Source organism: Argiope bruennichi, chromosome 1 (assembly GCF_947563725.1).
Source record: "Argiope bruennichi chromosome 1, qqArgBrue1.1, whole genome shotgun sequence".
Taxonomy (NCBI): Eukaryota; Metazoa; Arthropoda; class Arachnida; order Araneae; family Araneidae; genus Argiope; species Argiope bruennichi.
In genome coordinates this window covers 116,183,213-116,670,799 of record NC_079151.1, presented here as the reverse complement: position 1 = coordinate 116,670,799, position 487,587 = coordinate 116,183,213, and the positions used below count along the sequence as shown (strand labels likewise).

Below are 487,587 nucleotides of genomic sequence, written 5' to 3'. Positions count from 1 at the left end.
TTATGACTACAAGCGCAGTTTTGTATCACAAAATTTTCATTTTTATTTAAATCGGCTGAGAAAAAAGGATCGAAACACAAATTCGATTTTTCGATACTATTAATGCGTTACAGGGATTAATCACCAAATAAATCGCCAAGGATGACACGATACACTCAGAATAAATGCTATATTCGAGGCAAAAGTTAATATTTTGAGACTATTATATGCCAATGCTATGTGAGGCATGAAAAGTGTATCAGAAATTGTGCGAGAAAGGTTTGGGAAGATCAAACTTTGAAAACTAATAATTTCTTTAAATGTGAAACAAAAATGAATCCTCATTTATTTTATCACTTTGAAGATAGATAATTAATTCCTTTTAAATCAACTCAAAGAAGATCTAAAATTTCATTCGTTAACAATTTTATGTACCGAAAATGTACAAATTAACAGGGATTTCTTTAAATATCTAGCTCAAAAAGCAAAAGGCTTCTTTATTGCATCTTCTTCAAAAAGAATGTATAAGTTCTTAAACTATTTAACTTACAAAAAGAGTTTTCGAGTTTGATTCCCTTTTATCTTATATTTCTTTCTCTTTACCTCGGACAAACCAAATCGTCTGGAACATAAAATGAAACTATTTTTTCTTTCTAAATATAGAGATTTTTCTGACGAATATTTATTTCAGGTTCTCTCTCTTCTTCCGGGAAAAACAGAACTAGAAAAACAGAACAGAAGAAAAGAATGGCTTAATTGCTACTTAATCGAATCCTTAATATTTTGTTTTTTAATTTTATGTACTTGGAAAATTGGAATTAAAAATAATAAAAGGAAATAAAGGGAAATGAAAAGAGTGGGTGAAAGCCTTAGAGCACCAACTTCAAACTTCATGAACTAAGTTATTAACATCGTGAACACTCAGTTTAATTTTATTAAGATAAATACATTTCTTTCACCCTATTGTATTATGCCACATGAACACAGAAAACAAAACAAGACAAAATATTGAAACGCATTTTTTTATTTCCTTGTTTATTTACTTGTTTTTGTCAAATAGCAGCTAATAATGCACTGAACCTTCGTTAGAAAAGTAGGATTATTGTCCCTTTGGCTGAGTTGATAGATCATTGAAAGGTTAATCAATTTGTCTATGGTTCGAATCTTAATCATAGTGAAATAAGCCACGATTTATCTACCATATTATCTCAATGTCGTTTATTTTAACTGATATTGTAAATAATTCAATACCTTTTCTTTAAAATTCTGGATAAGTATACTAGAATATCTTTTAGGTATATAACCCCACAAGTTAGGTATATAAACCACGGCTAAGTTCTGTGCTGTCATACATTATGAGTTATGTGAGTTAAATTTAGTTTATTGCTAAACTATGGCCCACGGTGCTTTGCGTCTTCGTAATAATGTTTAAGGAAAAAATTAACATATTTGTTAATTTCGTATTCTTTTTATTTCATTTTAAGAAATTATTTTTACATAACATTTCGACCAATGTTGGAAATTTCTTTTACAGCAGAATCCTTCAAAGTTCCAAAAGGAACTATAGAAGAAAAAATGTTGTTAATTAATTAATTGAATGAAGCATATTTTCAAAGTAATCATTTTAAACGTGATGTATATTAAGAACATTTGGAAATATATATATCTAATCTAAGTGATTATCTGTATAATTTTGTGCTGAAATGAGACATAATAAATGATTCTTATGTTCTATTAATTTGTTTATTACTTTTTGATTTATTGATTCTGAATTAAAGAGCAAAAATCAGAATACTTTACGATTGCTTGTTCACTTAATCTTTGTAAACATAAGTTAATAATTAAAATAGCACAGGCGACGGCATCCATTTATGTTCCATTAAAATCTTTTATAAACTCCATTTATGGCCATTTTGTGTATTTTTCGGAATACTAATTAGGTAAATTATACAGCGAAAACTTGTAAAGTGTGTTTTATCGTCATTCTAGAAATTTTTAAGCAACGAACGGAAGAAACATTGAGGAAATATCCAGTCACTTTAAATTCTTTTCCTGTATTTAGTCTCTTTGCTCGTGATGTAAGCAAATGATAAACTAAAGTTATGGCCACTAAAGAGGTTGATTGTAAACTCAGAGCCAAATTATCATTAAATATAAAGCCTTGTTCATAATGAATTTCACAAATACCTGGTGAAGATAACACTTGATAGAATGTTTAAATTTATCTAGGAGCCTTTTTATATATTAAATGTTGTCAAGTCCAAAATACTTTTTCTTCTTATAATGTTAACACATTTGAATATTATGATACATACACATCTATTTTCAATAATATAAAGTACATATATCATATCATTTAAAGCAATGGTGCTGGTGTTTATAAAAGTTTTCAACAATGTTTCAATAACAACATTTTTTCACGTTGATTGAGCAGGGCAGTTACAATCAATTGAATATTTTTAAGGAAAGTAAGGGATTTGTTTGTGAAAGTGAGGGTGTTTCATTTCTAAGTGATTTAATTCCAAGACAAATATGTAATAAAAACTTAGTAAAGTATGAAATGAAAGTTCCAAGATTAAGTAATTATTTACCTAGCTTTACTTCTGAAAACTATTGTCAGTTAGAATTTAAAATATTTTTGTTTGATTCAAATAAGCATTTCAATGAGCTGTGCTTATGTTTAAAGATAATTACCGGAACTAATTTTAGAAAATAATGCAAAGTATAAAAATTTGGTCACGATTAATCAAATAGAAAATGCGTAGAACATTTAACAAACTCAAAATTTGATCATTAATACTGAACAAAAGGTGGTTATCATGTGATATTTCTATATAGTTGCAATTAATAGAATTTGAAAGGATTCTAAATTGATAAGTGATGACTTGAACGGAGATTTTATTTTACACAGCAAATTTCAACTGTTTAATTATATTGCACGGCATGGGAACCAATTTCATAACCCAAACACATATTCATTAAAATTACTCTAGCTACATATTAGCTTGGAATTTGCTTAAGAAAAAAAAAGTGGATTTTAATTATACTGACTCTTTGAATTTAAATAATACTCATATTAATTCTATGTCATTTTAAATTATTTTTTCAAAAAATCCTTTTTAGAGATATTTATATCATCTTAAAAATATCATTGAAAATTTTCTTTGGATTCTGCTTTGTCTGTAATATAAGCGAAAATTATTATAGGTTCTCTAATATTTGGTGAATTAATATGTAAATTATGTAGATATATTCATTGAAAATTTTTATCGCATAGATGCAATTGATACCATAATAATATTCTTTAAATTTCTGAATGTTTCGGTAAAACGAAACCGAAACTAAATGAGTTGCAATATTCTATTTGTCTTGAAATTGCACAAACTCATGCAGTTTTAAAAAGAGCTTTAATATTCTATTGAATGCGCATATGAACAAAATCGAATTATTAAAAGCTTTCAATTATATATATTATATTCTTTATTAAAATAGTTAAAAAAAGACAAATTTTAGAGAAACTATAAACCTTCTGTTGTAGAACAACTTTCTGATTAACCTGGATTTATTTTTGATGTAGCAAATAATAAAATGAAAATAAATTATAAACATGCTGGAAAGTTTTCTATGAAATAGTGAATTTTTAGTTACATAAAATCAAATAGGGTATTATATTGTTAATTGTCGATTTGAGGGTTGCCTAAAGAATAAAATATTTACAACTTTAGCTGGAGGTATTCATACACTTAAAGTTTGGATCACAGATAATGTGTCTATTGTAACAGCCGAAGCATTAAACAATACTTGGACCATTCTGACTTGACATTTCTCGAGCTACCAAGGGTGATCACATTGAAATCTACTGACATAAATGGTTTCATTAAAATTTCCACGAAGACTTTTATAATATATCAAAACAACTGTATGCTAAATCAAGAAGCAACTACATAAACAACTATATTTATAATCTAGAAAAGACTTTGGGACTATCCTGTATATCGATAGACATAGCAGGTCTATGAGTCAAGAATGGAGGCCAAGCACTTCGAAATAGGGGCGATACATAACATCACAAAAAAACGAATGTATGCACAGTACTGCAAATTGTCTTGTTCAAAGTTCTTCAGAGTAATATTCTATATCAACAATGGAAATACGCGAGGGATAAAAATTCACATTGTGAAGTTTAATGTTAATTAATCCTCTTTTAATTGTGACGGAAATCTTGCAATCAAGGTGAATTATTTAAAATTAATATTTTATGTGTGTGTATGTTTTTCAACATGTTTGAAATGATAGAAAAAATAGCAACGAAAAGTAAAATAAAATGTTATGATTATTATTTGTTTCACGAAATTCTTTAAGTATATATAAAATATTATTTTCTTAATAATGAAATATTTTTTAAAAGAAAAAATGTTTTTTTAAAGAAAAATACAAGGAAATGTTAATAATGTTCTTGTGGCGAATTGAGATGAGCGAGGATAGAACCTGGTACCTTTTGGTTCGCAGCCTAGTAACATGACCACGATACAAAAGCAATTACTCGGGTTGCGTAGCTGTTAACTGGCTTCTAAGCTTTCACCACATTCTCCCCAATAATTATATTAATATAAACATTAAAAACTATAAAGAAAAGAAGGACTTTTGTGCGAGTTATAATGTTGTGATGATCTAGTGGTAAAATCTCAGCGACGAGGCCCGATTTTGTTTAATTCACATTAAATCTGACGTAAGGGAGCAGTTGTTCTCAGCCTGCAAAGGTGCGAAAGCTTGGCGAGGAGTTGCCAGTCCAGGTGTCGTTCTCTGCATCTGAGTAGTATTAATTAATGCAAAGTCAATCCTAAAATTGTGTTGTTTCCTAACGTGACATTAAAACATCGAAGTCAAAACAAATTAAACTAAAAATCGTAAACACATTATATTTAAATATTCATTTCTTTCATACTGTAATTTGACCAGAACCAGTAATATCATTATTTAACAAAATAAATTATCTTATATTCAAAGGAAATACAAGCATCCAACTGGAAAAATTGTTTGGATTAAACGACTGCAACTAGCAGTTTTTAATGATATAAAATATGATACTCATTTTTCCATTCGCAAATGAGCTGAATGACGAATTTTATTAAAGGTTTGTCATAATTTAAAACCTATTATAAATAATTAAGATAGTGCAACACCTCTTAATTACAATCTACACATAAAAGAGGGTCGGAAGGTTCGAAATTAAAGCAAACTATACAAAATGCTTATTAGATATTTCAAAATGATCATTTGAATATCTTTTCAAATTACAAGAATCTTCTTCAATTTAAACTACTTCTAGAATCTCAGACTCATTTCTATTCGATAAGAGACAATTTAATTCAAATTAACTTTAAGTGGATATAAGATTTATCTAGTAACATTTTGATTTCTTTGATTCACTTACTTCGGATACTTTTTGCAGTATCCGCTGAACTTGTTCCATTTAAAGAAGCTAAAAAAGGAATATTCACCCTTCTAAATGTTTTAGTTTACGAAAGGGTATTTCAGATTCATCTGCTTTGCGCGCTTTTTTTTTTTTACTCTTTCAGTGAGAAATGAAACTCTTTGGAACATTGAATTTTTTTTCTCCTTCTTTCTAAATGACGAGAACTTAAAAGAGAAATTTCTAGATTTTGGTTCTCTGTGCGTCTTCTATTCTCTCGAGTGCAGAGAAATTATCGCCATTGTATGACCCAATTACTATCTTATGCAGATTGTTTTTTTTTCTTTGTCTTCGGAGATTCAGACATCGGACATGAGAAAGAAAATAAAGATAAAAAAAATACAAAATTCACGAGTTTGGCACGAGTATAAAAAAACATAAGTTTGGCATTTTTAAATGAAATTATTAATTCATCGGTGCTCTTCAGTTTAATCACGTTTTATGAAATATTTTATTACCTTAATGTAATAAAGTATCAATTCGGTGGGGATAAATATTGGTTTGTTTTTTTACTTTCTTATATACAAAGTATAGAAATTGTATTGTAATCGCCAAAAAATTCGAACTCTAGATTTTGACGAATCTCCACGTTTTAGAACTACCCGAGTTTGAAAAAAGAATTTTTAAGATTCTGTCTGTCTGTCTGTATATCCATGTCTGTTTGTCTATGAAAAAAGTAATGCAAAAACCTTTTCGATCAAATTGATGAAATTTGATAAATGATCTTTATACCGAATTTGTAGATTTCTGTGAAATTTTCAACAAAATCCATTGAGAGGAAGTTGGGTTAGCCAAATCCAAGTTTTTAGAAAAATCCAACTACGAGTAGATCGTCTGCAGGTCAACACTTTCACAAGCATATAAACACGATTGTGTTTATATGCAATTTATATGATTCTTGGGGATTATTCCCCAAGAATCATACGATAAATTAAATAAAAAAGATAAATTTATGCCAAAGATCAATATTTCGTAAGTATTCATCATCAATGCTGAATATTACCTTCGCAGACTTACCTGACGTTAACAATTTTATGCACGGGGAAAGGATAACACTTTTAATAGAGAGCACGCGAAAAAGTTTTGCGGATATTACTCCGGTTTTATAACATTTTTCTACTGATACTAGCTGATTTTCTACTGATACAGTTTTGACTAAATCTTTAAGTGATGATTTTCAGCTTTCTTATTAGAGAAATCTATAAAAAAATCCGTCCAACTTCTAGTAATTCCGTCTGCAATTTCATGTAATCATAGAAAAATTAAATCTGAAATTTCTCTTGAAGTTTCAAGGCATGTAGAATTACGCTTGAAAATGTTTTCACTACAGAAACCTTAGCTAATTTCGCCAGTAAAATTAACAAAATAGAATACTCTATCACTAATGTGCAAGCAAAATTTAAAATATTAATTCAATTATATTATCATGTTGTTGTGAAGCTCATCATACTGGTTGATATGATTTAATTAAGTTTATTAAATACTCTCTGGCTCGGACAACTATATTGATGCTATTAAGAATCATGACGACTCATTTTGACGAAATAAATCCTAACTGTCGGGATTAGTTCCCCTTCCTAACCCCAGATGGCAGCGCCTTTCCATTGTCTTAAAAGTTATGCAGAAAATATTTCTTGTTTGCTTGGCAGTCAAGAAAAGTAGACGTTCACGTGGAGTCTGAGCGACCAGTAGCTCACGAGGAAATGCAAACCAAATTTATTTTAACGGTCACGCCGAAACTCAGCGAGTTTCTTGTGAAATTAGTAGTTTATGAAGAAAATAATTTTTATTGTCTTGTATTTTATTCGTAACCGTGATATGGAATTGCTTATCGTAAATTGTATGAAAATAAGGTGTGGCTCGGTGTGAATAAAATGGTCAAATGACTAGTCAAGAGAACGGCCTCCTGATTTTTTTGCTTAGAATCTTCTATTTTTTTTGCAAACAGGAGCACAGGGTATGTGCTCGCGAACAATGCAAAAATACTTCATTAAGGAAATGTCCCCTATATTCGACACTAGCAAACCGTAAGAAATTACTATACTGAATTATAATTGAATAATAATAATATAGCATTTTTATTGGCTAGCAACAATTGATAGCAAAGTGGCGAAATTAATTGATAAAATCTGTTCAGTTGCTGAAGTTGCAAATTATGCCTAAGTTTTATTTTGCAACAACTCTCTAAAAGGGAAAATGAAATGATAGAATATTTTTTAGAATGTATATGGAGGTAGATTTTCTTTTATAATGTATTTAGGGCTTTCCCATGGAATAAAAATTGGCGAAATTGGTACATTAAATATTTTATTTATTAGTTGTGATGGGAGGGGGGAGGGGATGGGGATTTTACTAAGGTTTCTCCCTGTAGAGAATGTACTATGAAATGGTGCTTCTGAAATTTTTTAGAAAACTGCTTTTAAAAACAAATTTAAAAGTTAAATCTTTATAAAATAAAAACTGATCGATAAAATCGGTGCAGTAGTTTTAGCTGGGGACCAATTGTTGGGATTTGCCAATTATTTTAAATATAAAGATTTTGCACGAACAACTGTTCATCGAAGGCAGCTAATTTTCGATTTTAAATTCCCCTAAGAGATATGATTTGTTTAAGTAAAGTTAGCCAGAAAGAAATGGCTCAAAAATGTTAAATTTTCTGAAAACACGATTTAAACTAAAGGTAATCAGCATTCAAATTTTTAAAAAATGAATTGAAAATTATAATTCAAATGAAGAACATGTTTGAATGTTTAGTATCTTCTTTTATACTAGCTGAAAGAATGTTAACTTCCTAAGTATTTTAATTTACCAAACAATATTTTTAATTGGATTAGTTGAAATTGCTCTCTTTTCTCGGAGAAATTAATCTTTTTCGAATACATTTTTTTTCTAAATGAGGGAAACTTTCTGGAAAAACTTTACTTTAGTTTCACTGTAGTGACTTTTCTATTTCTAAAAACGGTAAATCAAGATTATGTCTTAGAATTCGTGGAGCGATTATAGTTTTATTCCAACTTCGATGTTGTTTGTCTTTCAAGTATTCAAATGAAGAAAAGACAGTGAAGCAAAACAAGAAAAAAGTGAAAAGGAAAAAGAAAAGAAATTAATGTAAAATAAAGGATATAAAATTTGGTCTTCTGATAAGGAAGCTAATGGCCTATCATTCGATTTAATGAAGTTTACCAATTTCTATATTCCTTTCATGATGTTGTTTAACATGTGAAGTTACGAATAAAGAATCATTTTTAAAAATTTATTAAATATTTATCTCGGTTTCTGTAACATTTCTCACTTCGAACTAAACGACTAGCTGTGAAATAGAAAGCCTATATTTAAATGTCCATGTTAAACAGAACTTTGAAAAACAACAGTTTTCGGTTTATCTTATTTTGAAAAACGAAGTAAACAAAATATTGTTTAATATAAAATATCAGATGTATGTTTTAAATGTTTTTTCAGTTCAAAAACATATAAAAGAAGAATATATTATACTATAAATTATATAAAAATAAATAGGAAAAGTCAGTGATAAATATTAATTTCTCTATTCAATAACTAGTTTTGAATTTATCTTATATTAATATGAAAAGAAACAAACAATGGTAATGATTCCTTTAATAAAAAAACAACGGTAATGATTCTTTTAATAAAAAAAACGGTAATGATTTTTAAAAAAAAACGGTAGTGATTCTGTTAATAATTTCGGAATTATATTCTCCGTTTTAAGATGTGGAAATTAATTTAGTTGGGTTGATCTTTCCAGATTTCTAAATTTTCCATTTAATCATTTGTTCAAGAGTCTTTTTCCCATGTCGATAGTTCAATTAAACATAACTCGAAATATTAATGCCAATTATTATCTAAAGTTAGATATTATAATATTGTTTTAAAAACAGGCAATGACTACATTCAAAGAACCAACAACTGTAATTCAGTTTATAATTAATTTCCATTTCAGTTTTTTACACTGTTCCTTTTTCATATTTAATGGGGACAGGCATTGGTTACATGTCTCATATTTGATTTATATTCGAAGTAAATCACTTAAGGAGTTCAACAAAAGCAGGAATAAATTCTTGTACTTGTGTATATTTTGTTAGATCGTTAGAAAGAATCAGAGATAAAATCAAGGTTGAATGAATCGATTGAAGAGAATAAAAATTGATATTTATTGGACGAATGAAATGCTATCAATAAACTGTCAATCTCAAGTTTGCGGTGAATGCTAGAATCAATGTTATTAATGTTTTTTTATGAAGTTTCTAAATACTCTATTAGAATTTTTTTTTCAATGATAGGAAAATTCCTTTTCTCCTCTATCATCATTATTTTATTCATAATGTATAGATTTGAAGTAATTTGCGTCTCCCACACCAGATGGCGCATTTTTTATAGTATTTGTTTTCGGCCTTTTACTTGTATATATACAATATGTTACATATATACAAATATGTATGCATATATGTTTTTCCATCTGACTTATAAGGGTGCGGTAGTGTGAATTTCTTTCTGTTCTTAAAATGTAGTATAACTTCCTTTAAATGAGGGCTCGAATCATTTAGAAATTACCTCTTTGAATTCAGTCTATGTATATCCCATTGCTCTCCCACTTTGTTATGTATACATAATTTGGTATTTTCTTTTTATCATTATTGAACGTTCATCCATATTCACTTTTAAATATTTTTTGACAATTTGATAATTTTTTAGAACATAATGCCAACCTGTAGTAGTCAGAAAGAGCAAGTCAGAAAAGTTCTTATATTTTCCTGATTTCGTTCTGACGGACTGATATCTTCCTATCAGGCCTAAAGTTTCCTAGTCCTATTGAGTTTCTTGTAACTGAATAGGACTTGGGAAAAGACCGTGTTTAACGTTCTTGGGTTTGCTGGAATTACATTAACAAATACCAATAAAATTGTTGAGAATTTGTGTAGTAGGGGGGTGGCCAGGGATAAAGTGAATTTTGAAACAGGAATAACAATGTCCATGTTCAACAAACAATTAATTTATTGATTAAATAGAAATAAACATTTCAATATTTACAATATTAGACTATTTACAGAAAGGGGATAAGTCAGTTTAAATAAATAGCGTGGTTCACTTCTGAGATGGGGATTCCAAATATGGTAAAGGTCTAAAGAAGTTTGCTTTCATTTTTTTTTCTTTTTAAACGGAGCACATAAGAAGCGTCAGATCTCACACGTCCATTCCCGGCGAAAAAAATTGAATGTTCTTCTCACAGAAGCCTTTAAGGCGCCTGACGTCATACGCTCGCGAACTTCTCTCATTGGATGTTAAAATTCAACAGGTCTGATTTGATTTGATTGGCAACGCCATCTCTTACAATCGAAATTAACTAAACGTTTTAATTAATTAGCATCCTTCATTTGAAACAAGTTTACAGTTCTTAATATTATTTTCTACATTTATTGTACACTTAATTTGGGGATACACAATTTTTCACATCACATTTTGAAAATATGTATAATTTCTGTATTTATTGTACGCAATTCAGGGAAAAGAAAACCTCGCAGTTGTTTTAAATTAAAAATAAAGGCGTTGAATCAAAACTTAGCCTAAACGGCCACTATTTTATATCACAAATTTTCGAAAGAATAGAAAAAGCATCAAATGATGCCACATTCGAAGGACTGACTATTGTAATTTTCATACAATTGGAGACTGCATGAGGATAAATTCTGAAAATAAATTTTTCTACAATAAAGGAAAAAACACACAAATTTGGGTATTTGTTAATTCTTTTCCAAATGGAGTGAAATATTTTATATTCTTGATGCCTTATACATCTTGTATTAACTTAATTTGTTTAGTTTTAATAACGGAAGATAAAGAAAAGAATAAATGCTTCTAAAAGAATAGTATTTCAGTGTTTGATGATTCCAATTGGAGATTGTATACTAAGTAATTAAAAAAAAGAAAAAAAAAACCATGCTTAATTTGAATTCTGGAGGAAAATATATCTGATCAAAGAATTCTGATTAGGAATAAAATCTGAAGGTGGAACAAAAATTATTATATTTCTTACTCAGTATACAACGTATACTCAATATACAAAGTATTTTTACTCAGTATACAATCGGAAATTGTATTGAGTAATTAAAAAACGAAAGTAAATCATGCTTAATTTGAATTTTGGAAGAAAATTTATCTGATAAAAGAATTCTGATAGGGAATAAAATCTGAAGGTAGACCAAAAATTCTTATATAAAACAAGAGTTGTAACCTTATGAAATACTTAATTTGAATCTCTCCGACGGATTTTCCAGTTCTACAGAATTAAATTTTTGAAAAGAAATTTTTTGAAATAACCATCGAAAAGTGAATAAAATGAAAATCCAAGAATTTTACATGAACGAATAAAATCTTCAAAGGAAAACGAATTCAGTATGGTGTTTGTCTATCAAATGCTTTTTAAACTGTAATAAAATATCAGAAATATAATTTGAATTCCTTGCGTTACCTTGAGAAAAAAATCAAAATTTCAATACCTCAAATACATAGTTGCTTTCACTTATTTCTTATAATTTTTGTCGGTAATGCTTCTTTCAGTATTGTCATTAAAAATAATCAAACTGCAAAATCAGTGCTTTTTATTATGATGTTTTCGCAACTTTATTTTATATTACTGTGGTTATTTACAAAACTTTTGTAAGTGCTATTATTAGTCTAATTAGAATTTCTACCTATTTTCTAATTAGAATTCATCTAATTCAGAAATAACCATAAATAAAGTTGTGTCAAAGCGTTTAAAATTACGAAGCTTGTTATTAATAATTTAATAGAGAATTCTAAGAAGAGTGTAAGAATTAGTGCATTTTTAATAATTAAATTGTGATAGTTAACTCGCTATTAATAAAATTCTTTACGTGGTCTTAAAGTGTTCGATTTTTATTTTTTTCCATTAAATGAATATGAATAAAAGGATGCATGGAACGTAGTGAAAATGTTTATTATTCATCAAATGATTGCAAACGATATTAAATTATTCATACATTTGAATGCATTGTAACAGCTATTTAAGCTTTTGATCTTACGATTTTATTTTTTTCAAATGACATTTGTTATATTTTTCACAATTTAATTTCAATTTATCTAATTAATTTATGCACTTCATCTTAACTTCTTGTTTCGCAGATTTTCTAAATTGAATTAGTTGCGAGAATATATTAATGAGCATTTTAGGAGATTATTTTAAAGAATTTGTTAATTTTTTTTACTGATTAGTTCAGGAAGATGTTATTACGCTAATTCAATTTCTGAGTAGTTTGAATATTTGCAAAAATGTCTTTTGAGAAGAAAATATATAACCATCATTCATTATTTGTGAATGAAGGATGATACATAAAATGAAAATGTTTATAATAATTAAATGATTAAGTATGTTTCAAAAACTTTATTTATCTTTATTAAAAGATTTTTAAAACGCATTCCATCAATAAACTTTTAATATTTCCTAATACAATTGGAATAAATGAACGATTGTTTATGCCATGATATAAATTAAGGCAAACCTTTCAGTTTTATAGGATGCAATTTATAAAATGAAATTCGTTTTAAATGGAGATTTCAATTATTCGAAAAGAATTAACATACTCTATTAAATTTTATAGTAAGAAATGTTAAAAAAGTCTGCCTATATATGGAAATAAGAAAAAACTTCAAAATTTCCAATGGCAACACCCACGTTTTTCCTTAGATTTCAAACTACATCAAAAAGTCTTCCCACAAACCAGACTTCATTAGTCGAAATCGATTCGTTTCGATATTAAGAGCGAGCAAAATTTTGATCTCCTGATGTTAAAATTAAATTTTGGACTTTTATTAATATTTTTAAAAAATACTATTGACCTACACTCTTTTTTCTTTGAAAATAGAAAATATTCTACGCATTTTGCTCACATATTTGACTTTAAAATATTTAATATGGTGAAAAAAATCCAACTTTAAAAGTTTTTAATAGGCAACACAATTAAATCTGGACATAAACCGAAGAGCAAGGTCATTTTATGGGGGTATACAAAATTTTAGCTTTTTCCTACGAGTAATTTTTCTGTTTCTTTAAGTTCTCTGTATTACTCCTAAAGCTATTACTTATAGGTGCATTCATTAACTTCAAAATATCGAAATAGGACTTTTCTAGGGATGGGCAGATTGGACCACTTTTTGCTGTTATCTCTCATAGCACTCATTATATTCAAACCCGTTGACAAAACCAACAATTTTAAGCCTAAAGTTTGACCGTCTCTTGTTTTTCAGTAACGCCATCTAGGGCCAAGATGCGGCTTAGCTACTCAGCCATCACAGCCCTTTTTACGGGGAGGACTACATTCATACATTTCATTCACTCAAGCACAGATCGCAATTTAGACCTGAATCAGAGAAAGATCACCTCTGAACCAGTGCCTCCAGTGGTATTGTCTCGACTTTAAGAACGTGGTCACCACGATAGATTTGTACGGGCACCAGCCAACTTATACACGGAGAGTCTTCGGCCCGCAGGGCTCGAACCCACTACCCAACGGATGCGATTCCAACGCCCTACCAAACAGACTATCCCGGTTACCATGTTTTTTTTCCATTTTATGTGAATTTTGCACTTTTTAATATACAGAAAATATGCTAGTTTTCAAATAGTATTATTTCTAAAAATATAAATTTCTGCCTCCCGATTTTGGGATAGTATGAAAAGGAGATTAAAAAATCTATACAACTTAATTAACTTGGATATATATAGTATGCAATTTAAAAGTCATGAATTTCATATTTTGTATTCTAGTGGCTTTATTTTCCCCCTCACGTTTTTTAATTCTTCACTTCCTTCCAATTTCTTTCATTTGAATAGTTAAAAAGCATCAACATTTGAATTATGCAGTAATTAAACCACTCATCTATGGAAAAGAAAATGCTTGCATGGCGAAAAAGAGGAAATCACAGCGAACTCGAGTTAAAAAAAAAATCCACCCTCTTATAAAAAAGAGAAAAAGAATTCTACTTTTATATTCCTTAAAGAAAAATTTCTTCTAGAAAGGTTATAAAGCTACTTAAGCAAAATTAAAGGATAATCTTTTACAGGGTACACCTTTTAAATTAAAGTGCCTCCTATCTGGATATTCTTTCAACTATTTGGGAAAAAAAAACTCCGTTCTTTTTTTTCGGAAGTGCTGTTAAAAATATCCGTGTTAATTAATATATAGGAACACGAAATTTACATTGGATGAAATTTAATATCCTTTTCAATTTAATTCAAAACAACTTATTTATCATCTTTTAGAGGTGAATGTAGCATCTTTTGAGATCAAACGGTAGAATAATTTTTTTTAACTTAAAAACTTTTATAGACGTGGCTATTTTTTTTAAAGATAAAATATTAGAAGTTTTAAAAGGTTTGCTTTCGAAAAAAATATTTTATGCTTTTTTAAATATAATATTATTCAAAAAGATTTTGCGATGCTTAAAATTTAGCGAATGCTTTTATATATTTAAATTTTATTTAACCCTTTAAAGGGCCATTTTTTTCTAGTCATATTATGTTAAAATATTTTTAGGCTTGAAATTAGAATAAGAAAAGGGATTCATTTAGCTTATAAGATAACTTTAATTTGATTAATTAATTAATTCGGTTAATTAATAATTAAGTAACAAATCAAGACACATCATTTTGACTGAGATAAAGAACTGAAACATCTAATTTTCTGTCTTTGTAAAAAAAATTGTCAGAACTTATGCCAACCTACATAATTTCATACAAATATTGATAAATTTGGTGGGAAGCGTACTTCCCACGGCCCTAGAGAGGGTTAAAGTAAGTAAATAAGATGATTCTAATCCTTTAAACAACAGTAATAATTAATTTCTTGTTCTTGAAATATACAAAGAAAAATATTGGTGACGTCTAACTCACCAAAAAATCCGAATTCGAGATTTTGTCGAAACTTTCAAATCTCCCAGAGAAAAATACATTTTTGGAATATTTTTGTCTATCTAACATTCAGACAAAGACTTCGGTTAAATATTTAAAAAAGAAATTAATAAAAAAGAGAGAATAGATACCAACAATGAATTTGAAAAATCATTACTAAAAAACGAGCAATTAGTTTTTTAAACAGAATTATAATTAATGTTAGTTATAAAATGTTTGTCAGAGTAAGTTTAAAAGTTGGAGGATATAAGAAAACATTTTGCTGGCTTGTTTAAAGAACCAGTGTTTACAAGGTTGTGAGTTCGTGTCACACGTCCATCATATATGTGTTCTTATAGATAAGAATTTTATTCTTAATCAAATTAATTTTCTCTATTATATAAGAAAACAAAAATGAAAAAAAAAAAGGAATGAACAATAGACGATTGCGCGTTGACTATAGAGTTGCCGAGTGGTTTAAGGCACCACACGTTTTGGGAGAATGGGTTCGAATTCCACAGATGCGATAGAGATTTTCTTTTTCGCAAAATTTTTTGTTCCTAGTAAAATTAATTTTCTCCATTATATAATACTAATAAAGGAAAGCGAAATTGAATAAAAAAATATATTCTGACGTTTACCGGTAGAGTGGCCGAATGGTCTAAGGCGCTAATTTTAAACACCAGTCCTTCGTAGGGGCGTGATTTCAAATCCCAGCGCTACCATGGAAATACTTTTATTCATAATAATTTATTTTTATGCAAATAAATCATGTCTATCATATAAGAAGATGAAAATGAAAAAAAGAATATTCAAAGGAGTGTCTTGCTTATATGCAACGTGGCCGAGTGTTCTAAGGCTCTAGTTTTAGGCGGCAGTCCTTCGTAGGGCGTGGGTTCGATTCCCACCGCTGCCATGAAAATTACTTTGTTTATAAAAAATTATATTTTAAGGACATATATCGTTTATATCCTATAAGAAGACAAAACTAAAAAAAGAATAAAAAATGAAGCACCTTGGACGAAGGTAGCGTGGCAGAGTGGTCTAAGGCGCTGGTTTTAGGCACCAGTACTTCTTAGGGCGTGGGTTCGAATCCCACCGCTGCCATGAAAATTAATTTATTTTTAAAAATTATATTTTAAGAAAATATATCATATCTATCTTATAAGATTACAAAAAAAGAATAAACAATGAAGGAACTTGCACGGCTTTAGCGTGGCCGAGGGGTCTAATGTACTGGTTTCAGGCATAAGTCCTTCTTAGGGCGTGGGTTCGAATTCCACCGCTGCCATGAAAATTTATTTGTTTCTAAAAAATTATATTTTAAGCAAATATATAATCTCCATCGAATAAGAATACAAAAAAAAAGAGAATAAATAATGAAGCAACTTGCACGAAGGTAGCGTGGCCGAGTGGTCTAAAGCGCTGGTTTTAGGCACCAGTCCTTCTTAGGGCGTGGGTTCGAATCCCACCGCTGCCATGAAAATTAATTTATTTATAAAAAATTATATTTTAAGGACATATATCGTTTATCTCCTTTAAGAAGACAAAACTAAAAAAAGAATAAAAAATGAAGCACCTTGCACGAAGGTAGCGTGGCCGAGTGGTCTAAGGCGCTGGTTTTAGGCGCCAGTCCTTCTTAGGGCGTGGGTTCGAATCCCACCGCTGCCAAGAAAATTACTTTATTTATAAAAAATTATATTTTAAGGAAATATATACTCTATCCTATAAGAAAACAAAACTAAAAAAAGAATAAATAATGAAGCAACTTGCACGAAGGTAGCGTGGCCGAGTTTTCTAAGGTGCTGGTTTTAGGCACCAGTCCTTCTTAGGGCGTGGGTTCGAATCCCACCGCGGAAATGAAAATTACTTTGTTTATAAAAAATTATATTTTAAGGACATATATCGTTTATATCCTATAAGAAGACAAAACTAAAAAAAGAATAAACAATGAGGTCCTTGCACGAAGGTAGCGTGGCCGAGTGGTCTAAGGCGCTGGGTTTAGGCACCAGTCCTTCTTAGGGCGTGGGTTCGAATCCCACCGCTGCCATGAAAATTACTTTATTTATAAAAAATTATATTTTAACGAAATATATACTCTCTATCATATAAGAAGACAAAACTAAAAAAAGAATCAACAATAGAGCAGCTTGCACGAAGGTAGCGTGGCCGAGTTGTCTAAGGCGCTGGTTTTAGGCGCCAGTCCTTATTAGGTCGTGGGTTCAAGTCACACCGCTGCCATGAAAATTAATTTATTTACAAAACTTATATTTTAAGAAAATATATCATCTCTATCGTATAAGTTTAAAAAAAAAAGTATAAACAATGAAGGAGCTTGCACGGCTTTAGCGTGGCCGCGTGGTCTTATCCGCTGGTTTTAGGCACCAGTCCTTCTTAGGGCGTGGGTTCGAATCCCACCGCTGCCATGAAAATTACTTTGTTTATAAAAAATAATATTTTAAGGAAAGGTATACTCTCTATCCTATAAGAAGACAAAACTAAAAAAAGAATAAACAACGAAGCAACTTACACGAAGGTAGCGTGGCCGAGTTGTCTAAGGCGCTGCTTTTAGGCGCCATTCATTATTAGGGCGTGGGTTGGAGTCCCACCGCTGCCATGAAAATTAATTTATTTATAAAACTTATATTTTAAGGAAATATATACTCTCTATCCTATAAGAAGACAAAACTAAAAAAAGAATAAACAATGAAGCAACTTGAACGAAGGTAGCATGGCCGAGTGGTCTAAGGCGCTGGTTTCAGGCACCAGTCCTTCTTAGGGCGTGGGTTGGAATCCCACCGCTGCCATGAAAATTACTTTGTTTATAAAAATTATATTTTAAGGACATATATCGTTTATATCCTATAAGAAGACAAAACTAAAAAAAGAATAAAAAATGAAGCACCTTGCACGAAGGTAGCGTGGCCGAGTGGTCTAAGGCGCTGGTTTTAGGCACCAGTCCTTCTTAGGGCGTGGGTTCGAATCCCACCGCTGCCAAGAAAATTACTTTATTTATAAAAAATTATATTTTAAGGAAATATATACTCTATCCTATAAGAAAACAAAACTAAAAAAAGAATAAATAATGAAGCAACTTGCACGAAGGTAGCGTGGCCGAGTGGTCTAAGGCGCTGGGTTTAGGCACCAGTCCTTCTTAGGGCGTGGATTCGAATCCCACCGCTGCCATGAAAATTACTTTGTTTATAAAAAATAATATTTTAAGGAAAGGTATACTCTCTATCCTATAACAAGACAAAACTAAAAAAAGAATAAACAATGAAGCAACTTGCACGAAGGTAGCGTGGCCGAGTTGTCTAAGGCGCTGGTTTTAGGCGCCAGTCCTTATTAGGGCGTGGGTTCAAGTCACACCGCTGCCATGAAAATTAATTTATTTACAAAACTTATATTTTAAGAAAATATATCATCTCTATCGTATAAGTTTAAAAAAAAAAGTATAAACAATGAAGGAGCTTGCACGGCTTTAGCGTGGCCGCGTGGTCTTACGCGCTGGTTTTATGCACTAGTCCTTCTTAGGGCGTGGGTTCGAATCCCACCGCTACCATGAAAATTACTTTGTTTATAAAAAATAATATTTTAAGGAAATATATACTCTCTATCCTATAAGAAGACAAAACTAAAAAAAGAATAAACAATGAAGCAACTTACACGAAGGTAGCGTGGACGAGTTGTCTAAGACGCTGGTTTTAGGCGCCAGTCATTATTAGGGCGTGGGTTGGAGTCCCACCGCTGCCATGAAAATTAATTTATTTATAAAACTTATATTTTAAGGAAATATATACTCTCTATCCTATAAGAAGACAAAACTAAAAAAAGAATAAACAATGAAGCAACTTGAACGGAGGTAGCATGGCCGAGTGGTCTAAGGCGCTGGTTTTAGGCACCAGTCCTTCTTAGGGCGTGGGTTGGAATCCCACCGCTGCCATGAAAATTACTTTGTTTATAAAAATTATATTTTAAGGACATATATCGTTTATATCCTATAAGAAGACAAAACTAAAAAAAGAATAAAAAATGAAGCACCTTGCACGAAGGTAGCGTGGCTGAGTGGTCTAAGTCGCTGGTTTTAGGCACCAGTCCTTCTTAGGGCGTGGGTTCGAATCCCACCGCTGCCAAGAAAATTACTTTATTTATAAAAAATTATATTTTAAGGACATATATCGTTTATATCCTATAAGAAGACAAAACTAAAAAAAGAATAAAAAATGAAGCGCCTTGCACGAAGGTAGCGTGGCCGAGTGGTCTAAGGCGCTGGTTTTAGGCACCAGTCCTTCTTAGGGCGTGGGTTCGAATCCCACCGCTGCCAAGAAAATTACTTTATTTATAAAAAATTATATTTTAAGGAAATATATACTCTATCCTAAAAGAAAACAAAACTAAAAAAAGAAAAAATAATGAAGCAACTTGCACGAAGGTAGCAGCCGAGTGGTCTAAGGTGCTGGTTTTAGGCACCAGTCCTTCTTAGGGCGTGGGTTCGAATCCCACCGCTGCCATGAAAATTACTTTGTTTATAAAAAATTATATTTTAAGGACATATATCGTTTATATCCTATAAGAAGACAAAACTAAAAAAAGAATAAACAATGAGGTCCTTGCACGAAGGTAGCGTGGCCGAGTGGTCTAAGGCGCTGGGTTTAGGCACCAGTCCTTCTTAGGGCGTGGGTTCGAATCCCACCGCTGCCATGAAAATTACTTTGTTTATAAAAAATAATATTTTAAGGAAAGGTATACTCTCTATCCTATAAGAAGACAAAACTAAAAAAAAGAATAAACAATGAAGCAACTTGCACGAAGGTAGCGTGGCCGAGTTGTCTAAGTCGCTGGTTTTAGGCGCCAGTTCTTATTAGGGCGTGGGTTCGAGTCCCACCTCTGCCATGAAAATTAATTTATTTATAAAACTTATATTTTAAGAAAATATATCATCTCTATCGTATAAGTTTACAAAAAAAAAAAGAATAAACAATGAAAGAGCTTGCACGGCTTTAGCGTGGCCGCGTGGTCTTACGCCATGGTTTTAGGCACTAGTCCTTCTTAGGGCGTGGGTTCGAATCCCACCGCTGCCATGAAAATTACTTTGTTTATAAAAAATAATATTTTAAGGAAATATATACTCTCTATCCTAGAAGAAGACAAAACTAAAAAAAGAATAAACAATGAAGCAACTTGAACGAAGGTAGCATGGCCGAGTGGTCGAAGGCGCTGGTTTTAGGCACCAGTCCTTCTTAGGGCGTGGGTTGAAATCCCATCGCTGCCATGAAAATTACTTTGTTTATAAAAATTATATTTTAAGGACATATGTCGTTTATATCCTATAAGAAGACAAAACTAAAAAAAGAATAAAAAATGAAGCACCTTGCACGAAGGTAGCGTGGCCGAGTGGTCTAAGGCACCAGTCCATCTTAGGGCGTGGGTTCGAATCCCACCGCTGCATGAAAAATACTTTATTTATAAAAAAATATATTTTAAGGACATATATCGTTTTTAACCTATAAGAAGACAAAACTAAAAAAAGAATAAACAATGAATCAGTTTGCACGAAGGTAGCGTGGCCGAGTGGTCTAAGGCGCTGGTTTTAGGGACCAGTCCTTCTTAGGGCGTGGGTTCGAATCCAACCGCTGCCATGAAAATTACTTTGTTTATAAAAAATTATATTTTAAAGACACATATCGTTTATATCCTATAAGAAGACAAAACTAAAAAAAGAATAAAAAAGGAAGCACCTTGCACGAAGGTAGCGTGGCCGAGTGGTCTAAGGCGCTGGTTTTAGGCACCAGTCTTTCTTAGGGCGTGGGTTCGAATCCCACCGCTGCCAAGATAATTACTTTATTTATAAAAAATTATATTTTAAGGAAATATATACTCTCTATCCTATAAGAAGACAAAACTAAAAAAAGAATAAACAATGAAGCAACTTGCACGAAGGTAGCGTGGCCAAATGGTCTAAGGCGCTGGTTTTAGGCACCAGTCCTTCTTAGGGCGTGGGTTCGAATCTCACCGCTGCCATGAAAATTAATTTATTTATAAAACTTATATTTTAAGAAAATATATCATCTCTATCGTATAAGCTTACAAAAAAAAAAGAATAAACAATGAAGGAGCTTGCACGGCTTTAGCTTGGCCGTGTGGTCTTACGCGCTGGTTTTAGGCACCAGTCCTTCTTAGGGCGTGGGTTCGAATCCCACCGCTGCCATGAAAATTACTTTGTTTATAAAAAATAATATTTTAAGGAAATGTATACTCTCTATCCTATAAGAAGAAAAAACTAAAAAAAGAATAAACTTTGAAGCAATTTGCACGAAGGTAGCGTGGCCGAGTGGTCTAAGGCGCTGGTTTTAGGCACCAGTCCTTCTTAGGGCGTGGGTTCGAATCTCACCGCTGCCATGAAAATTAATTTATTTATAAAACTTATATTTTAAGAATATATATCATCTCTATCGTATAAGTTTACAAAAAAAAAGAATAAACAATGAAGGAGCATGCACGGCTTTAGCTTGGCCGTGTGGTCTTACGCGCTTGTTTTAGGCACCAGTCCTTCTTAGGGCGTGGGTTCGAATCCCACCGCTGCCATGAAAATTACTTTGTTTATAAAAAATAATATTTTAAGGACATATTTCCTTTATATCCTATAAGGAGACAAAACTAAAAAAAGAATAAAAAATGAAGCACCTAGCACGAAGGTAGCGTGGCCGTGTGCCCTAAGGCGCTGGTTTTAGGCACCAGTCCTTATTAGGGCGTGGGTTCGAATCCCACCGCTGCCAAGAAAATTACTTTATTTATAAAAAATTATATTTTAAGGAAATATATAGTCTCTATCCTATAAGAAGACAAAACTAAAAAAAGAATAAACAATGAAGCGACTTGCCCACGAAGGTAGCGTGTCCGAGTAGTCTAAGGCGCTGGTTTTAGGCACCAGTCCTTCTTAGGGCGTGGGTTCGAATCCAACCGCTGCCATGAAAATTACTTTGTTTATAAAAAATTATGTTTTAAGGAAATATATACTCTCTATCCTATAGGAAGACCAAACTAAAAAAGAATAAACAAAGAATTAACTTGTACGGCTTTAGCGTGGCCGAGTGGTCTAAGGCGCTGGTTTCAATCATAAGTCCTTCTTAGGGCGTGGGTTCGAATGCCACTGCTGCCATGAAAATTACTTTGTTTATAAAAAATATATTTTAAGGAAATATATACTCTCTATCCTATAAGAAGACAAATCTAAAAAACCAATAAACAATGAAGCAACTTGCACGAAAGTAGCGTGGCCGAGTGGTCTAAGGCTCTGGTTTTAGCCACCAGTCCTTCTTAGGGCGTGGGTTCGAATCCCACCGCTGCCAAGAAAATTACTTTATTTATAAAAAGTTATATTTTAAGGAAATATATACTCTCTATCCTATAAGAAGACAAAACTAAAAAAAGAATAAACAATGAAGCAACTTGCACGAAGGTAGCGTGGCCGAGTGGTCTAAGGCGCTGGTTTTAGGCACCAGTCCTTCTTAGGGCGTGGGTTCGAATCCCATCGCTGCCATGAAAATTACTTTATTTATAAAAAATTATATTTTAAGGACATATATCGTTTATATCCTATAAGAAGACAAAACTAAAAAAAGAATAAAAAATGAAGCGCCTTGCACGAAGGTAGCGTGGCCGAGTGGTCTAAGGCGCTGGTTTTAGGCACCAGTCCTTCTTAGGGCGTGGGTTCGAATCCCATCGCTGCCATGAAAATTACTTTATTTATAAAAAATTATATTTTAAGGACATATATCGTTTATATCCTATAAGAAGACAAAACTAAAAAAAGAATAAAAAATGAAGCGCCTTGCACGAAGGTAGCGTAGCCGAGTGGTCTAAGGCGCTGGTTTTAGGCACCAGTCCTTCTTAGGGCGTGGGTTCGAATCCCACCGCTGCCAAGAAAATTACTTTATTTATAAAAAATTATATTTTAAGGAAATATATACTCTATCCTATAAGAAAACAAAACTAAAAAAAGAAAAAATAATGAAGCAACTTGCACGAAGGTAGCAGCCGAGTGGTCTAAGGTGCTGGTTTTAGGCACCAGTCCTTCTTAGGGCGTGGGTTCGAATCCCACCGCTGCCATGAAAATTACTTTGTTTATAAAAAATAATATTTTAAGGAAAGGTATACTCTCTATCCTATAAGAAGACAAAACTAAAAAAAGAATAAACAATGAAGCAACTTGCACGAAGGTAGCGTGGCCGAGTTGTCTAAGTCGCTGGTTTTAGGCGCCAGTTCTTATTAGGGCGTGGGTTCGAGTCCCACCTCTGCCATGAAAATTAATTTATTTATAAAACTTATATTTTAAGAAAATATATCATCTCTATCGTATAAGTTTACAAAAAAAAAAAAGAATAAACAATGAAGGAGCTTGCACGGCTTTAGCGTGGCCGCGTGGTCTTACGCCATGGTTTTAGGCACTAGTCCTTCTTAGGGCGTGGGTTCGAATCCCACCGCTGCCATGAAAATTACTTTGTTTTTAAAAAATAATATTTTAAGGAAATATATACTCTCTATCCTAGAAGAAGACAAAACTAAAAAAAGAATAAACAATGAAGCAACTTGAACGAAGGTAGCATGGCCGAGTGGTCTAAGGCGCTGGTTTTAGGCACCAGTCCTTCTTAGGGCGTGGGTTGAAATCCCACCGCTGCCATGAAAATTACTTTGTTTATAAAAATTATATTTTAAGGACATATATCGTTTATATCCTATAAGAAGACAAAACTAAAAAAAGAATAAAAAATGAAGCACCTTGCACGAAGGTAGCGTGGCCGAGTGGTCTAAGGCACCAGTCCATCTTAGGGCGTGGGTTCGAATCCCACCGCTGCATGAAAAATACTTTATTTATAAAAAAATATATTTTAAGGACATATATCGTTTTTAACCTATAAGAAGACAAAACTAAAAAAAGAATAAACAATGAATCAGTTTGCACGAAGGTAGCGTGGCCGAGTGGTCTAAGGCGCTGGTTTTAGGGACCAGTCCTTCTTAGGGCGTGGGTTCGAATCCAACCGCTGCCATGAAAATTACTTTGTTTATAAAAAATTATATTTTAAAGACACATATCGTTTATATCCTATAAGAAGACAAAACGAAAAAAAGAATAAAAAAGGAAGCACCTTGCAAGAAGGTAGCGTGGCCGAGTGGTCTAAGGCGCTGGTTTTAGGCACCAGTCTTTCTTAGGGCGTGGGTTCGAATCCCACCGCTGCCAAGAAAATTACTTTATTTATAAAAAATTATATTTTAAGGAAATATATACTCTCTATCCTATAAGAAGACAAAACTAAAAAAAGAATAAACAATGAAGCAACTTGCACGAAGGTAGCGTGGCCAAATGGTCTAAGGCGCTGGTTTTAGGCACCAGTCCTTCTTAGGGCGTGGGTTTGAATCTCACCGCTGCCATGAAAATTAATTTATTTATAAAACTTATATTTTAAGAAAATATATCATCTCTATCGTATAAGTTTACAAAAAAAAAAAAAGAATAAACAATGAAGGAGCTTGCACGGCTTTAGCTTGGCCGTGTGGTCTTACGCGCTGGTTTTAGGCACCAGTCCTTCTTAGGGCGTGGGTTCGAATCCCACCGCTGCCATGAAAATTACTTTGTTTATAAAAAATAATATTTTAAGGAAACGTATACTCTCTATCCTATAAGAAGAAAAAACTAAAAAAAGAATAAACTTTGAAGCAATTTGCACGAAGGTAGCGTGGCCGAGTGGTCTAAGGCGCTGGTTTTAGGCACCAGTCCTTCTTAGGGCGTGGGTTCGAATCTCACCGCTGCCATGAAAATTAATTTATTTATAAAACTTATATTTTAAGAATATATATCATCTCTATCGTATAAGTTTACAAAAAAAAAGAATAAACAATGAAGGAGCATGCACGGCTTTAGCTTGGCCGTGTGGTCTTACGCGCTTGTTTTAGGCACCAGTCCTTCTTAGGGCGTGGGTTCGAATCCCACCGCTGCCATGAAAATTACTTTGTTTATAAAAAATAATATTTTAAGGACATATTTCCTTTATATCCTATAAGGAGACAAAACTAAAAAAAGAATAAAAAATGAAGCACCTAGCACGAAGGTAGCGTGGCCGTGTGCCCTAAGGCGCTGGTTTTAGGCACCAGTCCTTATTAGGGCGTGGGTTCGAATCCCACCGCTGCCAAGAAAATTACTTTATTTATAAAAAATTATATTTTAAGGAAATATATAGTCTCTATCCTATAAGAAGACAAAACTAAAAAAAGAATAAACAATGAAGCGACTTGCCCACGAAGGTAGCGTGTCCGAGTAGTCTAAGGCGCTGGTTTTAGGCACCAGTCCTTCTTAGGGCGTGGGTTCGAATCCCACCGCTGCCATGAAAATTAATTTATTTATAAAAAATTATATTTTAAGGACATATATCGTTTATCTCCTTTAAGAAGACAAAACTAAAAAAAGAATAAAAAATGAAGCACCTTGCACGAAGGTAGCGTGGCCGAGTGGTCTAAGGCGCTGGTTTTAGGCGCCAGTCCTTCTTAGGGCGTGGGTTCGAATCCCACCGCTGCCAAGAAAATTACTTTATTTATAAAAAATTATATTTTAAGGAAATATATACTCTATCCTATAAGAAAACAAAACTAAAAAAAGAATAAATAATGAAGCAACTTGCACGAAGGTAGCGTGGCCGAGTTTTCTAAGGTGCTGGTTTTAGGCACCAGTCCTTATTAGGGCGTGGGTTCGAATCCCACCGCGGAAATGAAAATTACTTTGTTTATAAAAAATTATATTTTAAGGACATATATCGTTTATATCCTATAAGAAGACAAAACTAAAAAAAGAATAAACAATGAGGTCCTTGCACGAAGGTAGCGTGGCCGAGTGGTCTAAGGCGCTGGGTTTAGGCGCCAGTCCTTCTTAGGGCGTGGGTTGGAATCCCACCGCTGCCATGAAAATTACTTTGTTTATAAAAATTATATTTTAAGGACATATATCGTTTATATCCTATAAGAAGACAAAACTAAAAAAAGAATAAAAAATGAAGCACCTTGCACGAAGGTAGCGTGGCCGAGTGGTCTAAGGCGCTGGTTTTAGGCACCAGTCCTTCTTAGGGCGTGGGTTCGAATCCCACCGCTGCCAAGAAAATTACTTTATTTATAAAAAATTATATTTTAAGGAAATATATACTCTATCCTATAAGAAAACAAAACTAAAAAAAGAATAAATAATGAAGCAACTTGCACGAAGGTAGCGTGGCCGAGTGGTCTAAGGCGCTGGGTTTAGGCACCAGTCCTTCTTAGGGCGTGGATTCGAATCCCACCGCTGCCATGAAAATTACTTTGTTTATAAAAAATAATATTTTAAGGAAAGGTATACTCTCTATCCTATAACAAGACAAAACTAAAAAAAGAATAAACAATGAAGCAACTTGCACGAAGGTAGCGTGGCCGAGTTGTCTAAGGCGCTGGTTTTAGGCGCCAGTCCTTATTAGGGCGTGGGTTCAAGTCACACCGCTGCCATGAAAATTAATTTATTTACAAAACTTATATTTTAAGAAAATATATCATCTCTATCGTATAAGTTTAAAAAAAAAGTATAAACAATGAAGGAGCTTGCACGGCTTTAGCGTGGCCGCGTGGTCTTACGCGCTGGTTTTAGGCACTAGTCCTTCTTAGGGCGTGGGTTCGAATCCCACCGCTACCATGAAAATTACTTTGTTTATAAAAAATAATATTTTAAGGAAATATATACTCTCTATCCTATAAGAAGACAAAACTAAAAAAAGAATAAACAATGAAGCAACTTACACGAAGGTAGCGTGGCCGAGTTGTCTAAGACGCTGGTTTTAGGCGCCAGTCATTATTAGGGCGTGGGTTGGAGTCCCATCGCTGCCATGAAAATTAATTTATTTATAAAACTTATATTTTAAGGAAATATATACTCTCTATCCTATAAGAAGACAAAACTAAAAAAAGAATAAACAATGAAGCAACTTGAACGGAGGTAGCATGGCCGAGTGGTCTAAGGCGCTGGTTTTAGGCACCAGTCCTTCTTAGGGCGTGGTTTGGAATCCCACCGCTGCCATGAAAATTACTTTGTTTATAAAAATTATATTTTAAGGACATATATCGTTTATATCCTATAAGAAGACAAAACTAAAAAAAGAATAAAAAATGAAGCACCTTGCACGAAGGTAGCGTGGCTGAGTGGTCTAAGTCGCTGGTTTTAGGCACCAGTCCTTCTTAGGGCGTGGGTTCGAATCCCACCGCTGCCAAGAAAATTACTTTATTTATAAAAAATTATATTTTAAGGACATATATCGTTTATATCCTATAAGAAGACAAAACTAAAAAAAGAATAAAAAATGAAGCGCCTTGCACGAAGGTAGCGTGGCCGAGTGGTCTAAGGCGCTGGTTTTAGGCACCAGTCCTTCTTAGGGCGTGGGTTCGAATCCCACCGCTGCCAAGAAAATTACTTTATTTATAAAAAATTATATTTTAAGGAAATATATACTCTATCCTATAAGAAAACAAAACTAAAAAAAGAAAAAATAATGAAGCAACTTGCACGAAGGTAGCAGCCGAGTGGTCTAAGGTGCTGGTTTTAGGCACCAGTCCTTCTTAGGGCGTGGGTTCGAATCCCACCGCTGCCATGAAAATTACTTTGTTTATAAAAAATTATATTTTAAGGACATATATCGTTTATATCCTATAAGAAGACAAAACTAAAAAAAGAATAAACAATGAGGTCCTTGCACGAAGGTAGCGTGGCCGAGTGGTCTAAGGCGCTGGGTTTAGGCACCAGTCCTTCTTAGGGCGTGGGTTCGAATCCCACCGCTGCCATGAAAATTACTTTGTTTATAAAAAATAATATTTTAAGGAAAGGTATACTCTCTATCCTATAAGAAGACAAAACTAAAAAAAGAATAAACAATGAATCAACTTGCACGAAGGTAGCGTGGCCGAGTTGTCTAAGTCGCTGGTTTTAGGCGCCAGTTCTTATTAGGGCGTGGGTTCGAGTCCCACCTCTGCCATGACAATTAATTTATTTATAAAACTTATATTTTAAGAAAATATATCATCTCTATCGTATAAGTTTACAAAAAAAAAAAGAATAAACAATGAAGGAGCTTGCACGGCTTTAGCGTGGCCGCTTGGTCTTACGCCATGGTTTTAGGCACTAGTCCTTCTTAGGGCGTGGGTTCGAATCCCACCGCTGCCATGAAAATTACTTTGTTTATAAAAAATAATATTTTAAGGAAATATATACTCTCTATCCTAGAAGAAGACAAAACTAAAAAAAGAATAAACAATGAAGCAACTTGAACGAAGGTAGCATGGCCGAGTGGTCTAAGGCGCTGGTTTTAGGCACCAGTCCTTCTTAGGGCGTGGGTTGAAATCCCACCGCTGCCATGAAAATTACTTTGTTTATAAAAATTATATTTTAAGGACATATGTCGTTTATATCCTATAAGAAGACAAAACTAAAAAAAGAATAAAAAATGAAGCACCTTGCACGAAGGTAGCGTGGCCGAGTGGTCTAAGGCACCAGTCCATCTTAGGGCGTGGGTTCGAATCCCACCGCTGCATGAAAAATACTTTATTTATAAAAAAATATATTTTAAGGACATATATCGTTTTTAACCTATAAGAAGACAAAACTAAAAAAAGAATAAACAATGAATCAGTTTGCACGAAGGTAGCGTGGCCGAGTGGTCTAAGGCGCTGGTTTTAGGGACCAGTCCTTCTTAGGGCGTGGGTTCGAATCCAACCGCTGCCATGAAAATTACTTTGTTTATAAAAAATTATATTTTAAAGACACATATCGTTTATATCCTATAAGAAGACAAAACGAAAAAAAGAATAAAAAAGGAAGCACCTTGCACGAAGGTAGCGTGGCCGAGTGGTCTAAGGCGCTGGTTTTAGGCACCAGTCTTTCTTAGGGCGTGGGTTCGAATCCCACCGCTGCCAAGAAAATTACTTTATTTATAAAAAATTATATTTTAAGGAAATATATACTCTCTATCCTATAAGAAGACAAAACTAAAAAAAGAATAAACAATGAAGCAACTTGCACGAAGGTAGCGTGGCCAAATGGTCTAAGGCGCTGGTTTTAGGCACCAGTCCTTCTTAGGGCGTGGGTTCGAATCTCACCGCTGCCATGAAAATTAATTTATTTATAAAACTTATATTTTAAGAAAATATATCATCTCTATCGTATAAGCTTACAAAAAAAAAAGAATAAACAATGAAGGAGCTTGCACGGCTTTAGCTTGGCCGTGTGGTCTTACGCGCTGGTTTTAGGCACCAGTCCTTCTTAGGGCGTGGGTTCGAATCCCACCGCTGCCATGAAAATTACTTTGTTTATAAAAAATAATATTTTAAGGAAATGTATACTCTCTATCCTATAAGAAGAAAAAACTAAAAAAAGAATAAACTTTGAAGCAATTTGCACGAAGGTAGCGTGGCCGAGTGGTCTAAGGCGCTGGTTTTAGGCACCAGTCCTTCTTAGGGCGTGGGTTCGAATCTCACCGCTGCCATGAAAATTAATTTATTTATAAAACTTATATTTTAAGAATATATATCATCTCTATCGTATAAGTTTACAAAAAAAAAGAATAAACAATGAAGGAGCATGCACGGCTTTAGCTTGGCCGTGTGGTCTTACGCGCTTGTTTTAGGCACCAGTCCTTCTTAGGGCGTGGGTTCGAATCCCACCGCTGCCATGAAAAATACGTTGTTTATAAAAAATAATATTTTAAGGACATATTTCCTTTATATCCTATAAGGAGACAAAACTAAAAAAAGAATAAAAAATGAAGCACCTAGCACGAAGGTAGCGTGGCCGTGTGCCCTAAGGCGCTGGTTTTAGGCACCAGTCCTTATTAGGGCGTGGGTTCGAATCCCACCGCTGCCAAGAAAATTACTTTATTTATAAAAAATTATATTTTAAGGAAATATATAGTCTCTATCCTATAAGAAGACAAAACTAAAAAAAGAATAAACAATGAAGCGACTTGCCCACGAAGGTAGCGTGTCCGAGTAGTCTAAGGCGCTGGTTTTAGGCACCAGTCCTTCTTAGGGCGTGGGTTCGAATCCAACCGCTGCCATGAAAATTACTTTGTTTATAAAACTTATATTTTAAGAATATATATCATCTCTATCGTATAAGTTTACAAAAAAAAAAGAATAAACAATGAAGGAGCTTGCACGGCTTTAGCTTGGCCGTGTGGTCTTACGCGCTGGTTTTAGGCACCAGTCTTTCTTAGGGCGTGGGTTCGAATCCCACCGCTGCCAAGAAAATTACTTTATTTATAAAAAATTATATTTTAAGGAAATATATACTCTCTATCCTATAAGAAGACAAAACTAAAAAAAGAATAAACAATGAAGCAACTTGCACGAAGGTAGCGTGGCCAAATGGTCTAAGGCGCTGGTTTTAGGCACCAGTCCTTCTTAGGGCGTGGGTTCGAATCTCACCGCTGCCATGAAAATTAATTTATTTATAAAACTTATATTTTAAGAAAATATATCATCTCTATCGTATAAGCTTACAAAAAAAAAGAATAAACAATGAAGGAGCTTGCACGGCTTTAGCTTGGCCGTGTGGTCTTACGCGCTGGTTTTAGGCACCAGTCCTTCTTAGGGCGTGGGTTCGAATCCCACCGCTGCCATGAAAATTACTTTGTTTATAAAAAATAATATTTTAAGGAAATGTATACTCTCTATCCTATAAGAAGAAAAAACTAAAAAAAGAATAAACTTTGAAGCAATTTGCACGAAGGTAGCGTGGCCGAGTGGTCTAAGGCGCTGGTTTTAGGCACCAGTCCTTCTTAGGGCGTGGGTTCGAATCTCACCGCTGCCATGAAAATTAATTTATTTATAAAACTTATATTTTAAGAATATATATCATCTCTATCGTATAAGTTTACAAAAAAAAAGAATAAACAATGAAGGAGCATGCACGGCTTTAGCTTGGCCGTGTGGTCTTACGCGCTTGTTTTAGGCACCAGTCCTTCTTAGGGCGTGGGTTCGAATCCCACCGCTGCCATGAAAATTACTTTGTTTATAAAAAATAATATTTTAAGGACATATTTCCTTTATATCCTATAAGGAGACAAAACTAAAAAAAGAATAAAAAATGAAGCACCTAGCACGAAGGTAGCGTGGCCGTGTGCCCTAAGGCGCTGGTTTTAGGCACCAGTCCTTATTAGGGCGTGGGTTCGAATCCCACCGCTGCCAAGAAAATTACTTTATTTATAAAAAATTATATTTTAAGGAAATATATAGTCTCTATCCTATAAGAAGACAAAACTAAAAAAAGAATAAACAATGAAGCGACTTGCCCACGAAGGTAGCGTGTCCGAGTAGTCTAAGGCGCTGGTTTTAGGCACCAGTCCTTCTTAGGGCGTGGGTTCGAATCCAACCGCTGCCATGAAAATTACTTTGTTTATAAAAAATTATGTTTTAAGGAAATATATACTCTCTATCCTATAGGAAGACCAAACTAAAAAAGAATAAACAAAGAATTAACTTGTACGGCTTTAGCGTGGCCGAGTGGTCTAAGGCGCTGGTTTCAATCATAAGTCCTTCTTAGGGCGTGGGTTCGAATGCCACTGCTGCCATGAAAATTACTTTGTTTATAAAAAATATATTTTAAGGAAATATATACTCTCTATCCTATAAGAAGACAAATCTAAAAAACCAATAAACAATGAAGCAACTTGCACGAAAGTAGCGTGGCCGAGTGGTCTAAGGCTCTGGTTTTAGCCACCAGTCCTTCTTAGGGCGTGGGTTCGAATCCCACCGCTGCCAAGAAAATTACTTTATTTATAAAAAGTTATATTTTAAGGAAATATATACTCTCTATCCTATAAGAAGACAAAACTAAAAAAAGAATAAACAATGAAGCAACTTGCACGAAGGTAGCGTGGCCGAGTGGTCTAAGGCGCTGGTTTTAGGCACCAGTCCTTCTTAGGGCGTGGGTTCGAATCCCACCGCTGCCATGAAAATTACTTTGTTTATAAAAAATTATATTTTAAAGACATATATCGTTTATATCCTATAAGAAGACAAAACTAAAAAATAAATAAACAAAGAAGCAACTTGCACGAAGGTAGCGTGGCCGAGTGGTCTAAGGCGCTGGTTTTAGGCACCAGTCCTTCTTAGGGCGTGGGTTCGAATCCCATCGCTGCCATGAAAATTACTTTATTTATAAAAAATTATATTTTAAGGACATATATCGTTTATATCCTATAAGAAGACAAAACTAAAAAAAGAATAAAAAATGAAGCGCCTTGCACGAAGGTAGCGTGGCCGAGTGGTCTAAGGCGCTGGTTTTAGGCACCAGTCCTTCTTAGGGCGTGGGTTCGAATCCCACCGCTGCCAAGAAAATTACTTTATTTATAAAAAATTATATTTTAAGGAAATATATACTCTATCCTATAAGAAAACAAAACTAAAAAAAGAAAAAATAATGAAGCAACTTGCACGAAGGTAGCAGCCGAGTGGTCTAAGGTGCTGGTTTTAGGCACCAGTCCTTCTTAGGGCGTGGGTTCGAATCCCACCGCTGCCATGAAAATTACTTTGTTTATAAAAAATAATATTTTAAGGAAAGGTATACTCTCTATCCTATAAGAAGACAAAACTAAAAAAAGAATAAACAATGAAGCAACTTGCACGAAGGTAGCGTGGCCGAGTTGTCTAAGTCGCTGGTTTTAGGCGCCAGTTCTTATTAGGGCGTGGGTTCGAGTCCCACCTCTGCCATGAAAATTAATTTATTTATAAAACTTATATTTTAAGAAAATATATCATCTCTATCGTATAAGTTTACAAAAAAAAAAAAGAATAAACAATGAAGGAGCTTGCACGGCTTTAGCGTGGCCGCGTGGTCTTACGCCATGGTTTTAGGCACTAGTCCTTCTTAGGGCGTGGGTTCGAATCCCACCGCTGCCATGAAAATTACTTTGTTTATAAAAAATAATATTTTAAGGAAATATATACTCTCTATCCTAGAAGAAGACAAAACTAAAAAAAGAATAAACAATGAAGCAACTTGAACGAAGGTAGCATGGCCGAGTGGTCTAAGGCGCTGGTTTTAGGCACCAGTCCTTCTTAGGGCGTGGGTTGAAATCCCACCGCTGCCATGAAAATTACTTTGTTTATAAAAATTATATTTTAAGGACATATATCGTTTATATCCTATAAGAAGACAAAACTAAAAAAAGAATAAAAAATGAAGCACCTTGCACGAAGGTAGCGTGGCCGAGTGGTCTAAGGCACCAGTCCATCTTAGGGCGTGGGTTCGAATCCCACCGCTGCATGAAAAATACTTTATTTATAAAAAAATATATTTTAAGGACATATATCGTTTTTAACCTATAAGAAGACAAAACTAAAAAAAGAATAAACAATGAATCAGTTTGCACGAAGGTAGCGTGGCCGAGTGGTCTAAGGCGCTGGTTTTAGGGACCAGTCCTTCTTAGGGCGTGGGTTCGAATCCAACCGCTGCCATGAAAATTACTTTGTTTATAAAAAATTATATTTTAAAGACACATATCGTTTATATCCTATAAGAAGACAAAACGAAAAAAAGAATAAAAAAGGAAGCACCTTGCACGAAGGTAGCGTGGCCGAGTGGTCTAAGGCGCTGGTTTTAGGCACCAGTCTTTCTTAGGGCGTGGGTTCGAATCCCACCGCTGCCAAGAAAATTACTTTATTTATAAAAAATTATATTTTAAGGAAATATATACTCTCTATCCTATAAGAAGACAAAACTAAAAAAAGAATAAACAATGAAGCAACTTGCACGAAGGTAGCGTGGCCAAATGGTCTAAGGCGCTGGTTTTAGGCACCAGTCCTTCTTAGGGCGTGGGTTCGAATCTCACCGCTGCCATGCAAATTAATTTATTTATAAAACTTATATTTTAAGAAAATATATCATCTCTATCGTATAAGTTTACAAAAAAAAAAGAATAAACAATGAAGGAGCTTGCACGGCTTTAGCTTGGCCGTGTGGTCTTACGCGCTGGTTTTAGGCACCAGTCCTTCTTAGGGCGTGGGTTCGAATCCCACCGCTGCCATGAAAATTACTTTGTTTATAAAAAATAATATTTTAAGGAAATGTATACTCTCTATCCTATAAGAAGAAAAAACTAAAAAAAGAATAAACTTTGAAGCAATTTGCACGAAGGTAGCGTGGCCGAGTGGTCTAAGGCGCTGGTTTTAGGCACCAGTCCTTCTTAGGGCGTGGGTTCGAATCTCACCGCTGCCATGAAAATTAATTTATTTATAAAACTTATATTTTAAGAATATATATCATCTCTATCGTATAAGTTTACAAAAAAAAAAGAATAAACAATGAAGGAGCATGCACGGCTTTAGCTTGGCCGTGTGGTCTTACGCGCTTGTTTTAGGCACCAGTCCTTCTTAGGGCGTGGGTTCGAATCCCACCGCTGCCATGAAAATTACTTTGTTTATAAAAAATAATATTTTAAGGACATATTTCCTTTATATCCTATAAGGAGACAAAACTAAAAAAAGAATAAAAAATGAAGCACCTAGCACGAAGGTAGCGTGGCCGTGTGCCCTAAGGCGCTGGTTTTAGGCACCAGTCCTTATTAGGGCGTGGGTTCGAATCCCACCGCTGCCAAGAAAATTACTTTATTTATAAAAAATTATATTTTAAGGAAATATATAGTCTCTATCCTATAAGAAGACAAAACTAAAAAAAGAATAAACAATGAAGCGACTTGCCCACGAAGGTAGCGTGTCCGAGTAGTCTAAGGCGCTGGTTTTAGGCACCAGTCCTTCTTAGGGCGTGGGTTCGAATCCAACCGCTGCCATGAAAATTACTTTGTTTATAAAACTTATATTTTAAGAATATATATCATCTCTATCGTATAAGTTTACAAAAAAAAAAGAATAAACAATGAAGGAGCTTGCACGGCTTTAGCTTGGCCGTGTGGTCTTACGCGCTGGTTTTAGGCACCAGTCTTTCTTAGGGCGTGGGTTCGAATCCCACCGCTGCCAAGAAAATTACTTTATTTATAAAAAATTATATTTTAAGGAAATATATACTCTCTATCCTATAAGAAGACAAAACTAAAAAAAGAATAAACAATGAAGCAACTTGCACGAAGGTAGCGTGGCCAAATGGTCTAAGGCGCTGGTTTTAGGCACCAGTCCTTCTTAGGGCGTGGGTTCGAATCTCACCGCTGCCATGAAAATTAATTTATTTATAAAACTTATATTTTAAGAAAATATATCATCTCTATCGTATAAGCTTACAAAAAAAAAGAATAAACAATGAAGGAGCTTGCACGGCTTTAGCTTGGACGTGTGGTCTTACGCGCTGGTTTTAGGCACCAGTCCTTCTTAGGGCGTGGGTTCGAATCCCACCGCTGCCATGAAAATTACTTTGTTTATAAAAAATAATATTTTAAGGAAATGTATACTCTCTATCCTATAAGAAGAAAAAACTAAAAAAAGAATAAACTTTGAAGCAATTTGCACGAAGGTAGCGTGGCCGAGTGGTCTAAGGCGCTGGTTTTAGGCACCAGTCCTTCTTAGGGCGTGGGTTCGAATCTCACCGCTGCCATGAAAATTAATTTATTTATAAAACTTATATTTTAAGAATATATATCATCTCTATCGTATAAGTTTACAAAAAAAAAGAATAAACAATGAAGGAGCATGCACGGCTTTAGCTTGGCCGTGTGGTCTTACGCGCTTGTTTTAGGCACCAGTCCTTCTTAGGGCGTGGGTTCGAATCCCACCGCTGCCATGAAAATTACTTTGTTTATAAAAAATAATATTTTAAGGACATATTTCCTTTATATCCTATAAGGAGACAAAACTAAAAAAAGAATAAAAAATGAAGCACCTAGCACGAAGGTAGCGTGGCCGTGTGCCCTAAGGCGCTGGTTTTAGGCACCAGTCCTTATTAGGGCGTGGGTTCGAATCCCACCGCTGCCAAGAAAATTACTTTATTTATAAAAAATTATATTTTAAGGAAATATATAGTCTCTATCCTATAAGAAGACAAAACTAGAAAAAGAATAAACAATGAAGCGACTTGCCCACGAAGGTAGCGTGTCCGAGTAGTCTAAGGCGCTGGTTTTAGGCACCAGTCCTTCTTAGGGCGTGGGTTCGAATCCAACCGCTGCCATGAAAATTACTTTGTTTATAAAAAATTATGTTTTAAGGAAATATATACTCTCTATCCTATAGGAAGACCAAACTAAAAAAGAATAAACAAAGAATTAACTTGTACGGCTTTAGCGTGGCCGAGTGGTCTAAGGCGCTGGTTTCAATCATAAGTCCTTCTTAGGGCGTGGGTTCGAATGCCACTGCTGCCATGAAAATTACTTTGTTTATAAAAAATATATTTTAAGGAAATATATACTCTCTATCCTATAAGAAGACAAATCTAAAAAACCAATAAACAATGAAGCAACTTGCACGAAAGTAGCGTGGCCGAGTGGTCTAAGGCTCTGGTTTTAGCCACCAGTCCTTCTTAGGGCGTGGGTTCGAATCCCACCGCTGCCAAGAAAATTACTTTATTTATAAAAAGTTATATTTTAAGGAAATATATACTCTCTATCCTATAAGAAGACAAAACTAAAAAAAGAATAAACAATGAAGCAACTTGCACGAAGGTAGCGTGGCCGAGTGGTCTAAGGCGCTGGTTTTAGGCACCAGTCCTTCTTAGGGCGTGGGTTCGAATCCCACCGCTGCCATGAAAATTACTTTGTTTATAAAAAATTATATTTTAAAGACATATATCGTTTATATCCTATAAGAAGACAAAACTAAAAAATAAATAAACAAAGAATCAACTTGCACGAAGGTAGCGTGGCCGAGTGGTCTAAGGCGCTGGTTTTAGGCACCAGTCCTTCTTAGGGCGTGGGTTCGAATCCCATCGCTGCCATGAAAATTACTTTATTTATAAAAAATTATATTTTAAGGACATATATCGTTTATATCCTATAAGAAGACAAAACTAAAAAAAGAATAAAAAATGAAGCGCCTTGCACGAAGGTAGCGTGGCCGAGTGGTCTAAGGCGCTGGTTTTAGGCACCAGTCCTTCTTAGGGCGTGGGTTCGAATCCCACCGCTGCCAAGAAAATTACTTTATTTATAAAAAATTATATTTTAAGGAAATATATACTCTATCCTATAAGAAAACAAAACTAAAAAAAGAAAAAATAATGAAGCAACTTGCACGAAGGTAGCAGCCGAGTGGTCTAAGGTGCTGGTTTTAGGCACCAGTCCTTCTTAGGGCGTGGGTTCGAATCCCACCGCTGCCATGAAAATTACTTTGTTTATAAAAAATAATATTTTAAGGAAAGGTATACTCTCTATCCTATAAGAAGACAAAACTAAAAAAAGAATAAACAATGAAGCAACTTGCACGAAGGTAGCGTGGCCGAGTTGTCTAAGTCGCTGGTTTTAGGCGCCAGTTCTTATTAGGGCGTGGGTTCGAGTCCCACCTCTGCCATGAAAATTAATTTATTTATAAAACTTATATTTTAAGAAAATATATCATCTCTATCGTATAAGTTTACAAAAAAAAAAAAGAATAAACAATGAAGGAGCTTGCACGGCTTTAGCGTGGCCGCGTGGTCTTACGCCATGGTTTTAGGCACTAGTCCTTCTTAGGGCGTGGGTTCGAATCCCACCGCTGCCATGAAAATTACTTTGTTTATAAAAAATAATATTTTAAGGAAATATATACTCTCTATCCTAGAAGAAGACAAAACTAAAAAAAGAATAAACAATGAAGCAACTTGAACGAAGGTAGCATGGCCGAGTGGTCTAAGGCGCTGGTTTTAGGCACCAGTCCTTCTTAGGGCGTGGGTTGAAATCCCACCGCTGCCATGAAAATTACTTTGTTTATAAAAATTATATTTTAAGGACATATATCGTTTATATCCTATAAGAAGACAAAACTAAAAAAAGAATAAAAAATGAAGCACCTTGCACGAAGGTAGCGTGGCCGAGTGGTCTAAGGCACCAGTCCATCTTAGGGCGTGGGTTCGAATCCCACCGCTGCATGAAAAATACTTTATTTATAAAAAAATATATTTTAAGGACATATATCGTTTTTAACCTATAAGAAGACAAAACTAAAAAAAGAATAAACAATGAATCAGTTTGCACGAAGGTAGCGTGGCCGAGTGGTCTAAGGCGCTGGTTTTAGGGACCAGTCCTTCTTAGGGCGTGGGTTCGAATCCAACCGCTGCCATGAAAATTACTTTGTTTATAAAAAATTATATTTTAAAGACACATATCGTTTATATCCTATAAGAAGACAAAACGAAAAAAAGAATAAAAAAGGAAGCACCTTACACGAAGGTAGCGTGGCCGAGTGGTCTAAGGCGCTGGTTTTAGGCACCAGTCTTTCTTAGGGCGTGGGTTCGAATCCCACCGCTGCCAAGAAAATTACTTTATTTATAAAAAATTATATTTTAAGGAAATATATACTCTCTATCCTATAAGAAGACAAAACTAAAAAAAGAATAAACAATGAAGCAACTTGCACGAAGGTAGCGTGGCCAAATGGTCTAAGGCGCTGGTTTTAGGCACCAGTCCTTCTTAGGGCGTGGGTTCGAATCTCACCGCTGCCATGCAAATTAATTTATTTATAAAACTTATATTTTAAGAAAATATATCATCTCTATCGTATAAGTTTACAAAAAAAAAAGAATAAACAATGAAGGAGCTTGCACGGCTTTAGCTTGGCCGTGTGGTCTTACGCGCTGGTTTTAGGCACCAGTCCTTCTTAGGGCGTGGGTTCGAATCCCACCGCTGCCATGAAAATTACTTTGTTTATAAAAAATAATATTTTAAGGAAATGTATACTCTCTATCCTATAAGAAGAAAAAACTAAAAAAAGAATAAACTTTGAAGCAATTTGCACGAAGGTAGCGTGGCCGAGTGGTCTAAGGCGCTGGTTTTAGGCACCAGTCCTTCTTAGGGCGTGGGTTCGAATCTCACCGCTGCCATGAAAATTAATTTATTTATAAAACTTATATTTTAAGAATATATATCATCTCTATCGTATAAGTTTACAAAAAAAAAAGAATAAACAATGAAGGAGCATGCACGGCTTTAGCTTGGCCGTGTGGTCTTACGCGCTTGTTTTAGGCACCAGTCCTTCTTAGGGCGTGGGTTCGAATCCCACCGCTGCCATGAAAATTACTTTGTTTATAAAAAATAATATTTTAAGGACATATTTCCTTTATATCCTATAAGGAGACAAAACTAAAAAAAGAATAAAAAATGAAGCACCTAGCACGAAGGTAGCGTGGCCGTGTGCCCTAAGGCGCTGGTTTTAGGCACCAGTCCTTATTAGGGCGTGGGTTCGAATCCCACCGCTGCCAAGAAAATTACTTTATTTATAAAAAATTATATTTTAAGGAAATATATAGTCTCTATCCTATAAGAAGACAAAACTAAAAAAAGAATAAACAATGAAGCGACTTGCCCACGAAGGTAGCGTGTCCGAGTAGTCTAAGGCGCTGGTTTTAGGCACCAGTCCTTCTTAGGGCGTGGGTTCGAATCCAACCGCTGCCATGAAAATTACTTTGTTTATAAAAAATTATATTTTAAGGAAATATATACTCTCTATCCTATAAGAAGACCAAACTAAAAAAGAATAAACAAAGAATTAACTTGTACGGCTTTAGCGTGGCCGAGTGGTCTAAGGCGCTGGTTTCAATCATAAGTCCTTCTTAGGGCGTGGGTTCGAATGCCACTGCTGCCATGAAAATTACTTTGTTTATAAAAAATATATTTTAAGGAAATATATACTCTCTATCCTATAAGAAGACAAATCTAAAAAACCAATAAACAATGAAGCAACTTGCACGAAAGTAGCGTGGCCGAGTGGTCTAAGGCTCTGGTTTTAGGCACCAGTCCTTATTAGGGCGTGGGTTCGAATCCCACCGCTGCCAAGAAAATTACTTTATTTATAAAAAATTATATTTTAAGGAAATATATAGTCTCTATCCTATAAGAAGACAAAACTAAAAAAAGAATAAACAATGAAGCGACTTGCCCACGAAGGTAGCGTGTCCGAGTAGTCTAAGGCGCTGGTTTTAGGCACCAGTCCTTCTTAGGGCGTGGGTTCGAATCCAACCGCTGCCATGAAAATTACTTTGTTTATAAAAAATTATATTTTAAGGAAATATATACTCTCTATCCTATAAGAAGACCAAACTAAAAAAGAATATACAAAGAATTAACTTGTACGGCTTTAGCGTGGCCGAGTGGTCTAAGGCACTGGTTTCAATCATAAGTCCTTCTTAGGGCGTGGGTTCGAATGCCACTGCTGCCATGAAAATTACTTTGTTTATAAAAAATATATTTTAAGGAAATATATACTCTCTATCCTATAAGAAGACAAATCTAAAAAACCAATAAACAATGAAGCAACTTGCACGAAAGTAGCGTGTCCGAGTAGTCTAAGGCGCTGGTTTTAGGCACCAGTCCTTATTAGGGCGTGGGTTCGAATCCCACCGCTGCCAAGAAAATTACTTTATTTATAAAAAATTATATTTTAAGGAAATATATAGTCTCTATCCTATAAGAAGACAAAACTAAAAAAAGAATAAACAATGAAGCGACTTGCCCACGAAGGTAGCGTGTCCGAGTAGTCTAAGGCGCTGGTTTTAGGCACCAGTCCTTCTTAGGGCGTGGGTTCGAATCCCACCGCTGCCAAGAAAATTACTTTATTTATAAAAAGTTATATTTTATGGAAATATATACTCTCTATCCTATAAGAAGACAATACTAAAAAAAGAATAAACAATGAAACAACTTGCACGAAGGTAGCGTGGCCGAGTGGTCTAAGGCGCTGGTTTTAGGCACCAGTCCTTCTAGGCCGTGGGTTCGAATCCCACCGCTGCCATGAAAATTACTTTGTTTATAAAAAATTATATTTTAAAGACATATATCGTTTATATCCTATAAGAAGACAAAACTAAAAAATAAATAAACAAAGAAGCAACTTGCACGAAGGTAGCGTGGCCGAGTGGTCTAAGGCGCTGGTTTTAGGCACCAGTCCTTCTTAGGGCGTGGGTTCGAATCCCATCGCTGCCATGAAAATTACTTTATTTATAAAAAAGTATATTTTAAGGACACATATAGTTTATATCCTATAAGAAGACAAAACTAAAAAAAGAATAAATAATGAAGCACCTTGCACGAAGGTAGCGTGGCCGAATGGTCTAAGGCGCTGGTTTTAGACACGAGTCTTTCTTAGGGCGTGGGTTCGAATCCCACCGCTGCCAAGAAAATAACTTTATTTATAAAAAATTATATTTTAAGGAAATATATATTCTCTATCCTATAAGAAGACAAAACTAAAAAAAGAATAAACAATGAAGCAACTTGCACGAAGGTAGCGTGGCCGAGTGGTCTAAGGCGCTGGTTTTAGGCACCAGTCCTTCTTAGGGCGTGGGTTCGAATCCCACCGCTGCCATGAAAATTACTTTGTTTATAAAAAATTATATTTTAAAGACATATATCGTTTATATCCTATAAGAAGACATAACTAAAAAATAAATAAACAAAGAAGCAACTTGCATGAAGGTAGCGTGGCCGAGTGGTCTAAGGCGCTGGTTTTAGGCTACAGTCCTTCTTAGGGCGTGGGTTCGAATCCCACCGCTGCCATGAAAATTACTTTATTTATAAAAAATTATATTTTAAGGAAATATATACTCTCTATCCTATAAGAAGACAAAACTAAAAAAGAATAAACAATGAAGCAACTTGCACGAAGGTAGCGTGGCCGAGTGGTCTAAGGCGCTGGTTTTAGGCACCAGTCCTTCTTAGGGCGTGGTTTCGAATCCCACCGCTGCCATGAAAATTACTTTGTTTATAAAAATTATATTTTAAAGACATATATCATTTATATCCTATAAGAAGACAAAACTAAAAAATAAATAAACAAAGAAGCAACTTGCACGAAGGTAGCGTGGCCGAGTGGTCTAAGGCGCTGGTTTTAGGCACCAGTCCTTCTTAGGGCGTTGCTTCGAATCTCACCAATGCCATGAAAATTACTTTGTTTATAAAAAATTATATTTTAATGACATATATCGTTTATATCCTATAAGAAGACAAAACTAAAAAAAAGAGTAAAAAATGAAGCACCTTGCGCGAAGGTAGCGTGGCCGAGTGGTTTAAGGCGCTGGTTTTAGGCACCAGTCCTTCTTAGGGCGTGGGTTCGAATCACGCCGCTGCCAAGAAAATTACTTTATTTATAAAAAATTATATTTTAAGGAAATATATGCTCTCTATCCTATAAGAAGACAAAACTAAAAAAAGAATAAACAATGAAGCACCTTGCACGAAGGTAGCGTGGCCGAGTGGTCTAAGGCGCTGGGTTTAGGCACTAGTCCTTCTTAGGGCGTTGCTTCGAATCCCACCGCTGCCATGAAAATTACTTTTTTTATAAAAAATTATATTTTAAAGACATATATCATTTATATTCTATAAGAAGACAAAACTAAAAAATAAATAAACAAAGAAGAAACTTGCACGATGGTAGCGTGGCCGAGTGGTCTAAGGTGCTGGTTTTAGGCACCAGTCTTTCTTAGGGCGTGGGTTCGAATCCCACCGCTGCCAGGAAAATTACTTTGTTTATAAAAAATTCTATTTTAAGGAAATATATACTCTCTATCCTATAAGAAGACAAAACTAAAAAAAGAATAAACAATGAAGCAACTCTCACGAAGGTAGCGTGGCCGAGTGGTCTAAGGCGCTGGTTTCAGGCACCAGCCCTTCTTAGGGCGTGGGTTCGAATCCAACCGCTGCCATGAAAAGTACTTTGTTTATAAAAATTTATATTTTAAGGACATATATCGTTTATATACTATAAGAAGACAAAACTAAAAAAAGAATAAACAATGAAGCACCTTGTACGAAGGTAGCGTGGCCGAGTGGTCTAAGGCGCTTTTTTTAGGCACCAGTCCTTCTTAGGGCGTGGGTTCGAATCCCACCTCTGCCATGAAAATTAATTTGTTTATAAAAAATTATATTTTAAGGAACTATATACTCTCTATCCTATAAGAAGACAAAACTAAAAAAAGAATAAACAATGAAGCAACTAGCACGAAGGTAGCGTGGCCGAGTGGTCTAAGGCGCTGGTTTTAGGCACCAGTCCTTCTTAGGGCCTGGGTTCGAATCCCACCGCTGCCATGAAAATTACTTTGTTTATAAAAAATTATATTTTAAGGACATATATCGTTTATATCCTATAAGAAGACAAAATTAAAAATTAATAAACAAAGAAGCAACTTGCACGAAGGTAGCGTGGCCGAGTGGTCTAAGGCGCTGGTTTTAGGCACCAGTCCTTTTAAGGGCGTGGGTTCGAATCCCAACTCTGCCATGAAAATTACTTTATTTATAAAAAATTATATTTTAAGGACATATATCGTTTATATCCTATAAGAAGACAAAACTAAAAAAAGAATAAACAAAGAAGCAACTTGCACGAAGGTAGCGTGGCCGAGTGGTCTAAGGCGCTAGTTTTTAGGCACCAGTCCTTTTTAGGGCGTGGGTTCGAATCCCACCTCTGCCATGAAAATTACTTTATTTATAAAAAATTATATTTTAAGGACATATATCGTTTAGATCCTATAAGAAGACAAAACTAAAAAAAGAATAAACAAAGAAGCAGCATGCAGGAAGGTAGCGTGGCCGAGTGGTCTAAGGCGCTTGTTTTAGGCGCCAGTCCTTATTAGGGCGTGGGTTCGAATCCCACCGCTGCCATGAAAATTACTTTATTTATAAAAAATTTTTTTTTAAGGACATATATCGTTTTTACCCTATAAGAAGAGAAAACTAAAAAAAGAATAAAAAATGAAGCACCTTGCACGAAGGTAGAGTGGCCGAGTGGTCTAAGGCGCTATTTTCAGGCACCAGTCCTTCTTAGGGCGTGGGTTCGAATCCCACCGCTGCCACGAAAAATACTTTATTTATAAAAAATTATATTTTAAGGACATATATCGTTTTTACCCTATAAGAAGACAAAACTAAAAAAAGAATAAACAATGAAGCGACTTGCCCACGAAGGTAGCGTGTCCGAGTAGTCTAAGGCGCTGGTTTTAGGCACCAGTCCTTCTTAGGGCGTGGGTTCGAATCCAACCGCTGCCATGAAAATTACTTTGTTTATAAAAAATTATGTTTTAAGGAAATATATACTCTCTATCCTATAGGAAGACCAAACTAAAAAAGTCTAAACAAAGAATTAACTTGTACGGCTTTAGCGTGGCCGAGTGGTCTAAGGCGCTGGTTTCAATCATAAGTCCTTCTTAGGGCGTGGGTTCGAATGCCACTGCTGCCATGAAAATTACTTTGTTTATAAAAAATATATTTTAAGGAAATATATACTCTCTATCCTATAAGAAGACAAATCTAAAAAACCAATAAACAATGAAGCAACTTGCACGAAAGTAGCGTGGCCGAGTGGTCTAAGGCTCTGGTTTTAGCCACCAGTCCTTCTTAGGGCGTGGGTTCGAATCCCACCGCTGCCAAGAAAATTACTTTATTTATAAAAAGTTATATTTTAAGGAAATATATACTCTCTATCCTATAAGAAGACAAAACTAAAAAAAGAATAAACAATGAAGCAACTTGCACGAAGGTAGCGTGGCCGAGTGGTCTAAGGCGCTGGTTTTAGGCACCAGTCCTTCTTAGGGCGTGGGTTCGAATCCCACCGCTGCCATGAAAATTACTTTGTTTATAAAAAATTATATTTTAAAGACATATATCGTTTATATCCTATAAGAAGACAAAACTAAAAAATAAATAAACAAAGAAGCAACTTGCACGAAGGTAGCGTGGCCGAGTGGTCTAAGGCGCTGGTTTTAGGCACCAGTCCTACTTAGGGCGTGGGTTCGAATCCCATCGCTGCCATGAAAATTACTTTATTTATAAAAAATTATATTTTAAGGACATATATCGTTTATATCCTATAAGAAGACAAAACTAAAAAAAGAATAAAAAATGAAGCGCCTTGCACGAAGGTAGCGTGGCCGAGTGGTCTAAGGCGCTGGTTTTAGGCACCAGTCCTTCTTAGGGCGTGGGTTCGAATCCCACCGCTGCCAAGAAAATTACTTTATTTATAAAAAATTATATTTTAAGGAAATATATACTCTATCCTATAAGAAAACAAAACTAAAAAAAGAAAAAATAATGAAGCAACTTGCACGAAGGTAGCAGCCGAGTGGTCTAAGGTGCTGGTTTTAGGCACCAGTCCTTCTTAGGGCGTGGGTTCGAATCCCACCACTGCCATGAAAATTACTTTGTTTATAAAAAAATAATATTTTAAGGAAAGGTATACTCTCTATCCTATAAGAAGACAAAACTAAAAAAAGAATAAACAATGCAGCAACTTGCACGAAGGTAGCGTGGCCGAGTTGTCTAAGTCGCTGGTTTTAGGCGCCAGTTCTTATTAGGGCGTGGGTTCGAGTCCCACCTCTGCCATGAAAATTAATTTATTTATAAAACTTATATTTTAAGAAAATATATCATCTCTATCGTATAAGTTTACAAAAAAAAAAAGAATAAACAATGAAGGAGCTTGCACGGCTTTAGCGTGGCCGCGTGGTCTTACGCCATGGTTTTAGGCACTAGTCCTTCTTAGGGCGTGGGTTCGAATCCCACCGCTGCCATGAAAATTACTTTGTTTATAAAAAATAATATTTTAAGGAAATATATACTCTCTATCCTAGAAGAAGACAAAACTAAAAAAAGAATAAACAATGAAGCAACTTGAACGAAGGTAGCATGGCCGAGTGGTCTAAGGCGCTGGTTTTAGGCACCAGTCCTTCTTAGGGCGTGGGTTGAAATCCCACCGCTGCCATGAAAAGTACTTTGTTTATAAAAATTATATTTTAAGGACATATATCGTTTATATCCTATAAGAAGACAAAACTAAAAAAAGAATAAAAAATGAAGCACCTTGCACGAAGGTAGCGTGGCCGAGTGGTCTAAGGCACCAGTCCATCTTAGGGCGTGGGTTCGAATCCCACCGCTGCATGAAAAATACTTTATTTATAAAAAAATATATTTTAAGGACATATATCGTTTTTAACCTATAAGAAGACAAAACTAAAAAAAGAATAAACAATGAATCAGTTTGCACGAAGGTAGCGTGGCCGAGTGGTCTAAGGCGATGGTTTTAGGGACCAGTCCTTCTTAGGGCGTGGGTTCGAATCCAACCGCTGCCATGAAAATTACTTTGTTTATAAAAAATTATATTTTAAAGACACATATCGTTTATATCCTATAAGAAGACAAAACGAAAAAAAGAATAAAAAAGGAAGCACCTTGCACGAAGGTAGCGTGGCCGAGTGGTCTAAGGCGCTGGTTTTAGGCACCAGTCTTTCTTAGGGCGTGGGTTCGAATCCCACCGCTGCCAAGAAAATTACTTTATTTATAAAAAATTATATTTTAAGGAAATATATACTCTCTATCCTATAAGAAGACAAAACTAAAAAAAGAATAAACAATGAAGCAACTTGCACGAAGGTAGCGTGGCCAAATGGTCTAAGGCGCTGGTTTTAGGCACCAGTCCTTCTTAGGGCGTGGGTTCGAATCTCACCGCTGCCATGAAAATTAATTTTTTTATAAAACTTATATTTTAAGAAAATATATCATCTCTATCGTATAAGTTTACAAAAAAAAAAAGAATAAACAATGAAGGAGCTTGCACGGCTTTAGCTTGGCCGTGTGGTCTTACGCGCTGGTTTTAGGCACCAGTCCTTCTTAGGGCGTGGGTTCGAATCCCACCGCTGCCATGAAAATTAATTTGTTTATAAAAAATAATATTTTAAGGAAATGTATACTCTCTATCCTATAAGAAGAAAAAACTAAAAAAAGAATAAAAAATGAAGCACCTAGCACGAAGGTAGCGTTGCCGTGTGCCCTAAGGCGCTGGTTTTAGGCACCAGTCCTTATTAGGGCGTGGGTTCGAATCCCACCGCTGCCAAGAAAATTACTTTATTTATAAAAAATTATATTTTAAGGAAATATATAGTCTCTATCCTATAAGAAGACAAAACTAAAAAAAGAATAAACAATGAAGCGACTTGCCCACGAAGGTAGCGTGTCCGAGTAGTCTAAGGCGCTGGTTTTAGGCACCAGTCCTTCTTAGGGCGTGGGTTCGAATCTCACCGCTGCCATGAAAATTAATTTATTTATAAAACTTATATTTTAAGAAAATATATCATCTCTATCGTATAAGTTTACAAAAAAAAAAAGAATAAACAATGAAGGAGCTTGCACGGCTTTAGCTTGGCCGTGTGGTCTTACGCGCTGGTTTTAGGCACCAGTCCTTCTTAGGGCGTGGGTTCGAATGCCACTGCTGCCATGAAAATTACTTTGTTTATAAAAAATATATTTTAAGGAAATATATACTCTCTATCCTATAAGAAGACAAATCTAAAAAACCAATAAACAATGAAGCAACTTGCACGAAAGTAGCGTGGCCGAGTGGTCTAAGGCTCTGGTTTTAGCCACCAGTCCTTCTTAGGGCGTGGGTTCGAATCCCACCGCTGCCAAGAAAATTACTTTATTTATAAAAAGTTATATTTTAAGGAAATATATACTCTCTATCCTATAAGAAGACAAAACTAAAAAAAGAATAAACAATGAAGCAACTTGCACGAAGGTAGCGTGGCCGAGTGGTCTAAGGCGCTGGTTTTAGGCACCAGTCCTTCTTAGGGCGTGGGTTCGAATCCCACCGCTGCCATGAAAATTACTTTGTTTATAAAAAATTATATTTTAAAGACATATATCGTTTATATCCTATAAGAAGACAAAACTAAAAAATAAATAAACAAAGAAGCAACTTGCACGAAGGTAGCGTGGCCGAGTGGTCTAAGGCGCTGGTTTTAGGCACCAGTCCTTCTTAGGGCGTGGGTTCGAATCCCATCGCTGCCATGAAAATTACTTTATTTATAAAAAATTATATTTTAAGGACATATATCGTTTATATCCTATAAGAAGACAAAACTAAAAAAAGAATAAAAAATGAAGCGCCTTGCACGAAAGTAGCGTGGCCGAGTGGTCTAAGGCGCTGGTTTTAGGCACCAGTCCTTCTTAGGGCGTGGGGTCGAATCCCACCGCTGCCAAGAAAATTACTTTATTTATAAAAAATTATATTTTAAGGAAATATATACTCTATCCTATAAGAAAACAAAACTAAAAAAAGAAAAAATAATGAAGCAACTTGCACGAAGGTAGCAGCCGAGTGGTCTAAGGTGCTGGTTTTAGGCACCAGTCCTTCTTAGGGCGTGGGTTCGAATCCCACCGCTGCCATGAAAATTACTTTGTTTATAAAAAATTATATTTTAAGGACATATATCGTTTATATCCTATAAGAAGACAAAACTAAAAAAAGAATAAACAATGAGGTCCTTGCACGAAGGTAGCGTGGCCGAGTGGTCTAAGGCGCTGGGTTTAGGCACCAGTCCTTCTTAGGGCGTGGGTTCGAATCCCACCGCTGCCATGAAAATTACTTTGTTTATAAAAAATAATATTTTAAGGAAAGGTATACTCTCTATCCTATAAGAAGACAAAACTAAAAAAAGAATAAACAATGAAGCAACTTGCACGAAGGTAGCGTGGCCGAGTTGTCTAAGTCGCTGGTTTTAGGCGCCAGTTCTTATTAGGGCGTGGGTTCGAGTCCCACCTCTGCCATGAAAATTAATTTATTTATAAAACTTATATTTTAAGAAAATATATCATCTCTATCGTATAAGTTTACAAAAAAAAAAAGAATAAACAATGAAGGAGCTTGCACGGCTTTAGCGTGGCCGCGTGGTCTTACGCCATGGTTTTAGGCACTAGTCCTTCTTAGGGCGTGGGTTCGAATCCCACCGCTGCCATGAAAATTACTTTGTTTATAAAAAATAATATTTTAAGGAAATATATACTCTCTATCCTAGAAGAAGACAAAACTAAAAAAAGAATAAACAATGAAGCAACTTGAACGAAGGTAGCATGGCCGAGTGGTCTAAGGCGCTGGTTTTAGGCACCAGTCCTTCTTAGGGCGTGGGTTGAAATCCCACCGCTGCCATGAAAATTACTTTGTTTATAAAAATTATATTTTAAGGACATATATCGTTTATATCCTATAAGAAGAAAAAACTAAAAAAAGAATAAAAAATGAAGCACCTTGCACGAAGGTAGCGTGGCCGAGTGGTCTAAGGCACCAGTCCATCTTAGGGCGTGGGTTCGAATCCCACCGCTGCATGAAAAATACTTTATTTATAAAAAAATATATTTTAAGGACATATATCGTTTTTAACCTATAAGAAGACAAAACTAAAAAAAGAATAAACAATGAATCAGTTTGCACGAAGGTAGCGTGGCCGAGTGGTCTAAGGCGATGGTTTTAGGGACCAGTCCTTCTTAGGGCGTGGGTTCGAATCCAACCGCTGCCATGAAAATTACTTTGTTTATAAAAAATTATATTTTAAAGACACATATCGTTTATATCCTATAAGAAGACAAAACGAAAAAAAGAATAAAAAAGGAAGCACCTTGCACGAAGGTAGCGTGGCCGAGTGGTCTAAGGCGCTGGTTTTAGGCACCAGTCTTTCTTAGGGCGTGGGTTCGAATCCCACCGCTGCCAAGAAAATTACTTTATTTATAAAAAATTATATTTTAAGGAAATATATACTCTCTATCCTATAAGAAGACAAAACTAAAAAAAGAATAAACAATGAAGCAACTTGCACGAAGGTAGCGTGGCCAAATGGTCTAAGGCGCTGGTTTTAGGCACCAGTCCTTCTTAGGGCGTGGGTTCGAATCTCACCGCTGCCATGAAAATTAATTTATTTATAAAACTTATATTTTAAGAAAATATATCATCTCTATCGTATAAGTTTACAAAAAAAAAAAGAATAAACAATGAAGGAGCTTGCACGGCTTTAGCTTGGCCGTGTGGTCTTACGCGCTGGTTTTAGGCACCAGTCCTTCTTAGGGCGTGGGTTCGAATCCCACCGCTGCCATGAAAATTACTTTGTTTATAAAAAATAATATTTTAAGGAAATGTATACTCTCTATCCTATAAGAAGAAAAAACTAAAAAAAGAATAAACTTTGAAGCAATTTGCACGAAGGTAGCGTGGCCGAGTGGTCTAAGGCGCTGGTTTTAGGCACCAGTCCTTCTTAGGGCGTGGGTTCGAATCTCACCGCTGCCATGAAAATTAATTTATTTATAAAACTTATATTTTAAGAATATATATCATCTCTATCGTATAAGTTTACAAAAAAAAAAGAATAAACAATGAAGGAGCATGCACGGCTTTAGCTTGGCCGTGTGGTCTTACGCGCTTGTTTTAGGCACCAGTCCTTCTTAGGGCGTGGGTTCGAATCCCACCGCTGCCATGAAAATTACTTTGTTTATAAAAAATAATATTTTAAGGACATATTTCCTTTATATCCTATAAGGAGACAAAACTAAAAAAAGAATAAAAAATGAAGCACCTAGCACGAAGGTAGCGTGGCCGTGTGCCCTAAGGCGCTGGGTTTAGGCACCAGTCCTTATTAGGGCGTGGGTTCGAATCCCACCGCTGCCAAGAAAATTACTTTATTTATAAAAAATTATATTTTAAGGAAATATATAGTCTCTATCCTATAAGAAGACAAAACTAAAAAAAGAATAAACAATGAAGCGACTTGCCCACGAAGGTAGCGTGTCCGAGTAGTCTAAGGCGCTGGTTTTAGGCACCAGTCCTTCTTAGGGCGTGGGTTCGAATCCCACCGCTGCCAAGAAAATTACTTTATTTATAAAAAGTTATATTTTAAGGAAATATATACTCTCTATCCTATAAGAAGACAAAACTAAAAAAAGAATAAACAATGAAGCAACTTGCACGAAGGTAGCGTGGCCGAGTGGTCTAAGGCGCTGGTTTTAGGCCCCAGTCCTTCTTAGGGCGTGGGTTCGAATCCCACCGCTGCCATGAAAATTACTTTGTTTATAAAAAATTATATTTTAAAGACATATATCGTTTATATCCTATAAGAAGACAAAACTAAAAAATAAATAAACAAAGAAGCAACTTGCACGAAGGTAGCGTGACCGAGTGGTCTAAGGCGCTGGTTTTAGGCACCAGTCCTTCTTAGGGCGTGGGTTCGAATCCCATCGCTGCCATGAAAATTACTTTATTTATAAAAAAGTATATTTTAAGGACACATATAGTTTATATCCTATAAGAAGACAAAACTAAAAAAAGAATAAATAATGAAGCACCTTGCACGAAGGTAGCGTGGCCGAATGGTCTAAGGCGCTGGTTTTAGGCACGAGTCTTTCTTAGGGCGTGGGTTCGAATCCCACCGCTGCCATGAAAATTACTTTGTTTATAAAAAATTATATTTTAAAGACATATATCGTTTATATCCTATAAGAAGACAAAACTAAAAAATAAATAAACAAAGAAGCAACTTGCACGAAGGTAGCGTGGCCGAGTGGTCTAAGGCGCTGGTTTTAGGCACCAGTCCTTCTTAGGGCGTGGGTTCGAATCCCATCGCTGCCATGAAAATTACTTTATTTATAAAAAAGTATATTTTAAGGACACATATAGTTTATATCCTATAAGAAGACAAAACTAAAAAAAGAATAAATAATGAAGCACCTTGCACGAAGGTAGCGTGGCCGAATGGTCTAAGGCGCTGGTTTTAGGCACGAGTCTTTCTTAGGGCGTGGGTTCGAATCCCACCGCTGCCAAGAAAATAACTTTATTTATAAAAAATTATATTTTAAGGAAATATATATTCTCTATCCTATAAGAAGACAAAACTAAAAAAAGAATAAACAATGAAGCAACTTGCACGAAGGTAGCGTGGCCGAGTGGTCTAAGGCGCTGGTTTTAGGCACCAGTCCTTCTTAGGGCGTGGGTTCGAATCCCACCGCTGCCATGAAAATTACTTTGTTTATAAAAAATTATATTTTAAAGACATATATCGTTTGTATCCTATAAGAAGACAAAACTAAAAAATAAATAAACAAAGAAGCAACTTGCATGAAGGTAGCGTGGCCGAGTGGTCTAAGGCGCTGGTTTTAGGCTACAGTCCTTCTTAGGGCGTGGGTTCGAATCCCACCGCTGCCATGAAAATTACTTTATTTATAAAAAATTATATTTTAAGGAAATATATACTCTCTATCCTATAAGAAGACAAAACTAAAAAAGAATAAACAATGAAGCAACTTGCACGAAGGTAGCGTGGCCGAGTGGTCTAAGGCGCTGGTTTTAGGCACCAGTCCTTCTTAGGGCGTGGTTTCGAATCCCACCGCTGCCATGAAAATTACTTTGTTTATAAAAATTATATTTTAAAGACATATATCATTTATATCCTATAAGAAGACAAAACTAAAAAATAAATAAACAAAGAAGCAACTTGCACGAAGGTAGCGTGGCCGAGTGGTCTAAGGCGCTGGTTTTAGGCACCAGTCCTTCTTAGGGCGTTGCTTCGAATCTCACCAATGCCATGAAAATTACTTTGTTTATAAAAAATTATATTTTAATGACATATATCGTTTATATCCTATAAGAAGACAAAACTAAAAAAAAGAGTAAAAAATGAAGCACCTTGCGCGAAGGTAGCGTGGCCGAGTGGTCTAAGGCGCTGGTTTTAGGCACCAGTCCTTCTTAGGGCGTGGGTTCGAATCCCACCGCTGCCAAGAAAATTACTTTATTTATAAAAAATTATATTTTAAGGAAATATATAGTCTCTATCCTATAAGAAGACAAAACTAAAAAAAGAATAAACAATGAAGCGACTTGCCCACGAAGGTAGCGTGTCCGAGTAGTCTAAGGCGCTGGTTTTAGGCACCAGTCCTTCTTAGGGCGTGGGATCGAATCCAACCGCTGCCATGAAAATTACTTTGTTTATAAAAAATTATATTTTAAGGAAATATATACTCTCTATCCTATAAGAAGACCAAACTAAAAAAGAATAAACAAAGAATTAACTTGTACGGCTTTAGCGTGGCCGAGTGGTCTAAGGCGCTGGTTTCAATCATAAGTCCTTCTTAGGGCGTGGGTTCGAATGCCACTGCTGCCATGAAAATTACTTTGTTTATAAAAAATATATTTTAAGGAAATATATACTCTCTATCCTATAAGAAGACAAATCTAAAAAACCAATAAACAATGAAGCAACTTGCACGAAAGTAGCGTGGCCGAGTGGTCTAAGGCTCTGGTTTTAGCCACCAGTCCTTCTTAGGGCGTGGGTTCGAATCCCACCGCTGCCAAGAAAATTACTTTATTTATAAAAAGTTATATTTTAAGGAAATATATACTCTCTATCCTATAAGAAGACAAAACTAAAAAAAGAATAAACAATGAAGCAACTTGCACGAAGGTAGCGTGGCCGAGTGGTCTAAGGCGCTGGTTTTAGGCACCAGTCCTTCTTAGGGCGTGGGTTCGAATCCCACCGCTGCCATGAAAATTACTTTGTTTATAAAAAATTATATTTTAAAGACATATATCGTTTATATCCTATAAGAAGACAAAACTAAAAAATAAATAAACAAAGAAGCAACTTGCACGAAGGTAGCGTGGCCGAGTGGTCTAAGGCGCTGGTTTTAGGCACCAGTCCTTCTTAGGGCGTGGGTTCGAATCCCATCGCTGCCATGAAAATTACTTTGTTTATAAAAAATTATATTTTAAGGACATATATCGTTTATATCCTATAAGAAGACAAAACTAAAAAAAGAATAAAAAATGAAGCGCCTTGCACGAAGGTAGCGTGGCCGAGTGGTCTAAGGCGCTGGTTTTAGGCACCAGTCCTTCTTAGGGCGTGGGTTCGAATCCCACCGCTGCCAAGAAAATTACTTTATTTATAAAAAAATTATATTTTAAGGAAATATATACTCTATCCTATAAGAAAACAAAACTAAAAAAAGAAAAAATAATGAAGCAACTTGCACGAAGGTAGCAGCCGAGTGGTCTAAGGTGCTGGTTTTAGGCACCAGTCCTTCTTAGGGCGTGGGTTCGAATCCCACCGCTGCCATGAAAATTACTTTGTTTATAAAAAATTATATTTTAAGGACATATATCGTTTATATCCTATAAGAAGATAAAACTAAAAAAAGAATAAACAATGAGGTCCTTGCACGAAGGTAGCGTGGCCGAGTGGTCTAAGGCGCTGGGTTTAGGCACCAGTCCTTCTTAGGGCGTGGGTTCGAATCCCACCGCTGCCATGAAAATTACTTTGTTTATAAAAAATAATATTTTAAGGAAAGGTATACTCTCTATCCTATAAGAAGACAAAACTAAAAAAAGAATAAACAATGAAGCAACTTGCACGAAGGTAGCGTGGCCGAGTTGTCTAAGTCGCTGGTTTTAGGCGCCAGTTCTTATTAGGGCGTGGGTTCGAGTCCCACCTCTGCCATGAAAATTAATTTATTTATAAAACTTATATTTTAAGAAAATATATCATCTCTATCGTATAAGTTTACAAAAAAAAAAAAAGAATAAACAATGAAGGAGCTTGCACGGCTTTAGCGTGGCCGCGTGGTCTTACGCCATGGTTTTAGGCACTAGTCCTTCTTAGGGCGTGGGTTCGAATCCCACCGCTGCCATGAAAATTACTTTGTTTATAAAAAATAATATTTTAAGGAAATATATACTCTCTATCCTAGAAGAAGACAAAACTAAAAAAAGAATAAACAATGAAGCAACTTGAACGAAGGTAGCATGGCCGAGTGGTCTAAGGCGCTGGTTTTAGGCACCAGTCCTTCTTAGGGCGTGGGTTGAAATCCCACCGCTGCCATGAAAATTACTTTGTTTATAAAAATTATATTTTAAGGACATATATCGTTTATATCCTATAAGAAGACAAAACTAAAAAAAGAATAAAAAATGAAGCACCTTGCACGAAGGTAGCGTGGCCGATTGGTCTAAGGCACCAGTCCATCTTAGGGCGTGGTTTCGAATCCCACCGCTGCATGAAAAATACTTTATTTATAAAAAAATATATTTTAAGGACATATATCGTTTTTAACCTATAAGAAGACAAAACTAAAAAAAGAATAAACAATGAATCAGTTTGCACGAAGGTAGCGTGGCCGAGTGGTCTAAGGCGCTGGTTTTAGGGACCAGTCCTTCTTAATGCGTGGGTTCGAATCCAACCGCTGCCATGAAAATTACTTTGTTTATAAAAAATTATATTTTAAAGACACATATCGTTTATATCCTATAAGAAGACAAAACGAAAAAAAGAATAAAAAAGGAAGCACCTTGCACGAAGGTAGCGTGGCCGAGTGGTCTAAGGCGCTGGTTTTAGGCACCAATCTTTCTTAGGGCGTGGGTTCGAATCCCACCGCTGCCAAGAAAATTACTTTATTTATAAAAAATTATATTTTAAGGAAATATATACTCTCTATCCTATAAGAAGACAAAACTAAAAAAAGATTAAACAATGAAGCAACTTGCACGAAGGTAGCGTGGCCAAATGGTCTAAGGCGCTGGTTTTAGGCACCAGTCCTTCTTAGGGCGTGGGTTCGAATCTCACCGCTGCCATGAAAATTAATTTATTTATAAAACTTATATTTTAAGAAAATATATCATCTCTATCGTATAAGTTTACAAAAAAAAAAGAATAAACAATGAAGGAGCTTGCACAGCTTTAGCTTGGCCGTGTGGTCTTACGCGCTGGTTTTAGGCACCAGTCCTTCTTAGGGCGTGGGTTCGAATCCCACCGCTGCCATGAAAATTACTTTGTTTATAAAAAATAATATTTTAAGGAAATGTATACTCTCTATCCTATAAGAAGAAAAAACTAAAAAAAGAATAAACTTTGAAGCAATTTGCACGAAGGTAGCGTGGCCGAGTGGTCTAAGGCGCTGGTTTTAGGCACCAGTCCTTCTTAGGGCGTGGGTTCGAATCTCACCGCTGCCATGAAAATTAATTTATTTATAAAACTTATATTTTAAGAATATATATCATCTCTATCGTATAAGTTTACAAAAAAAAAGAATAAACAATGAAGGAGCATGCACGGCTTTAGCTTGGCCGTGTGGTCTTACGCGCTTGTTTTAGGCACCAGTCCTTCTTAGGGCGTGGGTTCGAATCCCACCGCTGCCATGAAAATTACTTTGTTTATAAAAAATAATATTTTAAGGACATATTTCCTTTATATCCTATAAGGAGACAAAACTAAAAAAAGAATAAAAAATGAAGCACCTAGCACGAAGGTAGCGTGGCCGTGTGCCCTAAGGCGGTGGTTTTAGGCACCAGTCCTCATTAGGGCGTGGGTTCGAATCCCACCGCTGCCAAGAAAATTACTTTATTTATAAAAAATTATATTTTAAGGAAATATCTAGTCTCTATCCTATAAGAAGACAAAACTAAAAAAAGAATAAACAATGAAGCGACTTGCCCACGAAGGTAGCGTGTCCGAGTAGTCTAAGGCGCTGGTTTTAGGCACCAGTCCTTCTTAGGGCGTGGGTTCGAATCCAACCGCTGCCATGAAAATTACTTTGTTTATAAAAAATTATATTTTAAGGAAATATATACTCTCTATCCTATAAGAAGACCAAACTAAAAAAGAATAAACAAAGAATTAACTTGTACGGCTTTAGCGTGGCCGAGTGGTTTAAGGCGCTGGTTTCAATCATAAGTCCTTCTTAGGGCGTGGGTTCGAATGCCACTGCTGCCATGAAAATTACTTTGTTTATAAAAAATATATTTTAAGGAAATATATACTCTCTATCCTATAAGAAGACAAATCTAAAAAACCAATAAACAATGAAGCAACATGCACGAAAGTAGCGTGGCCGAGTGGTCTAAGGCTCTGGTTTTAGGCACCAGTCCTTATTAGGGCGTGGGTTCGAATCCCACCGCTGCCAAGAAAATTACTTTATTTATAAAAAATTATATTTTAAGGAAATATATAGTCTCTATCCTATAAGAAGACAAAACTAAAAAAAGAATAAACAATGAAGCGACTTGCCCACGAAGGTAGCGTGTCCGAGTAGTCTAAGGCGCTGGTTTTAGGCACCAGTCCTTCTTAGGGCGTGGGTTCGAATCCAACCGCTGCCATGAAAATTACTATGTTTATAAAAAATTATATTTTAAGGAAATATATACTCTCTATCCTATAAGAAGACCAAACTAAAAAAGAATAAACAAAGAATTAACTTGTACGGCTTTAGCGTGGCCGAGTGGTCTAAGGCGCTGGTTTCAATCATAAGTCCTTCTTAGGGCGTGGGTTCGAATGCCACTGCTGCCATGAAAATTACTTTGTTTATAAAAAATATATTTTAAGGAAATATATACTCTCTATCCTATAAGAAGACAAATCTAAAAAACCAATAAACAATGAAGCAACTTGCACGAAAGTAGCGTGTCCGAGTAGTCTAAGGCGCTGGTTTTAGGCACCAGTCCTTATTAGGGCGTGGGTTCGAATCCCACCGCTGCCAAGAAAATTACTTTATTTATAAAAAATTATATTTTAAGGAAATATATAGTCTCTATCCTATAAGAAGACAAAACTAAAAAAAGAATAAACAATGAAGCGACTTGCCCACGAAGGTAGCGTGTCCGAGTAGTCTAAGGCGCTGGTTTTAGGCACCAGTCCTTCTTAGGGCGTGGGTTCGAATCCCACCGCTGCCAAGAAAATTACTTTATTTATAAGAAGTTATATTTTAAGGAAATATATACTCTCTATCCTATAAGAAGACAAAACTAAAAAAAGAATAAACAATGAAGCAACTTGCACGAAGGTAGCGTGGCCGAGTGGTCTAAGGCGCTGGTTTTAGGCACCAGTCCTTCTTAGGGCGTGGGTTCGAATCCCACCGCTGCCATGAAAATTACTTTGTTTATAAAAAATTATATTTTAAAGACATATATCGTTAATATCCTATAAGAAGACAAAACTAAAAAATAAATAAACAAAGAAGCAACTTGCACGAAGGTAGCGTGGCCGAGTGGTCTAAGGCGCTGGTTTTAGGCACCAGTCCTTCTTAGGGCGTGGGTTCGAATCCCATCGCTGCCATGAAAATTACTTTATTTATAAAAAAGTATATTTTAAGGACCCATATAGTTTATATCCTATAAGAAGACAAAACTAAAAAAAGAATAAATAATGAAGCACCTTGCACGAAGGTAGCGTGGCCGAATGGTCTACGGCGCTGGTTTTAGGCACGAGTCTTTCTTAGGGCGTGGGTTCGAATCCCACCGCTGCCAAGAAAATAACTTTATTTATAAAAAATTATATTTTAAGGAAATATATATTCTCTATCCTATAAGAAGACAAAACTAAAAAAAGAATAAACAATGAAGCAGCTTGCACGAAGGTAGCGTGGCCGAGTGGTCTAAGGCGCTGGTTTTAGGCACCAGTCCTTCTTAGGGCGTGGGTTCGAATCCCACCGCTGCCATGAAAATTACTTTGTTTATAAAAAATTATATTTTAAAGACATATATCGTTTATATCCTATAAGAAGACAAAACTAAAAAATAAATAAACAAAGAAGCAACTTGCATGAAGGTAGCGTGGCCGAGTGGTCTAAGGCGCTGGTTTTAGGCTACAGTCCTTCTTAGGGCGTGGGTTCGAATCCCACCGCTGCCATGAAAATTACTTTATTTATAAAAAATTATATTTTAAGGAAATATATACTCTCTATCCTATAAGAAGACAAAACTAAAAAAGAATAAACAATGAAGCAACTTGCACGAAGGTAGCGTGGCCGAGTGGTCTAAGGCGCTGGTTTTAGGCACCAGTCCTTCTTAGGGCGTGGTTTCGAATCCCACCGCTGCCATGAAAATTACTTTGTTTATAAAAATTATATTTTAAAGACATATATCATTTATATCCTATAAGAAGACAAAACTAAAAAATAAATAAACAAAGAAGCAACTTGCACGAAGGTAGCGTGGCCGAGTGGTCTAAGGCGCTGGTTTTAGGCACCAGTCCTTCTTAGGGCGGTGCTTCGAATCTCACCAATGCCATGAAAATTACTTTGTTTATAAAAAATTATATTTTAATGACATATATCGTTTATATCCTATAAGAAGACAAAACTAAAAAAAAGAGTAAAAAATGAAGCACCTTGCGCGAAGGTAGCGTGGCCGAGTGGTCTAAGGCGCTGGTTTTAGGCACCAGTCCTTCTTAGGGCGTGGGTTCGAATCACGCCGCTGCCAAGAAAATTACTTTATTTATAAAAAATTTTATTTTAAGGAAATATATGCTCTCTATCCTATAAGAAGACAAAACTAAAAAAAGAATAAACAATGAAGCACCTTGCACGAAGGTAGCGTGGCCGAGTGGTCTAAGGCGCTGGTTTTAGGCACTAGTCCTTCTTAGGGCGTTGCTTCGAATCCCACCGCTGCCATGAAAATTACTTTTTTTATAAAAAATTATATTTTAAAGACATATATCATTTATATTCTATAAGAAGACAAAACTAAAAAATAAATAAACAAAGAAGCAACTTGCACGAAGGTAGCGTGGCCGAGTGGTCTAAGGTGCTGGTTTTAGGCACCAGTCTTTCTTAGGGAGTGGGTTCGAATCCCACCGCTGCCATGAAAATTACTTTGTTTATAAAAAATAATATTTTAAGGAAATGTATACTCTCTATCCTATAAGAAGACAAACTAAAAAAAGAATAAACAATGAAGCAATTTGCACGAAGGTAGCGTGGCCGAGTGGTCTAAGGCGCTGGTTTTAGGCACCAGTCCTTCTTAGGGCGTGGGTTCGAATCTCACCGCTGCCATGAAAATTAATTTATTTATAAAACTTATATTTTAAGAAAATATATCATCTCTATCGTATAAGTTTACAAAAAAAAAAGAATAAACAATGAAGGAGCATGCACGGCTTTAGCTTGGCCGTGTGGTCTTACGCGCTGGTTTTAGGCACCAGTCCTTCTTAGGGCGTGGGTTCGAATCCCACCGCTGCCATGAAAATTACTTTGTTTATAAAAAATAATATTTTAAGGAAATGTATACTCTCTATCCTATAAGAAGACAAAACTAAAAAAAGAATAAACAATGAAGCAATTTGCACGAAGGTAGCGTGGCCGAGTGGTCTAAGGCGCTGGTTTTAGGCACCAGTCCTTCATAGGGCCTGGGTTCGAATCCCACCGCTGCCATGAAAATTACTTTGTTTATAAAAAATTATATTTTAAGGACATTTATCGTTTATATCCTATAAGAAGACAAAAATAAAAAAAGAATAAACAAAGAAGCAGCATGCAGGAAGGTAGCGTGGCCGAGTGGTCTAAGGCGCTTGCTTTAGGCACCAGTCCTTCTTAGGGCGTGGGTTCGAATCCCACCGCTGCCATGAAAATTAATTTATTTATAAAAAATTATATTTTAAGGACATATTTCCTTTATATCCTATAAGGAGACAAAACTAAAAAAAGAATAAACAATGAAGCAGCTTGCACGAAGGTAGCGTGGCCGAGTGGTCTAAGGCGCTGGTTTTAGGCACCAGTCCTTCTTGGGGCGTGGGTTCGAAACCCACCGCTGCCAAGAAAATTACTTTATTTATAAAAAATTATATTTTAAGGAAATATATACTCTCTATCCTATAAGAAGACAAAACTAAAAAAAGAATAAACAATGAAGCAACTTGCACGAAGGTAGCGTGGCCGAGTGGTCTAAGGCGCTGGTTTCAATCATAAGTCCTTCTTAAGGCGTGGGTTCGAATGCCACTGCTGCCATGAAAATTGCTTTGTTTATAAAAAATTATATTTTAAGGAAATATATACTCTCTATCCTATAAGAAGACAAAACTAAAAAATAAATAAACAAAGAAGCAACTTGCACGAAGGTAGCGTGGCCGAGTGGTCTAAGGCGCTGGTTTTAGGCACCAGTCCTTCTTAGGGCGGGGGTTCGAATCCCACCGCTGCCATGAAAATTACTTTATTTATAAAAAAATATATCTTAAGGACATATATCGTTTATATCCTATAAGAAGACAAAACTAAAAAAAGAATAAACAAAGAAGCAACTCGCACGAAGGTAGCGTGGCCGAGTGGTCTAAGGCGCTGGTTTTAGGCACCAGTCTTTCTTAGGGCGTGGGTTCGAATCCCACCGCTGCCAAGAAAATTACTTTATTTATAAAAAATTATATTTTAAGGAAATATATACTCTCTATCCTATAAGAAGACAAAACTAAAAAAAGAATAAACAATGAAGCAACTTGCACGAAGGTAGCGTGGCCAAATGGTCTAAGGCGCTGGTTTTAGGCACCAGTCCTTCTTAGGGCGTGGGTTCGAATCTCACCGCTGCCATGAAAATTAATTTATTTATAAAACTTATATTTTAAGAAAATATATCATCTCTATCGTATAAGTTTACAAAAAAAAAAGAATAAACAATGAAGGAGCTTGCACGGCTTTAGCTTGGCCGTGTGGTCTTACGCGCTGGTTTTAGGCACCAGTCCTTCTTAGGGCGTGGGTTCGAATCCCACCGCTGCCATGAAAATTACTTTGTTTATAAAAAAAAATATTTTAAGGAAATGTATACTCTCTATCCTATAAGAAGACAAAACTAAAAAAAGAATAAACAATGAAGCAATTTGCACGAAGGTAGCGTGGCCGAGTGGTCTAAGGCGCTGGTTTTAGGCACCAGTCCTTCTTAGGGCGTGGGTTCGAATCTCACCGCTGCCATGAAAATTAATTTATTTATAAAACTTATATTTTAAGAAAATATATCATCTCTATCGTATAAGTTTACAAAAAAAAGAATAAACAATGAAGGAGCATGCACGGCTTTAGCTTGGCCGTGTAGTCTTACGCGCTGGTTTTAGGCACCAGTCCTTCTTAGGGCGTGGGTTCGAATCCCACCGCTGCCATGAAAATTACTTTGTTTATAAAAAATAATATTTTAAGGAAATGTATACTCTCTTTCCTATAAGAAGACAAAACTAAAAAAAGAATAAACAATGAAGCAATTTGCACGAAGGTAGCGTGGCCGAGTGGTCTAAAGCGCTGGTTTTAGGCACCAGTCCTTCATAGGGCGTGGGTTCGAATCCCACCGCTGCCATGAAAATTACTTTGTTTATAAAAAATTATATTTTAAGGACATTTATCGTTTATATCCTATAAGAAGACAAAAATAAAAAAAGAATAAACAAAGAAGCAACTTGCACGAAGGTAGCGTGGCCGAGTGGTCTAAGGCGCTGGTTTTAGGCACCAGTCCTTCTTAGGGCGTGGGTTCGAATAGCATGGCTGCCATGAAAATTACTTTATTTATAAAAAATTATATTTTAAGGACATATATAGTTTATATCCTATAAGAAGACAAAACTAAAAAAAGAATAAAAAATGAAGCACCTTGCACGAAGGTAGCGTGGCCGAATGGTCTAAGGCGCTAGTTTTAGGCACCAGTCTTTCTTATTGCGTGGGTTCGAATCCCACCGCTGCCAAGAAAATTACTTTATTTATAAAAAATTATATTTTAAGGAAATATATACTCTCTATCCTATAAGAAGACCAAACTAAAAAAGAATAAACAAAGAATTAACTTGTACTGCTTTAGCGTGGCCGAGTGGTCTAAGGCGCTGGTTTCAATCATAAGTCCTTCTTAGGGCGTGGGTTCGAATGCCACTGCTGCCATGAAAATTACTTTGTTTATAAAAAATATATTTTAAGGAAATATATACTCTCTATCCTATAAGAAGACAAATCTAAAAAACGAATAAACAATGAAGCAACTTGCACGAAAGTAGCGTGGCCGAGTGGTCTAAGGCTCTGGTTTTAGCCACCAGTCCTTCTTAGGGCGTGGGTTCGAATCCCACCGCTGCCATGAAAATTACTTTGTTTATAAAAAATAATATTTTAAGGAAATGTATACTCTGTATCCTATAAGAAGACAAAACTAAAAAAAGAATAAACAATGAAGCAATTTGCACGAAGGTAGCGTGGCCGAGTGGTCTAAGGCGCTGGTTTTAGGCACCAGTCCTTCTTAGGGCGTGGGTTCGAATCCCACCGCTGCCATGAAAATTAATTTATTTATAAAAATTTATATTTTAAGGACATTTATCGTTTATATCCTATAAGAAGACAAAAATAAAAAAAGAATAAACAAAGAAGCAACTTGCACGAAGGTAGCGTGGCCTAGTGGTCTAAGGCGCTGGTTTTAGGCACCAGTCCTTCATAGGGCGTGGGTTCGAATCCCACCGCTGCCATGAAAATTACTTTGTTTATAAAAAATTATATTTTAAGGACATTTATCGTTTATATCCTATAAGAAGACAAAAATAAAAAAAGAATAAACAAAGAAGCAACTTGCACGAGGGTAGCGTGGCCGAGTGGTCTAAGGCGCTTGTTTTAGGCACCAGTCCTTCTTAGCGCGTGGGTTCGAATCCCACCGCTGCCATGAAAATTAATTTATTTATAAAAAATTATATTTTAAGGACATATTTCCTTTATATCCTATAAGGAGACAAAACTAAAAAAAGAATAAAAAATGAAGCACCTAGCACTAAGGTAGCGTGGCCGAGTGCCCTAAGGCGCTGGTTTTAGGCACCAGTCCTTCTTAGGGCGTGGGTTCGAATTACACCGCTGCCATGAAAATTAATTTATTTATAAAAAATTATATTTTAAGGACATATTTCCTTTATATCCTATAAGGAGACAAAACTAAAAAAAGAATAAACAAAGAAGCAACTTGCATGAAGGTAGCGTGGCCGAGTGGTCTAAGGCGCTGGTTTTAGGCACCAGTCCTTCTTAGGGCGTGGGTTCGAATAGCATGGCTGCCATGAAAATTACTTTATTTATAAAAAATTATATTTTAAGGACATATATAGTTTATATCCTATAAGAAGACAAAACTAAAAAAAGAATAAACAATGAAGCACCTTGCACGAAAGTAGCGTGGCCGAGTGGTCTAAGGCTCTGGTTTTAGCCACCAGTCCTTCTTAGGGCGTCGGTTCGAATCCCACTTCTGCCAAGAAAATTACTTTGTTTATAAAAAATAATATTTTAAGGAAATGTATACTCTCTATCCTATAAGAAGACAAATCTAAAAAACGAATAAACAATGAAGCAACTTGCACGAAAGTAGCGTGGCCGAGTGGTCTAAGGCTCGGGTTTTAGCCACCAGTCCTTCTTAGGGCGTGAGTTCGAATCCCACCGCTGCCAAGAAAATTACTTTATTTATAAAAAGTTATATTTTAAGGAAATATATACTCTCTATCCTATAAGAAGACAAAACTAAAAAAAGAATAAACAATGAAGCAACTTGCCCGAAGGTAGCGTGGCTGAGTGGTCTAAGGCGCTGGTTTTAGGCACCAGTCCTTCTTAGGGCGTGGGTTCGAATCCCACCGCTGCCATGAAAATTAATTTGTTTATAAAAAATTATATTTTAAAGACATATATCGTTTATATCCTATAAGAAGACAAAACTAAAAAATAAATAAACAAAGAAGCAACTTGCACGAAGGTAGCGTGGCCGAGTGGTCTAAGGCGCTGGTTTTAGGCACCAGTCCTTCTTAGGGCGTGGGTTCAAATCTCACCGCTGCCATGAAAATTACTTTATTTATAAAAAAGTATATTTTAAGGACACATATAGTTTATATCCTATAAGAAGACAAAACTAAAAAAAGAATAAATAATGAAGCACCTTGCACGAAGGTAGCGTGGCCGAATGGTCTAAGGCGCTGGTTTTAGGCACGAGTCTTTCTTAGGGCGTGGGTTCGAATCCCACCGCTGCCAAGAAAATTACTTTATTTATAAAAAATTATATTTTAAGGAAATATATATTCTCTATCCTATAAGAAGACAAAACTAAAAAAAGAATAAACAATGAAGCAACTTGCACGAAGGTAGCGTGGCGGAGTGGTCTAAGGCGCTGGTTTTAGGCACCAGTCCTTCTTAGGGCGTGGGTTCGAATCCCACCGCTGCCATGAAAATTACTTTGTTTATAAAAAATTATATTTTAAAGACATATATCGTTTATATCCTATAAGAAGACAAAACTAAAAAATAAATAAACAAAGAAGCAACTTGCACGAAGGTAGCGTGGCCGAGTGGTCTAAGGCGCTGGTTTTAGGCACCAGTCCTTCTTAGGGCGTGGGTTCGAATCCCACCGCTGCCATGAAAATTACTTTGTGTATAAAAAATTATATTTTAAGGACATTTATCGTTTATATCCTATAAGAAGACAAAAATAAAAAAAGAATAAACAAAGAAGCAACTTGCACGAAGGTAGCGTGGCCGAGTGGTCTAAGGCGCTTGTTTTAGGCACCAGTCCTTCTTAGCGCGTGGGTTCGAATCCCACCGCTGCCATGAAAATTAATTTATTTATAAAAAATTATATTTTAAGGAAATATATACTCTCTATCCTATAAGAAGACAAAACTAAAAAAAGAATAAACAATGAAGCAACTTGCACGAAGGTAGCGTGGCAAAATGGTCTAAGGCGCTGGTTTTAGGCACCAGTCCTTCTTAGGGCGTGGGTTCGAATCTCACCGCTGCCATGAAAATTAATTTATTTATAAAACTTATATTTTAAGAAAATATATCATCTCTATCGTATAAGTTTACAAAAAAAAAAAGAATAAACAATGAAGGAGCTTGCACGGCTTTAGCTTGGCCGTGTGGTCTTACGCGCTGGTTTTAGGCACCAGTCCTTCTTAGGGCGTGGGTTCGAATCCCACCGCTGCCATGAAAATTACTTTGTTTATAAAAAAAAATATTTTAAGGAAATGTATACTCTCTATCCTATAAGAAGACAAAACTAAAAAAAGAATAAACAATGAAGCAATTTGCACGAAGGTAGCGTGGCCGAGTGGTCTAAGGCGCTGGTTTTAGGCACCAGTCCTTCTTAGGGCGTGGGTTCGAATCTCACCGCTGCCATGAAAATTAATTTATTTATAAAACTTATATTTTAAGAAAATATATCATCTCTATCGTATAAGTTTACAAAAAAAAGAATAAACAATGAAGGAGCATGCACGGCTTTAGCTTGGCCGTGTAGTCTTACGCGCTGGTTTTAGGCACCAGTCCTTCTTAGGGCGTGGGTTCGAATCCCACCGCTGCCATGAAAATTACTTTGTTTATAAAAAATAATATTTTAAGGAAATGTATACTCTCTTTCCTATAAGAAGACAAAACTAAAAAAAGAATAAACAATGAAGCAATTTGCACGAAGGTAGCGTGGCCGAGTGGTCTAAAGCGCTGGTTTTAGGCACCAGTCCTTCATAGGGCGTGGGTTCGAATCCCACCGCTGCCATGAAAATTACTTTGTTTATAAAAAATTATATTTTAAGGACATTTATCGTTTATATCCTATAAGAAGACAAAAATAAAAAAAGAATAAACAAAGAAGCAACTTGCACGAAGGTAGCGTGGCCGAGTGGTCTAAGGCGCTGGTTTTAGGCACCAGTCCTTCTTAGGGCGTGGGTTCGAATCCCACCGCTGCCATGAAAATTTATTTATTTATAAAAAATTATATTTTAAGGAAATATATACTCTCTATCCTATAAGAAGACCAAACTAAAAAAGAATAAACAAAGAATTAACTTGTACTGCTTTAGCGTGGCCGAGTGGTCTAAGGCGCTGGTTTCAATCATAAGTCCTTCTTAGGGCGTGGGTTCGAATGCCACTGCTGCCATGAAAATTACTTTGTTTATAAAAAATATATTTTAAGGAAATATATACTCTCTATCCTATAAGAAGACAAATCTAAAAAACGAATAAACAATGAAGCAACTTGCACGAAAGTAGCGTGGCCGAGTGGTCTAAGGCTCTGGTTTTAGCCACCAGTCCTTCTTAGGGCGTGGGTTCGAATCCCACCGCTGCCATGAAAATTACTTTGTTTATAAAAAATAATATTTTAAGGAAATGTATACTCTGTATCCTATAAGAAGACAAAACTAAAAAAAGAATAAACAATGAAGCAATTTGCACGAAGGTAGCGTGGCCGAGTGGTCTAAGGCGCTGGTTTTAGGCACCAGTCCTTCTTAGGGCGTGGGTTCGAATCCCACCGCTGCCATGAAAATTAATTTATTTATAAAAATTTATATTTTAAGGACATTTATCGTTTATATCCTATAAGAAGACAAAAATAAAAAAAGAATAAACAAAGAAGCAACTTGCACGAAGGTAGCGTGGCCTAGTGGTCTAAGGCGCTGGTTTTAGGCACCAGTCCTTCATAGGGCGTGGGTTCGAATCCCACCGCTGCCATGAAAATTACTTCGTTTATAAAAAATTATATTTTAAGGACATTTATCGTTTATATCCTATAAGAAGACAAAAATAAAAAAAGAATAAACAAAGAAGCAACTTGCACGAGGGTAGCGTGGCCGAGTGGTCTAAGGCGCTTGTTTTAGGCACCAGTCCTTCTTAGCGCGTGGGTTCGAATCCCACCGCTGCCATGAAAATTAATTTATTTATAAAAAATTATATTTTAAGGACATATTTCCTTTATATCCTATAAGGAGACAAAACTAAAAAAAGAATAAAAAATGAAGCAACTAGCACTAAGGTAGCGTGGCCGAGTGCCCTAAGGCGCTGGTTTTAGGCACCAGTCCTTCTTAGGGCGTGGGTTCGAATTACACCGCTGCCATGAAAATTAATTTATTTATAAAAAATTATATTTTAAGGACATATTTCCTTTATATCCTATAAGGAGACAAAACTAAAAAAAGAATAAACAAAGAAGCAACTTGCATGAAGGTAGCGTGGCCGAGTGGTCTAAGGCGCTGGTTTTAGGCACCAGTCCTTCTTAGGGCGTGGGTTCGAATAGCATGGCTGCCATGAAAATTACTTTATTTATAAAAAATTATATTTTAAGGACATATATAGTTTATATCCTATAAGAAGACAAAACTAAAAAAAGAATAAACAATGAAGCACCTTGCACGAAAGTAGCGTGGCCGAGTGGTCTAAGGCTCTGGTTTTAGCCACCAGTCCTTCTTAGGGCGTCGGTTCGAATCCCACTTCTGCCAAGAAAATTTCTTTGTTTATAAAAAATAATATTTTAAGGAAATGTATACTCTCTATCCTATAAGAAGACAAATCTAAAAAACGAATAAACAATGAAACAACTTGCACGAAAGTAGCGTGGCCGAGTGGTCTAAGGCTCGGGATTTAGCCACCAGTCCTTCTTAGGGCGTGAGTTCGAATCCCACCGCTGCCAAGAAAATTACTTTATTTATAAAAAGTTATATTTTAAGGAAATATATACTCTCTATCCTATAAGAAGACAAAACTAAAAAAAGAATAAACAATGAAGCAACTTGCCCGAAGGTAGCGTGGCTGAGTGGTCTAAGGCGCTGGTTTTAGGCACCAGTCCTTCTTAGGGCGTGGGTTCGAATCCCACCGCTGCCATGAAAATTAATTTGTTTATAAAAAATTATATTTTAAAGACATATATCGTTTATATCCTATAAGAAGACAAAACTAAAAAATAAATAAACAAAGAAGCAACTTGCACGAAGGTAGCGTGGCCGAGTGGTCTAAGGCGCTGGTTTTAGGCACCAGTCCTTCTTAGGGCGAGGGTTCAAATCTCACCGCTGCCATGAAAATTACTTTATTTATAAAAAAGTATATTTTAAGGACACATATAGTTTATATCCTATAAGAAGACAAAACTAAAAAAAGAATAAATAATGAAGCACCTTGCACGAAGGTAGCGTGGCCGAATGGTCTAAGGCGCTGGTTTTAGGCACGAGTCTTTCTTAGGGCGTGGGTTCGAATCCCACCGCTGCCAAGAAAATTACTTTATTTATAAAAAATTATATTTTAAGGAAATATATATTCTCTATCCTATAAGAAGACAAAACTAAAAAAAGAATAAACAATGAAGCAACTTGCACGAAGGTAGCGTGGCGGAGTGGTCTAAGGCGCTGGTTCTAGGCACCAGTCCTTCTTAGGGCGTGGGTTCGAATCCCACCGCTGCCATGAAAATTACTTTGTTTATAAAAAATTATATTTTAAAGACATATATCGTTTATATCCTATAAGAAGACAAAACTAAAAAATAAATAAACAAAGAAGCAACTTGCACGAAGGTAGCGTGGCCGAGTGGTCTAAGGCGCTGGTTTTAGGCACCAGTAATTCTTAGGGCGTGGGTTCGAATCCCACCGCTGCCATGAAAATTACTTTATTTATAAAAAAATATATTTTAAGGACATATATCGTTTATATCATATAAGAAGACAAAACTAAAAAAAGAATAAACAAAGAAGCAACTTGCACGAAGGTAGCATGGCCGAGTGGTCTAAGACGCTGGTTTTAGGCAACAGTCCTTCTTAGGGCGTGGGTTCGAATCCCACCGCTGCCATGAAAATTACTTTATTTATAAAAAATTATATTTTAAGGAAATATATACTCTCTATCCTATAAGAAGACAAAACTAAAAAAGAATAAACAATGAAGCAACTTGCACGAAGGTAGCGTGACCGAGTGGTCTAAGGCGCTGGTTTTAGGCACCAGTCCTTCTTAGGGCGTGGGTTCGAATCCCACCGCTGCCATGAAAATTACTTTGTTTATAAAAATTATATTTTAAAGACATATATCATTTATATCCTATAAGAAGACAAAACTAAAAAATAAATAAACAAAGAAGCAACTTGCACGAAGGTAGCGTGGCCGAGTGGTCTAAGGCGCTGGTTTTAGGCACCAGTCCTTCTTAGGGCGTTGCTTCGAATCTCACCGCTGCCATGAAAATTACTTTGTTTATAAAAAATTATATTTTAATGACATATATCGTTTATATCCTATAAGAAGACAAAACTAAAAAAAGAATAAAAAATGAAGCACCTTGCACGAAGGTAGCGTGGCCGAGTGGTCTAAGGCGCTGGTTTTAGGCACCAGTCCTTCTTAGGGCGTGGGTTCGAATCACGCCGCTGCCAAGAAAATTACTTAATTTATAAAAAATTATATTTTAAGGAAATATATGCTCTCTATCCTATAAGAAGACAAAACTAAAAAAAGAATAAACAATGAAGCACCTTGCACGAAGGTAGCGTGGCCGAGTGGTCTAAGGCGCTGGTTTTAGGCACTAGTCCTTCTTAGGGCGTTGCTTCGAATCCCACCGCTGCCATGAAAATTACTTTGTTTATAAAAAATTATATTTTAAAGACATATATCATTTATATTCTATAAGAAGACAAAACTAAAAAATAAATAAACAAAGAAGCAACTTGCACGAAGGTAGCGTGGCCGAGTGGTCAAAGGTGCTGGTTTTAGGCACCAGTCCTTCTTAGGGCGTGGGTTCGAATCCCACCGCTGCCATGAAAATTACTTTGTTTATAAAAAATTATATTTTAAGGAAATATATACTCTCTATCCTATAAGAAGACAAAACTAAAAAAAGAATAAACAATGAAGCAACTCTCACGAAGGTAGCGTGGCCGAGTGGTCTAAGGCGCTGGTTTCAGGCACCAGTCCTTCTTAGTGCGTGGGTTCGAATCCAACCGCTGCCATGAAAAGTACTTTGTTTATAAAAATTTATATTTTAAGGACATATATCGTTTATATACTATAAGAAGACAAAACTAAAAAAAGAATAAACAATGAAGCACCTTGTACGAAGGTAGCGTGGCCGAGTGGTCTAATTCGCTGGTTTTAGGCACCAGTCCTTCTTAGGGCGTGGGTTCGAATCCCAACGCTGCCAAGAAAATTACTTTATTTATAAAAAATTATATTTTAAGGAAATATATATTCTCTATCCTATAAGAAGACAAAACTAAAAAAAGAATAAACAATGAAGCAACTTGCACGAAGGTAGCGTGGCCGAGTGGTCTAAGGCGCTGGTTTTAGGCACCAGTCCTTCTTAGGGCGTGGGTTCGAATCCCACCGCTGCCATGAAAATTACTTTGTTTATAAAAAATTATATTTTAAAGACATATATCGTTTATATCCTATAAGAAGACAAAACTAAAAAATAAATAAACAAAGAAGCAACTTGCACGAAGGTAGCGTGGCCGAGTGGTCTAAGGCGCTGGTTTTAGGCACCAGTCCTTCTTAGGGCGTGGGTTCGAATCCCGCCGCTGCCATGAAAATTACTTTATTTATAAAAAAATATATTTTAAGGACATATATCGTTTATATCATATAAGAAGACAAAACTAAAAAAAGAATAAACAAAGAAGCAACGTGCACGAAGGTAGCATGGCCGAGTGGTCTAAGACGCTGGTTTTAGGCAACAGTCCTTCTTAGGGCGTGGGTTCGAATCCCGCCGCTGCCATGAAAATTACTTTGTTTATAAAAAATTATATTTTAAAGACATATATCATTTATATTCTATAAGAAGACAAAACTAAAAAATAAATAAACAAAGAAGCAACTTGCACGAAGGTAGCGTGGCCGAGTGGTCTAAGGCGCTGGTTTTAGGCACCAGTCCTTCTTAGGGCGTGGGTTCGAATCCCACCTCTGCCATGAAAATTAATTTGTTTATAAAAAATTATATTTTAAGGAAATATATACTCTCTATGCTATAAGAAGACAAAACTAAAAAAAGAATAAACAATGAAGCAACTAGCACGAAGGTAGGGTGGCCGAGTGGTATAAGGCGCTGGTTTTAGGCACCAGTCCTTCTTAGGGCCTGGGTTCGAATCCCACCGCTGCCATGAAAATTAGTTTGTTTATAAAAAATTATATTTTAAGGACATATATCGTTTATATCCTATAAAAAGACAAAATTAAAAATTAATAAACAAAGAAGCAACTTGCACGAAGGTAGCGTGGCCGAGTGGTCTAAGGCGCTGTTTTTAGGTACCAGTCCTTTTTAGGGCGTGGGTTCGAATCCCAACTCTGCCATGAAAATTACTTTATTTATAAAAAATTATATTTTAAGGACATATACCGTTTATATCCTATAAGAAGACAAAACTAAAAAAAGAATAAACAAAGAAGCAACTTGCACGAAGGTAGCGTGGCCGAGTGGTCTAAGGCGCTATTTTTAGGCACCAGTCCTTTTTAGGGCGTGGGTTCGAATCCCACCTCTGCCATGAAAATTACTTTATTTATAAAAAATTATATTTTAAGGACATATATCGTTTATATCCTATAAGAAGACAAAACTAAAAAAAGAATAAACAAAGAAGCAACATGCAGGAAGGTAGCGTGGCCGAGTGGTCTAAGGCGCTGGTTTTAGGCGCCAGTCCTTATTAGGGCGTGGGTTCGAATCCCACCGCTGCCATGAAAATTACTTTATTTATAAAAAATTGTATTTTAAGGACATATATCGTTTTTACCCTATAAGAAGAGAAAACTAAAAAAAGAATAAAAAATGAAGCACCTTGCACGAAGGTAGAGTGGCCGAGTGGTCTAAGGCGCTATTTTTAGGCACCAGTCCTTCTTAGGGCGTGGGTTCGAATCCCACCGCTGCCACGAAAAATACTTTATTTATAAAAAATTATATTTTAAGGACATATATCGTTTTTACCCTATAAGAAGACAAAACTAAAAAAAGAATAAACAATGAAGCAACTAGCACGAAGGTAGCGTGGCCGAGTGGTCTAAGGCGCTGGTTTTAGGCGCCAGTCCTTATTAGGGCGTGGGTTCGAATCCCACCGCTGCCATGAAAATTAATTTTATTATAAAACTTATATTTTAAGAAAATATATCATCTCTATCGTATAAGTTTACAAAAAAAAAGAATAAACTATGAAGGAGCTTGCACGGCTTTAGAGTGGCCGTGTGGTCTTACGCGCTGGTTTTACGCACCAGTCCTTCTTAGGGCGTGGGTTCAAATCCCACCGCTGCCATGAAAATTACTTTGTTTATAAAAAATAATATTTTAAGGAAATGTATACTCTCTATCCTATAAGAAGACAAAACTAAAAAAAGAATAAACAATGAAGCAACTTGCGCAAATGTAGCGTGGCCGAGTGGTCTAAGGCGCTGGATTTAGGGACCAGTCCTTCTTAGGGAGTGGGTTCGAATCCCACCGCTGCCATGAAAATCCCTTTGTTTATAAAAAATTATATTTTAAGGACATATATGGTTTATATCCTATAAGAAGACAAAACTAAAAAAAGAATAAACAAAGAAGCAACTTGCACGAAGGTAGCGCGGCCGAGTGGTCTAAGGCGCTGGTTTTAGGCACCAGTCCTTATTAGGGCGTGGGTTCGAAACCCACCGCTTCCAAGAAAATTACTTCATTTATAAAACATTATATTTTAAGGAAATATATACTCTCTATCCTATAAGAAGACAAAACTAAAAAAAGAATAAACAATGAAGCAACTTGCACGAAGGCAGCGTGGCCGAGTGGTCTAAGGCGCTGGTTTAGGCACCAGTTCTTCTTAGGGCGTGGGTTCGAATCCCACCGCTGCCATGAAAATTACTTTATTTATAAAAAATTATATTTTAAGGACATATATCGTTTATATCCTATAAGAAGACAAAACTAAAAAAAGAATAAACAATGAAGCGACTTGCACGAAGGTAGCGTGGCCGAGTGGTCTAAGGCGCTGGTTTTAGGGACCAGTCCTTCTTAGGGCGTGGGTTCGAATCCAACCGCTGCCATGAAAATTACTTTGTTTATAAAAAATTATATTTTAAAGACACATATCGTTTATATCCTATAAGAAGACAAAACGAAAAAAAGAATAAAAAAGGAAGCACCTTGCACGAAGGTAGCGTGGCCGAGTGGTCTAAGGCGCTGGTTTTAGGCACCAGTCTTTCTTAGGGCGTGGGTTCGAATCCCACCGCTGCCACGAAAAATACTTTATTTATAAAAAATTATATTTTAAGGAAATATATACTCTCTATCCTATAAGAAGACAAAACTAAAAAAAGAATAAACAATGAAGCAACTTGCACGAAGGTAGCGTGGCCAAATGGTCTAAGGCGCTGGTTTTAGGCACCAGTCCTTCTTAGGGCTTGGGTTCGAATCTCATCGCTGCCATGAAAATTAATTTATTTATAAAACTTATATTTTAAGAAAATATATCATCTCTATCGTATAAGTTTACAAAAAAAAGAATAAACAATGAAGGAGCTTGCACATCTTTAGCTTGGCCGTGTGGTCTTACGCGCTGGTTTTAGGCACCAGTCCTTCTTAGGGCGTGGGTTCGAATCCCACCTCTGCCATGAAAATTAATTTGTTTATAAAAATTATATTTTAAGGAAATATATACTCTCTATCCTATAAGAAGACAAAACTAAAAAAAGAATAAACAATGAAGCAACTAGCACGAAGGTAGCGTGGCCGAGTGGTCTAAGGCGCTGGTTTTAGGCACCAGTCCTTCTTAGGGCCTGGGTTCGAATCCCACCGCTGCCATGAAAATTACTTTGTTTATAAAAAATTATATTTTAAGGACATATACCGTTTATATCCTATAAGAAGACAAAACTAAAAAATAAATAAACAAAGAAGCAACTTGCACGAAGGTAGCGTGGCCGAGTGGTCTAAGGTGCTGGTTTTAGGCACCAGTCCTTCTTAGGGCGTGGGTTCGAATCCCACCACTGCCATGAAAATTACTTTGTTTATAAAAAATTATATTTTAAGGAAATATATACTCTCTATCCTATAAGAAGACAAAACTAAAAAAAGAATAAACAATGAAGCAACTAACACGAAGGTAGCGTGGCCGAGTGGTCTAAGGCGCTGGTTTTAGGCACCAGTCCTTCTTAGGGCCTGGGTTCGAATCCCACCGCTGCCATGAAAATTACTTTGTTTATAAAAAATTATATTTTAAGGACATATATCGTTTATATCCTATAAGAAGACAAAACTAAAAAAAGAATAAACAAAGAAGCAACTTGCACGAAGGTAGCGTGGCCGAGTGGTCTAAGGCGCTGGTTTTAGGCACCAGTCCTTTTTAGGGCGTGGGTTTGAATCCCAACTCTGCCATGAAAATTACTTTATTTATAAAAAATTATATTTTAAGGACATATACCGTTTATATCCTATAAGAAGACAAAACTAAAAAAAGAATAAACAAAGAAGCAACTTGCACGAAGGTAGCGTGGCCGAGTGGTTTAAGGCGCTGGTTTTTAGGCACCAGTCCTTTTTAGGGCGTGGGTTCGAATCCCACCTCTGCCATGAAAATTACTTTATTTATAAAAAATTATATTTTAAGGACATATATCGTTTATATCCTATAAGAAGACAAAACTAAAAAAAGAATAAACAAAGAAGCAACATGCAGGAAGGTAGCGTGGCCGAGTGGTCTAAGGCGCTGGTTTTAGGCGCCAGTCCTTATTAGGGCGTGGGTTCGAATCCCACCGCTGCCATGAAAATTACTTTATTTATAAAAAATTGTATTTTAAGGACATATATCGTTTTTACCCTATAAGAAGAGAAAACTAAAAAAAGAATAAAAAATGAAGCACCTTGCACGAAGGTAGAGTGGCCGAGTGGTCTAAGGCGCTATTTTTAGGCACCAGTCCTTCTTAGGGCGTGGGTTCGAATCCCACCGCTGCCACAAAAAATTTTTTATTTATAAAAAATTATATTTTAAGGACATATATCGTTTTTACCCTATAAGAAGACAAAACTAAAAAAAGAATAAACAATGAAGCAACTTGCACGAAGGTAGCGTGGCCGAGTGGTCTAAGGCGCTGGTTTTAGGCGCCAGTCCTTATTAGGCCTGGGTTCGAATCCCACCGCTGCCATGAAAATTAATTTTATTATAAAACTTATATTTTAAGAAAATATATCATCTCTATCGTATAAGTTTACAAAAAAAAAGAATAAACAATGAAGGAGCTTGCACGGCTTTAGAGTGGCCGTGTGGTCTTACGCGCTGGTTTTAGGCACCAGTCCTTCTTAGGGCGTGGGTTCAAATCCCACCGCTGCCATGAAAATTACTTTGTTTATAAAAAATAATATTTTAAGGAAATTTATACTCTCTATCCTATAAGAAGACAAAACTAAAAAAAGAATAAACAATGAAGCAACTTGCGCGAATGTAGCGTGGCCGAGTGGTCTAAGGCGCTGGATTTAGGGACCAGTCCTTCTTAGGGAGTGGGTTCGAATCCCACCGCTGCCATGAAAATCCCTTTGTTTATAAAAAATTATATTTTAAGGACATATATGGTTTATATCCTATAAGAAGACAAAACTAAAAAAAGAATAAACAAAGAAGCAACTTGCACGAAGGTAGCGCGGCCGAGTGGTCTAAGGCGCTGGTTTTAGGCACCAGTCCTTATTAGGGCGTGGGTTCGAAACCCACCGCTTCCAAGAAAATTACTTTATTTATAAAAAATTATATTTTAAGAAAATATATGGTCTCTATCCTATAAGAAGACAAAACTAAAAAAAGAATAAACAATGAAGCGACTTGCACGAAGGTAGCGTGGCCAAGTGGTCTAAGGCGCTGCTTTTAGGCACCAGTCCTTCTTAGGGCGTGGGTTCGAATCAAACCGCTGCCAAGAAAATTACTTTATTTTTAAAACATTATATTTTAAGGAAATATATACTCTCTATCCTATAAGAAGACAAAACTAAAAAAAGAATAAACAATGAAGCAACTTGCACGAAGGTAGCGTGGCCGAGTGGTCTAAGGCGCTGGTTTAGGCACCAGTTCTTCTTAGGGCGTGGGTTCGAATCCCACCGCTGCCATGAAAATTACTTTATTTATAAAAAATTATATTTTAAGGACATATATCGTTTATATCCTATAAGAAGACAAAACTAAAAAAAGAATAAACAATGAAGCGACTTGCACGAAGGTAGCGTGGCCGAGTGGTCTAAGGCGCTGGTTTTAGGGACCAGTCCTTCTTAGGGCGTGGGTTCGAATCCAACCGCTGCCATGAAAATTACTTTGTTTATAAAAAATTATATTTTAAAGACACATATCGTTTATATCCTATAAGACGACAAAACGAAAAAAAGAATAAAAAAGGAAGCACCTTGCACGAAGGTAGCGTGGCCGAGTGGTCTAAGGCGCTGGTTTTAGGCACCAGTCTTTCTTAGGGCGTGGGTTCGAATCCCACCGCTGCCACGAAAAATACTTTATTTATAAAAAATTATATTTTAAGGAAATATATACTCTCTATCCTATAAGAATATAAAACTAAAAAAAGAATAAACAATGAAGCAACTTGCACGAAGGTAGCGTGGCCAAATGGTCTAAGGCGCTGGTTTTAGGCACCAGTCCTTCTTAGGGCGTGGGTTCGAATCTCACCGCTGCCATGAAAATTAATTTATTTATAAAACTTATATTTTAAGAAAATATATCATCTCTATCGTATAAGTTTACAAAAAAAAGAATAAACAATGAAGGAGCTTGCACGGCTTTAGCTTGGCCGTGTGGTCTTACGCGCTGGTTTTAGGCACCAGTCCTTCTTAGGGCGTGGGTTCGAATCCCACCTCTGCCATGAAAATTAATTTGTTTATAAAAAATTATATTTTAAGGAAATATATACTCTCTATCCTATAAGAAGACAAAACTAAAAAAAGAATAAACAATGAAGCAACTAGCACGAAGGTAGCGTGGCCGAGTGGTCTAAGGCGCTGGTTTTAGGCACCAGTCCTTCTTAGGGCCTGGGTTCGAATCCCACCGCTGCCATGAAAATTACTTTGTTTATAAAAAATTATATTTTAAGGACATATATCGTTTATATCCTATAAGAAGACAAAATTAAAAATTAATAAACAAAGAAGCAACTTGCACGAAGGTAGCGTGGCCGAGTGGTCTAAGGCGCTGGTTTTAGGCACCAGTCCTTTTTAGGGCGTAGGTTCGAATCCCAACTCTGCCATGAAAATTACTTTATTTATAAAAAATTATATTTTAAGGACATATACTGTTTATATCCTATAAGAAGACAAAACTAAAAAAAGAATAAACAAAGAAGCAACTTGCACGAAGGTAGCGTGGCCGATTGGTCTAAGGCGCTGGATTTTAGGCACCAGTCCTTTTTAGGGCGTGGGTTCGAATCCCACCTCTGCCAAGAAAATTACTTTATTTATAAAAAATTATATTTTAAGGACATATATCGTTTATATCCTATAAGAAGACAAAACTAAAAAAAGAATAAACAATGAAGCGACTTGCACGAAGGTAGCGTGGCCGAGTGGTCTAAGGCGCTGGTTTTAGGGACCAGTCCTTCTTAGGGCGTGGGTTCGAATCCAACCGCTGCCATGAAAATTACTTTGTTTATAAAAAATTATATTTTAAAGACACATATCGTTTATATCCTATAAGAAGACAAAACGAAAAAAAGAATAAAAAAGGAAGCACCTTGCACGAAGGTAGCGTGGCCGAGTGGTCTAAGGCGCTGGTTTTAGGCACCAGTCTTTCTTAGGGCGTGGGTTCGAATCCCACCGCTGCCACGAAAAATATTTATTTATAAAAAATTATATTTTAAGGAAATATATACTCTCTATCCTATAAGAAGACAAAACTAAAAAAAGAATAAACAATGAAGCAACTTGCACGAAGGTAGCGTGGCCGAGTGGTCTAAGGCGCTGGTTTAGGCACCAGTTCTTCTTAGGGCGTGGGTTCGATTCCCACCGCTGCCATGAAAATTACTTTATTTATAAAAAATTATATTTTAAGGACATATATCGTTTATATCCTATAAGAAGACAAAACTAAAAAAAGAATAAACAATGAAGCGACTTGCACGAAGGTAGCGTGGCCGAGTGGTCTAAGGCGCTGGTTTTAGGGACCAGTCCTTCTTAGGGCGTGGGTTCGAATCCAACCGCTGCCATGAAAATTACTTTGTTTATAAAAAATTATATTTTAAAGACACATATCGTTTATATCCTATAAGAAGACAAAACGAAAAAAAGAATAAAAAAGGAAGCACCTTGCACGAAGGTAGCGTGGTCTAAGGCGCTGGTTTTAGGCACCAGTCTTTCTTAGGGCGTGGGTTCGAATAACACCGCTGCCACGAAAAATACTTTATTTATAAAAAATTATATTTTAAGGAAATATATACTCTCTATCCTATAAGAAGACAAAACTAAAAAAAGAATAAACAATGAAGCAACTTGCACGAAGGTAGCGTGGCCAAATGGTCTAAGGCGCTGGTTTTAGGCACCAGTCCTTCTTAGGGCGTGGGTTCGAATCTCACCGCTGCCATGAAAATTAATTTATTTATAAAACTTATATTTTAAGAAAATATATCATCTCTATCGTATAAGTTTACAAAAAAAAGAATAAACAATGAAGGAGCTTGCACGGCTTTAGCTTGGCCGTGTGGTCTTACGCGCTGGTTTTAGGCACCAGTCCTTCTTAGGGCGTGGGTTCGAATCCCACCTCTGCCATGAAAATTAATTTGTTTATAAAAAATTATATTTTAAGGAAATATATACTCTCTATCCTATAAGAAGACAAAACTAAAAAAAGAATAAACAATGAAGCAACTAGCACGAAGGTAGCGTGGCCGAGTGGTCTAAGGCGCTGGTTTTAGGCACCAGTCCTTCTTAGGGCCTGGGTTCGAATCCCACCGCTGCCATGAAAATTACTTTGTTTATAAAAAATTATATTTTAAGGACATATATCGTTTATATCCTATAAGAAGACAAAATTAAAAATTAATAAACAAAGAAGCAACTTGCACGAAGGTAGCGTGGCCGAGTGGTCTAAGGCGCTGGTTTTAGGCACCAGTCCTTTTTAGGGCGTAGGTTCGAATCCCAACTCTGCCATGAAAATTACTTTATTTATAAAAAATTATATTTTAAGGACATATACCGTTTATATCCTATAAGAAGACAAAACTAAAAAAAGAATAAACAAAGAAGCAACTTGCACGAAGGTAGCGTGGCCGATTGGTCTAAGGCGCTGGTTTTTAGGCACCAGTCCTTTTTAGGGCGTGGGTTCGAATCCCACCTCTGCCAAGAAAATTACTTTATTTATAAAAAATTATATTTTAAGGACATATATCGTTTATATCCTATAAGAAGACAAAACTAAAAAAAGAATAAACAAAGAAGCAACATGCAGGAAGGTAGCGTGGCCGAGTGGTCTAAGGCAATGGTTTTAGGCGCCAGTCCTTATTAGGGCGTGGGTTCGAATCCCACCGCTGCCATGAAAATTACTTTATTTATAAAAAATTATATTTTAAAGACACATATCGTTTATATCCTATAAGAAGACAAAACGAAAAAAAGAATAAAAAAGGAAGCACCTTGCACGAAGGTAGCGTGGCCGAGTGGTCTAAGGCGCTGGTTTTAGGCACCAGTCTTTCTTAGGGCGTGGGTTCGAATCCCACCGCTGCCACGAAAAATACTTTATTTATAAAAAATTATATTTTAAGGAAATATATACTCTCTATCCTATAAGAAGACAAAACTAAAAAAAGAATAAACAATGAAGCAACTTGCACGAAGGTAGCGTGGCCAAATGGTCTAAGGCGCTGGTTTTAGGCACCAGTCCTTCTTAGGGCGTGGGTTCGAATCTCACCGCTGCCATGAAAATTAATTTATTTATAAAACTTATATTTTAAGAAAATATATCATCTCTATCGTATAAGTTTACAAAAAAAAGAATAAACAATGAAGGAGCTTGCACGGCTTTAGCTTGGCCGTGTGGTCTTACGCGCTGGTTTTAGGCACCAGTCCTTCTTAGGGCGTGGGTTCGAATCCCACCTCTGCCATGAAAATTAATTTGTTTATAAAAAATTATATTTTAAGGAAATATATACTCTCTATCCTATAAGAAGACAAAACTAAAAAAAGAATAAACAATGAAGCAACTAGCACGAAGGTAGCGTGGCCGAGTGGTCTAAGGCGCTGGTTTTAGGCACCAGTCCTTCTTAGGGCCTGGGTTCGAATCCCACCGCTGCCATGAAAATTACTTTGTTTATAAAAAATTATATTTTAAGGACATATATCGTTTATATCCTATAAGAAGACAAAATTAAAAATTAATAAACAAAGAAGCAACTTGCACGAAGGTAGCGTGGCCGAGTGGTCTAAGGCGCTGGTTTTAGGCACCAGTCCGTTTTAGGGCGTAGGTTCGAATCCCAACTCTGCCATGAAAATTACTTTATTTATAAAAAATTATATTTTAAGGACATATACCGTTTATATCCTATAAGAAGACAAAACTAAAAAAAGAATAAACAAAGAAGCAACTTGCACGAAGGTAGCGTGGCCGATTGGTCTAAGGCGCTGGTTTTTAGGCACCAGTCCTTTTTAGGGCGTGGGTTCGAATCCCACCTCTGCCAAGAAAATTACTTTATTTATAAAAAATTATATTTTAAGGACATATATCGTTTATATCCTATAAGAAGACAAAACTAAAAAAAGAATAAACAAAGAAGCAACATGCAGGAAGGTAGCGTGGCCGAGTGGTCTAAGGCAATGGTTTTAGGCGCCAGTCCTTATTAGGGCGTGGGTTCGAATCCCACCGCTGCCATGAAAATTACTTTATTTATAAAAAATTATATTTTAAGGACATATATCGTTTTTACCCTATAAGAAGAGAAAACTAAAAAAAGAATAAAAAATGAAGCACCTTGCACGAAGGTAGAGTGGCCGAGTTCTCTAAGGCGCTATTTTTAGGCACCAGTCCTTCTTAGGGCGTGGGTTCGATTCCCACCGTTGCCACGAAAAATACTTTATTTATAAAAAATTATATTTTAAGGACATATATCGTTTTTACCCTATAAGAAGACAAAACTAAAAAAAGAATAAACAATGAAGCAACTTGAACGAAGGTAGCGTGGCCGAGTGGTCTAAGGCGCTGGTTTTAGGCGCCAGTTCTTATTAGGGCGTGGGTTCGAATCCCACCGCTGCCATGAAAATTAATTTTATTATAAAACTTATATTTTCAGAAAATATATCATCTCTATCGTATAAGTTTACAAAAAAAAGAATAAACAATGAAGGAGCTTGCACGGCTTTAGAGTGGCCGTGTGGTCTTACGCGCTGGTTTTAGGCACCAGTCCTTCTTAGGGCGTGGGTTCGAATCCCACCGCTGCCATGAAAATTACTTTGTTTATAAAAAATAATATTTTAAGGAAATGTATACTCTCTATCCTATAAGAAGACAAAACTAAAAAAAGAATAAACAATGAAGCAACTTGCGCGAATGTAGCGTGGCCGAGTGGTCTAAGGCGCTGGATTTAGGGACCAGTCCTTCTTAGGGAGTGGGTTCGAATCCCACCGCTGCCATGAAAATCCCTTTGTTTATAAAAAATTATATTTTAAGGACATATATGGTTTATATCCTATAAGAAGACAAAACTAAAAAAAGAATAAACAAAGAAGCAACTTGCACGAAGGTAGCGCGGCCGAGTGGTCTAAAGCGCTGGTTTTTAGGCACCAGTCCTTTTTAGGGCGTGGGTTCGAATCCCACCTCTGCCAAGAAAATTACTTTATTTATAAAAAATTATATTTTAAGGACATATATCGTTTATATCCTATAAGAAGACAAAACTAAAAAAAGAATAAACAAAGAAGCAACATGCAGGAAGGTAGCGTGGCCGAGTGGTCTAAGGCAATGGTTTTAGGCGCCAGTCCTTATTAGGGCGTGGGTTCGAATCCCACCGCTGCCATGAAAATTACTTTATTTATAAAAAATTATATTTTAAGGACATATATCGTTTTTACCCTATAAGAAGAGAAAACTAAAAAAAGAATAAAAAATGAAGCACCTTGCACGAAGGTAGAGTGGCCGAGTTCTCTAAGGCGCTATTTTTAGGCACCAGTCCTTCTTAGGGCGTGGGTTCGAATCCCACCGCTGCCACGAAAAATACTTTATTTATAAAAAATTATAGTTTAAGGACATATATCGTTTTTACCCTATAAGAAGACAAAACTAAAAAAAGAATAAACAATGAAGCAACTTGAACGAAGGTAGCGTGGCCGAGTGGTCTAAGGGCGCTGGTTTTAGGCGCCAGTCCTTATTAGGGCGTGGGTTCGAATCCCACCGCTGCCATGAAAATTAATTTTATTATAAAACTTATATTTTAAGAAAATATATCATCTCTATCGTATAAGTTTACAAAAAAAAAGAATAAACAATGAAGGAGCTTGCACGGCTTTAGAGTGGCCGTGTGGTCTTACGCGCTGGTTTTAGGCACCAGTCCTTCTTAGGGCGTGGGTTCGAATCCCACCGCTGCCATGAAAATTACTTTGTTTATAAAAAATAATATTTTAAGGAAATGTATACTCTCTATCCTATAAGAAGAGAAAACTAAAAAAAGAATAAACAATGAAGCAACTTGCGCGAATGTAGCGTGGCCGAGTGGTCTAAGGCGCTGGATTTAGGGACCAGTCCTTCTTAGGGAGTGGGTTCGAATCCCACCGCTGCCATGAAAATCCCTTTGTTTATAAAAAATTATATTTTAAGGACATATATGGTTTATATCCTATAAGAAGACAAAACTAAAAAAAGAATAAACAAAGAAGCAACTTGCACGAAGGTAGCGCGGCCGAGTGGTCTAAGGCGCTGGTTTTAGGCACCAGTCCTTATTAGGGCGTGGGTTCGAAACCCACCGCTGCCAAGAAAATTACTTTATTTATAAAAAATTATATTTTAAGAAAATATATGGTCTCTATCCTATAAGAAGACAAAACTAAAAAAAGAATAAACAATGAAGCGACTTGCACGAAGGTAGCGTGGCCAAGTGGTCTAAGGCGCTGCTTTTAGGCACCAGTCCTTCTTAGGGCGTGGGTTCGAATCAAACCGCTGCCAAGAAAATTACTTTATTTTTAAAACATTATATTTTAAGGAAATATATACTCTCTATCCTATAAGAAGACAAAACTAAAAAAAGAATAAACAATGAAGCAACTTGCACGAAGGTAGCGTGGCCGAGTGGTCTAAGGCGCTGGTTTAGGCACCAGTTCTTCTTAGGGCGTGGGTTCGAATCCCACCGCTGCCATGAAAATTACTTTATTTATAAAAAATTATATTTTAAGGACATATATCGTTTATATCCTATAAGAAGACAAAACTAAAAAAAGAATAAACAATGAAGCGACTTGCACGAAGGTAGCGTGGCCGAGTGGTCTAAGGCGCTGGTTTTAGGGACCAGTCCTTCTTAGGGCGTGGGTTCGAATCCAACCGCTGCCATGAAAATTACTTTGTTTATAAAAAATTATATTTTAAAGACACATATCGTTTATATCCTATAAGAAGACAAAACGAAAAAAAGAATAAAAAAGGAAGCACCTTGCACGAAGGTAGCGTGGCCGAGTGGTCTAAGGCTCTGGTTTTAGCCACCAGTCCTTCTTAGGGCGTGGGTTCGAATCCCACCGCTGCCAAGAAAATTACTTTGTTTATAAAAAATAATATTTTAAGGAAATGTATACTCTCTATCCTATAAGAAGACAAATCTAAAAAACGAATAAACAATGAAGCAACTTGTACGAAAGTAGCGTGGCCGAGTGGTCTAAGGCTCTGGTTTTAGCCACCAGTCCTTCTTAGGGCGTGGGTTCGAACCCCACCGCTGCCAAGAAAATTACTTTATTTATAAAAAGTTATATTTTAAGTAAATATATACTCTCTATCCTATAAGAAGACAAAACTAAAAAAAGAATAAACAATGAAGCAATTTGCACGAAGGTAGCGTGGCCGAGTGGTCTAAGGCGCTGGTTTTAGGCACCAGTCCTTCTTAGGGCGTGGGTTCGAATCCCACCGCTGCCATGAAAATTACTTTGTTTATAAAAAATTATATTTTAAAGACATATATCGTTTATATCCTATAAGAAGACAAAACTAAAAAATAAATAATCAAAGAAGCAACTTGCACGAAGGTAGCGTGGCCGAGTGGTCTAAGGCGCTGGTTTTAGGCACCAGTCCTTCTTAGGGCGTGGGTTCTAATCCCACCGCTGCCATGAAAATTACTTTATTTATAAAAAAGTATATTTTAAGGACACATATAGTTTATATCCTATAAGAAGACAAAACTAAAAAAAGAATAAATAATGAAGCACCTTGCACGAAGGTAGCGTGGCCGAATGGTCTAAGGCGCTGGTTTTAGGCACGAGTCTTTCTTAGGGCGTGGGTTCGAATCCCACCGCTGCCATGAAAATTGCTTTGTTTATAAAAAATTATATTTTAAAGACATATATCGTTTATATCCTATAAGAAGACAAAACTAAAAAATAAATAAACAAAGAAGCAACTTGCACGAAGGTAGCGTGGCCGAGTGGTCTAAGGCGCTGGTTTTAGGCACCAGTCCTTCTTAGGGCGTGGGTTCGAATCCCACCGCTGCCATGAAAATTACTTTATTTATAAAAAAATATATTTTAAGGACATATATCGTTTATATCATATAAAAAGACAAAACTAAAAAAAGAATAAACAAAGAAGCAACTTGCACGAAGGTAGCATGGCCGAGTGGTCTAAGACGCTGGTTTTAGGCAACAGTCCTTCTTAGGGCGTGGGTTCGAATCCCACCGCTGCCATGAAAATTACTTTATTTATAAAAAATTATATTTTAAGGAAATATATACTCTCTATCCTATAAGAAGACAAAACTAAAAAAGAATAAACAATGAAGCAACTTGCACGAAGGTAGCGTGACCGAGTGGTCTAAGGCGCTGGTTTTAGGCTCCAGTCCTTCTTAGGGCGTGGGTTCGAATCCCACCTCTGCCATGAAAATTACTTTGTTTATAAAAATTATATTTTAAAGACATATATCATTTATATCCTATAAGAAGACAAAACTAAAAAATAAATAAACAAAGAAGCAACTTGCACGAAGGTAGCGTGGCCGAGTGGTCTAAGGCGCTGGTTTTCGGCACCAGTCCTTCTTAGGGCGTTGCTTCGAATCTCACCGCTGCCATGAAAATTACTTTGTTTATAAAAAATTATATTTTAATGACATATATCGTTTATATCCTATAAGAAGACAAAACTAAAAAAAGAATAAAAAATGAAGCACCTTGCACGAAGGTAGCTGGGCCGAGTGGTCTAAGGCGCTGGTTTTAGGCACCAGTCCTTCTTAGGGCGTGGGTTCGAATCACGCCGCTGCCAAGAAAATTACTTTATTTATAAAAAATTATATTTTAAGGAAATATATGCTCTCTATCCTATAAGAAGACAAAACTAAAAAAAGAATAAACAATGAAGCACCTTGCACGAAGGTAGCGTGGCCGAGTGGTCTAAGGCGCTGTTTTTAGGCACTAGTCCTTCTTAGGGCGTTGCTTCGAATCCCACCGCTGCCATGAAAATTACTTTGTTTATAAAAAATTATATTTTAAAGACATATATCATTTATATTCTATAAGAAGACAAAACTAAAAAATAAATAAACAAAGAAGCAACTTGCACGAAGGTAGCGTGGCCGAGTGGTCTAAGGTGCTGGTTTTAGGCACCAGTCCTTCTTAGGGTGTGGGCTCGAATCCCACCGCTGCCATGAAAATTACTTTGTTTATAAAAAATTATATTTTAAGGAAATATATACTCTCTATCCTATAAGAAGACAAAACTAAAAAAAGAATAAACAATGAAGCAACTAGCACGAAGGTAGCGTGGCCGAGTGGTCTAAGGCGCTGGTTTTAGGCACCAGTCCTTCTTAGGGCCTGGGTTCGAATCCCACCGCTGCCATGAAAATTACTTTGTTTATAAAAAATTATATTTTAAGGACATATATCGTTTATATCCTATAAGAAGACAAAATTAAAAATTAATAAACAAAGAAGCAACTTGCACGAAGGTAGCGTGGCCGAGTGGTCTAAGGCGCTGGTTTTAGGCACCAGTCCTTTTTAGGGCGTGGGTTCGAATCCCAACTCTGCCATGAAAATTACTTTATTTATAAAAAATTATATTTTAAGGACATATACCGTTTATATCCTATAAGAAGACAAAACTAAAAAAAGAATAAACAAAGAAGCAACTTGCACGAAGGTAGCGTGGCCGAGTGGTCTAAGGCGCTGGTTTTTAGGCACCAGTCCTTTTTAGGGCGTGGGTTCGAATCCCACCTCTGCCATGAAAATTACTTTATTTATAAAAAATTATATTTTAAGGACATATATCGTTTATATCCTATAAGAAGACAAAACTAAAAAAAGAATAAACAAAGAAGCAACATGCAGGAAGGTAGCGTGGCCGAGTGGTCTAAGGCGCTGGTTTTAGGCGCCAGTCCTTATTAGGGCGTGGGTTCGAATCCCACCGCTGCCATGAAAATTACTTTATTTATAAAAAATTGTATTTTAAGGACATATATCTTTTTTACCCTATAAGAAGAGAAAACTAAAAAAAGAATAAAAAATGAAGCACCTTGCACGAAGGTAGAGTGGCCGAGTGGTCTAAGGCGCTATTTTTAGGCACCAGTCCTTCTTAGGGCGTGGGTTCGAATCCCACCGCTGCCACGAAAAATACTTTATTTATAAAAAATTATATTTTAAGGACATATATCGTTTTTACCCTATAAGAAGACAAAACTAAAAAAAGAATAAACAATGAAGCAACTTGCACGAAGGTAGCGTGGCCGAGTGGTCTAAGGCGCTGGTTTTAGGCGCCAGTCCTTATTAGGGCGTGGGTTCGAATCCCACCGCTGCCATGAAAATTAATTTTATTATAAAACTTATATTTTAAGAAAATATATCATCTCTATCGTATAAGTTTACAAAAAAAAAGAATAAACAATGAAGGAGCTTGCACGGCTTTAGAGTGGCCGTGTGGTCTTACGCGCTGGTTTTAGGCACCAGTCCTTCTTAGGGCGTGGGTTCGAATCCCACCGCTGCCATGAAAATTACTTTGTTTATAAAAAATAATATTTTAAGGAAATGTATACTCTCTATCCTATAAGAAGACAAAACTAAAAAAAGAATAAACAATGAAGCAACTTGCGCGAATTTAGCGTGGCCGAGTGGTCTAAGGCGCTGGATTTAGGGACTAGTCCTTCTTAGGGAGTGGGTTCGAATCCCACCGCTGCCATGAAAATCCCTTTGTTTATAAAAAATTATATTTTAAGGACATATATGGTTTATATCCTATAAGAAGACAAAACTAAAAAAAGAATAAACAAAGAAGTAACTTGCACGAAGGTAGCGCGGCCGAGTGGTCTAAGGCGCTGGTTTTAGGCACCAGTCCTTCTTAGGGCGTGGGTTCGAATCACGCCGCTGCCAAGAAGATTACTTTATTTATAAAAAATTATATTTTAAGGAAATATATGCTCTCTATCCTATAAGAAGACAAAACTAAAAAAAGAATAAACAATGAAGCACCTTGCACGAAGGTAGCGTGGCCGAGTGGTCTAAGGCGCTGGTTTTAGGCACTAGTCCTTCTTAGGTCGTTGCTTCGAATCCCACCGCTGCCATGAAAATTACTTTGTTTATAAAAAATTATATTTTAAAGACATATATCATTTAAATTCTATAAGAAGACAAAACTAAAAAATAAATAAACAAAGAAGCAACTTGCAAGAAGGTAGCGTGGCCGAGTGGTCTAAGGTGCTGGTTTTAGGCACCAGTCTTTCTTAGGGCGTGGGTTCGAATCCCACCGCTGCCATGAAAATTACTTTGTTTATAAAAAATTATATTTTAAGGAAATATATACTCTCTATCCTATAAGAAGACAAAACTAAAAAAAGAATAAACAATGAAGCAACTCTCACGAAGGTAGCGTGGCCGAGTGGTCTAAGGCGCTGGTTTAAGGCACCAGTCCTTCTTAGGGCGTGGGTTCGAATCCACCCGCTGCCATGAAAAGTACTTTGTTTATAAAAATTTATATTTTAAGGACATATATCGTTTATATACTATAAGAAGACAAAACTAAAAAAAGAATAAACAATGAAGCACCTTGTAGGAAGGTAGCGTGGCCGAGTGGTCTAAGGCGCTGGTTTTAGGCACCAGTCCTTCTTAGGGCGTGGGTTCGAATCCCACCTCTGCCATGAAAATTAATTTGTTTATAAAAAATTATATTTTAAGGAAATATATACTCTCTATCCTATAAGAAGACAAAACTAAAAAAAGAATAAACAATGAAGCAACTAGCACGAAGGTAGCGTGGCCGAGTGGTCTAAGGCGCTGGTTTTAGGCACCAGTCCTTCTTAGGGCCTGGGTTCGAATCCCACCGCTGCCATGAAAATTACTTTGTTTATAAAAAATTATATTTTAAGGACATATATCGTTTATATCCTATAAGAAGACAAAATTAAAAATTAATAAACAAAGAAGCAACTTGCACGAAGGTAGCGTGGCCGAGTGGTCTAAGGCGCTGGTTTTAGTCACCAGTCCTTTTTAGGGCGTGGGTTCGAATCCCAACTCTGCCATGAAAATTACTTTATTTATAAAAAATTATATTTTAAGGACATATACCGTTTATATCCTATAAGAAGACAAAACTAAAAAAAGAATAAACAAAGAAGCAACTTGCACGAAGGTAGCGTGCCCGAGTGGTCTAAGGCGCTGGTTTTTAGGCACCAGTCCTTTTTAGGGCGTGGGTTCGAATCCCACCTCTGCCATGAAAATTACTTTATTTATAAAAAATTATATTTTATGGACATATATCGTTTATATCCTATAAGAAGACAAAACTAAAAAAAGAATAAACAAAGAAGCAACATGCAGGAAGGTAGCGTGGCCGAGTGGTCTAAGGCGCTGGTTTTAGGCGCCAGTCCTTATTAGGGCGTGGGTTCGAATCCCACCGCTGCCATGAAAATTACTTTATTTATAAAAAATTGTATTTTAAGGACATATATCTTTTTTACCCTATAAGAAGAGAAAACTAAAAAAAGAATAAAAAATGAAGCACCTTGCACGAAGGTAGAGTGGCCGAGTCGTCTAAGGCGCTATTTTTAGGCACCAGTCCTTCTTAGGGCGTGGGTTCGAATCCCACCGCTGCCACGAAAAATACTTTATTTATAAAAAATTATATTTTAAGGACATATACCGTTTATATCCTATAAGAAGACAAAACTAAAAAAAGAATAAACAAAGAAGCAACTTGCACGAAGGTAGCGTGCTCGAGTGGTCTAAGGCGCTGGTTTTTAGGCACCAGTCCTTTTTAGGGCGTGGGTTCGAATCCCACCTCTGCCATGAAAATTACTTTATTTATAAAAAATTATATTTTATGGACATATATCGTTTATATCCTATAAGAAGACAAAACTAAAAAAAGAATAAACAAAGAAGCAACATGCAGGAAGGTAGCGTGGCCGAGTGGTCTAAGGCGCTGGTTTTAGGCGCCAGTCCTTATTAGGGCGTGGGTTCGAATCCCACCGCTGCCATGAAAATTACTTTATTTATAAAAAATTGTATTTTAAGGACATATATCTTTTTTACCCTATAAGAAGAGAAAACTAAAAAAAGAATAAAAAATGAAGCACCTTGCACGAAGGTAGCGTGGCCGAGTGGTCTAAGGCGCTGGTTTTAGGCGCCAGTCCTTATTAGGGCGTGGGTTCGAATCCCACCGCTGCCATGAAAATTAATTTTATTATAAAACTTATATTTTAAGAAAATATATCATCTCTATCGTATAAGTTTACAAAAAAAAAGAATAAACAATGAAGGAGCCTGCACGGCTTTAGAGTGGCCGTGTGGTCTTACGCGCTGGTTTTAGGCACCAGTCCTTCTTAGGGCGTGGGTTCGAATCCCACCGCTGCCATGAAAATTACTTTGTTTATAAAAAATAATATTTTAAGGAAATGTATACTCTCTATCCTATAAGAAGACAAAACTAAAAAAAGTATAAACAATGAAGCAACTTGCGCGAATGTAGCGTGGCCGAGTGGTCTAAGGCGCTGGATTTAGGGACCAGTCCTTCTTAGGGAGTTGGTTCGAATCCCACCGCTGCCATGAAAATCCCTTTGTTTATAAAAAATTATATTTTAAGTACATATATGGTTTATATCCTATAAGAAGACAAAACTAAAAAAAGAATAAACAAAGAAGCAACTTGCACGAAGGTAGCGCGGCCGAGTGGTCTAAGGCGCTGGTTTTAGGCACCAGTCCTTATTAGGGCGTGGGTTCGAAACCCACCGCTTCCAAGAAAATTACTTTATTTATAAAAAATTATATTTTAAGAAAATATATGGTCTCTATCCTATAAGAAGACAAAACTAAAAAAAGAATAAACAATGAAGCGACTTGCACGAAGGTAGCGTGGCCAAGTGGTCTAAGGCGCTGCTTTTAGGCACCAGTCCTTCTTAGGGCGTGGGTTCGAATCAAACCGCTGCCAAGAAAATTACTTTATTTTTAAAACATTATATTTTAAGGAAATATATACTCTCTATCCTATAAGAAGACAAAACTAAAAAAAGAATAAACAATGAAGCGACTTGCACGAAGGTAGCGTGGCCGAGTGGTCTAAGGCGCTGGTTTTAGGGACCAGTCCTTCTTAGGGCGTGGGTTCGAATCCCACCTCTGTCATGAAAATTAATTTGTTTATAAAAAATTATATTTTAAGGAAATATATACTCTCTATCCTATAAGAAGACAAAACTAAAAAAAGAATAAACAATGAAGCAACTAGAACGAAGGTAGCGTGGCCGAGTGGTCTAAGGCGCTGGTTTTAGGCACCAGTCCTTCTTAGGGCCTGGGTTCGAATCCCACCGCTGCCATGAAAATTACTTTGTTTATAAAAAATTATATTTTAAGGACATATATCGTTTATATCCTATAAGAAGACAAAATTAAAAATTAATAAACAAAGAAGCAACTTGCACGAAGGTAGCGTGGCCGAGTGGTCTAAGGCGCTGGTTTTAGGCACCAGTCATTTTTAGGGCGTGGGTTCGAATCCCAACTCTGCCATGAAAATTACTTTATTTATAAAAAATTATATTTTAAGGACATATACCGTTTATATCCTATAAGAAGACAAAACTAAAAAAAGAATAAACAAAGAAGCAACTTGCACGAAGGTAGCGTGGCCGATTGGTCTAAGGCGCTGGTTTTTAGGCACCAGTCCTTTTTAGGGCGTGGGTTCGAATCCCACCTCTGCCATGAAAATTACTTTATTTATAAAAAATTATATTTTAAGGACATATATCGTTTATATCCTATAAGAAGACAAAACTAAAAAAAGAATAAACAAAGAAGCAACATGCAGGACGGTAGCGTGGCCGAGTGGTCTAAGGCGCTGGTTTTAGGCGCCAGTCCTTATTAGGGCGTGGGTTCGAATCCCACCGCTGCCATGAAAATTACTTTATTTATAAAAAAGTATATTTTAAGGACATATATCGTTTTTACCCTATAAGAAGACAAAACTAAAAAAAGAATAAACAATGAAGCAATTTGCACGAAGGTAGCGTGGCCGAGTGGTTTTAGGCGCCAGTCCTTATTAGGGCGTGGGTTCGAATCCCACCGCTGCCATGAAAATTAATTTTATTATAAAACTTATATTTTAAGAAAATATATCATCTCTATCGTATAAGTTTACAAAAAAAAAGAATAAACAATGAAGGAGCTTGCACGGCTTTAGAGTGGCCGTGTGGTCTTACGCGCTGGTTTTAGGCACCAGTCCTTCTTAGGGCGTGGGTTCGAATCCCACCGCTGCCATCAAAATTACTTTGTTTATAAAAAATAATATTTTAAGGAAATGTATACTCTCTATCCTATAAGAAGACAAAACTAAAAAAAGAATAAACAATGAAGCAACTTGCGCGAATGTAGCGTGGCCGAGTGGTCTAAGGCGCTGGTTTTAGGGACCAGTCCTTCTTAGGGAGTGGGTTCGAATCCCACCGCTGCCATGAAAATCCCTTTGTTTATAAAAAATTATATTTTAAGGACATATATGGTTTATATCCTATAAGAAGACAAAACTAAAAAAATAATAAACAAAGAAGCAACTTGTACGAAGGTAGCGCGGCCGAGTGGTCTAAGGCGCTGGGTTTAGGCACCCGTCCTTATTAGGGCGTGGGTTCGAAACCCACCGCTGCCAAGAAAATTACTTTATTTATAAAAAATTATATTTTAAGAAAATATATGGTCTCTATCCTATAAGAAGACAAAACTAAAAAAAGAATAAACAATGAAGCGACTTGCACGAAGGTAGCGTGGCCAAGTGGTCTAAGGCGCTGCTTTTAGGCACCAGTCCTTCTTAGGGCGTGGGTTCGAATCAAACCGCTGCCAAGAAAATTACTTTATTTTTAAAACATTATATTTTAAGGAAATATATACTCTCTATCCTATAAGAAGACAAAACTAAAAAAAGAATAAACAATGAAGCAACTTGCACGAAGGTAGCGTGGCCGAGTGGTCTAAGGCGCTGGTTTAGGCACCAGTTCTTCTTAGGGCGTGGGTTCGAATCCCACCGCTGCCATGAAAATTACTTTATTAATAAAAAATTATATTTTAAGGACATATATCGTTTATATCCTATAAGAAGACAAAACTAAAAAAAGAATAAACAATGAAGCGACTTGCACGAAGGTAGCGTGGCCGAGTGGTCTAAGGCGCTGGTTTTAGGGACCAGTCCTTCTTAGGGCGTGGGTTCGAATCCAACCGCTGCCATGATAATTACTTTGTTTATAAAAAATTATATTTTAAAGACACATATCGTTTATATCCTATAAGAAGACAAAACGAAAAAAAGAATAAAAAAGGAAGCACCTTGCACGAAGGTAGCGTGGCCGAGTGGTCTAAGGCGCTGGTTTTAGGCACCAGTCTTTCTTAGGGCGTGGGTTCGAATCCCACCGCTGCCAAAAAAATTACTTTATTTTTAAAAAATTATATTTTAAGGAAATATATACTCTCTATCCTATAAGAAGGCAAAACTAAAAAAAGAATAAACAATGAAGCAACTTGCACGAAGGTAGCGTGGCCAAATGGTCTAAGTCGCTGGTTTTAGGCACCAGTCCTTCTTAGGGCGTGGGTTCGAATCTCACCGCTGCCATGAAAATTAATTTATTTATAAAACTTATATTTTAAGAAAATATATCATCTCTATCGTATAAGTTTACAAAAAAAAGAATAAACAATGAAGGATCTTGCACGGCTTTAGCTTGGCCGTGTGGTCTTACGCGCTGGTTTTAGGCACCAGTCCTTCTTAGGGCGTGGGTTCGAATCCCACCGCTGCCATGAAAATTACTTTGTTTATAAAAAATAATATTTTAAGGAAATGTATACTCTCTATCCTATAAGAAGACAAAACTAAAAAAAGAATAAACAATGAAGCAATTTGCACGAAGGTAGCGTGGCCGAGTGGTCTAAGGCGCTGGTTTTAGGCACCAGTCCTTCTTAGGGCGTGGGTTCGAATCTCACCGCTGCCATGAAAATTAATTTATTTATAAAACTTATATTTTAAGAAAATATATCATCTCTATCGTATAAGTTTACAAAAAAAAAAGAATAAACAATGAAGGAGCATGCACGGCTTTAGCTTGGCCGTGTGTTCTTACGCGCTGGTTTTAGGCACCAGTCCTTCTTAGGGCGTGGGTTCGAATCCCACCGCTGCCATGAAAATTAATTTATTTATAAAAAATTATATTTTAAGGACATATTTCCTTTATATCCTATAAGGAGACAAAACTAAAAAAAGAATAAACAATGAAGCAACTTGCACGAAGGTAGCGTGGCCGAGTGGTCTAAGGCGCTGGTTTTAGGCACCAGTCCTTCTTAGGGCGTGGGTTCGAATCCCATCGCTGCCATGAAAATTACTTTATTTATAAAAAAGTATATTTTAAGGACACATATAGTTTATATCCTATAAGAAGACAAAACTAAAAAAAGAATAAATAATGAAGCACCTTGCACGAAAGTAGCGTGGCCGAATGGTCTAAGGCGATGGTTTTAGGCACCCGTCTTTCTTGGGGCGTGGGTTGGAATCCCACCGCTGCCAAGAAAATTACTTTATTTATAAAAAATTATATTTTAAGGAAATATATACTCTCTATCCTATAAGAAGACAAAACTAAAAAAAGAATAAACAATGAAGCACCTTGCACGAAGGTAGCGTGGCCGAGTGGTCTAAGGCGCTGGTTTCAATCATAAGTCCTTCTTAAGGCGTGGGTTCGAATGCCACTGCTGCCATGAAAATTACTTTGTTTATAAAAAATTATATTTTAAGGAAATATATACTCTCTATCCTATAAGAAGACAAAACTAAAAAATAAATAAACAAAGAAGCAACTTGCACGAAGGTAGCGTGGCCGAGTGGTCTACGGCGCTGGTTTTAGGCACCAGTCCTTCTTAGGGCGTGGGTTCGAATCCCACCGCTGCCATGAAAATTACTTTATTTATAAAAAAATATATTTTAAGGACATATATCGTTTATATCCTATACGAAGACAAAACTAAAAAAAGAATAAACAAAGAAGCAACTTGCACGAAGGTAGCGTGGCCGAGTGGTCTAAGGCGCTGGTTTTAGGCACCAGTCCTTCTTAGGGCGTTGCTTCGAATCCCACCGCTGCCATGAAAATTACTTTGTTTATAAAAAATTATATTTTAATGACATATATCATTTATATTCTATAAGAAGACAAAACTAAAAAATAAATAAACAAAGAAGCAACTTGCACGAAGGTAGCGTGGCCGAGTGGTCTAAGGTGCTGGTTTTAGGCACCAGTCCTTCTTAGGGCGTGGGTTAGAATCCCACCGCTGCCATGAAAATTACTTTGTTTATAAAAAATTATATTTTAAGGAAATATATACACTCTATCCTATAAGAAGACAAAACTAAAAAAAGAATAATCAATGAAGCAACTAGCACGAAGGTAGCGTGGCCGAGTGGTCTAAGGCGCTGGTTTTAGGCACCAGTCCTTCTTAGGGCCTGGGTTCGAATCCCACCGCTGCCATGAAAATTACTTTGTTTATAAAAAATTATATTTTAAGGACATATATCGTTTATATCCTATAAGAAGACAAAATTAAAAATTAATAAACAAAGAAGCAACTTGCACGAAGGTAGCGTGGCCGAGTGGTCTAAGGCGCTGGTTTTAGGCACCGGTCCTTTTTAGGGCGTGGGTTCGAATCCCAACTCTGCCATGAAAATTACTTTATTTATAAAAAATTATATTTTAAGGACATATATCGTGTATATCCTATAAGAAGACAAAACTAAAAAAAGAATAAACAAAGAAGCAACTTGCACGAAGGTAGCGTGGCCGAGTGGTCTAAGGCGCTGGGTTTTAGGTACCAGTCCTTTTTAGGGCGTGGGTTCGAATCCCACCTCTGCCATGAAAATTACTTTATTTATAAAAAATTATATTTTAAGGACATATATCGTTTATATCCTATAAGAAGACAAAACTAAAAAAAGAATAAACAAAGAAGCAACATGCAGGAAGGTAGCGTGGCCGAGTGGTCTAAGGCGCTGGTTTTAGGCGCCAGTCCTTATTAGGGCGTGGGTTCGAATCCCACCGCTGCCATGAAAATTACTTTATTTATAAAAAATAATATTTTAAGGACATATATCGTTTTTACCCTATAAGAAGAGAAAACTAAAAAAAGAATAAAAAATGAAGCAACTTGCACGAAGGTAGCGTGGCCGAGTGGTCTAAGGCGCTGGTTTCAATCATAAGTCCTTCTTAAGGCGTGGGTTCGAATGCCACTGCTGCCATGAAAATTCCTTTGTTTATAAAAAATTATATTTTAAGGAAATATATACTCTCTATCCTATAAGAAGACAAAACTAAAAAATAAATAAACAAAGAAGCAACTTGCACGAAGGTAGCGTGGCCGAGTGGTCTAAGGCGCTGGTTTTAGGCACCAATCCTTCTTAGGGCGTGGGTTCAATCCCACCGCTGCCATGAAAATTACTTTATTTATAAAAAAATATATTTTAAGGACATATATCGTTTATATCCTATAAGAAGACAAAACTAAAAAAAGAATAAACAAAGAAGCAACTTGCACGAAGGTAGCGTGGCCGAGTGGTCTAGGGCGGTGGTTTTAGGCACCAGTCCTTCTTAGGGCGTGGGTTCGAATCCCACCGCTGCCATGAAAATTACTTTGTTTATAAAAGTTATATTTTCAAGACATATATCATTTATATCCTATAAGAAGACAAAACTAAAAATAAATAAACAAAGAAGCAACTTGCACGAAGGTAGCGTGGCCGAGTGGTCTAAGGCGCTGGTTTTAGGCACCAGTCCTTCTTAGGGCGTTGCTTCGAATCCCACCGCTGCCATAAAAATTACTTTGTTTATAAAAAATTATATTTTAATGACATATATCGTTTATATCCTATAAGAAGACAAAACTAAAAAAAGAATAAAAAATGAAGCACCTTGCACGAAGGTAGCATGGCCGAGTGGTCTAAGGCGCTGGTTTTAGGCACCAGTCCTTCTTAGGGCGTGGGTTCGAATCACGCCGCTGCCAAGAAAATTACTTTATTTATAAAAAATTATATTTTAAGGAAATATATGCTCTCTATCCTATAAGAAGACAAAACTAAAAAAAGAATAAACAATGAAGCACCTTGCACGAAGTTAGCGTGGCCGAGTGGTCTAAGGCGCTGGTTTTAGGCACTAGTCCTTCTTAGGGCGTTGCTTCGAATCCCACCGCTGCCATGAAAATTACTTTGTTTATAAAAAATTATATTTTAAAGACATATATCATTTATATTCTATAAGAAGACAAAACTAAAAAATAAATAAACAAAGAAGCAACTTGCACGAAGGTAGCGTGGCCGAGTGGTCTAAGGTGCTGGTTTTAGGCACCAGTCCTTCTTAGGGCGTGGGTTCGAATCCCAACTCTGCCATGAAAATTACTTTATTTATAAAAAATTATATTTTAAGGACATATATCGTTTATATCCTATAAGAAGACAAAACTAAAAAAAGAATAAACAAAGAAGCAACTTGCACGAAGGTAGCGTGGCCGAGTGGTCTAAGGCGCTGGTTTTTAGGCACCAGTCCTTTTTAGGGCGTGGGTTCGAATCCCACCTCTGCCATGAAAATTACTTTATTTATAAAAAATTATATTTTAAGGACATAAATCGTTTATATCCTATAAGAAGACAAAACTAAAAAAAGAATAAACAAAGAAGCAACATGCAGGAAGGTAGCGTGGCCGAGTGGTCTAAGGCGCTGGTTTTAGGCGCCAGTCCTTATTAGGGCGTGGGTTCGAATCCCACCGCTGCCATGAAAATTACTTTATTTATAAAAAATTATATTTTAAGGACATATATCGTTTTTACCCTATAAGAAGAGAAAACTAAAAAAAGAATAAAAAATGAAGCACCTTGCACGAAGGTAGAGTGGCCGAGTGGTCTAAGGCGCTATTTTTAGGCACCAGTCCTTCTTAGGGCGTGGGTTCGAATCCCACCGCTGCCACGAAAAATACTTTATTTATAAAAAATTATATTTTAAGGACATATATCGTTTTTACCCTATAAGAAGACAAAACTAAAAAAAGAATAAACAATGAAGCAACTTGCACGAAGGTAGCGTGGCCGAGTGGTCTAAGGCGCTGGTTTTAGGCGCCAGTCCTTATTAGGGCGTGGGTTCGAATCCCACCGCTGCCATGAAAATTAATTTTATTATAAAACTTATATTTTAAGAAAATATATCATCTCTATCGTATAAGTTTACAAAAAAAAAGAATAAACAATGAAGGAGCTTGCACGGCTTTAGAGTGGCCGTGTGGTCTTACGCGCTGGTTTTAGGCACCAGTCCTTCTTAGGGCGTGGGTTCGAATCCCACCGCTGCCATGAAAATTACTTTGTTTATAAAAAATAATATTTTAAGGAAATGTATACTCTCTATCCTATAAGAAGACAAAACTAAAAAAAGAATAAACAATGAAGCAACTTGCGCGAATGTAGCGTAACCGAGTGGTCTAAGGCGCTGGATTTAGGGACCAGTCCTTCTTAGGGAGTGGGTTCGAATCCCACCGCTGCCATGAAAATCCCTTTGTTTATAAAAATTTATATTTTAAGGACATATATCGTTTATATCCTATAAGAAGACAATACTAAAAAAAGAATAAACAAAGAAGCAACTTGCACGAAGGTTGCGCGGCCGAGAGGTCTAAGGCGCTGGTTTTATTCACCATTCCTTATAAGGGCGTGGGTTCGAAACCCACCGCTGCCAAGAAAATTACTTTATTTATAAAAAATTATATTTTAAGAAAATATATGGTCTCTATCCTATAAGAAGACAAAACTGAAAAAAGAATAAACAATGAAGCGACTTGCACGAAGGTAGCGTGGCCAAGTGGTCTAAGGCGCTGCTTTTAGGCACCAGTACTTCTTAGGGCGTGGGTTCGAATCAAACCGCTGCCAAGAAAATTACTTTATTTTTAAAAAATTATATTTTAAGGAAATATATACTCTCTATCCTATAAGAAGACAAAACTAAAAAAAGAATAAACAATGAAGCAACTTGCACGAAGGTAGCGTGGCCGAGTGGTCTAAGGCGCTGGTTTAGGCACCAGTTCTTCTTAGGGCGTGGGTTCGAATCCCACCGCTGCCATGAAAATTACTTTATTTATAAAAAATTATATTTTAAGGACATATATCGTTTATATCCTATAAGAAGACAAAACTAAAAAAAGAATAAACAATGAAGCGACTTGCACGAAGGTAGCGTGGCCGAGTGGTCTAAGGCGCTGGTTTTAGGGACCAGTCCTTCTTAGGGCGTGGGTTCGAATCCAACCGCTGCCATGAAAATTACTTTGTTTATAAAAAATTATATTTTAAAGACACATATCGTTTATATCCTATAAGAAGACAAAACGAAAAAAAGAATAAAAAAGGAAGCACCTTGCACGAAGGTAGCGTGGCCGAGTGGTCTAAGGCGCTGGTTTTGGCACCAGTCTTTCTTAGGGCGTGGGTTCGAATCCCACCGCTGCCAAGAAAATTACTTTATTTATAAAAAATTATATTTTAAGGAAATATATACTCTCTATCCTATAAGAAGACAAAACTAAAAAAAGAATAAACAATGAAGCAACTTGCACGAAGGTAGCGTGGCCAAATGGTCTAAGGCGCTGGTTTTAGGCACCAGTCCTTCTTAGGGCGTGGGTTCGAATCTCACCGCTGCCATGAAAATTAATTTATTTATAAAACTTATATTTTAAGAAAATATATCATCTCTATCGTATAAGTTTACAAAAAAAAAGAATAAACAATGAAGGAGCTTGCACGGCTTTAGCTTGGCCGTGTGGTCTTACGCGCTGGTTTTAGGCACCAGTCCTTCTTAGGGCGTGGGTTCGAATCCCACCGCTGCCATGAAAATTACTTTGTTTATAAAAAATAATATTTTAAGGAAATGTATACTCTCTATCCTATAAGAAGACGAAACTAAAAAAAGAATAAACAATGAAGCAATTTGCAAGAAGGTAGCGTGGCCGAGTGGTCTAAGGCGATGGTTTTCGGCACCAGTCCTTCTTAGGGCGTGGGTTCGAATCCCACCGCTGCCATGAAAATTACTTTGTTTATAAAAATTATATTTTAAAGACATATATCATTTATATCCTATAAGAAGACAAAACTAAAAAATAAATAAATAAAGAAGCAACTTGCACGAAGGTAGCGTGGCCGAGTGGTCTAAGGCGCTGGTTTTAGGCACCAGTCCTTCTTAGGGCGTTGCTTCGAATCCCACCGCTGCCATGAAAATTACTTTGTTTATAAAAAATTATATTTTAAGGAAATATATGCTCTCTATCCTATAAGAAGAGAAAACTAAAAAAAGAATAAACAATGAAGCAACTTGCACGAAGGTAGCGTGGCCGAGTGGTCTAAGGCGCTGGTTTTAGGCACTAGTCCTTCTTAGGGCGTTGCTTCGAATCCCACCGCTGCCATGAAAATTACTTTGTTTATAAAAAATTATATTTTAAAGACATATATCATTTATATTCTATAAGAAGACAAAACTAAAAAATAAATAAACAAAGAAGCAACTTGCACGAAGGTAGCGTGGCCGAGTGGTCTAAGGCGCTGGTTTTAGGCACCAGTCCTTCTTATTGCGTAGGTTCGAATCCCACCGCTGCCATGAAAATTACTTTATTTATAAAAAATTATATTTTAAGGACATATATCGTTTATATCCTATAAGAAGACAAAACTAAAAAAAGAATAAAAAATGAAGCAACTTGCACGAAGGTAGTGTGGCCGAGTGGTCTAAGGCGCTGGTTTTAGGCACCAGTCCTTCTTAGGGCGTGGGTTCGAATCCCACCTCTGCCATGAAAATTAATTTGTTTATAAAAAATTATATTTTAAGGAAATATATACTCTCTATCCTATAAGCAGACAAAACTAAAAAAAGAATAATCATTGAAGCAACTAGCACGAAGGTAGCGTGGCCGAGTGGTCTAAGGCGCTGGTTTTAGGCACCAGTCCTTCTTAGGGCCTGGGTTCGAATCCCACCGGTGCCATGAAAATTACTTTGTTTATAAAAAATTATATTTTAAGGACATATATACTCTCTATCCTATAAGAAGACAAAACTAAAAAAAAGAATAAACAATGAAGCAACTATCACGAAGGTAGCATGGCCGAGTGGTCTAAGGCGCTGGTTTTAGGCACCAGTCCTTCTTAGGGCGTGGGTTCGAATCCCACCTCTGCCATGAAAATTAATTTGTTTATAAAAAATTATATTTAGGGGAAATATATACTCTCTATCCTATAAGAAGACAAAACTAAAAAAAGAATAAACAATGAAGGAACTAGCACGACGGTAGCGTGGCCGAGTGGTCTAAGGCGCTGGTTTTAGGCACCAGTCCTTCTTAGGGTCTGTGTTCGAATCCCACCGCTGCCATGAAAATTACTTTGTTTATAAAAAATTATATTTTAAGGACATGTATCGTTTATATCCTATAAGAAGACAAAATTAAAAATTAATAAACAAAGAAGCAACTTGCACGAAGGTAGCGTGGCCGAGTGGTCTAAGGCGCTGGTTTTAGGTACCAGTCCTTTTTAGGGCGTGGGTTCGAATCCCACCTCTGCCATGAAAATTACTTTATTTATAAAAAATTATATTTTAAGGACATATATCGTTTATATCCTATAAGAAGACAAAACTAAAAAAAGAATAAACAAAGAAGCAACTTGCACGAAGGTAACGTGGCCGAGTGGTCTAAGGCGCTGGTTTTAGGCACCAGTCCTTTTTAGGGCGTGGGTTCGAATCCCACCGCTGCCATGAAAATTAATTTTATTATAAAACTTATATTTTACGAAAATATATCATCTCTATCGTATAAGTTTACAAAAAAAAAGAATAAACAATGAAGGAGCTTGCACGGCTTTAGCGTGGCCGTGTGGTCTTACGCGCTGGTTTTAGGCACCAGTCCTTCTTAGGGCGTGGGTTCGAATAACACCGCAGACAAGAAAATTACATTATTTATAAAAAAATTATATTTTAAGGACATATATCGTTTATATCCTATAAGAAGACAAAACTAAAAAAAGAATAAACAATGAAGCAACTTGCACAAAGGTAGCGTGGCCGAGTGGTCTAAGGCGCTGGTTTTGGGCACCAGTCTTTCTTAGGGCGTGGGTTCGAATCCCACCGCTGCCATGAAAATTACTTTGTTTATAAAAAAATATATTTTAAGGACATATATCGTTTATATCCTATAAGAAGACAAAATTAAAAATTAATAAACAAAGAAGCAACTTGCACGAAGGTAGCGTGGCCGAGTGGTCTAAGGCGCTGGTTTTAGGCACTAGTCCTTCTTAGGGCGTTGCTTCGAATCCCACCGCTGCCATGAAAATTACTTTGTTTATAAAAAATTATATTTTAAAGACATATATCATTTATATTCTATAAGAAGACAAAACTAAAAAATAAATAAACAAAGAAGCAGCTTGCACGAAGGTAGCGTGGCCGAGTGGTCTAAGGCGCTGGATTTAGGCACCAGTCCTTCTTATTGCGTGGGTTCGAATCCCACCGCTGCCATGAAAATTACTTTATTTATAAAAAATTATATTTTAAGGACATATATCGTTTATATCCTATAAGAAGACAAAACTAAAAAAAGAATAAAAAATGAAGCAACTTGCACGAAGGTAGTGTGGCCGAGTGGTCTAAGGCGCTGGTTTTAGGCACAAGTCCTTCTTAGGGCGTGGGTTCGAATCCCACCTCTGCCATGAAAATTAATTTGTTTATAAAAAATTATATTTTAAGGAAATATATACTCTCTATCCTATAAGCAGACAAAACTAAAAATAGAATAAACATTGAAGCAACTAGCACGAAGGTAGCGTGGCCGAGTGGTTTAAGGCGCTGGTTTTAGGCACCAGTCCTTCTTAGGGCCTGGGTTCGAATCCCACCGGTGCCATGAAAATTACTTTGTTTATAAAAAATTATATTTTAAGGACATATATCGTTTATATCCTATAAGAAGACAAAATTAAAAATTAATAAACAAAGAAGCAACTTGCACGAAGGTAGCGTGGCCGAGTGGTCTAAGGCGCTGGTTTTAGGCACCAGTCCTTTTTAGGGCGTGGGTTCGAATCCCACCTCTGCCATGAAAATTACTTTATTTATAAAAAATTATATTTTAAGGACATATATCGTTTATATCCTATAAGAAGACAAAACTAAAAAAAGAATAAAAAATGAAGCAACTTGCACGAAGGTAGTGTGGCCGAGTGGTCTAAGGCGCTGGTTTTAGGCACCAGTTCTTCTTAGGTTATGGTTTCGAATGCCACCGCTGCCCTGAAAATTACTTTGTTTATAAAAAATTATATTTTAAGGAAATATATACTCTCTATCCTATAAGAAGACAAAACTAAAAAAAGAATAAACAATGAAGCAACTATCACGAAGGTAGCGTGGCCGAGTGGTCTAAGGCGCTGGTTTTAGGCACCAGTCCTTCTTAGGGCGTGGGTTCGAATCCCACCTCTGCCATGAAAATTAATTTGTTTATAAAAAATTATATTTAGGGGAAATATATACTCTCTATCCTATAAGCAGACAAAACTAAAAAAAGAATAAACAATGAAGGAACTAGCACGACGGTAGCGTGGCCGAGTGGTCTAAGGCGCTGGTTTTAGGCACCAGTCCTTCTTAGGGTCTGTGTTCGAATCCCACCGCTGCCATGAAAATTACTTTGTTTATAAAAAATTATATTTTAAGGACATGTATCGTTTATATCCTATAAGAAGACAAAATTAAAAATTAATAAACAAAGAAGCAACTTGCACGAAGGTAGCGTGGCCGAGTGGTCTAAGGCGCTGGTTTTAGGTACCAGTCCTTTTTAGGGCGTGGGTTCGAATCCCACCTCTGCCATGAAAATTACTTTATTTATAAAAAATTATATTTTAAGGACATATATCGTTTATATCCTATAAGAAGACAAAACTAAAAAAAGAATAAACAAAGAAGCAACTTGCACGAAGGTAACGTGGCCGAGTGGTCTAAGGCGCTGGTTTTAGGCACCAGTCCTTTTTAGGGCGTGGGTTCGAATCCCACCGCTGCCATGAAAATTAATTTTATTATAAAACTTATATTTTACGAAAATATATCATCTCTATCGTATAAGTTTACAAAAAAAAAGAATAAACAATGAAGGAGCTTGCACGGCTTTAGCGTGGCCGTGTGGTCTTACGCGCTGGTTTTAGGCACCAGTCCTTCTTAGGGCGTGGGTTCGAATAACCCCGCTGACAAGAAAATTACATTATTTATAAAAAAATTATATTTTAAGGACATATATCGTTTATATCCTATAAGAAGACAAAACTAAAAAAAGAATAAACAATGAAGCAACTTGCACAAAGGTAGCGTGGCCGAGTGGTCTAAGGCGCTGGTTTTGGGCACCAGTCTTTCTTAGGGCGTGGGTTCGAATCCCACCGCTGCCATGAAAATTGCTTTGTTTATAAAAAAATATATTTTAAGGACATATATCGTTTATATCCTATAAGAAGACAAAACTAAAAAAAGAATAAACAAAGAAGCAACTTGCACGAAGGTAGCGTGGCCGATTGGTCTAAGGCGCTGGTTTTACATACCAGTCCTTATTAGGGCGTGGGTTCGAAACCCAGCGCTGCCAAGAAAATTACTTTATTTATAAAAAATTATATTTTAAGAAAATATATGGTCTCTATCCTATAAGAAGACAAAACTAAAAAAAGAATAAACAATGAAGCGACTTGCACGAAGGTAGCGTGGCCGAGTGGTCTAAGGCGCTGCTTTTAGGCACCAGTCCTTCTTAGGGCTTGGGTTCGAATCAAACCGCTGCCAAGAAAATTACTTTATTTTTTAAAAATTATATTTTAAGGAAATATATACTCTCTATCCTATAAGAAGACAAAACTAAAAAAAGAATAAACAATGAAGCAACTTGCACGAAGGTAGCGTGGCCGAGTGGTCTAAGGCGCTATTTTAGGCACCAGTTCTTCTTAGGGCGTGGGTTCGAATCCCACCGCTGCCATGAAAATTACTTTATTTATAAAAAATTATATTTTAAGGACATATATCGTTTATATCCTATAAGAAGACAAAACTAAAAAAAGAATAAACAATGAAGCGACTTGCACGAAGGTAGCGTGGCCGAGTGGTCTAAGGCGCTGCTTTTAGGCACCAGTCCTTCTTAGGGCGTGGGTTCGAATCAAACCGCTGCCAAGAAAATTACTTTATTTTTAAAAAATTATATTTTAAGGAAATATATACTCTCTATCCTATAAGAAGATAAAACTAAAAAAAGAATAAACAAAGAAGCAACTTGCACGAAGGTAGCGTGGCCGAGTGGTCTAAGGCGCTGGTTTTAGGCACCAGTCCTTTTTAGGGCGTGGGTTCGAATCCCACCTCTGCCATGAAAATTACTTTATTTATAAAAAAATTATATTTTAAGGACATATATCGTTTATATCCTATAAGAAGACAAAACTAAAAAAAGAATAAACAAAGAAGCAACTTGCAGGAAGGTAGCGTGGCCGAGTGGTCTAAGGTGCTGGTTTTAGGCACCAGTCCTCATTAGTGCGTGGGTTCGAATCCCACCGCTGCCATGAAAATTAATTTATTTATAAAACTTATATTTTAAGAAAATATATCATCTCTATCGTATAAGTTTACAAAAAAAAAGAATAAACAATGAAGGAGCGTGCACGGCTTTAGCATGGCCGTGTGGTCTTACGCGCTGGTTTTAGGCACCAGTCCTTCTTAGGGCGTGGGTTCGAATTACACCGCTGACAAGAAAATTACATTATTTATAAAAAATTATATTTTAAGGACATATATCGTTTATATCCTATAAGAAGACAAAACTAAAAAAAGAATAAACAATGAAGCAACTTGCACAAAGGTAGCGTGGCCGAGTGGTCTAAGGCGCTGGTTTTGGGCACCAGTCTTTCTTAGGGCGTTCGTTCGAATCCCACCGCTGCCATGAAAATTACTTTGTTTATAAAAAAATATATTTTAAGGACATATATCGTTTATATCCTATAAGAAGACAAAACTAAAAAAAGAATAAACAAAGAAGCAACTTGCACGAAGGTAGCGTGGCCGAGTGGTCTAAGGCGCTGGTTTTAGGTACCAGTCCTTCTTAGGGCGTGGGTGCGAATCCCACCGCTGCCATGAAAATCCCTTTGTTTATAAAAAATTATATTTTAAGGACATATATCGTTTATATCCTATAAGAAGACAAAACTAAAAAAAGAATAAACAAAGAAGCAACTTGCACGAAGGTAGCGCGGCCTAGTGGTCTAAGACGCTGGTTTTAGGCACCAGTCCTTCTTAGGGAGTGGTTTCGAATCCCACCGCTGCCATGAAAATCCCTTTGTTTATAAAAAATTATATTTTAAGGACATATATCGTTTATATCCTATAAGAAGACAAAACTAAAAAAAGAATAAACAAAGAAGCAACTTGCACGAAGGTAGCGCGGCCGCGTGGTCTAAGACGCTGATTTTAGGCACCAGTCCTTCTTAGGGCGTGGGTTCGAATCAAACCGCTGCCAAGAAAATTACTTTATTTTTAAAAAATTATATTTTAAGGAAATATATACTCTCTATCCTATAAGAAGACAAAACTAAAAAAAGAATAAACAAAGAAGCAACTTGCGCGAAGGTAGCGTGGCCGAGTGGTCTAAGGCGCTGGTTTTAGGCACCAGTCCTTTTTAGGGCGTGGGTTCGAATCCCACCTCTGATATGAAAATTACTTTATTTATAAAAAATTATATTTTAAGGACATATATCGTTTATATCCTATAAGAAGACAAAACTAAAAAAAGAATAAACAAAGAAGCAACTTGCAGGAAGGTAGCGTGGCCGAGTGGTCTAAGGCGCTGGTTTTAGGCGCCAGTCCTTATTAGTGCGTGGGTTCGAATCCCACCGCTGCCATGAAAATTAATTTATTTATAAAATTTATATTTTAAGAAAATATATCATCTCTATCGTATAAGTTTACAAAAAAAAAAAAAGAATAAACAATGAAGGAGCGTGCACGGCTTTAGCGTGGCCGTGTGGTCTTACGCGCTGGTTTTAGGCACCAGTCCTTCTTAGGGCGTGGGTTTGAATTACACCGCTGACAAGAAAATTACATCATTTATAAAAAATTATATTTTAAGGACATATATCGTTTATATCCTATAAGAAGACAAAACTAAAAAAAGAATAAACAAAGAAGCACCTTGCACGAATGTCACGTGGCCGAGTGGTCTAAGGCGCTGGTTTTAGGCACCAGTCCTTCTTAGGGAGTGGGTTCGAATCCCACCGCTGCCATGAAAATCCCTTTGTTTATAAAAAATTATATTTTAAGGACATATATCGTTTATATCCTATAAGAAGACAAAACTAAAAAAAGAATAAACAAATAAGCAACTTGCACGAAGGTAGCGCGGCCGAGTGGTCTAAGACGCTGGTTTTAGGCACCAGTCCTTCTTAGGGCGTGGGTTCGAATCCCACCGCTGCCATGAAAATTAATTTATTTATAAAAAATTTTATTTTAAGGACATATATCGTTTATATCCTATAAGAAGACAAAACTAAAAAAAGAATAAACAAAGAAGCAACTTGCAGGAAGGTAGCGTGGCCGAGTGGTCTAAGGCGCTGGTTTTAGGCGCCAGTCCTTATTAGTGCGTGGGTTCGAATCCCACCGCTGCCATGAAAATTAATTTATTTATAAAACTTATATTTTAAGAAAATATATCATCTCTATCGTATAAGTTTACAAAAAAAAAAAAGAATAAACAATGAAGGAGCGTGCACGGCTTTAGCGTGGCCGTGTGGTCTTACGCGCTGGTTTTAGGCACCAGTCCTTCTTAGGGCGTGGGTTTGAATTACACCGCTGACAAGAAAATTACATCATTTATAAAAAATTATATTTTAAGGACATATATCGTTTATATCCTATAAGAAGACAAAACTAAAAAAAGAATAAACAAAGAAGCACCTTGCACTAATGTCACGTGGCCGAGTGGTCTAAGGCGCTGGTTTTAGGCACCAGTCCTTCTTAGGGAGTGGGTTCGAATCCCACCGCTGCCATGAAAATCCCTTTGTTTATAAAAAATTATATTTTAAGGACATATATCGTTTATATCCTATAAGAAGACAAAACTAAAAAAAGAATAAACAAAGAAGCAACTTGCACGAAGGTAGCCCGGCCGAGTGGTCTAAGACGCTGGTTTTAGGCACCAGTCCTTCTTAGGGCGTGGGTTCGAATCCCACCGCTGCCATGAAAATTAATTTATTTATAAAAAATTTTATTTTAAGGACATATATCCTTTATATCCTATAAGGAGACAAAACTAAAAAAAGAATAAAAAATGAAGCACCTTGCACGAAGGTAGCGTGGCCGAGTGCTCTAAGGCGCTGGTTTTAGGCACCAGTCCTTATTAGGGCGTGGGTTCGAGACCCACCGCTGCCAAGAAAATTACTTTATTTATAAAAAATTATATTTTAAGAAAATATATCGTCTCTATCCTATAAGAAGACAAAACTAAAAAAAGAATAAACAATGAAGCGCCTTGCACGAAGGTAGCGTGGCCGAGTGGTCTAAGGCGCTGGTTTTAGGCACCAGTCCTTCTCAGGGCGTGGGTTCGAATCCCACCGCTGCCATGAAAATTACTTTGTTTATAAAAAATTATATTTTAAGGACATATATCCTTTTTACCCTATAAGAAGAGAAAACTAAAAAAAGAATAAAAAATGAAGCACCTTGCACGAAGGTAACGTGGCCGAGTGGTCTAAGGCGCTGCTTTTAGGCACCAGTCCATCTTAGGGCGTGGGTCCGAATCAAACCGCTGCCAAGAAAATTACTTTATTTTTAAAAAATTATATTTTAAGGAAATATATACTCTCTATCCTATAAGAAGACAACACTAAAAAAAGAATAAACAATGAAGCATCTTGCACGAAGGTAGCGTGGCCGAGTGGTCTAAGGCGCTGGTTTTAGGCACCAGTCCTTCTTAGGGCGTGGGTTCGAATCCCACCGCTGCCATGAAAATTACTTTGTTTATAAAAAATTATATTTTAATTAAATATGTACTCTCTATCCTATAAGAAGACAAAACTAAAAAAAGAATAAACAATGAAGCAACTAGAACGAAGGTTGCATGGCCGAGTGGTCTAAGGCGCTGGTTTTAGGCACCAGTCCTTCTTAGGGCGTGGGTTCGAATCCCACCACTGCCATGAAAATTACTTTGTTTATAAAAAATTATATTTTAAGGAAATGTATACTCTCTATCCTATAAGAAGACAAAACTAAAAAAAGAATAAACAATGAAGCAACTCGCACGAAGATAGCGTGGCCGAGTGGTCTAAGGCGCTGGTTTTAGGCACAAGTCCTTCTTAAGGCGTGGGTTCGAATCCCACCGTTGCCATGAAAATTACTTTGTTTATAAAAAATTATATTTTAAGGACATATATCGTTTATATCATATAAGAAGACAAAACTAAAAAAAGAATAAACAATGAAGCAACTTGCAGGAAGGTAGCGTGGCCGAGTGGTCTAAGGCGCTGGTTTTAGGCATCAGTCCTTCTTAGGCCGTTAGTTCGAATCCAACCGCTGCCATGAAAATAACTTCGTTTATAAAATATTATATTTTAAGGAAATATATACTCTCTATCCTATAAGAAGACAAAACTAAAAAAAGAATAAACAATGAAGCAACTTGCACGAAGGTAGCGTGACCGAGTGGTCTAAGGCGCTGGTTTTAGGCGCCAGTCCTTATTAGGGCGTTGGTTCGAATCCCACTGCTGCCATGAAAATTTATTTATAAAAAATATATTTAAAAAAAAATATCATCTCTATCGTATAAGATTTCAAAAAAAAATAAACAAAGAATTAACTTGTACGGCTTTAGCGTGGCCGAGTGGTCTAAGGCGCTGGTTTCAATCATAAGTCCTTCTTAAGGCGTGGGTTCGAATGCCACTGCTGCCATAAAAATTACTTTGTTTATAAAAAATTATATTTTAAGGAAATATATACACTCTATCTTATAAGAAGACAAAACTAAAAAAAGAATAAACAATGAAGCAACTTGCACGAAGGTAGCGTGTCCGAGTGGTCTAAGGCGCTGGTTTTAGGCACCAGTTCTTCTTAGGGCGTGGGTTCGAATCCCACCGCTGCCATGAAAATTACTTTGTTTATAAAAAATTATATTTTAAAGACATATATCGTTTATATCCTATAAGAAGACAAAACTAAAAAATAAATAAACAAAGAAGCAACTTGCACGAAGGTAGCGTGGCCGAGTGGTCAAAGGCGCTGGTTTTAGGCACCAGCCCTTCTTAGTGCGTGGGTTCGAATCCCACCGCTGCCATGAAAAGTACTTTATTTATAAAAAAATATATTTTAAGGTCATATATCGTTTATATCCTATAAGAAGACAAAACTAAAAAAAGAATAAACAAAGAAGCAACTTGCACGAAGGTAGCGTGGCCGAGTGGTCTAAGGCGCTGGTTTTAGGCATCAGTCCTTCTTAGGGCGTGGGTTCGAATCCCACCGCTGCCAAGAAAATTACTTTATTTATAAAAAATTATATTTTAAGGACATATATCGTTTATATATTATAAGAAGACAAAACTAAAAAAAGAATAAACAATGAAGCAACTTGCAGGAAGGTAGCGTGGCCGAGTGGTCTAAGGTGCTGGTTTTAGGCACCAGTCCTTCTTAGGGCGTGGGTTCGAATCCCACCTCTGCCGTGAAAATTATTTTGTTTATAAAAAATTATATTTTAAGGAAATATATACTCACTATCCTATAAGAAGACAAAACTAAAAAAAGAATAACCAATGAAGCAACTAGCACGAAGGTAGCGTTGCCGAGTGGTCTAAGGCGCTGGTTTTAGGCACCAGTCCTTCTTAGGGCGTTGCTTCGAATCCCACCGCTGCCATGAAAATTACTTTGTTTATAAAAAATTATATTTTAATGACATATATCGTTTATATCCTATAAGAAGACAAAACTAAAAAAAATATAAAAAATGAAGCACCTTGCACGAAGGCAGCGTGGCCGAGTGGTCTAAGGTGCTGGTTTCAGGCGCCAGTCCTTATTAGGGCGTGGGTTCGAATCCCACCGCTGCCATGAAAATTAATTTATTTATAAAAAATATATTTAAAAAAAATATCATCTCTATCGTATAAAATTACAAAAAAGAATAAACAAAGAATTAACTTGTACGGCTTTAGCGTAGCCGAGTGGTCTAAGGCGCTGGTGTCAATCATAAGTCCTTCTTAGGGCGTGGGTTCCAATGCCACTGCTGCCATGAAAACTACTTTGTTTATAAAAAATTATATTTTAACTAAATATATACTCTCTATCCTATAAGAAGACAAAACTAAAAAAAGAATAAACAATAAAGCAACTAGCACGAAGGTTGCGTGGCCGAGTGGTCTAAGGCGCTGGTTTTAGGCACCAGTCCTTCTTAGGGCGTGGGTTCGAATCCCACCGCTGCCAAGAAAATTACTTTATTTATAAAAAGTTATATTTTAAAGAAATATATACTCTTTATCTTATAAGAAGACAAAACTAAAAAAAGAATAAACAATGAAGCAACTTGCACGAAGGTAGCGTGGCCGAGTGGTCTAAGACGCTGGTTTTAGGCACCAGTCCTTCTTAGGGCGTGGGTTCGAATCCCACCGCTGCCATGAAAATTACTTTGTTTATAAAAATTATATTTTAAAGACATATATCATTTATATCCTATAAGAAGACAAAACTAAAAAATAAATAAACAAAGAAGCAACTTGCACGAAGGTAGCGTGGCCGAGTGGTCTAAGGCGCTGGTTTTAGGCACCAGTCCTTCTTAGGGCGTGGGTTCGAATCCCACCGCTGCCAAGAAAATTACTTTATTTATAAAAAATTATATTTTAAGGACATATATCGTTTATATCCTATAAGAAGACAAAACTAAAAAAAGAATAAAAAATGAAGCACTTTGCCCGAAGGTAGCGTGGCCGAGTGGTCTAAGGCGATGGTTTTAGGCATCAGTCCTTCTTAGGGCGTTAGTTCGAATCCAACCGCTGCCATGAAAATTACTTCGTTTATAAAAAATTATATTTTAAGGAAATATATACTCTCTATCCTATAAGAAGACAAAACTAAAAAAAGAATAAACAATGAAGCAACTTGCACGAAGGTAGCGTGGCCGAGTGGTCTAAGGCGCTGGTTTTAGGCACCAGTCCTTCTTAGGGCGTTGCTTCGAATCCCACCGCTGCCATGAAAATTACTTTGTTTATAAAAAATTATATTTTAATGACATATATCGTTTATATCCTATAAGAAGACAAAACTAAAAAAAATATAAAAAATGAAGCACCTTGCACGAAGGTAGCGTGGCCGAGTGGTCTGAGGTGCTGGTTTCAGGCGCCAGTCCTTATTAGGGCGTGGGTTCGAATCCCACCGCTGCCATGAAAATTAATTTATTTATAAAAAATATATTTAAAAAAAAATATCATCTCTATCGTATAAAATTACAAAAAAGAATAAACAAAGAATTAACTTGTACGGCTTTAGCGTAGCCGAGTGGTCTAAGGCGCTGGTGTCAATCATAAGTCCTTCTTAGGGCGTGGGTTCCAATGCCACTGCTGCCATGAAAACTACTTTGTTTATAAAAAATTATATTTTAACTAAATATATACTCTCTATCCTATAAGAAGACAAAACTAAAAAAAGAATAAACAATAAAGCAACTAGCACGAAGGTTGCGTGGCCGAGTGGGCTAAGGCGCTGGTTTTAGGCACCAGTCCTTCTTAGGGCGTGGGTTCGAATCCCACCGCTGCCAAGAAAATTACTTTATTTATAAAAAGTTATATTTTAAAGAAATATATACTCTTTATCTTATAAGAAGACAAAACTAAAAAAAGAATAAACAATGAAGCAACTTGCACGAAGGTAGCGTGGCCGAGTGGTCTAAGACGCTGGTTTTAGGCACCAGTCCTTCTTAGGGCGTGGGTTCGAATCCCACCGCTGCCATGAAAATTACTTTGTTTATAAAAATTATATTTTAAAGACATATATCATTTATATCCTATAAGAAGACAAAACTAAAAAATAAATAAACAAAGAAGCAACTTGCACGAAGGTAGCGTGGCCGAGTGGTCTAAGGCGCTGGTTTTAGGCACCAGTCCTTCTTAGGGCGTGGGTTCGAATCCCACCTCTGCCGTGAAAATTATTTTGTTTATAAAAAATTATATTTTAAGGAAATATATACTCACTATCCTATAAGAAGACAAAACTAAAAAAAGAATAACCAATGAAGCAACTAGCACGAAGGTAGCGTGGCCGAGTGGTCTAAGGCGCTGGTTTTAGGCACCAGTCCTTCTTAGGGCGTTGCTTCGAATCCCACCGCTGCCATGAAAATTACTTTGTTTATAAAAAATTATATTTTAATGACATATATCGTTTATATCCTATAAGAAGACAAAACTAAAAAAAATATAAAAAATGAAGCACCTTGCACGAAGGCAGCGTGGCCGAGTGGTCTAAGGTGCTGGTTTCAGGCGCCAGTCCTTATTAGGGCGTGGGTTCGAATCCCACCGCTGCCATGAAAATTAATTTATTTATAAAAAATATATTTAAAAAAAATATCATCTCTATCGTATAAAATTACAAAAAAGAATAAACAAAGAATTAACTTGTACGGCTTTAGCGTAGCCGAGTGGTCTAAGGCGCTGGTGTCAATCATAAGTCCTTCTTAGGGCGTGGGTTCCAATGCCACTGCTGCCATGAAAACTACTTTGTTTATAAAAAATTATATTTTAACTAAATATATACTCTCTATCCTATAAGAAGACAAAACTAAAAAAAGAATAAACAATAAAGCAACTAGCACGAAGGTTGCGTGGCCGAGTGGTCTAAGGCGCTGGTTTTAGGCACCAGTCCTTCTTAGGGCGTGGGTTCGAATCCCACCGCTGCCAAGAAAATTACTTTATTTATAAAAAGTTATATTTTAAAGAAATATATACTCTTTATCTTATAAGAAGACAAAACTAAAAAAAGAATAAACAATGAAGCAACTTGCACGAAGGTAGCGTGGCCGAGTGGTCTAAGACGCTGGTTTTAGGCACCAGTCCTTCTTAGGGCGTGGGTTCGAATCCCACCGCTGCCATGAAAATTACTTTGTTTATAAAAATTATATTTTAAAGACATATATCATTTATATCCTATAAGAAGACAAAACTAAAAAATAAATAAACAAAGAAGCAACTTGCACGAAGGTAGCGTGGCCGAGTGGTCTAAGGCGCTGGTTTTAGGCACCAGTCCTTCTTAGGGCGTGGGTTCGAATCCCACCGCTGCCAAGAAAATTACTTTATTTATAAAAAATTATATTTTAAGGACATATATCGTTTATATCCTATAAGAAGACAAAACTAAAAAAAGAATAAAAAATGAAGCACTTTGCCCGAAGGTAGCGTGGCCGAGTGGTCTAAGGCGATGGTTTTAGGCATCAGTCCTTCTTAGGGCGTTAGTTCGAATCCAACCGCTGCCATGAAAATTACTTCGTTTATAAAAAATTATATTTTAAGGAAATATATACTCTCTATCCTATAAGAAGACAAAACTAAAAAAAGAATAAACAATGAAGCAACTTGCACGAAGGTAGCGTGGCCGAGTGGTCTAAGGCGCTGGTTTTAGGCACCAGTCCTTCTTAGGGCGTTGCTTCGAATCCCACCGCTGCCATGAAAATTACTTTGTTTATAAAAAATTATATTTTAATGACATATATCGTTTATATCCTATAAGAAGACAAAACTAAAAAAAATATAAAAAATGAAGCACCTTGCACGAAGGTAGCGTGGCCGAGTGGTCTAAGGTGCTGGTTTCAGGCGCCAGTCCTTATTAGGGCGTGGGTTCGAATCCCACCGCTGCCATGAAAATTAATTTATTTATAAAAAATATATTTAAAAAAAAATATCATCTCTATCGTATAAAATTACAAAAAAGAATAAACAAAGAATTAACTTGTACGGCTTTAGCGTAGCCGAGTGGTCTAAGGCGCTGGTGTCAATCATAAGTCCTTCTTAGGGCGTGGATTCCATTGCCACTGCTGCCATGAAAACTACTTTGTTTATAAAAAATTATATTTTAACTAAATATATACTCTCTATCCTATAAGAAGACAAAACTAAAAAAAGAATAAACAATAAAGCAACTAGCACGAAGGTTGCGTGGCCGAGTGGGCTAAGGCGCTGGTTTTAGGCACCAGTCCTTCTTAGGGCGTGGGTTCGAATCCCACCGCTGCCAAGAAAATTACTTTATTTATAAAAAGTTATATTTTAAAGAAATATATACTCTTTATCTTATAAGAAGACAAAACTAAAAAAAGAATAAACAATGAAGCAACTTGCACGAAGGTAGCGTGGCCGAGTGGTCTAAGACGCTGGTTTTAGGCACCAGTCCTTCTTAGGGCGTGGGTTCGAATCCCACCGCTGCCATGAAAATTACTTTGTTTATAAAAATTATATTTTAAAGACATATATCATTTATATCCTATAAGAAGACAAAACTAAAAAATAAATAAACAAAGAAGCAACTTGCACGAAGGTAGCGTGGCCGAGTGGTCTAAGGCGCTGGTTTTAGGCACCAGTCCTTCTTAGGGCGTGGGTTCGAATCCCACCGCTGCCAAGAAAATTACTTTATTTATAAAAAATTATAATTTAAGGACATATATCGTTTATATCCTATAAGAAGACAAAACTAAAAAAAGAATAAAAAATGAAGCACTTTGCCCGAAGGTAGCGTGGCCGAGTGGTCTAAGGCGATGGTTTTAGGCATCAGTCCTTCTTAGGGCGTTAGTTCGAATCCAACCGCTGCCATGAAAATTACTTCGTTTATAAAAAATTATATTTTAAGGAAATATATACTCTCTATCCTATAAGAAGACAAAACTAAAAAAAGAATAAACAATGAAGCAACTTGCACGAAGGTAGCGTGACCGAGTGGTCTAAGGCGCTGGTTTTAGGCGCCAGTCCTTATTAGGGCGTTGCTTCGAATCCCACCGCTGCCATGAAAATTACTTTATTTATAAAAAATTATATTTTAAGGACATATATCGTTTATATCCTATAAGAAGACAAAACTAAAAAAAATATAAAAAATGAAGCACCTTGCACGAAGGTAGCGTGGCCGAGTGGTATAAGGCGCTGGTTTTAGGAGCCAGTCCTAACTAGGGCGTAGGTTCGAATCCCACCGCTGCCATGAAAATTACTTTATTTATAAAAAATTATATTTTAAGGACATATATCCTTTATATCCTATAAGAGGACAAAACTAAAAAAAGAATAAACAAAGAAGAAAGTTGCGAAAAGGTAGCGTGGCCGAGTGGTCTAAGACGCTGGTTTTAGGCACCAGTCCTTCTTAGGGCGTGTGTTCGAATCCCACCGCTGCCATGAAAATTAGTTTATTTATAAAAAATTATATTTTAAGGACATATATCGTTTATATCCTATAAGAAGACAAAACTAAAAAAAGAATAAAAAATGAAGCACCTTGCACGAAGGTAGCGTGGCCGAGTGGTCTAAGGCGCTGGTTTTAGGCACCAGTCCATCTTAGGGCGTGGGTTCGAATCACGCCGCTGCCAAGAAAATTACCTTATTTATAAAAAATTATATTTTAAGGAAATATATACTCTCTATCCTATAAGAAGACAAAACTAAAAAAAGAATAAACAATGAAGCAACTTGCACGAAGGTAGCGTGGCCGAGTGGTCTAAGGCGCTTGTTTTAGGCACTAGTCCTTCTTAGGGCGTTGCTTCGAATCCCACCGCTGCCATGAAAATTACTTTGTTTATAAAAAATTATATTTTAAAGACATATATCATTTATATTCTATAAGAAGACAAAACTAAAAAATAAATAAACAAAGAAGCAACTTGCACGAAGGTAGCGTGGCCGAGTGGTCTAAGGCGCTGGTTTTATGCACCAGTCCATCTTAGGGCGTTGGTTCGAATCCCACCGCTGCCAAGAAAATTACTTTATTTATAAAAAATTATATTTTAAGGACATATATTGTTTATATCCTATAAGAAGACAAAACTAAAAAAAGAATAAACAATGAAGCACCTTGCAAGAAGGTAGCGTGGGCGAGTGGTCTAAGGCGCTGGTTTTATTCACCAGTCCTTCTTAGGGCCTGGGTTCGAATCCCACCGCTGCCATGAAAATTACATTGTTTATAAAAATTATATTTTAAGGACATATATCGTTTATATCCTATAAGAAGACAAAACTAAAAAATAAATAAACAAAGAAGCAACTTGCACGGAGGTAGCGTGGCCGAGTGGTCTAAGGCGCTGGTTTTAGGCACCAGCCCTTTTCAGGGCGTGGGTTCGAATTCCACCTCTGCCATGAAAATTACTTTATTTATAAAAAAATTATATTTTAAGGACATATATCGTTTATATCATATAAGAAGACAAAACTAAAAAATAAATAAACAAAGAAGCAACTTGCTCGAAGGTAGCGTGACCGAGTGGTCTAAGGCGCTGGTTTTAGGCACCAGTCCTTCTTAGGGAGTTGGTTCGAATCCCACCGCTGCCATGAAAATTACTCTATTTATAAAAAATTATATTTTAAGGACATATATCCTTTATATCCTATAAGAAGACAAAACTAAAAAAAGAATAAACAAAGAAGCAAGTTGCAAAAAGGTAGCGTGGCAGAGTGGTCTAAGACGCTGGTTTTAGGCACCAGTCCTTCTTAGGGCGTGTGTTCGAATCCCACCGCTGCCATGAAAATTAGTTTATTTATAAAAAATTATATTTTAAGGAAATATATACTCACTATCCTATAAGAAGACAAAACTAAAAAAAGAATAAACAATGAAGCAACTAGCACGAAGGTAGCGTGGCCGAGTGGTCTAAGGCGCTGGTTTCAGGCACCAGTCCTTCTTAGGGCGTGGGTTCGAATCCAACCGCTGCCATGAAAAGTACTTTGTTTATAAAAATTTATATTTTAAGGACATATATCGTTTATATACTATAAGAAGACAAAACTAAAAAAAGAATAAACAATGAAGCACCTTGTACGAAGGTAGCGTGGCCGAGTGGTCTAAGGCGCTCGTTTTAGGCACCAGTCCTTCTTAGGGCGTGGTTTCGAATCCCACCTCTGCCATGAAAATTAATTTGTTTATAAAAAATTATATTTTAAGGAAATATATACGCTCTATCCTATAAGAAGACAAAACTAAAAAAAGAATAAACAATGAAGCAACTAGCACGAAGGTAGCGTGGCCGAGTGGTCTAAGGCGCTGGTTTTAGGCACCAGTCCTTCTTAGGGCCTGGGTTCGAATCCCACCGCTGCCATGAAAATTACTTTATTTATAAAAAATTATATTTTAAGGACATATATCGTTTATATCCTATAAGAAGACAAAACTAAAAAAAGAATAAACAAAGAAGCAACTTGCAGGAAGGTAGCGCGGCCGAGTGGTCTAAGACGCTGGTTTTAGGCATCAGTCCTTCGTAGGGCGTGGGATCGAATCCCACCGCTGCCATGAAAATTGCCTTATTTATAAAAAATTAAATTTTAAGGACATATATCGCTTTTACCCTATAAGAAGAGAAAACTAAAAAAAGAATAAAAAATGAAGCACCTTGCACGAAGGTAGCGTGGCCGATTGGTCTAAGGCGCTGGTTTAGGCACCAGTCCTTCTTAGGGCGTGGGTTCGAATCCCACCGCTGCCATGAAAAATACTTTATTTATAAAAAATTATATTTTAAGGACACATATCGTTTATATCCTATAAGAAGACAAAACTAAAAAAAGAATAAAAAATGAAGCAACTTGCACGAAGGTAGCGTGGCCGAGTGGTCTAAGACGCTGGTTTTAGGCATCAGTCCTTATTAGGGCGTGGGTTCGAATCCCACCGCTGCCATGAAAATTAATTTATTTATAAAACTTATATTTTAAGAAAATATATCATCTCTATCGTATAAGTTTACAAAAAAAAGAATAAACAATGAAGGAGCTTGCACGGCTTTAGCGTGGCCGTGTGGTCTTACGCACTGGTTTTAGGCACCAGTCCTTCTTAGGGCGTATGTTCGAATCCGACCACTGCCATGAAAATTACTTTGTTTCTAAAAAATAATATTTTAAGGAAATGTATACTCTATATCCTATAAGAAGACAAAACTAAAAAAGGAATAAACAATGAAGCAGCTTGCACGAAGGTAGCGTGGCCGAGTGGTCTAAGGCGCTGGTTTTAGACACCAGTCTTTCTTAGGGCGTGGGTTCAAATCCCACCGCTGCCATGAAAATTACTTTGTTTATAAAAAATTATATTTTAAGGACATATATCGTTTATATCCTATAAGAAGACAAAACTAAAAAATAAATAAACAAAGAAGCAACTTGCACGGAGGTAGCGTGGCCGAGTGGTCTAAGGCGCTGGTTTTAGGCACCAGTCCTTTTTAGGGCGTGGGTTCGAATTCCACCTCTGCAATGAAAATTACTTTATTTATAAAAAATTATATTTTAAGGACATATATCGTTTATATCCTATAAGAAGACAAAACTAAAAAATAAATAAACAAAGAAGCAACTCGCCCGAAGGTAGCGTGGCCGAGTGGTCTAAGGCGCTGGTTCTAGGCACCAGTCCTTCTTAGGGAGTGGGTTCGAATCCCACCGCTGCCATGAAAATTACTCTATTTATAAAAAATTATATTTTAAGGACATATATCGTTTATATCCTATAAGAAGACAAAACTAAAAAAAGAATAAACAAAGAAGCAAGTTGCAAAAAGGTAGCGTGGCCGAGTGGTCTAAGACGCTGGTTTTAGGCACCAGTCCTTCTTAGGGCGTGTATTCGAATCCCGCCGCTGCCATGAAAATTAGTTTATTTATAAAAAATTATATTTTAAGGACATATATCGTTTATATCCTATAAGAAGACAAAACTAAAAAAAGAATAAAAAATGAAGCACCTTGCACGAAGGTAGCGTGGCCGAGTGGTCTAAGGCGCTGGTTTTAGGCACCAGTTCTTCTTAGGGCATGGGTTCGAATCCCACCGCTGCCAAGAAAATTACTTTATTCAATAAATTATATTTTAAGGACATATATCGTTTATATCCTATAAGAAGACAAAACTAAAAAAAGAACAAACAATGAAGCACCTTGCAAGAAGGTAGCGTGGCCGAGCGGTCTAAGGTGCTGGTTTTAGGCACCAGTCCTTCTTAGGGCGTGGTTTCGAATGCCACCGCTGCCATGAAAATTAATTTATTTATAAAACTTATATTTTAAGAAAATATATCATCTCTATCGTATAAGTTTACAAAAAAAAAAGAATAAACAATGAAGGAGCGTGCCCGGCTTTAGCGTGGCCGTGTGGTCTTACGCGCTGGTTTTAGGCACCAGTCCTTCTTAGGGCGTGGGTTTGAATTACACCGCTGACAAGAAAATTACATCATTTATAAAAAATTATATTTTAAGGACATATATCGTTTATATCCTATAAGAAGACAAAACTAAAAAAAGAATAAACAAAGAAGCACCTTGCACGAATGTCACGTGGCCGAGTGGTCTAAGGCGCTGGTTTTAGGCACCAGTCCTTCTTAGGGAGTGGGTTCGAATCCCACCGCTGCCATGAAAATCCCTTTGTTTATAAAAAATTATATTTTAAGGACATATATCGTTTATATCCTATAAGAAGACAAAACTAAAAAAAGAATAAACAAAGAAGCAACTTGCACGAAGGTAGCGCGGCCGAGTGGTCTAAGACGCTGGTTTTAGGCACCAGTCCTTCTTAGGGCGTGGGTTCGAATCCCACCGCTGCCATGAAAATTAATTTATTTATAAAAAATTTTATTTTAAGGACATATATCCTTTATATCCTATAAGGAGACAAAACTAAAAAAAGAATAAAAAATGAAGCACCTTGCACGAAGGTAGCGTGGCCGAGTGCTCTAAGGCGCTGGTTTTAGGCACCAGTCCTTATTAGGGCGTGGGTTCGAGACCCACCGCTGCCAAGAAAATTACTTTATTTATAAAAAATTATATTTTAAGAAAATATATCGTCTCTATCCTATAAGAAGACAAAACTAAAAAAAGAATAAACAATGAAGCGCCTTGCACGAAGGTAGCGTGGCCGAGTGCTCTAAGGCGCTGGTTTTAGGCACCAGTCCTTATTAGGGCGTGGGTTCGAGACCCACCGCTGCCAAGAAAATTACTTTATTTATAAAAAATTATATTTTAAGAAAATATATCGTCTCTATCCTATAAGAAGACAAAACTAAAAAAAGAATAAACAATGAAGCGCCTTGCACGAAGGTAGCGTGGCCGAGTGGTCTAAGGCGCTGGTTTTAGGCACCAGTCCTTCTCAGGGCGTGGGTTCGAATCCCACCGCTGCCATGAAAATTACTTTGTTTATAAAAAATTATATTTTAAGGACATATATCCTTTTTACCCTATAAGAAGAGAAAACTAAAAAAAGAATAAAAAATGAAGCACCTTGCACGAAGGTAACGTGGCCGAGTGGTCTAAGGCGCTGCTTTTAGGCACCAGTCCATCTTAGGGCGTGGGTCCGAATCAAACCGCTGCCAAGAAAATTACTTTATTTTTAAAAAATTATAATTTAAGGAAATATATACTCTCTATCCTATAAGAAGACAACACTAAAAAAAGAATAAACAATGAAGCAACTTGCACGAAGGTAGCGTGGCCGAGTGGTCTAAGGCGCTGGTTTTAGGCACCAGTCCTTCTTAGGGCGTGGGTTCGAATCCCACCGCTGCCATGAAAATTACTTTGTTTATAAAAAATTATATTTTAATTAAATATGTACTCTCTATCCTATAAGAAGACAAAACTAAAAAAAGAATAAACAATGAAGCAACTAGAACGAAGGTTGCATGGCCGAGTGGTCTAAGGCGCTGGTTTTAGGCACCAGTCCTTCTTAGGGCGTGGGTTCGAATCCCACCACTGCCATGAAAATTACTTTGTTTATAAAAAATTATATTTTAAGGAAATGTATACTCTCTATCCTATAAGAAGACAAAACTAAAAAAAGAATAAACAATGAAGCAACTCGCACGAAGATAGCGTGGCCGAGTGGTCTAAGGCGCTGGTTTTAGGCACAAGTCCTTCTTAAGGCGTGGGTTCGAATCCCACCGTTGCCATGAAAATTACTTTGTTTATAAAAAATTATATTTTAAGGACATATATCGTTTATATCATATAAGAAGACAAAACTAAAAAAAGAATAAACAATGAAGCAACTTGCAGGAAGGTAGCGTGGCCGAGTGGTCTAAGGCGCTGGTTTTAGGCATCAGTCCTTCTTAGGCCGTTAGTTCGAATCCAACCGCTGCCATGAAAATAACTTCGTTTATAAAAAATTATATTTTAAGGAAATATATACTCTCTATCCTATAAGAAGACAAAACTAAAAAAAGAATAAACAATGAAGCAACTTGCACGAAGGTAGCGTGACCGAGTGGTCTAAGGCGCTGGTTTTAGGCGCCAGTCCTTATTAGGGCGTTGGTTCGAATCCCACTGCTGCCATGAAAATTTATTTATAAAAAATATATTTAAAAAAAAATATCATCTCTATCGTATAAGATTTCAAAAAAAAATAAACAAAGAATTAACTTGTACGGCTTTAGCGTGGCCGAGTGGTCTAAGGCGCTGGTTTCAATCATAAGTCCTTCTTAAGGCGTGGGTTCGAATGCCACTGCTGCCATAAAAATTACTTTGTTTATAAAAAATTATATTTTAAGGAAATATATACACTCTATCTTATAAGAAGACAAAACTAAAAAAAGAATAAACAATGAAGCAACTTGCACGAAGGTAGCGTGTCCGAGTGGTCTAAGGCGCTGGTTTTAGGCACCAGTTCTTCTTAGGGCGTGGGTTCGAATCCCACCGCTGCCATGAAAATTACTTTGTTTATAAAAAATTATATTTTAAAGACATATATCGTTTATATCCTATAAGAAGACAAAACTAAAAAATAAATAAACAAAGAAGCAACTTGCACGAAGGTAGCGTGGCCGAGTGGTCAAAGGCGCTGGTTTTAGGCACCAGCCCTTCTTAGTGCGTGGGTTCGAATCCCACCGCTGCCATGAAAAGTACTTTATTTATAAAAAAATATATTTTAAGGTCATATATCGTTTATATCCTATAAGAAGACAAAACTAAAAAAAGAATAAACAAAGAAGCAACTTGCACGAAGGTAGCGTGGCCGAGTGGTCTAAGGCGCTGGTTTTAGGCATCAGTCCTTCTTAGGGCGTGGGTTCGAATCCCACCGCTGCCAAGAAAATTACTTTATTTATAAAAAATTATATTTTAAGGACATATATCGTTTATATCCTATAAGAAGACAAAACTAAAAAAAGAATAAACAAAGAAGCACCTTGCACGAATGTCACGTGGCCGAGTGGTCTAAGGCGCTGGTTTTAGGCACCAGTCCTTCTTAGGGAGTGGGTTCGAATCCCACCGCTGCCATGAAAATCCCTTTGTTTATAAAAAATTATATTTTAAGGACATATATCGTTTATATCCTATAAGAAGACAAAACTAAAAAAAGAATAAACAAAGAAGCAACTTGCACGAAGGTAGCGCGGCCGAGTGGTCTAAGACGCTGGTTTTAGGCACCAGTCCTTCTTAGGGCGTGGGTTCGAATCCCACCGCTGCCATGAAAATTAATTTATTTATAAAAAATTTTATTTTAAGGACATATATCGTTTATATCCTATAAGAAGACAAAACTAAAAAAAGAATAAACAAAGAAGCAACTTGCAGGAAGGTAGCGTGGCCGAGTGGTCTAAGGCGCTGGTTTTAGGCGCCAGTCCTTATTAGTGCGTGGGTTCGAATCCCACCGCTGCCATGAAAATTAATTTATTTATAAAACTTATATTTTAAGAAAATATATCATCTCTATCGTATAAGTTTACAAAAAAAAAAAAAAAGAATAAACAATGAAGGAGCGTGCACGGCTTTAGCGTGGCCGTGTGGTCTTACGCGCTGGTTTTAGGCACCAGTCCTTCTTAGGGCGTGGGTTTGAATTACACCGCTGACAAGAAAATTACATCATTTATAAAAAATTATATTTTAAGGACATATATCGTTTATATCCTATAAGAAGACAAAACTAAAAAAAGAATAAACAAAGAAGCACCTTGCACGAATGTCACGTGGCCGAGTGGTCTAAGGCGCTGGTTTTAGGCACCAGTCCTTCTTAGGGAGTGGGTTCGAATCCCACCGCTGCCATGAAAATCCCTTTGTTTATAAAAAATTATATTTTAAGGACATATATCGTTTATATCCTATAAGAAGACAAAACTAAAAAAAGAATAAACAAAGAAGCAACTTGCACGAAGGTAGCGCGGCCGAGTGGTCTAAGACGCTGGTTTTAGGCACCAGTCCTTCTTAGGGCGTGGGTTCGAATCCCACCGCTGCCATGAAAATTAATTTATTTATAAAAAATTTTATTTTAAGGACATATATCCTTTATATCCTATAAGGAGACAAAACTAAAAAAAGAATAAAAAATGAAGCACCTTGCACGAAGGTAGCGTGGCCGAGTGCTCTAAGGCGCTGGTTTTAGGCACCAGTCCTTATTAGGGCGTGGGTTCGAGACCCACCGCTGCCAAGAAAATTACTTTATTTATAAAAAATTATATTTTAAGAAAATATATCGTCTCTATCCTATAAGAAGACAAAACTAAAAAAAGAATAAACAATGAAGCGCCTTGCACGAAGGTAGCGTGGCCGAGTGGTCTAAGGCGTTGGTTTTAGGCACCAGTCCTTCTCAGGGCGTGGGTTCGAATCCCACCGCTGCCATGAAAATTACTTTGTTTATAAAAAATTATATTTTAAGGACATATATCCTTTTTACCCTATAAGAAGAGAAAACTAAAAAAAGAATAAAAAATGAAGCACCTTGCACGAAGGTAACGTGGCCGAGTGGTCTAAGGCGCTGCTTTTAGGCACCAGTCCATCTTAGGGCGTGGGTCCGAATCAAACCGCTGCCAAGAAAATTACTTTATTTTTAAAAAATTATATTTTAAGGAAATATATACTCTCTATCCTATAAGAAGACAACACTAAAAAAAGAATAAACAATGAAGCAACTTGCACGAAGGTAGCGTGGCCGAGTGGTCTAAGGCGCTGGTTTTAGGCACCAGTCCTTCTTAGGGCGTGGGTTCGAATCCCACCGCTGCCATGAAAATTACTTTGTTTATAAAAAATTATATTTTAATTAAATATGTACTCTCTATCCTATAAGAAGACAAAACTAAAAAAAGAATAAACAATGAAGCAACTAGAACGAAGGTTGCATGGCCGAGTGGTCTAAGGCGCTGGTTTTAGGCACCAGTCCTTCTTAGGGCGTGGGTTCGAATCCCACCACTGCCATGAAAATTACTTTGTTTATAAAAAATTATATTTTAAGGAAATGTATACTCTCTATCCTATAAGAAGACAAAACTAAAAAAAGAATAAACAATGAAGCAACTCGCACGAAGATAGCGTGGCCGAGTGGTCTAAGGCGCTGGTTTTAGGCACAAGTCCTTCTTAAGGCGTGGGTTCGAATCCCACCGTTGCCATGAAAATTACTTTGTTTATAAAAAATTATATTTTAAGGACATATATCGTTTATATCATATAAGAAGACAAAACTAAAAAAAGAATAAACAATGAAGCAACTTGCAGGAAGGTAGCGTGGCCGAGTGGTCTAAGGCGCTGGTTTTAGGCATCAGTCCTTCTTAGGCCGTTAGTTCGAATCCAACCGCTGCCATGAAAATAACTTCGTTTATAAAAAATTATATTTTAAGGAAATATATACTCTCTATCCTATAAGAAGACAAAACTAAAAAAAGAATAAACAATGAAGCAACTTGCACGAAGGTAGCGTGACCGAGTGGTCTAAGGCGCTGGTTTTAGGCGCCAGTCCTTATTAGGGCGTTGGTTCGAATCCCACTGCTGCCATGAAAATTTATTTATAAAAAATATATTTAAAAAAAAATATCATCTCTATCGTATAAGATTTCAAAAAAAAAAATAAACAAAGAATTAACTTGTACGGCTTTAGCGTGGCCGAGTGGTCTAAGGCGCTGGTTTCAATCATAAGTCCTTCTTAAGGCGTGGGTTCGAATGCCACTGCTGCCATAAAAATTACTTTGTTTATAAAAAATTATATTTTAAGGAAATATATACACTCTATCTTATAAGAAGACAAAACTAAAAAAAGAATAAACAATGAAGCAACTTGCACGAAGGTAGCGTGTCCGAGTGGTCTAAGGCGCTGGTTTTAGGCACCAGTTCTTCTTAGGGCGTGGGTTCGAATCCCACCGCTGCCATGAAAATTACTTTGTTTATAAAAAATTATATTTTAAAGACATATATCGTTTATATCCTATAAGAAGACAAAACTAAAAAATAAATAAACAAAGAAGCAACTTGCACGAAGGTAGCGTGGCCGAGTGGTCAAAGGCGCTGGTTTTAGGCACCAGCCCTTCTTAGTGCGTGGGTTCGAATCCCACCGCTGCCATGAAAAGTACTTTATTTATAAAAAAATATATTTTAAGGTCATATATCGTTTATATCCTATAAGAAGACAAAACTAAAAAAAGAATAAACAAAGAAGCAACTTGCACGAAGGTAGCGTGGCCGAGTGGTCTAAGGCGCTGGTTTTAGGCATCAGTCCTTCTTAGGGCGTGGGTTCGAATCCCACCGCTGCCAAGAAAATTACTTTATTTATAAAAAATTATATTTTAAGGACATATATCGTTTATATATTATAAGAAGACAAAACTAAAAAAAATATAAAAAATGAAGCACCTTGCACGAAGGCAGCGTGGCCGAGTGGTCTAAGGTGCTGGTTTCAGGCGCCAGTCCTTATTAGGGCGTGGGTTCGAATCCCACCGCTGCCATGAAAATTAATTTATTTATAAAAAATATATTTAAAAAAAATATCATCTCTATCGTATAAAATTACAAAAAAGAATAAACAAAGAATTAACTTGTACGGCTTTAGCGTAGCCGAGTGGTCTAAGGCGCTGGTGTCAATCATAAGTCCTTCTTAGGGCGTGGGTTCCAATGCCACTGCTGCCATGAAAACTACTTTGTTTATAAAAAATTATATTTTAACTAAATATATACTCTCTATCCTATAAGAAGACAAAACTAAAAAAAGAATAAACAATAAAGCAACTAGCACGAAGGTTGCGTGGCCGAGTGGTCTAAGGCGCTGGTTTTAGGCACCAGTCCTTCTTAGGGCGTGGGTTCGAATCCCACCGCTGCCAAGAAAATTACTTTATTTATAAAAAGTTATATTTTAAAGAAATATATACTCTTTATCTTATAAGAAGACAAAACTAAAAAAAGAATAAACAATGAAGCAACTTGCACGAAGGTAGCGTGGCCGAGTGGTCTAAGACGCTGGTTTTAGGCACCAGTCCTTCTTAGGGCGTGGGTTCGAATCCCACCGCTGCCATGAAAATTACTTTGTTTATAAAAATTATATTTTAAAGACATATATCATTTATATCCTATAAGAAGACAAAACTAAAAAATAAATAAACAAAGAAGCAACTTGCACGAAGGTAGCGTGGCCGAGTGGTCTAAGGCGCTGGTTTTAGGCACCAGTCCTTCTTAGGGCGTGGGTTCGAATCCCACCGCTGCCAAGAAAATTACTTTATTTATAAAAAATTATATTTTAAGGACATATATCGTTTATATCCTATAAGAAGACAAAACTAAAAAAAGAATAAAAAATGAAGCACTTTGCCCGAAGGTAGCGTGGCCGAGTGGTCTAAGGCGATGGTTTTAGGCATCAGTCCTTCTTAGGGCGTTAGTTCGAATCCAACCGCTGCCATGAAAATTACTTCGTTTATAAAAAATTATATTTTAAGGAAATATATACTCTCTATCCTATAAGAAGACAAAACTAAAAAAAGAATAAACAATGAAGCAACTTGCACGAAGGTAGCGTGGCCGAGTGGTCTAAGGCGCTGGTTTTAGGCACCAGTCCTTCTTAGGGCGTTGCTTCGAATCCCACCGCTGCCATGAAAATTACTTTGTTTATAAAAAATTATATTTTAATGACATATATCGTTTATATCCTATAAGAAGACAAAACTAAAAAAAATATAAAAAATGAAGCACCTTGCACGAAGGTAGCGTGGCCGAGTGGTCTAAGGTGCTGGTTTCAGGCGCCAGTCCTTATTAGGGCGTGGGTTCGAATCCCACCGCTGCCATGAAAATTAATTTATTTATAAAAAATATATTTAAAAAAAAATATCATCTCTATCGTATAAAATTACAAAAAAGAATAAACAAAGAATTAACTTGTACGGCTTTAGCGTAGCCGAGTGGTCTAAGGCGCTGGTGTCAATCATAAGTCCTTCTTAGGGCGTGGGTTCCAATGCCACTGCTGCCATGAAAACTACTTTGTTTATAAAAAATTATATTTTAACTAAATATATACTCTCTATCCTATAAGAAGACAAAACTAAAAAAAGAATAAACAATAAAGCAACTAGCACGAAGGTTGCATGGCCGAGTCGTCTAAGGCGCTGGTTTTAGGCACCAGTCCTTCTTAGGGCGTGGGTTCGAATCCCACCGCTGCCAAGAAAATTACTTTATTTATAAAAAGTTATATTTTAAAGAAATATATACTCTTTATCTTATAAGAAGACAAAACTAAAAAAAGAATAAACAATGAAGCAACTTGCACGAAGGTAGCGTGGCCGAGTGGTCTAAGACGCTGGTTTTAGGCACCAGTCCTTCTTAGGGCGTGGGTTCGAATCCCACCGCTGCCATGAAAATTACTTTGTTTATAAAAATTATATTTTAAAGACATATATCATTTATATTCTATAAGAAGACAAAACTAAAAAATAAATAAACAAAGAAGCAACTTGCACGAAGGTAGCGTGGCCGAGTGGTCTAAGGCGCTGGTTTTAGGCACCAGTCCTTCTTAGGGCGTGGGTTCGAATCCCACCGCTGCCAAGAAAATTACTTTATTTATAAAAAATTATAATTTAAGGACATATATCGTTTATATCCTATAAGAAGACAAAACTAAAAAAAGAATAAAAAATGAAGCACTTTGCCCGAAGGTAGCGTGGCCGAGTGGTCTAAGGCGATGGTTTTAGGCATCAGTCCTTCTTAGGGCGTTAGTTCGAATCCAACCGCTGCCATGAAAATTACTTCGTTTATAAAAAATTATATTTTAAGGAAATATATACTCTCTATCCTATAAGAAGACAAAACTAAAAAAAGAATAAACAATGAAGCAACTTGCACGAAGGTAGCGTGACCGAGTGGTCTAAGGCGCTGGTTTTAGGCGCCAGTCCTTATTAGGGCGTTGCTTCGAATCCCACCGCTGCCATGAAAATTACTTTATTTATAAAAAATTATATTTTAAGGACATATATCGTTTATATCCTATAAGAAGACAAAACTAAAAAAAATATAAAAAATGAAGCACCTTGCACGAAGGTAGCGTGGCCGAGTGGTATAAGGCGCTGGTTTTAGGAGCCAGTCCTAACTAGGGCGTAGGTTCGAATCCCACCGCTGCCATGAAAATTACTTTATTTATAAAAAATTATATTTTAAGGACATATATCCTTTATATCCTATAAGAGGACAAAACTAAAAAAAGAATAAACAAAGAAGAAAGTTGCGAAAAGGTAGCGTGGCCGAGTGTTCTAAGACGCTGGTTTTAGGCACCAGTCCTTCTTAGGGCGTGTGTTCGAATCCCACCGCTGCCATGAAAATTAGTTTATTTATAAAAAATTATATTTTAAGGACATATATCGTTTATATCCTATAAGAAGACAAAACTAAAAAAAGAATAAAAAATGAAGCACCTTGCACGAAGGTAGCGTGGCCGAGTGGTCTAAGGCGCTGGTTTTAGGCACCAGTCCATCTTAGGGCGTGGGTTCGAATCACGCCGCTGCCAAGAAAATTACCTTATTTATAAAAAATTATATTTTAAGGAAATATATACTCTCTATCCTATAAGAAGACAAAACTAAAAAAAGAATAAACAATGAAGCAACTTGCACGAAGGTAGCGTGGCCGAGTGGTCTAAGGCGCTTGTTTTAGGCACTAGTCCTTCTTAGGGCGTTGCTTCGAATCCCACCGCTGCCATGAAAATTACTTTGTTTATAAAAAATTATATTTTAAAGACATATATCATTTATATTCTATAAGAAGACAAAACTAAAAAATAAATAAACAAAGAAGCAACTTGCACGAAGGTAGCGTGGCCGAGTGGTCTAAGGCGCTGGTTTTATGCACCAGTCCATCTTAGGGCGTTGGTTCGAATCCCACCGCTGCCAAGAAAATTACTTTATTTATAAAAAATTATATTTTAAGGACATATATTGTTTATATCCTATAAGAAGACAAAACTAAAAAAAGAATAAACAATGAAGCACCTTGCAAGAAGGTAGCGTGGGCGAGTGGTCTAAGGCGCTGGTTTTATTCACCAGTCCTTCTTAGGGCCTGGGTTCGAATCCCACCGCTGCCATGAAAATTACATTGTTTATAAAAAATTATATTTTAAGGACATATATCGTTTATATCCTATAAGAAGACAAAACTAAAAAATAAATAAACAAAGAAGCAACTTGCACGGAGGTAGCGTGGCCGAGTGGTCTAAGGCGCTGGTTTTAGGCACCAGCCCTTTTCAGGGCGTGGGTTCGAATTCCACCTCTGCCATGAAAATTACTTTATTTATAAAAAAATTATATTTTAAGGACATATATCGTTTATATCATATAAGAAGACAAAACTAAAAAATAAATAAACAAAGAAGCAACTTGCTCGAAGGTAGCGTGACCGAGTGGTCTAAGGCGCTGGTTTTAGGCACCAGTCCTTCTTAGGGAGTTGGTTCGAATCCCACCGCTGCCATGAAAATTACTCTATTTATAAAAAATTATATTTTAAGGACATATATCCTTTATATCCTATAAGAAGACAAAACTAAAAAAAGAATAAACAAAGAAGCAAGTTGCAAAAAGGTAGCGTGGCAGAGTGGTCTAAGACGCTGGTTTTAGGCACCAGTCCTTCTTAGGGCGTGTGTTCGAATCCCACCGCTGCCATGAAAATTAGTTTATTTATAAAAAATTATATTTTAAGGAAATATATACTCACTATCCTATAAGAAGACAAAACTAAAAAAAGAATAAACAATGAAGCAACTAGCACGAAGGTAGCGTGGCCGAGTGGTCTAAGGCGCTGGTTTCAGGCACCAGTCCTTCTTAGGGCGTGGGTTCGAATCCAACCGCTGCCATGAAAAGTACTTTGTTTATAAAAATTTTTATTTTAAGGACATATATCGTTTATATACTATAAGAAGACAAAACTAAAAAAAGAATAAACAATGAAGCACTTTGCCCGAAGGTAGCGTGGCCGAGTGGTATAAGGCGCTGGTTTTAGGAGCCAGTCCTAACTAGGGCGTAGGTTCGAATCCCACCGCTGCCATGAAAATTACTTTATTTATAAAAAATTATATTTTAAGGACATATATCCTTTATATCCTATAAGAGGACAAAACTAAAAAAAGAATAAACAAAGAAGAAAGTTGCGAAAAGGTAGCGTGGCCGAGTGTTCTAAGACGCTGGTTTTAGGCACCAGTCCTTCTTAGGGCGTGTGTTCGAATCCCACCGCTGCCATGAAAATTAGTTTATTTATAAAAAATTATATTTTAAGGACATATATCGTTTATATCCTATAAGAAGACAAAACTAAAAAAAGAATAAAAAATGAAGCACCTTGCACGAAGGTAGCGTGGCCGAGTGGTCTAAGGCGCTGGTTTTAGGCACCAGTCCATCTTAGGGCGTGGGTTCGAATCACGCCGCTGCCAAGAAAATTACCTTATTTATAAAAAATTATATTTTAAGGAAATATATACTCTCTATCCTATAAGAAGACAAAACTAAAAAAAGAATAAACAATGAAGCAACTTGCACGAAGGTAGCGTGGCCGAGTGGTCTAAGGCGCTTGTTTTAGGCACTAGTCCTTCTTAGGGCGTTGCTTCGAATCCCACCGCTGCCATGAAAATTACTTTGTTTATAAAAAATTATATTTTAAAGACATATATCATTTATATTCTATAAGAAGACAAAACTAAAAAATAAATAAACAAAGAAGCAACTTGCACGAAGGTAGCGTGGCCGAGTGGTCTAAGGCGCTGGTTTTATGCACCAGTCCATCTTAGGGCGTTGGTTCGAATCCCACCGCTGCCAAGAAAATTACTTTATTTATAAAAAATTATATTTTAAGGACATATATTGTTTATATCCTATAAGAAGACAAAACTAAAAAAAGAATAAACAATGAAGCACCTTGCAAGAAGGTAGCGTGGGCGAGTGGTCTAAGGCGCTGGTTTTATTCACCAGTCCTTCTTAGGGCCTGGGTTCGAATCCCACCGCTGCCATGAAAATTACATTGTTTATAAAAAATTATATTTTAAGGGCATATATCGTTTATATCCTATAAGAAGACAAAACTAAAAAATAAATAAACAAAGAAGCAACTTGCACGGAGGTAGCGTGGCCGAGTGGTCTAAGGCGCTGGTTTTAGGCACCAGCCCTTTTCAGGGCGTGGGTTCGAATTCCACCTCTGCCATGAAAATTACTTTATTTATAAAAAAATTATATTTTAAGGACATATATCCTTTATATCCTATAAGAAGACAAAACTAAAAAAAGAATAAACAAAGAAGCAAGTTGCAAAAAGGTAGCGTGGCAGAGTGGTCTAAGACGCTGGTTTTAGGCACCAGTCCTTCTTAGGGCGTGTGTTCGAATCCCACCGCTGCCATGAAAATTAGTTTATTTATAAAAAATTATATTTTAAGGAAATATATACTCACTATCCTATAAGAAGACAAAACTAAAAAAAGAATAAACAATGAAGCAACTAGCACGAAGGTAGCGTGGCCGAGTGGTCTAAGGCGCTGGTTTCAGGCACCAGTCCTTCTTAGGGCGTGGGTTCGAATCCAACCGCTGCCATGAAAAGTACTTTGTTTATAAAAATTTATATTTTAAGGACATATATCGTTTATATACTATAAGAAGACAAAACTAAAAAAAGAATAAACAATGAAGCACCTTGTACGAAGGTAGCGTGGCCGAGTGGTCTAAGGCGCTCGTTTTAGGCACCAGTCCTTCTTAGGGCGTGGTTTCGAATCCCACCTCTGCCATGAAAATTAATTTGTTTATAAAAAATTATATTTTAAGGAAATATATACTCTCTATCCTATAAGAAGACAAAACTAAAAAAAGAATAAACAATGAAGCAACTAGCACGAAGGTAGCGTGGCCGAGTGGTCTAAGGCGCTGGTTTTAGGCACCAGTCCTTCTTAGGGTCTGGGTTCGAATCCCACCTCTGCCATGAAAATTACTTTATTTATAAAAAATTATATTTTAAGGACATATATCGTTTATATCCTATAAGAAGACAAAACTAAAAAAAGAATAAACAAAGAAGCAACTTGCAGGAAGGTAGCGCGGCCGAGTGATCTAAGACGCTGGTTTTAGGCATCAGTCCTTCGTAGGGCGTGGGATCGAATCCCACCGCTGCCATGAAAATTGCCTTATTTATAAAAAATTAAATTTTAAGGACATATATCGCTTTTACCCTATAAGAAGAGAAAACTAAAAAAAGAATAAAAAATGAAGCACCTTGCACGAAGGTAGCGTGGCCGATTGGTCTAAGGCGCTGGTTTTAGGCACCAGTCCTTCTTAGGGCGTGGGTTCGAATCCCACCGCTGCCATGAAAAATACTTTATTTATAAAAAATTATATTTTAAGGACACATATCGTTTATATCCTATAAGAAGACAAAACTAAAAAAAGAATAAAAAATGAAGCAACTTGCACGAAGGTAGCGTGGCCGAGTGGTCTAAGACGCTGGTTTTAGGCATCAGTCCTTATTAGGGCGTGGGTTCGAATCCCACCGCTGCCATGAAAATTAATTTATTTATAAAACTTATATTTTAAGAAAATATATCATCTCTATCGTATAAGTTTACAAAAAAAAGAATAAACAATGAAGGAGCTTGCACGGCTTTAGCGTGGCCGTGTGGTCTTACGCACTGGTTTTAGGCACCAGTCCTTCTTAGGGCGTATGTTCGAATCCGACCACTGCCATGAAAATTACTTTGTTTCTAAAAAATAATATTTTAAGGAAATGTATACTCTATATCCTATAAGAAGACAAAACTAAAAAAGGAATAAACAATGAAGCAGCTTGCACGAAGGTAGCGTGGCCGAGTTGTCTAAGGCGCTGGTTTTAGACACCAGTCTTTCTTAGGGCGTGGGTTCAAATCCCACCGCTGCCATGAAAATTACTTTGTTTATAAAAAATTATATTTTAAGGACATATATCGTTTATATCCTATAAGAAGAGAAAACTAAAAAATAAATAAACAAAGAAGCAACTTGCACGGAGGTAGCGTGGCCGAGTGGTCTAAGGCGCTGGTTTTAGGCACCAGTCCTTTTTAGGGCGTGGGTTCGAATTCCACCTCTGCAATGAAAATTACTTTATTTATAAAAAATTATATTTTAAGGACATATATCGTTTATATCCTATAAGAAGACAAAACTAAAAAATAAATAAACAAAGAAGCAACTCGCCCGAAGGTAGCGTGCCCGAGTGGTCTAAGGCGCTGGTTCTAGGCACCAGTCCTTCTTAGGGAGTGGGTTCGAATCCCACCGCTGCCATGAAAATTACTCTATTTATAAAAAATTATATTTTAAGGACATATATCGTTTATATCCTATAAGAAGACAAAACTAAAAAAAGAATAAACAAAGAAGCAAGTTGCAAAAAGGTAGCGTGGCCGAGTGGTCTAAGACGCTGGTTTTAGGCACCAGTCCTTCTTAGGGCGTGTGTTCGAATCCCGCCGCTGCCATGAAAATTAGTTTATTTATAAAAAATTATATTTTAAGGACATATATCGTTTATATCCTATAAGAAGACAAAACTAAAAAAAGAATAAAAAATGAAGCACCTTGCACGAAGGTAGCGTGGCCGAGTGGTCTAAGGCGCTGGTTTTAGGCACCAGTTCTTCTTAGGGCATGGGTTCGAATCCCACCGCTGCCAAGAAAATTACTTTATTCAATAAATTATATTTTAAGGACATATATCGTTTATATCCTATAAGAAGACAAAACTAAAAAAAGAACAAACAATGAAGCACCTTGCAAGAAGGTAGCGTGGCCGAGCGGTCTAAGGTGCTGGTTTTAGGCACCAGTCCTTCTTAGGGCGTGGTTTCGAATGCCACCGCTGCCATGAAAATTACTTTGTTTATAAAAAATTATATTTTAAGGAAATATATACTCTCTATCCTATAAGAAGACAAAACTAAAAAAAGAATAAACAATGAAGCAACTCTCACGAAGGTAGCGTGGCCGAGTGGTCTAAGGCGCTGGTTTCAGGCACCAATCCTTCTTAGGGCGTGGGTTCGAATCCAACCGCTGCCATGAAAAGTACTTTGTTTATAAAAATTTATATTTTTAGGACATATATCGTTTATATACTATAAGAAGACAAAACTAAAAAAAGAATAAACAATGAAGCACCTTGTACGAAGGTAGCGTGGCCGAGTGGTCTAATGCGCTGGTTTTAGGCACCAGTCCTTCTTAGGGCGTGGTTTCGAATCCCACCTCTGCCATGAAAATTAATTTGTTTATAAAAAATTATATTTTAAGGAAATATATACTCTCTATCCTATAAGAAGACAAAACTAAAAAAAGAATAAACAATGAAGCAACTAGCACGAAGGTAGCGTGGCCGAGTGGTCTAAGGCGCTGCTTTTAGGCACCAGTCCTTCTTAAGGCGTGGGTTCGAATCAAACCGCTGCCAAGAAAATTACTTTATTTTTAAAAAATTATATTTTAAGGAAATATATACTCTCTATCCTATAAGAAGACAAAACTAAAAAAAGAATAAACAAAGAAGCAACTTGCGCGAAGGTAGCGTGGCCGAGTGGTCTAAGGCGCTGCTTTTAGGCACCAGTCCTTCTTTGGCGTGGGTTCGAATAAAACCGCTGCCAAGAAAATTACTTTACTTTTAAATAATTATATTTTAAGGAAATATATACTCTCTATCCTATAAGAAGACAAAACTAAAAAAAGAATAAACAAAGAAGCAACTTACGCGAAGGTAGCGTGGCCGAGTGGTCTAAGGCGCTGGTTTTAGGCACCAGTCCTTTTTAGGGCGTGGGTTCGAATCCCACCCCTGCCATGAAAATTACTTTATTTATAAAAAATTATATTTTAAGGACATATATCGTTTATATCCTATAAGAAGACAAAACTAAAAAAAGAATAAACAAAGAAGCAACTTGCACGAAGGTATCGTGGCCGAGTGGTCTAAGGCGCTGGTTTTAGGTACCAGTCCTTTTTAGGGCGTGGGTTCGAATCCCACCTCTGCCATGAAAATTACTTTATTTATAAAAAATTATATTTTAAGGACATATATCGTTTATATCCTATAAGAAGACAAAACTAAAAAAAGAATAAACAAAGAAGGACGTTGCACGGCTTTAGCGTGGCCGTGTGGTCTTACGCGCTGGTTTTAGGCACCAGTCCTTCTTAGGGCGTGGGTTCGAATAACACCGCTGACCAGAAAATTACATTATTTATAAAAAATTATATTTTAAGGACATATATCGTTTATATCCTATAAGAAGACAAAACTAAAAAAAGAATAAACAATGAAGCAACTTGCACAAAGGTAGCGTGGCCGAGTGCTCTAAGGCGCTGGTTTTAGGCACCAGTCCTTCTTAGGGCGTGGGTTCGAATCCCACCGCTGCCATGAAAATTACTTTATTTATAAAAAATAATATTTTAAGGAAATGTATACTCTCTATCCTATAAGAAGACAAATCTAAAAAAAGAATAAACAATGAAGCAACTTGCACGAAGGTAGCGTGGCCGAGTGGCCTAAGGCGCTGGTTTTAGGGACCAGTCCTTCTTAGGGCGTGGGTTCGAATCTAACCGCTGAAATGAAAATTACTTTGTTTATAAAAAATTATATTTTAAGGACATATATCGTTTATATCCTATAAGAAGACAAAACTAAAAAAAGAATAAACAAAGAAGCACCTTGCACGAAGGTCACGTGGCCGAGTGGTCTAAGGCGCTGGTTTTAGGCACCAGTCCTTCTTAAGGAGTGGGTTCGAATCCCACCGCTGCCATGAAAATCCCTTTGTTTATAAAAAATTATATTTTAAGGACATATATCGTTTATATCCTATAAGAAGACAAAACTAAAAAAAGAATAAACAAAGAAGCAACTTGCACGAAGGTAGCGCGGCCGAGTGGTCTAAGACGCTGGTTTTAGGCACCAGTCCTTCTTAGGGCGTGGGTTCGAATCCCACCGCTGCCATGAAAATTAATTTATTTATAAAAAATTTTATTTTAAGGACATATATCCTTTATATCCTATAAGGAGACAAAACTAAAAAAAGAATAAACAATGAAGCAACTTGCACGAAGGTAGCGTGGCCGAGTGGTCTAAGGCGCTAGTTTTAGCGACCAGTCCTTCTTAGGGCGTGGGTTCGAATCCCACCGCTGCCATGAAAATTACTTTATTTATAAACAATTATATTTTAAGGACATATATCGTTTTTACCCTATAAGAAGAGAAAACTAAAAAAAGAATAAAAAATGAAGCACCTTGCACGAAGGTAGCGTGGCCGAGTTGTCTAAGGCGCTGCTTTTAGGCACCAGTCCATTTTAGGGCGTGGGTTCGAATCCCACCGCTGCCATGAAAATTACTTTGTTTATAAAAAATTATATTTTAATTGAATATGTACTCTCTATCCTATAAGAAGACAAAACTAAAAAAAGAATAAACAATGAAGCAACTAGAACGAAGGTAGCGTGACCGAGTGGTCTAAGGCGCTGGTTTTAGGCGCTAGTCCTTATTAGGGCGTGGGTTCGAATCCCACCGCTGCCATGAAAATTAATTTATTTATAAAAAATATATTTAAAAAAAAATATCATCTCTATCGTATAAGATTACAAAAAAAAAAATAAACAAAGAATTAACTTGTACGGCTTTAGCGTGGCCGAGTGGTCTAAGGCGCTGGTTTCAATCATAAGTCCTTCTTAAGGCGTGGGTTCGAATGCCACTGCTGCCATGAAAATTACTTTGTTTATAAAAAATTATATTTTAAGGAAATATATACTCTCTATCTTATAAGAAGACAAAACTAAAAAAAGAATAAACAATGAAGCAACTTGCACGAAGATAGCGTGTCCGAGTGGTCTAAGGCGCTGGTTTTAGGCACCAGTCCTTCTTAGGGCGTGGGTTCGAATCCCACCGCTGCCATGAAAATTACTTTGTTTATAAAAAATTATATTTTAAAGACATATATCGTTTATATCCTATAAGAAGACAAAACTAAAAAATAAATAAACAAAGAAGCAACTTGCGCGAAGGTAGCGTGGCCGAGTGGTCTAAGGCGCTGGTTTTAGGCACCAGCCCTTCTTAGTGCGTGGGTTCGAATCCCACCGCTGCCATGAAAAGTACTTTATTTATAAAAAAATATATTTTAAGGGCATATATCGTTTATATCCTATAAGAAGACAAAACTAAAAAAAGAATAAACAATGAAGCAACTTGCACGAAGGTAGCGTGACCGAGTGGTCTAAGGCGCTGGTTTTAGGCACCAGTCCTTCTTAGGGCGTGGGTTCGAATCCCACCGCTGCCATGAAAATTACTTTGTTTATAAAAATTATATTTTAAAGACATATATCATTTATATCCTATAAGAAGACAAAACTAAAAAATAAATAAACAAAGAAGCAACTTGCACGAAGGTAGCGTGGCCGAGTGGTCTAAGGCGCTGGTTTTAGGCACCAGTCCTTCTTAGGGCGTGGGTTCGAATCCCACCGCTGCCAAGAAAATTAGTTTATTTATAAAAAATTATATTTTAAGGACATATATCGTGTATATATTATAAGAAGACAAAACTAAAAAAAGAATAAACAATGAAGCAACTTGCACGAAGGTAGCGTGGCCGAGTGGTCTAAGGTGCTGGTTTTAGGCACCAGTCCTTCTTAGAGCGTGGGTTCGAATCCCACCTCTGCCGTGAAAATTATTTTGTTTATAAAAATTATATTTTAAGGAAATATATACTCACTATCCTATAAGAAGACAAAACTAAAAAAAGAATAAACAATGAAGCAACTAGCACGAAGGTAGCGTGGCCGAGTGGTCTAAGGCGCTGGTTTTAGGCACCAGTCCTTCTTAGGGCGTTGCTTCGAATCCCACCGCTGCCATGAAAATTACTTTGTTTATAAAAAATTATATTTTAATGACATATATCGTTTGTATCCTATAAGAAGACAAAACTAAAAAAAATATAAAAAATGAAGCACCTTGCACGAAGGTAGCGTGGCCGAGTGGTCTAAGACGCTGGTTTCAGGCGCCAGTCCTTATTAGGGAGTGGGTTCGAATCCAACCGCTGCCATGAAAATTAATTCATTTATAAAAAATATATTTAAAAAAAAATATCATCTCTATCGTTTAAGATTACCAAAAAAAATAAACAAAGAATTAAGTTGTACGGCTTTAGCGTGGCCGAGTGGTCTAAGGCGATGGTTTCAATCATAAGTCCTTCTTAAGGCGTGGGTTCGAATGCCTCTGCTGCCATGAAAATTACTTTGTTTATAAAAAATTATATTTTAAGGAAATATATACTCTCTATCTTATAAGAAGACAAAACTAAAAAAAGAATAAACAATGAAGCAACTTGCACGAAGATAGCGTGTCCGAGTGGTCTAAGGCGCTGGTTTTAGGCACCAGTCCTTCTTAGGGCGTGGGTTCGAATCCCACCGCTGCCATGAAAATTACTTTGTTTATAAAAAATTATATTTTAAAGACATATATCGTTTATATCCTATAAGAAGACAAAACTAAAAAATAAATAAACAAAGAAGCAACTTGCACGAAGGTAGCGTGGCTGAGTGGTCTAAGGCGCTGGTTTTACGCACCAGCCCTTCTTAGTGCGTGGGTTCGAATCCCACCGCTGCCATGAAAAGTACTTTATTTATAAAAAAATATATTTTAAGGACATATATCGTTTATATCCTATAAGAAGACAAAACTAAAAAAAGAATAAACAAAGAAGCAACTTGCACGAAGGTAGCGTGGCCGAGTGGTCTAAGGTGCTGGTTTTAGGCACCAGTCCTTCTTAGGGCGTGGGTTCGAATCCCACCTCTGCCATGAAAATTACTTTGTTTATAAAAAATTATATTTTAAGGAAATATATACTCACTATCCTATAAGAAGACAAAACTAAGAAAAGAATAAACAATGAAGCAACTAGCACGAAGGTAGCGTGGCCGAGTGGTCTAAGGCGCTGGTTTTAGGCACCAGTCCTTCTTATGGCGTTGCTTCGAATCCCACTGCTGCCATGAAAATTACTTTGTTTATAAAAAATTATATTTTAATGACATATATCGTTTATATCCTATAAGAAGACAAAACTAAAAAAAGAATAAACAATGAAGCAACTTGCACGAAGGTAGCGTGACCGGGTGGTCTAAGGTGCTGGTTTTAGGCACCAGTCCTTCTTAGGGCGTGGGTTCGAATCCCACTGCTGCCATGAAAATTACTTTGTTTATAAAAATTATATTTTAAAGACATATATCATTTATATCCTATAAGAAGACAAAACTAAAAAATAAATAAACAAAGAAGCAACTTGCACGAAGGTAGCGTGGCCGAGTGGTCTAAGGCGCTGGTTTTAGGCACCAGTCCTTCTTAGGGCGTGGGTTCGAATCCCAACGCTGCCAAGAAAATTACTTTATTTATAAAAAATTATATTTTAAGGACATATATCGTTTATATATTATAATAACACAAAACTAAAAAAAGAATAAACAATGAAGCAACTTGCACGAAGGTAGCGTGGCCGAGTGGTCTAAGGTGCTGGTTTTAGGCACCAGTCCTTCTTAGGGCGTGGGTTCGAATCCCACCTCTGCCGTGAAAATTATTTTGTTTATAAAAAATTATATTTTAAGGAAATATATACTCACTATCCTATAAGAAGACAAAACTAAAAAAAGAATAAACAATGAAGCAACTAGCACGAAGGTAGCGTGGCCGAGTGGTCTAAGGCGCTGGTTTTAGGCACCAGTCCTTCTTAGGGCGTTGCTTCGAATCCCACCGCTGCCATGAAAATTACTTTGTTTCTAAAAAATTATATTTTAATGACATATATCGTTTATATCCTATAAGAAGACAAAACTAAAAAAAATATAAAAAATGAAGCACCTTGCACGAAGGTAGCGTGGCCGAGTGGTCTAAGGTGCTGGTTTCAGGCGCCAGTCCTTATTAGGGCGTGGGTTCGAATCCCACCGCTGCCATGAAAATTAATTTATTTATAAAAAATATATTTTAAAAAAAATATCATCTCTATCGTATAAAATTACAAAAAAGAATAAACAAAGAATTAGCTTGTACGGCTTTAGCGTAGCCGAGTGGTCTAAGGCGCTGGTGTCAATCATAAGTCCTTCTTAGGGCGTGGGTTCGAATGCCACTGCTGCCATGAAAATTACTTTGTTTATAAAAAATTATATTTTAACTAAATATATACTCTCTATCCTATAAGAAGACAAAACTAAAAAAAGAATAAACAATAAAGCAACTAGCACGAAGGTTGCGTGGCCGAGTGGTCTAAGGCGCTGGTTTTAGGCACCAGTCCTTCTTAGGGCGTGGGTTTGAATCCCACCGCTGCCAAGAAAATTACTTTATTTATAAAAAGTTATATTTTAAGGAAATATATACTATTTATCTTATAAGAAGACAAAACTAAAAAAAGAATAAACAATGATGCAACTTGCACGAAGGTAGCGTGGCCGAGTGGTCTAAGGCGCTGGTTTTAGGCACCAGTCCTTCTTAGGGCGTGGGTTCGAATCCCACCGCTGCCAAGAAAATTACTTTATTTATAAAAAATTATATTTTAAGGAAATATATACTCACTATCCTATAAGAAGACAAAACTAAAAAAAGAATAAACAATGAAGCAACTAGCACGAAGGTAGCGTGGCCGAGTGGTCTAAGGCGCTGGTTTTAGGCACCAGTCCTTCTTAGGGCGTTGCTTCGAATCCCACCGCTGCCATGAAAATTACTTTGTTTATAAAAAAATTATATTTTAATGACATATATCGTTTATATCCTATAAGAAGACAAAACTAAAATAAATAAATAAACAAAGAAGCAACGTGCACGAAGGTAGCGTGGCCGATTGGTCTAATTCGCTGGTTTTAGGCACCAGTCCTTCTAAGGGCGGGGGTTCGAATCCCACCGCTGCCATGAAAATTACTTTATTTATAAAAAATTATATTTTAAGGACATATATCGTTTATATCCTATAAGAAGACAAAACTAAAAAAAATATAAAAAATGAAGCACCTTGCACGAAGGTAGCGTGGCCGAGTGGTCTAAGGTGCTGGTTTCAGGCGCCAGTCCTTATTAGGGCGTGGGTTCGAATCCCACCGCTGCCATGAAAATTAATTTATTTATAAAAAATATATTTAAAAAAAATATCATCTCTATCGTATAAGATTACAAAAAAAGAATAAACAAACAATTAACTTTTACGGCTTTAGCGTGGCCGAGTGGTCTAAGGCGCTGGTTTCAATCATAAGTCCTTCTTAGGGCGTGGGTTTGAATGCCACTGCTGCCATGAAAATTAATTTGTTTATAAAAAATTATATTTTAACTAAATATATACTCTCTATCCTATAAGAAGACAAAACTAAAAAAAGATTAAACAATGAAGCAACTAGCACGAAGGTTGCGTGGCCTAGTGGTCTAAGGCGCTGGTTTTAGGCACCAGTCCTTCTTAGGGCGTGGGTTCGAATCCCACCGCTGCCAAGAAAATTACTTTATTTATAAAAAGTTATATTTTAAGGAAATATATACTCTCTATCTTATAAGAAGACAAAACTAAAAAAAGAATAAACAATGAAGCAACTTGCACGAAGGTAGCGTGGCCGAGTGGTCTAAGGCGCTGGTTTTAGGCACCAGTCCTTCTTAGGGCGTGGGTTCGAATCCCACCGCTGCCATGAAAATTACTTTTTTTATAAAAAATTATATTTTAAAGACATATATCGTTTATATCCTATAAGAATACAAAACTAAAAAATAAATAAACAAAGAAGCAACTTGCACGAAGGTAGCGTGACCGAGTGGTCTAAGGCGTTGGTTTTAGGCACCAGTCCTCCTTAGGGCGTGGGTCCGAATCGCACCGTTGCCATGAAAATTACTTTGTTTATAAAAAATTATATTTTAAGGACATATATCGTTTATATTCTATAAGAAGACAAAACTAAAAAAAGAATAAAAAATGAAGCACTTTGCACGAAGGTAGCGTGGCCGAGTGGTCTAAGGCGCTGGTTTTAGGCATCAGTCCTTCTTAGGGCGTTAGTTCGAATCCAACCGCTGCCATGAAAATTACTTCGTTTATAAAAAATTATATTTTAAGGAAATATATACTCTCTATCCTATAAGAAGACAAAACTAAAAAAAGAATAAACAATGAAGCAACTTGCACGAAGGTAGCGTGGCCGAGTGGTCTAAGGCGCTGGTTTTAGGCGCCAGTCCTTATTAGGGCGTTGCTTCGAATCCCACCGCTGCCATGAAAATTACTTTATTTATAAAAAATTATATTTTAAGGACATATATCGTTTATATCCTATAAGAAGACAAAACTAAAAAAAATATAAAAAATGAAGCCCCTTGCACGAAGGTAGCGTGGCCGAGTGGTCTAATGTGCTGGTTTTAGGCACCCGTCCTTCCTAGGGCATGGGTTCGAATCCCACCTCTGCCATAAAAATTACTTTGTTTAACAAAAAATTATATTTTAAGGACATATATCGTTTATATCCTATAAGAAGATAAAACTAAAAAAAGAATAAAAAAAGAAGCACCTTTCACGGAGGAAGCGTGGCCGAGTGGTATAAGGCGCTGGTTTTAGGAGCCAGTCCTAACTAGGGCGTAGGTTCGAATTCCACCGCTGCCATGAAAATTACTTTATTTATAAAAAATTATATTTTAAGGACATATATCCTTTATATCCTATAAGAAGACAAAACTAAAAAAAGAATAAACAAAGAAGCAAGGTGCGAAAAGGTAGCGTGGCCGAGTGGTCTAAGACGCTGGTTTTAGGCACCAGTCCTTCTTAGGGCGTGTGTTCGAATCCCACCGCTGCCATGAAAATTAGTTTATTTATAAAAAATTATATTTTAAGGACATATATCGTTTATATCCTATAAGAAGACAAAACTAAAAAAAGAATAAAAAATGAAGCAACTTGCACGAAGGTAGCGTGGCCGAGTGGTCTGAGGCGCTGGTTTTAGGCACCAGTCCTTCTTAGGGCGTGGATTCGAATCACGCCGCTGCCAAGAAAATTACCTTATTTATAAAAAATTATATTTTAAGGAAATATATACTCTCTATCCTATAAGAAGACAAAACTAAAAAAAGAATAAACAATGAAGATACTTGCACGAAGGTAGCGTGGCCGAGTGGTCTAAGGCGCTGGTTTTAGGCACTAGTCCTTCTTAGGGCGTTGCGTCGAATCCCACCGCTGCCATGAAAATTACTTTGTTTATAAAAAATTATATTTTAAAGACATATATCATTTATATTCTATAAGAAGTCAAAACTAAAAAATAAATAAACAAAGAAGCAACTTGCACGAAGGTTGCGTGGCCGAGTGGTCTAAGGCGCTGGTTTTATGCACCAGTCCTTCTTAGGGCGTTGGTTCGAATCCCACCGCTGTCAAGAAAATTACTTTATTTATAAAAAATTATATTTTAAGGACATATATCGTTTATATCCTATAAGAAGACAAAACTAAAAAAAGAATAAACAATGAAGCACCTTGCAAGAAGGTAGCGTGGCCGAGTGGTCTAAGGTGCTGGTTTCAGGCACCAGTCCTTCTTAGGGCGTGGTTTCGAATGCCACCGCTGCCATGAAAATTACTTTGTTTATAAAAAATTATATTTTAAGAAAATATATACTCTCTATTCTATAAGAAGACAAAACTAAAAAAAGAATAAACAATGAAGCAACTCTCACGAAGGTAGCGTGGCCGAGTGGTCTAAGGCGCTGGTTTCAGGCACCAGTCCTTCTTAGGGCGTGGGTTCGAATCCAACCGCTGCCATGAAAAGTACTTTGTTTATAAAAATTTATATTTTAAGGACATATATCGTTTATATACTATAAGAAGACAAAACTAAAAAAAGAATAAACAATGAAGCACCTTGCACGAAGGTAGCGTAACCGAGTGGTCTAAGGCGCTGGGTTTAGACACTAGTCCTTCTTAGGGCGTGGGTTCGAATCCCACCTCTGCCATGAAAATTAATTTGTTCATAAAAAATTATATTTTAAGGAAATATATACTCTCTATCCTATAAGAAGACAAAACTAAAAAAAGAATAAACAATGAAGCACCTAGCACGAAGGTAGCGTGGGCGAGTGGTCTAAGGAGCTGGTTTTATTCACCAGTCCTTCTTAGGGCCTGGGTTCGAATCCCACCGCTGCCATGAAAATTACTTTGTTTATAAAAAATTATATTTTAAGGACATATATCGTTTATATCCTATAAGAAGACAAAACTAAAAAATAAATAAACAAAGAAGCAACTTGCACGGAGGTAGCGTGGCCGAGTGGTCTAAGGCGCTGGTTTTAGGCACCAGCCCTTTTCAGGGCGTGGGTTCGAATTCCACCTCTGCCATGAAAATTACTTTATTTATAAAAAATTATATTTTAAGGACATATATCGTTTATATCCTATAAGAAGACAAAACTAAAAAATAAATAAACAAAGAAGCAACTTGCCCGAAGGTAGCGTGGCCGAGTGGTCTAAGGCGCTGGTTTTAGGCACCAGTCCTTCTTAGGGAGTGGGTTCGAATCCCACCGCTGCCATGAAAATTACTCTATTTATAAAAAATTATATTTTAAGGACATATATCCTTTATATGCTATAAGAAGACAAAACTAAAAAAAGAATAAACAAAGAAGCAAGTTGCCAAAAGGTAGCGTGGCCGAGTGGTCTAAGACGCTGGTTTTAGGCACCAGTCCTTCTTAAGGCGTGTGTTCGAATCCCACCGCTGCCATGAAAATTAGTTTATTTTTAAAAAATTATATTTTAAGGAAATATATACTCAATATCCTATAAGAAGACAAAACTAAAAAAAGAATAAACAATGAAGCAACTAGCACGAAGGTAGCGTGGCCGATTGGTCTAAGGCGCTGGTTTCAGGCACCAGTCCTTCTTAGGGCGTGGGTTCGAATCCCACCGCTGCCATGAAAAGTACTTTGTTTATAAAAATTTATATTTTAAGGACATATATCGTTTATATACTATAAGAAGACAAAACTAAAAAAAGAATAAACAATGAAGCACCTTGTACGAAGGTAGCGTGGCCGAGTGGTCTAAGGCGCTGGTTTTAGGCACCAGTCCTTCTTAGGGCGTTGCTTCGAATCCCACCGCTGCCATGAAAATTACTTTGTTTCTAAAAAATTATATTTTAATGACATATATCGTTTATATCCTATAAGAAGACAAAACTAAAAAAAATATAAAAAATGAAGCACCTTGCACGAAGGTAGCGTGGCCGAGTGGTCTAAGGTGCTGGTTTCAGGCGCCAGTCCTTATTAGGGCGTGGGTTCGAATCCCACCGCTGCCATGAAAATTAATTTATTTATAAAAAATATATTTTAAAAAAAATATCATCTCTATCGTATAAAATTACAAAAAAGAATAAACAAAGAATTAACTTGTACGGCTTTAGCGTAGCCGAGTGGTCTAAGGCGCTGGTGTCAATCATAAGTCCTTCTTAGGGCGTGGGTTCGAATGCCACTGCTGCCATGAAAATTACTTTGTTTATAAAAAATTATATTTTAACTAAATATATACTCTCTATCCTATAAGAAGACAAAACTAAAAAAAGAATAAACAATAAAGCAACTAGCACGAAGGTTGCGTGGCCGAGTGGTCTAAGGCGCTGGTTTTAGGCACCAGTCCTTCTTAGGGCGTGGGTTCGAATCCCACCGCTGCCAAGAAAATTACTTTATTTATAAAAAGTTATATTTTAAGGAAATATATACTATTTATCTTATAAGAAGACAAAACTAAAAAAAGAATAAACAATGATGCAACTTGCACGAAGGTAGCGTGGCCGAGTGGTCTAAGGCGCTGGTTTTAGGCACCAGTCCTTCTTAGGGCGTGGGTTCGAATCCCACCGCTGCCAAGAAAATTACTTTATTTATAAAAAATTATATTTTAAGGAAATATATACTCACTATCCTATAAGAAGACAAAACTAAAAAAAGAATAAACAATGAAGCAACTAGCACGAAGGTAGCGTGGCCGAGTGGTCTAAGGCGCTGGTTTTAGGCACCAGTCCTCCTTAGGGCGTGGGTCCGAATCGCACCGTTGCCATGAAAATTACTTTGTTTATAAAAAATTATATTTTAAGGACATATATCGTTTATATTCTATAAGAAGACAAAACTAAAAAAAGAATAAAAAATGAAGCACTTTGCACGAAGGTAGCGTGGCCGAGTGGTCTAAGGCGCTGGTTTTAGGCATCAGTCCTTCTTAGGGCGTTAGTTCGAATCCAACCGCTGCCATGAAAATTACTTCGTTTATAAAAAATTATATTTTAAGGAAATATATACTCTCTATCCTATAAGAAGACAAAACTAAAAAAAGAATAAACAATGAAGCAACTTGCACGAAGGTAGCGTGGCCGAGTGGTCTAAGGCGCTGGTTTTAGGCGCCAGTCCTTATTAGGGCGTTGCTTCGAATCCCACCGCTGCCATGAAAATTACTTTATTTATAAAAAATTATATTTTAAGGACATATATCGTTTATATCCTATAAGAAGACAAAACTAAAAAAAATATAAAAAATGAAGCCCCTTGCACGAAGGTAGCGTGGCCGAGTGGTCTAATGTGCTGGTTTTAGGCACCCGTCCTTCCTAGGGCGTTAGTTCGAATCCCACCTCTGCCATAAAAATTACTTTGTTTAACAAAAAATTATATTTTAAGGACATATATCGTTTATATCCTATAAGAAGATAAAACTAAAAAAAGAATAAAAAAAGAAGCACCTTTCACGGAGGAAGCGTGGCCGAGTGGTATAAGGCGCTGGTTTTAGGAGCCAGTCCTAACTAGGGCGTAGGTTCGAATTCCACCGCTGCCATGAAAATTACTTTATTTATAAAAAATTATATTTTAAGGACATATATCCTTTATATCCTATAAGAAGACAAAACTAAAAAAAGAATAAACAAAGAAGCAAGGTGCGAAAAGGTAGCGTGGCCGAGTGGTCTAAGACGCTGGTTTTAGGCACCAGTCCTTCTTAGGGCGTGTGTTCGAATCCCACCGCTGCCATGAAAATTAGTTTATTTATAAAAAATTATATTTTAAGGACATATATCGTTTATATCCTATAAGAAGACAAAACTAAAAAAAGAATAAAAAATGAAGCAACTTGCACGAAGGTAGCGTGGCCGAGTGGTCTGAGGCGCTGGTTTTAGGCACCAGTCCTTCTTAGGGCGTGGATTCGAATCACGCCGCTGCCAAGAAAATTACCTTATTTATAAAAAATTATATTTTAAGGAAATATATACTCTCTATCCTATAAGAAGACAAAACTAAAAAAAGAATAAACAATGAAGCAACTTGCACGAAGGTAGCGTGGCCGAGTGGTCTAAGGCGCTGGTTTTAGGCACTAGTCCTTCTTAGGGCGTTGCGTCGAATCCCACCGCTGCCATGAAAATTACTTTGTTTATAAAAAATTATATTTTAAAGACATATATCATTTATATTCTATAAGAAGTCAAAACTAAAAAATAAATAAACAAAGAAGCAACTTGCACGAAGGTAGCGTGGCCGAGTGGTCTAAGGCGCTGGTTTTATGCACCAGTCCTTCTTAGGGCGTTGGTTCGAATCCCACCGCTGTCAAGAAAATTACTTTATTTATAAAAAATTATATTTTAAGGACATATATCGTTTATATCCTATAAGAAGACAAAACTAAAAAAAGAATAAACAATGAAGCACCTTGCAAGAAGGTAGCGTGGCCGAGTGGTCTAAGGTGCTGGTTTCAGGCACCAGTCCTTCTTAGGGCGTGGTTTCGAATGCCACCGCTGCCATGAAAATTACTTTGTTTATAAAAAATTATATTTTAAGAAAATATATACTCTCTATTCTATAAGAAGACAAAACTAAAAAAAGAATAAACAATGAAGCAACTCTCACGAAGGTAGCGTGGCCGAGTGGTCTAAGGCGCTGGTTTCAGGCACCAGTCCTTCTTAGGGCGTGGGTTCGAATCCAACCGCTGCCATGAAAAGTACTTTGTTTATAAAAATTTATATTTTAAGGACATATATCGTTTATATACTATAAGAAGACAAAACTAAAAAAAGAATAAACAATGAAGCACCTTGCACGAAGGTAGCGTAACCGAGTGGTCTAAGGCGCTGGGTTTAGACACTAGTCCTTCTTAGGGCGTGGGTTCGAATCCCACCTCTGCCATGAAAATTAATTTGTTCATAAAAAATTATATTTTAAGGAAATATATACTCTCTATCCTATAAGAAGACAAAACTAAAAAAAGAATAAACAATGAAGCACCTAGCACGAAGGTAGCGTGGGCGAGTGGTCTAAGGAGCTGGTTTTATTCACCAGTCCTTCTTAGGGCCTGGGTTCGAATCCCACCGCTGCCATGAAAATTACTTTGTTTATAAAAAATTATATTTTAAGGACATATATCGTTTATATGCTATAAGAAGACAAAACTAAAAAAAGAATAAACAAAGAAGCAAGTTGCAAAAAGGTAGCGTGGCCGAGTGGTCTAAGACGCTGGTTTTAGGCACCAGTCCTTCTTAAGGCGTGTGTTCGAATCCCACCGCTGCCATGAAAATTAGTTTATTTTTAAAAAATTATATTTTAAGGAAATATATCCTTTATATGCTATAAGAAGACAAAACTAAAAAAAGAATAAACAAAGAAGCAAGTTGCAAAAAGGTAGCGTGGCCGAGTGGTCTAAGACGCTGGTTTTAGGCACCAGTCCTTCTTAAGGCGTGTGTTCGAATCCCACCGCTGCCATGAAAATTAGTTTATTTTTAAAAAATTATATTTTAAGGAAATATATACTCAATATCCTATAAGAAGACAAAACTAAAAAAAGAATAAACAATGAAGCAACTAGCACGAAGGTAGCGTGGCCGATTGGTCTAAGGCGCTGGTTTCAGGCACCAGTCCTTCTTAGGGCGTGGGTTCGAATCCCACCGCTGCCATGAAAAGTACTTTGTTTATAAAAATTTATATTTTAAGGACATATATCGTTTATATACTATAAGAAGACAAAACTAAAAAAAGAATAAACAATGAAGCACCTTGTACGAAGGTAGCGTGGCCGAGTGGTCTAAGGCGCTGGTTTTAGGCACCAGTCCTTCTTAGGGCGTGGTTTCGAATCCCACCTCTGCCATGAAAATTAATTTGTTTATAAAAAATTATATTTTAAGGAAATATATACTCTCTATCCTATAAGAAGACAAAACTAAAAAAAGAATAAACAATGAAGCAACTAGCACGAAGGTAGCGTGGCCGAGTTGTCTAAGGCTCTGGTTTTAGGCACCAGTCCTTCTTAGGGCCTGGGTTCGAATCCCACCGCTGCCATGAAAATTACTTTATTTATAAAAAATTATATTTTAAGGACATATATCGTTTATATCCTATAAGAAGACAAAACTAAAAAAAGAATAAACAAAGAAGCACCTTGCAGGAAGGTAGCGCGGCCGAGTGGTCTAAGACGCTGGTTTTAGGCATCAGTCCTTCGTAGGGCGTGGGTTCGAATCCCACCGCTGCCATGAAAATTGCCTTATTTATAAAAAATTATATTTTAAGGACATATATCGCTTTTACCCTATAAGAAGAGAAAACTAAAAAAAGAATAAAAAATGAAGCACCTTGCACGAAGGTAGCGTGGCCGAGTGGTCTAAGGCGCTGGTTTTAGGCACCAGTCCTTCTTAGGGCGTGGGTTCGAATCCCACCGCTGCCATGAAAAATACTTCGTTTATAAAAAATTATATTTTAAGGACACATATCGTTTATATCCTATAAGAAGAGAAAACTAAAAAAAGAATAAAAAATGAAGCACCTTGCACGAAGGTAGCGTGGCCGAGTGGTCTAAGGCGTTTGTTTTAGGCGCCAGTCCTTATTAGGGCGTGGGTTCGAATCCCACCGCTTCCATGAAAATTAATTTATTTATAAAACTTATATTTTAAGAAAATATATCATCTCTATCGTATAAGTTTACAAAAAAAAGAATAAACAATGAAGGAGCTTGCACGGCTTTAGCGTGGCCGTGTGGTCTTACGCGCTGGTTTTAGGCACCAGTCCTTCTTAGGGCGTGGTTTCGAATGCCACCGCTGCCATGAAAATTACTTTGTTTATAAAAAATTATATTTTAAGAAAATATATACTCTCTATTCTATAAGAAGACAAAACTAAAAAAAGAATAAACAATGAAGCAACTCTCACGAAGGTAGCGTGGGCGAGTGGTCTAAGGCGCTGGTTTCAGGCACCAGTCCTTCTTAGGGCGTGGGTTCGAATCCAACCGCTGCCATGAAAAGTACTTTGTTTATAAAAATTTATATTTTAAGGACATATATCGTTTATATACTATAAGAAGACAAAACTAAAAAAAGAATAAACAATGAAGCACCTTGCACGAAGGTAGCGTGGCCGAGTGGTCTAAGGCGCTGGTTTTAGACACTAGTCCTTCTTAGGGCGTGGGTTCGAATCCCACCTCTGCCATGAAAATTAATTTGTTAATAAAAAATTATATTTGAAGGAAATATATACTCTCTATCCTATAAGGAGACAAAACTAAAAAAGAATAAACAATGAAGCACCTAGCACGAAGGTAGCGTGGGCGAGTGGTCTAAGGCGCTGGTTTTATTCACCAGTCCTTCTTAGGGCCTGGGATCGAATCCCACCGCTGCCATGAAAATTACTTTGTTTATAAAAAATTATATTTTAAGGACATATATCGTTTATATCCTATAAGAAGACAAAACTAAAAAAAGAATAAACAATGAAGCAACTAGCACGAAGGTAGCGTGGCCGATTGGTCTAAGGCGCTGGTTTCAGGCACCAGTCCTTCTTAGGGCGTGGGTTCGAATCCCACCGCTGCTATGAAAAGTACTTTGTTTATAAAAATTTATATTTTAAGGACATATATCGTTTATATACTATAAGAAGACAAAACTAAAAAAAGAATAAACAATGAGGCACCTTGTACGAAGGTAGCGTGGCCGAGTGGTCTAAGGCGCTGGTTTTAGGCACCAGTCCTTCTTAGGGCGTGGTTTCGAATCCCACCTCTGCCATGAAAATTAATTTGTTTATAAAAAATTATATTTTAAGGAAATATATACTCTCTATCCTATAAGAAGACAAAACTAAAAAAAGAATAAACAATGAAGCAACTAGCACGAAGGTAGCGTGGCCGAGTTGTCTAAGGCTCTGGTTTTAGGCACCAGTCCTTCTTAGGGCCTGGGTTCGAATCCCACCGCTGCCATGAAAATTACTTTATTTATAAAAAATTATATTTTAAGGACATATATCGTTTATATCCTATAAGAAGACAAAACTAAAAAAAGAATAAACAAAGAAGCACCTTGCAGGAAGGTAGCGCGGCCGAGTGGTCTAAGACGCTGGTTTTAGGCATCAGTCCTTCGTAGGGCGTGGGTTCGAATCCCACCGCTGCCATGAAAATTGCCTTATTTATAAAAAATTATATTTTAAGGACATATATCGCTTTTACCCTATAAGAAGAGAAAACTAAAAAAAGAATAAAAAATGAAGCACCTTGCACGAAGGTAGCGTGGCCGAGTGGTCTAAGGCGCTGGTTTTAGGCACCAGTCCTTCTTAGGGCGTGGGTTCGAATCCCACCGCTGCCATGAAAAATACTTCGTTTATAAAAAATTATATTTTAAGGACACATATCGTTTATATCCTATAAGAAGAGAAAACTAAAAAAAGAATAAAAAATGAAGCACCTTGCACGAAGGTAGCGTGGCCGAGTGGTCTAAGGCGTTTGTTTTAGGCGCCAGTCCTTATTAGGGCGTGGGTTCGAATCCCACCGCTTCCATGAAAATTAATTTATTTATAAAACTTATATTTTAAGAAAATATATCATCTCTATCGTATAAGTTTACAAAAAAAAGAATAAACAATGAAGGAGCTTGCACGGCTTTAGCGTGGCCGTGTGGTCTTACGCGCTGGTTTTAGGCACCAGTCCTTCTTAGGGCGTGGTTTCGAATGCCACCGCTGCCATGAAAATTACTTTGTTTATAAAAAATTATATTTTAAGAAAATATATACTCTCTATTCTATAAGAAGACAAAACTAAAAAAAGAATAAACAATGAAGCAACTCTCACGAAGGTAGCGTGGGCGAGTGGTCTAAGGCGCTGGTTTCAGGCACCAGTCCTTCTTAGGGCGTGGGTTCGAATCCAACCGCTGCCATGAAAAGTACTTTGTTTATAAAAATTTATATTTTAAGGACATATATCGTTTATATACTATAAGAAGACAAAACTAAAAAAAGAATAAACAATGAAGCACCTTGCACGAAGGTAGCGTGGCCGAGTGGTCTAAGGCGCTGGTTTTAGACACTAGTCCTTCTTAGGGCGTGGGTTCGAATCCCACCTCTGCCATGAAAATTAATTTGTTAATAAAAAATTATATTTGAAGGAAATATATACTCTCTATCCTATAAGGAGACAAAACTAAAAAAGAATAAACAATGAAGCACCTAGCACGAAGGTAGCGTGGGCGAGTGGTCTAAGGCGCTGGTTTTATTCACCAGTCCTTCTTAGGGCCTGGGATCGAATCCCACCGCTGCCATGAAAATTACTTTGTTTTTAAAAAATTATATTTTAAGGACATATATCGTTTATATCCTATAAGAAGACAAAACTAAAAAATAAATAAACAAAGAAGCAACTTGCACGGAGGTAGCGTGGCCGAGTGGTCTAAGGCGCTGGTTTTAGGCACCAGCCCTTTTCAGGGCGTGGGTTCGAATTCCACCTCTGCCATGAAAATTACTTTATTTATAAAAAATTATATTTTAAGGACATATATCGTTTATATCCTATAAGAAGACAAAACTAAAAAATAAATAAACAAAGAAGCAACTTGCCCGAAGGTAGCGTGGCCGAGTGGTCTAAGGCGCTGGTTTTAGGCACCAGTCCTTCTTAGGGAGTGGGTTCGAATCCCACCGCTGCCATGAAAATTACTCTATTTATAAAAAATTATATTTTAAGGACATATATCCTTTATATGCTATAAGAAGACAAAACTAAAAAAAGAATAAACAAAGAAGCAAGTTGCAAAAAGGTAGCGTGGCCGAGTGGTCTAAGACGCTGGTTTTAGGCATCAGTCCTTCGTAGGGCGTGGGTTCGAATCCAACCGCTGCCATGAAAAGTACTTTGTTTATAAAAATTTATATTTTTAGGACATATATCGTTTATATACTATAAGAAGACAAAACTAAAAAAAGAATAAACAATGAAGCACCTTGTACGAAGGTAGCGTGGCCGAGTGGTCTAATGCGCTGGTTTTAGGCACCAGTCCTTCTTAGGGCGTGGTTTCGAATCCCACCTCTGCCATGAAAATTAATTTGTTTATAAAAAATTATATTTTAAGGAAATATATACTCTCTATCCTATAAGAAGACAAAACTAAAAAAAGAATAAACAATGAAGCAACTAGCACGAAGGTAGCGTGGCCGAGTGGTCTAAGGCGCTGGTTTTAGGCACCAGTCCTTCTTAGGGCCTGGGTTCGAATCCCACCGCTGCCATGAAAATTACTTTTTTTATAAAAAATTATATTTTAAGGACATATATCGTTTATATCCTATAAGAAGACAAAACTAAAAAAAGAATAAACAAAGAAGCAACTTGCAGGAAGGTAGCGCGGCCGAGTGGTCTAAGACGCTGGTTTTAGGCATCAGTCCTTCTTAGGGCGTGGGTTCGAATCCCCCCGCTGCCATGAAAATTGCCTTATTTATAAAAAATTATATTTTAAGGACATATATCGCTTTTACCCTATAAGAAGAGAAAACTAAAAAAAGAATAAAAAATGAAGCACCTTGTACGAAGGTAGCGTGGCCGAGTGGTCTAAGGCGCTGGTTTTAGGCGCCAGTACTTATTAGGGCGTGGGTTCGAATCCCACCGCTGCCATGAAAATTAATTTTATTATAAAACTTATATTTTAAGAAAATATATCATCTCTATCGTATAAGTTTACAAAAAAAAAGAATAAACAATGAAGGAGCTTGCACGGCTTTAGCGTGGCCGTGTGGTCTTACGCGCTGGTTTTAGGCACCAGTCCTTCATAGGGCGTGGGTTCGAATCCCACCGCTGCCATGAAAATTACTTTGTTTATAAAAAATAATATTTTAAGGAAATGTATACTCTCTATCCTATAAGAAGACAAAACTAAAAAATGAATAAACAATGAAGCAACTTGCACGAAGGTAGCGTGGCCGAGTGGTCTAAGGCGCTGGTTTTAGGGACCAGTCCTTCTTAGGGCTTGGGTTTGAATCCAACCGCTGATATGAAAATTACTTTGTTTATAAAAAATTATATTTTAAGGACATATATCGTTTATATCCTATAAGAAGACAAAACTAAAAAAAGAATAAACAATGAAGCAACTAGCACGAAGGTAGCGTGGCCGTGTGGTCTAAGGCGCTGGTTTTAGGCACCAGTCTTTCTTAGGGCGTGGGTTCGAATCCCACCGCTGCCATGAAAATCCCTTTGTTTATAAAAAATTATATTTTAAGGACATATATCGTTTATATCCTATAAGAAGACAAAACTAAAAAATAAATAAACAAAGAAGCATCTTGCACGAAGGTAGCGTAGCCGAGTGGTCTAAGACGCTGGTTTTAGGCACCAGTCCTTCTTAGGGCGTGGGTTCGAATCCCACCTCTGCCATGAAAATTACTTTATTTATAAAAAATTATATTTTAAGGACATATATCGTTTATATCCTATAAGAAGACAAAACTAAAAAATAAATAAACAAAGAAGCAACTTGCACGAAGGTAGCGCGGCCGAGTGGTCTAAGACTCTGGTTTTAGGCACCAGTCCTTCTGAGGGCGTTTGTTCGAATCCCACCGCTGCCATGAAAATTACTTTGTTTCTAAAAAATAATATTTTAAGGAAATGTATACTCTCTATCCTATAAGAAGACAAAACTAAAAAAAGAATAAACAATGAAGAAACTTGCATGAAGGTAGCGTGGCCGAGTGGTCTAAGGCGCTGGTTTTAGGCACCAGTCCTTCTTAGGGCGTGGGTTCGAATCCCACCGCTGCCAAGAAAATTACTTTATTCATAAAAAATTATATTTTAAGGACATATATCGTTTATATCCTATAAGAAGACAAAACTAAAAAAATAATAAACAAAGAAGCAAGTTGCAAAAAGGTAGCGTTGCCGAGTGGTCTAAGACGCTGGTTTTAGGCACCAGTCCTTCTTAGGGCGTGTGTTCGAATCCCACCGCTGCCATGAAAATTAGTTTATTTATAAAAAATTATATTTTAAGGACATATATCGTTTATATCCTATAAGAAGACAAAACTAAAAAAAGAATAAAAAATGAAGCACCTTGCACGAAGGTAGCGTGGCCGAGTGGTCTAAGGCGCTGGTTTTAGGCACCAGTTCTTCTTAGGGCATGGGTTCGAATCCCACCGCTGCCAAGAAAATTACTTTATTCATAAAAAATTATATTTTAAGGACATATATCGTTTATATCCTATAAGAAGACAAAACTAAAAAAAGAATAAACAATGAAGCACCTTGCAAGAAGGTAGCGTGGCCGAGTGGTCTAAGGTGCTGGTTTTAGGCACCAGTCCTTCTTAGGGCGTGGTTTCGAATGCCACCGCTGCCATGAAAATTACTTTGTTTATAAAAAATTATATTTTAAGGAAATATATACTCTCTATCCTATAAGAAGACAAAACTAAAAAAAGAATAAACAATGAAGCAACTAGCACGAAGGTAGCGTGACCGAGTGGTCTAAGGCGCCGGTTTTAGGCACCAGTCCTTCTTAGGGCCTGGGTTCAAATCCCACCGCTGCCCTGAAAATTACTTTATTTATAAAAAATTATATTTTAAGGACATATATCGTTTATATCCTATAAGAAGACAAAACTAAAAAAAGAATAAACAAAGAAGCAACTTGCAGGAAGGTAGCGCGGCCGAGTGGTCTAAGACGCTGGTTTTAGGCACCAGTCCTTCTTAGGGCGTGGGTTCGAATCCCACCGCTGCCATGAAAAATACTTCGTTTATAAAAAATTATATTTTAAGGACACATATCGTTTATATCCTATAAGAAGACAAAACTAAAAAAAGAATAAAAAATGAAGCACCTTGCACGAAGGTAGCGTGGCCGAGTGGTCTAAGGCGCTGGTTTTAGGCGCCAGTCCTTATTAGGGCGTGGGTTCGAATCCCACCGCTGCCATGAAAATTAATTTTATTATAAAACTTATATTTTAAGAAAATATATCATCTCTATCGTATAAGTTTACAAAAAAAAGAATAAACAATGAAGGAGCGTGCACGGCTTTAGCGTGGCCGTGTGGTCTTACGCGCTGGTTTTAGGCACCAGTCCTTCATAGGGCGTGGGTTCGAATCCCACCACTGCCATGACAATTACTTTGTTTATAAAAAATAATATTTTAAGGAAATGTATACTCTCTATCCTATAAGAAGACAAAACTAAAAAATGAATAAACAATGAAGCAACTTGCACGAAGGTAGCGTTGCCGAGTGGTCTAAGGCGCTGGTTTTAGGGACCAGTCCTTCTTAGGGCGTGGGTTTGAATCCAACCGCTGCCATGAAAATTACTTTGTTTATCAAAAATTATATTTTAAGGACATATATCGTTTATATCCTATAAGAAGACAAAACTAAAAAAAGAATAAACAAAGAAGCACCTTTCACGAAGGTAACGTGGCCGAGTGGTCTAAGGCGCTGGTTTTAGGCGCCAGTCTTTCTTAGGGCGTAGGTTCGAATCCCACCGCTGCCATGAAAATCCCTTTGTTTATAAAAAATTATATTTTAAGGACATATATCGTTTATATCCTATAAGAAGACAAAACTAAAAAAAGAATAAACAAAGAAGCGACTTGCACGAAGGTAGCGTGGCCGAGTGGTCTAAGGCTCTGGTTTTAGGCACCAGTCCTTCCTAGGGCGTGGTTTCGAATCCCACTGCTGCCATGAAAATTAATTTATTTATAAAAAATTATATTTTAAGGAAATGTATACTCTCTATCCTATAAGAAGACAAAACTAAAAAAAGAATAAACAATGAAGCAACTTGCATGAAGGTAGCGTGGCCGAGTGGTCTAAGGCGCTGGTTTTAGGCACCAGTCCTTCTTAGGGCGTGGGTTTGAATCCCACCGCTGCCATGAAAATTACTTTGTTTATAAAAAATTATATTTTAAGGACATATATCGTTTATATCCTATAAGAAGACAAAACTAAAAAAAGAATAAACAAAGAAGCAACTTGCACGAAGGTAGCGTGGCCGAGTGGTCTAAGGCGCTGTGTTTAGGCACCAGTCCTTCTTAGGGCGTGGGTTCGAATCCCACCGCTGCCATGAAAATTAATTTTATTATAAAACTTATATTTTAAGAAAATATATCATCTCTATCGTATAAGTTTACAAAAAAAAAAGAATAAACAATGAAGGAGCTTGCACGGCTTTAGCGTGACCGTGTGGTCTCACGCGCTGGTTTTAGGCACCAGTCCTTCTTAGGGCGTGGGTTCGAATCCCACCGCTGCCATGAAAATTACTTTGTTTATAAAAAATAATATTTTAAGGAAATGTATACTCTCTATCCTATAAGAAGACAAAACTAAAAAAAGAATAAACAATGAAGCAACTTGCACGAAGGTAGCGTGGCCGAGTGGTCTAAGGCGCTGGTTTTAGAGAAAAGTCCTTCTTAAGGCGTGGGTTCGAATCCAACCGCTGCCATGAAAATTACTTTGTTTATCAAAAATTATATTTTAAGGACATATATCGTTTATATCCTATAAGAAGACAAAACTAAAAAAAGAATAAACAAAGAAGCACCTTTCACGAAGGTAACGTGGCCGAGTGGTCTAAGGCGCTGGTTTTAGGCGCCAGTCTTTCTTAGGGCGTAGGTTCGAATCCCACCGCTGCCATGAAAATCCCTTTGTTTATAAAAAATTATATTTTAAGGACATATATCGTTTATATCCTATAAGAAGACAAAACTAAAAAAAGAATAAACAAAGAAGCGACTTGCACGAAGGTAGCGTGGCCGAGTGGTCTAAGGCTCTGGTTTTAGGCACCAGTCCTTCCTAGGGCGTGGGTTCGAATCCCACTGCTGCCATGAAAATTAATTTATTTATAAAAAATTATATTTTAAGGAAATGTATACTCTCTATCCTATAAGAAGACAAAACTAAAAAAAGAATAAACAATGAAGCAACTTGCATGAAGGTAGCGTGGCCGAGTGGTCTAAGGCGCTGGTTTTAGGCACCAGTCCTTCTTAGGGCGTGGGTTTGAATCCCACCGCTGCCATGAAAATTACTTTGTTTATAAAAAATTATATTTTAAGGACATATATCGTTTATATCCTATAAGAAGACAAAACTAAAAAAAGAATAAACAAAGAAGCAACTTGCACGAAGGTAGCGTGGCCGAGTGGTCTAAGGCGCTGGGTTTAGGCACCAGTCCTTCTTAGGGCGTGGGTTCGAATCCCACCGCTGCCATGAAAATTAATTTTATTATAAAACTTATATTTTAAGAAAATATATCATCTCTATCGTATAAGTTTACAAAAAAAAAAAGAATAAACAATGAAGGAGCTTGCACGGCTTTAGCGTGACCGTGTGGTCTCACGCGCTGGTTTTAGGCACCAGTCCTTCTTAGGGCGTGGGTTCGAATCCCACCGCTGCCATGAAAATTACTTTGTTTATAAAAAATAATATTTTAAGGAAATGTATACTCTCTATCCTATAAGAAGACAAAACTAAAAAAAGAATAAACAATGAAGCAACTTGCACGAAGGTAGCGTGGCCGAGTGGTCTAAGGCGCTGGTTTTAGAGAAAAGTCCTTCTTAAGGCGTGGGTTCGAATCCAACCGCTGCCATGAAATTTACTTTGTTTATAAAAAATTATATTTTAAGGACATATATCGTTTATATCCTATAAGAAGACAAAACTAAAAAAAGAATAAACAAAGAAGCACCTTGCACGAAGGTAGCGTGGTCGAGTGGTCTAAGGCGCTGGTTTTAGGCAACAGTCCTTCTTAGGGCGTGGGTTCGAATCCCACCGCTGCCATGAAAATCCCTTTGTTTATAAAAAATTATATTTTAAGGACATAAATCGTTTATATCCTATAAGAAGACAAAACTAAAAAAAGAATAAACAATGAAGCAACCTGCACGAAGGTAGCGTGGCCGAGTGGTCTAAGGCCCTGGGTTTAGGCACCAGTCCTTCTTAGGGCGTGGGTGCGAATCCCACCGCTGCCATGAAAATTACTTTATTTAACAAAAAATTATATTTTAAGGACATATATCGTTTATATCCTATAAGAAGATAAAACTAAAAAAAGAATAAAAAAAGAAACACCTTTCACGGAGGAAGCGTGGCCGAGTGGTATAAGGCGCTGGTTTTAGGAGCCAGTCCTAACTAGGGCATAGGTTCGAATCCCACCGCTGCCATGAAAATTAATTTATTTATAAAAATTATATTTTAAGTAAATATATCATCTCTATCGTATAATATTACAAAAAAAAGAATAAACAATGAAGGAACTTGTACGGCTTTAGCGTGGCCGAGTGGTCTTGGGCGCTCGTTTTAGGCACTAGTCCTTCTTAGGGCGTGGGTTCGAATCCCACCGCAGCCATGAAAATTACTTTATTTATAAAAAATTATATTTTAAGGACATATATCGCTTATATCCTATAAGAAGACAAAACTAAAAAAAGTATAAACAAAGAAGCACCTTGCACGAAGGTAGCGTGGCCGAGTGGTCTAAGGCGCTGGTTTTAGGCACCAGTCCTTCTTAGGCGTGGGTTCGAATCCCACCGCTGCCATGTAAATTACTTTGTTTATAAAAAATTATATTTTAAGGACATATATCGTTTATATCCTATAAGACGACAAAACTAAAAAATAAATTAACAAAGAAACAACTTGCACGAAAGTAGCGTGGCCGAGTGGTCTAAGGTGCTGGTTTTAGGCACCAGTCCTTCTTAGGGCGTGGGTTCGAATCCAACCACTGCCATGAAAATTACTTCGTTTATAAAAAATTATATTTTAAGGACATATATCGTTTATATCCTATAAGATGAAAAAACTAAAAAAAGAATAAACAATGAAGCTAATTGCACGAAGGTAGCGTGGCCGAGTTGTCTAAGGCACTGGGTTTAGGCACCAGTCCTTCTTAGGGCGTGGGTTCGAATCCCACCGCTGCCATGAAAATTACTTTATTTAACAAAACATTATATTTTAAGAACATATATCGTTTATATCCTATAAGAAGACAAAACTAAAAAAAGAATAAACAATGAAGCAACTAGCACGAAGGTAGCGTGGCCGTGTGGTCTAAGGCGCTGGTTTTAGGCACCAGTCCTTCTTAGGGCGTTTGTTCGAATCCCACCGCTGCCATGAAAATTACTTTATTTATAAAAAATTATATTTTAAGGACATATATCGTTTATATCCTATAAGAAGACAAAACTAAAAAAAGAATAAACAATGAAGGAACTTGTACGGCTTTAGCGTGGCCGAGTGGTCTTGGGCGCTGGTTTTAGGCACCAGTCCTTATCAGGTTGTGGGTTCGAAACCCACCGCTGCCAAGAAAATTACTTTATTTATAAAAAATTATATTTTAAGGAAATATATAGTCTCTATCCTATAAGAAGACAAAACTAAAAAAAGAATAAACAATGAAGCGCCTTGCACGAAGGTAGCGTGGCCGAATGGTCTAAGGCGCTGGTTTTAGGCACCAGTCCTTCTTAGGGCGTGGGTTCGAATCCCACCACTGCCATGAAAATTACTTTGTTTATAAAAAATTATATTTTAAGGACATATATCGTTTATATCCTATAAGAAGACAAAACTAAAAAAAGAATAAACAAAGAAGCGACTTGCACGAAGGTAGCGTGGCCGAGTGGTCTAAGGCGCTGATTTTAGGCACCAGTCCTTCTTAGGGAGTGGGTTCGAATCCCACAGCTGCCATGAAAATTACTTTGTTTATAAAAAATTATATTTTAAGGACATATATCGTTTATATCCTATAAGAAGACAAAACTAAAAAAAGAATAAAAAATGAAGCACCTTGCACGAAGGTATCGTTGCCGAGTGGTCTAAGGCGCTCCTTTTAGGCACCAGTCCTTCTTAGGGCGTGGGTTCGAATCAAACCGCTGCCAAGAAAATTACTTCATTTTTAAAAAATTATATTTTAAGGAAATATATATTCTCTATCCTATAAGAAGACAAAACTAAAATAAGAATAAACAATGAAGCAACTTGCACGAAGGTAGCGTGGCCGAGTGGTCTAAGGCGCTGGTTTTAGGCACCAGTCCTTCTTAGTGTGTGGGTTCGAATCCCACCGCTGTCATGAAAATTACTTTGTTTATAAAAAATTATATTTTAAGGACATATATCGTTTATATCATATAAGAAGACAAAACTAAAAAAAGAATAAACAATGAAGCAACTTGCACGAAGGTAGCGTGGCCGAGTGGTCTAAGGCGCTGGTTTTAGGCACCAGTCCTTCATAGGGCGTTAGTTCGAATCCAACCGCTGCCATGAAAATTACTTCGTTTATAAAAAATTATGTTTTAAGGACATATATCGTTTATATCCTATAAGAAGAAAAAACTAAAAAAAGAATAAACAATGAAACTTCTTGCGCGAAGGTAGCGTTGCCGAGTGGTCTGAGGCACTGGGTTTAGGCACCAGTCCTTCTTAGGGCGTGGGTTCGTATCCCACCGCTGCCATGAAAATTACTTTATTTAACAAAAAATTATATTTTAAGGACATATATCGTTTATATCCTATAAGAAGATAAAACTAAAAAAAGAATAAAAAAAGAAGCACCTTTCACGGAGGAAGCGTGGCCGAGTGGTATAAGGCGCTGGTTTTAGGAGCCAGTCCTAACTACGGCGTAGGTTCGAATCCCGCCTCTGCCATGAAAATTAATTTATTTATAAAAATTATATTTTAAGTAAATATATCATTTCTATCGTATAAGATTACAAAAAAAGAATAAACAATGAAGAAACTCGTACGGCTTTAGCGTGGCCGAGTGGTCTTGGGCGCTGGTTTTAGGCGCCAGTCCTTCTTAGGGCGTGGGTTCGAATCCCACCGCTGCCATGAAAATTACTTTATTTATAAAAAATTATATTTTAAGGACATATATCGTTTATATCCTATAAGAAGACAAAACTAAAAAAAGAATAAACAATGAAGCTAATTGCACGAAGGTAGCGTGTCCGAGTGGTCTAAGGCGCTGGTTTTAGGCCCCAGTCCTTCTTAGGGCGTGGGTTCGAATCCCACCGCTGCCATGAAAATTACTTTGTTTATAAAAAATTATATTTTAAGGACATATATCGTTTATATCATATAAGAAGACAAAACTAAAAAAAGAATAAACAATGAAGCAACTTGCACGAAGGTAGCGTGGCCGAGTGGTCTAAGGCGCTGGTTTTAGGCACCAGTCCTTCTTAGGGCGTTAGTTCGAATCCAACCGCTGCCATGAAAATTACTTCGTTTATAAAAAATTATGTTTTAAGGACATATATCGTTTATATCCTATAAGAAGAAAAAACTAAAAAAAGAATAAACAATGAAACTTCTTGCGCGAAGGTAGCGTTGCCGAGTGGTCTGAGGCACTGGGTTTAGGCACCAGTCCTTCTTAGGGCGTGGGTTCGAATCCCACCGCTGCCATGAAAATTACTTTATTTAACAAAAAATTATATTTTAAGGACATATATCGTTTATATCCTATAAGAAGATAAAACTAAAAAAAGAATAAAAAAAGAAGCACCTTTCACGGAGGAAGCGTGGCCGAGTGGTATAAGGCGCTGGTTTTAGGAGCCAGTTCTAACTAGGGCGTAGATTCGAATCCCGCCTCTGCCATGAAAATTAATTTATTTATAAAAATTATATTTTAAGTAAATATATCATTTCTATCGTATAAGATTACAAAAAAAGAATAAACAATGAAGGAACTTGTACGGCTTTAGCGTGGCCGAGTGGTCTTGGGCGCTGGTTTTAGGCACTAGTCCTTCTTAGGGCGTGGGTTCGAATACCACCTCTGCCATGAAAATTACTTTATTTATAAAAAATTATATTTTAAGGACATATATCGTTTATATCCTATAAGAAGACAAAACTAAAAAATAAATAAACAAAGAAGCAACTTGCACGAAGGTAGCGCGGCCGAGTGGTCTAAGACGCTGGTTTTAGGCACCAGTCCTTCTTAGGGCGTGGGTTCGAATCCCACCGCTGCCATGAAAATTACCTTATTTATAAAAAATTATATTTTAAGGACATATATCTCTTTTACCCTATAAGAAGAGAAAACTAAAAAAAGATTAAAAAATGAAGCATCTTGCACGAAGGTAGCGTGGCCGAGTGGTCTAAGGCGCTGGTCTTAGGCACCAGTCCTTCTTAGGGCGTGGGTTCGAATCCCACCGCTGCCATGAAAATTACTTTGTTTATAAAAAACTATATTTTAAGGACATATATCGTTTATATCCTATAAAAAGACAAAACTAAAAAAAGAATAAACAAAGAAGCAACTTGCACGAAGGTAGCGTGGCCGAGTGGTCTGAGGCCCTGGGTTTAGGCACCAGTCCTTCTAAGGGCATGGGTTCGAATCCCACCGCTGCCATGAAAATTAATTTATTTATGAAAATTATATTTTAAGTAAATATATCATCTCTATCGTATAAGATTACAAAAAAAGAATAAACAATGAAGGAACTTGTACGGGTTTAGCGTGGCCGAGTGGTCTAAGGCGCTGGTTTATGGCACCAGTCCTTCTTAGGGCCAGGGTTCGAATCCCACCGCTGCCATGAAAATTACTTCGTTTATAAAAAATTATATTTTAAGGACATATATCGTTTATATCCTATAAGAAGACAAAACTAAAAAAGAATAAAAAAAGAAGCACCTTGCACGGAGGAAGCGTGTCCGAGTGGTCTAAGGCGCTGGTTTAGGCGCTAGTCCTTCTTAGGGCGTGGTTTCGAATCCCACCGCTGCCATGAAAATTACTTTATTTATAAAAAATTATATTTTAAGGACATATATCGTTTATATCCTATAAGAAGACAAAACTAAAAAAAGAATACAAAATGAATCACCTTGCACGACGGTAGCGTGGCCGAGTGGTCTAAGGCGCTGGTTTTAGGCGCCAGTCATTCTTAGGTCATGGGTTCGAATAACACCGCTGCCAAGAAAATTACATTATTTATAAAAAAATTATATTTTAAGGACATATATCGTTTATATCCTATAAGAAGACAAAACTAAAAAAAGAATAAACAATGAAGCACCTTGCCCGAAGATAGCGTGGCCATAATGGTCTAAAGCGCTGGTTTAGGCACCAGTTCTTCTTAGGGCGTGGGTTCGAATCCCACCTCTGCCATGAAAATTACTTTGTTTATAAAAAATTATATTTTAAGGAAATATATACTCTCTATCCTATAAGAAGACAAAACTAAAAAAAGAATAAACAATGAAGCAACTTGCACGAAGGTAGCGTGGCCGAGTGGTCTAAGGCGCTGGTTTTAGGCACCAGTCCTTCTTAGGGCGTGGGTTCGAATCCCACCGCTGCCATGAAAATTACTTTAATTATAAAAAATTATATTTTAAGGACATATATCGTTTATATCCTATAAGAAGACAAAACTAAAAAAAGAATAAACAATGAAGCTCCTTGCACGAAGGTAGCGTGGCTGAGTGGTCTAAGGCGCTGGGTTTAGTCACCAGTCGTTATTAGGGCGTGCGTTCGAATCCCACCACTGCCATGAAAATTACTTTGTTTATAAAAAATTATATTTTAAGGAAATGTATGCTCTCTATCCTATAAGAAGACAAAACTAAAAAAAGAATAAACAATGAAGCAACTAGCACGAAGGTAGTGTGGCCGTGTGGTCTAAGGCGCTGGTTTTAGGCACCAGTCCTTCATAGGGCGTGGGTTCGAATCCCACCGCTGCCATGAAAATTGCTTTGTTTATAAAAAATTATATTTTAAGGACATATATCGTTTATATCATATAAGAAGACAAAACTAAAAAAAGAATAAACAATGAAGCACCTTTCACAGAGGAAGCGTGGCCGAGTGGTATAAGGCGCTGGTTTTAGGAGCCAGTCCTAACTAGGGCGTAGGTTCGAATCCCCCCTCTGCCATGACAATTAATTTATTTATAAAAATTATATTTTAAGTAAATATATCAATTCTATCGTATAAGATTACAAAAAAAGAATAAACAATGAAGGAACACGTACGGCTTTAGCGTGGCCGAGTGGTCTTGGGCGCTGGTTTTAGGCACTAGTCCTTCTTAGGGCGTGGGTTCGAATCCCACCGCTGCCATGAAAATTACTTTGTTTATAAAAAATTATATTTAAAGGACATATATCGTTTATATCCTATAAGAAGACAAAACTAAAAAATAAATAAACAAAGAAGCAACTTGCACGAAGGTAGCGTGGCCGAGTGGTCTAAGGCGCTGGTTTTAGGCACCAGTCCTTCTTAGGGCGTGGGTTCGAATACCACCTCTGCCATGAAAATTACTTTATTTATAAAAAATTATATTTTAAGGACATATATCGTTTATATCCTATAAGAAGACAAAACTAAAAAAAAAAAATAAACAAAGAAGCAACTTGCACGAAGGTAGCGCGGCCGAGTGGTCTAAGACGCTGGTTTTAGGCACCACTCCTTCTTAGGGCGTGGGTTCGAATCCCACCGCTGCCATGAAAATTACCTTATTTATAAAAAATTATATTTTAAGGACATATATCTCTTTTACCCTATAAGAAGAGAAAACTAAAAAAAGATTAAAAAATGAAGCATCTTGCACGAAGGTAGCGTGGCCGAGTGGTCTAAGGCGCTGGTTTTAGGCACCAGTCCTTCTTAGGGCGTGGGTTCGAATCCCACCGCTGCCATGAAAATTACTTTGTTTATAAAAAATTATATTTTAAGGACATATATCGTTTATATCCTATAAGAAGACAAAACTAAAAAAAGAATAAAAAATGAAGCACTTTGCACGAAGGTATCGTGGCCGAGTGGTCTAAGGCGCTCCTTTTAGGCACCAGTCCTTCTTAGGGCGTGGGTTCGAATCAAACCGCTGCCAAGAAAATTACTTCATTTTTAAAAAATTATATTTTAAGGAAACATATATTCTCTATCCTATAAGAAGACAAAACTAAAAAAAGAATAAACAATGAAGCAACTTGCACGAAGGTAGCGTGGCCGAGAGGTCTAAGACGCTGGTTTTAGGCACCAGTCCTTCTTAGGGCGTGGGTTCGAATCCCACCGCTGCCATGAAAGTTACCTTATTTATAAAAAATTATATTTTAAGGACATATATCTCTTTTACCCTATAAGAAGAGAAAACTAAAAAAAGATTAAAAAATGAAGCATCTTTCACGAAGGTAGCGTGGCCGAGTGGTCTAAGGCGCTGGTTTTAGGCACCAGTCCTTCTTAGGGCGTGGGTTCGAATCCCACCGCTGCCATGAAAATTACTTTGTTTATAAAAAATTATATTTTAAGGACATATATCGTTTATATCCTATAAGAAGACAAAACTAAAAAAAGAATAAACAATGAAGGAACTTGTACGGCTTTAGCGTGGCCGAGTGGTCTTGGGCGCTGGTTTTAGGCACCAGTCCTTATTAGGGCGTGGGTTCGAAACCCACCGCTGCCAAGAAAATTACTTTATTTATAAAAAATTATATTTTAAGGAAATATATAGTCTCTATCCTATAAGAAGACAAAACTAAAAAAAGAATAAACAATGAAGCGCCTTGCACGAAGGTAGCGTGGCCGAATGGTCTAAGGCGCTGGTCTTAGGCACCAGTCCTTCTTAGGGCGTGGGTTCGAATCCCACCGCTGCCATGAAAATTACTTTGTTTATAAAAAATTATATTTTAAGGACATATATCGTTTATATCCTATAAGAAGACAAAACTAAAAAAAGAATAAACAAAGAAGCGACTTGCACGAAGGTAGCGTGGCCGAGTGGTCTAAGGCGCTGATTTTAGGCACCAGTCCTTCTTAGGGAGTGGGTTCGAATCCCACAGCTGTCATGAAAATTACTTTGTTTATAAAAAATTATATTTTAAGGACATATATCGTTTATATCCTATAAGAAGACAAAACTAAAAAAAGAATAAAAAATGAAGCACTTTGCACGAAGGTATCGTGGCCGAGTGGTCTAAGGCGCTCCTTTTAGGCACCAGTCCTTCTTAGGGCGTGGGTTCGAATCAAACCGCTGCCAAGAAAATTACTTCATTTTTAAAAAATTATATTTTAAGGAAATATATATTCTCTATCCTATAAGAAGACAAAACTATAAAAAGAATAAACAATGAAGCAACTTGCACGAAGGTAACGTGGCCGAGAGGTCTAAGGCGCTGGTTTTAGGCATCAGTCCTTCTTAGGGCGTGGGTTCGAATCCCACCGCTGCCATGAAAATTAATTTATTTATAAAAAATTATATTTTAAGGACATACATCGTTTATATCCTATAAGAAGACAAAACTAAAAAAAGAATAAACAATGAAGTTAATTGCACGAAGGTAGCGTGTCCGAGTGGTCTAAGGCGCTGGTTTTAGGCACCAGTCCTTCTTAGGGCGTGGGTTCGAATCCCACCGCTGCCATGAAAATTACTTTGTTTATAAAAAATTATATTTTAAGGACATATATCGTTTATATCATATAAGAAGACAAAACTAAAAAAAGAATAAACAATGAAGCAACTTGCACGAAGGTAGCGTGGCCGAGTGGTCTAAGGCGCTGGTTTTAGGCACCAGTCCTTCTTAGGGCGTTAGTTCGAATCCAACCGCTGCCATGAAAATTACTTCGTTTATAAAAATTATGTTTTAAGGACATATATCGTTTATATCCTATAAGAAGAAAAAACTAAAAAAAGAATAAACAATGAAACTTCTTGCGCGAAGGTAGCGTTGCCGAGTGGTCTGAGGCACTGGGTTTAGGCACCAGCCTTCTTAGGGCGTGGGTTCGAATCCCACCGCTGCCATGAAAATTACTTTATTTAACAAAAAATTATATTTTAAGGACATATATCGTTTATATCATATAAGAAGATAAAACTAAAAAAAGAATAAAAAAAGAAGCACCTTTCACGAGTGGCCGAGTGGTATAAGGCGCTGTTTTTAGGAGCCAGTCCTAACTAGGGCGTAGGTTCGAATCCCGCCTCTGCCATGAAAATTAATTTATTTATAAAAATTATATTTTAAGTAAATATATCATTTCTATCGTATAAGATTACAAAAAAAGAATAAACAATGAAGGAACTTGTACGGCTTTAGCGTGGCCGAGTGGTCTTGGGCGCTGGTTTTAGGCACTAGTCCTTCTTAGGGCGTGGGTTCGAATACCACCTCTGCCATGAAAATTACTTTATTTATAAAAAATTATATTTTAAGGACATATATCGTTTATATCCTATAAGAAGACAAAACTAAAAAATAAATAAACAAAGAAGCAACTTGCACGAAGGTAGCGCGGCCGAGTGGTCTAAGACGCTGGTTTTAGGCACCAGTCCTTCTTAGGGCGTGGGTTCGAATCCCACCACTGCCATGAAAATTACCTTATTTATAAAAAATTATATTTTAAGGACATATATCTCTTTTACCCTATAAGAAGAGAAAACTAAAAAAAGATTAAAAAATGAAGCATCTTGCACGAAGGTAGCGTGGCCGAGTGGTCTAAGGCGCTGGTTTTAGGCACCAGTCCTTCTTAGGGCGTGGGTTCGAATCCCACCGCTGCCATGAAAATTACTTTGTTTATAAAAAATTATATTTTAAGGACATATATCGTTTATATCCTATAAAAAGACAAAACTAAAAAAAGAATAAACAAAGAAGCAACTTGCACGAAGGCAGCTTGGCCGAGTGGTCTAAGGCGCTGATTTTAGGCACCAGTCCTTTTTAGGGCGTGGGTTCGAATCCCACAGCTGCCATGAAAATTACTTTGTTTATAAAAAATAATATTTTAAGGAAATGTATACTCTCTATCCTATAAGAAGACAAAACTAAAAAAAGAATAAACAATGAAGCAACTTGCACGAAGGTAGCGTGGCCGAGTGGTCTGAGGCCCTGGGTTTAGGCACCAGTCCTTCTAAGGGCGTGGGTTCGAATCCCACCGCTGCCATGAAAATTACTTTAATTATAAAAAATTATATTTTAAGGACATATATCGTTTATATCATATAAGAAGACAAAACTAAAAAAAGAATAAACAATGAAGCAACTTGCACGAAGGTAGCGTGGCTGAGTGGTCTAAGGCGCTGGGTTTAGTCACCAGTCGTTATTAGGGCGTGGGTTCGAATCCCACCACTGCCATGAAAATTACTTTGTTTATAAAAAATTATATTTTAAGGAAATGTATACTCTCTATCCTATAAGAAGACAAAACTAAAAAAAGAATAAACAATGAAGCAACCTGCACGAAGGTAGCGTGGCCGAGTGTTCTAAGGCGCGGGTTTTAGGCACCAGTCCTTCTTAGGGCGTTAGTTCGAATCCAAACGCTGCAATGAAAATTACTTCGTTTATAAAAAATTATGTTTTAAGGACATATATAGTTTATATCATATAAGAAGACAAAACTAAAAAAAGAATAAACAATGAAGCAACTTGCACGAAGGTAGCGCGGCCGAGTGGTCTAAGACGCTGGTTTTAGGCACCAGTCCTTCTTAGGGCGTGGGTTCGAATCCCACCGCTGCCATGAAAATTACTTTATTTATAAAAAATTATATTTTAAGGACATACATCGTTTATATCCTATAAGAAGACAAAACTAAAAAAAGAATAAACAATGAAGCTAATTGCACGAAGGTAGCGTGTCCGAGTGGTCTAAGGCGCTGGTTTTAGGCACCAGTCCTTCTTAGGGCGTGGGTTCGAATCCCACCGCTGCCATGAAAATTACTTTGTTTATAAAAAATTATATTTTAAGGACATATATCGTTTATATCATATAAGAAGACAAAACTAAAAAAAGAATAAACAATGAAGCAACTTGCACGAAGGTAGCGTGGCCGAGTGGTCTAAGGCGCTGGTTTTAGGCACCAGCCCTTCTTAGGGCGTGGGTTCGAATCCCACCGCTGCCATGAAAATTACTTTGTTTATAAAAAATTATATTTTAAGGACATATATCGTTTATATCATATAAGAAGACAAAACTAAAAAAAGAATAAACAATGAAGCACCTTTCACGGAGGAAGCGTGGCCGAGTGGTATAAGGCGCTGGTTTTAGGAGCCAGTCCTAACTAGGGCGTAGGATCGAATCCCGCCTCTGCCATGAAAATTAATTTATTTATAAAAATTATATTTTAAATAAATATATCATTTCTATCGTATAAGATTACAAAAAAAGAATAAACAATGAAGGAACAGGTACGGCTTTAGCGTGGCCGAGTGGTCTTGGGCGCTGGTTTTAGGCACTAGTCCTTCTTAGGGCGTGGGTTCGAATCCCAACGCTGCCATGAAAATTACTTTAATTATAAAAAATTATATTTTAAGGACATATATTTTTTATATCCTATAAGAAGACAAAACTAAAAAATAAATAAACAAAGAAGCAACTTGCACGAAGGTAGCGTGGCCGAGTGGTCTAAGGCGCTGGTTTTAGGCACCAGTCCTTCTTAGGGCGTGGGTTCGAATACCACCTCTGCCATGAAAATTACTTTATTTATAAACAATTATATTTTAAGGACATATATCGTTTATATCCTATAAGAAAACAAAACTAAAAAAAAAAAAAATAAACAAAGAAGCAACTTGAACGAAGGTAGCGCGGCCGAGTGGTCTAAGACGGTGGTTTTAGGCACCAGTCCTTCTTAGGGCGTGGGTTCGAATCCCACCGCTGCCATGAAAATTACCTTATTTATAAAAAATTATATTTTAAGGACATATATCTCTTTTACCCTATAAGAAGAGAAAACTAAAAAAAGATTAAAAAATGAAGCATCTTGCACGAAGGTAGCGTGGCCGAGTGGTCTAAGGCGCTGGTTTTAGGCACCAGTCCTTCTTAGGGCGTGGGTTCGAATCCCACCGCTGCCATGAAAATTACTTTGTTTATAAAAAATTATATTTTAAGGACATATATCGTTTATATCCTATAAAAAGACAAAACTAAAAAAAGAATAAACAAAGAAGCAACTTGCACGAAGGCAGCGTGGCCGAGTGGTCTAAGGCGCTGATTTTAGGCACCAGTCCTTCTTAGGGTGTGGGTTCGAATCCCACAGCTGTCATGAAAATTACTTTGTTTATAAAAAATAATATTTTAAGGAAATGTATACTCTCTATCCTATAAAAAGACAAAACTAAAAAAAGAATAAACAATGAAGCAACTTGCACGAAGGTAGCGTGGCCGAGTGGTCTGAGGCCCTGGGTTTAGGCACCAGTCCTTCTAAGGGCGTGGGTTCGAATCCCACCGCTGCCATGAAAATTACTTTATTTAACAAAAAATTATATTTTAAGGACATATAAAGTTTATATCCTATAAGAAGACAAAACTAAAAAAAGAATAAACAATGAAGGAACTTGTACGGCTTTAGCGTGGCCGAGTGGTCTTGGGCGCTGGTTTTAGGCACCAGTCCTTATTAGGGCGTGGGTTCGAAACCCACCGCTGCCAAGAAAATTACTTTATTTATAAAAAATTATATTTTAAGGAAATATATAGTCTCTATCCTATAAGAAGACAAAACTAAAAAAAGAATAAACAATGAAGCGCCTTGCACGAAGGTAGCGTGGCCGAATGGTCTAAGGCGCTGGTTTTAGGCACCAGTCCTTCTTAGGGCGTGGGTTCGAATCCCACCGCTGCCATGAAAATTACTTTGTTTATAAAAAATTATATTTTAAGGACATATATCGTTTATATCCTATAAGAAGACAAAACTAAAAAAAGAATAAAAAATGAAGCACTTTGCACGAAGGTATCGTGGCCGAGTGGTCTAAGGCGCTCCTTTTAGGCACCAGTCCTTCTTAGGGCGTGGGTTCGAATCAAACCGCTGCCAAGAAAATTACTTCATTTTTAAAAAATTATATTTTAAGGAAATATATATTCTCTATCCTATAAGAAGACAAAACTAAAAAAAGAATAAACAATGAAGCAACTTGCACGAAGGTAGCGTGGCCGAGAGGTCTAAGGCGCTGGTTTTAGGCACCAGTCCTTCTTAGGGAGTGGGTTCGAATCCCACAGCTGCCATGAAAATTACTTTGTTTATAAAAAATTATATTTTAAGGACATATATCGTTTATATCCTATAAGAAGACAAAACTAAAAAAAGAATAAAAAATGAAGCACTTTGCACGAAGGTATCGTGGCCGAGTGGTCTAAGGCGCTCCTTTTAGGCACCAGTCCTTCTTAGGGCGTGGGTTCGAATCAAACCGCTGCCAAGAAAATTACTTCATTTTTAAAAAATTATATTTTAAGGAAATATATATTCTCTATCCTATAAGAAGACAAAATTAAAAAAAGAATAAACAATGAAGCAACTTGCACGAAGGTAGCGTGACCGAGAGGTCTAAGACGCTGGTTTTAGGCACCAGTCCTTCTTAGGGCGTGGGTTCGAATCCCACCGCTGCCATGAAAATTACCTTATTTATAAAAAATTATATTTTAAGGACATATATCTCTTTTACCCTATAAGAAGAGAAAACTAAAAAAAGATTAAAAAATGAAGCATCTTGCACGAAGGTAGCGTGGCCGAGTGGTCTAAGGCGCTGGTTTTAGGCACCAGTCCTTCTTAGGGCGTGGGTTCGAATCCCACCGCTGCCATGAAAATTACTTTGTTTGTAAAAAATTATATTTTAAGGACATATATCGTTTATATCCTATAAAAAGACAAAACTAAAAAAAGAATAAACAAAGAAGCAACTTGCACGAAGGCAGCGTGGCCGAGTGGTCTAAGGCGCTGATTTTAGGCAACAGTCCTTCTTAGGGCGTGGGTTCGAATCCCACAGCTGCCATGAAAATTACTTTGTTTATAAAAAATAATATTTTAAGGAAATGTATACTCTCTATCCTATAAGAAGACAAAACTAAAAAAAGAATAAACAATGAAGCAACTTGCACGAAGGTAGCGTGGCCGAGTGGTCTGAGGCCCTGGGTTTAGGCACCAGTCCTTTTAAGGGCGTGGGTTCGAATCCCACCGCTGCCATGAAAATTACTTTATTTAACAAAAAATTATATTTTAAGGACATATATCGTTTATATCCTATAAGAAGACAAAACTAAAAAAAGAATAAACAATGAAGGAACTTGTACGGCTTTAGCGTGGCCGAGTGGTCTTGGGCGCTGGTTTTAGGCACCAGTCCTTATTAGGGCGTGGGTTCGAAACCCACCGCTGCCAAGAAAATTACTTTATTTATAAAAAATTATATTTTAAGGAAATATATAGTCTCTATCCTATAAGAAGACAAAACTAAAAAAAGAATAAACAATGAAGCGCCTTGCACGAAGGTAGCGTGGCCGAATGGTCTAAGGCACTGGTTTTAGGCACCAGTCCTTCTTAGGGCGTGGGTTCGAATCCCACCGCTGCCATGAAAATTACTTTGTTTATAAAAAATTATATTTTAAGGACATATATCGTTTATATCCTATAAGAAGACAAAACTAAAAAAAGAATAAACAAAGAAGCGACTTGCACGAAGGTAGCGTGGCCGAGTGGTCTAAGGCGCTGATTTTAGGCTCCAGTCCTTCTTAGGGAGTGGGTTCGAATCCCACAGCTGCCATGAAAATTACTTTGTTTATAAAAAATTATATTTTAAGGACATATATCGTTTATATCCTATAAGAAGACAAAACTAAAAAAAGAATAAAAAATGAAGCTCTTTGCACGAAGGTTTCGTGGCCGAGTGGTCTAAGGCGCTCCTTTTAGGCACCAGTCCTTCTTAGGGCGTGGGTTCGAATCAAACCGCTGCCAAGAAAATTACTTCATTTTTAAAAAATTATATTTTAAGGAAATATATATTCTCTATCCTATAAGAAGACAAAACTAAAAAAAGAATAAACAATGAAGCAACTTGCACGAAGGTAGCGTGGCCGAGAGGTCTAAGGCGCTGGTTTTAGGCACCAGTCCTTCTTAGGGCGTGGGTTCGAATCCCACCGCTGCCATGAAAATTACTTTATTTATAAAAAATTATATTTTAAGGACATACATCGTTTATATCCTATAAGAAGACAAAACTAAAAAAAGAATAAACAATGAAGCTAATTGCACGAAGGTAGCGTGTCCGAGTGGTCTAAGGCGCTGGTTTTAGGCACCAGTCCTTCTTAGGGCGTGGGTTCGAATCCCACCGCTGCCATGAAAATTACTTTGTTTATAAAAAATTATATTTTAAGGACATATATCGTTTATATCATATAAGAAGACAAAACTAAAAAAAGAATAAACAATGAAGCAACTTGCACGAAGGTAGCGTGGCCGAGTGGTCTAAGGCGCTGGTTTTAGGCACCAGTCCTTCTTAGGGCGTTAGTTCGAATCCAACCGCTGCCATGAAAATTACTTCGTTTATAAAAAATTATGTTTTAAGGACATATATCGTTTATATCCTATAAGAAGAAAAAACTAAAAAAAGAATAAGCAATGAAACTTCTTGCGCGAAGGTAGCGATGCCGAGTGGTCTGAGGCACTGGGTTTAGGCACCAGTCCTTCTTAGGGCGTGGGTTCGAATCCCACCGCTGCCATGAATATTACTTTATTTAACAAAAAATTATATTTTAAGGACATATATCGTTTATATCCTATAAGAAGATAAAACTAAAAAAAGAATAAAAAAAGAAGCACCTTTCACGGAGGAAGCGTGGCCGAGTGGTATAAGGCGCTGGTTTTAGGAGCCAGTCCTAACTAGGGCGTAGGTTCGAATCCCGCCTCTGCCATGAAAATTAATTTATTTATAAAAATTATATTTTAAGTAAATATATCATTTCTATCGTATAAGATTACAAAAAAAGAATAAACAATGAAGGAACTTGTACGGCTTTAGCGTGGCCGAGTGGTCTTGGGCGCTGGGTTTAGGCGCCAGTCCTTCTTAGGGCGTGGGTTCGAATCCCACCGCTGCCATGAAAATTACTTTATTTATAAAAAATTATATTTTAAGGACATATATCGTTTATATCCTATAAGAAGACAAAACTAAAAAAAGAATAAACAATGAAGGAACTTGTACGGCTTTAGCGTGGCCGAGTGGTCTTGGGCGCTGGTTTTAGGCACCAGTCCTTATTAGGGCGTGGGTTCGAAACCCACCGCTGCCAAGAAAATCACTTTATTTATAAAAAATTTTATTTTAAGGAAATATATAGTCTCTATCCTATAAGAAGACAAAACTAAAAAAAGAATAAACAATGAAGCGCCTTGCACGAAGGTAGCGTGGCCGAATGGTCTAAGGCGCTGGTTTTAGGCACCAGTCCTTCTTAGGGCGTGGGTTCGAATCCCACCGCTGCCATGAAAATTACTTTGTTTATAAAAAAATTATATTTTAAGGACATATATCGTTTATATCCTATAAGAAGACAAAACTAAAAAAAGAATAAACAAAGAAGCGACTTGCACGAAGGTAGCGTGGCCGAGTGGTCTAAGGCGCTGATTTTAGGCACCAGTCCTTCTTAGGGAGTGGGTTCGAATCCCACAGCTGCCATGAAAATTACTTTGTTTATAAAAAATTATATTTTAAGGACATATATCGTTTATATCCTATAAGAAGACAAAACTAAAAAAAGAATAAAAAATGAAGCACCTTGCACGAAGGTATCGTGGCCCAGTGGTCTAAGGCGCTCCCTTTAGGCACCAGTCCTTCTTAGGGCGTGGGTTCGAATCAAACCGCTGCCAAGAAAATTACTTCATTTTTAAAAAATTATATTTTAAGGAAATATATATTCTCTATCCTATAAGAAGACAAAACTAAAAAAAGAATAAACAATGAAGCAACTTGCACGAAGGTAGCGTGGCCGAGTGGTCTAAGGCGCTGGTTTTAGGCACCAGTCCTTCTTAGGGCGTGGGTTCGAATCCCGCCGCTGCCATGAAAATTACTTTATAAAAAATTATATTTTAAGGACATACATCGTTTATATCCTATAAGAAGACAAAACTAAAAAAAGAATAAACAATGAAGCTAATTGCACGAAAGTAGCGTGTCCGAGTGGTCTAAGGCGCTGGTTTTAGGCACCAGTCCTTCTTAGGGCGTGGGTTCGAATCCCACCGCTGCCATGAAAATTACTTTGTTTATAAAAAATTATATTTTAAGGACATATATCGTTTATATCATATAAGAAGACAAAACTAAAAAAAGAATAAACAATGAAGCAACTTGCACGAAGGTAGCGTGGCCGAGTGGTCTAAGGCGCTGGTTTTAGGCACCAGTCCTTCTTAGGGCGTGGGTTCGAATACCACCTCTGCCATGAAAATTACTTTATTTATAAAAAATTATATTTTAAGGACATATATCGTTTATATCCTATAAGAAGACAAAACAAAAAAATAAATAAACAAAGAAGCAACTTGCACGAAGGTAGCGCGGCCGAGTGGTCTAAGACGCTGGTTTTAGGCACCAGTCCTTCTTAGGGCGTGGGTTCGAATTCCCCCGCTGCCATGAAAATTACCTTATTTATAAAAAATTATATTTTAAGGACATATATCTCTTTTACCCTATAAGAAGAGAAAACTAAAAAAAGATTAAAAAATGAAGCATCTTGCACGAAGGTAGCGTGGCCGAGTGGTCTAAGGCGCTGGTTTTAGGCACTAGTCCTTCTTAGGGCGTGGGTTCGAATCCCACCGCTGCCATGAAAATTACTTTGTTTATAAAAAATTATATTTTAAGGACATATATCGTTTATATCCTATAAAAAGACAAAACTAAAAAAAGAATAAACAAAGAAGCAACTTGCACGAAGGCAGCGTGGCCGAGTGGTCTAAGGCGCTGATTTTAGGCACCAGTCCTTCTTAGGGCGTGGGTTCGAATCCCACCGCTGCCATGAAAATTACTTTGTTTATAAAAAATAATATTTTAAGGAAATGTATACTCTCTATCCTATAAGAAGACAAAACTAAAAAAAGAATAAACAATGAAGCAACTTGCACGAAGGTAGCGTGGCCGAGTGGTCTAAGGCGCTGGTTTTAGGCACCAGTCCTTCTTAGGGCGTGGGTTCGAATCCCACCGCTGCCATGAAAATTACTTTGTTTATAAAAAATTATATTTTAAGGACATATATCGTTTATATCCTATAAGAAGACAAAACTAAAAAAAGAATAAACAAAGAAGCAACTTGCACGAAGGTAGCGTGGCCGAGTGGTCTAAGGCGCTGGGTTTAGGCACCAGTCCTTCTTAGGGCGTGGGTTCGAATCCCACCGCTGCTATGAAAATTACTTTATTTATAAAAAATTATATTTTAAGGATATATATCGTTTTTACACTATAAGAAGAGAAAACTAAAAAAAGAATAAAAAATGAAGCACCTTGCACGAAGGTAGAGTGGCCGAGTGGTCTAAGGCGCTGGTTTTAGGCACCAGTCCTTCTTAGGGCGTGGGTTCATGTCCCACCGCTTCCACGAAAAATACTTTATTTATAAAAAATTATATTTTAAGGACATATATCGTTTTTACCCTATAAGAAGACAAAACTAAAAAAAGAATAAACAATGAAGCAACTTGTACGAAGGTAGCGTGGCCGAGTGGTCTAAGGCGCTGGTTTTAGGCGCCAGTCCTTATTAGGGCGTGGGTTCGAATCCCATCGCTGCCATGAAAATTAATTTTATTATAAAACTTATATTTTAAGAAAATATATCATCTCTATCGTATAAGTTTACAAAAAAAAAAGAATAAACAATGAAGCAGCTTGCACGGCTTTAGCGTGGCCGTGTGGTCTTACGCGCTGGTTTTAGGCACCAGTCCTTCTTAGGGCGTGTGTTCGAATCCCACCGCTGCCATGAAAATTACTTTGTTTATGAAAAATAATATTTTAAGGAAATGTATACTCTCTATCCTATAAGAAGACAAAACTAAAAAAAGAATAAACAAAGAAGCACCTTGCACGAAGGTAGCGTGGCCGAGTGGTCTAAGGCGCTGGTTTTAGGCACCAGTCCTTCTTAGGGCGTGGGTTCGAATCCCACCGCTGCCATGAAAATCCCTTTGTTTACAAAAAATTATATTTTAAGGACATATATCGTTTTTACCCTTTAAGAAGACAAAACTAAAAAAAGAATAAAAAATGAAGCACCTTGCACGAAGGTAGCGTGGCCGAGTGCTCTAAGGCGCTGGTTTTAGGCACCAGTCCTTATTAGGGCGTGGGTTCGAAACCCACCGCTGCCAAGAAAATTACTTTATTTATAAAAAATTATATTTTAAGGAAATATATAGTCTCTATCCTATAAGAAGACAAAACTAAAAAAAGAATAAACAATGAAGCTACTTTCATGAAGGTAGCGTGGCCGAGTGGTCTAAGGCGCTGGTTTTAGGCACCAGTCCTTCTTAGGGCGTGGGTTCGAATCCCACCGCTGCCATGAAAATTACTTTGTTTATAAAAAATTATATTTTAAGGACATATATCGTTTTTACCCTTTAAGAACACAAAACTAAAAAAAGAATAAAAAATGAAGCACATTGCACCAAGGTAGCGTGGCCGAGTGCTCTAAGGCGCTGGTTTTAAGCACCAGTCCTTCTTAGGGCGTGGGTTCGAATCCCACCGCTGCCATGAAAATTACTTTATTTATAAAAAATTATATTTTAAGGACATATATCGTTTATATCCTATAAGAAGACAAAACTAAAAAAAGAATAAACAATGAACCCCCTTGCACGAAGGTAGCGTGGCCGAGTGGTCTAAGGCGCTGGGTTTAGGAACCAGTCCTTCTTAGGGCGTGGGTTCGAATCCCACCGCTGCCATGAAATATACTTTATTTATAAAAAATTATATTTTAAGGACATATATCGTTTATATCCTATAAGAAGACAAAACTAAAAAATAAATAAACAAAGAAGCAACTTGCACGAAGGTAGCGTGGCCGAGTGGTCTAAGGCGCTGGATTTAGGCGCCAGTCCTTCTTAGGGCGTGGGTTCGAATACCACCGCTGCCATGAAAATTACTTTATTTATAAAAAATTATATTTTAAGGACATATATCGCTTATATCCTATAAGAAGACAAAACTAAAAAAAGTATAAACAAAGAAGCACCTTGCACGAAGGTAGCGTGGCCGAGTGGTCTAAGGCGCTGGTTTTAGGCACCAGTCCTTCTTAGGGCGTGAGTTCGAATCCCACCGCTGCCATGTAAATTACTTTGTTTATAAAAAATTATATTTTAAGTACATATATCGTTTATATCCTATAAGAAGACAAAACTAAAAAATAAATAAACAAAGAAACACCTTGCACGAAGGTAGCGTGGCCGAGTGTTCTAAGGTGCTGGTTTTAGGCACCAGTCTTTCTTAGAGCGTGGGTTCGAATCTCACCTCTGCCATGAAAATTACTTTGTTTATAAAAAATTATATTTTAAGGAAATATATACTCACTATCCTATAAGAAGACAAAACTAAAAAAAGAATAAACAATGAAGCAACTAGCACGAAGGTAGCGTGGCCGAGTGGTCTAAGGCGCTGGTTTTAGGCACCAGTCCTTCTTAGGGCGTGGGTTCGAATCCCACCGCTGCCATGAAAATTACTTTATTTATAAAAAATTATATTTTAAGGACATATATCGTTTATATCCTATAAGAAGACAAAACTAAAAAAACAATAAAAAATGAAGCACCATGCAGGAAGGTAGCGTGGCCGAGTGTTCTAAGGTGCTGGTTTTATGCACCAGTCCTTCTTAGGGCGTGGGTTCAAATCCCACCTCTGCCATGAAATTTACTTTGTTTATAAATAAATTATATTTTAAGGAAATATATACTCACTATCCTATAAGAAGACAAAACTAAAAAAAGAATAAACAATGAAGCAACTAGCACGAAGGTAGCGTGGCCCAGTGGTCTAAGGCCTGGTTTTAGGCACCAGTCCTTCTTAGGGCGTGGGTTCGAATCCCACCGCTGCCATGAAAATTACTTTGTTTATAAAAAATTATATTTTAAGGACATATATCGTTTATATCCTATAAGAAGACAAAACTAAAAAAAGAATAAAAAATGAAGCACCTTGCACGAAGGTAGCGTGCCCGAGTGGTCTAAGGCGCTGGATTTAGGCGCCAGTCCTTATTAGGGCATGGGTTCGAAACCCACCGCTGCCATGAAAATTAATTTATTTATAAAACTTATATTTAAAAAAAATATATTATCTCTATCGTATAAGATTACAAAAAAAAGAATAAACAATGCAGGAACTTGTACGGCTTTAGCGTGGCCGAGTGGTCTAAGGCGCTGGTTTTAGGCACCAGTCCTTCTTAGGGCGTGGGTTCGAATCCCACCGCTGCCATGAAAATTACTTTATTTATAAAAAATTATATTTTAAGGACATATATCGTTTATATCCTATAAGAAGACAAAACTAAAAAAAGAATAAACAATGAAGCTAATTGCACGAAAGTAGCGTGTCCGAGTGGTCTAAGGCGCTGGTTTTAGGCACCAGTCCTTCTTAGGGCGTGGGTTCGAATCCCACCGCTGCCAAGAAAATTACTTTATTTATAAAAAATTATATTTTAAGGACATATATCGTTTATATCCTATAAGAAGAAAAAACTAAAAAAAGAATAAACAATGAAGCTAATTGCACGAAGGTCGCGTGGCCGAGTTGTCTAAGGCACTGGTTTTAGGCACCAGTCCTTCTTAGGGCGTGGGTTCGAATCCCACCGCTGCCATGAAAATTACTTTGTTTATAAAAAATTATATTTTAAGGACATATATCGTTTATATCCTATAAGAAGACAAAACTAAAAAAAGAATAAAAAATGAAGCACCTTGCACGAAGGTAGCGTGCCCGAGTGGTCTTAGGCGCTGGATTTAGGCGCCAGTCCTCATTAGGGCATGGGTTCGAAACCCACCGCTGCCATGAAAATTAATTTATTTATAAAACTTATATTTAAAAAAAATATATTATCTCTATCGTATAAGATTACAAAAAAAAGAATAAACAATGCAGGAACTTGTACGGCTTAAGCGTGGCCGAGTTGTCTTGGGCGCTGGTTTTAGGCACCAGTCATTCTTAGGGCGTGGGTTCGAATCCCACCACTGCCATGAAAATTACTTTGTTTATAAAAAATTATATTTTAAGGACATATATCGTTTATATCCTATAAGAAGAAAAAAACTAAAAAAAGAATAAACAATGAAGCTAATTGCACGAAGGTCGCGTGGCCGAGTTGTCTAAGGCACTGGGTTTAGGCACCAGTCCTTCTTAGGGCGTGGGTTCGAATCCCACCGCTGCCATGAAAATTACTTTATTTAACAAAAAATTATATTTTAAGGACATATATCGTTTATATCCTATAAGAAGACAAAACTAAAAAAAGAATAAACAATGAAGCAACTAGACGAAGGTAGCGTGGCCGAGTGGTCTAAGGCGCTGGTTTTAGGCACCAGTCCTTCTTAGGGCATTGCTTCGATTCCCACCGCTGCCATGAAAATTACTTTGTTTATAAAAAGTTATATTTTAAAGACATATATCGTTTATATCCTATAAGAAGACAAAACTAAAAAAAGAATAAACAAAGAAGCAACTTACACGAAGGTAGCGTGTCCGAGTGGTCTAAGGCGCTGGTTTTAGGCACCAGTCCTTCTTAGGTTGTGGGTTCGAATCCAACCGCTGCCATGAAAATTACTTTGTTTATAAAAATTTATATTTTAAGGACGTATATCGTTTATATCCTATAAGACAAAACTAAAAAAAGAATAAACAAAGAAGCAACTTACACGAAGGTAGCGTGTCCGAGTGGTCTAAGGCCTGGTTTTAGCCACCAGTCCTTCTTAGGGCGTGGGTTCGAATCCAACAGCTGCCATGAAAATTACTTTGTTTATAAAAAATTATATTTTAAGGACATATATCGTTTATATCCTATAAGAAGACAAAACTAAAAAAAGAATAAAAAATGAAGCACCTTGCACGAAGGTAGCGTGCCCGAGTGGTTTAAGGCGCTGGATTTAGGCGCCAGTCCTTATTAGGGCATGGGTTCGAAACCCACCGCTGCCATGAAAATTAATTTATTTATAAAACTTATATTTAAAAAAATATATTATCTCTATCGTATAAGATTACAAAAAAAAGAATAAACAATGAAGTAACTTGTACGGCTTTAGCGTGGCCGATTTGTCTTGGGCGCTGGTTTTAGGCACCAGTCATTCTTAGGGCGTGGGTTCGAATCCCACCACTGCCATGAAAATTACTTTGTTTATAAAAAATTATATTTTAAGGACATATATCGTTTATATCCTATAAGAAGACAAAACTAAAAAAAGAATAAACAATGAAGCAACTAGCACGAAGGAAGCGTGGCCGAGTGGTCTAAGGCGCTGGTTTTAGGCACCAGTCCTTCTTAGGGCGTTGCTTCGAATCCCACCGCTGCCAAGAAAATTACATTATTTATAAAAAATTATATTTTAAGGACATATATCGTTTATATCCTATAAGAAGACAAAACTAAAAAAAGAATAAACAATGAAGCACCATGCACGAAGGTAGCGAGGCCGAGTGGTCTAAGGCGCTGGTTTTAGGCACCAGTCCTTCTTAGGCCGTGGGTTCGAATCCCACCGCTGCCATGAAAATTAATTTATTTATATAAATTATTTTTTAAGAAAATATATCATCTGTATCGTATAAGATTACAAAAAAAGAATAAACAATGAAGGAACTTGTACGGCTTTAGCGTGGTCTAAGGCGCTGGTTTCAGGCCTAAGTCCTTCTTAGGGCGTTTGTTCGAATGCCACCGCTGCCATGAAAGTTACTTTGTTTATAAAAAATTATATTTTAAGGACATATATCGTTTATATCCTATAAGAAGACAAAACTAAAAAAAGAATAAATAATGAAGCACCATGCACGAAGGTAGCGTGGCCGAGTGGTCTAAGGCGCTTGTTTAGGCACCAGTTCTTCTTAGGGCGTGGGTTCGAATCCCATCTCTGCCATGAAAATTACTTTGTTTATAAAAAATTATATTATAAGGACATATATCGTTTATATCCCATAAGAAGAGAAAACTAAAAAAAGAATAAACAATGAAGCAACTTGCACAAAGGTAGCGTGGCCGAGTGGTCTAAGGCGCTGGTTTTAGGCCCCAGTCCTTATTAGGGCGTGGGTTCGAATCCCACCGCTGTCATGAAAATTACTTTGTTTATAAAAAATTATATTTTAAGGAAATATGTACTCTCTATCCTATAAGAAGAAAAAACTAAAAAAAGAATAAACAATGAAGCAACTTGCACGAAAGTAGCGTGGCCGAGTGGTCTAAACGCTGGTTTTAGGGACCAGTCCTTCTTAGGGCGTGGGTTCGAATCAAACCGCTGCCATGAAAATTAACTTATTTGTAAAAATTATATTTTAAGAAAATATATCATCTCTATCGTATAAGATTACAAAAAAAGAATAAACAATGAAGGAACTTGTACGGCTTTAGCGTGGCCGAGCGGTCTAAGGCGCTGGTTTCAGGCATAAGTCCTTCTTAGGGCGTGGGTTCGAATGCCACTGCTGCCATGAAAATTACTTTGTTTATAAAAATTATATTTTAAGGAAATATATACTCTCTATCCTATTAGAAGACAAAACTAAAAAAAGAAAAAACAATGAAGCAACTTGCACGAAGGTAGCGTGGCCGAGTGGTCTAAGGCGCTGGTTTTAGGCACCAGTCCTTCTTAGGGCGTGGGATCGAATCCCACCGCTGAGATGAAAATTACTTTATTTATATAAAATTATATTTTAAGACATATCGTTTATATCCTATAAGAAGATAAAACTAAAAAAAGAATAAAAAATGAAGCACCTCGTACGAAGGTAGCGAGGCCGAGTGGTCTGGTTTAGGGACCAGTCCTTCTTAGTGCGTGAGTTCGGATCCAACCGCTGCCATGAAAATTACTTTGTTTATAAAAAATTATATTATAAGGACATATATCGATTATATCCTATAAGAAGAGAAAACTAAAAAAAGAATAAAAAAATGAAGCACCTTGCACGAAGATAGCGTGGCCGAGTGGTCTAAGGCGCTGGTTTTAGGGACTAGTCCTTCTTAGGGCGTGGGTTCGAATCCAACTGCTGCCATGAAAGTTTCTTTGTTTATAATAAATAATATTTTAAGGACATATATCGTTTATATCCTATAAGAAGACAAAACTAAAAAAAGAATAAACAATGAAGCACCGTGCACGAAGGTAGCGTGGCCGAGTGGTCTAAGGCGCTGGTTTTAGGCTCTAGTTTTTCTTAGGGCGTGGGTTCGAATCCCACCACCGCCATGAAAATTAATTTATTTATAAAAATTATATTTTAAGAAAATATGTCATCTATATCGTATAAGATTACAAAAAAAAGAATAAACAATGAAGGAACTTGTAGGGCTATAGCGTGGCCGAGTGGTCTTGGGTGCTGGTTTTATGCACCAGTCCTTCTTAGGGCGTGGGTTCGAATCCCACCGCTGCCATAAAGGTTACTTTGTTTATAAAAAATTATATTTTAAGGAAATATGTACTCTCTATCCTATAAGAAGACAAAACTAAAAAAAGAATAAACAATGAAGCAACTTGCACGAAGGTAGCGTGGCCGAGTGGTCTAAGGCGCTGGGTTTAGGCGCCAGTCCTTATTATCGTGTGGGTTCGAATCCCACCGTTGCCATGAAAACTAATTTATTTATAAAACTTATATTTTAAGAAAATATATCATCTCTATCGTATAAGATTACAAAAAAAAAAAGAATAAACAATGAAGGAAATTGTACGGCTTTAGCGTGGCCGAGTGGTCTAAGGCGCTGGTTTCAGGCATAAGTTCTTCTGAGGGCGTGGGTTCGAATCCCACCGCTGCCATGAAAATTACTTTGTTTATAAAAAATTATATTTTGAGGACATATATAATCTGTATCCTATAAGAAGACAAAAATAAAAAAAAGAATAAACAATGAAGCAACTTGCCCGAAGGTAGCGTGGCCGAGTGCTCTAATGCGCTGGTTTTAGGCACCAGTCCTTCTTAGGGCGTGGATTCGAATCCCACCGCTGCCATGAAAATTACTTTGTTTACAAAAAATTATATTTTAAGGAAATATATACTCTGTATCCTATAAGAAGACAAAACTAAAAAAAGAATAATCAATGAAGCAATTTGCACGAATGTAGCTTGGCCGAGTGGCCTAAGGCGCTGGTTTTAGGCACCAGTCCTTCTTAGGGCGTGGGTTCAAATCCCACCGCTGCCATGAAAATTACTTTATTTATGAAAAATTATATTTGAAGGACATATATCGTTTATATCTTATAAGAAGACAAAACTAAAAAAAGAATAAAAAATGAAGCACCTTGCACGAAGGTAGCGTGGCCGAGTGGTGTAAGGCGCTGGTTTTATCCACCAGTCCTTCTTAGGGCGTGGGTTCGAATCCCACCGCTGCCATGAAAATTACTTTGTTTATTAAAAATTATATTTTAAGGACATTTATCGTTTATATCCTATAAGAAGAAAAAACTAAAAAAAGAATAAACAATGAACCTCCTTGCACGAAGGTAGCGTGGCCGAGTGGTCTAAGGAGCTGCTTTTAGGGACTAGTCCTTCTTAGGGCGTGGGTTCTAATCCAACCTATGCCATGAAAATTACTTTGTTTTTAAAAAATTATATTTTAAGGACATATATCGTTTATATCCTATAAGAAGAAAAAACTAAAAAAAGAATAAACAATGAAGCAACTTGCACGAAGGTAGCGTGGCCGAGTGGTCTAAGGCGCTGGTTTTAGGGACCAGTCCTTCTTAGGGCGTGGGTTCGAATCCAACCGCTGCCATGAAAATTAATTTATTTGTAAAAATTATATTTTAAGAAAATATATCATCTCTATCGTATAAGATTACAAAAAAAGAATAAACAATGAAGGAACTTGTACGGCTTTAGCGTGGCCGAGTGGTCTAAGGCGCTGGTTTCAGGCATAAGTCCTTCTTAGGGCGTTTGTTCGAATGCCACCGCTGCCATGAAAATTACTTTGTTTATAAAAAATTATATTTTAAGGAAATATATACTCTCTATCCTATTAGAAGACAAAACTAAAAAAAGAAAAAACAATGAAGCAACTTGCACGAAGGTAGCGTGGCCGAGTGGTCTAAGGCGCTGGTTTTAGGCACCAGTCCTTCTTAGGGCGTGGGATCGAATCCCACCGCTGAGATGAAAATTACTTTATTTATAAAAAATTATATTTTAAGACATATCGTATATATCCTATAAGAAGAAAAAACTAAAAAAAGAATAAAAAATGAAGCACCTCGTACGAAGGTAGCGTGGCCGAGTGGTCTAAGGCGCTGGTTTTAGGCACCAGTTCTTCTTAGGGCGTGGGTTCGAATCCCACCGCTGCCAAGAAAATTACTTTATTGATAAAAAATTATATTTTAAGGACATATATCGTTTATATCCTATAAGAAGACAAAACTAAAAAAAGAATAAACAATGAAGCAACTTGCACAAAGGTAGCGTGGCCGAGTGGTCTAAGGCGCTGGTTTTAGGCCCCAGTCCTTATTAGGGCGTGGGTTCGAATCCCACCGCTGTCATGAAAATTACTTTGTTTATAAAAAATTATATTTTAAGAAAATATGTCATCTCTATCGTATAAGATTACAAAAAAAAAGAATAAACAATGAAGGAACTTGTAGGGCTATAGCGTGGCCGAGTGGTCTTGGGTGCTGGTTTTATGCACCAGTCTTTCTTAGGGCGTGGGTTCGAATCCCACCGCAGCCATAAAGGTTACTTTGTTTATAAAAAATTATATTTTAAGGAAATATATACTCTCTATCCTATAAGAAGACAAAACTAAAAAAAGAATAAACAATGAAGCAACTTGCAAGAAGGTAGCGTGGCCGAGTGGTCTAAGGCGCTGGGTTTAGGCGCCAGTCCTTATTATCGTGTGGGTGCGAATCCCACCGTTGCCATGAAAACTCATTTATTTATAAAACTTATATTTTAAGAAAATATATCATCTCTATCGTATAAGATTACAAAAAAAAAAAGAATAAACAATGAAGGAAATTGTACGGCTTTAGCGTGGCCGAGTGGTCTAAGGCGCTGGTTTCAGGCATAAGTCCTTCTGAGGGCGTGGGTTCGAATCCCACCGCTGCCCTGAAAATTACTTTGTTTATAAAAAATTATATTTTGAGGACATATATAATCTGTATCCTATAAGAAGACAAAAATAAAAAAAAGAATAAACAATGAAGCAACTTGCCCGAAGGTAGCGTGGCCGAGTGGCCTAAGGCGCTGGATTTAGGCACCAGTCCTGTATAGGGCGTGGGTCCGAATCCCACCGCTGCAATGAAAATTACTTTGTTTATGAAAAATTCTTTTTTAAGGACATATATCGTTTATATCCTATAAGAAGACAAAACTAAAAAAAGAATAAACAATGAAGCACCTCGCAAGAAGGTAGCGTGGCCGAGTGGTCTAAGGCGCTGGTTTTAGGCACCAGTCCGTCTTAGGGCCTGGGTTCGAATCCCACCTCTGCAATGAAAATTACTTTGTTTATAAAAAACTATATTTTAAGGAAATATGTACTGTCTATCGTATACGATTACAAAATAAGAATAAACAATGAAGGAACTTGTACGGCTTTAGCGTGACCGAGTGGTCTAAGGCGCTGGTTTCAGGCATAAGTCTTTCTTAGGGCGTGGGTTCGAATCCCACCGCTGCCATGAAAATTACTTTGTTTATAAAAATTATATTTTAAGGAAATATATACTCTCTATCCTATTAGAAGACAAAACTAAAAAAAGAAAAAACAATGAAGCAACTTGCACGAAGGTAGCGTGGCCGAGTGGTCTAAGGCGCTGGTTTTAGGCACCAATCCTTCTTAGGGCGTGGGATCGAATCCCACCGCTGAGATGAAAATTACTTTATTTATATAAAATTATATTTTAAGACATATCGTTTATATCCTATAAGAAGATAAAACTAAAAAAAGAATAAAAAATGAAGCACCTCCTACGAAGGTAGCGAGGCCGAGTGGTCTGGTTTAGGGACCAGTCCTTCTTAGTGCGTGAGTTCGGATCCAACCGCTGCCATGAAAATTACTTTGTTTATAAAAAATTATATTATAAGGACATATATCGATTATATCCTATAAGAAGAGAAAACTAAAAAAAGAATAAAAAAATGAAGCACCTTGCACGAAGATAGCGTGGCCGAGTGGTCTAAGGCGCTGGTTTTAGGGACTAGTCCTTCTTAGGGCGTGGGTTCGAATCCAACCGCTGCCATGAAAGTTTCTTTGTTTATAATAAATAATATTTTAAGGACATATATCGTTTATATCCTATAAGAAGACAAAACTAAAAAAAGAATAAACAATGAAGCACCGTGCACGAAGGTAGCGTGGCCGAGTGGTCTAAGGCGCTGGTTTTAGGCTCTAGTTTTTCTTAGGGCGTGGGTTCGAATCCCACCACCGCCATGAAAATTAATTTATTTATAAAAATTATATTTTAAGAAAATATGTCATCTATATCGTATAAGATTACAAAAAAAAGAATAAACAATGAAGGAAATTGTACGGCTTTAGCGTGGCCGAGTGGTCTAAGGCGCTGGTTTCAGGCATAAGTTCTTCTGAGGGCGTGGGTTCGAATCCCACCGCTGCCATGAAAATTACTTTGTTTATAAAAAATTATATTTTGAGGACATATATAATCTGTATCCTATAAGAAGACAAAAATAAAAAAAAGAATAAACAATGAAGCAACTTGCCCGAAGGTAGCGTGGCCGAGTGCTCTAATGCGCTGGTTTTAGGCACCAGTCCTTCTTAGGGCGTGGATTCGAATCCCACCGCTGCCATGAAAATTACTTTGTTTACAAAAAATTATATTTTAAGGAAATATATACTCTGTATCCTATAAGAAGACAAAACTAAAAAAAGAATAATCAATGAAGCAATTTGCACGAATGTAGCTTGGCCGAGTGGCCTAAGGCGCTGGTTTTAGGCACCAGTCCTTCTTAGGGCGTGGGTTCAAATCCCACCGCTGCCATGAAAATTACTTTATTTATGAAAAATTATATTTGAAGGACATATATCGTTTATATCTTATAAGAAGACAAAACTAAAAAAAGAATAAAAAATGAAGCACCTTGCACGAAGGTAGCGTGGCCGAGTGGTGTAAGGCGCTGGTTTTATCCACCAGTCCTTCTTAGGGCGTGGGTTCGAATCCCACCGCTGCCATGAAAATTACTTTGTTTATTAAAAATTATATTTTAAGGACATTTATCGTTTATATCCTATAAGAAGAAAAAACTAAAAAAAGAATAAACAATGAACCTCCTTGCACGAAGGTAGCGTGGCCGAGTGGTCTAAGGAGCTGCTTTTAGGGACTAGTCCTTCTTAGGGCGTGGGTTCTAATCCAACCTATGCCATGAAAATTACTTTGTTTTTAAAAAATTATATTTTAAGGACATATATCGTTTATATCCTATAAGAAGAAAAAACTAAAAAAAGAATAAACAATGAAGCAACTTGCACGAAGGTAGCGTGGCCGAGTGGTCTAAGGCGCTGGTTTTAGGGACCAGTCCTTCTTAGGGCGTGGGTTCGAATCCAACCGCTGCCATGAAAATTAATTTATTTGTAAAAATTATATTTTAAGAAAATATATCATCTCTATCGTATAAGATTACAAAAAAAGAATAAACAATGAAGGAACTTGTACGGCTTTAGCGTGGCCGAGTGGTCTAAGGCGCTGGTTTCAGGCATAAGTCCTTCTTAGGGCGTTTGTTCGAATGCCACCGCTGCCATGAAAATTACTTTGTTTATAAAAAATTATATTTTAAGGAAATATATACTCTCTATCCTATTAGAAGACAAAACTAAAAAAAGAAAAAACAATGAAGCAACTTGCACGAAGGTAGCGTGGCCGAGTGGTCTAAGGCGCTGGTTTTAGGCACCAGTCCTTCTTAGGGCGTGGGATCGAATCCCACCGCTGAGATGAAAATTACTTTATTTATAAAAAATTATATTTTAAGACATATCGTATATATCCTATAAGAAGAAAAAACTAAAAAAAGAATAAAAAATGAAGCACCTCGTACGAAGGTAGCGTGGCCGAGTGGTCTAAGGCGCTGGTTTTAGGCACCAGTTCTTCTTAGGGCGTGGGTTCGAATCCCACCGCTGCCAAGAAAATTACTTTATTGATAAAAAATTATATTTTAAGGACATATATCGTTTATATCCTATAAGAAGACAAAACTAAAAAAAGAATAAACAATGAAGCAACTTGCACAAAGGTAGCGTGGCCGAGTGGTCTAAGGCGCTGGTTTTAGGCCCCAGTCCTTATTAGGGCGTGGGTTCGAATCCCACCGCTGTCATGAAAATTACTTTGTTTATAAAAAATTATATTTTGAGGACATATATAATCTGTATCCTTTAAGAAGACAAAAATAAAAAAAAGAATAAACAATGAAGCAACTTGCCCGAAGGTAGCGTGGCCGAGTGGCCTAAGGCGCTGGATTTAGGCACCAGTCCTGTATAGGGCGTGGGTCCGAATCCCACCGCTGCAATGAAAATTACTTTGTTTATGAAAAATTCTTTTTTAAGGACATATATCGTTTATATCCTATAAGAAGACAAAACTAAAAAAAGAATAAACAATGAAGCACCTCGCAAGAAGGTAGCGTGGCCGAGTGGTCTAAGGCGCTGGTTTTAGGCACCAGTCCGTCTTAGGGCCTGGGTTCGAATCCCACCTCTGCAATGAAAATTACTTTGTTTATAAAAAACTATATTTTAAGGAAATATGTACTGTCTATCGTATACGATTACAAAATAAGAATAAACAATGAAGGAACTTGTACGGCTTTAGCGTGACCGAGTGGTCTAAGGCGCTGGTTTCAGGCATAAGTCTTTCTTAGGGCGTGGGTTCGAATCCCACCGCTGCCATGAAAATTACTTTGCTTATAAAAAATTATATTTTAAGGACATATATCGTTTATATCCTATAAGAAGACAAAACTAAAAAAAGAATAAACAAAGAAGCAACTTGCACGAAGGTAGCGTGGCCGAGTGGTCTCAGGCGCTGGTTTTAGGCACCAGTTCTTCTTAGGGCGTGGGTTCGAATCCCACCGCTGTGATGAAAATTACTTTATTTATAAAAAATTATATTTTAAGGACATACATCGTTTATATCCTATAAGAAGACAAAACTAAAAAAAGAATAAAAAATGAAGCACTACGCACGAAGGTAGCGTGGCCGAGTGGTCTTAGGGGTTGGTTTTAGGCACCAGTTATTCTTAGGGTGTGGGTTCGAATACCACCGCTGCCAAGAAAATTACTTTATTTATAAGAAATTATATTTTAAGGACATATATCGTTTATATCCCATAAGAAGACAAAACTAAAAAAAGAATAAACAATGAAGCAACTTGCCCGAAGGTAGCGTGGCCGAGTGGCCTAAGGCGCTGGTTTTAGGCACCAGTCCTGTATAGGGCGTGGGTCCGAATCCCACCGCTGCAATGAAAATTACTTTGTTTATGAAAAATTCTTTTTTAAGGACATATATCGTTTATATCCTATAAGAAGACAAAACTAAAAAAAGAATAAACAATGAAGCACCTCGCAAGAAGGTAGCGTGGCCGAGTGGTCTAAGGCGCTGGTTTTAGGCACCAGTCCGTCTTAGGGCCTGGGTTCGAATCCCACCTCTGCCATGAAAATTACTTTGTTTATAAAAAACTATATTTTAAGGAAATATGTACTCTCTATCGTATACGATTACAAAATAAGAATAAACAATGAAGGAACTTGTACGGCTTTAGCGTGACCGAGTGGTCTAAGGCGCTTGTTTCAGGCATAAGTCTTTCTTAGGGCGTGGGTTCGAATCCCACCGCTGCCATGAAAATTACTTTGCTTATAAAAAATTATATTTTAAGGACATATATCGTTTATATCCTATAAGAAGACAAAACTAAAAAAAGAATAATCAATGAAGCAACTTGCACGAATGTAGCTTGGCCGAGTGGCCTAAGGCGCTGGTTTTAGGCACCAGTCCTGTATAGGGCGTGGGTCCAAATCCCACCGCTGCAATGAAAATTACTTTGTTTATGAAAAATTCTTTTTTAAGGACATATATCGTTTATATCCTATAAGAAGACAAAACTAAAAAAAGAATAAACAATGAAGCACCTCGCAAGAAGGTAGCGTGGCCGAGTGGTCTAAGGCGCTGGTTTTAGGCACCAGTCCGTCTTAGGGCCTGGGTTCGAATCCCACCTCTGCCTTGAAAATTACTTTGTTTATAAAAAACTATATTTTAAGGAAATATATACTCTCTATCGTATAAGATTACTAAAGAAGAATAAACAATGAAGGAACTTGTACGGCTTTAGCGTGGTCTAAGGCGCTGGTTTCAGGCCTAAGTCCTTCTTAGGGCGTTTGTTCGAATGCCACCGCTGCCATGAAAGTTACTTTGTTTATAAAAAATTATATTTTAAGGAAATATATACTCTCTATCCTATAAGAAGACAAAACTAAAAAAAGAATAAACAATGAAGCAACTTGCACGAAGGTAGCGTGGCCGAGTGGTCTAAGGCGCTGGTTTTAGGCACCAGTCCTTCTTAGGGCGTGGGTTCGAATCCCACCGCTGAGATGAAAGTTACTTTATTTATAAAAAATTATATTTTAAGGACATACATCGTTTATATCCTATAAGAAGACAAAACTAAAAAAAGAATAAAATATGAAGCACCTCTCACGAAGGTAGCGTGGCCGAGTGGTCTTAGGGGTTGGTGGTTTTAGGCACCCTTTATTCTTAGGGTGTGGGTTCGAATATCACCGCTGCCAAGAAAATTAATTTATTTATAAAAATTATATTTTAAGAAAATATATCATCTGTATCGTATAAGATTACAAAAAAAGAATAAACAATGAAGGAACTTGTACGGCTTTAGCGTGGTCTAAGGCGCTGGTTTCAGGCATAAGTCCTTCTTAGGGCGTTTGTTCGAATGCCACCGCTGCCATGAAAGTTACTTTGTTTATAAAAAATTATATTTTAAGGAAATATATACTCTCTATCATATAAGAAGACAAAACTAAAAAAAGAATAAACAATGAAGCAACTTGCACGAAGGTAGCGTGGCCAAGTGGTCTAAGGCGCTGGTTTTAGGCACCAGTCCTTCTTAGGGCGTGGGCTCGAATCGCACCGCTGCCATGAAAGTTACTTTGTTTATAATAAATTATATTTTAAGGACATATATCGTTTATATCCTATAAGAAGATAAAACTAAAAAAAGAATAAACAAAGAAGCAACTTGCATGAAAGTAGCGTGGCCGAGTGGTCTAAGGCGCTGGTTTTAGGCACCAGTCTTTCTTAGTGCGTGTGTTCGAATCCCACCGCTGCCATGAAAATTACTTTATTTATACAAAAATTATATTTTAAGGACATATATCGTTTATATCCTATAAGAAGACAAAACTAAAAAAAGAATAAACAATGAAGAACCTTGCACGAAGGTAGCGTGGCCGAGTGGTCTAAGGCGATGGTTTTAGGCACCAATTACTCTTAGGGCGTGGGTTCGAATCCCACCGCTGCCATGAAAATTAATTTATTTATAAAAATTTTATTTTAAGAAAATATGGCATCTCTATCGTATAAGATTACAAAAAAAGAATAAACAATGAAGGAACTTGTACGGCTTTAGCGTGGCCGAGTGGTCTAAGGCGCTGGTTTCAGGCACCAGTCCTTCTTAGGGCGTGGGATCGAATCCCACCGCTGAGATGAAAATTACTTTATTTATATAAAATTATATTTTAAGACATATCGTTTATATCCTATAAGAAGACAAAACTAAAAAAAGAATAAAAAATGAAGCACCTCGTACGAAGGTAGCGAGGCCGAGTGGTCTAAGGCGCTGGTTTTAGGGACCAGTTCTTCTTAGGGCGTGGGTTCGAATCCCACCGCTGCCATGAAAATTACTTTATTTAACAAAAAATTATATTTTAAGAACATATATCGTTTATATCCTATAAGAAGACAAAACTAAAAAAAGAATAAAAAAAGAAGCACCTTGCACGGAGGAAGCGTGTCCGAGTGGTCTAAGGCGCTGGTTTTAGGGACCAGTCCTTCTTAGGGCATGGGTTCGAAACCCACCGCTGCCATGAAAATTAATTTATTTATAAAACTTATATTTAAAAAAAAATATATTATCTCTATCGTATAAGATTACAAAAAAAAAGAATAAACAATGAAGGAACTTGTACGGCTTTAGCGTGGCCGAATGGTCTTGGGCGCTGGTTTTAGGCACCAGTCATTCTTAGGGCGTGGGTTCGAATCCCACCACTGCTATGAAAATTACTTTGTTTATAAAAAATTATATTTTAAGGACATATATCGTTTATATCCTATAAGAAGACAAAATTAAAAAAAAAAATAAACAATGAAGCACCTTGCACGAAGGAAGCGTGGCCGAGTGGTGTAAGGCGCTGGTTTCAGGCACCAGTCCTTCTTAGGGCGTTAGTTCGAATCCAACCGCTGCCATGAAAATTACTTCGTTTATAAAAAATTATATTTTAAGGACATATATCGTTTATATCCTATAAGAAGAAAAAACTAAAAAAAGAATAAACAATGAAGCAACTTGCACGAAGGTAGCGTGGCCGAGTGGTCTAAGGCGCTGGTTTTAGGGACCAGTCCTTCTTAGGGCGTGGGTTCGAATCCAACCGCTGCCATGAAAATTAATTTATTTGTAAAAATTATATTTTAAGAAAATATATCATCTCTATCGTATAAGATTGCAAAAAAGGAATAAACAATGAAGGAACTTGTACGACTTTAGCGTGGCCGAGTGGTCTAAGGCGCTGGTTTCAGGCATAAGTCCTTCTTAGGGCGTGGGTTCGAATGCCACCGCTGCCATGAAAATTACTTTGTTTATAAAAAATTATATTTTAAGGAAATATATACTCTCTATCCTATTAGAAGACAAAACTAAAAAAAGAAAAAACAATGAAGCAACTTGCACGAAGGTAGCGTGGCCGAGTGGTCTAAGGCGCTGGTTTTAGGCACCAGTCCTTCTTAGGGCGTGGGATCGAATCCCACCGCTGAGATGAAAATTACTTTATTTATATAAAATTATATTTTAAGACATATCGTTTATATCCTATAAGAAGACAAAACTAAAAAAAGAATAAAAAATGAAGCACCTCGTACGAAGGTAGCGAGGCCGAGTGGTCTAAGGCGCTGGTTTTAGGGACCAGTCCTTCTTAGTGCGTGGGTTCGGATCCAACCACTGCCATGAAAATTACTTTGTTTATAAAAAATTATATTATAAGGACATATATCGTTTATATCCTATAAGAAGAGAAAACTAAAAAAAGAATAAAAAATGAAGCACCTTGCACGAAGGTAGCGTGGCCGAGTGGTCTAAGGCGCTGGTTTTAGGCACCAGTCCTTCTTAGGGCGTGGGTTCGAATCCCACCGCTGAGATGAAAATTACTTTATTTATAAAAAATTATATTTTAAGACATATCGCTTATATCCTATAAGAAGAAAAAACTAAAAAAAGAATAAAAAATGAAGCAACTTGCACAAAGGTAGCGTGGCCGAGTGGTCTAAGGCGCTGGTTTTAGGCCCCAGTCCTTATTAGGGCGTGGGTTCGAATCCCGCCGCTGTCATGAAAATTACTTTGTTTATAAAAAATTATATTTTAAGGAAATATGTACTCTCTATCCTATAAGAAGACAAAACTAAAAAAAGAATAAACAATGAAGCACCGTGCACGAAGGTAGCGTGGCCGAGTGGTCTAAGGCGCTGGTTTTAGGCACCAGTTTTTCTTAGGGCGTGGGTTCGAATCCCACCACCGCCATGAAAATTAATTTATTTATAAAAATTATATTTTAAGAAAATATGTCATCTCTATCGTATAAGATTACAAAAAAAAGAATAAACAATGAAGGAACTTGTAGGGCTATAGCGTGGCCGAGTGGTCTTGGGTGCTGGTTTTATGCCCCAGTCCTTCTTAGGCCGTGGGTTCGAATCCCACCGCAGCCATAAAGGTTACTTTGTTTATAAAAAATTATATTTTAAGGAAATATATACTCTCTATCCTATAAGAAGACAAAACTAAAAAAAGAATAAACAATGAAGCAACTTGCACGAAGGTAGCGTGGCCGAGTGGTCTAAGGCGCTGGGTTTAGGCGCCAGTCCTTATTATCGTGTGGGTTCGAATCCCACCGTTGCCATGAAAAGTAATTTATTTATAAAACTTATATTTTAAGAAAATATATCATCTCTATCGTATAAGATTACAAAAAAAAAAAGAATAAACAATGAAGGAAATTGTACGGCTTTAGCGTGGCCGAGTGGTCTAAGGCGCTGGTTTCAGGCATAAGTCCTTCTGAGGGCATGGGTTCGAATCCCACCGCTGCCATGAAAATTACTTTGTTTATAAAAAATTATATTTTGAGGACATATATAATCTGTATCCTATAAGAAGACAAAAATAAAAAAAAGAATAAACAATGAAGCAACTTGCCCGAAGGTAGCGTGGCCGAGTGCTCTAATGCGCTGGTTTTAGGCACCAGTCCTTCTTAGGGCGTGGATTCGAATCCCACCGCTGCCATGAAAATTACTTTGTTTATAAAAAATTATATTTTAAGGAAATATATACTCTGTATCCTATAAGAAGACAAAACTAAAAAAAGAATAATCAATGAAGCAACTTGCACGAATGTAGCTTGGCCGAGTGGCCTAAGGCGTTGGATTTAGGCACCAGTCCTGTATAGGGCGTGGGTCCGAATCCCACCGCTGCAATGAAAATTACTTTGTTTATAAAAAATTCTTTTTTAAGGACCTATATCGTTTATATCCTATAAGAAGACAAAACTAAAAAAAGAATAAACAATGAAGCACCTCGCAAGAAGGTAGCGTGGCCGAGTGGTCTAAGGCGCTGGTTTTAGGCACCAGTCCGCCTTAGGGCCTGGGTTCGAATCCCACCTCTGCCATGAAAATTACTTTGTTTATAAAAAAACTATATTTTAAGGAAATATATACTCTCTATCGTATAAGATTACAAAAGAAGAATAAACAATGAAGGAACTTGTACGGCTTTAGCGTGACCGAGTGGTCTAAAGCGCTGGTTTCAGGCATAAGTCTTTCTTAGGGCGTGGGTTCGAATCCCACCGCTGAGATGAAATTTACTTTATTTATAAATAATTATATTTTAAGGACATACATCGTTTATATCCTATAAGAAGACAAAACTAAAAAAAGAATAAAAAATGAAGCACCTCGCACGAAGGTAGCGTGGCCGAGTGGTCTTAGGGGTTGGTTTTAGGCACCAGTTATTCTTAGGGTGTGGGTTCGAATCCCACCGCTGCCAAGAAAATTACTTTATTTATAAAAAATTATATTTTAAGGACATATATCGTTTATATCCCATAAGAAGACAAAACTAAAAAAAGAATAAACAATGAAGCACCTTGCACGAAGGTAGCGTGGCCGAGTGGTCTAAGGCGCTGGTTTTAGGCACCAGTCCTTCTTAGGCCGTGGGTTCGAATCCCACCGCTGCCATGAAAATTAATTTATTTATAAAAATTATATTTTAAGAAAATATATCATCTGTATCGTATAAGATTACAAAAAAAGAATAAACAATGAAGGAACTTGTACGGCTTTAGCGAGGTCTAAGGCGCTGGTTTCAGGCCTAAGTCCTTCTTGGGGCGTTTGTTCGAATGCCACCGCTGCCATGAAAGTTACTTTGTTTATAAAAAATTATATTTTAAGGAAATATATACTCTCTATCCTATAAGAAGACAAAACTAAAAAAAGAATAAACAATGAAGCAACTTGCACGAAGGTAGCGTGGCCGAGTGGTCTAAGGCGCTGGTTTTAGGCACCAGTCCTTCTTAGGGCGTGGGTTCGAATCCCACCGCTGAGATGAAAATTACTTTATTTATAAAAAATTATATTTTAAGGACATATATCGTTTATATCCCATAAGAAGACAAAACTAAAAAAAGAATAAACAATGAAGCACCTTGCACGAAGGTAGCGTGGCCGAGTGGTCTAAGGCGCTGGTTTTAGGGACCAGTCCTTCTTAGTGCGTGGGTTCGGATCCAACCACTGCCATGAAAATTACTTTGTTTATAAAAAATTATATTATAAGGACATATATCGTTTATATCCTATAAGAAGAGAAAACTAAAAAAAGAATAAAAAATGAAGCACCTTGCACGAAGGTAGCGTGGCCGAGTGGTCTAAGGCGCTGGTTTTAGGCACCAGTCCTTCTTAGGGCGTGGGTTCGAATCCCACCGCTGAGATGAAAATTACTTTATTTATAAAAAATTATATTTTAAGACATATCGCTTATATCCTATAAGAAGAAAAAACTAAAAAAAGAATAAAAAATGAAGCAACTTGCACAAAGGTAGCGTGGCCGAGTGGTCTAAGGCGCTGGTTTTAGGCCCCAGTCCTTATTAGGGCGTGGGTTCGAATCCCGCCGCTGTCATGAAAATTACTTTGTTTATAAAAAATTATATTTTAAGGAAATATGTACTCTCTATCCTATAAGAAGACAAAACTAAAAAAAGAATAAACAATGAAGCACCGTGCACGAAGGTAGCGTGGCCGAGTGGTCTAAGGCGCTGGTTTTAGGCACCAGTTTTTCTTAGGGCGTGGGTTCGAATCCCACCACCGCCATGAAAATTAATTTATTTATAAAAATTATATTTTAAGAAAATATGTCATCTCTATCGTATAAGATTACAAAAAAAAGAATAAACAATGAAGGAACTTGTAGGGCTATAGCGTGGCCGAGTGGTCTTGGGTGCTGGTTTTATGCCCCAGTCCTTCTTAGGCCGTGGGTTCGAATCCCACCGCAGCCATAAAGGTTACTTTGTTTATAAAAAATTATATTTTAAGGAAATATATACTCTCTATCCTATAAGAAGACAAAACTAAAAAAAGAATAAACAATGAAGCAACTTGCACGAAGGTAGCGTGGCCGAGTGGTCTAAGGCGCTGGGTTTAGGCGCCAGTCCTTATTATCGTGTGCGTTCGAATCCCACCGTTGCCATGAAAAGTAATTTATTTATAAAACTTATATTTTAAGAAAATATATCATCTCTATCGTATAAGATTACAAAAAAAAAAAGAATAAACAATGAAGGAAATTGTACGGCTTTAGCGTGGCCGAGTGGTCTAAGGCGCTGGTTTCAGGCATAAGTCCTTCTGAGGGCATGGGTTCGAATCCCACCGCTGCCATGAAAATTACTTTGTTTATAAAAAATTATATTTTGAGGACATATATAATCTGTATCCTATAAGAAGACAAAAATAAAAAAAAGAATAAACAATGAAGCAACTTGCCCGAAGGTAGCGTGGCCGAGTGCTCTAATGCGCTGGTTTTAGGCACCAGTCCTTCTTAGGGCGTGGATTCGAATCCCACCGCTGCCATGAAAATTACTTTGTTTATAAAAAATTATATTTTAAGGAAATATATACTCTGTATCCTATAAGAAGACAAAACTAAAAAAAGAATAATCAATGAAGCAACTTGCACGAATGTAGCTTGGCCGAGTGGCCTAAGGCGTTGGATTTAGGCACCAGTCCTGTATAGGGCGTGGGTCCGAATCCCACCGCTGCAATGAAAATTACTTTGTTTATAAAAAATTCTTTTTTAAGGACCTATATCGTTTATATCCTATAAGAAGACAAAACTAAAAAAAGAATAAACAATGAAGCACCTCGCAAGAAGGTAGCGTGGCCGAGTGGTCTAAGGCGCTGGTTTTAGGCACCAGTCCGCCTTAGGGCCTGGGTTCGAATCCCACCTCTGCCATGAAAATTACTTTGTTTATAAAAAAACTATATTTTAAGGAAATATATACTCTCTATCGTATAAGATTACAAAAGAAGAATAAACAATGAAGGAACTTGTACGGCTTTAGCGTGACCGAGTGGTCTAAAGCGCTGGTTTCAGGCATAAGTCTTTCTTAGGGCGTGGGTTCGAATCCCACCGCTGAGATGAAATTTACTTTATTTATAAATAATTATATTTTAAGGACATACATCGTTTATATCCTATAAGAAGACAAAACTAAAAAAAGAATAAAAAATGAAGCACCTCGCACGAAGGTAGCGTGGCCGAGTGGTCTTAGGGGTTGGTTTTAGGCACCAGTTATTCTTAGGGTGTGGGTTCGAATCCCACCGCTGCCAAGAAAATTACTTTATTTATAAAAAATTATATTTTAAGGACATATATCGTTTATATCCCATAAGAAGACAAAACTAAAAAAAGAATAAACAATGAAGCACCTTGCACGAAGGTAGCGTGGCCGAGTGGTCTAAGGCGCTGGTTTTAGGCACCAGTCCTTCTTAGGCCGTGGGTTCGAATCCCACCGCTGCCATGAAAATTAATTTATTTATAAAAATTATATTTTAAGAAAATATATCATCTGTATCGTATAAGATTACAAAAAAAGAATAAACAATGAAGGAACTTGTACGGCTTTAGCGAGGTCTAAGGCGCTGGTTTCAGGCCTAAGTCCTTCTTGGGGCGTTTGTTCGAATGCCACCGCTGCCATGAAAGTTACTTTGTTTATAAAAAATTATATTTTAAGGAAATATATACTCTCTATCCTATAAGAAGACAAAACTAAAAAAAGAATAAACAATGAAGCAACTTGCACGAAGGTAGCGTGGCCGAGTGGTCTAAGGCGCTGGTTTTAGGCACCAGTCCTTCTTAGGGCGTGGGTTCGAATCCCACCGCTGAGATGAAAATTACTTTATTTATAAAAAATTATATTTTAAGGACATATATCGTTTATATCCCATAAGAAGACAAAACTAAAAAAAGAATAAACAATGAAGCACCTTGCACGAAGGTAGCGTGGCCGAGTGGTCTAAGGCGCTGGTTTTAGGCACCAGTCCTTCTTAGGCCGTGGGTTCGAATCCCACCGCTGCCATGAAAATTAATTTATTTATAAAAATTATATTTTAAGAAAATATATCATCTGTATCGTATAAGATTACAAAAAAAGAATAAACAATGAAGGAACTTGTACGGCTTTAGCGTGGTCTAAGGCGCTGGTTTCAGGCCTAAGTCCTTCTTGGGGCGTTTGTTCGAATGCCACCGCTGCCATGAAAGTTACTTTGTTTATAAAAAATTATATTTTAAGGAAATATATACTCTCTATCCTATAAGAAGACAAAACTAAAAAAAAGAATAAACAATGAAGCAACTTGCACGAAGGTAGCGTGGCCGAGTGGTCTAAGGCGCTGGTTTTAGGCACCAGTCCTTCTTAGGGCGTGGGTTCGAATCCCACCGCTGAGATGAAAATTACTTTATTTATAAAAAATTATATTTTAAGGACATACATCGTTTATATCCTATAAGAAGAAAAAACTAAAAAAAGAATAAAAAATGAAGCACCTCTCACGAAGGTAGCGTGGCCGAGTGGTCTTAGGGGTTGGTTTTAGGCACCAGTTATTCTTAGGGTGTGGGTTCGAATCCCACCGCTGCCAAGAAAATTAATTTATTTATAAAAATTATATTTTAAGAAAATATATCATCTGTATCGTATAAGATTACAAAAAAAGAATAAACAATGAAGGAACTTGTACGGCTTTAGCGTGGTCTAAGGCGCTGGTTTCAGGCATAAGTCCTTCTTAGGACGTTTGTTCGAATGCCACCGCTGCCATGAAAGTTACTTTGTTTATAAAAAATTATATTTTAAGGAAATATATACTCTCTATCCTATAAGAAGACAAAACTAAAAAAAGAATAAACAATGAAGCAACTTGCACGAAGGTAGCGTGGCCGAGTGGTCTAAGGCGCTGGTTTTAGGCACCAGTCCTTCTTAGGGCGTGGATTCGAATCCCACCGCTGCCATGAAAGTTACTTTGTTTATAATAAATTATATTTTAAGGACATATATCGTTTATATCCTATAAGAAAATAAAACTAAAAAAAGAATAAACAAAGAAGCAACTTGCATGAAAGTAGCGTGGCCGAGTGGTCTAAGGCGCTGGTTTTAGGCACCAGTCTTTCTTAGTGCGTGGGTTCGAATCCCACCGCTGCTATGAAAATTACTTTATTTATAAAAAATTATATTTTAAGGACATATATCGTTTATATCCTATAAGAAGACAAAACTAAAAAAAGAATAAACAATGAAGAACCTTGCACGAAGGTAGCGTGGCCGAGTGGTCTAAGGCGATGGTTTTAGGCACCAGTTATTCTTAGGGCGTGGGTTCGAATCCCACCGCTGTCATGAAAATTAATTTATTTATAAAAATTTTATTTTAAGAAAATATGGCATCTCTATCGTATAAGATTACAAAAAAAGAATAAACAATGAAGGAACTTGTACGGCTTTAGCGTGGCCGAGTGATCTATTGCGCTGGTTTTAGCCACCAGTCCTTTTTAGGGCGTGGGTTCGAATCCCACCGCTGCCATAAAGGTTACTTTGTTTATAAAATATTATATTTTAAGGAAATATATACTCTCTATCCTATAAGAAGACAAAACTAAAAAAAGAATAAACAATGAAGCAACTTGCACGAAGGTAGCGTGGCCGAGTGGTCTAAGGCGCTGGGTTTAGGCGCCAGTCCTTATTATCGTGTGGGTTCGAATCCCACCGTTGCCATGAAAACTAATTTATTTATAAAACTTATATTTTAAGAAAATATATCATCTCTACCGTATAAGATTACAAAAAAAAAAAAGAATAAACAATGAAGTAAATTGTACGGATTTAGCGTGGCCGAGTGGTCTAAGGCGCTGGTTTCAGGCATAAGTCCTTCTGAGGGCGTGGGTTCGAATCCCACCGCTGCCATGAAAATTACTTTGTTTATAAAAAATTATATTTTGAGGACATATATAATCTGTATCCTATAAGAAGACAAAAATAAAAAAAAGAATAAACAATGAAGCAACTTGCCCGAAGGTAGCGTGGCCGAGTGCTCTAATGCGCTGGTTTTAGGCACCAGTCCTTCTTTGGACGTGGATTCGAATCCCACCGCTGCCATGAAAATTACTTTGTTTATAAAAAATTATATTTTATGGAAATATATACTCCGTATCCTATAAGAAGACAAAACTAAAAAAAGAATAATCAATGAAGCAACTTGCACGAATGTAGCTTGGCCGAGTGGCCTATGGCGCTGGTTTTAGGCACCAGTTATTCTTAGGGTGTGGGTTCGAATCCCACCGCTGCCAAGAAAATTACTTTATTTATAAAAAATTATATTTTAAGGACATATATCGTTTATATCCCATAAGAAGACAAAACTAAAAAAAGAATAAACAATGAAGCACCTTGCACGAAGGTAGCGTGGCCGAGTGGTCTAAGGCGCTGGTTTTAGGCACCAGTCGTTCTTAGGCCGTGGGTTCGAATCCCACCGCTGCCATGAAAATTAATTTATTTATAAAAATTATATTTTAAGAAAATATATCATCTGTATCGTATAAGATTACAAAAAAAGAATAAACAATGAAGGAACTTGTACGGCTTTAGCGTGGTCTAAGGCGCTGGTTTCAGCCCTAAGTCCTTCTTGGGGCGTTTGTTCGAATGCCACCGCTGCCATGAAAGTTACTTTGTTTATAAAAAATTATATTTTAAGGAAATATATACTCTCTATCCTATAAGAAGACAAAACTAAAAAAAAGAATAAACAATGAAGCAACTTGCACGAAGGTAGCGTGGCCGAGTGGTCTAAGGCGCTGGTTTTAGGCACCAGTCCTTCTTAGGGCGTGGGTTCGAATCCCACCGCTGAGATGAAAATTACTTTATTTATAAAAAATTATATTTTAAGGACATACATCGTTTATATCCTATAAGAAGAAAAAACTAAAAAAAGAATAAAAAATGAAGCACCTCGCACGAAGGTAGCGTGGCCGAGTGGTCTTAGGGGTTGGTTTTAGGCACCAGTTATTCTTAGGGTGTGGGTTCGAATCCCACCGCTGCCAAGAAAATTAATTTATTTATAAAAATTATATTTTAAGAAAATATATCATCTGTATCGTATAAGATTACAAAAAAAGAATAAACAATGAAGGAACTTGTACGGCTTTAGCGTGGTCTAAGGCGCTGGTTTCAGGCATAAGTCCTTCTTAGGGCGTTTGTTCGAATGCCACCGCTGCCATGAAAGTTACTTTGTTTATAAAAAATTATATTTTAAGGAAATATATACTCTCTATCCTATAAGAAGACAAAACTAAAAAAAGAATAAACAATGAAGCACCTTGCACGAAGGTAGTGTGGCCGAGTGGTCTAAGACGCTGAATTTAGTCACTAGTCCTTCTTAGGGCGTGGGTTCGAATCCAACAGCTGCCATGAAAATTACTTCGTTTATAAAAAATTATATTTTAAGGACATATATCGTTTATATCCTATAAGAAGAAAAAACTAAAAAAAGAATAAACAATGAAGCAACTTGCACGAAGGTAGCGTGGCCGAGTGGTCTAAGGCGCTGGATTTAGGCGCCAGTCCTTATTAGGGCATGGGTTCGAAACCCACCGCTGCCATGAAAATTAATTTATTTATAAAACTTATATTTAAAAAAAAATATATTATCTCTATCGTATAAGATTACAAAAAAAAAAAAGAATAAACAATGAAGGAACTAGTACGGCTTTAGCGTGGCCGAATGGTCTTGGGCGCTGGTTTTAGGCACCAGTCATTCTTAGGGCGTGGGTTCGAATCCCACCACTGCTATGAAAATTACTTTGTTTATAAAAAATTATATTTTAAGGACATATATCGTTTATATCCTATAAGAAGACAAAATTAAAAAAAGAATAAACAATGAAGCACCTTGCACGAAGGAAGCGTGGCCGAGTGGTGTAAGGCGGTGGTTTCAGGCACCAGTCCTTCTTAGGGCGTTAGTTCGAATCCAACCGCTGCCATGAAAATTACTTCGTTTATAAAAAATTATATTTTAAGGACATATATCGTTTATATCCTATAAGAAGAAAAAACTAAAAAAAGAATAAACAATGAAGCAACTTGCACGAAGGTAGCGTGGCCGAGTGGTCTAAGGCGCTGGTTTTAGGGACCAGTCCTTCTTAGGGCGTGGGTTCGAATCCAACCGCTGCCATGAAAATTAATTTATTTGTAAAAATTATATTTTAAGAAAATATATCATCTCTATCGTATAAGATTACAAAAAAAGAATAAACAATGAAGGAACTTGTACGGCTTTAGCGTGGCCGAGTGGTCTAAGGCGCTGTTTTCAGGCATAAGTCCTTCTTAGGGCGTGGGTTCGAATGCCACCGCTGCCATGAAAATTACTTTGTTTATAAAAAATTATATTTTAAGGAAATATATACTCTCTATCCTATTAGAAGACAAAACTAAAAAAAGAATAAACAATGAAGCAACTTGCACGAAGGTAGCGTGGCCGAGTGGTCTAAGGCGCTGGTTTTAGGGACCAGTCCTTCTTAGGGCGTGGGTTCGAATCCAACCGCTGCCATGAAAATTAATTTATTTGTAAAAATTATATTTTAAGAAAATATATCATCTCTATCGTATAAGATTACAAAAAAAGAATAAACAATGAAGGAGCTTGTACGGCTTTAGCGTGGCCGAGTGGTCTAAGGCGCTGGTTTTAGGCACCAGTCCTTCTTAGGGCGTGGGATCGAATCCCACCGCTGAGATGAAAATTACTTTATTTATATAAAATTATATTTTAAGACATATCGTTTATATCCTATAAGAAGACAAAACTAAAAAAAGAATAAAAAATGAAGCACCTCGTACGAAGGTAGCGAGGCCGAGTGGTCTAAGGCGCTGGTTTTAGGGACCAGTCCTTCTTAGTGCGTGGGTTCGGATCCAACCACTGCCATGAAAATTACTTTGTTTATAAAAAATTATATTATAAGGACATATATCGTTTATATCCTATAAGAAGAGAAAACTAAAAAAAGAATAAAAAATGAAGCACCTTGCACGAAGGTAGCGTGGCCGAGTGGTCTAAGGCGCTGGTTTTAGGCACCAGTCCTTCTTAGGGCGTGGGTTCGAATCCCACCGCTGAGATGAAAATTACTTTATTTATAAAAAATTATATTTTAAGACATATCGTTTATATCCTATAAGAAGAAAAAACTAAAAAAAGAATAAAAAATGAAGCACCTCGTACGAAGATAGCGTGGCAGAGTGGTCTAAGGCGCTGGTTATAGGCACCAGTTCTTCTTAGGGCGTGGGTTCGAATCCCACTGCTGCCAAGAAAATTACTTTATTGATAAAAAATTATATTTTAAGGACATATATCGTTTATATCCTATAAGAAGACAAAACTATAAAAAGAATAAACAATGAAGCAACTTGCACAAAGGTAGCGTGGCCGAGTGGTCTAAGGCGCTGGTTTTAGGCCCCAGTCCTTATTAGGGCGTGGGTTCGAATCCCGCCGCTGTCATGAAAATTACTTTGTTTATAAAAAATTATATTTTAAGGAAATATGTACTCTCTATCCTATAAGAAGACAAAACTAAAAAAAGAATAAACAATGAAGCACCGTGCACGAAGGTAGCGTGGCCGAGTGGTCTAAGGCGCTGGTTTTAGGCACCAGTTTTTCTTAGGGCGTGGGTTCGAATCCCACCACCGCCATGAAAATTAATTTATTTATAAAAATTATATTTTAAGAAAATATGTCATCTCTATCGTATAAGATTACAAAAGAAGAATAAACAATGAAGGAACTTGTACGGCTTTAGCGTGACCGAGTGGTCTAAAGCGCTGGTTTCAGGCATAAGTCTTTCTTAGGGCGTGGGTTCGAATCCCACCGCTGAGATGAAATTTACTTTATTTATAAATAATTATATTTTAAGGACATACATCGTTTATATCCTATAAGAAGACAAAACTAAAAAAAGAATAAAAAATGAAGCACCTCGCACGAAGGTAGCGTGGCCGAGTGGTCTTAGGGGTTGGTTTTAGGCACCAGTTATTCTTAGGGTGTGGGTTCGAATCCCACCGCTGCCAAGAAAATTACTTTATTTATAAAAAATTATATTTTAAGGACATATATCGTTTATATCCTATAAGAAGACAAAACTATAAAAAGAATAAACAATGAAGCAACTTGCACAAAGGTAGCGTGGCCGAGTGGTCTAAGGCGCTGGTTTTAGGCCCCAGTCCTTATTAGGGCGTGGGTTCGAATCCCGCCGCTGTCATGAAAATTACTTTGTTTATAAAAAATTATATTTTAAGGAAATATGTACTCTCTATCCTATAAGAAGACAAAACTAAAAAAAGAATAAACAATGAAGCACCGTGCACGAAGGTAGCGTGGCCGAGTGGTCTAAGGCGCTGGTTTTAGGCACCAGTTTTTCTTAGGGCGTGGGTTCGAATCCCACCACCGCCATGAAAATTAATTTATTTATAAAAATTATATTTTAAGAAAATATGTCATCTCTATCGTATAAGATTACAAAAGAAGAATAAACAATGAAGGAACTTGTACGGCTTTAGCGTGACCGAGTGGTCTAAAGCGCTGGTTTCAGGCATAAGTCTTTCTTAGGGCGTGGGTTCGAATCCCACCGCTGAGATGAAATTTACTTTATTTATAAATAATTATATTTTAAGGACATACATCGTTTATATCCTATAAGAAGACAAAACTAAAAAAAGAATAAAAAATGAAGCACCTCGCACGAAGGTAGCGTGGCCGAGTGGTCTTAGGGGTTGGTTTTAGGCACCAGTTATTCTTAGGGTGTGGGTTCGAATCCCACCGCTGCCAAGAAAATTACTTTATTTATAAAAAATTATATTTTAAGGACATATATCGTTTATATCCCATAAGAAGACAAAACTAAAAAAAGAATAAACAATGAAGCGCCTTGCACGAAGGTAGCGTGGCCGAGTGGTCTAAGGCGCTGGTTTTAGGCACCAGTCCTTCTTAGGGCGTGGGCTCGAATCGCACCGCTGCCATGAAAGTTACTTTGTTTATAATAAATTATATTTTAAGGACATATATCGTTTATATCCTATAAGAAGATAAAACTAAAAAAAGAATAAACAAAGAAGCAACTTGCATGAAAGTAGCGTGGCCGAGTGGTCTAAGGCGCTGGTTTTAGGCATCAGTCTTTCTTAGTGCGTGGGTTCGAATCCCACCGCTGCCATGAAAATTACTTTATTTATAAAAAATTATATTTTAAGGACATATATCGTTTATATCCTATAAGAAGACAAAACTAAAAAAAGAATAAACAATGAAGAACCTTGCACGAAGGTAGCGTGGCCGAGTGGTCTAAGGCGATGGTTTTAGGCACCAGTTATTCTTAGGGCGTGGGTTCGAATCCCACCGCTGCTATGAAAATTAATTTATTTATAAAAATTTTATTTTAAGAAAATATGGCATCTCTATCGTATAAGATTACAAAAAAAGAATAAACAATGAAGGAACTTGTACGGCTTTAGCGTGGCCGAGTGATCTATTGCGCTGGTTTTAGGCACCAGTCCTTTTTAGGGCGTGGGTTCGAATCCCACCGCTGCCATAAAGGTTACTTTGTTTATAAAATATTATATTTTAAGGAAATATATACTCTCTATCCTATAAGAAGACAAAACTAAAAAAAGAATAAACAATGAAGCAACTTGCACGAAGGTAGCGTGGCCGAGTGGTCTAAGGCGATGGGTTTAGGCGCCAGTCCTTATTATCGTGTGGGTTCGAATCCCACCGTTGCCATGAAAACTAATTTATTTATAAAACTTATATTTTAAGAAAATATATCATCTCTACCGTATAAGATTACAAAAAAAAAAAAAAAGAATAAACAATGAAGGAAATTGTACGGCTTTAGCGTGGCCGAGTGGTCTAAGGCGCTGGTTTCAGGCATAAGTCCTTCTGAGGGCGTGGGTTCAAATCCCACCGCTGCCATGAAAATTACTTTGTTTATAAAAAATTATATTTTGAGGACATATATAATCTGTATCCTATAAGAAGACAAAAATAAAAAAAAGAATAAACAATGAAGCAACTTGCCCGAAGGTAGCGTGGCCGAGTGCTCTAATGCGCTGGTTTTAGGCACCAGTCCTTCTTTGGGCGTGGATTCGAATCCCACCGCTGCCATGAAAATTACTTTGTTTATAAAAAATTATATTTTATGGAAATATATACTCCGTATCCTATAAGAAGACAAAACTAAAAAAAGAATAATCAATGAGGCAACTTGCACGAATGTAGTTTGGCCGAGTGGCCTATGGCGCTGGTTTTAGGCACCAGTCCTGTATAGGGCGTGGGTCCGAATCCCACCGCTGCAATGAAAATTAATTTGTTTATAAAAAATTCTTTTTTAAGGACATATATCGTTTATATCCTATAAGAAGACAAAACTAAAAAAAGAATAAACAATGAAGCACCTCGCAAGAAGGTAGCGTGGCCGAGAGGTCTAAGGCGCTGGGTTTAGGCGCCAGTCCTTATTATCGTGTGGGTTCGAATCCCACCGTTGCCATGAAAACTAATTTATTTATAAAACTTATATTTTAAGAAAATATATCATCTCTACCGTATAAGATTACAAAAAAAAAAAGAATAAACAATGAAGTAAATTGTACGGATTTAGCGTGGCCGAGTGGTCTAAGGCGCTGGTTTCAGGCATAAGTCCTTCTGAGGGCGTGGGTTCGAATCCCACCGCTGCCATGAAAATTACTTTGTTTATAAAAAATTATATTTTGAGGACATATATAATCTGTATCCTATAAGAAGACAAAAATAAAAAAAAGAATAAACAATGAAGCAACTTGCCCGAAGGTAGCGTGGCCGAGTGCTCTAATGCGCTGGTTTTAGGCACCAGTCCTTCTTTGGGCGTGGATTCGAATCCCACCGCTGCCATGAAAATTACTTTGTTTATAAAAAATTATATTTTATGGAAATATATACTCCGTATCCTATAAGAAGACAAAACTAAAAAAAGAATAATCAATGAAGCAACTTGCACGAATGTAGCTTGGCCGAGTGGCCTATGGCGCTGGTTTTAGGCACCAGTTATTCTTAGGGTGTGGGTTCGAATCCCACCGCTGCCAAGAAAATTACTTTATTTATAAAAAATTATATTTTAAGGACATATATCGTTTATATCCCATAAGAAGACAAAACTAAAAAAAGAATAAACAATGAAGCACCTTGCACGAAGGTAGCGTGGCCGAGTGGTCTAAGGCGCTGGTTTTAGGCACCAGTCCTTCTTAGGCCGTGGGTTCGAATCCCACCGCTGCCATGAAAATTAATTTATTTATAAAAATTATATTTTAAGAAAATATATCATCTGTATCGTATAAGATTACAAAAAAAGAATAAACAATGAAGGAACTTGTACGGCTTTAGCGTGGTCTAAGGCGCTGGTTTCAGCCCTAAGTCCTTCTTGGGGCGTTTGTTCGAATGCCACCGCTGCCATGAAAGTTACTTTGTTTATAAAAAATTATATTTTAAGGAAATATATACTCTCTATCCTATAAGAAGACAAAACTAAAAAAAGAATAAACAATGAAGCAACTTGCACGAAGGTAGCGTGGCCGAGTGGTCTAAGGCGCTGGTTTTAGGCACCAGTCCTTCTTAGGGCGTGGGTTCGATTCCCACCGCTGAGATGAAAATTACTTTATTTATAAAAAATTATATTTTAAGGACATATATCGTTTATATCCTATAAGAAGAAAAAACTAAAAAAAGAATAAAAAATGAAGCACCTCGCACGAAGGTAGCGTGGCCGAGTGGTCTTATGGGTTGGTTTTAGGCACCAGTTATTCTTAGGGTGTGGGTTCGAATCCCACCGCTGCCAAGAAAATTAATTTATTTATAAAAATTATATTTTAAGAAAATATATCATCTGTATCGTATAAGATTACAAAAAAAGAATAAACAATGAAGGAACTTGTACGGCTTTAGCGTGGTCTAAGGCGCTGGTTTCAGGCATAAGTCCTTCTTAGGGCGTTTGTTCGAATGCCACCGCTGCCATGAAAGTTACTTTGTTTATAAAAAATTATATTTTAAGGAAATATATACTCTCTATCCTATAAGAAGACAAAACTAAAAAAAGAATAAACAATGAAGCACCTTGCACGAAGGTAGTGTGGCCGAGTGGTCTAAGACGCTGGATTTAGCCACTAGTCCTTCTTAGGGCGTGGGTTCGAATCCAACAGCTGCCATGAAAATTACTTCGTTTATAAAAAATTATATTTTAAGGACATATATCGTTTATATCCTATAAGAAGAAAAAACTAAAAAAAGAATAAACAATGAAGCAACTTGCACGAAGGTAGCGTGGCCGAGTGGTCTAAGGCGCTGGATTTAGGCGCCAGTCCTTATTAGGGCATGGGTTCGAAACCCACCGCTGCCATGAAAATTAATTTATTTATAAAACTTATATTTAAAAAAAATATATTATCTCTATCGTATAAGATTACAAAAAAAAAAAGAATAAACAATGAAGGAACTTGTACGGCTTTAGCGTGGCCGAATGGTCTTGGGCGCTGGTTTTAGGCACCAGTCATTCTTAGGGCGTGGGTTCGAATCCCACCACTGCTATGAAAATTAATTTGTTTATAAAAAATTCTTTTTTAAGGACATATATCGTTTATATCCTATAAGAAGACAAAACTAAAAAAAGAATAAACAATGAAGCACCTCGCAAGAAGGTAGCGTGGCCGAGAGGTCTAAGGCGCTGGGTTTAGGCGCCAGTCCTTATTATCGTGTGGGTTCGAATCCCACCGTTGCCATGAAAATTACTTTGTTTATAAAAAATTATATTTTATGGAAATATATACTCCGTATCCTATAAGAAGACAAAACTAAAAAAAGAATAATCAATGAGGCAACTTGCACGAATGTAGCTTGGCCGAGTGGCCTATTGCGCTGGTTTTAGCCACCAGTCCTTTTTAGGGCGTGGGTTCGAATCCCACCGCTGCCATAAAGGTTACTTTGTTTATAAAATATTATATTTTAAGGAAATATATACTCTCTATCCTATAAGAAGACAAAACTAAAAAAAGAATAAACAATGAAGCAACTTGCACGAAGGTAGCGTGGCCGAGTGGTCTAAGGCGCTGGGTTTAGGCGCCAGTCCTTATTATCGTGTGGGTTCGAATCCCACCGTTGCCATGAAAACTAATTTATTTATAAAACTTATATTTTAAGAAAATATATCATCTCTACCGTATAAGATTACAAAAAAAAAAAGAATAAACAATGAAGTAAATTGTACGGATTTAGCGTGGCCGAGTGGTCTAAGGCGCTGGTTTCAGGCATAAGTCCTTCTGAGGGCGTGGGTTCGAATCCCACCGCTGCCATGAAAATTACTTTGTTTATAAAAAATTATATTTTGAGGACATATATAATCTGTATCCTATAAGAAGACAAAAATAAAAAAAAAGAATAAACAATGAAGCAACTTGCCCGAAGGTAGCGTGGCCGAGTGCTCTAATGCGCTGGTTTTAGGCACCAGTCCTTCTTTGGGCGTGGATTCGAATCCCACCGCTGCCATGAAAATTACTTTGTTTATAAAAAATTATATTTTATGGAAATATATACTCCGTATCCTATAAGAAGACAAAACTAAAAAAAGAATAATCAATGAAGCAACTTGCACGAATGTAGCTTGGCCGAGTGGCCTATGGCGCTGGTTTTAGGCACCAGTTATTCTTAGGGTGTGGGTTCGAATCCCACCGCTGCCAAGAAAATTACTTTATTTATAAAAAATTATATTTTAAGGACATATATCGTTTATATCCCATAAGAAGACAAAACTAAAAAAAGAATAAACAATGAAGCACCTTGCACGAAGGTAGCGTGGCCGAGTGGTCTAAGGCGCTGGTTTTAGGCACCAGTCCTTCTTAGGCCGTGGGTTCGAATCCCACCGCTGCCATGAAAATTAATTTATTTATAAAAATTATATTTTAAGAAAATATATCATCTGTATCGTATAAGATTACAAAAAAAGAATAAACAATGAAGGAACTTGTACGGCTTTAGCGTGGTCTAAGGCGCTGGTTTCAGCCCTAAGTCCTTCTTGGGGCGTTTGTTCGAATGCCACCGCTGCCATGAAAGTTACTTTGTTTATAAAAAATTATATTTTAAGGAAATATATACTCTCTATCCTATAAGAAGACAAAACTAAAAAAAGAATAAACAATGAAGCAACTTGCACGAAGGTAGCGTGGCCGAGTGGTCTAAGGCGCTGGTTTTAGGCACCAGTCCTTCTTAGGGCGTGGGTTCGATTCCCACCGCTGAGATGAAAATTACTTTATTTATAAAAAATTATATTTTAAGGACATACATCGTTTATATCCTATAAGAAGAAAAAACTAAAAAAAGAATAAAAAATGAAGCACCTCGCACGAAGGTAGCGTGGCCGAGTGGTCTTATGGGTTGGTTTTAGGCACCAGTTATTCTTAGGGTGTGGGTTCGAATCCCACCGCTGCCAAGAAAATTAATTTATTTATAAAAATTATATTTTAAGAAAATATATCATCTGTATCGTATAAGATTACAAAAAAAGAATAAACAATGAAGGAACTTGTACGGCTTTAGCGTGGTCTAAGGCGCTGGTTTCAGGCATAAGTCCTTCTTAGGGCGTTTGTTCGAATGCCACCGCTGCCATGAAAGTTACTTTGTTTATAAAAAATTATATTTTAAGGAAATATATACTCTCTATCCTATAAGAAGACAAAACTAAAAAAAGAATAAACAATGAAGCACCTTGCACGAAGGTAGTGTGGCCGAGTGGTCTAAGACGCTGGATTTAGCCACTAGTCCTTCTTAGGGCGTGGGTTCGAATCCAACAGCTGCCATGAAAATTACTTCGTTTATAAAAAATTATATTTTAAGGACATATATCGTTTATATCCTATAAGAAGAAAAAACTAAAAAAAGAATAAACAATGAAGCAACTTGCACGAAGGTAGCGTGGCCGAGTGGTCTAAGGCGCTGGATTTAGGCGCCAGTCCTTATTAGGGCATGGGTTCGAAACCCACCGCTGCCATGAAAATTAATTTATTTATAAAACTTATATTTAAAAAAAATATATTATCTCTATCGTATAAGATTACAAAAAAAAAAAGAATAAACAATGAAGGAACTTGTACGGCTTTAGCGTGGCCGAATGGTCTTGGGCGCTGGTTTTAGGCACCAGTCATTCTTAGGGCGTGGGTTCGAATCCCACCACTGCTATGAAAATTACTTTGTTTATAAAAAATTATATTTTAAGGACATATATCGTTTATATCCTATAAGAAGACAAAATTAAAAAAAAGAATAAACAATGAAGCACCTTGCACGAAGGAAGCGTGGCCGAGTGGTGTAAGGCGCTGGTTTCAGGCACCAGTCCTTCTTAGGGCGTTAGTTCGAATCCAACCGCTGCCATGAAAATTACTTCGTTTATAAAAAATTATATTTTAAGGACATATATCGTTTATATCCTATAAGAAGAAAAAACTAAAAAAAGAATAAACAATGAAGCAACTTGCACGAAGGTAGCGTGGCCGAGTGGTCTAAGGCGCTGGTTTTAGGGACCAGTCCTTCTTAGGGCGTGGGTTCGAATCCAACCGCTGCCATGAAAATTAATTTATTTGTAAAAATTATATTTTAAGAAAATATATCATCTCTATCGTATAAGATTACAAAAAAAGAATAAACAATGAAGGAACTTGTACGGCTTTAGCGTGGCCGAGTGGTCTTAGGCGCTGTTTTCAGGCATAAGTCCTTCTTAGGGCGTGGGTTCGAATGCCACCGCTGCCATGAAAATTACTTTGTTTATAAAAAATTATATTTTAAGGAAATATATACTCTCTATCCTATTAGAAGACAAAACTAAAAAAAGAATAAACAATGAAGCAACTTGCACGAAGGTAGCGTGGCCGAGTGGTCTAAGGCGCTGGTTTTAGGGACCAGTCCTTCTTAGGGCGTGGGTTCGAATCCAACCGCTGCCATGAAAATTAATTTATTTGTAAAAATTATATTTTAAGAAAATATATCATCTCTATCGTATAAGATTACAAAAAAAAGAATAAACAATGAAGGAACTTGTACGGCTTTAGCGTGGCCGAGTGGTCTAAGGCGCTGGTTTTAGGCACCAGTCCTTCTTAGGGCGTGGGATCGAATCCCACCGCTGAGATGAAAATTACTTTATTTATATAAAATTATATTTTAAGACATATCGTTTATATCCTATAAGAAGACAAAACTAAAAAAAGAATAAAAAATGAAGCACCTCGTACGAAGGTAGCGAGGCCGAGTGGTCTAAGGCGCTGGTTTTAGGGACCAGTCCTTCTTAGTGCGTGGGTTCGGATCCAACCACTGCCATGAAAATTACTTTGTTTATAAAAAATTATATTATAAGGACATATATCGTTTATATCCTATAAGAAGAGAAAACTAAAAAAAGAATAAAAAATGAAGCACCTTGCACGAAGGTAGCGTGGCCGAGTGGTCTAAGGCGCTGGTTTTAGGCACCAGTCCTTCTTAGGGCGTGGGTTCGAATCCCACCGCTGAGATGAAAATTACTTTATTTATAAAAAATTATATTTTAAGACATATCGTTTATATCCTATAAGAAGAAAAAACTAAAAAAAGAATAAAAAATGAAGCACCTCGTACGAAGATAGCGTGGCATAGTGGTCTAAGGCGCTGGTTATAGGCACCAGTTCTTCTTAGGGCGTGGGTTCGAATCCCACTGCTGCCAAGAAAATTACTTTATTGATAAAAAATTATATTTTAAGGACATATATCGTTTATATCCTATAAGAAGACAAAACTATAAAAAGAATAAACAATGAAGCAACTTGCACAAAGGTAGCGTGGCCGAGTGGTCTAAGGCGCTGGTTTTAGGCCCCAGTCCTTATTAGGGCGTGGGTTCGAATCCCGCCGCTGTCATGAAAATTACTTTGTTTATAAAAAATTATATTTTAAGGAAATATGTACTCTCTATCCTATAAGAAGACAAAACTAAAAAAAGAATAAACAATGAAGCACCGTGCACGAAGGTAGCGTGGCCGAGTGGTCTAAGGCGCTGGTTTTAGGCACCAGTTTTTCTTAGGGCGTGGGTTCGAATCCCACCACCGCCATGAAAATTAATTTATTTATAAAAATTATATTTTAAGAAAATATGTCATCTCTATCGTATAAGATTACAAAAGAAGAATAAACAATGAAGGAACTTGTACGGCTTTAGCGTGACCGAGTGGTCTAAAGCGCTGGTTTCAGGCATAAGTCTTTCTTAGGGCGTGGGTTCGAATCCCACCGCTGAGATGAAATTTACTTTATTTATAAATAATTATATTTTAAGGACATACATCGTTTATATCCTATAAGAAGACAAAACTAAAAAAAGAATAAAAAATGAAGCACTTCGCACGAAGGTAGCGTGGCCGAGTGGTCTTAGGGGTTGGTTTTAGGCACCAGTTATTCTTAGGGTGTGGGTTCGAATCCCACCGCTGCCAAGAAAATTACTTTATTTATAAAAAATTATATTTTAAGGACATATATCGTTTATATCCCATAAGAAGACAAAACTAAAAAAAGAATAAACAATGAAGCGCCTTGCACGAAGGTAGCGTGGCCGAGTGGTCTAAGGCGCTGGTTTTAGGCACCAGTCCTTCTTAGGGCGTGGGCTCGAATCGCACCGCTGCCATGAAAGTTACTTTGTTTATAATAAATTATATTTTAAGGACATATATCGTTTATATCCTATAAGAAGATAAAACTAAAAAAAGAATAAACAAAGAAGCAACTTGCATGAAAGTAGCGTGGCCGAGTGGTCTAAGGCGCTGGTTTTAGGCACCAGTCTTTCTTAGTGCGTGGGTTCGAATCCCACCGCTGCCATGAAAATTACTTTATTTATAAAAAATTATATTTTAAGGACATATATCGTTTATATCCTATAAGAAGACAAAACTAAAAAAAGAATAAACAATGAAGAACCTTGCACGAAGGTAGCGTGGCCGAGTGGTCTAAGGCGATGGTTTTAGGCACCAGTTATTCTTAGGGCGTGGGTTCGAATCCCACCGCTGCTATGAAAATTAATTTATTTATAAAAATTTTATTTTAAGAAAATATGGCATCTCTATCGTATAAGATTACAAAAAAAGAATAAACAATGAAGGAACTTGTACGGCTTTAGCGTGGCCGAGTGATCTATTGCGCTGGTTTTAGGCACCAGTCCTTTTTAGGGCGTGGGTTCGAATCCCACCGCTGCCATAAAGGTTACTTTGTTTATAAAATATTATATTTTAAGGAAATATATACTCTCTATCCTATAAGAAGACAAAACTAAAAAAAGAATAATCAATGAGGCAACTTGCACGAATGTAGCTTGGCCGAGTGGCCTATGGCGCTGGTTTTAGGCACCAGTCCTGTATAGGGCGTGGGTCCGAATCCCACCGCTGCAATGAAAATTAATTTGTTTATAAAAAATTCTTTTTTAAGGACATATATCGTTTATATCCTATAAGAAGACAAAACTAAAAAAAGAATAAACAATGAAGCACCTCGCAAGAAGGTAGCGTGGCCGAGAGGTCTAAGGCGCTGGTTTTAGGCACCAGTCCGTCTTAGGGCCTGGGTTCGAATCCCACCTCTGCCATGAAAATTACTTTGTTTATAAAAAACTATATTTTAAGGAAATATATACTCTCTATCGTATAAGATTACAAAAGAAGAATAAACAATGAAGGAACTTGTACGGCTCTAGCGTGACCGAGTGGTCTAAGGCGCTGGTTTCAGGCATAAGTCTTTCTTAGGGCGTGGGGTCGAATCCCACCGCTGCCATGAAAATTACTTTGCTTATAAAAAATTATATTTTAAGGACATATATCGTTTATATCCTATAAGAAGACAAAACTAAAAAAAGAATAAACAAAGAAGCAACGTGCACGAAGGTAGCGTGGCCGAGTGGTCTCAGGCGCTGGTTTTAGGCACCAGTTCTTCTTAGGGCGTGGGTTCGAATCCCACCGCTGAGTTGAAAATTACTTTATTTATAAAAAATTATATTTTAAGGACATACATCGTTTATAACCTATAAGAAGACAAAACTAAAAAAAGAATAAAAAATGAAGCACCTCGCACGAAGGTAGCGTGGCCGAGTGGTCTTAGGGGTTGGTTTTAGGCACCAGTTATTCTTAGGGTGTGGGTTCGAATCCCACCGCTGCCAAGAAAATTACTTTATTTATAAAGAATTATATTTTAAGGACATATATCGTTTATATCCCATAAGAAGACAAAACTAAAAAAAGAATAAAAAATGAAGCACCTCGCACGAAGGTAGCGTGGCCGAGTGGTCTTAGGGGTTGGTTTTAGGCACCAGTTATTCTTAGGGTGTGGGCTCGAATCGCACCGCTGCCATGAAATTTACTTTGTTTATAATAAATTATATTTTAAGGACATACATCGTTTATATCCTATAAGAAGACAAAACTAAAAAAAGAATAAAAAATGAAGCACCTCGCACGAAGGTAGCGTGGCCGAGTGGTCTTAGGGGTTGGTTTTAGGCACCAGTTATTCTTAGGGTGTGGGTTCGAATCCCACCGCTGCCAAGAAAATTAATTTATTTATAAAAATTATATTTTAAGAAAATATATCATCTGTATCGTATAAGATTACAAAAAAAGAATAAACAATGAAGGAACTTGTACGGCTTTAGCGTGGTCTAAGGCGCTGGTTTCAGGCATAAGTCCTTCTTAGGGCGTTTGTTCGAATGCCACCGCTGCCATGAAAGTAACTTTGTTTATAAAAAATTATATTTTAAGGAAATATATACTCTCTATCCTATAAGAAGACAAAACTAAAAAAAGAATAAACAATGAAGCAACTTGCACGAAGGTAGCGTTGCCGAGTGGTCTAAGGCGCTGGTTTTAGGCACCAGTCCTTCTTAGGGCGTGGGCTCGAATCGCACCGCTGCCATGAAATTTACTTTGTTTATAATAAATTATATTTTAAGGACATATATCGTTTATATCCTATAAGAAGATAAAACTAAAAAAAGAATAAACAAAGAAGCAACTTGCATGAAAGTAGCGTGGCCGAGTGGTCTAAGGCGCTGGTTTCAGGCACCAGTCTTTCTTAGTGCGTGGGTTCGAAACCCACCGCTGCCATGAAAATTACTTTATTTATAATAAATTATATTTTAAGGACATATATCGTTTATATCCTATAAGAAGACAAAACTAAAAAAAGAATAAACAATGAAGAACCTTGCACGAAGGTTGCGTGGCCGAGTGGTCTAAGGCGATGGTTTTAGGCACCAGTTATTCTTAGGGCGTGGGGTCGAATCCCACCGCTGCCATGAAAATTAATTTATTTATAAAAATTTAATTTTAAGAAAATATGGCATCTCTATCGTATAAGATTACAAAAAAAAAGAATAAACAATGAAGGAACTTGTAGGGCTATAGCGTGGCCGAGTGGTCTTGGGTGCTGGATTTATGCCCCAGTCCTTCTTAGGGCGTGGGTTCGAATCCCACCGCAGCCATAAAGGTTACTTTGTTTATAAAAAATTATATTTTAAGGAAATATATACTCTCTATCCTATAAGAAGACAAAACTAAAAAAAGAATAAACAATGAAGCAACTTGCACGAAGGTAGCGTGGCCGAGTGGTCTAAGGCGCTGGGTTTAGGCGCCAGTCCTTATTATCGTGTGGGTTCGAATCCCACCGTTGACATGAAAAGTAATTTATTTATAAAACTTATATTTAAAAAAAATATATTATCTCTATCGTATAAGATTACAAAAAAAAAAAAAAAGAATAAACAATGAAGGAACTTGTACGGCTTTAGCGTGACCGAATGGTCTTGGGCGCTGGTTTTAGGCACCAGTCATTCTTAGGGCGTGGGTTCGAATCCCACCACTGCTATGAAAATTACTTTGTTTATAAAAAATTATATTTTAAGGACATATATCGTTTATATCCTATAAGAAGACAAAATTAAAAAAAAGAATAAACAATGAAGCACCTTGCACGAAGGAAGCGTGGCCGAGTGGTGTAAGGCGCTGGTTTCAGGCACCAGTCCTTCTTAGGGCGTTAGTTCGAATCCAACCGCTGCCATGAAAATTACTTCGTTTATAAAAAATTATATTTTAAGGACATATATCGTTTATATCCTATAAGAAGAAAAAACTAAAAAAAGAATAAACAATGAAGCAACTTGCACGAAGGTAGCGTGGCCGAGTGGTCTAAGGCGCTGGTTTTAGGGACCAGTCCTTCTTAGGGCGTGGGTTCGAATCCAACCGCTGCCATGAAAATTAATTTATTTGTAAAAATTATATTTTAAGAAAATATATCATCTCTATCGTATAAGATTACAAAAAAAGAATAAACAATGAAGGAACTTGTACGGCTTTAGCGTGGCCGAGTGGTCTAAGGCGCTGGTTTCAGGCATAAGTCCTTCTTAGGGCGTGGGTTCGAATGCCACCGCTGCCATGAAAATTACTTTGTTTATAAAAAATTATATTTTAAGGAAATATATACTCTCTATCCTATTAGAAGACAAAACTAAAAAAAGAAAAAACAATGAAGCAACTTGCACGAAGGTAGCGTGGCCGAGTGGTCTAAGGCGCTGGTTTTAGGCACAAGTCCTTCTTAGGGCGTGGGATCGAATCCCACCGCTGAGATGAAAATTACTTTATTTATATAAAATTATATTTTAAGACATATCGTTTATATCCTATAAGAAGACAAAACTAAAAAAAGAATAAAAAATGAAGCACCTCGTACGAAGGTAGCGAGGCCGAGTGGTCTAAGGCGCTGGTTTTAGGGACCAGTCCTTCTTAGTGCGTGGGTTCGGATCCAACCACTGCCATGAAAATTACTTTGTTTATAAAAAATTATATTATAAGGACATATATCGTTTATATCCTATAAGAAGAGAAAACTAAAAAAAGAATAAAAAATGAAGCACCTTGCACGAAGGTAGCGTGGCCGAGTGGTCTAAGGCGCTGGTTTTAGGCACCAGTCCTTCTTAGGGCGTGGGTTCGAATCCCACCGCTGAGATGAAAATTACTTTATTTATAAGAAATTATATTTTAAGACATATCGTTTATATCCTATAAGAAGAAAAAACTAAAAAAAGAATAAAAAATGAAGCACCTCGTACGAAGATAGCGTGGCAGAGTGGTCTAAGGCGCTGGTTATAGGCACCAGTTCTTCTTAGGGCGTGGGTTCGAATCCCACTGCTGCCAAGAAAATTACTTTATTGATAAAAAATTATATTTTAAGGACATATATCGTTTATATCCTATAAGAAGACAAAACTATAAAAAGAATAAACAATGAAGCAACTTGCACAAAGGTAGCGTGGCCGAGTGGTCTAAGGCGCTGGTTTTAGGCCCCAGTCCTTATTAGGGCGTGGGTTCGAATCCCGCCGCTGTCATGAAAATGACTTTGTTTATAAAAAATTATATTTTAAGGAAATATGTACTCTCTATCCTATAAGAAGACAAAACTAAAAAAAGAATAAACAATGAAGCACCGTGCACGAAGTTAGCGTGGCCGAGTGGTCTAAGGCGCTGGTTTTAGGCACCAGTTTTTCTTAGGGCGTGGGTTCGAATCCCACCACCGCCATGAAAATTAATTTATTTATAAAAATTATATTTTAAGAAAATATGTCATCTCTATCGTATAAGATTACAAAAAAAAGAATAAACAATGAAGGAACTTGTAGGGCTATAGCGTGGCCGAGTGGTCTTGGGTGCTGGTTTTATGCCCCAGTCCTTCTTAGGGCGTGGGTTCGAATCCCACCGCAGGCATAAAGGTTACTTTGTTTATAAAAAATTATATTTTAAGGAAATATATACTCTCTATCCTATAAGAAGACAAAACTAAAAAAAGAATAAACAATGAAGCAACTTGCACGAAGGTAGCGTGGCCGAGTGGTCTAAGGCGCTGGGTTTAGGCGCCAGTCCTTATTATCGTGTGGGTTCGAATCCCACCGTTGCCATGAAAAGTAATTTATTTATAAAACTTATATTTTAAGAAAATATATCATCTCTATCGTATAAGATTACAAAAAAAAAAGAATAAACAATGAAGGAAATTGTACGGCTTTAGCGTGGCCGAGTGGTCTAAGGCGCTGGTTTCAGGCATAAGTCCTTCTGAGGGCATGGGTTCGAATCCCACCGCTGCCATGAAAATTACTTTGTTTATAAAAAATTATATTTTAAGGAAATATATACTCTCTATCGTATAAGATTACAAAAGAATAATAAACAATGAAGGAACTTGCCCGAAGGTAGCGTGGCCGAGTGCTCTAATGCGCTGGTTTTAGGCACCAGTCCTTCTTAGGGCGTGGATTCGAATCCCACCGCTGCCATGAAAATTACTTTGTTTATAAAAAATTATATTTTAAGGAAATATATACTCAGTATCCTATAAGAAGACAAAACTAAAAAAAGAATAATCAATGAAGCAACTTGCACGAATGTAGCTTGGCCGAGTGGCCTAAGGCGTTGGATTTAGGCACCAGTCCTGTATAGGGCGTGGGTCCGAATCCCACCGCTGCAATGAAAATTACTTTGTTTATAAAAAATTCTTTTTTAAGGACCTATATCGTTTATATCCTATAAGAAGACAAAACTAAAAAAAGAATAAACAATGAAGCACCTCGCAAGAAGGTAGCGTGGCCGAGTGGTCTAAGGCGCTGGTTTTAGGCACCAGTCCGTCTTAGGGCCTGGGTTCGAATCCCACCTCTGCCATGAAAATTACTTTGTATATAAAAAACTATATTTTAAGGAAATATATACTCTCTATCGTATAAGATTACAAAAGAAGAATAAACAATGAAGGAACTTGTACGGCTTTAGCGTGACCGAGTGGTCTAAAGCGCTGGTTTCAGGCATAAGTCTTTCTTAGGGCGTGGGTTCGAATCCCACCGCTGAGATGAAATTTACTTTATTTATAAATAATTATATTTTAAGGACATACATCGTTTATATCCTATAAGAAGACAAAACTAAAAAAAGAATAAAAAATGAAGCACCTCGCACGAAGGTAGCGTGGCCGAGTGGTCTTAGGGGTTGGTTTTAGGCACCAGTTATTCTTAGGGTGTGGGTTCGAATCCCACCGCTGCCAAGAAAATTACTTTATTTATAAAAAATTATATTTTAAGGACATATATCGTTTATATCCCATAAGAAGACAAAACTAAAAAAAGAATAAAGAATGAAGCACCTCGCAAGAAGGTAGCGTGGCCGAGTGGTCTAAGGCGCTGGTTTTAGGCACCAGTCCGTCTTAGGGCCTGGGTTCGAATCCCACCTCTGCCATGAAAATTACTTTGTTTATAAAAAACTATATTTTAAGGAAATATATACTCTCTATCGTATAAGATTACAAAAGAAGAATAAACAATGAAGGAACTTGTACCGCTTTAGCGTGACCGAGTGGTCTAACGCGCTGGTTTCAGGCATAAGTCTTTCTTAGGGCGTGGGTTCGAATCCCACCGCTGAGATGAAATTTACTTTATTTATAAATAATTATATTTTAAGGACATACATCGTTTATATCCTATAAGAAGACAAAACTAAAAAAAGAATAAAAAATGAAGCACCTCGCACGAAGGTAGCGTGGCCGAGTGGTCTTAGGGGTTGGTTTTAGGCACCAGTTATTCTTAGGGTGTGGGTTCGAATCCCACCGCTGCCAAGAAAATTACTTTATTTATAAAAAATTATATTTTAAGGACATATATCGTTTATATCCCATAAGAATACAAAACTAAAAAAAGAATAAACAATGAAGCACCTTGCACGAAGGTAGCGTGGCCGAGTGGTCTAAGGCGCTGGTTTTAGGCACCAGTCCTTCTTAGGGCGTGGGCTCGAATCGCACCGCTGCCATGAAAGTTACTTTGTTTATAATAAATTATATTTTAAGGACATATATCGTTTATATCCTATAAGAAGATAAAACTAAAAAAAGAATAAACAAAGAAGCAACTTGCATGAAAGTAGCGTGGCCGAGTGGTCTAAGGCGCTGGTTTTAGGCACCAGTCTTTCTTAGTGCGTGGGTTCGAATCCCACCGCTGCCATGAAAATTACTTTATTTATAAAAAATTATATTTTAAGGACATATATCGTTTATATCCTATAAGAAGACAAAACTAAAAAAAGAATAAACAATGAAGAACCTTGCACGAAGGTAGCGTGGCCGAGTGGTCTAAGGCGATGGTTTTAGGCACCAGTTATTCTTAGGGCGTGGGTTCGAATTCCACCGCTGCTATGAAAATTAATTTGTTTATAAAAATTTTATTTTAAGAAAATATGGCATCTCTATCGTATAAGATTACAAAAAAAGAATAAACAATGAAGGAACTTGTACGGCTTTAGCGTGGCCGAGTGATCTATTGCGCTGGTTTTAGGCACCAGTCCTTTTTAGGGCGTGGGTTCGAATCCCACCGCTGCCATAAAGGTTACTTTGTTTATAAAATATTATATTTTAAGGAAATATATACTCTCTATCCTATAAGAAGACAAAACTAAAAAAAGAATAAACAATGAAGCAACTTGCACGAAGGTAGCGTGGCCGAGTGGTCTAAGGCGCTGGGTTTAGGCGCCAGTCCTTATTATCGTGTGGGTTCGAATCCCACCGTTGCCATGAAAACTAATTTATTTATAAAACTTATATTTTAAGAAAATATATCATCTCTACCGTATAAGATTACAAAAAAAAAAAAAGAATAAACAATGAAGGAATTTGTACGGCTTTAGCGTGGCCGAGTGGTCTAAGGCGCTGGTTGCAGGCATAAGTCCTTCTGAGGGCGTGGGTTCGAATCCCACCGCTGCCATGAAAATTACTTTGTTTATAAAAAATTATATTTTGAGGACATATATAATCTGTATCCTATAAGAAGACAAAAATAAAAAAAAGAATAAACAATGAAGCAACTTGCCCGAAGGTAGCGTGGCCGAGTGCTCTAATGCGCTGGTTTTAGGCACCAGTCCTTCTTTGGGCGTGGATTCGAATCCCACCGCTGCCATGAAAATTACTTTGTTTATAAAAAATTATATTTTATGGAAATATATACTCCGTATCCTATAAGAAGACAAAACTAAAAAAAGAATAATCAATGAAGCAACTTGCACGAATGTAGCTTGGCCGAGTGGCCTATGGCGCTGGTTTTAGGCACCAGTCCTGTATAGGGCGTGGGTCCGAATCCCACCGCTGCAATGAAAATTAATTTGTTTATAAAAAATTCTTTTTTAAGGACATATATCGTTTATATCCTATAAGAAGACAAAACTAAAAAAAGAATAAACAATGAAGCACCTCGCAAGAAGGTAGCGTGGCCGAGAGGTCTAAGGCGCTGGTTTTAGGCACCAGTCCGTCTTAGGGCCTGGGTTCGAATCCCACCTCTGCCATGAAAATTACTTTGTTTATAAAAAACTATATTTTAAGGAAATATATACTCTCTATGGTATAAGATTACAAAAGAAGAATAAACAATGAAAGAACTTGTACGGCTCTAGCGTGACCGAGTGGTCTAAGGCGCTGGTTTCAGGCATAAGTCTTTCTTAGGGCGTGGGGTCGAATCCCACCGCTGCCATGAAAATTACTTTGCTTATAAAAAATTATATTTTAAGGACATATATCGTTTATATCCTATAAGAAGACAAAACTAAAAAAAGAATAAACAAAGAAGCAACGTGCACGAAGGTAGCGTGGCCGAGTGGTCTCAGGCGCTGGTTTTAGGCACCAGTTCTTCTTAGGGCGTGGGTTCGAATCCCACCGCTGAGTTGAAAATTACTTTATTTATAAAAAATTATATTTTAAGGACATACATCGTTTATAACCTATAAGAAGGCAAAACTAAAAAAAGAATAAAAAATGAAGCACATCGCACGAAGGTAGCGTGGCCGAGTGGTCTTAGGGGTTGGTTTTAGGCACCAGTTATTCTTAGGGTGTGGGTTCGAATCCCACCGCTGCCAAGAAAATTACTTTATTTATAAAGAATTATATTTTAAGGACATATATCGTTTATATCCCATAAGAAGACAAAACTAAAAAAAGAATAAACAATGAAGCACCTTGCACGAAGGTAGCGTGGCCGAGTGGTCTAAGGCGCTGGTTTTAGGCACCAGTCCTTCTTAGGCCGTGGGTTCGAATCCCACCGCTGCCATGAAAATTAATTTATTTATAAAAATTATATTTTAAGAAAATATATCATCTGTATCGTATAAGATTACAAAAAAAGAATAAACAATGAAGGAACTTGTACGGCTTTAGCGTGGTCTAAGGCGCTGGTTTCAGGCCTAAGTCCTTCTTAGGGCGTTTGTTCGAATGCCACCGCTGCCATGAAAGTTACTTTGTTTATAAAAAATTATATTTTAAGGAAATATATACTCTCTATCATATAAGAAGACAAAACTAAAAAAAGAATAAACAATGAAGCAACTTGCACGAAGGTAGCGTGGCCGAGTGGTCTAAGGCGCTGGTTTTAGGCACCAGTCCTTCTTAGGGCGTGGGCTCGAATCGCACCGCTGCCATGAAATTTACTTTGTTTATAATAAATTATATTTTAAGGACATACATCGTTTATATCCTATAAGAAGACAAAACTAAAAAAAGAATAAACAATGAAGAACCTTGCACGAAGGTAGCGTGGCCGAGTGGTCTAAGGCGATGGTTTTAGGCACCAGTTATTCTTAGGGCGTGGGTTCGAATCCCACCGCTGCCATGAAAATTAATTTATTTATAAAAATTTAATTTTAAGAAAATATGGCATCTCTATCGTATAAGATTACAAAAAAAAAGAATAAACAATGAAGGAACTTGTAGGGCTATAGCGTGGCCGAGTGGTCTTGGGTGCTGGATTTATGCCCCAGTCCTTCTTAGGGCGTGGGTTCGAATCCCACCGCAGCCATAAAGGTTACTTTGTTTATAAAAAATTATATTTTAAGGAAATATATACTCTCTATCCTATAAGAAGACAAAACTAAAAAAAGAATAAACAATGAAGCAACTTGCACGAAGGTAGCATGGCCGAGTGGTCTAAGGCGCTGGGTTTAGGCGCCAGTCCTTATTATCGTGTGGGTTCGAATCCCACCGTTGACATGAAAAGTAATTTATTTATAAAACTTATATTTTAAGAAAATATATCATCTCTATCGTATAAGATTACAAAAAAAAAGAATAAACAATGAAGGAAATTGTACGGCTTTAGCGTGGCCGAGTGGTCTAAGGCGCTGGTTTCAGGCATAAGTCCTTCTGACGGCGTGGGTTCGAATCCCACCGCTGCCATGAAAATTACTTTGTTTATAAAAAATTATATTTTGAGGACATATATAATCTCTATCCTATAAGAAGACAAAAATAAAAAAAAGAATAAACAATGAAGCAACTTGCCCGAAGGTAGCGTGGCCGAGTGCTCTAATGCGCTGGTTTTAGGCACCAGTCCTTCTTAGGGCGTGGATTCGAATCCCACCGCTGCCATGAAAATTACTTTGTTTATAAAAAATTATATTTTAAGGAAATATATACTCTGTATCCTATAAGAAGACAAAACTAAAAAAAGAATAATCAATGAAGCAACTTGCACGAATGTAGCTTGGCCGAGTGGACTAAGGCGCTGGTTTTAGGCTCCAGTCCTGTATAGGGCGTGGATCCGAATCCCACCGCTGCAATGAAAAGTACTTTGTTTATAAAAAATTCTTTTTTAAGGACATATATCGTTTATATCCTATAAGAAGACAAAACTAAAAAAAGAATAAACAATGAAGCACCTCGCAAGAAGGTAGCGTGGCCGAGTGGTCTAAGGCGCTGGTTTTAGGCACCAGTCCGTCTTAGGGCCTGGGTTCGAATCCCACCTCTGCCATGAAAATTACTTTGTTTATAAAAAACTATATTTTAAGGAAATATATACTCTCTATCGTATAAGATTACAAAAGAAGAATAAACAATGAAGGAACTTGTACGGCTTTAGCGTGACCGAGTGGTCTAAGGCGCTGGTTTTAGGCACCAGTCTTTCTTAGGGCGTGGGTTCGAATACCACAGCTGCCATGAAAATTACTTTATTTATAATAAATTATATTTTAAGGACATATATCGTTTATATCCTATAAGAAGACAAAACTAAAAAAAGAATAAACAATGAAGAACCTTGCACGAAGGTAGCGTGGCCGAGTGGTCTAAGGCGATGGTTTTAGGCACCAGTTATTCTTAGGGCGTGGGTTCAAATCCCACCGCTGCCATGAAAATTAATTTATTTATAAAAATTTAATTTTAAGAAAATATGGCATCTCTATCGTATAAGATTACAAAAAAAAGAATAAACAATGAAGGAACTTGTAGGGCTATAGCGTGGCCGAGTGGTCTTGGGTGCTGGTTTTATGCCCCAGTCCTTCTTAGGGCGTGGGTTCGAATCCCACCGCAACCATAAAGGTTACTTTGTTTATAAAAAATTATATTTTAAGGAAATATATACTCTCTATCCTATAAGAAGACAAAACTAAAAAAAGAATAAACAATGAAGCAACTTGCACGAAGGTAGCGTGGCCGAGGGGTCTAAGGCGCTGGGTTTAGGCGCCAGTCCTTATTATCGTGTGGGTTCGAATCCCACCGTTGACATGAAAAGTAATTTATATATAAAACTTATATTTTAAGAAAATATATCATCTCTATCGTATAAGATTACAAAAAAAAAAGAATAAATAATGAAGGAAATTGTACGGCTTTAGCGTGGCCGAGTGGTCTAAGGCGCTGGTTTCAGGCATAAGTCCTTCTGAGGGCGTGGGTTCGAATCCCACCGCTGCCATGAAAATTACTTTGTTTATAAAAAGTTATATTTTGAGGACATATATAATCTGTATCCTATAAGAAGACAAAAATAAAAAAAAGAATAAACAATGAAGCAACTTGCCCGAAGGTAGCGTGGCCGAGTGCTCTAATGCGCTGGTTTTAGGCACCAGTCCTTCTTAGGGCGTGGATTCGAATCCCACCGCTGCCATGAAAATTACTTTGTTTATAAAAAATTATATTTTAAGGAAATATATACTCTGTATCCTATAAGAAGACAAAACTAAAAAAAGAATAATCAATGAAGCAACTTGCACGAATGTAGCTTGGCCGAGTGGCCTAAGGCGCTGGTTTTAGGCACCAGTCCTGTATAGGGCGTGGGTCCGAATCCCACCGCTGCAATGAAAATTACTTTGTTTATAAAAAATTCTTTTTTTAAGGACATATATCGTTTATATCCTATAAGAAGACAAAACTAAAAAAAGAATAAACAATGAAGCACCTCGCAAGAAGGTAGCGTGGCCGAGTGGTCTAAGGCGCTTGTTTTAGGCACCAGTCCGTCTTAGGGCCTGGGTTCGAATCCCACCTCTGCCATGAAAATTACTTTGTTTATAAAAAACTATATTTTAAGGAAATATATACTCTCTATCGTATAAGATTACAAAAGAAGAATAAACAATGAAGGAACTTGTACGGCTTTAGCGTGACCGAGTGGTCTAAAGCGCTGGTTTCAGGCATAAGTCTATCTTAGGGCGTGGGTTCGAATCCCACCGCTGAGATGAAAATTACTTTATTTATAAAAAATTATATTTTAAGGACATACATCGTTTATATCCTATAAGAAGAAAAAACTAAAAAAAGAATAAAAAATGAAGCACCTCGCACGAAGGTAGCGTGGCCGAGTGGTCTTAGGGGTTGGTTTTAGGCACCAGTTGTTCTTAGGGTGTGGGTTCGAATCCCACCACTGCCAAGAAAATTAATTTATTTATAAAAATTATATTTTAAGAAAATATATCATCTGTATCGTGTAAGATTACAAAAAAAGAATAAACAATGAAGGAACTTGTACGGCTTTAGCGTGGTCTAAGGCGCTGGTTTCAGGCATAAGTCCTTCTTAGGGCGTTTGTTCGAATGCCACCGCTGCCATGAAAGTTACTTTGTTTATAAAAAATTATATTTTAAGGAAATATATACTCTCTATCCTATAAGAAGACAAAACTAAAAAAAGAATAAACAATGAAGCAACTTGCACGAAGGTAGCGTGGCCGAGTGGTCTAAGGCGCTGGTTTTAGGCACCAGTCCTTCTTAGGGCGTGGGCTCGAATCGCACCGCTGCCATGAAAGTTACTTTGTTTATAATAAATTATATTTTAAGGACATATATCGTTTATATCCTATAAGAAAATAAAACTAAAAAAAGAATAAACAAAGAAGCAACTTGCATGAAAGTAGCGTGGCCGAGTGGTCTAAGGCGCTGGTTTTAGGCACCAGTCTTTCTTAGTGCGTGGGTTCGAATCCCACCGCTGCCATGAAAATTACTTTATTTATAAAAAATTATATTTTAAGGACATATATCGTTTATATCCTATAAGAAGACAAAACTAAAAAAAGAATAAACAATGAAGAACCTTGCTTGAAGGTAGCGTGGCCGAGTGGTCTAAGGCGATGGTTTTAGGCACCAGTTATTCTTAGGGCGTGGGTTCGAATCCCACCGCTGCCATGAAAATTAATTTATTTATAAAAATTTGATTTTAAGAAAATGTGGCATCTCTATCGTATAAGATTACAAAAAAAGAATAAACAATGAAGGAACTTGTACGGCTTTAGCGTGGCCGAGTGGTCTATTGCGCTGGTTTTAGGCACCAGTCCTTTTTAGGGCGTGGGTTCGAATCCCACCTCTGCCATAAAGGTTACTTTGTTTATAAAAAATTATATTTTAAGGAAATATATACTCTCTATCCTATAAGAAGACAAAACTAAAAAAAGAATAAACAATGAAGCAACTTGCACGGAGGTAGCGTGGCCGAGTGGTCTAAGGCGCTGGGTTTAGGCGCCAGTCCTTATTATCGTGTGGGTTCGAATCCCACCGTTGCCATGAAAACTAATTTATTTATAAAACTTATATTTTAAGAAAATATATCATCTCTATCGTATAAGATTACAAAAAAAAAAAGAATAAACAATGTAGGAAATTGTACGGCTTTAGCGTGGCCGAGTGGTCTAAGGCGATGTTTTCAGGCATAGGTCCTTCTGAGGGCGTGGGTTCGAATCCCACCGCTGCCATGAAAATTACTTTGTTTATAAAAAATTATATTTTGAGGACATATATAATTTGTATCCTATAAGAAGACAAAAATAAAAAAAAAGAATAAACAATGAAGCAACTTGCCCGAAGGTAGCGTGGCCGAGTGCTCTAATGCGCTGGTTTTAGGCACCAGTCCTTCTTAGGGCGTGGATTCGAATCCCACCGCTGCCATGAAAATTACTTTGTTTATAAAAGATTATGTTTTATGGAAATATATAATCTGTATCCTATAAGAAGACAAAACTAAAAAAAGAATAATCAATGAAGCAACTTGCACGAATGTAGCTTGGCCGAGTGGCCTAAGGCGCTGGTTTTAGGCACCAGTCCTGTATAGGGCGTGGGTCCGAATCCCACCGCTGCAATGAAAATTACTTTGTTTATAAAAAATTCTTTTTTAAGGACATATATCGTTTATATCCTATAAGAAGACAAAACTAAAAAAAGAATAAACAATGAAGCACCTCGCAAGAAGGTAGCGTGGCCGAGTGCTCTAATGCGCTGGTTTTAGGCACTAGTCCTACTTAGGGCGTGGGGTCGAATCCCAACGCTGCTTTAATTATAATGGAAATTACTTTTTTTATAAAAAATTATATTTTAAGGACATATATCCTCTCAGGCACCAGTCCGTCTTAGGGCCTGGGTTCGAATCCCACCTCTGCCATGAAAATTACTTTGTTTATAAAAAACTATATTTTAAGGAAATATATACTCTCTATCGTATAAGATTACAAAAGAAGAATAAACAATGAAGGAACTTGTACGGCTTTAGCGTGACCGAGTGGTCTAAGGCGCTGGTTTCAGGCATAAGTCTTTCTTAGGGCGTGGGTTCGAATCCCACCGCTGCCATGAAAATTACTTTGCTTATAAAAAATTATATTTTAAGGACATATATCGTTTATATCCTATAAGAAGACAAAACTAAAAAAAGAATAAACAAAGAAGCAACTTGCACGAAGGTAGCGTGGCCGAGTGGTCTCAGGCGCTGGTTTTAGGCACCAGTTCTTCTTAGGGCGTGGGTTCGAATCCCACCGCTGAGTTGAAAATTACTTTATTTATAAAAAATTATATTTTAAGGACATACATCGTTTATATCCCATAAGAAGACAAAACTAAAAAAAGAATAAACAATGAAGCACCTTGCACGAAGGTAGCGTGGCCGAGTGGTCTAAGGCGCTGGTTTTAGGCACCAGTCCTTCTTAGGCCGTGGGTTCGAATCCCACCGCTGCCATGAAAATTAATTTATTTATAAAAATTATATTTTAAGAAAATATATCATCTGTATCGTATAAGATTACAAAAAAAGAATAAACAATGAAGGAACTTGTACGGCTTTAGCGTGGTCTAAGGCGCTGGTTTCAGGCCTAAGTCCTTCTTAGGGCGTTTGTTCGAATGCCACCGCTGCCATGAAAGTTACTTTGTTTATAAAAAATTATATTTTAAGGAAATATATACTCTCTATCCTATAAGAAGACAAAACTAAAAAAAGAATAAACAATGAAGCAACTTGCCCGAAGGTAGCGTGGCCGAGTGGTCTAAGGCGCTGGTTTTAGGCACCAGTCCTTCTTAGGGCGTGGGCTCGAATCGCACCGCTGCCATGAAATTTACTTTGTTTATAATAAATTATATTTTAAGGACATACATCGTTTATATCCTATAAGAAGACAAAACTAAAAAAAGAATAAAAAATGAAGCACCTCGCACGAAGGTAGCGTGGCCGAGTGGTCTTGGGGGTTGGTTTTAGGCACCAGTTATTCTTATGGTGTGGGTTCGAATCCCACCGCTGCCAAGAAAATTAATTTATTTATAAAAATTATATTTTAAGAAAATATATCATCTGTATCGTATAAGATTACAAAAAAAGAATAAACAATGAAGGAACTTGTGCGGCTTTAGCGTGGTCTAAGGCGCTGGTTTCAGGCATAAGTCCTTCTTAGGGCGTTTGTTCGAATGCCACCGCTGCCATGAAAGTTACTTTGTTTATAAAAAATTATATTTTAAGGAAATATATACTCTCTATCCTATAAGAAGACAAAACTAAAAAAAGAATAAACAATGAAGCAACTTGCACGAATTTAGCGTGGCCGAGTGGTCTAAGGCGCTGGTTTTAGGCACCAGTCCTTCTTAGGGCGTGGGCTCGAATCGCACCGCTGCCATGAAATTTACTTTGTTTATAATAAATTATATTTTAAGGACATATATCGTTTATATCCTATAAGAAGATAAAACAAAAAAAAGAATAAACAAAGAAGCAACTTGCATGAAAGTAGCGTGGCCGAGTGGTCTAAGGCGCTGGTTTTAGGCACCAGTCTTTCTTAGTGCGTGGGTTCGAATCCCACCGCTGCCATGAAAATTACTTTATTTATAAAAAATTATATTTTAAGGACATATATCGTTTATATCCTATAAGAAGACAAAACTAAAAAAAGAATAAACAATGAAGAACCTTGCACGAAGGTAGCGTGGCCGAGTGGTCTAAGGCGATGGTTTTAGGCACCAGTTATTCTTAGGGCGTGGGTTCGAATCCCACCGCTGCCATGAAAATCAATTTATTTATAAAAATTTTATTTTAAGAAAATATGGCATCTCTATCGTATAAGATTACAAAAAAAGAATAAACAATGAAGGAACTTGTACGGCTTTAGCGTGGCCGAGTGGTCATAGGCGCTGGTTTTAGGCACCAGTCCTTCTTAGGGCGTATGTTCGAATCCCACCGCTGCCATGAAAATTACTTTGTTCACAAAAAATTATTTTTTAAGGACATATATCGTTTATATCCTATAAGAAGACAAAACTAAAAAAAGAATAAACAATGAAGGAACTTGTACGGCTTTAGCGTGGCCGAGTGGTCTAAGGCGCTGGTTTCAGGAAAGTCCTAATTAGGGCGTGGGTTCGAATCCCACCGCTGCCATGAAAATTACTTTTTTATAAAAAATTATATTTTAAGGAAATATATACTCTCTATCCTATAAGAAGACAAAACTAAAAAAAGAATAAACAATGAAGCGACAAGTAAGGCGGTAGCGTGGCCGAGTGCTCTAATGTGCTGGTTTTAGGCTCCAGTGCTTCTTAGGGCGTGGGATCGAATCCCACCGCTGCAATAGAAATTACTTTATTTATAAAAAAATTATATTTTGAGGACATATATTATCTCTATCCTATAAGAAGACAAAAATAAAAAAAAGAATAAACAATGAAGCATCTTGCCCGAAGGTAGCGTGGCCGAGTGCTCTAATGCGCTGGTTTTAGGCACTAGTCCTTCTTAGGTCGGGGATTCGAATCCCACCGCTGCCATGAAAATTACATTATTTATAAAAAATTATATTTTAAGAACATATACAGTTTATATCCTATAAGAAGACAAAACTAAAAAAAGAATAAACAATGAAGTGACAAGCACGGCGGTAGCGTGGCCGAGTGCTCTAAGGCGTTTATTTTAGGCTCCAGTGCTTCTTAGGGCGTGGGATCGAATCCCACCGCTGCAATAGAAATTACTTTATTTATAAAAAAATTATATTTTGAGGACATATATAATCTCTATCCTATAAGAAGACAAAAATAAAAAAAAGAATAAACAATGAAGCAACTTGCCCGAAGGTAGCGTGTCCGAGTGCTCTAATGCGCTGGTTTTAGGCACTAGTCCTTCTTAGGGCGTGGGTTCGAATCCCACCGCTGCCATGAAAATTACTTTGTTTATAAAAAATTATATTTTAAGGAAATATATACTCTGTATCCTATAAGAAGACAAAACTAAAAAAAGAATAATCAATGAAGCAACTTGCACGAAGGTAGCTTGGCCGAGTGGCCTAAGGCGCTGGTTTTAGGCACCAGTCCTGTATAGGGCGTGGGTTCGAATCCCACCGATGCTATGGAAATTTCTTTATGTATAAAAAATTATATTTTAAAAACATATATACTCTTTATCCTATAAGAAGACAAAAATAAAAGAAAGAATAAACAATGAAGCAACTTGCACGAAGGTAGCGTGGCCGAGTTGTCTAAGGCGCTGGTTTCAGTCACTAGTCCTTCTTAGGGCTTGGGTTCGAATCCCACCGCTGCCATGAAAATTACTTTCTTTATAAAAAAATTATATTTTAAGGAAATATATCATCTCTATCGTATAAGAATACAAAAAAAACATTAAACAATGAATCAACTTGAACGACGGTAAAGTGGTCTAGGGTGATGGTTTTAGGCACCAGGCATTCACACGGCGTGGGGTCCAATCCCACCGCTGCTATGAAAATTAATTTATTTATATTTTAAGGAAATATATCATCTCTATCGTATAAGAATACAAAAAATAAAAAAAGAATAAACAATGAAGCAATTTGACCGGCTGTATCGTGGCCGACTGGTCTAAGGCGCTGGTTTTAGGCACCAGTCCTTCTTGGGCGTGTATTCGAATCCCACCGCTGCCATAAATAATTATTTATAAAAAATTATATTTTAAGGACATATATCGTTTCTATCCTATAAGAAGACAAAACTAAAAAAAAAAATAAACAATGAAGCGACCTGCACTTCGGAAGAGAAGCCGAGTGGTGTAAGGCGCTGGGTTTAGGCACAAGTCCTTCTTAGGGCGTATGTTCGAATACTTCCGCTGCCGTGAATATTAATTTGTTCATAAAAAAATTATGTTTTAAGGAAATGTATCATCTCTATCGTATAAGAATACGAAAAAAAAAAACACATTAAACAATGAATCAACTTGCACGACGGTAGTGTGGCCGAGTGGTCTGGGGTGATGGTTTTAGGCACCAGTCATTCATAGGGAGTGGGATCGAATCCCACCGCTGCTATGAAAATTAATTTATTTATATTTTAAGGAAATATATCATCTCTATCGTATAAGAATACAAAAAAAAAGAATAAACAATGAAGCAACTTGACCGGCTATATCGTGGCCGAGTGGTCTAAGGCTTTGGTTTTAGGCACCAGTCCTTCTTAGGGCGTGGATTTGAATTCCACCGCTGCTATGAAAATTACTTTATTTATAAAAAATTATATTTTAAGGACATAAATCGTTTCTATCCTATAAGAAGACAAAACTAAAAAAAGAATATAAAATGAAGCGATATGCATGGCGGTTATTTATTTATAAAAAAATTATAAAAAATTATATTTTAAGGAAATATATTATCTATATTGAAAAGAAGACAAAAAAAAACAACAACAATGAAGCAACTTGCTCGACGGTAGCGTGTCCGAGTGGTCTACGGCTGTGGTTTTAGGTGCCAGTCCTTCATATGGCGTGGGTTCGAATCCCATCGCTGCCATGAAAATTTATTTATAAAAAATATATTTTAAGGAAGTATATAATTTCTATCGTTTAAGAATACAAAAAAAAAAGAATAAACAATGAAGCAACTTACACGACGGTAGCGTGGCCGAGTGGTCAAGGGTGATGGTTTTAGGCACCAGTCCTTCTTCGGGCTAGGGTTCGAATCCCACTGCTGGCATGAAAATTGATTTATTTATAAAAATTATATTTTTAGGAAATATATCATCTGTATCGTATAAGGTTACAAAAAAAAAAGAATAAACAATGAGGCAACTTGCACGACGGTAGCGTGGCCGAGTGGTCTAAGGCGCTGGTTTTAGGCACCAGTCATTATTAGGGCTTGGGTTTGAATCCTTCCGCTGCCCTGAATATTAATTTGTTCATAAAAAAATTATATTTTAAGGAAATTTATCATGTCTCTCGTATCAGAATAAAAAAAAACAAACAAACAAAAAAAAAACAATGAAGCAACTTGCTCGACGGTAGCGTGGCCGAGTGGTCTAAGGCGCTTTTTTTAGGCACCAGTCCTTCTTAGTGCGTGGTTTCGAATCCCACCGCTGCCATGAAAATTAATTTATTTATAAAAATTATATTTTAAGGAAATTTATCATCTCTATCGTTTAAGAATACAAAAAAAAGAATAAACAATGAAGCAAGTTGGACGAAGGTAGCGTGGCCAAGTGGTCTAAGACGCTGGTTTTAGGCACCAGTCCTTCTTAGGGTGTGGCCTCGAATCCGACCGCTGCCCTGAAAATGTCTTTATTTATAAAAAAATTATATTTTAAGGACATACATCTTCTTTATCCTATAAGAAGACAAAAATAAAAAAAAAATAAACAATGAAGCGATCACACTACGGTAGCGTGGCCGAGTTATCTAAGGCGCTGGTTTTATGCGCCGTCCTTATTAGGGCGTCGGTTTGAATCCCACCGCTGCCGTGAAAATTAATTGAGTTATAAAAATTAGATTTTAAGGAAATACATTCTCTCTATCCTATATAAAGACAAAAAAAAGAATAAACAATGAACCGATTGCACGACGGTAGCGTGGCCGAGTGGTCTAAGGCGCTGGTTTTAGGCACCAGTCCTTCTTAGGGTGTGGCCTCGAATTAGAACACAACCATGAAAATGTCTTTATTTATAAAAAAAATTATATTTTAAGGCAATCTATGCTCTTTATCTTATAAGAAGACAAAAAAAAAAATAAACAATGAAGCGATCACACTACGGTAGTGTGGCCGAGTTATCTAAGGCGCTGGTTTTAGGCTCCAGTTTTTTTTTTTTCGTTAGTTCGAATCCCACTGCTGCCATAAAAATTAATTTATTTATAAAAAATTCTATTTTAAGGAAATATATCATGTGTATCGGATAAGAAGACAAAAATGAAAAAAGAATAAACAATGAAGCAACTTGCACGACGGTAGCGTTGCCGAGTGGCCTAAGGCGCTATATTTATGCGCCGTCCTTATTAGGGCGTCGGTTCGAATCCCACCGCTGCCGTGAAAATTAATTGAGTTATAAAAATTATATTTTAAGGAAATACATCCTCTCTATCCTATATAAAGACAAAAAGAAAAGAATAAACAATGAAGCGATTGCACGACGGTAGCGTGGCCGAGTGGTCTAAGGCGCTGGTTTTAGGCACCAGTCCTTTTTAGGGTGTGGCCTCGAATCCGAACACAGCCATGAAAATGTCTTTATTTATAAAAAAAATTATATTTTAAGGTAATCTATCCTCTTTATCTTATAAGAAGACAAAAATAAAAAAAAGAATAAACAATGAAGCGACCACCCTACGGTAGCGTGGCCGAGTTATCTAAGGCTCTGGTTTTAGGCACCAGTCCTTCTTAGGGCGTATGTTCGAATACTTCCGCTGCCGTGAATATTAATTTGTTCATAAAAAAATTATGTTTTAAGGAAATGTATCATCTCTATCGTATAAGAATACGAAAAAAAAAAACACATTAAACAATGAATCAACTTGCACGACGGTAGTGTGGCCGAGTGGTCTGGGGTGATGGTTTTAGGCACCAGTCATTCATAGGGAGTGGGATCGAATCCCACCGCTGCTATGAAAATTAATTTATTTATATTTTAAGGAAATATATCATCTCTATCGTATAAGAATACAAAAAAAAAGAATAAACAATGAAGCAACTTGACCGGCTATATCGTGGCCGAGTGGTCTAAGGCTTTGGTTTTAGGCACCAGTCCTTCTTAGGGCGTGGATTTGAATTCCACCGCTGCTATGAAAATTACTTTATTTATAAAAAATTATATTTTAAGGACATAAATCGTTTCTATCCTATAAGAAGACAAAACTAAAAAAAGAATATAAAATGAAGCGATATGCATGGCGGTTATTTATTTATAAAAAAATTATAAAAAATTATATTTTAAGGAAATATATTATCTATATTGAAAAGAAGACAAAAAAAAACAACAACAATGAAGCAACTTGCTCGACGGTAGCGTGTCCGAGTGGTCTACGGCTGTGGTTTTAGGTGCCAGTCCTTCATATGGCGTGGGTTCGAATCCCATCGCTGCCATGAAAATTTATTTATAAAAAATATATTTTAAGGAAGTATATAATTTCTATCGTTTAAGAATACAAAAAAAAAAAGAATAAACAATGAAGCAACTTACACGACGGTAGCGTGGCCGAGTGGTCAAGGGTGATGGTTTTAGGCACCAGTCCTTCTTCGGGCTAGGGTTCGAATCCCACTGCTGGCATGAAAATTGATTTATTTATAAAAATTATATTTTTAGGAAATATATCATCTGTATCGTATAAGGTTACAAAAAAAAAAAGAATAAACAATGAGGCAACTTGCACGACGGTAGCGTGGCCGAGTGGTCTAAGGCGCTGGTTTTAGGCACCAGTCATTATTAGGGCTTGGGTTTGAATCCTTCCGCTGCCCTGAATATTAATTTGTTCATAAAAAAATTATATTTTAAGGAAATTTATCATGTCTCTCGTATCAGAATAAAAAAAAACAAACAAACAAAAAAAAAACAATGAAGCAACTTGCTCGACGGTAGCGTGGCCGAGTGGTCTAAGGCGCTTTTTTTAGGCACCAGTCCTTCTTAGTGCGTGGTTTCGAATCCCACCGCTGCCATGAAAATTAATTTATTTATAAAAATTATATTTTAAGGAAATTTATCATCTCTATCGTTTAAGAATACAAAAAAAAGAATAAACAATGAAGCAAGTTGGACGAAGGTAGCGTGGCCAAGTGGTCTAAGACGCTGGTTTTAGGCACCAGTCCTTCTTAGGGTGTGGCCTCGAATCCGACCGCTGCCCTGAAAATGTCTTTATTTATAAAAAAATTATATTTTAAGGACATACATCTTCTTTATCCTATAAGAAGACAAAAATAAAAAAAAAATAAACAATGAAGCGATCACACTACGGTAGCGTGGCCGAGTTATCTAAGGCGCTGGTTTTATGCGCCGTCCTTATTAGGGCGTCGGTTTGAATCCCACCGCTGCCGTGAAAATTAATTGAGTTATAAAAATTAGATTTTAAGGAAATACATTCTCTCTATCCTATATAAAGACAAAAAAAAGAATAAACAATGAACCGATTGCACGACGGTAGCGTGGCCGAGTGGTCTAAGGCGCTGGTTTTAGGCACCAGTCCTTCTTAGGGTGTGGCCTCGAATTAGAACACAACCATGAAAATGTCTTTATTTATAAAAAAAATTATATTTTAAGGCAATCTATGCTCTTTATCTTATAAGAAGACAAAAAAAAAAAATAAACAATGAAGCGATCACACTACGGTAGTGTGGCCGAGTTATCTAAGGCGCTGGTTTTAGGCTCCAGTTTTTTTTTTTTCGTTAGTTCGAATCCCACTGCTGCCATAAAAATTAATTTATTTATAAAAAATTCTATTTTAAGGAAATATATCATGTGTATCGGATAAGAAGACAAAAATGAAAAAAGAATAAACAATGAAGCAACTTGCACGACGGTAGCGTTGCCGAGTGGCCTAAGGCGCTATATTTATGCGCCGTCCTTATTAGGGCGTCGGTTCGAATCCCACCGCTGCCGTGAAAATTAATTGAGTTATAAAAATTATATTTTAAGGAAATACATCCTCTCTATCCTATATAAAGACAAAAAGAAAAGAATAAACAATGAAGCGATTGCACGACGGTAGCGTGGCCGAGTGGTCTAAGGCGCTGGTTTTAGGCACCAGTCCTTTTTAGGGTGTGGCCTCGAATCCGAACACAGCCATGAAAATGTCTTTATTTATAAAAAAAATTATATTTTAAGGTAATCTATCCTCTTTATCTTATAAGAAGACAAAAATAAAAAAAAGAATAAACAATGAAGCGACCACCCTACGGTAGCGTGGCCGAGTTATCTAAGGCTCTGGTTTTAGGCACCAGTCCTTCTTAGGGCGTGGGGTCGAATCTCACTGCTGCCATAAAAATTAAATTATTTATAAAAAATTATATTTTAAGGAAATATATCATCTCTATCGTATAAGAATACAAAAAAAAAAGAATAAACAATGAAGCAACTTGCACGACGGTAGAATGGCCGATTGGTCTAAGGCGCTGGTTTTAGGCACCAGTCCTTCTTAGGATGTGGCCTCGAATCCGACCGCTGCCATGAAAATGTCTTTATTTATAAAAAAATTATACTTTAAGGAAATGCATCCTCTTTATCCTATATGAAGACAAAAATAAAAAAAGAATAAACAACCAAACGATCACACTACGGTAGCGTGGCCGAGTTATCTAAGGCGCTGTTTTTAGGCACTAGTTATTCTTTGGGCGTGCGTTCGAATCCCACTGCTGCCATAAAAATTAATTTATGTATAAAAAATTCTAGTTTAAGGAAATATATCATGTCTATCGCATAAGAAGACAAAAATAAAAAAAGAATAAACAATGAAGCAACTTGCACGACGGTAGCGTGGCCGAGTGGTCTAAGGCGCTTGTTATAGGCACCAATCCTTCTTAGGGCGTGGGCTCCAATCCCACCGCTGCCATGAAAATTAATTTGTTTTTAAAAAATTGTTTTTTAAGGAAATATATCATCTCCATCGTATAAGAATACGAAAAAAGAAGAATAAACAATGAAGCAACATGCACGACGGTAGCGTGACCGAGTGGTCTAAGGTACTGGTTTCAGGCAACAATCATTCTTAGGGCGTGGGTCTGAATCCCACCGATGCCAATAAATTAATTTATTTATAAAAATTTATATTGAAGGAAATGTATCCTCTGTATCCTATAAGAAGACAAAAAAAAAAGAATAAACAATGAAGCTTCTTGCGCGGCGATAGCGAAGCGGAGTGGTCTTAGTCGCCGGTTTTAGGCCCCCAGTCCTTGTTAGGGCGTTGGTTCGAATCCCACCGCTCCCATAAATTTTTTTTTAAAAAAAATATATTTTAAGGAAATATATTATCTCTATCTTATAAGAAGACAAAAATAAAAAAAGAATAAACAATGAGGCGGCTTGCACCATGGTAGCGTGGCCTAATGGTCTAAGGTGGTGGTTTTAGGCACCAGTCTATCTTAGTGTGTGGGTTTATTTTAAGGAAATCTCTATCGTATAAAAATAAAAAAAAAAGAATAAACAATGAAGCAACATACACTGCGGTAGCGTGGCCGAGTAATCTAAGGCGCTGGTTTTAGGCACCAGTTTTTTTATGGCGTGGATTCGAATTCCAACGCTGCCAAGGAAATTAATTTATTTATAAGATATTGTATTTCAATTATATGTATCATCTATATCATAGAAGAAACAAAAATAAAAAAAAAGAATAAACAATGCTTCGACTTTCATGATATTAGCTTTCCACAGTGGTCTAAGGCGCTGGTTTTAAGTGCCAGTCCTTCTTCTGGCGTGGATTTGAATCCCACCGCTTCAATGGAAATTAATTTGTATTCAAGGAAATATATTATTATCATATAGGAAGACAAAAATAAAAGAAGAAAAACACTGAGTCGACTTGCATGACGCTAGCATGAATCATTGGCCTAAACCGCTGGTTTTCGGCACTAGTCTTTAATAGGGCGTGAGTTCGAATCCCCCCTCTGCCACGTAAGTTAAATTTTTTATTAAAATTTATATTTTAATGAATTATATCATCTCATTCCTATAAGAAGACAAAAATAAAAAAAAAGAAGAAATAATGAAGCGACATGCTCGAAGGTAGCGTGACGGAGTGGTGTAAGGCGCTGGTTTAAGGCACCAGTCCTTCATAGGGCGTGGGTTAGAAAATCACCGCTGCCATGGAAATTAATTTATATACAAAAATATATGTTTTAGGGAAATATATCAACTCTATCTTAAAAGAAGACAAAAATAAAAAAAATAATAAACTATGTATCGTCTTGCACGACTGTAGCGTGGCCGAGTGGTCTAAGGCACGAGTTTTAGGCACCAGTCCTAATTAGGGCGTGGTACGAAGCCCACCTCTGCCATGGAAGTTCATTTATTTATAAAAATGTATATTTAAGGAAATGTATAATGTCGATCATATAAAAAGAAAAAAATAATAGAAGAATAAACGAAGAAGCGAATTGCCCAAAGGTAGCGTTGCGGAGTGGTCTAAGGCGCTTTTTTTTTAGACACCAGTCCTTCATAGGGCGTGGATTCGAATCCCACCGCTACCATGGAAATCGTTTTATTTATATTTTAAGGAAATATATAATCTCTATCATACAGGAGGAATAAAATAAATAAAGAATTACAAATCAATCGCCTTGCTCGAGGGTAGCGTGAGTGACTGGCCTCAATCGCTGGTTTTAGCAGCCAGTCCTTTTTAGTCTTGGGTTCGAGGCCCACTGTTGCCAAGGAAATTAATTTATTTATAAAAATTTATATTTTAAGGAAATATATCATCTCTATCGTATAAGAAGATAAAAATAAAAAAAGAATAAACCATGAGGCGGCTTGCACGATACTAGCGTGGCCGAGTGGTCTAAGGCGCTGGTTTTAGGTCCCAGTTCTTCTTAGGGAAGCTTTTCTCAACGTTTCAGTATTCGCTGCCCAGTTTTCAATCATAATTTCTATCGCGCCCCCCGCTTACAATAATATGTATACAATAATAATGAAAATTGAGTATTTTTTATTCTGTTTTTAAATTATTTTTAACTAACTGCCAAAACAAGAGTAAAACCGAGTCAACGTTGGCGAGAACCCACATTTGGCATTTTGCCAAGCGGATGGTGAACAGATGAAGCGAATGAAAACGAGGAAAATTTGAATATTATATTTGAAATGAAAATAGGGAGATGACGTTAAAAGAATATGAAAGTAGAAAAATTCGTTAATGAAAGTTAACCTAGGCGGGGTGAGCTAAATTTAGAAAATGGGAATACATTTTTTCGAATAATAAAAGAAATAAAACAGAAGCATGACTAAACAAAAGTGAAAAAATAAGCAATGTTTGTGGAAGGGAATCCACACGACCGATGCCGTCTCAAGCAGGCGCAGAGCAAATGTTTTCACATAGAAGGATGGAAAATGTTCGATAACGCAAGTTTCAATTCCTGCCAGTCTCATTCGAGTCGACCCTTCTATCGCTATTGAATCTATCGTGAATGTGTACGTTATATGCTTTCGTATTAATTGCATTATTAAATATTCATGACAGTAGATTTATGCAGACTCGTGGATTAATTTTTAAGGGGAAGTAAGCGAGAATTAGACGACAGTCAAGCACCAACAAATACACAGACGAGCGTGGTTCCGAAAATAAAACCAAGAAAATATTCTCTAGAATACTTAAATTTTGGGTTTATCAGTACTGAAATAAATGAAGAAGAAAGACACATGTATATAATTTGCTCAAAAATGTTGGCCGCAGACAGCATGAAACCTAATAAACTTAAACGACGACACTCGCAAACGCTTCATAGTAAGTACAACAAACCCAGATAATTTTTCGAATTAAAATTAAAATTATATAAAAAGCAAAAATTGCTTTTTAAAGAAACTTTGTGAATAAAAAAGTTTTAATTGCACCTTACAAAGTTTCATATAAAATAGCCAGATGTAAATTTGTGATAACATGCCAGTAGTAGAACTACTTTTCTGCAAACCAATAGAATTCAAAACTACAGCGCTCGCATTATTTGCTATTTTAAATTATTTTATGAATGAGGCAATCATAGAATGGAAAAATTGCGTCGGAATATGCACCGAAAGTGCTCGTTCAATATCTGGAAGATTCCAAGGTATACAAGCACATGTAAAACAAAAATAGACTCAGTGGGTCTGGATACATTGTATGATCCACAGAGAAGCTTTGGTTTCGAAAGAAATGAGTCCTGGTCTGAATATTACGGTTAATTACGGTTGTAACCGTAATAAATTATATAAAAAAGAGACCCCTGAAATCGAGAATCTTTTCCGCACTTTGTAAAGACATGGGCTTAGTACATTCAGCGTTACTATTTTATTGCGAGGCAAGATGGTTATTGCGTGGGAAATTTTTGCAACGTGTTTATGAATTAAGAGAAGAATTCGCCATTTTCTTAGAAAAAGAAAACAGACCGGAGGCCGAGAATTTTCGCGATGGTTTATTTGTATTGAAATTGAACTACTGGGTCGAACTATTCGAGAAATTAAATAACTTGAACTTTCAACTCCAAGGAGCAAATAGACATATGTTGGATACGAGTGATGCTTTTTGTAGTTAATGCTTTTTGTAGAAAATTGGAATTGTGGAACTGAAATTTAAAGCAAAAAAACCTAATAATGTTTTGCAAATGTGGATAATTGTACTAACAAAGCTGAAGAAGAACATGTAAAAGTTGTATTTGTAACCATTGAAAATCATTTAGCCATGCTGGCAAAGAGCTTTAAAAGGTATTTTCTTGTTGACGACAAACTGATAACAAATTACGAGTGCGTTAGGGATTCATTTCATAAGACTCCCGAGGGACTCTCAATTGATGAGGCAGAAAAATTTATAGACTTCACTACAAGTGGCGAAACTAAAAGACAATTTAGTAATAAATCACTATTTGAATTTTGGGCAGGAGTAGAGGATGATTTTTCTGCACTAAAAACAAAGGCATTTCGCATTCTATTACCATTTTCAACATCCTACCTTTGTGAAACTGGATTTTATGATGTGGCTTCTTTAAAGACAAAATACAGATCTCGGCAAAATATAGAAACAGAACTGAGATTGGCTATTTCTAATATTAAGCCTTCCTTCGAAAAATTTTGATCTGAAAGACAGAAACAAGGAAGTCACTAATAATTATTAAATTTGTTTTTAATTTAGTATGTTTTAATTAAGTAAATTTTGATTTAGTAAGTTGTTTTACTTTAATTAGTTATTAAATATGTCGAAACGTGTTTATGTGTATGTGTGCTTTCCTTTCAATCATTTGATCAATTTTTTTAAATAACATTTTATCTTGGATATTCTCGCGCCCCCCTTTTAGTGTGCTCGCGGCCCCCTAGGGGGGCGTGCCCTACAGGTTGAGAATCGCTATCTTAGGGCGTGGGTTCGAATCCCACCGCTGCCATGAAAATTAATTTATTTATAAAAATTATATTTTAAGGAAATATATCATCTCTATCGGATAAGAAGACAAACATAAAAAAAGAATAAACAATGAAGCGACTCGCGCGACGGTAGCGTGGCCGAGTGGTCTAAGGCGCTGGTTTTAGGCCCCAGTTCTACTTAAGGCGTGGGTTCGAATTCCACCGCTGCCAAGGAATTTAGTTTATTTAAAAAAAATATATTGAAGGAATTATTTTCTCTCTATCCTACAAGAAGACAAAAATAAAAAAAGAATAAACAATGAGGCGACTTGCATGACGATAGCGTGGCAAATTGGTCTAAGGTGCTGGTTTTAGGCACCAGTCCTTCTTCGATCGTGGGTTCGAAACCCTCAGCTGCCATTGAAATTCATTTATTTAAAAAATTATATTTTAAGGAAATATTTTATCTCTATCATATAAGAAGACGAAAATAAAAGAAGAATAAACAATGAAGCGATCGCCTTGACAGTAGCGCGGCTGAGTGCTGTAAGGCCCTAGTTTTATACACAAGTTCTTCTTAGGGCGTGGATTTGAATCCTACCTCTGCGAGTGATATTAATTTTTTATATTTTAATCAAATATATCACCTCTATCATATAAGAGGACAAAAATAAAAAAAGAATAAATAAAGCAGCGAATTTCCCTTAGCATGAACGAATGTTCTAAGGAGCTGGATTTGGTCATGAGTGTTTCTTAGGTTGTGGGTTCGAATCCCACCGCTGCCATGGAAATTAACTTTCTTATAAAAATGTATATTTTAAGGAATAATATCATGTCATTCATATAAGGAGACAAAATATAAAAAAGAATAAACAATGAAGCACTTTGCTCGACGGTAGCGTGGCCGAGTGGTCTACGGCGCTGATTTTAAGCACCAGTCCTTCGAAGGGTGTGTTTTCCAATCCCACTGTTGCCATGCAAATTAATCAATTTAAAAGAAACCATTATATTTTTAGAAAATATATCATCTCTAGCATATAAGAAGACGAAAATAAAAGAACAATAAACAATGAAGCGTTTTGCTCGGCGGTAGCGTATCCGAGTGGCCTTCGGTGCTGATTTTATGCACCAGTCCTTCTTAGTGTGTGTTCGAGTCCCACCGCTGCCATGGAAATTAATTTGTTTATAAAAATTTATATTTTAAGGAAATATATCATCTCTATCGGATAAGAAGACAAACATAAAAAAAGAATAAACAATGAAGCGACTCGCGCGACGGTAGCGTGGCCGAGTGGTCTAAGGCGCTGGTTTTAGGCCCCAGTTCTACTTAAGGCGTGGGTTCGAATTCCACCGCTGCCAAGGAATTTAGTTTATTTAAAAAAAATATATTGAAGGAATTATTTTCTCTCTATCCTACAAGAAGACAAAAATAAAAAAAGAATAAACAATGAGGCGACTTGCATGACGGTAGCGTGGCAAATTGGTCTAAGGTGCTGGTTTTAGGTACCAGTCCTTCTTCGATCGTGGGTTCGAAACCCTCAGCTGCCATTGAAATTCATTTATTTAAAAAATTATATTTTAAGGAAATATATTATCTCTATCATATAAGAAGACGAAAATAAAAGAAGAATAAACAATGAAGCGATCGCCTTGACAGTAGCGCGGCTGAGTGCTGTAAGGCCCTAGTTTTATACACAAGTTCTTCTTAGGGCGTGGATTTGAATCCTACCTCTGCGAGTGATATTAATTTTTTATATTTTAATCAAATATATCACCTCTATCATATAAGAGGACAAAAATAAAAAAAGAATAAATAAAGCAGCGAATTTCCCTTAGCATGAACGAATGTTCTAAGGAGCTGGATTTGGTCATGAGTGTTTCTTAGGTTGTGGGTTCGAATCCCACCGCTGCCATGGAAATTAACTTTCTTATAAAAATGTATATTTTAAGGAATAATATCATGTCATTCATATAAGGAGACAAAATATAAAAAAGAATAAACAATGAAGCACTTTGCTCGACGGTAGCGTGGCCGAGTGGTCTACGGCGCTGATTTTAAGCTCCAGTCCTTCGAAGGGTGTGTTTTCCAATCCCACTGTTGCCATGCAAATTAATCAATTTAAAAGAAACCATTATATTTTTAGAAAATATATCATCTCTAGCATATAAGAAGACGAAAATAAAAGAACAATAAACAATGAAGCGTTTTGCTCGGCGGTAGCGTATCCGAGTGGCCTTCGGTGCTGATTTTATGCACCAGTCCTTCTTAGTGTGTGTTCGAGTCCCACCGCTGCCATGGAAATTAATTTGTTTATAAAAATTTATATTTTAAGGAAATATATCATCTCTATCGGATAAGAAGACAAACATAAAAAAAGAATAAACAATGAAGCGACTCGCGCGACGGTAGCGTGGCCGAGTGGTCTAAGGCGCTGGTTTTAGGCCCCAGTTCTACTTAAGGCGTGGGTTCGAATTCCACCGCTGCCAAGGAATTTAGTTTATTTAAAAAAAATATATTGAAGGAATTATTTTCTCTCTATCCTACAAGAAGACAAAAATAAAAAAAGAATAAACAATGAGGCGACTTGCATGACGATAGCGTGGCAAATTGGTCTAAGGTGCTGGTTTTAGGTACCAGTCCTTCTTCGATCGTGGTTTCGAAACCCTCAGCTGCCATTGAAATTCATTTATTTAAAAAATTATATTTTAAGGAAATATATTATCTCTATCATATAAGAAGACGAAAATAAAAGAAGAATAAACAATGAAGCGATCGCCTTGACAGTAGCGCGGCTGAGTGCTGTAAGGCCCTAGTTTTATACACAAGTTCTTCTTAGGGCGTGGATTTGAATCCTACCTCTGCGAGTGATATTAATTTTTTATATTTTAATCAAATATATCACCTCTATCATATAAGAGGACAAAAATAAAAAAAGAATAAATAAAGCAGCGAATTTCCCTTAGCATGAACGAATGTTCTAAGGAGCTGGATTTGGTCATGAGTGTTTCTTAGGTTGTGGGTTCGAATCCCACCGCTGCCATGGAAATTAACTTTCTTATAAAAATGTATATTTTAAGGAATAATATCATGTCATTCATATAAGGAGACAAAATATAAAAAAGAATAAACAATGAAGCACTTTGCTCGACGGTAGCGTGGCCGAGTGGTCTACGGCGCTGATTTTAAGCACCAGTCCTTCGAAGGGTGTGTTTTCCAATCCCACTGTTGCCATGCAAATTAATCAATTTAAAAGAAACCATTATATTTTTAGAAAATATATCATCTCTAGCATATAAGAAGACGAAAATAAAAGAACAATAAACAATGAAGCGTTTTGCTCGGCGGTAGCGTATCCGAGTGGCCTTCGGTGCTGATTTTATGCACCAGTCCTTCTTAGTGTGTGTTCGAGTCCCACCGCTGCCATGGAAATTAATTTGTTTATAAAAATTTATATTTTAAGCAAATATATCATCATCTACCATATAAGTAGACAAAAATAAAAAAAAGAATAAGCAATGGAGCGCATTGCCCGACGGTAGCACGGCTGGTGGGTCTATTGCACTGGTTTTAGGCACTTGTCTTTTCGGGGGCATGGGTTCCCCTTCCCTCTCGGACAAGGACTTATTGTTATTCTTGAGAATTTTACTCTTAAACAACTGAATTTTCTCTGTCGTACAAGAAGACGAAAAAAATAATAATAATAAACATTGGAGCGCCTTACTAGGCTGAACCGTCTAAGGCAATGGTGATAGGCACTAGTCGTTTCGAGGGCGACGATTCTATTCCCAACCCCGTAATTAAGAATTTTATTCTTTACCATCTGAATTTTGTCTATCACATAAGAAAACGAAGATAAAAAAAGAATAAGCAATTGAGCGCCTTTCTCGACGGCAGCGTGGGCAAGTGGTCTGAGGAGCTTGTTTGGGGCACTATTCATTTCGAATCTCTACTCTGGCAATGATATTCCGTTTTTCAAGAGAATTTTATTCTTAATTAAATGAATTTTCTGTTTCATATAAGAAAACGAAAATAAAAAAAAAGAATAAACAATGGAGAGTTTTGCTCGACGGTAGCGCGGCGTGTGTATGGCGTTGATTTTTGTCACCTGTTCTTTCGAATGGATGGATTCAAATCTCAGAACTGCTAAGAATATTTTTCTATTCATAAGAATTTTATTTTGAATATTATCTATCATATAAGAGTACGAAAATAAAAAAATATATATATAAAAAATGGAGCACCTTGCTCCACAGTAACGTTGCAGAATGGTGTAAGGTTCTGCTTTTAGACGCCTTTCTTTGCTTGAGCGGGGGTTCGAATCCCGCCGCTGCCTGTGGTATTTTGTTATTCGATGATTTGCATTCTTAGTGAAATTAATTTTCTCTATCATACAAGAAGACTAAAATAATAATATAGAAGAATAAACAATGCAGCATTTTGCTCGACGGTAACAGGCCTAGTGGTCTAAGGCACTGGTTTTAGGTGCTAGTCTTTTTGGGGACTTAGGTTCCTATCGCTTTCAGGCATTTTTTTTGTTTTTCATAAGAAATTTATTCGCAATCAGATTAATTTTCTCTATCCTATGAGGACGAGAAGAAAAAACAAAAAAGAGTAAATAATAGAGTGCTTTGTGCGACGGTAATGTGGCTGAGTGGTCTGAGGCGTCAATCCTTTTAGGGCGTTGGTTCGTATCTCCTTCTTCTTTTGTCATTCTCGCTATTAGTTAGATTTTGATTTTTAAGCAATTTATTATTCTGTGTTTTATGAGTCTATGAAAATGAATAAATATATGAGGATTTGGTTGAAGTTAGTGTTTTGGGGAGGTCAGAGGCGTTCGTTTGAGGCACCAATTGGATGGCCGTATCCTTATGCTGAGAACAACGTTTTCTCGTTTCTGTGACGTTGGGCTCTGAAAAATAAAATGAACCTGTATTTTTTGTCATCTTATTTGAAAATTAATTCACACTTAAAGAAAATATTGGGATGAAAATTTGCACTTGGCACTTATTTAATGAAAGCAAGACATCAAAAATGTGTTCTAATAAGGAATAGGCCCTCCTCTAGCTGCAATGAAATTGGTGGCCATTGACCTTCGATGCTAAGACATAAAAACAAAAAACGAGGACCAGACAAGGAGTAATCGTTGTTGCAGTTAACCTAACATCCTTGGTTGAAGACTTAAAGCAGCAATCTGTGTCCCAGGGTAATGCAAAATTGATTTATTGGATTGTAGTCTAGGGATCGAGCTGTTTACCCATTTGCTCCAAACTATGACCTTCTCGATAGTCCTTAATAAGCGGAGGTCGGTGCGATCGTGCATTGTATTTTATCAGAAAAAGAAAAGTTATAACCAATAGCAGCTGCATAGGGATCAAGAACTCGTCTCAGTATATTATACCATTCAAAGTCCCTGCCTGAAATATAGGCTAGTATGACCATCAAGAGAAATCTCTGCCTAAACCATTCTTCTATCATTTCTGTAACTGGGACTTTCAGCAAGATTGAACTGAGTGTATCCGGTGCGTTTTCCCCTTCAACCGACGACCTGAATCCCACTTCCGTGTGAACCTTGACTCGTTGAAAAGTACAAAAGGACAGGGAGGTACTCTCTTTCCCAACGAGAAAGGACGGACAGCTCTGTATCCTAGATTGAAAGGGAGACATATAATTAGTCGTACTGCACACAGACCTGTATTAGGAAGGCATCCTTGCACTGTAGTAGTAGAAACTATTGCCCCTGTTAGCACAAAATTATCTGCTATTTCCTGCTATTGATTTGGGGCAAAGCAGTATTTCTGATCCTTCGGGTTAAAAAAGGGACATGATGGTCTCCAGCAAGTGTTATAACTCATGATCGGCCTGAAACATGTCTTCTAGACAGATAATCCTCTGATTGAAACTGATCCCATAGTCATTTGACCTCTCTCCGAGACGCATTCAGATGTCTAACAGAATCAGCTTGTGACAACTCCATTTCCAGTCATCCGACCACCCACTACCTAACAAATCGGGCGAACGATTTCTTCTAGACTTTACTACAATCTCTTGGATGTTGTCAATGAAATTGCCAATGACAATTAAAGCTCACCAATTATGAAAAAAGCTGACACAAAACTACAAAGGTTAGATTTTTTGCATGATTTCTCCCTCCCCTATACAAATATCCAGTTCTTTAAAATATGAGCCGTAGCTATTGTTTTTGAATAAATGTTCTTAACTTTCGTTACTATCATGCTTTTAAATAGTGAATTTTAATTTTGAAGCTATTTTTTATGGTGAGCTGAGAAAAAAATGCTGTACTTTAACTTTTGGAGTTTAGAGTATTTATAAGTTTTTTTAATTTCTTATAAAATGACGAAGCTGTATTATAATACACGAGAAAAAGAAAATAACTGAACATTAGAGGACGGACTCGGTCGGTAGCGTGGTCGAGAGATCTGAGGCAATGGCTTGTGATGCCAGTTTGCCCGCGAGCGTGGGGTTGAATCCCACCACTTCCAACGAAATGTCTTCGGTTCTACTGTTTATATTTTTTATTGTTAATTAAATTTCAATGGAAAATTACACTAAATTAGGAAAAGAAAAAGAAAATACATACCAGATGATTTAAAAAACTATGCCAATATACGAGACCGTAACTATCACACCGTTCACAGGAACAGAATAAAATTTTGGTTCCAAGGTATTTTGAGAATCATATGAAAAACAATAGTTAAACTCTAATAATTACGGTTACAGTGAAAACATTTCAAAATTTTGAAAAGGCAACGACAGTTTTTTAAAAAATTGAAATGTGTTCGCTATAGAAAAACATAATAAATTGTGTTTGAACAGTAGGACAAAAATCACCAGAGGTACACAGACCAAGGAAAAAAGTGAAAATAACCAATAAAAGCAGAGAAGCAACAGAAAGAAAACCATTTTATTGTGTTTCACAAATTTTCTTCTTCATCAACTTCAACCACGATGACACTTTGCATGCTAGAACAAAACACGTGCCATGCGAAAAAGAATATGTTAAAGTTAATCTTTGGTAGGTACACCACTGTTGTTTTATCTTTTCTTTTTTTAGTCTGTCTAACATTGGTGATATTTGTGCTACAGCTACAGCGCTTTTTGTTGTTTTTTGCTACAGAAAACACATTCCAATGAAAAAAGTTGGTGTTACCTTTTGAAAATGTTTACATTCTGTCTCTGTAACCGTAGCTATGAGAGTTTAACTGTTGTTTTTCATATGACTCTTGAGCGCTACCTCAAATTACGTTGAACCAAAATTTTATTCCGTACTTTTGAAAGGCTTGATATTTACGATCTCATATATCAGTATAGTTTTTTTTTATAATCACCCGTATAATAAGTATAATACCCGTATAATATGGCTTTTTCGGTAATAATGCCTAATGCCGTGAATCCCTGGTTTAAGTTACCTTGTTATGCTCTTGGTGCACAGTTGTGCTGTTAACTATCTTAAAGGAAAGTGTGTAAAATTTTAATTTTTAATTTAAATATAATAGAAATGTAATTAAAATATGTATAAATCTTCATTCAAATAAATTATTCAAAAGTTTTGATCATACAATTTTTACATGTAGTGTTCTACCTATTGCTTTACATATAACTTTTTGAAAGTCTAATTCATCTGTCTGATGCTTTGCGAAATAAAATGATAACGATCGTTTTGTGTGTTCCCCGATTTTAACGGAATTGCGGTTATAAATATAAAACTTACGATATCACTTGACTGATGCAGTGCTTAAAAATGCATGCTAAGAGCCGAATAAAAGTGCTGAAAGAACTAAAGTGTTTCAATTCTTTGAGTAGCTTTACGGCTCTAAGCACTTGGGAATATTCTGAAGAGTAAGTATCGATGTTAAGCCCTTGGGAAATCTTCAGAGTCTTTTTTTTTTGTTTCCCGTTTCTCTTTGGTATAAGTTCATGCAGTTGAGTATCGTGAAGAAAGAAGGAGAAAAATATTAGAACAATTTTCTTTTGGTTCTTCCTTTATATTTATATTATTCATTAGAAATATTTACTTATTATATGATGTAGGATTTATGTTCTCCTATAAATTACTTATGAGGAAAATCGATTTTTCTTTTTAAAATAGAAGATAATTGAACTGTAAAATGAAACTGAATGAATGGAATGGGGAAACAAAATTTTTCTTTGATCACTTTTTTTATGTGTTAATAGAAATATTTTCTTTATTTAAATATATATAATGTATGATCATGGATTTTACCTTAGACTAAGTCAATGTATATATTTATTTTTAATTTTTTTCATTTATTTATTAATATATTTCTCTTTTATTTAAAATTCTTTTACTTTCGTTTTATTTTCAGGACCGCGGTGGACTGGTGGTAAAGTCTCGGCTTCGGAACCGGGACGTTTTAGGCTCGACACCCGATTCCACTGAAGAACCGTCGTGTAAGCGGCTTTAGTGCATGTTAAATCCGTCGTGGCCAAACGTCCTCCTGCTGGTGTCGCGCGGAAGTTTGGAGAGAGGAGTGCCATCTCAGATGTCGTCCTCACCATCTGACAGCGGTTCAAAATTAAGAGGTCCGTCCCAAAACGCCCTTAGTGTTGCTTTAAAAACGGGACGTTAATATAACTGAACTGAACCGAAATTATTGTATTAAACAATACTTAGTAAAACGATGTTGGAAAAAAACTTATCATTGAAGGAAATTTTTTTTTATTTGCATATTGTTTAACACAGTACTGTTATTACAATTAGATCTAGTTATTGAATCCAGTTTAGTTATACAATCTAGTTATTCAATCTAGATACAATTAGATCTAGTTATTTGTTGTTGAATCTAGATTCATACGGTTTTAACTCAACAAAACTGGAAATAATTAGAGAATATTGGTTTTCCCTAGCAGGGCAGAACGAGTTTTATCTAGTTAATTCGGGTTCTCTGTAGCACTTTCAGTTAAAACGCGTTTTGACTGATTTTGGGTTTCCACTGTAACATTATATATATATATATATATATATATATATATATATATATATATATATATATATATATATATATATTCTGTTTTTGCATTTTTTTCATTTATTTATTTTTTATTTTTCTGTTTTCAATGTTTAAAACTGCCAATTTTTGGTAAATTTTATTATTGACTAATTATGTTTTCAATGATACTGTTACTGTGGAATATTATGTAGGCTCTTTTGCTTGAGCTATTTAGAACTTTTCTACTTTTTCGTTTTATACCTCCTCTGCTCCTTTTTTTTGTTCCCGCATTTTTATTTTCTTTGGCTGTCTTTAGCTTCTTTTACAATTAATGCACATTCGTATGGAAGATTTCTTTTGTGGCTAGTCCGTTGACAGCTATTTAAATTCTATTTTTTTAAATTTTAATTATGAGCTTTTTATTGGAGCACGCCAGTAACACATAGCAACAGCACAGATAGTTAAATGATCAGCAGAATATGTAATGAAAGTTGAAAGTCTATCATGTAAATAACGATTCGAACAATCGTTATGAGTATAATTTTGAGAGTGAATAAATACTATTTTTATCGTTTGATTTGCTTTGAAAATTGTGTTGAGTATCTAAATACAAAATAATGTATCGGTATTTTGTAACAATTGAGAATTTTCATCTGTGTAAATCAAAAATGTTTTTAAATAAATTTCATATATTCTTTTTTTTAATTTAATTTTATATATTTATTATTTTGATATAATTCCTTTTTTTACCCATATATTTTTGACATCAATGTTTCATGTAGAGGAAATCATAAAAAATAGCAAATTACTATTTCTATAAAACACGTCTGAGGAATGTAACTAGCAAACAGTTTTGATCATCGTACATTCGTGCATGATATCTGAACGTACTAAAGTGTACTTTCATGTTGTTCTTTTGTACCTATAGAGAGTTCTCATTGTAATCCGAAATTTGGCCGTTATATGTTATAGATATACGTACCATGAAATAGCAGCATCTAGCTTTATTGAAGGCACTGCTTCACAGAGCTTGTAAGGAAGAGTGTTGAGATACGAAATTGTTAAAAAAAAATAAATGTATTGTTGCGAATCAAAATGTTACGAAATTTCCCGGGGTTCGTTTGGATAGTGGGGGTTATATGGTATGGAGAACGCGAAATCAGTAGGCAGCAGTAGAAAATGAAACAACGATGTTTATTTACACGAAGACACACAGGACAGCACAAAGACGACAACTATATACAGCACAGAAGACGATTATCTTCAGCCGGGACGTGCAGCATACAACAGCATACACAGCAGCATACAACAAGACTCTACAGTAACGCACAACTTAGCTCAGCTCAGCACTAGCTTGACTCCGACGCTGCTCCACTAATCCCTGGATGGTCTGTTCTTTACCGTCGATTCCGAACACGACGACTCTGGCAGCTGCAGCCGCTTCCTTTTATAGGTCTCAGGGGGTGGGGCTAGAAGCCTCTCAACCAATCAGGAACGTTCGAGGCGTATCTAGGTTCCTATTGGACGGATCGGGAAAATTCTCGATGTTTCGGGTATAATCTATTTTGGCGCCAAAGTCGCCATTTGTCGCCAAGCTCTGGGACCTCCGACGTGACACCGTACTCCATCCAATGCAGATGACTGTAAAACCTTCTTTCTTATGATGGAACCAACTATGCTGGGAAGCCGCATCACAGATTCGTAACAGTATTTAGCAAATTTCAGTCAACAATATGGGTTTTATGCAGACAATGCCTTTGTTAGAAGCATGCTTGAAAGTTTCGTAGAGATCATTCCGCTCGTTCCTTCTGAAAAATCCTCGATGGATTCCAAAATTCTTTCATCTATCATGAAATGTTTACATATGTCATAAGGCAGCATGATCTAGCTCTAAAGAGGGCATTGCCTAATAGAGCTTGTAAGGAAGAGTGTTAGAGAAAGAAGCTGTTTTAAGAATAAATACATTAAAAAAACTTTAAAGGGAAGCATTGCACTGAATTATATGCTCACAAAAACAAAAGCAAAACTATATTAAATGAATGCCAAATCATTAAAGTTACTCATAAAAAAGAAACAATATTAAAACAAACTGTACTAATAAAAGGAAAACTAATCAAAACTGAATCGAAAATCGTACTTAATCTCTCTTTCATAAAACAAATACTAAACTGAATCTAACGTTATACGAAATCATAAACTCTGCTCATAAAACAATACCTGAATAATAACTAAACTGAAACAGAAACCATGCTAAATTATACAATTGGCTTTTTGTATTTTACTTTAACAAACGTCATACTTAAAAAACTTAATATTTTCAATTTGTAGGATGACTTAAAAAGAGAAAACATTAAAACTAGAACTTTTTGTTAAACTTTCTATTAAAAAATTTAAATATAAATCTTATCCTTTTTTGTCAAACATATATATTAAAAAGAAAGGAAAGAAATATTTCTCATCACACATACGCATAAATATATAAAAATATACCAACACATACATATTTGATGCATTCCCGATATTCATTTTTTTAATATTGTTAAGTTAATTTTATTCCATATATTTTTTATTGGGAAACGTTTTTGAGTTATCTTTCTTACATACAGATGGATGGACATTTTCCAAAAGTGGGTTTCCAAACTTGGAAATTCATCAAAATCTCGACTTCGAATTTTTTTGACGATTACTATACATTCTCTATATTACGTATACGAGAAAGTAAAAAGTAATCGACTATTATTGGATTCTTAAGATGTGTAATCTATACTTATAATAAAGCTCAATGTGTGTGTGTTGGCGCTCTACACACCAGACCGTTTGACCTAGAGCTACCAAATTTGGTACATATATACCTTGGAGGTCGGGAATGTGCACCTGAGGTCCCTTTTTGAATTTTTAATTAGAATTTTAATTATTAATTAAAAACTAATTTTCTCGCCAAAAAAATCTTCATTTCCCCACCGCCAAATGAGTAAGGCTTCAGTTTTTTTCCCACGCTAATGAGGTTAGACTTAAAATTTTTCGACCAATTATTTCAAACGATTCTGTTTATTTTCTTAATATTTGTTGCATTTAAAATTAAACATTGTTAATGAATCGATCTTTCAGATTCATTCCGAAGTACTTTTGAATTAAAATAAAACAAAATAAAGGAAATTAAAAATTTCTAATCTGCATAGTGTTACCCAAACTGGCATAGAAAAATTCACGTATTTGTGTTACCATAACTGGCGTTGAAAATTCACGCAAGCGCATTGTGTTCTGATTGTTGACAACTATTTTCAGCGGATGCGGACTTGATTTAAATTATTTTTAGGTTAGTTGTATGCTTTTGTAATTAAATTGTATTTATGTTAGTTATATATTTTTTTGTATATGATTATAGTTTTTTTAAGTACATCGTTTTTTAAGTAGTTTTTTTAACCTGTTTTCGACCGATTATTTTAAACGATTCTGTTTATTTTTTTAGTGTTTGATGCATTTAAAACTAAGCATTGTTAATTAATCGATCTGTTCATGATGAATCTGAGAAAACATTGTTGACAAATTCTTGAGATATTACATAAATTATGAAAGATATTCTTTAGGGACCATAAGGTTTAAATGCTCAGTGACTCTGTTTTCAGTAATCATATTATAAAAAAAAATGCTTTGTTTCAGTAAAAAAATATTATTATATTAATCGCAGATTAATCCTTTCTACTTTAATTTAAAGCATAAATTCTACGGGAGCTAACAGAAAATTAGGGAGATACATATTACGTTATGACTTAAGGCCTTTATAGTATTATGAGTGAATTATATGACTATAAAAATTTGAAGTTTTAAAATATTTTGATGAAGAAGCTATTAAAGTAGGAATTACATAAAATATTTAATTATTAAAATTTTAACGAGCATTAAGATTGGCGAACCAGCTGGTCGCCAAAGGCGGCTAATATAAAATATGTTAAACAGTAAATAAGAACAGATTATGCGTGAAAGAATATCTATGATTATTTCAGGAAACTATAGATTCAGCATATTCTGATTTTTATTGAAATCCGATTTTGGTCTCAAAACATTGTATTGGACATGGTAAAGCAATATAAGCTGAAATCAAAAATGTAACATACAGATTTCTGTTCATACTTGAAACATTTATACGGATTTCATTGATTGGAAATGATATTTTGAGCGTCAATGAAAACAAAAAGAAATATCTATGAACTGTTTTCCATCCTCATTACGGTTTATCATCTGCGAACTGCTTATCATCATGATTACTTATTTACGGCCTTATAACGCATCATATAATCTTTTCATCCATGTATATCTATAATACAAACATACATTAATATTTCAATTCACCAGGCAATCTGACCTCCGATATAGAAAAAAACTCATAAAACCGATTCAAATGTTAGTGACGTATAGAAATTTCCATTTGATAAACAGAATTTTTGAATGCATGCATCAAATCATGTTTGAATAAAAAGTTACTTTAGTTGAAATCATTATCCATATGTATTATAATTTAATGTTTTGAAACGATTCCCATGCCGAGAGAAATAAAAGACAAAAAATACCTTCTACTGCGAAAATAAACTATAACAAATAGCATTGTTTGAAACCAACTGTGTAATTCCACTCGAATGATTATGATTTTAACGTTTTCATGCATGAGGGTTAGACTCTCCTCCATATTTTTTCTTTCTTTAAGTGGAAGCAGCATTTACTCGGTCGTGAGTCAGAAAAAAGACAAAGGATATGGCAGAATTATCCAATCTGTGTATCTCAACCCCCGATCGGAGTAAATTTTATTCGCTCGGAGAGGAAACGAAGCAGATATATTCTTTCCGATATTCAAGTCTGATTTTATTTTCCGCGCGAATGGATTTGGCATATTTTTTATTTTCTTTGAGCATTCCAGAATTTCTCTCAGCAAATTCATAACATTTCCTTTCATATGATCTGAAATCAGCTCTAAAATAGTTCAATTGGCATTGCCTTATGTTTCGTTTTTGTATGTTAAGGACGCTTACTATGATATATCGCGTTTTTGTGGAAAGAGAATTAAAAACGGGTAATTGCATGATAGTTAAATGCATTGATAATAATTATTTGCTTTAAAAATAGTTTATTGAGTTTCTGTTCGCTACATAGAGGAATTTATACGGATACAATATTAAAAACGCAGTAATAATCAAGTCTTTTCTAGAAATTATCTGTATTTCTATATCTGTCTTTACTAATAATAATGAATATATATATATATATAATAAATGTAAACATATTTTAGCAGTTACTTGGCCGAATAGAAGAATACTTTGAAATTTTAAGACTTCCATTTATTTCACCACGGGAGGTATAATTTTCTTATAGAGAATAAATGGCAGGAAATACGTGTTTAGAATGTCACACAAGAGCAGAAGAGAGCAAAAGTTTTCACTTCAGTGATTTTACTATGAGATTTTAATGGGGATTTCTTTGACACATCTAGATTTAGAATAGGGAATCTTAGGTATCTCTGAAAGAACGTTGCAAACCTTAAGGATTTTTATCCCTTCTCTCGGAGAGTGAGAAAATGCTGAGATCAGCCGTTTTATAGAGAACACATAGAATTAATTAAATAAAAGTGGGAATTGGATCAGGAAATATGAGAACATTTTAGAATGATAGATAGAATGAAATTAATATGAGCTAAATTAAGATAAAAATTTGGAAATTAATTGGATTTAAATTAGATTAAGAAAAACCATTACATATGTACGTATATACATATATGTCAGAGTGTGTAAAATGTATCTGAAAGTGCGTGTATGTTGGCGCTCTACGGAATAGAAGTTTGACCAAGAGTTGAAAATTTGAACATTTATATTTTGGATGGTGAGGAATTTGCACCTCAGAGAGAGACTTCTGAAATTTTAATTAAAAACTAAGTGAAATTTGAGCATTTTTTCTATGATAATTGTATAGAATATTACAGCACAAAAATTATACTTGCATCATGCAAAATTAAAAAAAAAATATTCTCACAGCAATAATAGGCAATATCCTCACAGCAATAATAATTTCTTTGTTGAGTAATGCCAACAACAACATATTTTATCGTCTGTTTTTATTGTTCTTTTTAAATTATATATTTCATTGCTGAAGTGAAACTAAAATCATTTTCATTGGTCGTATTTAATATTGAACGCATGCGCGTGTGTTTGTCTGCATTCTATAGGCTAGAGCTAGTGCTACAAACTTAGCAATACGTATTTTGGAGGGTGGGAATGTGCACCTCATATAGATTTTTAAAAATTTTAACTAATATGTTAATTAATTAAAAATTAAGCGAAATGGTTGCATTTTTTTCTGGATAATTTCCAAAAATATTACAACACAAACATGATTTTTATATCATCTTAAAATTTGCACTGTTTCAAATATTAAAACATTGTTTTTTTAATGTATTAATTTTATAGTCGTGCAAAGTTTTCCGTATTACTCGGACGTCTGTGTACGTCTCGGCCGTGAATTCGTGGCTTCTTGTTAATAAACATTCATTATTTGTTATTGAGGCCTACTGACTGTGTAACCATATGTTCACTAAAGACGAATGCATTTGAGTTTGAAAGGAATATTTTCCGTAACAATATCATTATCAAATATTGACTGAATTGAGTAGAATTGCTCCAAAATATGATTTCTAATATACCTGTTTAGTTAGAAGTCTTTAAAGGAATATTTAAAATGATCTTTTCTTGATTTAACACAGTGTAGTAACTATGCATAATTTTTCTTCCAAAATTATGTTCAGAATTTTTAAGTAGCTTAATAATAATTTAAATATAAATTACAGCTATTATTTTGCACCACTGTTTTAAAAATCTAATTCAATTTCCCGGTAGCATACGAAAAAAAAATGCGTTGTACATTTTTCGAAAATTACATGACATAGCGTTTATATATAAAAATTTACAATGTCGCTTGACTGCTATAGTACTCAGAAATGTATGTTAAGAGCCGAGTAAAAGTGGTGAAAAAACTAAAATATTGCAATTCTTTGAGTAGCTCAACGCCTGTAAACACTTGGAATATTCTTGAGAGTAAATACCGATGCTATGCTCTTGGGTAATCTTTAAATTCTTTTTTTTCTTCTCTTTTTGGAATGAATTCGAGGAATTGAGCTTCATGAAGAAAGAGAAATATTAGAACATTTTTTTTCGGTATTATTTTTATTATTACTTTTTGTTACGCTTTAGAAATTACATGCAATAGGATTTGTATTTCGCAATACGGTATTTATGAGGAAAATCGACCACCTATTTGAAATAAAAGATACAAATGAAAAGTAATGAATGGAACGAAGGAAACAGAAATATAATGATAGCAATGTAATACTTTTTGAGGACATTTTTTAGTATGTAATGGGAATTTTTATTTAGTTGTTAAGTAGATAATTTCAATATCTTAAAATTACGGAGAAATAGCATATCAGTGCCTATTTAAAACAATTTTGAAGCGGGTAACTTTTAATCAACTTTACAATTGAATCATCGTAACATCTTTGAATGTAAACCATAATCAATCGTCAACTCTCCTTATAAAACAAATATTAAGTTTTAATAATCTCAATCATCAAATCATAATCAAATATAAGTTATCCCTTTATAAACGAACATTTTTATTATTAAAACAAATATTAACTAAAACAAAATCTATATTAAATTAGAAAAGCCTGCTCTTGTGTTTTATTTCAAGATAAGTATTAAAAAATAATTATTGATAATAAGATATTTAATATATATGTTGACTTAAAACACGGAAACATTAAAAATAGAATGTTAAAAATTCTTTTAAACCATACTGAAGGAATGCATAATGCATGAATTTTATAAATATAATTATAGTGCTCATTTCAGATCATGTGAAGGAAAATGTTATGAATTCGCTGAGAGAAATTCTGGAATGCACTAGAAAAATAAAAAAATTATACCAAGCCCATCCGTGCGGAAAATAAAATCAGTCTTGAATATCGGAAAGGATAGATCTGCTTCGTTTCCTCTCCGAGCGAATAAAATCTTCTCCGAACGGGGGTTGAGATACAGAGATTGGATTATTCTGCCGTATCCTTTGCCCTTATTCTAACTCGTGACCGAGTAAATGCTGCTTCCACTTAAAGAAAAAAAGGGGGAAATAAAACCTAGTCAGGAGAGTCTAACCCTCATGCACGAAAACGTTAAAATCATAATCATTCGAGTGGAATTACACAGTTGGTTTCAAACAATGTTGTTCGTTACAGTTTATTGCCGCAGTAGAAGCCATTTTTTTTGTCTTTTATTCCTCTCGGCATGGGAGTGGTTTCAAAACATTAAATTATAATGCATATGGATATTGATTTAAACTGAAATAACTTTTTATTCAAGGCTGATTTGATGGAAGAATAGACTTTTGTTTATCAAATGGGAATTTCTATACGCCACTGATAATTTTGTTGTATTACGAGTCTTTCCATTTTGAAGGCCAGATTACTTGGTGACTTCAAGCATTATGCATGAGTGAAAACTTTAGATATTCTTGGTTTATTAAAGCCAACCTCAGTTGAATTGTGATAGATATACTTGGATGAAAATATTATGAGATACATTATAAGCCTATAAATATATGTACTTTTCTTACAATAATGATGATGAAAAAAGATTACAGATATTTTTCTCCATTGATGCTCAAAATATCGTTTTAAATCAATCAAACTCGTATAAAAGTTTCAAGTAGGGCTAGAAATTGGTATTTTACATTTTTGATTTTAGTTCATATTGTTTTACTTTTGCCAGATACAATGGTTTGAAACCAAAATTGGACTTCAAAACAAATGAGAATATGTTGAATTTATAGCTTCATAAAATATTCATAGACATTCTTTCACACATAAATTATTTTTATTCATTGTTTAACATATTTTATATCTACTTATCTTAAGAACCTTATAACAGCCATATATGCTTTTACGTTTAATATTTTTCCTTTATTTCCATTTTTTTCTAATATTTTTGGCTTTAGTTTTGTTTAATTTGGATAAAGTCTAAATTGGTGATATGCAACTTACATTTTCTTAAAATTTCAAATAAACAAATAAACAAACAAAAAGAATTTTGGAAAGCAGAAAGTACTGTATACTCTGGCAAGAAAAACATGATTTAGCACTCATTAGAATTTCCCTATTTTGTGACTTGTAAAATTACAATGGATCTTATTGCTGCTATATGAGTTTTCTGCTTTGGACATGCCCAGGATATCGTTATTTTCCTCTTGCGTTATCACCGATATTTTGTAACCTTTATGAAAAAAATTCTATGAAAAGTTTTTAATTGTTGATTGTAATTATTCATTTTATAACCACGAAATTTAAGTTATAATTCTACCTTTAATTATTTGTATGACGCAGTATAGTCTAATCTTCCATTTTTGTGCCTCAAAACCTGAACCATATATAAAATTTTAATTAGTATGGAGTACTTTCAATTTTATAATTTCGTGTAATTAATTATAAGGTGGATGCATAACGTTCAAATCCTCTAATCTTACATCAGTATTTTACAAACTGATCTTCAATAGCTTTCCAATTATTCTCAGTAAAAATGTACATAAAAAAAAGTTTTAAATATTAAACATGATATAATTGATGCCTTTACAAATAAAATAACAAATATAATTTATAGATAAAATTTTTGACCTTTGATCATCAATATTATTTCTTAGACCTTAACAAATATGAATACTATAACATTCATTATCATTGAGAGGAATATCACATGAATGTTATAAAATCAAATTATACTGCCTTTAATAATATATAAACATAATTTATTTTGTAATTATTATGTATTTTAAAGTAACACATGTAAGTAGACAATAAAGTGCATATTTCTAATTATTAGTATTGTAACAATTAATCATAAGACCCGTTGCAGAAACCTAAGAAAAATAAAAATTTTCATTCACGATTTTCCTTTTTATCAAATAACAACACTTCATTAAAATGCTTATACAACATAAATTAAAATTACATGATTATATTGTTCAAAAATAACCAAGGATATAGGAGACAAAAGATAATTGGCAATTGAAAAGAAATGTCCTCGGGGTTTTATCTGTAAGAAATACCTTACACTCAAATGTCAAGTGATGTTAATGGTGTCTTTCAAAGTGATATTTCAACAATGAGGCAAAAAAAAAAGAAAAAAAAAAAGACAAAATAGATGGAGAGATAGCAGGAAAGACAAGATAGAAAATTAGAAAGAATGTATACGAGTTATTTTATTGAAACGTATTAAAGTTGCTTGAGTATACTACAACATGGAATTTTATAATTATTTTATATTAGGTAAAATAGAAAAGGATATTTAACTTAAAAACATAGTTTTTGTGTTTGAAATCAATCCTAAAAATTTCAAATAATATATTTTCATACCTTCAATAGTATTCAAATTTCTCTAATTTGAGACCTATGTATTGTATGTTTCTTGAGTCTGATTTTTTTTGTAGTACAGATTGAAAAAATTCTTCAAAGATAACTTTTCCTTTATAGTATATTCTTGACCAATTGTAGTTTTATATTCTTATAATAAGGAATGGTAATTTAAAGAAATTACTCGATTTTTTTCATTTATTACTAATTTTAGTCATTTTTTTTCTTTATTTATAAATTTTGAACACACGAAACTTTTTTTGCAGTAAAAAAGCACTTTGAAATTTTTTTTCTAATGTCTTTGGGATTTTCCTTATCAGCATTTTATCTCTTCAACCTAAATGGCCTATGCTTAAGTGCAGGAAAAAAATGAGGTCAAAGCGAAACAGAAGCCATTCAAAAAGCTTTCTCTTGCTCTTTACGAAACAAACAAAAGCACAATATTTTTCTTTTATTAATTGAAGAATTCATTCACCAATAAAGAAATTACTTTGTTGCATTTTTTGGATGGATTGAATATTAAATGCAAAATGAATAAATTAGTGATTAAATCAGTGTAGCAATCAGTTGTTAAACTTATGCCTTAAAATGTTTTTAGGGTGCTACAATTCCGCAGCATCTATATACAAGTTGAACCTGTTACACACAATTCATATTTCTTAAATTGAGCATAAATGAAAAAAAAAATGAGTTGAAATTAATTTCTAAATCAATTGTCTTTGACGACCAGTAGTTTGACAAATACATTGATAGTAGTAATCGTGTGATATCATCAACTTTTATGAATTACTGTAGAAAGAAAGGAGTGTTTTAACTAAAACTTGAATATTAAACAAATGCTGACCTAACCAGCCAAAAGAACCCCTTGCTTCCAAATTGCAACACCAACTGACTGACAGAAGCGAGCTTATTTCTGCCGCTTGACATACGGAGAAGTGTAGCACAAATGTAAAGTAGAAAGATCCAAGGAATCTATTTTAACCCAAAAAGGACCGCCATGCATAGCCAACATGGGAGCATAATCGGTTCAAAAGTGAAACAAATCAACAGAAAGGTCAATCAGAAATGAAGACTTTATTCGGTTAATAAATAAGCGGGGAAGAAAAAGTAGGATCGCTATGGCGATGATTGTGGGTTTATCCTGTTTAATAAAGTCATCAAGCCCTATGGAATAATGCGAGATTCGTGGATAATTCGCTTTTGGAACAATAATTCAGAAGGTGGTACCCCAAGGAGACGAGAAAGGAAACGATGGGAAAAGAAAAAGGAAGCATTAGTTCTTTTGGTGCCCAAACGGAAAAGCGAAAATTCCATCCTAGTTGCTACTAAATTAAAAAGAAAAAACATGGCAGAAAAGAAAACATTTTGATGCGTAGCTTAACTATACAGTGAAAACGATTTCAACCTTTCAAGCTTTATTAATTTTACATCAGCATGCTTTGTCTCTTTTAATAGTTGATTTATTTTAACTTCTTTTTTATTAATTATTACCTTTGATTGTTTATTGGTCGTTAAGGTCTTAGAATGCAAAAGGTAATAAGTAAAATTAATAATCGAAATGATTATTTAAATAATTACAAACGTTGCAACATCTCTGCATTTCTACCACAAAATTGGAGCGAATATGCAGAAAGTCGAGAGCAGATTGCTCCTGACGGTAATCTGAAAGCACAAATATGCTGAAAGTATTGAACAAAAAAAGTCTTTTATTTTGTCTAAAAGATACATCTTCAACTATTTTCAATCAATGGCTTCAATAATCTGCACTAATTATGCATTTAACTTATAATCAATTATGTGAAATTATAAAATTAAATTACTCCATACGAATTAAGGTTCGATCTGTGATTAAAATTTTGCCGCTCAAAAACTAAAGATTAAACTATACTGAGCCATACAAATGGTTAACGGTAAAATGATAATTTAATTTTTCATGGTTATTAAATAAATAATTGTTAATAGGTACACATTTTTCATCTGTACGAATTTCTTTCATAAAGGCTATGTATTTTCTGTCGTAACGTTAAAATAATAATGATATCTAGAGAATATCCAAGTTACTATAAAATAATAAGGTCCATTCTAAGTTTAAAAGTTCCAAAATAGAGAAACTCTACAGAACTTTAAAGCATGTGGCTCCTACCAGAACATACAGTACTTTATAATTGCCAACATTCCTTGTATGTTTATTTGAAATTTTAAGAAATTGTAAGGTGTATATCACTATTTTGGTCTTTAAGTAAATTAACCGAATGTAATATAGATTATGAATAATGATAGATTATGTGCGAAAGAATGTCTATGAATTTTTTATAAACCTATAAATTTAAAATATTCTGATTTATATTAAAGTCCAATTTTGGTATCAAATCATTATAACTAACATGGTAAAACAATATAAGCTAAATCCAACAATGTGATATAAAAATTTCTGTGCCCACTTGAAACATTTATACGAATTTGATATAAAGAAAACGATATTTTGAACATCAATGAAAACAAAAATAATATGTATCAACCATTTTCCCTTATAATTACAATAAGCATAGTGTACCTATTTACTGCCCTATGACGCATCTCATAATCTTTTTATCCAAGTATATCTAGTTCATTCATACAATAAGGCTTCAATTCACCGTGCAGTCTGGCCTTTGATATGGAAAAATTCGTAAAACCGACTTGGATATCAGTGACGTACAGAAATTTCCATTTAATAAATAGAATTTTTCTGCAAATCGGCCTTGAATAAAAAGTAATTTTAGTTAAAATCAATATCCATATGCATAATAATTTAAATTTTTAAAAACATTCACATTCCACGAAAAATAAAAGAAAAAAAATGCCTTCTATTGCGAAAATAAACTATAACAAACAACATTGTTTGAAACCAATTGTGTAATTCCACTCGAATGATTATGATTTTAGCGTTTTCGTGCATGAGGGTTAGACACTTTTTTTATTTCTTTAAGTGGAAGCAGCATTTACTCAGTCGTGAGTTAGAACAATGGCAAAGGATACGGCAGAATAATCCAATCTCTGTATCTCAACTCCCGTTCGGAGAAGATTTTATTCGCTCGGAGAGGAAACGAAGCAGATATATCCTTTCCGATATTCAAGTCTGATTTTATTTTCCGCACGGATGGGTTTGGTATATTTTTTTATTTTCCAAGTGCATTCCAGAATTTCTCTCAGCGAATTCATAACATTTCCTTTCATATGATCTAAAATAAGCTCTATAATAGTTCAGCTGGCATTGCATTTATGTTTCTTTTTTTCTGCATGTTAACATCGGTTACAATGTTTCATATCGATTTTGTATGGAAAGAGAAATAAAAATTTGTTACTGCATGAAATTTAAATGTTGTGATAATAATTATTTGTTTTAAAAATTGTACGTTGTACTTCTCTTAGCCACATATCCAAATTTATGAGGATACAATATTGAAAATATGTTAATAATCAAGTCTTTTCTAGAAATTGAGAGATAATCATACTCTATCTCTGTCTTTACTATTTTTAACTAATCTAATCTTAAAAGGAACATATATGTATGTGAGAGTGCGTAAAATGTATCTGAAAGTGCGCGTATATTGGTGCTCTACAAGTCAGATGTTTAACCAAATTTGCATGCTTATATTTTTTAGAGTGTGGAATTTGCACCTTGGAGAGAGATTTCTAAAGTTTTAATTAGTTAAAAACTATGCGAAATTAAAGCGTTTTTTTCTGTGATAACTGTAGAGAATATTACAGCACAAAGGTTATACTCACATCATAATAAAATTCAAAAAACTATCCTCAGAACGATAATAATTTTTTGCTGAATAATGCTTACAACAACATATTTCATTGCTGTGTTTATTGTTATAGAAATGTTATTTTGTAAGTTTTGTTCATTGTTGAACAATGCATTTCATTGTTGATGTGAAACTCAAATCACATTAATTGTTCTTACTTAATATTTAAAACCAATTACCACCCATAGTGCTAAATGAAATGTAAGGGGTTTTTCTCTGATAACTGTAGAGAATCTTACAGCATAAAAATTTGCTTACATCATTCTAAAATTTAAAAAAATTATACTCACAACGATAATAATTTTTTAGCTGAATAATGCTTACAACAACATATTTCATTGCTTGTTTATTGATTGCTATTGCTTTTTTTATTGTTATATAAAAGTTATATATAGTTTTTGCTATTACTTTTTTAAACAATACATTTCATTGTTTAAGTGAAATTCAAAACATTTTCACCGTTCTTACTTAATATTTAAAATACTTTAAAACCCATAGTGCTAAGTGAAATGTAAGTGTTTTTTCTATGATAACTGTAGAGAATATGACGGCACAAAAATTATACTTACATCATCCTAAAATTCGAAAAACTATCCTCACAACGATAATAATTTTTTTGCTGAATAATTCTTACAATAGAACATCTTTCTTCCTGTGTCTATTGATTTTCTAAACAATATATTTCATTGTTGAAGCGAAACTTAAATCAGTTTCATTGTTCTAATTTAATATTTAAAACTAATTAAAACCCATAGAGCAATGTATTTCTTTATCACCATTTATCTCTTTATCTATATAAAGAGATACTTTATCTTTATTCTATTTATCTAATAATAAAGACCCAAGTGTGTGTGACTGTTTGCGTGATTTTTACATCATCTTAAAGTTCCTACCGTTTCAAATATTAAAACATTATTTTTTCAGTGGTATCAATTTTATAATCGTGCAAAGTTTCCCTGAATTTTTGCAATTTAAAAAATAATTTAACCAATTTTCCAACAATAAATTTTTTCCATTGTAAAAACTAAAGAAGTATTCTGTTCAAATCTATGTAGTTTACAAGACGAATAAAAAGTGGAATTACAATGTCGCAAAATTCAGAAGATAAATGATCCTCACATTTGCATCTTTAAGTTGATGATCAAGTCAATATAGACCCATGACTATGATGTCATGGATCTATTTTGACTAGACAGCAGTCATTGATCTCAGCAACTATGGTTTAAAGATTTAAAGTAAATAATTTGCTTTCAGTGCAACATGGTCTTTAAAGCTTGACTTTGGACAATAAAGATACAATTAATCCAAAGCAATCCTATTGCTTCCATCGACGGTATTTCATTTATTCATGGAAAAAATTTGATACCGAAATGCCAAATTTTAAATATATTAGGAGAAGATTATTATGGAAGATATTGTTGCGAATCTATAAAGTTGCTTCCTGGCACAGTTAGTTCCATCGTATGAAAGATACTTTTAAAGACAGATCTAATGGATTTGGAAAGAATGACGGATCAATGATCTCCCCTCCGCCCCAGGCTTGGCACCCATTCACTTGGTGACGAAATTGGCGACAAATTGAATGGCAGTAGAATCTTCAGGAATTTTAGTGATAGGACCAATATAATGCGAATTATGCCTGATTCTTCGGGAACCTTCTCTGCCCTGATCCGGAAGTTATAATCCAGTTGTTAAGCCAAATGACCAGTTAGTTGGATTAGTCCAGCGAAGCGCAAGCGTTGAGTGGAGCTCAAGTGATTAGTGGATGGAGAAGAGCCTTGCGCGCAGTCTTGGAGACAAATATTGAAGCTTCATCGAGTCGTGTGTTGAGATCCAGTTGTATAGTTAGACTGCAGTTGAGTACAGCTAAAGCGAAAAGACAGTGGAGAATAGCAGACGTTTGGAGAGGTCAGAGGACATAGTAAATAGCTACGTGGATTCTCTCTTCCCGTTGAGTTCTGTCTAACTATTTTGTGTGTTGTTGTGGTTGCTTACTACCGATTATTAATTGTGGGTGTTTTGTGCTTGGGTTGCTTTGTGCTCTGTGCTACTGTGTACGTCTCTGCTGTATATCCGAGTCTTCTTGTTCATAAACTTCGTTATTTGTAATTGAGGCCTACTGACTGTGTACCTATACACTTAATCTCGGTAAACCACTTCAAGTTTTAACGAAATTTTGTCCGTAACAATACCATTATCAAAAATCGTCTAAATTGAGAGGAATTGTTCCAAAATTAAAAAAAAATAATAACTTAAAAAAAATGTTTAAAATTATCTTTTGTTGATTTAAACACAGTATAATTTAATTAATCCATGCATAAGTTTTCACTCAAAATATTAATGTAATTTAAGATAATAATTTAAACATAAATTATTGTTTTACATCAAACTTTTGAAAATCTGATTCCTTTGCCAGCGATTATAAGAAAGAAAAAAGTGTATTTTTTTGAACATTTTCCGAAAAATACAAGAAATAAAGTTTATAAATAAAAACTTGAATGCCACTTGACTGCTACAGTGCTCAGAAATGTATGTTAAGAACCGAGTAAAAGTGGTGAAAGAACTAAAATATTGCAATTCTTTGAGTAGCTCAACGTCTGTAAGCACTTGCTACATTCTTGAGAGTAAACACCGATGTTAAGCTCTTGGGAAATCTTTAGATTCTTTTATGCTTTTCTCCTTCTTTTCGAATGAATTCGAGGAATTTGAGTATCATGAAGTAAGAAGAACAGAAATATTAGAACATTTTTTCTTTTGGTTATTTATTTATTTATATTATTTTTTGTTATGCTTTAGAAATTATATGTAAGAGGATTTGTATTTCGCAATAAGATATTTATAAGAAAAATCCACCACTTTTTATTGAAATAAAAGATAAAATTGAAAGGAAATGAATGGAATGAAGGAAACAGAAATGTAGTGTTCGCAATGCAATATTTTTTAGAACTTTTTTAATATGTTGTAGAAAAATGTTTTAGTAGTAAAGTGGATTTCCAAAAATGGGAAAATATGTTACGATGAAATATTAATAGTAATAATTAAAACGATTTGAGTTTCACTTCACAATCTCAGATATCAGTTTAAAAATAATTTTAAACGTTAATAAAAATTGCAAAAAAGTTCAGTCAACTAAAAGTATGATAACATTGAAGAATTAAAAATTTTTATTTTTAATATAGTTTAAGAATTACTTTTTGCTGTAATATTTTCAGTATTAACTTGAAAAACTTCAAATTTTCCTTAATTTTTAATCAAAAAATTAAAATAAAATTTTAAATTGCATATTTTCAATTTTTAAAGTATATAAGTGCCTTTTTTGTCAGATCTTGATAAAATATTTTGGCTCGAAGAACATCAATTCATACAGACAGACATGCGTTATATTCGGGACAGAGTAACATATATAACGCATGAAGTGTTACATATTATCCTGAATACATTTTTCTTTCAAATATTACATGGGTATAAAATCGACTCATACTGAAAATAGAAGAATAGCACATTATTTTTAACACAAATAATTGCTATCAAAACATTTAGTCATTTACCCATTATTAGTTTTATTTGGATACAAATTCAGTTTGATATATTGCTACTGTCCTCAATATACAGAAAATTAGATATAAGTGCAATTTTAATTCAATTGTTCTGAGATGATCGTAGGTCCCGGGAAGGGAAAAAGTAACAAATTCGCTGAGAGAAATTCGGAAATGCACAAGGAAAATACAAAATATGCCAAACCCATCCGTGCGGAAAATAAAATCAGACTTGAATATCGGAAAGGATATATCTGTTTCGTTTCCTCTCCGAGCGAATAAAATCTTCTCCGAAAGGGGGTTGAGATACACAGATTGGATTATCCTTTGCCTTTGTTCTAACTCGCGACCGAGTAAATGCTGCTTCAACTTAAAGAAAGAAAAAAAATCTAGGCAGGAGAGTCTAACCCTCATGCACGAAAACGCTAAAATCATAATCATTCGAGTGGAATTACATAGTTGGTTTCTAACAATGTTGTTTGTTAAAGTTTATTTTCGCAGTACAAGGCATTTTTCTCTTTTATTTCCCTCGGAGTGTGCATGAGTGGTTTTAAAATACAAAGTTGCACTGCATATGGATATTGATCTTCAACTTAAATAACTTTTTATTCAAGGTTGATTTGATGGAAGCATTAAAAAATTCCGTTTTTAAATGGGAATTTCAATAGATTACTGATGTCTTTCCATGACGGAGGGTTGACTGGGTTGGGAACTGAAGCATTTATGGACTAGTTGAACGTTAAGTATACTTCGATAAACAGCTTATGTGATGTATTACAGGGCAGTTGTAACTTGGTACACAATTTTTACTGTAATGACGGTATAAAAATGTCACATATTTCTTTTATTTCCATTGATGTTGAAAATATCGTTTCCTTTCAATAACATTTGTGTGCTATATATTTAGTTTCAGCTTTTATGTTTCAGGATATCAAATATAATATTTACCTTAGGAATATAGTAACATTACCATAATATGTAAGTTAAATATTTTTGTTAAATTAAATTTTTTCTAGAATTAAAAAAAAAATTACTTGCAATAAATTTGCTAAAAGACTAAATTAAAGTTAAAAACAATCATATATGCTTATTTAAAGACAGAATTATCCACATTATATCCTACATATTTTTAAGAATTTGCGTTGTTTACGCATTTGTTGAACTATAAATAATCCTGTTTATAAGCGCTATTGCTTATAAACAGGATTATTTATATTGCTTTTTTATTTATGTATAGATGCGCAGATCAAAATACATATATGAAGTTACCCTTCTAAAGTCAGAGATAGCTAGTAACGGTTCGATACCCCTGAGAGAGAATAGAACACAAGGTAGGTTTTACACATTGCAGCATTCAACTTCCACTCGACTCTTGAGACATCTTTGTCTCTGATCTAGTCACTTGTAAGCCACCTTCGACTCGTTGCTCTCATGTACACCCACTATCGGCATCAAAAGAACTATTTTGAACTAAATTTTACGCTATAACTGCCGTGCAGTGTAATCTGGATTACCGGGTTTGGAATTCTGTAGAATTAAAAAATGTATTTTACGGATTCTACTGCGCATATGCTCTAATTCTCTATAGAATCCTTCTCTTTTAAGAGTACTGTTGTGTTTTGACATTTGACATTTTGTTACTGCAATGTTTATTTGATAGTAATATAGAAATCAACAAAAGATTATTGTTTCCTTGTTAATTTTATCATCGGTCTTATGCTGCATTCGTGCAATAAATTCGTACTAATACAAGATGTCTAATGGTCGACAAGAATTTTTTTTTTAAATCGTCAAGAAATATAAGTTGCTGTTCTAACAAGATACAGTTTCCAATTTTCCAGCATATAGTCTAAATCACAGATTATATCCCATCATAATGTACATTTTATATTAGAATTTTTTACATTTAATTATGCCTTAAATGAAACAAATTAAAACTATATTCTTATAAACAAATCTCTAGTACACACGTATTTAAACACATATTGTTTATGTGATTTCATAATTTGAAATTTTTGTTTTTCATTTAATTATTTTATTTGTATTTTTCATTCTTTGTATACTTATTCATATAGTAAAAATTAATACTGAACATAGATGGCGCAGTATGCTCTAAACCATATGTATGTTTGGAATATAAGGGAAGTGCACTTAAGCTTTTTATTGTAAACACTTCAACCTGAGAGTTGGTGTGAAACTGGTGCAAACAGGCACCGCTCTCTCTTTTGCTAGCGGCAAAAAGAATTATTCGTTCGCTCTTTGTTAGAAGCAATTTCTACTTTTAAATGTATATATTATGTGTTTCCTTATATATGTGTGATCATCGTCCATATGTGTTGTTATATGTGTGTATGTACGAAAATAAATAAGAAAAAGACAGGAAAGCATCTTTCCTTGGATTAAACACACCCACACAGCTACATATTGGAGGCACCGACGAAATGTCAGTATGAGAAACAGATAAGTTTCTTCATTTTTTTCTTCTTCTTATTGATTATTATTTTTGATATTTTTAAAGAGGAGAAAGAAGAACATCTGATGAGTTTAATAAGAACTTCTCGAATTGCAAGCAAACGTTATTTTTCTTTAATTTTTTTTGTTTCGTTTCGCAAACGATTTGTTCTATAATTTCTTTTCAACATGGACGTTCCGAAAAAATACAAGGATTTCACTTAAGAAAGTGACGTTCCGTTTCTCCACATCTCTTAAATAATTTAGCAGAATGTCTAAGTGCTAATGAATCCAATGTGGAAATTTATCCCGAAAACTGTTCTAAAACTCTGGGACTTATTTGCGGACTCTTTTACTGATTGCTTTGGTTTTAAAATTTACTTTAACTTTGAGAATGAAATGACCAAAAGATCTTTTCTGTCACAATAAGCAAGTCTATATAATCCTTTGGGTTTTCTTTCACCATGCACAATATTAATAAAAATCTTTTATCAGCAGTTATGGTAGCTGACACTTGATTGGGACAGTGCCTTACCGGAACATTTTGCAGTAAAGTGGCGTAAATTCAAAAAGGAATTTCAGCAAATATGCACATTTCTATTCCAAGATGGCTTCTAATTACAGAAAAGGGAATTACTCTTCATGGATTTTCGGATGCATCGGAATCAGTATATGCCTGTGTAATTTATGCGGTTCAACAATCTGATAATGGTGTTACTAAAGTCACTATTTTAGCAGCTAAAAGCAAAGTAGCTCCGCTAAAGCCTGTATCCATTCCACGACTAGAGTTAAATGGAGCTCTCCTGTTAGCCCGATTATTATCTGTTTTAATTAATACTTTTCATGATCATATTATTAATTTATATGCTTGTACAGATTCTCAATTTGTTCTTTACTGGTTGTCTTCATCTCCTAGAAATTGGAAGCCTTTTGTTGCCAACAAGACTTCAGAGATCTTGAACCTCATCCCTCAAATAGGATGGAGATATGTGTCGTCAAAAGAAAATTCAGCAGATATAGGATCCAGAGGTTTGTTTCCAATGGATCTGCCTGATTATCGCCTATGGTGGGAGGTCCTACTTTCCTATCATCATCAGAAACTGATTGGCCAAAGCAACAAATATTAAAAAACAATGACTCTCTACTTAAGGAAAGGAAAAAAAAATGCACGTGTATTTGCTGCAATTTTGAAAAGTGATTTAATAGATTCATTTATTGAAAAATATTCGTCATATACTAAGTTAATTAATGTACTATGTTTTTGTATTAGATTTATAAATAATTGTAAAGCTGGTAAAGTTAATAAGAATTCTACAGGTATAATTGAACCTATAACTACAAAGGAAAAAATTTTTGCTCGTAATATTATTGTAACATATGTTCAAACTGTATTTTTTTGATGCTTAAATTAATTGTATAAAGTCAAACCAACCAATGCCAAAGAAAAGCCCACTATCAGCACTTTGTCCATTCATTGATAAGGGCGGGTTACTCAGAGTGGGAGGGCGTCTTTGCAGTATCTTTGCAATATAATGCAAAACATCCTATCATATTACCTAACCAGCATAAATTAAGTATTCTAATTGTACAGTATTTTCACATTTTAAATTTGCATGCATGTGGTAATTTGTTAATGGGTATTTTACGCCAAACATTTTGGATATTCAATGTTAAAAGAATAGTTAAAAAATGTGCATTAAATTGTGTTGTAAGTTGTAGATTTAGAAGTAATATGTCAAAACAAAAAATGGGAGATCTTCTTGAGGGACGAGTGACTCTCAATAGACCATTTTTTGTCTGTGGTATGCAGGTCCAATTCTATATTGAAACACCGAGGCGGAGGAGCCAAAACAATTAAAGGTTATATGGTTGTATTTGTATGCTTTGCTACGAATATTTTACATTTAGAATTAGTAATTGATTACACGTCCGATTCCTTTATCGCTGCATTGAAACGTTTTTTCTCAAGAAGCAGCACACCTAAACATATTCATTCGGACAATGGAACTAATTTTTTAGAAGCCAAAAAGAAGTTCAGAGATTTATACAACCATTTATCTAAAATTAATATAGATAAAAAGGTTTCGTATTTTATTTCTCAACAAGAAATTGAATGGCATACTATCCCTCCTTTGAGTTCGCATTTTGGTGGACTCTGGGAAGCTGACGTAAAATCTGTAAAATTTCACTTAAAGCGATTTTACGAAATTCGAACTTAGACATTATTAACTCAAAAAGAGGCGATATTAAACTCAAGACCTCTAGTTAGTTTAGATAATGATGATGTAGATAACTTAAATGCTCTAATACCATCTCATTTTATAATTGGAGATGTAATTACTAGTCCTCCTGAAACACTGGAAGTATCTACACTTTCAATGAGAAAACACTGGAATAGTGTCCAAAAAATGAAATTCAATTTTTGGAAAGGATGGCATATAGATTATTTGAGCTCATTACAAAATAGGAGAAAATGGAAAAATTGTTATCCAAACATTAAAATAGGTGATATTGCAATTATTAAAGAAGACAATATTCCCCCAGCAACATGTCCTTTTGGTTAGGTTGTAGCTATACATCCTGTTAAGGATGGGGCCATAAGAGTAGTTACATTAAAAACTTTGAAAGTGCTTTTTAAAAGGCCTATAGTTAAACTTTGTATATTACCTGTGCATCAAGAATGACTTCTTGATGGGTGGTAGTATGTTTATATGATTTTATTATTTGTAATTTTTGTTTTTCATTCAATTATTTTATTTGAATTTTTTATTCTTTGTATACTTATTCATATAGTAAAAATTAATACTGAACATAGATGACGCAGTATGCTCTAAACCATATGTTTGCTTGGAATGTGAGGGAAGCGCACTTATGCTTTTTATTGTAAACACTTGAACCTGAGAGTTGGTGTGAAACTGGTGCAAGCAGACACCATTCGCTTTTTTGTTAGCGGCAATTTCTACTTTTAAATTGGTGCAAGCAGGTACCGCTCGCTCTTTTGTTAGCGGCAATTTCTACTTTTAAATTGGTGCAAGCAGGCACCTCTCGCTCTTTTGTTAGAGGCAAAAAGAATTATTCGTTCGCTCTTTGCTAGCATAAATTTCTACTTTTAAATGTATATATTATGTGTTTCCTTATATATGTGTGATCATCGTCCATATGTGTTGTTATGTGTGTGTGTGTGTGTGTAAGAAAATAAATAAGAAAAAGACAAGAAAGCATCCTTCCTTGGATTAAACACACCCACCCAGCTACACATATATTAAATAATTTTAGCAATATTGTTTATTCAATACTCAACAATATATCATATTGTTGAGTATTAAATAATATAATATCAAACAATATTATGCAAAATACTGTGATATCTGAGTAACTGGTCGATTACTTCAAATAGAAATATCAAGAACCCAATTAAAAACAATTTAACAGATTAATCACCATCTGAAGCAAAAGAGTCTCATAAATAATGCATTTCACAAGCCCTTTGTTTTACGTGAAATGTTTTCATTTTCTTCCACTGATTAGACACGATTCAAACAGAACATATAAATATATAGAAACTGGTAAGGAAGGACTTACCAATTAAAATAACCTGGTTGCTCTTATGTATATAGCTCTGTTTTTCAATTTTTTTAATGGTGTGGCGAATTATGATGAGCGAGGATAGAACCTGGGACCTTATGGTTCGCAGCCCAGTAACATGACAAAGATACAAAAACGGGTGGCGTAGTTGTTAACTCGCTTATAAGCTATTCATTACAGACTCTTCCTCCAGTGAGTCGGAGGTGAGACGAACGATATGGCTGTTGAGTGGTGATGTATTAATTGTGGATTCTAATGCGCCTGTACCTATTTGAGTAGCGCCAAGCGTTATGGCGAGGGTTTATGGTTGCTGATGCTGTTTGCTGCGTCAAGTGAGTGTGACGACTTTGACTTGGGGTTGCTGCGTCAAGTAAATCTGACGACTTTGGTTTGCTGTGGGTAGATGGCGCCACAACAGCTGTACGAAGGTTGAAGGATTGTTGGACTGAGTTCACCAATCTGGTGGATTGGGATGCGCGAAGACAGATCCTGGTACCTTGTGGTTTGCAGCCCAGTAGCATGACCACGTTACAAAAGCAATTGCTCGGGTAGGTAGTTGTTAACTGGCTTATAAGGTATCCACTACAATGGTATATCGTGATATATTGAGCTATTTCATAGCAAATCTGATAAAGAAACATCTTGAATTTCAGCTTTGTCATGTATATGTGTTGAAATAAAATCCATGGAACGAACAATTTTATTTTATTTTACATCGCGCTTTATGGTGAGGCTGACAGAATGCAACGGCAAAATAAACAACAAAAATAGACACATGTTTGAATCATGTTGCATCTGATATGCTTAATTTTTTTTTTTTTTCATCTAGCAGTCCATTTTGATTTACTTTCTTCACGTTCAAAAACGTTACTTTCTTCACGTTACAGCTTTGTCAATTATGAAGCTAATTTTGCCAATTTGTAATATTTTTAATTTTTCATCACTGCAAATATTTGTATGACTTTTCGTGTATAAATGAATGAGTTGTCTTCCATGACTCCAAGGCCTAAATATTTTTTATGTGTGATGACTCACGTGTAAATCAGATATGATTGATACTTTCACATTCAAAATTACAAATAGCGTTCTTTGATACTATTCTACAGACTGATTATAGATGGTTTTCTCAACACGTTTAAGGACGTATTAACATGATATCAATATGATGAAATTCATTTTCATCATATTAAATAGCATGAATATTTTAACAGTCAAATTGGACCGGAATACCCTGATTGGTAGGGCGTTGGATTCGAGTCCTATGGGTTGCGAGCTCGAACCCCGCCGGCAGAAGACTCTCCGTGTGTGTGGTGGTGGGAGTACGTATAAATCTATAATGGTCACAAAGTCCTCCATGTCGAGAGTAATACCACCGGGGGTACTGGATCAGGGGTGATCGTTGTCTGATTCAGGTCCGAATATACTATCGAATAGAAAGGTGAACTTCAAGCTACCAAATTTTGCGCGTTGTAATGTTTTGGTAAATTAGGTGTTCTCTGAAAAAAGATATAGCTCAAATTCTTTTTCGCAATATTCTAAAATTCTTAAAATAAACTTTTTTGTGAGACTAAATTTAAAATTAATTAAGTTTTAAGTTTTGGTAAATGAAGTTCAATTTCGATTTTCGCTCTTTTTTTATATATAAATATATTGTCATGAAGATATAAATAGCTACTTCGTTAGTTTAAACAAACAGTTAGATTTATTATGGCGAAGCAACTCACAACAGTACGAGATTGAGAACTTACCCATCACTGAGGGGTCTTTTATACATATATAGAAGCTGGCGTCCTGGCATAGGGGTAGCGCATGTTCACCCCGGTTCGGGCATAGTTGTTCTTCTTTTGTGTTCTATTTGTGAGGTATATGAATGTGCCTCCCCCCCCCGATATAAAAAGGGGCTGTGCAAGCGAATGTGACGTATAAATGAGCTAAGTCGTACTCTTGGGCCTAGATGGCGCTACTGAAAATGCAAGAGACGCACCTTTGGATTTAAACCACTAACTTCTAAAGTTATGAATGATAAGTGCCATTAGAAACAACAACAAAAACAGTCAGATTATCATGCATTTGATTCTAAATAAACCTTAAGTTATAAAAATTAATATTATTTTAAAGTATGGTATAAATATAATTAAAAAAACTATCTATTGTCTGTTTTATAAATGTTTTCATTTATTTTTGCCTTTTATTTTTCGTCGATTCGCGAACGAATTGATGTGTCTAAATAAAAAATAACTCGAATATTCCTTACTAGGAGTAATATGATAATTAATTATAAGATTCATTTCAGAAGTCTATCAAAGGAAGAAAAAACACTCATGGTATTTTTTTACCTTTGGTGAATGCAAAGACATAATTAAAATTCGAGTAAAACGTTATTTAAAATGACATGATTATAAGGCTCAGAAATAATCAAGAGTGTTGGTGTCAAAAGAGGATTTGCATTTGAAAAGAGATGTCCTCGGGTCTTTATCTGAAAGACATTCAGAGACATGCTAAGAGCTGTTAATGGGGCTTTTTAATCAACTATCTAAACAATGCTGCCAAAAAATGAGGAAATAGATAGAAATAGGAAACCAAAATGGCAATAAGAAAATAAACAAAAAATATTAAGTAGAGTGCGTGAAAAAAATTATTTTTACTCCTTGAAACAAAATTGAATGATTAAACAGAATACATTTTTATTATAATTTTAATTTTTGAAAAAAACGATATTTAGCTTGAAAAGATAACCTTAATATGCTTTGGAATGAATCTTAGAATCATTAATAAAAAGGGGAATTTTATATCCTTAAGGTAACAGTGTTCAAATATCTCTATTTTGCAAAGATTGTATAGAATTATTCTGCAAATGATTATTTCTGTTGTATGGAATACTGAATAAAATAATATTTTTATTCAAACAAGTTCGTTAATAAAATTTTTATGAAAAAATATTATATTGAAGGTACATATTGGTAAAAATAGTATTAAAAAATATCATTTTTTTATTTGTTTCCTTGCTTATTTTTAATTTTTCTGCACATTTTGGATACATTGAACATTTTAGGTTATTGAAAAGCATTTGAAATTTTATTTCCAACGTTTTTATATTTCAACATTTTTATCCCTTTAAGCCATTTAAAGGGAAAATGCTAAGCGTCGCTAATACGCATGCGCAATAGAAAAAAAATAAGACAAGTTAAACTACAGTACTTCGAAAAACAATTTTTCACTCATTGAAATGAAAAAACGCATTTTGTTTTCCCTCTGTGTTAGAATGAAATTAAAATTAAAAAAATGATTTATTTTATTGAAGGTTTGGAGTATTTACTATTACTGAAATATTAATTAATTCATTGACTAAATTAGTACTGGCAATCAGTAGTCAAATTTTTCCCTTAAAAATGTTTGGGCATTGAATTCTATTGTGTTTATATTTTAATTGAGGCTGTTACATATCATGGATATACTTTAGTTAACCATAAAGGATAAAATTGAGATTAACATTAATTTTTTATAACCCAGTTTTTGAAGAACTGTTCATGGCTTTTCTAATCGATAGTAATAACCTCATTTTGTCAACCAATTCTGATGAATTGCATCTTAATTTAAAATAAAGTACTATATTAAATTAAAACTAAACATAAATCATAAAACATTCTGTCTGAAAATTGGCGAAATCAATTCAGTTGTTTGGGATGTGTTCTCTGCCAGTGCTTTATGTTGGGGTATTTCTTGAAATTTTTAGATAGCTGATCATTTATGGCGCGCCTAGAGATCAAGAAATTTCATATGAAATAAAATGTTCGATATCGGCTAGGTGGTAATGGTTAATAAACTCTGTCGTGGTTTTTCTCTGCAAAAAATATGTAGCGAAGAAGTGTTCTTGATACTTCTTTCAAAATTGGTTTGTGGTGAGATACAGGTGACTGTTGATGGCATATGTAGAAGTCCTGAATTTTCATATGAAAGAACAATTGGCGAAATCGAACTAATGGCTAGGGACTGGAGTTTTTTTTTTATATTTTTGGCTTTCCCTTTTGTTTAAATATATAAATATATAAACTATATTTTCTTGTTTAAAGTTGATATATGTGATTTGCATAAGTTAAATATATAAACTTTATTTTTCTTGCTTAAAGTTCACATTTATGCTTTGCATAATATTTCTTGGAATACAGTCTAATTATAAAAGATAAAATAATGCTATAATCATCCGTAAAAAGGTTTTTAACTCTTGAAATGTATAGCGATGTAGATCTTCATCTTATGTTTAAAACTTCATATCTCTTTATGTAGCAATATTTTTAGCATAGTGTATTTTTTATTTAATTTTATTAAAACTGTTTTATATTTTCCGAACGCAAATATAATCTTTGATAGTTTCTTTATCTGTGACAATTTTCATTGTTGGCGTACAATCTGAGTACAGTTTCTTTTCGGCGGATCTTGACAAATTAGGATTATTTATATTAAAAGTAATAAAAAAGGTAAGATAGAAAAAAAGGTAAGAGCGATGAATAATATTTAGCAGATTTGTAGAATTCAAGGAATAATTGTTTATGATGATGTACAAACCCATAAATATGTTTTTTTGGAAATTAAAAAAAAAAAATCATATGCGTTTTTTTTTTTTTTTTTTTTTTTGCATTTTTTATTAACTATATCCATTTCTTAGTTGACTTCAAATTTTATTACTAAAAATAAAAATTCATGCATTTAAGGGTTAATGGATTAATTTTTTAATACTAAATTCAAAATATTTTGTATTACCATTTAAGATAATAAGAACAACTTTACGTCTTCATGTTATAGTATAGGAAATGATTAATGAATAGCATCTGGTTTCGAAGATAATAATACTGTTCCGGAATTACTCATCATATAAACTTAAAGAATGACTACTGGGCTGAAACTGAACGGTGTCTGGGAGCTTAAGTATTATTATGCATAATAAAGTCATCGCAATAATATTTTAGGAAAGATCCTCAGATAATGTCCGACCTTATGATTCATAGTTAATATTTCATACTTACTTAAATGGGGGAAATGGTTAGTAGAAGAATTTATTCATCCATTTTCTCGAATGCTGGACAAAATGATGGAATAAATAAATGTGATCGAAAGAGATATTTAAACGTTGATTCAAAATGATAGAATACTTTGTGATTGAAAGAGATATTTGAAAAATTTATTTTTACAATATAAATACAATTACAGTTTTCAAGTTATTTTTACGAACTTGTGATGCATAGTTGGTTCCATAGGTGATCCCAGAGCTTGGCGACAAACTTGGCGACTTTGGCGCCAAAATAGATAATACCAAAAACATCGAGAATTTTCCCGATCCGTCCAGTAGGAACCTAGTTACACCTCGAACGTTCCTGATTGGTTGAGAGATTCCTAGCCCCGCCTCCTGAGACCTATAAAAGGGGCTGCAGCTGCCGGGGAGTAGTGGTGAACCAGAACAGAGAGAGAAGAATAGTTGGGATCGAAGGTGGAGAGTTGTCGGAATCGACGGTAAGAACTGGCCTTCCAGAGATTAGCGGAGCAGCGACGGAGTCAAGCTAGTGCTGAACTAAGCTGTGCGCTACTGTCTGCAGTTGAGTCCGGTTATATGCTGCTGTTGTTGCTGCACGTCTCGGCTGAAGATAATCGTCTTTTGTGCTGTATATAATTGTCGCCTTTGTGCTGTCCTGTGTATCTTCGTGTAAATAAACGTCGTTGTTTTATTTTCTACTGCCGCCTGGTGATTGAGCGTTCTTCACACCATATAACTTCCACTATCCAAACGAACCCGGAAATTTCGTAACATTATCTTACAATATAAGTGCAATTGCAATAAATAAATAATATTACAATTTTCTCTAAAGTGATTATAAAATTGTTGTTTATTATGGTTTAATTAGTTAGATTTCGATTTACGATTAAAATATCGAACGCATTAAGTTGAGTTGAATTGTATTAAGATTTAGTTTTGAAGCAATTTCATATTTATTTTGGGACATATGTCTTCATTTTGGACCATGATCAAGTGACTAGAAAGAAGCTAGGCTTGATAGCTTTATGTAAAAGTAACGGTAACCCAAATTGCAGATCATTAAATTCTCAAAAGCACATTTAAAGCTGATATGAATACAAAATTTTATAATAATGCAATATTATTACGATAAAAGACTCGCCGAATATATATTTTCTAGCTTATTGTAGTTTTCATAAAGATACGACAATTTAGCACACAGAGCAATGTGTGCATAAAGAGATGACAAACATAATTTAAACGAAATGTGATTTTGAGATTCATTCAACTTAAGATGTGGAGATCGATTAAAATCTTAAAATCTGATTTTTTTAGGATTCAAACACTTTTTTCTTCTATTCATTGTAAATGAAAAAGTGGAATATAAATTTATGCACAAATAAAATATTCGGTTTAACGATAGGTGACTATGTTAGAAAGTCGATTTTTTTGCGAAATTATGATTTTTTTTATTTAATATTCTTAATGTGTGAATAGGTTTCTTTATAAAACCATTAGAAATTTGTTTCTAAGTCTATTTTTCGGTAAGTTACATTCATTTTTATACTTGCATTGACATATGTTTTAATGCTATTTTACATCTTTAGAAACTATTTTCTGAAATACAGAATGTAATAGAGTTTTATTACGAAAAATATTCAAAATTAAAATCTAATACATATTTTTTGTTCCTATTTGATCTAATAATTTCTCAATATGGTTTGCAGTTCCTGAACTAGAGAATAAGTAATCTATTCATTTAGAAATATTTTATGATTGTTTTAACGCTTTACATTATAAAAAAAATTTAAAAATTTCGAGTTACTATCAGTCGAAAGCCAATATTTAAATAAGGAAAATAAATAAGTTTATTTTTTTAGTTCAGGAACTAGATAATAATATTCCTTAAGCTATTTGCAAAATTTTAAGCAAATTATTTTTTTTAACCCCTAAAATGGAAGATTTTTGATTTATACCTCTTTTTAGCCGAAAAAAATACCCTTTTTTAAAAAAATTTATAAAGTTTTTGGTACTTAACTGGTATATTTTGGTTCCATAGATGCTCTATCAATCTTTTTTTAACGTAAATATTCAAACAGTTTTCGAATGTTTTTCAAAAAATTCATCCCGAACGAAGTTACCTAGCAGATATTTCAGAAGAAAAAACTTTTAATGAATTATTTTATTATTACAATGTTATCTATTATGATGTCTAACTGAATCAGTTAGAAACACGAATGTAAAAAATACAAATCAAAATAAGTAAGTAATGCAAATATTTAATTTTGGAAAAAATTTAGAATTTTATTTTAATATATTAAATTGCTTTTGAACATTATGTAAAATAAATACCCGTTTAAAATAATATGCCTTTCTCTAAGCTCTCACTTAACATATAGTAACATGAAAATTTTTCTATTCTTTACAAGTTAAAATTTACAACAGCATATGTTTTAGATAACTCCACCCTTCTATTTAATAAAACACGAGACCTAAGCAATGCTGAGAAATTTCAAGAATTAGGGGTAGAGACAGGAAAGAACTGACCTCCGCTTCTACAATAAATCAACCTTACTTTATTACAAACACAAATAAGGAACGCAACAAAAGAGAGAGATCTCAAGACATATTGCGTAATAAATCATTCTTACTTTATTACAAACACAAATCTTGCTTTCAGTTCACTTTGAGCTTAGTCGAACATCCAAATCTCTACTAGGTTTTCGAAATTATGAAAAATGCACATATTTGTGCAAAGTTTATTTGTAACCACAGTAAATTTTGATATAAATTTGAAATTTTTGAAAAATGACTTTTAGTAAGAAATTGAAAATCATATTTTCCGTCATGCTTCTAAGCTTTTGTTGAATTTGAAAAATTTATTACGGCATAATGATGATAAATTTATTCCATCATTGGGACTATATATGTTTTTTTTAATTTTTAAAAAGTCCTAAAATATTAAAACCTATCTATTGGTACTGCAATAGCATGTCTTTTAAAAAAAGGTCAACATTTGCATTGATATATTTTATATACAAAATGCAAATAAATTGCAATTACTTTATATGATTACTCTTAGTTTCAATATCCTGAGATGACTACTTTTCGTCGATTCTATCTCACTAAGGGGTGAGACGTGCATGGATGTGAGCATTTCCAGAGTTTATTGTTAAAGGTAAACATCTCTTCCTTTCATCCTTCATTCTTTTCACCCCTATTTTGTCGGATTAAACTCATCCTAACGCATGCGCAAAATCACGGAGAGTTTTAGAATCCGTTGACAAACAATATTGTTTGTTATTTATTGACAATTTAAAATTCTTCAACTAAAATACTTTCGATACCAAATGATATTGAAATCAATGTTGAAAATTTGGATAGCAAAAAATTTGCGCCTATGCTCATAATAATATATCAAATAGTACTTAAGTATCATATATGTCTTAATTTTCTAACAGAAAAAAAAAGCATTTTGCTTCTGGAGATGGGGATTTTATGGCATTTAACTAATAAAATATTTTATTTGAGGAAACGTAATTGAGCTAAAGTAAATAAAATTTATTTGAAAATCTACACGCATTAGTAACTATAAACTACATGGAAAATTATCCATGGATTCTATCCTACTAAAATAGAAAATCTTTATTTTATTGGTAACAAATAAAATTAAATATAAAAAAAATGTATCTTTTTCTAAATTTAATAAAACCTTGTTAAATATATCTTTCGTGTAATAGAATGAATTACGATGAAATTTTCGTTATTTCTTCAATTTCAAATTCTTCAACTATTTTTATTCCTTTAAAATTAATAGAATTCAATTTCCCTAGTTCAAAGATAATAAGCCAGTTTATTTCATTTTTCCCCCCATTTACAAATGCTTGACAACTTCTCATTTGAAATAATAATAATTTTGTAATCATCATTTTTCAAAATAAAAAAAAAATCACATAGTTTTGAAATGAGACCAAAGATAAAGATTTGAATAGCTACATTTCATCATTATTTTATTACTGCTCTTACAGGTTTAAAAAAAAAATACATATATCGTGGTTGTTCTCAGTTAGTTAGTTCTAGAAAAAAACAACAACTTACGAATAAAAATAAGTCTGAAATTTAATATTTCTGCTAATATAGCATTAATGGAAAAATTTCTGAAGTTTTTAGGAATCCTTAAATTCCTAATGGAAAAATTCCTAAATTTTTTTCCTAAAATAGCTTTAATGAAGCCATTCCTAATTCTTTCAGCAACAATTTCTAACTTTTTACTTCAGTTTTAAAATATCATTATGACTACGAATTTTAATGCGCCATTTTCAATATTCTTTTTTTTACTCGTCTTCTTTTAAACATTCTAGATAATTATTCTTTGATATTTTTAGTAACTCATATTATCTAGACCAGTGATTCATATGTCGTTAAAGGAATTTTAAAAAACAATTATGCATTTATTATAATTATCAGTCATAACTCCAGATGGCGCTGTTGAACCTAGTCTGCTTACGAAAGGACTGTAAACCGAAACTTAGGACGACAGAACGAATTTCTCAGATCGGGCGTTCTAATGAAGATATTGTGACAAATATCTCGCTAATGAGGTGTTTATACCTTTTTAATCTATATAGCTGCTAAAAATATTTGTAAAAAAAGCATTTATTTTTCTTTTGAAATCGTTTGAAATCCACATGAAGAAGCAATTATTTTTCAGCGAAGAAAATTTATAAAAGTTTTTGTCTTTTGACTACTGTTCGTTATTATTAACTGTTATTAATCAGTTAACTGTTATTATTAACTGTTCGTTAATCTATATTAATAATAAAATAATTTTCATATTATTTAATTTAAACTTTATAAATACTGGAATAAAAAAATTATAAAAATATTAGAAAAATTATTTTGGTCTGCATATGTATTTATGTTACATTTTGCAACATCATGAAGACCACTTTGGAATGGGGTTTATAATCTTGAATGGTTATCAGATATTGAAAACAATATGTGATACGGTATTCTCTCTTCAAGATTTCGCGCCACACTAGCAGGATGGCATTTGATCTGAAGCGATATATAAGTCCGATATGCTAAGTCCGTCAAGCGATATGCTAAGTCCGTCAAGATGGCGTTTCTTTAGCAGAATCGTATTTCGAACCTGAAGGCCTCCGGCCTCGAAATCAAGGTCTTGTCACCAGGATAAAATGAGGCAAAAAATAGGCAGGATGATTAGAACCATTGTAGAACAAAAAAAAAAAAAAAAAAAAAAAAAAACAGAAAAAAAAACCGCGCCTCTTTAATGTTTTTTTTTCAGCACATATAATAGAACTGAATAAAATTATGAAGGAATAATATAATATTCAAGCAGCACGAAACAAGAAGACAGAACTCTAAGAATAAGATAGATTTAATCAATAAGAAGAAAATAGTACAAGATTTACTTTGGATAAAATGCATCGTTTCTTTGTTCAATAAGTTTTCTCTACTAGAAAAATATAGTAACATATCCATGTAAAAAGTAACATAACAAAAAATTTTTTTCTTGACGTTGACAGATGACTTATATGACAATGAAATGTGTCTATGTCAATTTTTTTTGACTTTTGTGACAATGTGTCTAAGTTTAAAAATGCCAGAAAAATTGAAAGAAGATATACCTTATAGATAAGTAAAGTTTGTTGGACACAACTTATTTAGAAAGTAGTGACTTAGTGTTTAGAAGTTAGTGAAATATAATCAGCCTTTTATACAAAAAAGATGCTTGCACATAATAAGCATTATTCATTTTAAAGTAAGTGTGTAAGCGTGCTATACGCATTATACCAGGAATGAATTGTAGTAATTCTGTACATTAAGAGCGTAAAGACATAAAAGCGAAATTCAATCTTAAAAATATTTTGGAAAATAATACATATTTTATTAATCATAGCGACGTAGTGACCAGGAGACAAAAAGCTATTAACTTTCATGAAGCATATATGCAATTCTTACTTTCATATTGTCCATGGAGATTTCGAGCGCCCTTAACGTCACATATGATGCTCTGACGTCATATGCGACGTAACTCACATATGATGTCCCTACACCTTTACAGCTCTAATGTCGATTTTGTATTATCTTTGTCATTCGCTTCATGAAGATAAATATGTAATGATACTAAATTTGATTTAAGATTTTTTAAAATTGCATTGTATCAAAAAGAAAACAATAGATGAAAAACAAAATTATGTGACAGCGCCATCTGTAGTTTCTAACACAAAACTACCGCCAGATTTTTAGCTAAAATCCAATTTTTTTTTGTCTTTATACATAAAAATAGCAGGAAGAAAGAAAGGAAAATTATGTCTAAAGCTACTACATCAGAATAAAAAAATATTTGCATAAAAAATTTAATGTTGGATTTTTATTTATGAAGAAACTGTGCACAAGAATATTTTATGAAAAATTCTCATTTTAAAGAAATATGCAGTGATTTTATGGAGGAAAATTGACTGTTTTCCCCCTCTTTTAAAAATCTGATTTGCAATCTGGAAAGCTATTATGTTATACATATACAGATTTTTCAATTAGTTACTTTTAAAGTTTTTTTAATCATTATTTTAAGGTGCTACAAATATTAAGTATACTCTTAATGGGAGAGGAGAAATTTTTTATTAGGTTTCTAAGTGTATTTTGAGTTATTCTAATATAAAAACTTTGGGGATTATTAAAAAAATGTGCAACATCATTGATACATCATTTGGCTGATAATATACATGTAGATTTGAAATGAGACATTAATCAGGTAGACGAATTCTGAATGGGGCAGCTTTCGCTTCGTGATATTAAATAAAAGTATTTAATATATTATCGAATGAAATGCAATTCACTTACGCGGGAATTTTACAGGAAATGCAATTAAACGCATGTAAATTATAGTTTAAAAGTAGAAGAAAGAATTCTCAAAAATAAAGCTTTAATATTCGATGATATTAAAATTCTTAAACCCATTTTCTCCTGAAGAAGTTTTCTGCAAAAATGAAACACAAAAACTTTACAAGAAACACAGCCTAAAATTAAAACAAGATTAACTATCCAAACAAAAAGATCTCCCAGATAATGAACAAAACCTTTTTCTCTTTTCTGTCAGGCTTCGCTATCCTCAATTTCAAGCCTTGATTATTATGCTTTCTGAATTGAATGCTGAATGTTTTAGAAGATGTCCCCACAGAAAGCGGTGGATAGAGTGCAAAAAAGAATTCTCCTGTTCTTAAGAAAAATTCAAGAGTAAATAAAGCAGTAAAGAATACAGACACTTTCACTCTTGAACAAAGCAGAGCGCTATTCAATTTTTATGATGCTCTCGCCTTTCAGATGGCAGGATACATTCCACCACTGGAAAGTGCCTCACCATTGTCATTTAAAAAGTTCCACTCTAAAACGCCGTCATCCTTGCTCAAAATGTCCAATACATCGCTCGAGACTACCGAAGCCACCGAAGAGGATCAATAAAATCATTGTCATTCAAAGTTCTGCAACGAAAAATAATATCGGCAGTTCTTTTCCGGCGAAGAAAAGGAACAAAAAAGAAAGAAAATGAAGCGACTTATGTTACGCAAGGATTTGTTACTTTTTATTATTATTATTATTATTTCCGTCTCGTATTATTTATTCTTTTTCTTTTTTTCCTTTTTGGCGGGAAAGCTTTGTGTTGCCGAATCGGAGAAGAAAAGATATTAGTCAAAATTCTTTCCCGTCGCATCTTTTATCTATGGTCTGTAAGATTTAATTACGCACAACGGCCAAATTACTTTACACAAAAATTCGGAGCCTTCCATAATTTCTCCTTACCCGCAATAAGTAGGAGATGAGAAACGTTTAAAATTAATAAAGGACTCTTACTTCTTTTTTCTCTGCCCTCCCCCCTCTTTTCTCCTTTTAATCTTTTACTCTGTGAATGGTTTCTTTTCATGTCGTTTTTTACTTTTTACTTTTTTTCGTTGGATTTGCAACAGAATCTCATTTCGCAAAGAATGAATAATTGTTTGGTTCGGTTAAAGAGAGCCGCTCATTTGAATATTCTTTTGTCGAGTGGAGTTGAGAGGAGCGATGAACTGTCACTGCGGGCATTCTTGTCGAAAATGAGCGGATCTCAGCATTGGGTAAAATCTTCGACTGGAGTTTAATGTTTTACGCCGCATATTGCTTTAATCATTACGTCCAGGGATGCGCAATTGGGTTTTTCAGACAAATGAGTTCTTTTGAATTAAAACATTAAAGTTTCTCCCAGGCGTTTCCAGTTGGAAAACAAATCTGTCAGATACTTTATTGGAAAAACTTCTTTGAATAGTCATTAAATTATCAGAAATATTTTCTTCAAATTGTTTTAGGTAATAAATTAGAATTCGTATTTCATCCGCTGGTTTAATAAAAAATAATAACTTGCTTTACTATTATCTATGCGTTTAAAATAATTACGAAACCAGCTCCAATTACTGATTTGATTTCGCCAATATTTGTTCCATTTGAAATTTCATAACAATCAGATCAAGGATTTCCTGGATTTCATCAAGGATTAACCAGAATCAATTTCATCAAGGATTGCCTAACCTGGTCTACCTTTCATATTTAAGAGAAATTGAAACCGCACGCACGCACGCACGCACGCAAGCACGCACGCACACACACACACACACACACACACACACACACACACACACACACACACACACACACACACACACACACACACACACACACACACACACACACTTAACCGTAGATTCTCTATTAGAAATGTGTGACAAAGAACGTTTTTTATACATTTTATTTCATATTAAATGAAATGAATGAAAAAGAAAAATACTACTTTATTGCACATTCTCGTTGGGGATTAACTTATATGCACAGAGTTTCCCAAGAATAACCAGGTTCATTTTTATTTTAAATCGTTATCCATGACTTCCAGATAGGACATAAATTATCGCCTATTCTGTATCTGTCTAAATTCGTGCAATTCAATGCAAAATAAAATTTTGACAGAGTTTCGGATTAAGCAATTGAACAGATTTCTCCTCTTTTACAGTTTAGCAATTTTGCCACTTAGAAGCAAAGCTTCTCAAATAGAATGCTTTATTAATATTTTTAATAACTAATAATAATAATTTTGCTTACTGGAGCGATGAGCTACTTTATATTATATTTAGTAATAAGATAATTCAATCTTTATAGATATTATTATAGTAATAGAATAATATATTTTTAGAAATATATTAAGATATTTATATTTTATATTCATGTTGTGATAAACAATTCATCAAAGTTGATTGATAGGTAGAACAGAATTTTATTAATGCTAGCTGCTTTTGATGGATCACATATGTAAAAGATATTTAGAATGTAACTATAATATTTACAATGTACGATATACATAACACCTCTCCATGCCCCTGCGACTATAATATTGTACGATATACAGCCATACGTAAAATACTTAATAGAATAATAAAAATAATAGCTGTTGAAATTTACTTGAAATATACTTACGCATTAGATTTCACTCTCATTTCTTTTACTTTCTCGTATGCGTGGTATAGAGAAAGTATAGTAATCGTCAGAAAATTCGAACTTGAGATTTTGACTAATATTCACGTTTAGACCTCTCTGAGTTCAGAAACCCATTTTTGGAAAATGTCATTTTAAGACATTTTCCAAAAATGTGTCTTCTGAAAAAAAATTTTTGTCGTTTGAGACAAAGATAACAGAAAAAAAAAAATCTTTTAACTAGAAATTTGGCTTACGGTTCTTACACAAATTTGCATATTTCAATCAAATTTTGAATAAAATCTGTTCAGAAGAAGTCCGTTTGTCCAGTTGTTCGAATATAAGTTAACACAATAATTATCAAACGAAGAGGGCTAGATTGATAAAATTCAGTGTACAGATTAAACATCTATCATGTAGATGCCAAGCAGATAACGAGTTGACTGTCTGTCGGTCTGTATTTTCAAAAATATGCAAACAAGATAACTCGAAAACGTAACGATTAAAATATATCAAATTTGGTATATGATTTTATGACTACAAGTGCAGTTTTGCGTCAAATTTTTGTTTCAATCGATTGAGAAAAACGTGTCTAAAACATAAATTTGACTTTCGGATATTAATAACCGCATGCCAGGGATTCATCGCCAAATAACTCGCCAAGGGTGACACGATAGATTCTGTAAAAATCCGAAATTCATGCCAAAAGTTAATATTTTGTAACTATTGTACGCCAATGCCATGTAAAGCATTCTCTTGCATCACAAGTTTATAATATAGTATGCTAGCAAGTTTGAAGACCACTCCTGCTGGTTTCAATAAAAACTAAGAAAGACTGAAAATGTTTTCAAACAGTTATTTTTTAACAGAAGTCGAAACAAAAATCTTTTTTCTCTGGTTTCTGATTTTTTTTAAAAAATTTCAAAAACGACATTCTTTCTCAAAATACTTCTCTATCAATTATTTTTTCTTGAAATAAAAAAATGAAGTTAGATACTCTCAAAGATTCTATCAAATATCACTACTGAGCCATTACTGAAAGATTTTCCCGTTTGATCCCATGAAATGAAGTGTGGTGAGTAGTTTATTTCAGAATAAAAGAAAAGAAGAAAAGAAAAAGAAACACGCCATTTAACAGGAATTAGAATATAAAATAAAAATATATTTAACTGATAGTGAAAAATAGTTTTTTAATATTTGTAATTTTCTGTTACGATTAAAATAACTATTGTGTATAATTTACTATAGTGGCTCAACAAAAAGAACATTTTTATTTTTTCAGAATCTATAATAAATTTTCAGAAAAAAATTGCTTAAATTATTTTTAAAAAACTGACCCTGGAGCGATTGAATTTCTGAGCCTTCTCTGAGTACGAAATATAATTTTTTTTGTAATACTTCCTTGTAAATACGATTGCAGAAAAACCCTAAAGGGATGAAAATTAGCCTTTAGTATTATTATAAGAATTGTATACCTGCATCTAATTTTAGATAAAATCCACTTGGATTTGATCGTTTGTCTGTTTGAATATTTACGGATGCTATATCTCAGGAACAGAATAATTACATAGATGCTATTTTATAAATGGATTTGTTAAAGATCGGTGCTAAATTTTGGTCATAATTGGGGCAAAGGAAGACACTGAAGATGTATACTCGGATTTTTTTATTCACTTGAATTTGAAGCATTTATTGCTTCATATTGTGTTAATATCCTAGGAAGCAGGGTGGGGGTTGGTTGATTGGTTGATCTTAGTTTTTTTGGCACAAGGGCCTTCCTGGGCATACTGCGCCATCCATGTGGTAAAGTAGAGGATAGTTTGCCTTGTATTGTTTAGTAAAAAATGAAATGTTTTATCGTGTAATTTTATTCCATTGTTCAAATCTAAGGAAGGAGGATTTTGTTTAATATCTGTGTAATTCTTTAGATAAATAAAAAGTGAAGTTGCCGCACCAGGAAAGTTATATGAATCGGACAATTACATTTTTAATACCACTATGCCGTCATAGAATTAGTCGTTTTTAGATACGTTTATGCATAGATTGAATAGAACGTGTATAAAATTATTAAATAAAGAGGATTTTATTGTCTAAAAAATTGATGTTTAGAAATATTTTGTTGGCCATGAAGTTTTGTCTAAGAGATTTAATGGAAATTAAATATGACCAAATACCAACTGATCACTAAAAGCGATACGATCTACTAGTGATTAATATGAAATGTTTTTGAATTTATTACCTTTATTTCCATCAGGGTGATAAAAGTTTAATATTCTCCCTAAAGCAAAGAATTTTCACTTTAACAAATATTCAGTATAAAACATAAATTAAATTAGCTTATCTGAACCATTTCCTTAAATATACTGATGAAAAGCAAGATATTTTCCATTTAAAAAATTATTCTAGAAATTACTGGAATAAATTATGATATTTCGATCAACTTCTCATTTATTTTACAAAATCAAAGCATGGAATGTGCACTTAATTAATTAAATAAAACAAATTTAATTGCAACAAACGCTAGGAATGTAAATCTGATAATGAAATTTTAATACCATATAAATAAGCATGTTATAGTGCTATTTTAGGAGATAACAGTCTATAATTTTTTTTTGTTTCTTCAGATTTAAATTCTGTAATGTTCTAATTTGTTTTCTAAAGCATTGAATTATTTATTCTGATTAAAAGAGCAAAGACTGAATACTTAACTATTATTTGTGCATTAAATTTTACTAATTACTATTCAATAACGTTAAACAACATTCTTTAAAAGATTTAAAAGCTTTTGTAGATTTCCATTTATTTCGTGTAGTTTTCAAATTATTCATTAGGTAGATTGTATTCTGAAATTGGACAAAACCGGTTTTATCATCGAGTTAAAAATATTTAAACAACTGACAAAACAAGATAGACAAGAGGTTAAAAGCATTTTATCTCTTTAAAACCCTTTTTAATGTTAATTATCTTGCATAGCTGTGTTAGTAAATTATTAACTGTTATCCTGAATATAGAAATGAATATTTATCTTAAAGCAATTCGCTAATGTGCAAATGAAAACATATTTATAAAACATGAATGTCGGAATTTTAAAATAATTCGTCTTCATGCTCTTATGCTAAATATTGTCAATTCTAAATGCATTCAATTTCAGAATACTTACAATAACTTGATGTTATTAAACGATAAATTATAACGATATTAAAATCACTGTACATATGAAAATTTTTCACTTAAATTATATTGATTAAATATTTCAACTTTAATAATAAAATGTCTGAAAATTATTATAAACAATTTTAATACGCTGATTTGCTTCAAAATCTAAGCTACATGATGGAAAAGTAATTGAAAAAATATAAAAGAAAATAATTGTTCAAGATATATATATATGTTTGAAAACTAAAGTGTACCAATTTTAAAGTTTTCATCAGTTAAATGCAGATATGCAAAGATATTAAAAATATTGCTTTGTTAATGATAATAGCAAAGAATATGTGTAATATCATAATTTTGGAAAGGAACTAGCAAAACTCTTTCATTTTATGTTAAAAAAATGTTGATGAAAGCTTCGAATGATATTTGCCATAGTGTGATTAGACGAAATCTTTGCCCACTTTTTATCTCACGTGGGGACGGCACGAGGTTGAAAATTCGAGATGAGATTTAGTATAATGATAGCATATATTTAGAATGTTTATACACGAAAATATTAAAGCGCAATAGCCAGTCAATTTCGAGAAAATGGCTCTCAAACTTTCTGTATAACTTATATACTAGTAATGAGCCACCCCCCTCTTCCCGTGGCGTGAATAGCATAATGGTTAAGACACTGACGTAGTAAACAAAAGACACGAGTTCGATCTTGAGCTAGCGTGTCCTGCTTTTTTTAAAAAATTGTTTTTCTAATTTATTTCAAATTAATTTATTTACAAGGAGTTTAATTAATTAATTTTACAAAAAGTTTTAATTAATCGGTTTTCATTAATCTGTTAATACAAAAATAAATATTTATTCTCCTAATTCTTGGATTATAATTTAATTTTTAGAAGAAAAATAATTATACGTATGAATGCATTTTTTTTAAATATCCAGAATTACTTAAATTAAATTAATATTTTAACGATAATTTCAATTAATGTGATATTAATTTTTATATGGAAAAATAAATGTATTGACTCTAAATATCTGAATTATAATTTTTTATAATAAAATTAAGATATAAACGCACTTTTCTTTTAAAAAAACATTTAAATAAAATTACAGATAGTTTTAATTAATATGTAACTCTTTAATCAAGTAAAATGAATGTTTTAAAAATAAATCTTGCTCAAAAATAAACATTCATTTACATAATACTTGAATTATAATTTTATTTTTAAGCAGGGAAAATAATTTCATATATAACTTAAATGACGATAAATGTTAATTAAATTACTGACATCATAAAAATATTTCAATATTTTTTTATTACATACTAAAGAAGGAATGTTAATTATAAAAATGTTTCAAGCAAGATAGATATATTTTGACATTTTGAAAAATTGATAAATAATGATTATCCACAAGAGAAACCTTAAAGAATCGATCAAAAAATAGATTTCTATTATATAAAAAAAATATTTGTTTTTCTTCAAAAAATCGGGTAACGCTCAAAGCATATCGTGTGTTACTAAAAATTTTGAACCATCTGCCTATGCATTCCATAACTTAACACCTGCTGTCTACTTTTTCTTTTTCGATTATTAACATTTTGAATGTTTGCAGATATAATTTTATTTATTTGAGCTGCTATCTTTAATTCACGACATAAAGAAAGCTTCGTTGAGTTATTATAAATAATTTTTCTTTATTAAAATCCAAAAATTTAAAACTTTTAATGATTTTAAGATAAAAATATTTATTTTGAAATATTTTTATAGTTAAAATTATATTTATAATTATTTTAATACTTAAAAATTAAATTATAATGAAATGCAAGAGCAATATACATGTACGTAATTATTTTTCTTTAACAAATAAGTTATAACTTATGTATTAAGATATTTATTTTTGCATGAAAAATGAAAAGCATATTAATTAAAACTGTTTGTAAATTGTTAAATTAATTTGAAATAAATTAGGAGAAGAAATGACAAACCAGGATATCTACTGAATGCTACGCCAGTGCCGTAACCACTAAACTGTTTGCGCTTCGGTAACGCCGACACATTATTAGTATAAATGCTGTGCAGAAAGTTTCAGGGCCATTTTCTCGAAATTGATTAATTGTTGCGCTTTAATATTTTCGCAAGTGAACATTCTAAATGTATACTAACAACATTATACTAAATCTCATCCCGAACTGAATTTTCAACCTCGGGCCCTCCCTTTATCAGACGGACAAAAACGTTTGTTGAGGAACAAACAAATTACAAAATGGAGAACAGATTACTTATAAATGATATGTTTTGTAATAAATACCTTTCTACCGAATTCAACTTATGTCTCTTTCCATTTTCATTTTTACTGCAAGTTAAATCAAGTATTAAGAAGGACAGAAACGCATCCAAATATGGCAAATTTCGATTCGGATACATCTCCTAACAACGCAAATGAATTCGTCTAGTATCCCATACTATTTAAGTCATAAATACGAGCTCCTGAAAACAGGTTATGCTATACATATTGTGAATGAAATATACAAAACAGATAATACACATTTCATTCTCATAAAATATGTAGAAGAAAAATGTGATCTGATTGCATCTGAATAAATTTTTCATTTAAATGAAATTTTATTTGAAATTATTCTAATACATTAAGCAGTTTGAAAGTTATATAATTTTGCAATAAAAAACACTGAACATAAAATTAGACTAAATATATTTTATACTGTCGTTTCTATTTAATGATAATACTAAAAAAAAAGAGAATATGTAGCAGATTCAATAATTGAGCTTAAAGAAGAATGGAATCTATTTTAAAATTATATTACTTAACCAAAAAGAAAAAAAGGAAGAAAGAAGAAATTTAAACTAAAAAGATTATGAATCGAAAAAGAGAGAAAACAAATTGAAAACTGGGAATAGTTTTTTTTATGTATAAATTTGCAAAAAAGGTCTGATGAAGTTCATTTCCCTATACTGCAAAAAAATTGTCTGGAAAAACAAAATTCTTCTTGAGATAAGTTTTAAATGAAAAAAAAAATCTAGAGTTCACAGGAAATTACGAAATTTGCATACACATGATATTGCGTATTCTGTTAAAAATAAAGAAATTATTTTCATTTTATGCTAAAAAATATGTCTGTTGTTAAGAAATTGTTTTAAGTACCAGAAAAATATTTATTCCCTATTTTTTAATACAATGTTTTAGAGGAATTAAGATATTGCACTCACTTATCAAAATAATAATAAATTCCATTTATATTTTTAATTTTTATTTCAGAACTTCCTAACTTTTTAACTGAGTGAACCAATAGCAGATTCATTACCAATTCAAAATTATATTTCTTAGCCAAAAAAAAAAAAAAAAAAAAACGACAGAAGAAATATAAACAAAAATTTATTATGAATCCGAAATGTGACAAAAAATATTGACAACTGACCGTAATATCTTTAATGTATAAAATATCAAAATCATCTGTTGAAGTTTCTTTTGCTGCACTGAAATAAAGTCGTTTCAAAGAATAAAAATTACCTTTAAAGAAATTTAAAATGAAAAAACTCAAGAGTTCACTGGAAATTAAGAAATTTGCAGTATTACACTTTCTCTAAAAAAATAAAAAAATAATTTTTATTTTTTCGTTAAGAATTTACTTTAAGCTTTAAAAAAATACTTTGTGTATATTTTTTTATACAGTGCTTTAGAAAAATTAAGATGTTTGGCGCACTTATCAAAACAATAATAATAAATTTATTTAATATTTTTGATTGTTATTTTAGAACTTCCTATTTTTTTTTCAAATTTAAATTGTTCCAATATGGTAGATATTTATTCATTCAAAAAATTTAATTTTCTAAATTTATGGCATTATCATTGATAGAATTCAAATGAATTTCTGTTACCAAATGCGTGATCTGTAATCCAGTTCAGCTGTATGTTTCTTACTTTTTGCTGCTAACAAAGTACAGCCTATGATGTTACGAAAGAATATTTGATTTACTGATAGGATAATTATTTCAATGAAATCATGAAATCTTAAATTAAATATTTTTCATTCCTTTTTCCTGATTTTTATATTCTAAAACCCTAATAAATGTTAATTTAAAATATTTTTATTCGAATACTTGTTCAGGAAATAAATCAAATAAAATATATATAAATAAATAAATAATTGAAATTTTTAGATAACAACAGAAGTAGATCTTTGAAAATAATTAAAAAAAAACATTACATTTTTTAAAAATACTTCTTTTCAGAATTAAATTTCTGTTTGAAAATATTTGATTGCTTTTTCTATATTCTTATGCAATGTTGACAATATATATTACATAAATAAACAGTTGTTTCTACCCTTATATTTGTTTTTAATTCAAAACTCTTGATACAGAAACTTAAAAAATTATCAGAAGTCTAGATTAGTATTTATATTTTTACTTCATACTTCTCCAATGGAAACAAGGATATCGAAATAGATAGTGGGAAAAAAGCTTTTAAGAATTTTGAACTGCATATTTCATGATTAATTATTAATTGAAAATTATTTTCAGTAAAAAATATTTCTTGCGTTTAATATAATCTTTCATGGATTTGATAATTTTTAAACGATTTTCTTGTAATCCTGAAAATACCTAACATATAAAAGAATTTTCTCATATCCATTATTTATATTTAATGCAAAACGGTTTCCAACGCAAATAATAATAAAAAAAAAAAGACCGAGAACGGGTATCCGAAGCCTAAATCAGAATTTATCTCTATATTTTGTTCTTTTTCGTTGAAAATAAGAGTTTTCTTGCGGGAAATACTGTGAAATCAGAGTATAGATGCTGAAAAAGAGAAATAGTAAAGGAAATGTTGAGATCATTTTGACAGGGATTAAAATCGAAATGACTTCGATAATTTTATGATAAACTTTTTGAAAAGCAATTCTTTCTGGTAATTTGAGCAATTTAATATTCTAAATGCAATTTAATGTTAAATGCACGAATAGCATTGCAGATTCTTATATTAGAAATTAATAAAAAGAAATCCTTAAAATCATTTCTGAAAAGCTCATATGGTATTCTAAATTTTTGATTTTGTTTGATTATTATTCACATTTTGAAAGTTTACAATTTAGAATTCTATATGTTATTTGAAAAAGAAAAAGGAACTAAAGAAACTGGTCACATATATATAGCGAAAACTCATAAGAATAATGATGACCTTTTGACCACGCATAAAATAGGATTGGTGGCACACAAACATTCATTTGACATGGCTGATATATTCATAATTAAAAAGGCAGTCAGTTAATTGCGTGTTATGTAGATCCCAGTACGTTGGCTATAAAAATGGTAAAATAGTAAAATCATAAAAAGATTTAGTGTAAATAGTAAATTAGTATGGATTTTTAATGTCCTAAAATAAATTTCAAAAAGTAATATTATCTTTTCTGAAAGACTATTGCTAAAGTATGAATGAATTATGTTAAAGAAAAGAGTTTTTAGCATGTTTTTATCTGATAGTCTATCAACACGCAGCATGGAAAGAAAATCAATACACACATAATGCAAAGTTTTATAGCATCTAAAGCTATCAATTTCAGCATGCAGTTATTTATAGAATAACAGATGATAACACTAAGAGGTTTTCAAAGCTTTATTAGATATAATTTTTAGATGTTTTATTCAATAATTTTTTTGAGAATATTATTGCGCTAAAACCAGTTTTGAACAACTTTATTCAAGGAAAAGTGCGAAACACTGGCAGAAAAAATATATTCGTTGGGGAGCAATAGACAGGCAAATGCATAGGCAAACAGCAATTGTTATTAAGCAATTGCACAATAGCTAGAGAGCTCGCTTCGTGGTCAGCACTCCAAAGTGACAATTGACTCGTCATGCGAACGCTTCACTTTTTATGATTTTTTTCAACAAGGTATAGAATTTTCAAGAAGTATCTGGGAGTCTCATCCCTTGATAAATACATTATCGTAATTCTTGTATTTTCTAGAACTTCTTTATTCATTCTTTATATTAAAGGTGCCAAATTCATTATCAAAGCCAGAAGTTCTGATCTGACATCTATTAAAAATATCCTTAAATATCTCTCACATTGACATCAGTACAAGATATTTTACGATATTCCCACGATGTCATTCGATATTCTGACTGTCTTCCAATATCGTGAATATATCGTAACAATGTTGCTGGTTTTTTTGTGCTAATAATTTTAGACTAATTGAGCGGAGATGAATAGATTCATAATACTTCATACATCTAACAGACCATAAGTAGTTATTTCATTTAAATGCATTGTTTCCAAATATTCACATGTTAATGTTTGAATATTTTTTTCTATCTTTATATTAAAAATCTAAAATAATATTCATATGTAAAAAACTGGAATAATTTTAATTTTAAGTAATTGAATGAAAATTTAAAGTTTGTTTCGTATGTGGAATGCCTTCGAATCAGATTAATATTTATACATTTTTATGGTTATCCTTAATATTTAATGTTTCAGTTTCGACCATAATCATACAAGAAAGATTTTATACACTGAGTATGAAAATAAAATAATAACAGGAAATTGAAATTCAATTTATTGTTGTTTCTTTCAAATTATTTTTATTACAAACTTCTGCAAACGCATATAGAAAATTGAATGTATCGGAATAACGTAAGGCTGTCTTTCTGCAAACGACATTAATTTATTGATCTGCTTTTATTTCTGTGTTACATATTTTTCATCATTACATGGCTAGTAACCACTTTAAAAACATTAAGCTAGAAGGCTTACATTTCTTTTTATTCAGGCTTTTCCTTTTCAAACTTTCTTCCACAGATATAGCAACATTCAATTACAGGAATATCCCTGAATTTGACCCTTCTGTTCGAGAAAAACAAGTCAGAGCTTGCCAATATTACAGACAACAAACGAAAAAAAAGATTTAAAAAGAATGTAAATAAATAGAAATGAGAATTGTTTTAAAGATTGCTTTTCTCTTTCGAATATTTGCAGACGATTTTCAGCAATACAAAACATGCTGGCTCTAGGATACTTTTATAGGTAATGAGTCGACTTTCGGCTAAAATAAATAGCGATGCCAGACATAAACAACGATTTTCCCAATAGCATTTCAGAAAAGAAAGTGATACAATATTCATGTATTCAGTTCTTGCTGTTGCCAACAAAAAATATCTCATTTTCGACAGAAAAAGAAGAATGTATAAAAAAATATACAATCAGAGGTCGCAAAAGAATTAAGATCTTCAAGTGCTGGCTGATTTCGTTTTCTTTTAAAAAGAATTCGACGAAAAACTTCTTCGCTGGGAAAAAAAAAATGGCGTTGTGAAGCAGAGTGCGAAAGCCCGGGAAAAAGAAGGGGAAAAAGAAGAATCCCGATAAGTACTTGTGTTTGCATTTTTTTTTCATGTAGAATTAGTATTTTCGTAAAATAAGCTTATTTTGTTCTTTATTTTCTATTAAGGCTAAACGCTGATTATATTTAGGAATAAGAAACGCCAGTTGAGTAGTTTTTGATTGTATAAACTTGTTTATCAAATTTTTTGAAGAATTATCAGGGGAAGTGGTATTCTGTAGGCTTCCTGGCAATTAATTAGAATTGAACTTCGGTTCATTCAAAAATATCGAAAGTAAGCTTAATTATGTTCTGTTAATTTGTGTCTGGGAAAAGAACGTAGTTTTTTCTTTAGTTAGAATATATTAATTAAAATTCCATAGCATGGCTCATACTGCTAAAAGAATTTTAATTGTTGCTACATAAACAAGTGAATATATTGTTTGAAAAATATGATTAAGAAATAGGAATTTTATTTAATGTATTAGCTATCTTTCAACTTTGATTAAAATTCAAATCAAGTCTTGATGATTTTTGTAATAAGCAATAATTATAAATTAGAAAATAATAGAATGCTTTTAAAGTTGAATCTAAATGAGATAAATTATTAAGTTAATTAAAAATGGTTCATTAAAATTACAAAAAAATGTGTGATTTAATACATTTTGCCTGATTAACTGTCATTTTAAAGATATTGCATCATTTTAGCAATACATTTATTATGTTTCTGAAAACTGAATATCATTCATAGGAAAATTCCTAAATTGCATATTTATGTTAAGATTCATACAGATTTTGGTTAATGGATTTAAAAATGTCTGTTATTGTGTAGATCTAGAATATATCTCGACATTCATTTACAAATGTGCTTATATATTTAAAGGTTTTGGTTTAAAAAGATATAATTTTCATCTAAAACAATGTGAATGAAGAAAATATATAAAGAATTGTTCAATTTTTTTTTTTGGAATGCAAAATATTGCTAGAAAATAAATGAAGAGATACAAACAAAATGAATATTGAGTACTGAAACCTTTTAGGTTCAATAATAGCAAAATAAAAAGAATTATTGATTATTTTTGTTTTTAATTGCAAATAAATGGTTGAAACTGCCTTTTTATAAATATTATTTTTTAATATCCGTTTAAAAAAATATGAATAACCTGAATTAATTCTGTGCAGACAAATCTTTTTTATTTTTATTTTTCGATTTTGATTTCGTCATGTACCATTTACTTCATAACACTATAAAAATACTAATTATATTATAAAAAAAATTATATAAAAATTAATTTTTATTTCCTTTTTGATTAGTAGATAGCTAGTCATCTGATTGATGTCAGTTGAGGTTTGTTTTGCCAGTATTGTCTAAAACAGTAATTGAAAATTATTACGCCCTTGTGTTGTGACTTATGGTACTTTACAAGACCGCTAATTTATCTGTCAGCGATTTAAGCTGAATGAGCGTCTTTTGGTTTTTTCAGTAGCGCCAATTAGGGCCAAGAGTACTACTTAGCTACTTACACGTCACAACCCTTTTTACGAGGCGGACTTCATTCATTCATTTCATTCATTAATCCACAGATCGTAATTTAAACCTGAATCAAAGAACGATCACCTCTGAGCTAATAACCCAGTAATAATATCGACATGAAGGACCTTGTCACCACGACAGATTTATACGTGCGCCAGCCACCACACGCACGGGGGGGTCTTCGGTGGCTGGGTTCGAATCCAATGCCCTACCAAACAGACTATCCTGGCCCTATTATTATGCCCTCGTAAGTGTTTATATTGCACTTGCCATATATATATATATGTGTGTGTGTGTATTCTATAAAGATTTTTAATAATTAATTTCTTAGAAATAAATACTTATTTTAAATTAATGCTGGATTTTATAAAATATATTAAAAGAAATACATTACTACATGAAAGACAGAAACGAAGCAATCAAATATTTAAGAAAAAACTTAGCTTTTATTTAAACCAGCGTCAAAAGAGTTAAGAACTTAATTTAATAATGGGTATCACAGAAGCAGAATTATTTCTTGTTTATTTGAGTTTTGGAAATTTTGACACAATATTGTGCCTGAATGTTTTAATTTAAAGTATGAAATGTACTTTATGTACTTGTGAAATGTACTAATGATGCTTGAGTTTTAAATAAAATTATTTTTGATTTATTACATATACTTATTTTATTCAACATTTTCTATTCATTTCTGTAAGATAATCACTAAATTTAGCTGCTTTATAAAGGAAAAAAGAATGCCCTCGTTTTAACAGATACTTTATTTTTTCAAAAACTCACTTCACAATAAAATAGCTTATAAGATTAAATGTTTAAAAATCTGCTGCGAAAATAAAATGATTTTTTAAGATATTACTTTAGCAGTCTCTAGAGCAAATATCATTGCATGAATTCACATAATATTTAATTAATAAAATAGCAGAATGAAAAATAAAGACGGAATTCAAATAGATTAAATAAATAAAGTCAAAATTGAATCAGAACATAACGTCAAGAACAGAATTCCGACGATGAAAGCATTTGAAGCAAACGATAAATGAAAAAAAGATAAAATATATTTCTGGTTGTAAGAATTAATTAATAATTCTTTTTGTTCTTAGGTGAAGCGTAAAAATATTCTTCTGTGTTCTAAACTCATCAGTTTTACGCTAATTTATTCTGATTGAATGATTAGAAAACAATTTTCAAACCTCCACATATTAAATTCAGTGATCATAATTCTTAAGCTTACAAAGCAATGCTCAATGTTGATGTTGCATTAGTTGATAAAGCTAAATGTTGATGATGTATTATAATTAATAGTTGATAAAGCTTTTATAAAATTCGTTTTACTGTGAATTTGCATATATCTCGAGATATTTATTGGAAAACAGGAGTTTAATAACTTTCATGATTCTAAAATTATTAAGTACATTGTTTAGTTAAGAAAATAAGGAGCATTATAGCTTATTACAATGCTGAAGGAATATTCATAGACTATTAAGTTATATATATGCATAAAAATTTATTTGCTGGGAAAATTATATAGTAATTACTAATGGATTTTACAGATCTTTATAATTTCTTCTATAGATATTTGCTTTGTACTCTCTTGTTAAATCCATGTTATATCATTCTCGTAAATACAAAAATTTCTTCAAAACAGTTTTTTTTCAAATAAGAACAATAATATTTAATTTTAATAAATCTCTTTGTGAGAGATTTTAATAATATTTTCAAAATCCTGGGCTAAATTTTAAATAGATTAAATACTTTAGTCTTATAATAAAATTTTATAAAAGTTATTGAAATAATTTTGATGACTAATTCTCGAAATTTCTTAAAATTATGTGACACAATTGATTTTGAGATATTTATGCCATAAAATGTTCAGTTTTGCAAAGATGGAGTATGTAATCAATAATTTCACACTGTGTAGTGTACAATTATTGTGTGAAATTATTTAATCCTGTGTAGTGTGTAATCTATAATTTCGCACTATACAGTTTTCTAGAATTCTGAAATTTCGAATGCTATTTTAAATTCCGGATCACTATGTAATTTTAATATTTTCAATTCTTAGTTAAAATTTAAAGTTTTGAAAATAGAAAAAAAGGACAATTTCTTCGTTTCAGATGATTAAATTAATAGCTTTTTCAAAATTATTTTTGTTTGATGTATTATTGGTTATTATTTCGTTTAGAAAAAAAAATGAATATATTTTGTTAAATTTTATATAGGATTATTATTTTTAAACTGTTTTTATTGATGTGATTTAAAAAACTGTTCTTAAATTATACAATTTAAAAATAATAATTATTTAATTATATTTTCTTCAGTATTAGGCATCATGAAAAAAGATAAGAAAGCTTTGCTTTATCGAACATTATTTTAAATTGAGAAAAAAATCATTCAAATAATGGAAACTCCTATCATATGGACATTGCTGTTACTCCTATAACTCCTATCAGCAATGATCATATTAAAGTGGACGTCTGTGGGTAGATTATTTCAAGCAAAATAATGAGCTCGGTTTTTGAAATTGTTATTAAATTTTTTTTGTTTACACTCCTAAAGTGAATACCCTTTTTGTGGTTTTAATAAATTATAAGCTATCTGATATATACGATATTATTTACGATAAAAATACTTTTAAATCACTGTGCTGTATCACTTAAAAACCAATAAAATAGTTTTCTTTTTTGCTGAAGAATTTTTAATTGATTTTCTTTTGCCCATTCCCGTTTCATAAGGCCACTCGGTCAACTTTTAAACTCATTTTATCCCAATTCATATTTCCACGCACGAGCCCGGACACATTTTAAGATTCCATTTTCTCCCATCAGAATTACTATAGAGATAAAAAAGTTCATTCATTATATGATTTTCATTTCTAAGAACCGAAATATCAGTCTCTTCTTTCTAATATCTTTGTCCTGATCAGAAAAACCCTTCATAAATTATCTTCTTTTGAATCCTATGCCCTCTTTCTTCAGTAGGAATGAATTTTTGTGACTTTGAACGACCTTACTTATTAGGATAATTTAAATTCTGAATGATAAAAGCAACATAATTTAGTAATTAAACTAACATTGCTGAATTTATGTGCAAAATAAAATGTAATTATTCTACGAATCAAAGGCCTGAATTGGAAGTTCTGCATTTAAATTAATCTTCAAGAGAGGAATACTTTTTATTTTATTTTAACTGTAATAAAAACATATGATTGCAAGGTTTCAAGAAAAAAGTATTTCTTTTGAATTTAATCCAATAATAGAAACTATTATTTGAAATTTTGCTTATATTTATGAAAGCGTACAAAGATATAGAAAAAATGTAAGGCAATTAAGTAGGCATTATTAAAAGATGAGGTTTTGTAGTGTAAGATTCTATATAAACCATTTCCGTGCAATTGTTGTTTCAGAAATTATTGGCGCTTTATTATTGGTAAAATATTGGCAATTCTTTAATTAATGTTGAGTATATTTCGAAAGTTGAAAATAGCAAACTTAGAAATGGAAAAACATCTGATTTCGTCATATGAAATTTGAAAATAATTTTTTGAAAATTAGAAAAATAAACAAAATTTCAACTTTAGTACCTAGAATATTCATTTTAAATAATTTACATTGCAGGTTTCAAATTGTTCCAAGCTAAACAAATTCGAAGGCGTAAAATATATTAAAGATAACATTTGTAAAGGTATAAACCTGTTTGAAAGATTTTTTCAAGATTTTTTTTCAAATATTTAGTTTAGCGGATAGTTCTAAGAAATCCGTATACAAAGCTTACATTTATATTCAGCTGTCTTTTTTTCAAAGAGCCTTTCACAAAAATTGCAACAAGAAAAACCCTAAAAAAACAGCAAGAAAATCTATGCGTTTGGTTCTTCTATTCATGGAAAACTCGTAAACTGCTGATAATCTTACAGATAGTAAAAGAAAAGGATTAAAAAAGGTGAAGTAAAAAAGAAATGTGAAATCCAGGAATCTTTAAAAGATTGCTTTTCTTTTTCCAGCATTTTCAGACTATTTTCAAAAACTCCAAATGTGCTGGTTTTAGGATAAATTCAGAGGGTGGTACCTACAATAATGTTAAGTCTCCAGGAGAATAAATAGTGATGCCAGATTCCTTTTCCCATTCGCATTTCGTCACGGAAAGATAAACTACATCCATATATTGAGTTCTTGCAGTTGTCAAAAGAAAATATCTCCTTTTTCGAGGAAAAGTAATAAAAAGAGTACTCACAGCTACTGGACGCCAAAGAATTAAGATTTTAAAAGGATTGCTTGATTTCTTTTTAAAAACGTATTTGAAAGAATGCAACTTTGAGGAACAACTTGAGGAAAAAACATTTTAGAGATAATGAATTAAATAGTGGAAAAGATGAGAAATATATCTAATAAATATTCCTGACATTATATTTCTTTGTTATGTATCGGGAAATTTTTTTTTGAAAGACTTACTTAATGTGCAAATATTGATTATTTTTAGGCATGTTGAAACCCTAAATATGGACCTTAGTAAGATTATTTGTTTACGTAATTGTTCAAAATATTCGCACACAGTCTTATTATTCTTTAGATTTTTATCTAATCGAAATTTAACAACGATTTGTAAACAGAGTGTCTGCTAAAGTCCTATATCACATTAGCATGACAACAGCGGAAGTTGTCGCAACAAACTTAGAATCTAGATATAATAAAATGACCACGCGCTAATAAACAAATGGACTTTTTACAGATTCTGTTCTTAGCTATATTGCATTAAATTTATTTTTCGCACTAAATCAAAGATTCTCTAAAATAAACTTTTCTACAGTATCTTGCACCATTTTCAAGATGGGAACACTAATTTTGTTATTTGCTGTTAGGTGGAGCTGTATTTAATCTCAATGTTTAATGTATGGTCATTTTACTAACTTTACTTCCAAGTTTGTGGCAATAGCTGTCCATGTTCTCAAGTTAATGTTGAGTAGAAGGGTTTTAATGGACATCCTGTATAAATAAGAAAGGTTAGCTTAATTATGATTGTTATTTTTACAGTGGTTTAGAAAGCTAAAATAAATAGAACAAAGTAAAAAGTATTTTTACTTTCGTAATTGAACCAATTAGAATTCTAAAAGACTTATCTGGATCACAAAAAATTAATTATTTTGATATTAATTATTAAAAGAATCAACAAGTGAATAAATTATTTCAACAACTGAAGAAAAGCAAATTTTATTATAAAGCGCCTATCAGACACTGAAACGGAATTGTTGTTTAAAGTTTATTAACGACATATATTTGATGAAAATAAGTTACTTTATAAAATAATAAGAAACAATTCTGTTATATTTGATAAAAAAAATTATGCTTTTTTTCTTATAACATATTCTCATACCGATTTCTTCAGAAAAATGCATCTATAAATAAGTAAAATGGAAATAAATGTTCAATCTTTATTTGAATGTAACAAATAACATCTTTTCTGTTTACGTTTTGTTAAAAAATATCGATTTTTAAAAATCTCATGATTTCTGAAGCATCTTGTGTATTCAATATGTTTCGAAAAAAATGTGTTCTTTCATATTATTTAAATTTAGAACTTAAGTAGAAAAATCTTTAAAATATCAGTAAATCTTCTGATGATGTTTTTGAAGTTTTCATGGATAAGTTCGTTACAAGACTAAAATTATGCTCTTTCAATTATTCCCATCATAGCGCAATTAAAACTTGAAAATAAAATACAACAACATCGATATTTTCAGCAATTATACAGTAACCACATCACAGCCACTAACTCGTCAGATTGAGACTGTATTACAGTGTATGCAAAATAGAACCAGCTATTTATCACTTGATATAAGTTGAATAGATTCATTGCAAATCTGGTACGAAAAATAAAATATCCTAGCATCGCATTCAATAGAAAAAAAAAAAAAAGACAACGTGATGATAGATAATTATGTTGTTAGATGACGTAAGCAGTTATATTTAAATAGTGGCTGTGTCTTTATGTTAATCGATGCCATTAAAATTTATAAATCTGCACAATTTCATTTCACATTGCTTATATTTATTCATAAATGCGCACGGCATGTTAAATCATTGCCTTGATTTAATGTTATCATCCTTCGAATGAAGTATTTTTCTACACAATATGATAATAGTATTGATATTTGTATATGATAATAGTGATGATAATAGTATTCGGTAAAATCAAAGACTCACTGCCTTGTAGAAAAGGGCATCGAATTTTAGAGAAAATTTCTTTTTTAGTCTTTTAATCCTTTAAAATGCCATTTTTTTTTTCTAGTCATAGTATAGCAAAACATTTTTAGGAATGAGACTGGCTTAAGGAAAGTGATTCATTTAATTTACCAGATAAATTTAATTTGATTAATTAATTTATTGTGTTAATTAATGATTAAGTAACAAATCAAGACACGCCATTTTGTGCCAGACAAGGAACCGGAGCATCTAAGTTTCTGTCTTATTGAAACTTAACCCAAAGAACATCATAACTTAAGCCAATCTACGTAACTTCACCCAAAGATTGATGAATTTGGTGGGAAGCATACTTCTCATTGCCTTATAAAGGGTTAATTTTATTGCAACTAACTTAATTTAACATAAAAAATGAGGTCTTGTTTCAGAAAAATTGCTATTTTTCTTTTTTCAGGATTTTTTTTTTGTTATTAGATGAAATTTTACTTGAATTTATAAAAGTTTTTCTTCTTCAGCATGGTACCAAGAAAAAAAGAAAAAACAACAACAAACTTGTTGTTTATTTATAAACTAATAAGAGAAACATAATAAACTCCAATTTCTGCTAAAAGATATTAAAAATTTTATAGTTTTAGCTTCAGTATCTTTTTGTTTCTGTATTTTAAAAAAAAAAAATAACACCTCGAGAAAGTTTAAAAAAAGGAAGTGAAGAGATCTCGAAATATTTGAACATTTTTCTTAGAATTGAGAAAAATCCTAGAAACATTTAAAAATTTCCATTTCTTCCAACAGTAAAAGGTCGATAATAAATTTCTTTATCTAGAAAGTTCTCTTTTTTTTAACTTTTGTTTCGTTCTAAGATGATTTTCTTTCCTTTTTTATCCAATTATTATTTTTTCTTCAATACATTTTTCTATTGAAGTCAAATAAAAAAAAATGACCGTGATTAGCTTTCTGTTTAAAACATTAAATAATGTACAATGCTGTTTATTTGCAAATTTTGAAGGAAAAAAAAATTTAAGGCATAACAAATTAGCATTTAAATTTAACGTATTCTTTTTTAATTTAGAGTTTAAATAACGATTAAGTCCCGTTTTTCTCAATATTACGTTTATTGCAGAAAAATAATAATAATTTTAATCAAGGAAATACAATTTGCATAGTTTAAAAAAAATTTCGTATTGGAAAATTAAATTAAAATATGCGCAATTTGTATAAACATGTTTGAAAACACAACTTCGCTTTCTTTATGAACAAAAACATCAAATCAATTTTTTAAGGCAAATTAAATTATATTACATTGTTACGGATTTATTCTTCCGTCGGGGTTCTTTTTGATTTGTTGGTCGAGGAAGTGACAGACGATGAATTTTATTAACACGAAAACGACAAATATACAGCCGAGACGAACACAGGCAACACACAGCAGCACACGACAACAAACAGTAGTCCACAAGTAGTAATCGGTAGCAATAGCAACTAACTACAGTACACAAAGCGGCCAGACAGAATTCAGCAGAAGGAGGGTATTCACCTAGTTTCACTCTCCGGCCTCTCCAAATCTCCTCCCTTTAGATGTATTCAACTGCCTTCTCATTACTGGCTATTCCACACATGACACTCTGCTGCTTCTACAATGAAGAACAAGACTCGGCATTCGCTTCAGCTCTTCGCTGGACTGATCCAACTAATTACCGTAGACTCTACACGCTTGATTTCGGCTTGAGAACTGCCGGCCTTTTTTATAATTCCGGAAGGCGGGCCGAGAAGTTACTGGACCAATCAAGAGTAATTTGCTTCCAATTGGCTGAATCGCTAAAATTCTGGAAGTTTCCAGTAATATCTTGTCTCTAAAGTCACCAAATTTGCCGCCAAGTCGCCAAATAGTTTCCAAGTTTGTCACCAAGCCCTGATATGACTGATCCAACGGAGCTGATCGTAAAACAGTCTTTCCAGTGATTAAACCAACCATGCTGGGAAGCAGCATCACAGATGTGTAACAATATATTACTCGTAAGTGAAATGCATCAATTTATGAAGTTGGGAACTATCATTAATTCGTAATCTTTAAAATCGATTGGAAATTTGAAATTGGACAATTAATAATAAACTCAGGATAAAAACGTTTTTTTACATACAGACGAAAAATTATAATTTTTTATGGCCGTGTTTATGTTTTCATATTTGAAATATAGGGAAAGTACTAGCCTCATAAAAGAGTTCAATTTTGACTATCACTATTCAAATCTTGAGTTCGAAACTGCCTATGTTTGATATCTACCTATGTTTGAACACTATAACTGAGAAGCGCTTTGAGCCTGATGGATGAAATTTGAAATATGGTATTTCAACCAAATTTGTAGATTTTTATCAAATTTCAAACGATATCCATTTAGAGAAAGTCTCTCTGTATGGTTGTTAGAGTATAAACGAATTCGATAACTACAGAGCTAAAGAACCAGATAGATAAAATTTTATACACAAATTTAATATCAAAAATGTTAATTCTTACAAAAATTTGATCCAAATCTGTTAGAGATTTACTTGAATCTTTCAATGACTTCAATAAAGGAAATTGTTCTTGCGACTTCACTACGTGATCGTGTGACTACAACTGTAGTTTTGTGTCATATTTGGCTTCAATCAGCCTGGAAAATTGAGTCCGAAATGCATGAGAGTATGAATGAATGTAGTGGAATTGTACATGTGTTTAAACATACTAATTTTAGGCCAAACTTTTGACTTTCTAATTTTATCCATAAAAATAAAATAAGACTAAAGCAATCAATTTTTTTACATACATTTTGAATTACTAGTTAAATATTTTAAGCATTTTTATATATTTACAGTATACTGGTTAAATATTTAAAATATTTTTTATACATATTTTGGTTAGTTAATTTAAACAACATTTTTCCGCAAAAATTTATCAGTTATGCTAAAAATTCGTGTATACTAGGATATTTTTAATTTTGATGAAATAAAATTAAAAAAAAATTTCTTTTCAAATTGGAACCAAAAAATATTTAAAAATATAAAAGATGAGACTGGATTATCATTAATTAGAGAATTCCAGATTCCCAAGATTATTTTTATTGGTGTTTCAGAGAAACATAATACAGAACGTTTTAGCGAGTTCTTTTAATTTTTTCTTAAATTTCTAGCTTACGATTTCAAAAGATTTAACTTTTATTTTTAAGAAAGAATTTCATGTTTTAAGGAATATTTTATGGAGTTTTGAATGGTTTAATTTAAATTATTTGAGCATCAGTAGTTATATTTCATTTCTATAAATGTTTTTTAAAAAAATATGTGAAAACGGAAGTATATTTCATGCAAGATTTCGTAAAACAACTAAATAGATGATGTGACCTTAGAAATTCTTGCATAATTTTGAGTAAATAAAAATAAGTTTGTTATTTTAATATAAAAAAAGACGTCAGAGGAAACGTTTTAATAATAATAATAATAAAACATAGTTTCTTTGAAAAACGATTTTAAGAAATTAAATATATATATATATTAGAAAAAATAAAGAGGAATTCATCACATTGTGAATGATAAAAAAATTATTATTAAAAGGATTTATGTATTTTGATATTATATTAACTTATGCTGGTATGGATAATAATGATTAATCAATGCTAAATTTGCCTTAAGTCCAAAAGAAGAAGCCATTAATAATTATTTCGATTTTTTTTCAAGATTTGGAATTTTTCCGTGACAAAAATAAAAAAAAAAAAAATATTATAGAAAATTAGCAATGCAAACATAAATCTTTAAAAGAAAGATTTTCTATAAAATATTTTTCAATCTGTTGGAAATAATTTAATCTATGAAATAAAAAGTTAATATTTATGAAGAAAGTAAATATTGTAAATTAATCTCGGTTTAAATGTTAAAAATGAGTGATAACATGTGTTGAGAAATGAGCCACTAGAGCGCACCACTTGGCACGCTAGAGGGCGCTGCTGTTTATGGAAATATAGATATAAATGCAGTGGTTGCGAGAGAGGCTTGTGTTTCGGCTTGTCCTCCACATCTATGGTTAGTTGATTAGAGTTTGATGTGTTGTGTAAGTGGTTTATTTTAATTTTAATGTTAATGTTTTACGCATTTTATTAAAGGAGTTTAATTATATTTTGAGTGTAATGAGTTAGTTTCTTATCATATTTTGGTGCATCGGTCGCGAAGGATTTAGTGATTTGTTTATTGGTGTTTAAAATGAGTGTAGACGAGTCAGTTGAGAGAAATAGAAAAAATAGAGGTGTAGTGAGAGCGGCAGTTACGAATGTTATTAAAAGTGTGGAAGTGGAATTTGCGAGGGAAGTACCGGACATTGAAGTCTTGCGGGATAAACTGGAAATTTTGATCAAAAGAGAGGCGGAGCTACAGACGTTGGATGAAAGACTTAATGGGCAAATTAAATTGATAGAATTGGAAAAGGAGGTACAACAGGAATTGGAATATAGTGATTCGATTATTAGATGCAAGGGTAAAATCCAGAGATTTATTGAAAAAATTAAGTGTAGTAGTGGGAATGCGGCGGTACTTGCTCGACACGTTAATAGTACAAAGTTGCCTAAAATTGCTTTAGATATGTTTGATGGTAATATTAAAAAATTTCAGGAATTTTGGCCATCGTTTGAGGCGGCTGTGCATGATAATGCTTCTTTATCGAAGGTTGAAAAATTTAATTATTTAAGATCATTATTGATGGGCGGTGCGGCTAGGGCAATTTCTGGATTAACTTTAACTAATGAAAATTATGATAAAGCCGTTGAGATCCTAAAAGATAGGTTTGGGCAGAGACAAGCCGTGATCTCAGCTTATATGAACACGCTTTTATCATTACAGCCTATTAGGAGGATAAATAACACCGCGGGGTTGCGTAATCTCTACGATGAAATTAACAACAGCATAAGAAGTTTAGAGTCGTTGGGAATTGATATAGATTCTTACGGTAACTTATTGTATCCGATTCTAGATAGATGCATACCTGTTGAATTGATGTTGTTGTTTAATAGAAGTCAGGTTGAAAGGAAGGTGAGGGAGCCAGTGGTATCCGATTTGTTAGATTTTTTGAAGGGAGAGATAGAGGCACGCGAAAGATCTTTTTCGGAACGTACAGAGTTGTTGAATCCTGTTACCAAAAGTAATTTATCTCCTTTTAAGAAAACCCAATCTTCATCCTTTAGTAGAGGTGTGTCTTCTGCGGCAACGTTAGGCGTATCAATAAATAAATTTTGCGATTTTTGTCCGAAGGAAACTCATAGAAATGAAGATTGTAAATTAAGCGTGCAAGATAAATATAAGTCACTTTATGATCAATACAAGTGTAGGAGATGTTTCCGTAAAGGTCATAAAAAGAAGTTTTGTTATGTAAAGGGTATAAAATGTAAAACCTGTGGATCACAATCCCACTTGGAGTACTTGTGTGAAAGAGGTCAGAGACCAAGTAAAGGCGGTAGTGTTGAAGGATCTTCCAATGAGTCCAAAGACGTAGGTGTTAATTCATTGTTTCGAGAGTCAATGATCAATACTGAAAAACGGCATAATATATATTACCAAACAGCTAGAGCCGATGTAGTGGGTTCAAATAAAATCGCTCGAGGGATTAGAATTTTAATTGACAGCGGTTCCGAAGCTAGCTTTCTTTTAGAAAGTATTGCAGAGGAAATTGGATTACCTACTGTGTCAGTTGAGAAACTTAAAATTCACACTTTTGGGTCTCAATCACCCCACTTGAGAGAATTAAAGCGGAAGAAAGCTTTATTGAAAAGCCCTATTAGTGATTCTCATTTAGAATGCAATATTCTGGTGATAGACAAAATTGTTGGCCCAGATTTAATTCGAAGCCCTTCGGAAGGTATTGTATCGGTTTTGAGACAAGAGGGATTTGTTTTGTCTGACCAGGGTGGTGAGGAGACAGAGATAGGCCTTTTGATTGGAAATGACTTAATAAATAAGGTTTTAACGGGGAAAACTCGCAGACTTTCAGAATTTTTGATGTTATACGAGACCATATTTGGCTGGGTAATTAATGGAAGCTCTGGAGGAGACGACGTTTTAAATTGCACTTTAAGTATGTATACTAGAGTTGAGTGCTGTGAGGAGGAAAAGTTATCAGATTTGTTGTATAATTGGTTTCAATTAGAAAGTCTAGGAATTAGCGATTCGCCTTCAGGGAGGAGTGAAAGCGACGAAAAAATAATTCAGAGGTTTGAGGAAAACTTGCGTTTTGAGAATGGCCGTTACGTTACGGGTCTCCTGTGGAAGCGCGATCCAGTGGATTTGAAGGACAATTTTCATTTGGCTAAACGGCAGTTTGATAGATTGCAAAGAGAATTGGACAGTGATGGCTTTATTCGTAACCAGTTCGAGGAAATAATTAAGTTCCAGAGGGAAAATAATATAGTCGAGGATTGTGCCGAAGGTGACGCGGGATACTTCATGCCTTATCGGAGCGTGGTCAGGAAAGATAAAAGCACTACACAGGTTCGATTGGTATTTAATTGTTCAAGTTCCAAGAGAGGCGATTTATCATTAAATGATTATTTGGAACAAGGCTCTAATTTGAATCCCAGTCTATTGGATGTCCTTTTGAAATTTAGAATATTTGAAATAGTTTTTTGTGGAGATATAGAAAAGGCTTTTTTGATGATTGGAGTGGCTGAACAAGATCGTCGTTATTTAAGCTTTTTGTGGCATACGAATGATAAAGACCGAGAATATGTGGTGTTGCAAATGAGTCGCGTTTTATTTGGAAGTAGATGCTCACCATTTTTGTTGCGAGCCACAATCAGATATCATGTCAGAAAATATCTCGAAAGATACCCGGATTGTGTCGACATGTTGGACAACGCATTATATGCTGATGACTTGTGTTACGGCGCTGAGACGGTTCAAAAAGCTTTCAGTTTGTCTTCAGGTGCAGTTACTATCTTGAAAGATGCAGGGTTTAACTTGAGAAAGCTATGCACGAATTCTAAGGAGTTGCGGACATTGTGGATTCAAAATGGATTAAGTGATGGTGTTGGGTCTGAGAAAGATTCTAAGTTGAAGGTTTTGGGTTTAGTGTGGGATTTAAAGGAGGATTGTTTGGGGGTTGATGTTGTGCCTTTGTTGAATAGCTTGGAGTCGGTAAGGAATACAAAGCGGTCTGTGTTGAGTGTTGTTGCTAGGGTGTTCGATCCTTTGGGTTTTATTAGTCCGTTTGTTGTGCGTGTTAAGAAACTTGTGCAGGAAATTTGGGAAAGAGGTATTGATTGGGACTCAGAGTTGCCAGATGATTTGAGAAATAAGTGGGAGAGGTGGTGTTGTGAAGTAGGTTGTTTGTCTGACGTGCGAATAGATAGATGTTGCTTTTCTAACTGGGATAGGGATGCTGGTAGAATGGAGATGCACATATTTTGTGACGCGTCGCAGGTTGCATATGGAGCAGTTGCTTATTTTCGGTGGGAAACTTCATCGGGTGAGGTTGGAGCGTACTTTGTCATGGCGAAAAGTAGATTGGCACCGTTGAAAAAATTGAGTTTACCTAGATTAGAGTTGATGGGAGCGTTGGTTGGTGCTAGATTGTGTAAACATTTATCGGTGGTTTTTAAGAATTGGGTGAAAAGAGTTGTTATGTGGACGGATTCTGAGATTTGTTTGCATTGGATTAAGAGTTCAGCGTCGGAATGGATACAATTTGTGGCAAATAGAGTCGTTGAAATTCAGAATTGTGTAGTTCCTGATAGGTGGTTCCACTGCCCAGGTGTGGAGAACCCAGCTGATCGGTTGACCAGAGGAGTGTCGGCGGGATCACTAAAAAACGATGATATGTGGTGGAGTGGACCTCCATGGTTGAAAGCACCGCAGAGCGACTGGCCTCAACAGAAACTCAGAGTTCAAGACGAGAGTATACCTGAGAAAAAGATCGTTGTACACACTACGATTGTTAAGGATGATCCATTGATTGACATTTCCAGATTTAGTAGTCTTAACAAGCTGCTGAGAGTTACTGCCTATGTGTTGCGGTTTCTTGGGAAACTTAAAGGAAGAAGCAGTCAGAGAGGTCCGTTAGTGGCGGCGGAGATCAGCGAAGCAGAAGAATTTTGGGTGAAGCAAGTTCAACGTGAACACTTTGCTCCTGAAATAACTCGTCTCAACCGAGGTCAACAGATTCTCGCTAGTTCACGAATATGGAGTCTTGCTCCCTATCTGCAGGACGGTCTTCTTCGTGTAAAAGGACGTTTAGAACAAAGCGAGTTGACGCAGGAAGAAAAGCACCCAATACTTCTGCCCAAGTCCAAATATACCGATTTCTTGATACTACATGAACACAATCGAGGGTTCCATTTGGGTGTGATAGCTACTTTATCCAGAGTAAGGGAAAGATTCTGGATACCAAGACAATCGAGTGACAATCAGTGAAAAGTGTTTTAAAGAGTTGTCTTGTGTGCCGCAAATACAATGCAAAACCTGCAAGACAACAGACGGGACAATTGCCCAAAGACAGGATAGTTGCTTGCCCTCCGTTCACTACTGTAGGTACAGATTTTACAGGATCTATAACTGTGAAGACTACCTCAGGTGCTCTACAGAAGGTGTATATTGTGCTTTTCACATGTGCTGTGACTCGAGCAGTTCCCCTTGAAGTGGTTTCTAATATGAGCGTTAGAAGTTTCATTCTATCGTTGCGCCGGTTTATGGCTCGAAGAGGTGGTGTAAAGATATTTTATTCTGATAACGCTAAGACTTTTCGAAGCTCATGTGAAATCCTTAAGCAGTTCAAAAACATAATAAGACAGCCCGAGCTGAAGAGTTTTATTGCTTCTGAAGGTATATCCTGGAAGTTTATTCCGGAGCATTCTCCATGGTGGGGAGGCTTCTGGGAGCGATTGATGCGAAGTATTAAAGAACCCCTGAGAAAGACACTTGGAAGAGCATTGTTGACTTTGGAGGAATTGTCAACTGTCCTCACAGAGATGGAATGCGTGATCAACAATCGACCGATTACGTACGAAAGTGATGAGTTGGATGAACCAAGAGCTCTTGCGCCTTCACATTTCTTGCTTCCTGGACAGCGAGAACCTGGACTTGTACCAGAATATTTTTTGGACTTGTTTGAATCTGCATCGGATCGTATGACCTTGAGCAGACGTAAACTTTTCCAGACTAGACTTTTGAAGGAACTTTGGCTTAAATGGAAGGAACAGTATTTGTTAATGCTAAAGAGTGCGCATAATCTTGCGAATCCATCGTCTTACCAAAATCTAAAAATTGGAGATATCGTCTTGGTTGAAGGTGCATCTAAATCAAAATTGCTCTGGGAGATGGGAGTGATACAAGAGCTAATCATGGGAAGAGATGGACTTGTGCGAGCATGCATAGTGAAAACGTCAAAGGGTAAATTGAGAAGATCAGTCCAGTTGTTGTACCCTTTAGAAATGTAGTATTTAAATTTCAGTTGATTTGTTTGTTGTGAATTGTGCTCTATTATTATTGCATATATTTGTGTAGTTGGTTTTATGTATTGTTTACTTATATTTCGATTGTGTAAAAAATTTAATTGAATGTTGTTAATATTTATGTGAAATTTAATTCTGAATGTATCTTATAGAGGAAAGTGTACACTGTCATGTACAGGTGGGGAGGATGTTGAGAAATGAGCCACTAGAGCGCACCACTTGGCACGCTAGAGGGCGCTGCTGTTTATGGAAATATAGATATAAATGCAGTGGTTGCGAGAGAGGCTTGTGTTTCGGCTTGTCCTCCACATCTATGGTTAGTTGATTAGAGTTTGATGTGTTGTGTAAGTGGTTTATTTTAATGTTAATGTTTTACGCATTTTATTAAAGGAGTTTAATTATATTTTGAGTGTAATGAGTTAGTTTCTTATCAACATGTATACATATTTAAATTTTTTTTCTCCATTTGATTAAATAACTGACGAAAGAATAAAGAACTATATTTAGATATTTATTTCGGATGTGTCATACTTAAAGGATTTTTTCAGGTAATGGTGCTAAATGAAATTTGAGTACACTTTTTTCCTTAAATCCTTCTTTTGATGAATTAAAAGCTTTTGGCAAAATATTTTACAAAGAAACTAACTAAGATTTGAGGGGTGTTTGTTTGTAACGTATTATGCTTAATAAAGAACTTTTATTTAATTTGACATTTTCATTCCCATGCAGCATGAATACAGTTTTAATGTTCTTTAGAAAGCAAAAAAAAAAAAATCATTTTAGCTCATTATTCATTTTTGTAAAACCCATTTTAAATTTCATTTGATTGCCTGAAATGTTCCTTAAATCCAGCAGAGGTAAAGAACCTTTAAGAACGGTAATTTTGTTTGAACATCTGCCCCTTGAAAAATTAAAGCATCAGCCATATAGTTTGTCTAAATTGCATTGAGTAAAATGGCATATAAGTTAACTTAAAACTAATTTTATCATGCAATAAAATAAAATTAGTATTCATAACAGAAAGGCGTGTAGATTGAGTTCGTTCATGGAAAATATGTAAAATAGAGTTCAAATATGTTTCTAAGCTCTCATGATAAATATTTAACGGGTATTTGAATATAATTTTTAATAATATAATATTCAAATAATTTTCTCGTGAAGAAAATTGAAACATGCCATTGAGATGATTTATGACAATTTGCCACAAGTGTAACAGGGATACAAAAATTTAAGCAAAGCGAATAAAGACTTTGGAACATTCTTGCGTTAAGGTAGACTAAGGTATGATTAAAGTCATTAAAGCAGACTTGAGTTGAAGAGACTTCAAAGTAGCCAACAGCTTCATAGCAAGAATATGAAAACGGCTTAATTCATTGGTAATATATGTAGACAGTCAGTTGAAAGAGAGAAACATACTTTTAAGGATAATTGTTATGACAATGACCATCAAAAGAAGTGTACAATTGGTATAAACCAGATTGAAAGGGGATAAAGAAATCATTCCCATGCAGCATGAATACAGTTTTAATGTTCTTTAGAAAGCAAAAAAAAAAAAAAAATCATTTTAGTTCATTATTCATTTTTGTAAAACCCATTCTAAATTTCATTTGATTGCCAGAAATGTTCCTTAAATCCAGCAAAGGTAAAGAACCTTTAAGAACGGTAATTTTGTAGACAGTCAGTTGAAAGAGAGAAACATACTTTTAAGGACAATTGTTATGACAATGACCATCAAAAGAAGTGTACAATTGGTATAAATCAGATTGAAAGGGGATAAAGAAATCATTCCCATGCAGCATGAATACAGTTTTAATGTTCTTTAGAAAGCAAAAAAAAAAAAAAATCATTTTAGTTCATTATTCATTTTTGTAAAACCCATTCTAAATTTCATTTGATTGCCAGAAATGTTCCTTAAATCCAGCAAAGGTAAAGAACCTTTAAGAACGGTAATTTTGTAGACAGTCAGTTGAAAGAGAGAAACATACTTTTAAGGACAATTGTTATGACAATGACCATCAAAAGAAGTGTACAATTGGTATAAATCAGATTGAAAGGGGATAAAGAAATCATTCCCATGCAGCATGAATACAGTTTTAATGTTCTTTAGAAAGCAAAAAAAAAATCATTTTAGTTCATTATTCATTTTTGTAAAACCCATTTTAAATTTCATTTGATTGCCAGAAATGTTCCTTAAATCCAGCAAAGGTAAAGAACCTTTAAGAACGGTAATTTTGTAGACAGTCAGTTGAAAGAGAGAAACATACATTTAAGGACAATTGTTATGACAATGACCATCAAAAGAAGTGTACAATTGGTATAAATCAGATTGAAAGGGGATAAAGAAATCATTCCCATGCAGCATGAATACAGTTTCAATGTTCTTTAGAAAGCAAAAAAAAAAAAAAAATCATTTTAGTTCATTATTCATTTTTGTAAAACCCATTCTAAATTTCATTTGATTGCCAGAAATGTTCCTTAAATCCAGCAAAGGTAAAGAACCTTTAAGAACGGTAATTTTGTAGACAGTCAGTTGAAAGAGAGAAACATACTTTTAAGGACAATTGTTATGACAATGACCATCAAAAGAAGTGTACAATTGGTATAAATCAGATTGAAAGGGGATAAAGAAATCATTCCCATGCAGCATGAATACAGTTTTAATGTTCTTTAGAAAGCAAAAAAAAAAAAAAAATCATTTTAGTTCATTATTCATTTTTGTAAAACCCATTCTAAATTTCATTTGATTGCCAGAAATGTTCCTTAAATCCAGCAAAGGTAAAGAACCTTTAAGAACGGTAATTTTGTAGACAGTCAGTTGAAAGAGAGAAACATACTTTTAAGGACAATTGTTATGACAATGACCATCAAAAGAAGTGTACAATTGGTATAAATCAGATTGAAAGGGGATAAAGAAATCATTCCCATGCAGCATGAATACAGTTTTAATGTTCTTTAGAAAGCAAAAAAAAAATCATTTTAGTTCATTATTCATTTTTGTAAAACCCATTTTAAATTTCATTTGATTGCCAGAAATGTTCCTTAAATCCAGCAAAGGTAAAGAACCTTTAAGAACGGTAATTTTGTTTGAACATCTGCCCCTTGAAAAATTAAAGCATCAGCCATATAGTTTGTCTAAATTGCATTGAGTAAAATGGCTTATAAGTTAACTTAAAACTAATTTTATCATGCAATAAAATAAAATTAGTATTCATAACAGAAAGGCGTGTAGATTGAGTTCGTTCATGGAAAATATGTAAAATAGAGTTCAAATATGTTTCTAAGCTCTCATGATAAATATTTAACGGGTATTTGAATATAATTTTTAATAATATAATATTCAAATAATTTTCTCGTGAAGAAAATTGAAACATGCCATTGAGATGATTTATGACAATTTGCCACAAGTGTAACAGGGATACAAAAATTTAAGCAAAGCGAATAAAGACTTTGGAACATTCTTGCGTTAAGGTAGACTAAGGTATGATTAAAGTCATTAAAGCAGACTTGAGTTGAAGAGACTTCAAAGTAGCCAACAGCTTCAGAGCAAGAATATGAAAACGGCTTAATTCATTGGTAATATATGTAGACAGTCAGTTGAAAGAGAGAAACATACTTTTAAGGACAATTGTTATGACAATGACCATCAAAAGAAGTGTACAATTGGTATAAATCAGATTGAAAGGGGATAAAGAAATCATTCCCATGCAGCATGAATACAGTTTTAATGTTCTTTAGAAAGCAAAAAAAAAAAAAAATCATTTTAGTTCATTATTCATTTTTGTAAAACCCATTCTAAATTTCATTTGATTGCCAGAAATGTTCCTTAAATCCAGCAAAGGTAAAGAACCTTTAAGAACGGTAATTTTGTAGACAGTCAGTTGAAAGAGAGAAACATACTTTTAAGGACAATTGTTATGACAATGACCATCAAAAGAAGTGTACAATTGGTATAAATCAGATTGAAAGGGGATAAAGAAATCATTCCCATGCAGCATGAATACAGTTTTAATGTTCTTTAGAAAGCAAAAAAAAAAAAAAATCATTTTAGTTCATTATTCATTTTTGTAAAACCCATTCTAAATTTCATTTGATTGCCAGAAATGTTCCTTAAATCCAGCAAAGGTAAAGAACCTTTAAGAACGGTAATTTTGTAGACAGTCAGTTGAAAGAGAGAAACATACTTTTAAGGACAATTGTTATGACAATGACCATCAAAAGAAGTGTACAATTGGTATAAATCAGATTGAAAGGGGATAAAGAAATCATTCCCATGCAGCATGAATACAGTTTTAATGTTCTTTAGAAAGCAAAAAAAAAATCATTTTAGTTCATTATTCATTTTTGTAAAACCCATTTTAAATTTCATTTGATTGCCAGAAATGTTCCTTAAATCCAGCAAAGGTAAAGAACCTTTAAGAACGGTAATTTTGTTTGAACATCTGCCCCTTGAAAAATTAAAGCATCAGCCATATAGTTTGTCTAAATTGCATTGAGTAAAATGGCTTATAAGTTAACTTAAAACTAATTTTATCATGCAATAAAATAAAATTAGTATTCATAACAGAAAGGCGTGTAGATTGAGTTCGTTCATGGAAAATATGTAAAATAGAGTTCAAATATGTTTCTAAGCTCTCATGATAAATATTTAACGGGTATTTGAATATAATTTTTAATAATATAATATTCAAATAATTTTCTCGTGAAGAAAATTGAAACATGCCATTGAGATGATTTATGACAATTTGCCACAAGTGTAACAGGGATACAAAAATTTAAGCAAAGCGAATAAAGACTTTGGAACATTCTTGCGTTAAGGTAGACTAAGGTATGATTAAAGTCATTAAAGCAGACTTGAGTTGAAGAGACTTCAAAGTAGCCAACAGCTTCAGAGCAAGAATATGAAAACGGCTTAATTCATTGGTAATATATGTAGACAGTCAGTTGAAAGAGAGAAACATACTTTTAAGGACAATTGTTATGACAATGACCATCAAAAGAAGTGTACAATTGGTATAAATCAGATTGAAAGGGGATAAAGAAATCATTCCCATGCAGCATGAATACAGTTTTAATGTTCTTTAGAAAGCAAAAAAAAAAAAAAATCATTTTAGTTCATTATTCATTTTTGTAAAACCCATTCTAAATTTCATTTGATTGCCAGAAATGTTCCTTAAATCCAGCAAAGGTAAAGAACCTTTAAGAACGGTAATTTTGTAGACAGTCAGTTGAAAGAGAGAAACATACTTTTAAGGACAATTGTTATGACAATGACCATCAAAAGAAGTGTACAATTGCTATAAATCAGATTGAAAGGGGATAAAGAAATCATTCCCATGCAGCATGAATACAGTTTTAATGTTCTTTAGAAAGCAAAAAAAAAAAAAAAAATCATTTTAGTTCATTATTCATTTTTGTAAAACCCATTCTAAATTTCATTTGATTGCCAGAAATGTTCCTTAAATCCAGCAAAGGTAAAGAACCTTTAAGAACGGTAATTTTGTAGACAGTCAGTTGAAAGAGAGAAACATACTTTTAAGGACAATTGTTATGACAATGACCATCAAAAGAAGTGTACAATTGGTATAAATCAGATTGAAAGGGGATAAAGAAATCATTCCCATGCAGCATGAATACAGTTTTAATGTTCTTTAGAAAGCAAAAAAAAAATCATTTTAGTTCATTATTCATTTTTGTAAAACCCATTCTAAATTTCATTTGATTGCCAGAAATGTTCCTTAAATCCAGCAAAGGTAAAGAACCTTTAAGAACGGTAATTTTGTAGACAGTCAGTTGAAAGAGAGAAACATACTTTTAAGGACAATTGTTATGACAATGACCATCAAAAGAAGTGTACAATTGGTATAAATCAGATTGAAAGGGGATAAAGAAATCATTCCCATGCAGCATGAATACAGTTTTAATGTTCTTTAGAAAGCAAAAAAAAAAAATCATTTTAGTTCATTATTCATTTTAAAACCCATTTTAAATTTCATTTGATTGCCAGAAATGTTCCTTAAATCCAGCAGAGGTAAAGAACCTTTAAGAACGGTAATTTTGTTTGAACATCTGCCCCTTGAAAAATTAAAGCATCAGCCATATAGTTTGTCTAAATTGCATTGAGTAAAATGGCATATAAGTTAACTTAAAACTAATTTTATCATGCAATAAAATAAAATTAGTATTCATAACAGAAAGGCGTGTAGATTGAGTTCGTTCATGGAAAATATGTAAAATAGAGTTCAAATATGTTTCTAAGTTCTCATGATAAATATTTAACGGGTATTTGAATATAATTTTTAATAATATAATATTCAAATAATTTTCTCGTGAAGAAAATTGAAACATGCCATTGAGATGATTTATGACAATTTGCCACAAGTGTAACAGGGATACAAAAATTTAAGCAAAGCGAATAAAGACTTTGGAACATTCTTGCGTTAAGGTAGACTAAGGTATGATTAAAGTCATTAAAGCAGACTTGAGTTGAAGAGACTTCAAAGTAGCCAACAGCTTCATAGCAAGAATATGAAAACGGCTTAATTCATTGGTAATATATGTAGACAGTCAGTTGAAAGAGAGAAACATACTTTTAAGGATAATTGTTATGACAATGACCATCAAAAGAAGTGTACAATTGGTATAAATCAGATTGAAAGGGGATAAAGAAATCATTCCCATGCAGCATGAATACAGTTTTAATAATCTTTAGAAAGCAAAAAAAAAAAAAAATCATTTTAGTTCATTATTCATTTTTGTAAAACCCATTTTAAATTTCATTTGATTGCCAGAAATGTTCCTTAAATCCAGCAAAGGTAAAGAACCTTTAAGAACGGTAATTTTGTAGACAGTCAGTTGAAAGAGAGAAACATACTTTTAAGGACAATTGTTATGACAATGACCATCAAAAGAAGTGTACAATTGGTATAAATCAGATTGAAAGGGGATAAAGAAATCATTCCCATGCAGCATGAATACAGTTTTAAAAATCTTTAGAAAGCAAAAAAAAAAAAAATCATTTTAGTTCATTATTCATTTTTGTAAAACCCATTTTAAATTTCATTTGATTGCCAGAAATGTTCCTTAAATCCAGCAAAGGTAAAGAACCTTTAAGAACGGTAATTTTGTAGACAGTCAGTTGAAAGAGAGAAACATACTTTTAAGGACAATTGTTATGACAATGACCATCAAAAGAAGTGTACAATTGGTATAAATCAGATTGAAAGGGGATAAAGAAATCATTCCCATGCAGCATGAATACAGTTTTAATGTTCTTTAGAAAGCAAAAAAAAAAAAAAAAATCATTTTAGTTCATTATTCATTTTTGTAAAACCCATTCTAAATTTCATTTGATTGCCAGAAATGTTCCTTAAATCCAGCAAAGGTAAAGAACCTTTAAGAACGGTAATTTTGTAGACAGTCAGTTGAAAGAGAGAAACATACTTTTAAGGACAATTGTTATGACAATGACCATCAAAAGAAGTGTACAATTGGTATAAATCAGATTGAAAGGGGATAAAGAAATCATTCCCATGCAGCATGAATACAGTTTTAATGTTCTTTAGAAAGCAAAAAAAAAAAAAAAATCATTTTAGTTCATTATTCATTTTTGTAAAACCCATTCTAAATTTCATTTGATTGCCAGAAATGTTCCTTAAATCCAGCAAAGGTAAAGAACCTTTAAGAACGGTAATTTTGTAGACAGTCAGTTGAAAGAGAGAAACATACTTTTAAGGACAATTGTTATGACAATGACCATCAAAAGAAGTGTACAATTGGTATAAATCAGATTGAAAGGGGATAAAGAAATCATTCCCATGCAGCATGAATACAGTTTTAATGTTGTTTAGAAAGCAAAAAAAAAATCATTTTAGTTCATTATTCATTTTTGTAAAACCCATTTTAAATTTCATTTGATTGCCAGAAATGTTCCTTAAATCCAGCAAAGGTAAAGAACCTTTAAGAACGGTAATTTTGTAGACAGTCAGTTGAAAGAGAGAAACATACTTTTAAGGACAATTGTTATGACAATGACCATCAAAAGAAGTGTACAATTGGTATAAATCAGATTGAAAGGGGATAAAGAAATCATTCCCATGCAGCATGAATACAGTTTTAATGTTCTTTAGAAAGCAAAAAAAAAAAATCATTTTAGTTCATTATTCATTTTTGTAAAACCCATTCTAAATTTCATTTGATTGCCAGAAATGTTCCTTAAATCCAGCAAAGGTAAAGAACCTTTAAGAACGGTAATTTTGTAGACAGTCAGTTGAAAGAGAGAAACATACTTTTAAGGACAATTGTTATGACAATGACCATCAAAAGAAGTGTACAATTGGTATAAATCAGATTGAAAGGGGATAAAGAAATCATTCCCATGCAGCATGAATACAGTTTTAATGTTCTTTAGAAAGCAAAAAAAAAAAAAAAAAAAAAAAAATCATTTTAGTTCATTATTCATTTTTGTAAAACCCATTCTAAATTTCATTTGATTGCCAGAAATGTTCCTTAAATCCAGCAAAGGTAAAGAACCTTTAAGAACGGTAATTTTGTAGACAGTCAGTTGAAAGAGAGAAACATACTTTTAAGGACAATTGTTATGACAATGACCATCAAAAGAAGTGTACAATTGGTATAAATCAGATTGAAAGGGGATAAAGAAATCATTCCCATGCAGCATGAATACAGTTTTAATGTTGTTTAGAAAGCAAAAAAAAAAATCATTTTAGTTCATTATTCATTTTTGTAAAACCCATTTTAAATTTCATTTGATTGCCAGAAATGTTCCTTAAATCCAGCAAAGGTAAAGAACCTTTAAGAACGGTAATTTTGTAGACAGTCAGTTGAAAGAGAGAAACATACTTTTAAGGACAATTGTTATGACAATGACCATCAAAAGAAGTGTACAATTGGTATAAATCAGATTGAAAGGGGATAAAGAAATCATTCCCATGCAGCATGAATACAGTTTTAATGTTCTTTAGAAAGCAAAAAAAAATCATTTTAGTTCATTATTCATTTTTGTAAAACCCATTCTAAATTTCATTTGATTGCCAGAAATGTTCCTTAAATCCAGCAAAGGTAAAGAACCTTTAAGAACGGTAATTTTGTAGACAGTCAGTTGAAAGAGAGAAACATACTTTTAAGGACAATTGTTATGACAATGACCATCAAAAGAAGTGTACAATTGGTATAAATCAGATTGAAAGGGGATAAAGAAATCATTCCCATGCAGCATGAATACAGTTTTAATGTTCTTTAGAAAGCAAAAAAAAAAAAAATCATTTTAGTTCATTATTCATTTTTGTAAAACCCATTTTAAATTTCATTTGATTGCCAGAAATGTTCCTTAAATCCAGCAGAGGTAAAGAACCTTTAAGAACGGTAATTTTGTTTGAACATCTGCCCCTTGAAAAATTAAAGCATCAGCCATATAGTTTGTCTAAATTGCATTGAGTAAAATGGCATATAAGTTAACTTAAAACTAATTTTATCATGCAATAAAATAAAATTAGTATTCATAACAGAAAGGCGTGTAGATTGAGTTCGTTCATGGAAAATATGTAAAATAGAGTTCAAATATGTTTCTAAGTTCTCATGATAAATATTTAACGGGTATTTGAATATAATTTTTAATAATATAATATTCAAATAATTTTCTCGTGAAGAAAATTGAAACATGCCATTGAGATGATTTATGACAATTTGCCACAAGTGTAACAGGGATACAAAAATTTAAGCAAAGCGAATAAAGACTTTGGAACATTCTTGCGTTAAGGTAGACTAAGGTATGATTAAAGTCATTAAAGCAGACTTGAGTTGAAGAGACTTCAAAGTAGCCAACAGCTTCATAGCAAGAATATGAAAACGGCTTAATTCATTGGTAATATATGTAGACAGTCAGTTGAAAGAGAGAAACATACTTTTAAGGATAATTGTTATGACAATGACCATCAAAAGAAGTGTACAATTGGTATAAATCAGATTGAAAGGGGATAAAGAAATCATTCCCATGCAGCATGAATACAGTTTTAATAATCTTTAGAAAGCAAAAAAAAAAAAAAAATCATTTTAGTTCATTATTCATTTTTGTAAAACCCATTTTAAATTTCATTTGATTGCCAGAAATGTTCCTTAAATCCAGCAAAGGTAAAGAACCTTTAAGAACGGTAATTTTGTAGACAGTCAGTTGAAAGAGAGAAACATACTTTTAAGGACAATTGTTATGACAATGACCATCAAAAGAAGTATACAATTGGTATAAATCAGATTGAAAGGGGATAAAGAAATCATTCCCATGCAGCATGAATACAGTTTTAATAATCTTTAGAAAGCAAAAAAAAAAAAAAAAATCATTTTAGTTCATTATTCATTTTTGTAAAACCCATTTTAAATTTCATTTGATTGCCAGAAATGTTCCTTAAATCCAGCAAAGGTAAAGAACCTTTAAGAACGGTAATTTTGTAGACAGTCAGTTGAAAGAGAGAAACATACTTTTAAGGACAATTGTTATGACAATGACCATCAAAAGAAGTGTACAATTGGTATAAATCAGATTGAAAGGGGATAAAGAAATCATTCCCATGCAGCATGAATACAGTTTTAATGTTCTTTAGAAAGCAAAAAAAAAAAAAAAAAATCATTTTAGTTCATTATTCATTTTTGTAAAACCCATTCTAAATTTCATTTGATTGCCAGAAATGTTCCTTAAATCCAGCAAAGGTAAAGAACCTTTAAGAACGGTAATTTTGTAGACAGTCAGTTGAAAGAGAGAAACATACTTTTAAGGACAATTGTTATGACAATGACCATCAAAAGAAGTGTACAATTGGTATAAATCAGATTGAAAGGGGATAAAGAAATCATTCCCATGCAGCATGAATACAGTTTTAATGTTCTTTAGAAAGCAAAAAAAAAAAAAAAATCATTTTAGTTCATTATTCATTTTTGTAAAACCCATTCTAAATTTCATTTGATTGCCAGAAATGTTCCTTAAATCCAGCAAAGGTAAAGAACCTTTAAGAACGGTAATTTTGTAGACAGTCAGTTGAAAGAGAGAAACATACTTTTAAGGACAATTGTTATGACAATGACCATCAAAAGAAGTGTACAATTGGTATAAATCAGATTGAAAGGGGATAAAGAAATCATTCCCATGCAGCATGAATACAGTTTTAATGTTGTTTAGAAAGCAAAAAAAAAATCATTTTAGTTCATTATTCATTTTTGTAAAACCCATTTTAAATTTCATTTGATTGCCAGAAATGTTCCTTAAATCCAGCAAAGGTAAAGAACCTTTAAGAACGGTAATTTTGTAGACAGTCAGTTGAAAGAGAGAAACATACTTTTAAGGACAATTGTTATGACAATGACCATCAAAAGAAGTGTACAATTGGTATAAATCAGATTGAAAGGGGATAAAGAAATCATTCCCATGCAGCATGAATACAGTTTTAATGTTGTTTAGAAAGCAAAAAAAAAAAAAATCATTTTAGTTCATTATTCATTTTTGTAAAACCCATTTTAAATTTCATTTGATTGCCAGAAATGTTCCTTAAATCCAGCAAAGGTAAAGAACCTTTAAGAACGGTAATTTTGTAGACAGTCAGTTGAAAGAGAGAAACATACTTTTAAGGACAATTGTTATGACAATGACCATCAAAAGAAGTGTACAATTGGTATAAATCAGATTGAAAGGGGATAAAGAAATCATTCCCATGCAGCATGAATACAGTTTTAATGTTCTTTAGAAAGCAAAAAAAAATCATTTTAGTTCATTATTCATTTTTGTAAAACCCATTCTAAATTTCATTTGATTGCCAGAAATGTTCCTTAAATCCAGCAAAGGTAAAGAACCTTTAAGAACGGTAATTTTGTAGACAGTCAGTTGAAAGAGAGAAACATACTTTTAAGGACAATTGTTATGACAATGACCATCAAAAGAAGTGTACAATTGGTATAAATCAGATTGAAAGGGGATAAAGAAATCATTCCCATGCAGCATGAATAAAGTTTTAATGTTCTTTAGAAAGCAAAAAAAAAAAAATCATTTTAGTTCATTATTCATTTTTGTAAAACCCATTTTAAATTTCATTTGATTGCCAGAAATGTTCCTTAAATCCAGCAGAGGTAAAGAACCTTTAAGAACGGTAATTTTGTTTGAACATCTGCCCCTTGAAAAATTAAAGCATCAGCCATATAGTTTGTCTAAATTGCATTGAGTAAAATGGCATATAAGTTAACTTAAAACTAATTTTATCATGCAATAAAATAAAATTAGTATTCATAACAGAAAGGCGTGTAGATTGAGTTCGTTCATGGAAAATATGTAAAATAGAGTTCAAATATGTTTCTAAGTTCTCATGATAAATATTTAACGGGTATTTGAATATAATTTTTAATAATATAATATTCAAATAATTTTCTCGTGAAGAAAATTGAAACATGCCATTGAGATGATTTATGACAATTTGCCACAAGTGTAACAGGGATACAAAAATTTAAGCAAAGCGAATAAAGACTTTGGAACATTCTTGCGTTAAGGTAGACTAAGGTATGATTAAAGTCATTAAAGCAGACTTGAGTTGAAGAGACTTCAAAGTAGCCAACATCTTCATAGCAAGAATATGAAAACGGCTTAATTCATTGGTAATATATGTAGACAGTCAGTTGAAAGAGAGAAACATACTTTTAAGGATAATTGTTATGGCAATGACCATCAAAAGAAGTGTACAATTGGTATAAATCAGATTGAAAGGGGATAAAGAAATCATTCCCATGCAGCATGAATACAGTTTTAATAATCTTTAGAAAGCAAAAAAAAAAAAAAATCATTTTAGTTCATTATTCATTTTTGTAAAACCCATTTTAAATTTCATTTGATTGCCAGAAATGTTCCTTAAATCCAGCAAAGGTAAAGAACCTTTAAGAACGGTAATTTTGTAGACAGTCAGTTGAAAGAGAGAAACATACTTTTAAGGACAATTGTTATGACAATGACCATCAAAAGAAGTATACAATTGGTATAAATCAGATTGAAAGGGGATAAAGAAATCATTCCCATGCAGCATGAATACAGTTTTAATAATCTTTAGAAAGCAAAAAAAAAAAAAAAATCATTTTAGTTCATTATTCATTTTTGTAAAACCCATTTTAAATTTCATTTGATTGCCAGAAATGTTCCTTAAATCCAGCAAAGGTAAAGAACCTTTAAGAACGGTAATTTTGTAGACAGTCAGTTGAAAGAGAGAAACATACTTTTAAGGACAATTGTTATGACAATGACCATCAAAAGAAGTGTACAATTGGTATAAATCAGATTGAAAGGGGATAAAGAAATCATTTCCATGCAGCATGAATACAGTTTTAATGTTCTTTAGAAAGCAAAAAAAAAAAAAATCATTTTAGTTCATTATTCATTTTTGTAAAACCCATTCTAAATTTCATTTGATTGCCAGAAATGTTCCTTAAATCCAGCAAAGGTAAAGAACCTTTAAGAACGGTAATTTTGTAGACAGTCAGTTGAAAGAGAGAAACATACTTTTAAGGACAATTGTTATGACAATGACCATCAAAAGAAGTGTACAATTGGTATAAATCAGATTGAAAGGGGATAAAGAAATCATTCCCATGCAGCATGAATACAGTTTTAATGTTCTTTAGAAAGCAAAAAAAAAAAAAAAAAAAATCATTTTAGTTCATTATTCATTTTTGTAAAACCCATTCTAAATTTCATTTGATTGCCAGAAATGTTCCTTAAATCCAGCAAAGGTAAAGAACCTTTAAGAACGGTAATTTTGTAGACAGTCAGTTGAAAGAGAGAAACATACTTTTAAGGACAATTGTTATGACAATGACCATCAAAAGAAGTGTACAATTGGTATAAATCAGATTGAAAGGGGATAAAGAAATCATTCCCATGCAGCATGAATACAGTTTTAATGTTGTTTAGAAAGCAAAAAAAAAATCATTTTAGTTCATTATTCATTTTTGTAAAACCCATTTTAAATTTCATTTGATTGCCAGAAATGTTCCTTAAATCCAGCAAAGGTAAAGAACCTTTAAGAACGGTAATTTTGTAGACAGTCAGTTGAAAGAGAGAAACATACTTTTAAGGACAATTGTTATGACAATGACCATCAAAAGAAGTGTACAATTGGTATAAATCAGATTGAAAGGGGATAAAGAAATCATTCCCATGCAGCATGAATACAGTTTTAATGTTCTTTAGAAAGCAAAAAAAAAAAAATCATTTTAGTTCATTATTCATTTTTGTAAAACCCATTCTAAATTTCATTTGATTGCCAGAAATGTTCCTTAAATCCAGCAAAGGTAAAGAACCTTTAAGAACGGTAATTTTGTAGACAGTCAGTTGAAAGAGAGAAACATACTTTTAAGGACAATTGTTATGACAATGACCATCAAAAGAAGTGTACAATTGGTATAAATCAGATTGAAAGGGGATAAAGAAATCATTCCCATGCAGCATGAATACAGTTTTAATGTTCTTTAGAAAGCAAAAAAAAAAAAATCATTTTAGTTCATTATTCATTTTTGTAAAACCCATTTTAAATTTCATTTGATTGCCAGAAATGTTCCTTAAATCCAGCAGAGGTAAAGAACCTTTAAGAACGGTAATTTTGTTTGAACATCTGCCCCTTGAAAAATTAAAGCATCAGCCTTATAGTTTGTCTAAATTGCATTGAGTAAAATGGCATATAAGTTAACTTAAAACTAATTTTATCATGCAATAAAATAAAATTAGTATTCATAACAGAAAGGCGTGTAGATTGAGTTCGTTCATGGAAAATATGTAAAATAGAGTTCAAATATGTTTCTAAGCTCTCATGATAAATATTTAACGGGTATTTGAATATAATTTTTAATAATATAATATTCAAATAATTTTCTCGTGAAGAAAATTGAAACATGCCATTGAGATGATTTATGACAATTTGCCACAAGTGTAACAGGGATACAAAAATTTAAGCAAAGCGAATAAAGACTTTGGAACATTCTTGCGTTAAGGTAGACTAAGGTATGATTAAAGTCATTAAAGCAGACTTGAGTTGAAGAGACTTCAAAGTAGCCAACAGCTTCATAGCAAGAATATTAAAACGGCTTAATTTATTGGTAATATATGTAGACAGTCAGTTGAAAGAGAGAAACATACTTTTAAGGATAATTGTTATGACAATGACCATCAAAAGAAGTGTACAATTGGTATAAATCAGATTGAAAGGGGATAAAGAAATCATTCCCATGCAGCATGAATACAGTTTTAATAATCTTTAGAAAGCAAAAAAAAAAAAAAAAAAATCATTTTAGTTCATTATTCATTTTTGTAAAACCCATTTTAAATTTCATTTGATTGCCAGAAATGTTCCTTAAATCCAGCAAAGGTAAAGAACCTTTAAGAACGGTAATTTTGTAGACAGTCAGTTGAAAGAGAGAAACATACTTTTAAGGACAATTGTTATGACAATGACCATCAAAAGAAGTGTACAATTGGTATAAATCAGATTGAAAGGGGATAAAGAAATCATTCCCATGCAGCATGAATACAGTTTTAATAATCTTTAGAATGCAAAAAAAAAAAAAAAAATCATTTTAGTTCATTATTCATTTTTGTAAAACCCATTTTAAATTTCATTTGATTGCCAGAAATGTTCCTTAAATCCAGCAAAGGTAAAGAACCTTTAAGAACGGTAATTTTGTAGACAGTCAGTTGAAAGAGAGAAACATACTTTTAAGGACAATTGTTATGACAATGACCATCAAAAGAAGTGTACAATTGGTATAAATCAGATTGAAAGGGGATAAAGAAATCATTCCCATGCAGCATGAATACAGTTTTGATGTTCTTTAGAAAGCAAAAAAAAAAAAAAAAAATCATTTTAGTTCATTATTCATTTTTGTAAAACCCATTTTAAATTTCATTTGATTGCCAGAAATGTTCCTTAAATCCAGCAAAGGTAAAGAACCTTTAAGAACGGTAATTTTGTAGACAGTCAGTTGAAAGAGAGAAACATACTTTTAAGGACAATTGTTATGACAATGACCATCAAAAGAAGTGTACAATTGGTATAAATCAGATTGAAAGGGGATAAAGAAATCATTCCCATGCAGCATGAATACAGTTTTAATGTTCTTTAGAAAGCAAAAAAAAAAAAAAATCATTTTAGTTCATTATTCATTTTTGTAAAACCCATTTTAAATTTCATTTGATTGCCAGAAATGTTCCTTAAATCCAGCAAAGGTAAAGAACCTTTAAGAACGGTAATTTTGTAGACAGTCAGTTGAAAGAGAGAAACATACTTTTAAGGACAATTGTTATGACAATGACCATCAAAAGAAGTGTACAATTGGTATAAATCAGATTGAAAGGGGATAAAGAAATCATTCCCATGCAGCATAAATACAGTTTTAATGTTCTTTAGAAAGCAAAAAAAAAAAAAAAATCATTTTAGTTCATTATTCATTTTTGTAAAACCCATTTTAAATTTCATTTGATTGCCAGAAATGTTCCTTAAATCCAGCAAAGGTAAAGAACCTTTAAGAACGGTAATTTTGTAGACAGTCAGTTGAAAGAGAGAAACATACTTTTAAGGACAATTGTTATGACAATGACCATCAAAAGAAGTGTACAATTGGTATAAATCAGATTGAAAGGGGATAAAGAAATCATTCCCATGCAGCATGAATACAGTTTTAATGTTCTTTAGAAAGCAAAAAAAAAAAATCATTTTAGTTCATTATTCATTTTTGTAAAACCCATTCTAAATTTCATTTGATTGCCAGAAATGTTCCTTAAATCCAGCAAAGGTAAAGAACCTTTAAAAACGGTAATTTTGTAGACAGTCAGTTGAAAGAGAGAAACATACTTTTAAGGACAATTGTTATGACAATGACCATCAAAAGAAGTGTACAATTGGTATAAATCAGATTGAAAGGGGATAAAGAAATCATTCCCATGCAGCATGAATACAGTTTTAATGTTCTTTAGAAAGCAAAAAAAAAATCATTTTAGTTCATTATTCATTTTTGTAAAACCCATTTTAAATTTCATTTGATTGCCAGAAATGTTCCTTAAATCCAGCAGAGGTAAAGAACCTTTAAGAACGGTAATTTTGTTTGAACATCTGCCCCTTGAAAAATTAAAGCATCAGCCTTATAGTTTGTCTAAATTGCATTGAGTAAAATGGCATATAAGTTAACTTAAAACTAATTTTATCATGCAATAAAATAAAATTAGTATTCATAACAGAAAGGCGTGTAGATTGAGTTCGTTCATGGAAAATATGTAAAATAGAGTTCAAATATGTTTCTAAGCTCTCATGATAAATATTTAACGGGTATTTGAATATAATTTTTAATAATATAATATTCAAATAATTTTCTCGTGAAGAAAATTGAAACATGCCATTGAGATGATTTATGACAATTTGCCACAAGTGTAACAGGGATACAAAAATTTAAGCAAAGCGAATAAAGGCTTTGGAACGTTCTTGCGTTAAGGTAGACTAAGGTATGATTAAAGTCATTAAAGCAGACTTGAGTTGAAGAGACTTCAAAGTAGCCAACAGCTTCATAGCAAGAATATGAAAACGGCTTAATTCATTGGTAATATATGTAGACAGTCAGTTGAAAGAGAGAAACATACTTTTAAGGATAATTGTTATGACAATGACCATCAAAAGAAGTGTACAATTGGTATAAATCAGATTGAAAGGGGATAAAGAAATCATTCCCATGCAGCATGAATACAGTTTTAATAATCTTTAGAAAGCAAAAAAAAAAAAAAAAATCATTTTAGTTCATTATTCATTTTTGTAAAACCCATTTTAAATTTCATTTGATTGCCAGAAATGTTCCTTAAATCCAGCAAAGGTAAAGAACCTTTAAGAACGGTAATTTTGTAGACAGTCAGTTGAAAGAGAGAAACATACTTTTAAGGACAATTGTTATGACAATGACCATCAAAAGAAGTGTACAATTGGTATAAATCAGATTGAAAGGGGATAAAGAAATCATTCCCATGCAGCATGAATACAGTTTTAATAATCTTTAGAAAGCAAAAAAAAAAAAAAATCATTTTAGTTCATTATTCATTTTTGTAAAACCCATTTTAAATTTCATTTGATTGCCAGAAATGTTCCTTAAATCCAGCAAAGGTAAAGAACCTTTAAGAACGGTAATTTTGTAGACAGTCAGTTGAAAGAGAGAAACATACTTTTAAGGACAATTGTTATGACAATGACCATCAAAAGAAGTGTACAATTGGTATAAATCAGATTGAAAGGGGATAAAGAAATCATTCCCATGCAGCATGAATACAGTTTTAATGTTCTTTAGAAAGCAAAAAAAAAAAAAAAATCATTTTAGTTCATTATTCATTTTTGTAAAACCCATTTTAAATTTCATTTGATTGCCAGAAATGTTCCTTAAATCCAGCAAAGGTAAAGAACCTTTAAGAACGGTAATTTTGTAGACAGTCAGTTGAAAGAGAGAAACATACTTTTAAGGACAATTGTTATGACAATGACCATCAAAAGAAGTGTACAATTGGTATAAATCAGATTGAAAGGGGATAAAGAAATCATTCCCATGCAGCATGAATACAGTTTTAATGTTCTTTAGAAAGCAAAAAAAAAAAAAATCATTTTAGTTCATTATTCATTTTTGTAAAACCCATTTTAAATTTCATTTGATTGCCAGAAATGTTCCTTAAATCCAGCAAAGGTAAAGAACCTTTAAGAACGGTAATTTTGTAGACAGTCAGTTGAAAGAGAGAAACATACTTTTAAGGACAATTGTTATGACAATGACCATCAAAAGAAGTGTACAATTGGTATAAATCAGATTGAAAGGGGATAAAGAAATCATTCCCATGCAGCATAAATACAGTTTTAATGTTCTTTAGAAAGCAAAAAAAAAAAAATCATTTTAGTTCATTATTCATTTTTGTAAAACCCATTTTAAATTTCATTTGATTGCCAGAAATGTTCCTTAAATCCAGCAAAGGTAAAGAACCTTTAAGAACGGTAATTTTGTAGACAGTCAGTTGAAAGAGAGAAACATACTTTTAAGGACAATTGTTATGACAATGACCATCAAAAGAAGTGTACAATTGGTATAAATCAGATTGAAAGGGGATAAAGAAATCATTCCCATGCAGCATGAATACAGTTTTAATGTTCTTTAGAAAGCAAAAAAAAAAAATCATTTTAGTTCATTATTCATTTTTGTAAAACCCATTCTAAATTTCATTTGATTGCCAGAAATGTTCCTTAAATCCAGCAAAGGTAAAGAACCTTTAAAAACGGTAATTTTGTAGACAGTCAGTTGAAAGAGAGAAACATACTTTTAAGGACAATTGTTATGACAATGACCATCAAAAGAAGTGTACAATTGGTATAAATCAGATTGAAAGGGGATAAAGAAATCATTCCCATGCAGCATGAATACAGTTTTAATGTTCTTTAGAAAGCAAAAAAAAAATCATTTTAGTTCATTATTCATTTTTGTAAAACCCATTTTAAATTTCATTTGATTGCCAGAAATGTTCCTTAAATCCAGCAGAGGTAAAGAACCTTTAAGAACGGTAATTTTGTTTGAACATCTGCCCCTTGAAAAATTAAAGCATCAGCCTTATAGTTTGTCTAAATTGCATTGAGTAAAATGGCATATAAGTTAACTTAAAACTAATTTTATCATGCAATAAAATAAAATTAGTATTCATAACAGAAAGGCGTGTAGATTGAGTTCGTTCATGGAAAATATGTAAAATAGAGTTCAAATATGTTTCTAAGCTCTCATGATAAATATTTAACGGGTATTTGAATATAATTTTTAATAATATAATATTCAAATAATTTTCTCGTGAAGAAAATTGAAACATGCCATTGAGATGATTTATGACAATTTGCCACAAGTGTAACAGGGATACAAAAATTTAAGCAAAGCGAATAAAGGCTTTGGAACGTTCTTGCGTTAAGGTAGACTAAGGTATGATTAAAGTCATTAAAGCAGACTTGAGTTGAAGAGACTTCAAAGTAGCCAACAGCTTCATAGCAAGAATATGAAAACGGCTTAATTCATTGGTAATATATGTAGACAGTCAGTTGAAAGAGAGAAACATACTTTTAAGGATAATTGTTATGACAATGACCATCAAAAGAAGTGTACAATTGGTATAAATCAGATTGAAAGGGGATAAAGAAATCATTCCCATGCAGCATGAATACAGTTTTAATAATCTTTAGAAAGCAAAAAAAAAAAAAAAAAAATCATTTTAGTTCATTATTCATTTTTGTAAAACCCATTTTAAATTTCATTTGATTGCCAGAAATGTTCCTTAAATCCAGCAAAGGTAAAGAACCTTTAAGAACGGTAATTTTGTAGACAGTCAGTTGAAAGAGAGAAACATACTTTTAAGGACAATTGTTATGACAATGACCATCAAAAGAAGTGTACAATTGGTATAAATCAGATTGAAAGGGGATAAAGAAATCATTCCCATGCAGCATGAATACAGTTTTAATAATCTTTAGAAAGCAAAAAAAAAAAATCATTTTAGTTCATTATTCATTTTTGTAAAACCCATTTTAAATTTCATTTGATTGCCAGAAATGTTCCTTAAATCCAGCAAAGGTAAAGAACCTTTAAGAACGGTAATTTTGTAGACAGTCAGTTGAAAGAGAGAAACATACTTTTAAGGACAATTGTTATGACAATGACCATCAAAAGAAGTGTACAATTGGTATAAATCAGATTGAAAGGGGATAAAGAAATCATTCCCATGCAGCATGAATACAGTTTTAATGTTCTTTAGAAAGCAAAAAAAAAATCATTTTAGTTCATTATTCATTTTTGTAAAACCCATTTTAAATTTCATTTGATTGCCAGAAATGTTCCTTAAATCCAGCAAAGGTAAAGAACCTTTAAGAACGGTAATTTTGTAGACAGTCAGTTGAAAGAGAGAAACATACTTTTAAGGACAATTGTTATGACAATGACCATCAAAAGAAGTGTACAATTGGTATAAATCAGATTGAAAGGGGATAAAGAAATCATTCCCATGCAGCATGAATACAGTTTTAATGTTCTTTAGAAAGCAAAAAAAAAAAATCATTTTAGTTCATTATTCATTTTTGTAAAACCCATTTTAAATTTCATTTGATTGCCAGAAATGTTCCTTAAATCCAGCAAAGGTAAAGAACCTTTAAGAACGGTAATTTTGTAGACAGTCAGTTGAAAGAGAGAAACATACTTTTAAGGACAATTGTTATGACAATGACCATCAAAAGAAGTGTACAATTGGTATAAATCAGATTGAAAGGGGATAAAGAAATCATTCCCATGCAGCATGAATACAGTTTTAATGTTCTTTAGAAAGCAAAAAAAAGAAAAAAAAAATCATTTTAGTTCATTATTCATTTTTGTAAAACCCATTTTAAATTTCATTTGATTGCCAGAAATGTTCCTTAAATCCAGCAAAGGTAAAGAACCTTTAAGAACGGTAATTTTGTAGACAGTCAGTTGAAAGAGAGAAACATACTTTTAAGGACAATTGTTATGACAATGACCATCAAAAGAAGTGTACAATTGGTATAAATCAGATTGAAAGGGGATAAAGAAATCATTCCCATGCAGCATGAATACAGTTTTAATGTTCTTTAGAAAGCAAAAAAAAAAAAAAATCATTTTAGTTCATTATTCATTTTTGTAAAACCCATTTTAAATTTCATTTGATTGCCAGAAATGTTCCTTAAATCCAGCAAAGGTAAAGAACCTTTAAGAACGGTAATTTTGTAGACAGTCAGTTGAAAGAGAGAAACATACTTTTAAGGACAATTGTTATGACAATGACCATCAAAAGAAGTGTACAATTGGTATAAATCAGATTGAAAGGGGATAAAGAAATCATTCCCATGCAGCATAAATACAGTTTTAATGTTCTTTAGAAAGCAAAAAAAAAAAAAAATCATTTTAGTTCATTATTCATTTTTGTAAAACCCATTTTAAATTTCATTTGATTGCCAGAAATGTTCCTTAAATCCAGCAAAGGTAAAGAACCTTTAAGAACGGTAATTTTGTAGACAGTCAGTTGAAAGAGAGAAACATACTTTTAAGGACAATTGTTATGACAATGACCATCAAAAGAAGTGTACAATTGGTATAAATCAGATTGAAAGGGGATAAAGAAATCATTCCCATGCAGCATGAATACAGTTTTAATGTTCTTTAGAAAGCAAAAAAAAAAAAATCATTTTAGTTCATTATTCATTTTTGTAAAACCCATTCTAAATTTCATTTGATTGCCAGAAATGTTCCTTAAATCCAGCAAAGGTAAAGAACCTTTAAAAACGGTAATTTTGTAGACAGTCAGTTGAAAGAGAGAAACATACTTTTAAGGACAATTGTTATGACAATGACCATCAAAAGAAGTGTACAATTGGTATAAATCAGATTGAAAGGGGATAAAGAAATCATTCCCATGCAGCATGAATACAGTTTTAATGTTCTTTAGAAAGCAAAAAAAAAAATCATTTTAGTTCATTATTCATTTTTGTAAAACCCATTTTAAATTTCATTTGATTGCCAGAAATGTTCCTTAAATCCAGCAGAGGTAAAGAACCTTTAAGAACGGTAATTTTGTTTGAACATCTGCCCCTTGAAAAATTAAAGCATCAGCCTTATAGTTTGTCTAAATTGCATTGAGTAAAATGGCATATAAGTTAACTTAAAACTAATTTTATCATGCAATAAAATAAAATTAGTATTCATAACAGAAAGGCGTGTAGATTGAGTTCGTTCATGGAAAATATGTAAAATAGAGTTCAAATATGTTTCTAAGCTCTCATGATAAATATTTAACGGGTATTTGAATATAATTTTTAATAATATAATATTCAAATAATTTTCTCGTGAAGAAAATTGAAACATGCCATTGAGATGATTTATGACAATTTGCCACAAGTGTAACAGGGATACAAAAATTTAAGCAAAGCGAATAAAGGCTTTGGAACGTTCTTGCGTTAAGGTAGACTAAGGTATGATTAAAGTCATTAAAGCAGACTTGAGTTGAAGAGACTTCAAAGTAGCCAACAGCTTCATAGCAAGAATATGAAAACGGCTTAATTCATTGGTAATATATGTAGACAGTCAGTTGAAAGAGAGAAACATACTTTTAAGGATAATTGTTATGACAATGACCATCAAAAGAAGTGTACAATTGGTATAAATCAGATTGAAAGGGGATAAAGAAATCATTCCCATGCAGCATGAATACAGTTTTAATAATCTTTAGAAAGCAAAAAAAAAAAAAAATCATTTTAGTTCATTATTCATTTTTGTAAAACCCATTTTAAATTTCATTTGATTGCCAGAAATGTTCCTTAAATCCAGCAAAGGTAAAGAACCTTTAAGAACGGTAATTTTGTAGACAGTCAGTTGAAAGAGAGAAACATACTTTTAAGGACAATTGTTATGACAATGACCATCAAAAGAAGTGTACAATTGGTATAAATCAGATTGAAAGGGGATAAAGAAATCATTCCCATGCAGCATGAATACAGTTTTAATAATCTTTAGAAAGCAAAAAAAAAAAAAAAAATCATTTTAGTTCATTATTCATTTTTGTAAAACCCATTTTAAATTTCATTTGATTGCCAGAAATGTTCCTTAAATCCAGCAAAGGTAAAGAACCTTTAAGAACGGTAATTTTGTAGACAGTCAGTTGAAAGAGAGAAACATACTTTTAAGGACAATTGTTATGACAATGACCATCAAAAGAAGTGTACAATTGGTATAAATCAGATTGAAAGGGGATAAAGAAATCATTCCCATGCAGCATGAATACAGTTTTAATGTTCTTTAGAAAGCAAAAAAAAAATCATTTTAGTTCATTATTCATTTTTGTAAAACCCATTTTAAATTTCATTTGATTGCCAGAAATGTTCCTTAAATCCAGCAAAGGTAAAGAACCTTTAAGAACGGTAATTTTGTAGACAGTCAGTTGAAAGAGAGAAACATACTTTTAAGGACAATTGTTATGACAATGACCATCAAAAGAAGTGTACAATTGGTATAAATCAGATTGAAAGGGGATAAAGAAATCATTCCCATGCAGCATGAATACAGTTTTAATGTTCTTTAGAAAGCAAAAAAAAAAAAATCATTTTAGTTCATTATTCATTTTTGTAAAACCCATTTTAAATTTCATTTGATTGCCAGAAATGTTCCTTAAATCCAGCAAAGGTAAAGAACCTTTAAGAACGGTAATTTTGTAGACAGTCAGTTGAAAGAGAGAAACATACTTTTAAGGACAATTGTTATGACAATGACCATCAAAAGAAGTGTACAATTGGTATAAATCAGATTGAAAGGGGATAAAGAAATCATTCCCATGCAGCATGAATACAGTTTTAATGTTCTTTAGAAAGCAAAAAAAAAAAAAAATCATTTTAGTTCATTATTCATTTTTGTAAAACCCATTTTAAATTTCATTTGATTGCCAGAAATGTTCCTTAAATCCAGCAAAGGTAAAGAACCTTTAAGAACGGTAATTTTGTAGACAGTCAGTTGAAAGAGAGAAACATACTTTTAAGGACAATTGTTATGACAATGACCATCAAAAGAAGTGTACAATTGGTATAAATCAGATTGAAAGGGGATAAAGAAATCATTCCCATGCAGCATGAATACAGTTTTAATGTTCTTTAGAAAGCAAAAAAAAAAAAAAATCATTTTAGTTCATTATTCATTTTTGTAAAACCCATTTTAAATTTCATTTGATTGCCAGAAATGTTCCTTAAATCCAGCAAAGGTAAAGAACCTTTAAGAACGGTAATTTTGTAGACAGTCAGTTGAAAGAGAGAAACATACTTTTAAGGACAATTGTTATGACAATGACCATCAAAAGAAGTGTACAATTGGTATAAATCAGATTGAAAGGGGATAAAGAAATCATTCCCATGCAGCATGAATACAGTTTTAATGTTCTTTAGAAAGCAAAAAAAAAAAAAAAATCATTTTAGTTCATTATTCATTTTTGTAAAACCCATTTTAAATTTCATTTGATTGCCAGAAATGTTCCTTAAATCCAGCAAAGGTAAAGAACCTTTAAGAACGGTAATTTTGTAGACAGTCAGTTGAAAGAGAGAAACATACTTTTAAGGACAATTGTTATGACAATGACCATCAAAAGAAGTGTACAATTGGTATAAATCAGATTGAAAGGGGATAAAGAAATCATTCCCATGCAGCATGAATACAGTTTTAATGTTCTTTAGAAAGCAAAAAAAAAAAAAAAATCATTTTAGTTCATTATTCATTTTTGTAAAACCCATTTTAAATTTCATTTGATTGCCAGAAATGTTCCTTAAATCCAGCAAAGGTAAAGAACCTTTAAGAACGGTAATTTTGTAGACAGTCAGTTGAAAGAGAGAAACATACTTTTAAGGACAATTGTTATGACAATGACCATCAAAAGAAGTGTACAATTGGTATAAATCAGATTGAAAGGGGATAAAGAAATCATTCCCATGCAGCATGAATACAGTTTTAATGTTCTTTAGAAAGCAAAAAAAAAAAAAATCATTTTAGTTCATTATTCATTTTTGTAAAACCCATTTTAAATTTCATTTGATTGCCAGAAATGTTCCTTAAATCCAGCAAAGGTAAAGAACCTTTAAGAACGGTAATTTTGTAGACAGTCAGTTGAAAGAGAGAAACATACTTTTAAGGACAATTGTTATGACAATGACCATCAAAAGAAGTGTACAATTGGTATAAATCAGATTGAAAGGGGATAAAGAAATCATTCCCATGCAGCATGAATACAGTTTTAATGTTCTTTAGAAAGCAAAAAAAAAAAAAATCATTTTAGTTCATTATTCATTTTTGTAAAACCCATTTTAAATTTCATTTGATTGCCAGAAATGTTCCTTAAATCCAGCAAAGGTAAAGAACCTTTAAGAACGGTAATTTTGTAGACAGTCAGTTGAAAGAGAGAAACATACTTTTAAGGACAATTGTTATGACAATGACCATCAAAAGAAGTGTACAATTGGTATAAATCAGATTGAAAGGGGATAAAGAAATCATTCCCATGCAGCATGATTACAGTTTTAATGTTCTTTAGAAAGCAAAAAAAAAAAAATCATTTTAGTTCATTATTCATTTTTGTAAAACCCATTTTAAATTTCATTTGATTGCCAGAAATGTTCCTTAAATCCAGCAAAGGTAAAGAACCTTTAAGAACGGTAATTTTGTAGACAGTCAGTTGAAAGAGAGAAACATACTTTTAAGGACAATTATTATGACAATGACCATCAAAAGAAGTGTACAATTGGTATAAATCAGATTGAAAGGGGATAAAGAAATCATTCCCATGCAGCATGAATACAGTTTTAATGTTCTTTAGAAAGCAAAAAAAAAAAAAAAAAAAAAAAATCATTTTAGTTCATTATTCATTTTTGTAAAACCCATTTTAAATTTCATTTGATTGCCAGAAATGTTCCTTAAATCCAGCAAAGGTAAAGAACCTTTAAGAACGGTAATTTTGTAGACAGTCAGTTGAAAGAGAGAAACATACTTTTAAGGACAATTGTTATGACAATGACCATCAAAAGAAGTGTACAATTGGTATAAATCAGATTGAAAGGGGATAAAGAAATCATTCCCATGCAGCATGAATACAGTTTTAATGTTCTTTAGAAAGCAAAAAAAAAAAAAAAAAAAAAAAAAAATCATTTTAGTTTATTATTCATTTTTGTAAAACCCATTTTAAATTTCATTTGATTGCCAGAAATGTTCCTTAAATCCAGCAAAGGTAAAGAACCTTTAAGAACGGTAATTTTGTAGACAGTCAGTTGAAAGAGAGAAACATACTTTTAAGGACAATTGTTATGACAATGACCATCAAAAGAAGTGTACAATTGGTATAAATCAGATTGAAAGGGGATAAAGAAATCATTCCCATGCAGCATGAATACAGTTTTAATGTTCTTTAGAAAGCAAAAAAAAAAAAAATCATTTTAGTTCATTATTCATTTTTGTAAAACCCATTTTAAATTTCATTTGATTGCCAGAAATGTTCCTTAAATCCAGCAAAGGTAAAGAACCTTTAAGAACGGTAATTTTGTAGACAGTCAGTTGAAAGAGAGAAACATACTTTTAAGGACAATTGTTATGACAATGACCATCAAAAGAAGTGTACAATTGGTATAAATCAGATTGAAAGGGGATAAAGAAATCATTCCCATGCAGCATGAATACAGTTTTAATGTTCTTTAGAAAGCAAAAAAAAAAAAAATCATTTTAGTTCATTATTCATTTTTGTAAAACCCATTTTAAATTTCATTTGATTGCCAGAAATGTTCCTTAAATCCAGCAAAGGTAAAGAACCTTTAAGAACGGTAATTTTGTAGACAGTCAGTTGAAAGAGGGAAACATACTTTTAAGGATAATTGTTATGACAATGACCATCAAAAGAAGTGTACAATTGGTATAAATCAGATTGAAAGGGGATAAAGAAATCATTCCCATGCAGCATGAATACAGTTTTAATGTTCTTTAGAAAGCAAAAAAAAAAAAAAAAAAAATCATTTTAGTTCATTATTCATTTTTGTAAAACCCATTTTAAATTTCATTTGATTGCCAGAAATGTTCCTTAAATCCAGCAAAGGTAAAGAACCTTTAAGAACGGTAATTTTGTAGACAGTCAGTTGAAAGAGAGAAACATACTTTTAAGGACAATTGTTATGACAATGACCATCAAAAGAAGTGTACAATTGGTATAAATCAGATTGAAAGGGGATAAAGAAATCATTCCCATGCAGCATGAATACAGTTTTAATGTTCTTTAGAAAGCAAAAAAAAAATCATTTTAGTTCATTATTCATTTTTGTAAAACCCATTTTAAATTTCATTTGATTGCCAGAAATGTTCCTTAAATCCAGCAAAGGTAAAGAACCTTTAAGAACGGTAATTTTGTAGACAGTCAGTTGAAAGAGAGAAACATACTTTTAAGGATAATTGTTATGACAATGACCATCAAAAGAAGTGTACAATTGGTATAAATCAGATTGAAAGGGGATAAAGAAATCATTCCCATGCAGCATGAATACAGTTTTAATGTTCTTTAGAAAGCAAAAAAAAAATCATTTTAGTTCATTATTCATTTTTGTAAAACCCATTTTAAATTTCATTTGATTGCCAGAAATGTTCCTTAAATCCAGCAAAGGTAAAGAACCTTTAAGAACGGTAATTTTGTAGACAGTCAATTGAAAGAGAGAAACATACTTTTAAGGATAATTGTTATGACAATGACCATCAAAAGAAGTGTACAATTGGTATAAATCAGATTGAAAGGGGATAAAGAAATCATTCCCATGCAGCATGAATACAGTTTTAATGTTCTTTAGAAAGCAAAAAAAAAATCATTTTAGTTCATTATTCATTTTTGTAAAACCCATTTTAAATTTCATTTGATTGCCAGAAATGTTCCTTAAATCCAGCAAAGGTAAAGAACCTTTAAGAACGGTAATTTTGTAGACAGTCAGTTGAAAGAGAGAAATATACTTTTAAGGATAATTGTTATGACAATGACCATCAAAAGAAGTGTACAATTGGTATAAATCAGATTGAAAGGGGATAAAGAAATCATTCCCATGCAGCATGAATACAGTTTTAATGTTCTTTAGAAAGCAAAAAAAAAAAAATCATTTTAGTTCATTATTCATTTTTGTAAAACCCATTTTAAATTTCATTTGATTGCCAGAAATGTTCCTTAAATCCAGCAAAGGTAAAGAACCTTTAAGAACGGTAATTTTGTAGACAGTCAGTTGAAAGAGAGAAACATACTTTTAAGGACAATTGTTATGACAATGACCATCAAAAGAAGTGTACAATTGGTATAAATCAGATTGAAAGGGGATAAAGAAATCATTCCCATGCAGCATGAATACAGTTTTAATGTTCTTTAGAAAGCAAAAAAAAAAAAAAAATCATTTTAGTTCATTATTCATTTTTGTAAAACCCATTTTAAATTTCATTTGATTGCCAGAAATGTTCCTTAAATCCAGCAAAGGTAAATAACCTTTAAGAACGGTAATTTTGTAGACAGTCAGTTGAAAGAGAGAAACATACTTTTAAGGACAATTGTTATGACAATGACCATCAAAAGAAGTGTACAATTGGTATAAATCAGATTGAAAGGGGATAAAGAAATCATTCCCATGCAGCATGAATACAGTTTTAATGTTCTTTAGAAAGCAAAAAAAAAAAAATCATTTTAGTTCATTATTCATTTTTGTAAAACCCATTTTAAATTTCATTTGATTGCCAGAAATGTTCCTTAAATCCAGCAAAGGTAAAGAACCTTTAAGAACGGTAATTTTGTAGACAGTCAGTTGAAAGAGAGAAACATACTTTTAAGGACAATTGTTATGACAATGACCATCAAAGGAAGTGTACAATTGGTATAAATCAGATTGAAAGGGGATAAAGAAATCATTCCCATGCAGCATGAATACAGTTTTAATGTTCTTTAGAAAGCAAAAAAAAAAAAAATCATTTTAGTTCATTATTCATTTTTGTAAAACCCATTTTAAATTTCATTTGATTGCCAGAAATGTTCCTTAAATCCAGCAAAGGTAAAGAACCTTTAAGAACGGTAATTTTGTAGACAGTCAGTTGAAAGAGAGAAACATACTTTTAAGGACAATTATTATGACAATGACCATCAAAAGAAGTGTACAATTGGTATAAATCAGATTGAAAGGGGATAAAGAAATCATTCCCATGCAGCATGAATACAGTTTTAATGTTCTTTAGAAAGCAAAAAAAAAAAAAAAATCATTTTAGTTCATTATTCATTTTTGTAAAACCCATTTTAAATTTCATTTGATTGCCAGAAATGTTCCTTAAATCCAGCAAAGGTAAAGAACCTTTAAGAACGGTAATTTTGTAGACAGTCAGTTGAAAGAGAGAAACATACTTTTAAGGACAATTGTTATGACAATGACCATCAAAAGAAGTGTACAATTGGTATAAATCAGATTGAAAGGGGATAAAGAAATCATTCCCATGCAGCATGAATACAGTTTTAATGTTCTTTAGAAAGCAAAAAAAAAAAAAAAAAAATCATTTTAGTTTATTATTCATTTTTGTAAAACCCATTTTAAATTTCATTTGATTGCCAGAAATGTTCCTTAAATCCAGCAAAGGTAAAGAACCTTTAAGAACGGTAATTTTGTAGACAGTCAGTTGAAAGAGAGAAACATACTTTTAAGGACAATTGTTATGACAATGACCATCAAAAGAAGTGTACAATTGGTATAAATCAGATTGAAAGGGGATAAAGAAATCATTCCCATGCAGCATGAATACAGTTTTAATGTTCTTTAGAAAGCAAAAAAAAAAAAAAAATCATTTTAGTTCATTATTCATTTTTGTAAAACCCATTTTAAATTTCATTTGATTGCCAGAAATGTTCCTTAAATCCAGCAAAGGTAAAGAACCTTTAAGAACGGTAATTTTGTAGACAGTCAGTTGAAAGAGAGAAACATACTTTTAAGGACAATTGTTATGACAATGACCATCAAAAGAAGTGTACAATTGGTATAAATCAGATTGAAAGGGGATAAAGAAATCATTCCCATGCAGCATGAATACAGTTTTAATGTTCTTTAGAAAGCAAAAAAAAAAAAAAAAAAAAAATCATTTTAGTTCATTATTCATTTTTGTAAAACCCATTTTAAATTTCATTTGATTGCCAGAAATGTTCCTTAAATCCAGCAAAGGTAAAGAACCTTTAAGAACGGTAATTTTGTAGACAGTCAGTTGAAAGAGAGAAACATACTTTTAAGGATAATTGTTATGACAATGACCATCAAAAGAAGTGTACAATTGGTATAAATCAGATTGAAAGGGGATAAAGAAATCATTCCCATGCAGCATGAATACAGTTTTAATGTTCTTTAGAAAGCAAAAAAAAAATCATTTTAGTTCATTATTCATTTTTGTAAAACCCATTTTAAATTTCATTTGATTGCCAGAAATGTTCCTTAAATCCAGCAAAGGTAAAGAACCTTTAAGAACGGTAATTTTGTAGACAGTCAGTTGAAAGAGAGAAACATACTTTTAAGGACAATTGTTATGACAATGACCATCAAAAGAAGTGTACAATTGGTATAAATCAGATTGAAAGGGGATAAAGAAATCATTCCCATGCAGCATGAATACAGTTTTAATGTTCTTTAGAAAGCAAAAAAAAAAAAAAAAAAAAAATCATTTTAGTTCATTATTCATTTTTGTAAAACCCATTTTAAATTTCATTTGATTGCCAGAAATGTTCCTTAAATCCAGCAAAGGTAAAGAACCTTTAAGAACGGTAATTTTGTAGACAGTCAGTTGAAAGAGAGAAACATACTTTTAAGGATAATTGTTATGACAATGACCATCAAAAGAAGTGTACAATTGGTATAAATCAGATTGAAAGGGGATAAAGAAATCATTCCCATGCAGCATGAATACAGTTTTAATGTTCTTTAGAAAGCAAAAAAAAAAAAAAATCATTTTAGTTCATTATTCATTTTTGTAAAACCCATTTTAAATTTCATTTGATTGCCAGAAATGTTCCTTAAATCCAGCAAAGGTAAAGAACCTTTAAGAACGGTAATTTTGTAGACAGTCAGTTGAAAGAGAGAAACATACTTTTAAGGACAATTGTTATGACAATGACCATCAAAAGAAGTGTACAATTGGTATAAATCAGATTGAAAGGGGATAAAGAAATCATTCCCATGCAGCATGAATACAGTTTTAATGTTCTTTAGAAAGCAAAAAAAAAAAAAAAATCATTTTAGTTCATTATTCATTTTTGTAAAACCCATTTTAAATTTCATTTGATTGCCAGAAATGTTCCTTAAATCCAGCAAAGGTAAAGAACCTTTAAGAACGGTAATTTTGTAGACAGTCAGTTGAAAGAGAGAAACATACTTTTAAGGACAATTGTTATGACAATGACCATCAAAAGAAGTGTACAATTGGTATAAATCAGATTGAAAGGGGATAAAGAAATCATTCCCATGCAGCATGAATACAGTTTTAATGTTCTTTAGAAAGCAAAAAAAAAATCATTTTAGTTCATTATTCATTTTTGTAAAACCCATTTTAAATTTCATTTGATTGCCAGAAATGTTCCTTAAATCCAGCAAAGGTAAAGAACCTTTAAGAACGGTAATTTTGTAGACAGTCAGTTGAAAGAGAGAAACATACTTTTAAGGATAATTGTTATGACAATGACCATCAAAAGAAGTGTACAATTGGTATAAATCAGATTGAAAGGGGATAAAGAAATCATTCCCATGCAGCATGAATACAGTTTTAATGTTCTTTAGAAAGCAAAAAAAAAAAATCATTTTAGTTCATTATTCATTTTTGTAAAACCCATTTTAAATTTCATTTGATTGCCAGAAATGTTCCTTAAATCCAGCAAAGGTAAAGAACCTTTAAGAACGGTAATTTTGTAGACAGTCAGTTGAAAGAGAGAAACATACTTTTAAGGATAATTGTTATGACAATGACCATCAAAAGAAGTGTACAATTGGTATAAATCAGATTGAAAGGGGATAAAGAAATCATTCCCATGCAGCATGAATACAGTTTTAATGTTCTTTAGAAAGCAAAAAAAAAAAAATCATTTTAGTTCATTATTCATTTTTGTAAAACCCATTTTAAATTTCATTTGATTGCCAGAAATGTTCCTTAAATCCAGCAAAGGTAAAGAACCTTTAAGAACGGTAATTTTGTAGACAGTCAGTTGAAAGAGAGAAACATACTTTTAAGGACAATTGTTATGACAATGACCATCAAAAGAAGTGTACAATTGGTATAAATCAGATTGAAAGGGGATAAAGAAATCATTCCCATGCAGCATGAATACAGTTTTAATGTTCTTTAGAAAGCAAAAAAAAAAAAATCATTTTAGTTCATTATTCATTTTTGTAAAATCCATTTTAAATTTCATTTGATTGCCAGAAATGTTCCTTAAATCCAGCAAAGGTAAAGAACCTTTAAGAACGGTAATTTCGTAGACAGTCAGTTGAAAGAGAGAAACATACTTTTAAGGACAATTGTTATGACAATGACCATCAAAAGAAGTGTACAATTGGTATAAATCAGATTGAAAGGGGATAAAGAAATCATTCCCATGCAGCATGAATACAGTTTTAATGTTCTTTAGAAAGCAAAAAAAAAAATCATTTTAGTTCATTATTCATTTTTGTAAAACCCATTTTAAATTTCATTTGATTGCCAGAAATGTTCCTTAAATCCAGCAAAGGTAAAGAACCTTTAAGAACGGTAATTTTGTAGACAGTCAGTTGAAAGAGAGAAACATACTTTTAAGGACAATTGTTATGACAATGACCATCAAAAGAAGTGTACAATTGGTATAAATCAGATTGAAAGGGGATAAAGAAATCATTCCCATGCAGCATGAATACAGTTTTAATGTTCTTTAGAAAGCAAAAAAAAAAATCATTTTAGTTCATTATTCATTTTTGTAAAACCCATTTTAAATTTCATTTGATTGCCAGAAATGTTCCTTAAATCCAGCAAAGGTAAAGAACCTTTAAGAACGGTAATTTTGTAGACAGTCAGTTGAAAGAGAGAAACATACTTTTAAGGATAATTGTTATGACAATGACCATCAAAAGAAGTGTACAATTGGTATAAATCAGATTGAAAGGGGATAAAGAAATCATTCCCATGCAGCATGAATACAGTTTTAATGTTCTTTAGAAAGCAAAAAAAAAAAAAATCATTTTAGTTCATTATTCATTTTTGTAAAACCCATTTTAAATTTCATTTGATTGCCAGAAATGTTCCTTAAATCCAGCAAAGGTAAAGAACCTTTAAGAACGGTAATTTTGTAGACAGTCAGTTGAAAGAGAGAAACATACTTTTAAGGATAATTGTTATGACAATGACCATCAAAAGAAGTGTACAATTGGTATAAATCAGATTGAAAGGGGATAAAGAAATCATTCCCATGCAGCATGAATACAGTTTTAATGTTCTTTAGAAAGCAAAAAAAATAAAAAAAAATCATTTTAGTTCATTATTCATTTTTGTAAAACCCATTTTAAATTTCATTTGATTGCCAGAAATGTTCCTTAAATCCAGCAAAGGTAAAGAACTTTTAAGAACGGTAATTTTGTAGACAGTCAGTTGAAAGAGAGAAACATACTTTTAAGGATAATTGTTATGACAATGACCATCAAAAGAAGTGTACAATTGGTATAAATCAGATTGAAAGGGGATAAAGAAATCATTCCCATGCAGCATGAATACAGTTTTAATGTTCTTTAGAAAGCAAAAAAAAAAAAAAAAAAAATCATTTTAGTTCATTATTCATTTTTGTAAAATCCATTTTAAATTTCATTTGATTGCCAGAAATGTTCCTTAAATCCAGCAAAGGTAAAGAACCTTTAAGAACGGTAATTTTGTAGACAGTCAGTTGAAAGAGAGAAACATACTTTTAAGGACAATTGTTATGACAATGACCATCAAAAGAAGTGTACAATTGGTATAAATCAGATTGAAAGGGGATAAAGAAATCATTCCCATGCAGCATGAATACAGTTTTAATGTTCTTTAGAAAGCAAAAAAAAAAAATCATTTTAGTTCATTATTCATTTTTGTAAAACCCATTTTAAATTTCATTTGATTGCCAGAAATGTTCCTTAAATCCAGCAAAGGTAAAGAACCTTTAAGAACGGTAATTTTGTAGACAGTCAGTTGAAAGAGAGAAACATACTTTTAAGGACAATTGTTATGACAATGACCATCAAAAGAAGTGTACAATTGGTATAAATCAGATTGAAAGGGGATAAAGAAATCATTCCCATGCAGCATGAATACAGTTTTAATGTTCTTTAGAAAGCAAAAAAAAAAATCATTTTAGTTCATTATTCATTTTTGTAAAACCCATTTTAAATTTCATTTGATTGCCAGAAATGTTCCTTAAATCCAGCAAAGGTAAAGAACCTTTAAGAACGGTAATTTTGTAGACAGTCAGTTGAAAGAGAGAAACATACTTTTAAGGATAATTGTTATGACAATGACCATCAAAAGAAGTGTACAATTGGTATAAATCAGATTGAAAGGGGATAAAGAAATCATTCCCATGCAGCATGAATACAGTTTTAATGTTCTTTAGAAAGCAAAAAAAAAAAAAAAAATCATTTTAGTTCATTATTCATTTTTGTAAAACCCATTTTAAATTTCATTTGATTGCCAGAAATGTTCCTTAAATCCAGCAAAGGTAAAGAACCTTTAAGAACGGTAATTTTGTAGACAGTCAGTTGAAAGAGAGAAACATACTTTTAAGGATAATTGTTATGACAATGACCATCAAAAGAAGTGTACAATTGGTATAAATCAGATTGAAAGGGGATAAAGAAATCATTCCCATGCAGCATGAATACAGTTTTAATGTTCTTTAGAAAGCAAAAAAAATAAAAAAAAATCATTTTAGTTCATTATTCATTTTTGTAAAACCCATTTTAAATTTCATTTGATTGCCAGAAATGTTCCTTAAATCCAGCAAAGGTAAAGAACCTTTAAGAACGGTAATTTTGTAGACAGTCAGTTGAAAGAGAGAAACATACTTTTAAGGATAATTGTTATGACAATGACCATCAAAAGAAGTGTACAATTGGTATAAATCAGATTGAAAGGGGATAAAGAAATCATTCCCATGCAGCATGAATACAGTTTTAATGTTCTTTAGAAAGCAAAAAAAAAAAAAAAATCATTTTAGTTCATTATTCATTTTTGTAAAACCCATTTTAAATTTCATTTGATTGCCAGAAATGTTCCTTAAATCCAGCAAAGGTAAAGAACCTTTAAGAACGGTAATTTTGTAGACAGTCAGTTGAAAGAGAGAAACATACTTTTAAGGATAATTGTTATGACAATGACCATCAAAAGAAGTGTACAATTGGTATAAATCAGATTGAAAGGGGATAAAGAAATCATTCCCATGCAGCATGAATACAGTTTTAATGTTCTTTAGAAAGCAAAAAAAAAAAATCATTTTAGTTCATTATTCATTTTTATAAAACCCATTTTAAATTTCATTTGATTGCCAGAAATGTTCCTTAAATCCAGCAAAGGTAAAGAACCTTTAAGAACGGTAATTTTGTAGACAGTCAGTTGAAAGAGAGAAACATACTTTTAAGGATAATTGTTATGACAATGACCATCAAAAGAAGTGTACAATTGGTATAAATCAGATTGAAAGGGGATAAAGAAATCATTCCCATGCAGCATGAATACAGTTTTAATGTTCTTTAGAAAGCAAAAAAAAAAAAATCATTTTAGTTCATTATTCATTTTTATAAAACCCATTTTAAATTTCATTTGATTGCCAGAAATGTTCCTTAAATCCAGCAAAGGTAAAGAACCTTTAAGAATGGTAATTTTGTAGACAGTCAGTTGAAAGAGAGAAACATACTTTTAAGGACAATTGTTATGACAATGACCATCAAAAGAAGTGTACAATTGGTATAAATCAGATTGAAAGGGGATAAAGAAATCATTCCCATGCAGCATGAATACAGTTTTAATGTTCTTTAGAAAGCAAAAAAAAAAAAATCATTTTAGTTCATTATTCATTTTTGTAAAACCCATTTTAAATTTCATTTGATTGCCAGAAATGTTCCTTAAATCCAGCAAAGGTAAAGAACCTTTAAGAACGGTAATTTTGTAGACAGTCAGTTGAAAGAGAGAAACATACTTTTAAGGATAATTGTTATGACAATGACCATCAAAAGAAGTGTACAATTGGTATAAATCAGATTGAAAGGGGATAAAGAAATCATTCCCATGCAGCATGAATACAGTTTTAATGTTCTTTAGAAAGCAAAAAAAAAAATCATTTTAGTTCATTATTCATTTTTATAAAACCCATTTTAAATTTCATTTGATTGCCAGAAATGTTCCTTAAATCCAGCAAAGGTAAAGAACCTTTAAGAACGGTAATTTTGTAGACAGTCAGTTGAAAGAGAGAAACATACTTTTAAGGACAATTGTTATGACAATGACCATCAAAAGAAGTGTACAATTGGTATAAATCAGATTGAAAGGGGATAAAGAAATCATTCCCATGCAGCATGAATACAGTTTTAATGTTCTTTAGAAAGCAAAAAAAAAAAAATCATTTTAGTTCATTATTCATTTTTATAAAACCCATTTTAAATTTCATTTGATTGCCAGAAATGTTCCTTTAATCCAGCAAAGGTAAAGAACCTTTAAGAACGGTAATTTTGTAGACAGTCAGTTGAAAGAGAGAAACATACTTTTAAGGACAATTGTTATGACAATGACCATCAAAAGAAGTGTACAATTGGTATAAATCAGATTGAAAGGGGATAAAGAAATCATTCCCATGCAGCATGAATACAGTTTTAATGTTCTTTAGAAAGCAAAAAAAAAAAATCATTTTAGTTCATTATTCATTTTTGTAAAACCCATTTTAAATTTCATTTGATTGCCAGAAATGTTCCTTAAATCCAGCAAAGGTAAAGAACCTTTAAGAACGGTAATTTTGTAGACAGTCAGTTGAAAGAGAGAAACATACTTTTAAGGATAATTGTTATGACAATGACCATCAAAAGAAGTGTACAATTGGTATAAATCAGATTGAAAGGGGATAAAGAAATCATTCCCATGCAGCATGAATACAGTTTTAATGTTCTTTAGAAAGCAAAAAAAAAAATCATTTTAGTTCATTATTCATTTTTGTAAAACCCATTTTAAATTTCATTTGATTGCCAGAAATGTTCCTTAAATCCAGCAAAGGTAAAGAACCTTTAAGAACGGTAATTTTGTAGACAGTCAGTTGAAAGAGAGAAACATACTTTTAAGGACAATTGTTATGACAATGACCATCAAAAGAAGTGTACAATTGGTATAAATCAGATTGAAAGGGGATAAAGAAATCATTCCCATGCAGCATGAATACAGTTTTAATGTTCTTTAGAAAGCAAAAAAAAAAAAAATCATTTTAGTTCATTATTCATTTTTGTAAAACCCATTTTAAATTTCATTTGATTGCCAGAAATGTTCCTTAAATCCAGCAAAGGTAAAGAACCTTTAAGAACGGTAATTTTGTAGACAGTCAGTTGAAAGAGAGAAACATACTTTTAAGGATAATTGTTATGACAATGACCATCAAAAGAAGTGTACAATTGGTATAAATCAGATTGAAAGGGGATAAAGAAATCATTCCCATGCAGCATGAATACAGTTTTAATGTTCTTTAGAAAGCAAAAAAAAAAAAAAAAAAATCATTTTAGTTCATTATTCATTTTTGTAAAACCCATTTTAAATTTCATTTGATTGCCAGAAATGTTCCTTAAATCCAGCAAAGGTAAAGAACCTTTAAGAACGGTAATTTTGTAGACAGTCAGTTGAAAGAGAGAAACATACTTTTAAGGATAATTGTTATGACAATGACCATCAAAAGAAGTGTACAATTGGTATAAATCAGATTGAAAGGGGATAAAGAAATCATTCCCATGCAGCATGAATACAGTTTTAATGTTCTTTAGAAAGCAAAAAAAAAATCATTTTAGTTCATTATTCATTTTTGTAAAACCCATTTTAAATTTCATTTGATTGCCAGAAATGTTCCTTAAATCCAGCAAAGGTAAAGAACCTTTAAGAACGGTAATTTTGTAGACAGTCAGTTGAAAGAGAGAAACATACTTTTAAGGACAATTGTTATGACAATGACCATCAAAAGAAGTGTACAATTGGTATAAATCAGATTGAAAGGGGATAAAGAAATCATTCCCATGCAGCATGAATACAGTTTTAATGTTCTTTAGAAAGCAAAAAAAAAAAAAATCATTTTAGTTCATTATTCATTTTTGTAAAACCCATTTTAAATTTCATTTGATTGCCAGAAATGTTCCTTAAATCCAGCAAAGGTAAAGAACCTTTAAGAACGGTAATTTTGTAGACAGTCAGTTGAAAGAGAGAAACATACTTTTAAGGACAATTGTTATGACAATGACCATCAAAAGAAGTGTACAATTGGTATAAATCAGATTGAAAGGGGATAAAGAAATCATTCCCATGCAGCATGAATACAGTTTTAATGTTCTTTAGAAAGCAAAAAAAAAAAAAAATCATTTTAGTTCATTATTCATTTTTGTAAAACCCATTTTAAATTTCATTTGATTGCCAGAAATGTTCCTTAAATCCAGCAAAGGTAAAGAACCTTTAAGAACGGTAATTTTGTAGACAGTCAGTTGAAAGAGAGAAACATACTTTTAAGGATAATTGTTATGACAATGACCATCAAAAGAAGTGTACAATTGGTATAAATCAGATTGAAAGGGGATAAAGAAATCATTCCCATGCAGCATGAATACAGTTTTAATGTTCTTTAGAAAGCAAAAAAAAAAAAAAAATCATTTTAGTTCATTATTTATTTTTGTAAAACCCATTTTAAATTTCATTTGATTGCCAGAAATGTTCCTTAAATCCAGCAAAGGTAAAGAACCTTTAAGAACGGTAATTTTGTAGACAGTCAGTTGAAAGAGAGAAACATACTTTTAAGGATAATTGTTATGACAATGACCATCAAAAGAAGTGTACAATTGGTATAAATCAGATTGAAAGGGGATAAAGAAATCATTCCCATGCAGCATGAATACAGTTTTAATGTTCTTTAGAAAGCAAAAAAAAAAAAAAAAAAAATCATTTTAGTTCATTATTCATTTTTGTAAAACCCATTTTAAATTTCATTTGATTGCCAGAAATGTTCCTTAAATCCAGCAAAGGTAAAGAACCTTTAAGAACGGTAATTTTGTAGACAGTCAGTTGAAAGAGAGAAACATACTTTTAAGGATAATTGTTATGACAATGACCATCAAAAGAAGTGTACAATTGGTATAAATCAGATTGAAAGGGGATAAAGAAATCATTCCCATGCAGCATGAATACAGTTTTAATATTCTTTAGAAAGCAAAAAAAAAAAAAATCATTTTAGTTCATTATTCATTTTTGTAAAACCTATTTTAAATTTCATTTGATTGCCAGAAATGTTCCTTAAATCCAGCAAAGGTAAAGAACCTTTAAGAACGGTAATTTTGTAGACAGTCAGTTGAAAGAGAGAAACATACTTTTAAGGACAATTGTTATGACAATGACCATCAAAAGAAGTGTACAATTGGTATAAATCAGATTGAAAGGGGATAAAGAAATCATTCCCATGCAGCATGAATACAGTTTTAATGTTCTTTAGAAAGCAAAAAAAAAAAATCATTTTAGTTCATTATTCATTTTTGTAAAACCCATTTTAAATTTCATTTGATTGCCAGAAATGTTCCTTAAATCCAGCAAAGGTAAAGAACCTTTAAGAACGGTAATTTTGTAGACAGTCAGTTGAAAGAGAGAAACATACTTTTAAGGACAATTGTTATGACAATGACCATCAAAAGAAGTGTACAATTGGTATAAATCAGATTGAAAGGGGATAAAGAAATCATTCCCATGCAGCATGAATACAGTTTTAATGTTCTTTAGAAAGCAAAAAAAAAAAAATCATTTTAGTTCATTATTCATTTTTGTAAAACCCATTTTAAATTTCATTTGATTGCCAGAAATGTTCCTTAAATCCAGCAAAGGTAAAGAACCTTTAAGAACGGTAATTTTGTAGACAGTCAGTTGAAAGAGAGAAACATACTTTTAAGGACAATTGTTATGACAATGACCATCAAAAGAAGTGTACAATTGGTATAAATCAGATTGAAAGGGGATAAAGAAATCATTCCCATGCAGCATGAATACAGTTTTAATGTTCTTTAGAAAGCAAAAAAAAAAAATCATTTTAGTTCATTATTCATTTTTGTAAAACCCATTTTAAATTTCATTTGATTGCCAGAAATGTTCCTTAAATCCAGCAAAGGTAAAGAACCTTTAAGAACGGTAATTTTGTAGACAGTCAGTTGAAAGAGAGAAACATACTTTTAAGGACAATTGTTATGACAATGACCATCAAAAGAAGTGTACAATTGGTATAAATCAGATTGAAAGGGTATAAAGAAATCATTCCCATGCAGCATGAATACAGTTTTAATGTTCTTTAGAAAGCAAAAAAAAATCATTTTAGTTCATTATTCATTTTTGTAAAACCCATTTTAAATTTCATTTGATTGCCAGAAATGTTCCTTAAATCCAGCAAAGGTAAAGAACCTTTAAGAACGGTAATTTTGTAGACAGTCAGTTGAAAGAGAGAAACATACTTTTAAGGATAATTGTTATGACAATGACCATCAAAAGAAGTGTACAATTGGTATAAATCAGATTGAAAGGGGATAAAGAAATCATTCCCATGCAGCATGAATACAGTTTTAATGTTCTTTAGAAAGCAAAAAAAAAAAAAAAAAATCATTTTAGTTCATTATTCATTTTTGTAAAACCCATTTTAAATTTCATTTGATTGCCAGAAATGTTCCTTAAATCCAGCAAAGGTAAAGAACCTTTAAGAACGGTAATTTTGTAGACAGTCAGTTGAAAGAGAGAAACATACTTTTAAGGACAATTGTTATGACAATGACCATCAAAAGAAGTGTACAATTGGTATAAATCAGATTGAAAGGGGATAAAGAAATCATTCCCATGCAGCATGAATACAGTTTTAATGTTCTTTAGAAAGCAAAAAAAAAAAAAATCATTTTAGTTCATTATTCATTTTTGTAAAACCCATTTTAAATTTCATTTGATTGCCAGAAATGTTCCTTAAATCCAGCAAAGGTAAAGAACCTTTAAGAACGGTAATTTTGTAGACAGTCAGTTGAAAGAGAGAAACATACTTTTAAGGATAATTGTTATGACAATGACCATCAAAAGAAGTGTACAATTGGTATAAATCAGATTGAAAGGGGATAAAGAAATCATTCCCATGCAGCATGAATACAGTTTTAATGTTCTTTAGAAAGCAAAAAAAAAAAAAAAAATCATTTTAGTTCATTATTCATTTTTGTAAAACCCATTTTAAATTTCATTTGATTGCCAGAAATGTTCCTTAAATCCAGCAAAGGTAAAGAACCTTTAAGAACGGTAATTTTGTAGACAGTCAGTTGAAAGAGAGAAACATACTTTTAAGGACAATTGTTATGACAATGACCATCAAAAGAAGTGTACAATTGGTATAAAACAGATTGAAAGGGGATAAAGAAATCATTCCCATGCAGCATGAATACAGTTTTAATGTTCTTTAAAAAGCAAAAAAAAAAAAAAAAATCATTTTAGTTCATTATTCATTTTTGTAAAACCCATTTTAAATTTCATTTGATTGCCAGAAATGTTCCTTAAATCCAGCAAAGGTAAAGAACCTTTAAGAACGGTAATTTTGTAGACAGTCAGTTGAAAGAGAGAAACATACTTTTAAGGATAATTGTTATGACAATGACCATCAAAAGAAGTGTACAATTGGTATAAATCAGATTGAAAGGGGATAAAGAAATCATTCCCATGCAGCATGAATACAGTTTTAATGTTCTTTAGAAAGCAAAGAAAAAAATCATTTTAGTTCATTATTCATTTTTGTAAAACCCATTTTAAATTTCATTTGATTGCCAGAAATGTTCCTTAAATCCAGCAGAGGTAAAGAACCTTTAAGAACGGTAATTTTGTAGACTGCCAGTTGAAAGAGAGAAACATACTTTTAAGGACAATTGTTATGACAATGACCATCAAAAGAAGTGTACAATTGGTATAAATCAGATTGAAAGGGGATAAAGAAATCCCATTGCTGTTGTAGTAAATTAAGCCAAATATCAAAATATACAGGGTGTTTATATAGTCCCGGACCCATTTTGATGTTTAATAACTCATAAAATAATAAAGATAGATTAAAATTAATAACATAAAGGGTTAAATAGACTCAAAAAGTTTCATGACCCTTGTCAATGAACTTCCACGTGTGCCCCCTTCGTCGCACGGAGAATATCAAGTCGATAGTCAATTTCACGCCAGGTAGCATCTTCTATCCTCCTTAGCATATCTGTTGCAAAGGCCATCCTCCTAGGCCTATCGTTCGGTTCCAAAACTTGAACAATTTGAACTTTGTATGCACGCAGTCTTAATTTTTTCTTAATAACCTTGCACACCGTCGAATTAGGCATATCCAATTCTGTTGCCGCTGATCTCACAGATATTCTAGGATTATGTAAAAATGTCTCTTTGACACGCTCAACATCAAAATCACTTATGTAAGGACTCCGGAACGTTTCTTATCTGCGATACTTCCAATTTCTAGAAAATTCTTTTTCCACCGCAAGATGCTGTTTTTGGATGGAGGATCTTTTTGGTATATTCTTCTGAAATTTCTCTGTGCTTGCACTATCGATTTCGTTTCTATGAACCACCATAAAATCTGTGCTTTCTCTTGTGGTGTATGCATTCTCCTTAATATCCGCTCGAGTAAAACATCACATACAAAAGTACTACATAGAACAAACACATCAAAAGTAAACATAACATTGCAATAGTTGCCAAAAACAAAAGAGAAAAATGCAATTGATAAGCAGGCGATATTTAGAAAAGTGCAGATATTTAGACTGGAAAATGAAATTATCTGAAGTTAACCACTCGTGCAGACGATATTTACAAAAGTAAAAATATTCAAACATGAAAAGGAAAATATACGAGTTATTCCATCAATAAATGCCATAAGTTTGTTTATATCTTCATTATTTTATGAGTTATTAAACATCAAAATGGGTCCGGGACTTTATAAACACCCTGTATTGTAAATGTCAAATTGCATAAAATGAGTTGTTTGCAATTATTATTATTTCTTTGCATTCTACTAATTTGGGTTAAGAACTATACTCTGATGAAATGGTACAGATAACAATGTCAGAATACTATAAATTGAAACTGTGTTCTCAATATTGGTATCCCCTGGAGGCACTTCAGATATGGGAATGAAATATTTCCTGTTTGGTGGCTGGTTCTCTCCGCTTTGGAAGATCCAAAATTGTTGGATAACTTTCTTATATAGATGACAGGTCGTGCTTCCTCCAGGAGAGGTTGTATCGTGGTCGGTGATACCACAGATTAGACCTGAATTCTCACTGCTAGTACCTGTTGGAGGAACTTCAGGTGTGGGGATGAGAAACTTTCTATTTGGTGGCTGGTTCTTACCGCTTTGAAAAATACAATACCGTGAGATGACTACCCCTTATAGATGTCAAGTTGTACTTTCCCTATGAGAAGTTTTATCATGGCTTGTGATACTACATATTAGAGATGAGTTAACATTATAGGTATCCATGGGGGCATTTCATATACTGGAATGAGAAACTTCATGTTTGGTGGCTAGTTCTCACTGCTTCTCACAAAACTATGGGATAAATACTCCTTATAGATGAGAGGGTGTGCTTCCTCTAGGAGGGGATTTATCATGGCAGTGAGGACCTTTAGGGCTCAACAATAGTTACCACCTATCTTTTCGAGCCATCTGGTCATTCAGACTTAATCTGCAGGCTTCAGAGTAACTCAGAGTGACCAGAGAGAGTCAGAAGATATTTCAATCTTGGGAGGACGAGAAAACACTCAGGATTCCCATAAACATTAGTTAAAGTCGAAGGTAAAAATGGTTCTGGGATCATGTTATGGACACTATCGTTTTTACCACTGAATTGAAAAATTGCTGAAATATCCTGATGTGAGGTTATAGATTTTCTCTTCTGGTTGTTTAAGTTGATGGTTATTGATTACCTTACGGACAAAAATATCAAATGAATGGAATGGCACACGTATTGAGTTTTGCAGATTTTTTGATGGAACATATGGGACCATGATGTCGATTGACATCACTGGAGCCCTCACCTAGAGCTTTTTAAAAAAAATTAAAATATTACTTACCACGAATGCAGTTTGCTAAAAAGAAGGCTATAAGCAATAGAATTTGCAATGTAGAAAATTTATGTAATGTATGCATCTTGGTTGCATAATTATGCAATCTGTTAATATTTTTACCTATCTTTAAAACGTTATAATGTCAATTTTGCCTAATGTCATATTTCCAATGTTGTTTTATAAATTTAATTTTACAGACGCGGACAACTGCATATTTTTACCGAAATACCTAATATGATAAAATAAAGAGTTTGTAGAAGTTCCATATTCATAGCTTCGAAATTATTAATGTAAAATGAGTTTTATGATTGTTTCTTTAATTTTTATTCTCAATATTTTTCTAATTATTTCCAAGATAAATCGTACTGTATCGATTCTGTACTAATTTACTTCTCATTTCTTATTTCTTTCATAAGTAATTTTTTCCCTACTCTATAAGATACAATTGCTGCTACTAAGAATGCGTCAAAATTGATTAGACAAGATTTTGTTCTTCCTGTTATGATACTTCGACATCTGACTTTAAGTATAATACAATTGTGTAAACAAAAATAACTATGAAGTCTTTTTTTAAGACTTTGATAATATTGTTACGAAATTTCCGGGGTTCGTTTGGATAGTGGAAGTTATACGGTGTGGAGAACGCTCAATCAGCAGGCGACAGTAGAAAAAGAAACAACGATGTTTATTTACACGAAGACACACAGGACAGCACAAAAACGACAACCATATACAGCATAGAAGACGATTGTCTTCAGCCGAGACGTGTAGCATACACAGCAGAATACAACAGCAGCATATAACAAGACTCTACTGCAGACAGTAGCGCACAGCTTAGTTCAGCCCTAGCTTGACTCCGTCGCTGCTCTGCTTATCTCTGGAAGGCCAGTTCTTTACCGTCGATTCCGACTACGACCTTCCTATCTGGTTCACGACTACTCTTCTCTGTCGCTTCCGACTACTCAATTCACCACTACTCCCCGGCAGCTGCAGCTCCTTTTATAGGTCTCAGGAGGCGGGGCTAGAAGCCTCTCAACAAATCAGGAACGTTCGAGGCGTATCTCGGTTCCTACTGGACAGATCGGGAAAATTCTCGATGTTTCGGGTATAATCTATTTTGGCACCAAAGTCGCTAAATTCGTCGCCAAGTCGCCAAATGGTCGCCAAGCTCTGGGACCTCCTATGGAACCGACTATGCTGGGAAGCAGCATCACAGGTTCGTAACAATATTTTCTTATGTTTAATGCGTTTTTAAGATTGTTACTATAAATAAATACTTTCGTTATAGCATTGTTAATAAAGAAAAGCTCAATATCATTGTGCTACCTAACATTTATACCCTCTTTAACAAAGAAAATTGCATCAAGTGGATGAATCAATTGAAATATTTGCATGAAATGTGCATTTATTTAAATTCAAGAAGTGAAATTTATTCATAATAAGCGTTGCAAACACAATTCTGATAGTGATAATTTAAAAGCGAATAATAAATTTGATAAATTTACAGAATCACTTTTCATTGTAAACATAAATAGATAATTTTTCTTTTTCACATTATTTGAAATATGAAAGTTTTTTACCTTGTTCAAAATTTGCTTCATATTGTTATCTTAAATTATCTGAAAACCAAGTTGTAGTGGGTAAACAGTTGTCAGAGTAAAAAACAAACCTATTAACAAATAAAATATATGCTATATTTTTCACAAAACCTTTCGAGTAAATAGATAACGCAAGACATCCAAAACATACTCAAGAACAGTACTTTTAATAAAAAGTAGCACACAAAGAGCAAATCAGTAATAAATAACCGTTTCAGCACAGAGTCTCAGAAAGCACTCGTACGAGATGATGTTGCACCACAGAAAAACGTTCAGTAAACAACACTTTTTCTTAAATGAATTTATCCACTAAATCAAATCTGATATTTATTAAATAAACATATTTTCGATTTCGAATATCATTGTAGGAATTTCTAGAACAAACATAGCAATATCAATTCAAAAGATATTTAATTAAGATAATTGCTCTATAGAAAACAGCGATAAATTTAAAATTAATTAATTCACTAAATGAAAGCGATGTTTAATTTAAACAAAATATCACGGTTACAATTTCAATGGCACACGTTTTAAAACGAAACGATAGGAATTAGAAATATAGAATATCATTATCGTATGCAAGAATGAATTAAGAATTTATCGTTTGCTGTCAAATGATGTGAAAAGTACAATTGCCGTGTTTTAAATTTGTCTGTTATGCTATTTATTTATTCTAATTGAAAATCAGAAAGTAAATATTATTTCCAGACGATAAATTTATTAATCAACATTCAATTATTAAAATCACAAAGCAACAGCATTTCTCACAGATTGGAAATCGTTTGTAGAATTACTTTTAATTTTAGTTAATTTGAATATTTCTCGAAATATTTTTTAGGCAATTATTACATTTATTCACCAAACTAGAATAGCTCGTTTCACATTGATTCGCATCAATAGAAAAATTTAAAGCAACGAAAGAAAATAAAAAGCAGGAATTTAGTAATGGATGATATCCATGATTTTACAATACATTCACCAATTGAATTGAGATAGAGCAACTGAAGTAACACACTCATGAATATAAAAAGAAAAATTTGTAAATAAACTCATGTTAAGCAGCTTGTAGGATGAAAAAATGGTTCAACTCTACAGGACGCACATGTATAAAATATAGTACTTAATTACTTTTTTGATTGTATAGCCTCCATAATTAAAATGTTTTTTTAAAATTCAGTTAGACTTTCAGCAAAAATTGAATAAACATTTTTAATTTTATCATCAATAGTTTCGATTAATATTATTGGTTTAAAATCCTATTTTTGGCCACTTTGAGACTAAAAAGAAAATTTTAATTTTACTGAAAAGAGGAGAGCAGTTTTAATTCTACGTGATTTTTTTCTCTTCTTTTAATAAATTTTTGAAAATATTTTAATACTGTATTTTATCAATAATTTTCATTGCTCTAATTATTTGATCGGTATTCATATGAGTTTCGATAATAATAAACTTATTTTTTTATATCGCTGCTGTATAGTTAAAATTCTTTTAGCAAAAAAAAAAATGCAACCACTGATGAAATCAAATCGGCGAAAGTCGAGAAAGACACATCAAACATAAAACATCATTATATACAAACAATAACTGTTGCTTTCCGTGCTTAAAGTGTACACCTTAGCACAATAACACTGTATGTTGCATTCGCTAGTTCTGTATCTCTTTGACTTGATTACATAAGCCGTTGCATTCTGCAGTTAACAATTTTTATTTCGTGGAATTTGTAGAAAAATATTTGAAGAATTTATAGAAAAAAAAAATGGAAAAATTATCTTGGTGATAAAAAAGGAAGTATAAATTCTGCTTTGAACTTAATGCAGAAAAAGAGTCATTTTTTATTATATTGAAATTATTGCTGATTAAAGATGACAAACAACAGATGAAATGATTGAGAAGTTGTATATTTCATTATTACATTATAAAATACGATTACAGATTTTATTTAAAGCTAATTCCGAAATATTCGCTAAATTTAAAGAAAAACTTTTCAGGAAATTCGAAAGCTATTGTATTGAACTTTAAAGTTCTGTACAAATTATTTTTATGCTATAATGTATTCTAAAATTAGTGAGAATATATATTAAAATTTCAGTTAATTCTAGTTTATTAAGAATATTATTATAATTAAAAGAAAACTTTATTCGTGATCATTACTTATAAATTTACAACATTCCTTATTTGGAAGATTTACTCAACAAATCAAAGGCTTGTCCTGGCTTGAGCAGAGGTTTGGTTTTGTAGTTCACGTATAGTACACTCACGATTGCATTTTATATTTTAAGAAAATTACAAGCCGCCTTTGGTGAACGACTGGTTATCTGGAATTTTGTTTATGTGAAATTCTAACTAAATCTTTTGTGCCTGAAGGTAATCCTAATCGCTTACTTGGCAAAATATTTTTTGCTTCAAATATTGATAGCTATTTATTTCGTGCTGTTTTAGAAACCTTATACTATTATATTCATTCATACCATACTAATCATCTGTCATTTTACTTGAAATTTGAAGTTTAATTTTAAAAAATCAGAAAGGATTAAACTTTACCTTCTTCAGTAATATTCAAGATGAATCGAAACCAGTTCGTAAAAACGACAGAAAGAAGAATAATTCAGTTTTGAAGTTTTGTAAGTAATAAAGAATATATTTCATGTTTTAGATTATATTCCAAAGGATTATTAAATAAAAATTCACCGATTCAATAAAAAAAAATTAGACGTACTGCACTTTGCAAGTAAATCATTAAAACCAAAGAGTAGTATTTAAAGTAATTAAAAATGATCGAGATTTAAAGAATTTTCACAATTGTTTACTTTTGCACTTAAACTTAGCTGTAACTGCCACAGAAATTAAAAAATAAATAAATAAATAGACATACTTCAAAGAAATAAATTTCTACAATACAGAAAAATCAGCCACCAATAGAAAAGAGACATACTGGTAGAAGCAATGAAAATGACTGTGGATTCATTGACAAAAATAAAATTATTCTTTTAAAATACATTTAAAAACCACTTAAAAGTTAATTATGTCTAGGCAAAAACAATTAATGAAATTAAATTGATATTATAAAGAACATTTTGAGAATTTTAAACTGTAAATAAAAACTGGTGTAAAATTTTTCAGTATTGGAAATTTTCAGTGATCCAGAAGTTATGACTTAACATTTCCAAAATATTTTTCAATATTCAATTAGTTAAAATTCTAATTAAAAATTAAAAAAATTACACTTTTTGCCACTGGAAATAAATATATGCCAATTTCACTTCTTCATGTTTGAATGGTCTGATATCTAGAACAGCAACACACACACGCACACAAATACACACACCACTTTATTATTGGTTGAAGTGAAAATTCAAAATCGTTATCAAGTTAAAAAGAAAGCCAAGAATAATAATGGGAGCCAAGAAAAATTAAATGTAACTTTAAAAGGAATCTTATTTCTAATATTATTTTTCTTTTCTTTTTTTAACTAAAATCTGAAAAATTTCTCTAGGGCTGAATTTTGCAGCATCACACAGTTTACGCCAGAAACAACAGAAACAATTCTTTGAAAGAAAAAGCTTAAAAAACAAACGAAAATTAGTTTACCGGAAATGAAGTAATTTGCATATACGTGACAATACTGCACATTCTTCTGATAGCAAACGTACTATTTCCCATTATATTTGAAAAATTTAAATAGCAGTCGTTAAGAATTCATTTTATGTGAAATTATTGAAGAAACTCGTATGTTTAGTCTTTTTTGTTTCATGTTTCAAATTAAAGATAAAATGATTAAGATAGCTAAAATTCTTTTGAAAAAGTAAGATAAAATTCCTTTTATGTTTTTCTGCTTTTATTTAAAGGCTTTTTTTTCTTTCATTTATCAAAAAAAAAACATTGGAGGAAAAGTAACGCTAATAATTATGAAATCATGCACTTAACATTCATTTTAAAGGAGCAACTTTTTAAAAAATTGAAGAGATTGTAAGTTAATCTGTTTCATTTCTATAGAGATGTTTATAGAAAGTGAATTTCGTAATCCAAAGTTGTATTTAAGTGAATATATTTGAGTTTTAATTTCTACACAGGCATTAACCACAGGAATTAAGAAGAACATCATAATAGAGAGCACATAAAGTTGCATTGCAATATGTTTATTTATTTTCTAGGATATTGATAATATTTAACAGTTTTCATGATAAATATCCCAGACTCTCTAAAATCATCCAAAGCAGTCTAAACTTTTCTACTATTGTTTTTAAAGCAAAGTCTAGCATTAAGTTTGGACTATGATATGGGAACTTCAAAATGAATATAAATGATAGCACAAAAGCGTTCAGTTTGGGAAAGAATAATTCCAATATTTGATTTGATACAAAATATATCACCTCAGTTTCAAAATAACTTCTATATGTAAACTAGAATCTGTTCACCAGAAGTGTTTATATGTTTATATAATATATGTGGAAATTCACACAACACGAAAAAGATAGAGTGCTTGGAGCATTTAAATGTTCGAAAAATCTTGAGCGTTTTTAACGTTTAAAGTTTTCAATGTTTAACAGCCTTCTTGATTAAAAAAATGCCTCTAAATTTAAATTCCTTTTTTTTAAGTGTTGAACCTTTCTCCATTAATTTAAATAATATGATATACATATCTGCAGTATAATAAGATGATTATATAATTTTAAATATGATGAAAATTTTGAAACTTGTCTCATTCATTTAGCTGTAAGTCACAAATATGATATAATTTATAATGAGAAGTAAAACAATGATTAACACACATATATTACAAATTTAAATAGCAGTATATTTAAAAAATATTTTTAAGGCAATTAACGATCAAAAAATATTTGTATTGACAAAAAGGGGGCGTGGTATTTTTTTGAAAATTTTAATGACTTACAGTTTCTCTAAAAAACCTTGAAATACCAAAAATGTGTTTTTTAATATTTTGCTGCTGATGTCGCCGAACGTTTAAACTAGAAATTGAAAAATAGTTTTTTTTTTCATCAAGAGTTGGTGTAGGAAAACTCTGGGGTTGCCTTAATCCCTTAATTATTTTGCTTCTTTTATTATCTGATTAAATGTCACCTTATTTTTTAAAGTACGTTCTCCTACTGATATAATTTAAAATCTATAGACTAAATGAGATGGTTGTGTTTATGTGTCGTTTCTTGTCGAGATTTGTTGAGAAATTTAATTTCAGCTTGGAAGTCCGAAAAGCAATAATTCGATGTATGATCCGCGGACATGGCTATTAAGGGGTTAATTCGCTTAAACAGAATATACGAGAAAAAAGTTTATGACATCCTTCTGACATAATAACCACTCGAAACACAGTCCAATAGCCATTTTCTAAATTGCTAAGGATAAGTATATATACTTCCAATTGGAAAAAGTCCATAGCATTATATTTTATATTCTTAGAACTTTTTTTCAGTTAATAAGTTTATTGATGATAAATTCCTCATTTCTAAAATTTAATTTAGATTCGAAGTTCTATTTGTCATGTTAGTAAAATATTTTTGATGTTAACTTTTCGATAAAAGATATTACTACTTTTCTATGAATAAAGCTGAGCGAGTTAGGAAGTTCTAAAATTCATTATTTTAAATCAATCAACAGCCACCTCAACAAAGCAACAATTGTTAATTATTCAATCTCCCAGTAAAGAGCAATAGAAATTATGTAAAATCGACTAAAACAATGTTGTTCGAAGCATCGATAAGTTTTATTCGCAGCAGAAATTTTATTCTATTTAAAATATTTGCATTCCAAGAATAATTTTATAAAAATAATTATTAGAAAAGAAGATTTAGAACAATTTCGATTTTGCAATTCTTGTATAATTGCATTTATTGAATGAAATAACTTGATGCAGAATTCTTTACTTCATTTAACACTTTTATCTAAATGTAAGTAGATTACATCTTTAAAAAATTGATGGTGTTTATAGTGAAGATTATACTTTTTAAAATATTTTAAACAGTTTTATAATAATTCTGTGGCAAAAAAGGGAATTTGTTTTTCGTTTTCTTCAATTTATATAGTTCTAATTTTTACCATGACTCTGTTACTTGGTAAAATAACGCCCTTTGATATCTTCTCTGTTTTTTAAATCCACAGTTACCTCAATACAAACATTGCAGGGGCAACAACAATTTAAATTCAAGCCACAAGGAATTTTTACCCTTCCCTTGTGTTTACTAATTTTTAAATGACATGGATTTAGTTTACGTGACAGATAATGAAAATTATTTTTGAAAGTTTGTGAATATTTAATGTACAACTGCAGGTTTGTATTTTACTGCCACGATGTTCAAGATGTTATCGCGATTGAGAAAAACATTATACATATGAATACACAGCTTCAAAAAATTTTCTTATCTGAAACTTACGAAAATGTTTTGAAGATGTATATTGTATAACTTCATTATTCTTACATTCTCTAATCCTTTATTGTATTTCCTAGTTAAATGCAAAACTGCTTGATCGAAGTAACAGAAAAAATTAAAATTAGCATAAAATTGGAACATTATTATTTCTTTATATAAAGAAAAATTACAGAAGAACTCACTCTTTCTGGTTAAGTGTAATTCAGTAGCAAAATAAAAATCAAAAACTTAAAATCATTCAAATAAATTTCAAATATTTTCGAAATCAATCAATGTTGTCTAGTATCTCAATTTTAGCCACTTTTACATTCCCATTCAATATATGTTTCGATTTTTCTGGAAATAATAAAATGATTAGAGAGCAGAACACAAATTGAATTTATTGCATTTGAAAATCATTACAGCTGCCAAATATTTCACACTGTCCATTTTTCAGAAGAAAATAATCAAACACGCTTTAATATCATTGGTGGCCCTCTGATAATTTCTAGTGTATTATAAAATTAATAAAATTAATTCTTAAAGTATTCAAAACTGAAATGAAAAATAAAACAATGTGAAAAAATTAATACTATTTTAAAGTTACCATCAATTTACATACAGTAGAACTAAAAGCAATTTGATGCTGAAAACCGACGTCAAATATATTTAGTAGTTGCTTTTGCAGGAAATCTTACATAGGGGAAATTTTACCACAACATAAAATAACGTTCACTTGTCTAATAAGACATCTCTGAAATCTGTTATTTTTGTAATAGTAATTTTTATTTTTTAATATGCTAGATTCCGCTTCAATTTTACTGATAATGTACTGATTTCACGTCCGATATGATATTTTTTCTGTAGCTATTACAAATCATACTCCTACATACTACATTATAATTAATTACTCTTAAAACTCCTAAATTTCATCATTCTTTAGTTTCATAGATATTAAAATGCTGTAAATAATTTAACACATTAATTGCCACTTGATGGAAGTGTGTCATATAAGTTGTTTCCTATTGGATGCAGCACATGCTTCAGTTGAAATATTTTTATTTTTTAATTTAGAGGCAATTTATACTGTAAAATAAATGCATAAATAAAGTGTGGCATACTGAATAGATATTTGATCTTATGGCAAGTATTTTCCTTTATTTTAATTAATTGTTTAACGCTATCTTCTTAGATATTTGAAGACGAATCGCTGAGTTCGAATTCGTATTCATCCATGGAATCCTGGAATTTATCCTCTTTATTATAAAATAATATAACATTTATTTATTTTCGGAAACATTGTTTTTCTTCTCATAATTACCCTAATCAAAAATTGTATAAAATTATATTATAGATAAAAATTGTGACATGAATAATTTCATACTATATAATTTTTCTGATTATTGCTCAGCTGTTAACAGAATGCAAGTGCGAATAAACAACTAAAAGATTTTTTGTTGTTGTTTTGAAGGTTAACAAATTATTGGCTGTTAACAGAAATTATTAATCAGCTATTTACAGAATGCAACTGCGAATAAACAAATTTTTTTTTGTTTTGTTTTGTTGAATAACAAATTATTACCAACTGTTAACAGAATGCAACTGCGAATAAACAAAAAGGATTTTTTTTTCGTTTTGGCGATAAAGAAATTATTACTCAATTGTTAACTGATATTATTACTCAGCTATTAACAGAATGCAAGTGCGAATAAACAACAAAAAGATTTTTATTTTATTTTGGTGATTAACAAATTATTACCCAACTATTAACAGAATGCAACTGCGAATAAACAACAAAAAGATACAGGGGTTGGACAAAATAATTGGAACAACTAACAATTTGGCATCCTAATCTTTGAACATCTTATAAACAATCAAAACTTGACATATTTTAATATTTTTTTAGTTTTATTATTTTTGTTATTTGATACGTTTATTTAAAATAACTGTTTTTTTACAGACATCTAAAAAAAAGTGGCTATAATCTTATTAAAATGGCAGGCCCCTCGGACTTTCAAAGAAACCAAATTGTTGGTGCTCGTATGGCAGGTGCTAGTGTAACAGAAACTGCCCAAATGCTTGGCGTTTCAAGAGGTATTACCTCAAAAGTAATGGCTGCTTTTGAAAGAGAAGGAAAAACGTCCTCAGCAAAGCACAGGTCTGGTCGAAAATCGAAGTTTTCTGCGAGAGACCGTCGAACTCTAAAGCGAATTGTTAGAGAGGATCACAAGACACGGTTTCTAAAATTATTGCAGAGCTCAATGAATACCTACAGAACCCAGTTCCCACGAAAACTTTCGGGAGCTGCAAAAATCTGGATTCCGTGGAAGATCTGCAATTAAAAACCTCTGATCTCAGACAAATGTTTCAAAGCTTTTAGAATGGTGTAGAAGCTTCCAGAACTGGTCCCTCGAGAAGTGGAAAAATGTGATTTTCTTTGATGCATCAGCGTTTACCCTATTTCTGACCTCCGCCCGAGTGTACGTTTGGAGACAGCCGAAAGAATCATTTTATCCAGACTGCCTCCTCCCAACCGTAAAACATGCGGGGTTTTTGTGATGATCTGGGGTGCTATTTCTTTGAAATTCGCTGGGCCAATGACTTCCCTTCATGGAGGAATTAACATCCGAGACTATGTAGGAATTTTGGGTTACCAAATTCAACCTATGGTTCAAGAACTGTTTCTGGAGGGGAACGCTATCTTTCAAGATGATAGTGCACCAATCCATACAGCTATAATTGTTAAAGAATGCACGAGGAACATTCTAATGAAGTGAACATCTCATCTGGCCACCGCAATCCCCAGATCTCAACATTATTGAACATTTATGGTCGATTTTAGAGATTCAAGTAAGAAGTAAATTTCCACCACCATCGTTTCTAAAAGAACTTTAGGGTATTTTAACTGAAGAATGGGTTACAATCCCTTTGGAAACAGTTCACAATTTGTATGAATCAATACCTCGGTGAATTGAGGCTGTAATTGACTAAAATTGACGGTTGACCAATACCATAGTAAAATATATTTTAATGATTTTTCAAGGTGTTTCCATTATTTTGTCCAATCCCTGTATGTTCGTATTTTGAATTACATCTGCTTCACCTTCTACCTTTTAATTGTTTTTATCTAGCAGGATGTACAAGGCCCATTTGATTCACATTCAAAAACATTATTTCTGACAGCTTTGTCGAAAAATAATTTCGTCTATAATTATTGTGCTTAAAATTTTATGATTTTGCATATATAATGAGCCAGTTGCATACCGTGGGCCATCAGGCACAAGCCATTTTCTTAACGTGTTAAATTCCTCTTTAACCCTTTCTAAGGCCGTGGGAAGCATGCTTTCCACCAAATTTATTAATCTTTATATGAAATTATGTAGGTTGGCATAAGTTCTGACAATTTTTTTAGAAAGACAGAAACTTACATGCTTCAGTTCTTTATCTCACACAAAATGACGTGTCTTGGTTTTTCAATTAATTATTAATTAACCAAATTAATTAATTAATCAAATTAAATTTATCTAATAAGATAAATGAATCCCTTTTCTTATTCTAATTCCAAGTCTAAAAATATTTTAACATAATATGACTAGAAAAAAATGGCCCTTTAAAGGGTTAAAACATCCAAAATTGAAATTAATTCATGTTTGTATTTTGCTCATAAATAAAGCTAAGTTGAAAGGCATACTGGGTAAACATTCTTCAAAGAACTTTTATTATTTCTTTTCAAAGATTGGAAAACTGAATAGAAACGTTTCTATTCAGCACATAAAATATCAATTAATTTAGTTTATTTAACATGAATAAATTTAGCTTATGCAATTGTATTTAGATTATTGCTACTTTTTATTTCGCACAGATAAAAAAAGTTATGCAATTTCAACTAGCTTAAATACTTTCAACATTTATTTGCATGTTATTATGGTGCCAAAGTAACCATGATGATTTAAAGCAAATTTCATTCAATTTCCATCTTTATTGATGTAATATTTGCATCTATATCTTCTGTTCAAATATTTAACGAATTGGAATTCATCAAGAAATCTAACCAAACGTGAAATTATGTTTCTAAGCAGTGATCAAATGATTAGGATGAAAAATGGTGATTTGCACTTTAATGCAATTTAATTTCCTTAAGAGGTTTTGAAAGTTTTCAAACTTCTCTTTTTTTTAATATGTTGCGAAATATTATTGAATAAAGATTTAAAATTGAATCTTTCGGCGAATTGAACTCGAAAATTTAATTAAAATATTACAGCAAGTCATCGCATCTCTGAAAAATTATTATTTTCTATTACTTTGTATGAAATTATATATTCTAATGGTTATTTTTGAGAAATGAATTGAGTTTTAAAATAGCTCTAAATTCAGAAATTAAGATGTTTGATGTCTGAATTCTTAGTTTATTAACAAATGCTGGCAGGAATAATTTTTTTTAAAAAGACATCTTCTTATTTTCGTTAACTATGACATGCGAGACTAAAAAGTTGCTAAGCCATAATGAAACTGATCAAGAGGTTTATAAGCAATGATTTTTCAAATCCATCCGTGCATTTTACATAATCCGAACATTTTACATAAATAATTTTATCATAACATTAACTTCCAAATTGATCATACTGAGCATTTTGTGGGATTTTACTTTATAAAAAGTCAATCAAGAAAGTGGATCACTCGATCTAAAATGTGGAATGGCTTAATGACCAGACGCTGAGAGGATAATACAGATATTGTGGTCAATTACAAAAAAAAAAAAAAAAAAAAAAAAAAAAACATGACCAACCCACGTGACGATTACTTCCAAAAGAAGTGTGTTCTTCCGCAATCGGAAGCGTGAGTAGAATAACTACCTGAAATTATTGTACTTTGTATTATCCATGGTGGTAAGATTTTGCTTGCTTATTCTGTAACTTCTCACATCTATCCCTGAGGTATACCTGCTGAGAAATTTACAAAATAAATAAATAAATAATAAATTAAATAAATTGCAATATCAATTTTTTGAAAAAGGTAATGCCATCGTTCTTGACGCATACAAAAAATAACTTAAGTTATTATACTAAAAGTTACATCAAATCATTAAAATGTTTCAAGAAAAATTTACAATCTTGTGTACGGTTTTATACTATACATAAATATTAACACTTATTTAAAATATCTTCAAGACCTATGTACCGTTAAATGTATAAGTTAATGAAATGAAATGAAATAATATATATATGTGTGTGTGTATGTGTGGTGTGTGCATGCGTGTGTGTGTGTGTGTGCGTAAATATATTTAGCATGAATGAATAGAGGAAACTTTTGAAATTTTAAAACTTCGATTTATTTCATACGAGGCATATTAGGAACAAGGAAGAAGTGATGATAATCTGACGTCTGTTTACATCGCGACACAGGAGTAGAAGAGACCAATTTTTCCCTTCGATCATTCCACTAAGAGTTTTTGATAGGGATTTCTTTGACACATGTCGATTCAGGCAAGGAGATTTTAACTATCTTGGAAAGAATGTGGTAATCATTACGGATTTTTTTCGCTTCTCTCTGAGTGTGGGAAATTCAAGTCACCAGTTTTCTAGAAAGCGTATCGAATTAATCGTTTAAAAAAAGTGGGAATTGGATAAGGAAATAAAAGGACAGCAGCAGTGTGGGTGTGAATATACGTTAGAAAATCTGCACGAAACTAAAAGTATTTCTATCATAAACACAACAAAAATATTTTTTAAACTTTTAGCTGTTTTCAAATACATTGGCATGCTATTTAAAACCCATTGGAGTTTGCTCCATGAAAACGATTTCTGAATTGTAAAAGTGCTGGGATTCTAATTTAAGTAGCAATTAATGTAAAGATGTCTACATCCATTATTAGATGAAGCATTTCATCAAAAAAGGATTAACTGTTTAAGAATAAAGAATACTTTAGGTAATTGTTTTTTAAAATTTGTATTCTCTTAAATTTAATCTCTTAACATTGCTAGTATCTTAAAAAATTCATACTTTTTGTCCTGACGGAATATGAAGAGTGATCGATAAAGTCCTTTAAACCCTTTACATTCAAAACGGCATTTCGTATAGCCAGGGAAGTTACGTGTGCATATAAAATGGCTGCGTTAAATTTATTGAAACAGATTGCAGTACCCGTAGCTGCAAAATAAAGAAGTTACCACAAAACCTCCAAAATGTACGAGATCGTCCAAAACGTACGATTTGAAAAATGTATCCTATACCATAATATAAACTCAGGAAAACGTGTCATGAGATTACCAATAAAATTCCGGGAGATAGTTATGATTAAAATTATGAACATTCCGTCACTTAAAAAAGGACTTTGTAACCTGTCTCAATAAATTCGAGTCACTTTATTATAGGTACACGTTCCTTCCTGTATTATCACTGGAATTATTTCTAGATTTTTTTTTTCAATTAGAATCTTTGCAAACTTATTAAAATAATCCCAAGAGGATACATTCAACCTTTTCAAATTCATTGTTTTCTTTCATTGCTATAGGAATGTTATACGATTACTATAGAAAAGTCAATTAATTCGTATTTAAAAAAAGACAAAACAAATAAAAAGAAAAGTTAGCAAATATTATTCGAATCAAAATATAGCACATAGTATTGGCTTTAAAGATTTTAAATAATTCTATAATTTTACTTATTCCTCTTTAAGGATTCTACTACTATTTTATGCTATTACTATAGCAGCATTAATCTGCACTTTGTAACGCTCAAATCGAATTCATTCAAAGCATGCTTATATATATAATTCGTTTAATAAATTTGGAGAATTTGAATTAGTGCATATTGTTCATTATATTTCATGCCTATTGTTCTAGAAAGTTGGCTAAACAAGTGGCATATTTGTAGAACTAATTATATTCCTAGTCAGAAAGGGAGTAATAGGGTTTACTAAAATTTTATAAACAGCTAAGCAAGAATGACAATGGTAATTGTTAAAATGGAAATTTATAAACACACTATAAGTAATATCATGGTATCTAATCAGGTGTATTTTATAGATTCTTTTCAGGAAGATTACCAGTAGCAAAAGTTCTCATGGCGCAGCTTTAGAAAATTTCTCTAGAGTTTAACCGATCATAGGTGAAATAACAGAAAACCATTCTAATATATATAAAACCAAATCAATAAAAATACCAAGTCAATATTGGCGAAAAGAATAAATATAGAATCAAAAGAAGAAATTAAGAATCCGGTCTGAAGACTTTCTTATGGAAGGGTCACTGTCAGGCAGGGATTTAAACAAGGGATTTTTTCTGTGAGGGGTCTGACTTTGTCAAACAATATTGACCTCTCGTGACCCGAAAATACCCTGAAATGGAGGCTTTAGAGATAAACCATTTTTTACAGAAATAAAACAATAAATTACAATCTCCAATTTAAGCAAAAATTACAATAACATAATATAAACTATAAAAGAATATTCACTATCAATTATAGAAAAAAAGGAAAGAACATACAAGTAGCAGGTAAAATATCTACAGAAAAGGATTTTATCACGTTTCCAGCGTCCAAACTGCATAAAAACGCCACGTCATTCAAAGCAATAAACAATAGGAGGGTCTCGGCGGCATCTATTGAGTTAGTTGATATGTAACCGAAAATCTATTTTTAGCCCTGCCAAAAGATTAGTATGAAGTTCATTTTTCGCATATTAGAAATTCTACATTGCAGTAGTTTCTGGGGAATTCATTAGTATTTAAGTTTTTAATGTGATTATTTGTTGCTTCAATATAAGAAATTTTGTTATTACAAACTCTTTTAATTCTATTAAATTGTGACAAAATTAAATTTTTGAATATTTTAGAATTTAGATTAGAATGGTAATTACTAAACTTAATTATTTTCAAGTTGAATTCATCTCTTTTATCGTAGATACCAACTAATGTTTTACCATTAGAAATTTGATTTTTAAATCCTCATAGGTAGCTTCAAGTTGATTTTTGTTTGTTTCAGTTAGCAGTTAATCTTTTGGATAACAATTAGTAACAATATTAGTATTATCTAAGTTCAACAAAATCAAGTCATCAATATATCTCCAACCGCTTATTAAATTGTGTTTGATTATTTTTTCTCATAGTAATGTTGGAAAATATTTGCTAATGCACTTGATAATCTGTTCCCATTGGAATATCGTTTACTAGTTTATAAAAATTAATTCCATTAAAAACCTAATTTTCTATAATATTAAATTTACATAATTCTAGCTAGTTATTTTTTGTAATAATATTTTCATTTAAATATTCGTTATATGTAAAAGTAGAGACATTTATTAATTTTTCATGAGGCAGATTGGAGTATAAATTTTTAAAATCATAAGTATTAAGTTTATGAATCTTTTATAAAATCCAAAACTTCTTTCTTACTATTAATTATAAAGGCCTTTTCATCTTTAATTTTATTCAGGATAATTTTCAAGTATTTAAAGAAGTGTTTTCCGTATAGTAATTATAACTGCCAGTGCTACAAGTCAAGAATCTAAATTTTAATGGTTTTTTTATGAAATTTTATTGTTGGGAACAAATAAGGATCGTTTAAAGAACAAGTCTTAATTTTATTTTTTTCCCGAAAACTAGCATTCTTTTATCTAATTACTTTCCCCCGTTATTCTTTATAATGTAAGTTGCATTAGAGTTATATTCATTAATTAATAGTTCTCTATAGTAATATTTACACATTAAACAGAAATTATTTGCTGATTTATCTATTACAGTAATAACCAATTACTCTTTTAAATTTTTTATTTCTTTTTTTTAATGTTTTTCTAAAGTAAATCCCTCATTCTTTAACTCTGCCAATATCTACATTCATTTTTGTCTTAATTTCCTCTTTCCTTTAAAGAATTCGAATTTTAATTAATTTCGAGGCATTTTTTGAAAAATTAATATACATAACAAATTGATGCTTTCCAAACTTTAGGTATCTTAGAAAAATTTCTGACAATTTATGAATATTATTATTTAACAGGAAAATTTATATATAATTCCCTGTTTAAATATTGATTTATTCAATATAAATATTTATTGTTAATAAATAAAATAATATTCATTATAAAACAGTTAGTTTGAATTTTCATTCCTAAGAAAATGAATAATTACTGTTTTGTAGCAAAAAAATATAGAATATTTAGTTTCACAATATTTTAAAAAATCAGATAAAAATTAAAAATTTCTTAAAAATATAAATATAGCTTGATATACTAAATAAAAAATGGCATCATATATTTTTTTTTTTAAATTGAAACATTTGATTTCGACAAGTGCAAGCAAGAATGATTTGAAAAAAAAAAAAAAACCTTAATCAACATTAGCGTCTAGATATTTATTTTAAATAATTTTTATTACAAATTTCAAACAATTCCAAGTAACATAAGATTGAATGCATCGTATCTTATAATCCTTTCTTTTTGCAAAGATAAAACTTTTTAATCTTATTTTTCTATAAAATATTTTTTCACCCCTGCACGGTTAGCAACTATTTCAAAGAAGCTGCGTTCAAAAGTTTAAGTTCCTTTTTTAGCTGCATTCTTTCCAAACTCCCTGCCACGTAAAATACGTCATGAAATTCACAAGCAAAATAGCAAGAATGTCCCTGCATGTGATCTTTTTATTCAAGAAAAACCCGTTAACACCTGCTAATCTCACAGATAGTGAAAGAAAAAGGTTCGAAAAAGCGAAGAAATAAATAAAAATAAGGAGCCTTTTAGAACGTCTTTCTTTTTCGAATGTTTGTAAACGTTTTTCAGCAGTCTCAAATGTATTGGGTTTGGTATAAATTTAGACGATGGTGCCTATAATGATGTCGAATCTCGGTGAAAATAAATAGCGTTGCCAGATTCCTTTCTACAATCGCATTTCATTGCGAAAAATAAAGATCTACATCCATAAATTGAATTCCTGCAATTGTCAAAAGAAAATAACCCCGTTTCGAGAAAAGTACTAGAATAATATTTAAAAAGCTATACACACAATCGTGAAACACCAAAGAATTAAGGCTTTAAAAGGATTGCTTGATTTTTTTTTCTTTCTTAATAATGATTTACAAGGAAAAGTCTTTTCGAGAAAAGAGATCGTTTGCGATGCAGCATTTGAAAACGCAGAAAATAAGAAATAAAAAAGATTTCTACTGACATGTGTTTCTTTGCACTTATTTCTGATGGAACCGTATTTTCACAACTTGTATGTATCAGCCTTTAAACATTGACTAAATTTTAAAGTCTAAATTGCATCTTCAGTAGGTTTACAAAAAAAAAAAAATCCTCTTGGCAAACTGGAAGGCAAAGGTATATTCCTTTACATTTCAATTACTATTTGGCAACATAAATTGTTGATGTTAGAAACAATCGAAATTAGGCCAGGAAAATCATTTTTCAGTCCCTAATGTTTTTTTTTTCAGTGTCTTTATTCCAATGTTTCACATAGTTCGCTTGTAAATGTTGGTTATATTCCTTTCAATAGTTTTAAAGGTAAAAGATTTCAAAACAGTGAAAGCTATTTTAGGATCACAGTGTATATTTATATTAAATACACGAATTACTTTCTACACCGAAAATTCATTTTTTAGTATTTTTTGTTTCTACAGCTAAATTACAAAATTCGTTTTTTCGTCTTCTTCTGTCTAGTGATAGTGTCTAAAACTCTGGTTCACTCATTTTCATCATATTAATAAACAATTTTCCAGATTTTGTGATTATATTTACGCAACAATTATTTAAAATAGCGATAGAATAATTTTAGTATGAAAGTAATATTCATTTTACAGTTAATGATTATTATAACCTTTTCGGTACAAAATAGTGGAGGAAATCGAATGTAAATTTGTTCTGAAGTTGAGGTATTTGGATTTTATCAATATGCGGCACCAATATCAGGAAATATTTAAAACGTTTATTTTCCATAATATCATTTATTACATTTAAAAATCAAGACATACTAAAAATTTGTAAAATGTTTGCTTACGTCACTGAACATTCTGGAAGAGTACATTACACATTCTGGAAATTTTTGTTTCCTTCAAGTTCAACGTATAGCGTCTCATTTGGTATCGAAGTGATGGTAAAAAGGGAATAAATAGAGATAAATAATTCTAAATGATTCAGATATTCTCAATATTTTTTATAATTTTATTACGGAAATGTCTTGGTTTACTTTTCACTTATGGATGGTTTGGATAGAACTACAAAATTTGACATGTTTGAGAGGTTTTAAGTTGTAAGGTGAGTGCAATTGATACTATTTTCCATTATTAGAATTTCTGTAAAATTCCTAGAAGAAAAATAATTTGATTAACTTTTAAGTGAAAATCTTACAGATTTAACTAAAGATGATGCTCACAACAGGGCGGTAAAGTTAAACAGATGTACTCAATAAAAGATGAACATAAAATGAGATATTTCTTCTACAGTCTTATTCGCTTTCTTATCAGCTACATTTACGAACAGGTAATACTGATTTTGTGCCAAGGTATTAAGTCGGTATAAAGGCAAACAGAGTTATTGCACCGATAATTCACGATAATTCAACACGGACATTAGACGAACATCTCATTACTAATATGAATTATCTCTATCCATTACTTTGGACACTTTATCTTCTGCTCCGTGGGTATGTGGAATGATATATGTTAAGTGGAATGACATACTGATTGTTAAGTTTTAACACAATTTATCTCTACAAATTAAATCAATTTCAAATTTACCTTAAAAGTAATTGAAATATATGATATCTGTCTCTGACATTATTCAAAGCCTCATCATGTAAGTAACCTATAAAGACACTGTAATATAAGAGCCAACTTTGTCTAAATAACTGCATAAACTTATTTTCCCTTTATTTACTGGATAGAATCTTTATAATTTGATCCATCATTCAATCGAATTAGTTCTATTATAAGAATTAACTTTTTAGTCAATTGATGTCATATGATCATAGAAATGTAATGTTAATCCTTAATTTTTTGCAAAAAAAAAAAAAAATTAAAAAATATGTAACTTAACTTTTAGACATTGTTTTTCAACCCTTGCCTTCTTCAAGCCTTTTTGCCTTTTGTAATGATGGATTGCTGTAGGAAGCCATTTATTAAATGAAGATCTGACATCAAATGAAGGATTATTTAATTCAAAGAAATATTTCTCACAACTTCAAAGAATGTTTGCTAGTGGTATTATGAAAATAAAGGACTTTTGCGAACAATAAAATATGGATGGCATCTTCAAATAATTCAAACAAATTTCTAACCAGAATAATTTTTATTTTTTTATTAGCAACAAGACAGACAAGAATCTTTTTAATTTTAAGTTTCCTAGAAATAAAAGGTACATAAAACAAGAATAATTTATATTCTTCGTATATTTAATGGCTTTTAATTGAAAAGGATATTCAAATTATAACTTTGATTACCTAACAGATGAAAACTGCTAGCAACACAAAAATTGAAATGAACTGGAATAAATGCTAGATTTTGGGGAATGAATTTTATATGATTGATGCATGAATTTTGAAGACGAGTTCTTGTTTATGCACAACTGTCATATGATTTTTAAATGCCTCAAACTTACCAAATGTCTGATTAAATGAACTGAATGCCTACATACTAACGATTTGAAATTTGAATCTTCATCCAACAATTTTTTCAATAATACGAAAATATGCATTCTTTTCCCATTAGTAAAGGTTTAGATTTTAAAACATATTTGTGCATTATTGATTGCTGTTGGTTAAAGAAGATACATAATTCCATATACTTTCATATTTTTTAAATAATTTTAATGCTTTCAAATGCTTGTTTAAACTAATTAGGGACTTGATAGTAACTGCAAGCTTCAGAAAATTAGTGACTTGATTGCATAATGCTGAAAGTTAAAACAATGGTGGGAAAAAAAAGATAAAGCCAACGAAAAACCATTTGTAAATTTTAAACTATTTGGTGTAGTGTATTTTAATTTTTAAAACAACAAGAACATAAATAAAAGTAATATTTGAAATTATTTTAAATAATGCACATTTTTATTTTAATTTATTGCAGTTTTACTCATTTTTAACTTTTACACAGTAGAAAAATTGGAAAATAAAATAGAGCAAGTTTCAAATTTGGCTCAAAAGACAGTTAATTATTCAGAAATTTGTAACATATCTATCAATCAAGATGTCATAGATTCAACAAGTCTTTCTAAAAGTTGTTTTGTTATTTTTTCTATAAATCCATCTTATATTCTAACTAATATTTATTGGAGTAACAAAGACCGCCTGTATACATATCAGGAGTCATCCACAAATTTTCTGTAGGGTTCAAATCGGGACGTTTTGATGGCCAGGCCATTAATTTTATTTCATTTGCTTGAAACCACGATTTTGCAGATGATGGTCCATGGACAGAGACAGTATATTATTGAAAAATATGTCCAATAGTAATTAGAGACGCTCTTAACTAATATTTTTCAGCACGCATGTCTTGGCATTGATATTCTTTAGTTTTTGGTTTCAAAAAGGCTATCAGAGTTGTTCCATTGTGAGCAAATCCTCCCCAAACTACAACATTACCAACACCGAATTAGCGTTTCGAAAACACTGTTCGTTCATGACGTATGTCATGCCAATAACAACGTAAGTCGTCAGGTCCGTTCAAATTGAATTTAATTTCATCTGTGAAAATTATACCATTCCATTTATTTACACGGACAATATGCTGTTTTACTCATTCTACATGATTAAATTAATTATGGCTCTTTTTGATCGATTAGTAGAGATGGTTTCCATTGGATCGTTTATATAGAGAATAGTGATCAGGATATTTCAAGTAGTTAATTACAACACATTTTGAGCTTTTTAATCGTTTTGAAATTTCCCTGGAAAACAAACCACATTCTCTGAAACTGAAAATCTGGTCTAATTCTTCTACAAAAAGTGTTTTCCTCTTTCCATAACTGAGAAAATATTTTGATTTCATCAAAGGTACTTTTAACCGAAAACAGAAATAACGTTAATAATTAAGTATCTGTTGTAAAAATAAGAGAAAAATAGCACAATATAAAACGAAAAAAAAAAAAAAGAATATTTTTTTCGAAAGAGTAATATAAATTTTGTTGTCAAAACATATGGTTGAAGCAAACTTCATCATCTGCGTTAGTAAAATTTTCATGCTTAGTTTAAAAATTTTCAATAAAATTGTTTGATTTTATAATTAAATTCTAATAAACTAAAATCGTTTGGAAAAGCTATTTATACCATCTATTAACGGATTTAGAATAAAATGAAATTCTGAATCATGTAGAAAACTGAATGATTCTACTTATGTTTCCGATTTTCACTCTGTGCAAATAATTTAATAAAATATTAAAATATAAAGCATTATAAAACTGCAAGACTTCTATTAAAAATAACTTTTTCCTGCTAGGTATTTAACTCCCTAAAGGATTTTATATATAGTATTACCAAATTTGGTAAATATCAGAAAATTATAGCTACTACTATCTTTTTATCCAAGTAAATCACCACTGTGATTTACTTGGATTTTCAGATGTTGCATCTTCAAGGGATTAAATTTTAAAATTACAAAGTTTGTTCCCAGTAGTGATAATCATGTAGCTTCCAGACTGCATGATAATTTAGCTTGCTTGATCTGAATTCCAAAAATTTTAAATAAACTTATCAGCGAAATAATTATTCAAAGTTTGTCAGATTTCTGGAAAAAAGTTGGAAAATTATTTTACATATGTTCGATGAATTTTAAACAATACTTGAATAGAGTTAACCAAAGTCTCAATTTAGAACTGTAAGACAGTCGCTCATTATTTTGAAACGTAGCAAGACATCGTACACAGCTTTTTAATCTGTAATCATGTTACAAATTCTTAATTATGTCAGCAGAAGAATGTTTTAAGAAACAACGCAAAATCATACTTTATCTTCCTGACTTTTTAGATCCTTAAATTTTTTCACTGGCATGAAGTGGAATTTTATTGAAGACAAAATATTTATAGATAATTGCAATGTATTATCTTCGATATATCTTGATTATATTTTTTTTACCTCTGTATGTAAATATTACCATTAACTAAGTAATAATAATTTTATTAATACACTTATTTTCTATATTATTTTAGTTCTTGGTTCTCGTTTGGAATCCATTGTGGAACTAAAACCGTTCGGTCACGAATTTGAAATTCTGGCATGGAAACATCATGCATTGAAACAAATCTATTTAAATAAAGTTATGATTTTTTTAATTGCTATCCATTTATCCTGAGCAATAATTCCATTACTTTACCATTATACAGATGCGTAAAATTAATTTATTTTAGCTTTCGCAGAAATATTACATCACTTTTAGAAATATGGATTAATTTTATTGCGAAAGTAACTTTCACGCTATAAACTGAAACACAATCCTTTCCATACTTTGAACAAATACATGTTCATGCAGATAAATTGCATCCAGACTTGTAACTAAAAGATACAATTGTTATAAGAGTTCCAGTAGGAATAACGTACACTTGGTGTATTGCGTCAAGAAAACAGAAAGTCTTTTGAACGAGGTCTTGTTAGAATAATTTGTAGGAATATTTTTGCAAAAAAAAAAAAAAAAAGTGGTCATTCCTGACGATCAGAGTTCTTGCAGTATAATGGTTGCCAGTCGAAATCTTCTCTTGGTATGATAAAAATACGTTATAAAAATAAAAATTCTGTTTTTTATTCTTGGAGAGTGGATGTACGTTTCTTCTTTATCTAACAATCATTGTTTTTCAATTGGTTCCATTTGCCTGAAAGATAGTTGCTTGACAGTTGTTTGACAGTAAAAATATTTTAAATACTGTATTGAACAAAGTGCGATTGAAAAGCATCTGTACTTAACGAGTGAACGAAAAACTTTTATTGAGTCTTTTCCTATTTTTATAAAGTTCGGAGTGTATTAATGTTGGGAAATTAATTTATTTTAAGAAAGGGTTTGTTTAGTGCCTTGACGTTATATTCTTATGGGAATATTTAATTTAGTAATGTAAATCCTTTTTTTTATGCTCCAATTGTTTGTATCTATCATTGATTTTGAAAGGCACAATGAAAATAGTATACTTTTACATTTCATTTTTTGTATCAATAATATTATATATAATTTACACTTTTAACACATTTTAAATTATTAAACACATATTTTAAAACAAAAATCATGATATGTTTTTTATCATTGCAAGTACAAGTAACCCTTCATTTATTTTCGGTATTAATTTATAAGAAAATAGTGATGATTTATTTATACTATTTGGAATATAATTTCAAATTTGATCTTGTCACCTACTTATTGAAAGTTGCTTTTTATTGTTTATTACTATTGAGAAAGTATTGCTTTCAATTTTATAGGGAAAAAGTATACACAAGTATGCATAGATTTGGATTAAATGCAAATGGTTTTTTAACTATCATTAAAAAGTTTTTTTTATTAGCTTTGCCATCTATATGGAAAAGAAGCCAGTCATGTCATTCGATGTTTAAAGGCACTTATCATCCAACTCCGTTTGAGTTAATTAAACTGTAGTGATCATCCCGTCATTGACGGATAATAATTACGAAATAGCCTATTACCTTACAATCTTTGCCAATTAATCGTTGACATGTGGTTAATGTGCAAGTATCAAAAAACCGGATATGTATTTTAGATTCATTTTCTCAAATGGATTGAAGTCAAAATTTGGCATCGAGCTTAATTGCAGACACAAAGTGACATATCAAATTTCATATCAATAAAAAAGTATACATATAAGTACAGATTGGCAGATGGACAACTCTTTAAAAAAATTTGATTTCAAATTTCACAAAAATCTATACTTTAGATGTTAAATCAATGTACCAAATATTTGTCAAGTAGTTTTTTCCATTATTTAGCTATCGTATTGACTTATATTTGAATAATCAGACAGTCAGGCATCATTTGAATGAGTTTCATTCAAAGCTTGATAGAAATTTATAAACTTGGTTTTAAGTCCATGTACTAAATTTCATCTATCAAACTCAAACTGCTTTTGAGTTATCGTGTTCACAGACATATATAATTGGAAAAAAAATGTTTTTTTAAACTTTGGGAGTTCTGAAAGGTGAAGATTCGTAAGAATCTCGAGATCTACTTTTTACGAATACAAAACGAAAAAAAAAAAATGAATTTTGATAAATATAATACGATAATGATTCAGGAGGGAAATGATCAGGAGTGGACGATTAGAATGTTCTTATGAAAGTGGCAAGAGGTCGGCATATTGGACATATTTTGTATGCGTCTAATTTTTCAATATTTAGAGAATGATAGGTCATTCATATTTATATTTAAATTTCAGAAGAAATATTCTGTAATTAAAATATAATAATTCTATGTGAGGGCGTGTACTCTTACAGGCAGCGAAGTGAAAGGGTGCTCTTAAATCTGATTAACAAGCGCTTAAAACAAGTTCTTTTCTAAGCAATTCTTCCGGTGTTTCCTCTTCATGTTACTGGTCCAGCTTGTCCAGGAAGGCACTTCTGTTTCACATATAACTAGAACAGGCTGGTTTAATAGACCGAAAGCTGTCTTCAAATTGCATTCTGTATTAATAAAATTTACTTTGTTTCTTTCCATTCTATTGATTTACTTCTAGCTGTTGATAATTTTATTGAAGGAGTTATCATATGCGTATCATTTCCTAATAATTTCTGATATAGAAAAGGGTGACTGAATGGAGATTGGTAGACTAAATATATAATTAAATCACATTGTTGATGTACCGCGTTTCAGCCAAATACTGTTTATGTAATGATGAATAAGAATAAACAAACCAGTAAATCATTTTTTAAAATTTAAATATTTGATTCAAATGTTTCTAGATCTGTTTTCTACGTCATAAATTTTTATTTCGTTTATTTTCTAAAGATCTCAGTCTTCTGTCATTGTTTATCTTTTCTTGCGTAGATTACCCTCAGTAATGATTTTAGTAACAAAACACACATTAATCCCAATCATCAAGTACAGCCTCCCATTTCTTATAACGCATCAGCAAACGAATTTCTAAATCAATTGTCCAACAAAAAATTTTTTTCTTGGAAGCTTTAATAAACATTTTGAAGCAACCTGTGCCTTACAATTAGGTGCTTATACAAATACTTTTAATTGCAATGGATCATTATTAGCTGATATCTGACTTTATGACCTGAAATTAAAAATTTTTACTTCACATCGAGCAAAAGTTAATAGCAAAAACCTAGTTTATCACAAACAGTTCTTATTCTTCCAACTTCCCTTATTCTGTTTGTTTGTTGTTTGTTTCTTATGGCACTTGCCACTGACAAGCCCGCTGTTACGAAGACAGCGATTTAAGCCTGAGGGGGAACGTCTCTTATTTTTTATAGCAGCGCCAACTAGGGCCAAGAGTACGACTTTGCTACTCACGCATCACTCATTCGCTTGCACAACCCCTTTTTACAGGAGGGCACATTCACACATCTCACAGATAGAACAACAGAAGAACAACCATGCCCAAACCGGGACTCGAACCCGGGACGCCCAGATCACGGGGAAGACGCGCTACCCCTATGCCAGGACGCCGGCTCCCTTATTCTTCAAGCGTTTTTCATAAATGTTATTGTTGTTTTAATTTCGCTATTTTGGAATAAAGCTGAAAGATATTCTATCAATTCATTAATCATATTAATTTCATTGACATTCATGGTTTAAAGGAAAAAAAATTACTGAGTTTTAAAATTTTATCATAATATGAATCTAATTTTTCTTAGATGATAGTGTAATAAAAAAAAATGCTACATTTGAGAAATTCATTCAACGAAAATTAGTTCTAATAACATATTATCATTTAAAAGCCATCTTTGGAACATAAAATTTTATTCAGATTTGTTTAAAATTATTAATCTGTAAACTCATTTTTATATAAAACTACATTGCTCAGATAAGCAAAAATTTCTGAAAGGAAAATTTTATACCATATTTGGTAGCCATAGACCTATTTTATCTATAAATAAATGATCCAATATGAATTGGTTAAAATGAAGAACGGAAGCTAATGCAATAACTTCCGAATCATTTAAAACTTTTCAAACTTTGTGCTTCAAACGAGTCTATAATATATTGAGGTAGAGGATGGTTATGAAAGAAAATTTTCGCATGTGGTCATTACCTTTTCAGCTCTTTTATAAAAAATATTTCAGTATTTTTCTTTTTTCTGGAAAAAAGTGAAAAATATTTCGGCTTACGTTCACTACGATTAGTAGAAAACTATTTTCATAAACATTGTTTCTTTAATATTTTTTTTATCTCAACCAATTTTTTTTTGAATATTCGTACCTCAGATAAAAAGTTTAGACTGAAATTTTTCTGTCTATTGCGGGAAAAATAAATAAATCTGTTCCAATTTTTTTTTGCTGCTTATTTTCCCAAAAAACAGCTTGCTTCTTATGCCTTTTTTAACTCTTAAAGAATCTTAGTTTTCAAAAATTCTGCCGTTTTTAGGTATTTTCACTCTTACTACTCTTAGTCACAAGTATAAGAGTTAAAGAATGTTGAACGATGAAATGTCTAAAAACTTCTACAACTATATATATATATCAATAAAAATATTCAGTGGTAGGTTTGAGAAAAAATGTCGTTACTTCTCAAAAACTCAAAAATATTTTTTTCTACTTTGGAACCCGGAATTCAAAAGACTACTTTTACTGAATATAGGGGGGAAAATCCATTCTCGTAGTTTTTGCTATATCGGTTCATGCATGAGGTAAGAAGTAATGTAAGGTATGAAAAATCCTTAAAATGTTTTTAAATAAATAAAGCGTGGTTATTTTGTCATGTTTTCAATTTATTTTGTCATTCATTCTCTTTTTGTATATGAGTAAAACAGTCCAGATTTAAAATTCATAATATTTTAGTTTTATTCATTTAATTCAATTGTATTTTTGTAGAACATTATTTTATGTTTATGGTGATTTTCAAATGTTTTAGTACATAGTTTTGATAAATGAATAATAAACTTTCAGGAGGGATTCTTTATGGTGTGTACCATTCAAACTTGAATGATCAGGAAATTCGACACAAATACATTTATTTAATTGTTAAAAGTGTTTTCTAATTTGGTTTTATACTGTTTTAACTTTGATTATGAATCAAATCGAAGTCCTAAATATATTTAACATGAAAAACACAGTTTACGAGTTTGACCTAACACTCGTTTATGAATCTAACTGCAGTTCTAAATATATTAAACAAGAAGAAAACGGTTTATGATTTTGACCTAACACTCGTTTATGAATCTAACTGCAGTTCTAAATATATTAAACAAGAAGAAAATGGTTTATGATTTTGACCTAACACTCGTTTATGAATCTAACTGCAGTTCTAAATATATTTGACATGAAAAAGATAGTTTATGATTTTGACCTAACACTCGTTTATGAATCTAACTGCAGTTCTAAATATATTTGACATGAAAAAGATAGTTTATGATTTTGACCTAACACTCGTTTATGAATCTAACTGCAGTTCTAAATATATTAAACAAGAAGAAAACGGTTTATGATTTTGACCTAAAACTCGTTTAAGAATCTAATTACAATTATAAATAAATTAAACAAGAAGTAAATAGTTCATGTATTTGACCTAACACTTGTTTATAAATCGAATCGAAGTCCTAAATATCTTAAACGAGAAGAAAATAGTTTATGATTTCAATTTTAAAGTTTCTAAACGAAAATCTGTGGGAAAGACTTCATTATTAAGAGATTAAAATCCAGTTTTGTGATGTTACAATGACTTTACAAAAATAATTGTATATTTATTCAATATTTGATTACATGTTGCAAAGAACTAATTTTTGCTTTCATGTCTTATGCCCCCCTAGAAGACATGCGAGAGATAGCAAATTAATACACCTCATCTGCTCTACATATGGAGCTTGAGTTTTACTTCAATCAAGTTATTGGCCTCTTACTTGAGCTTTAGAAATTAATCAGAAATCGCAACAAATAAGTCTTAGATAATCTAATTAATAATCAATTTATCTTGAAAGCTTAAAAGTCATTATTTATAATATTTCTGTCCTTGAAATTTCTGGGTTATTTTTCGTTAAGTTTTATGTTCTAGAACCATCTTTTAATTACTATAGAATTAAAAAAGAGTATGTAAAACGTTTTAGTATTAATACTTAAGAAAATATTTGCAAAGTACCTTTAAAAAATTTGTTGAAGCGCACGCATCATGCATCGTTTTAAAAAGAAAATTTGCAGCTACTTTATGTGAATAGGTCGCGTTTATAGGTAACAAAGATTTGATGTTATGGTGGTATTATGATATAAAAACCAACACAAAATATTAGAAAAATTATTTTTTAAAGGATTTTAGTTAACTACGAGTATTGAAAAAAGTACATGTTTTAAAATTTCGAAGGGAATTCTTAATCCTATATCACATAGTGTATAGTATTTTTCTAATAATAAAGTTTTACAAAAACAAATTTGTGTATATAGGTATTAACTTGTTTATTAAAACATTAAATGATAGTTAAAATATAAGTATATATTGGAAATCTAAAAAATGAAAAAAAAAAAAAAAAAAAAAAGACTACATGACAAGTTTACTTAGACTTGCGTTTACAATGTTAATAAGAGCGATTTAGAACTCAATAAAAATAATATTAATGGGATGCTTTAATAATTAAGAACTAATAAGAACTTAAATAAGGTTTTGATGATTGAAATTGAAGAATGCTATTAATCAAAGAAAAAGGAAAGATTGAATGCGAATTTTCAATGCGATAAAATAGTTAGGTTACCAATAGCATTGACATGACACGCAATGAATCCGATATGGGCACTTGCTCAAATTCGTGTTCTTTTTTAACTTTCTCGCGGTCGTGAAGATAAAAAAATAAGAAAAAAAAAATCGTAACATTTTTCTTATCTATTGTATTTAATAAAATTATCTATTATGTGCTTGTCCTTGTCTTCTGATTACAGTTCAAACTCTATCCCAAAGTAGAATTTATGCTGTTATAAAACAGGAATATTTTATTATTAATGTTTTTTTCAGAACATTAATTACATGAATAGATGTTGTAATTTATTATATAAGTGTTTATAATAATATATGCCTTCAAAAATAGTATAAAGTGAAATCAAAGTCATAATGTTTCTGTCTTTCTATCTTATACAATTTAATTTGTTACTGTTTAATTTTCATCTATACTTATAATAAAGCTCAATGTGTGTGTGTGTGTGTGTGTGTGTGTGTGTGTGTTGGCGCTCTACAAGCCAGGTCATTTGACATACAGCTATCAAATTTGGTACATGTATACCTTAGAGGTCGGGAATGTGCACCTGGGGTCCCTTTTTTTGAAATTTTAATTAGAATTTTAATTATTAATTAAAAACTAACTTTCCCGCCAAAAAAATCTTCCATTTTCTCCACCGCCAAATGAGTAAGACTTTTCTCCCAACAGTAATGAGGCTAGGGTAAACATTTTTCGGCGGATTATTTCAAACGATTCTGTTTATTTTCTTAATGTTTTATGCATTTAAAATTAAACATTGTTAATTAATCCATGTTTCAGATTCATTCTGAAGTACTTTTGAATTAAAATAACACAGAATAAAGGAAATTAAAAATGTATAATCTGCATAGCGTTACCCCAACTGGAGTAGAAAAATTCACGCAGTTGCGTTACCGTAAAAGACGAAGAAAATTCACGCATGCGCGTTGTGTTCTGATTGTTGTCATGGCATCCATTATCAACGGACGATTTAAATTACTTTTAGGCGAGTTGTGTGCTTTTGTAATTAAATTGTATTTATGTTAGTTATATATTTTTTTGTATATGCTTATAGTTTTAAGTACATCGTTTTTAAGTAGTTTTTTTAAACCTGTTTTTGACCGATTATTTTAAACGATTCGTTTTATTTTCTTAGTGTTTAATGCATTTAAAATTAAACATTGTTAACGAATCGATCTGTTCATGAGGAATCTGAGAAAATTTTGTTGAGAAATTCTTGAGATATTACATAAATTAAGAAAGATATTCTTTAGTGCCCATAAAGTTTAAACGCTGAGTGACTCTATTTTCATTAATCAGATTATAAAAAAATTCTTTGTTTCAGTAAAAAATATTATTATATTAATTGCAGATTAATTCTTTCCACTTTAATTCAAAGCATAAATTCTACGCGTGCTAACAGAAAATTAGAGAGATACATATTACGTTATGACTGAAGGCCTTTATAATATTATGAGTGAATTATATGACTATCAAAATGTGAAGTTTTAAAATATTTTGATGAAGAAGCTATTAAAGTAGGAATTGCATAAAATATTTAAATATAAAAATTTTAACGAACATTAAGATTGGCGAACCGGCTGGTCGACAAATTCTTGAGATATTACATAAATTAAGAAAGATATTTTTTAGTTCCCATAAGGTTTAAATGCTCATAGACTCTGTTTTCGTTAATCATGTTACTAAAAAAAATTAACATTTATTGACGAACATGAACACACTGATATTCACCGTTACTCTGATTAGATGTTATAAAACTGAATAGATAAACATAAACGTGTAAACAGCTGTGCGCCGGTTTCTATGGCAAAACAGCTGGAAAGGGAAAAGAAGTTTCTAAGACAGAACATCTGCTTTACACAATTTTATAGAATAACTTTTCCACTTTTTCGTTTCATTTTTTAAAAAAAATTAATTATTTAATAAGAACACCTGCTTTACCCAATTTTTTAGAATAGTTTTTTTCCCCCTCTTCGCTTGCTTTAAAAAAACATTTATACTTATATATAAAGTTCAATGTGTGTGTGTGTGTGTGTGTGTGTGTGTTGGCGCTCCACAGAAAAGACCATTTGACCTACAGCTACCAAATTTGGTACATGTATACCTTAGAGGTCGGGAATGTGCACCTGGGGTCCCTTTTTTTGAATTTTTAATTAGAATTTTAATTATTAATTAAAAGCTAACTTTCTCGACAAAAAATTATTTATTTTCCCTACCACCAAATGAGTAAGAGTTCAGTTTTTTTCCCCAACAGTAATGAGGCTAGGCTTAAGATTTTTCGGCTGATTATTTCAAAGGATTCTGTTTATTTTCGTAATCTTTGATGCATTTAAAATTAAACATTGTTAATTAATCGATCTTTCAAATTAATTCTGAAATACTTTTGAATTAAAATAAAACAGAATAAAGGAAATAAAAATTTCTAATCTGCATAGCGTTACCCCAACTGGCTTAGAAAAACTCACGCATTTGCGTTACCGTAACTAGCGTTGTAAATTCAAGCATGCGCATTGTGTTCTGATTGTTGACATGACAACCAATATCAACGGACGATTTAAATTATTTTCAGATTAGTTGCATGCTTTTGTAATTAAAGTGTATTTATGTTAGGTATATATTTTTTGTGTATGCTTATAGTTTTAAGACCATCGTCTTTTAAGTAGTTTTTTTTTAACCTGTTTTCAACCGATTATTTTAAACGATTCGTTTTTTTTTTTTTTTTAGTGTTTGATGCATTTAAAATTAAACATTGTTAATGAATCAATCTGGTCATGATGAATCTGAGAAAATTTTGTTGCCAAATTTTTGAAATATTACATAAATTAAGAAAGATATTCTTTAGTGCCCATAAAGTTTAAACACTCAGTGACTGTTTTCAATAATCATATTACAAAAAAAAATACTTTGTTTCAGTAAAAAATATTGTTATATTAATTGCAGATTAATCCTTTCCACTTTAATTTAAAGTATAAATTCTATGGGAGCCAACAGAAAATGAGAGAGATACATATTACGTGATGACTGAAGGCGTTTATAATATTATGAGTGAATTATATGCCTATCAAAATTAGAAGTTTTAAAATATTTTGATGAAGAAGCTATTAAAGTATGAATTGCATAAAATATTTAATTATGAAAATTTTAACGAACAGTAAGATTGGCGAACCGGCTGGTCGCCAAAGGCGGCTAGTCTGAAATAATAAAAAGAAACAGGTAATGTAGAAGAAATAATTCATGTAAACAAGTAAACAAAGTTTCATTGATGAATTTAAATACGTCAATACTTTTATTTATATGAGCTGGTTAATTTCATATTTAAATATCGTTTTCAACAATAAAATTTATTATCGTATTTTAAAACAATAAAAAATTGAGTTAAAGTTGATCTTTAATAATAATTCCATTTCGCAAACGAAAAATATTACTGCTGGTAAATGCATGCAATTAATTAAAATTATTAGAAATGATCTTTATTAAATATAATTTAATTTTATGCAACAGCAAATTTATAAATGCATAGGTAATTTTTATTAGAAAAATAATTTAAAAAAAACTTCTAAAGAATTTCATTTCTCTAAGCAGGAAAAATATATAGAGACAAAGTATCTTTATTTTGTAAGCTTTTAATTTTTAGCTGTTGCATTTTTCAAAACTGTTTTCTTTTACAAAAGTATTTTGTTTTATTAAATACTATTTTTTTCGCGTTCAAAAAAGGAAGTTAATTACTTTTTTTTAGTATCCATAAAAATTATAAAGCTAATTTCGCTGCTCTCTTGAATTCGATCTTCAGAAATGATGAAAAGTTTAAGAGAGAATTTTGGGAAACAATTGAAACCGTATAAAAACAATGAAACATATACAGTAGCATTTAAAATTGCGATTAAGGAGAAACGACATCCTTTAGAGTTTTTTTTTATCTCATTTTAGAGTTTTCAATTAATTAATTTATTGTTTATTAACAATTAGTTGCTGGTTGTCTGGAATTAATAAAATTTTTAATTTATTTCTCTGAAACAATGTATTCTTCTTTCACAAAAACATTTACTTAAAATTTGTAAGAATTAAACCAGTGAATGGATACAAAATATGTATTTCGCATTCATTGGAATTGAATTAGAATTTATAAATTGAATAAACAATAATAAATACGTTTGATATTTAGTGTTCCGTAAAGTGTAATTTATTTACTGAATCTTTATTAGAAAGGATCTAATTAATATGAATTTTTAAATGCTTTTAAAAAAGTAAGAAATTCTACTTTTTTGTAAAAGATTTCCAAACTTTTATAGTGTGATCTTTATTAATAAGAAAGGAGAATTTTTGTAATTGTGTACTGTTCTCTATTGTTTCATTTAATAGTTTTATACTTAAACACGTTGCGAGATATGAAATACATTTTATTGTGAGTAAATGATTTTTATCTCTGTTAATAGTTAAGAGGAATGCGAGTTTTTATCATTATGTGTATTTTACTCTACAGGCAAGATCGCTTGATTTAAAACGATCACACGGTATTTACGTACTTTGGAGCATAAGATAATTAAAAATAGGCGAAACCTGTATATAATTTTCGAAAAAAATTACAGCACAAAAGTAATTTTTTCATCATCTTGTAATTCACAAAAATTATTTTTTCTAGGACACTAATTATTTTACCATATAGTTTTTTTTTATTTTAAATAAATTTTAAAAATATTTTACATATATACTACAAGAATATGCTTCATTGTGAAAGCGAAACTCAAATCATTTTTATTGCTTAAACAAATATTTCATCCTGACTTTTTTTTTAAAGTTTGACTGTCAAGATATATTTATTTTTTCAGTGTAAGATATGGTTTTAATAAAAGTTTTGAAATTTTGCTCTACTTATAATTAAAATTTTACCTCAAGAATATTTGCAAAACTTTTTAAAGTATTTCCAATTTTACATACTGATATCTCATATTATATAACTGCATTCATAAAGATAGCGAGAGAAATATAGAAAATTGCAAAGAATATTGAACAGAACGGTTTCTATAATAATAATAATTTATATTTTTGCTAAAAATATTTCAATAAGCAGGCCATTTAGACCAAGTTACACAAAATAATACAACAAAACTTTTAGATTTTTCTCGTGAACCAGATTAGTTCCAGATTCGCTTTACTATATGAATTATTTTAAATATATTTGTTTCAGATAATTTTTATACATTCTTCAGAAGAACTGTTTATTAATTATTTAGAACCATTAATATGCGTAATCTCGCACTCCCGCGTGTCACACGGGGCTTAAATTAAAATCACTCAAATGCGTCATATTTCTCTACAAAAATTATATACTTCTGACAGACACCTGAACTATTTTATTGAATCTTAATTGAATCAATAAAACCACCCATTCCCGAAACAGAAAATACTATTTAAGTAGATCATGAAAAAAAAATCAGTTAAGGAGTTAAATAAGATCGATTTAAATTTTTATTTTTTATTTTATATCACTGAAAAGAAGAAAATTGCTTTTTTTTGCCAACTCTTTACCGTTTTTAAAGAAGTGAACTAAATAGTTCTAATTTCTATTCAGGAAACTATTAATTTATTAACTATTATAATGCAACCTAAAAGTAACTGGAGACATTCATCTGCTGGAGAAAATTTATCAAACTTTCCTAATCATGCAGACAGTGCAAGAATAGGGTTTAAAAAAGAGAATCAAATAAATGAAACCAGAAACATTTTAAAGATTACTTTTCTCTATAGAGTATTTGCTGACGTTTTTCGGTGTCTCAGAATGTAATGGTTTTTAAGATAAATTTTGAAGATGGTACCTGCATTGAAATAGTTTCGATGGAAATAAATAACGGTGCCAGGTTCTTTTTCTGGAATACATTTCATTACGGAAAAAGGAAACTACAACCCTGCATTGAGTTCTTGCTGTTGTCAACAGAAAATATCTCCTCTCACAGGCAGAAAAAGATAAAAGAAACGTACACCGTGATGGAACGCCTAAGAATTAAGATCTTAAAAGTACAGCTTGACTTTGTTTCCCTTTCAAATAGTTTTTGAATGAAAACTTTTGTAAGAAAAAGCTGTTCATGACCAAATGAAAGAAAGTCCGGAAAAGTGCAAATATTTTCAGGAAAATAAAGTGTTCATTCAGGTATTTTTAATAAAATGAAGTCTATGTATTGTTATTCGAAGACTCATCATTAAGTGTTAGATCATATATATATATGATATAGTTCAAATAAATTTCTAATTCCTCATGAGATTTTACGAAATTACTGAAGTGAATAAAAATTTCTCGCTTGTCTTAAGTACTTTCTATTTCTGAAAGCAATAATATCTTTTAAAGTTTGATTCTGTATTAGTTGGCGAAAATGAAGAACAGGTCTACTGTCATATCTTTAAATTCACGAAAGTGCTTCGATATTTACACCTCGCGCAAGTCAATTCCGTTAACCGAGAGGAATAAAGACAAAGACATTTTTACATTTAATCATTCCCTTTTCAACCCTGTTATAAAAAAAAAAAAAAAAAGGATTTTTTTTTTTTCTGGGGAAGGTGAAAAATATTGTAGCTAGACTCATTGCTAACAAACTGTTTTCACATTTTTGCATCTGTAATATTTTAAGACATAATTTACTTAAAAAATTCTTATTTGAAAGCACATATTTCATTATGAGATAGTTTGGGAAGAAAAATAAGGTTTTTCCTTTTGCAAGAAAAATGATTGAAAGTACTCTTATTTTTTGCTTTTTACTTCGTTCTAAAACCGATTTGGTCTTTCTAATTTTCTAAGTTCTAAATTTTAAACAATTCTTAATTCTCATGAATTTTGGCATTTTTGCATATTTGCTTTGCCATTTTCTTTAGTCCTAGTTAGAGAAGTTAACTTATAAATGTTTTGCTATGGAATGCCCTAGGAATATCTGTTGGGAAATATCAACAAAAAGAAAATATTTGAGGACAGATTTTAAAAAAAAATGCTGTTTTCAAAATATTTTTTTCCAACTTAAGATACAGAACATATAAGATTACTTTAAGTAAGCATAAAAGAAAATTCTATCCTCCAATTGCATTCCTTCGATCACAGTGAAAAAAACTCTGTTTGATATAAGAAAATTATAAATTATTTGATTTACTAATAAATTGTTTTTAATGTCTCCTTACGTGGAGTTTTTACAAATCTGCTGTTTGTGTTACTGCCACCTCTGTTGTGTTTATACTATCTGTGTTTTGCATTTTCTTAAGGAAAAAAAGTGTTTTCTATTATCCAACGTGTTGATTTTTTCCACGATACTTCCATCAAGGAATTCCGAAAACAATATTGTATTTAGGAATCGCACTAGAGATCAATTGGTCAATAAATAATAATGGGACATTTTACTACTTCAGCCAGGCAAACAAGCAGCATCTGAATATTATTTATTAATGCACATTTTTTTTATACTTCTTGTGTAAAGTTTTATTACACTTAAGAAACACTGGAAAAGTTTCGACCTCGCTGATTGTATTTAAAGTTTAATAATGGAAATAAAAGTGATTGAAATTGTTACAATTTTTGGCCGATAGAATGCAAATTCGAATCTGTAAAAAAAATCAAAATAAAATCTGTAAAATATAGCAAAATATTCAGGGAAGGATTTCCCACTTGTAAATATGTCTTACTAATAAGTTGAAAGATTTTGGAGAAGTCCATATAAATTTTGGCAGTTTCCTGGATGTAAGGCAATATTTCAATGCAGTAACTGTGCAAATATGTCCTATTTTAAATGTGAGGAAAATTAGCCAAATATGGCTCACGAGTTCTTATACCAAAATCAAACAAGCTACAATTCTTAATTAAGCTGCTTCTATTAAAGTTACAATTCTTAATTAAGCTGCTTCTGTTAAATCTACAATTCTTAATTAAGCTGCTTCTGTTAAATCTACAATTCTTAATTAAGCTGCTTCTGTTAAATCTACAATTCTTAATTAAGCTGCTTCTGTTAAATCTACAATTCTTAATTAAGCTGCTTTGTAGTACCAGAACTGTAATGCATCGCCGGGGGGCGTCAACGTGGGGGGCCAATTTATAGGTATTAGTCAAGTAATAATTTAAAAGAAATTTTAATTAACCAGTTCTATAAAAATTACATACTTTAAGTAAACATGGGTTCCTCGCATGCAAGTAAATGAACTGCACACAGACTGAAGAAAAACTCCGGAAATACTCTGTTTCCGGTGTCAGGGGTTGCCAGAATGTTCGCTTAAGGCTGAGATCTGTCATCCCATCTGGGGATGCATTGCAGTTCCCGTGCTTCTAATGAAGTTACAATTCTTAATTAAGCTGTTTCTGTTAAAGCGACAATTCTTAATTAAGCTGTTTATGTTAAAGCGACAATTCTTAATTAAGCTGTTTCTGTTAAAGCTACAATTCTTAATTAAGCTGCTTCTGTTAATTCTTGCTTAGGCTGCTTCTGTTATTAATTGATATAAAAAATTTTATGCATTTTTTTTTCTATAGAGAGTTTAAAATTTGAGTGATCATATTCGTAGATTCTCAATTTCCGTGAGAAGCTTCATTTTTTATGAGAAAGATAAATTATAACAGCGTCTATAGTTCAAAATTTATATATTAATTTCACACATTAATAAAAACTTCACAATTTCTCACCCCCAAAAAAAGTAATTGAAAATCGAAACAACCAATAACATATAAATTATAAATATTCAAATGGGGTGCATTTGAAATATCTCGCCAATTAACTGAAATTAAATCATTCTTTATCTTACGGAGTAAAAGTTGATGCATTATATTACCACAAATAAGTTAATAACTATTTACTTTTAACGAAAATTTGTATTTCAGATAATATTTTAAGATTAAGTTGTCATATTTTTATAATCGAAAAAAGAAGTTGCTATGTATATTTTTGTATCCTTGTTCGCATATTTTCTATTAATATCATGGTCATATTATTCGTTTATACCAGAAGTTACTGTTTCTATTGTTTGTTTTAGTATCCAGGTGCTATCATTTTTCGAAGATTATATTTCGCTAAGGGATGAGAAGCGGAAGAATGAGCCATTTCTGGATTTCGTCATTCTTTGATTTTGATTTCTGTCCTATTCGATACTTTTCCGTTCAGTTTTTGTCTTATTTGTATCTCAATATCGTGTTATTTTTGACAGTACTACTTTATTTTAATTCAAAATTGCATATTATTTGTTTATAAGCTTAATTCAAGCACCAAAAAAGCTTTCAGCTGGAACAAAAATCATATTTTATATAATATCATTAATTGTTACTGAGTTTATTTACCGTTGTTAATTTCAAAATATTATCCAAAAATTTCATAAAAAATAAAACAAAGAAGTATTTCAACATAAAAGTTATTTATTATTTTGTAAAAAAGTAAGCCATATTTTAAGAACAGAAATTGTCCATTTATTCATCACAATTTAATATTTAGGCAATTTCAAGTAAATGACAATTGCTCTTGAATATTTTATTGGGCATTAATACTTTTTCTCATTACAATGTTACAAACTGTCCGCTTATAATCAGATTTCACCTTATTATTAAATATAAACATTTTATCATTTCATATCCCCTCTCATCTCTTGTTGTTGTTTTGTTTATAATGGCACTTGCCATGGACAAGCTTGCTGATGAAATCAGCGATTTTAAGCCGAGGGAGCGTCTATTGTTTTAGTAGCGCCAACTACGACCAAGAGTACGTCTCAGCTACTCACGCATCACATTCGCTTGCACAACCCCTTTTTACAGGGTGGACACATTCACACATCTCCCCGATAGAATAGATGTAGAACAACCACGCCCGAACCGGGACTCGAACCCAGGACACCCAGATTACGGGAAAGACGCTCTACCCCTATGCCAGGACGCCGGCCTTCTCTTCTCTATTTGACTAAATAAATGTATGTTGGCGCATGCGTGATATGGTTATGGGTTTTGGAATCCGAAAAAAAATAGTTCATTCATTCCAGGTTAAAAATTTTAAGATTTTTACGATGTTAATATAAAAAAATTCGACAAAATTAATTTATTTCACTAAATTAAAAAATATATATAAGGTTTGTCTTCTATTGTTAGTATATCTAATTTTATCCATCTCTGTTAATGGATTCTTATTAAAATACCAATGCTTTCAAGAATAAGTAATCAAATCTTTCATATAAACTTCAAATCCTTCAACTGCTCATATGAAATTGCTGAAGTGAATAACATCTCTTACCTTACATAAATTTTCACCATTTCTGGAAGCAATAGAGCTATTTATGACATATGACCTAGAATTATTGGTTAAAATGAAAAACAGGATCGGGTGCAATAACTTGAAACCAACGAAAGGGTTTCGATATTGAATTTATGTCTCGCGCAAGTCAATTATATTTCACGACAGGAGCAAGAAAAAAAATCTTTCACATGCCCATTTCCTTTCAACTCTTGGAGAAATCTTTCAGGTATTTTTATTTCTCTGGGAAGGGTGAAAAATATTTCTACTAGCTTTCATTGCGATTTATTAAAACATTTCATACTTTTTATTTTGTTAATATTTTTACTTAAAGTGCTGTATTTAAAACCGGAAATAACACGAACGCACAAATCTGATTATGAGATAGAAAGGTTAGTAGAATTATTATGTTTTTGTTTTCTATTACAAGAAAAATAAATATAAATATGTAAAAATATAAATTATTTTTACCTTTTCGTTCGGAGAAGAACTCTTTTATTATTCTATTATATATTATTTATATTTTTACATTAGCGATCTTCAGTTACAGAACCTCTTTCGAAAACGTGGAGCTCAGTCCTCCCGTTCAGCATAATGCCTCTCCGATGACAACTCCAGGACTACCCGAGCGGTCTCTTTTCATGATGTGACTGGGATGAAACCGTTTCATGACCTTTTTCAAGCGTTGAGAATCACTTGTGGCACTGAATCGACTCTCATCCGTAAAGAGGATACGACTCCATTGAGGAGATGTCCAGTTTCTGTACTCCTTACACCATTCTAAACGGCACCACCAATGGCCAACTTCGAAGGGATGCAGGGGATGGGTGAATAGGCTGCCTTTTTGAAGGCGTCTGGCCACAGTAAACCGCAACACTTGTCGCCCTGTTGCAAATACACAGTTGCTGAGCAATGCCACTTGCTGACTGGTATAAGTTCCTTTTCGTCTGCAGGGCGATATATCGGTCATCCACTGCAGTTGTTTTCCTAGGGCGACCAGCACTAACCTTTCTAACAACTATACCTATGGTTTGAAAGGCGTTCCAAGTGCGCAAAACAATACTTTTGTTGATTCCGAACTCTTCAGCTACACTGGTCAAACTGTGCCCCTCCTCCAGTTTTCCGATCATTCTTTGACGTGTGAAGTTGTCCAGGTGATTTCTTCTAGCCCTATTTCACGAAACTTGCACTTGCAGGGAATGTCTTTAATTACACCTCCGTCCTTCCTTTCCTTGTAGTCTTGAGCTTCGCTCCTCGACTTTACATACTCGACGTTTTTTGTATACTCACGTCGCCTATGATGTTATTGTTCCTAACATTTGCATACGCATGACCTGTCTGTGTACTGAATTGTGTGTTCATTATACTGATCGCAATAACCCCTTTTCTGCAATTTCATGGCAACCTGCTTAAAATTTACATTGTTGTTTAAGTTTTGCACACCAGCGTAAGAAAATATTTAAGAACAGGTTTAAAACAATGCTGTTTCAATGCTGCATTTTTTATTCTCACTAAAATGTTGCTCAGAAAATAGAATTCAATTATAAAAACTAATATTATTTGATAACATTTCAATTAATTTTGTGAAATGCTTTCTCTTTCTTTCTTTATCTGTGAAACTTTTCTGTGTGATTCAAGAGGTTAAATGTTATTTTCAGCTTCCGCGTGTGTTCTGATTCTTTTAAAAAAACATCTGAGAATTTTCAATTTAAAAAAATAGAGAAATATAGAGAAGACATCATGTTATCATTTAATAATCATCATGCTATCATATATTATAAAAAATAAACAAACATCTTTCTTTCAAGATATTCTCCTTTTAGCTAAAAAAAGGAATTAATTTTAGTTTGTATTGAAAATGTTTTCTTTTAAAAACAATGCAGCTAGATCTTGCACATCAAACTGGTTTTTTTTTAATGTTTACTTTTCATACTTAAAGATGCAGCATATACATAATACCTATCAGCTTGATAAAGAAAATTTATTGTTCTGACATTATAAGAATAATCCTAAATTCTTGTTAATATTAATTTCAAATAACTTCTTCGACGTCCTTCAAAGTTATCGGACGCCAAAGAAGAGCGGATATTTTAAATACATTTAGGCCTACTGAAAATATACAAACTGTCATTTTTCTTCCGTATAGCTAACGTTAAAAAGAATTTAGAAAAAAAAATTAAGCAATTTCTTTTCAACTTTTTCTCACAGAAATACTGCAACATAGAAACGCAACATATTTGTAATACACGTGTCTTTGATCTTTCTTCAAAAAAATATCTATTAACATCTGTTGATCTTATGATTAAATAACTGAATAAATTAAATAAAAATAAGAAAAAAATTAAAAATTACTTTTTTTTCCGAACATTTTAGATGTTTCCAGGTAGCATCAAATGCGCTAGGTTTAAAGTAATTTGAGATGACGAAATCTGCAATGACGTTGAATTTCGATGAAAAAAATAGTAATCCCAGATTCTTTTTCGTAATCGTATCTCTTAATAAAAAAAATAGTATCTATCTATCTATATATATTCTTAGAATTCTCTTTTTAGTTGTTTTTTTTCGGAAAAGAGTTGAAACAAAATACACACATTGCTACATAAAAGTAAAGATTTAAGATCATAAAAGGATAATCTGAATTCCTTTAAAATGATATTGAACGACTGCTTTCTAAAGAAACATCTGTGATTTAATAAACCACCGTTGAAAAAGAAAGATGAGAAAATAAGATAAATTTCATATCTTTACATTTTTTTTAGTTGATTTAGAGTTCTTGTGAAATACTTATTCGATTCATTTGATATTATAAAAAGTAAATACTGGCTATTTTCAAGAATATATAGCTATTTTTAGCAGTTTATAATCCGTTGTAATTGTTTATCTTATAATTAGTCAATGTTTTTTAAGAGTAGATAACTATTTGAGACGTTTCCAAACAAATAAAACACTTATTTTTTCTCTCAATAAATAAACCCCCGGGGGCACCTCGAAATGAGGATGAGATGCTTCCTTCATGGTGGTTGGATCTCTCCACCCTGGACGGTACGCAAATAGGTGGAGGATCTGACTCCTCCCGTCGATGACGGGACATACTTCCTTCGAGGAGGGTTGTACCGTGGCCGGTGATGGCCTTTACGACTCAACCACACTTCCCACCAGTCTTGCTGTTGCGGCGGTCCGGTCTTTCAGCTTTATGGTTTCAATCCGTGTGCCTTCGTGGCGGGTCGAAGAGTCAGTTGGTTGACTTTCCAATAAATAATGCAGGAAATGATTTGCTCTTGTTTCAAATACTGTAGGACCTTTTTAACAGGGTTGTGTTTTCTCGTGTGTTATAAGCAACTAAAATTTGTCTAAACTAAAAAGAATAGGCGTAAAGAAAATATATCTGATAAATGGGAATAAGAATAAAGCAACAATTTCTTTTAAAAAAAGAAAAAAAATTTGTAGTCACCACTTTTTTTGTATCCGGACTACCATAAAGACCGACTTCTTTTAGCAGGATTTCGTTCAAATTTGACATAAATGCGGCGAAAAGACAAGTATGTTTCAAATGTAATCCGTCTAATTTTAAGCATTTTTCAGTCTTTGTGTTCACAGACAGAAAGAAAAACATAATTTCAAAAGTGTGTTTTTCGGACTCAGGAACAAATAACTCGTAGGTATTCGTGAAAATCTCGCGAATCAACTTTTTGACGTTTTCTAGGTTTTCTTTAGGTCTATTTCGTATTCGAAAACGTATTGTGAGTTTGAAAGAAGCCTCCGTAATGAGAGTCTCATTTTGGTTAAAGAGATCCACCAAAATAAATTTTTGATCCTTTTTAATCAATGCGGCCAAATGGGTGAAATTTGCCATCATTTTTATTAAACAATTTTCTATTAGTAACACCAAAGAGAATGACATAGTGAGGAGTATTTTCAAATGTTGTTTGCTTCAGGTAATCGAAATTAACAATCAAGTTCTCTCACAAAAGTAATTATTGGACAGTTACTCGACTGCATAATAATCTAAGTTGGCTAATCGCAATTCTATGACCAGAAATTGTTATAATAAAGTGGTGATTATTAAAAGAGTTCTTTTATTTAAGGAAAACAGTTTCCAATATCAATAAAAAATTTGAGAATTGTGTCATTATTTTCACAACTCTTGATTGAAATTCTGATATTTGAGTACAATCTTATCAACACCTTGTTTTGAAGCCATAGAAGAACTATTTGGGGATGAGGCGTGTTAATTTGTGTAGTGGTCAAATATCGAGGACTATCCTTTAGCCTTTAAACAATAATCGAACTTTCGAGCTACGGCAGAAAATGAAGGTTAGACTTCAGGTTCGTATCCAGTGTGGAGTCTCACACCCAAGTGACCAATGACAAAGTAAGGTTTGATGGGCATGGCAAAGAAATTTTACAGAAATCAAAATCAGGAATTTACACTACATTAAACATCTTTTCTGCATTCCCCTTTTATACACATCTTTAGAGCTTTTCTTTTTACTAGTATAATTTTTTTCCGTATTAAGTTGTCAGTATTTCCTCGGAGTCAACTTATAAACCCTTGAATTAGGAGAAACGAATTCGAGACTCTGACAAAGGGCCAAAGCTATCCGAGATATTATATACATTAAAATAAAGTAATAGTTATGTTAATTCTAAAAAAGTTTATCCAAATGAATAGCAACTGACAATGTTATCATTATTATATGTACTGTTCGGAAATATTTAATACCAGAAGCTACCTGCAATTTGGTTACTTTTTTGTGAAAAACAATCTTTCCTCTGTGAATCCCATGAAAGTCTATTTTCATGCGTTTCAAAAAATATGAATTTGGACATATAAATTCCATCCAGACGCATAACTGACAAAGACAATTTTTATCGAAGCCCCAAAAGGCCCGATATATTCTCTGGAGCACTACGTCAGGACGTCTGGAAACCCCACTAAAAGAGGGGGAGGGTCTTATTAGAATTATCTGCCCTTATATTTTATTGAAAAGGAAGAAAAAAAGCTCTTGCATTGCAACACCTGTCAAGGGAAATCTTTTCTTAAGTTACAATAAAAGAAAGTCCAGAAAACAGAAACTATTTTTTTTTCTTTTGCAAATTACGTGCTTGATACTTTTGTTGGTAGAAGTAATAGTACCTTAAATAGGTATTATTTTGCTATAAGACTCATTACTTGTTCCAACGATGAGAATAATATTTTAAACACTTTATCGAACAAACTATTACTAAAAGCATTTGCGTTAAGTTGACAAGGTGAAAACTTTCATTATCTTCTCCGATTTAATTAGGTTCAGAGAGTGTTAATGTACGGCAATTAATTTATTTTATGCACAGGTTTTTGCAATTTTTGATAGCACTACATTCTTGTGAAAAAAATTCATGAATTGCGTATTTATTGAATTCGTTATTTTAATTTAAATCGTATTTATTTAAAAAGATAAAAGTTTTATTTCACATATTTCTGAAATTGAATGAATAGAGCTTATCAATTCTTAATGTGAGTAACATAAATTTTGTAATACTACGGCATAGAATATTATTACTCTTTTTCTTATGCTTATATTTTGTTTGATATAATTTTGATTTTGTGAGGTATAATGAAGTAAGTAAATTTTTCGTTAACATATCGAATTTTTATAAATTTATTAAAAATAATTTAACTTATAACTCCAGTTTTACGATAAAATTATAATTGCAAGTCTATTATAATCACTGATATTTTTTCCAATTGTTTTCAATGTCTCTATCACAAAATTATTTCGATTTTTTAATATTATTTATACATTTTTATGTTCAAATATGTTATTGAATTACTGAATGTTTATTTTTCATTTTAATTATAATATTTAACTTTTTATCTTAAGGAATATAGTTATTGAACTTCATTTAAACTATAAGAAAATGTCAAGAGATATCATTGTAAAGTCACAATAAAATAATAGCACATATTTTTACAGGCCCATTTATTGAAGAACGCTTATTAAAAACATGGCTCAAATAGCTTCTATTTCATATAGAAAAGTGAAGAAGTCACACACTCTTTTTGAAAAAATTTTTTCCAATCATTTTATTGTTTATAAATAAAAAGAATTTTATCGTTTCATAAGGAGTTTCAAGTTCACACATCCTCTAAATCCATCCGATATAATTAAAAAAGTAAAAAGATAAAAAATAGTTTTTGCAGTCCTTGTGGAATGTTGGTAGGTAAAACTAAATTAGAGTATATGAATTGAAGGAGATATACAATATTGCTCAAAATCCTTCGGAATATTATTTCCACTAATTTTAACTCTTACTGGTTTAACTTGCTGTAATTTTCATTTAAAGCACGGTTTTTGTCTATGATTTGAGTGCGCATATACATTATTTTCCAAAAATAAAATATAAAAAACAAACACATTTCATGAATTAGTAATTGCTAATTTTCTATATGCAACTTTTAACTGTATGGATTAATCAGATGTGTCTCTCCCATTCCTAAAATTATTTTAATTCAGGTTGGATCGCTTCAGTTTTTTTCTCAAAAATAAGAAAAAATTTCAATCTTCTCCACAAAAATTCGCATCTTAGATTTGTCTCTCCTCCTCCACATCTTAAGGGGTTGTTGTTATACGAAAATGTTTCCGCTTGACTGATCGCCATTAAGCAAATACATTCTCCGACATTCTTTGAGTGTTCTTCGAAAATATTCCTGCCCCCTCCCCCCAAATTTATCTGGACTAGCATTTCTAATTAACAAAGCATGCTCCACGGATTTTTAATTACTCACATTTAATGAAAGGTGCAGTAATTAGGCAATAATATTTAGACGATTTGGGCGTGCTCTGTAGCTTCGTTGAGCTAGCGTCTGCTGCCTTACCGTATTAACCCTTTCTAGGACCGTGGGAAGTATGCTTCCCACCAAATTTATCAATCTTTGTATGAATTTATGTAGGTTGGCATAAGTTCTGACAAAATTTTTTAGAAAGACAGAAACTTAGATGCTTCAGTTCTTTATCTTACACAAAATGATGTGTCTTGATTTGTTACTTAATTATTAATTAACCAAATTAATTAATTAATCAAATTAAATTTATCTAATAAGTTAAATGAATCCCTTTCCTTATTCTAATTTCAAGCCTAAAAATATTTTAACATAATATGACTAGAAAAAATTGGCCCTTTAAAGGGTTAATAGAATCAAGCAGAAGCATTATCATAACTTTTATAACCCCCTGAGAAAAATATAATCTCTTATTTGTAGACTAGGTAGAGTATATATAAAATTATGAAGCAAAATTATGGTAAAATTCCTAATAACAACTTATCCACCAATATTAAATATTCCGTTTATTAAAATTTACTTATTTTTTACTATAGAAAATGAAACAATGGTAACGGAAATTAAAGACTTGACCAAATGCTTTGTAACTTTGTTTGAGTAGAAATAAACGTTATTTTGATTAATATTAAGAGAAAATTTGAAGATGTTGCATTTAAATTTTCTTTATTGTCTATTTATTCCCAACATCGAAACATGGCTTATATTAATGTTTGTTCTTAAAATATTTTATTAATTTTTAACAAATGATTTATTATTCCATGACTGAAATAATGCAAATGCATAGTTAAGTATTTTAAAATTATAATTAAAAATTAGTCAAAAGGTGTGCGCTAATTTAATTTAGTCCACATCAATGATTATAATTCCTGAATATCTTTAGCATGTGCTTTGGATGCTGATTATTTTACTGTCTAAAATTAATATGCTGATTTTTCATTTATTGGATTCATTTGAAAATATGCCATCATCGCAAGAAAATGTAAAATGTGTCAAAGGTCTGCCTAAGAAAATCCCCATTAGATAGTGCAAAATAAAAGATACCCTTTAATGAAGATTATAAGTTCCACCGAGACTTAGAAAAATGTATAGTAGCTAAAGGATTAAAAAGATTACAATTTACCGAAATTGTACGTGAAATCGAAGAATCTATATCAGATGTATTTAAAACTGAATTTTAAATTACTTTATAAATGATGATTCTTGTAAGGTATGAAAAGATTGAGAACAAACTTTTTCCTAAATTGAAAAATAATGTTAACCCAAAATAACTTTTCGAAATTAAAATGGTAATTATTGAAATTAAAATGGTAATTATTGAAATTAAAATGGTAAATATTGCATAATTTTCTATAAAAATATTCTCCATAAACGAATATAGATTATATCTTGTCGGAAAATAAATAATCCATAGATATATTATTTTATAAAAATATATTATATAAATAATGAAGAAAAATGATCTTAACCTATATTATATTTTCAGTTTATTATGCTATTTAAATAAGCATTTTTTGGGAACATTTTCATTTCATAAATGAAAAACAAATGTTTAAAATAAGAATAAGCATTCAATTTCCTTTTTTGTAAATCTGCATAATATATTACTTTTAAACATGTCTCATGTAAAAAATAAAACAATATATGAAATATAGGAAGGATGGTTAGAAAATAATAAAAATGATAAACATCTAAATCTTAAATAAATATAAATTCTTGAATAGAATTTAAATTTAATTATGTAGCAAACATAATTTACTACACAATTATCTATTATCGTCTACGTATATCATCTGAAATCCAGTACAGTCTACGTAAAATTCAGTTTAAAAAAATAATGCAAAAATTGCTAATTCCTGTATAACATGGAGTGAATATCCATTTAAATATTCTAACGAATACGAATAAAATAATATTCAAATTTACCTAGCAGAAAATTTTATACTATTTTATGATCACCATTATCTCATTAAGGAAATGAATACAGAAAGTTTCCTTTTTTTTATTTCTCAAAATTCTTCAACTTTTATCAATTCTATACAAACAACAGAATCTGATAAACAATTTGACTTACTTCCAACTTTAAAGCAAGATATATTGTTTCATTAAAGCCTACATTTTCCTTTGAATCATATTATTATAATTATTTAAGAGTAAATATTCAGAGTTTAACAGCATGCAGCTCTTATAGCACCAATGTGAAATCTATGTTTTTATTTTTTTATTTTCTCAAACCTCTCATATGTTATCTAGTTTTCGAACTTCCATTATAATCCTTCTTCAGTCTCAAAGCGAAATATATTTCAAAACATAATGTTCAAAACAGAATTACGTTTCAGACATTTAGCATTCGAACAGTGTCATTAATGGATTTATCTCTTCTCTTAAAATCAGTACTAGTTACCTTTTAATTATTTCCAAATGTTCTATGAGTGATAATGCATTTGTTAATACTTTAATGGCATTATGCATCACTATTCGGTGAATCACAGTATTTATTATATTTGCTTTGGATTACTAAAAATATTACATGAAAGAATTTCATTTAATGTTCTAGATACAGTAATTGATACTTTAATGATTCTTTTTTTTTCGTATGATATTGCTCTTATTTGTTTTGTGTGACAGTAAGGAAAAAAAACAAAAACATATTATTTAAATGTTTAACAGTTTTCGAATTTTTATATTCATTATATGAAGAAATTGTAGAAATCTTACCCTTAATTAGCCATATTGATTACTACTCTAAAGTCCTGGGAAAATGTCAATTTTAGTTTTACCATTTGGCACACAACAAATGTAATAAAAGTTAGAAAACTTATAAAACTTTCTTTTTTAGTGAGCTGAATCTAAAAGGAAATAGCAAAAGAAAGAAAATAATTTGTCAAAAGGAGGCTTTATAATTTTTAAAATGTTTTAAATGCCTTTACTGTACAAATGTACTGTATACTGTTTAATGCTACTGTTCTGTGTTAAAAGAAAAATACCCTTGGTAGAATGAATTATATGAATAAATAGTGAAGGGGTTTAGTGTTTCAAATAAAAGGATGGAACCGAGAAAAATTATGTTTAAATTAACAATAAAAAAAAATGATTAAAAAATCAAAGAAAAAAAGGGCGACTCAGAGAAAGAGAGTAACATTATTTGCACAGTTTCTGCGATAAAATGCCCTTTTAATTATTTCTCCATCCGCCACATACATAATTCACACATTCTTCTCAATCCTACCAAAAGAGAAATGTACACATTAATAGCACATTAAAAATGATATTCTGTGATCCTACATAATTTAAAATAAAAAGCAAAATCTTTTTAATTACGTTTATCGAGAAAGGAATAAAGGTAGACTTTTACTTTCGAGTATTGTAAATAGTTTTATAAAACGTACTCTATTCATTAGATAAAAGTTTTAAAAATAATTAATGAATAAGCATTTTGTTTTCTTGCAAATAATTATTGTTTACACTGAAATGAATATGAACAGAAATTAAGCATTTGACAGAAATTCTCAATCAATTTTTGAAAAAAATGGAAGATCATGTAAGTTTTTACTTAATCATTATTTTTTATTTGCTGTTTTGTTTATTACGTCACAAATTACTAAAAGAGTTTTCATACAAAATCTTGCTAAAAAAAATGAAACCTTAACACTTTGGATTCTGTGGATATCACATTCTTGACATTTCGTTTCACTACTTTTAAAATGCTTTTTACAACAAATTGAAGAATTCAATACATGGATTAAGTTCATTTTACCATTATGAAATGCATCTGAGAAAAGGAATTTGAGATTACTACTTATTTTCACCAAAATATGACGTCATGACACACATCATCACCTACATTTTTACTGCATCCGTCGGAAATTGAGGTTACCGAAAAATATTTGAAAAAGAAAAGCAATTTTAAAAATATATTCATTTTTTTAAAAAAATTATTTTCATCAGTTATAAAAACCATTTCACTTCCTATATGTAAGATTAGCAAGTGTTACCAGATTTTTCTTCAGTAGAAATATCGAAGTCAGTTTCTATTCCAGTTTCTAGTTTCCAGTTTCTTTGTATACGTTTTCATCTTGTATTTATCCGTGGAAAAAAGTTTTAAAAGAATATGCCTTTATGGAAATTTTTACTTTTAAACTTATTTCTTTCTTCGAACAAAATGAAAAAGTACCAGCTCATATTTTTTTCAATATGTCTAAATGTATTTGAAATATCTAATCTTCTTTAGAGACCAGTTATTTTACAAAATGCTGAAAAAATCAATAAAGCGAGTACATGAAAAATACAATAATAATATAATATACAGTTTTACTGTCGAAGATATAACAGCTTTTAATTTGCATATAAATGTTGTTGAAAACTTATATGCAAACTAAAATTATTATTTTCGCATGCAATATTAGATGTTAGGTTGTGATTCAAAAACAGATAAATTTGCATTTCTGTCATCAATAATTATATAAATAAAAGATAAATTCTACATAAATTATGCATAATACATAATATTTTAAGCCAAATTATTTATTTTATTTATAGATTTAAAACAATTGACAAAACTAAAGTACCTGTAAAACAACTTCTACCACAGCACGTATGTCGTTAATTTTTATTTTATATAAAATATCAAAAGGCCTAGAATTGCTATTGATTGCCATCATTTTTTATAGATATTTTAAAAACCATACTTTAAATTCTTTATGCAGAAAATGTTTGTAATACCCCTTATCACAATCACTCTACCAATTGTGAAAATATTTATTTCATATGAAAGCTCATGACCCTAATTGCATCATCAATAATCTTCTTCAACTATCTTTCCATTTTGAAGAAAACTTTGAAATAATTCCTAATTTTAACAATCACACCCATTCAGCCAATATTTGTATCCATTCAATTACGTATCTTCATAAATGCAGTTAATCAATCAGAATGCCTCCCCCCCCTCTTTTTTTTTTTTTTTTTTTTTTTTTTAGTTTCAATCGCATAAAAAAAATTAGCTTTGTTTTTATTTTGGTAAAATGAATTTCATCAAAATTAATTTATGTTTCAGAATAAAAAGGAGAAATATATATGTTAAATCTCGCAATTATTGTAACTAAATAGAAAATTTCGTAATCTTTCTTTTCTGATTTTTGTTTCCCTATTTGTTTTAGCTCACATTTCCGAAATCAATCATATTAAAACTTTCTAAGTATTTATTCAATTTTAATATAAAAAAAAACACTGTAGAAATTCAATTAAAAATAAATAATTTAAATAATTATTTTTCGCTGGAAAAATTAAATTAGAGAAGGGAGGATTTATTCTAAATATTAGGAGATAAAATAATATGAAAGATTCAAATAAAAAGACGTAAAACTCTTGATTTGAAATTTTAAGTTTACTTTAAATGTTTATTTTATTATTATTATTTTCATATTCAAAGGACGAATCGAAACAGTAAACACCATGAGAATACAATTTTTTTCCAATATTCGATAGAAGCAACTTTTATGAATTCGGTTATCGGTGGGTCTTCAAATTTTTTTTAAACCTGTCTTCAAATACTTTCTTTTTGTCAGTATATATCCACGAAGATTCTTCCTTTTTTCAGACATTCCATTGCATGACATTCTTTAAGCTAGTTCTTTTTGTGGTTAAAAAAATAGTTCTGAAAATATAGAAAATCGCGAAATTCTTGAAGACTAAAGGTATGCTGGAAAAAGTAAGACATAAAAACAGTTTTTCAGCGAAGAAAAAAAAAAAAAAAGATGCATTTTTATTTATTTTTTCTTTAAAAAAACTGATTTTTATCCAAAACGTTATACCTCACATATGTCCATTGGTATGCAATTCTACTTTTGGAAAAATGTGAGAAAAATAAAAATATTAAAGAAGCAGATTGTGTGAAAATAGCTTTCAACTAATCGTAACGAAAGCAAGTGGAAATTTTTTTCACTTCACCGAGAAGAAAGAACCATTGAAAGAATTCTGTAAGAGAGTTGGAATAGAAGTGACCACGTGAGAAAATTTTCATAATTTTCCTCAATAAATAACTGACTTCATTCGACGCGGAATATCCTGAAAGCCATGAGTAGATTGAAAGAGTGGGATTGATGAGTAGATTTTTTATATGGATTCTTCATAATCAATATAAAAAAAGATATAAAATAACTATCGTTATCAGAAATTATATTATATATGTATATATTGTTACAAACGTGTAATTTTTCTTTCCAGAACGAATAGTGTCATCATAAGAAAGACTAATTTACTATCATACGTATTTGAATGATCCCAGTGATCCAAGAGCTTGACAACCATTTGGCGACTTGGCGACGAATTTAGAGACTTTGGCGACAGAATGGATAATGCTCGAAACTTCGAGAATTTTGCGATCCGTCCATTAGCAACCGAGATACGCCTGATTGGTCTATAATCTAGCCTCGCTTCCTGGGAACTATAAAAGGCCGGCACTCTCAAGCTGCGTGTGGTGTCGTCGAGAATTGTAGTCGGAGTAGCCGACAAGTAACGAGTCTTCAAGAGGATATCGAACTAACAGCGGAGTGCCAGTGTGGCGTGGAGCGAGTGCAGAACTGCTGTATACCGAATTCTGTTGTCTACTGTGGAAGCAGCGTCGTAACTTTTGTATAGTAGCCAGTTGTGAGCAGTAGTGAGTCGGCCCCTAAATCGATACCGGACAGTGAGAAGTTCAGAGTTGGAGAGACCGTAGAGCGAAGTTCCGAGGATCCCCTCTCCTGCTGGATTCTGTCTGGCCGCTTCGTATACTATGGACGATTACTATTTGTGGGCCACTGTCTGCTGTAGTTTGCTACTGTGTGCTCTCCTGTGTTTGTCTCGGCTGTAAATATTTGTCGTCTGTGTATTAATATTCCTTTCTTTCGCCTCTTCGTGTAAATAAACGTCGTCGTGTTCTACTGAGTCGTGCTGTTTGTGTCCTCACACCATACACCCACTGTCAAAAGAAAAAGCGTCGAGAGAGATACTTAACAATATATATATATATATATATATATATATATATATATATATATATATATATATATATATATATATATATATATATATATATATATATATATATATATATATATATATATATATATATATATAAATTTTATATATATATATATAAAATTCCTAGTGCGTGCATGAAATCAGCGCCATGCATTCCTTTTAAAAGCAAACGACCTGTTAACAATTCATTCTTGACTATTGATGGGTTTTTGACGTTTGTACGTAATTGACTGATGATGCGTGCTTAGGGCCCTGAACCTAAGGGTACCTGAAATCCGTAATGTACGCTGGTGGCGTCCCAAATATGCATATCTTAAAATAGAACATAGGACGGGCTGTTTAAGCATTGAAACTGTCAGTTTACAGATAGTTAGAGAAAATCATACATCGTATGCAATATGTTATACGCAGGAAAGGTCGGCATACTGAAAATGTTGCACGGCGTTCAGGAGACCCAAATGTTGATGAATAAAAGATTATTTTCTGTGAGTTTCATGAGTTCATTCATAACTGTACTCCCACAGCGCCAGTAGTTTCAATTTTAATTACTATTTTTTTCTCAGGAATTCCTTTCCCCATGCCTTCCACAATTTGTATAAGAAATTTCCATTTTGTTCATTCGTTTAAGCTATAGATGCCGGCAAACTATGAAAGTTATTTTATGACCACTCTGTATATCAATAATTATTCTTGAATCATGGTAATGGATAAAATGAAATAAGATTGGATATTAAATGGCAATAAAATATTAAAACTACTTTTTATAGGTTGTTATTTTTATATATTTTCTAAACTATTTTATATGTTGTATCTCAATTTATATAAATATATCAAGAATACCTCCATAAAGCAAAGAAGGGCTCATCAAGGATTAAAGAAGATATCCACTGATTTCATGTCCAATTTATATAACTTCGTCCCTAATTCCAACGATTCAATTCAGTGCAGAAAGGCAACAGAGATACAGAATACTGGCCACATATCATAGAGACCTCCTTCACGCAGCCTTCCGTATAATATCGTGGCTGTAACTGTGCTTCCTGCAAAAAAAATAAACGTCTGTTTGGATTGCAGTCTTGTGGCATGTACTAAGTCACAAGCATTGTCATTTGTAAAAGTAGTAACTCTTAGCAAATTTTCTGTAGGTTTTCGAAATGTTGAACTAGTAATTAGAAACCAGATTCACAGCAATCTAGCAGTGCAAAAACCGACATTTAGTAATCTTTCAGACTTTAAACGACTTGTTTCTAATGCACTTATTTATTTTAGTTCTTACAAATGAATTTTGCAGGAAAATGTCGTAACCGCCTCATTTTTAAACCTTATACATTAAGAAATATTTCACTATATCAATGTTTATTTAAAAGCGGCTCTGGTGAAACAATTGTTTTTTAGGTAGGTAATGAGGTTAAAAAACCTTTTTATTTCGAAACTAGTAGTACCCGTTCAGCGTTGCCAGTGATATAACATCCAAGAGGAAAAATTAGCTTTATACCTATGTCTAGCCTCCACCTGATATGACATGGACATGCCACGCAACATCAAACAAACACAAAAATATATTTAGAAATCATCAAAAAAAGCTACAAAATATTTTTATAGCACACATTCAGATTGTTAAAAAGGCAAAACTATGGTATGCTCATAAACAAAACAATTCACTAAAAATGTACATTAGATAAGCTGTTTTAAAATTTAAAAATATACAAATTGTACCCACTGTCCTATACTTGTTTATCAACTCTGTATAGTAAGATATAAAAATAAAATTTATTTTGCTTCATAATATTTATTTGTAAACTATACTGGCTGGACGATCACTTCACTCCTCACGAGATTCGCTCTGTACCTATAATTGAATTGCAGTGCAATTTAAAGAGGAACGGTTACTTCGCTCAACAGAAGATCCTCCTTCTCTAAGTGTGGACATTCCTTCTCTGATATTTAACCTAACCGAATGTTTCTTCAATCTACATTTTCCTTTTGCACCACAAGCGAAGCGTTTTGGCATTTAATGGGCTGCGGCAAAGGGTGGATTTCCTTTTTTTGGAGGCATAATGAGTTTTGAATTGCTGTTTAAAATCAAACATAAACAAAGAAATATATCACATATGCATACTACAGCTCTTGCGTTTTGCGCAGTTTGAGGTTTTCGCGGATAAGTGCATATACTGCTGTTTTACGCTCGCATACGCGAATTGTGGTAGGAAAATAATTAAAATCGCAATTATAAAACTCCTTTTTTTATTTTGATATTACATTAATATACTAAAACCTTCCCCAATAAATGCCCCATAAAATGGTATAAATATTTCCAATATCAGGTAAGTATTTCTTGAATTTTTCCCTTTCAAACATACATGCGCTTTCCGAAGACTACATTTTATACTATTTTTTTTTTTTTTAAATTTTACCTTCTTAATGTTTGAGCAGCTTCTTTATAAAACCGTAAGAATTTTGTTTTGAAGTCTAATTTTTTGGAAAGTTATGATAACTCTTATATGTGCGTTCACTTACGTTTTAATGCTATTTTATTCTTTGGGTACTATTCTCTCAAATTCTAATTTTTAATAGAATTTTCTTATAAAAAACCTCATAAATTAAAATCTAAACCTTTTTTATTCAAATTTTGCATAATAATTTCTCACTATGTTCTGTAGTTCCTGAAGTAGTGAATAAATAATGTATTAATTAAAAAATAATTTATCACTGGTGTGAGGGTTTTGCAAAGTGAAAAAAATTTAGAATTTCACTTTATGATTCAAGTTAATCTCAATATTTAAAGAATAAAGATAAAATAATAAAGATACAGCTCATTTTAACTTCCCTATTTATACTTTTCCCTCCTTAAATGTGTTTCACTCTTTTTTACACAAATATTCAAAAATATAACTGTTTTCGATTGTTTTCTAAAAACCTTCATTCTTAACGTAGTCAAATAAGATTTTAAAATGATGGTGGCAGCATTCTTTCATGTATTGTCAATTAATGAAATTAATGCAACTTACTTTTAATTGTAATATTTCTATTTTTCATAAAGCTTGAATTACTTTTGACTGATTTATCAGGAGTTTTCAATTTACTGTTTAACTTTCGGAAACTGAATTATGTTCACTACTCATCTTTCGAGTTTCATAGAACAAAAACCAAAGAACTTTTTTATAAGAATATTGCTTTCAATTCATCAGTTAACAAACTTATTTTATAAAAAAATACTGATTATAAACATTATAAAGAAAGTTTCTAAGCTTATTTCATAATGATATATAAGTGATCTTGTAAAAACTAGCTTTTTCTCTAAATCACTGGATTTTACAATCATTAATCAATTCCGTTTCTTTTGTGAATTATAAACAGACACCTCGAATAGTAATTTATAAGACGTAATTTATTATAAAAATAATAACCTAAATAATTAATTATCCAAAGATCTGCAAAGGAGAAGTTTAAAAGAAAGAAAGGGGAAACTCAAATAATTCCATTTCAAAGGAATGATGTTAGCGCGAGTAAAAAATGATATTCAATATATTATATATAATTGGAGTGCTAAGTAAATAAAATCTAAAAAAAAAATAGAGTGGAAAACAATAATGGAAAATACAATAAAAATAATAACAGCTATTTAAATCTGCAAAAGAATTTCTGTTACCGCTGCAAACAGCAATTACAGAAGAATTAATGAATGTCGGATTCAGAAAAGGCGTGAAGTTTTCAAGGTAAGCAAAGATTTTCGTTATAAAATGAGTTCTTAAACAAACTTTAAAGAATCGCTAAGATTTATTAAATGATTCTAAATAAAAGCGAAAAGGAAGGATATGGAAGGGAAGGAATACATATGATAAAATATAAATATTTTTAAAGACTACAAAATAGTATTTATTTTATTTAAATTTACATTACAAATTTAGCATTCATAAATAAGGTATATACGCATCATCATCATATTTGGCTAGACAGCCCAGGGCGGGCCAGTGACTCCCTCTGAATTCTGTTCCACGCATTCTATTTTTGACACTTGTGAGCCAGTTTCTTTCCTGGATAGCCAGGAAGTCACAGACTCCATCCATCTCATTCTGGTCTACCCCTTTTCCTACTTGTTAGAGGTTTATGCAAAAGAATTTTTTTTAATATGGTATCATCATCTATTGTAAATATATGAGCCGCCTAGTTCATACAATTTATTTTTATGAACTTTATAATATCTGTCTCTCTATAGATTTTGTATAGCTCAAGGTTATATCTTCTTCTCCAAACCTTGTTGATTTCTATCTCACCAAGAATGGCTCGTGGAAATTTACTTTCGAAAATGGTTATTTTATTTTTTCCAGCTTTGGTCAGGGTCCAGGTCTCTGAGCCATAGGTAAGTATTGGTCAAATTAAGTTTAATTTTTCCACATTACATAATACTTTTTTTACATAAAAAATACTGCTTGTATCAAATTTTCTGATTGAATTGTTTCTTTGTGTCTAGCTAATAATAACATGTTTACATAATGTTGATTATCTTTACATTATGTAATACCTATATTTCTATCCTGTACTTTTGTAATATTATTTTTTGTTCTCTAATTTTTGCCTTTAATTATTTAAAAAAGAAAATTCATTATTTCAATTCACATGAAAATGTTTCCTCGCCCTTTATGCTTACAGTCATTTTACTCTCCTTCATAAAATAATTATCTAAATGTAAACAGAAACAATAAAAATTGGAAACTGTTCATTTTATGTTAAATCATCCGAAGTATAAAAATATTCTCATAATTTATTTTATCTGAATAATTGATATTATACTCTTTAGAAATTTAATTTTATATTTGCGTTTTAATGAAAAAAATCTTATAAAATAAATTATAAAATAAAAATATTTACAAGAGAGAAATACTTTGTAATTATTTCTCAAGAGAAAAAAAAAACCCTAATTCATAAAAAGAATTTTCTTTATTCAAAGTGGGAAAACAAGTGGAAATAAATATTATATTATCACTATTTTTGATTTGAAGCTTTTTCTTTTTCTAAGGTCGCATTTACAAAATTCTTATTTTTACCCTTAAGTATACAAAAATGTAATGTTTGTAAAGTGTATATTTCTTTAATGATTCTATCAAAAATTATATAGTTAATACCGATTTAGTTTTAAATTTGATCCTTAGAAAAACAGTGGGAAAAGTTGTTTAAAAAAGTTATTCGAAAAAGCACGTAAAAAAATAATAATAACTTAATATTATTTTTATGAAATAAAAATGAGTTACTTTGATTCACAATTTCGAAATTTTTGATTGTAGTTTCTCTAATTACGAGCTCTAACCGATAAAAACACAAACAGTAAATTTTTAAAAAAGGAGGCCAAGGAGGCTTAAACATCCATTCAATCATTTTCTTTTCAAAACTTTTTCACAAATACTATAGGAACTCAAACATATCCTTGATTTCAAATATTGTATTCAAAAATCCTCTCTTAGCATCTATTAATCTAACAAGTAGTAAAAAAATGGTTAAAAAAGCGAGATAAAAAATAAAAATTCGAAAACTTTTAAATATTCCTGCTCAATATCTCAAATATTTGAAGATCTTCATCAATGGTCCACTAGTATAATTTAGACTATGATACTTTCAGTGATACTTAGTTTCATTGGAAGTAAATAGTGGTAACCAGATTCCTTTTCCCAATCGCGTTCCATCGTGAAAAAAAGGAACTCCGTTCATACATTGAATTATTGTCAACAAAACAGTATATGCTGCGGGAATGAAAAAAAACAAAAAAACCCATCAAGAATTAAAAAAAATCACAGCCAAAGAATTAAGAACTTAAAATGGCTACTTGATTTCGTTTTCTTTTAAAAAGATTTTGAAAGAAAATACTTTCGGGAAAAAGTCGTTTATGGTGTAATACTCGAAAGCGCAAGAAAGCGAAAAGGAAGAGAATAAATAAATAAACACTCTATCTTTGCAATTGTTTATGTTGTATCAGTGTTTTCGTAAACTACTTGCACTGTTTATTCGATGCTTAAAATAAACGTTCATTATTTTCATGAGTAAAAAAAAACACCAGATGAGCAGTTTTTAATAGGAGGGGTTCGCTTATCTAATTATTTGAAAAATTCTATGGGTGAAGTTGTACTGTACACGGTTGCGTGCGAATTAAGTTAAATTAATAGTGGATCGGTTAAAAATAGCAACTGGAATGAGTTAAATAACACTTATTATTTCTGCGCTTATGAAAACGATACTAGAATTTCCAATTTTTATATAATGTTAATTTGAAACTTCAAAACTTGGGTGAGAATTGAAAACTTTTTATGCTGATATTAATTATTAAAAGAATTGAAAATATTTTCTCGTGTTTGAATAAGAAGTCTAAATTTGTATTCAGTATTAAAACTGTATAATTTTATTTTAAAACTATTTTTGTACACAAACCAACTCAACAGGAAAAAATAAGCAAAATCTTATAATTTGATATTAGTAAGCAACAAAAAAAGAAACCCAAAATGAATCAAAAATAATTACTATAACAATGAATACGAGTTCAGAGTACTAAAAATAACAATAAAAACAAAAGAGTTGATAAAAAATATATATATATATAAAAATAATTTACAGCTTGAAAAAATAATTTACAACCCGTCACATTGATTTTTTTTTTTTTTTTTTTTGTATTTTGTGGTGATGCAATTTTTTTTCTGCGTTGCAACAGTTTTGAATGTTATTAAACAGAATCTTTAAAATCTGATTAATATTTATTTAATTGAAATTTCATAAACAAATCACTCTTCAAAGTAAATATCACACATATACACATAGGGGATCCGATAGAGAAATCTCGTGATTGCTTCAAACCGGTTTAAACTGGTTTGTGATTTAAATTAATTAAGACAAATAATGACTTAAAAATTATAATGCTCTCACATGATAACTTGAAATTTGAAATCGTAGGTTTCATTAATTTTTTTTAATATTAAGAATTGCATTTTATAAGAAAATAGTTATTATTTAATTAAAATTTAATAAAAAATAATAACAGATTTTAAATTCCTTTAAATTTAATAATATGCATGTTTAATTATATTTAAATTGCAATTTTGTTAATAAATTTGGAATAATGATTTTATTGCGATATAATAAAATTAAACTTATGATTAATTAATGGTTTGCAGTTATTATAATTGAAATGAATAATTTGCACGATTAAAATAAAAGTGGTCTGCATTACATTTTAGAATCCTATTGCGTAATTAACCTTATTTTTTAGCAATTGAAGGCAACTTATTATTTTGTTATATGCAAAATATTCAATGTATTCTCATTTTAATATTTATGTTTGAAAATTCAAATATTAATACATCTACTCGTTATTTTCAACTCGATTTTTGATCTTTTGTATCAACTGATTCTTTCATCTTATCTTGTAAAAGTTTTCAAGCTGGTTAACATAATTAAATTTGTAATATCCATGAGTTTCGAATAAGCTGATTAAAAAAGGAGTTTTTGCTAAAATTGTTTTTAAACATATTGCAATATCAGAGAATAAGAAAGGGAACTTGGCAAGTAATTGTGCATCATTAAATGGAATATTTTGTTTGTTGTTTGTTTCTTATGGCACTTGCCATGGACAAGCCCGCTGTTACGAAGACAGCGATTTTAAGCCGGTGGGGGGCGCCTTTTTTTTTTTTTTATAGCAGCCCCAACTAGGGCCAAGAGTACGACTTTGCCACTCACGCATCACTCATTCGCTTGCACAACCCTTTTTTACAGGAGGGCACATTCACACATCTCACAGACAGAACAACGGAAGAACAACCATGCCCTTACCGGGACTCGAACCCAGGACGTCCAGAACACGGAGAAGACGCACTACCCCTATGCCAGGACGCCGGCGGAATATTTTTAATACTAAATATCCGAAGATACATTTTTACGAGTAATCATTTCAAATTATCAATAGGTATTATCTCAATTATGGAATAAGAAACTATCTATGAAGCTGCAATTTTATATTTATGTTTGATTATTGAATATATAATATTAACTTATGTTAAACTTACAATATTAAATAGAACAGTAGTCATTAGAATCACTGTAAAATATTTTTAATAAATTCACAAGACCTGAGACCACACCAAATCCTCATTAAAAGTTCATTATGTTTTTAATGTACCAAGATTATAACAATTGGCAAGGAATCGTCTGAAAGTTCAAGTATTGGCAAAGACATTTGATTATTAAATCGATTCAATCTACAAACAATTTTGTTGACTGCAGATAGTAAAACAATGATTGCAAATTAAAATGTTTAAGCAGCAATAGTTTGCTGAAAAAGGTAAGAACTCAAATCCGAAAAAAATAAAATTTATTTATTATTAATTTAATAGGCCATCAACAAATTTCGTTTTTTCCCTCTAAAAATAATCTTTTATTCGTCAGCTATCTGAATTATTAAAAATGAATAAAACATTAAGTCCTAAATAGGTCTGATAATTCCATTTTTAATGCCATTACAATCATATAGATTATAATTAATGTCCTAATAAAAATATACGAAATGCGGATGAGAGAACACTTCAGATATCTGATTATCCTCGGATATGCTATTATTTCATCACAGTGTAAAGTTTTTTTCCTCACATGGTTATTGGCATTCCGGCCAGATGTAACGTCATCCATTTAAGTGCCTACTAGTAGAGTCATGGTGTCTGGCCATTTGTTGTATCCAGATAAAGGGCCACAGATGCGTTTCAACTAGATCCTTCAAGGGAGAAGAACATCAAAGCATCCAGATGTTAAACTTTTTCTCCATTATGAAGGGACTGCTCAAATCTTCAAGAAATGATCAATCGCCATCAACCGTTGTCATCAAGTGTCGAAGTCAGGTGGACTTTAACAGGTGTTAGCTGTGAATTGATTATAATTAACATGTTTTCGGGAAGGGTCAGCTACAAAGAGGGAACCTGAACAGACATTCCCATGATCGACTGGATATCATTGAGGAAGCATTGTTGAGCAGCTATTGTGTGATGTGACCGATGAGAATATCAAAGACAAAGATCTGACAGAAATAAAATTCGGTATTTTTGTTTAAAGAGAGCAAAAAGAGAGAGAAGAGCAGTGAGAGGCATTGAAGGAGTATTTGGAGAGACGCCGGTGTTCGAAGGAGCAATTCCTGATTTTTTTTAGAAGCTCCGTATGATTCCTGTTTCTGTGTTAGGTCCGATAAAAATCGGCGGATTTCTGGAGCGGCCCCTGGACTAGCCGTTTTGAGCTAACAGCCTGTTATCGTCTTTTTCCGATCTATCTATTGTCTATTGCCCGATTTGATAGAGGAATTATTTCATAATTAAAGTTTCAATTGTTGTGTGAATTTTGTAAATAATATTAACTTAGACGGGAACAAGTTGTTTTTGTGTACATATATAATAGGCTGTAAAGAAAGAAATGTTTCGTTACACTGTACTCTAATTTGATCGGTCAGGGTCAAGATATTACAACATACTTAATAACGAAAATTTTCAAAAATAATCTTCAGCTTGAACTTCCTAATATATCATTATAATAACATAAAACAATCCATTTTTATCAAATAACAACAACAAAATATGTTATAGCAAAATATATGGAGTCATGTAGAAGATTGTTCATTACTACGCCATAATTAGTGATAACTTTGATAGTTTTAAGGAAGCCAATATATAGTTCTGAAAATTTAAACACAATTCTATAAAATCTTTGTAATAGATGGAGATTATTACATAGAGCATTTTTAAGAGTTATAATATTTTTTTATATAATAATTAATATTATATTAACGATGTGCCAAAATGCATCGGTGAGCAAATGACAAAGAATGGTGGCTAAATCTAAATGTGTTCATAGTTAATCACATTTAAGTCACAATTTCTTGAAATTAAAAATAATTAATGAATAAAATAGTATTTCGAATCTATTTTATTTTAAATAAAAGAAACAAATCGCTTTTTAGAAATGTTTGAGAAAAGTTCGACAGCTTCCATTGTTGGGTCAGATGGTATAAATTAGATGATTTATCAAAAATGAATGAAATTTGCTTGTTAATATCACTATATTAACAAAGATATTTTTTATCATTCAAAAATATTTAATCACAATAAATTAAATAAATAGCATAAATGTATTATTTATTTGAAAAAATAATTATATAAATATTTTTCTAATAAAAATTAAATAAAATAAATGCATTTATAATAAAAAATAAAAAAAAATTTTACTTTTACTTAAAAATAATGATAATAATAACCGAAATAAAATAGTAGTAAAAAATAAATAATTATTAATAAAAATATTTTTATTTATAAAAAATTATAATAGATAAATAAAATAATATTAAATAAATAAATAATTATTACTAACTATATTGTTATGAATAAAAATATTTTTCTGCATTCGTGTGCATGAAACGACCTTGCATGTTAGTATATAACCAGTATATTCTGAAATATTTTATTTTATTCAGATATATTCTATTTGCGTTTTTCTTCCTGGTTGAATCTGTAATCAAAGTTTTGCAGGACTCTGACAGATGAAAGTTTCGATTCCAAATTGAAATATATAGCATGTTTACTCTTGAGCCAAAAGATTTCCAGGCTTTTCGAGACTTATTCGAAGCCATGCCGGGGAGCATATTCATGTTTCCGGTGACTTCAAAAACATCCAATACATTTGCATATGGATAGGAAAATAGGATTTTAATTTTAAAGAATTATAAAAGGTTGAATATAATATCAAAGCACAAATAGTATTATCTCTTTATGATTCTTGATTTTAGTGCCCATTAGCATGTCATCAAGGTAACAGTATTTTTGTTAAAACGAATATAATATAACAATGAATCGAATCAATATATTGAAAAAATAATCATTTTAAATTTATAGAATGTGTTTTTATTTGGAAAGCTTTATTTAAATGAAAGATCACTCCGAAATATAGATTATTTGGTATAAGATATGGTTCAAGATCAAAATAATGAATACAGTTTTAATAATATTTTAAACTAGAAAAAAATATGTTTTATTTCTTTACTTTATTGTCTGTTTATAAATAATATTATTTTGAAAAGCATTTTCTTGATCTGAGAGACATGCGGAGAGTAAATATTTTTCTAATATGACCAAATAACAATAATTCAGCATATAATTTGTTTGGTAAGATAAGAAAAAAAAACCCAGATGAAGTGGTCTATCAGAAACTTTATTGCATACTCACCATTAAAGATGCCGGAGTCCTGGCCTAGGGGTAACGCGAATTCCCCGTGATCTAGGCGTTCCGGGGTCGAGTCCTGGTTCGTGCATGGTTGTTCTCTATCCTGTGTTCTCTGTGTGATGGGCGTGAATGAGCCCTCTGTAAAAGGGGTTGTGCAAACGAGTTCATTTGAGTTGGAAGTCAGACTTCTGCCCTCGGGTGCTCAGGGGTCTTTACCCTCAGAAGTTACTGCGCAAAAATTTGGCTTAAAATAGCCACACGACAAAAAAACAACAACATTAAAGGTTTAAACCCCTCCATTCACATACAATTGTGAATCTTTTTATAAGGCCACAAATATATTCAAATCACTAGTTAACGGTGGTTATGAAGTCTAAATATTTATTGGAAATCTAATATTTTTACTGGATCTACAGAGAGAATATGTACTTTGGATACTTTCTTGGAGGTTGATTGACATCAAAATTTGGCACAAAACTGCAGTTACAGTCACAAAATAACGTATCAAACTTCATTGATTCAAGTCATTGCCTTTAAGAGTTGCTGCTTTTACATGCATCCAAAATTATACACCCATAGAGGGTCAATCTTTTGACAAATTTGGTTCACAATTTAATAAGAATCTATATTTGAGATGCTGAACTTGAATAACAAATTTTATGTATCTACGTCTTTCCATTTTGTAGTTGTCGAGTTCAGCTGTACTCTAACATCCAGTCAGTTTTCATCAATTTTTTAATGACCATTGCACAGCCATGGTGAGTTCAAATTCCGAAGTAAAGTAACCGGAGATCCAACTTTCAGTCGTAGACGGTGTGGTGACATGCCTGGCAAATTCAGTGAGTTCAAAAACTCTGTTGGATAATTTACAGCTTCGTTAGCATCGCAAACTGTATCGATCAATTTGTATGATACCAAGTCGCCTGGCAGCTACTGCTGTATCCTGAAGTTTAAATCGTCGACGTCCACATTTTTTGCTGCCAAAATGGCTTTTTCTGCCAGCCACGCATGATTTATGTATTATGTGCGTACATCGGGGAATATGCGGCCAATGAGAGCATTTTGCGAATCAAAGATAGTGCAGAAATTAGTGGGCAATTTTATGCATCCAGTATTTTATTAGACAGTAACTTTTACATCGCCGATATCTAACAATTGGTCCGAGAATGTGTCAGCAGATGGATCTTGTAGCATTTGGACGCGCGTATTTATTTTTAGCTTGTCTTTTTTAATATTACTACACAGTGGAGATGATTTCAAACAATCGTTGATCTCCTCAGCGTACGGTGAACGTGGATAGGAACACCCTAATTACCTAGCGTTATGAAATATACTTTACGACCTATTTTCATACCTACCAAATACACATAAAAAATTTCATGAAAATCGGTTGAGCCATTTCGGAAGAGTACGAACACAAACACTGTGACACGAGATTTTTGTATATTCAATTCAACAATTTCTAATTTAAGCATATAAAATTTAGATTTCGCAATATTTTCAGTACTACGCTGCAGTGACAGAAATAATATAAAATTGATTCTTAGCGTCATTTGAAGAATTTGTCACTGATAAATATTGTCTAATATTTAATGATTCAGAAACTGGTAATTGGGCAAAGATTAAAGTAAGACCAAATGTGTGTGTGTATGTGTAAGAATTTCTAATTAATCTTGTGTTTAAAAATAACTTTCTAATCACCCGAACTCCAGCTTTGTAATTACTTTAATCTCTAAGTTGCTCGGGCTACTTAATTTTTTATAGAATCAAAAGACTGTGTTGACAGAGTCCTTTCTGAAACTATATAAGCTCGGGATATCTTCTGAAAGTCTCTACTACTTTTTGTTTTCCTATTCAACAAATTACATGGCTCTCACCATCTTTTGGACAAATAAATCTTGTGAAATTAAAGTTGATCTATTCCTTACAATTATGGAAGATAAATATGAGTTAAAAATAATCGATTGTTTCTTCAAGGATTATTTTGCACATACAAACACGCTCCCCCGCACACAAACTCTCTCTCTCTCACACACAGCACAAACGTTTATTGTTTATGTGCACACACAAAATTTTTCTTCTGTAGATAAACTTGTCTAGGTGATTTGATATTGCTTACCCAAAGAACTAACTTATTTTTAAGAGTTGGAACTATTTCAGCGCTTAATGCATGGCACAAAATGGCTAAAATAATAAAATAATGTCAACTGCAATAACGCCCTTCTGACTCAGGTATTTCGATATTGAATTTCTCCCTCGCGCAAGTCAATTATATATCGCAGTAAGGATAAAAAAAAGTGAAAAATAATTTTCCGTGACCATTTCCTTTTCACCTCTCTTATAGAAATCTTTCTGGAATGCTCTCTTCGCTGAAAAGGCGAAAATATTTTCGCTTGCGTTCTTTTCGATTTGTTGAAAACTCTTTTCACACAGTTTGTTTGTTTAATATTTTTACTTCAATTGCTTTTTTTCTAAATAGTGGTTTATATTCGAGTGCACATATCTGAGATATAAAGTTTTGGGAAGAAACTCTGCTCTTTTCATTCGAAAAGATAAATATTTTTTTTCCTTACTTTGCTCAGAAAATGCCTTTTTCCTTTTGCCTCTTAACGGTTCTGTGTTCTTAAGAATCTCTCGATAATTTTTTTTAACATTTCTGGCAATTTTTTTGTTTGTTTAGGTTTAGGTAGAAGAGTCAACCTGAAGAATGTTCTGCGAGGTAGTATTAATATATATATCTAGAAAAAAAATATTTTTAAAAAATATCTTTTTGTGCTTTTGCTTCCAAAAATCATTTGAGTTGGTAAGGTCACTTTATCGGGTCGAAAATGGAAAAATTAAATTCGTACCTTACACAAGGAAAAAAAATTATGATTTCAGAAGTTTTTACAGTTTTTTTTTAAAGTGGTAATTTCTAATGATATTGAATCAAATTCTAAGAAATTTTTATTAATAAATTAAATTTATTAATATTAAATTTTTAATAGTAAATTCATAAATATCTTTCATTAATGCCGCCAAAGATTTTATGTTCAAAACGTATTATCTGTCGAAATTATATATGATATTTGATAATATTATGATAAAACCATGTATTAAGCTTAATCAACATTAGCGAGCTCTTTTTTGTCTTTTTTATGGTTTTCACATGAAACCGAAAGAAGTAATTACCATCAGACCAGTTTCGTCAAAAATTGATAGAAATATTTAATTTTTAAGCGTACTAACGGCTGCATATTAAATTTCATCCATTTAGCATACATTTTTGGTTACCAGGATCTGAAACATAAGAACAAACACACTTCTGCAGCGGCCAAACAGGCGATAAATGACTGTTTGTTTCGCCAACTGGCGATAAGCATCAATCATACCTTTGGAGATGAACTTTGCTCTCCAACGGAAACGAGTGACTCACTTCCTGCCTTCGCCAGCTGGCTTAGAACGTCTGTCTCCTGCTGGTCGATGGAATTACGGCCAATGTATCATATTCTATATTTGTTAACTTAATTTGTAATTAAAATTTATTTTTGTTATTTACTTTGCTGGCAGTTTTCATTAAGTAAAAATGTTTTAATACTTTAATTTAAAGTAAATTTGGAAATGCGTGTTAAACCACGCACCAAACTTCCATAAACTCTGTTTTCTGAGTGAGAAAGGTCTAAGAGGTGCAAAATAGTATTTTGTCTTCGTTCATTTCATAAACAAAATTTAAAAGAAACATAAGTAGGATTTTTGACAAAATGAAATAGGCATAATTATTTTTCTTTCATTGATTAAAAATTAACACACTATACTAAAACTATTCTAAATAATTATGACAATGATGTAATTTTATAGAAACGAATTCAAAATGTTTGAAATTTCAAAAATGCTCAGATTTATTTATAATTAATAATATCTTTTAACTGTAGACATGATTTTAAACACACTATAGATATATAAAAAAATCCAATAACTTAAACATGCTACTAGAAGATTTCGGAATTTTTTAGTTTATCATGAAAATAAGATAATAAAGAAAGTCGATGAATTCATCGTATCTTACTTTCGGCAGCAGACTATATAAAAAGATGCTTTGTATGTATACATTAAATCATGTGTTAGACGTCGTACATATTTAAGATTGTATGGCTTTGTAATTTTGTGATGCATCTCTGTTGCGTACGATGGAGTAAAAACGCAGAAAATTTCTCAACTGTTTCTTAAATATAAAATTAAAGTTGCTATTCGATAACACCCATACTTTACACTTTTAATTTGACGAAATATTTACATTTAGATTCGAATATTGTTTCTACGACAACGTAAGAAAATCGTGTTTTCCCCGTCAGTTAAGAATCGTCGTATAAATCATATATTTAAATTTATCATTGCATATAAGTTACAAAGCATGTTCAACTGATGCATGTTAAGATGATAGTAAAAACATGCTAAAAGGTTAAAAATTTAAAGATAAATCTAAAAAAAATTCTACTGATTTTTTTTTTTTTTTTTTTTGCACGGAAAGTGAGGTGAAAACAATTCTGGTCATCGAAATATTTTGAATTAATATGGTATGTGCCCTACTTTTAAATTAATTTTAAGTTAGAAAACAGAAAAAATAACGAGAAATTAACTGACTGAATATAGAAATAACATTCGAAATTTATTATTATATTTTCTATTGCATTCTTCTGAAATACTGAATTGAACATACAGAATATCAATAATCTTTTTTTTATTTAACATTTTAGAGTGGCAACATTGACATTTTATCGAATGAATACGGAGAATGAATCGAATTTCATCGAATGAATATCGACAAAGACGATGTATCAAGTCCTAACTACGCCTTATTATATATATATAAATACCAACTAATAATATATAAAATATGTATGCTAAATGAATAATAATGAGTAGTAAAATAAATAGTAGTTTAGTAGTTTATAAAGTAGTAGTAGTTTATAAGTAATATAGTAGTTTATAAATTTGTGCCCATTCATGCATGTAAAATATTCCACATCAATTTCACAACATTTTTTACTGCACAAATATTGAAAAATTGGTGAAAAAAATAACGAGCGATTTTCTTTGAAAATAAAAATAACAAATGAAGAAACAGACATTACGAATCGATAGCATTAGGCCATAAAAAGTTTAAGAGATAATTGCAAGAGAAAGAGGACGAAATAGCATTTTTATCTGATCATCAAATGAATAATACGATAACAAAAGAAGAGAGAAAAAAGGCGCCGAAGACTGTTTAATAATACTATTGAGGAAAGAAAATAACAATAAAAAAGTCACTAACTGATATTATTAAGAGCAAAACAGGAAAAAATGGGATTAATGATGCAGTAACTATTACCTATACAAGAAATAAACACTACGTACTCTCGAATATTTTGGAAGTCGATAATCAATATATAAATCCGAATTGAATTTCAAGCATCGCTACATTGTAATGTTCAGTTATATAAATTACTTTATTTATAATTTATATATTACTATCCGTCTTTAGTGACTAGTTGGTTCCCTGGAATCGGTGGCTGCTACGATTTTAGACTAAATATTTTGCATGACTTTTTCTTATAGGTTACATCAACAAAATAGTTTTACATTTCAAATTTTAATAAACATATATCTCATAATATTCGAGGAATTTCACAGAATTCTATTCTTTGTACTATGCATTTCCCTTATTTTTGAATAAATCTATATGTATTCACTTATTTTATAAAGCAAGAAAGGTTAACAATATTTAAAACTAGGGGTACTTTAAAATGATTTTTTCGTGATTACTTTAATTTGAAATTTAATCTAAATTATGAATAACAATCATACATTGATCATCCACTATAGAGAACTGTCAGAGTGAAATTTTGATAGCTACAACGAAATTGATTTGAAATTCATTTCAAGAATGAAATTGATTTAATAAAATATATTTAAGATGTGTTTAAAAATAGATTAAAATAAAAAAAAATATGGCTAAAATCGTATGCCATTGTATTTTTAAATTTTAAAATGATACAAAAATAATTTTTATATTGTGAAAATTCAGAAACTGTCTTCTGAACTTCCAATATTTCGTTAATTAATTTTCTAATTCAAATATAAAAAAACTGGCCTCGAGTATTGCTTTGTGCAAAATTTGGTAGTTCTATAGGCCAATGATAGATAGATAAAACGGATTGGTCTGTTAAGCGCTAACAGACAAAGAAATATGCACACATACGTCTTTAATATCTGTAAAGATTTTAGAGTTGCATCGTTACATAATTTAAAAAAATTGAATTCCATTTCGTTAATGGCGATAGACACTAATTTCGCGTCCAGAATAAATGATAGTATTCTAAAATTTATTAATCGAAATGTGGGTCAAATCAATTTTAAGAAAATGATTCAGAACATGACATTATTTTGGGATTACATTACTTTATTGCATTTCATTTTTCTAAATTTTCATAAAACAATTCACCATTTTCATAGCTGTCAGGAATAGCGTAGCAGTCAATTGAAGAATTGATTTTGTATAATTGATGTGAATATTATATTCTCTCTCTCTCACTTTGTTTCTTTCTCTCTCTCTCTTTCTCTCTCTTTCCCTCTCTTTCTCTTTATATCTCTCTCTCTTTCTCTCTCTCACACGTACACACAGACACACACAGATGTATGCATTACTATTTCTGTGTAAACATTTTTAAAATTTTATTCAGAAAATTATATATAATTTTATAAAAATAAAGTCTGCAGTGCATTTTGTATTGCAATATTGTTGTTAGAAGAAAAGAATTCGAAATTTCTGTCTTAAAACAAAATTTCCGTGTTATTAAAATTCGAATGGTATCAAGAAATGAAATATTCTTGGATTCTAAATTATCAAAAAATATTTCATATTGAAGTCAAATATTATTTGTTACTAACTTTACACATTTCGTTTTAATTACAGCTGATTTAATACGTGATATCAATACACGAAAACAATTACTTAGAATTTAGTAGAATGCTAAAGCTACAATTACTTTAAAAAATAAAATAAAGTCCTTAAATTTACACATTTTAATTACAGCTGATTCAAATATGTGATATCAATATATGTAAATAATTAGTTAGAATTCAGAAGAATGCTAAAGCTACAATTTCTTTCAAAAATAAATTCCTTAAATTTGCACTATTTGTTTTAAGCCACAAGGCCTTGCCCAGGTAAATAGAAATTGTTTACTTGCCAAAAATTATTTTCAAATAACAAAATTGCTTTATTTGGAACGTTTCTCAATCCCTTAACACGTGAACAATAAGATGTGACTAAAATGAAAAGAACGAACTCCATTGCAATAGCTTTCAATTCAAGCAATTTTTTTGGTATTCGGTTTAAGCCAAGTGAAGGTCAATTACATATTGAAACTGGAGTGGAAAAGAAATTTCAGCACGTGGTCTTTTCCATTTCGACTTTCAAAGAAATATTTTTTTGGCTCTCTCTCTCTCTTTTCTGGAAAAGGTGAAAAATATTTCCGCTAGCAGTTGTTGCGATTGCGAGAAAATATCTCTTTTCAAGGAATTTGTTTGTTAAATATTTTTATCTCTTTCATTTTTGCGAATGGGAATAAATATGCGAACACAAATATCTGACATAGTTTTGAGTCTCATTCTTTTCAGTTGTGGAAAAATAAATAAATATTTCTCTCTCTTTTTTATTCTTTATCTTTTATATAAAACTATTACTAGTTACTTTATAGGATTTCTTCTATTAGGAATTCCAAGCCATAAAGAATATCATCAAATTTATCATTTTAATATTATTGTTTAATATTTTTATTATATGAATAGCTAGATAGAATAAATAATTAAAATAAGAATATTGGTCAGAATTATCAGACGATATATTTACATAAAGAAATTTTTCGGTGTTAGTTTAAAGAAAATATAATTTTCTTCCATAATTTTACTCCCATATTTAAATCTGGAAAATATAAGGCTTTTTTAATTTGTCCGAAACGGAGAAATCTCACTTCTTTTTTTGCTACTGCACTTGCTTCCATTTGAAACAATAATAATATTCAGCATTCATTTTTCTGTTTCTATTCATGCATTCTTTAGTATATTTAGCTATATATTAAGAACACAATTTGTGCATTGAAATACATTTTAAAAAGTTAATGACAGTGATCTCTAAAAAAATGTTACCGATGTTTTTATTAATGATTAGTAATTAGACATTTCGATATTTTTCCATTGAAAATAAAAAATTATATTTTAAACGAACTGTATCCTTTGAATTGATTGATTTCGTGTTATTAATAATTAAATTCTAATTTATGATTCATTGTTTTTAAAAAAGACAACCGTTGTGTATACATTCATTGAAAATGATTAAATGCACAATGAGTTCCTAATCAAAATTCTGAATGAATCTTCTTGACATTTTTTTAAACTCAAGGAACTTGCTAATTTAAGCAACAACAGTACGGACACACTCTTGACTATTGATTAATATCGATGAATTCCAATGCCTTTTGCTTTTTAATTATATCGTTGACCTTCGGAAGCTTCATTTTGTTTTGGTGAATTCAATCAATGCCACTGAAAAAGTTATTCGAAAATATATATATTATATGCGGATGAGTTTGAAATAGAATGCGAAACAACACGAAGTGACTGTGAGAGAAATGTTGGGCTTGAAAACTCTTTAAAATAAAAGTCACGTTGTTATGAAACTCGGCATGTAAATGAAGTTTCACAGATGACTGTTAAATGAATTCTGTTGCTTATTATTAGCGTATGATCAGTCTAGAAAGAGTCTGAGGCATTTGTCAATGGTAAAAAAAGTAATTTCTTTCAAATCAGAAGAATCTTTGTTTCCTTTTATTTTTATTAAATTCGCCGATATATAAGAATACATTAGGCTTAAATATATATTTAGAATTATAAAAATGGAAAAGTGTGTATTGATGTTATTTGTTTATGTGAATGATGTTTTTGTTTATAAATTGTATTATTTATTTTCACTAAAGATTTCTCTTGTAATTTAAAACTTATTTTTGTTAAATTTTTTTTGGTTGATGGAGACATTTTCGCTATCATAATATGTTTTTCTCTAAAAGAAGCTTAGATTCCGAGATTAAATAGGCGCGTTTCATGCTGCCAGTATTTCCTCTTATCTTTTTTACTATCACTGAGGATGAAGATTCTAAAGATTAGGTTTATTTTTCCTTGTCGAGTAAACTTCAGAATAAGACTTGAATTTAACGAAATATTTGAAATTATGCACAGAGATATAGAAAAATAATTGGAGAGATGCGTCGACCAGAACGATGAAAAACTTCAAAAAAAGTGTGGTGAATGTCTGTCAAAGTTTGGAATTTAAAAATAGTTTGCTGAAAAGGCCATCAAGACCAAATTACTCAAGATATTTAATTTAAATCTTTAGGAACCATTTAGCAAGTGTAATCAAGATGTTGTCAAAGGTAGTTAGTAAATGTGCATATAATTTCCATTTATTTACTTTAAGATACTCAAATAGGAAAATCCCATTTATGTTAAATTAAGATCAACTGAAATGATGATTACTAATAATGAAACCGAAAATTTTTGATGGGCTTCTGAGGAAAACTATTGGTTTAATAAAGAACCGATATCGATTGATTTAAAGATTTCTGAACTTTGAAAAATATTATTTATCGCTTCTTTTTAGTTTTCTCTTGATTTCCTTTCGTAAAGATTGATTGCTTTGCATCATATATCAACAAAATCTTCAAAACCTTTTATCTTAAAAAAATATTTTAAAAGTTTTTTTAGTCCTAAAGTTCACATAAATAAGTGAACTTTAATATGTGTTTAATATGTGAACATAAATATGTGTTTCTTATTTTATGATAGCAGTTACAAAAGCGATATGTGCTTTATACATTCATTTCATCTCAAGATTATTGAAAGTATAGTTTTGCACACACCAATTTTTAAGAATATTCTTTACTCAGTTGCCTTAAAATTATTAATTCAGATATTTTTTTTTCAGATGATAAAATGAAAAATTTTTTTGTCTGTTGCCAAATGTTTATAAAAGTCATAAAAATGTTTCACAAAAAATTGAACACAAATATTTAATATCAATGCTATTAAATTATATGTATTATTATAACCACAGAAGTATTGTTTTAAAAAATAATTAGATGAATTTAAGAAATTTACGCTTATTAAAATTTTATATGACATACATATTTAGCTTAACTAACAATGTAGTAAGTCCCAATACAAAGAACTGGGATCAAAATTCAGAGGAGATATACATATTTCCAATTTAATAAAAAAAACCGTATTAACTTATTATTTTTTCTAAAATTAATTAGAAATATTCCTGCTCTATTTAATAAAACTATTCAAATGATGGGATGCAACATCTAATAATATATCACTTCTAGTTTACATCTATATCCTTAACTTTTATTAAATATTAAACTTATTCGAAACATATTTCAGTTAAATAAATTTATTTTTTGCAAAATTTCATAAATAATTTTGGAAATTGTATCAAAATATTTCTTTAATTTTAAATATTGAATAATTAAGTGGAATTTTACTTTAATTTGAAAATTTAACTTAAAGAATAATATTACTCGGAAGATATGTATACAAATGGCAACAGATATCTTCAAAATCAAAATAGCAACTGTATTACAATTCCCAGAAACAGCTTTCAAACATCCGTTAAGTGACGGTTTCCTAAACTAGCAATAAGGATATTTATATTATGAAATGGAATGTTGCTTTCTAATGGAAAACAAAGTCATAAAATCTTGAAGAAAATATAAATTTTCACTTAAAAGTTACATCTAGATTTACAACAGACAGAGACAATTTTATTGGATTTCCAGAAGAAACAGCATATACTTTCGGATCTTCTTCAAGACAGCCAAAAATATTCCCAAGGGAGAGCGCCTTGTTAAAACGGCTTTTTCGAATATTCTTGCTAAAAAATATGGACAGTCGAGAGGATCTGGGCTCTTGCAGCGTAACACCTGTCAAGCGAAATCTCCTTTTAAGTGCAAAAAAGTAAAGATAAAGTAAATAAGCACAGGTTTCTAGTATTTGTTTAAAAAAAGTACATTTCTTTATCTTTGTTGTACTATTTTTTTAATATTTGCCAATCGTCGTTGTTTTTTAGGATACAATGTTTAGCCAAACGATTTTTTGCCTGTTTGATCTTTGCCGATAAGGTTATTTTAAACCCCAACCTGAATTGCACTGTACAAAAACAAGTTCTGATTATTACGTGAAAATATATAGCAAGTATCTGTTCCCTAATATGAAAGCAAAAACCTTAGAGTTCTTTTCAATTTTTATTAAATTTGGATTATGGTCCTAATATTTAATAAAACTTGTTTTAGTTAATGGATGGATTATTTTTTGGTCATATTAAAGATGCGATTTCTTAGATAAAAATATTGCTTATTTTTTTTTTTACTTATTTCTTGCACATGATAAAATTTATTTAATTTTAATGGCTAATGACTAGATTTATTGGCTATATCCTGAAATTATGTTATGTTCGGAAGACACTAATAATATTATTCCCATGAAATGTTTTATAATAATCATTTACTTGAGATTTATTAAAAATTTAATTATTTAAAATAACGCATTTACTTGCCTTCTAATAATTATTCAAAATAACACAGATATGACGCTTGCATGCTTTCTAATAAATGTTTTTTAAAACATTAGACAAATGCATTATCTTATGATCCATTTCTAAGCCTGAATATTTTAAATAACTATTGGGTCAGAATAATCCTCCCCGGTGGGTTCAGTACTTAACAACATCTGGGAAAGTTGAATCCGAGTAGATAATAAATAAATGGGGCTAGAGTAATCTAACCAGAGACAATTATTTAGAAGTTTGTGCTTAGAAGTCGGCCAGTTAAAAATAATAACATCAAAATTAGCAAGTCTTATAAAAATATAAGATCGTATGAAAACTTAATACATTATATCTTTTATAGATAAAACAATTGCACTGTGTTATATACATTATAATTATAACATGAGGGTAATTTGACGGTCAGAATTGCTTTAATATTTAATATCTGAATAATAAACACCATCCAAAAATCATGATAATGAGTAATTATTATTAAATATTTTGCTTCATAATCAACATTATCAGGGAATTATTTGCTTTTAACCTAGAATATTATCAAAATAATTAATAAAAATAATAAATTTATTCACTTTATATATATCGACAAAATTTGTGAATGAAATGATTAAACGAAAGTTTTTTTAATTGAATTTACAAACATAATAATATCGATTATTTTCCCCTCAAATACGCCAAATGCTGTACTCCAATTAATTACGTGAATCCTTTTATTTATCATTAAATGGAAACAGTACCTTCGCAGTGTAAAATAACTCGGAGTTAGATGTGAAATGACATTTAGAGTTACGAGTCCCATTAAATTATTCTTTAAGAAAATGGCACGTTCTCAGTATAGATTCTTTTATAATTCGCTTAATTTCTTCTGATTTAAACTGATAATGTGCTTCAACATCATCCCTTCCATTGTGGTACACGATAAGCCAAATTTTCTTTTGCCATTTTCAATTCTCGAGTTCACTTGCACACGAAATGCTAGCTAGAGAAATTTCTTGCAAATGTATTTCGAACAAAATTTGAAAGTAATCTACAGAATTTGTCGTAATTATGTATACCAAATTTCAAATCTTTTGTTCAAAGTATTTTTGAATTATCGAGTCACAGACATATTTAATGCTGAAAATGCGTTTTTAGGACTCAGAGAAGTCTAAAATGGGGAAATTGTGAAATACTCATCCATTTCGCTATACCTTATTTTAAAATAAGCAGAAAGCAACAATTTCACTGCATTTCCTTTAATTATAGCACATGAACCTTGGTTGCATCTCTATTTTCTGCTGAAAAGCAAATTACAAGGAAGTAGAGGATCGCGTTTCTACATCCAGGTGTCGAACAGATTTTTCGTTATAACGATCCGAATTTCGAATCGAACGTAAGCAAAATTGGCAGTGAGAAATTAAGAAGCATTTTGTATTTTAATTAATTCTTTTCTGATTAGTGTCTTGTTTTGAGGTTAATACAGAATTAAAAAAAAGGTATAAAAAATAAAGTTTTCAATCAATTTTAAATTTTATTTTCTTAATGCTTTATAGTTAAATATCTGAAAATTTTATGCAGGAAGTTGAATTTTAAGTTTTGTCAATACTATTTCTTGACCACTCTCACTACTGCTGATATAGCCCATGGAATTGTTTTGAATCATTAAGGCAATAGACGTATTTACACACTTGAATATGATTTAGTAGGGGGTAGACAAGTTAAAAATATAAATATTAAAAAATATTAAAACAATCGCAAATATTTGAATAATTATTAAAATCAAATTTTTTTCCAATTTATATTAAATTATTTCACTAAAATATTACTATACTAATATATTTTAAACTGTAACAGATTTTTCAGATATGTTGAAAATATTAAAATTATCAAGGAAGTTCGCATGCAGAATTATTAATGTTTAAATATCACTTTCAAATTGTTTTTATATATAACATACAAAATTCAATTTTAAATTATCTATAAGTACTAAGATATGTAGAAACTGCTTACATCAAGAAAATTACTAATCACTTTTGGCACTAAATTTACCCCTCGCAGAAGTCAATTATATATAGAAGTAAGGATTAAAAAAAAAAGAATTTCCATGCCTATTTCTTTTTCACCTCTCGCTTAGAAATCTTTCCAGAATTTTTTCCCTTTTAGGAAAAGTAAAAATTATTTCTACTCGGATTCAATATGATCTGTTGAGAACTCTTCTCATACAATTTTTTGTTTGATATTTTTATCTCTAATTTTTTTTTTTAATAGCGGTTTATATATGAGTGCACATATCTGAGATATAAAGTTTGGGGGGGAAATCTGCTCTTTTCATTTGAAAAGATAAATATAATTTTTGCTTTTTCTATCGCTGGAAAACTGTTTTTTTAGCTCTTAACTTTTTTATGCCCTCAAGAATCTAGTCATTTCTTGATATTTTAGGTATCACTCTTTTATTTAGGTCTAGGTCGAAAGGTCAACCTGCAGAGCTTTTTGCAAGGTAATTTTGGGATATATATTTATATCAAAAGTTCTATGTTTGAAAATATAAAATTCTATTTATAAATTTTTCTCTGATTTTGATTCTGAAATCCACAGGTTAATTTATTGAGCAGAAATTGAGAAAAATTGATTTGGCATGTTTATTATATTGGCGAACAGTTATAGTAAAAGGGGTTTTTGGTACAAATCAGAAGTATATGCGTAACATATGCACGTGTTCTCAGAAATTTATTTTCATGGACTAACTAGATGATGTAATCTACTCTGGCTGGGATTAAAATACTTTCAAGTTTAATTCTTTTAAAATTATCTTTATATAAAATATTACCATCCTTATAATGTTTGTAATCCTGTCTTTTCGAAATAAAACAAATAAGACAAAAATTAACAATAACAATAAACAAAATAAATTCTTATATTATCTGAAATTTTTTTATTAAATAAAAAATATTCATGAAAATTAAAATATTATCAATATTGTTGAAACAGATGATTTTATAAACCACAGACAGCTGATTTTCGCTATAACTTTGAAATGTTTGTTATATTAGATATGCAAATTCTGTTTACACATACTATAATATAAAAAAATGTTTAAAAAAACGTTTTTAGAGACAATTAATTAAAAATTAATTTTTCATTAATAAAAGGTTAATAAATTGAAAAATAATAAACTGAATCAATATTTCTTCCTAATACAAATTGTTAATCGTTTCTATTCTAGTAGCAAATTTTCGTATGTAGTCTTGTTCATCAACAATGAGTCGTTTAAATTTGATATTATTATTTTTTTGCACTTATTATTTTTTTTTTGGCAATCGCTAAATTATTGCTTTAAAACAAATTAGTAAAATTGTAAACATATAGGTATCATAGCAGAGAAACTAAAAAAAAGTAGTAGTAGAGAAGTTCAAAGTTTTAACGTTGCTTAGCAAGGCAGTACCTATAAATATCTTTATTTCAGAATTGACTGTTCTAATTTTTTTAAAAGTAATGCCGATTGAAGTAATTGCACAGGTATGAATTTTATATTATTAAAAAGGCAACATTTTAAACTTTATTAAAGACTTCATAAATTCAATTTTTTTTTTAAAATTTTGAAACACATTCTTGATTTGCAAAAAAGTTTAAACATTTAGATTTGACTGAATGTTTGAATAAAAATTGTCGTATTTATCATCCCTACATCAGTTTTGTATTGTACTATAAGAATATACATAAATTAATTTTGATATATAAATTAAACTTTAATATTTGATCCGATGCAATAACATTTGTGTTAAGAAAAAATATTTATGATACATAAAAGATAAGCATTTTGTCTTTCATCATATATCTAGAGCTTCCTATAGTAGCATGAATTATTTATTATTTTTTAAAATTTCATTTAAGCTGCAAAAATTAAAGTGAAAAATGGAAAATTTATTGTATAGATGCATAAAGTTTCCAGTCATGTGATATTTATTTCACTTATATTGATTAATGGGACAAAGGCATAATAAATGTTTAACTCCGAAAATAGCAATAATAAATAAAATAAAAAAGGGTCATTGATCGATACAGTTCACACACAAAAAAGATCAATAGATGAACTGCAGGAAGAAAGAGGATCAAATAGCATCTTTATTTCATCATCAAAAGCACAATATGATAAAAAAAAAGGGAGAAGTTGGTGAATACCTCTTCATTGGATGTCGAAGAGCGATTCAACGAAACATTCAACTGTCGTAAAAAAAAAGAAGCAGCTATAAAAAGATTTCTCTAAAGGGAATCACTGAAAGCTAAACAATAGAATCGGAACAAATGGGAATGTTTCTTTATCAACAAAGAAAATAAAAGTCAATGAACTCGAGAATATTGTGTACCTTGTAAACAATACAAGAACTATCTGAACCAGACAGAATTTGAAATAATTCTAAGCTTAGACAGCCTATAACAAGAATATGTCCTTCGTTTGACAAAGCTTTACAATTTTATGTACTATTTGAGGGATGCATTGCTTCATGAGAAAATAAAGTATTATGTTGCATTTTTATGTTTATGAAATGTTATTTAAATATTTCGAATTAATTGTTTTAATAAAAAGTGTATGATTTAGATTTTGTGATTCATATATAGTTTAGAATTTTCCCCCCTGAGAATTAATATTATTTTACGTTTCAAAATGCACTATTCTGTGTGTATTCGAAGTTTTAAACAACGTCACGGTTGCAGGAAATATTACTGCTTGCAAAAATAATCGAAGTTTTCTGACAATTATACATTTGGTATTATTATTGTTTAAAAATACTTTATTTAAAAATATTATATAATTATTTTTACTATTGTTTAATAAAACTTTATTGTCAGAAAAGTGTGTCATATAAATAGCATAAACATTTTCTTACAATACATACCTAACTCGCATTATTTTCATACATTTATTTTTATATTCAGTTAAGTTTAAATACCTAATGACATGAGACTTTATAGACAAGAAATTTTGATTACAAAAAAATTAAACTAAATAAAACTTTAACTAAATAATTATTAAAAAAATGAAATATTTGATTATTTTTCTTATGTTTCCTATTCTTATTGCATAGAAAGTGTCTTATATTTGAAAAAGTGCAATTTAAATACGCGAAAAATTAAAGGACAAAATTTATTGTAAACTATTATAAAGATAACTTAGTTTAAGAAATGACAATCTATTAATATTTTAAATGGAATAGAATATAGCTTTTCCGTGATTGTGTAAAAATTGTGATCGCGAATATATAAAATAGAATTTTTCTTTCTTTAACGAATAAAGCGTTAAAACTATGTTTACTTATACATACTCGATTGAATCCTTTCGAATGATAATAATTTAGTTGAAATGCAAAATTTCATTAATATCAATACATTTGCAGAAACTTTTTTATTTCATTTTAAAGAAATGTTTTCATTTCATTTATTTCTTATCAGGATTATTTTGATCTCTTGTTCCAATTGAAGTGAGAAGAAATAATATTGTGGAAAATAATCAAATTGATAACCCTGTCCCATATCTATTCGGTTAAATGTATTGGTTCGTAGACGAAAAACGTTCCAAATCGAAAATTACAAAGTATCTGAAAGACAGAAAACCCAAGGCAAATAATAATAATAATAATAGCCTACTTAGTTCCTTGAATTTTTTGACGAGATATAAGCATTGGAAAACTGGCAAAATGCAACGTAGAACGGTCGTAACAATAAAAAGAAAGAAAATTCTGAACTGGCATATCAAAAACACTCATCCAGATTGTTAAATTTACTAAACTCTTGTACATTCCCCTAGCTTTCGAATGAGCTCACAATAAATATTATCAATACTCTATTTCGACAGAAATTTAATCTCTTTGCAACATATTATTGAAATAAGCGCTTGTTGGAAAGGGAAACTCTTTCGGTCTTATGATTGATTCTGATTTCACTTTTCATTGGGTTTTTTTATTGCAATTTTTACTTGTGCTAGAATTAATGTTTTAAGAAGAATAAATTAATATTTGAACATCAGTGCTTCTCAAATATCCTTAGTTTTGCATGTTTAGAGATTGGAGAAATATTTAAGTTATACATCACGGCTCAAACTAACAACATACGTCAGCAATTTTCCTAATGTAGAATCAAACTTAATACTGAGTTTTCTCAACCATCTAATTTGCTTATATGCTCCTGGATAAAAGAACATTTACCACCCTTTGAATGCTATTTATTTCTGCAGAAATTCCTGATGACAATTAGGAGTGAAAAAAGAAATCATATTATACCCCGGCGACACTTGTCATACTTACGTCTCTGAATTCAGTATGCTACTTTCTAACTTCTGCATTCATCAGAATTTGCCTGATGCAAAAGTAAAATTATCTACAATTTAATAGATTTATACTTTCTAATCTGTCAGTACAATACCATTCAGACTGTTTTAAGAGCCAGAGCATACTTATTTTCTTCAGATACTTGCTTTTTTTCCAAATTGTTGTACTGTGTTATAAAGTTTAACCCTTTAAAGGGTCATTTTTTTTCTAGTCATATTATGTTAAAATATTTTTAGGCTTGAAATTAGAATAAGAAAAGGGATTCATTTAGCTTATTAGATAAATTTAATTTGATTCATTAATTCATTTGGTTAATTAATAATTAAGTAACAAATCAAGACACATCATTTTGTCTGAGATAAAGAAGCCTCTAAATTTCTGACTTACTAAAAAAAATTGTTAGAATTTATGCCAACCTATATAATTTCATACAAAGATTGATAAATTTGGTGAGAAGCATACTTCCCATGGCCCTAGAAAGGGTTAAATATGAATTTATTTTAATGGATAAGTTAAAATATGATATTTGAAATATGTATGATACATTTACAGATACATTAAGTGGTTCAATATATTGAATAATTTAATATACAGTTGCAATCTACTAATCTTGTCCATGAAGGAATATTTTAAACTGTAGAAGCATTTAAAATGAATAAGATTTAGTTTGATTTCCAAATTTATAAATTCCAAAGAATGAGAGGTGATAAACTCCGAAATTTGTAATAATAAATGAGTAAACCGGAATGCACAATTAAAAAAAAAAACTCCCTCAGACACTCATGCACTCTCACGTATGCACAACAAACACTCACTCGCATACAAATGCACGAATAGAAAAACAGATAATTTTAGGATGAAAGAAATTAATTACATCGTTACTTCATCATAAAATGTCTAATAACGATAAAAAATAGGAGAATATAAAAATAGGTAACTTTAAGAGGGTAAATAATCGCATCCTTATTTCATCATACACGTATAATAATGATAAAAAAAGAAAAACAAGCTCAACAAAGCATTCTATTGTTACAATTAGGAACTGAAACGAAATGATTCCCTAAACGGCATCATCAAAACAGAAATAATACAGATTTCGATGTTCCTATGAATTTTAAAGGAAAAAATTCTACATTTTCAGCATTATTTTCCTTCTGTAAATAGAATAAAAGTCGGCAAAAAAAAAACAAATTATATTCGGAATGCATTTTACATTATAAATAGCTCAAAATATGATAGAGTTTTCTTATTTCATAAAATAATGAAATTTAATTTTATTACCTGACACTAATAAACAATATTTTAACAGAGCAAGATGATGTTAATGAAGTATTCAGAATAAATTATTATTCCAAACTTAATTATTTCAGGAATTGGGATTCAAATCTATTTGATATTTATAATTCTCAGTCATTATATTTAAATGTTAATTTATTTTACCCTTACGGCACATTCGTATTCATGTATTTTTATATGTTCAAAGAATGTTAAATTTTCACAGTTATAAAATAAAATATTAATGCGATTCATACCAAAGGATGGCATTCAATGAATATTCATTAATTAAAACTGTTGTTCCGAATTTGAAGAATTTCATCTCTATACCTAGGAATGATTCATAATTGAGTTATTGTCATTCTTTACATATTTGAATTAATTTTGATTGTTTGTTTTGTTCTTGATTAAAGAAAGAAATTTTATCACGTAAAAATTTTAATTAAGGGATTTATTATTTAATCAACTAATTTTTTTTAGCATTTGTTGAAAATAGAATTTCGAAATATGTTTCTTTTACATATTACATTTGCAATTACATAATTTCACATGTTTAGTCGAAAAAAAAAGATGAAAAGTTGGTGTGAGGAACATAAATTTTTAGTAAAACAAACATAGAATCTACAAATTATCGATAAAAAAATGTTTAATTTTTTTCTATCACTCACAAAGTTTTTACAAATAAAAAAAGGAGGGTACGCTCTTTAAGAAATTAACACAAAATATTATTTTAAAAAATCATTTTTGTCATCAGTTTATAGTAATTTTTTAGTAAAATGGGAATAATAAGTTTTTAAATATAAATTAGTGTTTTTAAGTAAAGAAAAAAAAGTAGCTTACTGTAAAAAATAAGGACGAATTTATTCAAAATAATTTTTTAGAAACTGCAATGTTTGTTAATTTTTAGGGAAACAAACTATTTCCGCGTAGAATATAACTTAGTGTTTTTAAGTAAAGAAAATAAAAGCACCTTACTGTAAAAGTTAAGGATGGATTTATTCAAAAATTTTTTAGAAACTGCAATGTTTGTTTATTTTTCGGGAAACAAACGATTTCTGCGTAGAAAAAAAAATTGGTTGTTTAAATATAATCCAGTTATCAAGCACATTTCTGTTATCTGCGCCAGAATTCACGCCTCTACAGAAAGGATTCTGTACATGGAGCGAACCAAATAGTAGTCTGAAGGAGCAACATTTGGTAAATACAGCGGGGTTGGTAACACATCTCATGAAACTGATTCTAAAGTTTATTTCATTGGTCTGCCAATATGAGGAGGAAAACAACCCTATTATGTCTTTCATCATATTCTAGAAGTATCTCTTTCAATGCATCTTTCAAACTGAAGCATTGAAGGATTTTCCCTTTTGTTTGTATTATTCACCATCCATACATATTGGCCGACGTGATGTTTTTTAAAGACACTACATGTGTAAATCTATCAATTGGATGAGATAGGAAAGTGAATACAGGGTGGAGAAGAAAAGGGTTGCTTTGGAAGATGAGATGTGTTTTTTTAACAAGGGTATAAACGGGAGATCGGAAAAAGGCGAAGCGAGTATTGGAAGTCGAAAGGGTCCCATAAGGTAAAGATATCGCAGTGAACTTGCTGCGCTTTGTAGTATGAAGAAGACAAGATTAAAAAAAATATCTGATCTCCCCAAGCTACACTTGTCCTCTCGACTCCGCATTCATCTTGACCGCTTCCTATCTCATCCTATTGATAGTTTTACACATGAAGTATCGTTTTTCTTGCTCGAACCCCAGATAAGTTTCACTTCCGTTTACTTAGTAACTACGAATATTGAAAGGTCAAATTAGAAGCAGATCACGACAGTTATACCTTAGATCAGTTTTGGTATGTAAACGTAAGTTCAGGTTCTCACCACCCAGATCATTACTCTAACTTCAGTTAATTGTTATCGTGGTAATTGTTTATCTCTTTTAATAGTTAATTTAATAAAAAAATGTTATTTATTCATTATAAGGTCACTTAGCTTTAATATGTCCAGCAAAGTGTTACTATCAATACGATCCTGACCTAACATGAGTAGAGAATCCGGCTCTGAATTCGATGAACCTCAATATAAATATATCAAAATTCACAAATTAATCCTTAACAATATGCAGGACAAAGTTAACGATATAAATGTCAGAAATATACTAATTGGCTAAAATTAAATTGCTTATGAAACGCATCCAATTCTTAGGAAATTTCGAAATTTCTATTAAGAAATTTCTAATCCGAATTCCATCAATTAACATCTAATTTTAGCATTTTAAAAATTCATTCTAATTTTTGATGTAAACTGTGTTATTTGTTTTTACTTTTAAATAAAAAAAAATGCTTCTGCCATAACTTATTCAACTTACAAGAAATCATCAATCCATTCGTTTCCAAACGTGTCGAAAACCTTTTACTTCATTTTCCAGCAATTAAATACTGAGATTTCAATGTTATCTACAAGCATTTTATCCATTATATTTAAGAAAAATAAAGTGGACAAAGAAAAAGAGAATAGAAAATGTAGATACAATGCAGCCAAGAAAGGCATTCAATTTTACCTTTCTCAAAATAGAGGGGGAAAAACACAGCGGTTTTTTATTTTTATTTCAACCCATGCCGATTTCAAGATATCTTCTCTTAAGAGCTGTATTTATTCAATCAATGAGCAAAAGATCAAAAGAATCGAGGTAAATTTGCATTACTTCATTCTGATATTGGGCGATACTTTCAACCACATTGTAACAAATTACAAGTCAAACGTAAACAACAAATTTGTAGAGGATATCTGAAAGTAAAAAGTCTGATTCTTTTGTAGAGTGTATCTAATGTTTCTAGAATAGAATGACTAGTTCTATTTTAAGAAAAGTTCTGTTTATGTAACTTTGGAACAGCATTTTTATCTTTGAATATTGCCGCATTGAAAAGTGGCACCCGACTCTCCATGGCCGAATAGTCATAGCACTGGTCTCATCTTCAAGAGATCGTAAGTTCGAATCCCGCTAGAGACAATGCGATTCACAGTTTGTGTAGATATTTAATTCCTTGATTTTATGTTTCCCTTTATTTTATGTTCCAGCAGATTCTGGACTTTTCTTACTGTCTCCAGAAAAGTATTCTGGAACTTTTCCTGCTAGTATAAAAGCAAAAGATTTGTCAGCCACGGTGTTCTCAATTCAGAGTTGAGTTAATAAATTGGTTTAGCTCAATTTCTTGTGTGTGTCGTTGAGTTTCACACTAAAGAACCTATGTAACAATACCTTTCAAAGATACGTAATGAAAAGTAAAACCTAATGGCAAATCTTTGTCATGTATACAGTTACAGAAATGTCCAACGCATTATAGCAGACGTTACACATTCTTCTTTAAATGTCTTAATGTTAATTCGCAATATTTTTCGCTATCGAAAATTCTTTACATAAAAAGGGGTAAAAGTTGTGCAAATTTAGAAGGTTTCTTTTTTTTTTAATTTCAGTAGATATTACATTTAAAATTCGTAATCATATTCAATGACTTATTTGCATCTAGAATTAAGAAATTATCATTATTTAAAAAAAAATAAAATTATTAGTATTCACTATTTTTTTTTCAGAGCTAACGGAACTAATCATTTTGGTTATACGCAAAAAATTCTTTCCCATCTTTTGAAAGCGTCAGACCTTTTTTATCCTTTAATATATGGCCAAAAAGTGGTGGCTAAAATGAAAAGAACGAAGTTCACTCCAATAACTTTCAACTCACGCAAGCTTTTTGGTCTACGGTTTACGCCAAGCAAAGGTCAATTATATACTGCGGTTCGAGTGAATAACGGGAAAGAGATTTTCGCACGTGGTCTTTTCCATTTCGACTTCCAAAGAAATCTTTACAGAGCTCTCTTTCTTCTGGAAAAGGTGAAAAATATTTCCCTTTGAGTTTGTTCCGATTGCTAGAAAAATATCTTTTCAAGCAGGTTCTTTAATATTTTTATCTGTTTCTACTTTTCTTTCTTTTCTTCTTTTTGTAAATATGGATGAATATATGAACGGAAATATATGATCCATACCTTTTCGAGAAATACTCTGTTCTTTTCATTGGTAGTAAAAATAAAATGAATTTTCTTGGTTATCTCTTTTTCTCTGTTTTGTACCGATATTTCTTACTTTTTAGACTTTCTACACTTGACGATCATTGTGTCATTTTTTACATTTTAGTTTTACTGCTATTGTAAGTGAAAGTAAGCGTTTTGTTTTGAATGAAAGAATGGTACAGTATAAAATGGCAAAATGCTAAGACATATATATTATAAAGAAAATGCTTCAATTTAAAATTGAAAAAAAATGTTATTTTTATAATTTATTTTTCTTTCACTTCTGAATCTTGAAATTATGAGGTTACTTTTTTCCCTATCGAATACAGGAAAAATTCAATTCTTCTCAGAATACCTGTTTGAACATGCAAAAATTAAAAACGCTTTTAAAGAGGCAAACTGTATTGACATTGACCTCATCAAATCTAAAGTAAACTTTATCTTTTCTTCTGCACTTTCTAACTGCCAGTTCATAATTTCTTTTAAAACGGTATTTTTATTTGTTTATCTTTTGTTTCTGAATCTTCAATCCATAAAATTAGTTTTTTTCTACCAAATATGGAAAAAATCAATTCTAATCGATTTTACTGCATCTGTTTGAACATGTAATGTAGAAAGGAATAAAATGCTCTTAAAGTGACAAACCATATTGTCATAGATCTCATTCAAATCCACAGAAGATTTACTTTTATTTCTACATTTTCTTTCTGTCAATTCACTCATTTATGTCAAAATGTCACTTTTTTATTTAGTTTTTTTTCTGCTTCTAAATGTTTAGTTTATTACGTTAGTTTTTTTCTTATTAAATATGAGAAAAATTCTATTCTTACAGAGTTTACTCTACCGATTTGAGCAGGTAACGTTGGAAAAACTTAAAATGCTCTTGAAGGGACAAACCATATTGCCATAGATCTCATTTGAATCCAAAGAAGATATTCTTTTTATTTATACATTTTCTTACTGCCAATTCACTCATTTATGTTAAAATGTCACTTTTTTATTTAGTTTTTTTTTCTGCTTCTAAATTTTTAGTTCATTATGTTAGTTTTTTCCTATAAAATATGAGAAAAATTCTATTCTTACAGAGTTTACTCTACCGATTTGAGCAGGTAACGTTGGAAAAACTTAAAATGCTCTTAAAGTGACAAACCATATTGCCATAGATCTCATTTAAATCCAAAGAAGATATTCTTTTTATTTCTACATTTTCTTACTGCCAATTCACTCATTTATGTTAAAATGTCACTTTTTTATTTAGTTTTTTTTTCTGCTTCTAAATTTTTAGTTCATTACGTTAGTTTTTTTCCTATAAAATATGAGAATAATTCAATTCTTACATTTACTCTACCGATTTGAGCAGGTAACGTTGGAAAAACTTAAAATGCTCTTAAAGTGACAAACCATATTCCCATAGATCTCATTTAAATCCACAGAATATATTCTTTTTATTTCTACATTTTCTTACTGTCAATTCACTCATTTATGTTAAAATGACACTTCTTTATTTAGTTTTTTTTCTGCTTCTAAATGTTTAGTTTATTACGTTAGTGTTTTTCTTATTAAATATGAGAAAAATTCTATTCTTACAGAGTTTACTCTACCGATTTGAGCAGGTAACGTTGGAAAAACTTAAAAAGCTCTTTAATCGACAAACTGTGTTATTGATGAATTCGTTCAAATATAAAGAATAATTTCTCTGTCATTCTACAATTTCTAACTGACCATGCATTCCTTTTCTGATTTCCCTCAACATTAAACTTACAAAATAAAGTAACCTTTGAATTTCATTTAGAAAATTTATATTTGGCAAATATATTACGTTAATTGCTAAAAATGAGCATTTTCAGGCCTCTCAGATAACATCGAAATATAAAAAATTTCAGGTTAAGAAACAGGTTAATATGAACATTTCAAGTTATGAAAAATAAAAAATTTCAGGGAGAAAATAAATCATGAAAAAAAAAAAAAAAAAAAAAAAAAAAAAACATGGAACAGTTTCAAAACTACCATTCAGAATTTTTGAGAAAGTTATATGGATCCAACATTTGGAATGGCAATAGAAAAAAATACTAAAACCCTTCAGTGAGTTGTTTTGAAAATGAATTAAAGAGATATATTTTTGCTCTTTTATTGTCAGTTCTTACCTGAAATTATTGGCGGAAGAAGATATATACGAGGAACCTATCAGAGATTTTACTAATTTCACATCAAGTACACTGTAATACGTGTATTTTTAATGATTATTAGAAATAAAGAAAGAAAACTCGTGACCTCGTGAAGATTTTGAAGCTGATTGAATGCATTGAGCAAAATGAATTTGCTAAAAAATCTGAAATTCAAAAAAGCTCTATTGAGAAATGTTAAAAAGAATTTCTTTATAACTATAATTGAATTGAAATATTTTTAGATATTTTTTGACTTTATTCTCATTTAATTGACCAAGATACGAAAGTTTTAATTTAATAATAGTAAATTTATCTGATGTGATACGGAAAAATTTAATTTGTTTCACTTTTGAAATCGACGTAAATTATATCATATTATTTATAAAATAATTATATCAATACCAGAGGAAAAGATAAATTTCCAGGCCTTTATAATATCTTCATTTCAATTTCTATCTTACAAGGTAATTTTATACTATCAGTGTCGATCTTGTAACATTTTTCTTTCAAAATATTTTTTTTAAAAAATAATTAATTTCTAAGATATTTTTGAAAGTTTATGCTATAAATTTAAATTCATTTTGTTGAAAAAGAATTCATAGATAATTTGAAATCAGTTATACAAATAGATGATAGAAATTAACTGATTTTTTCCACGAATGAAAGTTTTTCGATGTTGATGACAAAACATTATTTTCTTACAATTCTTATCATATATCAGCGTCATATATCATTATCATTATCATATATCATATATCACCTGCGCAATATCTTCTTATAATTCTTATCAACAATATACATCAAATTTTTACAATGCTTACAATTTTTATCAAATCATATACTATTCTTTGAAATCCGAATTATTCAAATGTGTGGTGAAAATGTTTTGATTTTTTAAATTTATTTAATAACTTAAAAGATACGGTATGTTTAATATTCATGTCTGGTTGCAATTATTTTAGTGTTTTAAGAATAATGTAGTTACTAAACACCAAGAATTTTTTTAATTTAAATATTTATTCACTATTTTTAAATCATTCAAAAATTATTCAGATGAGCAGATATTGCTTACATTTTGAAAATTCTTTCCAACATCTTAAGGTGTTAAAGCTTTTTTTTGCCTTTAAATATGATTAACCAGTATTGGTAAAAATGACTTTACAATTGTAATAAATTTCTACTCGTGCAAGTGTTTGTATACGTTTACATCTAACAAAAGTCATTTATATATTATGATTTAATTAAATAACTAAAACGAATTTTTTTCACGTGGTTTTTTTTCCATTTCAATTTTATAGAGAAAAACTTAGGAATTTCCCTTTTTTTCCTTGGAAAAACCAAAAATATTTCCTTTAAATCAATTTTCTTACAATTTGCGTGTCAAAATATTTTCTTTCTTTATAATTCTCTCTGTTGCGTTTTTACAATAAAACTGTGAATGAATATATTAATCAAATATGTGAATAAAATGGAAACACTTTTGTTGTCTTCATAATTGAAAAATCAATATTCTTTTTTTTCTCTTTTAATTCTTTATTTTTTTCATTATTGCTTTCTCTTTTATTAATTGCGCAATGATTTCGTAGGGCTTAGACTTGCTTCTTTTAATAAATCAAAGCCATTTATTCTATTTTATCTTAGCAAATCAAAAATAGTTTTTTTAACAATTTAATATTATTGTTTCATCCTTTTGGCTTAGTTTCAAGAGTTAAAATAAATATTATTATACAAGGAAATCCCAGGATGCATAAATTCTATAAAGAAAATATACAAAGTTAAATTTGTGCAAATGTTATTCCAAAATAATTGAGCTTTTGAATTTCCAATATATATACTTATATCATGTAAAATAGGTAAAAAATTTATTTTGCGTCGTATATATTTTTAGTAGACTGTACATACCACAAAAATTGTAAGAGACGAGAAGTGTTCTTAAAATATTCTTAATGTTGAAATTAAAATTATTGTAGGATTCAATCACATTTTAAAATTATTTTATTAAATAAAATGTTTTTTCTTTGGAAATTCTTATATTATTTTTTCCAGAATTCACATGTTATTTTTTTCCGAAATTCATATGTTATTTTTTCTTCTTTGGAGATATATCTGCAAAGAAATATTTGTGCAATGAAGTTTTCTTCGAAATACTAATATCTGGAAAATAAATATAATTAACTTCTTAAAATGTTCACTCCAATTTTTGATAATAATCAACAAATAAAAATTACGATATTGCTCTAAGATACATTTTCTTGCGTTGAAATGACAAAATACAGTTTTCAAGTAATATAATTATTTTATTGATTACATCCTGATTAAATATATTTAAATTCCTGTTTCATGTTCTCAAGAAAGAAGGCAAAAAATAAAGAAAACGGATAAACCGGTAACAAGATCGTAATCAAAAATCAGAATGACACTTGAAGCAAAACTTTTTAAAAACTCACAGAATTCAAATGAGAACAATCCAATTGAAACGACTTCAGGAAGGCAATCATCATTATTAATTAAATCGACAAAACTCGTGTTATGTTTTATTCTTCTCTTTTAATTATGCAGCTGAAATTTATGTTTAGTTCTTTTTCTTTTTAGTCTTGTTTATTTTATCAAAATTCAGTTAGTTATTGTTTATACAACTATTTCTGATGAAGAACTCGAGTTTGGATTTAGAACGTGATTATGTCGGAAATTTGTTTAAGATAACGGAAATGAAGAAGAAATTTGAAAATTATTGTTGATCTTCTGTTTATTATGGCGATTTTATGGCTTATATTAAGAATAAAGTTCTCATCACAAGTTTGGTTTTTGTCTGTTAAGGGGACGGTGGATTCTATTAGTTCTAATTTTTCACTTAGGGTTATGAAATTTTGTATGCATATGTGTTAAAGTATACATCACATTTCTTTAAAAACCTTTTTAAAACGCAATATATTATTTTTTTAAATTAAAAAGTATGTCATTTTTAAAAATTTCAAAATATTCCAGTCAATTTAATTTTTACTTTTTTTTTCTTATTACCCAATATAAATTCTGAAATGACACTGCTTATGATTTTGTAATTCCAAATAAATGCTGATTTTTAAAAATATTTTCATACATCTTACTGAATTTTAATAGGAAATTTTATGTTTTTAAAAAATTAAAGTTGACTTTTAACTATCTAAATATACTTGAAATATAAAATTCATACCCTATTTTTTTAATGTATAACCGAAATCTCTATTATTGATTCTATTTAATTTCTTCAAAAATTGACACCTGGAGCATTTCAATGATATTGAAATCTAATTAAAATATCATTTTGAGGAAAATCATTAGGTTTACTTTTTTTCTCTAGATCCTTCACATTTTTATTGTACTAAACAATATATTTTATAACACCATTTTAGTTGAATATAAGCATACAGTTTTGTGATGGAACGATAAAAATAAAATTTCATGTTTTCATCCATTTTTGCTAATTTCAAAGTTCACTGCCCCCTTAAGTCTAGTCTTTAACTTTTATAACCAAATACATAGAATGCATTTATTTTTGTGTATATTATTCATATTAATCAAACTGAAATAAGGGAAATAAAAAAACTTTAATTATGTTATTGTTAAAATTACCTGTTCATGTCAAATTATTATGAGAATCGTAAGCGATTAGCTGTTTGTTTTTATTACTTTTAAAAATATCTTATGTAAGATTAACTTTTACTTATCTGGTTCTTTAAAATGAATTCATATTGAGAAGTCAAAAAGATACACAGAGTTAGAATTTCAGTTTAATAGTTACAATGAAATGTTAATGCCCTCTAATCCCGAAATACTGACATATCTGGGGAAGGAAAGAAACTTGAACAATTTCAAAAATTGAATCATTAATTTAAAAAACAAATTGCCTTAACAAATCAAAATAATTCAACGATAAAGGAAACAAATTAATTAACAGCTTTATAAAGTGACAAACAACATCTTTATTTTGATGTCAAATGTACAGCATGATAAAAATATGGAAGAAGAATCAAGAGAATGCTTGTCATCTGGATGTTGAAGAAGGATTCAGTAAAGCTTTACACAATTTAAGAAGAAACATTAGCAAAAAAATATTATTAAAATGACACCCGTAAATAAACAACAGAAGTTGGAAATTTACGACGCTGCTGTCATAGAAATAAAATTGTGAATGTTACATGCAAATATATTTGATACAGACTGACAATGAATAAAATTCAAAATTAATTCCATACTTTGTCACGATGTGTCGTTGAGGATATTGTTAATTTGACAAACCGCTTTCATTTAATAAATTTTTTAAGAGTTTAATGTCACACAGATGGATGATAATGATGGAATATTTTTTTAAAGAATCGCTGAAGTAAAAACGAAGTTAAGTTTTGAAGAAACCGAAAGTTAGCCGTTTGTTTTTGTGTTTTAAAATTTCTTTATTTTTTTCCCATTCATTCCGCTTTTAGTATTCTTTGTATATGAAAATAATTAAATAGCAAAAACAAATTCTTTACACTTACTGCTAAAAGAATTGTCAACTGAGCTGCATCCATTAAGTCTTATTATAGATATTTGTGGTATAACCACTTATAAAAATTAACTTGACTTATGAAATCTTATTGCCTACTTGTAAAAATTTCTGAACTTAAAAAAGAACGCCCACGTCAAAGAAGTTTTAATTAAAAATTTTATTCTTTTATTTAATAAATATTTGCTAATTTACTGGAAAAATATCTTTCTTTTTGCATCTTACAATTATAAATATATATTTCCAAAAGTTTTTTTTAAATATATATAAAAAGAATTGCATGTAAAAGAATGGAAGAAGTATATGCTTCATACTGAAACAAGAATGGTAATATTAACTTACAAATTGCAAACTACACTATATTTAATTAGAAAAATATAACATTTTTTTTGTTTGGATTAAAATTTAAATATTGGTCACTACTCACTGATTTCCTTTATAAAATTTATATTCCAAAAGAAACCCATTAAAATACAATTTAGTCATTTTTAAAACGATCTTATCATTTTTTGCTTTTCAAAATTTTTGAAAGAAATAGAATTTGCTCAGGTTTAGGAAAGATACATATACATTAGACAATTGTTTTTTCAAAAAATAATAACTTAATAAAATTAATAAAAAATAAATTTATTATTTGAGTAAAAAACTCAATAAATACTTGCAAAATATGTGTTCTTTAACATTATTTTTGTTCTAAAATACTTCAGATTTTAGTTCATTATTTCATATCATGTTTTCTATTATATTGATGAAATTAATATAATAGAATCAATCAATATGTAATTTATTATCCCCATCTTTTACCGATTTTAATAAAAATCAAGCAAAATTATGAAAAGAACAATAAATATTATAGTCGGAAATTTCATTTGCAAACCCTTGGTTCCCATTTTGTTTGTCATGATCAATATTTGCTAAAAATTTCATTTAAATATTTTGCATATGGTTTTCTTAATATCCTCCTCTATAATAAATAACGACAATCTTTATACAAATTTTGATAGAGTTTTTAAAAACCTTTTTTAAAGTCTTATAAAGTTTTGTTCAATGTTCTGGGCATTCTTCGTATTTTCTGCCGATACCTTCATACATATCTCAAGAAAGAGCAGAAGTCTAAAAATCTGTGCACATAAAGAAGTTTTAATCAATTCTTAATTACATTCTTAATTAACTACAAGGACAACAAAATTCAAAACTTTATATTATGACGGTAAAGTATTACTCAACTGACATTCACTCAACATGGAGACTTAAATTTAATTTTAGTGTTTTAATGGTTAAAAGTGATAAAATAGTTAGGATGAAGCATTAATATTAACAATGAAAACGATTTTAATTTCCTATCAATAACGAAATATATTGCTAAATATTCTCAAAATGTTATTTAAAAATTTATTAAAATAAGAAAAAAGCTATAAGGTAAAAAATTGCAATAACTAAAAAAGCTGTTCTTTGAATTTCTTAGATGATGTGAAAATCATTTTTCATCATTCTCACTAAGGTGCATATTTTTTTTCTAGGTATAGGGATAAAAATAAAAAAAAATCATCCAGTCTTTTTAATTTTAAAATTTTACATAAGAAAATACATTGCGTCTTAAAAATTGACATATCATAACATATATGAAAGAATGATCAAAAACTTTTACGTGAAAATTATAATATACTGAAAGCAATTATTTGATATAAATCATATATCTTTCTTAGAGCTAATATTATTTTCCATTCTATTCATTTCTTAGATGGTATTTGTAATCTAAATGCTTAAGGAACTTTATCTTCCGAGCATTGATTTTACAGATTTTCGATGCTTGAAGATATTTAGAGAAAACTGAAATGTTTTGAATAATGTTTTTCCATTCTTCTCCGAAGATTTATAGTAAGAAGAAACAGACAGAGTAGAAAAAAAATCTTCAATCTTCTTTTGCTTATTTTTTTTTATCGGAAATGTGTTGAATATCGGGCTCTGAAGGTATTGTTTAAGAAAGAAAGTTGAATTGCAGTTCATGTGTCCCGAAACGACGGCTATGAAATAAAGATCAAGTGATATCAGAAAATTTTATTTTGATAAGTTAAGGAAGGTCATTATAGACGTCCTTCTTACAAGCTTTTTACTGCCCTGAGATTTCCTTTCCGTTTTAAAATTTTCATCATTTCATTAATTGCATGCGACATCTGCAATACGTCGAAACTCCCCCTACTTTAGGCACTGAACTTTCTGTTCCATATATCTTTGGGCCAGGGTTTGATAATCTTCTTTTTCTGAAGATCCATTTTTATTACTTATGGACAACTAAATCAATTATTTAAATCTTGAAGCATGCATGACATATTAAAGGATTATTATTATTAAAAAGAGTTTATAATTATTTTGATTTAACTGCTTTAATAAAATGTACTTCTCATCAACAATTTAATTTCAAGACTGAAATAGTTGTATTAATAAAGTATGAATAATAAAAGCAAAAGAATATCATTCTTGGATATAAATTCTCCAGCAAAGAAACATGTTTGGTTCTCAAATATTTTATAAAATATATTTAACTAGCATTAATAATAAAATCATAATATATGACTACTTCATGAAAAAAGATTAGTTAAATAAACTGTCTCGTAATGACTCGTTTATAATACTACTGATACTTTTAGAAATTTGTTATGAGCCGACGTGTTTCAGATGGATTTCATCTCAAATGATACAATTTCAAAGTATGCTCTTAAGTCTAGTTTCTTATAGTAAGAAGAAGTAAAAGGTGTAAAACAAACATGCATCAAATTCGTAAAACAGTAATCAATCTTCCAAAATTAGATTTGAATAAACATAATTAGGATTTATTCTTTTAATTTTCAAAGAATTATTAAAGTAATTCTATCCTTATTTCTACCTTCCCTATTATTTAAGTGACGTAGCTTTCGATTTAAAAGTAATAATGCTAAACATAATGCCGTAATTTATTGAAATATTTCAAGAGCAGTTCTGTATATTATTCACTTGATAAAATTTTATATCTCTTTCAATTCACTTGGGATTATTCAAATAAATTCAAATAAATAAATTAATTAAATTATTCAAATAAATAAATTCCTCTTAATTATTTTATAGGCGGGACACAGTATATTTCCTTTGATAAGCATTAACAAGTTTGCTATGTACAGAAAATATGTTTCGATACTTTTAAAATGCACACACACTCTTCCAGTATATTTTGCTACATCTGAAACACGTTTGCTACATTTGTTCGTGTTTCGTTACATGTGTAATTCATATAACTGTCACAATGTATATAACTATCACTAAAAAAACGAATAAGACTCGGATGTCCAAAATGATTTCAGATACTTTTTTCTTCTAGTTACCCGGAATTTAAAAAAAACAAAACAGTTTTTAAAACCGGGTTTGAAAAACCGTCAAGCCCTGTACAGAACACATTTCTTCTTTTAAAAATGAATTTTATCGGTTGGGACCGATTCATCTAGCAGCTGAAGGCAATGAGACACCAATTTATTAACAAAAAAAGGTATATCTGAATTTTTGTTAAATGAACTAAAAAATTTAAACACTGAAATAAGTTTGAAATTATTATATGCTTTAGAAGAACGAATTCAAGAAAGAAGTAGCAACTCTTTCAATTAGCAACTCTTTTGCTGTATTTGCACATTTCTAGTTCAACGAAGAAATCTAGTGTACTTCCTTTAGCTTCAAACAGAAATTATTGAGTTATCTGGAAAGATACTGTCTAGAATATTTCCGAATTCTTATGTGGAAACCAATTATGATGAAGAGGAAAGCAAAGAAACTACTCATCAGAGTAATGCTTTTTTAAAAGAAACCATGGAAAAATCCATTCAAAAGTTTCTTGAAGACCCTGAAGAAAAACTTAAAAATCCAAAAACACTGAAAGCTGAATTTTCATTATTTGAGTCAACGAATAAAAGAACAAAATATTTAGATTTGTTATTTGATGCCATAAAAACTATAAAACCAAGCTCAGTAGCTAGTGAATGAGTATTTTTAATTTCAGGCAATATTGTGTCCAAAATAAGAGCAAGACAAAGCCACCATTCAGTGGAGATTTTATGTTTTTTAAAATCGTATTTTCTTATTAGAAATTAAAATTAGTGAAAATAATATAAAAATTATTTGAAATTTTTGTTTGAGTTTTTGCTATTTTATGTATGTAATATGAATATGTAATTCTTATTTTTTTATATTTTCACTTTGACATTAATTTCGTTTTTTTGTTATTGTATATAAATTAAATAAAATATTTTTCCCTATTCTATTTTGTTTTGACAAAAACTCCGAAACCCGGCTAAAACCGGTTTTCTGGAAATATTGAATTCGAAAACCGGTCGAATTTCAATAAGTCGGTTTTTGTATAAACCCTAGTTATATATTCAGGTTTTGAATTTAAAATTTGCCGAGCTCTTCTTTAGAATCGATATCAAATTTGCATTCTAACTAGGAAGTATTTTATTAGATAAGCTTTTGATTTTGAAAGTAATTATAGAAAATGCTGTAACACTTAATACTGAGCTTTAAAATGTTCTTGGATATGTTTAGAGTGCCATAAAGATATTCGATATTACCTTCTATAACAATTATTGAAACGATATTACATTGTATAACACTCATCCATAATATTATTAACGAATTTGCATGAATTTTATGTATACTTATAAACTTTTTATAGATAGAACTTTTATATTATTATTATAAATTATCTAAACATCAGCCATAAAGTAAAATATAACTAAGATTCATTGTAATATATGGATTCCACTAAAGGTATACAGCTTCTTATCTTACCTTCAGAACAGCGACGGCAATAATCATGTGGTAATGCGTGAGTATAGTGGTAAAGAATGAAGGTAGAATGCAAGTGATGAACAGGTACAAAAAATCTAAAAACTGGTAGAAATGTATAAAAAAGAAATTATTTACAAAATTGTAGGGAACAATTAGTTTATACGATAAATGCCTTCTACATATTAAAATTAATAAGAGGAAGCATGAAACACGCTTTTATGCAGTTATAATTCTATATTTTCAACGATTGTGTTGTAAAAATTACAATGATAACATATCCGAGTAACCTAATACCATATCTCGAATTTATCTTAGGTTTTTAATAATTATTCCTTCTTATTAATATATTTAGTTTCTCTTACATAAGATATTTAATTACACTCAAAAAGTGTTAATTATTATTTTGATATATATATACATGTACATATGTACATAGGATAGAGAGAGATAGAAAGATATTATATATATATATATATATATATATATATATATATATATATATATATATATATATGCATTTTTAATTTGAAAATAATGTTTGTTGCTTTTTCTGCAATAATTTTTTTCAATTATTTCTTCAGGTATATTAATATTCTTTATATTATTAGCATGCTTCTCATATGCATCTATATAATATAGGAAACTCTCGGCAGTCGTTTGAGAAAAGACATCAACATTTTTAAATGGCATCAATCATCATTATGGTAAATTATAAGGCATGTTATTCATTTCAGCTAAAATTTAAATAAAAATGAATTAAATTAGAATAAATGCATAATTATTATGCTGAAATTGAAACTTATTCTTTTCAGAAATCTCCCTTATTTTTTAAAAGTAGAATTTCCTGTAGTAAATTTTTAATACTTTATGGACTATTTCATCAAATCCGGTATTCTTTTGTTTTTCATTTATATTAAATGTGCTTAATATATATGATCACTTCTCATAATGTTTATGATGTTCAACTTGCATAATCATGAAACGTTTTGATCATGTATAATAATAAGCAAAAGCTTATTATTATACATGAGCTATAATAATAAGCAAATATCTAAAAAACTGTTATGTTGAGAACGGACCTTTTTCGAGTTTTTGTAATACCGGTAAAGTGTAATTATAATTTTAAATTTATACTGGGGCCCATTAAAATACAGAGTAACTGAGTTCTTTACTGAAATTTGGAACGTTGTATATGATTTCTTATTAAAGTGGTTATTACAAGATAATGATGGTCCTTGTGATGATATCTAATGGTTGACTTCAGAGTAAAGATTTTGTCTTTGCTCGGGAAAAAGGACAATTGCATAGATTTTACGAAAAGATAGTTTGCGTAAATTAACGTCAAAAAAGAAAATATGAAACACATATTTTTTAATCATAATTCTAATTTACAAGTTCTTTATAAATATTCTGTTTTTGCTTTAACCGTATTACTCGACCAAGAATGTTATACTGTTTCGGGGCCGGATTCTGTTTTAAACGAGTAATTAGGATGTAAAATAAGCTATCGCTAAGGTATTCCTCACTTTACTTCTTGAATTCCTCTTCTGCAAACTAAACTTGCCACCAACGATCCAATAATATAAAGATTGCACGGCCGGGTTTGTTCGTGTTAAGGGTGAAAGGCTTAAATCTGTAACGTTGTCTGTAGTGATTGAAAAGAAGCATTTTCAGCAAGACGGATAAACTATTTGAATTACAAATAATTTATTTCCTTTATTCCACGTTCCCTGATGCCACTCTTTAAAAAAATAGAGACACAGAAATGCATGTTTCATGACTACTCTTCTGAGCATGAATAAGAATAAGGTAAACAGCTTTATAGAACATCACAATTTCACACTAAATTTACGATGTGAACTAAGAAATTGCTCCTCAATTTCCAACAATTCCCGATGCAGAGATTCTTGCTCTATATTTTTCCTAATGAAACTATAAAGCTTTCCTTCAGCGGTCCCCGCATTCAGAAAATTTATATTGATAACTTCTCCAGATGTTTCTCAGATGCAGCCCAGATGGACAGATAGATCCCGATAATGAAATGACCCGATATGATTGAAAGAGCGTGAGGGAATTTTGCGATTGTTCCAGTTATTTTCCCCTAACCTTAGATTTTGATGAACTGTGGTATTTCAGATTGTACCCATGCAGGGATTTTGACTAGTCATTTTGGGCATAGACAATGGACAATCAGTAACGATATTTCTTTGATTTTCAAACCTCTAAATAGAGTCATAATATTTTTGATTAGATAAATATTTATTCTAATTTCAGCAGCTGAGATTTTTTTTTTCATAATTTTCATGTTACAGGAATATGCTACAATGGTCTATCCCAATTGGGGATAGTCACTTTACTCTGCTAGATGCCAATTATAAAACTCTAACCGTTACACTTATGAAGTTAAGGAAGAGAACCTCATTTATTTTGCGGGCACACTCCTTTTTTTATCTATTAAAAGAAGCAAGAATAAAAATAAATAACTTTTTGTTACTGCACAGTTGAAAATGCAAACATTTTGTTTAAACAAGCTGTTTACACAATCAGTTTATCAACATATATAAACTTTGTTGATAAATACTTGAAGCTTAAAATATACTTAAATATATATAAACTTTATATATATTTAAGTATTCAGTATTTTGAGATATTCATTTATATACTTAAATATATATAAATGAATATCTCACATTTAAAGGACTATTAAAGTAAAGCAAAATAAAATGCAACCGTGTTGTGCATCGGAAGTTACATATAGCAGTTGAAAGCTTAAATTAAACGCAATTATAAGTATTCATTGTAAGCTCTTCCAGAAATGCGAACAATAATTTATTCCATATTTTTCAGTATCCCGGATGTGATTCTTTGGAAGTCTGTAGACATGTATGCCTTAAGTTCGTAAATGTCATTTGGTAGCAATAAAACAAACACGAAGTGTTTGATGCAGTTCCGGAAAAAATCAAAAATTACTATTTACATATATCTACATCCTTTCAAATTTTCACACCAGATATGCAAAAAAAAACTGGGAGTTAAGTTATTGCTCTGAGTATATATCCTTCTTGATATATAAGTAGAGCAATATATCAAGAATGATCCAATATAATAAGCAATATATAAAAAGAGATCTTCAAAGTGTTTATTCTTGAGGATCTCAGAATAAACACTTTTAACTGCATTGAATGTAAATTCTTAACCGTTATGTTTGATTTTCGATGAACTGGAAGGTTGGAGTTTTTATTTTCATTTAAGAGTATTGCACATTTGCGAATTCATTTATAAACAACCTGTGCAAATATTGAATAGATAAGTTTAATATATATATAAGTATTTTTACTTAGATTCTGTATATATAAAAATTTATTATACGGCGTCAAGTATTTGTAATATCTTTCTCTCTGGTCTGTGTTGGTTGACTGCTTTTCTAGTGCGAGCTAAAGAAATCCTATCGTTGATTTCCAAACCAGCAGACAAATATCAATATTTTTCCTGTACTAGATTTTCCATCCGTGCTGAGCAACTAAGATTTAACATTTCTTAAGCGAGAATATCTTTAAAGAAATTCAATTTGAAAAAGCTGAAGTAGAGAGAAAATATATATATATATATATATATATATATATATATATATATATATATATATATATATATATATATATATATATATATATATATATATATATATATATATATATATATATATATATATATATATAGATAGATAGATAGATATCTTTAATTATTTCCTAAATTTGTAAGAAATTGATTTCATTTGAGTTCTTTGATAAATAAGCTCTTCTGAACCCAAACATTGCTTCAAAATGTTTGCGCCTGGCATTTTGAGCTGAAAACAGACAAACAAACCAGATACTGTATTCCAAGAACTTCTCGTTTTGTCAGTTATGAAAAACATTTCCTTCAATCGCATCAAGTAATAAATATTTCGAATACCTTTACGATAAATATTGCTAAACAACTTAAAATATTTTATGCTCAAAAAAAATTAACTCTCTTTATTACAAAAGTCTTAAGAGCAAATTATCACAGCTTTTAAAAATACTTTTGCTCTTTATTGATATCAGTCATGACTGATTTTTCCATTTAAATAAATTAATAACATATTCTCGAATACGACTTTCTAAATAAATTAAATATAATGAACGAACAATTTTACGGTAAAATCTGTCATTATTTATATATACAAAACTGTTTTGTAGTAATTGTATATAAATATTGCTACTACTTTTAAAACTCAAGGAGTAGATCTTTATTTATTATTATTGTACCACCGGTAGCCTAAAGGATTTTGAAAGACGACAAATTAACGATTTTTACTTTTTTTAAATCATTGGCAACCATAAAGGATAATATGATCGGTATTTCTCGAGTTGTTTGGTCAAAGACTACATATCATATGAAGAGTAAAACAAAGATAATTAATGACCAAATGTAAAAATTTGGTGAAAGAGATGGTCGAACGTTAGACTTCAAAATGAAGAAAACGGAACTGGCATCATAGCTCAACAAACATCTACATACTTCAGAATAAACATAAGTGTTTATAAAAAATTGTACAGAAATAAAATTAGGCGAACTAGCGATTCTTGTTCCATTTTTAACTGATGTGAATGTACAATGTCGTTCAAATGGTTCCCCTTTCACTAAACCTGATCCAACAACGTATGCACGAAAGTAATAAGGTTCAATGAACCATCAGTTGGATTGGGTCTCTAATTGATCTATAATTCTGATTAAAGAATGGATTCGCGAGCCTAAATCATGATAGTTTTGGTCTAAGTTTAGAGCTTGTCAGTGGTTCTGATATTAACTAAGGAAGGGGGGAGGATTTCCTGGCTTTCTATATCATCTGCCATCATTCTAGAAAGCAAAATAGTTTGGAGTAATTATGAGATATTATAACTATATATCTGTAGCATCTGGTGCAAATATAGTTACTATCTGATAATCAGTTTTCCTAGGAGGTAAAAACTACTGGTAAAGATTTGGCTGAAACTGTTCAAGTGTGATTAATATAAAGAAGAAGCCATTCTACTCTCTGGGCTACTATCAATGTGTGTTTTGATGGAACACTTTGTAGTTGTTACCCTCCCCAATCATCTCTTCAGTGCGTTTCAACATTTTTTCACAAGAATAATTTGTTATTTTATAAACATCTTATAATTTTGGTGTAATCTACTAGAATGAGATCAGGTAATTTTAGTCGTTACTGGAACTTGAAACGACGAGACATAATTGTCTCAACAAAGCGTTGCGCTAACAAACTTTTGATAGAAGACCTACATATAAAGTAGAAGTGTCTTGCAATCACGTGATATCAAACAAAACATTTCTTTAAAATTCAGAATGACATCATTGATACAGATAGATTCGTAATTAGCATTTGTTACTGTATAAGTTTGAAAATGTTAGGTACTTTCTCATTCTTCCAAACAGTAAGCAAATTATCTATGCAAGAAAGTTAGAGCCAAGTAAGTCAGCCATCTGACTTCCCGACCCGCCACGAAGGCACAAAGTTTTAAACCATAAAAATTTAATGACCGGATAGCCGCAACAGCAACACTGGCAGGAACTGTGGTTGAGTCCTAAGAGTCACACCATCAATCCTCCCCGAAGGAAGTACGACCCGTCATCGATGGGAGGAGTCAGATCCCCCACCTATTTGTGTACCCTCCAGGGTGGCGAGATCCAACCACCATGCCGGAAGCATCTCATCCTCATTTCGAGGTGCCACCCTGGAGTTTAGAGCCAAGTAAAAAAGATGACACACCACATAATCCTTGTCATCTGATATAAAGAAAATACGACAATATCACGGATCATTTAATCTGCTCAGTGTGCTCAGTTTTTGAATTAACGATCTCAGTCAAAAAAATTGCCTTCTTTATCCAAGAAATGCATAAAAATCAGATGATACTAGCATTACCGGATGAGCTACGTAATCTTTGCCTGTTTCAACAAACTGCCTCAACACGAACTTAATGTCGCCTAAAATAAAATCTAACCCCTGCGCAATTGATTTTGTTAAAACTTGCATACTAATTCCTGCTCAACTTGTACTGAATACGAGCTTTGTCGAAGCCGGTGATTTCTAGATTAGACATGCAATGCATCTGCGGCATTTTACACATTCAATTAATAAATTCTTACCATTTCTCCATTCTGTTTCACCATTTGATGCATGTTGCAGCAATCAAGAAAGACGAAGCACTCAAACCGCACTTTTTCCTTTATTCAGAATGAGGATATCGTCATGACAATGCTTTACATCAGAGTTTGAAATACGCATGCGCTCAAATCATCTTCTGGCTTCAAGAGAGATACAATAGGCTAAATTCAGAGCAGAAAAGCGATGTGGGCTATGCCCTCAATGGAAACGAAATTCCATTTCTGATGAATGACAATTGTGTTTCTGTTAAATAGTGCTGTTATCCATTCAAAGATAGCTTTGCAACTTTATTTTACGATGAGTACCACAGTTTCGTATAAAAAATGTAGATACCGTCTTTTGAAAAGGTTCACACGTGTTATCACTGCAATCGTAACTGTCAGAGCTGATTATTGCCAGATTTTTATTCCGTTCAATAGAATGATATGGTCACTAGGGAATCATATAGTGGCAAAGAATTTTAATAATCATCTTGTATGTCTGAAAAAAATATCTGAATAATTTATCTAGAAATTGGTAATAGCAACATTAGTAACTTTTTTTTGTCGTTAATTAGAGTTTTTAGGAAATTAAATTTGAAAACGATTTCTAAAATAAAGTTTTTATTGAAGTCTGTTATATTAATTTTAATATTAAACAAAACGAAATTAATTTAAAATGTGTTTCAAAAATAGGATATAATCATGCTTTTAAAAAATATACCTTGGAAAGGGAAAGGAATTATCATGAACATAAAATATAACACAGAACTATTCTAGATATGTTATCCTTGTTTATTACATTTAGACAAACGTAATTGTAAAATGTCTGATCAGTCTTGATTTTTTTGGGGTCATAATTTTTCTAACTTAAGGTATTTTTGGTTTGTTTCTTTTTTAAACTTCAGTAAAACAGATTTTCCTTTTCTCTCTTTTTTTAAGGAAATTTAGCTTCACAATTTTATTTTTGTCAATAATACGTTATCAACATTTTATTAAAACAAAATTGCTCTTTTTTAATTAACTTAAATATACATTTTGCATCTCCTAGTCATTATTAAAAACAAGAAAAAAAAAACAACAAATATAGTTTTTCATCCATCATTACAGTGGAAAAACCCCCCTTAATTTTTAATAAATTTCAGCTTACAAGCAAACATCGAAAAATTTTTAACGTTTTTTTAATGTTAATCTTTTTTTATCCAGAGGTAATTTCCAAAATAAGTAAATCAGTGGCGTGCGAAACATTTCATTTTTTTCGAAAGAAGAAAAAGCAATAAACAGCTTTATGGAATTTCATTTCTTCGAACAGAAAAAAATGAAAATCATATTTTTAGCTCCCTATACATTTTTTTAGTTCTTAATTGTCCTATTCTCAAGACGAGAGAATAGAATTTCGTTTTTCAGTATTATTTTTCCCTTTAAATACAAAAAGTTCAACAAATTATAGTTTTTTAAAAGGTATTATAAAAATATCATCGAGCTAACGCCAACGAAGTCTTGTCATTTTTTAATAAAAAAAAATTGAAATGATCTGACGAATTTATAAAAAAAATGATCTGACGAAAAAATAAAAAAAAATCATGTAAGAATTTTATACAATGTAATAATACCCAAAATGTTTTAAAAAAAGTTATGAAAAAAATTATTCTTTTAATTAACATATATATTTTAAGAGAAGGAACATATAAAATATAAAACATATAAAAAATCGTCTTCATAGAATTACATTTTTACTTTTTCATACTTAATAGGGTTAGTTTTATTTATACTGTTTCATATTTAATAGGCTTAATAAAGACTGTACTGTTATCATGAAAATATTCGAAATTGAGATTTTGACGAATCTTCACATTTCAGATTACCCAGTTCGAAACACCGATTTTTGACATTATATATCTGTGTCTGGGAACACGGTTACTCAAAACTCGTTAGATGGTTTCTAGTTTGAAATTCGTAGATTTTTATTAAATTTTGAATGAAATTCATTCAGAGGCTGTCTGACTTCACTTCTGTCTGAATATAAGTTAACAAGATAACGAAGGGAAAAAGAAAGCTAAATGAATAAAATTTGCTGCACAGATTTAACATCAAAAAGTATGGATAACTATTAAATAAAATAAACTAAATATTAACGGTATTAAATATATCAGTGTTGAAAGTCTACCAATTTATATTTTTACAAGCACATAATGGCGTCAACTCAGAAATATGATGATTTAAATATATGAAATATGGTAAGTGAGTTTGTCTCTGCAGTTGTAATTCTGTGTCAAATTTTTGCTTCAATCTGTTTGAATAAAGCAGCCAAAATACATACTTATCTTTCTTGTAATGGTATCTCGTCTCAGCGATTTCTCGCCAAAAAGTCTCTTTCCTAATCTTGTCGACACTGCCTCATTCAGTGGCGTGGTGGTCGGCTGTATACAAGACGAAGAAGTTTCTTTCGTAAGAACTATTTGCCAATAACATTCAATTAGTAATACACAAGTACATTTATTTGAGAGCATGAGATAAACTTTTGGAGAGAACTCTCCTGCTGCTTTAATTTTCCAAGCATTTGAAAACTAGAAAATTGTATTGAATAAAAAGCAAACTGAATAAAAGCTATCATATAAATATTTTGTATTAAACTTGTGATACTGTTTCTATGTGCAGTTACTATCATGGAAATGAAATGAGTTTTATCAATGGCTTAATGAATGCAAATCAGTGTTCGGCTTTGGCCATGAATTGGGCGGCAGAAATGACGGTTCTCGAAAATGCAAGAATTATGATGACATATTTTCTAGGAGTATAACTCATCATGACTCAAAAAGATTTTATACCTTAAAAAGTTATCTAACAAGGGAAGGGCACGGGTTTGAAATCTCAGATCAGGATGAGATTTAGTATAAAGATAGTATACATTTAGAATGTTCATTCATGAAAATATTAAAACGCAATGGCCAGTCAATTTCGAGAAAATGGTTCTCAAACTTTTGGTAAAGCTTATATACTGATAACTTGACTCTCGTCTCGATGATCCCAATGGCATGGTTGTCTAGGTAACCATCTCTTATGTCGAAGTTCATTGTTGGAAACTGGCTAGGATTTTTTTTCTTTTTTAATAACTTTTATTCAATTAAAAATTGACGAATATTCTTAATTAATATGTTTTTAATTTTTTCATCTAAAATAAATATTTATAATCGAAATACATAATAATAAAATTAAAATTTTAAAATACAGGTGCATTTTTTAAACAAAATAAAGACACATAAAAGACGATTACGTAGACAACTGTGCCATCGGGATCATCGGGACGGGAGTCAAGTTATCAGTATATAAGCTTTACCAAAAGTTTGAGAACCATTTTCTCGAAACTGACTGGCCATTGCGTTTTAATATTTTCACGAATGAACATTCTAATTGTATGCTATCATTATACTAAATATCATCCCGATCTCAGATTTCAACCCTGTGCCCTCCCCTTGTGAGCAGCGGAAATCATTCAGTGAGTCTAGTAAATTTGCTCTTTGGAGTGTTGGTCTCTGTGTTTGTTAATTCTTTGAGTTGGGCTTGTATTGACCTGATATATACTTTTATAGTATACTTTTAGAGCAAGTCATTTTAATTATATTTCTAGAATGCTCGTTTTTGCCTCCAAAACTGCCAATTTCCTCGCCAAATTGTCGATAGGTTAGTTGCTAAGGTTGGAAATAAAAAATGCGGTGTCCATTAAAATATGTGTAAAGCTCTCTTCTTTACTATCAGACTAATTAAGCTGAAGAGCAATATAACAAATTCATAACGGTATTTTATAATGAATCCCCTGAAAGGATGAATTCTCATGCACACAGGATTTAACAAAACTATTATTTTCCTCCTATTTGGCTTGTCATAGAAACGATCCATGACAAGCCAAATGACTAATTGACATCCTTAGTTACTTGAACCATGCAGTGATAATATCCTTGTTAATTAAAATATGTCCACCCAATTAATTTTTAACGAGGATATACAAAATTGTACATTGTGTGTGTTTAAATATTATTAATTTAACATAAAGTCTGACATTTGAGGGGGGGGTCATAATGAAGGCTTTCAAAAGTTAGCATCAAGAAATAAAAATTTGTAGCTTACATTTTAATAGTAAACAGTCTAGAATATATTTAACATGATGGGTCTTTATCAGTTTTTGAAATGCATTGAATCACTTATATCAATCTAATAGTTACGTCGATTATTTTTAAAGTCTGAGAGTTAATAATTTCTTTTAATTGATTATGATGTGTATATTTAATCATTACACCAAAACAATGAAGAGGGAAAAAAATGAAAAATTAATTCTACGATGTTATTCGAAGATGAATTAAATTTGTTTCGAAATACAAGCTTCCAAAATTGTTAATTTTAGAATGATATTAATCCAGTTGAAGCAAGAACTTCAAAGAAATTATGCCTGGGAGAATACTTTTATCATTATTTTAATTTGTAACTTTGATATGATTATTTTTGGTATCTTCTAAGTATAGAATATGGGGAAACAAAAATCCTTTTAAATAAATGTGGTTTAAAAACATGAAATTAAATATTTTACTGGAAATGAAGATATTTGCATATATGTGAAAGAATTAATCATTCTGGTAATATAAAATATATTACTTTTATTGAATGTGTAAAAATAAATAACAGTCGTTAAGAATTCCTTTTACTGGAATAATTTAAAAATACATAAGGGACATATTTTGTATTTTCTTGTATCACTTTACGAGCACAATTCAAAAGAGATGATATATTCATATTCATAATTTAATCTTTTCTTAGCAGAAGTTATAGAAATTATTTTCATGTTTGAGGCTTTCATTTAAAAATTGCTTCCTTATCAAATAAGTGTGAGTAGACATAAAAAGTAATAGTATGATATTAATTTATTAGCTGATTTTTACGGGATTTCAAAAGGTACGGATGATTATCAGCTCAGTTTCTTCAAATCTTTGTATAAAATTTAACATCAATATAGAATTATTCGAACAATTACAGATTTAAAAAACAAAAGCGCTAAAACAAATTATATGATACATTAGCTTACAATATATGTATTTCATACAATGCTTACATATCTTATTATATGATATATAAGAGAATAGAAAACTCTTTTAGAAATGTATTTTATAGATAGCTGTTGTAGAGAAGTTTATTGTAATATTGCCTAACTAATTCACTATCGTAATTGTTCACACACAAAAATAAATTCAATATTCGGATAAGTGAAATGTAAAAGATGGCAAAACTTATTTAGGTAGTATATGATCAAACACATTAGACAACTCTTATAAAAAAACGCAACGAATGTAAAAATAGAACAGTAACATATTTTATTAAAAATATAACCATAATTTAAAATAGAACCTTAGTAAAATGTTAAATCATATTAACAGTGAAATATTATTATTTTATTAGCTAATAAACAAGATCGCAACCAAAACATAATATTTTAGAGTCTAACTGCTCATAAAACTTTGAATTAAAACAAAACAATTTTCATCAACATCGGCTTTCATTTAATTTTTATTTCGCTCTTCCATAAGTCTGAAGCCTCGATCAGCAGTAAATCTCTCTCCTCTTCTTTGTCTATATACTTTAAAACATATGGCATGTATTTAGCAAACATTGAGATTACATTTTCCCCCACGCACCCTGTCATTATATTGTGACAACAGAAGCTCTTTTAGGTCATGGGTTTTATTTACATGGCCCGAAAATCCTTTATCTTGTTTTTTAAATCTTCGCTTCAAAGCAAAATATTCCACATAGTATATTTTCATTTTTTAACCATACTTCCTCTCCTTTACGTAGGAACAGGAATCAGGAACGTTGATGATGCTACACACGGATCCTTTAAAAAAAATTGAAAATTTGTAAAACTTTACAAGTAAGTAAACTAATGTCCCTGAACTTAGGTGTGTGAAAATTAAAACATGTGATCTTTGAAAAGTAAAATCATTGAAAAATGTTTGGCTCTCAAGTTCATGTAAAAAAAAATAGTACTTTTATTATAATTCCCACAATAGCTAATAAACCTATCACGAAGGATTTAAAAAAATAATGAATCGGACTTACATTAAAATAAAAGAAGAGAAATAACATAAATTCGGAAAAATGTTATTAAAGTTGCAAAAAATGAATGTATAAAAGAAATATGATTAAAATAAAACTAAATACTTTCATGATGATATTAAAATAATTTTTGACCAATAGTTTTTTTTTGAAGTGATTAATGAAAAAGATTGCAGACATACTTGAAGTTCAGTTTCGTTTTTATTGCTTAATTAAATGTCTTAAGATACAAATAACTTTCCACAGTTGACTTGGTTTAGAAATAGACCCCAGAATGACATGCAATTCACTGTTTTAGAAGTCATTGTGATAGATAAACAGATGAACATGGTTTCTACTTTGCTTATTTATATCATTATCTATCTATCTATCTATCTATCTATCTATATATATATATATATATATATATATATATATATATATATATATATATATATATATATATATATATATATATATATATATATATATATATATATATATATATATATATATATATATATATATATATATATATATATATATATATATATATATCCATCCATCTATATATCCATCCATCTATATATCCATCCATCTATCTATCTATCCATCCATCTATCTATCTATGCATCCATCTATCTATCTATCCGCCTATCCATCCATATATATATCTATCCATCCATCTATCTATCTATCTATCTATCTATCCATCCATCTATCTATATATATATCCATCCATCTGTATATCTATCCATCCATATGTATATCTATCCATCCATCTATCCATCTATTTATCTATCTATCTATATGACTCCATATGTTCAGGAGAGATAGGACGTTCTCCACTTTCTTATATTTTATGAAGCAATAGCACAAGTCCTGCATTTTTTGGAGACATCAAAATTTCTGCTGTAAATAAAAATGTGTTTAGGAATAAAAGTCGATTTTTACAAACATCGTAAATGATAACAATAATTTTTTTATAAAACATTTTAAACACTGTACCTAATCCATGTGTCTCCTCTGTATTCCATAAACATTAAAAAAGATTTTGAGAAAAAAAAAGTTTTGAAAAAGGTTTTTATTTGAGCAATAAAAGTGAGATATTTTATTTACTCCTTTTATTACTTACATATTTTATTTTAAATCTCTAATTATAAATATTGGGGTGCTTTGTTATTTAATCTTTTGTTAAATTCACTAACAAATGGTGTCACGCAGATGAATTTAAAATATTAATAAATTAATTGACTCATTATAATTTACTATTGAAGCTAATGCTGAGATTGTTTCTTTTAAAATATGTTTACACATGAATTTGCTTTGTGATTTTTCTTGATCGTTTGTTGGTTACAGAAATTTGAAATAAAACAGTTGCGTCCATCATTTGTCTTCATTTTGGATGCATCAAAAATAACAGACTGTGATGGTAAAAGATTATATATTTTGAAAATTATATTTTTTAAATTTAAATTATGTTAATTAATCAATATCCAACATTAAACTTTCAAAATGATAAAATAACATATTTTGCATGAGAGCACATAATCATACAACATTTTAAAATACTAAAAGCAGAAAGCGGTTAAAAATTCTATTTTTACAAATACATCGTGTTAAATAAAAACATGAAAGATTAATTATTGTCTGACGGTGAACTGAATCTATAAATTAACAGCAAGATGTAACAGTAAAACTTAGTTAATGAATATACGGATGGATCTATCCAATAACCTTTCTTAATCTTCCCACGAAAAGGAACTAAAGGGATGCAAGTAATCCCTAAACTTTTTGTAGCGATATACCTTATCTCTACAAGAAGTCTTTTCTAGGAAACTCATATCGACTGTGAAGTTCAGTGTCTGTTACGAAAATGATAAGATGTGATGGATTCCACAGGAAGACATCTATTTAATAAAGTCCAGATACTGACTGAATAAAGTATTTCTGAACCATAAGAAATAATGCTTACTACTTCACTGAAAGTGTTCTCATAGCGTCTTCAGTTCACATACCGAACAATGTAAGGACATCAATAAAGTCAGTAAAATCTTTCATTTCAATCTATAGTATAATATTTTTAGAGTTCCAGAAAAAAAAAGTATAATTTTATATCTTGATTATGTGGTATAATAGAGCTTCATTTCTTGAAACATGCTGCATAGAAACGGTAAGAATATATATACATACAAAGTGAGCTTTTGAAATAAATATAACTAGCCGTTTTCAGGGAAGAGTTATTCATCTACCGCATTAACAGCAAACATTTAATTAATAAACTATAACTTATCATCTTCCTTTTTCGTATATATTCGCAAAATAAAATAATAACCACATCAGATTTGTATTTAACAATTTTGCATTAATAGACACAAATAAAAAAAATTTAGAAAAAAATTCAAAAAATATAAATTTATATTAATTATAAAGTGGAAAGTTGAATTTAGTTTAATATAATCGTTTGCTGTGATGAGTTCATTTTTCTTCATAATATCATTTATAATTAGTTTTTTTTAACTTTCAACTGGAAGGTTCTTTGCTCTTATATCTTATTGATGTTTTTTGATTTTATGATTCGATAATTGTCTTAAAGTGGTTTGGTTTAAATCAATTTTGTGGTGTTCTTATTTAGATTCGAATTTTGAAATAATATTAACTTATTATTATTGTTCCATTTATCGGTATTGATTTTTTAAATCTTGTCTTCTAATGCTTAAATTTCTTGGGATTGTCAGGTCTCGAGGGGTCAATACTCAGACGAAAGTCAATCCTTCACAGAAAACCAACCAAGGTTTGAATGATATCTGAAGGTGACTTTTAATAAAGTCTTCAGACCGGGTTTTTCGCCGACGTCCTGGCATAGGAGTAGCACATCTTCCCTGTGATCTGGGCGTCCCGGGTTCGAATCCCGGTTTGGGCATGGCTGTTCTTTATCTGTGAGGTGTGTGAATGTGCCCCCCCCCCTGTAAAAAGGGGTTGTGCAAGCGAATGTGTATGTGTTTCATGAGCTATAAGTCAGACTTCTGTCCTCCGGTGTTCAGGGGTCTTTATCCTCAGAAGCTACTGTACCCCCTTTCCGTGGTATTGCGGACACCACATCATCATCCTCGGGTTTTTCATTTCCTTCTTTTAGCCCTTTTCATTTTTTTGCTTTGAAACAAAATATTTATTTCTAATTTGAGCTGCATAAACTTTGCTAGCTGAAATACGAAAAGTTGTATCCTTTTCATTTCATGCTGAAATGTTTTCAGTTAAAAAAAATATGAGCGAAACCTTTGATAGTTTCTTGAAAAAATTGCTTCAAATTAAGACACTAAAATTAATTAAGGTTTCAGCAAACTGATCAGAGTATCAATCTATCTTAATAGTAAAAACAATTATACTCTCGTAAACAGCGGCACCAGTCAGCTATTTTGAATTCAAACTTTCCTATCCAAGAAAACTCCTTCTCAGCAATATGGATATCAATAATACGAAAAGTAACTTTCTGGTAGAGATCTAGGGTCCACACTCTTTTCCAACTTGTTGCAATACAAACTGAAACATGCACACAAATATATATTCTATCTAAACGTACACTGGCAGAGTCAATTTTTTTCTTAAATTCCCAGATGTAAAAAGACGAACCCCGGGGCACTGCATTAAAACGACTGAAAAACCTCACGAAGTAGAGACCTTATTAGAATCCCTAGTACGAAGGTTCTCGAGAAAAAACTGAATTTCTAGGATATCTGAATTCTTAAAACGTAACACCTGTCAAGCGAAATGTCTTTTTAAGCAAGGTGGAAGTAAAAAATATCCATAGAGGTTCACAGTTTTTTTTTTTTTTTTTTTGAGAAATGTTGGTTGTCATTTATTTTTAATAGCTAACACTTTTTTTAACGGCTCTAATTTGTTTCGCCTTCAACGATGATGATATTTTAAATGGCTCTTCAAACTGGGTTTCAGAGAAATTAACTGCGATTGCTCTGCTGAAAACCATGTTTTTAATAAAACATTTATGCTGGATTGAGGGGTAAAAGAATCTCTTTAGTGTCATCTAAAATTTTCATCGAGTTCGGAAGAATTTTATGTAAAGAAAATTTTTATTCTTTTGTGGTTTATTCATATTTCGTTCATTTTATTCGCATCAAAGATACAACTATACAATTATTATTAAAAAGTATTTTCTGCAAGCAAGAATAGCAAGAATTAGTTTATAATAGAAGGATTGGTTCTTTGATTGTTGCCAATTATTTTAAATATGAAGATTACTCCAAGTTTATAAATCACTATCTGACCAAAAGTATCTAAACACTTCTGGAACAACTAGAAAATGCTTTGAGTTTTTATAAAAGAATTGAAATCTCCTAGAAAAGTCTTAGCAAATTTATGTAAGTATTTCCCCCAGCCGACCAAACCATAGATAAAATAATTATCAATTATCTTGAAGAAGCAAAATGAAGCTGAATTCTTTTATTTAATACCAATTTTGAGTTAATAGTCTAAATACACTCATGACTTTAACTTCACTGTAAAATAAATAATAATAATAATAATAATAAATTAAAGCATTTCTTTGCATTGCGAAACTTCAAAGATAGTTTGTGATACTTTATTTTTCATAAAAATATGTAAATCTGTAAGTGTCTGGATACGTTTGGCCATATTGTTAGGAAACTGTGATATTGCTTTGCCACAATTATAGGTCGGCGTCGTGGCATACGGGTAGCGCGTCTCCCCCGTGATTGCGCGTCCCGGGTTCGAGCATGATTTTCCTTTGTTCTATGTGTGATGTTTGTGAATGTGCCCCTCTGTTAAAAGGGGTTATGCAAGCAAATGGGACGCATAAAGTAGTTAAGTTGTACTCTTGGCTCTAGTCGGCTCTACTGAAAGAATAAAAGACGCTCACTTGACTTAAATCACTGACAGATAACTGTCAGTGGGCTTGTAAAATGCCATAAGTAACAACACACGCAACTATAGAGTCATCAATGAAAAAAAAGCCTTTGCCGATAATTTGAATACATGCTGGGTCAATGACCATATTTTGGCGACTTGGCAACGAATTGAGCAACAAAATCGCAGTGTTATAAAAAATGAAAGCATCACTATTAGTATCTGAGATCTTAGAAAATTTCGTTACCCGTCATGGTAGCTAAGTAAAAGCAAGCCTTTACAGCTCTTTAGGGTGTGAATCGTAGAGCGAGGTATTCAGTAGCAATCAGTTCTATTGTATTCTTACCGTCGTTTAATTGACGATTTGCTATTTGTGTATGTGTCGTTGCTTTCAACATTTGTTGTGTTTGTCTACCCTTCGGCTACATTTTGCTATGTGTTGTCTGTGATTTTCTTATGGAATAAAGCATCATTATTTGATTTTTCACTTCATTTTCTCTCTTGTTTCATACAGAGGCCAAATTCTCAGTAAAATATATTAATATCTAATATTATCAGCTGATATAAAAATCCGACAATAAGTCAAAATTCACAAAAGAGAGTAAGTTTCATTGATTATCTTTTGGCATTTATTTTATTTATTAAATTCGTCTTTTTATTAATTTTTAGATTCTACTATCGATTAAAGTCGAACTTTTACACCTCTTCATTTACTTCGTTTCGTATGCGGCTGATTTAAATCAGGGTCAGAAAGGAAGTTTAAAGGAAGGCTGATTTTCCTTCCTTTAAACTCAGTTATAAGAAGGATACTAATGAATCCTTATTTTTTTTAATGTTCTACTATTTTATCATATAATAATTTTTTTTTTTTTACATTTTTATAATGACATAGGTGGAAAAAGCTTCTTTGGTCATTGAATCAACTTATCGGTTAATGTATACCCTCCATATATTTCATATAAATAAATTTTTGAAATATCTTTCTCTCATTTTCGGTCTTTTGTTCAACTTATAACATTATGCTGAATGACAGTTTACCAGATAATTTGAGAAACGACCTTTTCAGGTGTAAAATTTTGACAAGCAATGTAAATGAATATTGAGAAGACATGAAATAATTTTTTTTCTTAATTGTGTTTATTTACCATTAAAATATATTGCCCAGTGTTATATCACAAATATCTTAGAACTACATGGATTTGATTATTTCCAATGTTCATTATTAAATAAACAAAAAGACGTATTTAGAGAGTTTTGAAATAATATTTTGCTATATATTAACTTCTTATAAAGTAAATTACGTCTCATCTCTTCCTAACATTTCAACGTCCAATTATTCCAAAACAATCCTCAATTTTAAAATTCGAAAAACAAGTTATGAACATTACTAAATTTTAAATATTGCATAAATTTATGGAATTTAAATAATAAACTACTTCAAGAAATTTTGGTACTTGAGTGAATCAATAATTAGAATAAAAACAAAATTTAATGAGCTTCGATACTTGGACAGATTAAAGCTGTGGTGATGAAACCCACATTTTCTATGTATTCCAGAAATTCAAGCTTCTCAAAAGACACTATATTATTCCTGAACAAAAATGGTGTAATGTTTTAGCAGTTCATCATATACAATTTTAAAATAGACGATAGATTGATTTTTTGAATTGCTCATACTTTTAAATTTAACTGATTTTTGAACGGTGACTTACATTAGTGTAACTTTAAATAATGCAATCATAGGTCTGAATTTAAACACTAATTAACACGGGTTAACTACTTTGTAAGTATATAAAGTTGAACTATTTCATATTAATATGTACAGCCAGAAGGAAAGAACCTCAGAAACATTACTCATCGCAAATCTCTAGTTTTTATAGGACACTATTGGATTTTATGAATGACATTAACTTATAAACGTCAATGGAATGTATAATTACAGTTAACTCCGATTGCTACATGAAACACATTATAATAGACTCATCAATTATATTTTGGAATAATTATCACGTATTCAAGAAACAAACAAGGAATAACATAATTTCATAGTACTTAGTTAAAGGGTTGCACTTGTCTCTTAATAGTCGATATATTTAAATGTATCTAATGCGTTATGACTAGCATTTTGTTGCATTAAAAGTGCTATCTTCAAAAATTTTTGTTTCAAAAATGTTGAATGAAAAATACTTAAAAAAGATATATAATTTTTTGAAATATATCTAATCTTTTTACTTAACTTTCCAAACTCTACATGACACGAAGTCGGAAATTTAATTAAATTTGAATAAATTGAAATAACCTTGAATGCCAACATGCTTGATATTTTTGTTCAATTTTGAGTACTCGAATATTTAAATTAATGCTATTGGTCTTAGTTGTCAATTTACATAAGTTAAAATAAATGATTCGTTTCAACACGTTTAGTTACAACATAAGATCATCTTTATTTCATTATAAATAATTTCATTCCGCCTATTCTCCCACTCTTTTTGAAAAAAAATAATTCCAATTAGTAACCTATGAATTATAAAAATGGATGATTTACACTGCAATTTTTCAAAGGTCACTATGCATCTGTTTTTATTTTCTGATTTAAATCCTCCCTTCGCCTTTATTTTGACTTCAAACAACGAATCTTACATCTGTTAGATCCAAATTGTGTTGAAATCTTTTTCAATCCAAGATTTCACGGAATAAAGCTTATATGCACACACACACTAGCATCACTGCACTTTTTTTTCCTGTTGCAGATTTATAAAGTTCTACCGATTTTAAATTGAAAGCAAAAAAATAGAATGAAAAGCGGATGGCAAACGTGGATTTAATACCGTCAAGAAAGGTATTTCGTCTTACCTTTCTTGAAATGGATGGTGGAAAATGCTGCCGTTTACTTGCGTCTTATTTCAATGTACTACGTCGAAAGCAGCTTTTTCTTGGCGTCTACTTTAACGACAGCTCATGAATTGAGCTTACCCCCTTGCCACTGTGCTCAGCAACAGATCACAATGATTTTCAGGAATATTTGTGTGACTGCATTCGGATGCCGAGCGATATTTTTCACCATGTCGTCACAAATTTCATGTAGAACGTAAAGAGCAGATTTGTAGGTTGTGGGATAGTGACTATATTTCTTTCGTTCGGATAAAACGATTTTTTTTTCTTCTGTTTTCTTCTTTACTCTGCTTTTCTGTTAG

At 33.0% G+C, this 487,587-nt stretch overlaps 2 protein-coding genes and 399 non-coding genes across 401 annotated transcripts; all 401 read left to right on the top strand.

The window, feature by feature from the left end:
* The first annotated feature begins 16,399 nt into the window (after positions 1–16,399).
* Trnal-uag (transfer RNA leucine (anticodon UAG)) lies at positions 16,400–16,481 on the top strand. The gene has a single exon. It is a non-coding gene; the product is annotated as a tRNA-Leu (tRNA).
* Positions 16,482–16,772: 291 nt separating this feature from the next.
* Trnal-uag (transfer RNA leucine (anticodon UAG)) lies at positions 16,773–16,854 on the top strand. The gene has a single exon. It is a non-coding gene; the product is annotated as a tRNA-Leu (tRNA).
* A 109-nt stretch (positions 16,855–16,963) lies between these two features.
* On the top strand, positions 16,964–17,045 carry Trnal-uag (transfer RNA leucine (anticodon UAG)). Its single transcript has one exon. It is a non-coding gene; the product is annotated as a tRNA-Leu (tRNA).
* A 297-nt stretch (positions 17,046–17,342) lies between these two features.
* Trnal-uag (transfer RNA leucine (anticodon UAG)) lies at positions 17,343–17,424 on the top strand. Its single transcript has one exon. It is a non-coding gene; the product is annotated as a tRNA-Leu (tRNA).
* Positions 17,425–18,099: 675 nt separating this feature from the next.
* Trnal-cag (transfer RNA leucine (anticodon CAG)) lies at positions 18,100–18,181 on the top strand. Its single transcript has one exon. It is a non-coding gene; the product is annotated as a tRNA-Leu (tRNA).
* A 108-nt stretch (positions 18,182–18,289) lies between these two features.
* Trnal-uag (transfer RNA leucine (anticodon UAG)) lies at positions 18,290–18,371 on the top strand. Its single transcript has one exon. It is a non-coding gene; the product is annotated as a tRNA-Leu (tRNA).
* Positions 18,372–19,425: 1,054 nt separating this feature from the next.
* Trnal-uag (transfer RNA leucine (anticodon UAG)) lies at positions 19,426–19,507 on the top strand. The gene has a single exon. It is a non-coding gene; the product is annotated as a tRNA-Leu (tRNA).
* A 109-nt stretch (positions 19,508–19,616) lies between these two features.
* Trnal-uag (transfer RNA leucine (anticodon UAG)) lies at positions 19,617–19,698 on the top strand. The gene has a single exon. It is a non-coding gene; the product is annotated as a tRNA-Leu (tRNA).
* Positions 19,699–19,993: 295 nt separating this feature from the next.
* Positions 19,994–20,075, top strand: Trnal-uag (transfer RNA leucine (anticodon UAG)). The gene has a single exon. It is a non-coding gene; the product is annotated as a tRNA-Leu (tRNA).
* A 1,047-nt stretch (positions 20,076–21,122) lies between these two features.
* On the top strand, positions 21,123–21,204 carry Trnal-uag (transfer RNA leucine (anticodon UAG)). Its single transcript has one exon. It is a non-coding gene; the product is annotated as a tRNA-Leu (tRNA).
* Positions 21,205–21,313: 109 nt separating this feature from the next.
* On the top strand, positions 21,314–21,395 carry Trnal-uag (transfer RNA leucine (anticodon UAG)). The gene has a single exon. It is a non-coding gene; the product is annotated as a tRNA-Leu (tRNA).
* Positions 21,396–21,691: 296 nt separating this feature from the next.
* Positions 21,692–21,773, top strand: Trnal-uag (transfer RNA leucine (anticodon UAG)). Its single transcript has one exon. It is a non-coding gene; the product is annotated as a tRNA-Leu (tRNA).
* An 868-nt stretch (positions 21,774–22,641) lies between these two features.
* On the top strand, positions 22,642–22,723 carry Trnal-uag (transfer RNA leucine (anticodon UAG)). The gene has a single exon. It is a non-coding gene; the product is annotated as a tRNA-Leu (tRNA).
* A 109-nt stretch (positions 22,724–22,832) lies between these two features.
* On the top strand, positions 22,833–22,914 carry Trnal-uag (transfer RNA leucine (anticodon UAG)). The gene has a single exon. It is a non-coding gene; the product is annotated as a tRNA-Leu (tRNA).
* A 109-nt stretch (positions 22,915–23,023) lies between these two features.
* Trnal-uag (transfer RNA leucine (anticodon UAG)) lies at positions 23,024–23,105 on the top strand. Its single transcript has one exon. It is a non-coding gene; the product is annotated as a tRNA-Leu (tRNA).
* Positions 23,106–23,214: 109 nt separating this feature from the next.
* Trnal-uag (transfer RNA leucine (anticodon UAG)) lies at positions 23,215–23,296 on the top strand. Its single transcript has one exon. It is a non-coding gene; the product is annotated as a tRNA-Leu (tRNA).
* Positions 23,297–24,530: 1,234 nt separating this feature from the next.
* On the top strand, positions 24,531–24,612 carry Trnal-uag (transfer RNA leucine (anticodon UAG)). The gene has a single exon. It is a non-coding gene; the product is annotated as a tRNA-Leu (tRNA).
* A 490-nt stretch (positions 24,613–25,102) lies between these two features.
* Positions 25,103–25,184, top strand: Trnal-uag (transfer RNA leucine (anticodon UAG)). Its single transcript has one exon. It is a non-coding gene; the product is annotated as a tRNA-Leu (tRNA).
* Positions 25,185–25,863: 679 nt separating this feature from the next.
* Positions 25,864–25,945, top strand: Trnal-uag (transfer RNA leucine (anticodon UAG)). Its single transcript has one exon. It is a non-coding gene; the product is annotated as a tRNA-Leu (tRNA).
* Positions 25,946–26,432: 487 nt separating this feature from the next.
* On the top strand, positions 26,433–26,514 carry Trnal-uag (transfer RNA leucine (anticodon UAG)). Its single transcript has one exon. It is a non-coding gene; the product is annotated as a tRNA-Leu (tRNA).
* Positions 26,515–27,567: 1,053 nt separating this feature from the next.
* On the top strand, positions 27,568–27,649 carry Trnal-uag (transfer RNA leucine (anticodon UAG)). The gene has a single exon. It is a non-coding gene; the product is annotated as a tRNA-Leu (tRNA).
* A 109-nt stretch (positions 27,650–27,758) lies between these two features.
* Positions 27,759–27,840, top strand: Trnal-uag (transfer RNA leucine (anticodon UAG)). The gene has a single exon. It is a non-coding gene; the product is annotated as a tRNA-Leu (tRNA).
* Positions 27,841–28,135: 295 nt separating this feature from the next.
* Positions 28,136–28,217, top strand: Trnal-uag (transfer RNA leucine (anticodon UAG)). The gene has a single exon. It is a non-coding gene; the product is annotated as a tRNA-Leu (tRNA).
* Positions 28,218–29,263: 1,046 nt separating this feature from the next.
* Positions 29,264–29,345, top strand: Trnal-uag (transfer RNA leucine (anticodon UAG)). Its single transcript has one exon. It is a non-coding gene; the product is annotated as a tRNA-Leu (tRNA).
* A 109-nt stretch (positions 29,346–29,454) lies between these two features.
* On the top strand, positions 29,455–29,536 carry Trnal-uag (transfer RNA leucine (anticodon UAG)). The gene has a single exon. It is a non-coding gene; the product is annotated as a tRNA-Leu (tRNA).
* Positions 29,537–29,832: 296 nt separating this feature from the next.
* On the top strand, positions 29,833–29,914 carry Trnal-uag (transfer RNA leucine (anticodon UAG)). Its single transcript has one exon. It is a non-coding gene; the product is annotated as a tRNA-Leu (tRNA).
* An 866-nt stretch (positions 29,915–30,780) lies between these two features.
* Positions 30,781–30,862, top strand: Trnal-uag (transfer RNA leucine (anticodon UAG)). The gene has a single exon. It is a non-coding gene; the product is annotated as a tRNA-Leu (tRNA).
* A 295-nt stretch (positions 30,863–31,157) lies between these two features.
* On the top strand, positions 31,158–31,239 carry Trnal-uag (transfer RNA leucine (anticodon UAG)). Its single transcript has one exon. It is a non-coding gene; the product is annotated as a tRNA-Leu (tRNA).
* Positions 31,240–32,107: 868 nt separating this feature from the next.
* Trnal-uag (transfer RNA leucine (anticodon UAG)) lies at positions 32,108–32,189 on the top strand. Its single transcript has one exon. It is a non-coding gene; the product is annotated as a tRNA-Leu (tRNA).
* Positions 32,190–32,298: 109 nt separating this feature from the next.
* Trnal-uag (transfer RNA leucine (anticodon UAG)) lies at positions 32,299–32,380 on the top strand. The gene has a single exon. It is a non-coding gene; the product is annotated as a tRNA-Leu (tRNA).
* Positions 32,381–32,489: 109 nt separating this feature from the next.
* Trnal-uag (transfer RNA leucine (anticodon UAG)) lies at positions 32,490–32,571 on the top strand. Its single transcript has one exon. It is a non-coding gene; the product is annotated as a tRNA-Leu (tRNA).
* A 109-nt stretch (positions 32,572–32,680) lies between these two features.
* On the top strand, positions 32,681–32,762 carry Trnal-uag (transfer RNA leucine (anticodon UAG)). Its single transcript has one exon. It is a non-coding gene; the product is annotated as a tRNA-Leu (tRNA).
* Positions 32,763–33,996: 1,234 nt separating this feature from the next.
* Positions 33,997–34,078, top strand: Trnal-uag (transfer RNA leucine (anticodon UAG)). The gene has a single exon. It is a non-coding gene; the product is annotated as a tRNA-Leu (tRNA).
* Positions 34,079–34,187: 109 nt separating this feature from the next.
* Positions 34,188–34,269, top strand: Trnal-uag (transfer RNA leucine (anticodon UAG)). The gene has a single exon. It is a non-coding gene; the product is annotated as a tRNA-Leu (tRNA).
* Positions 34,270–34,565: 296 nt separating this feature from the next.
* On the top strand, positions 34,566–34,647 carry Trnal-uag (transfer RNA leucine (anticodon UAG)). Its single transcript has one exon. It is a non-coding gene; the product is annotated as a tRNA-Leu (tRNA).
* Positions 34,648–35,514: 867 nt separating this feature from the next.
* On the top strand, positions 35,515–35,596 carry Trnal-uag (transfer RNA leucine (anticodon UAG)). The gene has a single exon. It is a non-coding gene; the product is annotated as a tRNA-Leu (tRNA).
* A 295-nt stretch (positions 35,597–35,891) lies between these two features.
* On the top strand, positions 35,892–35,973 carry Trnal-uag (transfer RNA leucine (anticodon UAG)). The gene has a single exon. It is a non-coding gene; the product is annotated as a tRNA-Leu (tRNA).
* Positions 35,974–36,841: 868 nt separating this feature from the next.
* On the top strand, positions 36,842–36,923 carry Trnal-uag (transfer RNA leucine (anticodon UAG)). Its single transcript has one exon. It is a non-coding gene; the product is annotated as a tRNA-Leu (tRNA).
* Positions 36,924–37,032: 109 nt separating this feature from the next.
* On the top strand, positions 37,033–37,114 carry Trnal-uag (transfer RNA leucine (anticodon UAG)). Its single transcript has one exon. It is a non-coding gene; the product is annotated as a tRNA-Leu (tRNA).
* Positions 37,115–37,223: 109 nt separating this feature from the next.
* On the top strand, positions 37,224–37,305 carry Trnal-uag (transfer RNA leucine (anticodon UAG)). Its single transcript has one exon. It is a non-coding gene; the product is annotated as a tRNA-Leu (tRNA).
* Positions 37,306–37,414: 109 nt separating this feature from the next.
* On the top strand, positions 37,415–37,496 carry Trnal-uag (transfer RNA leucine (anticodon UAG)). Its single transcript has one exon. It is a non-coding gene; the product is annotated as a tRNA-Leu (tRNA).
* A 1,234-nt stretch (positions 37,497–38,730) lies between these two features.
* Positions 38,731–38,812, top strand: Trnal-uag (transfer RNA leucine (anticodon UAG)). Its single transcript has one exon. It is a non-coding gene; the product is annotated as a tRNA-Leu (tRNA).
* Positions 38,813–38,921: 109 nt separating this feature from the next.
* On the top strand, positions 38,922–39,003 carry Trnal-uag (transfer RNA leucine (anticodon UAG)). Its single transcript has one exon. It is a non-coding gene; the product is annotated as a tRNA-Leu (tRNA).
* Positions 39,004–39,299: 296 nt separating this feature from the next.
* Trnal-uag (transfer RNA leucine (anticodon UAG)) lies at positions 39,300–39,381 on the top strand. The gene has a single exon. It is a non-coding gene; the product is annotated as a tRNA-Leu (tRNA).
* An 869-nt stretch (positions 39,382–40,250) lies between these two features.
* On the top strand, positions 40,251–40,332 carry Trnal-uag (transfer RNA leucine (anticodon UAG)). The gene has a single exon. It is a non-coding gene; the product is annotated as a tRNA-Leu (tRNA).
* An 875-nt stretch (positions 40,333–41,207) lies between these two features.
* Positions 41,208–41,288, top strand: Trnal-uag (transfer RNA leucine (anticodon UAG)). Its single transcript has one exon. It is a non-coding gene; the product is annotated as a tRNA-Leu (tRNA).
* Positions 41,289–41,397: 109 nt separating this feature from the next.
* On the top strand, positions 41,398–41,479 carry Trnal-uag (transfer RNA leucine (anticodon UAG)). Its single transcript has one exon. It is a non-coding gene; the product is annotated as a tRNA-Leu (tRNA).
* Positions 41,480–41,588: 109 nt separating this feature from the next.
* Trnal-uag (transfer RNA leucine (anticodon UAG)) lies at positions 41,589–41,670 on the top strand. Its single transcript has one exon. It is a non-coding gene; the product is annotated as a tRNA-Leu (tRNA).
* Positions 41,671–41,779: 109 nt separating this feature from the next.
* On the top strand, positions 41,780–41,861 carry Trnal-uag (transfer RNA leucine (anticodon UAG)). Its single transcript has one exon. It is a non-coding gene; the product is annotated as a tRNA-Leu (tRNA).
* Positions 41,862–41,970: 109 nt separating this feature from the next.
* Positions 41,971–42,052, top strand: Trnal-uag (transfer RNA leucine (anticodon UAG)). Its single transcript has one exon. It is a non-coding gene; the product is annotated as a tRNA-Leu (tRNA).
* Positions 42,053–42,160: 108 nt separating this feature from the next.
* Trnal-uag (transfer RNA leucine (anticodon UAG)) lies at positions 42,161–42,242 on the top strand. The gene has a single exon. It is a non-coding gene; the product is annotated as a tRNA-Leu (tRNA).
* Positions 42,243–42,542: 300 nt separating this feature from the next.
* On the top strand, positions 42,543–42,624 carry Trnal-uag (transfer RNA leucine (anticodon UAG)). Its single transcript has one exon. It is a non-coding gene; the product is annotated as a tRNA-Leu (tRNA).
* Positions 42,625–42,924: 300 nt separating this feature from the next.
* On the top strand, positions 42,925–43,006 carry Trnal-uag (transfer RNA leucine (anticodon UAG)). The gene has a single exon. It is a non-coding gene; the product is annotated as a tRNA-Leu (tRNA).
* Positions 43,007–43,115: 109 nt separating this feature from the next.
* On the top strand, positions 43,116–43,197 carry Trnal-cag (transfer RNA leucine (anticodon CAG)). The gene has a single exon. It is a non-coding gene; the product is annotated as a tRNA-Leu (tRNA).
* A 300-nt stretch (positions 43,198–43,497) lies between these two features.
* Trnal-uag (transfer RNA leucine (anticodon UAG)) lies at positions 43,498–43,579 on the top strand. Its single transcript has one exon. It is a non-coding gene; the product is annotated as a tRNA-Leu (tRNA).
* A 108-nt stretch (positions 43,580–43,687) lies between these two features.
* Positions 43,688–43,769, top strand: Trnal-uag (transfer RNA leucine (anticodon UAG)). Its single transcript has one exon. It is a non-coding gene; the product is annotated as a tRNA-Leu (tRNA).
* Positions 43,770–44,070: 301 nt separating this feature from the next.
* Trnal-uag (transfer RNA leucine (anticodon UAG)) lies at positions 44,071–44,152 on the top strand. The gene has a single exon. It is a non-coding gene; the product is annotated as a tRNA-Leu (tRNA).
* Positions 44,153–44,834: 682 nt separating this feature from the next.
* Trnal-uag (transfer RNA leucine (anticodon UAG)) lies at positions 44,835–44,916 on the top strand. The gene has a single exon. It is a non-coding gene; the product is annotated as a tRNA-Leu (tRNA).
* A 109-nt stretch (positions 44,917–45,025) lies between these two features.
* Trnal-uag (transfer RNA leucine (anticodon UAG)) lies at positions 45,026–45,107 on the top strand. Its single transcript has one exon. It is a non-coding gene; the product is annotated as a tRNA-Leu (tRNA).
* Positions 45,108–45,216: 109 nt separating this feature from the next.
* Trnal-uag (transfer RNA leucine (anticodon UAG)) lies at positions 45,217–45,298 on the top strand. The gene has a single exon. It is a non-coding gene; the product is annotated as a tRNA-Leu (tRNA).
* Positions 45,299–45,407: 109 nt separating this feature from the next.
* Trnal-uag (transfer RNA leucine (anticodon UAG)) lies at positions 45,408–45,489 on the top strand. Its single transcript has one exon. It is a non-coding gene; the product is annotated as a tRNA-Leu (tRNA).
* A 1,234-nt stretch (positions 45,490–46,723) lies between these two features.
* Positions 46,724–46,805, top strand: Trnal-uag (transfer RNA leucine (anticodon UAG)). Its single transcript has one exon. It is a non-coding gene; the product is annotated as a tRNA-Leu (tRNA).
* Positions 46,806–46,914: 109 nt separating this feature from the next.
* Trnal-uag (transfer RNA leucine (anticodon UAG)) lies at positions 46,915–46,996 on the top strand. Its single transcript has one exon. It is a non-coding gene; the product is annotated as a tRNA-Leu (tRNA).
* An 868-nt stretch (positions 46,997–47,864) lies between these two features.
* Positions 47,865–47,946, top strand: Trnal-uag (transfer RNA leucine (anticodon UAG)). The gene has a single exon. It is a non-coding gene; the product is annotated as a tRNA-Leu (tRNA).
* Positions 47,947–48,055: 109 nt separating this feature from the next.
* Trnal-uag (transfer RNA leucine (anticodon UAG)) lies at positions 48,056–48,137 on the top strand. The gene has a single exon. It is a non-coding gene; the product is annotated as a tRNA-Leu (tRNA).
* A 109-nt stretch (positions 48,138–48,246) lies between these two features.
* On the top strand, positions 48,247–48,328 carry Trnal-uag (transfer RNA leucine (anticodon UAG)). The gene has a single exon. It is a non-coding gene; the product is annotated as a tRNA-Leu (tRNA).
* A 486-nt stretch (positions 48,329–48,814) lies between these two features.
* Positions 48,815–48,896, top strand: Trnal-uag (transfer RNA leucine (anticodon UAG)). Its single transcript has one exon. It is a non-coding gene; the product is annotated as a tRNA-Leu (tRNA).
* Positions 48,897–49,942: 1,046 nt separating this feature from the next.
* Positions 49,943–50,024, top strand: Trnal-uag (transfer RNA leucine (anticodon UAG)). Its single transcript has one exon. It is a non-coding gene; the product is annotated as a tRNA-Leu (tRNA).
* Positions 50,025–50,133: 109 nt separating this feature from the next.
* On the top strand, positions 50,134–50,215 carry Trnal-uag (transfer RNA leucine (anticodon UAG)). The gene has a single exon. It is a non-coding gene; the product is annotated as a tRNA-Leu (tRNA).
* Positions 50,216–50,512: 297 nt separating this feature from the next.
* Positions 50,513–50,594, top strand: Trnal-uag (transfer RNA leucine (anticodon UAG)). The gene has a single exon. It is a non-coding gene; the product is annotated as a tRNA-Leu (tRNA).
* Positions 50,595–51,274: 680 nt separating this feature from the next.
* Trnal-uag (transfer RNA leucine (anticodon UAG)) lies at positions 51,275–51,356 on the top strand. Its single transcript has one exon. It is a non-coding gene; the product is annotated as a tRNA-Leu (tRNA).
* A 109-nt stretch (positions 51,357–51,465) lies between these two features.
* Trnal-uag (transfer RNA leucine (anticodon UAG)) lies at positions 51,466–51,547 on the top strand. Its single transcript has one exon. It is a non-coding gene; the product is annotated as a tRNA-Leu (tRNA).
* A 109-nt stretch (positions 51,548–51,656) lies between these two features.
* Trnal-uag (transfer RNA leucine (anticodon UAG)) lies at positions 51,657–51,738 on the top strand. Its single transcript has one exon. It is a non-coding gene; the product is annotated as a tRNA-Leu (tRNA).
* Positions 51,739–51,847: 109 nt separating this feature from the next.
* On the top strand, positions 51,848–51,929 carry Trnal-uag (transfer RNA leucine (anticodon UAG)). Its single transcript has one exon. It is a non-coding gene; the product is annotated as a tRNA-Leu (tRNA).
* A 109-nt stretch (positions 51,930–52,038) lies between these two features.
* Trnal-uag (transfer RNA leucine (anticodon UAG)) lies at positions 52,039–52,120 on the top strand. The gene has a single exon. It is a non-coding gene; the product is annotated as a tRNA-Leu (tRNA).
* A 109-nt stretch (positions 52,121–52,229) lies between these two features.
* Positions 52,230–52,311, top strand: Trnal-uag (transfer RNA leucine (anticodon UAG)). The gene has a single exon. It is a non-coding gene; the product is annotated as a tRNA-Leu (tRNA).
* Positions 52,312–52,420: 109 nt separating this feature from the next.
* Positions 52,421–52,502, top strand: Trnal-uag (transfer RNA leucine (anticodon UAG)). The gene has a single exon. It is a non-coding gene; the product is annotated as a tRNA-Leu (tRNA).
* A 108-nt stretch (positions 52,503–52,610) lies between these two features.
* Trnal-uag (transfer RNA leucine (anticodon UAG)) lies at positions 52,611–52,692 on the top strand. The gene has a single exon. It is a non-coding gene; the product is annotated as a tRNA-Leu (tRNA).
* Positions 52,693–52,992: 300 nt separating this feature from the next.
* Positions 52,993–53,074, top strand: Trnal-uag (transfer RNA leucine (anticodon UAG)). Its single transcript has one exon. It is a non-coding gene; the product is annotated as a tRNA-Leu (tRNA).
* A 491-nt stretch (positions 53,075–53,565) lies between these two features.
* On the top strand, positions 53,566–53,647 carry Trnal-uag (transfer RNA leucine (anticodon UAG)). Its single transcript has one exon. It is a non-coding gene; the product is annotated as a tRNA-Leu (tRNA).
* A 109-nt stretch (positions 53,648–53,756) lies between these two features.
* On the top strand, positions 53,757–53,838 carry Trnal-uag (transfer RNA leucine (anticodon UAG)). The gene has a single exon. It is a non-coding gene; the product is annotated as a tRNA-Leu (tRNA).
* Positions 53,839–53,947: 109 nt separating this feature from the next.
* Positions 53,948–54,029, top strand: Trnal-uag (transfer RNA leucine (anticodon UAG)). Its single transcript has one exon. It is a non-coding gene; the product is annotated as a tRNA-Leu (tRNA).
* Positions 54,030–54,138: 109 nt separating this feature from the next.
* Trnal-uag (transfer RNA leucine (anticodon UAG)) lies at positions 54,139–54,220 on the top strand. The gene has a single exon. It is a non-coding gene; the product is annotated as a tRNA-Leu (tRNA).
* Positions 54,221–54,516: 296 nt separating this feature from the next.
* Trnal-uag (transfer RNA leucine (anticodon UAG)) lies at positions 54,517–54,598 on the top strand. Its single transcript has one exon. It is a non-coding gene; the product is annotated as a tRNA-Leu (tRNA).
* A 1,048-nt stretch (positions 54,599–55,646) lies between these two features.
* Positions 55,647–55,728, top strand: Trnal-uag (transfer RNA leucine (anticodon UAG)). Its single transcript has one exon. It is a non-coding gene; the product is annotated as a tRNA-Leu (tRNA).
* Positions 55,729–55,837: 109 nt separating this feature from the next.
* On the top strand, positions 55,838–55,919 carry Trnal-uag (transfer RNA leucine (anticodon UAG)). The gene has a single exon. It is a non-coding gene; the product is annotated as a tRNA-Leu (tRNA).
* A 296-nt stretch (positions 55,920–56,215) lies between these two features.
* Trnal-uag (transfer RNA leucine (anticodon UAG)) lies at positions 56,216–56,297 on the top strand. Its single transcript has one exon. It is a non-coding gene; the product is annotated as a tRNA-Leu (tRNA).
* Positions 56,298–57,165: 868 nt separating this feature from the next.
* Positions 57,166–57,247, top strand: Trnal-uag (transfer RNA leucine (anticodon UAG)). Its single transcript has one exon. It is a non-coding gene; the product is annotated as a tRNA-Leu (tRNA).
* An 875-nt stretch (positions 57,248–58,122) lies between these two features.
* Trnal-uag (transfer RNA leucine (anticodon UAG)) lies at positions 58,123–58,204 on the top strand. The gene has a single exon. It is a non-coding gene; the product is annotated as a tRNA-Leu (tRNA).
* A 109-nt stretch (positions 58,205–58,313) lies between these two features.
* Positions 58,314–58,395, top strand: Trnal-uag (transfer RNA leucine (anticodon UAG)). Its single transcript has one exon. It is a non-coding gene; the product is annotated as a tRNA-Leu (tRNA).
* A 300-nt stretch (positions 58,396–58,695) lies between these two features.
* Positions 58,696–58,777, top strand: Trnal-uag (transfer RNA leucine (anticodon UAG)). Its single transcript has one exon. It is a non-coding gene; the product is annotated as a tRNA-Leu (tRNA).
* A 109-nt stretch (positions 58,778–58,886) lies between these two features.
* Trnal-uag (transfer RNA leucine (anticodon UAG)) lies at positions 58,887–58,968 on the top strand. The gene has a single exon. It is a non-coding gene; the product is annotated as a tRNA-Leu (tRNA).
* A 108-nt stretch (positions 58,969–59,076) lies between these two features.
* On the top strand, positions 59,077–59,158 carry Trnal-uag (transfer RNA leucine (anticodon UAG)). Its single transcript has one exon. It is a non-coding gene; the product is annotated as a tRNA-Leu (tRNA).
* Positions 59,159–59,458: 300 nt separating this feature from the next.
* On the top strand, positions 59,459–59,540 carry Trnal-uag (transfer RNA leucine (anticodon UAG)). Its single transcript has one exon. It is a non-coding gene; the product is annotated as a tRNA-Leu (tRNA).
* Positions 59,541–59,840: 300 nt separating this feature from the next.
* Trnal-uag (transfer RNA leucine (anticodon UAG)) lies at positions 59,841–59,922 on the top strand. The gene has a single exon. It is a non-coding gene; the product is annotated as a tRNA-Leu (tRNA).
* Positions 59,923–60,030: 108 nt separating this feature from the next.
* Positions 60,031–60,112, top strand: Trnal-uag (transfer RNA leucine (anticodon UAG)). The gene has a single exon. It is a non-coding gene; the product is annotated as a tRNA-Leu (tRNA).
* Positions 60,113–60,408: 296 nt separating this feature from the next.
* On the top strand, positions 60,409–60,490 carry Trnal-uag (transfer RNA leucine (anticodon UAG)). The gene has a single exon. It is a non-coding gene; the product is annotated as a tRNA-Leu (tRNA).
* A 300-nt stretch (positions 60,491–60,790) lies between these two features.
* On the top strand, positions 60,791–60,872 carry Trnal-uag (transfer RNA leucine (anticodon UAG)). The gene has a single exon. It is a non-coding gene; the product is annotated as a tRNA-Leu (tRNA).
* A 300-nt stretch (positions 60,873–61,172) lies between these two features.
* Trnal-uag (transfer RNA leucine (anticodon UAG)) lies at positions 61,173–61,254 on the top strand. The gene has a single exon. It is a non-coding gene; the product is annotated as a tRNA-Leu (tRNA).
* Positions 61,255–61,363: 109 nt separating this feature from the next.
* Positions 61,364–61,445, top strand: Trnal-uag (transfer RNA leucine (anticodon UAG)). Its single transcript has one exon. It is a non-coding gene; the product is annotated as a tRNA-Leu (tRNA).
* A 109-nt stretch (positions 61,446–61,554) lies between these two features.
* On the top strand, positions 61,555–61,636 carry Trnal-uag (transfer RNA leucine (anticodon UAG)). The gene has a single exon. It is a non-coding gene; the product is annotated as a tRNA-Leu (tRNA).
* A 296-nt stretch (positions 61,637–61,932) lies between these two features.
* Positions 61,933–62,014, top strand: Trnal-uag (transfer RNA leucine (anticodon UAG)). The gene has a single exon. It is a non-coding gene; the product is annotated as a tRNA-Leu (tRNA).
* Positions 62,015–62,308: 294 nt separating this feature from the next.
* Positions 62,309–62,390, top strand: Trnal-uag (transfer RNA leucine (anticodon UAG)). The gene has a single exon. It is a non-coding gene; the product is annotated as a tRNA-Leu (tRNA).
* Positions 62,391–63,070: 680 nt separating this feature from the next.
* Trnal-uag (transfer RNA leucine (anticodon UAG)) lies at positions 63,071–63,152 on the top strand. The gene has a single exon. It is a non-coding gene; the product is annotated as a tRNA-Leu (tRNA).
* A 109-nt stretch (positions 63,153–63,261) lies between these two features.
* Trnal-uag (transfer RNA leucine (anticodon UAG)) lies at positions 63,262–63,343 on the top strand. Its single transcript has one exon. It is a non-coding gene; the product is annotated as a tRNA-Leu (tRNA).
* Positions 63,344–63,452: 109 nt separating this feature from the next.
* On the top strand, positions 63,453–63,534 carry Trnal-uag (transfer RNA leucine (anticodon UAG)). The gene has a single exon. It is a non-coding gene; the product is annotated as a tRNA-Leu (tRNA).
* Positions 63,535–64,598: 1,064 nt separating this feature from the next.
* On the top strand, positions 64,599–64,680 carry Trnal-uag (transfer RNA leucine (anticodon UAG)). Its single transcript has one exon. It is a non-coding gene; the product is annotated as a tRNA-Leu (tRNA).
* Positions 64,681–64,789: 109 nt separating this feature from the next.
* Positions 64,790–64,871, top strand: Trnal-uag (transfer RNA leucine (anticodon UAG)). Its single transcript has one exon. It is a non-coding gene; the product is annotated as a tRNA-Leu (tRNA).
* Positions 64,872–64,980: 109 nt separating this feature from the next.
* Trnal-uag (transfer RNA leucine (anticodon UAG)) lies at positions 64,981–65,062 on the top strand. Its single transcript has one exon. It is a non-coding gene; the product is annotated as a tRNA-Leu (tRNA).
* A 109-nt stretch (positions 65,063–65,171) lies between these two features.
* On the top strand, positions 65,172–65,253 carry Trnal-uag (transfer RNA leucine (anticodon UAG)). The gene has a single exon. It is a non-coding gene; the product is annotated as a tRNA-Leu (tRNA).
* Positions 65,254–65,362: 109 nt separating this feature from the next.
* On the top strand, positions 65,363–65,444 carry Trnal-uag (transfer RNA leucine (anticodon UAG)). Its single transcript has one exon. It is a non-coding gene; the product is annotated as a tRNA-Leu (tRNA).
* Positions 65,445–66,123: 679 nt separating this feature from the next.
* Trnal-uag (transfer RNA leucine (anticodon UAG)) lies at positions 66,124–66,205 on the top strand. The gene has a single exon. It is a non-coding gene; the product is annotated as a tRNA-Leu (tRNA).
* Positions 66,206–66,499: 294 nt separating this feature from the next.
* On the top strand, positions 66,500–66,581 carry Trnal-uag (transfer RNA leucine (anticodon UAG)). The gene has a single exon. It is a non-coding gene; the product is annotated as a tRNA-Leu (tRNA).
* Positions 66,582–66,690: 109 nt separating this feature from the next.
* Positions 66,691–66,772, top strand: Trnal-uag (transfer RNA leucine (anticodon UAG)). The gene has a single exon. It is a non-coding gene; the product is annotated as a tRNA-Leu (tRNA).
* A 298-nt stretch (positions 66,773–67,070) lies between these two features.
* On the top strand, positions 67,071–67,152 carry Trnal-uag (transfer RNA leucine (anticodon UAG)). Its single transcript has one exon. It is a non-coding gene; the product is annotated as a tRNA-Leu (tRNA).
* Positions 67,153–67,261: 109 nt separating this feature from the next.
* Positions 67,262–67,343, top strand: Trnal-uag (transfer RNA leucine (anticodon UAG)). Its single transcript has one exon. It is a non-coding gene; the product is annotated as a tRNA-Leu (tRNA).
* A 109-nt stretch (positions 67,344–67,452) lies between these two features.
* Positions 67,453–67,534, top strand: Trnal-uag (transfer RNA leucine (anticodon UAG)). The gene has a single exon. It is a non-coding gene; the product is annotated as a tRNA-Leu (tRNA).
* A 1,064-nt stretch (positions 67,535–68,598) lies between these two features.
* Positions 68,599–68,680, top strand: Trnal-uag (transfer RNA leucine (anticodon UAG)). The gene has a single exon. It is a non-coding gene; the product is annotated as a tRNA-Leu (tRNA).
* Positions 68,681–68,980: 300 nt separating this feature from the next.
* On the top strand, positions 68,981–69,062 carry Trnal-uag (transfer RNA leucine (anticodon UAG)). The gene has a single exon. It is a non-coding gene; the product is annotated as a tRNA-Leu (tRNA).
* A 109-nt stretch (positions 69,063–69,171) lies between these two features.
* On the top strand, positions 69,172–69,253 carry Trnal-uag (transfer RNA leucine (anticodon UAG)). Its single transcript has one exon. It is a non-coding gene; the product is annotated as a tRNA-Leu (tRNA).
* Positions 69,254–69,362: 109 nt separating this feature from the next.
* Positions 69,363–69,444, top strand: Trnal-uag (transfer RNA leucine (anticodon UAG)). Its single transcript has one exon. It is a non-coding gene; the product is annotated as a tRNA-Leu (tRNA).
* A 299-nt stretch (positions 69,445–69,743) lies between these two features.
* On the top strand, positions 69,744–69,825 carry Trnal-uag (transfer RNA leucine (anticodon UAG)). The gene has a single exon. It is a non-coding gene; the product is annotated as a tRNA-Leu (tRNA).
* Positions 69,826–70,124: 299 nt separating this feature from the next.
* Positions 70,125–70,206, top strand: Trnal-uag (transfer RNA leucine (anticodon UAG)). Its single transcript has one exon. It is a non-coding gene; the product is annotated as a tRNA-Leu (tRNA).
* A 300-nt stretch (positions 70,207–70,506) lies between these two features.
* Trnal-uag (transfer RNA leucine (anticodon UAG)) lies at positions 70,507–70,588 on the top strand. Its single transcript has one exon. It is a non-coding gene; the product is annotated as a tRNA-Leu (tRNA).
* A 109-nt stretch (positions 70,589–70,697) lies between these two features.
* On the top strand, positions 70,698–70,779 carry Trnal-cag (transfer RNA leucine (anticodon CAG)). The gene has a single exon. It is a non-coding gene; the product is annotated as a tRNA-Leu (tRNA).
* Positions 70,780–71,079: 300 nt separating this feature from the next.
* Trnal-uag (transfer RNA leucine (anticodon UAG)) lies at positions 71,080–71,161 on the top strand. The gene has a single exon. It is a non-coding gene; the product is annotated as a tRNA-Leu (tRNA).
* A 109-nt stretch (positions 71,162–71,270) lies between these two features.
* Trnal-uag (transfer RNA leucine (anticodon UAG)) lies at positions 71,271–71,352 on the top strand. The gene has a single exon. It is a non-coding gene; the product is annotated as a tRNA-Leu (tRNA).
* Positions 71,353–71,652: 300 nt separating this feature from the next.
* Positions 71,653–71,734, top strand: Trnal-uag (transfer RNA leucine (anticodon UAG)). Its single transcript has one exon. It is a non-coding gene; the product is annotated as a tRNA-Leu (tRNA).
* Positions 71,735–71,843: 109 nt separating this feature from the next.
* Trnal-uag (transfer RNA leucine (anticodon UAG)) lies at positions 71,844–71,925 on the top strand. Its single transcript has one exon. It is a non-coding gene; the product is annotated as a tRNA-Leu (tRNA).
* Positions 71,926–72,415: 490 nt separating this feature from the next.
* Trnal-uag (transfer RNA leucine (anticodon UAG)) lies at positions 72,416–72,497 on the top strand. The gene has a single exon. It is a non-coding gene; the product is annotated as a tRNA-Leu (tRNA).
* A 300-nt stretch (positions 72,498–72,797) lies between these two features.
* Trnal-uag (transfer RNA leucine (anticodon UAG)) lies at positions 72,798–72,879 on the top strand. Its single transcript has one exon. It is a non-coding gene; the product is annotated as a tRNA-Leu (tRNA).
* A 1,058-nt stretch (positions 72,880–73,937) lies between these two features.
* Trnal-uag (transfer RNA leucine (anticodon UAG)) lies at positions 73,938–74,019 on the top strand. Its single transcript has one exon. It is a non-coding gene; the product is annotated as a tRNA-Leu (tRNA).
* Positions 74,020–74,503: 484 nt separating this feature from the next.
* Trnal-uag (transfer RNA leucine (anticodon UAG)) lies at positions 74,504–74,585 on the top strand. The gene has a single exon. It is a non-coding gene; the product is annotated as a tRNA-Leu (tRNA).
* Positions 74,586–74,694: 109 nt separating this feature from the next.
* Positions 74,695–74,776, top strand: Trnal-uag (transfer RNA leucine (anticodon UAG)). The gene has a single exon. It is a non-coding gene; the product is annotated as a tRNA-Leu (tRNA).
* A 109-nt stretch (positions 74,777–74,885) lies between these two features.
* On the top strand, positions 74,886–74,967 carry Trnal-uag (transfer RNA leucine (anticodon UAG)). Its single transcript has one exon. It is a non-coding gene; the product is annotated as a tRNA-Leu (tRNA).
* A 492-nt stretch (positions 74,968–75,459) lies between these two features.
* On the top strand, positions 75,460–75,541 carry Trnal-uag (transfer RNA leucine (anticodon UAG)). Its single transcript has one exon. It is a non-coding gene; the product is annotated as a tRNA-Leu (tRNA).
* Positions 75,542–75,841: 300 nt separating this feature from the next.
* Trnal-uag (transfer RNA leucine (anticodon UAG)) lies at positions 75,842–75,922 on the top strand. The gene has a single exon. It is a non-coding gene; the product is annotated as a tRNA-Leu (tRNA).
* Positions 75,923–77,171: 1,249 nt separating this feature from the next.
* Trnal-uag (transfer RNA leucine (anticodon UAG)) lies at positions 77,172–77,253 on the top strand. Its single transcript has one exon. It is a non-coding gene; the product is annotated as a tRNA-Leu (tRNA).
* A 109-nt stretch (positions 77,254–77,362) lies between these two features.
* Trnal-uag (transfer RNA leucine (anticodon UAG)) lies at positions 77,363–77,444 on the top strand. Its single transcript has one exon. It is a non-coding gene; the product is annotated as a tRNA-Leu (tRNA).
* Positions 77,445–77,738: 294 nt separating this feature from the next.
* Trnal-uag (transfer RNA leucine (anticodon UAG)) lies at positions 77,739–77,820 on the top strand. The gene has a single exon. It is a non-coding gene; the product is annotated as a tRNA-Leu (tRNA).
* A 682-nt stretch (positions 77,821–78,502) lies between these two features.
* Positions 78,503–78,584, top strand: Trnal-uag (transfer RNA leucine (anticodon UAG)). Its single transcript has one exon. It is a non-coding gene; the product is annotated as a tRNA-Leu (tRNA).
* Positions 78,585–79,256: 672 nt separating this feature from the next.
* On the top strand, positions 79,257–79,338 carry Trnal-uag (transfer RNA leucine (anticodon UAG)). The gene has a single exon. It is a non-coding gene; the product is annotated as a tRNA-Leu (tRNA).
* Positions 79,339–79,632: 294 nt separating this feature from the next.
* Positions 79,633–79,714, top strand: Trnal-uag (transfer RNA leucine (anticodon UAG)). The gene has a single exon. It is a non-coding gene; the product is annotated as a tRNA-Leu (tRNA).
* A 491-nt stretch (positions 79,715–80,205) lies between these two features.
* On the top strand, positions 80,206–80,287 carry Trnal-uag (transfer RNA leucine (anticodon UAG)). The gene has a single exon. It is a non-coding gene; the product is annotated as a tRNA-Leu (tRNA).
* Positions 80,288–80,396: 109 nt separating this feature from the next.
* On the top strand, positions 80,397–80,478 carry Trnal-uag (transfer RNA leucine (anticodon UAG)). Its single transcript has one exon. It is a non-coding gene; the product is annotated as a tRNA-Leu (tRNA).
* A 109-nt stretch (positions 80,479–80,587) lies between these two features.
* Positions 80,588–80,669, top strand: Trnal-uag (transfer RNA leucine (anticodon UAG)). Its single transcript has one exon. It is a non-coding gene; the product is annotated as a tRNA-Leu (tRNA).
* A 294-nt stretch (positions 80,670–80,963) lies between these two features.
* Positions 80,964–81,045, top strand: Trnal-uag (transfer RNA leucine (anticodon UAG)). Its single transcript has one exon. It is a non-coding gene; the product is annotated as a tRNA-Leu (tRNA).
* A 491-nt stretch (positions 81,046–81,536) lies between these two features.
* On the top strand, positions 81,537–81,618 carry Trnal-uag (transfer RNA leucine (anticodon UAG)). The gene has a single exon. It is a non-coding gene; the product is annotated as a tRNA-Leu (tRNA).
* Positions 81,619–81,918: 300 nt separating this feature from the next.
* On the top strand, positions 81,919–82,000 carry Trnal-uag (transfer RNA leucine (anticodon UAG)). The gene has a single exon. It is a non-coding gene; the product is annotated as a tRNA-Leu (tRNA).
* A 677-nt stretch (positions 82,001–82,677) lies between these two features.
* Trnal-uag (transfer RNA leucine (anticodon UAG)) lies at positions 82,678–82,759 on the top strand. The gene has a single exon. It is a non-coding gene; the product is annotated as a tRNA-Leu (tRNA).
* A 300-nt stretch (positions 82,760–83,059) lies between these two features.
* Trnal-uag (transfer RNA leucine (anticodon UAG)) lies at positions 83,060–83,142 on the top strand. Its single transcript has one exon. It is a non-coding gene; the product is annotated as a tRNA-Leu (tRNA).
* A 486-nt stretch (positions 83,143–83,628) lies between these two features.
* Positions 83,629–83,710, top strand: Trnal-uag (transfer RNA leucine (anticodon UAG)). Its single transcript has one exon. It is a non-coding gene; the product is annotated as a tRNA-Leu (tRNA).
* A 681-nt stretch (positions 83,711–84,391) lies between these two features.
* On the top strand, positions 84,392–84,473 carry Trnal-uag (transfer RNA leucine (anticodon UAG)). The gene has a single exon. It is a non-coding gene; the product is annotated as a tRNA-Leu (tRNA).
* A 109-nt stretch (positions 84,474–84,582) lies between these two features.
* Trnal-uag (transfer RNA leucine (anticodon UAG)) lies at positions 84,583–84,664 on the top strand. Its single transcript has one exon. It is a non-coding gene; the product is annotated as a tRNA-Leu (tRNA).
* A 109-nt stretch (positions 84,665–84,773) lies between these two features.
* On the top strand, positions 84,774–84,855 carry Trnal-uag (transfer RNA leucine (anticodon UAG)). The gene has a single exon. It is a non-coding gene; the product is annotated as a tRNA-Leu (tRNA).
* A 109-nt stretch (positions 84,856–84,964) lies between these two features.
* On the top strand, positions 84,965–85,046 carry Trnal-uag (transfer RNA leucine (anticodon UAG)). The gene has a single exon. It is a non-coding gene; the product is annotated as a tRNA-Leu (tRNA).
* Positions 85,047–85,155: 109 nt separating this feature from the next.
* Trnal-uag (transfer RNA leucine (anticodon UAG)) lies at positions 85,156–85,237 on the top strand. Its single transcript has one exon. It is a non-coding gene; the product is annotated as a tRNA-Leu (tRNA).
* A 109-nt stretch (positions 85,238–85,346) lies between these two features.
* Trnal-uag (transfer RNA leucine (anticodon UAG)) lies at positions 85,347–85,428 on the top strand. The gene has a single exon. It is a non-coding gene; the product is annotated as a tRNA-Leu (tRNA).
* Positions 85,429–86,490: 1,062 nt separating this feature from the next.
* Positions 86,491–86,572, top strand: Trnal-uag (transfer RNA leucine (anticodon UAG)). Its single transcript has one exon. It is a non-coding gene; the product is annotated as a tRNA-Leu (tRNA).
* A 109-nt stretch (positions 86,573–86,681) lies between these two features.
* Positions 86,682–86,763, top strand: Trnal-uag (transfer RNA leucine (anticodon UAG)). The gene has a single exon. It is a non-coding gene; the product is annotated as a tRNA-Leu (tRNA).
* A 491-nt stretch (positions 86,764–87,254) lies between these two features.
* Trnal-uag (transfer RNA leucine (anticodon UAG)) lies at positions 87,255–87,336 on the top strand. The gene has a single exon. It is a non-coding gene; the product is annotated as a tRNA-Leu (tRNA).
* Positions 87,337–87,636: 300 nt separating this feature from the next.
* Positions 87,637–87,718, top strand: Trnal-uag (transfer RNA leucine (anticodon UAG)). The gene has a single exon. It is a non-coding gene; the product is annotated as a tRNA-Leu (tRNA).
* Positions 87,719–88,586: 868 nt separating this feature from the next.
* On the top strand, positions 88,587–88,668 carry Trnal-uag (transfer RNA leucine (anticodon UAG)). The gene has a single exon. It is a non-coding gene; the product is annotated as a tRNA-Leu (tRNA).
* Positions 88,669–88,777: 109 nt separating this feature from the next.
* Trnal-aag (transfer RNA leucine (anticodon AAG)) lies at positions 88,778–88,859 on the top strand. The gene has a single exon. It is a non-coding gene; the product is annotated as a tRNA-Leu (tRNA).
* A 109-nt stretch (positions 88,860–88,968) lies between these two features.
* On the top strand, positions 88,969–89,050 carry Trnal-uag (transfer RNA leucine (anticodon UAG)). The gene has a single exon. It is a non-coding gene; the product is annotated as a tRNA-Leu (tRNA).
* Positions 89,051–89,159: 109 nt separating this feature from the next.
* Positions 89,160–89,241, top strand: Trnal-uag (transfer RNA leucine (anticodon UAG)). Its single transcript has one exon. It is a non-coding gene; the product is annotated as a tRNA-Leu (tRNA).
* A 491-nt stretch (positions 89,242–89,732) lies between these two features.
* Trnal-uag (transfer RNA leucine (anticodon UAG)) lies at positions 89,733–89,814 on the top strand. The gene has a single exon. It is a non-coding gene; the product is annotated as a tRNA-Leu (tRNA).
* Positions 89,815–90,306: 492 nt separating this feature from the next.
* On the top strand, positions 90,307–90,388 carry Trnal-uag (transfer RNA leucine (anticodon UAG)). Its single transcript has one exon. It is a non-coding gene; the product is annotated as a tRNA-Leu (tRNA).
* A 109-nt stretch (positions 90,389–90,497) lies between these two features.
* Trnal-uag (transfer RNA leucine (anticodon UAG)) lies at positions 90,498–90,579 on the top strand. The gene has a single exon. It is a non-coding gene; the product is annotated as a tRNA-Leu (tRNA).
* A 1,059-nt stretch (positions 90,580–91,638) lies between these two features.
* On the top strand, positions 91,639–91,720 carry Trnal-uag (transfer RNA leucine (anticodon UAG)). The gene has a single exon. It is a non-coding gene; the product is annotated as a tRNA-Leu (tRNA).
* Positions 91,721–92,211: 491 nt separating this feature from the next.
* On the top strand, positions 92,212–92,293 carry Trnal-uag (transfer RNA leucine (anticodon UAG)). Its single transcript has one exon. It is a non-coding gene; the product is annotated as a tRNA-Leu (tRNA).
* Positions 92,294–93,720: 1,427 nt separating this feature from the next.
* Trnal-uag (transfer RNA leucine (anticodon UAG)) lies at positions 93,721–93,802 on the top strand. Its single transcript has one exon. It is a non-coding gene; the product is annotated as a tRNA-Leu (tRNA).
* Positions 93,803–94,287: 485 nt separating this feature from the next.
* On the top strand, positions 94,288–94,369 carry Trnal-uag (transfer RNA leucine (anticodon UAG)). The gene has a single exon. It is a non-coding gene; the product is annotated as a tRNA-Leu (tRNA).
* A 296-nt stretch (positions 94,370–94,665) lies between these two features.
* Positions 94,666–94,747, top strand: Trnal-uag (transfer RNA leucine (anticodon UAG)). Its single transcript has one exon. It is a non-coding gene; the product is annotated as a tRNA-Leu (tRNA).
* Positions 94,748–95,238: 491 nt separating this feature from the next.
* On the top strand, positions 95,239–95,320 carry Trnal-uag (transfer RNA leucine (anticodon UAG)). The gene has a single exon. It is a non-coding gene; the product is annotated as a tRNA-Leu (tRNA).
* A 300-nt stretch (positions 95,321–95,620) lies between these two features.
* On the top strand, positions 95,621–95,702 carry Trnal-uag (transfer RNA leucine (anticodon UAG)). Its single transcript has one exon. It is a non-coding gene; the product is annotated as a tRNA-Leu (tRNA).
* A 109-nt stretch (positions 95,703–95,811) lies between these two features.
* Trnal-uag (transfer RNA leucine (anticodon UAG)) lies at positions 95,812–95,893 on the top strand. Its single transcript has one exon. It is a non-coding gene; the product is annotated as a tRNA-Leu (tRNA).
* Positions 95,894–96,192: 299 nt separating this feature from the next.
* Positions 96,193–96,275, top strand: Trnal-uag (transfer RNA leucine (anticodon UAG)). Its single transcript has one exon. It is a non-coding gene; the product is annotated as a tRNA-Leu (tRNA).
* Positions 96,276–96,384: 109 nt separating this feature from the next.
* On the top strand, positions 96,385–96,466 carry Trnal-uag (transfer RNA leucine (anticodon UAG)). Its single transcript has one exon. It is a non-coding gene; the product is annotated as a tRNA-Leu (tRNA).
* A 1,635-nt stretch (positions 96,467–98,101) lies between these two features.
* Trnal-uag (transfer RNA leucine (anticodon UAG)) lies at positions 98,102–98,183 on the top strand. Its single transcript has one exon. It is a non-coding gene; the product is annotated as a tRNA-Leu (tRNA).
* Positions 98,184–98,483: 300 nt separating this feature from the next.
* On the top strand, positions 98,484–98,565 carry Trnal-uag (transfer RNA leucine (anticodon UAG)). Its single transcript has one exon. It is a non-coding gene; the product is annotated as a tRNA-Leu (tRNA).
* Positions 98,566–100,004: 1,439 nt separating this feature from the next.
* Trnal-uag (transfer RNA leucine (anticodon UAG)) lies at positions 100,005–100,086 on the top strand. Its single transcript has one exon. It is a non-coding gene; the product is annotated as a tRNA-Leu (tRNA).
* Positions 100,087–100,381: 295 nt separating this feature from the next.
* Trnar-ucg (transfer RNA arginine (anticodon UCG)) lies at positions 100,382–100,463 on the top strand. The gene has a single exon. It is a non-coding gene; the product is annotated as a tRNA-Arg (tRNA).
* A 681-nt stretch (positions 100,464–101,144) lies between these two features.
* Positions 101,145–101,226, top strand: Trnal-uag (transfer RNA leucine (anticodon UAG)). Its single transcript has one exon. It is a non-coding gene; the product is annotated as a tRNA-Leu (tRNA).
* Positions 101,227–101,335: 109 nt separating this feature from the next.
* Trnal-uag (transfer RNA leucine (anticodon UAG)) lies at positions 101,336–101,417 on the top strand. Its single transcript has one exon. It is a non-coding gene; the product is annotated as a tRNA-Leu (tRNA).
* A 110-nt stretch (positions 101,418–101,527) lies between these two features.
* On the top strand, positions 101,528–101,609 carry Trnal-uag (transfer RNA leucine (anticodon UAG)). The gene has a single exon. It is a non-coding gene; the product is annotated as a tRNA-Leu (tRNA).
* Positions 101,610–101,908: 299 nt separating this feature from the next.
* Trnal-uag (transfer RNA leucine (anticodon UAG)) lies at positions 101,909–101,990 on the top strand. The gene has a single exon. It is a non-coding gene; the product is annotated as a tRNA-Leu (tRNA).
* Positions 101,991–102,099: 109 nt separating this feature from the next.
* On the top strand, positions 102,100–102,181 carry Trnal-uag (transfer RNA leucine (anticodon UAG)). Its single transcript has one exon. It is a non-coding gene; the product is annotated as a tRNA-Leu (tRNA).
* Positions 102,182–102,477: 296 nt separating this feature from the next.
* On the top strand, positions 102,478–102,559 carry Trnap-ugg (transfer RNA proline (anticodon UGG)). Its single transcript has one exon. It is a non-coding gene; the product is annotated as a tRNA-Pro (tRNA).
* Positions 102,560–103,049: 490 nt separating this feature from the next.
* Trnal-uag (transfer RNA leucine (anticodon UAG)) lies at positions 103,050–103,131 on the top strand. Its single transcript has one exon. It is a non-coding gene; the product is annotated as a tRNA-Leu (tRNA).
* Positions 103,132–103,240: 109 nt separating this feature from the next.
* Trnal-uag (transfer RNA leucine (anticodon UAG)) lies at positions 103,241–103,322 on the top strand. Its single transcript has one exon. It is a non-coding gene; the product is annotated as a tRNA-Leu (tRNA).
* Positions 103,323–103,430: 108 nt separating this feature from the next.
* On the top strand, positions 103,431–103,512 carry Trnal-uag (transfer RNA leucine (anticodon UAG)). Its single transcript has one exon. It is a non-coding gene; the product is annotated as a tRNA-Leu (tRNA).
* Positions 103,513–103,812: 300 nt separating this feature from the next.
* Trnal-uag (transfer RNA leucine (anticodon UAG)) lies at positions 103,813–103,894 on the top strand. The gene has a single exon. It is a non-coding gene; the product is annotated as a tRNA-Leu (tRNA).
* A 299-nt stretch (positions 103,895–104,193) lies between these two features.
* Positions 104,194–104,275, top strand: Trnal-uag (transfer RNA leucine (anticodon UAG)). The gene has a single exon. It is a non-coding gene; the product is annotated as a tRNA-Leu (tRNA).
* A 109-nt stretch (positions 104,276–104,384) lies between these two features.
* Positions 104,385–104,466, top strand: Trnal-uag (transfer RNA leucine (anticodon UAG)). Its single transcript has one exon. It is a non-coding gene; the product is annotated as a tRNA-Leu (tRNA).
* Positions 104,467–104,762: 296 nt separating this feature from the next.
* Trnap-ugg (transfer RNA proline (anticodon UGG)) lies at positions 104,763–104,844 on the top strand. The gene has a single exon. It is a non-coding gene; the product is annotated as a tRNA-Pro (tRNA).
* An 872-nt stretch (positions 104,845–105,716) lies between these two features.
* Positions 105,717–105,798, top strand: Trnal-uag (transfer RNA leucine (anticodon UAG)). Its single transcript has one exon. It is a non-coding gene; the product is annotated as a tRNA-Leu (tRNA).
* Positions 105,799–105,908: 110 nt separating this feature from the next.
* On the top strand, positions 105,909–105,990 carry Trnal-uag (transfer RNA leucine (anticodon UAG)). The gene has a single exon. It is a non-coding gene; the product is annotated as a tRNA-Leu (tRNA).
* A 486-nt stretch (positions 105,991–106,476) lies between these two features.
* On the top strand, positions 106,477–106,558 carry Trnal-uag (transfer RNA leucine (anticodon UAG)). Its single transcript has one exon. It is a non-coding gene; the product is annotated as a tRNA-Leu (tRNA).
* Positions 106,559–107,240: 682 nt separating this feature from the next.
* On the top strand, positions 107,241–107,322 carry Trnal-uag (transfer RNA leucine (anticodon UAG)). Its single transcript has one exon. It is a non-coding gene; the product is annotated as a tRNA-Leu (tRNA).
* Positions 107,323–108,003: 681 nt separating this feature from the next.
* Trnal-uag (transfer RNA leucine (anticodon UAG)) lies at positions 108,004–108,085 on the top strand. Its single transcript has one exon. It is a non-coding gene; the product is annotated as a tRNA-Leu (tRNA).
* Positions 108,086–108,956: 871 nt separating this feature from the next.
* Trnal-uag (transfer RNA leucine (anticodon UAG)) lies at positions 108,957–109,038 on the top strand. The gene has a single exon. It is a non-coding gene; the product is annotated as a tRNA-Leu (tRNA).
* A 300-nt stretch (positions 109,039–109,338) lies between these two features.
* Trnal-uag (transfer RNA leucine (anticodon UAG)) lies at positions 109,339–109,420 on the top strand. The gene has a single exon. It is a non-coding gene; the product is annotated as a tRNA-Leu (tRNA).
* Positions 109,421–110,471: 1,051 nt separating this feature from the next.
* On the top strand, positions 110,472–110,553 carry Trnal-uag (transfer RNA leucine (anticodon UAG)). Its single transcript has one exon. It is a non-coding gene; the product is annotated as a tRNA-Leu (tRNA).
* Positions 110,554–110,662: 109 nt separating this feature from the next.
* Positions 110,663–110,744, top strand: Trnal-uag (transfer RNA leucine (anticodon UAG)). The gene has a single exon. It is a non-coding gene; the product is annotated as a tRNA-Leu (tRNA).
* Positions 110,745–110,853: 109 nt separating this feature from the next.
* Trnal-uag (transfer RNA leucine (anticodon UAG)) lies at positions 110,854–110,935 on the top strand. Its single transcript has one exon. It is a non-coding gene; the product is annotated as a tRNA-Leu (tRNA).
* Positions 110,936–111,044: 109 nt separating this feature from the next.
* Trnal-uag (transfer RNA leucine (anticodon UAG)) lies at positions 111,045–111,126 on the top strand. The gene has a single exon. It is a non-coding gene; the product is annotated as a tRNA-Leu (tRNA).
* A 300-nt stretch (positions 111,127–111,426) lies between these two features.
* Trnal-cag (transfer RNA leucine (anticodon CAG)) lies at positions 111,427–111,508 on the top strand. The gene has a single exon. It is a non-coding gene; the product is annotated as a tRNA-Leu (tRNA).
* A 290-nt stretch (positions 111,509–111,798) lies between these two features.
* Trnal-uag (transfer RNA leucine (anticodon UAG)) lies at positions 111,799–111,880 on the top strand. Its single transcript has one exon. It is a non-coding gene; the product is annotated as a tRNA-Leu (tRNA).
* A 109-nt stretch (positions 111,881–111,989) lies between these two features.
* Positions 111,990–112,071, top strand: Trnal-uag (transfer RNA leucine (anticodon UAG)). Its single transcript has one exon. It is a non-coding gene; the product is annotated as a tRNA-Leu (tRNA).
* A 108-nt stretch (positions 112,072–112,179) lies between these two features.
* Trnal-uag (transfer RNA leucine (anticodon UAG)) lies at positions 112,180–112,261 on the top strand. The gene has a single exon. It is a non-coding gene; the product is annotated as a tRNA-Leu (tRNA).
* Positions 112,262–112,752: 491 nt separating this feature from the next.
* Positions 112,753–112,834, top strand: Trnal-cag (transfer RNA leucine (anticodon CAG)). The gene has a single exon. It is a non-coding gene; the product is annotated as a tRNA-Leu (tRNA).
* A 291-nt stretch (positions 112,835–113,125) lies between these two features.
* Trnal-uag (transfer RNA leucine (anticodon UAG)) lies at positions 113,126–113,207 on the top strand. Its single transcript has one exon. It is a non-coding gene; the product is annotated as a tRNA-Leu (tRNA).
* Positions 113,208–113,316: 109 nt separating this feature from the next.
* Trnal-uag (transfer RNA leucine (anticodon UAG)) lies at positions 113,317–113,398 on the top strand. The gene has a single exon. It is a non-coding gene; the product is annotated as a tRNA-Leu (tRNA).
* Positions 113,399–113,506: 108 nt separating this feature from the next.
* On the top strand, positions 113,507–113,588 carry Trnal-uag (transfer RNA leucine (anticodon UAG)). Its single transcript has one exon. It is a non-coding gene; the product is annotated as a tRNA-Leu (tRNA).
* A 300-nt stretch (positions 113,589–113,888) lies between these two features.
* Trnal-cag (transfer RNA leucine (anticodon CAG)) lies at positions 113,889–113,970 on the top strand. The gene has a single exon. It is a non-coding gene; the product is annotated as a tRNA-Leu (tRNA).
* A 290-nt stretch (positions 113,971–114,260) lies between these two features.
* On the top strand, positions 114,261–114,342 carry Trnal-uag (transfer RNA leucine (anticodon UAG)). The gene has a single exon. It is a non-coding gene; the product is annotated as a tRNA-Leu (tRNA).
* A 109-nt stretch (positions 114,343–114,451) lies between these two features.
* Positions 114,452–114,533, top strand: Trnal-uag (transfer RNA leucine (anticodon UAG)). Its single transcript has one exon. It is a non-coding gene; the product is annotated as a tRNA-Leu (tRNA).
* Positions 114,534–114,641: 108 nt separating this feature from the next.
* Positions 114,642–114,723, top strand: Trnal-uag (transfer RNA leucine (anticodon UAG)). The gene has a single exon. It is a non-coding gene; the product is annotated as a tRNA-Leu (tRNA).
* A 491-nt stretch (positions 114,724–115,214) lies between these two features.
* Trnal-cag (transfer RNA leucine (anticodon CAG)) lies at positions 115,215–115,296 on the top strand. The gene has a single exon. It is a non-coding gene; the product is annotated as a tRNA-Leu (tRNA).
* A 291-nt stretch (positions 115,297–115,587) lies between these two features.
* Trnal-uag (transfer RNA leucine (anticodon UAG)) lies at positions 115,588–115,669 on the top strand. Its single transcript has one exon. It is a non-coding gene; the product is annotated as a tRNA-Leu (tRNA).
* A 109-nt stretch (positions 115,670–115,778) lies between these two features.
* On the top strand, positions 115,779–115,860 carry Trnal-uag (transfer RNA leucine (anticodon UAG)). The gene has a single exon. It is a non-coding gene; the product is annotated as a tRNA-Leu (tRNA).
* Positions 115,861–115,968: 108 nt separating this feature from the next.
* Trnal-uag (transfer RNA leucine (anticodon UAG)) lies at positions 115,969–116,050 on the top strand. Its single transcript has one exon. It is a non-coding gene; the product is annotated as a tRNA-Leu (tRNA).
* A 491-nt stretch (positions 116,051–116,541) lies between these two features.
* Positions 116,542–116,623, top strand: Trnal-uag (transfer RNA leucine (anticodon UAG)). Its single transcript has one exon. It is a non-coding gene; the product is annotated as a tRNA-Leu (tRNA).
* Positions 116,624–116,923: 300 nt separating this feature from the next.
* Positions 116,924–117,005, top strand: Trnal-uag (transfer RNA leucine (anticodon UAG)). Its single transcript has one exon. It is a non-coding gene; the product is annotated as a tRNA-Leu (tRNA).
* A 300-nt stretch (positions 117,006–117,305) lies between these two features.
* On the top strand, positions 117,306–117,387 carry Trnai-uau (transfer RNA isoleucine (anticodon UAU)). The gene has a single exon. It is a non-coding gene; the product is annotated as a tRNA-Ile (tRNA).
* Positions 117,388–118,260: 873 nt separating this feature from the next.
* Trnal-cag (transfer RNA leucine (anticodon CAG)) lies at positions 118,261–118,342 on the top strand. The gene has a single exon. It is a non-coding gene; the product is annotated as a tRNA-Leu (tRNA).
* Positions 118,343–118,642: 300 nt separating this feature from the next.
* On the top strand, positions 118,643–118,724 carry Trnal-uag (transfer RNA leucine (anticodon UAG)). The gene has a single exon. It is a non-coding gene; the product is annotated as a tRNA-Leu (tRNA).
* Positions 118,725–119,214: 490 nt separating this feature from the next.
* On the top strand, positions 119,215–119,296 carry Trnal-uag (transfer RNA leucine (anticodon UAG)). Its single transcript has one exon. It is a non-coding gene; the product is annotated as a tRNA-Leu (tRNA).
* Positions 119,297–119,590: 294 nt separating this feature from the next.
* Trnal-uag (transfer RNA leucine (anticodon UAG)) lies at positions 119,591–119,672 on the top strand. Its single transcript has one exon. It is a non-coding gene; the product is annotated as a tRNA-Leu (tRNA).
* A 300-nt stretch (positions 119,673–119,972) lies between these two features.
* Trnal-uag (transfer RNA leucine (anticodon UAG)) lies at positions 119,973–120,054 on the top strand. Its single transcript has one exon. It is a non-coding gene; the product is annotated as a tRNA-Leu (tRNA).
* A 300-nt stretch (positions 120,055–120,354) lies between these two features.
* Trnal-uag (transfer RNA leucine (anticodon UAG)) lies at positions 120,355–120,436 on the top strand. The gene has a single exon. It is a non-coding gene; the product is annotated as a tRNA-Leu (tRNA).
* An 867-nt stretch (positions 120,437–121,303) lies between these two features.
* Positions 121,304–121,385, top strand: Trnal-uag (transfer RNA leucine (anticodon UAG)). The gene has a single exon. It is a non-coding gene; the product is annotated as a tRNA-Leu (tRNA).
* Positions 121,386–121,494: 109 nt separating this feature from the next.
* Positions 121,495–121,576, top strand: Trnal-uag (transfer RNA leucine (anticodon UAG)). The gene has a single exon. It is a non-coding gene; the product is annotated as a tRNA-Leu (tRNA).
* A 109-nt stretch (positions 121,577–121,685) lies between these two features.
* On the top strand, positions 121,686–121,767 carry Trnal-uag (transfer RNA leucine (anticodon UAG)). Its single transcript has one exon. It is a non-coding gene; the product is annotated as a tRNA-Leu (tRNA).
* Positions 121,768–122,067: 300 nt separating this feature from the next.
* Trnal-uag (transfer RNA leucine (anticodon UAG)) lies at positions 122,068–122,149 on the top strand. Its single transcript has one exon. It is a non-coding gene; the product is annotated as a tRNA-Leu (tRNA).
* Positions 122,150–123,200: 1,051 nt separating this feature from the next.
* Trnal-uag (transfer RNA leucine (anticodon UAG)) lies at positions 123,201–123,282 on the top strand. Its single transcript has one exon. It is a non-coding gene; the product is annotated as a tRNA-Leu (tRNA).
* Positions 123,283–123,391: 109 nt separating this feature from the next.
* Positions 123,392–123,473, top strand: Trnal-uag (transfer RNA leucine (anticodon UAG)). Its single transcript has one exon. It is a non-coding gene; the product is annotated as a tRNA-Leu (tRNA).
* Positions 123,474–123,582: 109 nt separating this feature from the next.
* On the top strand, positions 123,583–123,664 carry Trnal-uag (transfer RNA leucine (anticodon UAG)). The gene has a single exon. It is a non-coding gene; the product is annotated as a tRNA-Leu (tRNA).
* A 491-nt stretch (positions 123,665–124,155) lies between these two features.
* Positions 124,156–124,237, top strand: Trnal-uag (transfer RNA leucine (anticodon UAG)). Its single transcript has one exon. It is a non-coding gene; the product is annotated as a tRNA-Leu (tRNA).
* A 683-nt stretch (positions 124,238–124,920) lies between these two features.
* Positions 124,921–125,002, top strand: Trnal-uag (transfer RNA leucine (anticodon UAG)). The gene has a single exon. It is a non-coding gene; the product is annotated as a tRNA-Leu (tRNA).
* A 109-nt stretch (positions 125,003–125,111) lies between these two features.
* On the top strand, positions 125,112–125,193 carry Trnal-uag (transfer RNA leucine (anticodon UAG)). Its single transcript has one exon. It is a non-coding gene; the product is annotated as a tRNA-Leu (tRNA).
* A 300-nt stretch (positions 125,194–125,493) lies between these two features.
* On the top strand, positions 125,494–125,575 carry Trnal-uag (transfer RNA leucine (anticodon UAG)). The gene has a single exon. It is a non-coding gene; the product is annotated as a tRNA-Leu (tRNA).
* A 1,053-nt stretch (positions 125,576–126,628) lies between these two features.
* On the top strand, positions 126,629–126,710 carry Trnal-uag (transfer RNA leucine (anticodon UAG)). The gene has a single exon. It is a non-coding gene; the product is annotated as a tRNA-Leu (tRNA).
* Positions 126,711–126,819: 109 nt separating this feature from the next.
* Trnal-uag (transfer RNA leucine (anticodon UAG)) lies at positions 126,820–126,901 on the top strand. Its single transcript has one exon. It is a non-coding gene; the product is annotated as a tRNA-Leu (tRNA).
* Positions 126,902–127,010: 109 nt separating this feature from the next.
* Positions 127,011–127,092, top strand: Trnal-uag (transfer RNA leucine (anticodon UAG)). The gene has a single exon. It is a non-coding gene; the product is annotated as a tRNA-Leu (tRNA).
* Positions 127,093–127,201: 109 nt separating this feature from the next.
* On the top strand, positions 127,202–127,283 carry Trnal-cag (transfer RNA leucine (anticodon CAG)). Its single transcript has one exon. It is a non-coding gene; the product is annotated as a tRNA-Leu (tRNA).
* Positions 127,284–127,573: 290 nt separating this feature from the next.
* Positions 127,574–127,655, top strand: Trnal-uag (transfer RNA leucine (anticodon UAG)). The gene has a single exon. It is a non-coding gene; the product is annotated as a tRNA-Leu (tRNA).
* A 109-nt stretch (positions 127,656–127,764) lies between these two features.
* Positions 127,765–127,846, top strand: Trnal-uag (transfer RNA leucine (anticodon UAG)). The gene has a single exon. It is a non-coding gene; the product is annotated as a tRNA-Leu (tRNA).
* A 108-nt stretch (positions 127,847–127,954) lies between these two features.
* Positions 127,955–128,036, top strand: Trnal-uag (transfer RNA leucine (anticodon UAG)). The gene has a single exon. It is a non-coding gene; the product is annotated as a tRNA-Leu (tRNA).
* A 491-nt stretch (positions 128,037–128,527) lies between these two features.
* Trnal-cag (transfer RNA leucine (anticodon CAG)) lies at positions 128,528–128,609 on the top strand. The gene has a single exon. It is a non-coding gene; the product is annotated as a tRNA-Leu (tRNA).
* A 482-nt stretch (positions 128,610–129,091) lies between these two features.
* On the top strand, positions 129,092–129,173 carry Trnal-uag (transfer RNA leucine (anticodon UAG)). The gene has a single exon. It is a non-coding gene; the product is annotated as a tRNA-Leu (tRNA).
* A 108-nt stretch (positions 129,174–129,281) lies between these two features.
* Positions 129,282–129,363, top strand: Trnal-uag (transfer RNA leucine (anticodon UAG)). The gene has a single exon. It is a non-coding gene; the product is annotated as a tRNA-Leu (tRNA).
* A 491-nt stretch (positions 129,364–129,854) lies between these two features.
* Trnal-uag (transfer RNA leucine (anticodon UAG)) lies at positions 129,855–129,936 on the top strand. Its single transcript has one exon. It is a non-coding gene; the product is annotated as a tRNA-Leu (tRNA).
* A 300-nt stretch (positions 129,937–130,236) lies between these two features.
* On the top strand, positions 130,237–130,318 carry Trnal-uag (transfer RNA leucine (anticodon UAG)). Its single transcript has one exon. It is a non-coding gene; the product is annotated as a tRNA-Leu (tRNA).
* Positions 130,319–130,618: 300 nt separating this feature from the next.
* On the top strand, positions 130,619–130,700 carry Trnai-uau (transfer RNA isoleucine (anticodon UAU)). Its single transcript has one exon. It is a non-coding gene; the product is annotated as a tRNA-Ile (tRNA).
* Positions 130,701–131,574: 874 nt separating this feature from the next.
* On the top strand, positions 131,575–131,656 carry Trnal-cag (transfer RNA leucine (anticodon CAG)). Its single transcript has one exon. It is a non-coding gene; the product is annotated as a tRNA-Leu (tRNA).
* Positions 131,657–131,765: 109 nt separating this feature from the next.
* Trnal-uag (transfer RNA leucine (anticodon UAG)) lies at positions 131,766–131,847 on the top strand. Its single transcript has one exon. It is a non-coding gene; the product is annotated as a tRNA-Leu (tRNA).
* A 300-nt stretch (positions 131,848–132,147) lies between these two features.
* Trnal-uag (transfer RNA leucine (anticodon UAG)) lies at positions 132,148–132,229 on the top strand. The gene has a single exon. It is a non-coding gene; the product is annotated as a tRNA-Leu (tRNA).
* A 300-nt stretch (positions 132,230–132,529) lies between these two features.
* Trnai-uau (transfer RNA isoleucine (anticodon UAU)) lies at positions 132,530–132,611 on the top strand. Its single transcript has one exon. It is a non-coding gene; the product is annotated as a tRNA-Ile (tRNA).
* A 683-nt stretch (positions 132,612–133,294) lies between these two features.
* Trnal-cag (transfer RNA leucine (anticodon CAG)) lies at positions 133,295–133,376 on the top strand. The gene has a single exon. It is a non-coding gene; the product is annotated as a tRNA-Leu (tRNA).
* A 682-nt stretch (positions 133,377–134,058) lies between these two features.
* On the top strand, positions 134,059–134,140 carry Trnal-uag (transfer RNA leucine (anticodon UAG)). Its single transcript has one exon. It is a non-coding gene; the product is annotated as a tRNA-Leu (tRNA).
* Positions 134,141–134,249: 109 nt separating this feature from the next.
* Positions 134,250–134,331, top strand: Trnal-uag (transfer RNA leucine (anticodon UAG)). Its single transcript has one exon. It is a non-coding gene; the product is annotated as a tRNA-Leu (tRNA).
* Positions 134,332–134,625: 294 nt separating this feature from the next.
* Positions 134,626–134,707, top strand: Trnal-uag (transfer RNA leucine (anticodon UAG)). Its single transcript has one exon. It is a non-coding gene; the product is annotated as a tRNA-Leu (tRNA).
* A 682-nt stretch (positions 134,708–135,389) lies between these two features.
* On the top strand, positions 135,390–135,471 carry Trnal-uag (transfer RNA leucine (anticodon UAG)). The gene has a single exon. It is a non-coding gene; the product is annotated as a tRNA-Leu (tRNA).
* Positions 135,472–135,769: 298 nt separating this feature from the next.
* Positions 135,770–135,851, top strand: Trnal-cag (transfer RNA leucine (anticodon CAG)). The gene has a single exon. It is a non-coding gene; the product is annotated as a tRNA-Leu (tRNA).
* A 681-nt stretch (positions 135,852–136,532) lies between these two features.
* On the top strand, positions 136,533–136,614 carry Trnal-uag (transfer RNA leucine (anticodon UAG)). Its single transcript has one exon. It is a non-coding gene; the product is annotated as a tRNA-Leu (tRNA).
* Positions 136,615–137,105: 491 nt separating this feature from the next.
* On the top strand, positions 137,106–137,187 carry Trnal-uag (transfer RNA leucine (anticodon UAG)). Its single transcript has one exon. It is a non-coding gene; the product is annotated as a tRNA-Leu (tRNA).
* Positions 137,188–138,817: 1,630 nt separating this feature from the next.
* Positions 138,818–138,899, top strand: Trnal-uag (transfer RNA leucine (anticodon UAG)). Its single transcript has one exon. It is a non-coding gene; the product is annotated as a tRNA-Leu (tRNA).
* Positions 138,900–139,008: 109 nt separating this feature from the next.
* Positions 139,009–139,090, top strand: Trnal-uag (transfer RNA leucine (anticodon UAG)). The gene has a single exon. It is a non-coding gene; the product is annotated as a tRNA-Leu (tRNA).
* Positions 139,091–139,198: 108 nt separating this feature from the next.
* Positions 139,199–139,280, top strand: Trnal-uag (transfer RNA leucine (anticodon UAG)). Its single transcript has one exon. It is a non-coding gene; the product is annotated as a tRNA-Leu (tRNA).
* Positions 139,281–140,334: 1,054 nt separating this feature from the next.
* Trnav-uac (transfer RNA valine (anticodon UAC)) lies at positions 140,335–140,416 on the top strand. Its single transcript has one exon. It is a non-coding gene; the product is annotated as a tRNA-Val (tRNA).
* A 109-nt stretch (positions 140,417–140,525) lies between these two features.
* On the top strand, positions 140,526–140,607 carry Trnal-uag (transfer RNA leucine (anticodon UAG)). Its single transcript has one exon. It is a non-coding gene; the product is annotated as a tRNA-Leu (tRNA).
* A 490-nt stretch (positions 140,608–141,097) lies between these two features.
* On the top strand, positions 141,098–141,179 carry Trnal-uag (transfer RNA leucine (anticodon UAG)). Its single transcript has one exon. It is a non-coding gene; the product is annotated as a tRNA-Leu (tRNA).
* A 109-nt stretch (positions 141,180–141,288) lies between these two features.
* Trnal-uag (transfer RNA leucine (anticodon UAG)) lies at positions 141,289–141,370 on the top strand. Its single transcript has one exon. It is a non-coding gene; the product is annotated as a tRNA-Leu (tRNA).
* A 300-nt stretch (positions 141,371–141,670) lies between these two features.
* On the top strand, positions 141,671–141,752 carry Trnal-cag (transfer RNA leucine (anticodon CAG)). The gene has a single exon. It is a non-coding gene; the product is annotated as a tRNA-Leu (tRNA).
* A 291-nt stretch (positions 141,753–142,043) lies between these two features.
* Positions 142,044–142,125, top strand: Trnal-uag (transfer RNA leucine (anticodon UAG)). The gene has a single exon. It is a non-coding gene; the product is annotated as a tRNA-Leu (tRNA).
* Positions 142,126–142,234: 109 nt separating this feature from the next.
* On the top strand, positions 142,235–142,316 carry Trnal-uag (transfer RNA leucine (anticodon UAG)). The gene has a single exon. It is a non-coding gene; the product is annotated as a tRNA-Leu (tRNA).
* Positions 142,317–142,810: 494 nt separating this feature from the next.
* Positions 142,811–142,892, top strand: Trnal-cag (transfer RNA leucine (anticodon CAG)). The gene has a single exon. It is a non-coding gene; the product is annotated as a tRNA-Leu (tRNA).
* A 291-nt stretch (positions 142,893–143,183) lies between these two features.
* Positions 143,184–143,265, top strand: Trnal-uag (transfer RNA leucine (anticodon UAG)). The gene has a single exon. It is a non-coding gene; the product is annotated as a tRNA-Leu (tRNA).
* A 109-nt stretch (positions 143,266–143,374) lies between these two features.
* On the top strand, positions 143,375–143,456 carry Trnal-uag (transfer RNA leucine (anticodon UAG)). Its single transcript has one exon. It is a non-coding gene; the product is annotated as a tRNA-Leu (tRNA).
* Positions 143,457–145,285: 1,829 nt separating this feature from the next.
* Positions 145,286–145,367, top strand: Trnal-cag (transfer RNA leucine (anticodon CAG)). The gene has a single exon. It is a non-coding gene; the product is annotated as a tRNA-Leu (tRNA).
* Positions 145,368–145,476: 109 nt separating this feature from the next.
* Positions 145,477–145,558, top strand: Trnal-cag (transfer RNA leucine (anticodon CAG)). The gene has a single exon. It is a non-coding gene; the product is annotated as a tRNA-Leu (tRNA).
* Positions 145,559–146,240: 682 nt separating this feature from the next.
* Trnal-uag (transfer RNA leucine (anticodon UAG)) lies at positions 146,241–146,322 on the top strand. The gene has a single exon. It is a non-coding gene; the product is annotated as a tRNA-Leu (tRNA).
* Positions 146,323–146,622: 300 nt separating this feature from the next.
* On the top strand, positions 146,623–146,704 carry Trnal-cag (transfer RNA leucine (anticodon CAG)). The gene has a single exon. It is a non-coding gene; the product is annotated as a tRNA-Leu (tRNA).
* Positions 146,705–147,004: 300 nt separating this feature from the next.
* On the top strand, positions 147,005–147,086 carry Trnal-cag (transfer RNA leucine (anticodon CAG)). The gene has a single exon. It is a non-coding gene; the product is annotated as a tRNA-Leu (tRNA).
* Positions 147,087–147,377: 291 nt separating this feature from the next.
* On the top strand, positions 147,378–147,459 carry Trnal-uag (transfer RNA leucine (anticodon UAG)). Its single transcript has one exon. It is a non-coding gene; the product is annotated as a tRNA-Leu (tRNA).
* A 109-nt stretch (positions 147,460–147,568) lies between these two features.
* Trnal-uag (transfer RNA leucine (anticodon UAG)) lies at positions 147,569–147,650 on the top strand. The gene has a single exon. It is a non-coding gene; the product is annotated as a tRNA-Leu (tRNA).
* Positions 147,651–149,288: 1,638 nt separating this feature from the next.
* Trnai-uau (transfer RNA isoleucine (anticodon UAU)) lies at positions 149,289–149,370 on the top strand. The gene has a single exon. It is a non-coding gene; the product is annotated as a tRNA-Ile (tRNA).
* A 109-nt stretch (positions 149,371–149,479) lies between these two features.
* On the top strand, positions 149,480–149,561 carry Trnal-cag (transfer RNA leucine (anticodon CAG)). Its single transcript has one exon. It is a non-coding gene; the product is annotated as a tRNA-Leu (tRNA).
* A 109-nt stretch (positions 149,562–149,670) lies between these two features.
* Positions 149,671–149,752, top strand: Trnal-cag (transfer RNA leucine (anticodon CAG)). Its single transcript has one exon. It is a non-coding gene; the product is annotated as a tRNA-Leu (tRNA).
* An 873-nt stretch (positions 149,753–150,625) lies between these two features.
* Positions 150,626–150,707, top strand: Trnal-cag (transfer RNA leucine (anticodon CAG)). The gene has a single exon. It is a non-coding gene; the product is annotated as a tRNA-Leu (tRNA).
* Positions 150,708–151,389: 682 nt separating this feature from the next.
* Positions 151,390–151,471, top strand: Trnal-uag (transfer RNA leucine (anticodon UAG)). The gene has a single exon. It is a non-coding gene; the product is annotated as a tRNA-Leu (tRNA).
* A 676-nt stretch (positions 151,472–152,147) lies between these two features.
* Positions 152,148–152,229, top strand: Trnal-uag (transfer RNA leucine (anticodon UAG)). The gene has a single exon. It is a non-coding gene; the product is annotated as a tRNA-Leu (tRNA).
* Positions 152,230–152,528: 299 nt separating this feature from the next.
* Trnal-cag (transfer RNA leucine (anticodon CAG)) lies at positions 152,529–152,610 on the top strand. The gene has a single exon. It is a non-coding gene; the product is annotated as a tRNA-Leu (tRNA).
* Positions 152,611–153,292: 682 nt separating this feature from the next.
* On the top strand, positions 153,293–153,374 carry Trnal-uag (transfer RNA leucine (anticodon UAG)). Its single transcript has one exon. It is a non-coding gene; the product is annotated as a tRNA-Leu (tRNA).
* Positions 153,375–154,050: 676 nt separating this feature from the next.
* Positions 154,051–154,132, top strand: Trnal-uag (transfer RNA leucine (anticodon UAG)). The gene has a single exon. It is a non-coding gene; the product is annotated as a tRNA-Leu (tRNA).
* A 490-nt stretch (positions 154,133–154,622) lies between these two features.
* Trnal-uag (transfer RNA leucine (anticodon UAG)) lies at positions 154,623–154,704 on the top strand. The gene has a single exon. It is a non-coding gene; the product is annotated as a tRNA-Leu (tRNA).
* A 491-nt stretch (positions 154,705–155,195) lies between these two features.
* Trnal-uag (transfer RNA leucine (anticodon UAG)) lies at positions 155,196–155,277 on the top strand. Its single transcript has one exon. It is a non-coding gene; the product is annotated as a tRNA-Leu (tRNA).
* A 300-nt stretch (positions 155,278–155,577) lies between these two features.
* Trnal-uag (transfer RNA leucine (anticodon UAG)) lies at positions 155,578–155,659 on the top strand. The gene has a single exon. It is a non-coding gene; the product is annotated as a tRNA-Leu (tRNA).
* A 486-nt stretch (positions 155,660–156,145) lies between these two features.
* On the top strand, positions 156,146–156,227 carry Trnal-uag (transfer RNA leucine (anticodon UAG)). Its single transcript has one exon. It is a non-coding gene; the product is annotated as a tRNA-Leu (tRNA).
* Positions 156,228–156,718: 491 nt separating this feature from the next.
* Positions 156,719–156,800, top strand: Trnal-uag (transfer RNA leucine (anticodon UAG)). Its single transcript has one exon. It is a non-coding gene; the product is annotated as a tRNA-Leu (tRNA).
* Positions 156,801–157,100: 300 nt separating this feature from the next.
* Trnal-uag (transfer RNA leucine (anticodon UAG)) lies at positions 157,101–157,182 on the top strand. The gene has a single exon. It is a non-coding gene; the product is annotated as a tRNA-Leu (tRNA).
* A 682-nt stretch (positions 157,183–157,864) lies between these two features.
* Trnal-uag (transfer RNA leucine (anticodon UAG)) lies at positions 157,865–157,946 on the top strand. The gene has a single exon. It is a non-coding gene; the product is annotated as a tRNA-Leu (tRNA).
* An 867-nt stretch (positions 157,947–158,813) lies between these two features.
* On the top strand, positions 158,814–158,895 carry Trnal-uag (transfer RNA leucine (anticodon UAG)). Its single transcript has one exon. It is a non-coding gene; the product is annotated as a tRNA-Leu (tRNA).
* An 869-nt stretch (positions 158,896–159,764) lies between these two features.
* On the top strand, positions 159,765–159,846 carry Trnal-uag (transfer RNA leucine (anticodon UAG)). Its single transcript has one exon. It is a non-coding gene; the product is annotated as a tRNA-Leu (tRNA).
* A 109-nt stretch (positions 159,847–159,955) lies between these two features.
* Trnal-uag (transfer RNA leucine (anticodon UAG)) lies at positions 159,956–160,037 on the top strand. The gene has a single exon. It is a non-coding gene; the product is annotated as a tRNA-Leu (tRNA).
* Positions 160,038–160,146: 109 nt separating this feature from the next.
* On the top strand, positions 160,147–160,228 carry Trnal-uag (transfer RNA leucine (anticodon UAG)). Its single transcript has one exon. It is a non-coding gene; the product is annotated as a tRNA-Leu (tRNA).
* Positions 160,229–161,475: 1,247 nt separating this feature from the next.
* On the top strand, positions 161,476–161,556 carry Trnal-uag (transfer RNA leucine (anticodon UAG)). The gene has a single exon. It is a non-coding gene; the product is annotated as a tRNA-Leu (tRNA).
* An 874-nt stretch (positions 161,557–162,430) lies between these two features.
* Positions 162,431–162,512, top strand: Trnal-uag (transfer RNA leucine (anticodon UAG)). Its single transcript has one exon. It is a non-coding gene; the product is annotated as a tRNA-Leu (tRNA).
* Positions 162,513–163,003: 491 nt separating this feature from the next.
* Positions 163,004–163,085, top strand: Trnal-uag (transfer RNA leucine (anticodon UAG)). The gene has a single exon. It is a non-coding gene; the product is annotated as a tRNA-Leu (tRNA).
* Positions 163,086–163,194: 109 nt separating this feature from the next.
* Positions 163,195–163,276, top strand: Trnal-uag (transfer RNA leucine (anticodon UAG)). Its single transcript has one exon. It is a non-coding gene; the product is annotated as a tRNA-Leu (tRNA).
* Positions 163,277–164,143: 867 nt separating this feature from the next.
* Positions 164,144–164,225, top strand: Trnal-uag (transfer RNA leucine (anticodon UAG)). Its single transcript has one exon. It is a non-coding gene; the product is annotated as a tRNA-Leu (tRNA).
* Positions 164,226–165,092: 867 nt separating this feature from the next.
* Trnal-uag (transfer RNA leucine (anticodon UAG)) lies at positions 165,093–165,174 on the top strand. Its single transcript has one exon. It is a non-coding gene; the product is annotated as a tRNA-Leu (tRNA).
* A 1,056-nt stretch (positions 165,175–166,230) lies between these two features.
* Trnal-uag (transfer RNA leucine (anticodon UAG)) lies at positions 166,231–166,312 on the top strand. Its single transcript has one exon. It is a non-coding gene; the product is annotated as a tRNA-Leu (tRNA).
* Positions 166,313–166,612: 300 nt separating this feature from the next.
* Trnal-uag (transfer RNA leucine (anticodon UAG)) lies at positions 166,613–166,694 on the top strand. The gene has a single exon. It is a non-coding gene; the product is annotated as a tRNA-Leu (tRNA).
* An 868-nt stretch (positions 166,695–167,562) lies between these two features.
* On the top strand, positions 167,563–167,644 carry Trnal-uag (transfer RNA leucine (anticodon UAG)). The gene has a single exon. It is a non-coding gene; the product is annotated as a tRNA-Leu (tRNA).
* Positions 167,645–167,944: 300 nt separating this feature from the next.
* Positions 167,945–168,026, top strand: Trnal-uag (transfer RNA leucine (anticodon UAG)). Its single transcript has one exon. It is a non-coding gene; the product is annotated as a tRNA-Leu (tRNA).
* A 109-nt stretch (positions 168,027–168,135) lies between these two features.
* Trnal-uag (transfer RNA leucine (anticodon UAG)) lies at positions 168,136–168,217 on the top strand. The gene has a single exon. It is a non-coding gene; the product is annotated as a tRNA-Leu (tRNA).
* A 300-nt stretch (positions 168,218–168,517) lies between these two features.
* Positions 168,518–168,599, top strand: Trnal-uag (transfer RNA leucine (anticodon UAG)). Its single transcript has one exon. It is a non-coding gene; the product is annotated as a tRNA-Leu (tRNA).
* Positions 168,600–169,090: 491 nt separating this feature from the next.
* Trnal-uag (transfer RNA leucine (anticodon UAG)) lies at positions 169,091–169,172 on the top strand. Its single transcript has one exon. It is a non-coding gene; the product is annotated as a tRNA-Leu (tRNA).
* Positions 169,173–169,281: 109 nt separating this feature from the next.
* Trnal-uag (transfer RNA leucine (anticodon UAG)) lies at positions 169,282–169,363 on the top strand. The gene has a single exon. It is a non-coding gene; the product is annotated as a tRNA-Leu (tRNA).
* Positions 169,364–169,472: 109 nt separating this feature from the next.
* On the top strand, positions 169,473–169,554 carry Trnal-uag (transfer RNA leucine (anticodon UAG)). Its single transcript has one exon. It is a non-coding gene; the product is annotated as a tRNA-Leu (tRNA).
* Positions 169,555–170,412: 858 nt separating this feature from the next.
* Trnal-uag (transfer RNA leucine (anticodon UAG)) lies at positions 170,413–170,494 on the top strand. Its single transcript has one exon. It is a non-coding gene; the product is annotated as a tRNA-Leu (tRNA).
* Positions 170,495–170,603: 109 nt separating this feature from the next.
* Trnal-uag (transfer RNA leucine (anticodon UAG)) lies at positions 170,604–170,685 on the top strand. Its single transcript has one exon. It is a non-coding gene; the product is annotated as a tRNA-Leu (tRNA).
* An 873-nt stretch (positions 170,686–171,558) lies between these two features.
* On the top strand, positions 171,559–171,640 carry Trnal-uag (transfer RNA leucine (anticodon UAG)). Its single transcript has one exon. It is a non-coding gene; the product is annotated as a tRNA-Leu (tRNA).
* A 109-nt stretch (positions 171,641–171,749) lies between these two features.
* On the top strand, positions 171,750–171,831 carry Trnal-uag (transfer RNA leucine (anticodon UAG)). The gene has a single exon. It is a non-coding gene; the product is annotated as a tRNA-Leu (tRNA).
* Positions 171,832–172,701: 870 nt separating this feature from the next.
* On the top strand, positions 172,702–172,783 carry Trnal-uag (transfer RNA leucine (anticodon UAG)). Its single transcript has one exon. It is a non-coding gene; the product is annotated as a tRNA-Leu (tRNA).
* Positions 172,784–173,466: 683 nt separating this feature from the next.
* On the top strand, positions 173,467–173,548 carry Trnal-uag (transfer RNA leucine (anticodon UAG)). The gene has a single exon. It is a non-coding gene; the product is annotated as a tRNA-Leu (tRNA).
* Positions 173,549–174,421: 873 nt separating this feature from the next.
* Positions 174,422–174,503, top strand: Trnal-uag (transfer RNA leucine (anticodon UAG)). Its single transcript has one exon. It is a non-coding gene; the product is annotated as a tRNA-Leu (tRNA).
* A 683-nt stretch (positions 174,504–175,186) lies between these two features.
* Positions 175,187–175,268, top strand: Trnal-uag (transfer RNA leucine (anticodon UAG)). The gene has a single exon. It is a non-coding gene; the product is annotated as a tRNA-Leu (tRNA).
* Positions 175,269–175,759: 491 nt separating this feature from the next.
* On the top strand, positions 175,760–175,841 carry Trnal-uag (transfer RNA leucine (anticodon UAG)). The gene has a single exon. It is a non-coding gene; the product is annotated as a tRNA-Leu (tRNA).
* Positions 175,842–175,950: 109 nt separating this feature from the next.
* Positions 175,951–176,032, top strand: Trnal-uag (transfer RNA leucine (anticodon UAG)). Its single transcript has one exon. It is a non-coding gene; the product is annotated as a tRNA-Leu (tRNA).
* A 109-nt stretch (positions 176,033–176,141) lies between these two features.
* Trnal-uag (transfer RNA leucine (anticodon UAG)) lies at positions 176,142–176,223 on the top strand. Its single transcript has one exon. It is a non-coding gene; the product is annotated as a tRNA-Leu (tRNA).
* An 867-nt stretch (positions 176,224–177,090) lies between these two features.
* Positions 177,091–177,172, top strand: Trnal-uag (transfer RNA leucine (anticodon UAG)). The gene has a single exon. It is a non-coding gene; the product is annotated as a tRNA-Leu (tRNA).
* A 492-nt stretch (positions 177,173–177,664) lies between these two features.
* On the top strand, positions 177,665–177,746 carry Trnal-uag (transfer RNA leucine (anticodon UAG)). Its single transcript has one exon. It is a non-coding gene; the product is annotated as a tRNA-Leu (tRNA).
* Positions 177,747–178,424: 678 nt separating this feature from the next.
* Positions 178,425–178,506, top strand: Trnal-uag (transfer RNA leucine (anticodon UAG)). The gene has a single exon. It is a non-coding gene; the product is annotated as a tRNA-Leu (tRNA).
* A 109-nt stretch (positions 178,507–178,615) lies between these two features.
* Trnal-uag (transfer RNA leucine (anticodon UAG)) lies at positions 178,616–178,697 on the top strand. The gene has a single exon. It is a non-coding gene; the product is annotated as a tRNA-Leu (tRNA).
* A 109-nt stretch (positions 178,698–178,806) lies between these two features.
* Positions 178,807–178,888, top strand: Trnal-uag (transfer RNA leucine (anticodon UAG)). Its single transcript has one exon. It is a non-coding gene; the product is annotated as a tRNA-Leu (tRNA).
* A 109-nt stretch (positions 178,889–178,997) lies between these two features.
* On the top strand, positions 178,998–179,079 carry Trnal-uag (transfer RNA leucine (anticodon UAG)). The gene has a single exon. It is a non-coding gene; the product is annotated as a tRNA-Leu (tRNA).
* Positions 179,080–179,379: 300 nt separating this feature from the next.
* Positions 179,380–179,461, top strand: Trnal-uag (transfer RNA leucine (anticodon UAG)). The gene has a single exon. It is a non-coding gene; the product is annotated as a tRNA-Leu (tRNA).
* Positions 179,462–179,757: 296 nt separating this feature from the next.
* Positions 179,758–179,839, top strand: Trnal-uag (transfer RNA leucine (anticodon UAG)). Its single transcript has one exon. It is a non-coding gene; the product is annotated as a tRNA-Leu (tRNA).
* A 109-nt stretch (positions 179,840–179,948) lies between these two features.
* Positions 179,949–180,030, top strand: Trnal-uag (transfer RNA leucine (anticodon UAG)). Its single transcript has one exon. It is a non-coding gene; the product is annotated as a tRNA-Leu (tRNA).
* Positions 180,031–180,139: 109 nt separating this feature from the next.
* On the top strand, positions 180,140–180,221 carry Trnal-uag (transfer RNA leucine (anticodon UAG)). The gene has a single exon. It is a non-coding gene; the product is annotated as a tRNA-Leu (tRNA).
* A 109-nt stretch (positions 180,222–180,330) lies between these two features.
* Positions 180,331–180,412, top strand: Trnal-uaa (transfer RNA leucine (anticodon UAA)). The gene has a single exon. It is a non-coding gene; the product is annotated as a tRNA-Leu (tRNA).
* A 109-nt stretch (positions 180,413–180,521) lies between these two features.
* Trnal-uag (transfer RNA leucine (anticodon UAG)) lies at positions 180,522–180,603 on the top strand. The gene has a single exon. It is a non-coding gene; the product is annotated as a tRNA-Leu (tRNA).
* Positions 180,604–180,903: 300 nt separating this feature from the next.
* Positions 180,904–180,985, top strand: Trnal-uag (transfer RNA leucine (anticodon UAG)). Its single transcript has one exon. It is a non-coding gene; the product is annotated as a tRNA-Leu (tRNA).
* A 300-nt stretch (positions 180,986–181,285) lies between these two features.
* On the top strand, positions 181,286–181,367 carry Trnal-uag (transfer RNA leucine (anticodon UAG)). The gene has a single exon. It is a non-coding gene; the product is annotated as a tRNA-Leu (tRNA).
* Positions 181,368–182,040: 673 nt separating this feature from the next.
* Positions 182,041–182,125, top strand: Trnal-uag (transfer RNA leucine (anticodon UAG)). The gene has a single exon. It is a non-coding gene; the product is annotated as a tRNA-Leu (tRNA).
* A 2,194-nt stretch (positions 182,126–184,319) lies between these two features.
* On the top strand, positions 184,320–184,401 carry Trnal-uag (transfer RNA leucine (anticodon UAG)). Its single transcript has one exon. It is a non-coding gene; the product is annotated as a tRNA-Leu (tRNA).
* Positions 184,402–184,876: 475 nt separating this feature from the next.
* On the top strand, positions 184,877–184,958 carry Trnal-uag (transfer RNA leucine (anticodon UAG)). The gene has a single exon. It is a non-coding gene; the product is annotated as a tRNA-Leu (tRNA).
* A 1,605-nt stretch (positions 184,959–186,563) lies between these two features.
* Trnal-cag (transfer RNA leucine (anticodon CAG)) lies at positions 186,564–186,648 on the top strand. Its single transcript has one exon. It is a non-coding gene; the product is annotated as a tRNA-Leu (tRNA).
* Positions 186,649–187,140: 492 nt separating this feature from the next.
* On the top strand, positions 187,141–187,222 carry Trnai-uau (transfer RNA isoleucine (anticodon UAU)). The gene has a single exon. It is a non-coding gene; the product is annotated as a tRNA-Ile (tRNA).
* Positions 187,223–188,085: 863 nt separating this feature from the next.
* Trnal-uag (transfer RNA leucine (anticodon UAG)) lies at positions 188,086–188,167 on the top strand. Its single transcript has one exon. It is a non-coding gene; the product is annotated as a tRNA-Leu (tRNA).
* A 109-nt stretch (positions 188,168–188,276) lies between these two features.
* On the top strand, positions 188,277–188,358 carry Trnal-uag (transfer RNA leucine (anticodon UAG)). Its single transcript has one exon. It is a non-coding gene; the product is annotated as a tRNA-Leu (tRNA).
* Positions 188,359–190,344: 1,986 nt separating this feature from the next.
* Trnal-cag (transfer RNA leucine (anticodon CAG)) lies at positions 190,345–190,429 on the top strand. Its single transcript has one exon. It is a non-coding gene; the product is annotated as a tRNA-Leu (tRNA).
* A 492-nt stretch (positions 190,430–190,921) lies between these two features.
* Positions 190,922–191,003, top strand: Trnai-uau (transfer RNA isoleucine (anticodon UAU)). Its single transcript has one exon. It is a non-coding gene; the product is annotated as a tRNA-Ile (tRNA).
* Positions 191,004–191,866: 863 nt separating this feature from the next.
* Positions 191,867–191,948, top strand: Trnal-uag (transfer RNA leucine (anticodon UAG)). The gene has a single exon. It is a non-coding gene; the product is annotated as a tRNA-Leu (tRNA).
* Positions 191,949–192,057: 109 nt separating this feature from the next.
* Positions 192,058–192,139, top strand: Trnal-uag (transfer RNA leucine (anticodon UAG)). Its single transcript has one exon. It is a non-coding gene; the product is annotated as a tRNA-Leu (tRNA).
* A 3,129-nt stretch (positions 192,140–195,268) lies between these two features.
* Positions 195,269–195,350, top strand: Trnal-uag (transfer RNA leucine (anticodon UAG)). Its single transcript has one exon. It is a non-coding gene; the product is annotated as a tRNA-Leu (tRNA).
* Positions 195,351–195,452: 102 nt separating this feature from the next.
* Trnal-cag (transfer RNA leucine (anticodon CAG)) lies at positions 195,453–195,540 on the top strand. The gene has a single exon. It is a non-coding gene; the product is annotated as a tRNA-Leu (tRNA).
* A 671-nt stretch (positions 195,541–196,211) lies between these two features.
* Positions 196,212–196,293, top strand: Trnal-cag (transfer RNA leucine (anticodon CAG)). The gene has a single exon. It is a non-coding gene; the product is annotated as a tRNA-Leu (tRNA).
* A 1,051-nt stretch (positions 196,294–197,344) lies between these two features.
* Positions 197,345–197,426, top strand: Trnal-uag (transfer RNA leucine (anticodon UAG)). Its single transcript has one exon. It is a non-coding gene; the product is annotated as a tRNA-Leu (tRNA).
* A 109-nt stretch (positions 197,427–197,535) lies between these two features.
* Trnal-uag (transfer RNA leucine (anticodon UAG)) lies at positions 197,536–197,617 on the top strand. Its single transcript has one exon. It is a non-coding gene; the product is annotated as a tRNA-Leu (tRNA).
* A 1,624-nt stretch (positions 197,618–199,241) lies between these two features.
* On the top strand, positions 199,242–199,323 carry Trnal-uag (transfer RNA leucine (anticodon UAG)). The gene has a single exon. It is a non-coding gene; the product is annotated as a tRNA-Leu (tRNA).
* An 855-nt stretch (positions 199,324–200,178) lies between these two features.
* Trnal-uag (transfer RNA leucine (anticodon UAG)) lies at positions 200,179–200,260 on the top strand. The gene has a single exon. It is a non-coding gene; the product is annotated as a tRNA-Leu (tRNA).
* A 109-nt stretch (positions 200,261–200,369) lies between these two features.
* Trnal-uag (transfer RNA leucine (anticodon UAG)) lies at positions 200,370–200,451 on the top strand. Its single transcript has one exon. It is a non-coding gene; the product is annotated as a tRNA-Leu (tRNA).
* A 1,624-nt stretch (positions 200,452–202,075) lies between these two features.
* Positions 202,076–202,157, top strand: Trnal-uag (transfer RNA leucine (anticodon UAG)). Its single transcript has one exon. It is a non-coding gene; the product is annotated as a tRNA-Leu (tRNA).
* A 476-nt stretch (positions 202,158–202,633) lies between these two features.
* On the top strand, positions 202,634–202,715 carry Trnal-uag (transfer RNA leucine (anticodon UAG)). The gene has a single exon. It is a non-coding gene; the product is annotated as a tRNA-Leu (tRNA).
* An 844-nt stretch (positions 202,716–203,559) lies between these two features.
* Positions 203,560–203,641, top strand: Trnal-uag (transfer RNA leucine (anticodon UAG)). The gene has a single exon. It is a non-coding gene; the product is annotated as a tRNA-Leu (tRNA).
* Positions 203,642–203,750: 109 nt separating this feature from the next.
* On the top strand, positions 203,751–203,832 carry Trnal-uag (transfer RNA leucine (anticodon UAG)). Its single transcript has one exon. It is a non-coding gene; the product is annotated as a tRNA-Leu (tRNA).
* Positions 203,833–203,941: 109 nt separating this feature from the next.
* Trnal-uag (transfer RNA leucine (anticodon UAG)) lies at positions 203,942–204,023 on the top strand. The gene has a single exon. It is a non-coding gene; the product is annotated as a tRNA-Leu (tRNA).
* Positions 204,024–205,079: 1,056 nt separating this feature from the next.
* On the top strand, positions 205,080–205,161 carry Trnal-uag (transfer RNA leucine (anticodon UAG)). Its single transcript has one exon. It is a non-coding gene; the product is annotated as a tRNA-Leu (tRNA).
* Positions 205,162–208,085: 2,924 nt separating this feature from the next.
* On the top strand, positions 208,086–208,167 carry Trnal-uag (transfer RNA leucine (anticodon UAG)). The gene has a single exon. It is a non-coding gene; the product is annotated as a tRNA-Leu (tRNA).
* A 109-nt stretch (positions 208,168–208,276) lies between these two features.
* On the top strand, positions 208,277–208,358 carry Trnal-uag (transfer RNA leucine (anticodon UAG)). Its single transcript has one exon. It is a non-coding gene; the product is annotated as a tRNA-Leu (tRNA).
* A 484-nt stretch (positions 208,359–208,842) lies between these two features.
* On the top strand, positions 208,843–208,924 carry Trnal-uag (transfer RNA leucine (anticodon UAG)). The gene has a single exon. It is a non-coding gene; the product is annotated as a tRNA-Leu (tRNA).
* A 109-nt stretch (positions 208,925–209,033) lies between these two features.
* Positions 209,034–209,115, top strand: Trnal-uag (transfer RNA leucine (anticodon UAG)). The gene has a single exon. It is a non-coding gene; the product is annotated as a tRNA-Leu (tRNA).
* An 866-nt stretch (positions 209,116–209,981) lies between these two features.
* Trnal-uag (transfer RNA leucine (anticodon UAG)) lies at positions 209,982–210,063 on the top strand. The gene has a single exon. It is a non-coding gene; the product is annotated as a tRNA-Leu (tRNA).
* Positions 210,064–210,545: 482 nt separating this feature from the next.
* Trnal-cag (transfer RNA leucine (anticodon CAG)) lies at positions 210,546–210,630 on the top strand. The gene has a single exon. It is a non-coding gene; the product is annotated as a tRNA-Leu (tRNA).
* A 1,254-nt stretch (positions 210,631–211,884) lies between these two features.
* Positions 211,885–211,966, top strand: Trnal-uag (transfer RNA leucine (anticodon UAG)). Its single transcript has one exon. It is a non-coding gene; the product is annotated as a tRNA-Leu (tRNA).
* Positions 211,967–214,524: 2,558 nt separating this feature from the next.
* Trnal-uag (transfer RNA leucine (anticodon UAG)) lies at positions 214,525–214,606 on the top strand. Its single transcript has one exon. It is a non-coding gene; the product is annotated as a tRNA-Leu (tRNA).
* A 1,414-nt stretch (positions 214,607–216,020) lies between these two features.
* On the top strand, positions 216,021–216,102 carry Trnal-cag (transfer RNA leucine (anticodon CAG)). Its single transcript has one exon. It is a non-coding gene; the product is annotated as a tRNA-Leu (tRNA).
* Positions 216,103–217,529: 1,427 nt separating this feature from the next.
* Trnal-uag (transfer RNA leucine (anticodon UAG)) lies at positions 217,530–217,611 on the top strand. Its single transcript has one exon. It is a non-coding gene; the product is annotated as a tRNA-Leu (tRNA).
* Positions 217,612–217,720: 109 nt separating this feature from the next.
* On the top strand, positions 217,721–217,802 carry Trnal-uag (transfer RNA leucine (anticodon UAG)). Its single transcript has one exon. It is a non-coding gene; the product is annotated as a tRNA-Leu (tRNA).
* Positions 217,803–218,477: 675 nt separating this feature from the next.
* On the top strand, positions 218,478–218,559 carry Trnal-uag (transfer RNA leucine (anticodon UAG)). The gene has a single exon. It is a non-coding gene; the product is annotated as a tRNA-Leu (tRNA).
* A 109-nt stretch (positions 218,560–218,668) lies between these two features.
* Trnal-uag (transfer RNA leucine (anticodon UAG)) lies at positions 218,669–218,750 on the top strand. Its single transcript has one exon. It is a non-coding gene; the product is annotated as a tRNA-Leu (tRNA).
* A 1,991-nt stretch (positions 218,751–220,741) lies between these two features.
* Trnal-cag (transfer RNA leucine (anticodon CAG)) lies at positions 220,742–220,823 on the top strand. Its single transcript has one exon. It is a non-coding gene; the product is annotated as a tRNA-Leu (tRNA).
* An 870-nt stretch (positions 220,824–221,693) lies between these two features.
* Trnal-cag (transfer RNA leucine (anticodon CAG)) lies at positions 221,694–221,775 on the top strand. Its single transcript has one exon. It is a non-coding gene; the product is annotated as a tRNA-Leu (tRNA).
* Positions 221,776–223,017: 1,242 nt separating this feature from the next.
* Positions 223,018–223,099, top strand: Trnal-uag (transfer RNA leucine (anticodon UAG)). The gene has a single exon. It is a non-coding gene; the product is annotated as a tRNA-Leu (tRNA).
* Positions 223,100–225,663: 2,564 nt separating this feature from the next.
* On the top strand, positions 225,664–225,745 carry Trnal-uag (transfer RNA leucine (anticodon UAG)). The gene has a single exon. It is a non-coding gene; the product is annotated as a tRNA-Leu (tRNA).
* A 2,006-nt stretch (positions 225,746–227,751) lies between these two features.
* Positions 227,752–227,833, top strand: Trnal-uag (transfer RNA leucine (anticodon UAG)). Its single transcript has one exon. It is a non-coding gene; the product is annotated as a tRNA-Leu (tRNA).
* Positions 227,834–228,309: 476 nt separating this feature from the next.
* On the top strand, positions 228,310–228,391 carry Trnal-uag (transfer RNA leucine (anticodon UAG)). The gene has a single exon. It is a non-coding gene; the product is annotated as a tRNA-Leu (tRNA).
* A 1,431-nt stretch (positions 228,392–229,822) lies between these two features.
* On the top strand, positions 229,823–229,904 carry Trnal-uag (transfer RNA leucine (anticodon UAG)). The gene has a single exon. It is a non-coding gene; the product is annotated as a tRNA-Leu (tRNA).
* Positions 229,905–230,382: 478 nt separating this feature from the next.
* Positions 230,383–230,467, top strand: Trnal-cag (transfer RNA leucine (anticodon CAG)). Its single transcript has one exon. It is a non-coding gene; the product is annotated as a tRNA-Leu (tRNA).
* Positions 230,468–231,894: 1,427 nt separating this feature from the next.
* On the top strand, positions 231,895–231,976 carry Trnal-uag (transfer RNA leucine (anticodon UAG)). The gene has a single exon. It is a non-coding gene; the product is annotated as a tRNA-Leu (tRNA).
* Positions 231,977–232,085: 109 nt separating this feature from the next.
* On the top strand, positions 232,086–232,167 carry Trnal-uag (transfer RNA leucine (anticodon UAG)). The gene has a single exon. It is a non-coding gene; the product is annotated as a tRNA-Leu (tRNA).
* Positions 232,168–233,898: 1,731 nt separating this feature from the next.
* Trnal-uag (transfer RNA leucine (anticodon UAG)) lies at positions 233,899–233,980 on the top strand. Its single transcript has one exon. It is a non-coding gene; the product is annotated as a tRNA-Leu (tRNA).
* Positions 233,981–235,014: 1,034 nt separating this feature from the next.
* On the top strand, positions 235,015–235,096 carry Trnal-uag (transfer RNA leucine (anticodon UAG)). Its single transcript has one exon. It is a non-coding gene; the product is annotated as a tRNA-Leu (tRNA).
* Positions 235,097–235,205: 109 nt separating this feature from the next.
* Trnal-uag (transfer RNA leucine (anticodon UAG)) lies at positions 235,206–235,287 on the top strand. Its single transcript has one exon. It is a non-coding gene; the product is annotated as a tRNA-Leu (tRNA).
* Positions 235,288–317,233: 81,946 nt separating this feature from the next.
* LOC129974831 (uncharacterized) lies at positions 317,234–321,427 on the top strand. The gene has a single exon (XM_056087600.1). The coding sequence runs from the start codon at positions 317,234–317,236 to the stop codon at positions 321,425–321,427; it is 4,194 nt and encodes a 1,397-aa protein (XP_055943575.1).
* Positions 321,428–321,702: 275 nt separating this feature from the next.
* On the top strand, positions 321,703–322,810 carry LOC129974821 (uncharacterized). The gene has a single exon (XM_056087588.1). It carries the CDS (start codon positions 321,703–321,705, stop codon positions 322,447–322,449), a length of 747 nt encoding a protein of 248 aa, XP_055943563.1. The 3' UTR covers positions 322,450–322,810.
* The last annotated feature ends 164,777 nt before the right edge of the window (positions 322,811–487,587 follow it).

Coding starts and splice junctions, on each gene's coding strand:
- LOC129974831 (XM_056087600.1), top strand. CDS start 317,234: ATGAGTGTAGACGAGTCAGTTGAGAGAAATAGAAAAAATAGAGGTGTA.
- LOC129974821 (XM_056087588.1), top strand. CDS start 321,703: ATGGCTCGAAGAGGTGGTGTAAAGATATTTTATTCTGATAACGCTAAG.